Genomic DNA, 576,716 nt, shown 5'->3' on the forward strand with positions numbered 1-576,716 from the left:
CTTAATATTAGCTTGATGGCTATTCGTTTTACCAATCTATGGTACAATGTTATTTGAAATTGAAAAAAATATATATATATAATATATATATAATTTAGGTCAACCACTTGCGTGGTGCAAAGGACTGTTTTTATTTGCAAGTAGTAAGAACTTTTCTTTTTGTGAGAACCCGATTAATGTGAATGTATACAAGTTTAATATTCTTCATATAGTCACTGTGGTAGTAAATGTCAATTTCAGTTTTTTCTATTAATGCCAGGGAAATCCGTAATATTTTAAAAAGGCAATCTTTATTTTTGTATTGTAAGGGTAAGAGTGCCGACTTTTATTTTGGAGATTTTAATACAGTATTACCTGATAATCTGGATAGATGGCCTCCTAAGGATAGAAATTCTGTTTGTGAGATAAGGAATATATGTCTAAGGTTAGGTGTTCTAGATATTTGGAGACATAAGAACCCAGCTAAGATGATGTTTACATGGAGTACCAAAGATTTATCTATACAATCCCGTATTGATTTCTGGCTGACATCTGAAGATATGGCTGACATCTGAAGATATGGCTGACATCTGAAGATATGGCTGACATCTGAAGATATGGCTGACATCTGAAGATATGGCTGACATCTGAAGATGTGGCTGACATCTGAAGATGTGGCTGACATCTGAAGATGTGGCTGACATCTGAAGATGTGGCTGACATCTGAAGATGTGGCTGACATCTGAAGATATGGCTGACATCTGAAGATGTGGCTGACATCTGAAGATATGGCTGACATCTGAAGATATGGCTGACATCTGAAGATATGGCTGACATCTGAAGATATGGCTGACATCTGAAGATATGGCTGACATCTGAAGATGTGACATGAAGATATGGCTGACATCTGAAGATATCTGAAGATGTGGCTGACATCTGAAGATATGGCTGACATCTGAAGATATGGCTGACATCTGAAGATATGGCTGACATCTGAAGATATGGCTGACATCTGAAGATATGGCTGACATCTGAAGATATGGCTGACATCTGAAGATATGGCTGACATCTGAAGATATGGCTGACATCTGAAGATATGGCTGACATCTGAAGATGTGGCTGACATCTGAAGATATGGCTGACATCTGAAGATATGGCTGACATCTGAAGATATGGCTGACATCTGAAGATATGGCTGACATCTGAAGATATGGCTGACATCTGAAGATATGGCTGACATCTGAAGATATGGCTGACATCTGAAGATATGGCAGACAAGATTGATACAGTCTTGATTGAACCATCCATTTGAACAGACCACAAAGGGATCTCAATAAAGATAAATATGCATGGTTTGTCAACAAATAAGTTAGTAAAGGTTACTGGAAAATGAACAAGACTTTACTAGAGAATTTAAGAAGGAAGTAGCAGGAATTATTGATAAATACTGGAATTGTGCCTGTGTTATGAATACGTTTGGAACTTACTGGGAACTAATGAAATGTTATATAAGGCTTTTGGCTATTTCAATGGGGAAAGAAATTGCTTGTGTCCTCTCTTTACATTCACATTGCATTCATACAGATACAGTACATAAGTAAAATGGAGACTGTTCATGAGCACAGGGAAGATGGCTAAAATTGATGGGAAGATGGATGGAGCCAAATACAGGACCATTCTGGAAGAAAACCTGATGGAGTCTGCAAAAGACCTGAGACTGGGACTGAGATTTGTCTTCCAACAAGACAATGATCCAAAACATAAAGCAAAATCTACAATGGAATGGTTCAAAAATAAACATATCCAGATGTTAGAATGGCCAAGTCAAAGTCCAGACCTGAATCCAATCGAGAATCTGTGGAAAGAACTGAAAACTGCTGTTCACAAATGCTCTCCATCCAACCTCACTGAGCTCAGCCCAGTCAAAACTGTTCGCTGCTCTGGCCCCCCAATGGTGGAACAAACTCCCTCACGACGCCAGGACAGCGGAGTCAATCACCACCTTCCGGAGACACCTGAAACCCCACCTCTTTAAGGAATACCTAGGATAGGATAAGTAATCCTTCTCACCCCCCTTAAGATTTAGATGCACTATTGTAAAGTGACTGTTCTACTGGATGTCATAAGGTGAATGCACCAATTTGTAAGTCGCTCTGGATAAGAGCGTCTGCTAAATGACTTAAATGTAAATGTAATGTAAATGAAATTTACATTACATTTAAGTAATTTAGCAGACGCTCTTATCCAGAGCGACTTACAAATTGGTGCATTCACCTTATGACATCCAGTGGAACAGCCACTTTACAATAGTGCATCTAAATCTTTTAGGGGGGTGAGAAGGATTACTTATCCTATCCTAGGTATTCCTTAAAGAGGTGGGGTTTCAGGTGTCTCCGGAAGGTGGTGATTGACTCCGCTGTCCTGGCGTCGTGAGGGAGTTTGTTCCATCATTGGGGGGCCAGCAGTAACAACTCAATCACACAGTACATAATGACTTCCATTACACAGGCTGGTGTATCTTGAAGCAAACTATACATAGGATGTAACATAAAGTTGTGTTGTTAGAGAATATATGAAATATAACACTTACAGTGGAAGAATACGACTGAAAACAGGAGACCAGCACTGTGGTTGATCAACTCCATTTTACAGAGACTATCTGTGTCTGGGGGGCAGACTGATGAACTGTGTCGTTAAACAGTCATCATGGAGAAGTGTTCGGTTACAAAGGGAAAACCACATGAGCGGGTTTAAAACTATCTGTTCTAAGAGACCAGCCCACACACAAGTCAGAAAGAAAGTCACCTTTATTGAATGTATATAAACAAGCTGGCCAACACTCAATAGTAATATTCTGATACAGCATATACACTAGAAATGTCTGGGGCACTGGAGACAGCCTCCTAAAAACACCAAACATGACACACAATATCCATGCTGAACCTCTCTCTCTCTCTCTCTCTCGCTCTCTCTCTCTCTCTCTCTCTCTCTCTCTCTCTCTCTTTCTCTCTCTCTCTCTCTCTCTCTCTCTCTCTCTCTCTCTCTGTCTCTCTCTCTCTCTGTCTCTCTCTCTCTCTCTCTCTCTCTCTCTCTCTCTCTCTCTCTCTCTCTCTCTCTCTCTCTCTCTCTCTCTCTCTCTCTCTCTCTCTCTCTCTCTCTCTCTCTCTCTCATGTGCGAACAAGCAGAAACATACGGTACACAGACACGTACAGTGCCTTGCGAAAGTATTCGGCCCCCTTGAACTTTGCGACCTTTTGCCACATTTCAGGCTTCAAACATAAAGATATAAAACTGTATTTTTTGTGAAGAATCAACAACAAGTGAGACACAATCATGAAGTGGAACGACATTTATTGGATATTTCAAACTTTTTTAACAAATCAAAAACTTTTTCACCTTTTGCTGCGATTACAGCTGTAAGTCGCTTGGGGTATGTCTCTATCAGTTTTGCACATCGAGCAACAGACATTTTTTCCCCATTCCTCCTTGCAAAACAGCTCAAGCTCAGTGAGGTTGGATGGAGAGCATTTGTGAACAGCAGTTTTCAGTTCTTTCCACAGATTCTCGATTGGATTCAGATCTGGACTTTGACTTGGCCATTCTAACACCTGGATATGTTTATTTTTGAACCATTCCATTGTAGATTTTGCTTTATGTTTTGGATCATTGTCTTGTTGGAAGACAAATCTCAGTCCCAGTCTCAGGTCTTTTGCAGACTCCATCAGGTTTTCTTCCAGAATGGTCCTGTATTTGGCTCCATCCATCTTCCCATCAATTTTAGCCATCTTCCCTGTCCCTGCTGAAGAAAAGCAGGCCCAAACCATGATGCTGCCACCACCATGTTTGACAGTGGGGATGGTGTGTTCAGGGTGTTGCTTTTACGCCAAACATAACATTTTGCATTGTTGCCAAAAAAGTTCAATTTTGGTTTCATCTGACCAGAGCACCTTCTTCCACATGTTTGGTGTGTCTCCCAGGTGGCTTTTGGCAAACTTTAAACAACACTTTTTATGGATATCTTCTTGCCACTCTTCCATAAAGGCCAGATTTGTGCAATATACGACTGATTGTTGTCCTATGGACAGAGTCACCTCAGCTGTAGATCTCTGCAGTTCATCCAGAGTGATCATGAGCCTCTTGGCTGCATCTCTGATCAGTCTTCTCCTTGTATGAGCTGAAAGTTTAGAGGGACGGCCAGGTCTTGGTAGATTTGCAGTGGTCTGATACTCCTTCCATTTCAATATTATCGCTTGCACGGTGCTCCTTGGGATGTTTAAAGCTTGGGAAATCTTTTTGTATCCAAATCCGGCTTTAAACTTCTTCACAACAGTATCTCGGACCTGCCTGGTGTGTTCCTTGTTCTTCATGATGCTCTCTGCGCTTTTAACGGACCTCTGAGACTATCACAGTGCAGGTGCATTTATACGGAGACTTGATTACACACAGGTGGATTGTATTTATCATCATTAGTCATTTAGGTCAACATTGGATCATTCAGAGATCCTCACTGAATTTCTGGAGAGAGTTTGCTGCACTGAAAGTAAAGGGGCTGAATAATTTTCGCACGCCCAATTTTCAGTTTTTGATTTGTTAAAAAAGTTTTAAATATCCAATAAATGTCGTTCCACTTCATGATTGTGTCCCACTTGTTGTTGATTATTCACAAAAAAATACAGTTTTATATCTTTATGTTTGAAGCCTGAAGTGTGGCAAAAGGTCGCAAAGTTCAAGGGGGCCGAATACTTTCGCAAGGCACTGTACAAACCCTCACACACATACACACATACAGACACTTTATAATTTCTCTCTCTCACACACACACTTCATAATTTCTCTCACACATACACATACACACACACAAACACACACACACACACACATTCTTTCTCATAGATGTACTCCCGCAACACCCCAAAAACATGCTTCCTCTTTCATAACACTGCACAGGCTCCCTACTAGGTGGAAAGGACAAGTGAGGAGACACACCACTCTCAAACACAACATCACACCGTCACCATGCAGATGCACTTCATGTATGATGACTGGAGCACCATGGGAAATAAGCCCAGGTTCACACAAGTAATCATTCAACATGCCGGATACACATTTAACTTGTTCCTAAATCCTTACTGTACAGAAAACATTTACTTATACACATAGTAAGTCCCAAAATGACATATTCAATAAGACGAACTGAAAAAAAGTCTAACTTAAAGATGGAATCCACAATATGGGAAAACAGCTCCACTACCATTATTGTTTTTGTTTTGTTAACAAAGAAGAGGTGGGGAGCGTCACGCGTTAGGGTAAAAAACAAAGGTTGATATGCTGCTGTTCTATCCCGCGTGCAATGATGTCAGAGAGAAACAAACAGTGTTGCAGTAACTTCTTTGTTGTTGTAAAATCCCAAACAGACCTGGCAGTTTCACCATTAAGGATTCCAGCTTTAAATCTACAAAAGTAAAAACACAAAAGACAACAAAAATGTTTCAGGCATTGGTCACAGTGTTTTGTTTGATCCAATGGTTTGCATTTTCAACATCATACCATAAATCAAATGCCACTTGTACAAGACAAAGAAGGTGAATCTGTCTGCCTGTATTAGGCTTCTCGTACTCCTTTTCAAATCAGAAGGCCTTTTACTCTCTTGATCGCTATTGGTGAAGTCTGCTGTCTTTAACTCCTGGGTCATGTTCATTAGCCACCAAACGGAAGAAAAATCTAGTGAAACAGGGAAGGACTACCTGGACTTGTCCAATTTCATTCTTCTTTTGTTTACATTTGTTTAACTAGGCAAGTCAGTTAAGAAAAAAATCTTATTTTCAATGATGGCCTACGAACAGTGGGTTTACTGCCTTGTTCAGGGGCAGAACGACAGATTTTTATCTCGTCAGCTTGGGGATTCAATCTTGCAACCTTTCGGTTGCTACCTGCCACCCGAATAAGAAACACTCATTCTTAATTTTGCATTGCAAAGCCTTTTAAAACATTGCATGCCCTAATGAACACAACCCTGGAGTATGTTAACCGATAGGCCACTGATGACTGCACATTAAGATCTCTGCATAGAAGACAGGAAATGATCTCCAGACTATCACTCTGTTGGCACATCATGGAAACATCTGCATGCATGGGCACAAATGAAGTGTTCAACGTTTTCTACCATGTTGTATTTACCAAGTGCTGTACAGTCACTTATCATGGTAGGAGAACCCATACTTTATCTATTCAGTAGTAAAGAACCTGAACATGGGGGATTCTGAATCCGTTCCCCCTGATGGCTACGTTCAAAATATCCAGGTTAAGACAAGAAGATTCTAATATCCCATAACTCTTTGCACCAATACTCAACAAGGGACCTGCTTCCGCATTCGGAATGACTGGGAGTGAATGATAGCAACACAGAAAGTTTGCCATCAAAGTGAAAAATAAACACAACTGTAATGAATTTCAGCTAACTACTCATTGAATACATAGCATAACTGCTTTACTGTCATTCCATTCATTTAGACTCTATTACTGGACTTCCTGACCGCTGGTCATGTTTCAATGCTAATGTAGAATCCAGCAATATCAAAGGTGCCATTCATTTGAATTTTTTGAATATTTCCACATATTGTCTTAACATTTCCATCTTCAACAAAGCCTGATGGTAAAAGTGAGAGGTTTTTAACTCCTCTGTCCATGTGCTTTTCCATTTATACCAATCTCTGACATTGTAAACACAAACACAACACCACACAACGTCTTTCTTTCAATTTGATTTCATCGGAACTTGTCATTCTTGGGCAATGAGAGGATGAGTTGTGAGATTCATGTCCTGTCTGAATGTTGAAGCTGACAGACAAATGGATACAAAGGTGACTTTGGTAAGTGGATCACTTTTTGTATGGTACCCGTTGGAGGACGAGGACACACACACCATGGAGGGGGGTTAGTGGTAGTAGTGATGGAGGGGGGTTAGTTGTGGTAGTGATGGACGGGGGTTAGTGGTAGTAGTGATGGAGGGGGGTTAGTGGTGGTAGTGATGGACGGGGTTAGTGGTAGTAGTGATGGAGGGGGGTTAGTGGTGGCAGTTAGTGGAGGGGGTTAGTGGTGGCAGTAGTGGAGGGGGTTAGTGGTGGTAGTGATGGGGGTTAGTTGTGGTAGTGATGGAGGGGGGTTAGTAGTGGTAGTGATGGAGGGGGGTTAGTGGTGGTAGTGATGGAGGGGGGTTAGTGGTAGTAGTGATGGAGGGGGGTTAGTGGTAGTAGTGATGGAGGGGGGTTAGTGGTAGTAGTGATGGAGGGGGGTTAGTGGTAGTAGTGATGGAGGGGGGTTAGTGGTGGTAGTGATGGAGGGGGGTTAGTGGTGGGAGTGATGGAGGGGGGTTAGTGGTAGTAGTGATGGAGGGGGGTTAGTGGTAGTAGTGATGGAGGGGGTTATTGGTGGTAGTGATGGAGGGGGGTTAGTGGTATTAGTGATGGTTGGGGGTTAGTGGTATTAGTGATGGTTGGGGGTTAGTGGTAGTAGTGCTGGAGGGGGGTTAGTGGTGGTAGTGATGGAGGGGGTTAGTGGTATTAGTGATGGTTGGGGGTTAGTGGTAGTAGTGATGGAGGGGGTTAGTGGTGGTAGTGATGGAGGGGGTTAGTGGTCATAGTGATGGAGGGAGGTTAGTGGTATTAGTGATGGAGGGGGTTAGTGGTGGTAGTGATGGAGGGGGTTGGTGGTGGTAGTGATGGAGGGGGGTAGTGGTAGTAGTGATGAGGGGAGTTTGTGGTAGTAGTGATGAGGGGGGTTAGTGGTGGTAGTGATGAGGGGTTAGTGGTGGTAGTGGTGGAGGGGGTTAGTGGTGGTAGTGATGGGGGTTAGTTGTGGTAGTGATGGACGGGGTTAGTGGTAGTAGTGATGGAGGGGGGTTAGTGGTGGTAGTGATGGAGGGGGGTTGGTGGTGGCAGTGGTGGAGGGGGGTTAGTGGTGGTAGTGATGGAGGGGGGTTAGTGGTGGCAGTGGTGGAGGGGGGTTAGTGGTGGTAGTGATGGAGGGGTTAGTGTTGGTAGTGATGGAGGGGGTGGTGGTGGTAGTGATGGAGGGGGTAGTGGTAGTAGTGATGAGGGGAGTTTGTGGTAGTAGTGATGAGGGGGTTAGTGGTGGTAGTGATGAGGGGGTTAGTGGTGGTAGTGGTGGAGGGGGTTAGTGGTGGTAGTGATGGGGGTGGTAGTTGTGGTAGTGATGGACGGGGTTAGTGGTAGTAGTGATGGAGGGGGTTAGTGGTGGTAGTGATGGACGGGGTTAGTGGTGGTAGTGATGGAGGGGGTTAGTGGTGGCAGTGGTGGAGGGGGTTAGTGGTGGTAGTGATGGAGGGGTTGGTGGTGGCAGTGATGGACGGGGGTTAGTGGTGGTAGTGATGGAGGGGGTTGGTGGTGGCAGTGGTGGAGGGGGTTAGTGGTGGCAGTGATGGACGGGGTTAGTGGTGGTAGTGATGGAGGGGGTTGGTGGTGGCAGTGGTGGAGGGGGTTAGTGGTGGCAGTGGTGGAGGGGGTTAGTGGTAGTAGTGATGGAGGGGGTTAGTGGTGGTAGTGATGGACGGGGTTAGTGGTGGTAGTGATGGAGGGGGTTAGTGGTGGCAGTGGTGGAGGGGGGTTAGTGGTGGTAGTGATGGAGGGGGGTTGGTGGTGGCAGTGATGGACGGGGGTTAGTGGTGGTAGTGATGGAGGGGGTTGGTGGTGGCAGTGGTGGAGGGGGTTAGTGGTGGCAGTGATGGACGGGGTTAGTGGTGGTAGTGATGGAGGGGGTTGGTGGTGGCAGTGGTGGAGGGGGGTTAGTGGTGGCAGTGGTGGAGGGGGAGGGTTTTGCCAATAGATGGGTTTTTGTTGTTCTCTACACACTCAACTGTCATGTTTATCACCACATCTTGATACACTGGGACAGTGACATTGACAACAAACAAACACACAACACTGAGACTGGATAACGCATCTGTAATGACAGAGTCACTCCAACCCTCCACTTTAACAATGGTAGTGATAGTCCTCACTGCCAAGTGCAAGTTTAAGAAGTAATCTCACTGATACTATAGTGATTGTGTGTGTGTGTCTCAAAAAATATTTCTCACGCTGTAGCAGGAATGTTAGAGCTCTTCTAAATGAGAATGAAATAGTCTTCTTGCCTTTGGACTGTGTCTCAAGGCTAGACTTTCCTTAGTGAGAGCCAGTCTGTTTTCATACAGGGAATGTTGAGTGCTCTTTTTTTTCTTGTAATGTACAAAACAGAGGAAAGTCAAACGTTACTCCACACACTAAATACGTGAAGAAAAAAAGAAATCCTTAGGCCAGTTTGAACAAAAAAAAAAACATGTATTTTTATCCTCATTCTTTTTTTCCTGGCACAATATTCTGACCACATAGACATGTAGACTTTAGATCTCTTTCTCTATATATAACTATTATATGTATATAATATGAACGAGGCCACCTTGTTGAGAACAACATAAACGAGTCACTAGGCCACCTTGTTGAGAACAACATAAACGAGGCACTAGGCTTGGGTTTGGGTTAGACTATGACTGCTGAAAGAGAAGAAGAGAGGATGAGAAAAGAGGTCATGAAGAAGAGGAGGGAGTAGGGAGACGATGAGCTGGAGAGAGGGCTATAAAGGTATGGCAGGAAGTCTCATACACCTGGGTGGATGGATGCCATTACACATATAAAATCTCTTCAGCTGATCCTACGTACAATACAGTCTTCTACAGTTCATAAGCAAGCCAGGTTATGGGATCAACATCCCTATTTAGTGACATGATTGCACAACATCCAATGGCTGTGTCTGTTGGCTGTGTCTCTGGTTGAACATCATGTTGTGAGCACCAGTGATCTAAAAGCACCATTAGAAGTATCCCTGAAACAGGGGAGGAGAAGGTGCATAGGTGCATATGATGCTGAGAAACAAACCGTCATGTAATCTGATTGGTGTATGTTCTGAAAATACAATTCTGATTGGTACTGGTTTAAGACATCTAATTTTTGATTGGTGCCCTTGACTCATGACTGAATAAAAGCTGCATTATTAGTTCTGACATCTGCATAGATTGGAGTTTTAACTGTGACATCAACTGAGGTAACAGGATAGATACACAGTTGTAAGCCCCAAGCCCAAAGGACCAGCAAAACCCCTGGTACAGGGCCCTACCCATAAGGCCATGCCAGACTGCACATTAAACGGCACAAGTAAACCTTCAGTACTACAGGCAAGGCCAGTGGCTGCCCATTGGTCAGATAAGAGCTATAGTTGGTGCCTATTGGTCTGATAAGAGCTTTAATGGGTGCCCATTGGTCAGATAAGAGCTGTAGTGGCTGCCCATTGGTCAGATAAGAGCTGTAGTGGCTGCCCATTGGTCGGATAAGCGCTGTAGTGGCTGCCTATTGGTCCGATGAGAGCTATAGCGGCTGCCTATTGGTCAGATAATAGCTCTAGTGGCTGCCTATTGGTTCCTCTTCCTTGTTCTGATGCACTTAACACAAAACACTCATAGCCATAGTCAAGTACTGCAGATGAAACACACTCAACAAAAGGTAATTACAAGATAAAAAATAAGTAGCACAACAATTTAAAAGTAAACTAAAGCTGTAACTGTATGGCACTTCATAAAATATGTGGGAAGAGACAGGCTATCTCTGGAAAAAAGAGAAAACTACAAAAAAAACGACATATGAGTCAAATAAGCACTGTGAAGACTGTCAGTAAGTAGGGAGGAGACTGACAGGCAGGGGAGCCATTCAGAGCCAGCCGGGGATGAACAGGGCGGGGCAAATCAGGTAAACAGGGCACCTCAGGTAAGCAAGGTGGAGATAGGAGAGTGAACCAATTAGGCGCAGGTTGGTGAGAATGGGGGGGCAACAGGTGAGCTGAGCAGCTAGACAACTGGGCCAGAGTGGCTGGTTGAGTTGAGTTTGGCTGTGTGAGCAGGACCACGGAGATGAGACCAGACAGCTCATCTGTCTGTCTGTCTGAGGGGGACCCAATCTGTCCAACCCAGTCTAACGTCACAGAAAGCACCTCTGTGTCTGTGTAGGGCTACTCATCCTCCACAGAGTCACTCTCAAAGATCTGGCCAGTTTCTCCAATGTCTGTAGAGTGCTCTTCACATGATGGCTCCTCAGTCATCTGTAAAAATACACATAATGGTGTAATTAACACGAGAGTCGTTCCTGTCCATTTACAGTGATTGTCGAATGAACACTAAACAATAATTCACATTGCTTTATTCTATATCTATCAATCAATATATATATAGACCTGTTATCTATATCTATAGTCCTTCTTACATCAGCTGATATCTCAAAGTGCTGTACAGACCTTCAATAAGGGGACAAGGATTGCAAGATTCAGGTATCTTTCCCAACATTCCCAGATTTTCCTGATATCCCAGTTGGAATATTCCTGGAATTAGGAGGGAATAATCAGGATATCCAGGAATCTTCCAACCGGGATTTCTGGAAACCTAGGGGATTCTTTCCAAAAGTTACCACTAAAGGGGACCCTCCAAATCAAGTGTTACTGAATCTAGAAATACGTTTTACCTGCTCAACCATCAGTCTCCTCGTCTGGCCTTCCCACCTGCTTCATCCCTCCTCTTCTTCATCATCTTCCTCATCCTCAGTAAAAATAAAGGCCCCATTTTGAAGTGTGGATTGTGAGGTGGTAAAAAATGTTTTGTCAGGTAGTCAATGTGTTTCAGCATCATGGCATGGCTGTGCTCCTCCAATAGTGACTGAATCATCTAGGATCCAGAGAGAGAGAGAGAGAGAGAGAGAGAGAGATGTGGGGAGGCAGGCAGGCAGGTTTGGGAGGGAGCAGGCAGGCAGGTTTGGGAGGGGGAGCGAGGAGGGAGCGAGGAGCGAGGAGCGAGGAGCGAGGAGGGAGGGAGGGAGCGAGGGAGCGAGGGAGCGAGGGAGCGAGGGAGGGAGGGAGGGAGGGAGGGAGGGAGGGAGGGAGTCAGTCAGCTAAACAAATAAATCCACAGCACACAGAGATTTGGAACAGAACTGAAGAGAAAACAGGAAGTGAAAGCGAAAAGGTATGAAAAAGCAGTGTTTCAAAACATCTCACCCCTCAGAACAACATCAGAGCTTTGGTTGTCATCGTTGGCACGATTATGCCCAAATGCCCTCCTCGTCATCCTATTGGTTAGAGTGTTATAGGCCGGCAGAAAAGGTTAGCAGGAAGTGAAGAAAGGGTTATCAAGAGTTAGCATAGGTCAAAGGTTATTATATGACAGCATGTCATGAGTAGGTAAATATGCAGGAGAGAAATGATTGAAAGCACTATATTAAGAGTCATGATAATGTTACACTGTATATAGGATTAATATAGAGAAGAGCAAAGGCATAAAGGCATTGTAAGTCTGGTTTTTGCTTTTCAATCCAATCTGCATTGCATCCCAGGCCCACTCTGTAATATTTACAGACAGTATTGGTTGAATGGGTTAACAGTGGTCAACTTGATCCAGGCATGAATGTTGAACAAAGCTGAGAATAAACATTGGGTCTATTTTGACCTCACACCAGGAAGGCCCTACAGTAGAGCGGTCATAGGGCCCTGGTCAACAGTAATGCACTATAGGGAATAGGGTACCACTTCAGACACAGCCTTAGAGTTCATCTAAACATAGATTTAAATGCACAATGCAACAGTCTAGCCATTAGACCACCACACCACAACAAGGATAGGAAACAGAGGGACAGCCTGCTTTTTGTCTAATAGTGTTCGCAAAAACATCTGTAATGCCTCCTGGGTGGCGCAGTGGTCTAGGGCACTGCATCGCAGTGCTAGCTGTGCCACCAGAGACTCTTGTTTCGCACCCAGGCTCTGTTGCAGCCGGCCGCGACCGGGAGGTCCGTGGGGCGATGCACAATTGGCCTCTCGTGTTGTCCGGGTTAGGGAGGGTTTGGTCGGTAGGGATATCCTTGTCTCATCCCACACTAGCGACTCCTGTGGCGGGCCGGGTGCAGTGCACGCTAACCAGGTCGCCAGGTGCACAGTGTTTCCTCCAACACATTGGTGCGGCTGGCTTTCGGGTAGGATGCGCGCTGTGTTAAGAAGCAGTGCAGCTTGGTTGCGTGTTTCGGAGGACGCATGGCTTTCGACCTTCGTCTCTCCCGAGCCCATACGGGAGTTGTAGCAATGAGACAAGATAGTAACTACTAACAATTGGATACCATGAAATTGAGGAGAAAAGGGGGTAATGTTTTTAATGTTTTTTTTTTAACATCTGTAATTGCAAAAACATAATAGCAATGCAATTTATTCTGAGTAAATAAGAGAATGTGGTTTGGAAAAAGTCAATTATGTGCTTTAGTAGCTACAAAGAGTTAAAGCCTTACAATCAATGTTCTGGGCCCATAATCATAAAACATATCAGTTTTGCCTTTTAGATCATATGATTATATGGACAGGGGGGACCTGATCCTAGATCAGCACTGCTGGTCTGAGATGCTTTATAAATCCATCCCCTGATTGTAAACACAAGAAAGGGAGACATGTGACCTGGTCGTGGGAGGGGCGGTGGCCGGCATGGGGGGGTCCTCTGGCAGGCCCTGGTCCTCCACGGTGGTGTGGGGGCGGGTGGCGGGGGTGGCCGCCTTGCTGTTGCGGGGCATGGGGTATGGGGTGATGGGGATGCTGCTGAGGGTGTTGGGGGTGTGGGTGATGGGGGTGGGGGGCTTGCTGCAGGGGGCCGTGAAGGTGTGGCTGTGGGTGCTGTTGGGGGTGGGGGTGCTGCTGCTGTGGCGGAGGCCCGTGAGGATGCTGTCCTGGGTGGGGGTGTTGTTGTTGTTGTGGGTGTGGCTGCTGGACTTGCAGAGGGTGCTGGGGCCGTGGTTGGTGTTGGGGCTGTTGGGGGTGCCCCTGTGGGTGCTGTTGGGGATGAGGGGCGTACTGCTGTTGAGGCTGCTGGGGGTGAGGGTGTTGTTGGGGTGGGGGCTGGGGGTGCGGGGCATGGGGGTACGGGGCTTGCTGCTGCTGGGGATGTGGCGGGTGCTGGTATTGGGGCTGGGGGGACTGAGGCTGGAGACCCAGGTGGGGTTGCTGGGGTAGGGAATGTAAGGGAGGATGGGGGTGGTAGTGGTCATCTTCATAGCTGTCTGCCATCAGCTTCATCCTGCTCTGTGTCTGTGGAACAAAACACAAACATGTAAGTTCTACAATTTAACACGAGAGACCCAAACACTGAGTTAGTCATTATGAATGGAAGGAGTTGATTGAGTTAGCAAAGAGAGAATAGCAACTGAGTAGCAGAAATAAGCTTATAACGGAACAACTGCTGCTATTGTGAGCAGGTCCTTCCTGCAAAATATACTTTTTGGATCTCAATGAGACAAACCTGTGTAAATAAAGGCAGGGTTGGAGTCAATTCCATTCAAATTCAGTCAATTCAGGAAGTAAACTGAAATTCCAATTCCAATTAGATATTTCTAAATACTTTTCAATGAGAAAGAAATGGAATTGCCATTTCAGTTTACCAACAAAATTGACTTAATTGAAATGGAATGGACCCTGAGTAAAGGTTGAATAAAATGTCTACCTGAGTTGTGTCACCAGTCCTGACCTGCTGTTTTAGCTGGTGCATCAATCTGTCCTTCTCTCTCTTCAGAGCCAGAACCTCTTCCTGGGTCTTCTTCTTCCCAGAGGCAGACAGCTCTAGCAGAGCGATGTTAGCATCCTTCTCACTGATGGCTGCCAGCAGGGCCTGTTGTCTATAGACAAACAAGCGAAAAAGATACCAGTCGGCACAGCTGAGACAAAACATGCATCTTTCCCACATATGAAGATAACATAATTTACCATTTCTCACTATTTACGTGAAACAAAAAAGTATTGACATGGCGTTTGAGCATTCACACGACCAAGCCAGTTTTTCTTTATATCCTTGACCTATTTGAATAATTTCACTGCAGTTCTTTTGATTTCCATTGTTAAACAGAATATGAACATGTTTCATTGCTCTGCTGATGTACGACATCCCATGACTTACTTCATCTCCAGGATCTCCTCCAGCTGTTTCCTGCGCTCCTGTCTCATGTTGGTCAGGTGACCGTCCCTCTCCTGCAGGGACTGCTGGGTAGACGAGAGGCGCTGCTTGGTGGCATCCAGCTCCTGTCTAGTTCTCTCTAGGGTGTTCATCATCTCCTCCAACTGACACACACACAGGAATTACAGACATACTGTATTTTCTATGTCTCACACGTACACTCACACACTTTATAAACAGACCTTCAGATGCTGACCAAGGTCCATGGTGTTGTCTTTTCGAGGGTCCCCCATTGTCTGACCAGGCTTCTTTTCCCCCTGGGGGCCCAGTTTGAGGTTGGGACCCCCCTTCTTAGTAACCTGCTCCTTGGTCTGCCTGTATGGAGAACCACAGATTATGTCAGAGTTCAACCCTCTATCATACTAGTCACCGTCTTACCACACCACTAGCGGAACAACTGGTATCAATGGTTCATACGTCCCCTTGAGGCATTACTAAGGCATTACTAATACTTTGTCTACTGTACTTTATAAGTAAATATACACACACAGAACTCACATACCACACATACAGGGTTGGGTAGGTTACTTTCTAAATGTAATCTGTTACAGTTACTAGTTACCTGTCCAAAATTGTAATCAGTAATGTAACTTTCAGTCCTCTAATGCCTACAATAGACATTAGAAGAAGACAAAAATATATTTGACCAATTGAATGAAATCTATTGCAGGATAAATCAATATTATAATTTACATAGCTGGCTATTAATGGACGTTGGATTTTACTTTATGGGTTGGTTACGTAGGCTTCTTCTAACCGATTGCTTTTTACAACAGATACGATTAGGCTACACTGTAAAAAGTGTCAGATTTACAGTCATTCCAATTGATTTAATATCCTTTGATCTTCAAGAATATGACTTAGAAATCTGTAAATACAGTATATACTATGAAACATTTTAGGAGATGGGGTCTCAGCTTACTGTTCAGAGTAAGAATAGTAGAATACACAAGGTGCAATTTAGAAATGTGTTTGTGCATCAGCAGTTTTTCACTTGTTATGTCAATCAATGACTGTCACTCAACTAGCCATATCAGCTAACAATTATTAGATTTGTAAGTTAGTCAAGCCAATTATCTAAACTTGTATTAATCATAGCTGACTACCGACTGGGCACACAGGGTACGTACCCAGGGGCCAACCATTGATTTTGTTAGTCACTCTCACTCAGATATCATTTACATGGCATAAGTTGAGGCAAAATGTGTAGAATTGCATGTAATTATCCCTGAATCAGTTACCCAACCAAGGCAGGGCCCCCTAACTTCTCTCCTCCCCACATCTGATGATTAGCCATTTTGAAAAGAAGGTCGACGACATCCGATCCTCGTTTGCTAAGTCAAACGACACCGCTGGTTCTGCTCACACTGCCCTACCCTGTGCTCTGACCTCTTTCTCCCCTCTCTCTCCAGATGAAATCTCGCGTCTTGTGACGGCCGGCCGCCCAACAACCTGCCCGCTTGACCCTATCCCCTCCTCTCTTCTCCAGACCATTTCCGGAGACCTTCTCCCTTACCTCACCTCGCTCATCAACTCATCCCTGACCGCTGGCTACGTCCCTTCCGTCTTCAAGAGAGCGAGAGTTGCACCCCTTCTGAAAAAACCTACACTCGATCCCTCCGATGTCAACAACGACAGACCAGTATCCCTTCTTTCTTTTCTCTCCAAAACTCTTGAACGTGCCGTCCTTGGCCAGCTCTCCCGCTATCTCTCTCAGAATGACCTTCTTGATCCAAATCAGTCAGGTTTCAAGACTAGTCATTCAACTGAGACTGCTCTTCTCTGTATCACGGAGGCGCTCCGCACTGCTAAAGCTAACTCTCTCTCCTCTGCTCTCATCCTTCTAGACCTATCGGCTGCCTTCGATACTGTGAACCATCAGATCCTCCTCTCCACCCTCTCCGAGTTGGGCATCTCCGGCGCGGCCCACGCTTGGATTGCGTCCTACCTGAGAGGTCGCTCCTACCAGGTGGCGTGGCGAGAATCTGTCTCCTCACCACGCGCTCTCACCACTGGTGTCCCCCAGGGCTCTGTTCTAGGCCCTCTCCTATATTCTCGCTATACACCAAGTCACTTGGCTCTGTCATATCCTCACATGGTCTCTCCTATCATTGCTATGCAGACGACACACAATTCATCTTCTCCTTTCCCCCTTCTGATGACCAGGTGGCGAATCGCATCTCTGCATGTCTGGCAGACATATCAGTGTGGATGACGGATCACCACCTCAAGCTGAACCTCGGCAAGACGGAGCTGCTCTTCCTCCCAGGGAAGGATTGCCCGTTCCATGATCTCGCCATCACGGTTGACAACTCCATTGTGTCCTCCTCCCAGAGCGCTAAGAACCTTGGCGTGATCCTGGACAACACCCTGTCGTTCTCAACTAACATCAAGGCGGTGGCCCGTTCCTGTAGGTTCATGCTCTACAACATCCGCAGAGTACGACCCTGCCTCACACAGGAAGCGGCGCAGGTCCTAATCCAGGCACTTGTCATCTCCCGTCTGGATTACTGCAACTCGCTGTTGGCTGGGCTCCCTGCCTGTGCCATTAAACCCCTACAACTCATCCAGAACGCCGCAGCCCGTCTGGTGTTCAACCTTCCCAAGTTCTCTCACGTCACCCCGCTCCTCCGCTCTCTCCACTGGCTTCCAGTTGAAGCTCGCATCCGCTACAAGACCATGGTGCTTGCCTACGGAGCTGTGAGGGGAACGGCACCTCAGTACCTCCAGGCTCTGATCAGGCCCTACACCCAAACAAGGGCACTGCGTTCATCCACCTCTGGCCTGCTCGCCTCCCTACCACTGAGGAAGTACAGTTCCCGCTCAGCCCAGTCAAAACTGTTCGCTGCTCTGGCCCCCAATGGTGGAACAAACTCCCTCACGACGCCAGGACAGCGGAGTCAATCACCACCTTCCGGAGACACCTGAAACCCCACCTCTTTAAGGAATACCTAGGATAGGATAAAGTAATCCTTCTCACCCCCCTTAAAAGATTTAGATGCACTATTGTAAAGTGGCTGTTCCACTGGATGTCATAAGGTGAATGCACCAATTTGTAAGTCGCTCTGGATAAGAGCGTCTGCTAAATGACTTAAATGTAATGTAAATGTAATTAGCAGAGCGGCAGCAGGCTATCTACACTCATAGAGAGCTGGCTCCTGTGGTTGGCGGTTGCAGTAAAAAAAATATATATATATATATATATATATATATATATATATATACACATTTACATTTTTCTGCCTCTAGGGCCCCCTACGGGCTTGGGCCCGGGGCTTCAGCTCCTGTAAGCCACTGCATTAAGCAGGCCCTGGATCTGCAGCTATGCAGCTGTTGCAAGAGCACATTTTTCACTGGCTGTCCACTGGTTGCAAAAATAATAATTGGTAGTCAGCTTAAACTTCTTTAGTTCAACCACTATTGGGTTAAAATACACATGTACATTTGTGAACAGCCACCCACTACAAATGCAATCCGTAAGGTGCATAAAGCTAAATGAGAGAGCAGCAGTGTGATTCACTTGAATTCGCTATGTAGATGTCAATAATAAGTGATATCCATATCTCCATAGACTACATGTCACGCCCTGACCTGAGTATTCTTTGTTTTCTTTATATATTTTGGTTAGGTCAGGGTGTGACGAGGGTGGTATGTGTGTTTTTGTCTTTTCTAGGGTTTTTTCAGTCTAGGGCTTTTGTAGATTTAAGGGGTTGTTTACATTCTAGGTGTTTATGTAGGTCTATGGTTGCCTAGATTGGTTCTCAATTAGAGGCAGGTGTTTATCGTTGTCTCTGATTGGAAACCATATTTAGGTAGCCATCTGCTTTGGGTATTTCGTGGGTTATTGTCTATGTCTAGTTGCCTGTGTTTGCACTTTTGTATCATAGATTCACGTTCGGTTTGTTATTTCGTATAGTTTGTTTAGTGTCTATCTTTATTAAAAGTTGTATGTATTCTAACCACGCTGCGCTTTGGTCTACTCCATACGACGATCGTGACACTACACCACTGCTGTCATCCTTACCTCCAAGCCTTTATTCAAATTAGATTATCCTTGAATGCCTTTGACAGCAGTCGCACCATTGGAAAACATTGCTTAGACTGTAGCCTTTAACCGCCTATTCCTACTCTTTTACCGCGATCAAGTAAATAAGTTTAGTGTGTCATCATAGTGGTCAGACTCGCTCAGGTGGAACAAACTTAAACGTGAGCCTTTTTTCAATGCTGATTTGAATGTTGTGAGTAAACAGAAAGGTGTCATTTTTTTCTCGCAAACTTCCTTTATCAATTAAAAAGCATTCCTAGAAAAAATCATCTAGTTTTTCAAAAGTATCTGAAGTCTGATGATAATATTTTTTCTGATAATGTAACATATTAAAGTATATATTTGTTTGTAATCCATTACTCCCCAACCCTGCACACATATACATTTGAAGTCGGAGGTTTACATACACTTAGGTTGGAGTAATTAAAACTTGTTTTTCAACCACTCCACAAACTGCTTATTAACAAACTATAGTTTTGGCAAGTCGGTTAGGACATCTACTTTATACATGACAAGTAATTTTTCCAACAATTGTTTACAGGCAGATTATTTTACTTATAATTCACTGTATCACAATTCCAGTGGGTCAGAAGTTTACATACACTAAGTTGACTGTGCCATTAAACAGCTTGGAAAATTCCAGAAAATGATGTCATGGCTTTAGAAGCTTCTGATGGGCTAATTGGCATAATTTGAGTCAATTGGAGGTGTACCTGTGGATGTATTTCAAGGCCTACCTTCAAACTCAGTGCCTCTTTGCTTGACATCATGGGAAAATCAAAGATATCAGCCAAGACCTCAGAAAAATATTGTAGACCTCCACAAGTCTGGTTCTTCCTTGGGAGCAATTTCCAAATGCCTGAAGGTACATCTTTCTTCTGTACAAACAATAGTACGCATGTATAAACACCATGGGACCACACAGCCGTAATACTGCTCAGGAAGGAGAAGTGTTCTGTCTCCTAGAAATGAACGTACTTTGGTACGAAAAGTGCAAATCAATCCCAGAACAACAGCAAAGGACCTTGTGAAGATGCTGGAGGAACCAGGTACAAAAGTATCTATATCCACAGTAAAACGAGTCCTATATCGACATAACCTGAAAGGCCTCTGAGCAAGGAAGAAGCCACTGCTCCAAAACCGCCATAAAAAAGCCAGACTACGGTTTGCAACTGCACATGGGGACAAAGATCATACTTTTTGGAGAAATGTTTCCTGGTCTGATGAAACAAAAATAGAACTGTTTGGCCATAATGACCATTGTGATGGAGGAAAAAGGGGGAGGCAACATCTCAAGACATCAGGATGTTAAAGCTTGGTCGCAAATGGGTCTTCCAAATGGACAATGACCCCGAGCATACTTCCAAATGGGTCTTCCAAATGGACAATGACCCCGAGCATACTTCCAAAGTTATGGAAAAATGGCTTAAGGACAACAAAGTCAAGGTATTGGAGTGGCCATCACAAAGCCCTGATCTCAATCCCATAGCAAATGTGTGGAAAGAAATGAAAAGGTGTGTGCGAGAAAGGAGGCCTACAAACCTGACTCAGTTACACCAGCTCTGTCAGGAGGAATTGGCCAAAATTCACCCAACTTATTGTGGGAAGCTTGTGGAAGGCTACTCAAAACCTTTGACCCACGTTAAACAATTTAAAGGCAATGCTACCAAATACTAATTGAGTGTATGTACACTTCTGACCCACTGGGAATGTGATGAAAGAAATAAAAGCTGAAATAAATCATTCTCTCAACAATTATTTTGACATTTCACATTCTAAAAATAAAGTGGTGATCCCAACTGACCTAAAACAGGGAATTTGTACTTGAATTAAATGTTAGAAATTGTGAAAAACTGAGTTAAAATGTATTTGGCTAAGGTGTATGTAAACTTCCGATTTCAACTGTATGTGAGTAATACAATGATGCCTGTTAGACTCATTAAAAACACATGCAGATGGACACAACAAAACACAAGAAAAATTAACACAAATATATATATATATATACACACACTGAACAAATTATATACAAGATGTAAAGTGTTTTTCCCATGTTTCATGAGCTGAAATAAAAGATTTTCCACATGCACAAAAAAACATATTTCTCTCAAGTTTTGTCCACAATAAATTTACATCCCTGTTGGTGAGCATTTCTCCTTCACCAAGATAATCCATCCTCCAGACAAGTGTGGCATATTGATTGAACAGCATTATCTTTACACAGGTGCACCTTGTGCTGGGGACAATAAAAGCCAACTCTAAAAAGTGCATTTTGTCATATAACAATGCCACAGATGACTCAAGTTTTGAGGGAGCTTGCAATTGGCATGCTGACTGCAGGAATGGCCACCAGAGCTGTTGCCAGAGAATGAAATGTTTCTTTGTCTACCACAAACCGCCTCCAATGTAATTTCAGAGAATTTTGCAGTATATCCAACCGGCCTCACAACCACAGACCACGTGCAACCACGCCAGCACCGGACCTCTACATCCGACTTCTTCACCTGCGGGATCGTCTGAGACCAGCTACCCGGACAGCTGATGAAACTGTGGGTTTGCACAACCGAAGAATTTCTGCACCAACTGTCAGAAACCGTCTCAGGGAAGCTCATCTGTAATGCTCGTCGTCCTCACAAGGGTCTTGACCTGACTGCAGTTCTGCGTCGTAACCGACTTCAGTGGGCAAAATGCTCACCATCGATGGCCACTGGCATGCTGGAGAAGTGTGCTCTTCACGGATGAATCCCAGCTTCGACTTTACCGGGCAGATGGCAGACAGCATCACGTGGATGAGCGGTTTGCTGATGTCAACATTGTGAACAGAGTGCCCTATGGTGGTAGTAGGGTTATATTATGGGCAGGCATAAGCTACAGACAATGAACACAATTGCATTTCATCAATGGCAATTGAATGCACAGAGATACTGTGACAAGATCCTGAGGCCCATTGTTGTGCCATTCATCTGTACACAATTCTGGAAGCTGAAAATGTCTCAGTTCTTCCATGGCCTGCATACTCACCAGATACATCAGCCACTGAGCATGTTTGCAATGCTCTGGATCGACGTGTACGACAGCGTGTTTCAGTTCACGCCAATATTCAGCAACTTCGTACAGCCATTGAAGAGGAGTGGGACAACATTCCACAGGCCACAATGAACAACCCAATCAACTCTATGCGAAGGAGATGCGTCATGCTGTATGAAGCAAATGGTTGTGACACCAGATACTGACTGGTTTTCTGATCCACGCACCTACCTTTTTTAAAGGTATCTGTGACCAACAGATGCACATGTGTATTCCCAGTCATGTGAAATCCATAGATTAGGGCCTAATGAATTTATTTAAATTGACTGATTTCCTTATATGAACTGTAACTCAGTAACATTTGGAAATTCTTGCATGTTCAATTTATATATTTTTGTTTAGTGTATATACAGTGCATTTGGAAATTATTCAGCACCCTTGACTTTTTCCACATTTTAGTACATTACAGCCTTTTTTTCCCCTCATCAATCAAAACACAACACCCCAAAATGACAAAGCGAAAACAGGTTTTAAGAAAACATAAATACTTTATTTACATAAGTATTCAGACCCTTTGCTATGAGACTCGAAATTGAGCTCAGGTGCTTCCTGTTTCCATTGATCATCCTTGAGATGTTTCTACAACCTGATTGGAGTCCACTTGTGCTAAATTCAATTGATTGGACATGATTTGGAATGTTACACACCTGTCTATATAAGGTCCCACAGTTGACAGTGCATGTCAGAGCAAAAACCAAGCCATGAGGTCAAAGGAATTGTCCGTAGAGCTCTGAGACAGGATTGTATCAAGGCACAGATCTGGGGAAGGGTACCAAACAATTTCTGCAGCATTGAAGGACCCCAAGAACACAGTGGCCTAGATCCTTCTTAAATGGAAGACATTTGGAACCACCAAGACTCTACCTAGAGCTGGTCGCCCGGCCAAACTGAGCAATCCGGGGAGATGGGCCTTGGTCAGGGAGGTAACCAAGAACCTGATGGTCACTCTGACAGAGCTCTAATTTCTCTGTGGAAATGGGAGTACGTTCCAGAAGGATAACCATCTCTGCAGCCCGCGTGCAGTTTTCCAAGAGGCACCTAAAGGACTCTCAAACCATGAGAAACAAGATTATCTTTGGCCTGAATGTCAAGCATCACGTCTGGAGGAAACCTGGCACCATCCCTACGGTGAAGCATGGTGGTGGCAGCATGTTGTGGGGAAGTTTTTCAGAGGCAGGGACTGGGAGACTAGTCAGGATCAAGGGAAAGATAAATAGAGCAAAATACAGAGAGATCCTTGATAAAAACCTGCTTGAGAGCGCTCAGGACCTCAGACTGGGGCGATGGTTCACCTTCCAACAGGACAACGACCCTGAGTAAATACCCAAGACAATGCAGGAATGGTTTAGGGACAAGTCTCTGAATGTCGTTGAGTGGTCCAGCCAGAGCCTGGACTTGAACCCAATCTAACATCTCTGGAGAGACCTGAAAATAGCTGTGCAGTGACGCTCCCCATCCAACCTGAGAGAGCTTGAGAGGATCTGCAAAACAGTTTGTGAGAAACTCCCCAAATACAGGTGTGCCAAGCTTGTAGCATCATACCCAAGAAGAATTGAGTCGTTAATCACTGCCAGAGGTGCCAAGCTTGTAGCATCATACCCAAGAAGAATTGAGTCGTTAATCACTGCCAGAGGTGCTTCAACAAAGTACTAGAGTAAGGATCTGAATACTTATGGAAATGTGTAAATGATAACTTGCAAACATTTAAAAAAAAATGTTTTGCTTTGTCATTATGGGGTATTGTGTGTAGATTAATGAGGGGGAAAAATATTTTATCCATTTAAGAACAAGGCCGTAACGTAAACATTTTTGGAAAAAGTCAAGGGGTCTGAATACTTTCCGATTGTACTAATATACACTCAGTTTAGACATACAGGTACTGTAATTGACACGGAAATTTGAATGCAAAAACAATGAACAACATTCAGGAGATATGAGATAAAGACAAGTCCATGTTAATACAGTATGTTCAGAGATCTCTGAAATGACTCACAGGTTTAGGCACCAGAGTTAGAATAGTAGGGGGGAAGTCGCACCTCTCAGGTGTACGGATGGGGCCAGTGGTGGGGGGGGGGGTTCTAATGGAGGTTCGCTACTTACCTGGGAGCTAGGCTGCAGGTGGAGAAGAGGAGGAACAGGAGGAGGAGGAGGTGTAAGGAGGGATGGCAGGACAAGAGGAAACAGCAGACAGAAACAGGAGACAGGAGAAGAGTAAAGAAATGTAACATTAGTATCATAACAGAAAAGAAGGACAACAGAGGACCCATAACCAGAATAAAGTGTACACAATCAGAGACAGACAGGGAGAGATCCTCATCATCATAAGAGGCACCAATGAGAAACAGTCACTGGAAAACACAGACATAGCTAACGCGGGATGCACAGGATACACCTTCTCCTCTGACAGGCAGGTTAGAGCCCTGTATTAGCTGCTGGCTGCACAGCCTGTGAGTGCGGGGCGGGCATGCAGTCAGTCAGAAAAGGGGACAGAAGACACTAGCTGTGATAGAGAGAGGGGGGGTGAGTGAGTGAGGTTAGGCTAGGAGGAGGGGAGGGACAAGAGAGCTAGTATAGCTAAACAGCAAGGAGAAGAGGAGACCAAGTGGGCAAGGCAGCAAGGGAACCAGTCAAGGGAGCCATGGCAGACAGCCAGAAAGAGGGGGACCAACCAAACAACTGGGGGGGTACAGTACATACAGACCCTACCTACTAAACAGCTCACTCACTGAGCAGAACATTGTTGACCTGGAGAACAGCAGCTCTAGTCATGCAGACAAGACTACTAGGCTGAGAGCTAGCCTTTACATTGGGCACAGCAAGCTAGACAGGGAAGTGGAGAGGGCAGGGAGATCAGGGCGGAGGTCAGTGTAGAGAAGGTAGGAATCACTGTTAGTAGTAGGGTGGAGGTATCGAAGCAGTGAAGGGTGAGGATGGTTCTGGAGGAGGGTTAGGGATGAAGGTATCAGAACAGACAAGGGTGATGATGGTTCTGGGGGAGGGGTGGAGGTATCAAAACAGAAAAGGGTGAGGATGGTCCTGGGGGAGGGTTAGAGGTGGAGGTATCGGAACATCGAATGGGTTGGTTCTGAGGGAGAGTTTGGGGTGGAGGTGGGCAGATGGGGGTCAGGAAGGAGCAGAGGAAGCAGCGTGCCCACAGAAGTAGAAGGACTAAAGACAGGACCTTCCTACTCTCTTAAAAAAAGGTACTATCTAGAACCTGAAATGGTTCTTTGGCTATTCCAATAGAGTCGTGGCCAAAAGTTGAGAATGACACAAAAATTAATTTTCACCAAGTCTGCTGCCTCACTTTCTATAATGGCAATTTGCATATACTCCAAAATGTTATTAAGAGGGATCAGATTAATTGCAATTAATTGCAAAGTCCCTCTTTGCCATGTAAATTAACTGAATCCCCAAAAAACATTTCCACTGCATTTCAGCCCTGCCACAAAAGGACCAGCTGACATGTCAGTTATTCTCTCGTTAACACAGGTGTGAGTGTTGACGAGGACAAGGCTGGAGATCACTCTGTCATGCTGATTGAGTTTGAAAAACAGACTGGAAGCTTCAAAAGGAGGGTGGTGCTTGGAATCATTGTTCTTCCTCTGTCAACCATGGTTACCTGCAAGGAAACACGTGCCGTCATCATTGCTTTGCACAAAAAGGGCTTCACAGGCAAGGATATTGCTGCCAGTAAGATTGTACCTAAATCAACCAGTTATCGGATCATCAAGAACTTCAAGGAGAGCGGTTCAATTGTTGTAAAGAAGGCTTCAGGGTGCACAAGAAAGTCCAGCAAGTGCCAGGACCGTCTCCTAAAGTTGATTTAGCTGTGGGATCGGGGCACCACCAGTACAAAGCTTGCTCAGGAATGGCAGCAGGCAGGTGTGAGTGCATGATATTCTGCAAAAAGTACAAGGATTGGACTGCTGAGGACTGGGGTAAAGTCATTTTCTCTGATGAATCCCCGTTCCGATTGTTTGGGGCATCTGGAAAAAATCTTGTCCGGAAAAGACAAGGTGAGCGCTACCATCAGTCCTGTGTCATGCCAACAGTAAAGCATCCTGAGACCATTCATGTGTGGGGTTGCTTCTCAGCCAAGGGAGTGGGCTCACTCACAATTTTGCCTAAGAACACAGCCATGAATAAAGAATGGTACCAACACATCCTCAGAGAGCAACTTCTCCCAACCATCCAGGAACAGTTTGGTGATGAACAGTGCCTTTTCCAGCATGATGGACCACCTTGCCATAAGGCAAAAGTGATAACTAAGTGACTTGGGGAACAAAACATCGATATTTTGGATACATGGCCAGGAAACTCCCCAGACCTAACTTAATCCCATTGAGAACGTTTGGTCAATCCTCAAGAGGCGGGTGGACAAATAAAAACACAAATTCTGACAAACTCCAAGCATTGATTATGCAAGAATGGGCTGCCATCAGTCAATTTGTGGCCCAGAAGTGAATTGACAGCATGCCAGGGCAGATTGCAGAGGTATTGACTCTGCATCAACCTCATGTAATTGTCAATAAAAGCCTTTGACACTTATGAAATGCTTGTAATTATACTTAAGTATTCGATAGTAACATCTGACAAAAAATATCTAAAGACACTGAAGCAGCAAACTTTGTGAAAAATGACATTTGTGTCATTCTCAAAACCTTTGACCATGACTCTAGGATAACCCTTTGAAGAACTGTTTTTGCTTCCAAGTAGAACCCTTTTGGTTCCAGGTAGGACCCTATTGGGTTCCATGTAGAACCCTTTCCCCAGGAACCAAAAAGTATTCTCCTAGGGGGACATCCATTATGGAACCAATTTTCTAAGAGTGTACAGAAGCTACACAAAACAGCCAAAACACAAAAGGCCACAGACAAAAAGTGTGTGTGTGTGTGTGTGTGTGTGTGTGTGTGTGTGTGTGTGTGTGTGTGTGTGTGTGTGTGTGTGTGTGTGTGTGTGTGTGTGTGTGTGTGTGTGTGTGTGTGTGTGTGTGTGTGTGTGTGTGTGTGTGTGTGTGTGTGTGTGTGTGTGTGTGTGTGTGTGTGTGTGTGTGTGTGTGTGTGTGTGTGTGTGTGTGTGTACATGCGCGTTTGTGTGTACATGTGTGTGTGGAATCAGTGTCTGGTTATTGTCTATGTGTAAGGTACATGGGAGCTGTACTGTGTTCTATGTTGTAATGAGAGTGAGTTCATGGTAAAGGGAGGGAAGAGGGCATACAGACTGTCAAATTAAATATCATCCAGGAAGTTAAAAGAAATACATATGATTCAGTATATACAGTGCAACCCAAAAGTATTCAGACCTCCTGACTTTTTTTCACATTTTGTTTTAAGTTACAGCCTTATTCTAAAATGGATGAATTTGTTTTTCCCCTCATCAATCTACACACAATATCCCATAATGACAAATCAAAAACAGGTTTTTCGATTTTTTTTCAAAAGCGTCAAAATATAAAACAGAAATATCACAGGGTATTCATACCCTTTACTCAGTACTATGTTGAAGGCCCTTTGGCAGCGATTGTAGCCTCCCTTTCTTCTCTGCAGATCTTCTCAAGCTCTGTCAGGTTGGATGGGGAACGTCATTGCAGTCATTTTCAGGTCTCTCCAGAGATGAATGATGTTTTCATCAAGGATCTCTCTGTACTTTGCTCCGTTCATCTTTCCCTCGATCCTGACTAGTCTCCCAGGCTGTGCCACTGAAAAACATCCCCACAGCATGATGCTGCCACCACCATGCTTCACCGTAGGGATGATGTTATGTGCCTTTTACTGAAGAGTGGCTTCCATCTGGCCACTCTACCGTAAAGAGCTGATTGGTAGAGTGCTGCAGAGAAGGTTGCCTTTCCAGAAGGTTCTCCCATTTCCTCAGAGGAACTCTGGAGCTCTGTCAGAGTGACCATTGGTTCCTTGGTCACCTCCCTGAACAAGGCCCCTCTTCCTTAATTGCTCAGTTTGGCCAGGAGATCAGCTCTAGGAAGAGTCTTGGTGGTTCCAAATGTCTTCCATTTAAGAACGATGGAGGCCACTGTGTTCTTGGGGTCCTTCAATGCTGCAGAAATTGTTTGGTACCCTTCCCCAGATATGTGCCTCGACACAATCCAGTCTCAGAGCTCTACGAACAATTCCTTCGACCTCATGGCTTGGTTTTTGCTCTGGCATCTACTGTCAACTTTGGGGCCTTATATAGATAGGTGTGTGCCTCTTCAAATCATTCCCAATCAATTGCATTTACAACAGGTGGACTCCAATCAAGTTGTAGAAACGTCTCAAGGATGATCAATGGAAACAATGGAAACAGGATGCACCTGAGCTCAATTTCGAGTCTCATAGCAAAGGATCTGAATACTTATGTAAATACAGTATTTCAGATTTTTAATACATTTGCAAAAAACTGTCATTATGGGGTATTTTGTGTCGATTGATGAGAAAAAAAGAAAACAAATCCATTTTAGAATAAGGCTGTAATGTAACAAAATTAGGAAAAAGTCCAAGGGTCTGAATGCTTTCCGAAAGCACTGTATGTGTTGACACTGACATACTGTATATGAGAAATATATGACATCCTTATGGCTTTCATATGTGAAATCATATGAATACAGTAGAAGTTCAGTATTAATACAAATATGAAAGTATTGATTCATACATGCTACTACAGATTCGTTTTTTGATATAGTTTGTTTACCTGGCTCCTTGTTTAGGTGGCAGGTAGCCTAGTGGTTAGAGTGTAGTACTAGTAACCGAAAGGTCGAATCCCCGAGCTGACAAGATACAAATCTGTCGTTCTGCCCCTGGACAAGGCATTTAACCCACTGTTCCTAGGCCGTCATTGAAAGTAAGAATTTGTTCTTAACTGACTTGCCTAGTTAAATAAAGGTAAAGGAAAAATATATTAGATTGAGTCATAAAGTATGTGCAGGCATGGGTGGAGAAGCAGGCTGAAGACATGCGCAGACAAACGTGCACAAAGATGCATATACAACATGACTACTGGTGCAGGCTTTTGCAAGACTACTGCTGTAGAGGTTGCACAACAGATCTAGTGATCTTTACATAACATGGATGGGCCGATGGGCTTCAAAATCACACCTAAATCAATTAAAAGGCGAGACCATATGCAGGTGCAGTCGCAGACGTAAACCACGAGGGCAGCCTTGCTGAAGTGCCAGGGACAGAGCACTCACTTTCCCAGGAAGTCCCACACCATGCCCCCAATCTGCTGGGGGGCAGCGGACACAGGGGGGAGCGGGTCAGGGGGAGCTCTACCACCGGGACCGTGACGAGGGACGGGGCCATGGCCGAAACCAGGGCGAGGGACAGGGGCAAGGTGAGGGGGGCTGTAACAGGGGGAGTAGGAGGAGAAGCGTGAGAAGGAGGGTGAGGGGAAAGTGTTGGAGAGAGAGAGGGAGAGACAGAGAGGGATATGGAAGAAGAATGAGAATGACACACTGAAATGCAATGGAATCGTATTACTGCTAGGGGATGCTCATGTGGCGAGCACATACAGTTTGACCTACCTGGACAGACCCTTTTCTGCAATATTTTACACTAAAATGGCCAATCCAAAGTCTAAAGATGAAATGTTCTATTCATCAATACTCTATAGGTATGATGTAGATTTTCACTATCAGCCAGCATAGTACCCGGGGAGGGGGCACCAGAGCAGCACAGTACAGTCCAAGATTTACAGGATGACGTGACATCCACATATCAACAAAGACCGAAGTAGATTAACTACACAAGAGCACATTTAAGCTGACTTGCACAGAGTTACAGGAATAGCAATAAATAGCATAGCAATAAAGCAGTCACCACAGGGCCTTTTGTAGACGACCCTGCACATCCAGTGCCTTGTCATACAAATCCAATGAGCTTTCACCTTCACTGCACATTGTAGGGGTTTCACCCATAGCCTTGCTTGCTCACTAAAAAAACTATTCAAACCTCCATTCATACTGTGACTCAATCAAGTGATTTGTAGTAATTAAATAAGACTTTCAACAGTAAGTATGTCACGACTCCCACCGAAGGTGGCTCCCCTGCCTGTTCGGGCGGTGCTCGGCGGTCGTCGTCACCGGCCTACTAGCCGCCACCGATCCCTTTTCCTTTTTCTGTTTGTTTTGTCTTATTAGTTGCACCTGTGTCTAATTGTGTTTTCCTGATGTGCTTCCTTATTTAAGCCTAGTAAACCCGCCCTTGTTTTGTGCGCGATTAATTTTGTGTTACATGTTGTGTCGTTGGGTGTGTTAGTGCTGCGGACCGTGTACCCTGTGTGTTGGTGGGAGACTAGTCCGGATAGAGTAAAAGATGAATGGAGAAAAGTACAGAGAGATCCTTGATAAAAACCTGCTCTAGAGCATTCAGGACCTTAGACGGGGACGAAGGTTCACCTTCCAACAGGACAACAATCCTAAGCACACAACCAAGACAACTCAGGAGTGGCTTCGGGACAAGTCTCGGAATGTCGTTGAGTAGCCCAGCCTGAGCCCGGACTTGAACACAATCTAACATCACTGGAGAGACCTGAAAATAGCTGTTCAGCAACAATCCCCATCAACCTGACAGAGCTTGAAAGGATCTGCAGAGAAGAATGGGAGAAACTCTACAAATACAGGTGTGCCAAGCTTGTAGCATCATAGCCCCAAAAACTCCAGGCTGTAATAGCTGCCAAAGATGCTTCAACAAAGTACTGAGTAAGGGGTCTGAATACTTAAGTAAATGTGATTTTTTATTTTTTTTTTATTTTTTATAAATGAGCAAACATTTATAAAAACCTGTTTTTGCTTTGTCATTATGGGGTATTGTGTGTAGATTGGTGAGTGAAAACCAAGTTTAGTGATGTAATCAAGTTTAGAATAACAAAATGTGGAAAAAGTCAAGGGGTCTGAATACTTTCCGAAGGCACTGTATATACTTGATATATCTGTAAATATAAAGCACTTCCGCTGAGTACCATAGAAATGTAAAGCTAAGGGTAGTATAGCCCAGTTACCTTTCCAGCTCGGCGATCTTCTTATCCCTGTCGTTCTTCTCAGTCTCCACCTCTCGGAGGATGGCTAGTAGCCTATCCACCTCGGCCTGGGCCTTGCCAGACTCCTCCTTATAGTAGGAAACCTCCTTCTCTAGGACCTTGACTCGCTGCTCCCGCTCCACATACTCTGGGTTCCCCCTGGAGCCCACTCCCACCTGCTGCTGCTGGACCTCATGGGCCTTCTGCATTGTCATGGAGAGAAAAAGAAAAAAAGAAAAAAACACACACACACACACACACATACGAATGGAACACACGCACAGACATGCACACACGCACAAACTCTCACAAATAGGATAAAGGGGAGAGAACCCAGAACAGACAAGCTCAACAGTCATTGTCTTTTATGAACTTCTCACTCTCCTCTCTCCCTCTTTCCCTCTCTCTCTGTAATGTATAAATAATGCATAGTAAACAGGGGACATCAGTACTGCTATGGCTCTGACTGAGACTGTTACTTAGCTCAGTTCTGTGAGACTAGTGTACCATAGCGATTGGAACAAAGGCTGCTTGTGCCTGTTACAATATGCTAATGCTAACTTGAAAAACAAGCGATATAGAACAGTTGAGATTTGTACATCTGTCATTTAGTATCGTTAGTTTTCCTGAGTAGCTTCTTACAGACTTGCTGACCTCATGACAATAACTTTTTAGGAGCCAAAGTTTACTGTGGGCCAGTTTCCCAGACACAGATTAAGCCTAGTCCTGGTCAAAAGAGCACTTTCAATGGAGAGTCAACATTTAGCATTAATTCCCTTTAGTCTAGAAGCAGGATTAATCTAGGTTGGGGAAACAGGCCATGTGTGTATAGGAAGGACAGGACCAGGGCCTGTAACCACAAAGCATCTCCCAGTAGGAGTGCTGATCTGGGATCAGGTAAGGTTACCTGTCCATATAATCATATTCATTATGATCTAAAATATTAAACTGATCCTAGATCAGCACTCCTACTTTGAGCCCTGTCCTTCCTGTTATAATCACTTGGTAGAATCCCTCATCTCTGCTCTCATGTCTCTCTGGATAATCACACCTGATCACTTCTAGTGTGTCTAAGTCACTGAAAGAGGAAAGGCTTTTGACCACCAGTCAGTAAAAACTGAACAGCTTGAGTCATCTTTCAAACACACAGAATTACACAACACATCTGAGACATCACATCGACAACGCTGACAGTCACAGAGCAACACAACAGTCCCAACACAACGGACCTAACACAACAGACCAACACAACAGACCCAGCACAACAGACCAACACAACAGACCAACACAACAGAGCAACACAACAGACCAATACAACACAGAGCATGACTAGATAAATATAGACCCCCACAGTGAGCCACATCAACCATTACCAGTGTTAGAAGGTTAATATTAGGCCTCTGTTCTATTGACCACTTATTAACATGGAGACAGTGAAGGGAGCCAAACAGTGACGAGCAAACAAAGCATGCGATAATAAGGAGGACAAATCATAGCATGCAAACCAACACAGCTGGGAAGACAATCTTTGCAATGCTTTCCACATGAACATATTTAGGTCAATCCAGCAGTGACAACCAGTGACATATTTCAAGCATGAGGAGTAAAGTGAGCACCAACAGTTTGGGGGGAATCTAAAGGTCTCAGAAGTGTGTGGCGTGTACCTCTAGGACTTGCCTGTGGGCCCTGCTCAAAAGTAGCGCACTATGTAGGGAGTAGGGTGCTGTTTGGGACACAGCTCTATAGGCCCTATACAGGTATGCAAGGCCTACAGTTAGATAAAAAATGTGTTGATTATTAATTCTGAGTTTGTTAAAATAATGGTACAGAGCTGCCTGATATCTTGGTATCTTACTATCAGTCATGATGCCGGATGTGAGAACACTATAGAAGAAGAAACTTTCCATAACTTTCAGTTAACTCAGCTTTTTTTGCTATGAAGCTTTTTTGTAAGAAACATTCGACCACAGTAAAAAACACATTATATCACCATTGTACAGGTCTTTGTACAATTCTTTCTAACAGAGACCAATGGTTGAGCAACAACAGTAGGTTAGGCTATCAAGATGTAAATAAATAGAACCGCAACTGTGTGGTCATACAGATTAAAGCTATGCTAAGATAAACGCTAAGCTAAATGCTAAGCTAAATGCTCACTTCACACTCTGTTCACCCAGAACAGAGGCTAATGTGCATGCAGTTGGAGAGCTAAATCATACTTATACAGTGTAAAGATCAACATGCATCTACATTATCTGAAAGAGATACCAGGGACAGTGGGACTGAGACCATGTGGCCATGACACGATTACGCACTAGCTAGCTAGCATGTTCCAGGGTTTTAGAGTAGCTTTTGGTGGGTGTCCTCATGCTTTCAATATGTGCCACCACAGAGAGCTCCAGATGGAGCAAAGGACTTACAGGGTTGTTCATCTGAGTGAACAGCTGCTCTGCTTGCTACATTGCAAAGGAAGGTGGTGAAGGGGGAGACGAGGAGGGAGGGGGAGGGGTGAGATCAGGGAAGATAGCATTAGCATGTAGCTCCGTTAGCCAGAGGAGAGTAGGAACAGCAGGATTCGGGGAGAACAGACTCGCCTGGTACCAGATCTGTTCATCCCAAACAGACAATGACCAAATGAGTTGGCAAGACAGCACGAACAGTTCTGGGACCAGGCTAAGAAAAATTATGTTACATGTTAGCCTACATGTTACATGTTAAAGGAGTGTCAATATAGAGAACATGTTTAATGTACATGTTGAACAGTATGTTGAGACCATAGAAATAAAATTACACCCAATTTGGAAGCCGTTCCATCCATCACGGAACATTGACTTGATTTTGTAATTGGATTTCTATGGTTGAGACAGCTAGGACCACTGGACAGGAACCGAAGAAGGAGTAGGGGGATGAGGAGTGAGGAGTGAGGAGTATACAGAATGGGTGGTTATGAGACAGAAAGACACAAGGAGGAGATCTGATGGACATCTTTGCTCCCCATCTCAGGGGTTCTACGGTGTTGTAGGAACATTATCTGAACGTTATCCAGACATAACGATTTCCACTAGTTACCACAGCAACAAAGTCAAAATTGGCTGTATGTCACCCGTTTCAGGAAACAAGGTGTATGTTCCGGGTCACTACCTCACACGAGAGACATTTAAATGTCATCTTTAAAATGCCTTCTGGAACATGTGAACTTTCATGTGCCTTAATAACAAACATGTATGCCATCTGTAAATACAAATAAAATTGTTCAATTACGAGCCTAGTTGGTTTAGCCACAGAAAATCCGGTGTAACAGATGTGAAATGGCTAGCTAGTTAGCGGTGGTGCGCGCTAATAGCGTTTCAATCAGTGACGTCACTTGCTCTGAGACCTTGAAGTAGTGGTTCCCTTGTGTGCAGAGGGTCCCTGGTTCGAGCCCAGGTTGGGGCGAGGAGAGGGACGGAAGCTATACTGTTACACCGGCAACCTTCCCACTTTCCACATGATTGGCTGAGATAATGCGTGGGCTGGACACGAGTTCGGATTGGTCTGCCACATAGCACGCTTCTGTCTATTTGAGCTGGTTAGTATGTGTAGGTAATCCTGTCTAACGTGGCTTTAAAAAATATATATATATTGCTTAGTAGAACTGCATAAGTGTTGCTCTCCACTTTCTGGAGGACAGAGTTTTGAAAAGTTCCGTTATGCTAATGCGTTTGAGGCTATGATTACGCTCCCAGATACGGGTTTGCTAGTCGCAAGAAGTTAAAAGTGTACTGTTATCTAGCTAGCTAACGTTAGCTGGCTGGCTTGCTAGCTAACATTAGTTGGCTAGCTCGCTAGCTAACATTACGTGTATGATCTTATTATTCGTATCTCAGAGCCATTTGCTTTGCTTGTTATAGCCTACCTTTAGCTAACATTGAACCAGGTTAGCTACCTACAGATTCCTTAGGGGTACTAATATCATGAGTTGTGATTATGGTTCATTGTTTAGCTAGCTACATGTCTTAACAAAAGACTCCACTATGCAAGTGTCAATTTTAATAGAATTTCACTGCGACAACTGTTAGCCAGTTAGCTTGGGTGCTTGACTGCTATTTTTAGGACAGAACGCTCAGAATAAGCCTTAAAGAAATTGGTAGAGCTCAAGCTTAAGAGGGTGTGAATGATGCTGAACGAGTGAAGACAAAGAAGAGCTCTCCAGTAGGTACCAAAATATTCAAAGGCCATTTTCTCAAAAGTGATGCTACAAGTTAATTCGAAGCATAATTACTTTCCCATTGTTCCTCAAATGCATTGTATGATATACTATTTTGTAGCTCTGTGTCTCTGCTTTTATTCAATGTAAAAAACATAATGAAACATTTTGTTACATAATACCGAATCAAGCCGGTCGCTCACATATTGTGAAAATGTATGAAAACAAAAATGTATTTAAGGTTAGGGTTAGGCTTAAGGTTAGCATTGGGTTTAAGTTTAGGGTTGAGGTTAGGGCTCGGTTTAAAATATATTAAGAAGCAAAATGGTAGAAATAGGCAGGGTTTATTACTTTGCGATTGTGGTAACTAGTGACGACCAGACATAACTGGTCCAATAGTATCCCGTTAGTAAGTTAATTAAATGCAGAAAACTCTGATCCGGGTTTTACATTCAATCACTATAGGTGATTGGTCAAAACCAAATTATTTGATTGCGTTGATAAGAGGGTTATAACAAACAGAGAATTTATGGAGGATTGGAGGTTTTCACAATGTTGCTACAGCGTTGTATATGCATGTGCTAATAGTAGCAGCAGCAGCATTGAATAAAGGATGTGTGTTGGCAGGGACTGATGAGGTTGTATATATTAGACATGCTAATAGTAGAGAATGCTCTAAAATTATCCACCAGGGTTCGACCCAAGTTCAATCAAAGGCAGTCAATTCAGGATGTAAACTTAAATTACATTTCAATAATTGATCAAAAAACCATCTACTGTATTTTCAATACATTCTCAATAAACTAAAAGCTATTAACTTCTTGAGTAAAGGGGGCAGGATTTTCGTTTTTGGCTAAAAATTGTACCCATTTGAAATGGCCTATTTCTCAGGCCCAGAAACTAGAATATGCATATAATTGACAGATTAGGAATAAAAACACTCTAAAGTTTCCAAAACTGTCAAAATATTGTTTGTGAGTATAACAAAACTGATTTTGCAGGCGAAACCCTGAGGAAAATCAAACCAGGAAGTGGCCACTATTTTGAAAACTCCATGTTCCATAACCTGCCTTCACACTATTTAAAGGGATATCAACCAGATTCCTTTTCCTATTGCTTCCTAAAGGTGTCGACAGTCTTTAAACATAGTTTCAGGCTTTTATTTTGAAAAATGAGCGAGAAAGATAACATCGCGTCATTGTATGGCCGGGTGAAAACAGAGTTTTGCTGGGCGTAACAGAGTTTGGGCAGCCATTGCCTTTCCCTCTCCTACTGAAAAGGACAGTTGCGGTTTATATATTATCGATTATATATTTTAAAAACAACCTGAGGATTGATTATAAAAAACATTTTACATGTTTTTGTGGACATTACGGATACTATTTGGAATTTGTCTGCGTTGTCGTGACCGCTCTTTCCTATGGATTTCTGAACATAACGCGCCAAACAAACTGAGGTATTTTGGATATAAAAATAATCTTTTTGGAACAAAAGGAACATTTATTGTGTAACTGGGAGTCTCATGAGTGAAAACATCCGAAGATCATCAAAGGTAAACGATTCATTTGATTGATTTTCTGATTTTCGTGACCAAGCTACTTGATGCTAGGCATTCATAATGTTTTGTCGAGCGATCGATAAACTTACACAAACGCTTGTCTTGCTTTGGCTGTAAAGCATATTTTCAAAATCCGACCAGACAGGTGGATTAACAAAAGGCTAAACTGTGTTTTGTTATAATGCACTTGTGATTTCATGAATATAAATATTTTTAGTAATATTATTTGAATGGGGCGCTATGCAATTCAGGAGTTGTTGATGACAATTATCCCGCTAAAGGGATGGGTAGCGTCAAGAAGTTAACCATACCCGTATGTCCAAGATTTTGTGTCCAACAGGTGAATTACAGAAGAAGGTGATTCACTCAATCCAACCAGGAGACTGGGTGTGGATCCAGTCCCTGAGGGGAAAGACTGGAAGCAGCCCCGCTGGGAAGGCTCATACCAGGTTCTATTAACCACCGCCTTTGCCGTTAGAATAGCTGAGAGAGCCACTTGGGTCCACGTTACCCACTACAAAAAGGTAGGAACACATACAAGCACCGCTGATCACACACAGAGTTAGGGGAAGAACCGAGTACCAACAGGGTTCGGGGGTTACCTCCTTAACGAAGATCCCCTATTCCGACCTTCCGGCGCCGACAGAGATGGCCGCCACGCTTCGCGTTCCTAGGAAACTATGCAGTTTTTTGTTTTTTTACGTGTTATTTCTTACATTAGTACCCCAGGTCATCTTAGGTTTCATTACATACAGTCGAGAAGAACTACTGAATATAAGATCAGCGTCAACTCACCATCAGTACGACCAAGAATATGTTTTTCGCAACGCGGATCCTGTGTTCTGCCTTTCAAACAGGACAGCGGAATGGATCCCATGCTGCGACCCCAAAAAACGACTCCGAAAAAGAGGGAAACGAGGCGGTCTCCTGGTCAGACTCCGGAGACGGGCACACCGTGCACCACTCCCTAGCATTCTTCTTGCCAATGTCCAGTCTCTTGACAACAAGGTTGATGAAATCCGAGCAAGGGTAGCATTCCAGAGGGACATCAGAGACTGTAACGTTCTTTGCTTCACGGAAACATGGCTCACTGGAGAGACGCTATCCGATGCGGTGCAGCCAACGGGTTTCTCCACGCATCGCGCCGACAGAAACAGACATCTTTCTGGTAAGAAGAGGGGCGGGGGCGTATGCCTTATGGCTAACGAGTCATGGTGTGATGTAAGAAACATACAGGAACTCAAATCCTTCTGTTCACCTGATTTATAATTCCTCAGAATCAAATGTAGACCGCATTACCTACCAAGAGAATTCTCTTCGATTATAATCACAGCCGTATATATCCCCCCCCAAGCAGACACATCGATAGCTCTGAATGAACTTTATTTAACTCTTTGCAAACTGGAAACCATTTATCCGGAGGCTGCATTCATTGTTGCTGGGGATTTTAACAAGGCTAATCTGAAAACAAGACTCCCTAAATTTCATCAGCATATCGATTGCGCAACCAGGGGTGGAAAAACCTTGGATCATTGTTACTCTAACTTCCGCGACGCATATAAGGCCCTGCCCCGCACCCCTTTTGGAAAAGCTGACCACGACTCCATTTTGTTGATCCCTGCCTACAGACAGAAACTAAAACAAGAGGCTCCCACGCTGAGGTCTGTCCAACGCTGGTCCGACCAAGCTGACTCCACACTCCAAGACTGCTTCCATTGTGGACTGGGATATGTTTCGTATTGCGTCAGTTAACAATATTGACGAATACGCTGATTCGGTGTGCGAGTTCATTAGAACGTGCGTTGAAGAGGTCATTCCCATAGCAACGATTAAAACATTCCCTAACCAGAAACCGTGGATTGATGGCAGCATTCGCGTGAAACTGAAAGCGCAAACCACTGCTTTTAATCAGGGCAAGGTGTCTGGTAACATGACCGAATACAAACAGTGCAGCTATTCCCTCCGCAAGGCTATCAAACAAGCTAAGCGTCAGTACAGAGACAAAGTAGAATCTCAATTCAACAGCTCAGACACAAGAGGCATGTGGCAGGGTCTACAGTCAATCACGGATGACAGGAAGAAATCCAGCCCCGTCACGGACCAGGATGTCTTGACTAAATAACTTTTATGCCCGCTTCGAGGACAATACAGTGCCACTGACACGGCCTGCAACGGAAACGTGCGGTCTCTCCTTCACTGCAGCCGAGGTGAGTAAGACATTTAAACGTGTTAACCCTCGCAAGGCTGCAGGCCCAGACGGCATCCCCTGCCGCGCCCTCAGAGCATGCGCAGACCAGCTGGCCGGTGTGTTTACGGACATATTCAATCAATCCCTATACCAGTCTGCTGTTCCCACATGCTTCAAGAGGGCCACCATTGTTCCTGTTCCCAAGAAAGCTAAGGTAACTGAGCTAAACGACTACCGCCCGTAGCACTCACTTCCGTCATCATGAAGTGCTTTGAGAGACTAGTCAAGGACCATATCACCTCCACCCTACCTGACACCCTAGACCCACTCCAATTTGCTTACCGCCCAAATAGGTCCACAGACGATGCAATCTCAACCACACTGCACACTGCCCTAACCCATCTGGACAAGAGGAATACCTATGTGAGAATGCTGTTCATCGACTACAGCTCGGCATTCAACACCATAGTACCCTCCAAGCTCGTCATCAAGCTCGAGACCCTGGGTCTCGACCCCGCCCTGTGCAACTGGGTACTGGACTTCCTGACGGGCCGCCCCCAGGTGGTGAGGGTAGGCAACAACATCTCCTCCCCGCTGATCCTCAACACTGGGGCCCCACAAGGGTGCGTTCTGAGCCCTCTCCTGTACTCCCTGTTCACCCACGACTGAATGGCCGCGCACGCCTCCAACTCAATCATCAAGTTTGCGGACGACACAACAGTGGTAGGCTTGATTACCAACAACGACGAGACGGCCTACAGGGAGGAGGTGAGGGCCCTCGAAGTGTGGTGTCAGGAAAATAACCTCACACTCAACGTCAACAAAACTAAGGAGATGATTGTGGACTTCAGGAAACAGCAGAGGGAACACCTCCCTATCCACATCGATGGAACAGTAGTGGAGAGGGTAGCAAGTTTTAAGTTCCTCGGCATACACATCACAGACAAACTGAATTGGTCCACTCACACAGACAGCATCGTGAAGAAGGCGCAGCAGCGCCTCTTCAACCTCAGGAGGCTGAAGAAATTCGGCTTGTCACCAAAAGCACTCACACACTTCTAAAGATGCACAATCGAGAGCATCCTGGCGGGCTGTATCACCGCCTGGTACGGCAACTGCTCCGCCCACAACCGTAAGGCTCTCCAGAGGGTAGTGAGGTCTGCACAACGCATCACCGGGGGCAAACTACCTGCCCTCCAGGACACCTACACCACCCGATGTTACAGGAAGGCCATAAAGACCATCAAGGACAACAACCACCCGAGCCACTGCCTGTTCACCCCGCTATCATCCAGAAGGCGAGGTCAGTACAGGTGCATCAAAGCTGGGACCGAGAGACTGAAAAACAGCTTCTATCTCAAGGCCATCAGACTGTTAAACAGCCACCACTAACATTGAGTGGCTGCTGCCAACACACTGACTCTGACTCAACTCCAGCCACTTTAATAATGGGAATTGATGGGAAATGATGTAAATATATCACTAGCCACTTTAAACAATGCTACCTTATATAATGTTACTTACCCTACATTATTCATCTCATATGCATACGTATATACTGTACTCTATATCATCGACTGCATCCTTATGTAATACATGTATCACTAGCCACTTTAACTATGCCACTTTGTTTACATACCCATCTCATATGTATATACTGTACTCGACACCATCTACTGTATCTTGCCTATGCTGCTCTGTACCATCACTCATTCATATATCCTTATGTACATATTCTTTATCCCCTTACACTGTGTATAAGACAGTAGTTTTGGAATTGTTAGTTAGATTACTTGTTGGTTATTACTGCATTGTCGGAACTAGAAGCACAAGCATTTCGCTACACTCGCATTAACATCTGCTAACCATGTGTATGTGACAAATACATTTGATTTGGTTTGATTTGATTTGATTTGATTTTGAGTATGGGGTGGTACCTAGCAGACTGACTAAGGGCAGGAGAGGGTTGGCGGTTTTTGGGAATATTAGGGACTCTGAGCTGCATCATAGTCTTGGTAATCTTTCTGATACATTCAGATCCACCACCTTCCTGTACTAATTATATGATGCCGTTGTCATTGATAAGAAGTAAAAGATAAACTATATAATACACTGACCATCAAGGATGAGTGACTTACAGAATATGAGTAAAATAAGTTATCGGAGAACTCTGGGGTGGATACCTCACTGACTGGGTGGTTCGACAGTATGTTTGGAAAATTGATTTTTTTAAATAATTACTGTGTTATGAGCTGCTTTCACCTGTATGAGTGTGTTGGTGTTGTGTGGTTGCTGTTTGATTCCTAGTGTGAGAGGTTTAATTACCAGGACTCTAGCGAGATCGATGACGCAACAAGTGATGAGGTGACAACTACATGCCTCGAAGCCTAGTTGATGCCACTGATTCCTTCAACCATGAGGAGCCCATGCTGGATGAGACGATCTTCAATGTTTAGACAGACTGTTTATTTAATGAAGATTATAATGAAAATCATAAAAAGAAGAGTTATTATTGGATATAGGCCTAGAACAGTCGTTGATGCGTATATGATGTAAATACATGTATTGGTTTTGTTTGCTTTTGTGTGACATTTATAATTCCAATAAAGGTTGAAATATCAGTGTGTAATATTTAGTTAAAGGGTTGATTGATAAGATCATTTATATGTTTAAAGTAATGACTAAAGGATTCCACCCTGAAATCATATAATTGTATAAAATGTGTTAAGAGTCATAGTGCAGGAGTTATAAAATGACTGTTTTTGCATTTTTGACTTCAGAACATTCCCTGAATAAAGAACCAACCTTTTGCAGAAATCTGGGACTTTGCGTAATTCTTATTAACCCTAGCTTTACAACCTAGGGGGGATTGGTCAAAAGTTATAGTGATTGTTATGATCTTTTAGATTGAAAATTCTTGTGACAGTGGTTTAAAGGAAAGTTCAGTATTTTCCAACCTAATGTAAGATGGTTCCTCATACTGAAAGTAGTCTACGGGCCAGGATAATCTGTAATACATGGTTCGGTTTTCTTTAAACAGCCACTACAAACTTCAGCTAATTTTAGCCACAGCTAGCTAAAAAGCAACGGAAGTGATAGGGGCAAACAAGCTATACTGAACTTCCCTTTTAATGTGACTATCCATGCCAGCTGGACTTGATGCAGGGGAAAGTAAAAGTCTTCATCAGCCATACAGGTATAACACTGTCTACATACTGCAGGTTTAGACTGAATTGTAAAAACGCAACTGAAGGTAAGCAGATTAGTAGAAGACATTATCATGGTATAAAAGGGATCTCTTCCACTTGTTTCCTTGAACCATTTAACCTAATACTTGCTGAACTGTGCACAATGCACTGTAGGTTTCTCACCGTTACCAAACACTGTAAGTAAGCTCTGGACCATACAGTGTTACTATAAATCCTTGCCATCCCTTTATCAGGGATTCTAACAGTGATTTTAACTGACAGACTAAATCATTGAGGCCGTCCCAAATGAGTTGTTCAGGTGGTCATTGCTAGTTTACATAATAGACATCAGAATGAAACCGCAAAGGCCTCTGGGAGTATGCTGTATTTTTGAGTCCCAGCCATGCATTCCCCACTTTAATTTACACTTTTAAGTTGTGCAGTGCTAGGACACCTACCTTCTGTAACTGTGTCTCCAACTTGCTACACTCCTCTTTCTTCTGCTCGATGGCCATCTCCAGAGACTTGAGCTTGGATTCTTTCTTCAGGCTGGAGGAGGCCAGGGAGGAGGCATGCTCCTTCAGGTCAATGAGACAGGACTTCAGGGGGACAGACAGGGACAGCACTGACGGTTAGGACCAGTCCAGACCAGGTGGCACAGCACAGTAAAAACACTGAACAGTCCTAACAGGGTCACGCTACCAGAGGGAGCAGCGTTTTAAGTTTTTAAGTTCCTTGGCGTACACATCACAGACAAACTGAATTGGTCCACCCACACAGACAGCATCGTGAAGAAGGCGCAGCAGCGCCTCTTCAACCTCAGGGGGCTGAAGAAATTCGGCTTGTCACCAAAAGCACTCGCAAACTTCTACAGATGCACAATCGAGAGCATCCTGTCGGGCTGTATCACCGCCTGGTACGGCAACTGCTCCGCCCACAACCGTAAGGCTCTCCAGAGGGTAGTGAGGTCTGCACAACGCATCACCGGGGACAAACTACCTGCCCTCCAGGACACCTACACCACCCGATGTCACAGGAAGGCCATAAAGATCATCAAGGACAGCAACCACCCGAGCCACTGCCTGTTCACTCCGCTATCATCCAGAAGGCGAGGTCAGTACAGGTGCATCAAAGCTGGGACCGAGAGACTGAAAAACAGCTTCTATCTCAAGGCCATCACACTGTTAAACAGCCACCACTAACATTGAGTGGCTGCTGCCAACACACTGACTCAACTCCAGCCACTTTTAATAATGGGAATTGATGGGAAATGATATATCACTAGCCACTTTAAACAATGCTACCAAATATAATGTTTACATACCCTACATTATTCATCTCATATGTATACGTATATACTGTACTCTATATCATCTACTGCATCCTTATGTAATACATGTATCACTAGCCACTTTAACTATGCCACTTTGTTTACATACTCATCTCATATGTATATACTGCACTCAATACCATCTACTGTATCTTGCCCATGCCGCTCTGTACCATCACTCATTCATATTTACATTTACATTTAAGTCATTTAGCAGACGCTCTTATCCAGAGCGACTTACAAATTCATGTATCTTTATGTACATATTCTTTATCCCCTTACACTTGTGTCTATAAGGTAGTAGTTTTGGAATTGTTAGCTAGATTACTTGTTGGTTATTACTGCATTGTCGGAACTAGAAGCACAAGCATTTCGCTACATTCGCACTAACATCTGCTAACTATGTGTATGTGACAAATACAATTTGATTTGATTTGATTTATCCATGTATTTGAAAGGGTACAGTTATTTTGCTCACTGTTCACTGTTAATTGTTCATGCAATACACATGTACTGTATATTCACACAAACAAATACACACGCACACCCACACGCACAAACACTGACCTCCTTCTCTGTTAATTCCATATGGAGGGTGTTGACTTTCTCCTTGAGGTCCTTGTTCTCCTTCTTATAGGACTCCACCTCGTCAATCCTCTCATTGTCCTCCCTCGCTCTCTGCTCCTTCAGTCTCTCTATTATCCGCTCCTGAGAGAGACACATATTCACACATCAACACATTATGTCTAGCACAACACATTATGTCCACCATCAACACATTATGTCTACCATCAACACATTATGTATAACACAACACATTATGTCTACCATCAACATATTATGTCAAACACAACACATTATGTCCACCATCAACACATTATGTCTAGCACAACACATTATGTCCACCATCAACACATTATGTCTACCATCAACACATTATGTATAACACAACACATTATGTCTACCATCAACATATTATGTCAAACACAACACATTATGTCCACCATCAACACATTATGTCCACCATCAACATATTATGTCCACCATCAACATATTATGTCCACCATCAACACATTATGTCCACCATCAACATATTATGTCTAGCACAACACATTATGTCTAGCACAACACATTATGTCCACTATCAACACATTATGTCGAGCACAACACATTATGTCTACCATCAACACATTATGTCTAGCACAACACATTATGTCTAGCATCAACACATTATGTCTAGCACAACACATTATGGCTACCATCAACACATTATGTCCACCATCAACACATTATGTCCACCATCAACACATTATGTCTACCATCAACACATTATGTCTACCACAACACATTATGTCCACCATCAACACATTATGTCCATCATCAACACATTATGTCTAGCACAACACATTATGTCCACCATCAACACATTATGTCTACCATCAACACATTATGTATAACACAACACATTATGTCTACCATCAACATATTATGTCAAACACAACACATTATGTCCACCATCAACACATTATGTCCACCATCAACACATTATGTCCACCATCAACATATTATGTCTAGCACAACACATTATGTCTAGCATCAACACATTATGTCCACTATCAACACATTATGTCGAGCACAACACATTATGTCTACCATCAACACATTATGTCTAGCACAACACATTATGTCTAGCACAACACATTATGTCCACCATCAACACATTATGTATACCATCAACACATTATGTCTACCATCAACACATTATGTCTAGCACAACACATTATGTCTAGCACAACACATTATGTCCACCATCAACACATTAGGTCTTCCATCAACACATTATGTCTACCATCAACATATTATGTCTAGCACAACACATTATGTCTAGCACAACACATTATGTCCACCATCAACACATTATGTCTACCATCAACACATTATGTCTACCATCAACATATTATGTCTCGCACAACACATTATGTCTAGCACAACACGTTATGTCCACCATCAACAGATTATGTCTACCATCAACACATTATGTCTACCATCAACACATTATGTCCACCATCAACACATTATGTCTACCATCAACACATTATGTCCACCATCAACACATTATGTCTAACACAACACATTATGTCTACCATCAACACATTATGTCTAGCACAACACATTATGTCTAGCACAACACATTATGTCTACCATCAACACATTATGTCTAACACAACACATTATGTCTAGCACAACACGTTATGTCCACCATCAACAGATTATGTCTACCATCAACACATTATGTCTACCATCAACACATTATGTCCACCATCAACATATTATGTCTAGCACAACACATTATGTCCACCATCAACACATTATGTCTACCATCAACACATTATGTCTACCATCAACATATTATGTCTCGCACAACACATTATGTCTAGCACAACACGTTATGTCCACCATCAACACATTATGCCTACCATCAACACATTATGGCTACCATCAACACATTATGTCTACCATCAACACATTATGTCTAACACAACACATTATGTCTAGCACAACACGTTATGTCCACCATCAACAGATTATGTCTACCATCAACACATTATGTCTACCATCAACACATTATGTCCACCATCAACATATTATGTCTAGCACAACACATTATGTCTAGCACAACACATTATGTCCACCATCAACACATTATGTCTACCATCAACACATTATGTCTACCATCAACATATTATGTCTCGCACAACACATTATGTCTAGCACAACACGTTATGTCCACCATCAACACATTATGCCTACCATAAACACATTATGGCTACCATCAACACATTATGTCCACCATCAACACATTATGTCTAGCACAACGCATTATGTCTACCATCAACACATTATGTCTAGCACAACACATTATGTCTACCACAACACATTATGTCCACCATCAACACATTATGTCTACCATCAACACATTATGTCTACCATCAACACATTATGTCTACCATCAACATATTATGTCTCGCACAACACATTATGTCTAGCACAACACGTTATGTCCACCATCAACACATTATGTCTACCATCAACACATTATGGCTACCATCAACACATTATGTCCACCATCAACACATTATGTCCACCATCAACACTTTATGTCTACCATCAACACATTATGCCTACCATCAACACATTATGGCTACCATCAACACATTATGTCCACCATCAACACATTATGTCCACCATCAACACATTATGTCTACCATCAACACATTATGTCTAGCACAACACATTATGGCTACCATCAACACATTATGTCCACCATCAACACATTATGTCCACCATCAACACATTATGTCCACCATCAACACATTATGTCCACCATCAACACATTATGTCTAGCACAACACATTATGTCTACCATCAACACATTATGTCTAGCACAACACATTATGTCTAGCACAAGACATTATGTCTAACACAACATATTATGTCCACCATCAACACATTATGTCCACCATCAACACATTATGTCTACCATCAACACATTATGTCTAACACAACACATTATGTCCACCATCAACACATTATGTCTACCATCAACACATTATGTCTAGCACAACACATTATGTCCACCATCAACACATTATGTCTACCATCAACACGTTATGTCTACCATCAACATATTATGTCTCGCACAACACATTATGTCTAGCACAACACATTATGCCTACCATCAACACATTATGGCTACCATAAACACATTATGGCTACCATCAACACATTATGTCCACCATCAACACATTATGTCTAGCACAACGCATTATGTCCACCATCAACACATTATGTCTAACACAACACATTATGTCGAACACAACACATTATGTCCACCATGAACACATTATGTCCACCATCAACACATTATGTCCACCATCAACACATTATGTCCACCATCAACACATTATGACTAGCACAACACATTATGTCTAACACAACACATTATGTCTAACACAACACATTATGTCCACCATGAACACATTATGTCCACCATCAACACATTATGTCCACCATCAACACATTATGTCCACCATCAACACATTATGTCCAACACAACACATTATGTCCACCATCAACACATTATGTCCACCATCAACACATTATGTCTAGCACAACACATTATTATTATTATTATTATTATTTTTTTAATTTTACCTTTATTTAACCAGGCAAGTCAGTTAAGAACATATTCTTATTTTCAATGACGGCCTGGGAACAGTGGGTTAACTGCCCTCAGGGGCAGAACGACAGATTTGTACCTTGTCAGCTCGGGGTTTGAACTAGCAACCTTCTGGTTACTAGACCAACGCTCTAACCACTAGGCTACGCTGCCGCACCATTATGTCTAGCACAACACATTATGTCTAGCACAACACATTATGTCCACCATCAACATATTATGTCTAGCACAACACATTATGTCTAGCACAACACATTATGTCCACCATCAACACATTATGTCTAGCACAACACATTATGTCTAGCACAACACATTATGTCCACCATCAACATATTATGTCTAGCACAACACATTATGTCTAGCACAACACATTATGTCCACCATCAACACGTTATGTCTACAATCAACATATTATGTCTCGCACAACACATTATGTCTAGCACAACACATTATGTCGAACACAACACATTATGTCCACCATGAACACATTATGTCCACCATCAACACATTATGTCCACCATCAACACATTATGTCCACCATCAACACATTATGACTAGCACAACACATTATGTCTAACACAACACATTATGTCCACCATCAACACATTATGTCTAGCACAACACATTATGTCTAGCACAACACATTATGTCCACCATCAACACATTATGTCTACCATCAACACATTATGTCTACCATCAACATATTATGTCTCGCACAACACATTATGTCTAGCACAACACATTATGTCTACCATCAACACATTATGACTAGCATAACACATTATGTCTAACACAACACATTATGTCCACCATCAAGACATTATGTCCACCATCAACACATTATGTCTAGCACAACACATTATGTCTAACACAACACATTATGTCCACCATCAACACATTATGTCTACCATCAACACATTATGTCTACCATCAACATATTATGTCTCGCACAACACATTATGTCCACCATCAACAGATTATGTCTACCATCAACACATTATGTCTACCATCAACACATTATGTCCACCATCAACACATTATGTCCACCATCAACACATTATGTCCACCATCAACACATTATGTCCACCATCAACACATTATGTCTACCATCAACACATTATGTCTAGCACAACACATTATGTCTACCATCAACAGATTATGTCTACCATCAACACATTATGTCTACCATCAACACATTATGTCCACCATCAACACATTATGTCCACCATCAACACATTATGTCCACCATCAACACATTATGTCCACCATCAACACATTATGTCTACCATCAACACATTATGTCTAGCACAACACATTATGTCCACCATCAACACATTATGTCTACCACAACACATTATGTCCACCATCAACACATTATGTCTACCATCAACACATTATGTCTAACACAACACATTATGTCCACCATCAACACATTATGTCTAACACAACACATTATGTCTACCATCAACACATTATGTCTAGCACAACACATTATGTCCACCATCAACACATTATGTCCACCATCAACACATTATGTCTACCATCAACACATTATGTCTACCACAACACATTATGTCCACCATCAACACATTATGTCTACCATCAACACATTATGTCTACCATCAACACATTATGTCCACCATCAACACATTATGTCTAACACAACACATTATGTCCACCATCAACACATTATGTCTAGCACAACACATTATGTCTAGCACAACACATTATGTCCACCATCAACACATTATGTCTACCATCAACACATTATGTCTACCATCAACATATTATGTCTCGCACAACACATTATGTCTAGCACAACACGTTATGTCCACCATCAACAGATTATGTCTAGCACAACACATTATGTCTAGCACAACACATTATGTCTACCATCAACACATTATGACTAGCATAACACATTATGTCTAACACAACACATTATGTCCACCATCAAGACATTATGTCCACCATCAACACATTATGTCTAGCACAACACATTATGTCTAACACAACACATTATGTCCACCATCAACACATTATGTCTACCATCAACACATTATGTCTACCATCAACATATTATGTCTCATCAACACATTATGTCTAGCACAACACATTATGTCCACCATCAACAGATTATGTCTACCATCAACACATTATGTCCACCATCAACACATTATGTCCACCATCAACACATTATGTCCACCATCAACACATTATGTCCACCATCAACACATTATGTCTACCATCAACACATTATGTCTAACACAACACATTATGTCTACCATCAACACATTATGTCTAGCACAACACATTATGTCCACCATCAACACATTATGTCTAGCACAACACGTTATGTCCACCATCAACACATTATGTCCACCATCAACGCATTATGTCTACCATCAACACATTATGTCCAACACAACACATTATGTCCACCATCAACACATTATGTCTACCATCAACACATTATGTCAACACAACACATTATGTCTAGCATCAACACATTATGTCCAGCACAACACATTATGTCTACCATCAACAGATTATGTCTACCATCAACACATTATGTCTACCATCAACACATTATGTCCACCATCAACACATTATGTCCACCATCAACACATTATGTCCACCATCAACACATTATGTCCACCATCAACACATTATGTCTACCATCAACACATTATGTCTACCATCAACACATTATGTCCACCATCAACACATTATGTATACCATCAACACATTATGTCCACCATCAACACATTATGTCTCCCATCAACACATTATGTCTCCCATCAACACATTATGTCTAACACAACACATTATGTCTACCATCAACATATTATGTCTAGCACAACACATTATGTCCACCATCAACACATTATGTCTAGCACAACACATTATGTCCACCATCAACACATTATGTCTACCATCAACACATTATGTCTACCATCAACACATTATGTCTAGCACAACACATTATGTCTACCATCAACACATTATGTCTAGCACAACACATTATGTCCACCATCAACACATTATGTCTACCATCAACACATTATGTCTAGCACAACACATTATGTCTACCATCAACATATTATGTCTAGCACAACACATTATGTCCACCATCAACACATTATGTCTAGCACAACACATTATGTCCACCATCAACACATTATGTCTAGCACAACACATTATGTCTACCATCAACACATTATGTCTAGCACAACACATTATGTCTACCATCAACACATTATGTCTAGCACAACACATTATGTCCACCATCAACACATTATGTCTACCATCAACACATTATGTCTAGCACAACACATTATGTCCACCATCAACACATTATGTCTAGCACAACACATTATGTCTACCATCAACACATTATGTCCACCATCAACACATTATGTCTAGCACACCACATTATGTCTATTATGCACACACACATTATGTCTCCCATCAACACATTATGTCTCCCATCAACACATTATGTCTAGCACACCACATTATGTCTACCATCAACACATTATGTCCACCATCAACACATTATGTCTACCATCAACACATTATGTCTACCATCAACACATTATGTCTAGCACAACACATTATGTCTAGCACACCACATTATGTCTAGCACAACACATTATGTCCACCATCAACACATTATGTCTAGCACAACACATTATGTCTACCATCAACACATTATGTCTACCATCAACACATTATGTCTACCATCAACACATTATGTCTAGCACAACACATTATGTCTACCATCAACACATTATGTCTACCATCAACACATTATGTCTACCATCAACACATTATGTCTAGCACAACACATTATGTCTACCATCAACACATTATGTCTAGCACAACACATTATGTCTACCATCAACATATTATGTCTAGCACAACACATTATGTCTACCATCAACACATTATGTCTAGCACAACACATTATGTCTACCATCAACACATTATGTACTAGCACACAACACATTATGTCTACCATCAACACATTATGTCTACCATCAACACATTATGTCTAGCACACCACATTATGTCTAGCACAACACATTATGTCTCCCATCAACACATTATGTCTACCATCAACACATTATGTCTAGCACACACATTATGTCTAGCACACCACATTATGTCTACCATCAACACATTATGTCTAGCACACACATTATGTCTAGCACAACACATTATGTCTACCATCAACACATTATGTCTACCATCAACACATTATGTCTAGCACACCACATTATGTCTAGCACACCACATTATGTCTACCATCAACACATTATGTCTACCATCAACACATTATGTCTACCATCAACACATTATGTCTACCATCAACACATTATGTCTAGCACACCACATTATGTCTACCATCAACACATTATGTCTACCATCAACACATTATGTCTACCATCAACACATTATGTCTACCATCAACACATTATGTCTACCATCAACACATTATGTCTAGCACACCATATTATGTCTACCATCAACACATTATGTCTACCATCAACACATTATGTCTAGCATCACCACATTATGTCTACCATCAACACATTATGTCTACCATCAACACATTATGTCTAGCACAACACATTATGTCTACCATCAACACATTATGTCTACCATCAACACATTATGTCATCAACACATTATGTCTACCATCAACACATTATGTCTACCATCAACACATTATGTCTAGCACACCACATTATGTCTACCATCAACACATTATGTCTACCATCAACACATTATGTCTACCATCAACACATTATGTCTACCATCAACACATTATGTCTACCATCAACACATTATGTCTAGCACACCACATTATGTCTACCATCAACACATTATGTCTACCATCAACACATTATGTCATTATGTCTACCATCAACACATTATGTCTACCATCAACACATTATGTCTACCATCAACACATTATGTCTAGCACACACATTATGTCTACCATCAACACATTATGTCTACCATCAACACATTATGTCTACCATCAACACATTATGTCTACCATCAACACATTATGTCTACCATCAACACATTATGTCTACCATCAACACATTATGTCTACACACCACATTATGTCTACCATCAACACATTATGTCTACCATCAACACATTATGTCTACCATCAACACATTATGTCTACCATCAACACATTATGTCTACCATCAACACATTATGTCTACCATCAACACATTATGTCTACCATCAACACATTATGTCTACCATCAACACATTATGTCCACCATCAACACATTATGTCCACCATCAACACATTATGTCCACCATCAACACATTATGTCCACCATCAACACATTATGTCTACCATCAACACATTATGTCTACCATCAACACATTATGTCTAGCACAACACATTATGTCTACCATCAACACATTATGTCTAGCACAACACATTATGTCCACCATCAACACATTATGTCTACCATCAACACATTATGTCTAGCACAACACATTATGTCTACCATCAACACATTATGTCTACCATCAACACATTATGTCTACCATCAACACATTATGTCTACCATCAACACATTATGTCTAGCACAACACATTATGTCCACCATCAACACATTATGTCTAGCACACCACATTATGTCTACCATCAACACATTATGTCTACCATCAACACATTATGTCTACCATCAACACATAATGTTTTCCATAACAAAGCGATCTATATCAAAATCCTTAATACTTTTGAAAACATACAGTCTCTCTTCAGAGGAAAGACGAGCCACAAAACAACACTGAAAGCAAGTTATTGATCTATTGTGTGTTGCTCACATTTCCATCTTAACTCAGTAATGCATATCCAGGTCATGTGATCTGAAATTGTGAGCTCTGGTTCTCCTACTGTAAAACTCTGGACCCTATATTTCAAAGTTCTGTACCTTCTCAGAGAGTGCCTCCTCCAGGGTGGCCAGGGCAGTGTCAGTGTTACTGGAGTCAGTCTGCAGAGACTTCACCCTGTCCTTCAGGTTCCCCAGCTGCTTGTCCTTATCACACAGCTGCTCCTGCAGATTTTCAATCTGGGTGGGGGGGATAGAGAGAAAATTAGCATGAGGTCAAAATAACTGTAGATAGAGAAACTGCATTAAAAGTTAGTTAGTGTGAGTGATGTTCGCAGGCTAAAAGACTAGATGGGACTGTGGTTGTGTCCCAAAAGGTACTGTATTTGATATATAGTGCAAAGTCAAAAGTAGTGTACTATATAGGGAATACAGTGCCATTTGGGAAAAATTATTGTGATATAATAATAATATGGACGTTTTAAGCCTGTGAGAGGAAGTCTTTATTATTTTAGCCAAAGACACCAAATACTTTGGGATGTCTGAATTTAAAGCTCTTTTAGATTTGCTGGTAATTGAGGGAGAGGAAAGAGAGAGAGACAGAGTTTAGATCTAAATGGCTATATAGGGTATCTCCATTTTCACAGTGAGATGTTTTTCAAAGATAGTAAGAAATAAAACAAGATAGTCTAGCCAGAGAGAAAAAAAAGAGAAAGAGGGATATCTGAGAAAGAAACCAATCGAAAATACTGAGACACATTGTACTGACAGAGAGTATAGCCACAGCAGAAAAAGAGAGAGGAAGAACGTGAGAGAGAGGGAGAAAGAGCGAAGGTCAGGGTGAGAGAATAACCCTCAGTGTATATTTTTAGAACACACTAGAGGCAGTGTGGCAGAAACTCCCTCGTATCCTCCTTTTCTGTGTGTGTGTAGACACACTTTTAACCTGAGAACAGCACAGAGACACTTGATGGACAGAGCTACAACAATCCATTTGTATCCTCAGAGACCAACTAGCCCAAGCATGTGTCCCAAATAGCACCCTATTCCCTATTCAGTGCATTTCTTTCGACGAGGGCCAATAGGGGAGGCAACCCAGGTCTCAGGGAGACAGGGATCCAACCAAACAACCTGCACTGATATAAAGCAAGCTCTCAAATAGGTTCTATGTAACAATTCTCAAGATTTTTCTCATTTCGGGGGAGAGCTTTCTTGTTTTTTTTTTAAATTGCATCTTTATTTAACCAGGTAGGCTAGTTGAGAACAAGTTCTTATTTTCAAATGCGACCTGACCACGATAAAGCAAAGCAGTATGACACAGACAACAACACAGAGTTACACATGGAGTAAACAATAAACAAGCCAATAACACAATAAACAAGTCAATGACACAGTAGAAAAAAATAAAGTCTATATACAGTGTGTGCAAAAGGCATGAGGCGGAAGGCAATAAATAGGCCATAGGAGCGAAAAATTACAATTTAGATTAACACACAGATTAACACTCGAGTGATAAATGAGTGGATGATGATGTGCAAGTAGAGATACTGGTGTGCAAAAGAGCAGAAAAGTAAATAAAACAAAAACAGTATGGGGATGAGGTAGGTAGATTGGGTGGGCCATTTACAGATGGACTATGTACAGCTGCAGCAATTGGTTAGCTGCTCAGAAAGTTGATGTTTAAAGTTGGTGAGGGAAATAAAAGTCTCCAACTTCAGCGATTTTTGCAATTCGTTCCAGTCATTGGCAGCAGAGAACTGGAAGGAAAGGCAGCCAAATTAGGTGTTGGCTTTGGGGATGATCAGTGAGATATACCTGCTGGAACGTGTGCTACGGGTGGGTGTTGTTATCGTGACCAGTGAACTGAGATAAGGCAGAGCTTTACCTAGCATAGACTTATGGATGACCTGGAGCCAGTGGGTCTGGCGACGAATATGTAGCAAGGGCCTGCCGACTAGAGCATAGAGGTCGCAGTGGTGGGTGGTATAAGGTGATTTGGTAACAAAACAGATGGCACTGTGATAGACTGTATCCAGCTTGCTGAGTAGAGTCTTGGAAGCTATTTTGTAGATGACATCGCCGAAGTCGAGGATCGGTAGGTTAGTCAGGTTGACTAGGGTACGTTTGGCGGCGTGAGTGGAGGAAGCTTTGTTGCGAAATAGAAAGCCGATTCTAGATTTGATTTTGGATTGGAGATGTTTAATATGAGTCTGGAAGGAGAGTTTATAGTCTAGCCAGACACCTAGGTATTTATAGTTGCCCACATATTCTAGGTCGGAACTGTCCAGGGTGGTGATCATGTCGGGCGGGCGGGTGTGAGCAACGAACGGTTGAAAAGCATGCATTTGGTTTTACTAGCGTTTAAGAGCAGTTGGAGGCCACGGAAGGAGTGTTGTATGGCATTGAAGCTCGTTTGGAGGTTAGTTAGCACAGTGTCCAAGGAAGGGTCAGAAGTATACAGAATGGTGTCATCTGCGTAGAGTTGGATCGGGGAATCGCCCGCAGCAAGAGCGACATCGTTGATATATACAGAGAAAAGAGTCGGCCCGAGAATTTAACCCTGTGGTACCCCCATAGAGACTGCCAGATGTCCGGACAACATGCCCACCAATTTGACACCAACTACAACTCTGTAGTTGGGCCAAAATGGGCCAAAGTACCAGCAACAGTGTGTGAAAACCTTGTGAAGACTTACAGAAAATGTTTGACCTCTGTCATTGCCAACAAAGGGTATATAACAAAGTATTGAGAGAAACTTTTGTTATTGACCAAATACTTATTTTCCACCATAATTTGCAAATAAATTAATTAAAAATCCTATTTTTCTGTCATGGTTGAAGTGTACCTATGATGAAAATTACAGGCCTCTCTCATCTTTTTAAGTGGGAGAACTTTTACAATTGGTGGCTGACTAAATACTTTTTTGCCCAACTGTAGGTCTGTAACAGTTGGGGTCTATGGTGTCACCCCCTTTGAAGAGGGGGATGACCGCGGCAGCTTTCCAATCTTTAGGGATCTTGGACGATACGAAAGAGAGGTTGAACAGGCTGGTAATAGGGGTTGCAACAATCGCGGCGGATAGTTTTAGAAAGAGAGGGTCCAAATTGTCTAGCCCAGCTGATCTGTACGGGTCCAGGTTGGAGTAGCCAGGAGGAAGGCATGGCCAGCCGTTAGGAAATACTTATTGAAATGTACTATTATCATGGATTTATCAGTGGTGACCGTGTTACCTAGCCTCAGTGCAGTGGGCAGCTCAGAGGAGGTGCTCTTGTTCTCCATGGACTTTACAGTGTCCCAAAACTTTTTGGAGTTAGAGCTATAGGATGTGAATTTCTGCTTGAAAAATATAGCCTTTGCTTTCCTGACTGACTGGGTGTATTGGTTTCCGACTTCCCTGAACAGTTGCATATCGTGGGGAATATTTGATGCTATGGCAGTCCGCCACAGGATGTTTTTGTGTTGGTCAAGGGCAGTCAGGTCTGGAGTGAACCAAGGGCTCTGTTCTTAGTTCTGCATTTTTTTTTTAACAGGGCATGCTTATCTAAGATGGTGAGGTAATTACTTTTAAAGAATGACCAGGCATCCTCGACTGACGGGATGAGGTCAATATCCTTCCAGGATACCCGGGCCAGGTCGATTAGAAAGCCCTGCTCGCAGAAGTGTTTAAAGGAGCGTTTGACAGTGATGAGGGGTGGTCGTTTGACCGCAGACCCATAGAGGACACAGGCAATGAGGCAGTGATCGTTGAGATCCTGATTGAAAACAGAAGAGGTGTATTTGGAGGGCATGTTGGTCAGGATAATGTCTATGAGGGTGCCCATGATTACGGATTTAGGGTTGTACCTGGTGGGCTCCTTGAATATTGGTGTGAGATTGAGGGCATTTAGCTTAGATTGTAGGACTGTCGGGGTGTTAAGCATATCCCAGTTTAGGTCACCTAACAGAACAAACTCTGAAGCTAGATGGGGGGAGATCAATTCACAAATGGTGTCCAGAGCAAACCTATGTCTGATTCTCAAGATTTTTCTCATTTCGGGGGAAATCTTTCTTGTAAACCTGTCTGAGTCAAATGTATCAAATGTTTCCCTCAGATTTGATCTAAGGCGAGTAGCTGAGGCCCTCCAAGTCGCTATCCATTACACGTATTTCTACTGAAAAGCATGTTATGCCTAAAAGCAGAACTAGGCTCCCCCACTTCCAGTACTGTAAGCAATGGTTGGAGAAAACAATGTTGTTCACTGATGCCGTCCATTTAAACAAACTAGTGAACAATCGCAGTCTACCTTAACCAATCCCTGATCCTTAACCATGACCCTAAATCCCTGACTGCTGCCCCCTGCCCCTAACCTTCTTCTGCAGGACGTTGATCTTCCTCTCCTTGACCTCCAGCATGTCCTTCATGTCTCGAATCTCTCCGGCCAGTGTACCCTTTTCTTCCGTCAGGTCCTGCAGCTGCTTGGTCTTCTTGTTCAGGAAGGACTCCTTCTCCTCCAGGCGCAGGCGCAGGGCGTCCACCTGGGAGGGGAGTGGTCACAGGTCAAAGGTAACATTTCACAGTTCAGAAGTCAAATTCAATCAAATGGATTTCATAAAGCCCTTTTGACATTAGCAGTGGTCACAAGGTGAAAACCACCCCAACACCCAGTCCACTGGAGGAAGTTTGTGAATGCTCCCCAAAGAGCAAAAGTGTTTAAGTCAAGTTGTCACAAAGTGCTTTCATAGTAACCCGGCTGAAGGGCATTTAACATTGAAGGGCAAAGCTCAAAGTTCAACGGTATTATTATTGTCTAATTGACGAAGGAGAGTCCTCTCTGAAATACTTGGCATTTACAATACAATGTTCATTCCCCACTAAAGTGTATCAGGCAAGAGGGGAGGTGATACAGTTGAAGTCAGAAGCTTACAATCAGTTAGGTTGGAGTCATTAAAACTTGTTTTTCAACCACTCAACAAATTTCTTGTTAACAGACTATAGTTTTGGCAAGTCGGTTAGGACTATCTACTTTGTGCATGATACAAGTCATTTTTCAAACAATTCTTTACTGTCACGACTTCTGCCGAAGTCGGATCCTCTCCTCGGGCGGTGTTCAGCGGTCGACATCACCGGTCTTCTAGCCATCTGTCACGTTCGTTTGTATAGATGGACCAAGGCGCAGCGTACGTAGAGTTCCACATACTTTTAATGAATAAAGTGAAACTTAAGCAAATACAAAACAATAAAGAATAAACGAACCGTGACGACAATGCAGTGCTAGCAGGCAACTAAAAATAAACAACATCCCATAACCCCCAGGTGGGAAAAAATGCTACTTAAGTATGATCCCCAATTAGAGACAACTATAACCAACTAGAACAAAAACCCTAGTCACGCCCTGACCTACTCTACCACTGTCTACGTGACAGTACACCCCCCCCCCCCAAAGGTGCGTACTCCGACCGCTAAACCTGAAATAAAAATGGTGGGTATCTAGTGGCGGTAGCGGCTCTGGTGCTGGTCGAAGAACCCGCTCATCTGCCAGCATCGGGGGCGGCTCTGGTGCGGGACGAAGTACCTGCTCATCCTGCGGATCCAGCCATGGACCTTGAAGTTCTGGACCGTTCACCGTCGCAAGAGGTTCCGGACCATTGACCGTCTCAGGAGGTTCCGGACTGTGGACCGTCGTTGGAGGTTCCGGACTGTGGACCATTGTTGGAGGTTCCTGACTGTGAAACGTCGCCGGAAGCTCTGGACTGGGAACTGTCGCCGGAAGCCTGATGAGTGGGGCCGGCACTGGTGGTACCGGGCTGGTGACACGCACCTCACAGCGAGCGAGAGGAGCAGGCACAGGACGTACTGGACTGGGGAGGCGCACTGGAGGCCTGATTCGTGGGGCCGGTACAGGTGGCACCGGACTAGTGACACGCACTTCAGGGCAAGTGCAGGGAGGAGGCACATGACGTACTGGACTGGGGACACGCACTTAAGGGAGAGTGCGAGGAACATGCACAGGACGTATCTGACTGGGAAGACGCACTTGAGGGAGAGTCCGAGGAGCAGGAACAGGACGCAACTGACTGGGAAAGCGCACTTGAGGGAGAGTGCGAGGAGCAGGCACAGGATGTACCTGACTGGGAAGACGCACTTGAGGGAGAGTGCGAGGAGCAGGAAAGGACGCACCTGACCTACTCTACCATAGAAAATACAGGTTTTCCATGGTCAGGACGTGACACCATCGCCAATCCATTTTTCATGTTCCTAGCGCACCAGTAACACATAGCACAAGAACTTACAATAAACAATTCCCGACAAGGACATGGGAAACAGAGGGAAATATACACAACATGTAATTAGGGAATTGAATCCAGGTGAGTGTGAAAACAAGACAAAACAAATGGAACATGAAAATGGATCGGCGATGGCTAGAAGACCGGTGAAGTTGACCGCCGAACACCGCCCGAACAAGGAGAGGAACCGACTTCGGCAGAAGTCGTGACATTTACAAACAGATTATTTCACTGTATCACAATTCCAGTGGGTCAGACGTTTACATACACTAAGTTGACTGTGCCATTAAACAGCTTGGAAAATTCCCCAAAATTATATCATGGCGTTAGAAGCTCCTGATAGGCTAATTGACATCATCTGAGTCATCTGGAGGTGTACCTGTGGATGTATTTCCAAGCCTACCTTCAAATTTAGTGCCTCTTTGCTTGACATCATGGGAAAATCAAAAGAAATCAGCCAAGACCTCAGAAAGAAAAATGTAGACCTCCACAAGTCTGGTTCATCCTTGGGAGCAATTTCAAAAGGCCCAACGGTACCACGTTCATCTGTACAAACAATAGTACGAAAGTATAAACACCATGGGACCATACAGTCACACCGCTCAGGAAGTAGACGCGTTCTGTCTCCTAGAGATGAACGTACTTTGGTACGAAAAGTGCAAATCAATCCCAGAACAACAGCAAAGGACCTTGTGAAGATGCTGGAGGAACCAGGTACAAAAGTATCTATATCCACAGTAAAACGACTCCTATATCGACATAACCTGAAAGGCCTCTGAGCAAGGAAGAAGCCACTGCTCCAAAACCGCCATAAAAAAGCCAGACTACGGTTTGCAACTGCACATGGGGACAAAGATCATACTTTTTGGAGAAATGTTTCCTGGTCTGATGAAACAAAAATAGAACTGTTTGGCCATAACCACCATCATTATGTTTGAAGGAAAAAGGGGGATGCTTGCAAGCCGAAGAACACCATTCCAACCGTGAAGAACGAGGGTGGCAGCATCATGTTGTGGGGGAGCTTTGCTGCAGGAGGGACTGGTGCAGGTCACAAAATAGATTGCATCATGAGGAATTAACAATTATGTGGACATATTTAAGCAACATCTCAAGACATCAGTTAGGATGTTAAAGCTTGGTCGCAAATGGGTCTTCCAAATGGACAATGACCCCAAGCATACTTCCAAAGTTGTGGCAAAATGGTTTAAGGACAACAAAGTCAAGGTATTGGAGTGGCCATCACAAAGCCCTGACCTCAATCGCATAGAAAATGTGTGGGCAGAACTGAAAAGGCGTGTGCGAGAAAGGAGGCCTACAAACCTGACTCAGTTACACCAACTCTGTCAGGAGGAATGGGACAATATTCACCCAACTTATTGTGGGAAGCTTGTGGAAGGCGACCCTAAATGTTTGACCCAAGTTAAACAATTAAAAGGCAATGCTACCAAATACGAATTGAGTGTATGTAAACTTCTGACCCACTGGGAATGTGATGAAAGAAATGAAAGCTGAAATAAATCATTCTCTCTACTATTTAACATTCTTAAAATAACGTGGTGATCCTAACTGACCTGAGACAGGGATTTTTTACTAGGATTAAATGTCAGGAATTGTGAAAAACTGAGTTAAAATGTATTTGGCTAAGGTGTATGTAGACGTCCGACTTCAACTGTATGTAAGTGTGTGATGCAGAGGACCAGGATAGAGTGATATAATGTGCCCTTAGATGTGGACCAAAACAGGACAAGGACCAAAATACATGCAGGGGAAAAAAACATTTTATTAATGACCCCAACGAGATTCTGCACACATCATTTAAACGTAAATATTTTACATCATCCAAGGGTGTACATAGGCATGTGTGTGTTTTTGTGTGTGTGTGCACGCGCGTGCCGGTGCGTGTGTGTGCTTGTCTGCATATGTGTGTGTGTGTGTGTGTGTGTGTGTGTGTGTGTGTGTGTGTGTGTGTGTGTGTGTGTGTGTGTGTGTGTGTGTGTGTGTGTGTGTGTGTGTGTGTGTGTGCGTGTGTGTGTGTGTGTGTGTGTGTATGTGTGTGTGTGTAGTGTGTGTACGGTGTGTGTGTGTACGGTGTCTGTGTACGGTGTAGCTACCTCTGTCTGCAGTATGGCAGCGCGCTGCTCCTTAGCAGTGAGGGACTCTTTGAGAACCTCTATATGCTGTTTGCAGTCTGAGTTCTGGTTGTTCAGGGTCTCCAGCTTGGTCTGCAGGGCCAGCAGCTCAGACTCCTTCTTGGACAGCTCCTGCTTCAGCTGGTCAATCTGTGGAGGAGAGACACACATATACACACAGAACAGGGAGTATCACAACTAGCTATTGTATGAAGTTGACAGCTAACTAGTATGATTATGGCAGGTGTGTGCCTGTATGTGTGTGTGTGTGTTTGTATTAGGTGTCTGTGTATGACTGTACTGAGTGTGTTTTGTGCAGTGGACATTGGACAGAACAGCCTCTCACTGAAATGGGCTGACAGTTTATCCACTGTGTTCCTTTCAGCCAGGATCCCCTCTCACTAAAGATGCATTTTGGATTGACTCTCCTGCATTATTCATGAGGTATACATCAGCCCTATCTATGATTGATGAATAATGGGTTAAAAAAACAACAACAAGGGGCCTCCCGGGTGGCGCAGTGGTCTAGGGCCACCATTATGGCACCAGAGAGGTGTGAGGTCCGTGGGGCGAAGCACAACTGGCCTAGCGTCGTCCGGGTTAGGGAGGGTTTGGTAGGAATATCCTTGTCTCATTGCGCACTAGCGACTCCTGTGGCGGGCCGGGCACAGTGCACGCTAACCAGATCGCTAACCAGGTCGCATCCAACCCGGAAGCCAGACACATTGGTGCGGCTGGCTTCCGGGTTGGATGCGCACTGTGTTAAGAAGCAGTGCGGCTTGGTTGGGCTGTGTTTCGGAGGACGCATGGCTTTCGACCTTCATCGCTACAACTCCGTAAGGGAGTCTTGTAGCGACAATTGGATACCATGAAATCGGTGGTATCAACAAACCCCCCCGCTGGTTTCAGCCACAAACGGGTAATATGCATGTGGAGTTGGATGTAAACACACAGACACAATTCTACAGATAGGCTAGAGGCGAGATGACATGCCACAGATAGAGGGCTCGAAAGACAAACACATCTGTTTGACAGGCAGGCTGACGGACGGAGGGATGGACAGACAGACAATGTGACAGACATACAGACAGGCAGGCTGGCGGACGGAGGGATGGACGGACAGACAGACAATGTGACAGACATACAGACAGGCAGGCTGGCGGGATGGAGGGATGGACGGACAGACAATGTGACAGACATACAGACAGGGAGGCTTAGAAACTGTGAGACAACTGACGACAACTGACGACAGACTGTATAAAATGACTGAGCAAATCAAAGCTGGACCAACTGAATAACAAGTGATAAGAAGTTAATGAGTTAATGAGAAAATTAAACGTAAGCAGTTTGGTGCAGTTTGGTGCAGTTGGTTCCAATGGTAATACTCTACTATCAGTCATGCTAGATGGATACAACCATATTGACAAGGCTTCAGATCAGAAAAGAGAGATTTTAATAACAAAAGAATGATGTTCTTTATTGTCTTCCTCTGCTCTCTCTGCTGTCTCTCTGCTAAATGTACAGTCAGTAACAAATCAACAAGTAAGCATCTCCCAGTCAGATAGCTGCCAGCGAAGCACTTCCCTGATGAAATCAGTTAATTTAATACTAAAGCTAGTTTATTTACAGTCAGCTCTGTTCTGTTCACTTTGAACCTGCACAGCAAAACCAAGATTGTGAGTGATTGTGTTTGGCACATCATACACACAGTAAATGTGCGTGTGTGTGTTTGTGTGTGTGTGTGTGCGTGCGTGTGCATGTGTGTGTATGTGTGCATGTGTGAGTTTGTGTTTTTTCCTCTATATGTGTGTGTACCTTGGCCTTCATAAACTTGGAGTGGTTCTTGTAGACCTCCATCTGTTTGATCTCCTCCTCTCTGTCCTCGGTGTTCAGCAAGCCGTTAGCCTTCAGTATCTGGATCTCATCCTCCAGGTCCCTGATGTTGCGCTCCAGAGACGCTATCTTGGTGTCCTGGTCAACACACACACACCAGCTGTAAGACTCTATCTTGGTGTCTTGGACAACATACATACACACACACACACACATGCAGAAACACACACTAGTTGTACACTACATCCACACTTAAAATCCAGTGGTAGAACATTTCCAAAGGTTGACCAGTGTACAAAACACAAAACACTTGAGAGAGAGAAGAGGGCAGCAAGACAGAGAGAGAGAGACAGTCAGAGAGAGTCAGAGTCAGAGAGTCAGTGAGGAAGAGAGAGAGAGAGACAGTCAGAGAGAGTCAGAGATTAAGAGATAAAGAGAGAAAGAGCTCTATGAAGTAATAAGGAGAGCCGCTGCAGTATCTGGAGAAAAATCTGCTGCAGATCCAGCTTTAGCTCCCTCACAGCCTCTCAGTGGATTAATCACCATTTGGAAATACTGAGCAGCACACATCACATCCAGCCTGGGAGAATGTCAAGCCCAGAAAGAAACGCCTGGAGAAGAAGCAGGAAGAAGGTCCGTACTGCTCTGTCGTCGCTCGCACAACGATGCAGGAGCCAGTCTCTGGACTGCGACTGCGACTGCGACTCCGAGTTTAGCTTTGACTTCGCTGGGTTTTAAAATAAATAATACAGATTAACCGTGGTCCGTCTCCCATGCACCCCTCTTGCAGAGCACTGAGAAAGAACCCCTTTTCTTCTCCCTCTCTCACGACCTGTCCTTCCCTCGACAGGTTCTGAACTTGTGAAATTGAACTAGAACTTTAGCAGGGGTCATCCAGAACCCAGTGGAGAACTAGGAACACCGGCTGCATGAGATGCTCTCGCTATAGGATGACCGAAAAAACAACAGACGGTCCTGATCTAAGGAGTTAAAGTGAAAGTGTGAAAGTTGTTATCATGGCCATGTGCCTCGTCAATGCATCACTATCCTACAATTGCAGTCAGATGCAAGCTACCATAGAGAGAACATAGTAGTACATTAGAACATAGTATAGACAACAACATACCGTAGCTCAATGGGTCAGAGAAGCTATGTCATCCAATTGACTTCACTGCTACAGTAGATCATGCTGATCAAGCAGAGGATGTAATTCTCTCTCTCTCTCTCTCTCTCTCTCTCTCTCCCTCCCTCCCTCCCTCCTTCCCCTGTTTTCTGGCCTCAGTGTCATAAACAACCACACCTGTTTCCATGGTACCAGCAAGCTGGCTGCATGCTCTCCTTGGTGTTTGAGGAGTAAGGTAGAGAGAGAGAGGAGAGAGAGAGAGAGAGTCAGAGAGAGTCGGAGTCAGAGAGAGAGAAAGCATTACTCATGCTAACATCAGCATCAACATGGCTGTGAAGAGAGTGGAGAGGAGCGGGGAGTTCCTCTACCGAGAATGGAAGGGGCGGGGCTTGGCTGTGTATGCAAATCCAGAGCCTCCAGGAGCCAGCATGTCATGTGACCATGCAATTGGAGAGTCACATGACAGTGGTAGGAGATGTTGGGGTTTTGCTCAGCCCCAATCCATCTCCATCTGATGTGGTGTGGTGTGTGAGAGAGTGGCGTGCTGGAGGGCTGTGAGGTCATGCTTTATATTTAGGAGGCGATATCACAGCTCTGCAGCTACAGTAGACTGGTGGGCTCTATAGTGGTTCAGTTACTGCTTTGAATATATTTTTCATAGCTTTTGCATGTTAAGTACCTTTGTAACATCATCCACACAGACTAGTCTCACAAGGCCATACTTCCAAATATCGTCTTGTTGAACAAAGCTTTGGCTTTCGAGGCTATCCACAGACTAGAATCAAAGTGCAATCAAACTAAGCAAAACCGTTCTTCTTAGAACTAATGTTTGCGTACTTCATCTGACCACATGGTTGGTCTCAGTGATGGTGCTAGTCAGGTGTAGCATGATGTACAACAGTACCCATAATGCCCCATGGTTCTTACCTTCATCTCTATGATGGTCTGGAGGGCTTTGGTTTTTCCAGGGTCCTGGTGCATCTGGTTTCTCCTGTGCAGTTCCTGGGAGAACACCAGTTGATATGAAATGGACAAGACAAGCATCAAATGTCGCCTCTCTTAAGACATAGTGCAGTTGGCCCGTATTTATTAAACATCTCAGAATAGGAGTGCTGATCTAGATTCAGTTGAACCTTTTAGATCATCATGAATAAGATTTCATGGATAAGGGGGACCTGATCCCAGATCAGCACACCTACTCTGAGACTCTTTATAAATGTGGGCTCTGAATCTCTCCAAAAGCATCTTTGCAAATACCACAACACAACTTTTCAGTGTTTTCAATGGGTAATGACTTAGCAAAACACTCTAGAGACAGCATTGAAATAAATTACGTTTATTTGCACGACCATTTACATATGTTTGACTCCTTTCCATTTATTTCATTCCAGCCATCCTCCTAAAGCTCCTCCCACCAGCCTCCTCTTACACCGATTGAACACTGTTCCTATCACTTCAGTCAGAGCACAGTAAACAGACAGAAAGACATACAGTATTGCCCTCTAGTGTTGATACGTATACACTTTACCTTAGAAGAAAAATGTGGAAATTGGCAAATAATGTCTGCTTTAAAACCAGCAGCGAATAAATAATATGACTCGGGCACAATCAGTAACACCTCAAACACAAGTGAGACCAGTGCCTACAGAGGCTACCCTAACCAGGTGGAATCTACTGGGTCTACTATAGGCAGATAGCAGGGTGATTCAACCAATTAGATACCTTTTGAGTAATGTAACTTAATGGAAAATGTTTTTGGATTTCACCTCACTTTTACATTCTGTAATAAAGAGCATGCGGTCAACTTCCTAAAAAACATGTTTTGCCATTTCAAAAGGTTAAATAAATCAATTACTATAGTAAGTGCCTATTAAGTGCCAAGTAAAGCAACAAGGTTGACCATAACAGAGTTGACGACTTCATCTTAAATCATCAATAATGCTTGTTGTGTGCTACAGGGAGGGACAATTGAATGCAAGCTTCACAAAGTATTTGAAATTGTTAAAACATTTCTAGCCTGTCTATCTATAGGTAACAGGGTTGATGTGTTATTCTAGCATGTCTATCTATAGGTAACGGGGTTGATGTGTTATTCTAGCCTGTCTATCTATGGGTAACAGAGTTGATGTGTTATTCTAGCCTGTCTATCTATGGGTAACAGAGTTGATGTGTTATTCTAGCCTGTCTATCTATGGGTAACAGGGTTGATGTGTTATTCTAGCCTGTCTATCTATGGGTAACAGAGTTGATGTGTTATTCTAGCCTGTCTATCTATGGGTAACAGGGTTGATGTGTTATTCTAGCCTGTCTATCTATGGGTAACAGGGTTGACATGTTATTCTAGCCTGTCTATCTATGGGTAACAGGGTTGATGTGTTATTCTAGCCTGTCTATCTATGGGTAACAGAGTTGATGTGTTATTCTAGCCTGTCTATCTATGGGTAACAGAGTTGATGTGTTATTCTAGCCTGTCTATCTATAGGTAACAGGGTTGATGTGTTATTCTAGCCTGTCTATCTATAGGTAACAGGGTTGATGTGTTATTCTAGCCTGTCTATCTATGGGTAACAGAGTTGATGTGTTATTCTAGCCTGTCTATCTATGGGTAACAGGGTTGATGTGTTATTCTAGCCTGTCTATCTATGGGTAACAGAGTTGATGTGTTATTCTAGCCTGTCTATCTATAGGTAACAGAGTTGATGTGTTATTCTAGCCTGTCTATCTATAGGTAACAGAGTTGATGTGTTATTCTAGCCTGTCTATCTATGGGTAACAGGGTTGATGTGTTATTCTAGCCTGTCTATCTATGGGTAACAGGGTTGATGTGTTATTCTAGCCTGTCTATCTATGGGTAACAGGGTTGATGTGTTATTCTAGCCTGTCTATCTATGGGTAACAGAGTTGATGTGTTATTCTAGCCTGTCTATCTATGGGTAACAGAGTTGATGTGTTATTCTAGCCTGTCTATCTATAGGTAACAGAGTTGATGTGTTATTCTAGCCTGTCTATCTATAGGTAACAGGGTTGATGTGTTATTCTAGCCTGTCTATCTATGGGTAACAGGGTTGATGTGTTATTCTAGCCTGTCTATCTATGGGTAACAGAGTTGATGTGCTATTCTAGCCTGTCTATCTATGGGTAACAGAGTTGATGTGTTATTCTAGCCTGTCTATCTATGGGTAACAGAGTTGATGTGTTATTCTAGCCTGTCTATCTATAGGTAACAGGGTTGATGTGTTATTCTAGCCTGTCTATCTATGGGTAACAGGGTTGATGTGTTATTCTAGCCTGTCTATCTATGGGTAACAGGGTTGATGTGTTATTCTAGCCTGTCTATCTATGGGTAACAGGGTTGATGTGTTATTCTAGCCTGTCTATCTATAGGTAACAGGGTTGATGTGTTATTCTAGCCTGTCTATCTATGGGTAACAGGGTTGATGTGTTATTCTAGCCTGTCTATCTATAGGTAACAGGGTTGATGTGTTATTCTAGCCTGTCTATCTATGGGTAACAGGGTTGATGTGTTATTCTAGCCTGTCTATCTATGGGTAACAGGGTTGATGTGTTATTCTAGCCTGTCTATCTATGGGTAACAGGGTTGATGTGTTATTCTAGCCTGTCTATCTATGGGTAACAGAGTTGATGTGTTATTCTAGCCTGTCTATCTATGGGTAACAGGGTTGATGTGTTATTCTAGCCTGTCTATCTATGGGTAACAGGGTTGATGTGTTATTCTAGCCTGTCTATCTATGGGTAACAGGGTTGATGTGTTATTCTAGCCTGTCTATCTATGGGTTGATGTGTTATTCTACATAAGTCACCAATGGCACCCTATTCCCTACATAGTGCGCTACTTTTTTGACCAGGCTCTGTTCAAAAGTAGTGCACTACATAGAGAATAGGGTGCTATTTGGGACGCAAGCCATATACTCTTGTACCTCTCTTAGGTGGATGTTCTCCTTCTCCTTCTGATCCAAGATGACCTCCAGGTGTCCCAGCTGTGCCTCGGCCTCAGCGATGCGCCTGGCCCTCTCCTGCTCCTCCTCCTCATTGACCCTGCCTGGCCCCCCAGGCAGACCCTTACTCTGGAGCATTTCCAGCAGCTTCTTGATAGACTCGTCCCTGGCCCCCAGCGTCTGCTTCTGGGTCTCCATCCGCAGCTCCATCTCCTCCAAGGTCTTCCTCAGGAGGAAGAGCTCTTTGGCCTGCAGGAGAGCAAGGAATTGTATGGAATTTTAAATTAAGAAAGTATAAATTATGTCATCATTAGGGCAGCGCAATTCTGGGAACTTTCCCAAAATGTCCAAATTGGAAGAAAATCCAGAAACCTCCGGTTGGAAGATTCACAGAATTCCTCCAGGTAATAAGAAGTAAATGGGAATTTGGAAATGTTGTTACCATAATGTTCAACCCTGGTCATAATAACCTGGAACTAATAACTAACTCATTTATTTAATCAGTCATTTATTGTGAATTATTAACTATTAAGATTCCTTGCCTGGCGGTCGTGCTCGGCCTGCAGTCGTCTAAAGTTCTCCTCGGTCAGCTCGATGTTGGTGTAGTGTTCCCCAGAGCGGCCGCCACTCTCCTGTAGCAGGTGGTTCAGATCCCTCTGGGTCCTCAGCTCATCCTGCAGGGCCTGGATGGTCAGCTGCAGGTGCTGTGGGGGTCACGCACACACACACACACACACACACACACACACACACACACACACACACACACACACACACACACACACACACACACACACACACACACACACACACACACACACACACACACACACACACACACACACACACAAGAGTCTCAATCTGGTAGGATCACAGCACTTAGCCTAAGATGGATTCAAAAAAACTACAGACCAGACAATGATGGGTCACTGAATACGTACTCATGGAAGGACATATTCAGGCACACATGCAAACTCACACACAAAAAAACATGTTATAGAGAGGGGGGACAAGGAACATTTTGATGGCCCTGTGGAAAGCAGATGTGCATTAGGAAGAACACACACAGAGAAACTCACAAACACACATTGTAATCTATTCACCCTCTGGAGAAGTTACAGCTGAAAAAACGGAGGCCTTACCTGGCTATGGCATGAAAGACACATAGACACAAAGACACACGCACACACACAAAGTATGGCAACACGAGAAAGTATGGGTTGAAGAGGTAAGAGAAAATACAACTGTTTTATATACTGTTCATAATCAACTATACGGCCTGTTGCTTTCCATCTTCTGTTACCATTTTTAGGGTGAGTAGTGAGTACTGTAAATGGCTATCTATTTACAGGACTGTATATCAGTCATCTAATCTTTAGGAATGTCTCTCAAGGTTTTGACAGCAGGAATACTAAGAGACATTTAAACAAAGCCATCCAGTGAATGACTGAATGTGTGTTGCTGGGAGAAACCGATTGTGCAACCGAAATGGCACCCTATTCCAGTAGGAAAGCGAAGAACTTGTAGGACCATGATCCTTCGATAATAGTTTGACGATCATGTCAAGTGTTCATTGTTTAAAGGTTGCGTTCAACAGCTTGCACTTTCAAAGGAGGTTGTGCTGTGCTGCTATCATGTATGATTGTTGTAGCATTATTGATAATTATCTATCATTACTGTAGGGCGGGTGCAGTCCATAAGGCCTGAGTCGAGAGCAGCAGAGGTCCATGTAGAGCACAGTAAACAATGTTCCCACTGAGAGATGGAGACTAACCGACAGCAGTAGACTCAGCGGAATTCTGGGTTCATGCCCATCCATATGCTGTGTGTTAGGGTGGTATGTGTGTGTGTATGCGTGCGTGCGTGCGCGTGTGTATGTGTGTGTGTATGTGTGCGTGTGTGTATGCGTGCGTGTGTGTGTGTGTATGTGTGTGCATGCATGCATGTGTGTGTGTTAGGGAAAAGCAATGCTCCTCCATTAGACTGCACACACTGCTTCAGGAAGCACACAGGAAAAGTAAAGGGGTACAGTACCTGATAACTAAATGAGTCACACATCGATTGTAGTGTGTGTAGTGTAGGGCAGATAAATACAGAACAAAACACTATATACTATAGCATCACAAGCGATGCACACACAGTGCAGAGGAGCAGCCACACCCCTATATGAGAACCACACTCACAGTATGTTGGTCTGTATAGGTGGAACATACGAGGAGGACCAGGTGTGCTTGGAGTAAATAAGGAATAGCTGAACAAACAACACTCTGTTAAACAGAGTGTGTAGGGGAAGGGAGAGGGCCAGAGGGTAGGGTGTAGGGAACAAAACAGGCTAAACCCATCACACTCCTTTTGGGTGTGTATAAGAGTCAAATTAGGAGTATGTCCAAAATGGAGCTCTGTTCACAATATAGGCCTAGTGGACTACTTCTAGCCAGATCCCACAAGCTCTGGTCAAAAGTAGTGCACTATATAGGGAAGAGGGTGCCATTTCAGATATGACCTCGGGGTGTGTGTGGGGGGGGGCAGAGGGTCTCTGGTGGTCACTGAGGAGACACGACGACATCACACTGGTGGTGACTCTATGTTGTACACACACGGCAGCCAGGGCAGCGGTGGCAGACATAGGGACAAACCTTGGTCCTCCTGGCATCCAGCAGCTGTAGTAGCACGGGCGGAACCAACAGAGAGAACACAGTGCACGGAGAACACAGCATCAGAACACTCGGTAGCATGAAGCGCATGTGGAGAACATATGAGCTACTGTAAAAGCTCCCATGCGAAACGTGAGAACAACGTTGTGAAGAACATGAGAACGTGTGAAGAATGTGTGAGAAACATTTGAGAATTTTAGCCATTTATTTATTCATCCATCCAGCCCTCAAATCATGTGTCACTATCCATTCTGATGTAAATGATACAGTTAGGAACCCCACAAACTCACACAAACACATACTATAATCACTCTAAAACATAATGGAAACCTTAATGGAAAGAGTGAAATTGTGAGCTTATTTGATGGTGAATACATTTCGGCATTAAGTTTCACCATGTTAATTGATACAAGGCAGAACAAATTCATACTAGTAACCACACACTGGGTACATCTAATAGGTGTGGTATTGTGGGGACGGTTTCCCAGACAGAGATTAAGCCTCGTCCTGGATTAAAAAGCAAGATTAATGAATGTACTTTTAAATCCAGAACTAGGTTTAATCTGGGTCCGGAAAACAGCCCCTTATATCAGGGATAATCAACTAGATTCACCTGCGGGCCAATTTTTTCTTGAGTGGATGGTCAGGGGGCTGGAACATAATCGGGACCTTCCTCCCCCGATGGCTCAGTTTGGCCGGGTGGCCAGCTCTCGTTGGTTTCAAACTTTTTACAATTAAGAATGATGGAGGCCACTGTGTTCTTGGGGATCTTCAATGCTGCTGAAATGTTTTGGTACCCTTCCCCAGATATGTGCCTCGAGACAATCAAGTTGTATAAACATCTCAAGGATGATCAATGGAAACAGGATGCACCTGAGCTCAATTTTGAGTCTCATAGCAAAGGGTTTAAATACTTATGTAAATAAGGTATTTATGTTTTTTTTTTTTTTATACATTTGCAAACATTTCTAAAAATCTGTTTTCACTTCGTCATTATGGGGTATTGTGTGTAGATTAATGGGAAAAACATGTAATCCATTTTAGAATAAGGCTGTAAAGTTACAAAATGTGGAAAAAGTCAAGGGTGCTGAATACTTTCCAAATGCACTGTACATGATCTCTACTCTATCTCATATATATCTCTACTCTATCTCATATATATCTCTACTCTATCTCATATATATCTCTACTCTATCTCATATATATCTCTACTCTATCTCATATATATCTCTACTCTATCTCATATATATCTCTACTCTATCTCATATATATCTCTACTCTATCTCATATATATCTCTACTCTATCTCATATCTATCTCTACTCTATCTCATATATATCTCTACTCTATCTCATATATATCTCTACTCTATCTCATATATATCTCTACTCTATCTCATATATATCTATACTCTATCTCATATATATCTCTACTCTATCTCATATATATCTCTACTCTATCTCATATATATCTCTACTCTATCTCATATATATCTCTACTCTATCTCATATATATCTCTACTCTATCTCATATATATCTCTACTCTATCTCATATATATCTCTACTCTATCTCATATATATCTCTACTCTATCTCATATATATCTCTACTCTATCTCATATATATCTCTACTCTATCTCATATATATCTCTACTCTATCTCATATATATCTATCTCATATATATCTCTACTCTCTACTCTATCTCATATATATCTCTACTCTATCTCATATATATCTCTACTCTATCTCATATATATCTCTACTTTGGAACCGGTTTCTTAAATTAAAATCACTTGGAGCTGATTTGCTAGTGTTTTTACAGTGTTTTATGTACAACAATTGAAGAAAAAAACATTGCTGTGTAAACTTGTTTGGAGAACCCTGCCCTATTTGTGTTAAGCCTGTGCTGTGGTAGTATGTTCTTCCAACCAGCAGAGGGTAGTGGTCCCTTTAGCAGGGTGCAGTCTCTCAGGCTGTCTCTAATGGACTGCCAGTATCTCATATTTCTGCTGCATTGGGCAACACTCCCTCATGTAAGCATCCCAGCCTTCTTGGGCCAATACACTGAAACCATTTAAAACCTGTCAAATCTTTAGTCATACTCACAAAACCACATTCACACATGCTCAATTAGTCTTCTGCAATCCGCTCTCTTCCTCACACTTAATCACTGTTGCCTCTATCTCCCTCTCTCACACTCACTCCACCTCTCTTGCCCTCTTTTCCTTTCTCTCTCTCTCTCTCTCTCTTTTTCTCTCTTTCAAATATAGAGGGACATACACACACAGTAGACACACCATAAAATAGACAAAATATGGATTCCATATTGTCGATAAAACGCCATTAATACTGTGAGACTAAATAAGAGGTGTTTGAAAAGGAGACATTAAAAGTAAATATGTAGAGGGAGCGATAAATAAGATGTATGTTTACACATAAGTCATATGCTGAATAATCATAATTTATTAATCAAAATGCTGTATGTAAACTAAGTAACACTAAATGAGGGGAAATTCATTTATCCTGACAATAGTTGTAAACATGTTTATTCAGAATATTATTCCCAGCTAGTAACACTATGTATGAATGTATAAGTGTAGTCAGTAACATTATGTATGAATGTATAAGTGTAGTCAGTAACACTATGTATGTATGTATTAGTGTAGTCAGTAACATTATGTATGAATGTATAAGTGTAGTCAGTAACAGTATGTATGTATTAGTGTAGTCAGTAACATTATGTATGAATGTATTAGTGTAGTCTGTAACAGTATGTATGTATTAGTGTGGTCAGTAACATTATGTATAGTATGAATTAATTAGTGTGGTCAGTAACATTATGTATGAATGTATTAGTGTAGTCAGTAACATTATGTATGAATGTATTAGTGTAGTCAGTAACAGTATGTATGTATTAGGGAAGTCAGGAACCAATACACGCAGTCAGTCAGGAAAGCTAAGGCCAGCTTCTTCAGGCAGAAGTTTGCATCCTGTAGCTCCAACTCCAAAAAGTTCTGGGACACTGTGAAGTCCATGGAGAACAAGAGCACCTCCTCCCAGCTGCCCACTGCACTGAGGCTAGGAAACACGGTCTCCACCGATAAATCCATGATTATCGAAAACTTCAATAAGCACTTCTCAACGGCTGGCCATGCCTTCCGCCTGGCTACTCCAACCTCGGCCAACAGCTCCGCCCCCCGTAGTTCCTCACCCAAGCCTCTCCAGGTTCCCCTTTACCCAAATCCAGATAGCAGATGTTCTGAAAGAGCTGCAAAACCTGGACCCGTACAAATCAGCTGGGCTTGACAATCTGGACCCGCTATTTCTGAAACTATCTGCCGCCATTGTCGCAACCCCTATTACCAGCCTGTTCAACCTCTCTTTCATATCGTCTGAGATCCCCAAGGATTGGAAAGCTGCCGCAGTCATCCCCCTCTTCAAAGGGGGAGACACCCTGGACCCAAACTGCTATAGACCTATATCCATCCTGCCCTGCCTATCTAAGGTCTTCAAAAGCCAAGTCAACAAACAGGTCACTGACCATCTCGAATCCCACCGTACCTTCTCCGCTGTGCAATCTGGTTTCCGAGCCGGTCACGGGTGCACCTCAGCCACACTCAAGGTACTAAACGATATCATAACCGCCATCGATAAAAGACAGTACTGTGCAGCCGTCTTCATCGACCTCGCCAAGGCTTTCGACTCTGTCAATCACCATATTCTTATCGGCAGACTCAACAGCCTCGGTTTTTCGGATGACTGCCTTGCCTGGTTCACCAATTACTTTGCAGACAGAGTTCAGTGTGTCAAATCAGAGGGCATGCTGTCCGGTCCTCTGGCAGTCTCTATGGGGTGCCACAGGGTTCAATTCTCGGGCCGACTCTTTTCTCTGTATATATCAATGATGTTGCTCTTGCTGCGGGCGATTCCCTGATCCACCTCTACGCAGACGACACCATTCTATATACTTTCGGCCCGTCATTGGACACTGTGCTATCAAACCTCCAAACGAGCTTCAATTCCATACAGCACTCCTTCCGTGGCCTCCAACTGCTCTTAAACGCGAGTAAAACCAAATGCATGCTTTTCAACCGATCGCTGCCTGCACCCGCATGCCCGACTAGCATCACCACCCTGGATGGTTCCAACCTTGAATATGTGGACATCTATAAGTACCTAGGTGTCTGGCTAGACTGCAAACTCTCCTTCCAGACTCACATCAAACATCTCCAATCAAAAATCAAATCCAGAGTCGGCTTTCTATTCCGCAAAAAAACAGCCTCCATCACTCACGCTGCCAAGCTTACCCTAGTAAAACTGACTATCCTACCGATCCTCGACTTCGGCGATGTCATCTACAAAATGGCTTCCAACACTCCTTCTGTAGCTCAGTTGGTAAACTGGATGCATCCCGTCGTAGAATGTATGCACAGTGCCATCCGTTTTGTCACTCTACTCAGCAAACTGGACAGTCTATACCCACCCACCACTGCGACTTGTGTGCTCTAGTCGGCTGGCCCTCACTACATATTCGTCGCCAGACCCACTGGCTCCAGGTCATCTACAAGTCCATGCTAGGTAAAGCTCCGCCTTATCTCAGTTCACTGGTCACGATGGCAACACCCACGCGCTCCAGCAGATGTATCTCACTGATCATCCCTAAAGCCAACACCTCATTTGGCCGCCTTTCGTTCCAGTACTCTGCTGCCTGTGACTGGAACGAATTGCAAAAATCGCTGAAGTTGGAGACTTTTATCTCCCTCACCAACTTCAAACATCAGCTATCCGAGCAGCTAACCGATCGCTGCAGCTGTACATAGTCTATAGGTAAATAGCTCACCCTTTTTCACCTACCTCATTCCCATACTGTTTTTATACTGTTTTTATTTATTTACCTTTCTGCTCTTTTGCACACCAATATCTCTACCTGTACATGCCCATCTGATCATTTATCACTCCAGTGTTAATCTGCAAAATTGTATTATTCGCCTACCTCCTCATGCCTTTTGCACACATTGTATATAGACTGCCCATTTTTTTCTACTGTGTTATTGACTTGCTAATTGTTTACTCCATGTGTAACTCTGTGTTGTCTGTTCACACTGCTATGCTTTATCTTGGCCAGGTCGCAGTTGCAAATGAGAACTTGTTCTCAACTAGCCTACCTGGTTAAATAAAGGTGAAATAAAAAAATAAAAAAATGTGTGTAGTCAGTAACATTATGTATGAATGTATTAGTGTAGTCAGTAACATTATGTATGCATGTATAAGTGTAGTCAGTAACATTATGTACTGTATGAATGTATTAGTGTGGTCAGTAACACTATGTATGAATGTATAAGTGTAGTCAGTAACAGTATGTATATATTAGTGTAGTCAGTAACATTATGTATGAATGTATTAGTGTAGTCTGTAACAGTATGTATGTATTAGTGTAGTCAGTAACATTATGTATGAATGGATAAGTGTAGTCAGTAGCATTGTGTACATTATGAATGTATTAGTGTAGTCAGTAACATTATGTATGAATGTATAAGTGTGGTCAGTAACAGTATGTACAGTATGCATGTATTAGTGTAGTCAGTAACATTATGTACAGTATGAATGTATTAGTGTAGTTGGTAACAGTATGTACAGTATGAATATATTACTGTAGTCAGTAACATTATGTATGAATGTATTAGTGTAGTCAGTAACATTGTGTAGAGTATGAATGTATTAGTGTGGTCAGTAACATTATGTACAGTATGAATGTATTAGTGTGTCAGTAACATTAGGTACATTATGAATGTATTAGTGTGGTCAGTAACATTATGTACAGTATGAATGTATTAGTGTAGTCAGTAACATTATGTATGAATGTATTAGTGTGGTCAGTAACATTATGTACAGTATGAATGTATTAGTGTAGTCAGTAACATGATTTATTAATGTTTTAGTGTAGTCAGTAACAGTATGTACAGTATGAATCTATTAGTGTAGTCAGTAACATTACATATGAATGTATTTGTGTAGTAAGTAGCATTATGTACATTATGAATGTATTAGTGTAGTCAGTAACATTATGTACAGTATGAATGTATTAGTGTAGTCAGTAACATTATGTACAGTATGAATGTATTAGTGTAGGCAGTAACAGTGTGTACAGTATGAATGTATTAGTATGAATGTATTAGTTTAGTCAGTATCAGTATGTACAGTATGAATGTATTAGTGTAGTCAGTAACATTATGTATGAATGTATAAGTGTAGTCAGTAGCATTGTGTACATTATGAATGTATTAGTGTAGTCAATAACATTGTGTACAGTTTGAATGTATTAGTATAATCAGTAGCAATGTGTACAGTTTGAATGTATAAGTGTAGCCAGTAACAGTATGTACAGTATAAATATATTACTGTAGTCAGTAACATTAAGTATGAATGTAATAGTGTAGTCAGTAACATTATGTACAGTATGAATGTATTAGTGTAGTCAGTAACATTATGTATGAATGTATTAGTGTAGTCAGTAATATTATGTACAGTATGAATGTATTAGTGTAGTCAGTAACTTTATGTACAGTAAGAATGTATAAGTGTAGTCAGTAACATTATGTACAGTATGAATGTATTAGTGTAGTCAGTAACATTATGTATGAATGTATTTGTGTAGTCAGTAACTTTATGTACAGTAAGAATGTATAAGTGTAGTCAGTAACATTATGTACAGTATGAATGTATTAGTGTAGTCAGTAACATTATGTATGAATGTATTAGTGTAGTCAGTAACATTATGTATGAATGTATTAGTGTAGTCAGTAATATTATGTACAGTATGAATGTATTAGTGTAGTCAGTAACATTATGTATGAATGTATTAGTGTAGTCAGTAACATTATGTATGAATGTATTAGTGTAGTCAGTAATGTATGAATGTATTATGTAACATGTATGAATGTATTAGTGTAGTCAGTAACATTATGTATGTATGTATTAGTGTAGTCAGTAACATTATGTATGAATGTATTAGTGTAGTCAGTAATATTATGTACAGTATGAATGTATTAGTGTGGTCAGTACCATTATGTATGAATGTATTTGTGTAGTCAGTAACTTTATGTACAGTAAGAATGTATAAGTGTAGTCAGTAACATTATGTACAGTATGAATGTATTAGTGTAGTCAGTAACATTATGTATGAATGTATTAGTGTAGTCAGTAACATTATGTATGAATGTATTAGTGTAGTCAGTAACATTATGTACAGTATGAATGTATTAGTGTAGTCAGTAACATTATGTATGAATGTATTAGTGTAGTCAGTAACATTATGTATGAATGTATTAGTGTAGTCAGTAACATTATGTATGAATGTATTAGTGTAGTCAGTAATATTATGTACAGTATGAATGTATTAGTGTGGTCAGTATGTATGAATGTATTTGTGTAGTCAGTAACTTTATGTACAGTAAGAATGTATAAGTGTAGTCAGTAACATTATGTACAGTATGAATGTATTAGTGTAGTCAGTAACATTATGTATGAATGTATTAGTGTAGTCAGTAACATTATGTATGAATGTATTAGTGTAGTCAGTAATATTATGTACAGTATGTATGTATTAGTGTAGTCAGTAACATTATGTATGAATGTATTAGTGTAGTCAGTAACATTATGTATGAATGTATTAGTGTAGTCAGTAACACTATGTATGAATGTATTAGTGTAGTCAGTAACATTATGTATGAATGTATTAGTGTAGTCAGTAACATTAAGTATGTATGTAATAGTGTAGTCAGTAACATTATGTACAGTATGAATGTATTAGTGTAGTCAGTAACATTATGTATGAATGTATTAGTGTAGTCAGTAATATTATGTACAGTATGAATGTATTAGTGTAGTCAGTAACATTATGTATGAATTTATAAGTCTAATCAGAAACAGTATGAATCTATTAGTGTAGTCAGTAACATTACATATGAATGTATTTGTGTAGTAAGTAGCATTATGTACATTATGAATGTATTAGTGTAATCAGTAACATTATGTACAGTATGAATGTATTAGTGTAGGCAGTAACATTATGTACAGTATGAATGTATTAGTGTAGTCTGTAACAGTGTGTACAGTATGAATGTATTAGTGTAGTCAGTGACATTATGTATGAATGTATTAGTGTAGTCCGTAACATTAGGTACAGTATGAATGTATTAGTGTGGTCAGTAACATTATGTACAGTATGAATGTATTAGTGTAGTCATTATTTATTAATGTTTTAGTGTAGTCAGTAACAGTATGTACAGTATGAATGTATAAGTGTAGTCAGTAACATCATGTATGAATGTATAAGTGTAGTCAGTAACAGTATGTACAGTATGAATCTATTAGTGTAGTCAGTAACATTACATATGAATGTATTTGTGTAGTAAGTAGTTATGTACATTATGAATGTATTAGTGTAATCAGTAACATTATGTACATTATGAATGTATTAGTGTAGTCTGTAACAGTGTATGTATGAATGTATTAGTGTAGTCAGTAACATTATGTACAGTTTGAATGTATTTGTAGCCAGTAACAGTATGTACAGTATAAATATATTACTGTAGTCAGTAAATGTAATAGTGTAGTCATAACATTATGTACAGTAAGAATGTATAAGTGTAGTCAGTAACATTATGTACAGTATGAATGTATTAGTGTAGTCAGTAACATTATGTATGAATGTATTTGTGTAGTCAGTATCTTTATGTACAGTAAGAATGTATAAGTGTAGTCAGTAACATTATGTACAGTATGAATGTATTAGTGTAGTCAGTAACATTATGTATGAATGTATTTGTGTAGTCAGTAACTTTATGTACAGTAAGAATGTATAAGTGTAGTCAGTAACATTATGTACAGTATGAATGTATTAGTGTAGTCAGTAACATTATGTATGAATGTATTAGTGTAGTCAGTAACATTATGTATGAATGTATTAGTGTAGTCAGTAATATTATGTACAGTATGAATGTATTAGTGTAGTCAGTAACATTATGTATGAAAGTATTAGTGTAGTCAGTAACATTATGTATGAATGTATTAGTGTAGTCAGTAACATTATGTATGAATGTATTAGTGTAGTCAGTAACATTATGTATGAATGTATTAGTGTAGTCAGTAACATTATGTATGTATGTATTAGTGTAGTCAGTAACATTATGTATGAATGTATTAGTGTAGTCAGTAATATTATGTACAGTATGAATGTATTAGTGTGGTCAGTACCATTATGTATGAATGTATTTGTGTAGTCAGTAACTTTATGTACAGTAAGAATGTATTAGTGTAGTCAGTAACATTATGTATAGTATGAATGTATTAGTGTAGTCAGTAACATTATGTATGAATGTATTAGTGTAGTCAGTAACATTATGTATGAATGTATTAGTGTAGTCAGTAACAGTATGTATGTATTAGTGTAGTCAGTAACATTATGTATGAATGTATTAGTGTAGTCAGTAACATTATGTATGAATGTATTAGTGTAGTCAGTAACATTATGTATGAATGTATTAGTGTAGTCAGTAACATTATGTATGAATGTATTAGTGTAGTCAGTAACACTATGTATGTATGTATTAGTGTAGTCAGTAACATTATGTATGAATGTATTAGTGTAGTCAGTAACAGTATGTATGTATTAGTGTAGTCAGTAACATTATGTATGAATGTATAAGTGTAGTCAGTAATATTATGTACAGTATGAATGTATTAGTGTAGTCAGTAACATTATGTATGAATTTATAAGTCTAATCAGAAACAGTATGAATCTATTAGTGTAGTCAGTAACATTACATATGAATGTATTTGTGTAGTAAGTAGCATTATGTACATTATGAATGTATTAGTGTAATCAGTAACATTATGTACAGTATGAATGTATTAGTGTAGTCAGTAACATTATGTACATTATGAATGTATTAGTGTAATCAGTAACATTATGTACAGTATGAATGTATTAGTGTAGTCTGTAACATTATGTATGAATGTATAAGTGTAGTCAGTAACAGTATGTACAGTATGAATGTATAAGTGTAGTCAGTATCAGTATGCACAGTATTAATCTATTAGTGTAGTCAGTAACATTACATATGAATGTATTAGTGTAGTCAGTAGCATTGTGTACATTATGAATGTATTAGTGTAGTCAGTAACATTATGTATGAATGTATTAGTGTAGTCAGTAACATTATGTACAGTATGAATGTATTAGTGTAGTCAGTAACATTATGTACAGTATGAATGTATTAGTGTAGTCAGTAACATTATGTACAGTATGAATGTATTAGTGTAGTCAGTAACATTATGTACAGTGTGAATGTATTAGTGTAGTCAGTAACATTATGTACAGTATGAATGTATTAGTGTAGTCAGTAACATTATGTACAGTATGAATGTATTAGTGTGGTCAGTAACATTATGTACAGTGTGAATGTATTAGTGTAGTCAGTAACATTATGTACAGTATGAATGCATTAGTGTGGTCAGTAACATTATGTATGAATGCATTAGTGAGATCTGACCTGCCCCTGAGCCCACTCAGACACTCTTGACTCCCATTCCAAATGGGCACTACAATTGTGGCTCATGCTCACAGTGCAATAGCACTTCAAAAATATCCTTCTGCAGACACCCACATACAGGTTGACAAATTCATGTTAGAGGTATCATCTAATGCAAGACAAAGGGAGTAATCTATCTCATCACCTGTATATGTGTGAATGCCTATGTAGGACAAACGAAAAGACAATTAAAACAACGCATCCCTGAACACCGCAGCTCAATCAGGTGTAAGAACACTGACTATCCAGTAGCAGCTCACTTAAAGCAAACCATCCCATCTCCTCCCTCAAATACACAGGCATTGAGCATGTTGTTCTACCAAGGAGAGGAGGTAACATCGACATCTTACTACTACAGAGGGAGGCTTACTGGATATCATATTTAAAATCATTGACCCCTAGTGGTCTGAATATTGACTTTGATCTCAGGCCCTTCTTAGGAACAATTCTAAACTCAGCAAAAAAAGAAACGTCCTCTCACTGTTAACTGCGTTTATTTTCAGCAAACTTAACATGTGTAAATATTTGTATGAACATAACAAGATTCAACAACTGAGCCATATGACTAACAGAACTGGAATAATGTGTCCCTGAACAAAAGGGAGGTCACAATCAAAAGTTTCAGTCAGTATCTGGTGTGGCCACCAGCTGCATTAAGTACTGCAGTTCATCTCCTCCTCATGGACTGCACTAGATTTTCAAGTTCTTGCTGTGAGATGTTACCCCACTCTTCCACCAAGAAAACTGCAAGTTCTCTTACATTTCTGGGGGGGGGGGATGGCCCTAGCCCTCACCCTCCGATCCAACAGGTCACAGACGTGTTCAATGGGATTGAGATCCGTGCTCTTCGCTGGCCATGGCAGAACACTGACATTCCTGTCTTGCAGGAAATCAAGCACAGACTGAGCAGTATGGCTGGCGGCATTGTCATACTGGAGGTCATGTCAGGATGAGCCTGCAGGAAGGGTACCACATGAGGGAGCAGGATGTCTTCCCTGTAACGCACAACGTTGAGATTGCCTGCAATGACAACTAGCTCAGTCTGATTATGCTGTGACACACCGCCCCAGACCATGACGGACCCTCCACCTCCAAATCGATCCCGCTCCAGAGTACAGGCCTCGGTGTAACGCTTATTCCTTCAACGATAAATTTGAATCTGACCATTATCCCTGGTGAGACAAAACCGTGACTCATCAGAGAAGAGCACTTTTTTCCAGTCCTGTCTGGTCCAGTGATGGTGGGTTTGTGCCCTTAGGCGACGTTGTTGTTGGTGATGTCTGGTGAGGACCTGCCTTTATAACAGGCCTACAAGCCCTCAGTCCAGCCTCTCTCCGCCTTTTGCGGACAGGACACTGATGGAGGGATTATGCATTCCTGGTGAAACTCGGGCAGTTGTTGTTGCCATCCTGTACCTGTCCCGCAGGTGTGATGTTGGAATGTATCGATCCAGTGCAGGTTTTGTTACACGTGGTCTGCCATTGCGAGGACTATCAGCTGTCCGTCCTGTCTCCATGTACCGCTGTCTTAGGCGTCTCACAGTACGGACACATCTGCAGTCCTCATGCCTCCTTGCAGCATGCCTAAGGCACGTTCATGAATGTATAAGGGACCCTGGGCATCTTTCTTTTGGTGTTTTTCAGAGTCAGTAGAAAGGCCTCTTTAGTGTCCTAAGTTTTCATAAATGTGACCTTAATTGCCTACCGTCTGTAAACTGTTAGTGTCTTAAACACCGTTCCACAGGTGCATGTTCATTAATTGTTTATGGTTCACTAAACAAGCAATGGAAACAGTGTTTAAACCCTTTACAATGAAGATCTGTGAAGTTATTTTGATTTTTACAAATTATCTTTGTGACACCGAAACTTTTGTGGTTTACCCAATAAATTGCTGGCCGTTTATACATAGACTGTGCGACTCTGTTTTTCAAGCTTCCAGTTTATTCCCCCGTTAGTCAGCACCTCAACACTAAATAATGTTCTCCAGTTTTTTATTATCTTTCTTTCCCAAAACTATTCAACACAATCACAATAGCTTTTTTGTCTTTTAATCATCTTCATTATCTTTTAACATAATGTAGGCCAGGTCCTGTTGTTACCTCATATCCCAGCAATATGTTATCTTATAATCATAGAGCGACATACTGCATTGGATGAACACTCACATGCAAATCAATCATCCACCTTGATAATCAAAGACCTCTACCATTCACACAGTCATTCTCCTACCACACCCCCACACGCAGTCACTGGCAAATGAATAGACACACACAACTACACAGAAGCCATAAGAGGTTGTATTTTATGTAGGTTGTTCTCTGATCAAGCTGAGGATGTAATTCTCTCACGCACTCTCTGCAATAGAGGGTTTAATCTCTCTCTCTCTCTCTCTCTCTCTCTCTCTCTCTCTCTCTCTCTCTCTCTCTCTCTCTCTCTATCTATCTATCTATCTATCTATCTATCTATCTTGTTTTGTCTTGCTCTCTCCCGCCCTTCCTTCCTGATCAATATTCAGTCATGTTGGAACTGAATTGGAGGAAGCGGTCCAATAATACCAATTCCCCCCCATCCTCCCCCATCCTCCTCCCCCATCCTCCCCTCCTGTCCTCTCCCCATCCTCTCCTCCTCCCCCATCCTCCCCTCCTGTCCTCTCCCCATCCTCTCCTCCTCCCCCATCCTCCCCTCCTGTCCTCTCCCCATCCTCTCCTCCTCCCCCATCCTCCCCTCCTGTCCTCTCCCCATCCTCTCCTCCTCCCCCCATCCTCCTCCCCCATCCTCCCCTCCTGTCCTCTCCCCATCCTCTCTCTCCCCCATCCTCCCCCCCATCCTCCCCTCCTGTCCTCTCCCCATCCTCTCCTCCTCCCCCATCCTCCCCTCCTGTCCTCTCCCCATCCTCTCCTCCTCCCCCCCATCCTCCCCTCCTGTCCTCTCCCCATCCTCTCCTCCTCCCCCCATCCCCCCATCCTCCCCTCCTGTCCTCTCCCCATCCTCTCCTCCTCCCCCAAATCCTCCTCCCCCATCCTCCCCTCCTGTCCTCTCCCCATCCTCTCCTCCTCCCCCATCCTCCCCTCCTCTCCTCTCTTCTCCCCAACCTCCCCTCCTCCCCCATCCCCCTTCCTCTCCTCTCCTCTCCTCCCCATCGTCCCCTCCTCCCCCCATCTCCTCTCCTTCCCATCCTCCCCTATACACCCCTCATCTCCTCTCCCCATCCAGCCCTCCTCTCTTCCCCATCCTCCCCTCCTCTTCCACCCTCCCCCCCTCCCCTCCTCTCCTCTCCTCATCACCCCCTCCTCTCTTCCCCATCCTCTCCTCATCCTCCCCTTCTCTCCTCATCCTCCCATCTTCTACTCTCCCCATCCTCCCCTCCTCTCCTACCCCATCATCCTCCCCCTATCTCTGCCCCCATCCTCCCCTCTCTGCCCTCATCCTCCCCTCTCAGTCGTGACAGATATTGCAGCAGATATTGGGCAAGGGGGAGGTTGAGGGGGAGACTGTCAGTCTCCAGAGTGGGCTTCTGTTTCACTGCAGATCCTATAGGTCTGTAAGTGAGCTTGTGAGGCCTGATAAAGACAACACACAGACTCCATCTCCTTGGTTCAAGGAGAGGTATGGGGTAATATTGTCTGTCCTCCCTTATACCTCCTTAAATATCCCAAGGAGCAAGGGACAGGGAGAAGACATATCACTACTGTGACTCAGTTGGTAGAGCAAGGAGCTTGATTCCCGCTGGGGCCACCCATATGAAAATGGATAAACTTGCACATAATTGTCAGTGCAGTTTAAATTATTGGTTTGAGTGTACACACACACCAAAGGGGCAGATAAACACAAACACCCTGACATCTGTGTCCCAGAGAGCAGAGGTGGTAGCTGCTGCATCCCCTTGAGTGTGTGTGAGTGTGTTTTATCAACCCTGTGTGTGTGTGAGTGTGTTTTATCAACCCTGTGTGTGTAACGGTTTTCTTTACTTGAAGGAGAGGCGGACCAAAACGCAGCGTGGTGGTTATTCTAAAGACACTATACATGAATAAACTAACAAAACAAGAAATGTGAAAAAACCAAAACAGCCCTATCTGGTTCAAACACAGAGACAGGAACATACAAAGCAAATTATGGTCAGGGTGTTGGTGCTGGACGTGGCCCCCACTTCACCATAGTCTTAGTCCGCCACCTTGTCCGCTTCCGTGGCTTCCTAACCACGGCGACCCTACTAAATGACCCCACTGGACTGAGGGGCAGCTCGGGACAGAGGGGCAGCTCGGGACAGAGGGGCGGCAGCTCGGGACAGAGCGGCGGCAGCTCGGGACAGAGGGGTTATGCACCCGCACTGGGGACACCACTAACCCTAACCCTAACCCTAACCCTAACCCTAACCCTAACCCTAACCGGTCTCTCCAGCCCCCCGGTAAGCACAGGAAGTTGGAGCAAGTCTCCTCCTTCGCCACACTTCCTGTGTGCCTCCCCCCAAGGAATGTTTGGGGCTGACTCTCGGGCTTCCATCCACGCCGCCGTGCTGCCTCCTCATACCAGCGCCTCTCCGCATTCTCCGCCTCCAGCTCTTCTTTGGGGCGGCGATATTCTCCAGGCTGTGCCCAGGGTCCTTTACCATCTAACTCATCCTCCCATGTCCATTCCTCCTCGCGCTGCTCCTGCTGCAGCTTCTCCTGCTGCACCTTGGGACGGCGACACTCCCCTGGTTTTGCCCAGGGTCCTCTCCCATCGAGGATTTCTTCCCAAGTCCAGAAATCTTTATCGCGCTGCTCCTGCTGCTGCCCGTTACCACGCCGCTTGGTCCTGTTGTGGTGGGTGATTCTGTAACGGTTTTCTTTACTTGAAGGAGAGGCGGACCAAAATGCAGCGTGGTGGTTATTCATGTTTAATTTCTAAAGACACTATACATGAATAAACTAACAAAACAAGAAATGTGAAAAAACCAAAACAGCCCTATCTGGTTCAAACACAGAGACAGGAACATACAAAGCAAACTATGGTCAGGGTGTGACAGTGTGTGTGTGAGTGTGTTTTATCAACCCTGTCCATTCAATGGTTGGAGTACTTGGCCCAGGATAAAAACATTTTTATTCAACATGCTTTGAATCGGGGGGAGAAGGCGTTTGGCTCTTACCATGTAGATGGATACACCCAGATTGACGGGGTTGAGACCGTGTATGAGTACAATGGTTGTTTCTTCCACAGTTGTAAATCTTGCTTTGTGCCCCAGGCCCTATGTGTCCTAACCCAAAATACTTTTGGGGAAATGTACCAAGAGTTTCAAGACAAATTGGAATCTTTACAGGCTACTTACGGGCTAAAAGTGGAGGTTTTCTGGGAGCACGAATGGGCCGCCCTCAAAAAGTCTGATCCTCATGTTCAAGCCTTCCATTCCAGCTATGACACATCAGAACCCCTGGAACAACGACAGGCCTTGTATGGAGGCCGCACCAATGCTTTGACATTGCGATATGTAGCGCAACCCGACGAGACAATAGGATATATAGATTTTACATCCCTTTATCCTCATGTAATGAGTTCCTCCTGCTATCCTATGGGGCATCCGGAAATTATTAATCGCGATTTTGACTTACCTCAAAACTATTTTGGTCTGATCAAAGCAACTGTCTACCCTCCTAGGGGTTTGTTTATGCCTTACAGGGGCCCTCAAGGAAAAGTTTTCTTTCCCCTTTGTCGCACCTGCAGTGAAAACAACCAGCAAACCCCATGTGATCACTCAGATCAAGAAAGAGCCCTGACAGGGGTTTGGGTCAGTTGAATTCTCGAAGGCTTTAGAGATGGGGTATCGTGTGGCCAAAATCTTTGAAGTGTGGAACTTTTCAAGGAAATCAGACACTCTTTTTAAAGAGTACATGAGAGTACACAAGAGAGCAAAGACAGGTACATTCAAGACTATCATGACAGAGAAGGCATACTTCTTGACCCTGACAGAATAGAGGTCAACAAAACCAAACGAAATGTGTCGAAATTGTACTTGAACTCACTTTGGGGGAAATTATCGTAGAGATGTAATATGCTAACAACATCGATTATTAAAGACCCCGAATCATTTTTGGAATTTGTTTTTTCGGATCAATACGAAATTTCACATTTTTCATTCTTGAGTCAAGACATTGCCCTGGTGCAATGGCGACGTAACAAGAAGTGGGTTCTACCCCCGGGTAATGTAAATGTGTTTCTTGCAGCATTTACCACGGCCTATGGCCGACTTGAACTGTACAGGCTCATGGAGCAGCTTCAGAGGCGGGTTCTTTACCACGACACAGACTCTATGGTCTATGAAAGCAAACAGGGGGATTGGAGCCCCCCACTCAGCAACTATCTGGGTGGTTTAACGAGTGAACTCAAAGAGGGTGACCATATCACAGAATGGTCCTCCTGTGGTCCCAAAAGCTATGCTTTTAGGACTAAAAAGGATCACTTGGTGTTGAAAGCCAAAGGCGTGACTCAAAACTATGAAAATACCCCGCGTGTAAACCTGGAATCAATCACACGCTTGGTCGAGGGGTTCATAAATGACAGGAATAGTGACTTGGAGATTTTGAGCTCCTACAAAAAAATTGTTATGGATAAAAAGGGCTTCCATCTAAGGAATGCCCCACTTACTAAAAGATTCAGGGTAGTCTATAACAAGAGACTGCTTTTGCCTGGTTGCTATTTTGGCTTTTGAAATAAAACACTGAACAACGGCTGGCTGTAGCCTACCCAATATTTTTTGTACATATGCCTACATGTAAAGGGACCACATTGCCCTTTGGCTACTGACTTATGCTACAAGCCGCAGTGTGTCTTAAAGCTTAAGATATAATGACTGCTGTAGAAGGTTTTGACCCCCACAATTTTCGGGCTTAATCGCAGGGCCATCTAATAGTGATAAAACTTGTTTTGTAAAAAGTATTTTAGAGAATTCTGAACATGTGTTATCTCAAAAGCCTAATAATGTTGTGTGGTGTTATTCTTGTTATCAACCTCTGTATGATGAATTGTTGAAGACAATAAAAATCAAGTTTGTTGAAGGAATACCTGAATCCCTGTCTGATGATGAACTTCTCCCTCCTCATAAAAACAACCTGCTGGTTTTGGACGATATGCTATTTGCAGGTACATCCCGAAATTGCCAGAGCTTTTACCCAATATACTCATCATAGAAACCTGTCCGTGCTTTACTTGGTGCAGAATGTGTTTCACCAAGGTAAAAATAGCCGCACCATCAGTTTGAACGCCAATTACATGGTTTGTTCAAAAATCCTAGAGACAAACAACAAATTAACACTCTAGCTCAGCAGATGTACCCGGGAAGGAAATCCTACTTTATGGAGAGCTATGAGGACGCTACCAAAGCACCATTTTCTTATTTAATAGTGGATTTAAAAGCAAATACTCCAGAACACCTGAGGCTATGAACAGGTCTGTTCCTGTGGGAGTGGCCGGCTGCGTACATTCCTAAAAAGTAACCGCTATGTCTCTGCGTTTAAAAAAAAACCTGCCCCTCTTGAGAAGCCTAGTTGGGGCTACATCTAATGAACGGAAGGACATATTGGGTCACTGTTCTTCAGATCTCATATTATCCCTATGTGAGATTGCTTTGAATCTTCTCAAAGGACGCATTCCACTCACCCTGACCCAATTGAAAAAATTAAAGAGACAAAAGACCGCGATCAAACTCTTTGCCAATAAAAGGGTCAGTCTTCAAAAGAAAAGACATAGCATACAACAGTCTGGGGGTTTTATTCTACCTTTACTAAGTATAGCCGTGCCCTTCATCACCAGCCTTATTGCTGCCAGACGTGGGGGTTGAACACAGAGTGTGATGGCCAATAAAATGTATCTGGTGCCACAGAAAGAGTTGGATAGACTTAAAAAACAAGTGCAGGGTCCTGAAAATATCAGACAAACAGCGGGAAAGGATTTGGATACGGCCATGAAGGATATTTTGTATCGAAAACGATTGAACCCCTATGATAAGGTCCAAAAATACACAAACCTCTTGCAAAGGTATTTGGCCTTGGTGAAACAAGGGGAGAGAGAGACAGGCCATTTAACTATTTCCCTACAGGACCCTTTAAAAGATGACGAGCCTAGCGAGAGCCAAGCCCCTGTAATGCCTGTACCTGTGAGCTTACAATCTGAAGATCAAATGCCTATTGAAAATAAAGTTATGCATGACTGGTTAACCCATGTTCCGGCACGTAACAGGAAAAATGTTAGATACATTTATGAACAAGATAAAAGACTCAAATGGGGCCGCTACTTGGAACGACAAAGGAGAGTTTATCCTTCAGGGTTCTGTTGTCAAGGGTTCACATATGCTTGACTTGCTTAAAAGTACCACATCGGTCCACAAGGTTGCTGATGACAGAAGACCTCCAGGTTGGCTTCAGTTTCTTAAGGCCCTGGCCATCCTCAACATTCCCCTCTCGGGTTTACCCAAATATAAGCTTCGTCAACAGATTCACTCTTTAAAACAAAAACCTTCAACAAGATACAGCACCCCTAAAGATGCCCCAACAACCCCGCCTCTCTATGAAATGAATGATGATAACTCATTTACCCCCCTGAACGCCTCTGGACCTTTCCCTAATCCCGATCTCTCTGGGTGGTTAGACTTTTGAATGACTTTTGAATGACTATGATTAAATTCAATACATTTTATTTGAAAAATTAAGCAATTTAACATTTGTGGAATTCTTGAAACATTTGAGGTGAACATACTCCTTGATTACATGGACTTAAAGGACACACATTTGAACACTTTTGATATTTTCTAACAGAACAAGCTACAACGTTATCATTACTTCTTAAATCATCCTTATAAAGAGACATAACATATTCAAAAGAAACTCCCTGGGCTCTTTGGCATAGGTAGAATACACAGTGGTGACCGCATGTAGTGGAAAGGTTATCTTGCACTTGTTTGATGCTGTAGTATAGCTTTGAGCCGTTGGTCAAAAATTCTTTAATAGATTTGGGGAAATGTGAAAAACTGGAGGGAAAGCCATAGGAATCAAAAAAAGTTGAGATTTTTCTTCCTCCTTCCTCTTCTAATGTCACAGCTAGCCAATGTTCACCTGGCATGTGTTTAGGATGGGTATTGACAATAAACATGGCAGGCCGCTCCGGCCATTTCTCAATAGGTAATTCATCACAAGCCCACACTTCACAAAATTGTTTTCCAATCACTCGGCTCATGAGCCCTCCCAACTCTTGGGTATTCATGTCTTTGCTCAACGATCCTTAATAATAATCCACTAAGACTTGTATTCGGGCATTCACTTCCAAGATTGAATCAGAGCATGCATAAACAATCATACTAACTGTACAGGCTAAAGGTGTACGGAAACTTATTTCCAGCCTGAGGTTACCTTGGGACACCACAGACAGATATCCTGAGGTGTCATCATCAGGTGAGAAATTGAACACATACTATGTGTAACCCTCTGCAAAATCATTTCTGTCAATAGGTAAAGAGAGATCTTTTAGATGCCTCCCGGTAGCCAGGAATAGATTGTAAAATTCTCGCACAGATATGTTGTTATTAAATTGCGGTTGGAAAGCCTTAGCAGAGACGGACGTCCGTCCTGACAGAGAGCTACATACTCTGCATTGAAGTGTTGGAAATTAAATGGGTTTTTATTTAAGCTGCCCGTATTAGAGGCGTGATCAACCAAACCTATAACCATGTATCGTGGTAAAGGGCCTAGAAATAGGTTTTCTTGACTGCAGATTCTACTGCCCACAGGTATGCTAAAGGTTTTCATGGTAATTCTTTGGAGAGGGTAAAGGGCATTTCCTTTCAGCAAAGCCTGTGAATGACCCAGACGAACTGCCGGAGATACAGACACTTTTTTAATAAAAAGCGTGGCCCCCAACACTTTTAAACTAAAGTCCCTGTCCTGGGCAGACATTAGGCAAAACTCATCCTTGGCCCTGGTTAATTTTAGTCTTAAATCAACCGCATTTAAGAGTAAACGTTCTTGTCAGAGTGTATAGAGCCTAGCAGATGAAACTCTCGAGATTCGGCACAGTAGCGAGAGCGTGCCTCCAGTCCTTTGTTTGCACCGGTGGAAGGGTCTGTCGATTCCATAGAGACTCCTTGCTCAACAGCCCGGGGCTGAACTGTGTCTTCAGAGTGTCTTCATAGTAGTTGAGTAAACACTCCATGATGGCCCTATATGGGTATGTGGCACTGCTTTGACTGATTAGACGTTCACCCAAAGTCACATCCACTTGGGAGAAGATGGTGGCCACTGGAAAATTAATGAGACTCACGTTGGCATCGTCTGCAATATTAGTACCATCTCTTTTGGTGACTGAGACGTAAATGCACCAAGGTGTTGTTGAGGTCCAGATAGTTGTCACCGTGGCCTGGTATGAAAAACTCTATGAGACCGTTGTCTGTAATGGCAGAGAGTGGGGCTATCTCCACATAACTGGACCTCTCCATTGAATGTTGGGTTAAGGGGGCCGTGAAAAGATCGAGCTCTGTCTGTATAGCTTCAGAGGACATGCGGTGTAAAAGAGCCATGGTGCTTGTTCTTTTAGAAAATACTTCTGAGTATTCTTTTTACCGTTTTTGGTCCAGACCTCCTCACTTTACCCGGTCTTTGACTTACTGAGTTTCTTTTAACTGTTAACCTCCGTTTTTTAGGCGCAAGCCTGCGCCTTATGCCCGGAGGTCTCTTTTTTGGTCTTCGAGACAACATCATCAGCCCCGAGCCTTCTTGATGCTCGGCATCTGGTGACGCCCTTCTGGTCATAGCATTGGCTACAACCTCACTTACTATATTTTTTGCTGCTGATTTTAAATGCGGTTTGGCTATGCTAAGGCCTCTCTTCATAAATGGTAAAACCATCCTAAAGAGGTTACGAAATATGCCTCCTATCCCCGAACCGCACATGGTTGGGGATCCATAATAGTCGGGTAACCCATTACCCACTTGATCAACATAGTATGAGACATAACGGTTAGGGTCGAGATGTCGGTGTTCCATAACCCTTTTTCATTCATTTGTATTATATAATATAATATATATATAAAATATATAATACTAATATTATATATGTAGAGAGGTTTTGGTAGGTCTAAAGTGGATTTTTACAATAATTTTACCATAAGTAAATTCAATGTTTTCGTTCTGATCCGTTTTAAGCTCAACAAGAATGTTTTCAATATATTTCTTGCTTACAGGTACGTATTGTGGCTTGTTGTAGGTGACAGTGCCTATGTCCCCATCCTTTCCGTCTATATGAACCATTCTCAGGAGTGGCACACAGCTGTCTCCGACCCTTTGATAGGATATGATGTCGGTATACACAAATATTATGTAAAATACTGCATGTATATCTGCAGGGAATGGGAATAATTTATCTTTCACATACGTCTTTTTATCGGGACCCATCCCCAACATGTAGGCTAACTTACCGCTGGTCTTTATTCCCCCGGCAGCATCTCCTGAGATTTGTACACGTTTATGTATAGGGTTGTAGATCAGGAATATTTCCATATTGTTCAGTGATAGACGTTCATTCAACTCGGAGACGATCCTGTCGACGGTTCTATAGAACCCTTTTTAACCTTAATAAGTTTTGCAGGTTCCGATAACTTTTTGCAATAAAAATCACGGTCCTTATCTTTGATATTATACCAGCTATGGGGGTATGTAATCTCGCTGAGACCTACTTCCCAGGCCTCTGATAACTCTATAGGCTTTTGGAAAATTGGTTGTATACCGTAATTTCCGGACTATAAGCCGCTACTTTTTTCCTACGTTTTGAACCTCGCGGCTTATACAATGACGTGGCTAATTTATGGATTTTTCCCGCTTTCACAAGATTCATGCCGCCAAAAAACTGAGCACAGTCACATAATGTGTCGTAAATCGAGCGCGCTCAAACTTCATCATTCTGATTACGGTAGTCATTTTGTCACCCTCATCATGGCAAAGACACAGAGAAATGCATATGATGCAGCTTTTAAGTTGAAGGCGATCGATCTGGCTGTTGGAAAAGGAAATAGAGCTGCTGACAGCGTGCAGCATTGTCAAAAAATCCACGATCATCAACGGGTTTGGAAAGGCTGGACTGCTGCTTGTTGAGGAGGGCAGCTGGACTGCTGCTTGTTGAGGAGGGCAGCTGGACTGCTGCTTGTTGAGGAGGGCAGCTGGACTGCTGCTTGTTGAGGCTGGACTGGCTTGTTGAGCAGCTGGACTGCTGCTTGTTGAAGAGGGCAGCTGGACTGCTGCTTGTTGAGGAGGGCAGCTGGACTGCTGCTTGTTGACAGCTGGACTGCTGCTTGTTGAGGAGGGCAGCTGGACTGCTGCTTGTGAGGAGGGCAGCTGGACTGCTGCTTGTTGAGGAGGGCAGCTGGACTGCTGCTTGTTGAAGAGGGCAGCTGGACTGCTGCTTGTTGAAGCTGGACTGCTGCTTGTTGAGGGCAGCTGGACTGCTGCTTGTTGAGGCTGGACTGGGCAGCTGGACTGCTGCTTGTTGAAGAGGGCAGCTGGACTGCTGCTTGTTGAAGAGGGCAGCTGGACTGCTGCTTGTTGAGGAGGGCAGCTGGACTGCTGCTTGTTGAGGGCAGGGACAGCTGGACTGCTGCTGCTGCTTGAGAGAGGGCAGCTGGACTGCTGCTTGTTGAGGAGGGCAGCTGGACTGCTGCTTGTTGAGGAGGGCAGCTGGACTGCTGCTTGTTGAGGAGGGCAGCTGGACTGCTGCTTGTTGAGGAGGGCAGCTGGACTGCTGCTTGTTGAAGAGGGCAGCTGGACTGCTGCTTGTTGAGGAGGGCAGCTGGACTGCTGCTTGTTGAAGAGGGGACTGCTGCTTGTTGAGCTGGACTGCTGCTTGTTGAGGAGAGGGCAGCTGGACTGCTGCTTGTTGAGAGGAGGGCAGCTGGACTGCTGCTTGTTGAGGGGCAGCTGGACTGCTGGACTGGACTGCTTGTTGAGGAGGGCAGCTGGACTGCTGCTTGTTGAGGAGAGGGACTGCTGCTTGTTGAGCAGCTGGACTGCTGCTTGTTGAGGAGGGCAGCTGGACTGCTGCTTGTTGAGGAGGGCAGCTGGACTGCTGCTTGTTGAGGAGGGCAGCTGGACTGCTGCTTGTTGAGGAGGGCAGCTGGACTGCTGCTTGTTGAAGAGGGCAGCTGGACTGCTGCTTGTTGAGGAGGGCAGCAGCTGGACTGCTGCTTGTTGAGGAGGGCAGCTGGACTGCTGCTTGTTGAGGAGGGCAGCTGGACTGCTGCTTGTTGAAGAGGGCAGCTGGACTGCTGCTTGTTGAAGAGGGCAGCTGGACTGCTGCTTGTTGAGGAGGGCAGCTGGACTGCTGCTTGTTGAAGAGGGCAGCTGGACTGCTGCTTGTTGAAGAGGGCAGCTGGACTGCTGCTTGTTGAGGAGGGCAGCTGGACTGCTGCTTGTTGAGGAGGGCAGCTGGACTGCTGCTTGTTGAGGAGGGCAGCTGGACTGCTGCTTGTTGAGGAGGGCAGCTGGACTGCTGCTTGTTGAGGAGGGCAGCTGGACTGCTGCTTGTTGAGGAGGGCAGCTGGACTGCTGCTTGTTGAGGAGGGCAGCTGGACTGCTGCTTGTTGAGGAGGGCAGCTGGACTGCTGCTTGTTGAGGAGGGCAGCTGGACTGCTGCTTGTTGAGTTGAGGGGCAGCTGGACTGCTGCTTGTTGAGGAGGGCAGCTGGACTGCTGCTTGTTGAAGAGGGCAGCTGGACTGCTGCTTGTTGAGGAGAGGACTGCTGCTTGTTGCAGCTGGACTGCTGCTTGTTGAGGCTGGACTGCTGCTTGCAGCTGGACTGCTGCTTGTTGAGGAGGGCAGCTGGACTGCTGCTTGTTGAGGAGGGCAGCTGGACTGCTGCTTGTTGAGGGGCAGCTGGACTGCTGCTTGTTGAGCAGCTGGACTGCTGCTTGTTGAGGAGGGCAGCTGGACTGCTGCTTGTTGAGGAGGGCAGCTGGACTGCTGCTTGTTGAGGAGGGCAGCTGGACTGCTGCTTGTTGAGGAGGGCAGCTGGACTGCTGCTTGTTGAAGAGGGCAGCTGGACTGCTGCTTGTTGAGGAGGGCAGCTGGACTGCTGCTTGTTGAGGAGGGCAGCTGGACTGCTGCTTGTTGAGGAGGGCAGCTGGACTGCTGCTTGTTGAGGAGGGCAGCTGGACTGCTGCTTGTTGAGGAGGGCAGCTGGACTGCTGCTTGTTGAGGAGGGCAGCTGGACTGCTGCTTGTTGAGGAGGGCAGCTGGACTGCTGCTTGTTGAGGAGGGCAGCTGGACTGCTGCTTGTTGAGGAGGGCAGCTGGACTGCTGCTTGTTGAGGAGGGCAGCTGGACTGCTGCTTGTTGAGGAGGGGACTGCTGCTTGTTGAGCAGCTGGACTGCTGCTTGTTGAGGAGGGCAGCTGGACTGCTGCTGCTTGTTGAGGAGGGCAGCTGGACTGCTGCTTGTTGAGGAGGGCAGCTGGACTGCTGCTTGTTGAGGAGGGCAGCTGGACTGCTGCGTGTTGAGGAGGGCAGCTGGACTGCTGCTTGTTGAGGAGGGCAGCTGGACTGCTGCTTGTTGAGGAGGGCAGCTGGACTGCTGCTTGTTGAGGGCAGCTGGACTGCTGCTTGTTGAAGAGGGCAGCTGGACTGCTGCTTGTTGAAGAGGGCAGCTGGACTGCTGCTTGTTGAGGAGGGCAGCTGGACTGCTGCTTGTTGAGGAGGGCAGCTGGACTGCTGCTTGTTGAGGAGGGACTGCTGCTTGTTGAGCTGGACTGCTGCTTGTTGAGAGGGCAGCTGGACTGCTGCTTGTTGAGGAGGGCAGCTGGACTGCTGCTTGTTGAGGAGGGCAGCTGGACTGCTGCTTGTTGAGGAGGGCAGCTGGACTGCTGCTTGTTGAGGAGGGCAGCTGGACTGCTGCTGCTTGTTGAGGAGGGCAGCTGGACTGCTGCTTGTTGAGGAGGGCAGCTGGACTGCTGCTTGTTGAGGGGCAGCTGGCAGCTGGACTGCTGCTTGTTGAGGGGCAGCTGGACTGCTGCTTGTTGAGCTGGACTGCTGCTTGTTGAGGAGGGCAGCTGGACTGCTGCTTGTTGAGAGGGCAGCTGGACTGCTGCGTTGTTGAAGAGGGCAGCTGGACTGCTGCTTGTTGAGGAGGGCAGCTGGACTGCTGCTTGTTGAGGAGGGCAGCTGGACTGCTGCTTGTTGAGGAGGGCAGCTGGACTGCTGCTTGTTGAGCTGCTTGTTGAGGAGGGCAGCTGGACTGCTGCTTGTTGAGGAGGGCAGCTGGACTGCTGCTTGTTGAAGAGGGCAGCTGGACTGCTGCTTGTTGTGGACTGCTGCTTGTTGAGAGGGCAGCTGGACTGCTGCTTGTTGAGGAGGGCAGCTGGACTGCTGCTTGTTGAGGAGGGCAGCTGGACTGCTGCTTGTTGAGGAGGGCAGCTGGACTGCTGCTTGTTGAGGAGGGCAGCTGGACTGCTGCTTGTTGAGGAGGGCAGCTGGACTGCTGCTTGTTGAGGAGGGCAGCTGGACTGCTGCTTGTTGAGGAGGGCAGCTGGACTGCTGCTTGTTGAGGAGGGCAGCTGGACTGCTGCTTGTTGAGGAGGGCAGCTGGACTGCTGCTTGTTGAGGGGGGGACAGCTGGACTGCTGCTTGTTGAGAGGGCAGCTGGACTGCTGCTTGTTGAAGAGGGCAGCTGGACTGCTGCTTGTTGAGGAGGGCAGCTGGACTGCTGCTTGTTGGAGGCTTGTTGAGGGCAGCTGGACTGCTGCTTGTTGAGGAGGGCAGCTGGACTGCTGCTTGTTGAGGAGGGCAGCTGGACTGCTGCTTGTTGAGGAGGGCAGCTGGACTGCTGCTTGTTGAGGAGGGCAGCTGGACTGCTGCTTGTTGAGAGGGCAGCTGGACTGCAGCTGGACTGCTGCTTGTTGGACTGCTGCTTGTTGAGAGGGCAGCTGGACTGCTGCTTGTTGAAGAGGGCAGCTGGACTGCTGCTTGTTGAGGAGGGCAGCTGGACTGCTGCTTGTTGAGGAGGGCAGCTGGACTGCTGCTTGTTGAAGAGGGCAGCTGGACTGCTGCTTGTTGAAGGGCAGGGACTGCTGCTTGTTGAGCTGGACTGCTGCTTGTTGAAGAGGGCAGCTGGACTGCTGCTTGTTGAGGAGGGCAGCTGGACTGCTGCTTGTTGAGGAGGGCAGCTGGACTGCTGCTTGTTGAGGAGGGCAGCTGGACTGCTGCTTGTTGAAGAGGGCAGCTGAGAGGGCAGCTGGACTGCTGCTTGTTGAGGGGGGCAGCTGGACTGCTGCTTGTTGAGGAGGGCAGCTGGACTGCTGCTTGTTGAGGAGGGCAGCTGGACTGCTGCTTGTTGAAGAGGGCAGCTGGACTGCTGCAACATGCTGATGTTGAAGCAACTGCTGCTTGTTGAGGCAGCTGGACTGCTGCTTGTTGAGGAACTGGACTGCTGCTTGTTGAAGACAGCTGGACTGCTGCTTGTTGAGGAGATGGACTGCTGCTTGTTGAGTGGACTGCTGCTTGTTGAAGAGGGCAGCTGGACTGCTGCTTGTTGACAGCTGGACTGCTGCTTGTTGAGGAAGGGCAGCTGGACTGCTGACCAAGCTGGACTGCTGCTTGTTGAAGAGGGCAGCTGGACTGCTGCTTGTTGAGGCAGCTGGACTGCTGCTTGTTGACAGCTGGACTGCTGCTTTTTGAGGAGGGCAGCGATCCAACATCTGATGAAGCAATTCTGAGGCTATTCAACTCCGCACCGAAGGAGATGACTTATTTTTGTTAGTGCACAGGAGGAGGAAGATAGTGACCAATGACTTTCTTACAAGCGTAGGCTACTGTTTACTGCTATTTTTTTTATTTTTGTTACAAGCCGTGTTTCGTTTAAAGGCTGTGTAAAGTTCCTTTGTTTCAATGTACCGGTAGGCACCTGCGGCTTATAGACATGTGCAGCTTATTTATGTACAAAATACATATATTTTTTTAATTCAGTGGGTGCGGTTTATATTCAGGTGCGCTTAATAGTCCAGAAATTACGGTAATTCGAACTCTGATTATTACGATATATATGCGCAGACGCATTACTGGGGAGAGTCAGGTAGAAGCCGCTGTGTTCCATGATGCACTCCTGTGTACACGCGAATTATGGTGTATTTGATCATGCATGAGGGTTTTAGTTAACCCCGATGCCTCCACCACATCGTGCTCTAATACCCAACTGTTGATCTTTTGGGGCCAATTTTTCCAGCGGACCAGCACTCATTTTTTACCCTTTTCTCTCATTTGATCGAGAATCTCCTCCACGTTAAAGACTTTGTCTTTACCCAACTGTACCTTCTGTAATTCCTTCTCATAAAAAGATCCCCTCTAGAAGTTCCCCGTCATAATCTTTTAATTTGTAGACCGGGGGTATGCACGGCAGACATTCGGTAACCGTGAACAACTCATCGCTGTAGCCTTGCTCATATTTTTTGTCGAAAACACCCCTCAACTTGGATATACGCACCAAGTCCCCACAATGAATTTAAAATGTTTTTTTTTCTTACAGCGAAGGGGGAACAAACCATACAGATTTTTAAAGACTTGAAAAGAGTTTTCAGAAAAGACCTCGGAGGGTTTCATACGTATACTCTTATGGTAGCTGTTGTTGTACCCCATTACTAAATATTGAACTATATCGATATATCGATGCGTGTTGTGAGCTGTAAAATAGCGCCACATCCACTCCTTCAGAGTTCTGTTAAAGCATTCAACAACTGAAGCTTTCAAATCCGAGCCTGTAGCAAAATGTACTATATTGTGCTTCTTCATGAGTTTCTGAAAAGTATTATAAAAATAAAAAAATCTGCCATCAGTCTGCACTTTCTTGGGGGCTCCTCCATCCTTCCAGATAGAGTCAAAGGCCCGGGTCACCTCTACCCGCTCTTATTTTTTAAGACCCTTACAAAAGCTATTTTAGAGAAAATATCTATAACCGTTAGCATGTAGCGATTTCCATCATTTTTATCTGCAAGGGCCTGCATGTCACATAGATCCGCCTGAAATTGGGACAAGGGTTGGGTAGAAAAAACTCTACATGGGTTGAATCCTGCTCTGATAACCACTCATTCACTTTAGCAAAAAGCTATATCTCTCTGTAAACGTTTCCCCCATAAGACCCGGGATTAGAGGGATTATAATGGACCCGGGATTTTATAATAAACGTTCCATACCCCCATAAGACCCGGTTAGAGGGATTATAATAAACGTTCCATACCCCCATAAGACCCGTTAGAGGGATTATAATAAACGTTCCATACCCCCATAAGACCCGGGGTTAGAGGGATTATAATAAACCTACCCCCATAAGACCCGGGGTTAGAGGGATTATAATAAACTGACCCGGGGTTAACCACCCCCATAAGACCCGGGGTTAGAGGGATTATAATAAACGTTCCTTACCCCCATAAGACCCGGGGTTAGGGATTATAATAAACGTTCCTTACCCCCATAAGACCCGCGTTCCTTACCCCCATAAGACCCGGGGTTAGAGGGATTATAATAAACGTTCCTTACCCCCATAAGACCCGGGATTAGAGGGATTATAATAAACGTTCCATACCCCCATAAGACCCGGGATTAGAGGGATTATAATAAACGTTCCATACCCCCATAAGACCCGGGGTTAGAGGGATTATAATAAACGTTCCATACCCCCATAAGACCCGGGGTTAGAGGGATTATAATAAACGTTCCATACCCCCATAAGACCCGGGGTTAGAGGGATTATAATAAACGTTCCTTACCCCCATAAGACCCGGGGTTAGAGGGATTATAATCAATGTTTTTCAACATCTGCTCCGCCATCCTTCTTGCCTCTCTGAGGTACAATAACGTTAATGAGCGACCTTCAAATAACGACAACATTTCATTTTGATTTTTGGATTTTGATTTTCAAGAAAACATGATGTATTACGTATACAGACAATTCAGAATTCGTTGCAGGATACATGTCCCCGTTTTCTCAACGATCACATCATGCAACACCCGGTATATTTGGTTTAGATTAACAGACTTGTGTCGCTGAATTTTTAAAACACACACATCCGCTATATAAGTATATAAACAACAAATATGATACATGTTACAATTAAATGGTGTTTCAAACAAATGAAGTAAAATCTTAGACAAAGTTGTTTCTCGTTCTTCAGAATCATCCCCAAGACGGGATACCAATTGTGTCCATTGTAGACTCTCGCCTGTATGTCGTACATGATTCATGATTTGTTCCATTTTCAGCACGCGCTCTACATTAATCCAGGAATTGTGGGTTGTATAGAACGATACATTGTTCACTTTATTTTCAATAATTTGATGCATAACATTTGTAAGTTCTCTCAAAAGAAAATATGTATTTATTCTCTCTAACATCGTATACACATAGTTACCCATTGCTTTACATCTAAATAACAAAAATGTCACTCGGTCTCTTGGGGTTTATTGAGCCAGAAAGTCATCACATCAGCCACCACAGCTTCCCTGTATTTGTTGTCGTCCACCAGGGTGTGTCAGATTTCTTTGAGTTTCTCGTGGATGTAGATTGCCTCCTTCAGTTCATGTAGGAAAGCCTCGGTTACCCCGTAAACTCTGGGAATAGAAGGCACAAGACCCATAGACTCCAGGGCTCTGACCAGCGATGGTATAAACCTGCAGGACCAAAGTCTTTTCACCAGCGCCTCAAAATGGTTGAAGAAGTAGTATCTTGGGGGGTCGTATAGGCAGGGATGCCTGCGCTGGCTGGGGTGATTGATCTCACAATCAATGCATTTTTCTCGTATATGCTCTCGTATATACTCTCTCTCCAATCACCACGTCTAGAAGTGTGGCTACAGAGGCCTTGATGGTGTCCACAAAAATAGTAGTGCCCACCCCATCAAACACGTCCTCAGGCTGTGTACATGTAGGGGGTGTCGTGGGTCTTGCCAGGGGGGAGTAGAATGTTGGGCTGCGAGGCATAGAGTCCTTAGGGTCGGGCCCCCATGACGTTTCGGAGTCCTGGTATGTGGTAGGAATATCCATGGTATATGCGTAAATGAAGAACTGTAGGTTTAAAGGACCCTCCTTTTATTGTTGAACCAGTCCTCTGGGTATCAGGGCGTGGTCAACGCAGCCGCGTACTTAGTTTTCTTCTGACGATGTACCTTCTTGGGGCTCCTTTGAATCATAATCCTTGGGATTTGTATATATTATGCACTTCCTTACATGAACAATGCTCTGTCGCTGTTGGCTCTGTACAAACAGAGCGTCCAACAACTCTAACATTTTCAATTCCATTAAATCCCAACTTTTAAAAGGAATAAGCATGGGCAACCTAAAATCCCCAGTCAGGCCTCCATCACAAATGTTTTGGTTGCGGATTTCCTCGTTGCTGATATAGAACTCCACGCAGCCACATGGAAGTCCATTCTTTCTTGTATTTTCACCCTGTGAAATACTCTTCCTGAGGAGTCAGGGGTACCTTACCAACAGGTCTCTTAGCCTGTGAACAAGCTATACCCCTTGGTGATAAGTCTCAATTCGGGACACAAAATCTTGCGAAAAACCGTCCAGTCTTCAACCCCATAGTCCACTCCTAATGTCTGGTCAGTATATTCTTCTCCTTTGGCTACCGTATAGAGGTTCACTCTACAAGCCAGGTAATCAAACTGATACCCCCATTGCTGTCCATTAGACATCAGCACTTCATCTTTCAGCGCAGTTGCGGGCGGTATCTGGGTTCTATACACACTTAGAAACCGCTTTTTTGGTGCATCGTATATTGTGGTATTATACTTGGCCCTTTCTCTATGTTTCAGCCACGGTCCTGCTTCTGTTGTTACAGTCATCACAGCTTTGCCACTGATCACAAAATCCATGTTAATTTTAAAAATCTTGTTTACTGTTCTGGGATCGCATGCTTTGTTCTGGACTTTATTTATAATGCGTCTGCCACAGCCAATACCCCGGACATTCCTGCTTCATAGATAGCAACCCTAAGGGCAATAAAACAGAGGTGTGGGGCCATACTCTTTCAAAAAGTTCAAACACAGAACCCCCCAGTTCAACCAGGTCCCTAGACATCAATCAGCATGACAACTTCAAAGGAATAGATGCAATATAGATATAAAATAACACACGCTCTAACACGTGACAACAGGAACAGGATGTCCTGGCCGGATACCCATATTTGGACATGTACGCGTCATCTGGACACAGGGCCATAAATCAAAATTTTGATACATAACATAGTAATCTCATGCCACTAGATATATCAAATAAAAATAATAATTACAAGCCCTTTTTTGCTTTCTACATTTGACAGTTCCTATTGGTAATCATCACTAGTATGTCGACTGAGTAAACCAATCATTTGACCACTGGTGTCCACTTCCTATATTGTGCTTTTGTCTACTTTATTCTCTCTTATATAGATGTGCCTCTGCCTCTTCCTCTCCCTGTGCCTCTACCTCTGCCTCTGCCTCTACCTCTCCCTACCTCTCCCTCTTCCTTTCAGTCTCTCTCTTCCTCTTCCTCTCCCTGCATATCCCTCTTCCTCTTCCTCTCCCTCTCTTTCTTCCTCTGCCTCATCTTCACCCTCTCCCTCTTCCACTCCCTGCCTGTGCCACTCCCTCTTCCTCTGCTTCTCTAATAATAATAATAATAATAAATGCCATTTAGCTGACGCTTTTATCCAAAGCGACTTACAGTCATGTGTGCATACATTCTACGTATGGGTGGTCCCGGGAATCGAACCCACTACCCTGGCGTTACAAGCGCCATGCTCTCTCTGAGCCACAGAAGGACCACAGAAGGATCTCTCTCTTCCTCTTCCTCTCTCTTTGCCTCTTCCTCTTCCTCTCTCTTTGCCTCTGCCTCTTCCTCTCCCTGCATCTTCCTCTCCCTCTTCCTCTCCCTCTGCCTCTCTCTCTGCCTCTCTCTTTGCCTATGCCTCTCTTTTTGCCTCTGCCTCTCTCTTTGCCTCTGCCTCTCTCTTTGCCTCTGCCTCTCTCTTTGCCTCTGCCTCTCTCTTTGCCTCTGCCTCTCTCTTTGCCTCTGCCTCTCTCTTGCCTCTGCCTCTCTCTTTGCCTCTGCCTCTCTCTTTGCCTCTGCCTCTCTCTTTGCCTCTGCCTCTCTCTTTGCCTCTGCCTCTCTCTTTGCCTCTGCCTCTCTCTTTGCCTCTGCCTCTCTCTTTGCCTCTGCCTCTCTCTTTGCCTCTGCCTCTTCCTCTCCCTCTCCCTCTCCCTCTCCCTCCCTCCCTCTCTCCCTCTCCCTCTCCCTCTCCCTCTCCCTCTCCCTCTCCCTCTCCCTCTCCCTCTCCCTCTCCCTCTCCCTATACCTCTCCCTCTCCCTATACCTCTCCCTCTGCCTATACCTCTCCCTCTCCCTGCCTCTTCCTTTACCTCTTCCTCTCCCTGCCTCTCCCTCTTCCTCTTCCTCTCCCTCTGCCTATGCCTCTCTCTTTGCCTCTGCCTCTCTCTTTGCCTCTGCCTCTCTCTTTGCCTCTGCCTCTCTCTTGGCCTCTGCCTCTCTCTTTGCCTCTGCCTCTCTCTTTGCCTCTGCCTCTCTCCCTCTGCCTCCTCTTTGCCTCTGCCTCTCCTTTGCCTCTGCCTCTCTCTTTGCCTCTGCCTCTTTCTTTGCCTCTGCCTCTTCCTCTTCCTTCCCTCTCCCTCTCCCTCTCCCTCTCCCTCTCTCCCTCTCCCTCTCCCTCTCCCTCTGCCTATACCTCTCCCTCTGCCTATACCTCTCCCTTTGCCTCTTCCTTTACCTCTTCCTCTCCCTGCCTCTCCCTCTTCCTCTTCCTCTCCCTCTGCCTATGCCTCTCTCCCTCTGCCTCTGCCTCTGCCTCTCCCTCTTTGCCTCTGCCTCTCCTCTCTCCCTGCTCCCTCTGCCTATACCTCTCTTTGCCTCTGCCTCTCTCTTTGCCTCTGCCTCTCTTTGCCTCTGCCTCCTCTTTGCCTCTGCCTCTCCCTCTGCCTATGCCTCTCTTTGCCTCTGCCTCTCTCTTTGCCTCTGCCTCTCTCTTTGCCTCTGCCTCTCTCTTTGCCTCTGCCTCTTCCTCTCCCTCTCCCTCTCCCTCTGCCTATACCCTCTGCCTATACCTCTCCCTCTGCCTATACCTCTCCCTCTCCCTGCCTCTTCCTTTATACCTCTCCCTCCCTCTTCCTCCCTATGCCTCTCCCTCTCCCTGCCTCTTCCTTTCTGCCTATACCTCTCCCTCTGCCTCTTCCTCTCCCTGCCTCTCCCTCTTCCTCTTCCTCTCCCTATGCCTATGCCTCTGCCTATGCCTCTCTCTTTGCCTTTGCCCCTCTCCCTCTCCCTCTCTGTCTGGTGATGTTCTAAACCACATGCCTTGTGAAGTACTTGTGACTATGGAAAGTAGTGGTCAGAACATAATGGACTACTAGACCATAATGTAGGTCTACAGTATTTCTCAGTCCTGGTCCTGTGGACCCTCTTGCCCTAGAACTAACATACCTGATTCAACTAATGAACTCCTCACTCAAGTCTTTAATTTGAATGAGGTGGGTTAGTGCCAGGGCCAGGATTGAGAAACACTAATGTAGGAGACTGTTAGACATCACAGTAAGGACTCACATTGAGGGGATGGTTGCCTAGATGTCCTGGATATAGCAGATACATGATGCTACATGACATATCATCATTCATTCTAAATGTCTGGGCAGGCCAGTCATCCGTTTGCTGACGGGGGCTGCATGCGTCAGTGACAGGTCTCACCTTCAAAGAGGGTAGCACAACCTGTTACTCACACACACAGGGAGGATCAAAACAACAAACAAGAGGAACACACTGGCACAGGTTTCCACTAGAGATGGATCTGATAATGAAATGGATACCCATTCTGAACGGACCAGAGGACAGTCAGACCCGTTCCGAAAAGGCCTATGGAAAAACAGACCCAAAAATACTTATGCTGGTTGAGATCCGAGAGACCCGTTCAGATCCGAGATACCCGTTCAGATCCGAGAGGAGAAAGAGAGAGAGAAATAAACCAGCGCCATCAATAAACGAGTGATATTGGCTAAATGATCCACAGTTGTGTCCTAATCCCTAGAGAGACCGAGAGAAAGATGCCATGTTCCCAACACCAGCGTACATTTCTTTAAATTTGCCAGATAAGCTACTACTGCAAAACAGATAGTCAGTGCCTTCAGAAAGTATTCACGACTCTTGACTTTTACCACAGTTTGTTGTGTTGTGTCACTAGCCTACAATCAACTCCCCAAAATGTCAAACTGGAATTATATTTATTTTAAACAAACTAATAAAATATTAAAAGCTGAAATATCTTGAGTCAATAAGTATTAAACCCCTTTGTTATTGTAAGCCTAAATAAGTTCCAGAGTAGAAATGTGCCTAACAAGTCACGTAATAAGTTGCATGGACTCACTCACATTAATAGTGTTTAACATGATTTTTTTTAATGACTACCTCATCTCTGTTCCCCACACATACAATTATCTGGAAGGTCCCTCAGTCGAGTAGTGAATTTCAAACACAGATTGAACCACAAAGACCAGGGAGGTTTTCCAAAGCCTCGCGAAGAAGGGTGAAGTTATGAATTACACTTTGGGTGGTGTGTCAATACATCCAGTCACTACAAAGATACAGGCTTCCTTCCTAACTCAGTTGCCAGAGAGGAAGGAAACTCAGGGATTTCACCATGAGGCTGATGGTGACTTTAAAACAGTTACAGTGTGCATTGGCTGTGATAGAAGAAAACTGAGGATAGATAAACAAAATTGTAGTCACTTCACAATAATAAACTAATTGACAGAGTGAAAAGAAGGAACCCTGTACAGATACAAAATATTCCAAAACATGAATCCTGTGTGTTTGGGGCAAATCCAACACAACACATCACTGATTACCACTGTTCAAGAATGGTGGTGGCTGCATCATGTTATGGATATGCTTGTCATCAGCAAGGACTAGGGAGTTTTTTAGGATAAAAAGAAATGGAATAAAGCTAAGCACAGCTAAGCTAAGGCAAAATCATAGAGGAAAACCTGGTTCAGTCTGCTTTCCAACAGACACTTGGGCACAAATTAACATTTCAGCAGGACAATAACCTAAAACACCAGGCGTTGCTAACCAAGGTGACATTGAATGTTCCTAAGTGGCCTAGTTAGAGTTCTGACCTAAATGGGCTTGAAAATCTATGGCAGGACTTGAAAGACAATGATCAACAACCAACTTGACAGAGCTTGAAGATTTATTTAAAGAATAATGTGTAAATGTTGTATATTCCAGGTGTGCAAAGCTCTTGGAGACTTACCCATAAAGACTCACAGTTTCCAAAGATGATTCTAACCTATATTTATGTATTTACATTTCAATCAATTTGCTACATTTCTAAAAACATGTTTCACTTTGTCATTATAGGTTATTATGTGTAGATGGGTGAGATTTTTTATTTATTTAATCCATTTTGAATTCAGGCTGTAAAACAATAAAATGTGGAATAAGTCAAGGAGTATGAATACTTTCTGAAGACACTGTAAATTACCCGTTTTATCGACTTGCAATAAACTGACACAGATTACAAGCTCGTGCAGGTCTCATCAATTCACACACATTAAATTAACAGAGGACGTGTCCAATTCCAGGTCCAGTTGGTAAATCAATATTAATTGCATATGCCCGAGACCCTTGACAATTACAGTGCATTCGGAAAGTATTCAGACCCCTTGACTTTTTCACTTTTTGTTACATTACAGCCTTATTCTGAAATGGATTAAATTGTTATTTTTCTTTATCAATCTACACACAATACCCCATAATAACAAAGTGAAAACAGGTTTTTAGACATTTTTGCAAACGTATTAAAAATAAAAATATATCAGACCAGACCCAGATCTGAGACAAAAATCTGAATATGGGACCAGGACCTGCTCGGGACTCGGGTCAGATATCAGAATTCAGGTCTGTCAGAAACATGAAGACCTCTAGCTCACACTGTCACGTTCTGACCTTAGTTCTTTTATTATGTCTTTGTTTTAGTATGGTCAGGGCGTGAGTTGGGTGGGTTGTCTATGTTCTTTTTTCTATCATTTGTGATTTTCTGTGTTCGGCCTAGTATGGGTCTCAAACAGAGGCAGCTGTTAATCGTTGTCCCTGATTGAGAATCATACTTTGGGAGCCTGGTTTCACTTTTGAGTTGTGGGTGTTTATTTTCCTTGTTAGTGTTTGTGCCACACGGGACTGTTTCGGTTTGATTACTTCACATTTATTGTTTTTGTTCGGTGTTCATTACTTGATTAAAAAACATGAACACTTACCACGCTGCGCTTTGGTCCTCACCTTCTTCCACCACAGATGTTCATTACACACACACACACACACACACACACACACACACACACACACACACACACACACACACACACACACACACACACACACACACACACACACACACACACACATATCACGCATGTATCACGAACACACGAACACACACACACACACACACACACACACACACACACACACACACACACACACACACACACACATGCACATATCACACGCATGCACATACACACAATGTACACACAACACACACACACACACACACACACACACACACACACACACACACACACACACACACACACACACACACAGACACTCTCAGACACCACAAATGCACACACATGCACGCGCACACATACACACACACATTGTCATGCTGAATGAACGCGCGCACTGAAGGCCTTTGAGGTTCAGGTGAAAGACACAGTCCTCTGCTTCAACATTACTATTCACTCATACCACTGACTACTACAGTAGTATGAACATCACCAGAGGAATACAAGGCATTTCCCTGCTTCAGTTCAGCTCAAAGCATCTGACTAAAACTAATCTAGAATCAGTCATATTGACCTGAGATGACAAATACAAATTCACACAAATGGCTGAAATGCATTGTGACTCTTTTGCTGTGGCTAAGGCTGGCTGATCATTCCCTGGGAGCAGACCAGGAGCATCGGACCGGACACCGGGGAAACTCTGACAGCTCCACTCTGCTTAGTTAAACCAAGGAGCTCTATGAAGGCCAAGCGCTGCAGAGCGTTACTCCAGCCGGATCGATAATCCCAGACCTGCTCACTGACTCCAGGAATTTACTGTTCAGTCCAACTGTCTCATGCCTCTGCTGTACATAATGGATAGATGGCGGGCAAGGAAGCACAAGCTGATTTGGTATGCTTTGACTAATCTACCCTTATTTCTACTCTACTCATCTCTCATATTTCCTCGCTCTCTCTCTTCCATTATTTCCTTCCTTCTCATGAATCATCCTTCTTGAACTGTCTTTTCCCCCTCCTTCCTCTCCACTCATCCCATCCTCTCCACTCATCCCCTTCCTTCCCTCCCTTCCTCTTCACTCATCCCCTCTCCGCATCTCCTCCCCTCTCACCTCCACTCATCCCCTCACCTCCACTCATCCCCTCCACTCCACTCATCCCCTCCCCTCTTCTCTACTCATCCCCTCCTCTCCTCTCCACTCATTCCCTCCTATCCATGCATCCCCTCCTCTCCACTTATCCCTTCCACTCCTCCATCCATCTTCCTCTTCTCTGATCTAGACTTAAACCCTGTCTGTGATATGGGGCCAAGATGTTACTCACTCTAATGAGGCCTCTCATCTCCTCACTTTTCTCTCTCCCTCTCTCTCTTCCTCTTCCTCTTCCTTAGCGTCAAAATATCACCCATAGCTAACTCACTCTTCTCATGTCCTTTCTACACCTCTCCTCTCCTCCTCTCTTCCCATCCTCCCTAGTTTAAACCGGTCATGTTAAAAGCTCAGGTTAAAACTAGATGTCACAGGAATATCGGTCTGTCAATCCAGGAGGAGTGTTTAATCCCAGGGTCCTTAGTTTAGTGATGAGTTTGGAGGGCACAATGGTGTTGAACTCTGAGCTGTAGTCAATTAACAGAATTCTCACGTAGGTGCTCCTCTTATCCAGGTGGGAGAGGGCAGTGTGGAGTGTAATAGAGATTGCATCATCTGTAGATCTGTTGGGGCGGTATGCACATTGGAGTGGGTCCAGGGTGTCTGGGATAATACATATTCATATGATTACTGCACATCCATGACTATTAAATGATATATTATACTGCACAATACTCTAATCGTCTTTGATTACCACACATTCTGTTAATCTTTGTTTAAAATAAATACAAGCCGGCCTCCCGGGTGGCGCAGTGGTTAAGGGCACTGTACCGCAGCGCCAGCTGTGCCATCCAGAGACTCTGGGTTCGCGCCCAGGCTCTGTCGTAACTGGCCATGACCGGGAGGTCCACGGGGCGATAATTGGCCTAACCCGTCACCCGGGTTAGGGAGGGTTTGGCCGGTAGGGATGTCCTTGTCTCATCGCGCACCTGCGACTCCTGTGGCGGGCCGGGCACAGTGCGCGCTAACCAGGTGCATGGTGTTTCCTCCGACACATTGGTGCGGCTGGCTTCCGGGTTGGATGTGCGCTGTGTTAAGAAGCAGTGCGGCTTGGTTGGGTTGTGTATCGGGGGACGCATGACTTTCAACCTTCGTCTTAGTGATGAGACAAGATAGTCGCTACTAAAACAACTGGATACCACAAAATTGGGGAGAAAACGTGGTAAAAATTCAAAAAAATCAATAAATCAATTAAATAAATACAAGCCTACCACACCCATGAAAAGTGGGCACAACAACACATTTGTAACCATCCCACAACCACACAGGTACACACAGTAGATTAGTGGGCTCCATACAAACACACATACACAAACACACATTCTCACAACCTGGGAGGAGGCTACAGGCTGGTTACAGGCTTGTTGGATCTAAGGAGCACTGAGGCTGAGCGAGGGACCTAGCTGCTGGCCATTATAATGCAGAACTGCCGTCAGGAAAGAGAACTGTTCCCCTGCTGTGAGACTAACACTGCCACTACAAGTGTGTGTGTGTGTGTGTGTGTGTGTGTGTGTGTGTGTGTGTGTGTGTGTGTGTGAGTGCGTGCGTGCGTGCGTGCGTGCGTGCGTGCGTGCGCAGTTTAGCGTGCGTGCGTCTTCACGCGTGAGATGAGACGACTAACAGAAGATTACAGATCAGAGAAATATGGCAGTTTAGCAGGAACCAACAATCTCATCTGTGGAAACTGTGTGCCACTGGTGTGTCTGGGCATAAACACAGCAGTGATATATCCTCCATTTTGGGGATTGTGATGATGGTTGCTGAGTTGATCATTACCTTCAGCTCAGCTAAGACCCACAGGGTGCTGCATGATTTGATGATAAGGTACCATTAGTAGAAAACTAGCATTTCAATGAAACAGATCTAGGCTAATTTTGAGTCGTTTGAGTGTGCTTGAATCGTGCGTTGAGTCATATGAGTGAGTTTTCTCCGCTACAACTCACGACTTCCACCGAAGTTGTTCCCTCTCCTTGTTCGGGCGGCGTTCGGTGGTCGTGTCACGTTCTGACCATAGTTCTGTTAGTTTATTCTTTGTTTAGTATGGTCAGGGTGTGAGTTGGGGTGGGCAGTCTGTTTGTTTTAGTATGGTCAGGGCGTGAGTTGGGGTGGGCAGTCTGTTTGTTTTAGTATGGTCAGGGCGTGAGTTGGGGTTGGCAGTCTGTTTGGTTTAGTATGGTCAGGGCGTGAGTTGGGGTTGGCAGTCTGTTTGTTTTAGTATGGTCAGGGCGTGAGTTGGGGTGGGCAGTCTGTTTGTTTTAGTATGGTCAGGGCGTGAGTTGGGGTGGGCAGTCTGTTTGTTTTAGTATGGTCAGGGCGTGAGTTGGGGTTGGCAGTCTGTTTGTTTTAGTATGGTCAGGGCGTGAGTTGGGGTTGGCAGTCTGTTTGTTTTAGTATGGTCAGGGCGTGAGTTGGGGTGGGCAGTCTGTTTGTTTTAGTATGGTCAGGGCGTGAGTTGGGGTTGGCAGTCTGTTTGTTTAGTATGGTGAGGGCGTGAGTTGGGGTTGGCAGTCTGTTTGTTTTAGTATGGTCAGGGCGTGAGTTGGGGTGGGCAGTCTGTTTGTTTTAGTATGGTCAGGGCGTGAGTTGGGGTGTTCAGTCTGTTTGTTTTAGTATGGTCAGGGCGTGAGTTGGGGTGTTCAGTCTGTTTGTTTTAGTATGGTCAGGGCGTGAGTTGGGGTTGGGCAGTCTGTTTGTTTTAGTATGGTCAGGGTGTGAGTTGGGGTGGGCAGTCTGTTTGTTTTAGTATGGTCAGGGCGTGAGTTGGGGTGGGCAGTCTGTTTGTTTTAGTATGGTCAGGGCGTGAGTTGGGGTGGGCAGTCTGTTTGTTTTAGTATGGTCAGGGCGTGAGTTGGGGTGGGCAGTCTGTTTGTTTTAGTATGGTCAGGGCGTGAGTTGGGGTGGGCAGTCTGTTTGTTTTAGTATGGTCAGGGCGTGAGTTGGGGTGGGCAGTCTGTTTGTTTTAGTATGGTCAGGGGCGTGAGTTGGGGTGGGCAGTCTGTTTGTTTTAGTATGGTCAGGGCGTGAGTTGGGGTTGGCAGTCTGTTTGTTTTAGTATGGTCAGGGCGTGAGTTGGGGTGGGCAGTCTGTTTGTTTTAGTATGGTCAGGGCGTGAGTTGGGGTGGTCAGTCTGTTTGTTTTAGTATGGTCAGGGCGTGAGTTGGGGTGGGCAGTCTGTTTGTTTTAGTATGGTCAGGGCGTGAGTTGGGGTGGTCAGTCTGTTTGTTTTAGTATGGTCAGGGCGTGAGTTGGGGTGGGCAGTCTGTTTGTTTTAGTATGGTCAGGGCGTGAGTTGGGGTGTTCAGTCTGTTTGTTTTAGTATGGTCAGGGCGTGAGTTGGGGTGGGCAGTCTGTTTGTTTTAGTATGGTCTGTTTGTTTTTGTTTTAGTATGGTCAGGGCGTGAGTTGGGGTGGGCAGTCTGTTTGTTTTAGTATGGTCAGGGCGTGAGTTGGGGTGGGCAGTCTGTTTGTTTTAGTATGGTCAGGGCGTGAGTTGGGGTGGGCAGTCTGTTTGTTTTAGTATGGTCAGGGCGTGAGTTGGGGTGGGCAGTCTGTTTGTTTTAGTATGGTCAGGGCGTGAGTTGGGGTGGGCAGTCTGTTTGTTTTAGTATGGTCAGGGCGTGAGTTGGGGTGGTCAGTCTGTTTGTTTTAGTATGGTCAGGGCGTGAGTTGGGGTGGGCAGTCTGTTTGTTTTAGTATGGTCAGGGCGTGAGTTGGGGTGGTCAGTCTGTTTGTTTTAGTATGGTCAGGGCGTGAGTTGGGGTGGGCAGTCTGTTTGTTTTAGTATGGTCAGGGCGTGAGTTGGGGTGGTCAGTCTGTTTGTTTTAGTATGGTCAGGGCGTGAGTTGGGGTGGGCAGTCTGTTTGTTTTAGTATGGTCAGGGCGTGAGTTGGGGTGGTCAGTCTGTTTGTTTTAGTATGGTCAGGGCGTGAGTTGGGGTGGGCAGTCTGTTTGTTTTAGTATGGTCAGGGCGTGAGTTGGGGTGGGCAGTCTGTTTGTTTTAGTATGGTCAGGGCGTGAGTTGGGGTGGGCAGTCTGTTTGTTTTAGTATGGTCAGGGCGTGAGTTGGGGTGGGCAGTCTGTTTGTTTTAGTATGGTCAGGGCGTGAGTTGGGGTTGGCAGTCTGTTTGTTTTAGTATGGTCAGGGCGTGAGTTGGGGTGGGCAGTCTGTTTGTTTTAGTATGGTCAGGGCGTGAGTTGGGGTGGCAGTCTGTTTGTTTTAGTATGGTCAGGGCGTGAGTTGGGGTGGGCAGTCTGTTTGTTTTAGTATGGTCAGGGCGTGAGTTGGGGTGGGCAGTCTGTTTGTTTTAGTATGGTCAGGGCGTGAGTTGGGGTGGGCAGTCTGTTTGTTTTAGTATGGTCAGGGCGTGAGTTGGGGTTGGCAGTCTGTTTGTTTTAGTATGGTCAGGGCGTGAGTTGGGGTGGCAGTCTGTTTGTTTTAGTATGGTCAGGGCGTGAGTTGGGGTGGGCAGTCTGTTTGTTTTAGTATGGTCAGGGCGTGAGTTGGGGTTGGCAGTCTGTTTGTTTTAGTATGGTCAGGGCGTGAGTTGGGGTGGGCAGTCTGTTTGTTTTAGTATGGTCAGGGCGTGAGTTGGGGTGGGCAGTCTGTTTGTTTTAGTATGGTCAGGGCGTGAGTTGGGGTGGGCAGTCTGTTTGTTTTAGTATGGTCAGGGCGTGAGTTGGGGTTGGCAGTCTGTTTGTTTTAGTATGGTCAGGGCGTGAGTTGGGGTGGGCAGTCTGTTTGTTTTAGTATGGTCAGGGCGTGAGTTGGGGTTGGCAGTCTGTTTGTTTTAGTATGGTCAGGGCGTGAGTTGGGGTGGGCAGTCTGTTTGTTTTAGTATGGTCAGGGCGTGAGTTGGGGTTGGCAGTCTGTTTGTTTTAGTATGGTCAGGGCGTGAGTTGGGGTGGGCAGTCTGTTTGTTTTAGTATGGTCAGGGCGTGAGTTGGGGTTGGCAGTCTGTTTGTTTTAGTATGGTCAGGGCGTGAGTTGGGGTGGGCAGTCTGTTTGTTTTAGTATGGTCAGGGCGTGAGTTGGGGTTGGCAGTCTGTTTGTTTTAGTATGGTCAGGGTGTGAGTTGGGGTGGGCAGTCTGTTTGTTTTAGTATGGTCAGGGCGTGAGTTGGGGTTGGGCAGTCTGTTTGTTTTAGTATGGTCAGGGCGTGAGTTGGGGTGTTCAGTCTGTTTGTTTTAGTATGGTCAGGGCGTGAGTTGGGGTGGGCAGTCTGTTTGTTTTAGTATGGTCAGGGCGTGAGTTGGGGTTGGCAGTCTGTTTGTTTTAGTATGGTCAGGGCGTGAGTTGGGGTGGGCAGTCTGTTTGTTTTTCTATGTTGGTTTCTGTGTTCGGCCTGGTATGGTTCTCAATCAGAGGCAGGTGTCGTTAGTTGTCTCTGATTGAGAATCATACTTAGGTAGCCTGGGTTTCACTTTTGGTTTGTGGGTGTTTGTTTCCGTGTGAGTGTTTGGTCCACACGGTACTGTTTCGGTTTTGTAAATTCACGTCATCGTTTATTGTTTTGATTCAGTGTTCAGTGCTTTCTTTATTTAAAATCATCAAATCAAATTTTATTTGTCACATACACATGGTTAGCAGATGTTAGTGCGAGTGTAGCGAAATGCTTGTGCTTCTAGTTCCGACAATGCAGTAATAACCAACACGTAATCTAACTAACAATTCCAAAACTACTACCTTATAGACACAAGTGTAAGGGGATAAAGAATATGTACATAAAGATATATGAATGAGTGATGGTACTGAGCGGCATAGGCAAGATACAGTAGATGGTATTGAGTGCAGTATATACATATGAGATGAGTATGTAAGCAAAGTGGCATAGTTAAAGTGGCTAGTGATACATGTATTACATAAGGATGCAGTAGATGATATAGAGTACAGTATATACGTATACATATGAGATGAATAATGGATGATAGTGGGGTGAACAGGCAGTGGCTCGGGTGGTTGTTGTACTTGATGATCTTTATGGCCTTCCTGTGACATCTGGTGGTGTAGGTGTCCTGGAGGGCAGGTAGTTTGCCCCTGGTGATGCGTTGTGCAGACCTCACTACCCTCTGGAGAGCCTTACGGTTGTGGGTGGAGCAGTTGCCGTACCAGGCGGTGATACAGCCCGACAGGATGCTCTTGATTGTGCATCTGTAGAAGTTTGTGAGTGCTTTTGGTGACAAGCCGAATTTCTTCAGCCTCCTGAGGTTGAAGAGGCGCTGCTGCGCCTTCTTCACGATGCTGTCTGTGTGGGTGGAACAATTCAGTTTGAACACTTACCACGCTCGACATCACCAGGTTTCTAGCTGCCAACGATCCATGTTTCATTTTTCCTTTTATATTGTCTATTTACACACCTGGTTCCCATCTCATGATTATGTTCCTTATTTAACCCTCTGGTTTCCCTTTCTGTTTTGTGCGTGATTGTCTTTCGTGTATTCCGGTGTGTTGTAGTTTGAGTCCTGTTTTGTCTTGTTTGGAACGGGATTTTGTTATATTTTGGATTGAGTAAATCAGTGATTGTTACTCTTATCTGTGTCCTGTGCCTGACTCCGACGCTATCTTTTAGATCAACTCTGACAACAACGATGATGTAAGAAAGAGCACACTGTATTTTCAGTATATAAATAATGTATAATATTTACTTTGGCTAATAGTGGGCTGCTAGAATAGACGGACTGGGCTAAAAGCAGACTGGATGTTATTTACTCTCTTCAGTCAGCAGCTCAACAAGTCTATTGGGCAAGGAATTCTTCCACCCTCCAGAACCATCGGACTGGACTGGAGGGGGGGTGGGGTTCTGTGTGTGAGTATGTGTTTGCCTTACAATGCCCCAACCGTAACCCTGTGAATCAAGATACAAGTGAGCAATTACATTGGCAAGACACAGCTGCTTTTTATTAGCCATACGCAATTCATTAATGTAGGCTAACTCTGTCTCCAGGGAGGGAGATATCATCCACAGCAATAAGAGCAACACTGTGTCAGAGAAGACAAAAATTGAGAGGATTTACTCCACCTACACACACACACACACATTGTAGATGTCACTGTAGATGTCACAAAATCTATAATTCATACACTGTGTGTAGGCTCTGCCTCTTGTATGAGCTAAATCTATACATCATACGTGTCTTATCCCCTCATGTATACTCATATACTTTACTTCTCATGTGATAATGACAAAGTCACCACACACACCCTCAATGCACTGTATGAAAACAAGACATCCTTGATGTTAGATATACATTACATGGCCAAAAGTCGAATATTAATATGGAGTTGGTCACGCGTTTGTTGCTATAACAGCATCCACTCTTCTGGAAAGGCTTTCCTCTAGATGTTGGAACATTGCTGTGGGTACTTGCTTCCATTGAGCCACAAGAGCATTACTGAGGTCAGGCTCTGATGTTGGGCGATTAGGCCTGGCTCACAGTCGGCGTTCCAATTCATCCCAAAGGTGTTCAATAGAATTGAGGTCTGGGCTCTGTGCAGGCCAGCCAAGTTATTCCACACCGGTCTCAAAAAAAACATTTCAGTATGGACCTCGCTTTGTGCATGCTGAAACAGGAAAGGGCCTTCCCCAAACTGTTGCCACAAAGTTGGAAGCACAGAATTGTCTAGAACGTAATTGTATGCTGTAGCATTAAGATTTCCCTTCACTGGAACTAAGGAGCCTGAACCTTGAAAAACAGCCACAGACCATTATTCCTCCTCCACCAAGCTTTACAGTTGGCACTATGCATTGGGGCAGGTAGTGTTCTCCTGGCATCCGCCAAACACAGCATTGTCTGTCGGACTGCCAGATGGTGAAGCGTGATTCATCACTCCAGAGAATCCGTTTCCACTGCTCCAGAATCCAATGGCGGCGAACTGCCAGCCGACGCTTGGAATTTTGCATGGTGATCTTAGGCTTGTGTGCAGCTACTCAGCCATGGAAATCCGTTTCATGAATCTCCCGACAAACAGTTATTGTGCTGTCATTGCTTCCAGAGGCAGTTTGAAACTCGATAGTGTCACAACCAACATACAGAGACACAGGGGGAAGGTACAGAGACCAATCAAATCACATTTGGCTGTGGACATAGCCCTTACGTCATCCATCCGTGGCTCAGTGGTGGCTGGTGTGCGGACTGTATAAGAATGTCTCATTGTAATGACTGAAATGGTATGAATGGAAAGATATCAAACACCACAAACACATGGAAACCATTCCATTCACATGGATACCATTCACATGGATACCATTCCATTCACTACATTCTAGCCATTATTATGAGCCAGTCCTCCTATATCTCCACCCACCAGCCACCACTGTTGTGGCCAAATCCCTAAAATCAGCTGTGGCCGTACTGCAGCCTAACAATCTCTTGGGTACAATTTGGATAAAGCCTCCAGAAAAACAAACCAGGACGAACCAGGATGCTTTAACAAAGTACAATATTTGATATACTGTACAGTGTGTGGTGCGCTGCACTGAAACGTAGAGTTGAGAAGTTGTACTTAATTATGATTTTACCACAGTAAGATACTGTAAAATCTAGAGAGATTATTTTAGAAGCTTCTTACTGCATGCGTATCTACCTCCCTCCCCACCTCCATCCCTCCCATTCATTCTGAGGACTCCTCTAAAGGGGGGATGAGTGAGTTATGAAACATTTATGACCACCAACACCTCGTTCCAAAAAGGTTTCCACATGTACTAAATAAACATGACGGTGTGATAATTATTGGACATCAAGAAGGGAGAGAGATCCAGAAAAAAAACATAGAGAGAGGGGACAGATGTCGGAGTGAGATGCAAAGGGAGATTGAGTTGTAGAAGTGCACACTAATCCTAGTACACACTATCAAGTGTGCACTTCCAACTACACACCACCAAGTGTATACTACCAAGAAGTAGCATAGGGGAGAGGAGGGGAGAAGGCATGTTGTGTTCTAACCTGGTTCTCCTCGTGAGTCACCCTCATCTGCTCCTTGAGGACGGAGGTGCGCGCCGCCTCCTCCTTACGTATCATCCTCTCCTTCTTCAGCTCGGGGCTCCAGAAGCTCTTGATGCTGTTGGTGGACGAGCCCAGCTTGCTGTCCTTCAGGTCCAGCTCTCTCCTCAGCAGGTCATTCTCCCGCTGCATGTCCCGGAGTGTGGCCTGCATCTCCAGCAACTCCCCCCCACCACCCCGTACCGCCTGCCGCAGCAGGGCAGACGGCACCCCCTGGTGGTGGTGGTGGTGCTGCAGCATGGACAGGGAGCCGAGGTCGCTGTAGGACAGCAGGTCAGTGTGGTGGCCCAGCCCCACCGTGGCAATGTTGGGGCTGCTGCCCATGGCCGTGACACGCCCCCCGTACATGGCCCGGTTGGAGGCACGCCCCAGCGTCATGGTGCCCTTGGGGTAGGTGGCGGTGGAGCCCACTCCCTCGTGGTCGCTCAGATACATGGGCCCGGATGTGGCGTAGGCAGCGTTCAGCGACTGGATGTTCTCCATGGAGAGCGTCTTGCCCCCTCCACTGCTCCCACCCCCACTACTGGCCCTCCGGTGACCCAGCCTGGGGGACCTAGGCAGTCGTGGGGACCGTGCAGGGCTGCTCTCGATGTGGCCTACTGCTCGGGCACTGCCGTACATGTCCTGGGTGCGGGAGGTGTGGCCTGGGCTGGCCGGACGCACGCCACAGGGTCCTTACCAGGGGCGCGCTGCAACGATCACAGTGTACTCTCTCTCTGCGAGACACACAGGTGGCTCACTGCATGCCTGTGTGGGTGGAGGGCCTCAACGTCAACATATCTGTGGAAATGGGAGTAGAATTTGTCATCATAATGACAAGAAATCTGCTGCATATTTTGTGTTAGATAAAATAAAATAACTTCAAAAGCATATACAAAAACCATTCCTCTCTCTCTCTCTCTCTTACACACACGCACACACACACACACACTAACCCCCCTGTAGGGTTTGGTGGGTGTGGTGTTGAAAAGAGCTGCTCTCCTCCTGTTCACATTGACAGCTGGGTGAGTGAGTCACCAGCCTGTGGCTCTGTGGGTTTATTTTACAGGAAGGGATTCCAATTCTAAGTGAACCCACTGGGAATCACAGCATCACCCTGGTTTCCCCCGGCCCATGCACTCATCCCAGTCCTATTAGTGCTGACCCAGTCAGAAAGCAGAGAACACCGATCCTACTGTGCATAGTAGTACATAGTATAGCAACTATATAGCAATCATAAAGGCATAAAACCAGGTGCCATGCCCATCTAACACTCCGGGGCAAATGATATTCAACGAGGGGCTATGCGTTCTATGGAAAATAATGAACGACGTGGAAGGTGTGTTCCTCAAGGAACTGACCTTCTGTGGAGTTGCATTATTTTCCAGAGAATGCATAGAGCCCCGAGTTGATAATCCCTTTTATACCATGGCTATTTAACCTTTATTTAACTAGGCAAGTCAGTTAAGAACAAATTCTTATTTACAATGACGGCCTGCCAAAAGGCAAAAGGGCTCTCATATAAAAATATAGGACAAAACACACATCACGACAAGCGAGACAACACTACATAAAGAGAGACCTAAGACAACGACATAGCAAGGCAGCAGCACATGACAACACAGCATGGTAGCAACACAACATGGCAGTAGCACAACACGGTAGCAGCACAAAACATGGTACAAACATTATTGGGCACAAACAGCACAAAGGGCAAGAAGGTAGAGACAACAAAACATTTTTATTTTAAATGTAACCTTTATTTAACTAGCAAAGTCAGGTTCTTATTTACAATGACAGCCTACTCCAAATCTGGACGACGCTGAGCCAATTGTCCCCTATGGGACTCCCAATCACAGCCAGATGTGATACAGCCTGGATTCAAACCAGGTACTATAGTGACGCCTCTTGCACTGACATGCAGTGCCATAGACCGCTGCGCCACTCGGGAGCCCCATCATGCAAAGCAGCCACAACTGTCAGTAAGAGTGTAAATGATTGAATCTTTGAATGAAGAGATTCAGATAAAACTGTCCAGTTTGAGTGTTTGTTGCAGCTTTAACACATTTGCCTCTAGAAATGTGTTCAACATCCACTGAAGTAGCTAGCAAGTTGACTAGATAGCTACAGTAGTTGCCGTGGTAACCAAACAAACAGTCCTAGCTTGCCATTATGAAAATCTAATTCAACAATGCCAATAATGTTATGAATTTGACTTTTGTTGTCAAAAGCAACTCAAACATAGAACATGTAAGAATAAACTACAGGCAGGCATTGAATTCTACTGTGTGTTATATGAGAAATAATGCACACTCTAGAATAGAATGCCCCCTTCATGCCAATCAGAAATAAGTACTCAACAATGGCATGGTATAATTAAGCAATAAGGCCTGAGAGGGTGTGGTATATGGCCAATATACCACGGCTAAGGGTTGTTCTTCGGCTCGACACATCACAGAGTGCTAGGATACAGGTCTTAGCCGTGGTATATTGGCCATATATCACAAACCCTGAGATACCTTATTGCTATTATAAACTGGATACCAAAATAATGAGAGCAGTAAAAATAAATGTTTTGTCATGCCCATGGTATACGGTCTGATATGCCATGGCTTTCAGCCAATCAGCATTCAGGGGTCGAACCACTCAGTTTATAGTAATATATAATACATATCAATAAGCAGTCACCTTAGTGAGTGACTGGGTATCAGTTAGAGACTACATCCCCCAGAGTTGAGCACGCTTCCATGTCCTCTTCTGGAGCACTCAGCCGTATGTAATCACTCTTATCCCTCCACACCCCAGGGTCACGTTCACTAGACACCAAACGGAAGAAAATGGACTGAAACAGGGAGGGACTACCCTAATCTTGTTGAATAATAAACACTGGTTTTCATTTTCCGTTGCAAACTGTTTTGCTACGGTTTGCACTAATGAATAGAAACCAGGGGAAGGCAGAATGCCTGCAAGTGTACCTCATCTTTTGTTCTAAAAATAAAGACAAATGGAGCTTCTGCTGTTGTATTAATGGCACATAATCAATGGGTAAAACAAATGTATTGTAATTGTCCATCTATAGACCTACATCATACAGCTGTGCTGTCATGGTATAGCTAAGGGCTCTATTCAGGCTCTAACGCTGAAGATCCACTTTATAGCAAAATTGACAATTTAAGGCAATGTTCCCACGGTCACAGAGACTGCGTTCACGGTAAACGCTGCATATGCCGGCTCAATCGGAAATTACTTTTACATTTTTAGGCGGATCTTCCACGATACTTTGGTGATACGGATTTAATCCAGCCATTTAAATCTATGTTTCAAATTCATTGTAATTCCCACCTAGAAAACAGAGTACAGAGCGGTGTGTGAACGTAATGCTTCCTACTGTAGGCTACTGCTAGTGTTTGCTGGACACACATTAGCATGCACAGAGCTCAATTCCATGTGGAGTCATTATACACGAGAGTGGTCAAAATGGCAGCCACGTTTCTGGACATCACATTTAGCTGAGCGGTTACCGCCTCCAGTATATGGTCATTGTCCCAAATGGTATTCCCTATATTGTGCACTACTTTTGACCAGAGCCCTATGTGCCCTGGTCAAAAGTAGTTCACTATATAGGGAATTGTTGCCATTTGGAATGCTCCCCCATTGTTATCAAAGGGCTCCGGAGGTACAGGAAGCAAATAGGGTTCTGGTAGGAGAAACCCAAAGATGAATGGCTGTTTTAAGGGATGGTGGTGGTGCTTCTCTGTCTATGGGGATAACTGGGCTGTTTTAAGTGATGATGGTGCTGTCTGTCTGTCTGTGGGGATAACTTGTTCGTACAGAAACAATACATTTATTTGAGCTCTAAAGGATTTACCAACGTAATTGCAATTAGTCTTTTGGCTGTTCTGTGTGTGTGGGTGGGGGGGGTAGCGTAATACTGTGTACACTACAGTGTGTTGGTCTGAGTGTGAATGTGTAAAATGGGTTCAAAACATCTCCCTCTCTATACTTAGTATTTCTACAATTCCATTCAACTGTTTTTGTTTTACACTGAACAAAATATAGACGCAACATGTAAAGTATTGGTCTCAGGTTTCATGAACTGAAATAAAAAATCCCAGAAATGTTCCATATGCTCAAAAGGTCTCCCAAATGTTGTGCACAAATTTGTTCAGATCCCCGTTAGTGAGCATTTCTTCTTTGCCAAGATAATCCATCCACCTGACAGGTGTGGCATATCAAGAAGCTGATTAAACAGGATTATCATTACACAGGTGCACCTTCTGCTGGGGAAAATAAAATTCCACTCTAAAATGTGCAGTTTTGTCACACAAAATCCCACATATGTCTCAAGTTTTGAGGGAGCGTGAAATTGGTATTCTGACTGCAGGAATGTCCACCAGAGCTGTTGCCAGACAATTGAATGTTCATTTCTCTACCATAAACTGCCTCCGATGTTGTTTTAGAGAATTTGACAGTATGTCCAACTGGCCTCACAACCGCAGACCAGGGGTGTTTCTCAAAATGCATATACCATCGTGTTCCAGAGCACTCAAATTGGAGCATGAGACCGTCGGAGTATGAGTCCAAATATGCGAAACGGAGCACGGAGGGCACTTCTCGAATGCGTGCTCCGTTTGTACAAATTTTGAAGCATGCATCGATGCAAGCTTCAACGGAAAGTATGCAATGAAATAGGATGCAACCAACTAAAAAATGAAGAACATTTTCTTGAAATCATTATTTGAGCTGAAGAGAGAGTAAATACACTCCTACTTCGGAATGTTGCCTGACTACAATATTGTATATTGATACGTTAATAAATACATGCTGTGTTCATGTTGGCATGGTTACCTGCCTACAATACCCACTGTAGTGTGTGTAGGTCGCAAGCCCATAGTAAGTCAATAGAGCTAACTGGCTAGCTACTACTGTTAGCTAGCCAGATAGCCACAACGAATTGTTAGCTAGCTACCCACAAAGAATTGACGTCTACCTTCGATAACATTGGTTTTAGGTCATTTTTGCCTGTTATACTATCTGGTTAGCTACATTATTACGATTCACATATAGCTAGCTGATGGTTATGAAGTAAAACGTTTGCTTTGTGTATATCTTGTTTCATCTCTATTGCCACTGTCTTGGTTAGAAGGAAGGTTCAGTAAATTGGTAAATCCATAGTAAGTCAATAGGGCTAACTGACTAGTCACGAATAATTGTTAGCTAGCTACCCACGAAGAATTGACATCTACTGTACCTTGCATAACATTCGTTTTAGGTTATGTTTGCCTAGCTAGATTACAAGGATTCGCATAAATCCAGCTGATAATTATGAAGCAAAATGTTGGCTTTGTGTATATCTTGTTTGGTCTCTATTGTTGCCATTGTCTTAGCTGGAAGACAGTTTGGTGAATGGGGAGAAGCAAGTGCTTCTCAAATGCAATGTTTTATCCGTTCTCCACACTCTCGTCCTGACAAGAACATACTCAAAATAACGTCCTCGGAGAATGCATTTAGCGCATGAGAGTGCGGAGCACCGTGGTATACATATTGAAAAAAACAGGTGTATGGCGTCGTGTTGATCCGCGGTTTGCTGATGTCAACGTTGTGAACAGACTGCCCAGTGGTGGCTGTGGGTTATGGTATGTGCAGGCATAAACTACGGACAACGAACACAATTGCATTTTATCAATGCCCATTTAAACGCATAGAGATGCCGTGATGAGATCCTGAGGCCCTTTGTGAGGCCTATTTTGTTAATTAGGTATGTGTATATCTGTATTCCCAGTCATGTGAAATTCTTATATTAGGGCCTTATGAATGTATTTGAATTGACTGATTTCCTTAAATGAACTGTAACTCGGTAAAACCTTTGAAATGATTGCATATTGTGTTTATATTTTTCTTCTGTGTAGTTTGATGATCTTCTGTGAGGAAGTAATGATTATGTACATTTTGTGTACATGTTTGAATTTTATTAAGTTTTAGGTATCCAAAGTGGTAGTTATGTCTGTATGTAGTCAGATTCTACAACTGAATATGAGAATATCTGTGTCCCGGGTAGAACCCTATTCCCTGTGTAGTCCACTACTTTTGACCAGAGCCCTGGTCAGGGGTGGTGCCCTATATGGGGAATGGTTAGGCATTTGGGACGTATCCTAAAATACAATTTTACAACAATCAAGCAGCATCATCAGGTTCTAGCACCATCAGTAGTCTTCTAAACACTTTAGTGTCGCACATTTCCTGCAACTTTCCCAAAATTCTCTGGTTTTCCAAAAATGCAGGGTTTCTGGAAATTTTGGGAAAGTTACTGGAATTTTGCAACACTTAGCCACTCCCAGTAGCACTCTCAGACTCTAGCCAATTATCTTTGAGCCACATGGTGGTTGTATGTAAGTGTTATGTAATGCAATGTTTTTAGATTTTAGATGTGTTATTGTTAGACCACTCATTTTACCTAATGTTAGGAGGCTGTGTGTTATACTCAGGCTCTTCAGTGTCAATCTAACATTGTATTTATTTGTACTTTTGTCCCAGTGCCAGTCTTTTTGTGCTATCATGCCAACTTAATGGAGTTGGCAAGAGCACAAACATATCTGGGACCAGACTCATTTTGTTAGGCTCCAGCGTGAAAAAGTGCAATATGTCTAAGAGCATTTTCCATTTTCCCTCCCTCCCTCCCTCCCTCCCATCCTCCCTCCTTTCTTTCCATTTATTTCAAATACGATTCTATTATCAAGTCAAACATTTAATTGGTTGTAGCTGTTCTTCATGGTCCCTCCCACTGCCCTCTCATTTTGATTTGATTGGTTGTATTATGACGGAGATGACTGAGATGTGGTTGTCCCACCTAGCTATCTTAAGATGAACTGTGAACTTAAGATGAACTGTAAGTTCCTCTGGATAAGTGTGTCTGCATTTAATTACTAAAATCTAAATGTATTATCAGAATAACTGGGTTGTTTTAAGGGATGGTGTTGTCTCTCTGTGATGATAAGTGTATTGTATAAAGTATTCTTCCTTCCTTCCTTCCTTCCGGGCCACACTTGCATCATCTTCTCAGAAGACATGGTTTCCATGGTGACTGCATTGTCTGGGCGTACAGCGATAAAGTACCTGGGTTGGCAGTCCTCTTACATCACGCTAACTTAAGTTTGAAAAGGCAAGAAAAAATAGTATTGCTGTGATTCCAGTGTGGGTGGATAGAGGAAGGAGAAAGGAAATGTGAGAGTGACTACAGATGGTCTGGTCACCTGTACCATTCACTCCTCCCTCCATGCCAGGGTAAGGGTGAGGACAAGATGGCCACTATCTTTACCGGAACCATTATGTGCCTGCCCTACAGCCAGCCTTTGCCTATAGCACCACCTCTCCCTTTCAGAATCAGATAGTGATGTGATATGGCTGTTTGTCTGTCTATGAAGTCCCACAAGGATATTGGAGGCAATGAAAGTATTGTACAGCCTGGTGTTTGGAAATTACAATGACCATAGGACTTGGCAAGACAGCAGAAACAGATATGGGTCCAGGCTAAGCATTTTGCGGACAAGATAGAAATATTGAAGAAATACCTGTGAGAAAATACATAAGTAGGCAATTACAACAACACGATGACAGATGTTTTCTGCAACAAGAAGCTTTAAAATGGGATGTGAGTGTTACAAATACAAAATGGCAGAGCGAATCAAATTAAATCCATTGGAAATGGTGTAATATGTCAGCCTACATTAGCTGAGAGGACTGAAGCAGTTGTATTAGCTAAACAAGTTGCTTTTTCAGCAGCCAGTCCCTCAGAGGCTGTAGCTAATTAAGTTCAAACAAGTTATACAGCATGCATATCAGGAGGCTGCCAATTCTTATCTTCAATTGGCTTCCAATGGCTACAAAGTGTTTGTGAAGTCTGTAGTGGAAATGTTGGAAAAGCATCAAGAACTGCATGTGGCCAGCTGGGTTCAAACCCCAGGTCTCCTGGGTGCAACAAGACTTTGCTATCCCACTGAGCGAAACGCCTATGTCTTCTGTCTGTGAAGCCACATCAACACAGGAGCCACACAGGTTGTGATGCTGAATAGACCCAACATCAGTGCTGAATCCACAAACAGCGTTAGCGCTAACTGCGGTACTGTCCATGGTGCTGAACCAAGAGTCAAACACATTGCATATATTTATTTTTTATATTTGATTGCATATGCAATCAACAAGCCATACGATGATAATACTCTTAGCCTAATAAAGCCAGGTGTTATGTGGCAGAAAAGCGTAAGCAGCTGTGTTTGCAAGGGCCTAAATAACTACAAGCGAAGGACTGTGCAGAAGAAATTGTCGTCCGAGATTCAGAGATGTGGCACACAACACGTGCCGCACGAGGTCAGCTGCATAGGCTACAACTGTGCAGAATAATTACGTGGGGCAAATTATGTATATGGTCCACTAAGTAGGCTACATAATATTGAATGACCATCATCAAGCGTTACCATTGACAAGACACCCAACCCCACAATTGAAACCACTCCCCTTGCCTTTCATTATTGGTTGAGAGGATCAGATAGCACAAAAACGTTTTTCCTAATGGCTGTCACCTTTGTCAGTTAGCCAACATGAAACGTCGATTTCTGAAGGGGGCTCATTAGTTTGAGGGGGGACATGTAGCTGTAGGGTTCTTATCATATCGCTTTAAAAAAATTGTTGGAACATAAAACGATAATGTTTAGTAGCCTAATATCCTAAATGATATACAGTATCAATAAGATCCTGGTATCAATATTGAAAAATATTTCTAATTCATAATGACAGCATCTGTAAAATGCTTCACCCTGAATTATTCTAATAAGGACATATATGACATAATGAAACCCTGGGGCATTACAGACGTTTAATATGTCGAATTGTCAGTGTTTAATATGTGATATTTCGTGTTTCTCGGGACTGTATACATTTTTATGTAAATGCAATGTGATAATGTATGACAATTAGCCACTAGATGTATAAAACCGTATACATTACAGAGCACTGGGCCTTATTAAGATCAAATACGATTCTAACGCCCTCGAAATCCATTATATTGAAAATTAAATAGACTTATATGCAATTCTTTCACTTTTCCTGGACACCGATTCTACTCGAAATGAGCCGACAAAAACAAATGAGATTTTCACCCGGATCGAATGAGTGAAATGGGCCTATACATGATAAAAACAGAGTGACTACAAATTACCTTGCGTTTTACCGTACGTTTTTCCCATGCATGCATCTACAATACCATCCAACGAAAGGATTGGGAGTGATTTTTTTACGCACACATCGAAAAAACTTCACTATTTACACATTTACTGAGTCAGTACTGCTCTATATCATACATATCAGCATTGATCTTGAATAAATCAAATAGAAATGTACCTTTTCCTACAGTTAATTCCTCTCCATCACCTTTCAGAGACAGCAACTCCATTCACACCAGTCAAGCATCCTGCGCTGTCATTGGGCAGTGGACACGCGCTCTCTCTCGCTACCTACTACAGAGCAGCACAGTCTGATTTAAAGGGACAGTCAAAAGAGAGCAGAGTATTGAACCATCGAAACGTGACTGTGTAATCCCAATATAGAAATCTAATTTTTCAACTCACAAATTCATCAGACTTAATCATTAACCTCCCTGCTTTTTATGGTCACCATCCTCACGGGTATAATATGGGGTGTGTAGGTTTAACAACTTATTTAGTTAGTTGAGGAATTGTTTGGTAACTGGCTGATGTAGTTTGCCAACCCCCACCATCCCCAATATTATCTAGTCTAATTTCACAGCCACTGTGCCATCAATCACCATTATGCACCATTAACTACTGTGTTTAACCAGAGATTACAGTTCATCCAGGCTTGTCATCCCCTATAACTCTTATCATTTGTGTGCTGATTTTATGACCTTTTTTTTAGTGCGCTATATAGGGAATAGTGGGGCTCAGTGGGGAGGTGTAGGTATCGGGAGTATCCTCATTTCAGGAACATGCCTCTGGACGTAGGAGAATATTTTGTTCTTGAATGGAATAAACCCATGTCCCCTGGGGGGAAACTTTTCAGTTGTTCTGGGAATGGATGGAGTTTGGATGAAGACAGATGTTTACCACCCACTGTAGCAGGTAGACCATTGGGAGAGAAAATAGAACAGAAGAGAGTGATGCAGTGAAGAACAGGAATCTTCTCAAAGCAAGCCATGCCTGAAGCAGATAGAATTGTTCGGATAGGATTATCTTTTTATTGTATTTACATTTTTCATTTTAGTCATTTAGCAGACGTTCTTATCCAGAATGACTTACAGTTAGTGCATTCATCTTCAGATAGCTAGGTGGGACAACCACACCTTCAGATAGCTAGGTGGGACAACCACACCTTCAGATAGCTAGGTGGGACAACCACATCTTCAGATAGCTAGGTGGGACAACCACATCTCCAGATAGCTAGGTGGGACAACCACACCTTCAGATAGCTAGGTGGGACAACCACACCTTCAGATAGCTAGGCGGGACAACCACATCTTCAGATAGCTAGGTGGGACAACCACATCTCCAGATAGCTAGGTGGGACAACCACACCTTCAGATAGCAAGGTGGGACAACCACATCTCCAGATAGCTAGGTGGGACAACCACACCTTCAGATAGCTAAATGGGACAACCACATCTTCAGATAGCTAGGTGGGACAACCACATCTTCAGATAGCTAGGTGGGACAACCACATCTTCAGATAGCTAGGTGGGACAACCACATCTTCAGATAGCTAGGTGGGACAACCACATCTTCAGATAGCTAGGTGGGACAGCCACATCTTCAGATAGCTAGGTGGGACAGCCACATCTTCAGATAGCTAGGTGGGACAACCACATCTCCAGATAGCTAGGTGGGACAACCACATCTCCAGATAGCTAGGTGGGACAACCACATCTCCAGATAGCTAGGTGGGACAACCACATCTCCAGATAGCTAGGTGGGACAACCACATCTCCAGATAGCTAGGTGGGACAACCACATCTCCAGATAGCTAGGTGGGACAACCACATCTCCAGATAGCTAGGTGGGACAACCACATCTCCAGATAGCTAGGTGGGACAACCACATCTCACATGTGTGGTGCTGGTTAAGTGTTCTTTTATTATTTATGATTATTTTTGGGGATTGGGTTGAGCGGGAGCTGCCCTCCCGTAGGGGTGGGACGGCCAAGAGACCTGAGGTGGCAGAACGGAGTGCTCGGGTTGGGATGTAGGGTTTGAGCATAGCCTGAAGGTAGGGAGGGGCAGTTCCTCTTGCTCCTCCATAAGTAAGCACCCTGGTCTTGTAGTGAATGTGAACTTCAACTGGAAGCTAGTGGAGGGTGCGGAGGAGCGAGGTGACATGAGAGAACTTGGGAAGGTTGAAAACCAGGTGTGCTGCTGCGTTCTGGATAAATTGCAGGGGTTTGATGGCACAAGCGGGGAGTTCAGCCAACAGCAAATTGCCATAGTCCAGATGGGAGATGACAAGTGTCTGGATTAGGACCTGCGCAGCGTCCTGTGTGAGGTAGGTTCGCACTCTACGGACGTTGTAGTTCATGAACCTGCAGGAGCGTCACTGCTTTGATGTTTGCATAGAATGACAGAGTGTTGTCCAGGGTCACGGTTCTTTGCACTCTGGGAGGGCGACACTGTACAGTTGACAACCGTGATGTCGAGGTTTTTGAGCAGGCACGCCTTCCCCGGGAGGAACAGCAGTTCTGTCTTGTCGAGTTGAGCGTGAGGTGGGTCTACATCCAAGTTAAGATATCTGCCAGTCACACAGAGATGCATGTCGCCAACTGGGTGTCAGAAGGGGAAAGAAGAAAAGTAGTTGAGTGTCATCCGCACAGCAATTATAGGAGAGACCATGTGAGGATATAACAGAGCCGAGTGACTTGGTGTATAGAAAGAAGAGGAGAGGGCCTAGAACCGAGCCAAGGGGGACACCAGTAGTGAGAGTATGTGGTGCAGACACAGATCCTCTCCACATCACCTGGTAGGAGCGGCGTGCCAGGTAGGATGCAATCCAAGTTCACGGTGTCAAAGGCAGTGGATAGATCTAGGAGGATTAGAACAGAGGAGATAGAGTCAGCTTTGGCAGTGCAGAGAGCCGCTGTGACACAAAGAAGAGCAGTCTCGGTTGAGTGACCCGTCTTGAAGCTAGGTTAGGTTCAAGAAGATCATTTTGAGAGAGATAATGAGAAAGTTGATCAGACAGCACACTCAAGTGTTTTGGAAGAAAAAGAAAGTAGGGACACAGGTCTATAGTTTTTTGTGTGGTTCCTTGAGGAGGCACCGTATTACCTATATAGTGCACTACATTGGACCAGAACCATTGGTGCCATTATGACACCGATGAAGCACAATCAACACACAATACAATCTGGTTGTTTGTTTATGTGGCATAGGTGGTTGTTAACGTGTGTGTATGCGAGGTGTAGCTATAGAATGGTGAAATAGGTGGTTCCTCTATGGGTCGGTGTTGGGTGTGTTACCTGGCTGTGGGGGTCTCCGTTCTATAACCCAGTGAATCAGCCAACGACTCTCTCTCTTAGAATCAAAGAGCCTTAGAGCCCTGCCTTCAGTGACTTGGAATCATTAATCACATGATGGATTCTCCCATCGTCATGGTGATGGCAGCCCAGGTTCCATCCTTCCTGTGAACAGCCAGCTCTGACTGGTAAATTAAGTGGCCATCGCCACGGCGACCCAGCACACTGTAAATCGATCTGAGTGGATTACATTTACATCGCACATCATGACATCACTATGAGGTGTGCATTCCACCCAGAGAAGAATAGTATCACTAAACCTTACAGGCTCTTCTGTGGATGTGAGTGATGTTAATGTTGAAAGAAAAAAAATTCCCCTCAGTACAGCCCCACCCATCTGTTATAGACATGCACATGCTCGCAACTGTGCTGCAAACACTGATGATGAATGTGGGTGACAGGCTCAAGAGAGAAGATCATCAGAACCATTATGCACACACGAATGCGCACACACACATGGAGAGATACCTGTTCATTAATTACACATTCATTCATTCATTGTCCTGTTTCTATATAGTCAGGTCAGAATTTTCTTTAGCTCCCCTCTATGCAGTGTGTGCATCCCAGATGGCACCCTATTCCCTATATAGTGCACTACTTTTGACCAGGGCCATAGGGCACTATATAGGAAAAAGTGTTCAATTTGGTACGCAGACAGTGAGATTTTGCAGTGTACCCCTGATAATATTCAGTTATTTTTCTCTTGCCAGAGATGACTATCAACACATTACAGAGAGCCATTGATCCTTCTTGCAGTCCAGACAGCAATGATTCCCATTTCCCTCTTCCCTCTTAAGAAAGTGTGGAGGAAAGGGGAGAAGGGAGGGGGGTATTGATTATGCAGTCTAGAAGAATCTCACGCATGCCATGCACATTGGAAGGGCCGGGGTCTGTGACTGGCATGTTGGAGAGCAAAACCAGAGTGTGCATTCATTCATTTCTCTCTTCACCCTCCTTTTTCATTTGTCATCCCTTCCTTTTTTACTTACTAATGTTAGTGTAACTGTAATTCATTTAGACATAATGCTGCTGGCTGATTCACAGTCTGTGGCTGATTCAATCTGCTCTCTGTTGGCCTCTGCTTGTTGACTGGGTCACGCACCAGAACATCAATGGTTCATCAATGACAGGTTCTTCTGAATACATTTTTCACCGAGCAATTCTCAGCAGGTTCTCTTGGGTATAAATGATCTTATAATTATTTTCAGTAATCAGTTATAATGAGGGGATAAACACTCAACTAATCACACATCTGAAAACTCAACTTCCTGGTTTCTCTTCTGCATCTGAAGCAAGCTGTTGTCATCCCCTGTCTCACTGATAAAGAGGTGTGCTCTCCCACTGTCTGAATTGTTTATTTGGGTTCCCATTAGCTTTTGCAGAAGCAGCAGCTACTGTTCCTGGGGTCCACAAAAAAAAACACAAAATATGACAAGTAACAAAACATTGATCCACTGATAGACAAGGACATTCACACACATTTTAAATACAACGATATACAAACATTACAACTAAAAACAAATGTAAACAATACAATAAAACAATGATGTGTGTGTTGGTGTCTGTGTCTCCCCTTACAGTCCCTGCCGTACATGAAATGTTTCATCTTTTTTAATGTTACTGTTTGCTGAGTAATTGGAAATGGAAGGGAGTTCTATGTGATCATGGCTTTGTATAAATCTGTGCGTTGCTGTGAATTTATTTTGGACTTGGGCACTGTAAAGAGACCCCTGGAAACCAGGAAAAATTGTCATGCCTGTTGTGGATGTTAGTTCTGTATGTGCAGTTAAAGGCAAGCTGTGCTGCTCTGTTCTGAGCCAGCTGCAGCTTTGCTGAATCTTTTTTTGCTACACTTTTCTTTGCTGCACAGTAATTAAGATGGGACAAGACCTGAACAACTAATACGGTTGATCTTTGTGTCAAAACAGACAATAACAGACACACCCCTCCCTATATTTACAACAACTTTGTCAATATAACTTGACCATGATAATTGTACATCCAATGTCATACAGATGTTATAGGAGTTTAGCTTCCTCAAGGTTTTCAATGGTCATACCTGTCTTGTTTTGAACGCTTTGTACAAAATAATAAAATGCACTACGACAGGATATTTCTTAACGTAGCTCTTTATTAGCTAGATATAACTGTCATGTTCACGTGTCTCATACCATGATTAACTGACCATAGCCTCAACACCTGGGTGGTCTTAACCAATCATAGGCAGTAAAATGCATCCAATTACAATTCAGTATGTTTACACATATTAATATCACACCACCCTTTATGCACAACTCCAGTAAGACCAGTGGCAAATGACTTGTAAAAATATAGAAGAGTAACGGCCCAAGGCAGCTGCCATGAGAGACACCACACTGTACATACAGTATCTGATGTTAGAGAACAAACCCTGGGTTCTATTGCATAAATCATTCTCCAACCATTTGATGGTAGGTGATGTAAAGCCATAGCAAGTGAGTTTCTTCAATAACAATTTACGATCAGTAACATCAAAGGCTGCACTTAAATCTAACAATACAGATCCAACTATCATATTATTATCCATGTATTTTAACCAATCATCTGTCATCTGAGTCAGAACAGTACAAGTTGAGTGCCCTTCTCTTTATCCATGTTTAAAGTCAGTAGTTAACTTCCTTCCATGCCTGTGGACACACACCCTCATTTAGGCTTGAAGATAAAGCAAATAGGGGTGGCAATACAGTCTGCAACCATTCTCAATAGTTTCCCATCAATGTTGTCTATACCTGGTGGCTTATCATTATTAATGGATAACAATAGTTTTTCCACATCTCCCCCTAACTTGACTAATATCAAAACAGCCATTTTTGTATTTCATTATTAGATACATTTTAAAAAAATATGATGGTTCACTGAAATAGTAATTGACATGATTGGCAATATCGAAAGGTTTCGTTATAAATGACCCATCAACTGACTCATATCATTTAAGCTACTCAAAAGTATTTTTCCATTGTGTTTTATGTCATCTATTGTCACGTTCTGACCTTAGTTCTTTTGTTATGTCTTTGTTTTAGTATGGTCAGGGCATGAGTTGGGTGGGTAGTCTATGTTCTTTTTTCTAAGATTTGGTATTTCTGTGTTTGTCCTGGTATGGTTCTCAATCAGAGGCAGCTGTCAATCGTTGTCCCTGATTGAGAACCATACTTAGGCAGCCCGTTTTCACCCTTGAGTTGTGGGTGATTATACACTGCTCAAAAAAATAAAGGGAACACTAAAATAACACATCCTAGATCTGAATGAATGAAATATTCTTATTAAATACTTTTTTCTTTACATAGTTGAATGTGCTGACAACAAAATCACACAAAAAGGTATCAACCCATGGAGGTCTGGATTTGAAGTCACACTCAAAATTAAAGTGGAAAACTACACTACAGGCTGATCCAAATTTGATGTAATGTCCTTAAAACAAGTCAAAATGAGGCTCAGTAGTGTGTGTGGCCTCCACGTGCCTGTATGACCTCCCTACAACACCTGGGCATATTCCTGATGAGGTGGCGGATGGTCTCCTGAGGGATCTCCTCCCAGACCTGGACTAAAGCATCCGCCAACTCCTGGACAGTCTGTGGTGCAACGTGGCGTTGGTGGATGGAGCGAGACATGATGTCCCAGATGTGCTCAATTGGATTCAGGTCTGGGGAACGGGCGGGCCAGTCCATAGCATCAATGCCTTCCTCTTGCAGGAACTGCTGACACACTCCAGATGAGGTCTAGCATTGTCTTGCATTAGGAGGAACCCAGGGCCAACCGCACCAGCATATGGTCTCACAAGGGGTCTGAGGATCTCATCTCGGTACCTAATGGCAGTCAGGCTACCTCTGGCGAGCACATGGAGGGCTGTGCAGCCCTCCCAAAGAAATGCCAACCCACACCATGACTGATCCACCGCCAAACCGGTCATGCTGGAGGATGTTGCAGGCAGCAGAACGTTCTCCACGGCGTCTCCAGACTCGTCACATGTGCTCAATGTGAACCTGCTTTCATCTGTGAAGAGCACAGGGCGCCAGTGGCGAATTTACCAATCTTGGTGTTCTCTGGCAACTGCCAAACTTCCTGCACGGTGTTGGGCTGTAAGCACAAACCTGTGGACATCGTGTCCTCATACCACCTTCATGGAGTCTGTTTCTGACTGTTTGAGCAGACACATGCACATTTGTGGCCTGCTGGAGGTCATTTTGCAGGCCTCTGGCAGTGCTCCTCCTGCTCCTCCTTGCACAAAGGCAGAGGTAGCGGTCCTGCTGCTGGGTTGTTGCCCTCCTACGGCCTCCTCCACGTCTCCTGATGTACTGGCCTGACTCCTGGTAGCGCCTCCATGCTCTGGACACTATGCTGATAGACACAGCAAACCTTCTTGCCACATCTCGCATTGATGTGCCATCCTGGATGAGCTGCACTACCTGAGCCACGTGTGTGGGTTGTAGACTCCGTCTCATGCTACCACTAGAGTGAAAGCACCGCCAGCATTCAAAAGTGACCAAAACATCAGCCAGGAAGCATAGGAACTGAGAAGTGGTCTGTGGTCACCACCTGCAGAACCACTCAATTTTTGGGGGTGTCTTGCTAATTGCCTAGAATTTCCACCTGTTGTCTATTCCATTTGCACAACAGCATGTGAAATGTATTGTCAATCAGTGTTGCTTCCTAAGTGGACAGTTTGATTTCACAGAAGTGTGATTGACTTGGAGTTACATTGTGTTGTTTAAGTGTTCCCTTTATTTTTTTGAGCAGTGTACTTTCTGTTTAGTGTGTCTTGCACCTGATGGAGCTGTTTCGGTTGTGCTTTTTTGTTTGATGTTGTTCAGTTTAAATAAATAATAATAACACAGGTCCTCACCTTCTTCCACCGACGACCGTTACATATATCTTGGTTTGGTGATATTTCTTCTTCTTTTTGTTAAGTTTAGTCACAACATTTCTGTTTACGGTATGTCAACCAATCAGCTGAGCAGCCAGACTTGCCACCTCTTTTGCATAATTTCTTTGAACCATAAAATTGTTCAATTCATCATCAATCAAGGGAGCTCTAACAGTTCTCACAGTTAATTTCTTAACAGGTGCATGGTTGTCAACAATTGGCTTGAATCAATTTACATATACTTTGAGTACTGCATCTGGATTCACTTTCTCATACACATCAAACCAACATACATGTTTTACATCTTCAACAAAAGAGTCATGAGAACATTTTGTATGATATCTTACAAATGACTTTAGGCCCAACCTTTGGCACTTTGGCTTTCCTTGTTATTGCCCAATGTTATCGTAACTACAGTCAATGGGAACTGATATTGCTTTTGAGTAAAGCTCTGCAGCATTAGTGAACATATTATCAATACAAGTGGATGTCACAGATCCGACACTATTGGTATACACTCTAGTTGGTTGAGCTATAACCTGGGACATATTGCAGGCATTAGTCAGAGTTAGAAGTTTCTCTTGACAGGTCAGCTAGTTGCTAACCAGTCAATGTTTAGGTTACCCAGAAAATAGACCTCTCTGTTACCATCACACACACTATCAAACATTGCAGACATACAATATTATCCAAATACTGACTGCCAGCACCCCAAAATGTCTCTGACCACATAAAGCAACACCTCTCCCACAGGTATTCCTGTATTTTCTGCAGATGTTATATCCCTGTATTGCTATTGCTGTATCATCAAAGGAATTATCTAAATGAGTTTCAGAGATGGCCAGTATATGATATCAGATTTGAGGAAGCTATTGATTTCATGAACCCTATTTCTAAAGCTACATACATTAATCTGGGCTATTCTTGTCCCTTTCCTGGGTAACTTATCGGAGATAGACATAAAAAAAATAAGTAAAATAAAAACATTGTTTAGCTACACTTGTGTGTGTGAGAGATGTTGGGCTGAAGCTACTGACCCTCACTCTTTTCAGGCTTTTGGGAGGGAGGGTGGATAATGAGGTTATCGTAGTGGATGTAAGCAATGTCCCACGCTCTCTGGCAGCTTTCATAGTTGGGATAAGTTCTTTCCGCCTCTGGCGCTTAGCTTCAGAGAAGTCCTTGTTGAGAAAGATGTTGGTTCCTCTCAAGTTCTTGGCTCTGTCCAGAATAGCCATTTTGTCCTTGAATCTTAGGAACTGGACCACTATTGGCCTGGGTCTGTCACCTGGGCTGGTAACAGGTTTTCCAGACATATGGGCGTGCTCCACCTCAATCTTCCTATGACCAATCTGCAGGTTTTCGGTGATCATTTTTCTCACTTCCTCCTCAGACTCCGTCCAGGTCTCATGTGTCAACCTGTCTCAGAGCATTTCTTATTATGCTGTACGTAAATCTGAGAAATTCCATTTAGTATGATATGTTAAGTTTCGTATAATATGTATTAATTTGTAGATGTCCATCACCCATTTCGTATGATATGTACAAACTATTTTATGTTACCAATTTGCAAAACTTAATAATATATGTTACAAATTTGCAAAACGTATGATATGTTACAAATTCTATCTAGGTGGCTAACATTAGCTTGCTAGGCTAGATGTTAGGGTTCAGGGTTAAGGTTAAGTTTAGGAGTTAGCGTGTTTTAATCTAAGGTCGATGCCAGCAACCCCAAGGAAATCTATTAGCATATTACAAAAATCCCCATACAAATACATCAATTTAAACTAGAGATATGTTTTATGTCTCAATCCACCACATCCACCTATGTAACACTTCTGCAGGTGCATTGACAATGAATATCATATACAAATCTGATTCACTTTCTCATACACATCAACCAACATTGGCAAGGCACTTTGGCTTTCCTTGTTATCCCAATGTTATGTTGCTTTACAGTCAATGGGAACTGATATTGCTTTTGAGTAAAGCTCTGCAGCATTAGTGACAGAGCTAGAACAGTGATTGTCTGACCATGAGACATCCCAAAATCGCTCTTCTCATAAAATCATATGTAGCGTCCGAACGGTTTGGCCTACAAAACTATGACCCCCCTATGGAAAGATGACACTCTCACAAACACAACACATTATCACTACAGACAGAGTGAGTCAGAACACAAAGCATCATCACTACAGACAGAGTGAGTCAGAACCCAACACATCATCACTACAGACAGGGTGAGTCAGAACACAAAGCATCATCACTACAGACAGGGTGAGTCAGAACACAAAGCATCATCACTACAGACAGGGTGAGTCAGAACACAACACATCATCACTACAGACAGGGTGAGTCAGAACACAAAGCATCATCACTACAGACAGGGTCAGAACACAACACATCATCACTACAAACAGAGTGAGTCAGAACCCAACACATCATAACTACAGACAGGGTGAGTCAGAACCCAACACATCATCACTACAGACAGGGTGAGTCAGAACACAAAGCATCATCACTACAGACAGGGTGAGTCAGAACACAACACATCATAACTACAGACAGGGTGAGTCAGAACACAAAGCATCATCACTACAGACAGAGTGAGTCAGAACACAACACATCATCACTACAGACAGGGTGAGTCAGAACACAAAGCATCATCACTACAGACAGGGTGAGTCAGAACCCAACACATCATAACTACAGACAGGTGAGTCAGAACACAACACATCATCACTACAGACAGGGTGAGTCAGAACACAAAGCATCATCACTACAGACAGGGTGAGTCAGAACACAACGCATCATCACTACAGACAGGGTGAGTCAGAACACAACACATCATCACTACAGACATGAGTCAGAACACAACACATCACACTACAGACAGGGTGAGTCAGAACCCAACACATCATAACTACAGACAGGGTGAGTCAGAACACAACACATCATCACTACAGACAGGGTGAGTCAGAACCCACAATCATAACTACAGACATGAGTCAGAACACAACACATCATCACTACAGACAGGGTGAGTCAGAACACAACACATCATAACTACAGACAGGGTGAGTCAGAACCCAACACATCATCACTACAGACAGGGTGAGTCAGAACACAACACATCATCACTACAGACAGGGTGAGTCAGAACACAACACATCATCACTACAGACAGGGTGAGTCAGAACCCAACACATCATAACTACAGACAGGGTGAGTCAGAACACAACACATCATCACTACAGACAGGGTGAGTCAGAACACAACGCATCATCACTACAGACAGGGTGAGTCAGAACACAACACATCATCACTACAGACAGAGTGAGTCAGAACCCAACACATCATAACTACAGACAGGGTGAGTCAGAACACAACACATCATCACTACAGACAGGGTGAGTCAGAACACAACACATCATCACTACAGACAGGGTGAGTCAGAACCCAACACATCATAACTACAGACAGGGTGAGTCAGAACACAAAGCATCATCACTACAGACAGGGTGAGTCAGAACACAAAGCATCATCACTACAGACAGGGTGAGTCAGAACACAACACATCATCACTACAGACAGGGTGAGTCAGAACACAACACATCATCACTACAGACAGGGTGAGTCAGAACCCAACACATCATAACTACAGACAGGGTGAGTCAGAACACAAAGCATCATCACTACAGACAGGGTGAGTCAGAACACAACATCATCATACAGACAGGGTGAGTCAGACACAACACATCATCACTACAGACAGGGTGAGTCAGAACACAACACATCATAACTACAGACAGGGTGAGTCAGAACACAACACATCATCACTACAGACAGGGTGAGTCAGAACACAACACATCATCACTACAGACAGGGTGAGTCAGAACACAACACATCATCACTACAGACAGGGTGAGTCAGAACACAAAGCATCATCACTACAGACAGAGTGAGTCAGAACCCAACACATCATAACTACAGACAGGGTGAGTCAGAACCCAACACATCATAACTACAGACAGGGTGAGTCAGAACACAAAGCATCATCACTACAGACAGGGTGAGTCAGAACACAACACATCATCACTACAGACAGGGTGAGTCAGAACACAACACATCATCACTACAGACAGGGTGAGTCAGAACACAACACATCATAGTCACTACAGACAGGGTGAGTCAGAACACAACACATCATCACTACAGACAGGGTGAGTCAGAACACAACACATCACACTACAGACAGGGTGAGTCAGAACACAACACATCATCACTACAGACAGGGTGAGTCAGAACACAACACATCATCACTACAGACAGGGTGAGTCAGAACACAACACATCATCACTACAGACAGGGTGAGTCAGAACACAACACATCATCACTACAGACAGGGTGACCCAACACATCATAACTACAGACAGGGTGAGTCAGAACACAACAGATCATCACTACAGACAGGGTGAGTCAGAACACAAAGCATCATCACTACAGACAGGGTGAGTCAGAACACAACACATCATCACTACAGACAGGGTGAGTCAGAACACAACACATCATAACTACAGACAGGGTGAGTCAGAACCCAACACATCATCACTACAGACAGGGTGAGTCAGAACACAAAGCATCATCACTACAGACAGGGTGAGTCAGAACACAAAGCATCATCACTACAGACAGGGTGAGTCAGAACACAACACATCATCACTACAGACAGGGTGAGTCAGAACACAACACATCATAACTACAGACAGGGTGAGTCAGAACACAAAGCATCATCACTACAGACAGGGTGAGTCAGAACACAAAGCATCATAACTACAGACAGGGTGAGTCAGAACACAACACATCATCACTACAGACAGGGTGAGTCAGAACACAACACATCATCACTACAGACAGAGTGAGTCAGAACACAACACATCATAACTACAGACAGGGTGAGTCAGAACACAACACATCATCACTACAGACAGGGTGAGTCAGAACACAAAGCATCATCACTACAGACAGGGTGAGTCAGAACACAAAGCATCATCACTACAGACAGGGTGAGTCAGAACACAACACATCATCACTACAGACAGGGTGAGTCAGAACACAACACATCATCACTACAGACAGGGTGAGTCAGAACACAAAGCATCATCACTACAGACAGGGTGAGTCAGAACACAAAGCATCATAACTACAGACAGGGTGAGTCAGAACACAACACATCATCACTACAGACAGGGTGAGTCAGAACACAAAGCATCATCACTACAGACAGGGTGAGTCAGAACACAACACATCACCCACTGGGGTTAGCAGCGCAGAGCAGAGGGGCTGGTGAGTATCGGATGTGGGGCTGACTGTGTCCCTTGGGTTTCAGGAACGGGCTATGATGACTCAAACATCACAACGTTAAGGCATGTCATCAACTTACAATATGTGGGTCAAACTTCTGGGGCTAGAAGATTTAACACTGTTTGAGCCATTTGGCCGAGCCATTTGGCCAATCCATTATTCTGCCCAATCAGGGTTCAAACCAAGGTCTCCTGCACAGGACAAGACTGTTAGCCTACGGAGTTGATTAAAAAACTATGCTCATTTGTTTGGTAAGAGATGGATGATGGATCTTTTAAAGGTACCCGGTGTCCTATATAGGGCCGTACCAAGGCATGTACGCTCCACCACTGCTATGGTCATTGTCAATGTGGTTCCCTGGACCACAACTCGACCAACAGTCACCACCACCATCAAGATAACTCACCATGTTGACAATATTTTTATCCAGCAAGTATAAGTGAGTAGTGCAGGGTTCCCCGAACTTGGTCCTTGGGACCACAAAGGCGTGCGCACCTTTTGGTTTGTTCCCTAACACTACACAACTGGTTCAACTGATCCAAGTTTGATGATTAGTTGATTATTTTAATCAGCTGTGGAGTGCTAGGTCAAATGCCAAAACGTGCACACCTTGGGTTCTGAGGACCAAGTTCGGGGAACCCTGCACTACTCACTTATACTTGCTGGATAAAAATATTGTCAACATGGTGAGTTATCTTGATGGTGGTGGTGACTGTTGGTCGAGTTGTGGTCCAGGGAACCACATTGACAATGACCGTAGCAGTGGTGGAGCGTACATGCCTTGGTACAGCCCTATATAGGACACCGGGGATCTTCAACATCCTGGGGCTACAGTATTGTAGGGAGTATTGGAGTGTGTCTGTTTACATTCAACAATATGGATGACTAGTTTTAACATCAATATTAACTTGGCTCTTCAGATTACAACCCAATAGATATTTTTAAATATTGAAAGTATATAAAAAAACTATATGTAAGATGTTTTAATATACACTGCTCAAAAAAATAAAGGGAACACTAAAATAACACATCCTAGATCCGCATGAATGAAATATTCTTATTAAATACTTTTTTCTTTACATAGCTGACAAAATCACCCCAAAATGATCAATGGAAATCAAATTTATCAACCATGGAGGTCTGGATTTGAAGTCACACTCAAAATTAAAGTGGAAAACTACACTACAGGCTGATCCAACTTTGATGTAATGTCCTTAAAACAAGTCAAAATGAGGCTCAGTAGTGTGTGTGGCCTCCATGTGCCCTCCCTACAACGCCTGGGCATGGTCCTGATGAGGTGGCGGATGGTCTCCTGAGGGATCTCCTCCCAGACCTGGACTAAAGCATCCACCAACTCCTGGACAGTCTGTGGTGCAACGTGGCGTTGGTGGATGGAGCGAGACATGATGTCCCTGATGTGCTCAATTGGATTCAGGTCTGGGGAACGGGCGGGCCAGTCCATAGCATCAATGCCTTCCTCTTGCAGGAACTGCTGACACACTCCAGCCACATGAGGTCTAGCATTGTCTTGCATTAGGAGGAACCCAGGGCCAACCGCACCAGCATATGGTCTCACACGGGGTCTGAGGATCTCATCTCGGAACCTAATGGTAGCGCCTCCATGCTCTGGACACTACGCTGACAGACACAGCAAACCTTCTTGCCACAGCTCGCATTGATGTGCCATCCTGGATGAGCTGTACTACCTGAGCCACTTGTGTGGGTTGTAGACTCCGTCTCATGCTACCACTAGAGTGAAAGCACCGCCAGCATTCAAAAGTGACCAAAACATCAGCCAGGAAACGCAGGAACTGAGAAGTGGTCTGTGGTCACCACCTGCAGAACCACTCCTGTATTGGGGGTGTCTTGCTAATTGCCTATAATTTACACCTGCTGTCTATTCCATTTGCACAACAGCATGTGAAATGTATTGTCAATCAGTGTTGCTTCCTAAGTGGACAGTTTGATTTCACAGAAGTGTGATTGACTTGGAGTTACATTGTGTTGTTTAAGTGTTCCCTTTATTTTTTTGAGCAGTGTATTTTAGATGCAAAAAAATACTTTACATAATGAGCTCACCTACATCGAGGTCAACATAGAACTGGGTTGTTTCTGGCTCCACTTGTAATCCTGTAACCGACCAGACGGGGACAGTCTTGGTCTGTGGCTTGTGATTGTGGTTACCATAGTTCCCAGCGCAGCGTTTTCATTCACACCCACAGCTACGCAGGATCTGTAGACTGGGTCATGTTCATTCACCTGAGTCACTTGAGAGTAGCTGGGATGGGCATGGTAGCTGGGAAAAATGGTGTTGTGGAAAATGGTAAAGGAGGGGAGTGGACACACACAAAGGAGTATGAAAGAGAAGAGAAGAAAATAGTAGAGAAGAGAGAACAGTTGAGACACAGGGGACAGTAGGACTGTACTGAAGACACTATAAGAGGCTGCTGCCACTCAGACCGATGTCATTGACACCCAGAACAGAGACTGTGATGATTGCCTTGGAACTGACCATGTGGACGACGGGGTTGCAGGTCACCGCCAATAGACAGGTCTGACTCAAAGAGGGGCAGGACTCCATGACCACATTATAGGTGGTTTTGATGATGTAGTACAGGCTTAACTGAATGACAACAGAGACAAAATGTAACATGGAATTTGATTGAATAGTTTGGGGTATGTATGGCCTCATCTCCTAGGAATGCTCATCAGAGCCAGATGTGGATGACAGGTTGCTGGGCAGCTGGTGTCACTACTTCCGCCGAAGTCGGTTCCTCTCCTTGTTCGGGCTGCGTTCGACGGTCGACGTCACCAATATTCTAGCAATCGCTGATCCACCTTTCATTTTCCATTTGTTTTGTCCTGTTTTCAAGCACACCTGGTTTACATTCCCTCATTACGTGATGTGCATATAACCCTCTGTTCCCCCTAAGTCTGTGTGTGGAATTGTTTGTTGTAAATTGTTTGTGAACTTCAGACTGGTTTGCGACGGGTTATTTCAACCCGTATTTTGTTGTTCTGCGTGCAGTTTGTATTGCCTCATTAAACTGCTCCGGGAGTTACCCATTTCTGCTCTCCTGCGCCTGACTTTCCTGCAGACAGTTACGCACCTCTCACAGCTGGCATCGAAAAAAATGATTTGATGAAACATTGAATCAGGTTTTTACTGCTAAAGCCCATAGAAACGCTTTGAATAACACATTCATAAACAGACAGTCAGAAAATGTACAATAAGGAAAAAGGTGTCTGTCCTATATCTGAGAGATATAAGAAAAATATTAGTTTTTTGTTTGGCCACTTTATTTTTAGCACATTTTACCCCATATTTTACAGCCTAGTACTGGTTACCGTTAGACAAATTAGAACAGATCATTATTCGTGTTCCTGAGAGTCTACCCTTTCGATATTGGTGACATATTAGTTTGTAGCTCCAACGGTTCAGTCTGGACAGTCTGTTTTGTGGAAGACCTCTTTGAAATGAGGACGTCCGCGAAAGAGAGTTCAGACAAAGCTTGTTGATGTCATATAGCTAAACAATCGACACTGTCGTGTTCGCGAGAGTCTCCCCTTTCAATATTGGTGACATATTAGTTTGTAGCTCACACTTTTCAGGTTTTAAAGACAATTTCATGACAATTTTCCTGTCCTGATGCTCTCATGTGTCGAAAAAGGACGCTTTCACAAATCTCATGTTATTGGAATAGGCGCAAACTTTATATCGGCGGAGAAATAGGATTGAGCGGCATCCATTACAAGATAAAGTTATGTCAATCTCTAGCCTTAACACACGGGGAGCTATTCAATATTCAAAATATCCACTCTAGGGGGTGTGATATGCTTACTGTGACGAGCCATTCAGACCAGCCTTCCTGATTGAACTTATGCAAACTACATGACCCTGACTATCAACACTCAATGGAAAGTATAGTTCAAATTACAACTGGATTTGATGTTGTTGACCCTGCATGATGTGTTCATAACATTGATATTCTGTACTGTTATAGAGTGGCCACATTGCACAGGATTAAATGATGAATAAAAAGGAGGGATAGGACATGCTTACCTTATTTCACTCAGTAACATCACGCGTAGACAGAAGTGAGGTTGTTACTCTGGTTGATGGTAAAGCCTAAGGTGTAGTTGGAAGGACTATGTAGTCGTATGTCAGCACAGACATTTGACACAACATGAACACTTGTGACCAAAGCGAATGGCCAACTATTCTCCTGGATAGAAACAAACTGGCATTGCTTCCTAGAAGGAAAGAAGATGGGGGAATCGGGAGGCAGCAATGGAATGAGAGATTAATTGGAGCCGGCAGGTAGCCTAGTGGTTAGGGTGTTGGACTAATAACCGAAAGGTTGCAAGATCGAATCCTCGAGCTGACAAGGTAAAAATCTGTTGTTCTGGCCCTGAACAAGGCAGTTAACCCACTGTTCCCCAGTAGGCCATCATTGACTTGCCTAGTTAAATAAAGGTCAAATAAAATTATGAGAGATTGCCATGACTAATGCAGGCACTTTATCTCTTGATCCCCATTTCTCTGATATCAGCAGTATGTTGTATTCACAACTATCACTAGATTAGTGAAAGACAAAAGAACACCTGCTCTCTCCCTAGATATGGTTCCTGCACAAACACAGGGCCCTGTGGCATTAACAGTCAGAAAACAGGTTTGTTTGAGCTAAGAGACAATTGATCCAACCCAACCTCAGGTTTTGTATTGGATTTACTGTACTGTAAAATAATCAGTAACCAGGAAAATGTAGCTCAGTTGCAGTTGAGAAACCAGTTGGAAACGGACTTTCTTTCACTTCAAAATGACAATGTTTATCAACACTGGCTTTTGAACTGTAGAATGAAAGGAAACACATCGAACACACCTCCATCCTCAGCAGACAAACAGAGATCTTTCCACTGGCTGTCTTGACTGTTCTGCCTAGACAGTGACAAGCCAACACAGCCTCTATGAGTAAAGCCCTGTCTTATCAGAACAGTCTCTTAAAAATGTCTGGGATCTGTGAATTTCTTCTCTTAACTCACTGAGCCTCTCTCCTAATCCTTCTGTCTCTGCTCACCTAAAGCACAGGCAGATGAAAACTACCAAGTGAAGGCTGTTGTAAAGTCAATTGAACTTACAGCCAAGTAGAGTTGCAAAGCTACCTTTAATTTAGCAAATTTACCAGAATTGTTGGTCATTTAGATTTGAATAACATAACAAAAATGTGTATTCATATATATAGTATTCCTTTTTATATCTGTGTCCATATTGTCCATTTGTTTCTTGTGGTCCATATGGTTTAAGAGAAAATAGCCAAAATAATGGTATTCATTAAGTTAATGGGATATATTTTGGATAAAGTTACAGTTTTGTCATTGCAATGTTATTTAAATAATCTTATTTGATTATCTAATATATTCTACATGTGGTAAGGATACACAGAGGGACAGATATAATTACAGACCCTGTGGTTGTAAAGAGTACACTAATAATCATGATGATGATGGTGGCAGGTGTATGTAACTGGCGGGAATAAACTGTCACCTCCCTGACACCGAACTTCGCCAACCAGAGGAACGGCCCGAGGACTAGGAGCGGGCCAGTCGCTTCTGCTGGCGCGCGGGAACCTACAGAGCCGGCTGAGGCGAGGCAGCCTGAAGAGCTGGCTGAGGCGCAGGGAGCCTGGCCAGCCAGTTGTGCCTGGCGAGCCGGTTGAGGCGCGGGGAGCCTGGCCAACCGGTTGTGGCGCGTGGCCAGCTGGTTGTGGCCTGGAAGCCTGACGATCCTGCCGAGGTATGCATCTCCGGTTGCTTCGGCAGCCGCACATGGAACTGACGTCACCAGTAAAAAAAAATATAAAAGATCCCTGTTGCTTCCCCTTGGTAAGGCGTTGTTCTGTAACATTTACGCTAATAATCGGGAAGCAAGTACAGGGGCCTGTTGCACAAAACTAGGATAAGGGATTAAGCCAGGATATCTTGGTGATCCTGGCTCAATTGATCCGCAATCCGGTTGCACTAAAGATGGATAGGGGCAGGAGGATATGTTATGGTATAAATTACCATGGAGATTTATTCTGTGGAGCTAGCCTGCTCCAGACCAGGCTAAATTCCAGGATCTATTTAATCTCATCCTAATGTCAGTCAGCAGTCACCACAAATGGAAACCAATAGTTATTTCACTGCTCACTATACATTGTTATCACATAACTAGACCCACTGTCATTTAAACGTTTGTGATCATTAATTTCAATGATTTTGGATAAAAAATATTTTTAGATGTTGCTATCATTAGATAATTTACAGTTTCCCATAGACTATATATAAAATGATAGAATATTAGGGCCACAGAGGGAAAAAAGACAAGTCATAATATTGTAACCAGTTGTTTTAGAGGACAGTTGTTAAAATGACAGATGCGGGGCATTTCGTGAAATTGTACTTCAGTATGGTTTCATAAACAAAGACATGCTGATGTGCCAGAATATTAAGTATCACATTGTCATAAGTATCAAAACTGTAAAAACAATATGTAGCTTTTCTGCAGAAAGAACCAGCATCATAAATGTATGACTTTATCCTTTTTCTTCAGTGTGGCCCTAGTACTCTGTCATATAAACAAATACACATTCCATATGAATATAAAAACACAATGTGTAACATTATGTTCCTTTATTGAATAAGGACAAAACAAAGCAGGTAAACCATCAGCTCCTTTCGAAACTGAAGTCACAGTGACTCTACAAGATGGAAAGCACAGAATCCAAGCATATTATACAAAATGATACATACACATTCAAAGGTCTGTATATAACACACCCTGCATGTCTGCACACTAAAATAAATGCAGGACAAATCCATACACATCAACTGAACAGACAAATGAATGGATGCAGTAGCCTCCCTGCAGCCTTGTATTACACACAGTATACCGCACAATCATCATAAGAGGCCAAATTCGTAAAAAAACAAACCCAAAAAACCCAAATTCCTCTGCCACCGCAGGACATATTTAACCAAAATTGAAAGCACACATACTAACTAAAATAATTCAACACATATTGGTCCTTCAGCAGCCGACCACTGTCGTCATCAGGGAAGATTGCCGGATTGTCCCAGTCCATGGCTGGTGGCACTCTGGGGGCCTTCTCCTTCCTCAGGCAGGCCACATTGACAGCACAAGCCACAGTAATGCCCTAACAGGGCTGACCCTTAATTTGTGAAGGCAGTGAAAGCGTGCCTTCAGGAGGCCAAAGGTCATTTCAACTCTGGCGGTCCTGGCATGGGCATGGTTGTAGGCCTGCTGTGCTTCCTGGGGGTCTGTGAAAGGTGTCAGGAGAAAAGGCTGGCAGCCATACCCCTGTCTCCCAGCAACACACCAGAGAATGTCAACACAAAATCTCATCATTAATACCTCATAAACACAGTGATATTCTTGACACAGCCATGATGGTTATAAATAGGGGTTGTGTGGCTTACGTGACTGATAGATTTCAGGGCCCGAAAGATTCTGGAGTCATGGACTGAGCCAGGCCATTTTGCCACAACATTGCATCAACAGTCAGGCAGACCATCTGAAATCATAAGATGAGGAATATTACACAATGCACATCACTGGCAATGCAGAATGTTCTTGTATTTGATTTTGACCTCTGCCATGTCCGTTTTGGCCCGTTCATGTTTAATCTACACACACACACACACACACACACATTTAATGGAGTCACACTGCAAAAATTACTTGATTTTTGTCTTGTTTTCAGTAAAAATATTTTTAAAAAAACTTAAATAAAGATGTATTTTCTTGATTTGCTAAATGACCTAGCAAAATAAGTATAGTTTAGACAAAAATATAAACTTTAAGTAAATGTGTGCTTAAAACAAGCAAATAAAAAATCTGTCAATATAATAACAATTCTCTTGAAATAAGTTTACTTTTTCCATAAACACTTAATTTTAGAAAAGTTCGTTTCACTGGCAGATTTTTTGCTTATTGTCCTGGAAAATATTCAAAAACAATACAAAAATACTAAGTAAGAAATACATTTTGCAGTGCAGTGAGCAACCGACCTTGGGTCCTTTGAAAGGCGCTATATAAATTAAAGTGATTATTATTATAGCTCATCTATTTATTCAATTAAATTTTATTTATATAGCACTTTTCACAATTGTTTCATTCTGTCAAAGCAGCTTTACATTAATGAAAGCAGGAGAAACACAAAAAAACGGTGGACAACATAAGAAGCAGAGTACAACGGCTAAGATTAAACCGTACTGAGCGTAGTAACGTTAAATAATAATGTAAGGCTTTAATAATAATTTATCATAGCTTTATACAGTGTGATGGACTTAACACAATTTCACTCATATCTGCAGTGCATTTCAATTAAAAATTTAACCGTTTCATAATTACAGTACAACTGCGTTTTTGGAGATGTGAATTAAATATTTGAATTGTAATTGTGATGTTTCAGCGGAGCGGTGAGTGTGTAATTGTGCACTACTTACGCATTCAGGCGGTCTGCAATACTTTGCCACGCTTTTTCTCTTTGCTTTATCACTGTGGCGGTGTTGCCTTTCTTCTTAATTATATATTTTACCTCCTCGTATGCCTCCATGAGGATTTGTGCTTCCGACGGGGAAAAGTACGCGGCTCTAGTTGCCATGGTAAATCAGTTAATCTGTGATCTGTGGCGGGGTCTATTTGAAGCCGTGAGCACCTGGATTGGTTTCACCTGGCTTAATGAATCCGTGTCTGCATCCTGGCTTGGTCTTTGTGCAACCAATTAAGCCTGGACGCACATGTTTTGGCATTGAGCTCAGCTTAGTCATTTATCCCGGATGTCAATTCTAGTGCAACAGGCCCCTGGGAGTGAATTGAATAAATAAACAAGTGGCGTACAGACATGAAACATACAAACATAACCAATAACGCCTGAGGAAAGAACCAAAGGGAGTGACAGATATAGGGGAGGTAATCAGAAAGGTGATGGAGTCCAGGTGAGTCTCAAGAGGCGCAGGTGCGCGTGACTATGGTGGCAGGTGTGAGTAATGATGACACAACTGGCGACGTCGAGCGGGAGTAAACGTGACAGTGGTAATCTGAAGTAACCAAAAAGGCAACTAGATGTCATCTGACAAAATCCCCCTTCACATAACGTAAAAGTTACCAAAATTCTGTTAGTTTACTGGAACTTTGAAAGTTTCCAGTAATACTCTATACCCTCCCATCGCAACCCTCCCGCCATGTTAGCACACTGCAGCAGCAGCCTAAAATCATTCAGCACTATGGATAGCTCTTAACCACTGCAATGTTCATTCAATGCTCTAAAGAGCTTAGCAGTGCTTTGTGTTTCTTTCTTTGAAGACACTGTGGTTGTTGTTGGCAACCATTTCAGTCAGGTAGGCAGTCAGGGAGTCATTCAGGCAGTCAGTCAGTCAGTCATTCAGGCAGTCAGTCAGGCAATCAGTCAGTCAGTCAGTCAGTCAGTCAGGCAATCAGTCAGTCTGGCAGGCAGTCACACCTGCTCCCTCTCTGGCACTCAAGGGCGCCAGGCTGCCCATCATTACAGCACACCTGTCATCATAATTATGCGCATCGGCACTCATTGGACTCACCTGGACTCCTTCACTTTGTTGATTGCCCCTGTCTGTTCCTCAGCTTGTTCCCCGTGTCAGCATTATTGTCGTTGTGTTTTCCCCTGTCCAGACGCTGCCTTTGTTTGTTTCTTGTTTATTAAATGTTCACTCCCTGTACTTGCTTCTCCTCTCCCGGCGCCTGTCCTCACACAGTCAGTCAGGCAGGCAGAGAGCAAGGAAATACAGTACAGTGGATGACAAATAAATAACTACGAGAGATTCTTGATTTTCTCTTTATTATTTTTCCTGATTGGAAAGAAATTGCAGGGTCAATATTTTCATTAATCACATTACATGACATGATGCACCAAAATTTTACTCTATCTGTTTACAGGAATACACTGAATAGAACACAAGGTTTCACAATGGATACACAACTGACGTTTCGCCCATTGCACTTACAACAGTGAATGACTTGAGTTAGACTTTTTCTGGATTTTTTTTGTTGCATTTTCAATTAGCTTTTTCCTCTTATTTCAATCTCTTTTTAAAAAATGGATAATTTCTCATCAACTTTGAAACCTCCCGATAGAATGACAATAGAACGCCTGGATAAACTTTTACCATGTAGGTATTTCTCCTTGTTTTACAAACACAATATGTATAGAAACTCTACACAGACCGAATATGTATCTGAATACAAGTTTATTCCAATGTTGCCAACAGTCAATACGAGCCAGCCAGATACACTATGCTTATTTCATCATTATATTCATAATCATGATATTTAATTACAATAAATATTATTTTATACACAAAAGCACAAAAGTTGGCAGCAAGTACGGTGTGGGAATGCACAAGACGACCGTACTATGAACTCAAACGCTGTACAGAAGAATCCATCTGTATTTACAGTGAGAATGTGTGTTTGTGTGTCTGTCTGTCTGTCTGTCTGTCTGTCTGTCTGTCTGTCCATTTAGACAGCTACAGTCAGTGAAGGCTGTCTGGTCTCATGCTTCTCTTATCAACCACAACGTCTCCGTAAAGATGGTGAGCTCGCAGCTATCTATACCAAGGTCCCTCTTTGGATTCATCCTGCACTCTCATTTATATTATTACCGTGAGATAACACATTTGTTTTACCTCTCCTTGAAATCAATAACACATATGCTATTGGTGTTATATTTCTGTCTTTACATACCAGTCAGGCTTGTGCTTTAATTATAACATGCCCTGATTGGATGAATGATTGACTTGGGCTCAGCAGAATGTTGTGTTTCTCTGACCTGATTGACAGTACTGTGGTACCCTTTAGATTCCCTCTAGACTAGCCTTGGATATGGAAGGTTCAGTGGTCCACTGGTTGAGTTCTAGACTGTTCATTTAAGGGTGAATCCTAACTTCAACTTAAAATGCAATGCATGGCTAAGTGGAGGTTAGGATTTCTCCCATTTGTTCCTCCAACTACTAATGATACCTTGATGTTGTTCTTTGTATGTACCTTTTAGTGGCTTCAAAGCACATCAAGTTGTTTCCCTCATAATCTATTACTACATGATGCCATTCCTAATGCAGAGACATAAGGAACCATTCTATTTGTTGTACAGTCTGATCAACCAATCAGATACCTGAAATGAATCCTCCACCCTTCAGGTTATATACTGACAGCCGATGCGCACACTGAATGACATTTTATAATGAGAATTCCTGACCAACCGCCTCACAGGTTTGTAAAGCAGCACAGACTCGACAGCTGAACACACCATGGCACAGTGCCTGGTCAAGCCACACACACACCAGGACTGAATGAGAGCATACAAACAGCCGGACAAAGCCAAGCAAATCATGCTTCAAGCATTAAGATGGACATTCATGACTGACAGTCTACACAGTCAACCCTTTGGCAACAAGTCCCCCCATATGGGGAGTAATGGGGTACTATAAAACATGCCACGAAAATAAAAGTCTACATTCAATAGTTAAATATTCAGATCCATAAATACAATTAGCAAAGTACAAATATGTTCATAACGGTTTTTGATGTCTTTCAGTTCACAATGTTGTTGGATTCTAGTGAGTAACATTGGTCATTATGGTATTAAACTTTGTTTTTTGTCTGTTCCAGTTTCAAAATGAATCATTGCATAGAACATTAATTATGATTGCTTCCAGCCACTCCTGCATGTGTGTGTGTTTGCATGTATGTCTCTGTGTGAGTAAGTGTAAACATAGAGATTTAGGTGTGTATGTGTAGTTGTGCAACTCTCTCTGACATATTGCTGATGTTTATCAACATGTTTCAGATATTGCCATCCATGAATTTAAACAACATTAACACCAATGTGCTGTATATCATTTTATGCATGCTATTGCTTTAAATCAACCAGAAGATTATTAAAAAATGTAAGATAATAAATAAGAAAACAATAGACCATAAAATATAGATTTACCAAACAAAAACATAAAAACAGAAGTCACATGAATATAAATGAATAAAAACACAAATTAATAATTTACATTATCAGTGTTCTCGATAGATTTATGTACATACAAAAGTATACAGTTGTGCAAAACAAAATTAAGAAAGGTATGACATGGACTTTTCAAAACATATGAGGTATACAAGTAAAAAATATGTACCGAATAAGGCGCTTCTTTTCAGAATTAATATCAGGCAAAAATGATAAGAAATTAAACAAGATGAAAATACTTTATATATATAAAAAAAAGAAATCCCAAAGTGCTCTGGGATTGACAAGTGATGGCTTTGCGATGGCTAAAAGACAGCCATGGTCACGCTTGCTTGCGTTCCATCTGGTCCTCTCTCCTGTGTGGATCTCACACTCTATTGGTGGGCACACTGGTAGCTTCTCCTCTCTTTATCCTACTCGTCTAGTAATGTCTGATGAATCCTCTTCTGGACGTAGTGGTGAAAAAGTGTTAAGAAGATATGGGTTTCTTTTTTAATTATTATTGTGCGTGCATTCCAGTGTCCACATGTACATGTTGCATTCTGTAGACATCATATCATCACAACATGTGGAGGAGAAATAAAAACACATTCAAAGAAAGGGTCATTGTTCCCTGGAATGTAGAGATCATAGAAACCAAGCATTCAAGTGGTTCATAACCAGGGCATTGTTTGTTTGTTTGTTTGTCTGTCGCCGTTTGTTTGTCTTGTCTTGCCTTCTCCAGTGTAGTAGTTAGTGTCATAGTTGGCAGAGGTCTCTTAGGTACTAGTAAAACCTATGAGCTGTGTATCTATCTCCCTCCTCCACTGTGTTATAATGGTGATGGTGGTATAAGGCCCTCTGACCACAAAAGTGTGGAGTCGTGAATGATTCTGGTCAGATGTGGACTCCTTAGAGTCTGCATTACAAATGCCACCCTATTCCCTATATAGTGCACTACTTTTGACCAGATGTGACATTTCCTTCTACAATGGCTCCCATCTGGCCTTGTCTTAGAATCACAGAACCACAGCAAGTGATGGGAGAGCTCTGATGAAACTCAGTATGCTCTCCAAGATGACAGAGATTTAGGTGAAGAAGCAGCATCCTCCGTTGTTGTCCTTCTGAGCTGAGTGATGCGGAAGCCAAGCCTACGGTGTGACAGCTCCCTGTTCTGTTCCTGGATCAGGTGGTATTTCTCTCAGTAAGCAGAGAGACAAACAGGGAGGTGAGACAGACAGGATTGTATCTTCATTCCCTCTCCTACGGGAGCTGTGAGGTAGGCTCTCGTTGGCATTCTGCTGGTGCATCTGAAAACATGAAGTCAAAGTTTAGTGTCTCTCACCTAGAGATAATTTTTACCGAATTTTGGGAAAACCTGGGGATTTTGGGAAAGTTAACGGAATTTTAAAACCCTACGAGATCAATATACACAGAATGTATACGGTATGTGTTGCATTAGGATCCAATGTCACAGACATTTGAATAATATGACAAACAGGCAAAATACAGTACACAGAGACAGAGGTCTGCACAACGCATCACCGGGGGCAAACTACCTGCCCTCCAGGACACCTACACCACCCGATGTCACAGGAAGGCCATAAAGATCATCAAGGACAGCAACCACCCGAGCCACTGCCTGTTCACCCCGCTATCATCCAGAAGGCGAGGTCAGTACAGGTGCATCAAAGCTGGGACCGAGAGACTGAAAAACAGCTTCTATCTCAAGGCCATCAGACTGTTAAACAGCCACCACTAACATTGAGTGGCTGCTGCCAACACACTGACTCAACTCCAGCCACTTTAATAATGGGAATTGATGGGAAATTATGTCAAATATATCACTAGCCACTTTAAACAATGCTACCTAATATAATGTTTACATACCCTACATTATTAATCTCATATGTATACGTACTCTATATCATCTACTGCATCTTTATGTAATACATGTATCACTAGCCACTTTAACTATGCCACTTTGTTTACATACTCATCTCATATGTATATACTGCACTCAATACTATCTACTGTATCTTGCCCATGCCGCTCTGTACCATCACTCATTCATATATCTTTATGTACATATTCTTTATCCCCTTACACTTGTGTCTATAAGATAGTAGTTTTGGAATTGTTAGCTAGATTACTTGTTGGTTATTACTGCATTGTCAGAACTAGAAGCACAAGCATTTCGCTACACTCGCACTAACATCTGCTAACCATGTGTATGTGACAAATAAAATTTGATTTGATTTGACTGTAAAATGTGTGCATTATTGTCTCATAGTTAGTGCTGAAAGATTTCTGGACATGATTACACCTACAGGGGGAAGAGGAGAGCTGTAGTACTATACTGCTTGAGGGATAACTACCTACATGTGCACACACACCTACACACAGAGACACAAGGACACACACAATTCCATTCTCATTCCTTACACATGGCTCAGCAGAGCAGAATCCCCTAGAGAGAGAAGGAGAAAGAGACAGGGATAGAGAGCGAGAAATAGAAATAGAGACTGATAAAAAAGAAAGAGATATTGAGAGAGAGAAAAGAACCACTGAGCCAGAGATTTATGCACCCTGGAGGGTTACCCAGTGGCCAACACCCTAGTGCCAGGCTGTAATTACCATGGGAACCAATCCCACACTCATATCCCAGTCAATTCTGTGAAAATTCTCTATAATAAATGTTTTCTTAAAAAAAAGTAATATTGATATGAGATCAATGTAGTACAGCATCTACACTTTGAAAGCTCTGCATTTTAAAATAGGGCTATAAATACAATCTCTGCAATATGACTGTAGCTAATTTACTGAGTTCTGTAACCTTCTCGTCACAGACTAGATACACTATACCTCCTGTGACTGTATAGCAATAGGCCACATCCACCACGAGCCGACATCTCATTAAAACAGACCACATCCCCTATCTAAGACCTCACAACGGTCCCAAGACGGCCACGGTGAGTGCTTCCAGTTCCACTACTCCCCCAACATGTCACTATATCCCAAGCCCCTCCACCAGGGCGGTGGCAGCCAATCAGAGCCCTGCTGGGATTGTCAGTAATCCTCAGGGCTGAGTAGGATTACCTGTTGGTCAGAGAGGCACTGAGAAGGTTTTATCTCTAGATCCCTGCACTGGATCTCTCACCCCTACCACACACATCCCCTCACCCCCTTCACACACACTAGAGATGTAAGGAACCCGGTGTCATGGCCTATGATATCAAACCAAGAGTCAACCCAACCTAGGCAGACCCTATAATAACTGCACTAGCACAATGACAGACACAGTAGTGTTCATAGGTAGAAAGCGGGGCCCAAATAGCATCATGTGACAGTCCCAATAAAAATGCATTCAAATCTGTTGTGTTTAGAAAACAATTTAACTGTGCTGCTTTCTGTGTTAGCCCATTCTACAATGTAATGAGGGATTTTTTATAGTGTAATGAGTCATCCTTCTGTGGGCCCGTGTGTCCGTGCGTGTGAGTGTGAGTGTGCATGTAATCCCACGGCTAGTGTGCTTATCCATTGGCTAATTTTATTTTTTCTCCCCAATTTCATGGTATCCAATTGGTAGTAGTTACAGTCTTGTCTCATTGCTGCAACTCCCGTACGGACTCGGGAGAGGCGAAGATCGAAAGCCATGCGTCCTCCGAAACACAACCCAACCTAGCCGCACTACTTTTTGACCCAACACACATCCAACCCGGAAGCCAGCCGCACCAATGTGTCAGAGGAAACACTGTACACCTGGCGACTGGTCATCGTGCACAGCGCCCGGCCCGCCACAGGAGTTGCTAGTGCGCGATGAGACAAGGTTATCCCTGCCGGCCAAACCCTCCCTAACCAGGACGACGCTGGGCCAATTGTGCGTCGGGCCAATTGTGCGTCGCCCCATGCACCTCTGGTGGCCTCTGGTGGCACAGCTAGCACTGCGATGCAGTGCCTTAGACCACTGCGCCACCCGGGAGGCCCTCCATTGGCTAATTAATAGTGCTCTGTGCCTGACCCAGTAAAATGAACATGTGTGTGGAGGAGTGAAAGGGTACACTGGACCTATCCTGGGCTCTGACCTCTAACCTGGACTAACCTCTGGGCACAATCCTGGACTAACCTCTGGGCACAAGCCTGGACTAACCTCTGGGCACAAGCCTGGACTAACCTCTGGGCACAAGCCTGGACTAACCTCTGGGCACAAACCTGGACTAACCTCTGGGCACAAACCTGGACTAACCTCTGGGCACAAACCTGGACTAACCTGTGACCTTTAACCTGGACTAACCTCCGGGCTCTATCCTCTAACCTCTGACCTCTAACCTGGGCTCTAACCTCTGACCACTCCAACAGTGAGAGAACATGGACACAGTCATTTCTGTTTACTTGACTTGACACAGCAGAGAACCAATTCAATGAAAAAGTGTTATTTAAGAGAGAAAAAAATTGAAAATAAGAAAAATGCCCCCAGCAGATCAGACAGAATATACAATTACAGTCCTTAGTGAGTCATCAGCTTTCTGTGTTAGCCCATGCTACAATGTAATGAGGTTTTTTTTTTAATAGTGTAATGAGTCATCATTCTGTGGGCCCCAGTTTGTGTGTGTGCGTGTGTGTGTGTGTGTGCGCGTGTAATGCCATGGGTAGTCTGCTTATCCATTGGGTCATTTTATTTTTTCTCCCCAATTTCATTGTATCCAATTGGTAGTAGTTACAGTCTTGTCTCATTGCTGCAACTCCCGTACGGACTCGGGAGAGGCGAAGATCGAAAGCCATGCGTCCTCCGAAACACAACCCAACCTAGCCGCACTACTTTTTGACCCAACGCACATCCAACCCGGAAGTCAGCCGCACCAATGTGTCGGAGGAAACACTGTACACCTGGCGACTGGTCAGCGTGCACTGTGCCTGGCCCGCAACAGGAGTTGCTTGTGCGCGATGATACAAGGATATACCTGCCGGCCAAACCCTCCCTAACCAGGACGACGCTGGGCCAATTGTGCGTCGCCCCATGCACCTCTGGTGGCACAGCGATGCAGTGCCTTAGACCACTGCGCCACCCGGGAGGCCCTCCATTGGCTACTCATGCTTCTACATGATGCAGACATGGATCTATATTCATCTATGCAAATATCCATCTGCTACAACGCTTCATCCATTCATCCACCGCAGTGTGAGGCTGTTGCCCAAATGGCACCAAATGGCACATTGAAGATGCAACCTCTGTATCCTTAACTGCATTAAACGTAACTATTGATGATAGTATTGTAGCGACCCGCACAGACAGCTGTGTGTTATGTGTTAGGCTAGGAGGTGGTTGTGTTGTACTGACCAGTACCCGGTGTTCGCGGGGTCCGACATGTCAATCAACCTGCTATCTGCCAATCACGGGAATGCCTGGAATGTTCTGATGCCGGGCATCCTGGTGGTTGGCGGAGTGGCGTGGAGGGGGGTTGGGCAGGGGGGTGGAGCATTGGAAGTTAAGACCAGGTTCAGCCTTTGTTCTCTCTCTCTTACGTCTGGGCTTCACAAGAGAAGGTCACGATTGGCTTGTGGGTTATCTGTCATCTAATTGGCGTGTGCTACGGCCCAAACAGTAGCCTGTGTAAAGTTGGTTTAATAAACCGTCAATTCGTAAACTCAAGCCTCTGTCTGGACAATTGTTCATTTATGATCTAGTCAGGTCATTACATTGGTGTCAGAAGTAAAAACGTTGATACAAGTTAGCCAGCTAGCTAGCTGACTTATGTGGCTAGCTACCGTAGGTGAGAACGGGGATTGAAAATGCTTCGAGGGAATCCGAAAGTGAAGGTGGAGGTAGGGGACGATTATGGCCAAGGAGGTGCGTGTGAATGGATGTCGGGGGCTCTGTCTGAGGAGATCGCCAGGGCGTCGGAGCGCAGAGGCCGCTTGAGGGAGGACGTTAGAGCGATGGCGGCTGAAGCGGGCATGAGTGCTTCGTCGACTGTATTTCGCGCGGATTCTGGTGGGCGGACCGATGTGGTGACGTCGACGCGGCGTGACAAGGAATCTGGGGCTCAGGATGTAAACAAACATGGCGGCGCCCAGTTCCCGGCTGCGTCCGTATCTGTTAAGACCCCGAAGTATTCCGGTAAGGCGGATTGGGAAGCTTTTCATGCTCAGTTTGAACTGTTAGCTCATTTTAGGGGGTGGTCGGATGAAGAAAGGGCACTGCAGTTGACTTTATGCCTCACGGATGAAGCTCTGGCCTGTTTGATATTGATTAGCCCCGAGGACAGGCATGATTATGGTGCTTTAGTGGGTGCACTGAGGAGGCGCTATGGACAGTGTGTACAGCCCGGGCTACTGCGCTCCGAACTGAGTAATAGACGCAGGCAGCCTGGAGAGCCTCTACGGATGCTAGCTAATGACATTGAGAGCCTCTCTCGGCGGGCATATGCTCACATGCCCCCCTCCGTGCAGAGCGAGCTAGCACGGGACCAGTTCATACAGGCGCTCTCTCCTACGGAGCTGCGCATACAGACCCAGCTGGCTCATCCTGAGTCATTGCAGACAGCCTTGGAGATGGCTTTGGAGAGGGAGCTGGTGTGGGCTGGGGCTTCAGCTGGGGCTTTGGTGGGGGTGCAGGGAGACACACCCTCTGTGCGAGCTGGGGGCAGAGCAGCCCGGAGCCGGAAAAGCCTGCTTGGGTGGCCGAAATGACAAAACTCATTCGTGCTGTGTCGCTACAGGCGGAACGAAACACACACCCTGGTCCCAGGGTCTGCTGGGGTTGTGGCCAGCCAGGCCATCTGCGCCGAGATTGCCCCATGTCCCCCAGAGCTCAGGGAAACGGCTCGGGGTCCGCATAGACCGGGTAGTGCGGACCCCTGGCTTTCTATCCCAACCACCATCATCTTCAGGAGGAGCCCACCGGCACAGACGGGGAAGCAAGGCTCCACTTCCCCTAGAAGCAGACGAGGGCAAGCGGATGGAGCCTGTTGTTGTGGTGGGCCGGACCTGTGTTGGGGACTTTTGTCATGTCCCTGTCACTGTGGAGGGGTGCCCTGCTCCGCCCTGGTGGACACTGGGTCCACAGTAACCCTGGTGAGGCCAGATATTGTGCCAGGTTGGACTCAGTGTGAGCCTACAACTGTGCAGCCCCGCACAGTCACAGGGGAGCTGGCACCCATGAAAGGGAAGGGAATAATGACTCTGACAGTAGGGGGCAGGACTGTGCGTCATCCTGTGTGGGTGGCGGCTGTGCAGGACCCTTGTATCCTGGGGTTGGACTTTCTTAGGAGCACAGGCTGCCAGTTAGACCTAAATAGGGGCACACTGAGCTTCCAGGGAGGGACGGAAGTCACCATGGCCCCCCTAATGTCACATTCACTCAACCCAACAAACCCTTTACTCCAACAGTTAAAGCAGCAGAGACTCATGGCGGCGCCCCTCCCCCACAGCTGTGTGTGACTTTTCCCCAGTCCCCTGTCACCTACAGCGGTGTGTTACATTCCCCAGCTACCTCCATGACACAGCCCTCTGTGAGCCCGGGCCGCACCCCCAGCCCAGCTACCCCAGATGGGAGAGGAGAGGACACTGTCTGCAGTGAGGGAGATATGGGGAGGAACTGTGTTGGTCTTGATCCCGAGCAGCAGGAACGGTTGTGGCAGTTGCTGTTTGAATTCAGAGACAGCTTTGCGTTGAGTGAGGAAGAGGTGGGTCAGACTCATCTGGTGCAGCATGAGATCGACACAGGTGATGCTCGACCCATCAAGATGCGTCCCCGCCGTATCCCGCTGGCACGCCAGGAGGCGGCAGACCAGGCTGTGTTGGAGATGCAGTGGGCAGACTTCATTGAGCCCTCAGACAGCCCCTGGGCGGTGCCAGTCGTCATGGTTCCCGAAGAAGGGGGGCAAGCTGAGGTTCTGTGCGGACTACAGGCGGCTGAATGAGGTAACCAGGAAGGACTCATACCCCATACCACGTATCGATGAGTCGCTGGACCTGGTTAGGGGGTCCTCCTGGTTCTCCTCACTAGACCTCCGCAGTGGCTACTGGCAGGTGCCCCTCTCCCCAGAGGCCAGAGCCAAAACTGCGTTCTCCACTAACAGAGGACACTGGCAGTTCAAGGTCCTGTGCTTTGGCCTGTGCAACGCTCCAGCTACTTTTGAACGTTTGATGGACAGGGTGCTGGATGGCATCCCCCGACAGCAGTGTCTGGTATACCTCGATGACATCCTGGCCCATGGCAGCTCCTTCCAGTCAGCCCTGGGGCGCTACGGCGTGTGCTGGAGAGGGTGGCTGCCGCAGGTCTGAAGCTCCACCCCGAGAAGTGCCACTTCATGAGGAGAGAGGTGTCCTTCTTGGGCCACCGAGTGGGGAAGGAGGGGATCAGCACCATGGAGGACAAGGTAGGGGCTGTCAGAGACTGGCCCACCCCCACCGACCAGCGTCAGCTGAAGAGCTTCCTGGGCCTGGCCTCGTACTACAGGAGGTTTGTACGGGGCTTCTCAAGCGTTGCTGCTCCACTGAACCGCCTGCTGCCGAAGGACAAGGCTTTCACTTGGACAGTGGAGTGTGAGGAGGCGTTCAACACCCTCAAACGTGCACTGATCGAGGCCCCCGGACACAGATGCAAGCAATGTGGGCATGGGTGGGGTGCTGGCCCAGGTGGGGCCAGAGGGGGAGAGAGTGGTGGCATACTTCAGCAAAACATTTGACAAACATGAGCGCCGCTACTGTGTCACCCGGCGGGAGCTCTTGGCTGTTGTGGCTTCCGTCAAACACTTCAAGTACTACCTGGGTGGTCTGCCCTTTACTGTAAGGACTGACCACTCTGCTCTCCAGTGGCTCATGTCTTTCAGAGAGCCTGAGGGGCAGGTGGCACGCTGGTTGGAGGAGCTTCAGCCGTATGACTTCACGGTGGTGCACAGGGCAGGGGCACGCCACTCCAACGCCGACGCCATGTCCCGTCGGCCCTGTACTGCAGACGGCTGCCGAACGGAGAGAGGGACGGGAGAGAGAGCTGCGGGCAGAGGAGGGTGTCTGTGCCACAGTGTGTCGGGCGAGCGGGCCTGTCTGCTGTGAGCTGCAGACTGTCGACGTGGCTGAATGGCGGCAGCAGCAGGGACGGGACACAGACCTACAGCCAGTGCTACAGTGGGTAGAGGCGCAGGTGAGGCCACCATGGGAAGAGGTGACAGCGCTCTCACTCGCGACCAAAGGGTTGTGGTCGAAGTTTGAGAGACTGCGGCTGGCTGATGGCGTGCTACAGCGGGCATGGAAGGAGTCAGCTACGGGAGAGGAGAGGTGGCAGGTGGTGGTCCCAAAAGCATTGCGGGAGGCTGTGCTCCAGAGTACTCATGGGGGGGACTGGACACTTTGGGGTCACAAAAACACTGCGCCGTCTCCGTCAGGGCTTCTACTGGGGGCAGCACAAGAGGGATGTGGAGGACTTTTGTCGCCGCTGTGACAACTGCACAGCGAGAAAGGGCCCCCCAGGCCGCTCTCATGCTCAGCTCCAACAGTTCCCAGTGGGGGCTCCCATGGAGAGGGTGGGAGTGGATGTAGTTGGGCCGTTCCCCACCACAGACAGTGGAAACCGCTGGGTGCTCACGGCCATGGACTATTTCACAAAATGGCCCGAGGCCTATGCTCTGCCTGACCAGGAGGCAGAGACCATCGTCGACGCCCTGACAGTGGGGATGTTCAGCAGGTTTGGAGCTGCAGAGTCCATCCACAGCGACCAAGGCAGAAACTTTGAGTCCCGTGTGTTCGCCACCATGTGTGAGAGGCTGGGTATGCACAAGACCCGCACTACTCCTCTCCATCCTCAATGTGATGGCCTTGTGGAGCGCTTCAACAAAATGCTTGGACAGCAGCTGGCCATCGTCTCTTCCAAACACCAGCGTGACTGGGACAAGCACCTGCCTATGGTCCTCATGGCATGCCGCTCCGCTGTCCAAGACTCCACTTCCTGCACACCTGCCCTCCTCATGCTGGGGAGAGAGATCCGCACCCCTGCGGAGATGGCGTTTGGTCGGCCCCTGGATAGCCCTCATGTTCCTCCGGGGCCGGAGTATGCCCGGAGACTCCAGGACCGCCTGGAGACAGCCCACACCTTCGCCAGAGAGCAGCTGGTGAATGCAGGTGTGAGGCAGAAAGGAACTATGACGTGCACACCCGGGGAAGGCACTTTGTGGCTGGGGAGCTGGTCTGGGTCTACAGCCCCTAAGGAAAAAAGGCAGATGCCCCAAGTTGGACAGTCACTGGGTGGGACCCTGCAGTGTCCTGGAGAGGGTAGGGGAGGTTGTGTACCGGGTGCAGCTTCCTCCCAGGGGGAGAAAGGTGGCACTGCACCGGGACAGGTTAGCCCCATACAGAGGGGCCTCTTCTCCCCAAACCCCAGGAACCCCCACAATTCCCCTCTCTGGCAATGACATTCTCCAGGCACCCACCCTCAGGTGCCGCAGACAAGGCTCCAGACAGCCCACTCCCCCTGTCTCCCCCCCTGTGTCACCGCGTGGTTCACCAGAGCCACGGACTGTATTACCCGTTCCCGCTTCCTTGTCACCCATATCCCTGCCTTCATCCCCTGGTTCCCAGAGGGGCACTCTGCGACCATCACGGCCACGCAGGCAAAGGAGACCTCCGGGTCGCTTCAGAGACTTTGTTTGTTCCCTCGGGGACGAGGGACTTTGTGGTGGGGGGCTGTGTAGCGACCCGCACAGACAGCTGTGTGTTATGTGTTAGGCTAGGAGGTGGTTGTGTTGTACTGACCAGTACCCGGTGTTCGCGGGGTCCGACATGTCAATCAACCTGCTATCTGCCAATCACGGGAATGCCTGGAATGTTCTGATGCCGGGCATCCTGGTGGTTGGCGGAGTGGCGTGGAGGGGGTTGGGCAGGGGGTGGAGCATTGGAAGTTAAGACCAGGTTCAGCCTTTGTTCTCTCTCTCTTACGTCTGGGCTTCACAAGAGAAGGTCACGATTGGCTTGTGGGTTATCTGTCATCTAATTGGCGTGTGCTACGGCCCAAACAGTAGCCTGTGTAAAGTTGGTTTAATAAACCGTCAATTCGTAAACTCAAGCCTCTGTCTGGACAATTGTTCATTTATAATCTAGTCAGGTCATTACAGTATTAATACTTTGAGGGGTGAGCATTTAACTTCGAAAAAGATGAACGCTATTTAAATATTTAATCTACACTCATATACATCATGAAAATATGAAGAGTAAAGTGCAGATTATCACAAATATGGTTAACATTTTTCTCCAACGACAAGACACACCGCCCCCAATGTGTCCAATGTGTAAAGACATGTATTCATTTCATGAGATACTCACTGATGCACTCAGGTACCCTCCTCCTCCTTCTCCGCTTCATTGTGATAGTGAAATGTATAAAATGCCGAAAACAGTTTCATAGATTTTTCTAGTACCAAGCCTCCAATCCCCCTCCATCGTAACTCCTCATACCCTGCAAGACAAACACAAGCTTCTCCTCACACCTGGGACTTCCACAACACACAAAAAAAGTGTCAACTACTTCAACCATACATCTATGAAAAATCACAAAGAAATCCATTGCATTTACCCTCCTTTCTTCCATTCACCAAAATGAAGTGAACTTCTTCCCGAGGCCAGAAATAGCTGTGTAAAAGAGATAGAGAATAGATGGGGTGAGAGGGAAAAAATATTTAGTACAGTATAGAAAGTTAGGACATGAGTCCTTTTCACAGAATATCATATTTAGTACAGTATAGAACGTTAATATATTAGTACTTTTCACAGAATATTGTGTAGAAGGGGTGTATATAAAATAAAGGGTCCATTTTGTATTATGTTCTATCACTAAGAAAGAACATCAACGACTGTCACACACACACCCCATACAGAAGAAAAGTAATTGTTAAACAGTAATTCCTTCCACATCAGACTCTGAATGCGTCCCAAATGGCACCCTACTCTCTATATGGTGCACTTCTTTTGATCAGGATCCATAGGTAGTGCCCTATATGGAAATAGGGTGCCATTCCCAGTGTTCAGGTTCTCAGGGCTTTACCATCTCCCAGTTTCCCCGCCTGTTCAGCTGCGCCTCCCGCCCCTCCCAGGATATTGGTGAGAACGTTGACGCCCTCTGCTGGGGGCTGACCTGCCACTGCAATGCCGATCCCACCAGGCCGGCTACCTATCCCTCCAGGGGGGGTTGCTTTAGAGCCTGCAGAGGAACAACAACCGCACCAGATGGCACTGTTTGGGTAGTATATACTTTTCTGTTTGAGGAGTATGTCATGTCTGTTTGGGTAGCATGTTGTTCTCTGTTTAGGTAGTATATACTTTTCTGTTTGAGTAGTATGTCATGTCTGTTTGGGTAGTATGTCATTCTCTGTTTGGGTAGCACGTCATTCTCTGTTTGGGTAGCACGCCAGTCTCTGTTTGGGTAGCACGCCAGTCTCTGTTTGGGTAGCACGCCAGTCTCTGTTTGGGTAGCACGCCAGTCTCTGTTTGGGTAGCACGCCAGTCTCTGTTTGGGTAGCACGCCAGTCTCTGTTTGGGTAGCACGCCAGTCTCTGTTTGGGTAGCACGCCAGTCTCTGTTTGGGTAGCACGCCAGTCTCTGTTTGGGTAGCACGTCAGTCTCTGTTTGGGTAGCACGCCAGTCTCTGTTTGGGTAGCACGCCAGTCTCTGTTTGGGTAGCACGCCAGTCTCTGTTTGGGTAGCACGCCAGTCTCTGTTTGGGTAGCACGTCATTTCTGTTTGGGTAGTGTCATTCTCTGTTTTGGTAGTATGTCATTTCGTTTGGGTAGCATGTCATTCTCTGTTTGGGTAGCTGTCATTCTCTGTTTAGGGTATGCACTGTTTGGGTAGCATGTCATTCTCTGTTTGAGTAGCACTCATTCTCTGTTTGGGTAGCACGTCATTCTCTGTTTGGGTAGCACGCCAGTCTCTGTTTGGGTAGCACGCCAATCTCTGTTTGGGTAGCACGCCAGTCTCTGTTTGGGTAGCACGCCAGTCTCTGTTTGGGTAGCACGCCAGTCTCTGTTTGGGTAGCACGTCAGTCTCTGTTTGGGTAGCACACCAGTCTCTGTTTGGGTAGCACGCCAGTCTCTGTTTGGGTAGCACGCCAGTCTCTGTTTGGGTAGCACGCCAGTCTCTGTTTGGGTAGCACGCCAGTCTCTGTTTGGGTAGCACGTCAGTCTCTGTTTGGGTAGCACGTCAGTCTCTGTTTGGGTAGCACGTCAGTCTCTGTTTGGGTAGCACGTCATTTCTGTTTGGGTAGCACGTAATTCTCTGTTTTGGTAGCACGTCATTTCTGTTTGGGTAGCACGTCATTCTCTGTTTGGGTAGCATGATATTCTCTGTTTGGGTAGCACGTCATGTCTGTTTGGGTAGCATGATATTCTCTGTTTGGGTAGCATGTCATGTCTGTTTGGGTAGCATGTCATTCTCTGTTTAGGTAGTATGTCATGTCTGTTTGGGTAGCATGTCATTCTCTGTTTGAGTAGCATGTAATTCTCTGTTTGGGTAGCATGTCATTCTCTGTTTGGGTAGCATGTCATTCTCTGTTTAGGTAGTATGTCATTCTCTGTTTAGGTAGTATGTCATGTCTGTTTGGGTAGCATGTCATTCTCTGTTTGAGTAGCATGTAATTCTCTGTTTGGGTAGCATGTCATTCTCTGTTTGGGTAGCATGTCATTCTCTGTTTGGGTAGCATGTCATTCTCTGTTTGGGTAGCATGTCATTCTCTGTTTGGGTAGCATGTCATTCTCTGTTTGGGTAGCATGTCATTCTCTGTTTTGGTAGAATGTCATGTCTGTTTGGGTAGTATGTCATTCTCTGTTTGGGTTTGAGAGAGTCTAAAGACAGTAATGTATTAATGCAGTGTTAGACTGCGAGGGAGGTGTCAGGCTCACCGATGCCTGTGAGGGGTGGTGTAGCTGTCTTGGGTGGCTGTGCTGCTGCTGCCCCCCCAATCGTTGCTGCAGGTTTCATCACCCCAATAGCTGATGCAGGTGTGGCAGAAGTCACCTTTTGCAGAACAGAAAGAGTGGGGAACAAAATTGTTACTGTCCAGCTGTTCACCAATGTCATGACGTTGGCCTGGGGAGGGTAGGTTTATGACAGTCATAAATACCTCTTCCCCCTTTTTTCCTCTCTCTACCCTACTGAGGTTACATTTGCAAAACCCTTGGTTAACATAGAGATTCTGGGAACATCAGAAGGTGGGGGGAAATTAACTGTATTCTGGTAATCCGACCAATGGAACATATGCGGTGGTACTTAATGAATATGATGTCAGTTCGGTTGTCATCTGAGACATTCTCATCAATGATAAGATGACAAACTCTACAGTGGAATGTCTACACATCAGAGTTATCGGATTCACATGGAATTGTTGTTCAATTTAAATGTTTGAATATGAAATTATTCGTGATGAGATGAAATGTGATTTTAGCTTCTAAAATGTGAGATTTGGGTTTTCATAAGATTGAGCAGAGCCCTATCAGTGGCCCGCCCCTGTGAAGGGACATGGGCTATAAAACTTTTCAAACACGCCCTCCCCTTCCTATATAAGCCCTTGACAACAATATAACCTCCTGTTCCGAGGATGTAGGACCACGGTCCTATGTCAGAATGGTTGAGATAATAACTATAGAACGAAGCCAAAATCAGCGTGAGCTTTGGTTGCGAATGGTATGAACTTTGAACTCTTACTCAATACAGAAGTGATACCTCCTAGCCGTTGAGTTAGCAACAGCAGATGCAACGAGGGTTAGGAAGGAACAGACAGAGTATCCCGTCTATCACCCAACGACTTTACTAAAGCGTATCCAATTGACAACCAGAGACATTCTTCAAAGGACTCGGTTTGGCAACACGGCCTTCCATCTACCACCAACCTACCGAAGCGCAGCTCAGAGTAAATATTCATTGCATTTTCCTTTTCCAAATGGGCAGTAATTTAGAATGCATCAGATACTGTATTTACAATAGCACAGCTTCTCCCTGCATCCCTCAGTCTTCCCGCTCTATCACTCAAACCCAGCCCTTTTCCTTTATGTAACAAGCTGTCATATCTGTTCCGACCGCTAGGGACGTTTTCCTTTATGACGTCATTTGTAATCAAGTTATGATTTAATTATGTGTATGTGTAATTCTGTGTGATTAGTTAGGTATTTAGTAAATAAATAATTAAACCCAATTTTTATTGCTGATTCAAATTGTTGGCCAGGGTTCGTGCAGAGAACCAAGAATTTACAACTTTCAGATGAGACTGAATTAAGATGACAATTAATATTGACTGCTATTGATGTAAAATATTACTAGGTCTTTAAGAGTTTATTCGGAAGATAACAGCTCTATAAATATTATTTTGTGGTGCCCGACTCTCTAGTTAATTACATTTACATGATTAGCTCAATCAGGTAATATTAATTACGGAGAAATTATTTTATGGAATAGCATGTCATATCACTTAATCCGGCATAACCAAAGACACGACACCAAGAAGTGACAAATAAGAGGGGAAAATGACATAGGCCCAGTAATTTCATGAGTATTGCCAGGATACACAATTCAATTTATCTTGAAATACCAAACCCATCTCAGGGGTACTCACGGCTGTGGTTGTTGGCTGGCCTGCGGTAGGTCCGGCTGGCTGCCGGCCTTGTGCCGGAGTCTGGCCAGGTTTAGCCTGCTGTTGTGCCGGCCCTGGTCCTGCTATGGGTCCTGGGCCTGCAGTGACTGGAGTGGCCTGAGGGCCCCCGGCTATGGTCTGGGAAGGCTGGCTCTGCTGTGGAGGCTGCTGCTGCTGGGTACGTTGCTGCTGCTGGGACGGTTGGCCCCCGTCTGGCCCTTGGAATCCAGGATGTCTGCCTGACAGGGGCTGTTGCTGCTGCCCGCCTGGACCCCCCTGGGGCTGTTGCTGCTGCCCGCCTGGACCCCCCTGGGGCTGTTGCTGCTGCCCGCCTGGACCCCCCTGGGGCTGTTGCTGCTGCCCGCCTGGACCCCCCTGGGGCTGTTGCTGCTGCCCGCCTGGACTCCCCTGGGGCTGTTGCTGCTGCCCGCCTGGACCCCCCTGGGGCTGTTGCCCCAGACCCTGCTTGGCCCCTGCAGAAGGAACCCCTTCCTGTCTCCTGGAGGACGAGCCTGGCGGCTTCTGACCCCTGCCACTGGTGCCCTCGCGGTGGTGGCCGGAGGCCAGGTCACGAGAGGAGTAGTCTCTAGAGTCCCGGTCCCGGTAGACATCCCGGGAGGAGCGTGGTTCCTCCCCTCCCCTCTTCTGGGTAGAGGAGGATCCACGGCCCTCAGAGCGGGCGGATTGGTCTTTGGGGTGTGTTCTGGAGGAGCGGCTGGACGTCCGAGGCTCCTCGCCGGAGTGGCGGGAAGAGCAATGCCTCCCCGAGCTGCCGCCGCTGCTGCCTTGGTGACCACGGTGGTCGCGGGATGATGAGGTGGACGAGGGGTGGCGAGGTTGGTTGTTGTACTCGTCCTGAGGCCACAGGTCCTGTTCTTCGGGAGGCTCATCATAGTCATGGTAGGTGTGCTTCACGTTGGCGCCGGTCTGTTGTCTACCAGTGGAGATGTGCCCTGCGCTCCCATGGTGTCTGGAGCGGTTGGAGCGAGCCTCCCTTGGCTTCTCAAACCAGTCCGTCTCCTCCTGACCCAGATGATAGGCTTTTTGAACAACAAAGATTATCGTCAGTCAGTTTACTTTTGCTTTATGATGTGTAGAGAGGAAAAGGAGAGAGAGACATACAGTCTGAACTGAAGCCACGCAGACGAAAGACAAAAAGACGGGCCCAAAGTCTCAAAAACATGGAAAGTCTTTCAAAGTCAAACAAAAAACAGCAAACAACAAAATCACAAAAAAGATAAATGTTTCAGCAGGCAAAACGAAAAAAAGAAAACAGGCATATGCGGTTTCATGCATTGGGCACAACATTCACAGTCACAAAACAGAAGAAGCCATCATGCTACTCTGAAGAATCTTGGCATGCAGACTCTTTCCAGCAGACAGAAAGACAGAGGAGGTCAGACAGTTAGTGGCATTCAGCACCAGTTACCTTCACTGTCCGACACAGCAGCGTGCTGATCGTCTACGAGATATGGGTCATCTGGCTTGTACACGTGGCTCCTGGGCAGGTCCTTCATGTGGTGGTCCTGGACATCCGGCAGGGAGTGGCTGGAGCCATACTGGTTCCTCACGTCATGGGGGTCCACTGGTACCCCTGTACCGCCTCGTCCGACCCCCACAGGCTTCCCCACGGGGCTGAGTGGGCTCTCCTCCTCTGAGTTATGGGTGCGCAGTCCGGGCCGTCCACCACCGCCTCTCTGAGACCGCTCCATGGCTTCCCTCTCGTAGGACTTGCTCCTGGAGGAGTCCCTGGAGGAGATCTTGTCCATGCCATAGCCAGTAGACCGGGACCTCCCCGAGCCGTACATCCGGTCCTCTTCTTCCAGGGCTTCCCGGCTTCCCGGGTGGCCACCATAGTAGTTCCGCTGGTCGTAGCCGCTCTTCTTCACCCCGGACCGAGACACCACAGTGCAGCTGCCGCCGGTGGAGGTGGTCATGGTGTAAGAGGCCAGGTCGGACTCCACGTCCCGTGCCTCCTCGATGGGGGAGAACTTGGAGATCTTCTGCTCCATGCCCTGCTTTCTGTGCTTGCTGCGCTTACCAGAGGAGACAACTGCGGGAGCCAGGTTCTTGGATGGGTGTTTCTGGGTCCCCGGGCGTGTTGTGCTGGGGTGTTTATTATAGTCGTCATAGTAATAAGAAGATCCCCCACCACCTATAGTGGTGCTGGTCCGGGGGTCCACAGAGCCCTGCTGGTGGTAGCCTGTGGGGCCTGCAGACATGTACGGGTCCACAGGCTCATTGCCATAGCCAGTTTGGTGCGCAGGGCCATTCTCACCATAGCGTCCTGCAACAGGATGTCCCAGAACATCAACAGACGAGCCTGTGTTCTCTTTGGTCAGCTCGCTGATGTCGTCGATCATGACATAGTTCCTGGGGATGTTCTGCTCCAGGTTTGCGGTGTAGAGGCCGTCTGCAGCGTAGGACGACGTGGGGCTATCCACACCGTGTGTCAGGCCTGGCTCCGGGGGGCGGTACTGCCCATAGGCATTGGGCATGGTGTTGGAGGCATAGACTGAGCCAAAGCCGGTGTCTGGAGCTGATGTGGCCACCGACACAGCAGGGTTACTGATCACCTCATAGTTGGTGGGCAACTTCTGTTCCAGGTCAGCCAAGGAGGTCTGATGAGGCCTCTGGTGGACCGTGAGGATCTCAGCCTGCGGCAGGAAGGACATGCCCTGGCCAGAATATGGGCTCTGGCCTGGGTAGGGGAGGTTCTGGCCCGGGATAGAGGGGTTGGGAGGCTGGAAACCCTGGTGGCCATGCTGCTGCATGCCCAGGTCTGTCGGGTAGGAAGTCTGGCCGTAGCCCCCATGGGCTGGGTAGCTTGGCTGAGTCTGGTAGCCTGGGCCTTGGGGTGGATGGGGCAGGAAGGTGCCTGGCTGGGGCTGGGAGGCTATAGGGTATTGAGGGGACTGGAAACCGATCTGTTGGTAAGCAGCGGTTGGCTGCTGTGTGGGCGTGGGCTGGCTCTGTGGGTACTGATAGGCCATGTAGGAGGAGGTGGGCGGGTACTGGGAGGCTGGGCCGAGGTCGTTGGGGAACTGGCTCAGCGGCGCCGTGCTGGGCCTCGTCAGCAGACCATTACCGTCGAACGTTCCCGTGGCTGCCACCATCCTCAAGTTATTGAGCTCGGTGTCTGACATGTAGTCGCGGGCGTCGCCCATGCAGCGCATGTAGGCCAGCTCCCTCCTCTCCCTCTCCTTCACCAGGGTCTCCTTGCGCTGATGGATGCCTAGTTCCAGGTACCGCAGCTTGGCGTCAATCTCCTTCTCCTCATCCTCTAGCTCCTGCTGCTGCTTGCGGAGCTTGGTGGACTCTTGCTCCACGGCCTTCAGCTCGCTCAGCAGGCCGGCCTTGGTGACCCCCTGGGCAGGCCTGGGCAGCACCCTCTGGGGCTGCATCCCCGGGGAGCTGCTGTACATGTGGGACATGGCTGGGGTGACGATAGGGAGAGGGCTCTCCTCTGGAGGTGGGCTGGGTAGGGTCCTCTTCACCTTTCTCATCAGAGAGTTCTGCTGCTGCTGCAGGGTGGCCATCTGGAGAAAGAGGCAGAGAAACACCATCAGGATAACACTCACATAACATTGAACAGAATGCCTGCATGGAAATCAGACTAACTGCACTAAAGAAGATTCTAGTCCAGTCCCCTAATCTTCTCATTCCACCTTGATTCCCCTATTCTAATCAATATACCTTGATTCCCCTATTCTAATCAATATACCTTGATTCCCCTATTCTAATCAATATACCTTGATTCCCCTATTCTAATCAATATACCTTGATTCCCCTATTCTAATCAATATACCTTGATTCCCCTATTCTAATCAATATACCTTGATTCCCATATTCTAATCATTATACCTTAATTCAGAAAATGGCAATCTTATAGACTAATTTAGCATCAATGTAGCCCTTTCCTGCAATAAAATGACCTAGTGGCCTCATGCGTGGAATGTTATTAATATTTGTCATCATTTCATAATTAATCAACATCATTCAAAAAAACAGTTTTTGTTATATTTCAGTCTGCTTGGACATATATAAAGTGTAATTTTGGGATGTAAACTCAAAATTGAATACATTTCTCTATATCTGACATGGTACAGATGTACAGAGAGAATGGGCAACTTGGGAGCAATTCTCAGCATAAATAATTCATATGAATCGTTTTTAGAGCATTAGACGATTCTAATCATAACATAGTCATACACGTTATCATAAAAAATATTTAAAAAATGTCCTTCATCCTGATCACTTATCTAGAAAACGTATGCCAACAACAAACTAAGAGTAATGATAAACATTCAAACATGGCTAGATTTCTTCTTTCTACTTACAGTTTAGGAGTTGTGTAGACCCATAGTGAATGTATTAAGTATCCGTGAGAACGTCATTTTATTCAAATGTTGATGTATGGCCAGCACAAATAAAACAATAAATATATGTAAAAATCCTCTTATGATTCCTATGTGTGCCTGTTCATCGGACAGCCCTCACACTGAGTACAGAAGGATCTGACTTTACTTTGAACAGCTGCTAACATGCCGGAAGACAGCAGGGCTGTACCAGGATGCCTCCACATTATGTCTCCCCCTGGCATTTCTAAGGGCTTTGCCAGATATAGCAGGGAAAGAATAAAGGTGAAAGAAAGTGTGTGTGTGCGTGTATGTGTGTGTGAGAGAGAGAGAGATGAGACGGCGAGAAAAAGCAGACTGAAAAGGCAAAGAAGAAAAAAGAAAGGGATATCAGAGAAAGCTATGGAGTGAGAAAAAGAGAGGATGGTATAATGGAGTAGAGGGAAAGCTTGCCTAGTGCCTAGCATGGACAGCTGCTCTCCTGAGAACATTATTTCGCGTCCTTCGATGCCAAACCCTGTGTGATGCATCTGTGCTCTCACACAAGACTATCTATTCTATTCAGTATCACACTCTCTTCAGTACGTACTTTCTCTGCTCTCTACTGTATATAGCATAGTCATGAAAAAATGTCTCCTGTCTTGTTCTTTCCTTAATAACTTACACTAACTATTTATTTTCATATCAGGTCACATTATGATTTACTCTTTGTTAATGTGTAAGTTATTGAAGTGAAAGAGAAACAGTAATAATGTCACTTATTACATACCTGACTGTTGGAGAGGGCCTGCTGATGGTAAGGGGAGAACCTGTTCTTGGCAGGGTCTTCTGAAGTGGGGCTGAGGGGTTTGGGGTCCGACATGGAGCGCTGCACACTCTTGATAGGTCTGGGGAGGCTCTGGTGACGCTGAGGAGACTCTGCAGTGAAAGCTTTCTGCTGGGGCGTGACATGTGCCTTGTTGAGCTTCTCCTGGGAGGCGAAGGTGGTTTCCAGCATCCGATGGGGCGACAGCGGGGACACAGGGGAGTACAGCACCTGGGGAGACTTGGGAGGCTGGCGAGACGGGGACTCGTTCTGCTGCTGGCTTTGGTAGTTGATTTCCAGAGGGTCAGGTTTCCTCCTTTCGAACTTAGCCACCCCTTGGGGAGGAGGTGGGGTGGAGCCCACCATCTGCATAGAGGTGGAATATGGGCTGATGGTGGTGGGGACGCTGAGCTGAGGAGCCACCACCCCCTGAGACTGGGCCTCCGGTTCTGTCTGACAGGCCAAGCTCTCACCCGTATGGGTTCTCTCTGGGGCAGAGATGTAGTGAAGCAGCTCCACCTTATTTGTCTCAGCCGCAGTGATGTGGATTGCAGGTGAGATCCTGCCCAACTGGTCGGCCTCAGTCTGGCATGAGGAGTCGTTGGTGGTCTGAATGGCTATGCTGGAGGAGGACACTTTGGCGGTTCCATCGGATTTGACCTCGCCGCTAGAGTCTGAATGTTTGGATAAGCGTGATCTCCTGCGCCTAACCGGTTGCTCCCAAGCTGCCTGATCCTCGTCGTCTGTCTGGACGCTGCAGTCGGCGATCCGCCTGGTTCTCCTGCCCTTGCGGTTCATGTACCTGTCCTCACCCTCTTCATCGTCAGTCTGCACGCAGCTATCTGCAATCCTCCTCACCAGCTCCTCCTCCGATCCATCCCTAAGACGAGGCATAGAGTTTTGCTTCTTCATGATCCTGGACCCCAACTGATTCTCACTGTTTTTCAAGGACATCTCAGAGGCAGAGCTTGGTATGGGCCTTGGGGTCACCATTGCTTGGACCACCTGCCCTTCCATGTGAGGTTGCCAGAACTGTACACTTTGGCCGTCCTGTTGAATCACCCTACCACTCTGGTCACAGATGATGAAACCTTGAGGAGTTCCTCCTCCTCCTCCTCCTCCTCCTCCGACTACTACCCCTTGTATGGCACCTTGAGGGGTTATTCCTCCGACTACTACCCCTTGTATGGCACCTTGAGTGGAAGTGGCTGCAGCAGATGCTGCTGCAGATGCAGCAGCTGCTGCTGCGGCCACAGCTGATGCCTCCACCACTGCAGTCTTCTGCCTCTTCTGCTCCTCCAACTGCTGCTGGAGCTGCTGCTGTAGCGACTGGATCTGGTCCAGTTGCATCCTCTGCTGGGATAGCTGTTCCCTCTGCATGACCAGCTGGGTCTCCCTCTCTGATTGTTGCTGATGCAGGACATGCTGTTTGATGGTCTGCAGCTCCTGAATCTCGCGCTGCACCAGCATTTGTTCTTTCTCCCTGTGCCTCTGGAGCTCCATGCGGTCTCGCTCTAGTTCCTCATGCAGGCGCATCTGCCGAAGTTTCTCCAGCTCCACGCGCTCTCGCTCCATCTGCAGCATCTGCTCCTGTTGCTGTCTCAAACGCTCCTCTACCTTCTCCAGCTCTGGATCGACCGAAGTGGTGATGGTGGTGCTGGCTGCTGCAGTAGAAGCAATCTGGCGAATGGTCTGCAGATGGGGCTGCACTAGAGCCTGTGGAGCAGGCTGAGTTACAGGCTGGGACTGGGTTTGAGTCAGAAATGAAGCTTGAGTTTGAGTTGCTATTTGTTGTTGCATTTGAGATTGCATTTGTTGCTGTATTTGGGACTGTATTTGTTGCTGTATTTGGGACTGTATTTGTTGCTGCATTTGGACTTGCATTTGAGTTTGAGTATGAGGGTGTGTCGTAACATTGTGTGCTTGGATTTGAGTTTGGGGGGTCTGTTGGTTTGCAGGGACTACTGCAGACTGAATTGGCATTGCAGTAATTTGTCCACCCATATGAGAAATTGGCTGGGCCAGTGGTAAGGTTGCAGCCGTGTGCACAGAGACGGCTGCAGAAGGCTTCCCAAGGTAGACAGGAGCTTCTTGGGTGGAGGTGCTCGTGGCAGGTACACTTCCAGGAACACCAGCCGTTGTAGGGAACTGGTTGGGAGGAGGGTAACCGTAATGTCCCTGTGTGGACAGAGGCATCTTTGGGGTCATATGAGGCAACCTGGTGAGGCTCGCCAGTGGTACAGCGGTCACGCCTGCAGGGTAAGGTCGGTATATTCCTTGTGGCATAGGTTGCAGAACAGAGGGGGGCTGGGTGGTTATTGGCAAGGTAGAGGCTATTGGGGTGTTGATGGTGGAATATGTCATACCGTCAGCTCCTCTCATTGCAGATGGATATAAGGCCCGTATGCTTGCTTGTCTGGCATTGATCAGATTGGTTAGGGCGTGGCCGTGTGCAGTGGGCCTCCCATCAGGGCCATAGAGTAGGTTGGCTCGGATTGATGCTAAGCTTTGCTGTAGGTTGAGCCTGGCTGCAGGCCCTGCTCCACTTCCAGAACCATACTGCATCATCTCAGGGTTGCTGTACCGTTGACCGAACTGGTCCATAGAGTTCAGAGCTGCACACATTCGGCTGATCTCCCTGGCAGTGGTGGCACTATACTGTGCCAGGTTGGCATCCGGTAAAACTGCCTGACCATAGCCATAGTCTTGGTTGATGTTGGACATGGAGCCGTACCTTCGCAGGGGCAAGGGAGGACCTGCAACATCTCCTTGATGACTTAAGTCTGTGTAGGATCCATATTGTGCACCCATGCCAAGATATCCTCCTTCGTAGGCCTGATTCATGGTGCTCAGATCCACTGCCAGGTCCCCAGGGTCAGTCCTCTGATAGTACTGAAGACCTGTATTAGACAGGTTGGTGTCAGACATGGAAGGTTGAAGCCTGCCTCCAAGGGGTATAGGGTATAGAGGGACTCCCTGCATCGGTTTACGCTCCTCTGGTGCTCCTTGCATGCTTTCTGCCTGGTAGCCATTATTACCAGGTGGTGGTTGTTGTTGTTGTGGCTGTTGTTGTTGTTTCTGCTGGCCTACACTGTAGTGTGGGGCAGGGGGTGGAAGAGTGACTTGGGAAGATTCAGTGGTAGAATTTTTCTGAGTTAAGTTACCTGCACAGCTACCAGCAAAGGGTAGCTTGTAAACAACGTCACAACAAGCCACTTGGTTCTCTGGTTTCTGTATCTGTCCACCAGTGAGATCCAGGACCTGGGGAGGAGGAGGCTCTTTGACCAGCTGAGTCACAGTGGTCATCTGAGACGCATTGCTATCTTCCAGTTGGACCATCATGACATGGGGCTTTCCTGTAGACAGGTTCATAACTGTGGGCTTGTTCTTCAACTCCAAGGCAAGCCCACTCTGACCATAGTCATGATGATTGTTAGAGGGAGGTAGAACTATAGACGCTGGCTGGGGCGGCATGGGAGATACTCTAGGAATCACACTGACCACAGGCTGGTCACTGCCACTGCTCGTCTGGCGAACCACCAGGTCTTTCTTCAGCAACAGCGGCTGGACCTGATTCGCTAGGTTATAGCGAGCAAAGGAAGAATGCTGGTGCTGCTGGAGCTGCTGCTCGAGGAGCTGTTGTTGCTGTAGGAGCTTCTGCTGCTGCATCTGGAGCTGCTGCTGCTGGATGCCCAGATCCTCCAGACACGCATCAATCTTAGGAATGGATGGGTCAGTAATGGGTGGCTTAGTTTGTGTAAGACACATTGCTGATCCAACGCCTTGCCCCAGGTCCATACGGTTCTGCAGCGGATCTCCGTAAATCACTGGATGCCCCTTCGGCTGAGATATAAACATGGAGGCTGCCACGGTGACGCTGACTGTTGTTGGAGTGGATGCCGAAACATGCGGCTGCTTTTGTGCATTCAGGTTCATGGCAGCATTCAGTGGCTGCACCGATTTGTGATGGTTGTGGGGTTGTTCAGCATCGAGGGAATACCTTCTTGTATCAGTTGCCAGAGATGTTAGATCCATGCCCTGGTCTGTCATGATGATTGGGGCAGCCTTCATGGGTGCTCTCAGGTCCACTACTGATGCAGGTCTAGTCGGACGCATTTGCATTTGGCCCTGCTCTACGACCCTAGAGGTACCTGGGACATTGGAGATCCTACATAGGGAGATATTTTCCATTGATATTGACCCACGACTGTATGTGGTAGCTGTGGTTGTCATTGTCATGCTTATACCAATATTAACCCTCTCTGCATTTTGGGGCCTCTGTAAATCATGGTGAGGGGATTGTTGCGATAGATGCATTTGTGGGGACGTTGGAGAGCTTGTTGAAGGAATATATTGCTGATACATGGGTTGACGGATAGCCTGTGTTGGCGAGGACAGGGGAGAAGTGGAGGAGTTTACAGTCAGAGGCCTGGCAGGACTGGTGGTGGTCTTAGAGCCCAGCGTTATCCCCATTACTGGTGAGTCGGAGGAGGACTGTTGTCTTGCAAGGCATGGTGATGCTGTTCTTCGAGGCATCTGGGCTCCATGTTGTTGCGGTGGTACTGGAGAGGTTGCGCCACCAGCGCCAGGCTGAGAATCTTGTGGGGACACACCAGGCCCTGTAGGTCGTAGGGACAGGGAATGAGTGGGACTCTGTGAGGGAGAGGGGGAAGGGGAAACAGGAGGACTGGGGCCTTTGAAATAGGAGAAGAGGGAGGATGCGATGGAGGGCGCTCCAGAGTCAGGAGGAGGCGCCCCCTGTGCTGGTCCCTGAGGACCTGGTCTTCCAGCCACTGGGGGGATAACACCCCCTATTTTGGCAGTCTGCGTCCTCATCCGGTCTTGGGTTTCTTTCGATAGATGCTGTGTCACACTGATTCCTGGTGGGACCCCTTTTCCAGCCCCACGTGGGTCGTTTGGGGAGAAGGAAACAGGTGCAGAGATTTGTGTGGGGCTGGAGCCAGGGGTTAAAGGTGCTCCAGTGCCTAGATGTTGTTTGCTGCTAGGCTGAGGTGCTCCAGCCGGTTGCCTTTGCGGACTTCCTTGTTGTTGGCCTGGCCTTCCTGGCTGTCTCTGCTGCAGCATCTCTGCTTTCCTCATCATTTCTTCATACACCTCCTCTGCACTTTTCAGTGTCTTGTCCAACGGTGAAGTGGCAGTATGTTTTTCAGTGGGGGAGTAGAGAGACATGAAGGTGGGTAGGTTTTGGTGGCTTCCTGACTTGTAAAGCTTGGAGCTCATCATTTCAAAGCTCTCTGCCTCTGAGTCCATGGAAGGGGAATACTCTGAGCAGGAGGATCTGTGGAGCTCCTCCATCTCCGCTGCCTGTCTCAACTCCTCTGTCGGGGAGGCATCCTCGATGGGCGAGAGGTTGCTGGGGGGAGTCTTGGATCTCTCTCTACGTCTCTGGGCCCTTAGCTCCTCTTTGTCCCTCTTGGTTTTCCTGGCTGTACTGCGGATCCTCTGCAGGTCCAGATCTCTCATCTTCTCCTGCTCTCTCAGAAGCTCCTCTTCTTCTCTCAGCTCATCTTCCTCGGATGAGTCCTCGATGGTGGGCAGGAGTGGGCCGTGGGAGCGGTGGCGAGCCTTCCTTTGCTGCTTGGCTTCCTCCAGTCTCTGCCTGCGGCTGGGGCTGCTGTCACTGTCATCCTCCATGGAGGACAAGGAGGTAGGGGACGTGCCAGATGTATAACTGGGAGTTGTGGCAGGAAGGGTGGATGAATACTCCCCCCTCGACCGCTCCTCTGGTGATCCAGTCAGACTCTCCATCTCCAGCTCTGGCTCTCTGAGGTCATGCTCTGAGTTGTTCAGCTCAATGGTCTTAAACCGCCGCAGGCCTCCTTGGGAAGCCATCATACCTTCATCGTCTTCGTCATCTACCCCCTTGGTGTCCTCCTCAAAACTACTGGAATGGTGGGTGAGGCTGCGTCGTTTCTCCTTCCCCAAATCCTTTTTGTTTTTCGTTTTCTGGTAGCCGTACCCTTCCTCCTCCTCCATCTCGTCCTCGTCAGCGCTCATTTCCATGATCTTCCTCCTCATGAACTCCTCATCTGTCATTTCTTTATGGGACTTCTTCTGCCTGGGCGGTAAGGGGGACAGACCAGTCTCGCTGCTGTCCTCCACATAGTCGTGGCGCAGCTTGGAGCTGAGATCGTCCGACACCTCCCTGTCAGAGTTGTTCTCCCCGCCCTGGTCTGTAGCAGTCTTGGACCTGGACTCTAGCAGTGGCCGCATGGAGCTCTCTAACTTAGTGATCTCAGAGGGGCTGGAGAGGCTACGTTCACTCAGCTTTAACCCCGGATCCTCACGGATATGGCCTGTGATCTCGCCCACGGAGCCGGAGATCCCATCTGAGGAGTATCCCGTGTCACTGAGGCTCTGCGTGCTGGACTTGTTGGAATCCTAAAGGAAAGAGAGAAACAAGACAAGTCAGAGGCCAGTATTAAGCATCAGTCCTGTTGCTCCCTGACTGAAATAATTTCTGTAGCAAAAAGTCTATTACAGGCAACAGTGCACCCTTTCTTTCCTATCGTTTCACCTAACTCATCGGCAGAGTTACTTTTATGGGCATTTGTTTCACAGATGATAGGGGTTGGAATAAAAGCACTGGAGTTTATACAGGCTGTATTACTATTCTGGCAAGACATGAGAATAATTACATTGAAAATAATTCAGTCATCAAAGCACAGGCAAATACAGTTGATGTCGGACGTTTACATACACTTAGGTTGTAGTCATTAAAACTTGTTTTTCAACAACTCCATACATTTCTTGTAAACAAACTATAGTTTTGGCAAGTCGGTTAGGACATCTACTTTGTGCATGACACAAGTCATTTTTCCAACAATTGTTTACAGACAGATTATTTCACTGTATCACAATTCCAGTGGGTTAGAAATTTACATGCACTAAGTTGACTGGGCCTTTAAAGAGCTTGGAAAATTCCAGAAAATAATGTCATGGTTTTAGAAGCTTCTGATAGGCTAATTGACATCATTTGAGTGAATTGGAGGTGTACCTGTGGATGTATTTCAAGGCCTACCTTCAAACTCAGTGCCTTTTAGCTTGACATCATGGGAAAATCTAAAGAAATCAGCCAAGACCTCATAAAACAAATTGTAGACCTCCACAAGTCTGGTTCATCCTTGCAAGCAATTTCCAAACACCTGAAGGTACCACATTCATCTGTACAAACAATAGTACGTAGTATAAACAACATGGGACAACGCAGCGGTCATACCGCTCAGGAAGGAGACGCGTTCTGTCTTCTAGAGATGAACGTACTTTGGTGCGGAAAGTGCAAATCAATCCCAGAACAACAACAAAAGACCTTGAAGATGCTGGAGGAAACAGGTACAAAAGTATCTATATCCACAGTAAAACGAGTCCTATATCGACATAACCTGAAAGGCCGCTCAGCAAGGAAGAAGCCACTGCTCCAAAACCAGCATAAAAAAGCCAGACTACAGTTTGCAACTGCACATTTTTGGAGAAATGTCCTCTGGTCTGATGAAACAAAAATAGAACTATTTGGCCATAATGAGCATCGTAATGTTTGGATGAAAAAGGGGGAGGCTTGGAAGCCGAAGAACACCATCCCAACCGTGAAGCACGGAGTGGCAGCATCATGTTGTGGGGGTGCTTTGCTGCTGAAGGGACTGGTGCATGTCACAAAATAGATGGCAGCATGAGGCGGGAAAATTGTGTGGACATATTTAAGCAACATCTCAAAACATCAGTCAGGATGTTAATGCTTGGTCACAAATGGGTCTTCCAAATGGACAATGACCCCAAGCATACTTCCAAAGTTGTGGCAAAATGGCTTAAGGACAACAAAGTCAAGGTATTAGAGTGGCCATCACAAAGCCCTGACCTCAATCCTATAGAAGATTTGTGGGCAGAACTGAAAAAGAGTGTGTGAGCAAGGAGGTCTACAAACCTGACTTAGTTACACCAGCTCTGTCAGGAGGAATGGGCCAAATTCACCCAACTTATTGTGGGAAGCTTGTGGAAAGCTACCTGAAACGTTTGACCCAAGTTAAACAATTTAAAGGCAATGCTACCAAATACTAATTGAGTGTATGTAAACCTCTGAACTAATAGTAGAGTGATTTTATCCCAGCTTTTATTTCTTTCATCACACAGTGGAATGTGATGAAAGAAATAAAAGCTGAAAAAAAAAATCACTACTATTATTCTGACATTTCACATTCTTAAAATAAAAGTGGTGATCCTAACTGACCTAAGACAGGGAATTCTTACTAGGATTAAATGTCAGGAATTTTTCAATGTTTAGGCTTAGGTGTATGTAAACTTCTGACTTCAACTATATATAACAGATCATGTAAAATAACGTTATTAAAGCTCATGCAACTATAACAGATAATGTAATGAATGTTATTAAAGCACAGGCAACAATTACAGACAATGAAATGCACACAAATATGACTATAAAAAGGTTAAGATAAAAAGTGACAAAAACAACAAAACGAAAAACAACAAGAAAACGTCAAGAAAAAACATATTTTGGTTACATGTTCGTGTAATTAAATGTACAATGAAATCTCTGCCATTGTTGAAGAATGATGAATGATGGTAAAAAATAAACAAGCTGATCAAAATATAATGATTAAGTAAAAAAAACTGCATTGCATGTTAGCTAATAACACTGATTAGTCATGATTACAATATCAGACAAGGATGACTATCATTTTTATTTTATTTTATCTTTATTTAACTAAGCAAGTCAGTTAAGAACAAATTCTTATTTTCAATGACGGCCTAGGAACAGTGGGTTTAACTGCCTGTTCAAGGGCAGAACGACAGATGTACCTTGTCAGCTCGGGGATATGAACTTGCAACCTTTCGGTTACTAGTCCAACGCTCTAACCACTAGGTGGATCATACAGGTAATGCAGATCATACAGGCTTAACATTATGATTGAACTAATAAAAACATTAAAAAATATATACCAAAGGTGATGCATGGTAAATGGCTGATGCTTGGGGATAGAGATGACAAGGAGAAGGGGGATGAGAATGATATAATGATCATAGTGATGATGACGGTGAGGTTACAACAACGATGACGAGTATGACGATGACTAAAATTAGGTAAATTAAATGATGCTGAAGTTGAAAAGTTGCAGGGAGCTCACGTCATGGTGTTTTGACTTCTGTGAATCTTCAACGGGTTTCTTCTTTTCATCGTGTGATGTGGTGATGGCTTCAGGTGCTCCCTTCTTGAGCGAGGCTTTGGCTTCATTTTCCTTATGAGCTTTGGGGACGACTTTAGTTTTATCCTGGCCCTGCTGCTGTTTACCGGCCTGCTTGTTGGGTTTAAGTTGAGTTGGTGCACTCTTACTAGGAGAGGGTGCACCCTTAGTAGGGGTGGTTGCAAATTTAACAGGGGAGAGCTGGGCAGAACCCTTGCTCTGGGCAGTGAGTCCTGTCTGTTTGGCAGGGGAGGGTGTGCACTTGTTAGGGGTGTATGCTGTTTTAGCAGAGGACAGTGCACCCTTGGCTGGGGAGGGCTGGGCAGTACCCTTACTCTGGGCATTGGGTCCTATCTTTTTGGCAGGGGAGGGTGTGCCCTTAGCAGGGGTGGATGCTGTTTTAGTGGGGGAGGGTGCACCCTTGGCAGGGGAGTGTGCACTCTTACCTGGGAAGGGTTGTACCTTGGCAGGGGAGGGTTGGGCAGGCCCCTTGCTCTGTTTGGCAGGGGAGAAAGGAGGGCCACTTACTTGGGCACCCAGTGGTTTTTGTTGCTGTTGAGGATCAGTGGGCCATAGCCCTGCCTGCTGATTGGGCCCTCTCTGCTGAGGCTGTTGTTGATTAGCTGGAGCTGAGTGCCGTGGGGATCCCATTGGCTGAGGAACAGGAAGTGGAGCATCTCCCAGGGCCCCAGACAAAGCTCTCTGGGTCTGGCAGTTCAGGCAGAGCCATTCTTTATTCTGAAACACAGACAGAACAAAAAGAGGCCTTTAGAAAACTGCAAGGTACAGGATTGTATCAAAACAAACATTGTCGGTTGACTGCAAACTGAAGATTATTCTATAATGATCATTCAAAAAGGGACAATAACAATGTCAGTCAAAGAACATTTACAATCAAGAAACAATTAATAAAACATAGTCAGGAAGAAACATTCAACAAACAGCCCCACACATACCACAGTGACACATAATGTGGTAGAAGTGGGATGGTGGGAGCTGAGAAGAGGTGCCTTACTTGTCCAACACGGTGAGTCTGCTTGAGTAACATTAAGATAAGTGGTCCTTCTGTAGCTCAGTTAGGTGGTGGTCCTTCTGTAGCTCAGTTGGTAGAGCATGGCGCTTGTAACGCCAGGGTAGTGGGTTCGATTCCCGGGACCACCCATACGTAGAATGTATGAATAAAAGCGTCTGCTAAATGGCATATATATAAGACAGGACAGGAATAGTACTTCTGTTGTTGTCTGCACTACTGCGGTCTGCACTACCGCTGCTCTCACAGCAGCACTTAAAAATTAAGCATGTCCTCAACTGAAATAATATAAAAACACAACTCTCCAATAAATCAGCTGTCTCGTAGAAGGTTTAAGCCACTAATTTACACCAACGCTACGTCCCAAATAGCACCCTATTCCCTATACAGTGCACTATATAGGGAATACAGTGCACTATACAGTGCATTATTGTGAAGAGGAAATGTTTAGGAGCAACAACAGCTCAGCCGTGAAGTGGCATGCCACACCAGCTCACAGAACGGGACTTCTGAGTGCTGAAGCATGTAGCGCGTAAAAATTGTCTGTCCTCAGTTGCAACACTCACTACGGGTTCCAAACTGCCTCTGGAAGCAACGTCAGCACAATAACTATTCGTTGGGAACTTCATGAAATGGATTGGCCAAGCAGTCGCACACAAGCCTAAGATCACCATGCGCAATGCCAAGCATTGGCTGGAGGGGTGTATAGCTTGCCGCCATTGGAATCTAGAGCAGTGGAAACGCGTTCTCTGGAGTGATGAATCACGCTTCACCATCTGGCAGTCCGATGGACGAATCTGGGTTTGGCGGATGCCAGGAAACGCTACCTGCACCAATGCATGATGCCAACTGTAAATTTAGCGGAGGAGGAATAATGGTTTGGGCTGTGACCCTTAGTTCCAGTAAAGGGAAATCTTAACGCTATATCATATAATGACATTCTAGATGATTCTGTGCTTCCAAATTTGTGGCAAGAGTTTGGGGGAAGGCCCTTTCCTGTTTCAGCATGACTATCCCCCTGTCCACAAAGCAAGGTCCATACAGAAATGGTTTGTTGACATCAGTGTGGAAGAACTTGAATGGCCTGCACAGAGCCCTGACCTCAACCCCATCGAACACCTTTGGGATGGATTAGAACGCAGACTGCAAGCCAGGCCTAATTGACCAACATCAGTGCCAGACCTAACTAATGCTCTTGTGGGTGAATGGACACAAGTACCAGCAAGCGATGTTCCAACATCTAGTGGAGAGCCTTCCCAGAAGAGTGGAGGTTGTTATAGCAGCAAAGGGGGCACAAACTCCATATTAATGCTCATGACTGCCTGTCTGTTATACCATGCTCAAGGGTTAGTAGTAATCAGTGTATAAAGAGCTGCTCCCTCACGCCTTCCAAAGCATTAATAGTTCCATGGGTTACTACATGTACTGTATTATGTGGACTGGAATTACGCACATCGTTCAAACCATGATAAAGCAGAAGAGAACGTGCGATTACTAGGCAGCACATGCGGCCTTCGCTAGTATAGGCTAGCGAATTTGATTTTGAAATGTAATAGGGCCTATTTGTATAATTAGTAGGCTAACGCATATATACTGTAATGACCTGACTAGATCATAAATGAACAATTGTCCAGACAGAGGCTTGAGTTTACGAATTGACGGTTTATTACACCAACTTTACACAGGCTACTGTTTGGGCCGTAGCACACGCCAAATAGATGACAGATAACCCACAAGCCAATCGTGACCTTCTCTTGTGAAACCCAGACGTAAGAGAGAGAACAAAGGCTGAACCTGGTCTTAACTTCCAATGCTCCACCCCCCTGCCCAACCCCCCTCCACGCCACTCCGCCAACCACCAGGATGCCCGGCATCAGAACATTCCAGGCATTCCCGTGATTGGCAGATAGCAGGTTGATTGACAGGTCGGACCCCGCGAACACCGGGTACTGGTCAGTACAACACAACCACCTCCTAGCCTAACACATAACACACAGCTGTCTGTGCGGGTCGCTACAATACCTTCCATAATATATCCCCTAATGTTATTAACCTACCTCATCTTTCAGTCCTTCCTCGCTTTCAACAGTTAAAATACGTTTCGTTATCCTCATCTTCATCATTCTAATTTCATCCTTGTATAATATAGGACTGGAATTAGATGCAGAAGGCTTTCACTTTTCTTCACGAAGATTGAATGATTATAGATCTAAATGAATAACTGTTATAGCCTACCGCCACGGCATGTTCACTCTTCTTTCAAACTGCCCTGAGTTCTGTTGGCTGCTGTATTTAACGTTAAGCAACAACAACAAAAGTTTGCGTCCCTCTTAGAATAGGCTATTGTTATAAGAAATGCAAACCATAATAATGTCCTGCAAGCTAGTATAGTCAATATTTTCCTGCATGGGAATCCAAAGAGCTAATGAGCATTAATTAATAAGGAAGCCAGCAGAGCACCGTAATGAACACGTTGGAAGACATTGAACTGGTTTCAAGCGCAAGGCGAAGCAGGTGTTAATTTGTAAAGGACCACAGGAGGTAGCTTGGTCCAGGGGCAGGCAGAAGGTCATGCACAGAGGTTCCAAACAGGCAGGAAAAAGGCTAGTAACGTCGTTCGGGAAATCAGGTAATACGTTTGTTACGTACCCCAGTTTCTGTGTTGTGGTTTTGTTTGTGTGTGTTTCGGGATGGCTTCGTGAAATTCCCCCAAGCAGCTGATTGGTCGGCCCCACAGATAATTGGAGCTGACCCCGCCCCCTCGTCAGGATACAGCTGTATCCCATTACAGACTCCTCTCCAGCTGTATAAACCAGTGTTCTGTTGCTCAGAAGAGAGATGATTAGTGTCCTGTGATAACCTGTGTTGGTTGTTTCTCAAACAGATGTGGTATGTACTATGTTAGTTGTTGCTGAGAGAGCTGATGGTTATGTTCTGTGTTAGTTTGTTGCTCAGTCAGAGAGCTTATTTGGTGTCCTGTGTTTTTTGTTGTAATATTCTGTTTCATTTGCTCCCAGGGGGGGGGAGGCACCTAGGAAGTGCTTAGGCAAGAGGCATGCGGGTATACATAACCCGTTGTATTTACTATCTATACACTCTAGGCAATACCTGGGCGGACCACCCCCTATATTTTGGTTGGCGCACCAGGTGGCCCTAAGGTAGGTAGGAGAGGGGGCTTTGACATTTTACTTTTCTTTGGTTCCGTCCAGCCCCTTTTCCCCAACATTACCTTGTAACGGAATAAATTCCCTGTGAACAGTACCAAACTCTTCCTTTGTCATCCTTACTTGCACCTACAGTCACATACCTCTCACTCCACGGAGAGTGGGGTTATAGCTGGGTGTTGCGTTCCCTCTTCCTAGCGGCGTACGTAACGTTTAACAGGAAATCCGATGGGCTAAAACACAGGCAGTGACTAGGCAAAGGTGTCGTTTGTGAGGCAGGCAAAACGATCATACACGGGAGGCTTAGATCACAAGGGGGAAACCCGCGCTCCGAATAGACGTGTCACAAAACAAGCAATACTTCGCAAAGAACTGAACTAGTGTGTGATAATGACATACAGGTGATTGTTCACACAATGTTGTGTTTGCGAGCGTGAGCTGCGTTCAGGGGATCTATCTACGTGTTTGAGAGTGAGTTGGAAGCAGACGTTACAAGCACAGGTGATTGCGTATTGCGCAAGAGAGACTATACATTAATGCTTATTATGCATAACCCATCAATTAGCTAAATATAAGGCTAATACTGCATTAAATATATGCCTATACTTTACGTATCAATCTAGAAGAGTTGGAGTGCTCGCGCGTGTACTGATTCAAAGCAACAAATATTCGAGTGCTAGGCAGTTTATAAAGTAGCCATTTCGGGTATTTGTACTTTTAATATTTACATTTGACTACTTTTACTTAACTACTGTACATTCCTTAAGAAAATATTGTATTTTTTAATCCATACATTTGACACCCAAAAGTAGGCTACTTGTTACATTTTGAAAGCTTAGCAGGATAGGAAAATAGTCATTCACGCACTTATCAACCGAACATCCCTGGTCATCCTTACGGCCTCTTGATCTGGCAGACTCACTAAACACACGCTTTGTTTGTAAATTATGTGAGTGTTGGCGTGTGCCCCTAGCTTTCAGTAAAGAAAAACATTAAATGGTGCCATCTGGTTTACTTAATATAAGGAATTTGACATTTATTTTTACTGTTGATTAAGTATATTTTAAACCAAATACTAGACTTTTACTGGGTGACGTTGTCATTTTCTATTATGGTATCTTTACTTTTACTCAAGTATGACAGTTGGATACTTTTCCAACACTGGTGATAGGACGTTTTAATACTCTGCAGCTGCAATAAAATAAAACATCTTTACAATTAAAAAAACAAGTTGATCCCCGAAAACCAGATGGAGACGGGCAAATTAGACGCGCATTCGGTCTTGAAATTACGTTAGCATAGGCTATGCTGCATAAAATGTAGGCCTACCTGTCACAAAGGTTACCATGATGAGATAAGTCTACATACATTGTGAACTGCGCTCAATACTGAGATGGAGTGTCTGTCCCCACCCTGAGTGTTGATTCATCATGTGTAACAGGGTTATTGGTGATTCCCCTTGCCACTATTGTTAAGCCAATGGGTTTTTGGTTTGAGTTCGTCTTGCCTTCACCTACTCAACATGGCATCTTATTGGCTGGTTTGCGTAGCTTGCTTACGAGGGGGGATGTTCCAGTTAGAATCGTCCCAGTGAACAAGCAACAAACCAGCCAATAAGATGCCATGTTGAGTAGGTGAAGGCAAGACAAACTCAAACCAAAAACCCATTGGCTTAACAATACAGTGGCAAGGGGAATCACCAATAACCCTGTTACACATGCAGAGGCCGTAGGGCAACCATATTTAGACATCGTATATCATTTTACAGTTACATTTCACGCCATGCTGTTCAAATACTTTTAATATTTATCCTGGAAAAGGGGAGTGGTTTTGGGTGGGAAATCCTAGTAAATCTTGGTAACAGGTTCCCTCCTTTCAACCCTAATCTGAATTTCTTCCGAGTGTGATAATTTGCCTAAGATTAAAACTAACAGGCATTGGATTGAGTATACGCTCAACAAAAATGTTCCTTCCTACATTTTGAACCAAATATCTATGACCTTTAAAGTCGGATTAGGTATTTCAAGCATGGCAGTAGCTGCAGTATGGCCCTTGACAGGATAGGTCAGAGCTGGCTAAAAGGACACAGTCAAACCCCTGTAGTTGTACATTTCAAAAGGCTGTCTAAATCAAGTCTTTCATCTGTATGAGAAGGCTTAATCACCAGAGATTGTTAAGCGCTTTGAAGCACATGAGATGACGCCACTGTATGAATACAAATCAGTACTATTGTTATTAGTGATGAGACAGAGACCCACCTGCAAGTAGTTCAACAGTCAACTGTTCAGATGACACTCATCAACAGAGTTACACACAGACTATCACCCCTCACATTCAATCAACAAAAGGTACATAAAAAATTAAACCCTATCCCTCCCTGTATAATGTACTTTTGACAGGATTCTTATAGGCTCTGGTCAAAAGTAGTTCACTATGGGCAATTTTGGATGTAACCCGAGAGTTAGACAGGCACTCATCCCTCACATTCATACTTCCCACCACAGATTGTCAACACTCGTTCTGAGAAAAGGGTGTAAACCTATCAAAGACAATATTAGCAGAAACACATTCCATTTCAGATCACAGGAGCTGATCAATGAGACGGATCTGAAGTTTCCATATTAGGACAGCCTCAGTCTTAGCAGTTGTTTTATTCTCAGACCAATGGAAAATAAAAATGGTTCTATTACCGATTATGAGAATTGAAAAGGGACATGGTGGGACCATGTTTGTAGCCCAGGGCCTGCATTCAAATGGTCTCAGAGTAGAAACACTGATCTAGGATCAAGCCTAGATCAGGCCTAGGCATGGAGAAATGGTGTCTGTGTATTTTTTTATTTCCCTTTATTTAACCATGTAGGTAAGTTGAGATCAAGTTCTCATTTACAATTGCGACCTGGCCAAGATAAAGCAAAGCAGTTCGACAGATACAACGACACAGAGTTACACATGGAGTAAAACAAACATACAGTCAATAATACAGTATAAACAAGTATATATACAATGTGAGCAAATGAGGTGAGAAGGGAGGTAAAGGCAAAAAAGGCCATGGTGGCAAAGTAAATACAATATTGCAAGTAAAACACTGGAATGGTAGTTTTGCAATGGAAGAATGTGCAAAGTAGAAATACAAATAATGGGGTGCAAAGGAGCAAAATAAATAAATTAATTAAATACAGTTGGGAAAGAGGTAGTTGTTTGGGCTAAATTATAGGTGGGCTATGTACAGGTGCAGTAATCTGTGAGCTGCTCTGACAGTTGGTGCTTAAAGCTAGTGAGGGAGATAAGTGTTTCCAGTTTCAGAGATTTTTGTAGTTCGTTCCAGTCATTGGCAGCAGAGAACTGGAAGGAGAGGCAGCCAAAGAAAGAATTGGTTTTGGGGGTGACTAGAGAGATATACCTGCTGGAGCGTGTGATAAGGGGGGACTTTACCTAGCAGGGTCTTGTAGATGACATGGAGCCAGTGGGTTTGGCGACGAGTATGAAGCGAGGGCCAGCCAACGAGAGCGTACAGGTCGCAATGGTGGGTAGTATATGGGGCTTTTGGTGACAAAACGGATTGCACTGTGATAGACTGCATCCAATTTGTTGAGTAGGGTATTGGAGGCTATTTTGTAAATGACATCGCCAAAGTCGAGGATTGGTAGGATGGTCAGTTTTACAAGGGTATGTTTGGCAGCATGAGTGAAGGATGCTTTGTATAGGAAGCCAATTCTAGATTTAACTTTGGATTGGAGATACTTGATATGGTTCTGGAAGGAGAGTTTACAGTCTAACCAGACACCTAAGTATTTGTAGTTGTCCACGTATTCTAAGTCAGAGCCGTCCAGAGTAGTGATGTTGGACAGGCGGTGCAGGTAGCGATCAGTTGAAGAGCATGCATTTAGTTTTACTTGTATTTAAGAGCAATTGGAGGCCAGGGAAGGAGAGTTGTATGGCATTGAAGCTTGCCTGGAGGGTTGTTAACACAGTGTCCAAAGAAGGGCCGGAAGTATACAGAATGGTGTCGTCTGCGTAGAGGTGGATCAGGGACTCACCAGCAGCAAGAGCGACCTCATTGATGTATACAGAGAAGCGAGTCGGTCCAAGAATTGAACCCTGTGGCACCCCCATAGAGTGCCAGAGGTCCGGACAGCAGACCCTCCGATTTGACACACTGAACTCTATCAGAGAAGTAGTTGGTGAACAAGGCGAGGCAATCATTTGAGAAACCAAGGCTGTCGTGTCTGCCGTAAGGATGTGGTGATTGACAGAGTCGAAAGCCTTGGCCAGATCAATGAATACGGCTGCACAGTAATGTTTCTTATCGATGGCGGTTAAGATATCGTTTAGGACCTTGAGCGTGGCTGAGGTGCACCCATGACCAGCTCTGATACCAGATTGCATAGCAGAGGTATGGTGAGATTCGAAATGGTCGGTAATCTGTTTGTTGACTTGGCTTTCGAAGACCTTAGAAAGGCATGGTAGGATAGATATAGGTCTGTATCAGTTTGGGTCAAGAGTGTCCCCCCCCCTTTGAAGAGGTGGATGACCGCAGCTGCTTTCCAATCTTTGGGAATCTCAGACGACACGAAAGAGAGGTTGAACAGGCTAGTAATAGGGGTGGCAACAATTTCGGCAGATAATCTTAGAAAGAAAGGGTCCAGATTGTCTAGCCCGGCTGATTTGTAGGGGTCCAGATTTTGCAGCTCTTTCAGAACATCAGCTGAACGGATTTGGGAGAAGGAGAAATGGGGAAGGCTTGGGCGAGTTGCTGTTGGGGGTGCAGTGCTGTTGACCGGGGTAGGAGTAGCCAGGTGGAAAGCATGGCCAGCCATAGAAAAATGCTTATTGAAATTCTCAATTATGGTGGATTTATCAGTGGTGAGTGTTTCCGATCTTCAGTGCAGTGGGCAGCTGGGAGGAGGTGTTCTTATTCTCCATGGACTTTACAGTGTATTGTAGTCGTCATGTCTTCACTCACAAAGGTAATAATATAACCCGATAAACACCTCTATAGACAATTACCATCTGTACCATAAATCATATCCTGTATATGGTGTCCATAGGAGGACAGCATCCTTCATTGTTATGCCTTCTTTAACCTCTGAGGAGTAAATGAAGACAACAACATATTAGAAAACCATCCCACAGCATAAAGCTCAAAGGAAAGCACAACACAGGTGTTAATAACGTCATAGAGGACATCTCTGCTACAGTACGCTTCCATAATTCATTGCAGAACATTTTAGATTACATTATTTCACCAACGCTAGATTACATTATTGTAAACTCATTTGAAAAGCATCTTATTTTTAGAATTTAATATTTAAAATGCATTCGGTTTTTGGTTACATTTCAAGAATTCAGTGTGTAGTAGCAGCATGAGAAAAAACAACCTGCTGAATATGTCTGCAACTATAATATGGCAATACAACTCAACAAAAAGTGAGCTACTCTTCTTGTAATGTCTTTAAGCCTGAACTAGTCTCACTCAATTGGTCAGCTGCTCAATTAAATTCTGGGTCCATACATGTTAAAAGAAAAGATGAAGAGATGCTAGAACAAGAAGTGGAAATGGAATGAGGAGCTCTACCCTATCTCTTTGCAAGCTACGGGCCGAATGTCCCATCTCCTTCAGAAATTCGAACGACGCTATCACCTGAAAAATCGTAATTTTTTCAAATAACCAGTGACAAAAAACCCAAACATCAGAATTACTGCTGCTTGTTATCCCACGCATCCCATTCAGCCACACTCAAGGTACTAAATGATATCATAACCGCCATCGATAAAAGACAGTACTGTGCAGCCGTCTTCATCGACCTCGCCAAGGCTTTCGACTCTGTCAATCACCAAATTCTTATCGGCAGACTCAACAGCCTCGGTTTTTCGGATGACTGCCTTGCCTGGTTCACCAATTACTTTGCAGACAGAGTTCAGTGTGTCAAATCAGAGGGCATGCTGTCCGGTCCTCTGGCAGTCTCTATGGGGGTGCCACAGGGTTCAATTCTCGGGCCGACTCTTTTCTCTGTATATATCAATGATGTTGCTCTTGCTGCGGGCGATTCCCTGATCCACCTCTACGCAGACGACACCATTCTATATACTTTCGGCCCGTCATTGGACACTGTGCTATCAAACCTCCAAACGAGCTTCAATGCCATACAGCACTCCTTCCGTGGCCTCCAACTGCTCTTAAACGCGAGTAAAACCAAATGCATGCTTTTCAACCGATCGCTGCCTGCACCCGCATGCCCGACTAGCATCACCACCCTGGATGGTTCCAACCTTGAATATGTGGACATCTATAAGTACCTAGGTGTCTGGCTAGACTGCAAACTCTCCTTCCAGACTCACATCAAACATCTCCAATCAAAAATCAAATCCAGAGTCGGCTTTCTATTCCGCAACAAAGCCTCCTTCACTCACGCTGCCAAGCTTACCCTAGTAAAACTGACTATCCTACCGATCCTCGACTTCGGCGATGTCATCTACAAAATGGCTTCCAACACTCTACTCAGCAAACTGGATGCAGTCTATCACAGTGCCATCCGTTTTGTCACTAAAGCACCTTATACCACCCACCACTGCGACTTGTATGCTCTAGTCGGCTGGCCCTCACTACATATTCGTCGCCAGACCCACTGGCTCCAGGTCATTTACAAGTCCATGCTAGGTAAAGCTCCGCCTTATCTCAGTTCACTGGTCACGATGGCAACACCCATCCGTAGCACGCGCTCCAGCAGGTGTATCTCACTGATCATCCCTAAAGCCAACACCTCATTTGCCGCCTTTCGTTCCAGTACTCTGCTGCCTGTGACTGGAACGAATTGCAAAAATCGCTGAAGTTGGAGACTTTATCTCCTCACCAACTTCAAACATCAGCTATCCGAGCAGCTAACCGATCGCTGCAGCTGTACATAGTCTATAGGTAAATAGCTCACCCTTTTCACCTACCTCATTCCCATACTGTTTTTATACTGTTTTTATTTATTTACTTTTCTGCTCTTTTGCACACCAATATCACCAATATCTCTACCTGTACATGCCCATCTGATCATTTATCACTCCAGTGTTAATCTGCAAAATTGTATTATTCGCCTACCTCCTCATGCCTTTTGCACACATTGTATATAGATTGCCCATTTTTTTCTACTGTGTTATTGACTTGCTAATTGTTTACTCCATGTGTAACTCTGTTGTCTGTTCACACTGCTATGCTTTATCTTGGCCAGGTCGCAGTTGCAAATGAGAACTTGTTCTCAACTAGCCTACCTGGTTAAATAAAGGTGAAATAAATAAAATAAAATAAAAAAAAATTCCAATCCCAACAGATTCTATGCTACCAGTTATGTTTATGTAGATCTGTCCACGAGAGATTCCTCTACTTGTAACCTGCTCACTGCACAGCGAACCTTTTCAACTGTCAAAACAATAACATTCTATATGCATGCACCAAAAGGTTCCCCAGTGAACATCCGTTGCTGCAGCGCACCATAATTATGAGTTAGCTAGCTAGCTGGCTAGACAGCACAAAATGACAAGTACATCTTTTTTGGTCCAAAACTGAACAAACGAGTTACACTATATATACACAGAAGTATGTGGACACCCCTCTCTCTTTTCTCATTCTTCTACAGAGCACCATATGGGATTTCTCTGACATAATTTCATAATGTAAGGTTGATTAGATGGAAAAGATAGATCTGTATACCTAACAATATGGCCAAATCCAGATGATAATGACATAATACACTATATATACAAAAGTATGTGGAAACCCTTTCAAATGAGTGGATTCTGCCATTTCAACCACACCCATTGCTGACAGGTGTATAAAATCAAGCACATAGCCATGCAATCTCCATAGACAAACATTGACAGCAGAATGGCCTTACTGAAGAAGTCAGTGACTTCATAGGATGCCACAGTCATAGGATGCCACCCTTTCCAAGGAGTCAGTTCGTCAAATCTCTGCCCTGCTGGAGCTGCCCTGGTCAACTGTAAGTGCTGTTATTGTGAAGTGGAAATGTCTAGGAGCAACAACGGCTCAGTCGCCAAGTGGTAGGCCACAGTTGCAACACTCTACAGAGTTCCAAACTGCCTCTTGAAGCAACGTCAGCGTAAGAACTGTTTGTCGGGAGCTTCATGAATTGGGTTTCCATGGGCGAGCAGTTGCACACAAGCCTAAGATCACCATGCGCAATGCCAAGTATCAGCTGGAGTGGTGTATACCTCGCCACCATTGGAATCTGGAGCAGTGGAAACGCATTCTCTGGAGTGATGAATCACGCATCACCATCTGGCAGTCCTGGATTTGGCGGATGCCAGGAGAATGCTACCTGTCCAAATGCATACTGCCAACTGTACATTTTGGTGGAGGAGGAATAATGGTCTGGGGCTGTTTTTCATGGTTTGGTCTAGGTCCCTTAGTTCCAGTGAAGGGAAATCTTAACGCTACAGCATACATTGACATTCTAGACGATTCTGTGCTCCCAACTTTGTGGCAACAGATTGGGAAAAGCCCTTTCCTGTTTCAGCATGACTACCCCCCTGTCCACAAAGCGAGGTCCATGCAGAAATAGTTTGTTGAGATGTGGAAGAACTTGACTGGCCTACATAGAGCCCCGACCTCAACCACATCGAACGCCTTTGGGATGAATTGGAACGCAGACTGCGAGCCAGACCTAATCGCCCAACATCAGTGCTCAACCTCACAAATGTTCTTGTGGCTGAATGGAAGCAAGTCCCCGCAGCACTGTTCCAACATCTAGTGGAAAGCCTTAGGCTGTTATAGCAACAAAGGGGGGACCAACTCCATATTATTGCCCACGAGCAGATTTATTATCCATTTGCTCTGTTGGTGTGAGCTACATTTGGCTAGCATAGCAAATATAAAATAAAATGTTATTTGTCACATGCAACAGGAATAGACCTCACGGTGAAATGCTTACTTACAAGCCCTTAACCAACAATGCAGTTCAAGAAATAGAGTTAAGATTTTTTTTAACTAAATAAACAAAGTAAAAAAAATGTCAAAAGTAACACAATAAAATAACAATAATGAGGCTATATACAGAGGCTATATACAGGAGCTACTGGTACAGAGTCAATGTACTGAGATTGGTCGAGGTAATTTGTACATGGTAGCGGTAAAGTGACTATGCTTAGATATCTAAGGACCTATCATGGTCCAAACACACCAACAGTCGTTAAGAGGGCACGACAATACCTTTTCCCCCTCAGGAGCGTAAAAAGATTTGGTATGGGCCCTCAGATCCTTAAAGTTCTACAGCTGCACCATTGAGAGCAGCTAGACTTGCTGCATCACCGCTTGGTATGGCAACTGCTTGGCATTCGATCGCAAGGCACTACAGAGGGTAGTAGGTATGACCCTGTACATCACTAGAGATGAGCTCCCTGCCATCCAGGACCTCCATACTAGGAGTTGTCAGGGGAAGACCCTAAAAATTGTCAAATACTCCAGCCACCCAAGACATAGACTGTTCTCTCTGCTACCGCACGGCAAGCGGTACCGGAGCACCAAGTCTGCGACCAAAAGGCTCCTAAACAGCAGCCATAACACTGCTGAACAGTGTTAAACAGTGTTAAATGTTAATCAAATGGTTACCTAGAATATTTGCATTGACGCCTTTTTTTGCACTGACTCTCTTGCACTGTTGGGGAATTGTTAGATTACAGGTTAGATATTACTACACTGTCGGAACTAGAAGCACAAGCATTTCGCTACTCTCGCATTAACATCTGCTAACCATGTGTATGTGACCAATAAAATTGGATTTGGCTCTATCCACGCTCACTGGACTCTACCCACACATACTAAATCAACACTCCAACACGCACATACACACACACTACATACGCTCACACACACAAAACATACAGGCACAGTTTCACACTCTGTTTACTATCTATCCTGATTGCCTAGCCACTTCTACATGTACATATTACCTCAATCATCTCAACTACCTCGTACCCTTGCACATTGACTTGGTACCGGTACTCCTTGTATATAGCCTCATTATTGTTATTTTATTGTGTTACTATGTCCTTTTCTTAATAAAAAATATTGAAAAAAAAAATGTAAATTGTCTTACTTTTAACTGCATTGATGGAAAAGGGCTCGTGTGTAGGCATTTCACAGTAAAGTCTACAGCTGTTGTATTCCACGCATGTGACAAATTGAATGAAATTAGATCAACAAAATATAAGCAATGTGTGAGGATTAGCTAATCCTGTTTCAGCATAGAAATGACAAGCCACATGTACAAGCGCATTGGACATGCCCACGAGGCCAACACTGATCACATCATATAGTATGTCTGCTTTGCATGCCATAAATAAGCTCAAATCCACTGTAAGCAATGGAACCAAAAAGGTAGAACACAGATAGCAGAGGCAAGAGAGAAATACCCTGACCGGGCAAGGACGCACACCCTAATCAAATTACACTTGAAGGTAGCATGCCAACCACTAGAGGACAGTGAGTGTCGCAGAATGAAACAAAAAGATGCTTACGGTACTCAAATATTGATCAATTCATGATAGACAGGAGACACTACTTAGACTTAGGGGGGATGACATCACATCACTGTGGCTACTAGAACCCACCTTCAGCTCACCTGTGCTACAGTCACACCCCTTTCACCACCTTCTACGCCACCGACAGTATAACTCAGTGGGTGTTTTGAGTCAGTTTAGCAGAATGAAATACCCAAAAAATCAGTTCTGTGGGTGCTAGATTGACTCAGTTCACACAGTCTGCTCTGCTGGCTGCTGAGGTTTATACGGAGAAGGAGGAGGTCAGTGAGTGTAGCAGAAGGGTGAGTGTGTTGAGGTTGATGCAGAGAAGGAGGCGGTCAGTGAGTGTGTTGGAAGTTGATGCAGAGAATGAGGTCAGTGAGTAGCAGAGGGGTGAGTGTGTAGCTCATGTGAGCTAGATGATAGGTGAGTGCTTGGCTCTTTCTCAATTCATCCTTCCTCGATTGCTGTGATCTCCTTCTCAAAACCCATTGGAGAAGAAGGTTAGAGGGGAGGGACCTTTAACCTTCTCCTCCAATACAGTTGTGATACAATACAGGTGAGGAGATAGGATGTGAGTAATCAAGGAAAGACAAAGTGAGACAAAGCACTTAGTAGCCATCGTGTGGTGATGTCACCCACCCTGAAACATAAATTACTGTTATCCTAGCCCAACCAAGATCATGGTTTTTATATCAGCTTCAAATCTGTGCAATATCATCAGACAAAATGAGAGTGACAACCAAATAAAACAGACAAACAGGGAATGTTCAATGACCAAAAAATACGCTAAACTTAAAAATGCAAAATTCACTCCATTTTCCTGGTTGCTAAAATTCTAATAGTTCACATAATTTCAGTTTATGTGACAAAACAAGCAGTCATTGTGTACAGAATCATTGTGCCATCTAAACTTAAACTGGAAAAATATTTTCAATAATCAAAAATATTGTATTTTCAGTTGTTGGAAGCTGGTGTACAAACCAAAAGTAAAAGTGGCAAAACAAAACTTAAGAACAGGAAGCATAGAAATAGCTTACATAGAACAGATCTACCACCTCTTAGACTTGGTCCTTGTAGAGCATGGCGCTTGTAACGCCAGGGTAGTGGGTTCGATTCCCGGGACCACCCATACGTAGAATGTATGCACACATGACTGTAAGTCGCTTTGGATAAAAGCGTCTGCTAAATGGCATATATTATTATTATTATTACTTGCTTTCAATGAGAATGACAGATTCTCAGGATTCTCAGAATGACAGAAACACACATTTCTATGTGAATTTGGTTGGTTTGCCCCAAAAATGTACATATTGTCACGCCCTGACCTTAGAGAGATTTTTATGTCTCTATTTTTGGTTTGGTCAGGGTGTGATTTGGGTGGGCATTCTATGTTCTTTTTTCTATGTTTTGTATTTATTTGTTTTGGCCGGGTATGGTTCTCAATCAGGGACAGCTGACTATCGTTGTCTCTGACTTTGTTTTCTGTTTAGTGGTTTCTGCACCTGACAGGACTGTTTCGGTTTTGGTTTGCACTTTGTTCCAGTGTTCAGTTAAATAAAAAGCCATGAACACTTACCACGCCGATCGATTCCTCTTCTTCAGACGACGACACACATACTGTAGCTTTAAATTCTAAGAATCAACACTTTATTAAATATCATACAAATAACCCTTGTGTAAATGGTTAGTTAGTTTAGACATCAATCTTACTCCAAAACAAAATATTATTGAATATTTAAATTAATACAAATAGATGTCTAATACAAATAATAAGCAGAATGTTAGGGTTTGGGCTGGAAAAGAAACTTGCACACCCAGTAGCTAGATTTCTAGGAGCAAGGTTGGCCATGCATGTTCTAGGTCTATGCATTGTTACTTTTACCAGTATTGTTGTATTCCTACAACCAATTCTAACAGGAAACCAATAGCCTATATAACCAATTGGAGAGACCATATACCCTCCAGTCCTTGGGACTTTCTTTGGGACCTTTATCCGCAGACAGGGTTTAGTAGCTTTAGTAGCTTTCACAGGTCTGTGGATCTGAGGTTTGGAAACATAACATTTAGACCAGGACTTGCTTCATTATAACATTTGATATTTCGTTGCAATTGTGTTTCTGTATTGTCATAGTTATCTCTTTGGGACTGGAAATCTGTTCATTAGCTAGCTATCATAGCTACTGGCGAGTTGGCTAACATTGTTATTTTTAGCAGATCAAGGTACCATTTATGTCATAAAATCAAAAACAAATATTAGATGGCCGTCTATCCTATTTATATCTAGCTAGCTAGCTGAGGTTACCTAAAATAGATGGTTAACTTGATAAACAACTTACCCGTGTGCTACAAAACATCCTGGCGTCGCCATCTCCTGCTGCTAAAGTTACTATCCATGCAGGCAATGCAGCCTGCTGCGATGCTTCTTTGGGAAAACGATCAACTTTCCTTTTCAAAAATAGAGCTGTCCCCGGTCGTAAGGACCATCCCACCCGCGAATACAATGGTTAAAATGCAACACACCAGAAGTACTTTGGGGTTCCAGGGTTTACGTCCACTCCTCCTCAAAAAAAATAATTAGAGTAGTGGTGTAAAGTACTTAAGTAGTACTTTAAAGTATTTTTACTTAAGTACTTTTTTGGTTATCTGTACTTTATTTATATATTTGACACCATTTACTTTTACTTCACACATTCCTAAAGAAAATAATGTACTTTTGACTCCATACATTTTCCATGATACCCAAAAGTACTTGTTACATTTTGAATGACGCAAGCAGTAAAATTTTATTTAAAAAACACCTTATGAAGAGCGGGGACTGTGAAGCAACACAAACATTGTGGATCCATAATAAATACAAATGTTTAGCACGACAGGAAAATGGTTCAATTCCCACACTTATTAAGAAAACATCCCTAGTCATCTCTACTGCCTCTGATCTGGCAGAGTCACTAAACGCAAATGCTTAATTTGTCAATTATATCTGACTGTTGGAGTGTGCCCCTGGCTATCCGTTAATAAATAATAAAAAAACACAGCAATTGTTCCGTCTGGTTTGCTTAAAGTAAGGAATTTTAAATGATTACATTTGACACTTAAGTATATTTATAGAGTTAAGAAAATATTTACTAAATAAACTAAGGTAATAAAATAACTAAAGATGTAATAAAAAAGTAACACCAGGAAATGACATAACAATAACGAGGCTATATACAGGGGTTACTGGTACAGAGTCAATGTGTGGGGGGTACAGGTTCGTCGAGGTCATTTGTAAAGGGACTATGCATAGATAATAAACAGCGAGTAGCAGCCGAGTAAAAATGTAAATAGTCCAGGTAGCCATTTGATTAATTGTTCAGCAGTCTTATGGCTTGGGGGTAGAAGCTGTTAAGGAGACTTTTAGTCCTAGATTTGGCACTCCTGTAGCGCTTGTGGTGTGGTAGCAGAGAGATCAGTCTATGATTTGGGTGACTGGACTATTTGACAATTTTTTGGGCCTTCCTCTGACACCGCCCAGTCTATAGGATGGCAGGAAGCTTAGCCACAGTGATGTACTGGGCCGTACGCACTACCCTCTGGAGCGCCTTACGATCAGATGCTGAGCAATTGCTATACCAGGCGATGATGCAACCTCTGCTGCGCCGATCCTCAACACAGGGGCCCCACAAGGATGCGTGCTCAGCCCCCTCCTGTACTCCCTGTTCATCCATGACTGAGTGGCCACACACGTCTCCAACTCAATCATCAAGTTCGCTGACGACACAACAGTGGTAGGCCTGATTACTAATCACGACGAGACAGCCTACAGAGAGGAGGTGAGAGCCCTGGCGGAGATGTGCCAGGAAAATAAACTCCTCCAACATCAACAAAATAAATTAGCTGATAGTGGACTACAGGAGACAGCAGAGAGAGCGCGCCCCCATGTACGTCAATGGGGCCACAGTGGAGAAGGTCAAAAGCTTCACTGACGACCTAAAGTGGTCTCTTCACACAGACAGTGAGGTGTAGAATGTACAACAGTGCCTCTTCAACCTCAGGATGCTGAAGCAATCCGGCTTGGCCCCTAAGACCCTCACAAACTTCTACAGAAGTTGAGAGCATTCTGTCGGCCTGTATCACCGCCTGGTGGGGCACACTGGCTGCCCTACAGGACATCTACAGCACCACGTGTCATATGAAGGCCAAGAAGATCATCAAGGACCCCAGCCACCCGAGCCACGGCCTGTTAACCCAGCTACCATCTAGAAAGGAGGAGACAGTACAGAGGCATCGAATATTGTGTTTTCCTTGTTGGAACATTACTTATATTTTGAGTAAATTCTGATTATTACTCATATCTGTGTCCTGCACCTGACTCCGCATCTTTCCATTCACCAACAACCTCACAATCAGGGACAGCTGTCTATCATTGTCTCTGATTGGGAATCATACTTAGGCAGCCTGTTGTGCCACCTTAGTTTTGTGGGATGTTGTTTTTATACAGCTCTGTGTAGCCTACCGAACGTTACGTCAGTTTTCCTTTTGTTGTTTTTTAGGTGTTCATTCTTAATAAAGACAAAATGTACGCCTACCACGCTGCACCTTGGTCCGACCATTTCGACGAGCGTAACATTAATTGCAACTCATCTGATCACTCTTCATAACATTCTGGAGTATGTGCAAATTCCCATCATACAAACTGAGGTAGCAGACTTTGAAAAAATTAATATTTGTGTCATTCTCAAAACTTTTGGCCACGACTGTATATACAGTGGGGCAAAAAAGTATTTAGTCAGCCACCAATTGTGCAAGTTCTCCCACTTAAAAAGATGAGAGAGGCCTGTAATTTTCATCATAGGTACACTTCAACTTTGACAGACAATTTTTTTTTAAATCCAGAAAATCACATTGTATGATTTTTTATGAATTTATTTGCAAATTATGGTGGAAAATAAGTATTTGGTCAATAACAAAAGTTTATCTCAATACTTTGTTATATACCCTTTGTTGGCAATGACAGAGGTCAAACGTTTTCTGTAAGTCTTCACAAGGTTTTCATACACTGTTGCTGGTATTTTGGCCCATTCCTCCATGCAGATCTCCTCTAGAGCAGTGATGTTTTGGGGCTGTTGCTGGGCAACACGAACTTTCAACTCCCTCCAAAGATTTTCTATGGGGTTGAGATCTGGAGACTGGCTAGGCCACTCCAAGACCTTGAAATGCTTCTTACAAAGCCACTCCTTCGTTGCCCGGGCGGTGTGTTTGGGATCATTGTCGTGCTGAAAGACCCAGCCACGTTTCATCTTCAATGCCCTTGCTGATGGAAGGAGGTTTTCAGAGAGTTGTATGGCATTGAAGCTCGTCTGGAGGGTTGTTAACACAATGTCCAAAGAAGGGCCAGAAGTATACAGAATGGTGTCGTATGCGTAGAGGTAGATCAGAGACTCACCAGCAGCAAGAGCCTGCTAGAGACCCGGACAACAGGCCTCCGATTTGACACACTGAACTCTATCAGCGAAGTAGTTGGTGAACCAGGCGAGGCAATCATTTGAGAAACTAAGGCAATCGAGTCTGCCGATGAGGATGTGGTGATTGACAGAGTCGAAAGCCTTGGCCAGGTCAATGAATACGGCTGCACAGTATTGTTTCTTATCAATGGCGTTTAAGATATCGTTTAGGACCTTGAGCGTGGCTTAGGTGCACACATGACCAGCTCTGAAACCAGATTGCATAGCGGAGAAGGTGCAGTGGGATTCAAAATGGTCGGTAATCTGTGTGTTGACTTGGCTTTCGAAGACCTTAGAAAGGCATGGTAGGATAGGCATAGGTCTGTAGCAGTTTGGGTCTAGACTGTCCCCCCCTTTGAAGAGGGGGATGACCGCAGCTGCTTTCCAATCTTTGGGAATCTCAGACGACAGGAAAGAGAGGTTGAACAGGCTAGTTATAGGGGTTACAACCATTTCGGCTGATAATTTTAGAAAGAAAGGGTCCAGATTGTCTATCCCGGATGATTTGTAGGGGTCCAGATTTTGCCACTCTTTCAGAACATCAGCTGACTGGATTTCAGGAAGGAGAAATGGGGAAGACTTGGGCGAGTTGCTGTGGGGAGTACAGTAAAGTTGACCGGGGTAGGGGTAGCCAGGTGGAAAGCATGGCCAGCCGTAGAAAAATGCTTATTGAAATGTTAAATTATAGTGGATTTATCGGTGGTGACAGAGTTTCCTATCCTCAGTGCAGTGGACAGTTGGGAGGAGGTGTTCTTATTCTCCATGGACTTTACAGTGTCCCAGAACTTTTTTGAGTTTGTGTTGCAGGAAGCAAATTTCTGCTTGAAAAAGCTCGCCTTGGCTTTTCTAACTGCCTGTGTATATTGGTTTCTAGCTTCCCTGCAAAGTTGCATATCACGGGGGCTGTTCGATGCTAATGCAGAACGCCATAGGATATTTTTGTGTTGGTTAAGGGCAGTCAGGTCTGGAGAGAACCAAGGGCTATATCTGTTCCTGGTTCTAAATTTCTTGAATGGGGCATGCTTATTTAAGATGGTAAGGAAGGCATTTAAAAAAAATAACCAGGCATCCTCTACTGACGGGATGAGGTCAATATCCTTCCAGGATACCCGGGCCAGGTCGATTAGAAAGGCCTACTCGCTGAAGTGTTTCAGGAAGCGTTTGACAGTGATGAGTGGAGGTCGCTTGACCGCTGACCCATTACGGATGCAGGCAATGAGGCAGTGATCGCTGAGATCTTGGTTGAAAACAGCAGAGGTGTATTTAGAGGGCAAGTTGGTTAGGATGATATCTATGAGGGTGCCCGTGTTAACAGCTTTGGGGCGGTACCTGGTAGGTTCATTTATAATTTGTGTGAGATTGAGGGCATCAAGCTTAGATTGTAGGATGGCTGGGATGTTAAGCATGTTCCAGTTTACGTCACCTAGCAGCACGAGCTCTGAAGATAGATGGGGGGCAGAGCACAGCTGGGGGCAGAGGGTGGTCTATAGCAGGCAGCAACGGTGAGAGACTTGTTTTTAGAGAGTTGGATTTTTAAAAGTAGATGTTCAAATTGTTTGGGTACAGACCTGGATAGTAGATTGCAACACCGCCCCCTTTGGCCGTTCTATCTTGTCTGAAAATGTGGTAGTTAGGGATGGATATTTCAAAGTTTTTGGTGGTCTTCCTAAGCCAGGATTCAGACATCCGGGTTGGCAGAGTGTGCTAAAGCAGTGAATAAAACAAACGTAGGGAGGAGGCTTCTAATGTTACAATGCATGAAACCAAGGCTATTACGGTTACAGAAGTCATCAAAAGAGAGCGCCTGGGGAATAGGAGTGGAGCTAGGCACTGCAGGGCCTGGATTCACCTCTACATCACAAGAGGAACAGAAGAGGAGTAGGATAAGTGTACGGCTAAAAGCTATAAGAATTGGTCGTCTAGGACGTCCGGAACAGAGAGTAAAAGCAGGTTTCTGGGGGCGATAAAATAGCTTCAAGGTATAATGTACAGACAAAGGTATGGTAGGATGTGAATAAAGTGGAGAAAAACCTAGGCATTAGTGATGATGAGAGAGATATTGTCTCTAGAAACATCATTGAAGCCAAGTGATGTCATCGCATGTGTGGGTGGTGGAACTGAAAGGTTGAATAAGGCATAATGAGCAGGGCTAGAGGCTCTACAGTGAAATAAGACAATAAACACTAACCAGAACAGCAATGGACAAGGCATATTGACATTAAGGAGAGGCATGCTTAGCCGAGTGATCATAAGGGTCAAGTGAGTAGTGAGGTTGGTTGGGGTCACGGCGATTCAGACAGCTAGCCGGGCCATGGGTAGCAAGCTAGCAGAGGATGGAGGTCTGTTTTTAGCCACCTCGTGCGTTTCCGTCGGTAGATTAGTGGGGTTCCGTGTGGTAGAGGGTACCAATCCAATTGGCAAAATAGATATAGTGACCCAAGAAAATTGTCCGATAGACCTATTCAGATAGCAGCCGATAAGACAGCTAACGATTAGCGGGACGCAGATGGGTGTTCAGGTAACGTCGTGACAGAGGGCCCAGATTGGATAACTCCCTCAGGCAGATAACGTTGGTCGCCCACTCGTGAAGGCCCGGTGGGGCTCCGCGTTGGCAGTAAAGCGGGTCCGGATAGGTGATTGTAGCCCAGGAGTGGCTGATGGAACTCTTCAGCTGGCTAGCTCCGGAATAATTGATATTTGCTCTGGGACCGACGTAAGCAATAGTCATTCGGATAGCCGCTAGCTAGCTGCAAGAGCCAGGTGTAAATGTCTAGAGCTTGCGGTAGAAATTCAGGGGTTATGGGGAGAAAATAGGTCCGGTATGCTCTGGTCTGAGTCGCGTTGTACAAAACTGGAGCTAAAGGATAGCTGATGACCACCAACCGTGGTTAGCTGAATACTAACGTTAGCCAGTAAACTGGCTAGCTTCTGGCTAGCTTCTGGCTAGCTTCTATTGTGGATTTCAGATTTGAGGTGAATAATACTATATATATGTTCCAGAATTTGACATTGGTCTTTCTGATATTTCTTAATTTCTTTCTTTTTACTTTTGGATTATGTGAGTATAGTTTTGTATAGTTGTATTATTCCTGCATTGTTGGAGCTATAAACATAAGCATTTTGCTGCACCTGCAAATATATTTACGCAAACCAATAAACTTTGATTTGATTTGTTCTGTAAATGTGCAGGTGTTGGGCTGTAGGTGCATGAACAGTAATTATTAATATGTTAGAGTTGTACTGATCTTAGATCTGTGAGGCAATCTCGATTTTGTGTGTGTGTTTGCTTATTGTGTTCTCCAGTCTGGGTTTATTAGTACACCTGCGTGCCCTCAGGTGGAGCTGCTCTGGTCTGGTTGTGTAACATTATAATGGTGCAGAAACACTGAAGTGAACCTAAGCAACAAAAAAACACATACACATACACACACACACTCATACACACACAAACACACCACTCTCTCAAACACACCCAGCACACCTGTCCAACCTCACACATACAGTAGATAGATACCTATATAAATAAAAGGCCAATCTAACTAGATGAAAAGGAATGAAGAAGGAATTATGTTCAGAGATGACTGCACACAACACATAATGCAGAGTGAGTGCATCCATCTTCTTACCAATCAGACTGTAGTTGACCATAAAACAATAATGGCACAAACCACAACCACACTGCACACTGCCCTAACCCATCTGGACAAGAGGAATACCTATGTGAGAATGCTGTTCATCGACTACAGCTCGGCATTTAACACCATAGTGCCCTCCAAGCTCGTCATCAAGCTCGAGACCCTGGGTCTCGACCCCGCCCTGTGCAACTGGGTACTGGACTTCCTGACGGGCCGCCCCCAGGTGGTGAGGGTGGCGGTGAGGGTGGCCATGCACGCCTCCAACTCAATCATCAAGTTTGCGGACGACACAACAGTGGTAGGCTTGATTACCAATAACGACGAGACGGCCTACAGGGAGGAGGTGAGGGCCCTCGGAGTGTGGTGTCAAGAAAAAAACCTCAAACTCAACGTCAACAAAACTAAGGAGATGATTGTGGACTTCAGAAAACAGCAGAGGGAACACCCCCCTATCCCCATCGATGGAACAGTAGTGGAGAGGGTAGTAAGTTTTAAGTTCCTCGGCGTACACATCACAGACAAACTGAATTGGTCCACCCACACAGACAGCATCGTGAAGAAGGCGCAGCAGCGCCTCTTCAACCTCAGGAGGCTGAAGAAATTCGGCTTGTCACCAAAAGCACTCACAAACTTCTACAGATGCACAATCGAGAGCATCCTGTCGGGCTGTATCACCGCCTGATACGGCAACTGCTCCGCCCACAACCGTAAGGCTCTCCAGAGGGTAGTGATGTCTGCACAACGCATCACCGGGGGCAAACTACCTGCCCTCCAGGACACCTACACCACCCGATGTCACAGGAAGGGCATAAAGATCATCAAGGACAGCAACCACCCGAGCCACTGCCTGTTCACCCCGCTATCATCCAGAAGGCGAGGTCAGTACAGGTGCATCAAAGCTGGGACCGAGAGGCTGAAAAACAGCTTCTATCTCAAGGCCATTAGACTGTTAAACAGCCACCACTAACATTGAGTGGCTGCTGCCAACACACTGACTCAACTCAAGCCACTTTAATAATGGGAATTGATGGGAAATGATGTAAAATACAGTGCCTTGCAAAAGTATTCGGCCCCCTTGAACTTTGCGACCTTTTGCCACATTTCAGGCTTCAAACATAAATATATAAAACGGTATTTTTTAGTGAAGAATCAACAACAAGTGGGACACAATCATGAAGTTGAACGACATTTATTGGATATTTCAAACTTTTTTAACAAATCAAAAACTGAAAAATTGGGCGTGCAAAATTATTCAGCCCCTTTACTTTCAGTGCAGCAAACTCTCTCCAGAAGTTCAGTGAGGATCTCTGAATGATCCAATGTTGACCTAAATGACTAATGATGATAAATACAATCCACCTGTGTGTAATCAAGTCTCCGTATAAATGCACCTGCACTGTGATAGTCTCAGAGGTCCGTTAAAAGCGCAGAGAGCATCATGAAGATCAAGGAACACACCAGGCAGGTCCGGGATAATGTTGTGAAGAAGTTTAAAGCCGGATTTGGATACAAAAAGATTTCCCAAGCTTTAAACATCCCAAGGAGCACTGTGCAAGCGATAATATTGAAATGGAAGGAGTATCAGACCACTGCAAATCTACCAAGACCTGGCCGTCCCTCTAAACTTTCAGCTCATACAAGGAGAAGACTGATCAGAGATGCAGCCAAGAGGCCCATGATCACTCTGGATGAACTGCAGAGATCTACAGCTGAGGTGGGAGACTCTGTCCATAGGACAACAATCAGTCGTATATTGCACAAATCTGGCCTTTATGGAAGAGTGGCAAGAAGAAAGCCATTTCTTAAAAATATTCATAAAAAGTGTTGTTTAAAGTTTGCCACAAGCCACCTAGGAGACACACCAAACATGTGGAAGAAGGTGCTCTGGTCAGATGAAACCAAAATTGAACTTTTTGGCAACAATGCAAAACGTTATGTTTGGCGTAAAAGCAACACAGCTCATCACCCTGAACACACCATCCCCACTGTCAAACATGGTGGTGGCAGCATCATGGTTTGGGCCTGCTTTTCTTCAGCAGGGACAGGGAAGATGGTTAAAATTGATGGGAAGATGGATGGAGCCAAATACAGGATCATTCTGGAAGAAAACCTGATGGAGTCTGCAAAAGACCTGAGACTGGGACGGAGATTTGTCTTCCAACAAGACAATGATCGAAAACATAAAGCAAAATCTACAATGGAATGGTTCAAAAATAAACATATCCAGGTGTTAGAATGGCCAAGTCAAAGTCCAGATCTGAATCCAATCGAGAATCTGTGGAAAGTATTGAAAACTGCTGTTCACAAATGCTCTCCATCCAACCTCACTGAGCTCGAGCTGTTTTTCAAGGAGGAATGGGAAACAATTTCAGTCTCTCGATGTGCAATACTGATAGAGACATACCCCAAGCGACTTACAGCTGTAATCGCAGCAAAAGGTGGCGCTACAAAGTATTAACTTAAGGGGGCTGAATAATTTTGCACGCCCAATTTTTCAGTTTTTGATTTGTTAAAAAAGTTAGAAATATCCAATAAATGTTGTTCCACTTCATGATTGTGTCCCACTCATTGTTGATTCTTCACAAAAAAATACAGTTTTATATCTTTATGTTTGAAGCCTGAAATGTGGCAAAAGGTCGCAAAGTTCAAGGGGGCCGAATACTTTCGCAAGGCACTGTATATCATTAGCCACTTTAAACAATGCTACCTAATATAATGTTTACATACCCTACATTATTCATTGCATATGTACACGTATATACTGTACTCTATATCATCTCCTGCATCCTTATGTAATACATGTATCACTAGCCACTTTAACTATGCCACTTTGTTTACATACTCATCTCATATGTATATACTGCACTCAATACCATCTACTGTATCTTGCCTATGCCACTCTGTACCATCACTCATTCATATATCTTTATGTACATATTCTTTATCCCCTTACACTTGTGTCTATAAGGTAGTAGTTTTGGAATTGTTAGCTAGATTACTTGTTGGTTATTACTGCATTGTCGGAACTAGAAGCACAAGCATTTCGCTACACTTGCACTAACATCTGCTAACCATGTGTATGTGACAAATAAAATTTGATTTGATTTGACCCAGCTAGCACAGTGGATCTGAGCCAATTCCAGCTGAGAGTCAGACTCGGCCAACGAGTCTGGGCACTATTACTTATGGCTAGGATGTGGGGATTGAGCTTTGGCCGATTCCGGTGTGAGTTATCTGGCCCAAATGTATTACTTAGGACTTGGGCCAATTACAGTGAGAGTTATCTGGCCCAAATGTATTACTTAGGACTTGGGCCAATTCCAGTGAGAGTTATCTGGCCCAAATGTATTACTTGGGGCTCGAGCCGACTTGGGCTACTCTCTGGCTACTCTCTGCTTTATATAATTAACATTTAATTAGTTACTTATTTTTCCATATTTATCTCTTGTTTCTGTGATCAAAGAATACAATTAACATTTAAATGAAATTTAAATGAGTCCTATGCAGTATTTTAGTATTTTGATGCTTTGTGCAAGGCAATTGATAAACATTAAAAACCTTGTGGATAGAACCTCCCGAGTGGCACAGCGGTCTAAGACACTGCATCGCAGTGCAAACTGCGTTGCTACAGATGCTGGTTCGAGACCTGTGCCGGCCGCGACCGGTAGACCCATGAGGCAACCTACAATTGGCCCAGTGTCTTCCAAATTAGGGGAGGGTTTGGCTGGCCGGGATGTCCTTGTCCCATCACGCTGTAGCATCTCCTGTGGCGGGCTAGGTGCATGCATGCATGACACCATCGCCAGGTGTGTGGTGTTTCCTTCAACACTAAACTTTTTTTTGTAGATGAGTATAATTTCTATGTATAAAATGTATAATAGTAATATTTTAAATGACTAAATCAGGCAAAGTTGGCTCAATTCCGTATGTACTTGGGCTGATTCTGGGCAGTCATTCACTTTGATTCCAGGCCGAGTCCGATACCCGATGTATGTATGATTAGGCCTAGCCTGTATGAAAATATCACTCCAGAAGAGTTTTTCTTACAAACTATATCATCCGATATCCTCATTATGTACTAGTAGATGAGGTTGTTCCAAACCAATAAGTCAACTATACATCTTAGTCATTAGTGGTATACACTCTTAGAGAAAAAGGGTCTATCAAGAACCTAAAAGGGTTATTTGGCTGTCCTCATAGGAGAACCCTTTGAATAACCCTTTTTGGTTCCAGGAAAGACCCTCATGGGTTCCATGTAGAACCCTTTCCACAGAGGGTTCCACCTAGAACTGCAAAAATTCTACATGGAACCAAAAAGGGTTCTCCTATGGGGACAGCCAATTAAACCTTTTGAAACACTTTTTTTTAGACTCTAGCACTGAGTGATCAATGCAATAACCACCACATCCACTACACAGTAATAACATGAATGTAATGGTGATGGTAACATCAGGTTTTCCATGGTTGGTAATGGTTTAATTGGGGGCAGTGTGCAACATGGCTGCTAATGACATAGGCAAATACATAATTTAGACATGACATCGTTTGGAACCATTAGAGATATGAAAATAAGCACTACATCAGCATAATGCTGCTTCCATCTACCATATGTACAGTGTCCATATTCAGACACCTCCCTGTTACTGGATAATCAGTCCATTAGCAGGACTGAAACTGAAGCTGTCCTAATATGGACACCGTACATTTGGCTTCCATCAGATCTGCTCCCCAGCTCTACTGATTTTCCAGTAACTAGGAGGTTCAGTCACCAGCGAGACATAGCAGAGCAAGAAGAGAGAGATTTTTTATCTAAGAGGGCAGTTGGAAAATGTCATTTTCTCCAGCTGGGATGGAGATAGAAAAGAAAGTTGTCAAAGGTTTGGCAAGAGAGAGGGGAAAAAAGAGTCTGTACTTTTCAAGGACAAAGCTAACTTTTCCCTGCACACGACTCTTGTGAAATTGGAGGTCCATTAGACACGCACAACAATAGGCACCAAGCCTGAACAATCAACACATCCAAACACAGAGTCTGCATCCGAAAAGGCATCATATTCCCTCTGTACACTTTGAAAAAAGGGTTCCAAAAGGGTTCTTTGGCTGTCCCAATAGGACAGTGTTTTCCAACCCTGGTCCCTGAGTACCCCCAGCAGTACACATTTTTATTGTAACCCTGGACAAGCACACCTGATTCAACTAATCATCAAGCCCTCAATGAGTTGAATGAGGTGTGTTTGTCAAGGGCTACATGAAACTGTGTACTGTTGGTACTGGAGGACCAGGGTTGGGAAACATTGCCATAGGATAACTATTTTTGGTTCCAGTTAGAACTCAATAGGATTCTTCCTGGAACCAAAAAAAGTTATAAAAAAGGGTTCTCGTTTGGGGACAGCCGAAGAACCCTTTTAGGTTTTAGATGGCTCCTTTTTTTCAAAGAGTATAGAGCACGGGCTCTGGTCAAAAGTGATATCTAGTCAGTTGCAAAATTGAATGCATTCAACTGAAATGTGTCTTCTGCATTTAACCCAACCCCTCAATCAGAGGTGTGGGGGGCTGCCTTAATCGTCTGCGCCAAGGGAGCAGTTGTTTATCGGGGTTAACTGCCTTGCTCAAGAGCAGAATGCCAGATTTCTACACCTTCCTGGCTCTGAGATTCGAACCGGCAATCTTTCGATTAACGGCCCAATGCTCTTAACTGCTAGGCTACCTGCAGCACCCTACATAGGACATAGGGTGCCATTTCGGATGCAACCCATGGGCAAACACAAATAAACGGCCCAACAACACCAAAGGAGAGAGATGGAGGGGCTATAGTTCATATCTCTGTGTTACATAAGCAGACAGCAGAGAGTATCTCTACCCACAGCTCTCTGTGAGCCAGATAATGCCTTCGCTAATTCTGCCCAAATCCTGCACAACTTAGTTGGCTGTTGAAGCGAGACAGCAAGGGAGCGTGGAGCATGGCATGGAAACAGACGAAACACACTTTGTTTATCTCTCCCTCAAGTGCTTTACTGATGAGCTAAATATAAACAGGTGCAGCCAGGGCTCTCAGTACTAACCATCTGTGCAGTTTGCTTGTACACGGAAAAAGCTCAATGAGATGGAATATGTGGAATATGATCTGAGTGTGTGTGCATGTTTGTTGCGTTTGTGTGGGTGTGGATGCGTGTTTGGTTTGTCTTGGTGTGGGTGTGTGTTGGGTTTATGTTGGTTGGGTTGGGTTTGTGTTGGTGTGGGTTGGGTTTGGGTGGGTGTGTGTTGGATTTGTATGGGTGTGTGTTGGGTTTGTGTTGGTGTGTGTTATGTTTGTGTTGGGTTGGTGTGTGTTGGGTTTGTGTGAGTGCGTGTGGGATTTGTGTTGGTGTGTGTTGGGTTTGTGTGGGTGTGTTTTGGATTTGTATGGGTGTGTGTTGGGTTGGTGTGGGTGTGTGTTGGGTTTGTGTGGGTGTGTGTTGGGTTTGTGTGGGTGTGTGTTGGGTTTGTGTGGGTGTGTGTTGGATTTGTATGGGTGTGTGTTGGGTTTGTGTTGGTGTTGGTGTGAGTTGGGTTTGTGTTGTGTTGGTGTGTGTTGGGTTTGTGTGAGTGCGTGTGGGATATGTGTTGGTGTGTGTTGGGTTTGTGGGAGGAGGAAGTAGACAGAAAAAAGGGAAGAGTAAAAATATTCCATATTTTTCCATATTTTGTATAATATTATAACCTCAAGGGCCCACACACATACTGTCAGACGAACCCATACATGCATATTCAGACTCATTAAACCATCCTAGCACAGTAACAAACCACACACACACGCAATCATACATAGTCCCCCCCCCACCCCCACTGTCATCTGGAGGAGTTGGCCTGAAGGGGGAGAGCGATAGAGGCAAACATCACACAGGCCCTGGTCCCTGTGGACTCCTATGTCAGCTGGAAGACCCCATCCATTAACTACAGGCGTATCACTGGCTGACACCCAAACAGCAGGAAGATGTTCATGTAAATGCTAATAAGGGAATGCTGCCCAACATGCCCCTCCCCAACATGCCCCTCTCGTGTTCCTTTACTGATTCGGTGTAATGTCACTGTGTGGGAAAGAGAGAGATGAGAGAGAGGGGGGTGGGGGTTAAAGAGAGAGAGGGAGAGAGGGAATGGAGATTTCAAGAGAGAGAGAGACAGAGAGAGAGAATGAGAGAGGGGAGGGGAAGAGAGAGGAAAGAGGGATAGGGAGAGAGAGGGAAGGAGGAGAGGGAGAGAGAAGTGGATAAAGCGAGAGAGAGAGAGAGAGAGAGAGAGAGAGAGAGAGAGAGAGAGAGAGAGGATAGAGAGAGGATAGAGAGAAACCAGAAGACTGTGAAGGGAGAATTATTCATGTGGAGTGCTTTGGCTTTTAAAGCAGCCACCCCCATCTCTCTCGCTCTCTCTCTCTCTCTCTCTCTCTCTCTCTCTCTCTCTCTCTCTCTCTCTCTCTCTCTCTCTGTCTCTTTCTATCCCCATACTCTCTCTCTCTGTGTGTCTCTTTCTATTCCCATACTCTCTCTCTCTACCCCTTTGTCCTCTTTCTCTCTATCCATTTCATTCAATTCAAAGGGGGCTTTATTGGCATGGGAAACACATGTTTACATTGCCACAGCAAGTGAAATAGATAATAAACGAGTGAAATAAACAATCAGAAATTAACTTGATTGTTTATTTCACTCTTGTTTATTATTTATTTCACTTGCTTTGGCAATGTGTTTCCCATGCCAATAAAGCCCTTTTGTTGAATTGAATTTTCATAGGAATAGAGATATTTCAAATGTCATATTATGGCTTTGTAAAGTGTTGTAACGATGTGCAAATAGTTAAACTACAGAAGGGAAAATAAATCAACATAAATATAAGTTGTTTTTACAGTGGTGTTTGTTCTTCACTGGTTTTCCTTTTCTTGTGGCAACAATCAAAAATTGATTGGTTTTATAATTCTTTGTGGTTCTGTGTAATCTGAAGGAAATATGTGTCTTTAATATAATCATACATTTGGAAAGGGTTTAGGAAGTGCAGCTCAGTTTCCACCTCATTTTGTGGGCAGTGTGCACATGGCCTGTCAATAGCAAGGCTATGCTCACTGAGTGTCACGTCTACTCCCACTCCCCCTCTCCGGTGCTCGCTGGCCCTGGCCCTGTGTACCCCGAGCCAGACTGAAGGCTGCGGTGGAATGGAATTTGTATTTGTGGTCCTGGCAACTGGACCTTTTCTGGAACACCATTATTTTTGGCTTACTGAAATGTATGTCAGGGCCCAGATCTGACAGAATCTGTTCAGAAGATCTAGGTGCTGCTGTAGGCCCTTCTTTGTTGGGGACAGAAGCACAAGATCATCAGCAAACAGTAGACAGATTCTAGTAGATTCTAGTAGTGTGAGGCTGGGTGCTGCAGACTGTTCTAGTTCCATTGCCAATTTGTTGATATATATAAACTCAGCAAAAAAAGAAACGTCCTCTCACTGTCAACTGTGTTTATTTTCAGCAAACTTAACAAAAAAATAAATATGTGGATGAACATAACAAGTATCAACAACTGAGACATAAACTGAACAAGATTCACAGACATGTGTCTAACAGAAATGGAATAATGTGTCCCTGAACAAAAGGGGGGTCAAAATCAAAAGTAACAGTCAGTATCTGGTGTGGCCACCAGCTGCATTAAGTACTGCAGTGCATCTCCTCCTCATGGACTGCACCAGATTTGCCAGTTCTTGCTGTGAGATGTTACCCCACTCTTCCACCAAGGCACCTGCAAGTTCCCAGACATTTCTGGGGTCCCAGACGTGCTCAATGGGATTGAGATCTGGGCTCTTCGCTGACCATGGCAGAACACTGACATTCCTGTCTTGCAGGAAATCACACACAGAACGAGCAGTATGGCTGGTGGCATTGTCATGCTGGAGGGTCATGTCAGGAGGAGCCTGCAGGAAGGGTACCACATGAGGGAGGGGGATGTCTTCCCTGTAACGCACAGCATTGAGATTAACTGCAATGACAACAAGCTCAGTCCGATGATGCTGTGACACACTGCCCCAGACCATGACGGACCCTCCACCTCCAAATCGATCTCGCTCCAGAGTACAGGCCTCTGTGTAATGCTCATTCCTACAATGATAAACGTGAATCTGACCATCGCACCTGGTGTGAACAAAACCGCAACTCATCAGTGAAGAGCACTTTTTGCCAGTCCTATCTGGTCCAGCAACGGTGGGTTTATGCCCATAGGCGAAGTTGTTGCCAGTGATGTCTGGTGAGAACTTGCCTTACAACAGGCCTACAAGCCCTCAGGCCAGCCTCTCTCAGCCTATTGCGGACAGTCTGAGCACTGACGGAGGGATTGTGCATTCCTGGTGTAACTCGGGCAGCTGTTGTTGCCATCCTGTACCTGTCCCGCAGGTGTGATGTAATTTGTCATTTATTGCCCTGGCCACATCTGCAGTCCTCATGCCTCCTTGCAGCATGCATACGGCACGTTCAAGCAGATGAGCAGGGACCCTGGGCATCTTTCTTTTAGTGTTTCTCAGAATCAGTAGAAAGGCCTCTTTAGTGTCCTAAGTTTTCATAACTGTGACCTTAATTGCTTACCGTCTATAAGCTGTTAGTGTCTTAACGACCGTTCCACAGGTGCATGTTCATTAATTGTTCATTGAACAAGCATGGGAAACAGTGTTTAAACCCTTTACAATGAAGATCTGTGAAGTTATTTGGATTTTTAATAATTATCTTTGAAAGACAGGGTCATGAGTTTATATAATTAGTACCAGTCAAAAGTTTGGACACACCTTCTCATTCAGGTTTTTTTTATTTTTTTTACTATTTTCTACATTGTAGAATACCAGTAAAGATATCAAAACTATGAAATAACACAAATGGAATCATGTAGTAACCAACATGTTTTAAACAAATCAAAATATATTTTATATTTGAGATTCTTCCAAGTAGCCACCCTTTGCTTTGATGACAGCTTTGCCCACTCTTGGCATTCTCTCAACCAGCTTCATGAGGTAGTCAGCTGGAATGCATTTCAGTTAACAGGTGTGCCTTGTTAAACGTTCATTTGTAGGATTTCTATCCTTCTTAATGCGTTTGAGCCAATCAGTTCTGTTGTGACAAGGTAGGGGTGGTATACAGAAGATAGTCCTATTTGGTAAAAGACCAAGTCCATATTATGGCAAGAACAGCTCAAATAAGCAAAGAGAAACGACAGTCCATCACTACTTTAAGACTTGAGGTTTGAAAGTTTCTTCAAGTGCAGTCGCAAAAACCATCAAGCACTACGATGAAACTGGCTCTCATGAGGACCGCCACACGAAAGGAAGACACAGAGTTACCTCTGCTGCAGAGGATAAGTTCATTAGAGTTAAACTGCACCTCAGATTGCAGCCCAAATTCTTCACAGAGTTCAAGTAACAGACACATCTCAACATCAACTGTTCAGAGGAGACTGTGTGAATCAGGCCTTTATGGTCGAATTGCTGCAAAGAAACCACTACTAAAGGACACCAATAAGAAGAGAGACTTGCTTTGGCCAAGAAACACCAGCAATGGACATTAGACCAGTGAAATCTGTCCTGTGGTCTGATGAGTTCAAATTTGAGATTTTTGGTTCCAACCCGCGTGTCTTTGTGAGACTTTGTGAGTACAGAGGGTTATAGGAGTAGAGTACAGAGGGTTATAGGAGTAGAGTACAGAGGGTTATAGGAGTAGAGTACAGAAGGCTATAGGCTATAGGAGTAGAGTACAGAGGGCTATAGGAGTAGAGTACAGAAGGCTATAGGAGTAGATTACAGAAGGCTATAGGAGTAGAGTATAGTACAGAGGGCTATAGGAGTAGAGTACAGAAGGCTATAGGAAAATAGTACAGAAGGCTATAGGAGTAGAGTACAGAGGGTTATAGGAGTAGAGTACACAGGGTTATAGGAGTAGAGTACAGAGGGTTATAGGAGTAGAGTACAGAGGGTTATAGGAGTAGAGTACAGAGGGCTATAGGAGTAGAGTACAGAAGGCTATAGGAGTAGAGTACAGAAGGCTATAGGAGTAGAGTATAGTACAGAGGGCTATAGGATTAGAGTACAGAAGGCTATAGGAAAATAGTACAGAAGGCTATAGGAGTAGAGTACAGAGGGTTATAGGAGTAGAGTACAGAGGGTTATATGAGTAGAGTACAGGGGGTTATAGGAGTAGAGTACAGAGGGTTATAGGAGTAGAGTACAGAAGGCTATAGGAGTAGAGTACAGAAGGCTATAGGAGTAGAGTACAGAGGGCTATAGGAGTAGAGTACGGAAGGCTATAGGAGTAGAGTACAGAAGGCTGTAGGAGTAGAGTACAGAAGGCTATAGGAAAATAGTACAGTAGGCTATAGGAGTAGAGTACAGAAGGCTATAGGAAAATAGTACAGTAGGCTATAGGAGTAGAGTACAGAGGGTTATAGGAGTAGAGTACAGAGGGTTATAGGAGTAGAGTACAGAGGGTTGTAGGAGTAGAGTACAGGGGGCTGTAGGAGTAGAGTACAGGGGGCTGTAGGAGTAGAGTACAGAAGGCTAGTAGAGTACAGAGGTCTGTAGGAGGAGGCTATTGGAGAAGGCTATAGGAGTTTTAACACCTGTCACCTATGGAGGGAGCCAGAGACAACACTTTCTCATCTGAAACATAGACAGGGAAATGGAAGCAGGCAGGCAGAGTGCAGACTGGGAAGTACACACACCCATAACACCAACACACAAACATGAATGAACAGACACAAGCATACACAAAGACACACACACAGATGATCACAAATACACATACACAAATCATTACAGACACACACAGAGAGCCACATACGCATGCACACATTCACACACATCATCACTGCATTGCTTGTCGACACATTCTCACATAGAAAGAAACAAACAAACTTGGACACAAACACTGGGATATACAGCCTCATTACACACCTGGGACGGTGACACACTTGGAACAGTCACACACCTGGGACGGTGACACACCTAGGACAGTCACACACCTGAGATAGTCACACACCTGGGACAGTGACACACCTAGGACAGTCACACACCTGGGATGGTGACACACCTAGGACAGTCACACACCTGAGATAGTCACACACCTGGGATGGTGACACACCTGGGACAGTGACACACCTGGGACAGTGACACACCTGGGATGGTGACACACCAGGGACAGTGACACACCTGGGACAGTGACATACCTGTGACAGTGACATACCTGGGACAGTGACACACCTGGGACAGTGACACACCTGGGACAGTGACATACCTGGGACAGTGACATACCTGGGACAGTGACATACCTGGGACAGTGACACACCTGGGACAGTGACATACCTGGGACAGTGACACACCTGGGACAGTGACACACCTGGGACAGTGACACACCTGGGACAGTGACATACCTGGGACAGTGACACACCTGGGACTGTGACATACCTGGGACGGTGACACACCTGGGATGGTGACACACCTGGGATGGTGACACACCTGGGATGGTGACACACCTGGGATGGTGACCCACCTGGGACAGTGACACACCTGGGACAGTGACATACCTGGGACAGTGACATACCTGGGACAGTGACACACCTGGGACACTGACACATCTGGGACAGTGACACACCTGGGATGGTGACACACCAGGGACAGTGACATACCTGGGACAGTGACATACCTGGGACAGTGACACACCTGGGACAGTGACACACCTGGGACAGTGACACACCTGGGATGGTGACACACCTGGGATGGTGACACACCTGGGATGGTGACACACCTGGGATGGTGACAAACCTGGGACAGTGACACACCTGGGACACTGACACATCTGGGACAGTGACACACCTGGGATGGTGACACACCTGGGATGGTGACACACCTGGGACGGTGACACACCTGGGACGGTGACACACCTGGGACACTGACACACCTGGGACACTGACACATCTGGGACAGTGACACACCTGGGACAGTGACACACCTGGGATGGTGACACACCTGGGATGGTGACACACCTGGGATGGTGACACACCTGGGACAGTGACACACCTGGGACACTGACACATCTGGGACAGTGACACACCTGGGACGGTGACACACCTGGGACGGTGACACACCTGGGATGGTGACACACCTGGGATGGTGACACACCTGGGACGGTGACACACCTGGGACAGTGACACACCTGGGACAGTGACACACCTGGGACAGTGACATACCTGGGACAGTGACACACCTGGGACGGTGACACACCTGGGACGGTGACACACCTGGGACAGTGACACACCTGGGACAGTGACACACCTGGGACAGTGACACACCTGGGACAGTGACACACCTGGGACAGTGACACACCTGGGACAGTGACACACCTGGGACAGTGACACACCTGGGACAGTGACACACCTGGGACAGTGACACACCTGGGACAGTGACACACCTGGGACAGTGACACACCTGGGACAGTGACACACCTGGGACGGTGACACACCTGGGACGGTGACAGACCTGGGACGGTGACATACCTGGGACGGTGACATACCTGGGACGGTGACACACCTGGGACGGTGACACACCTGGGACGGTGACACACCTGGGACGGTGACACACCTGGGACAGTGACACACCTGGGACAGTGACACACCGTGGACAGTGACACACCTGGGACGGTGACACACCTGGGACGGTGACACACCTGGGACGGTGACACACCTGGGACAGTGACACACCTGGGACAGTGACACACCTTTGCGACCTTTTGCCACATTTCAGGCTTCAAACATAAATATATAAAACTGTATTTTTTAGTGAAGAATCAACAACAAGTGGGACACAATCATGAAGTGGAATGACATTTATTGGATATTTGAAACTTTTTTAACAAATCAAAAACTGAAAAATTGGGCGTGCAAAATTATTCAGCCCCTTTACTTTCAGTGCAGCAAACTCTCTCAGAAGTTCAGTGAGGATCTCTGAATGATCCAATGTTGACCTAAATGACTAATGATGATAAATACAATCCACCTGTGACAGTAATCAAGTCTCCGACGGTAAATGCACCTGCACTGTGATAGTCTCAGAGGTCCGTTAAAAGCTGCAGAGAGCATCATGAAGATCAAGGAACACACCAGGGAGGTGACATACTGTTGTGAAGAAGTTTAACACCTGGGACAGTGACACAAACAGATTTCCCAAGCTTTAAACATCCCAAGGAGCACTGTGCACACCTGGGAATATTGAAATGGAAGGAGTGACAGACCACTGCAAACCTTTGCGACCTGGCCACATTTCCCTTCAAACTTTCAGCTCATATAAAAGACTGTATCAGAGATGAATCAACCAAGAGGCCCATGATCATCTGGATGAACTGCAGAGATCTCAAACTTTTTTAACTGAAAAACTGGGAGACTCTGTCCATAGGACAACAATCAGCCCCTTTATATTGCACAAATCTGGCCTTTATGGAAGAGTGGCAAGAATGAAAGCCATTTCCTAAAGATATTCATAAAACAATGTTTGTTTGCCATCAAGCCACCTAGGAGACACCTGCAAACATGTGGAAGAAGGTGCTCTGGTCAGATGAAATCAAAATTGAACTTTTTGGCAACAATGCAAAACGTTATGTTTGAAGAAGTAAAAGCAACACAGCTCATCAAAAAGACTCATCACTTTGAACACACCATCCCCACTGTCAAACATGGTGGTGGCAGCATCATGGTTTGGGCCTGCTTTTCTTCAGCAGGGACAGGGAAGATGGTTAAAATTGATCAAGATGGATGGAGCCAAATACAGGATCATTCTGGAAGAAAACTGATGGAGTCTGCAAAGACCTGAGACTGGGAGACTTTGTCTTCCAACAAGACAATGATCGAAAACATAAATCAAAATCTAGAATGGAATGGTTAAAAAAGAAACATATCCAGGTGTTAGAATGGCCAAGTCAAAGTTTGCCAGATCTGAATCCACATGTGAAGAATCTGTGGAAAGAAACCAAAACTGAACTGTTCACAAATGCTCTCCATCCAACCTCACTGAGCACAGCTGTTTTGCACCCTGGAATGGGAAAAAAACACAGTCTCCCCACTGTCAAAACTGGTGGCAGCATCATGGTTTTACAGCTGTCATCACAGCAAAAGGTGGCGCTACAAAGTATTAAGATGGGGCTGAATAATTTTGGATGGAGCCAAATACAATTTTTCAGTTTTGATTTGTTAAAAAGTTTGAGTCTGCAAAAACCTGAGACTGGGACATGATTGTGTCCCACTTGTTGTTGATTCTTCACAAAAAAATACATTTTTATATCTTTATGTTTGAAGCCTGAAATGTGGCAAAAGTTCGCAAAGTTCAAGGGGGCTGAATACTTTCGCAAGGCACTGTATATATATATATATATATATATATATATATATATATATATATATATATATATATATATATATATATATATATATACTTCACACATAATGCAGCCAGTCACATATGCTCTCACATATAATGTGTGTGTTTGACATTTATACAGATTCTGTGCAAATCAACATATCTTCATAATGCCTAGAGAAGCCTATCACTTTGATAAAATAATCCTACCCAGACCTGCACAGAATTTGGTCATAGGGCTCTGGTCAAATGTATTGCACTATACTGTGTAGGGAATAGGGTGCCATTAGGGATCATCCAGGCTACTGTACTCCTGGGAGATAACCAGTTCACAGCAGGATCTTCTCTCCCACATGCTCTCTACTGGGCGTTGGGACACACACTGGGACCATGAAATGTCAGCCACCATTAAATGTCACAACACAGTGGTGGCCCGGTGGCCAGGAATATCTCAGGTGCTCATTATCAATATGTATCATCTCTCTCTCTTTTCACACCTCTGGCCCTGCTCCTCATATCTTTCCGTCACTTTGTCACTCACAAAATCACGACCTTTACCACTGAAACAGCTTTGTTCATGATTCATCTGTACTGAGACTGGGGCTGTCCTGACATGGACACCATACTCATGAGTACAATAGGCCCTCTATAAAGAGTAGCTCTGAGAGGAGGACAAAGCGTTGGTGTGCGTACCAAATGGAACCCTATTTCCTATGTAAGGGGCCAAGGTCAAAAGTAGTGTATTTGGGACGCACCCTTGGTCAGAGGACCACGTCTGACTCTTCCTGTCCTAACCTTCACCGTTAAAGCAACAACAGCTGAGATGGAGTACCTAGTGTATGATGATGAGTAAACAAGAAAGATGGAGGTCATAATTAATGCACAGCGTAGTAGCTGGCCAGGATAATGATGCTGCTCAGCAGAGGAGAAGCATCCAGCTGAGAATGAATGGTTGAAGAGTGAAGGTTAGTGTGGCCCAGTGTCACTGTTAATTATTAACGTCAGCAGAGCAGGGGACCCCACTGCCAGCCAGGTGAGAATGGGGTTAGCCTGAGGTGACTAGAGAAATGTGTCTAACACACACACACCTGGACGTGAGCGTACACACACATGGGTGAACGAACGCACACACACACACACACACACACACACACACACACACACACACACACACACACACACACACACACACACACACACACACACACACACACACACACACACACACACACACACAGAGCGGGCTCAGCAAACAGAGAGATCCTATCACTACTCTTTCATCACCATAGTAGTAATAGTAGTAGTAGTAGTATTAATAGTATTAATAGTAGTAGTAGTAGCAGTATTAATAGTAGTAGTAGTATTAATAGTCGTAATAGTAGTAGTAGTATTAATAGTAGTAATACTAGTAACAGTAGTAATAGTAGCAGTATTAATAGTAGTGATAGTAGTAATAGCAATGCAGTAGAAGTTGTAGTAACAGTAATAGTAGTAGTAGTAATAATAGTAGTAGCAGTAGTAATAATTGTAATAGTAATAGTAATAGTAGTAGTAGTCAACGTAATAGTAGTAGTAGTAGTAGTAGTAGTAGTAGTAGTCGTAGTAGTAGTAGTATTAATAGTAGTAATAGTAACAGTAGTAACTGTAGTAATATTAGTGTCAATAGGGGCGGCAGCGTAGCCTAGTGGTTGGACTAGTAACCTAAAGGTTGCAAGTTCAAAACCCCGAGCTGACAAGGTACACATCTGTCGTTCTGCCCCTAGTTCCTAGTGCCTTGTTCAAATAAGAATTTGTTCTTAACTGACTTGCCTAGTTAAATAAAGGTAAAATAAATAAGTAGCAATGGTAGTAATAGTAGTGGTAGTAATAGTAGTAGTATAGCAGTAATAGTAGTAGTACTAATAGTAGTAATTGAAGTAATGGTAATAGTAGTTGTAGTCGTAGTGTAAGTAATAGTAGTAGTAGTAATAGTAATGCAGTAGTAGTAGTAGAAGTGACAGTAGTAGTAGTAATAATAGTAATAGTGGTAGAATAGTAATAATAATAATAATAGTAGTAGTAGTAGTAGTCAGTAACACCCTTACAGCACACGTGTGTGTGTGTGTGTGTGTGTGTGTGTGTGTGTGTGTGTGTGTGTGCGTGCGTGCGTGCGTGCGTGTGTGTGTGTGTGTGTGTGTGTGTGTGTGTGTGTGTGTGTGTGTGTGTGTGTGTGTGTGCGTGCGTGCGTGCAAGCGTGCGTGCGTGCGTGCGTGCGTGCGTGCGTGCGTGCGTGAGAGAGAGAGAGAGAGAGAGAGAGAGAGAGAGAGAGAGAGAGAGAGAGAGAGAGAGAGAGAGAGAGAGAGAGAGAGAGAGAGAGAGAGAGAGAGAGAGAGAGAGAGAGAGAGAGAGAGAGCATAAGGCTTCGGCCTACAGCCCAGGTCAGGCTACTCTACACCCCATCACTTAGGGCAGCCCAGGCCAGGCTACTCCACACCCCATCACTATTACAGCCCAGGTAAGGCTACTCCACACCCCATCACTAGTACAGCCCAGGTCAGGCTACTCCACACCCCATCACTAGTACAGCTCAGGTCAGGCTACTCCACACCCCATCACTAGTACAGCTCAGGCCAGGCTACTCCACACCCCATCACTAGTACAGCCCAGGTCAGGCCGAGTCAGCAGGTATATGGGTTAATCCCCTGGGACTCCTTCAATGAGGGTCACATGACCAGGTCTGCAGGATTAGAGAGGAAATTAAGGATCATCTACAGACCTAGCCAGAGGGACTGAGCCACAGCTACTGCCAGGACTAGACATACAGCGCTACAGACCAGATACTGTACAACGCTCATTGTATGTGTACCACAGTACATGGCCAGATCTATTTGGCAAGGCAGGTGATTTGATACATTGATGCAATGATATGAAGGGTTAGAATGATGCTTGATTTCTGTTCAATGTGCTCTGGTCGAAGCAGGCAGATGAAAGTTGATCTTTATCATCTGGCTCTATGTTGGCAGTGGACAGGATCCTCCCATTCAATTCTCCACGGGCCTGAGAGCTGAAAGAGTAGCACTGCTCCACCTCCACACCTGCAGCTTCAAATGACTCTCACACAGAAAGAAAAAGAAACCACTATTTAACACAGAACTCTCTCATATTGAAACCATTCACATTCATATTAATTTACTTAAGCTCAATGTGTAGAGCATGGTGGCTCAGTTGGTAGAGCATGGTGGCTCAGTTGGTGGAGCATGGTGGCTCAGTTGGTAGAGCATAATGGCTCAGTTGGTAGAGCATGGTGGCTCAGTTGGTAGAGCATGGTGGCTCAGTTGGTAGAGCATGGTGCCTCAGTTTGTAGAGCATGGTGGCTCAGTTGGTAGAGCATGGTGGCTCAGTTGGTAGAGCATGGTGGCTCAGTTGGTAGAGCATGGTGCCTCAGTTGGTAGAGCATGGTGGCTCAGTTGGTAGAGCATGGTGGCTCAGTTGGTAGAGCATGGTGGCTCAGTTGGTAGAGCATGGTGGCTCAGTTGGTAGAGCATGGTGGTTCAGATGGTAGAGCATGGTGGCTCAGTTGGTAGAACATAATGGCTCAGTTGGTAGAGCATGGTGGCTCAGTTGGTAGAGCATGGTGGCTCAGTTGGTAGAGCATGGTGGCTCAGTTGGTAGAGCATGGTGGCTCAGTTAGTAGAGCATGGTGGCTCAGTTGGTAGAGCATGGTGCTTGCAGTGCCAGGGTTGTGGGTTAGATTCCCACTGGGACCACCCATAATCAAATGTATGCACACACTACTATAATTCACTTTGGATAAAAGTGTCTGCTGAATGGTATTAATCATTTAGCATTGGAAATGCATGGTGTTAATGTGACTGTGTTGTAAACAAAGGAAACTGTTCATTAACCATCTCCATTAGGGAAATGCAGCAGGAGTACTGTGCACAAACAACTCAATTACTCAGGTGTTTAGGGTGGGGGATCATCTGACAGCACTTCCTGTTTCTCCACTAACCAGGGTGATTGATGGACTGGAAGAAGGAATATTACGATGGTTACGTAAGTGTTGACTGTATCATTCCCGATCTGGACAGATCAGCAAGGCAGGCCCATATTCACAAAGTATCTTAAAGTAGGAGTTCTGTTCTAAGATTACATGGACAGGGGGACCTGATCCTAGGAGACCTGATCCTAGATCAGCGCTCAGTTTTATGAATACAGACCCTGAGCAGACCCTCCTCAAATAAGGTTTTCGTGGACACAAACTCTCCATGGATCAACAGTTATCTAATGTTTGCTCATCTGATGTTAGCTAACGTTAGCTGTCAGACTTATTAGCAAGCTCATTTTCACACCATAAACTCAGTTAAACTCGCCATGAACTGCTCTTCAACCGATCACTGCCCGCACCTGCCCGCCCATCCAGCATCACTACTCTGGACGGCTCTGACTTAGAATATGTGGATAACTACAAATACCTAGGTGTCTGGTTAGACTGTAAACTCTCCTTCCAGACTCACATCAAACATCTCCAATCCAAAGTTAAATCTATAATTGGCTTCCTATTTCGCAACAAAGCATCCTTCACTCATGCTGCCAAACATAAAACTGACCATCCTACCGATCCTCGGCTTCGGCAATGTCATTTACAAAATAGCCTCCAACACTCTACTCAACAAAAAGAATGCAGTCTATCACAGTGCCAACCGTTTTGTCACCAAAGCCCCATATACTACCCACCACTGCGACCTGTACTCTCTCGTTGGCTGGCCCTCGCTTCACTCTCGCCGCCAAACACACTGGCTCCAGGTCATCTACAAGTCTCTGCTAGGAAAAGCCCCGCCTTATCTCAGCTCACTGGTCACCATAACAGCATCCACTCGTAGCATGCGCTCCAGCAGGTATATCTCACTGGTCACCCACAAAGCCAATTCGTACTTTAGCCGCCTTTCCTTCCAGTTCTCTGCTTCCAATGACTGGAACGAACTTCAAAAATCATTGGAGCTGAATACTCATATCTCCCTCACTAGCTTTAAGCACCAGCTGTCAGAGCAGCTCACAGATCACTGCACCTGAACATAGCCAATCTGTAAACAGCCCACCCAACTACCTAATCCCCATTCTGTATTTATTTATTTTACTCCTTTGCATTCCAGTATCTCTACTTGCACATCCATCTTCTGCACATCTACCATTCCAGTGTTTAATTGCTATATTGTAATTACTTCGCCACCATGGCCTATTTATTGTCTTAAAACTTCTTATGGCTGGGGGCAGTATTGAGTAGCTTGGATGAATAAGGTGCCCAGAGGTGCCCAGAGTACACTGCCTGCGACTCAGTCCCAGAAGCTAAGATATGCATGTTATTAGTATATTTGTATAGAAAACACTCTGAAATTTCTAAAACAGTTTGAATGATGTCTGTGAGTATAACAGAACTCATATGGCAGGCAAAACCTGATAAATAAATCCAACCAGGAAGTGGGAAATCTGAGGTTTGTAGTTTTTCAACTCATTCCCTATTGGAGATACAGTGGGATATTGGTCATGTTGCACTTCCTATGGCTTCCACTAGATGTCAACAGTCTTTAGAACCTTATTTGATGCTTCTACTGTGAAGAAGGGGGGAAGGAGAGGGGAATGAATCAGAGGTCTGCCAGAGAGCCACGAGCTGGTGACGCTCCTTCATGTGAGAGCGAGCTCTGTTCCATTGCATTTCTACAGACAAAGGAATTCTCCGGTTGGAACATTATTAAAGATTTATGTTAAACACATCCTAAAGATTGATTCTATACATCGTTTGACATGTTTCTACGGACTATAACGGAACTTTTTGTCTTTTCGTCTGCTCGCGCGTCATGAATTTGGATTACTGGGCTGATCTCGCTAACAAAAAGGAGATATTTAGACATAAATTATGAACTTTATCGAACAAATCAAACTTTTATTGTGGAACTGGGATTCCTGGGAGTGCATTCTGATGAAGATCATCAAAGGTAAGTGAATATTTATGATGCTATTTCTGACTTCTGTTGACTACACAACATGGTGGATATCTGTTTGGCTTGTTTTTGTCTCTGAGAGCTGTACTCGGATTATTGCATGGTTTGCTTTTTTGAAAACTGACACAGCGGTTGCATTAAGGAGAAGTTTATCTAAAGTTCCATGTATAACACTTGTATTTTCATGAACATTTATGATGAGTATTTCTGTAAATTGATGTGGCTCTCTGCAAAATCTCCGGATGTTTTTGGAACTACTGAACATAACGCGACGATGTATACTGAGATTTTTGGATATAAATATGAACGTCCTGGATTAGGCAAATCTGACCATGACTCCATTTTGTTGCTCTCAACCTATAGACAGAAACTAAAACAGGAAACGCCCATGCTCAAGTCTGTCGAATGCTGGTCTGACCAATCGGATTCCACGCTTCAAGATTGCTTTGATCACGTGGACTGGGATATGTTCCGGATAGCCTCAGACAACAACATTGATGTATACGCTGACTCGGTGAGCGAGTTAATTAGCAAGTGCATCAGAGATGTTGTACCCACTGTTGTACCCACATTATAACCTTTCCTAACCAGAAACCGTGGTTTGATGGCAGTATTTGCGCAAAACTGAAAGCACGAACCACCGCTTTTAATCATGGCAAGGCGACTGGAAACATGACCGAATACAAACAGTGCCGCTATTCCCCGCCGCAAGGCAATCGAACAAGCAAAGCATCAGTATAGAGACAAAGTAGAGTCGCAATTCAATGGCTCAAACACGAGACGTATGTGGCAGGGTCTACAGTCAATCACGGATTACAAAAAAACAACAAAAAAAACATCACAGACTTTGATGTCTTGCTCCCAAACAAATTAAACAACTTCTTTACTTGCTTTGAGGACAATACAGTGCCACTGACAAGGCCCATCTACCAAAGCCTGTGGGCTCTCCTTCTCCGTGGTCAACATGAGTAAAACATTTAAACTTGTTGACACACGCAAGGCTGCCGGCCCAGACGACATCCCTAGCCATGTCCTCAGAGCATTCACAGACCAGCTGGCTGGTGTGTTCACGGACACACCAGCCAATCGGGTGTCCCCACGTGCTTCAAAATGGCCACCACTGTTCCTGTTCCCAAGAAAGCTAAGGTAACTGAACTAAATGACTATCGCCCCGTTGCACTCACTTCTGTCATCATGAAGTGCTTTGAGAGACTAGTCAAGGATTTGAGAGACTAGTCAAGGACCTCCACCCTACCTGATACCCTAGACCCACTCCAATTCGCTTACCGCCCCAATAGGTCCACTGACAATGCAATCGCCATCACACTGTAAACGGACCTATCCCATCTGGACAAGAGGGTAAAAATGTGTAAAATATGTATGTAAAAATGCTGTTCATTGACTACAGCTCAGCATTTAACACCATAGTACCCCCCAAAATCGTCATTAAGCTCGAGACCCTGGGTCTCAACCCCACCCTGTGCAACTGGGTCCTGGACTTTCTGACGGCCAGCCCCCAGGTGGTGAAGGTAGGAAACAACATCTCCACCCCACTGATCCTCAACACCGGGGCCCACAAGGGTGCGTTCTCAGCCCTCTTCTGTACTCCCTGTTCACCCATGACTGCGTGGCCATGCACACTTCCAACTCAATCATCAAGTTTGCAGACCGCACTACAGTGGTAGGCTTGATTACCAACAATGACGAGACGGCCTACAGGGAGGAGGTGAGGGGCCTGGGAGTGTGGTGTCAGGAAAACAACCTCTCACTCAATGTAAACAAAACAAAGGAGATGATCATGTACTTCAGGAAACAGCAGAGGGAGCACCCCCACATGTGTGTATATAAGGCAGTTGTAAATTTGTTAGATTACTTGTTAGATATTACTGCATTGTCGGAACTAGAAGCACAAGCATTTCGCTACACAAGCAAAAACGTGTGCTAACCATTTGTATGTGACCAATAAAATTTGATTTGATTTGATTTGACGCATGCACGAGAGCGCCAGCTGTTGTGGATGACTGTCTGATAATGCTCTCGATAGCTGATGTGAGCAAGACCTTTAAACAGGTCAACATTCACAAAGCCGCGGGGCCAGATGGATTACCAGGATGTGTACTCAAGCATGCGTGGACCAACTGGTAAGTGTCTTCACTGACATTTTCAACTTCTCCCTGACTGTGTCTATAATGCCAACATGTTTCAAGCAGACCACCATAGTCTCTGTGCCCAAGGAACCGAAGGTAACCTGCCTAAATGATTACTGCCACGTAGCACTCACGACGGTTGCCATGAAAAGCTTTGAAAGGCATCAACAGCATCCTTCCGGATACCCTAGACCCACTCCAATTCGCATACTGCGCCAACAAATCCACAGATGATGCAATCTCAATCACACTCTACACTGCCCTTTCCTTCATGGACAAAAGGAACACCTATGTGAGAATGCTGTTCATTGACTTCAACTCAGTGTTCAACACCATAGTGCCCACGAAGCTCATCACTAAGCTAAGGATCCTGGGACAAAACACCTCCCTCTGCAACTGGATCCTGGACTTCCTGACGGGCCGCCCCCATGTGGTAAGGGTAGGAAACAACACATCTGCCACGCTGATCCTCAACACTGGGGCCCCTCAGGGGTGTGTACTTAGTCCCCTTCTGTACTCCCTGTTCACCCACGACTGCGTGGCCAAACACAACTCCATCACCATCATTAAGTTTTCTGAAGACACAAGAGTGGTAGGCCTGATCACCGACAATGATGAGACAGCCTATAGGGAGGAGGTCAGAGAACTGGCAGTGTGGTGCCAGGTCAACAACCTCTCCCTCAATGTGAGCAAGACAAAGGAGCTGTTCGTGGATTACAGGAAAAGGCGGGACAAACAGGCCCCCATTAACATCAACAGGGCTGTAGTGGAGCGGGTCGACAGTTTCCAGTTCCTTAGTGTCCACATCACCAATTTGAATTTGTCGCTCTGCAATTCAGCGGATGTTGACGAAAATGATCATTAGCAGATATCGGCCTAGCAAGCATTATTTGGTGTTTTATGTGGTACTCAGGATATTTTTGCAGAATTCTGCATGCAGAGCCTCAATTTGGTGTTTGTCCAATTTTGTGAATTCTTAGTTGGTGAGCAGAACTCACAGCCATAAGGGGCAATGGGTTTTTATAACTGATTCAAGTATTTTTAGTCAGATCCTAATTGGTATGTCAAATTGTCTGTTCCTTTGATGGCATAGAAGGCCCTCCTTCCCTTGTTTCTAAGATTGTTCAACACTTTGTGGAAGTTTCCTGTGGTGCTGATGTTTAGGCTGAGGTAGGTATAGTTTTTTTGTGTGCTCTACGGCAATTTTTTTTTTTTTTTTTTTTTACCTTTATTTAACCAGGCAAGTCAGTCAACATATCAACATATTCTTATTTTCAATGACGGCCTGGGAACAGTGGGTTAACTGCCTGTTCAGGGGCAGAACGACAGATTTGTACCTTGTCAGCTCGGGGGTTTGAACGCACAACCTTCCGGTTACTAGTCCAACGCTCTAACCACTAGGCTACGCTGCCGCCCCAATGGTGTCTAGATGGAATTTGCATTTGTGGTCCTGCCAACTGGACCTTTTTTGGAACACCATTATTTTTGGCTTACTGAGATTTACTGTCAAGGCCGAGGTCTGACAGAATCTGTGCAGAAGATCTAGGTGCTGCTGGAGGCCCTCCTTGGTTGGGGAAAGAAGCACCAGATAATCAGCAAACAGTAGACAGATTCTAGTAGTGTGAGGGTGGGTGCTGCAGACTGTTCTGGTGACCTCGCAAATTCATTCATATATATGTTGAAGAGGGTGGGGCTTTAGCTGATTCCCTGGTTCACCAAACGGCCCTGTGGAAAGAAATGTGTGTTTTTTGCCACACTTGTTGTTTGTGTACATGGATTTTATAATGTCATGTGTTTTTCCCCCAACACCACTTTCTAGCTATTTGTATTGCAGACCCTTATGTCAAATTGAGTCAAAAGCTTTTTGGAAATCAACAAAGAATGAGAAGACTTTGCCTTTGTTTTGTTTTGTTCTTTGTCAATTAGGGTGTGCAGGGTGAATACGTGGTCTGTCGTACGGTAATTGATAACGGTAACTCTTCGTATTGTTGTTTGTTTAGTGTTTTCCATTTTCCCAGAAGTGGTTAGTCTATGGATTCTTCAATTACATTGAGCTGATTTCTGACGTGCTGTTCCTTCTTTTTCCATAGTGTATTTCTGTTTTAGTGATTCGCCATAGTGAAGGCGATGCTCAGGTTTTCTGGGTCTCCATGTTTTTGGTTGTACAGGCTTCTCCATTTCTTTCTTAGGTTTTTGCATTCTTCCTCAAACCATCTGTCATTGTTGATCATTTTCTTAGGTTTTCTCCTTGAAACATTTCAATTTACCTAATTGTTTTTTGGTAGATTTCCACACTACTTTCCTTCCATCTATAGTATTTCTTAATATTATTAAATTCCTTTGACTTTGATGCCTCATGATTGAGTATTGCTTTGTTCAAGTAGACTGAGCTTTTGCTGTGGTCTGATAGGGGTGTCAGTGGGCTGACTGTGAATGTTCTGAGAGACTCTGGCTTGAACTGAGAGATAAAGTAGTCTACAGTACTACTGCCAAGTGACGAGTTATAGTTATACCTACCATAGGAGTCCCCTCAAAGCCTACCATTGACTATGTACATACCCAGCGTGCGACAGGGCTGCAGGAGTTGTGACCCGTTTTTGTTGGTTATGTTGTCATAGTTATGCCTAGGGAGGCATATGGAGGAGGGAATGCTGTCACCTCCAGTTAGGTGTTTGTCCCCCTGTGTGCTGAGGGTGTCAGGTTCTTGTGCAGTTCTGGCATTTATGTCGCCACAGACTAGTACATGTCCCTTGTCGTGGAATTATCAGAATTTGTTGGTAACATTTGTAAGATGTTTAATATTCATCAAATGTGTGTAAGTTACTTCTCATAAGAATGTATTTTGTTGTACTATAGTGGTGGCCATTGGCAGTTATCTGTTCTATGTCAGGACTAAGTTGCATGGGCCGCTGAGAGGGGAGAGGTCAAAGTGTCATCATGTGTAAACATATCTTTTACTCCCTATCTTTCCCAGTGGGGAAAGGAGGGTTTGCAGTGTCTGGAATCATTCTATGCTCCCTCTTATGTTGTTTCTATCTTAACCTATAGCCTCACCCTCCTCTCCGTGAGTTTGTCCAGGAGTTTGTATTTTGAGTGGGTTGTATCTAAATGACAATTTGATATATGCCTGTTGATATGGAGGATTTGGTTCATGGTTCTGGGATTTGGGAAAGGAGACAAAGCTGAACGATGAGTTATGTCTATGCTGTCTGACTATGTGTCTTTGCTATTAAAAGGAACTCAGTTGCATTGTAAGGGGGCTCTCAGAGAATCCACTGGGAGACACTGAATTATCTGAGAGTCACAGGATTGTGATAAGAGCTCATATAATTAAAGATGGACTTTTATAACTAACTCTGACGTGTGTGTGTGGTTTGCTCCCATGATTTGGTAAATAGAGGAAATTTCCACGACACCCTGGGCCTCCAGGATGGAGAAGCTGTCTTCATTAAAGTATGGGGATTCTAGTGAGGGAATATAGGTAGCAAACAGGAGGCCATTTTTCTATGAGATCATTTCCTTTTGAATTTCTATCCAAATTTAAAATGTTCATGTTTTGATTAATTTAATGGAGTGAGGTCTATACCAAATTAGCATACCCCCTGAGTCTCTTCCCTGTTTAAAATCTGGTAGTTTGGTGGAAGGAACTACCAGCTATCTGTAACCTAGAGGGCAACCAGTGGATACATCTGCTCTATATCATGTTTCTTGTAGGATGACAATGTCTGTATTTCTGAGTTCTTTGGTGAAGTCCAGGTTCCTGCTCTTTAGGCCAAAGGCAGATGACCTCAGGCCATGGATATTCCAGGATGAGATAGTGAAGGCTTTGTGCCCCATAAAGTGTCCAATGTTGTTAGTCATGTGGTTTGGCCTTAGACCAATTAGTATGAGCAGAGCCTACTGAGCATCTGGTACATGCCGTTGGCTTGGGCTAGTGTAAGAGAGGGGATTGGGCCTGTTTGCCTGCTCACGGCCTGGGCGTATGTGTGACTTTCATGTTGAGGCCCTGTTTGCGGGAGTGGGGGGCATGGGCTGGGCAGGAGGGGCATAGGTTTGATCTGAGGGGGCCTATATGGGGTGTGGGCATGGTTGGTTTGAGGGGGTATTGATTGGTGGGGGTGTGGATGTGACTGGTGTTGCTGTGGTCTGGATGTAGGTCCTCTCAGCGTGGGTCCTTTATGTGTAGGTCTGGGAGAGTGTACGGCTGGTCTGGGCGGGGTGTCTGTTGATCTGTGTGAGGTGTTGGGGCTGCGGTTGAGGGCGATATCCTTTACGGTCCTGGCGAAGGTGGGCACTGCTGCCTTATAGAGGTGGACCTGGTCGTAAAGGCTATTCAAGTCCAGGGTGGAGTAGTGGGCCAGGTAAATATTTGTTTTTGTGGCACAGTCACGGAAAATACTTGTGCTTATCTGCTGAATGGTAGCAGGGTGGAAGTCTTTTCGTGGTATCAGGGGAACGATAACCCTTTGTGCGTTGGGGGAAAAAATATGAAGCTTTTTCAATCACTTCTTTTAGTGCTGTGGCCACCCTTTCCTGCTGTGCTCTCAGGTCGTTTGTGCCTGTGAGTATTATTATGTGGCTGGGTGACCATAGTTTATCCTCAGACAGAAGGTCTAGGGCGCATGTTTGGGAAAAAGTTGACTTTCTTGTATATATTTCCCATTTGAGTCCATAAGGAGTACAATCTGTGTGGCTTGTGTATGTCCTCAGTTGGTGTGAGGGGGTTGTCAGGAGGGCTGTCAGGGTGGCATACAGGGGGGGTGCTCAGAGGGGGGTGTGATCCCCTGAGCTTGGAGTTTTTCATTTTCTCTGTCCTGCTGTGATGTCGAGGCTATGGTCAAGGTCTTGAGTGGACTGTTCTGCTGTGGTTTCGAGACTTTGGTCATGATCTGAGGTGGGCTGTTCTGCTGGCTTCTCTGCGGGGGTGGCAAGCCCTCTAATGGGTTGTTCTCTGTCACATGTCATCTTTCTCACCTTCTCCCCCAGCACTCTCACCTTCGCCTCTAGTGCTCTGTTCTTCCCCTGCTCCTGCTCTTTCTCCTGTTGATGTGGTCTCACCACAGTCCAGAGTGCAGACATGTTTCTCTCTACCTTTAGCTCTGGTTGAGAGGGTGTTGTTATGCTGGACTATTTTCTTTGTGCTGGAGTGTGTTCACCTGCTGTTCTCTCTCTCTCTGTTTTCCGTTCTCTCATTAGACTACAACATAGATTAATACTGCTCACGTGCTCAAACACACACACACACACACACACACACACACACACACACACACACACACACACACACACACACACACACACACACACACACACACACACACACACACACACACACACACACACACACACACACACACACACACACACACACACACACACACACACACACAGAACACACCCATATTGTACTACTCAGTTGCTTGCCAAGATCCTACATTTAGATTTTTGTTTCTATTTCATGCTCTTAGTATTAAGGTTAATCTGTCAAGTCTGCTAATTTTCAGGGAGTATTTTGAGGATGAATTACAGGGTTTATATCCCCCTGCCACAGAGCCAGGCAGCAGACACAAACGCAGGTCAGCACAGATTAGTGATGGGGACATCTCACATGTCTCGTGTTCCGGATTACTCTGAAATATGTCAGTACCTATAATGAATGAATTAAATAGATTTCCTTCCAAAAAATATATATAATTAGGGATGTTAAAAAGCAGCTTTTCTCTTTGACCCTGCCTGGCCTGTTAGGAAACAATGGCATGGCGTGGGCGTATATCAGTCAAAAACTGCTGATTTGCCAGCTCAGCCAATGAGATGTGCATGCACTTGGATATTCAAATTAGGCACCAACTCCATGTGGGGCAGGGCTGCATGTACTGGCTAACAGGCTTGCTTTGTTTTACCCATTAGGCAGCTTAATTAACCAAGTCAAATAGTGTGGATGGATTCAGAATTTGGAAACGCATTAATTACTACGGCACTTTACTATAACAGCAATAAATACGTACTGATTATTTTGCAAACCTGAGTCGTTTCTGTCCATTGCTTTGTCACTATTCCTGATATTGTTGTAGCTAGGTAACTAGCTAGCGAGCTGTGACTCTTCTGGGAAGGCTTTCCACGAGATGTTGGAACATTGATGAGGGGACTTGCTTCCATTCAGCCACAATAGCATTAGTGAGGTCGGCACTGATGTTGGCCAATTATGCATGGCTCGCAGTTGGCGTTCTAATTCATCCAAAAGGTGTTATGATGGGGTTGAGGTCAGGGCTCTGTGCAGGCCAGTCAAGTTCTTCAACACCGATAGACAAACCATTTCTGTATGGACCTTGCTTTGTGCACGGGGGCATTGTCATGCTGAAACAGGAAAGGGCCTTCCCCAAACTGTTGCCACAAAGTTGGAAGCGTAAAGATTTCCCTGAACCTGAGGGGCCTAGCCCGAACCATGAAAAACAGCCCCAGACCATTATTCCTCCTCCACCAAACTTTACAGTTGGAACTATGTTTTGGGGCAGGTAGCGTTCTCCTGGCATTCACCAAACACAGATTCATCTGTCAGACTGCCAGATGGTGAAGCGTGATTTATCACTCCAGAGAACGTGTTTCCACTGTTCCAGAGTCCAATGGCAGCAAGATTTACACCACTCTAGCTGAAGCTTGGCATTGCGGATGGGGATCATAGGCTTGGCCAATGAAACCAATTTCATGAAACTCCCAACGAACAGTTTTTGTGCAGACGTTGCTGTCAACATGTCAATACCTCTCAAAAAGACAAGTAGTGATGCAGTCAATCTCTCCTCTACTTTGAGCCAGGAGAAATTGACATGCATGTCATTGATGTTAGCTCTCTGTGTACATTTAAGGGCCAGCCTTGCTGCTTGGTTCCTGGCCAACTATAATTTGCCTATGTCCCTCTTTGTGGCACTTGACCACATGACTGGGCAGTAGTCCAGGTGCAACAAAACTATGGCCTGTAAGACTTGTTTTGTTGATAGCGATGTCAAGGAAGCAGAGCAGCACTTTATTAAGGACAGACCTCTTCCCACTCGGGATCCCGAGTGGCGCAGCGGTCTAAGGCACTGCATCTCAGTGATTGAGGCATCACTACAGACACACCGGCCGTGATTGGGAGTCCCATAGGGCGGTGCACAATTGGCCCAGTGTCGTCCGTGTTTGGCCGGTGTAGACCATCATTGTAAATAAGAATTGGTTCTTAACTGACTTGCCTAGTTAAATAAAGGTTGCATCAATGCAGCTTACAATCCAGGGTTTAAGACTACAAAAAGCTATCAGTTTATTTCTAGGAATAGTTTTATCTACAAAAATCTATAGGACAAGTAGTGTAAATCAAATTCAGTCATCAAGGCAGGACCCCCTAATTTCATTCATACTGGCAAATAACAAATACCACATTATCCCTGTTAATAGGGTGGCAGGTAGCCTAGTGGTTAGAGCATTGGGCCAGTTTCCGAAAGGTTTTTGGATTGAATCCCTGAGCTGACAAGGTAAACATCTGTTGTTCTGGCCCTGAACTGTTCCACGGTAGGCTGTCATTGTAAATAATAATTTATTTTTAACTGACTTGCCTCGTTAAATAAAGATTTTTAAGAAGAATAGTTGGAGTAGGATGATTGCAGAGCACCCTGCCTCAGACTGTCAGGATGTTATTTTATAGCTCACAAAATATATCGCTGTGATGATTTCTTTTATTCATTCTTGTCACTCGCTTTTGTCTCCCATGATCTATTAAGCTGTGAGGAGAACCATCCTACTTCCGTTTGAACTCACCCTGCCGTTACGATTTAGACATTGGGACCACATATGCATTTGCCTGTTGTCTTTTCTTTGTGGGTTCTGTCTTACACCGTGTAGAGTTGAGGAACACCCACTACAGATACATGTGCTTGTTTGAGCATCTTTATCCATTATTGCCTCTCAATTTTGTCTCCCATATTTAGAAAGTCATGCAGTTCGAGCCAGCCCTGCCGTCACTATTTAGACCAGGGATGGGTAACTTTGGTAGGGGACCAGTGACAACCTGTCATTCAGGGCAGGTGGGGCTCCCAACATTTTTACCCAAAAATACATTAAATTCTTTTGTTTGTTTGTTGTTGTTTGGGTTGCCTGTTTTGCATGTTATTTTGGCATTAATACTTGACACATACCATTCGCTCCATTCCAGCCATTATTATGAGCTGACCTCCCCTCAGCAGCCTCCACTGGTGTGTGTAAAACAAAGACTCTCAAAGACACTGCTTGACATTCATAATAAAATGTTTGACCACTTGTTGCCAGCACTTTTACAAGTGATGATGTTCTCAGAAGGGAGTGATGTCTCTCAACAATGAGAGCAAACTCAAGGGTCTGCGACCAAAATGGCAACATATTCCCTATATAGTGCACTACATTTGACCAGGGCCCATAGGGTAGTGCACTATGTAGGGAACAGGTTGCCATACCCTAGTAAAGTCAGAGGTCTAGAGGAAGATATCAAGGAGATGTACTCATCTGACTGAACATGGAAAAAGAGAGTGCGGTATTAACAAAAGTCCTGTGGTCAGTATAAAACTCTAAAACACATTTAACACACTGAGACAGAAAGACATCAATCTCTCAGCAACATTACATTAATTAATAGAGCAGTACTGTAATGATTGTCGTTGGTGGAAGAAGGTGAGGACCAAGGTGCAGCGTGGTACGTGTTCGGCATTTTATTAAATATAACTGAACACTAGATAACAAAGTAACAAAAGGCACAACCGAAACAACTCTGTCAGGTGCAACACACACTAAACAGAAAATAACTACCCACAACCTATAGTGGGAAAACAGTCTGCCTAAGTATGGTTCTCAATCAGAGACAACGACAGACAGCTGTCCCTGATTGAGAACCATACCCGGCCAAAAACAAAGAAATACAAAAACATAGAAAAAAGAACATAGAACGCCCACCCTAGTCACACCCTGACCTAACCAAAATAGAGAATAAAAAGCCTCTCTATGGCCAGGGCGTGACAAGTACACATTAGATCCACAACAGTAATCTAAGAAAAGACTGATGTTCTGACCTTCCAGACACATGGACTAAGTGGATTGAATGGAAAAACTGGCTTCAATTTAGATATGAAGAGCCAGAATGGTGGTCCTTCGGGCTAATCTACTGGAATATCCTAGATCCAGGGCCTTGGGACTGACACAAGAGGCAAAGGGAGTTCTGAATGCTCTAATTAGAACTAACATGTGGGCTATTCAAGCCAACTGTATCCAAGATGGTGGCTCTGTTGGTTTGAGGGAGATGTGCTCGTAACCAATATTAGCTGTGAGATCAGATTGGACACAGGGGACCTGTGTGAGGGGTCAAAGCCTGTGATCCAGGAAGCTAACAGCAGGTACCAAAATACAGCACTCCTCAGCGGGCAAAGCGTGTCAAAATCAATTTTTTCAGTTTCTGGTTGTGTTAGAAAAAAGGATTCCAAAAGGGCTCATCGGCTGTCCCCATAGGAAAACCCTTTTTGATTTCAGGGTTCCATGTAGAATCCTTGTGTAAAGGGTTGTACATGGAACTAAAAATAATTCTTCAAAGGGTTATCCTATGGGGACAGCCAAATAATAATGTTAGGTTCTAGATAGCACATTTTATTCCAAGAGTGTAATGACATAATTCTAACCATTTTCGACCAGTTCTGACTGCTGGGTCTGTCCTGCTGGCATTGATGCATCATCAGTACTGTAGCTACAGTGGTATCTCTATTAAACTTGCACCAAAAAAAGCCCTGTGATCTCACTAATCACTAGTAATATTTAATCTTCCTCTAATTTTTTATTTTTTTATTTCACCTTTATTTAACCAGGTAGGCTAGTTGAGAACAAGTTCTCATTTGCAACTGCGACCTGGCCAAGATAAAGCATAGCAGTGTGAACAGACAACACAGAGTTACACATGGAGTAAACAATTAGCAAGTCAATAACACAGTAGAAAAAAATGGGCAGTCTATATACAATGTGTGCAAAAGGCATGAGGAGGTAGGCGAATAATACAATTTTGCAGATTAACACTGGAGTGATAAATGATCAGATGGGCATGTACAGGTAGAGATATTGGTGTGCAAAAGAGCAGAAAAGTAAATAAATAAAAACAGTATAAAAACAGTATGGGAATGAGGTAGGTGAAAAAGGGTGAGCTATTTACCTATAGACTATGTACAGCTGCAGCGATCGGTTAGCTGCTCGGATAGCTGATGTTTGAAGTTGGAGAGGGAGATAAAAGTCTCCAACTTCAGCGATTTTTGCAATTCGTTCCAGTCACAGGCAGCAGAGTACTGGAACGAAAGGCGGCCAAATGAGGTGTTGGCTTTAGGGATGATCAGTGAGATACACCTGCTGGAGCGCGTGCTACGGATGGGTGTTGCCATCGTGACCAGTGAACTGAGATAAGGCGGAGCTTTACCTAGCATGGACTTGTAGATGACCTGGAGCCAGTGGGTCTGGCGACGAATATGTAGTGAGGGCCAGCCGACTAGAGCATACAAGTCGCAGTGGTGGGTGGTATAAGGTGCTTTAGTGACAAAACGGATGGCACTGTGATAGACTGCATCCAGTTTGCTGAGTAGAGTGTTGGAAGCCATTTTGTAGATGACATCGCCGAAGTCGAGGATCGGTAGGATAGTCAGTTTTACTAGGGTAAGCTTGGCAGCGTGAGTGAAGGAGGCTTTGTTGCGGAATAGAAAGCCGACTCTGGATTTGATTTTTGATTGGAGATGTTTGATGTGAGTCTGGAAGGAGAGTTTGCAGTCTAGCCATACACCTAGGTACTTATAGATGTCCACGTATTCAGAACCCAAGCCTTCATAAACAGACGGGCAGGCTTAGCGACATCGCCTACCTGAGGGAGCACACTGAATGGCTTGCGTAAGGTGTTATGAAATGTAATGTAATGTAGTATTTTACACGGTTTATAACTGTATTGTGTTGCTGGACCCCAGGAAAAATAGCTGCTGCCTTGGCAGGAACTAATGGGGATCCATAATATATACAAAGTCCTCCATCTTTCTGAACCTAGATTAAATTTTACAGTAAGAGAGACAAAACGACTTCATCATAAAGCTCATTGACAATACATCAAGTCACACAATGATGTATTGTCAATGTTCTGGTCCAGCCCTCGGAACACTGAGACACTGCCAGCATCCCAAATGGCACCCTATTCCCTATATAGGGCACTACCTTTGACCCATAGCCCTATAGCCGTGGTCTAAATTAGTGTACTATAAAGGGAATAGGGTGCCATTGGGACAAATCCTCTAGCCCTGTGAAGACAAAAAAGCCTCACAATAATAAAGAATGATTGACTTATACTCCTGTCCCAGGACTGAGCTCTGTGGTCTCCCTCTGTCCCAGTGTGGGAGAGATGCACTGCAAATGGAGCTGTAGTGCTCCTAATAATGGGAGTTGTCGGTGATACAGTAGGCCAGTAGACCAGTACTTCTGGTTGAGTGATGCTATAGAGTGCTCTGGACTCACAGCAAGGATTAAGTGGTTTTACATCCCTTCTGTATCTCTCTCTCTCTCTCTCTCTCTCTCTCTCTCTCTCTCTCTCTCTCTCTGCACACTCTTCCTCATCTCCTCCTTTCTCTCTATAATAGTGCTAGCGTTAGTGGGTGTACAGTTGGGGAACAGTGCAGGAGGAAGAGTGCAGATGAGGCGGATGAAATGATGTGAAGAGACAAGGGGACCTAACGGAGGGGTGGGGTGAGGGCTCTGACAGTGGGAAGATACACAGCATGGCCAGGGGCCGCTGGAGCTTGTTAGCACAGCCACCAGGCCCTGCCAATGATGAGTTGTGAAGATGTGATTAAGCAAACGCCGAGATTCCTTATAGGTGTAAGGGTTTTCTTCTGGTGAAAGAGAGGCGGACCAAAATGCAGCGTGGTGGTTATTCATGATTTTAATAAAGACGACTATACATGAACAGACTATATAAAACAAGAAAAGTGAAAACCTAAACAGTCCTATCTGGTGCAAACACAGAGACAGGAACAATCACCCACAAAACCCAACACAAAACAGGCTACCTAAAGATGGTTCCCAATCAGAGACAATGACTAACACCTGCCTCTGATTGAGAACCATATCAGCCCCCCCCCCCCAAGGTGCGGACTCCGAACGCACAACCTAAACCTATAGGGGAGGGTCTGGGTGGGCATCTGTCCGCGGTGGCGGCTCTGGCGCCACCGTTTTATCATCATTGAAGAGGATAGGCACAACTCGCACATAGGCGAGTGAATGTTGCGCCTTTTCATTTTCAATAAATATTGATTACCCTTTTATTTGTCTTACCTGCAAATCGTTCTCATAAAAGGTAGGCTATATCCTATATGCAAAGCGTTGCTCAAGAGAAACACCCAAGTGTCCACTCTCATCATTCTTGCTACTTCAAGTTCAGCAGCCAAAGATGGAGATCAGGTGCGGGTGTGGTCGCAATTAAAGAGAATATGCTCAGCCATGGTTTTCCAAACCCTACTTCTTAAGTTATTTTTGTGGATTTTGATGTTGCCTATAGGGCTCAAAATTGCTGGGAACATGGCTGGCAAGTGAGCTGCGTCACAAACGCCTAAAATAACCTTTGAGGTTGGGTTCGGGACCAGAGAGTTGGACAGAAAGCCAAGCGGGTGTGGGCGGATGCGGTATGAAAAGCTGCAGCTGCAGGTGCAGGCGGGTGCGGTATGAAGAAATCTGTCCCGCACAGACTTCTACCATGTAATGTTATTAATGGTGTATAGTTAAGATGTAAGCTAATAACAGCACTGATGAAATATGTTTCCAATAATGTTATCGGTGTTTGTCCCAAATGGCACCATGTGCTCTGGACAAAAGTAGTGTACTATATAGGGAATGGGGTGCCATTCTGGATTCCGGCTGGGTCTTATCACAACAAGAGAGTTATGCATGCCAGCAAGGCCTATGGTCCCAGAGGGGAGATAGTATGACTTCATGCTCATCTTTTTCAATTGGCACAGCAGAACCAGGAAGGTGAGCTCTTTGTGGGACCTGCTATGACGACAGTGTGTGTGTGTGTGTGTGTGTGTGTGTGTGTGTGTGTGTGTGTGTGTGTGTGTGTGTGTGTGTGTGTGTGTGTGTGTGTGTGTGTGTGTGTGTGTGTGTGTGTGTGTGTGTGTGTGTGTGTGTGAGTGTGTTCTTTGTGTGTGTGTGTCGTTGTGTATGTGTGTGCGCGCACGCATGTGTGTGTTGATGACGGTGTGTGCATATGTGTACGTGTGTGTGCCTCACGGGAATGATGGAAATGCACTGTATCATGGTCAGGGCTTGAGTTGGGTGGGTTGTCTTTATTAAAAGATATGGACACATACCATGCAACACCTTGGTCCTCTTCTTCCACCAATAACGGCCGTTACACAATGGCTATTGTCTATGGTGGCTTTTCTCCCACTTCTAATGGAGACTCTTCGGGTAGGAGTGTGTTGGGTGAATATGTAAAACAAAAAAAGTACAGGTGTTTCTGCAGGAGATGCATAGTGATGTGGTGAATGAAGTCGATTGGTGGAAAGGGGCAAATGTGTTGAGCCATGGGACAAATTTTAGTGCAGGGGTGGAGGTGTTTTTTTACAAGGTCTGTTGGTAAAAATGTGCTCCTCAAAGGAGGTGTGTAGGGGTAGGCTGCTTGTAGTAAAAGCAGAAATTAACAACATGGGTTTTGACTTTAGAAATGTGTATGCGCCTAACACAGGGAGAGAGGGGGGGGTTCTATATGGGTGTCTTAGACAGGAACTCTCACAGGTAGCACCCGAGGAGAGGCTGGTGGTCAGCGGGGACTGGAACTATACAATGGATTTTACGAAAGACAGAAATGGGGCAGAGCCTCATTCAGGGTCAGTTGGAGTGAAGGGACATCATTAATCAGTTCGAACTAGTGGATTTTTGGAGAACTAGATATCCTGACGTAAGACATTATACATGGGTCAAGGTATTTGGGGTTAGTGTGAGTGCAGCCCGGCTAGATCGGTTTTACATGTCCAGGAATCAGAGCAATAGGCTGTTGGGCGCTACCATTCTTCTCATGGGTTTTTCGGATCACCACATGGCTCGGCTGTCTATTTCACCAGGGCCTCGGCAGGAATCCTATTGGAAGTTTAATGTAAAGCTCTTACAAGATGCCACCTTTTGCTCAGGTTTACAGATTTTTGGGAAAGGTGGGGGCAGCAAAGAGAGTCTGAGTTCCTGAGTCAATGGTGGGATGGGGGAAAGTCCAAAATATGGCTTTTCTGTCAACAGTATACAGCCTTCTCATCCTCAGAGGCTTGGAGAGTATTGGAGGAACTCGAGCATAGTATTAGTGAGATGGAGGTAGAGATGGTGGGGCAAGGCAATGTAGCCCTCCAGGGTAATTTAGCTGAATTATGTAGGAACCTGGGCAGTTTTTCCAGGTTAAAGCAAAGGAAGGACTTGTAAGAGCTAGGTTCTCCATGCTGAAGGAGATGGACCCTTCCAGCTGTCTGATGGGCGAGTGAACTCTGTGGTGGGTAGATGCGGGAGTGGACTGTTGAGTTTTATACTGAGTTATATAGGGCAGAACTGTGTGATTCGGTCTTGTTTGCAGAACTCCCTAAGCTCTCTCCGGCAAAGAAGGATGAAATTGACTTTCCTCTGTTGTCCCATGAACTAGCAGAGGCCGTAACACAGATGTCCCCCGGCCACGCACCGGGGTTCGATGGACTCCCAGTGGAGTTTTATTTTTTCAATTCTGGGGATTAATTGGACTGGACTTTTTGTACGTGTTCTGTGAATGCGTTGGGGTAGGAGAGTTGCTGATGGGACCCTCAATCTCAGCCAACTTGTTCTTAATCAGGGACATGTTGGACTTGTCGAGAGGTTCTAATGTGAACTTGGGACTGGTCTCTCTAGATCAAGAGAAGGCTTTTGATAGAGTGGACCATGAGTATCTGTTTAATGTGATGCCTGTGTTTGGGTTTGGAAAAAGGTTTTTGATTTGTGTGAAGATGTTGTATGTTGGGGCGTCATGTATGGTCATGGTGGGAGGGGGGCTCAGTAGGCCAGTCTGGTGAGATGGGGCATTAGACAAGGATGCCCCCTATCGGGGCAGTTATATACACCAGGCATTGAGCCTTTTTCGGGCCTGCTACGCAGGAGACTACAGGGAGTATACTGGACGGGCATGAGTGTGTTGACAGGCATAGCAGTGTCAGCGTATGCAGATGAGGTTTCTGTGATGGGCAGGATATGCAGGCACAAGAGACTAGTCTGAAGGTGTACAAGGGAGCTTCGTCAGCTAAGTTAAACTGGGGCAAGAACAAAGCTCTAGAATGTGGGGCATGGGGGTTTGCAGTGGGGTTGTGAAGGGCTTAACAATTTGGGGGTGTACCAGGGCTCGGAGAGGTGGGTCAGGAAGAACTGGGAGTGGCTGTCACAGGTAGTGGTGTCAAGACTGGCCAGGTGGAGGTGGCTCCTGTCCCAAGTCTCATATAGAGGGAGGGTGCTGATAATCAACAAGCTGGTGGCATCTTCTCTGTGGCATAAACTGGCTGTCCTCAACCCCTCCGCCGGTCTGCTCACAGACCTGCAACAAAAGCTGGTGGACTTTTTTTGGTCGGGCCATCACTGGCTGAGGGCGGCAGTGTTGTACATCTCCGTTCACGAAGGAGGACAGAGCCTGGTGGAACTGGAGAATAGGATGGCTGATTTCCGACTAAAGGCGGTGCAGAGACTGCTGTACCATACTGATGTCGGCTTTGATGTGTGGTGTTGTTTTGTATCGTGGTGTAGAGGGCAAGGTGAGTATGGTACATATATGCAGTACTGCAGTACAGGAGGTTTTCTGGTGTCTTGTTTTAAGGGGGGGGGGGTAGTGAGATTCTAATGAAATTAGAATGTTTCATTAACCTCTTAGAGCTCCCCCTCTATACTGCCCCCGTTGGAGAAAGTGCGTACCCATAGTAAACTGAAAATATTTTTTCCCAAAATTGCTAATATATGCATATACAAATTATTATTGAATAGAAAACACTCTAAAGTTTCTAAACCCGTTTAAATTATGTCTGTATGTAAAGCAGAACTCTCAGGGCAGCCTTTCTCCCAAACTCTCTCTTGTGAAGAGAAAAGTTGGGTCAACTTTGACGTCATGGCCCCCACCCTTCCCAGGCAGCTACCGATCCAGGAACAGTCTCTATCTGTTCAGCGCGATGTCAGCTTTCAAATGGCACGTTCATTGTGAGAATCCCATGAGCCCTGCACGTTTGGCGGGCGAAATTGCTTGTGTCCCTCTGAAAAACAGGCACTCTATTGCGCGCGGCCGATTTGGAGTACGTCTTTTTCCATGATCCAGCATTTGAAGCCGGATTTTCTGTTCGCGCTGATCTTTGTTCTACATGCTAAAAACATCATAAAGCTCGATTTTTCACATTGTTTGACCAGTTTAGTGGACATATAATATGTAAATTGGAAGTTTTAATGCGCAAGAGTGCTGGACCAGAAGTCATTTTGGATGCATTTCAGTCGAAGCTGTTAACGTGCTAATACAGAGACACACAACGTGAAACCAAACGATGTATTGGGTAAGCATGACTCCTTCTACGTCTTCTGATGGAAGAACATCAAAGGTAAGGGAATATTTATGTGGTTATTTGGTGTTTCTGTGGACTCCAAACGTAGAGGAGACATACTGCTAATATCTGAGCGCCGACTCATAGTATAGCCCAGTGAACGATGTCTGTAACGTTAAAAATAAATGTAATACAGCGGTTGCATTAAGAAGAAGTGTATCTTTGTAAATATATGTAGAACATGTATATTTAGTCATGTTTATTGCTTGTTATCTGACGTTATCTGTCGGAGCTATCATCATTTCTCCTGACATTTGAGTAGCATTTTTTGAAATGTCGTCATTGTAAACAGAGATTTATGGATATAAATGGCATATTATTGAAAAAAAAATGTACTGTGTAACATGTAATATTACTGTCATCTGATGAAGATTTTCAAAAGGTTAGTGAATTATTTATTTTTTAATCCTACTTTTAAATTTTATTTTTTCTGGGACAAAATGGCCGCCGCTTGCCTTTTGTTTCGGTGGTGATCTAATATAAATATGTGCTGTGTTTTCGCCGTAAAACATTTTAGAAATCTGACTTGCTGGGTAGATGAACAAGGTGTTTATCTTTCATTTGAGCTATTGGACTTGTTAATGTGTGGAGGTTAAATATTTCTAAAAAATGTTTTTTTGCATTGTGCGTTATGGTAATGAGCTTGAGCTTGAGAGAGAGAGAGAGGGAGCGATAGAGGAAGAAAAATAAAGAGAGGGAGCAAAATGGGAAGAGAGAGAGAGTGATGCATGTGCCTCCTGTGTCTATGGGAAACAAAAATGGCAATTGTGTGTGTGTGTGTGTGTGTGTGTGTGTGTGTGTGTGTGTGTGTGTGTGTGTGTGTGTGTGTGTGTGTGTGTGTGTGTGTGTGTGTGTGTGTGTGTGTGTGTGTGTGTGTGTGTGTGTGTGTGTGTGTGTGTGTGTGAGCAGTAGGATATTGTCGTCGGTTCCTGGCATTCCCAGACCCTTTTACACAGCCATAATCCCTGGACTACAAGAGGCAAATCAATCCGGCGGGCAAAGGGGCAGTAATCCCTGGTTCAGTCAGCCTTCCAGGCTGCAGCCAATGATCATACTAGCATACCAGTTTACAATGCATGTTTATAACATTGTTTAAGTCAGTCGTGTTCCAGACAGGTGCGTATATTGGAATATGGCTATTGTCTACAGCCAGTCACAAGGGCCACTCAGGGGCCTTGATGGGTCATGGAGAGAAACAGAGGAGCCCTGACAAAGGAGCTGATTAAGTCAAGGTGTTCTGTGCTCTTCATTTACTCTGCAGCTACCTAACGGTGTTCGTACACAATTTTGCGTAACCACGGCATTCAAACGAGGTTGCAATAAAAACTAATGGGACTGTAGCAACTGTGTTGGCATCAAAATCCAGGGTGTGAACTACGCTCTATTCAAGCGTTGATGGACCAACAGTATTTGAGAAAAGATTAAAAAACGGACCCCTCTGATGCTGTACGTTTCACCTTGATTTACTCTGTCTACATTTTACTTTTACATTAGACTGGTGGTCTGATATGTAGGAGGACGGGCTCATCGCAGTGGATGAAATGGAATGGATGGAAAGGTATCAAACACATCAATCATGGTTTCGATGTGTTTGATACCATTATTTTTATTTCATTCCAGCCATTGCCACGAGCCCCTCCTCCAACATATCTGCCCACCAGCCACCACTGATATCAAAACTGTTTTTTATCTCCAAGCAGAATGGATAGAAGCAGTTCTTAAATAGCAGTGTTAGCCCAGCCCCATAGGTTACCTTGCAAATGGTCTATCTAATGGTCCGACATGGACAGAAATAGAGATAGTGACCTGCAGGGAGTGTCATCACACATAATTAGACTAAGTCGTCATAGCTACAGATACAAAACCCCAAGCACTCTTGTCATTGGTTGAAATACATCATATGCCCCATGATCACTGTGCACCCAACACACCAGGGGAGATGTTGAAAGAGACCAAAATAAATTCCTTGACGCTAGTGAAACTGCATCTCACACACACACACACACACACACACACACACACACACACACACACACACACACACACACACACACACACACACACACACACACACACACACACACACACACACACACACACACACACACAGGCCTTGTGTGACACCAGGGATCAAACACAGCACTCTCCCTGTTCCACATTTCATACACTATATTAATAATGTTCCCCGTGCCTAAATTATTGATTAGTTAGATTTTCTATTCCTCTCTCTGCACTTTGTGTACTGTTCTATGAAGGATCTAGTCCCCTCACTAACGACCCACTCAGGGCACATTTCTCTCTGTGGCTTTTCCAGGGCTGCGTTTCAAATGACATCCTATTCCCAATATAGTGCACTACTTTTGAACAGGGCCCAAAAGTGGTGCACTATATAAGGAATAGGGTAACATTTGAGATGTAACCTAAGACACAGGAGGAGACAGCTTCACACTCCGATGCGCGCACACACACACCTGCATGCGCGTACACACACACCTGCATGCGCGTACACACACCTGCATGCGCGTACACACACACCTGCATGCGCGTACACACACACCTGCATGCGCGTACACACACACCTACATGCGTGTACACACACACCTGCATGCGCGTACACACACACCTGCATGCGCGTACACACACACCTGCATGCGCGTACACAAACACATTGTTTTCTATCAGATGGTATATATTTTAGAGGTATGTTCAACCTGTGCCATCGCATTTACTTTATAAACCGCAAGCAATTTAAAGCAGACACACCCCCCCTCCCACACACACGGTCATACACACATACACCCCCCCCCACCCACACGCACGGTCATACACACATACACACACCCCACCCCCTCCCACACACACGGTCATACACACATACACACACCCCACCCCCTCCCACACACACGGTCATACACACATACACACACCCCACCCCCCCTCCCACACACACGGTCATACACACATACACACCCCCCCCCCCCCCTCCCACACACACGGTCATACACACACACACCCCCACCCCTCTCCCACACACACGGTCATACACACATACACACACCCCCTCCCACACACACGGTCATACACACATACACACCCCCCTCCCACACACACGGCCATACACACATACACACACACCCCCTCCCACACACACGGTCATACACACATACACCCCCTCCCACACACACGGTCATACACACATACACACCCCCCCCTCCCACACACACGGTCATACACACATACACCCCCCCCACCCCCACACACACGGTCATACACACATACACACACCCCACCCCCTCCCACACACACGGTCATACACACATACACACACCCCACCCCCTCCCACACCATCCCACACACACGGTCATACACACACACACACCCCCACCCCTCTCCCACACACACGGTCATACACACATACACACCACCCCCACACCCCCCCTCCCACACACACGGCCATACACACATACACACACACACCCTCCCACACACACGGTCATACACACATACACACACACCCCCTCCCACACACACGGTCATACACACATACACCCCCCCCCCACACACACGGTCATACACACATCCCACACACACGGTCATACACACATCCCACACCCCCTCCCACACACACGGTCATACACACATACACCCCCCCCCCACACACACGGTCATACACACATACACACACCCCCTCCCACACACACGGTCATACACACATACACCACCCTCCCACACACACGGTCCCTCCCACACACACGGTCATACACACATACACACACCCCCTCCCACACACACGGTCATACACACATACACCCCCCTCCCACACACATGGTCATACACACATACACACACCCCCCCTTCCACACACACGGTCATACACACATACACACCACCAACTTCTAGCAGACCCAGATGTAAATTAGACAGTGTGCTCACACATCAGTAGAAAAACTATCCTATTTACAACCAGAAGGACAATGAGATATGTATCTCTAATCTACTCTGAAAAGCAACATGGGGGAAGTAACACACACACACACAAACGGACATCGTATTCATGCAGGAATCCCATTCTCTCTCCCCCCTTTCTCTCCATCTCACTTTCATGTTCTCTCTCACATTGCTTTCTCTCTCCCCCCTTTCTCTCCATCTCACTTTCATGTTCTCTCTCACATTGCTTTCTCTCTCCCCCCTTTCTCTCCATCTCACTTTCATGTTCACTCTCACATTGCTTTCTCTCTCCCCCCTTTCTCTCCATCTCACTTTCATTTTCTCTCTCACATTGCTTTCTCTCTCCCCCCTTTCTCTCCATCTCACTTTCATGTTCTCTCTCACATTGCTTTCTCTCTCCCCCCTTTCTCTCCATCTCACTTTCATGTTCTCTCTCACATTGCTTTCTCTCTCCCCCCTTTCTCTCCATCTCACTTTCATGTTCTCTCTCACATTGCTTTCTCTCTCCCCCCCTTTCTCTCCATCTCACTTTCATGTTCTCTCTCACATTGCATTCTCTCTCCCCCCTTTCTCTCCATCTCACTTTCATGTTCACTCTCACATTGCTTTCTCTCTCCCCCCTTTCTCTCCATCTCACTTTCATTTTCTCTCTCACATTGCTTTCTCTCTCCCCCTTTCTCTCCATCTCACTTTCATGTTCTCTCTCACATTGCTTTCTCTCTCCCCCTTTCTCTCCATCTCACTTTCATGTTCTCTCTCACATTGCTTTCTCTCTCCCCCCTTTCTCTCCATCTCACTTTCATGTTCTCTCTCACATTGCTTTCTCTCTCCCCCCTTTCTCTCCATCTCACTTTCATGTTCTCTCTCACATTGCTTTCTCTCTCCCCCCTTTCTCTCCATCTCACTTTCATGTTCTCTCTCACATTGCTTTCTCTCTCCCCCCTTTCTCTCCATCTCACTTTCATGTTCTCTCTCACATTGCTTTCTCTCCCTCTCTTCTCAGCAAACTGTACAGATGAAAATGGAAGCTGAGCCTTCATTTGATATACGGTATGGCACAGTCTGTCTATTCAAAGGCAATGTATTATGCATTATGGTTATCATGGGCTAAGAGGCATTGTGATTCCATAAATAATACCAAATTTTCTACCCTAAAGATTTCCTGGTTTTTCATAAAAAACCATGGTCACATAATTCCTTTCCCCTCTGTTACTTGTACAGCCAATACATGCAGTAGCTCCTAGCTAAAACACAGGCCCACACATAGGGTTAGCAAAAGTACTGCACTATATAGTAAATAGCGTGCCATTTGGAATGCATCTTATGTGCCTGTCCAGGGCTATAATCACTGGCCCCTATCATAGATCCACACACAAACCTTCCATTGACATCATGTATTATTTACATGAAACTATGGGTTTAGGTGCCCATCTCAACTTAAGTGCTGAACGTGGATTGGCTAGCCGAGCTGTTGGGTGGGTGGTGCTGAATGTGGATTGGCTAGCGGAGCTGTTGGGTGGGTGGTGCTGAATGTGGATTGGCTAGCGGAGCTATTGGGTGGGTGGTGCTGAATGTGGATTGGCTAGCGGAGCTATTGGGTGGGTGGTGCTGAATGTGGATAGGCTAGCGGAGCTGTTCAGTGGGTGGTGCTGAATGTGGATAGGCTAGCGGAGCTGTTCGGTGGGTGGTGCTGAATGTGGATAGGCTAGCGGAGCTGTTCGGTGGGTGGTGCTGAATGTGGATTGGCTAGCGGAGCTATTGGGTGGTGCTGAATGTGGATAGGCTAGCGGAGCTGTTCGGTGGGTGGTGCTGAATGTGGATAGGCTAGCGGAGCTGTTCGGTGGGTGGTGCTGAATGTGGATTGGCTAGCGGACCTATTGGGTGGTGCTGAATGTGGATAGGCTAGCGGAGCTGTTCGGTGGGTGGTGCTGAATGTGGATAGGCTAGCGGAGCTGTTCGGTGGGTGGTGCTGAATGTGGATTGGCTAGTGGGAGCTGTCCAGGGGGTTGCTGCTGAATACACTCAGAAACACCCTGCCAGGAGAGAAAGGGTGATAGCTACACCTAGGCTCACACTTCCGGTCATAAATAACCCCACGGTAGCATGGACCTCCTTCCCCCCTCTCCACTTCTGGTTCTCTCCTCCTTTCCCTATGCAGTAGGCCAATTAGAGCAGCTCACAGCTCACAGCCACACCCACAAGAGGGGGGTGGGGGGTACTTCAATACAGGCATTGTAATGTGGTGTTTCACTATTGAGCCAGAACAAGAAACCTAGTATGTGGATGCAGGCTTCACACTGCTGTCCGTTCATAGAGTTAAACAACTACAGTGCAGCTCCTTCTGAGATTGAAACAAGTCCCGCTGAGACTGGGGCTGTCCTAATATGGACACCATACACACAACACACATCTCAGCGAGACATCTCATCACTCTAAAACTTCCTGCTCTCTTTGGACATCTCATAAAACTATTTGGTAGCTTGGCTCATTCCGCTGCGTCTGTATCCACCCAAGCATGAAAGCAACGCCTGACAAACGATAGCGCTGTGTTTCCATAGCAATCTATCCATTTATGAATGGCCTGTGCCACTGCTGGTGACAGCCAGATGCAGAGGAAGACAAGGCAGGCCAATTAAAAGCCCAACACCAGCCACCAACCCTGTTGTTACTGCCATCATTCAATTGGGCGTGATTTGTATAATTAAGCTTGATGATTGGCCTGAAAACCTAACAAGAGTCTGTTCTAACCAGCAGTGTTAAGTACCATGGGAGAGAATAAAGGGGTGAGTCACTCACACCGACCTGTGGATCCCCATAGGAGAACATCAGAACATATTTCATTATGACACATTGATATTAATGAATGAGTCATCTTTTAATCAGGAAGGATCAACCCCAATTTAGGTTGTATTGGCCATGTCTGTATCCCTAATGGGATACTATTCCCCATGGGCCCTGGTCAAAAGTAGTGAACTACATAATGAATATGGTGCCATTTGGGATGCAGCTAAATCTCTCTATTCACCACAGGAGGGACTGCTGTGATACTAACTGGTGAGATCAGTCATAGGGCTTCACTTCTGGAGCGAGACAAACTGGTGAGATCAGTCACAGGACATTCTGGAGTGACACCAACTGGTGAGATCAGTCATAGGGGTTCACTTCTGGAGCGACACTAACTGGTGAGATCAGTCATAGGGGTTCACTTCTGGAGCGACACTAACTGGTGAGATCAGTCACAGGACATTCTGGAGTGACACCAACTGGTGAGATCAGTCATAGGGGTTCACTTCTGGAGTGACCCTAACTGGTGAGATCAGTCACAGGAAACTCTGGAGCCACTCAATCCCACCTGATTACTGAAGACAAACAGAAAGACAGACAGACAGGAAGCAGCATATATTTTTTTGTACCTTTATTTAACTAGGCAAGTCAGTTAAGAACAAATTCTTATTTTCAATGACGGCCTAGGAACTGTGGGTTAACTGCCTGTTCAGGGGCAGAACGACAGATTTGTACCTTGTCAGCTCGGGGGTTTGAGCTTGCAACCTTCCGGTTGCTAGTCCAACACTCGGCTACCCTGCCGCCCCGGCAGGAGCATGCAGAGTGGTGTGCTGGCTGCCAACCCCTGGACCAGAGCAGACAGAGACTGAGGCTTAAACTCAATTAATCGTTCCTTGATTCCTTGCATCCTACTTCTCAAATGTGTTTTGAAAAGGAGGATAGGAGAGAGGAAGCAAGGAAAGGAAACAAGGAAAGGTGAATTGAGAACGAGCCTGAATGTCCAACAAACCTGATGTATTTTATGTTTCCATTTCAAATCCAAAGCTTTAGTAAAACGCAGGTCTGAGAAAGACCAAGAAAGGCCAGGGTAGCCAGAGGAAGATATTCTAATGTACTATGGACAAGGCATTTTTTGAGGAACCCATCCATAAACCATTCTATCATCTATTTTATCACAGGGCAGTTGACCCACTTCAATCACAGGGCACTTGGCCCACTTTTATCACAGGGGGCACTTGGCCCACTTTTATCACAGGGGGCACTTGGCCCACTTTTATCACAGGGGGAACTTGGCCCACTTTTATCACAGGGCGCACTTGGCCCACTTTTATAACAGGGGGCACTTGGCCCACTTTTATAACAGGGGGCACTTGGCCCACTTTTATCACAGGGGACACTTGGCCCACTTTTATCACAGGGGGCACTTGGCCCACTTTTATCACAGGGGGTTCTTGGCCCACTTTTATCACAGGGCACTTGGCCCACTTTTATCACAGGGCACTTGGCCCACTTTTATCACAGGACACTTGGCCCACTTTTATCACAGGGCACCTGGCCCACTTTTATCACAGGGCGTACTTTGCCCACTTTCATCACAGGGTACTTGGCCCACTTTTATCACATTATTCAGACCCTGATGGAATCCACCCACATACTTCACACAAAGCCACAACCTCGCTCTCTCTTTGTCTCTCTCGATTTCTCATACACACACACGCATGTGGGCTATACTCGGCCTATCCCTCTAGTGATGTGGGGGCTGTGGGTGGGGTTATATCCTGCCTATTTGGCCCTGTCTCCTGTCTCCTGTTTTATCCAGTGTCATGTGTGAATTTAAGTATGCTCTCTCTAATTCTCTCTCTCTCTCACTCTCTATTTCTTTCTTTCTTTCTCTCGGAGGACATGAGCCCTAAGACCATGCCTCAGGACAACATGGTCTGATGACTCCTTGCTGTCCCCAGTCCACCTGGCCGTGCTGCTGCTCCAGTTTCAACTGTTCTGCCTGCGGCTATGGAACCCTGACCTGTTCACCGGACGTGCTACCTGTCCCAGACCTGCTGTTTTCAACTCTCTAGAGACAGCAGGAGTGGTAGAGATACTCTGAATGATCGGCTATGAAAAGCCAACTGACATTTACTCCTGTGGTGCTGACCTGTTACACCCTCGACAACCACTGTGACTATTATTATTTGACCCTGCTGGTCATCTATGAACATTTGAACATCTTGGCCATGTTCTGTTATAATCTCCACCCGGCACAGCCAGAAGAGGACTGGCCACCCCTCATAACCTGGTTCCTCTTTAGGTTTCTTCCTAGGTTCTGGCCTTTCTAGGGAGTTTTTCCAAGCCACCGTGCTTCTACACCTGCATTGCTTGCTGTTTGGGGGTTTAGACTGGGTTTCTGTACAGCACTTTGTGATATCAGCTGATGTAAGAAGGGATTTATAAATACATTTGATTGATTGATTGATGAACTCTTGCAAACACACACACAAAGACACACACACACACACACACACACACACACACACACACACACACACACACACACACACACACACACACACACACACACACACACACACACACACACACACACACACACACACACACACACACAGAGAGAGAGAGAGAAGCCACAACCAACTGTCAGAAGACTCTGATCTATAGAGATTAGAGATTAGAGCGGCCTTACCTCCAGGTGCGGTGCAGGGTTGAATCCACACAGGTTGCAGACCTGGGCGTGGCACTGAGTACAGGTGTTGTAGTTGGGTGGTTGGGCAGTCACGCCCACATTCAGACTTGTCTTACACAGGGGACAGCAGGCACCTTTATCCTGCTGCTGTTGCTGCTGCTGCTGGGGAGGTGCATGGGGTCCCTGTTGGGGTGCATGGAGGCCCTGTTGGGGTGCATGGGGTCCCTGTTGGGGTGCATGGGGTCCCTGTTGGGGTGCATGGGGTCCCTGTTGGAGTGCATGGGGTCCCCGTTGGGGTGCATGGGGGCCCTGTTGGCCTGGATGGGGTCCTGGTGGTTTCCCTGCCCCAGCTGCAGGTTCTTGGGGTCCAGCTGGTTTAGGGGCAGGTTTGGGGGGATGTTGCTGCTGCTGGGGCGGGGTGGGTACCGGATCCACTGATATGAGGGTGCTGGCCTGGTTGAGGAGGGACGCACCGAAGCCACCAAAGCCTCCAAACAGCTTTCCAAAGGTCTGCTCAGGAGCAGCGGCCGGGGGCGGGGGCTGGCGGGATGGGGAGCTCCCTGCGCTGCGGGTGTGGTCCTGGCGGAGGGGCAGGGGCTGGTGGGCGGGAGAGCCACGGAGGTCAGGCTGGGACGGGGCTTTGACCATGCCTGGGAGAGGGATGGCTCCTGGGGGGAGACGAGCCCCACCCTGACCCTGGGCTGGAACTGGACCCACTGGACCTCTCTGCTGTTGAGGGGTCTGGCCTGGGCCTGGACCAGTCTGTCTGTTAGGGCCTGGTGGGGGCTGGGCTTGTGTCGGAGCCTGGTGCTGGGTTAGAGGCTGTGCCTGAGGTGGGGCTTGGGACTGGGGCTGAGGTTGGACCTGGGGCTGGGGTTGGACCTGGGGCTGAGGTTGGGCCTGGGGCTGGGGCTGAGGTTGGGCCTGGGGCTGGGGCTGGGGCTGAGGTTGGGCCTGGGGCTGGGGTGGGGGCTGAGTTTGAGGTTCAGAGATGGGCTCGAGTTTGGCTTGGTGGGACGGAGAGTGGATCTGCTGCTGGCTCTTGGAGCGAGGTGTCTCCATGTCCATTCCCAAAGCTCTCTGCATCTGGCAGTTCAGACACAGCCACTCCTGGACCTATGGCAGCATTAAAGAGGAAATAAAACAAGAGTATTAACAATATACTATACATACTCCACCAACTGAATTCACTCAAATCAATTGAGCAGTGACTGACTGGTTTTACTAACAAAAATACTTCATAGACAATGAATGGAACAAATTGCTTATAAATCATATGTAAAATATACATTGAGCAAGAGAACTGGGACCGAATAACGTATCAAGTATCTCAGAGTATGAGTGCTGATCTAGGGTCAGGTTCCCATTGTCTGTAAAAATGTTATTAATTGCGATCTAAAAGGCAAAACTGATCCTAAATGAGCACTCCTACTCTGAGACGTTTCAAACATATGGCACCTGGTGTTGGCTTGCCCCACTAGGAGCATCTTGTTGGTAAACAGGAGTGATAAATGATGATATTTGCAGTTCACAGACACATGGGATAAACTGAGCTAGGGGCTCCTCCAATAAAACAAGACGGATCCCCCTGATTATCCAGGCTTTACAACTCTAACTCCTTCTTTCCTTCCATATCTCTCCTCGTCTACCTCTCGATCAGTCATCATCCTCTCTCACGTTATTGTGTTTTGGTCTTACTGTCCTCCTTTCTCTCTTTGCCTTTCATGTCTTCATCCCTTTTAACCATCTCTATCCCTGCCCTCTCTTTCTCCATCCTATTACACTCTATATACTAGTAACCGGAAGGTTGCAAGTTCAAACCCCCGAGCTGACAAGGTACAAATCTGTCGTTCTGCTGAACAGGCAGTTAACCCGTCATTGAAAATAAGAATGTGTTCTTAACTGACTTGCCTAGTTAAATAAAGGTCAAATATATATATATATTTTAAATGGCTATTACAGAATGAATTACATTAGGAGAGGATGGAAGGGGAACAGGGACATGGAGGGTGTGGTCTTCACCTCTGACTGACCTTTGGAACTAAGTGACACAGGTCCAAGTGGCCCTAGGTAGTTTCACTCACCAACCATACTGTTTACAGATACAATATACTGTTTACAGATACAACCCCAACACTCTCTGGGTTGGGAAAGAAAGGCGTAGTCATCCCAGACATTCTTGTTTCATTTCATCATCAAAACACAAGTTGAGAAGACATCATTTTCAGGCTACATCTTTCATTTAATGTCTGTTTATGGTCTGTGTGTTTCTGTGTGTCAGTCAGTCACTCTGACAGCCTATCAGTGTGTGTGTGCATGTGTGCATGCGTGTGCCTGCACGTGCATGTGTCTGTTACGGATACAGTTATCCTGTGTGTGTGTGTATCCTGTGTGTGTGTTTCTTTTCTCTCCTTCTCCCCTCACAGGTGAAAACCATCACTCCCCAATCAGTCAACAATCAATCATCAATCAGAAGACACACCTCCTCCTACTTCCTGACCTATGGTTTAAAAACCCCATCATTTGTTTGTTCTAGAGCTCAGCTCAGCTCAATCTCTCTGTAATGCCATGTCTGTAGGTCTCTGTGTTTCACTCTCGCTTTGTGTCTTAACCTCTCTTTTGTTTAAAGCACTTCATAGCACTTTGTCATCACCTGTGAGTATTATTTTTGGTTATGGTATTTGTTTGATCCCTCCGATGTCAACAACTACAGACCAGTATCCCTTCTTTCTTTTCTCTCCAAAACTCTTGAACGTGCCGTCCTTGGCCAGCTCTCCCGCTATCTCTCTCAGAATGACCTTCTTGATCCAAATCAGTCAGGTTTCAAGACTAGTCATTCAACTGAGACTGCTCTTCTCTGTATCACGGAGGCGCTCCGCACTGCTAAAGCTAACTCTCTCTCCTCTGCTCTCATCCTTCTAGACCTATCGGCTGCCTTCGATACTGTGAACCATCAGATCCTCCTCTCCACCCTCTCCGAGTTGGGCATCTCCGGCGCGGCCCACGCTTGGATTGCGTCCTACCTGACAGGTCGCTCCTACCAGGTGGCGTGGCGAGAATCTGTCTCCTCACCACGCGCTCTCACCACTGGTGTCCCCCAGGGCTCTGTTCTAGGCCCTCTCCTATTCTCGCTATACACCAAGTCACTTGGCTCTGTCATAACCTCACATGGTCTCTCCTATCATTGATATGCAGATGACACACAATTAATCTTCTCCTTTCCCCCTTCTGATGACCAGGTGGCGAATCGCATCTCTGCATGTCTGGCAGACATATCAGTGTGGATGACGGATCACCACCTCAAGCTGAACCTCGGCAAGACGGAGCTGCTCTTCCTCCCGGGGAAGGACTGCCCGTTCCATGCTCTCGCCATCACGGTTGACAACTCCATTGTGTCCTCCTCCCAGAGCGCTAAGAACCTTGGCGTGATCCTGGACAACACCCTGTCGTTCTCAACTAACATCAAGGCGGTGGCCCGTTCATGCTCTACAACATCCGCAGAGTACGACCCTGCCTCACACAGGAAGCGGCTCAGGTCCTAATCCAGGCACTTGTCATTTCCCGTCTGGATTACTGCAACTCGCTGTTGGCTGGGCTCCCTGCCTGTGCCATTAAACCCCTACAACTCATCCAGAACGCCGCAGCCCGTCTGGTGTTCAACCTTCCCAAGTTCTCTCACGTCACCCCGCTCCTCCGCTCTCTCCACTGGCTTCCAGTTGAAGCTCGCATCCGCTACAAGACCATGGTGCTTGCCTACGGAGCTGTGAGGGGAACAGCACCTCAGTACCTCCAGGCTCTGATCAGGCCCTACACCCAAACAAGGGCACTGCGTTCATCCACCTCTGGCCTGCTCGCCTCCCTACCACTGAGGAAGTACAGTTCCCGCTCAGCCCAGTCAAAACTGTTCGCTGCTCTGGCTCCCCAATGGTGGAACAAACTCCCTCACGACGCCAGGACAGCGGAGTCAATCACCACCTTCCGGAGACACCTGAAACCCCACCTCTTTAAGGAATACCTAGGATAAAGTAATCCTTCTCACCCCCCTTAAAAGATTTAGATGCACTATTGTAAAGTGGCTGTTCCACTGGATGTCATAAGGTGAATGCACCAATTTGTAAGTTGCTCTGGATAAGAGCGTCTGCTAAATGACTTAAATGTAAATGTAATGTAATGTTTGTTGCTGGTGGGAAAAGGGGGAAACCAAGACAAGTCGCCCATGGGCATACACTACCCGTAGGTGAACTTTGTTAAATACACTAGTTAGAACTGGGCGGACCACCCACTGTATTTTTGGTTAGTTAGTTAGCTGTTGTTAAAGTAGGCTAGTCTAGCTTAGGGGTGTGTTTTTGTATACTTATTGTTTCTTTCCTTGGGTCCAGCTCAGCCCCTTTTCCTGCTCCCCCCATTACCGTGTGTTTATAAATATACCTAGAGTTTGACGGTAGATTTCTGTTGTCGTGGTTATTTCGTTCACACTTTGTCACAATAATAATTTGCATGAGTTATGTTACGGGTCTCATTACCATCCCCCCTAGACCGTGGGGCCAAAAGGGATTCGTAACAGTGTCCGTATCAGTCATTCAGTCACAGCAGTATTCCAGACCCTGTCTTTAGTCCCCTGTAGTTTCTCTGAGCTGAGAGTGACGAAGCCAGAGTTTGAACTCTCAATCAACCAGAAGGGAAGGGTAGGAGGTGGGGTTACACCCCTGGGACACTGGGCGTGCTCAGAACAACCGTGGGCTGCAGGAAAAATATATCTAGAAAAAAAACAAGCCAGGGCCTTGATCAAATCAAGTCTTTATCATCGGGCCCAGAGAGCAAACTCACTCACTCACTCACCATAGCTTCAGACAATAATGTTAATCTGATAATCTCTAATCAATGAAATCTGATCTTTCACAGAGAGCCAGCACTTATTTACCAATCTCTCCCTTTTTCTGATATTGGTATTACACTGGGTATTATACTTTCATAAGCTGTCATTTGTATTTTTTTTTAAACTACATACTTTTCTAGACCATTCTTATAGCGGTTCACCATTTTGTTGCCCCCTTTCCCCCTGCATTGGTGTCAGAAGTCTGGTTGCATTATCATGTGATACTGTATGTGTGTCTGATAAACAAACTAAATATAAATGTGTATGTAAAAATTCACAATTGCAAAGTCTGCTGAGTATTGTCAGTTTTGTCTAGAAGGGATACAGCTTTTGTCAAAATTGACTTTTCATAGCAGGTTAGGAAAATTAATGTTGAATGTTAGGAGAATTAGATTAAGCTGTATCCCATCTAGACATGACCCTGAAACAAGACCAATAATAATACCCAGTGTGCATTGCAGTTAATTTTGGTATGTTCATTTTCACATATGCATTTTGATCATTTAGCAGACACTCTTATTCAGAGTGACTTACAGTTCGGGCATTCAACTAAGGTAGATAAACAACAACATATCACAGTTATATCAAGTAAAACGTTTTGTTACTGACAATGTTGTTGCTGTTCGAGCTGGCTACTTGCAAATGTATTTCTGTATTTTAAATGACAAAATACATGTACTTTAATTCAATACATTTCAAAATACAAGAATTTTGTAGTTGAATTTGATACATTGATCTTATTGGCATTTTACAATGTTTGCCCATCCCTCTGTGTGTGTGTGTGTGTGTGTGTGTGTGTGTGTTAGATCCTGTCACCTGTCACTTCCTGCTATTGATTGAAACACAAATTACACAGCAGCGCTTCAGGCATCGCTGCTTTATGGAAAGAGAGAGAAAGCATACGCCTGTGTGCATGTACATATGGAAACAATCTTTTAGCAGTGAGGAGCCTGCAGAGAGCTGGATCTATACAAATATATTACTGGTATAGACCACAGCACTCCCACATATCATACTAAACACACACTGACTAAATGCCAATGTCAAAGGGCCAAAGCAGCCATTTTTATCTCAATAACAAATCATTTATGGGTTAAGTAAGTAAGTACCTTACTGTGATTGCTATTTTGTACCATTTAATTTTTTTTAGCAAGCACGAATGCAGCTAGGACTGTCTAGGAGTGGTTTGAGTGGGGAGGGGGAACTGAAAAGTAGCTGTTATTGGCAGAGATGTTTGTAACACTCTTTGTTATTGTCTATTAAATAATTTACCGTCTGGTGAAGTCAAAAGGCAGTCCAAAACTCCATCCCTCCAAAACAGGTGGTAATTTCAGGCAGTATTTTCAAACAGCTCTTACAATAAAAGGGCATAATCATAATTTTCACAATTTCATGGTATTATTCCAACCTCACACTGTGGAAATATATATAAAACACATGAAATCACATTTTTGACTGCACTGGGCTTTTAATCAGGTCTAATCAGGATCTATCTTTTGTTGGCTGCCATGTCGTCTAATGCTAGACATAATCTGCCAGCCACACTCTCTTATAAATAGTAAGATACACTGGCTACATCTAAAATCGCACCATATTTCCTACATAGTGCTCTATTTTTGTCCAGAGACAAACGTTTGACGGATCCTTGGACCAGATATATAATCAAGCAGGCAGACAAACACACTGGACGTGTCTGAAATGGCACCCTATTCCCTACATAGACTACTACTTTTTACCAGAGTAGTTCACTACATACAGTTGAAGTCGGAAGTTTACATACACTTAGGTTGGAGTTATTAAAACTCGTTGTTCAACCACTGCACAAATTTCTTGTTAACAAACTATAGTTTTGGCAAGTCGGTTAGGACATCTACTTTGTCCATGACACAAGTCATTATTTCACTTATAATTCATTGTATCACAATTTACAGTTTACATACACTAAGTTGACTGTGCCTTTAAACAGCTTGGAAAATTCCAGAAAATCATGTCATGGCTTTAGAAGCCTCTGATAGGCTGTGGATGTATTTCAAGAACTACCTTCAAACTCAGTGCCTCTTTGCTTGACATCATGGGAAAATCAAAAGAAATCAGCCAAGACCTCAGAAAAAAATTGTAGACCTCCACAAGTCTGGTTCATCCTTGGGAGCAATTTCCAAACGCCTGAAGATACCACGTCCATCTGTACAAACAATAGTATAAACACCATGGGATCACGCAGCCGCCATACCGCTCAGGAAGGAGACGCATTCTGTCTCCTAGAGATGAACGTACTTTGGTGCGAAAAGTGCAAATCAATCCCAGAACAACAGTAAAGGACCTTGTGAAGATGCTGGAGGAAACAGGTACAAAAGTATCTATATCCACAGTAAAACGAGTCTTATATCGACATAACCTGAAAGGCAGCTCAGCAAGGAAGAATCCACTGCTACAAAACCACCATAAAAAAGCCAGACTAAGATTTGCAACTGCACATGATGACAAAGATCGTACTTTTTGGAGAAATGTTGTCAGGGATTTCCTCCTCTTCTTCCGAAGAGGAGAGGCAAAAAGGATCAGAGGACCAATATGCGGCGTGGTAAGTGTCCATGGTTCTTTTAATACGTAAATGTACACATGAACACTACAAAACAATAAACATGGAAAACCTAAACAGTCCTATCTGATGCAAAGACAGAGACAGGACCAATCACCCACAAACACACAGTGAAACCCAGGCTACCTAAGTATGATTCTCAATCAGAGACAACTAATGACACCTGCCTCTGATTGAGAACCATACTAGGCCGAAACATAGAAATACCCCAAAACATAGAAAAACAAACATAGACTGCCCACCCAACTCATGCCCTGACCATACTAAATAATGACAAAGCAAAGGAAATAAAGGTCAGAACGTGACAAATGTCCTCTGGTCTGATGAAACAAAAACCGTTTGGCCATAATGACCATTGTTATGTTTGGAGGAAAAAGGAGGAGACCCTCAAGCCGAAGAACACCATCCCAACTGTGAAGCACGGGGGTGGCAGCATCATGTTGTGAGTGTGCTTTGCTGCAGGAGCGACTGGTGAACTTCACAAAATAGATGGCATCATGAGGCAGGAAAATTATGTGGATATATTGAAGCAACATCTCAAGATATCAGTCAGGAAGATAAAGCTTGGTCACAAATGGGTCTTCCGAATGGACAATGACCCAAGCATACTTCCAAAGTTGTGGCAAAATGACTTAAGGACAACAAAGTCAAGGTATTGGAGTGGCCATCACAAAGCCCTGACCTCAATCCTATAGAACATTTGTGGGCAGAACTGAAAAAATGTGTGCAAGCAAGGAGGCCTACAAACCTGACTCAGTTACACCAGCTCTGTCAGGAGGAATGGGCCAAAAATCACCCAACATTGTGGGAAGCTTGTGGAGGGCTACCCAAAATGTTTGACTGAAGTTATAAACAATTTAAAAGGCAATGCTACCAAGTACTAATTGAGTGTATGTAACCATCTGACCCACTGGGGATGTGATGAAAGAAATAAAAGCTGAAATAAATCATTCTCTCTACTATTATTCTGACATTTCACATTCTTAAAATAAAGTGGTGATCCTAACTGACCTAAGAGAGGGAATTTTTACTAGGATTAAATGTCAGGAATTGTGAAAAACTGAGTTTAAATGTATTTGGCTAAGGTGTATGTAAACTTCTGACTTCAACTGTAGCTAATAGGGTGACATTTGGGACGCCGCCACCGCCAGACACAGTGCTACTGTGAGTAACGTTTGAGCAGACAGAGACAGAGACAGAGATAGACATAGCCGTAGACAGATGGAGAAGCCATGCCCTGCAGACCAGTCTTCTGCAGTCTCACCAAGCTGCAGCAGGCTAGGCTACATGGAGCTGCTGAGGACTGCAGTTTAGGGAGAAAGGATGATTTCAACTGCAGTTGTTTATTAACTAAAACAGGGCCAAGTGACATCAAAAGGACTTTGTAGGCAACACACACTCAAATGAATGAAGACACACACAAACACACATACACACGCACAGACACACACTTTCTTCAAAAGGCATTTGCCTCATTACTAAATGTTGCTAGGCTGGCATTACAGTTATCTAAAGCAGAAACCTTCAGCAGTTAGAAGAAATATGATCATACACGTCCTAAAGGTGATTAGTGGAAACCTCTTGGTGTTGTGAAAACCACATCTCAATGTTGTGCTGCAGTAAATGACAGGCTGTCATAGGCCCACCAGAGGCTCCCACGGGACAAGCATCAAATGGAATAATACACACTCCGACTGACTCAGGTGAGATCCAGAGTATTCTGCTCAGTGGTGGCTGGTGGCACTTTAAGTCTGAGAATGGGCTCATAGTAATGGCTGGAACGGAATGGATTGAACGGTATCAAACATACACACGTCCTCCCCTCACCAGCCTCCACTGCTGCTCAGTGTTCTACACCAATGTTTCTCAACCTTGTCTATGTTATGTTGCTGACCGGTCCATGAGCTGGTTAACTGACACTAATTAAAAGGGTCAATCTGGGATTCAAACCACAACAAAGGATCACCCCACAACTTTTTGGGTATAGAGCTGAAGGATGGGGTTGGAGAAATGTAATGACTCTCAAATTCATAGATGGAGATATGGACTGACCATCCATGAGATGAAAACAGTAGTTTTAAGTCAGTTCTACAGTGCTAGTTGTAACCTAATGCAAGTGCCAAGCGGTCCACAAAGGAGGAAAAAACACAGCTTTCCTGTGCCTAGTATAAAGAAAGTTGAGAAATCCTGTGCTTACCAGAGTGGACTATAATCTGCATCCCAAATGGTACTCTATTCCCTATATAACCCACTACTTTTTGACCAAGGCCCATAGGGAATAGGGTGACATTTAGGACGCAGACAGGGAACGTCTGCCCAAGTAATGCATGGTCAGTTCCACTAGGTCAAGTAATGCATGGTCAGTTCCACTAGGTCAAGAAAGACATGGAATGTTCTATTCAGGTAAGGCATGCAAAATGTTGTCAACGTGAAGCTTGGGATGTGAAGAGATTGTTAAAGTGTGTAACTCTCTACCAAGGTGAAGTATGGAACATTCTGCAAAGGTGACACCTGCATTCAAAGATGGAACACACACATACATGTGTGCACCCGCAATCACACTCACGCACCCGCAATCACACTCACGCACCCGCAATCACACTCACGCACCCGCAATCACACTCACGCACCCGCAATCACACTCACGCACCCGCAATCACACACGCACCCGCAATCACACTCACGCACCCGCAATCACACTCACGCACCCGCAATCACACTCACGCACCCGCAATCACACACACACACACACACACACACACACACACACACACACACACACACACAACACACACACACACACACACACACACAGAGACACACCTGCACAAACACACACATACATGTGTGCACCCGCAATCACACTCACGCACCCGCACACACACACACACACACACACAGAGACACCTGCACAAACACACACATACATGTGTGCACCCGCAATCACACTCACGCACCCGCACACACACACACACACACACACACACACACACACACACACACACACACACACACCACACACACACACACACACACACACACACAGAGACACCTGCACAAACACACACACACATGTGTGCACCCGCAATCACACTCACACTCACGCACACGCACACACACACACACACACACACACACACACACACACACACACACACACACACACACACACACACACACACACACACACACAGAGACACCTGCACAAACACACACATACATGTGTGCACCCGCAATCACACTCACACACACACACACACACACACACACACACACACACACACACACACACACACACACACACACACACACACACACACACACACACAGAGACACCTGCACAAACACACACATACATGTGTGCACCCGCAATCACACACACACACACACACACACACACACACACACACACACACACACACACACACACACACACACACACACACACACACACACACACACACACACACACACACACACACACACACAGAGACACCTGCACAAACACACACATACATGTGTGCACCCGCAATCACACTCACGCACACGCACACACAGAGACACGTGCACAAACACACACACTCCAGTCCCCTACCCTGGGCGACAGCTGTCACTCTGTCCCGTGACGGGCAGCCTGTTGTAAATCCGTATGTTACCTGTCACTGAAATCTACCTAACCAACTCAACCAACAGCCTCCTACAGAATATTATAATACTTTTTTTACCTTTATTTTAACAGGGAAAACATATTGAGACCTTGGTCTGTTTTACAAATGTGCCCTTTATATACAATATATATATATACACATTATACCCACACATATACACATTAAAATACAAAAACACAGTCATGGGAAGCACAAACATCATAAATCCCGCAGAAAAACAGTTACATTCCTCCACAAATAAGTCCCCAATAAATACTTTCAATTTGCCGGAATGGCACCAGAACATCAAGATAAAATCTATATTGAATTTTGTTCCAGCAATACAGTGCATTAAAACTAAAAGCAGATTTACCTAGCTCGGTACAGACCCTAGGAACCTCACAAGTTAACCAATCCTATACATTTTATTTTTATTTAACCTCTATTTAACTAGGCAACTCAGGTGTCTATACTTCAACAGCAAAGTTAGACAAGACAGAACTTTATGAAGTAGGGCCTTGTCATCAAAAATGAGTAATGTAGAGATTAGGGCTGTCACGGGACTGTATTACCGTCAAACTTTTGTAATATATATACAAGTCATGAAGACAGTCAAATTCCACATCACGCAAATTAGGCTTTTCCAAGCTCTGATGCTGCTGATGGTCATTAGTAGCCTACCAAACTTGCTAACTGCCTGGTACTCAGCACTCGATTGTCCCTCTAATCACTCTCATGCAGATGTATTCAAACATTTCATGAGAGTCCATGAGCTCATGTTGCGCAACATTTCTATAGGTTATGCAATTCTGTGAGAAAACAGAGTGATGGCCTCTATTAAAAAGAGGAGGATCCCATCAGCTTCTCTAGGCTAGGCCTACTATATTTATTTCTCAACTTTCCTAATATTAAGCACATTCCGTCTCTTTAGCCTACCTGGCTGGCATGAAAATGAACCACGGGAAAATCGGGAAAACCTTTTTCTAATCATAGTCGCACACCTCATGTAGCGTTGCCCATTTTACTATTTTTTATTGAACCTTTATTTAACTAGGAAAGTCAGTTAAGAACAAATTCTTATTTACAATGACGGCTACCCCGGCCAAACTCTGCCCTAACCCGGACGACTCTGGGCCAATTGTGCACTGCACTATGGGACTCCTGATCACGGCCGGTTGTGATACAGCCTGGGATCGAACCAGATGCAGTGCCTCAGACCGCTGCACCACTCGGGAGGCCTGTGTTTTGATAAGGTTTGTGGCCAAATAACGTCTTAAAATTAAGCGCATTTATCCATTTTACACGGGGTGTAGAGGCTAACTGGCATACATAAGCAGCTCGTGAGATTCACCATAAAAAAAACACCTTTATAATAAAAGCATTACATGCATAATCACATATGCGGTCACTTTTGATAATGGTGTTTTCCCGCTAATGGAACATTCGTGCTTATAGCCTACTGCCGTATGCGCATTACTACACTTATAATGTGAAGAAATTGCTTAATAGTTTATCAACATTTTAAACTAAACGTTCTGATCTGTTGCGTCAACCTCATTGCGTAAAAACTAGTGGTTGTTTTAATTTGGGATCTATCGCATCCCACAACTGTCCCAGACTATGTTTGGAATATTTATTTCTCACACAGAATAGGTCAACTTTTGTAATATATATATATAATTTAGCCTTTATAGGCAAGTCAGCTTAGATCAAATTCTTATTTACAATGACGGCCTACCAGGAAACAGTGGGTTAACTGCCTTGTTCAGGGGCAGAATTACAGATTTTTACCTCGTCAGCTCAGAGGTTTGAACCAGCAACCTTTCGGTTACTGGCCCAATGCTCTATGACATAGGATAGTGCTTTTGCTGTTTGTTAGGCCTAATGATCTTGTTGGCTGATGAAAAGTGAATGTGGACAGAAAAATAGTAAAAACATATTAAATGGTTCACAGAATATTATGGGGAACAAAAAAAACGTTCCCTTACATGCCACATCTGGTGGTTTTCTTTGTATTGTTGTGTCTGATAAATTGAGTGTGTTGCATCTCGATGGGATGCTCAACCTATTTAGGCCAGTCTGCTGAATGGAATACACTCCCTCACAACACCTCAACTAGTCTGCTCTGGCTTATTGATTGTAGGTTTTCAACATTCCGGTAAACCAAATTCCACAAATCCTGGTTAGAAGATTTCGCATTTCCTTCTTATTCCCTCCTGATTTTGACAAATCTTCCAAATGTGATTTCTGGAAAAAACCTGGGAATTTGGGTAACGTTTTTTCAACCCTTGTGGGTAGGTTTGATTTTAAAACATTTTCATTGCATATTAGATAGACATGCGCTACAGTGTGAATGTCTTGATATCTTGGATTTACTGTAAAATTTCCCGACGCAACGAGACGTGTGTACCCAATCGATAATGAGTTATTATAACTTATAAATACGATGTTTACTATGTTGGTGTTTAATGGAATTAGGACATATGGGCTTCTTGGAGAGATAGTAGCAGAAATCATTGAGCCTCGGGATAGGAGGGTTTAGAGTGCATCCGAAATGGTTCCCTATTCCCATATGGGCCCTGGTCAAATGTAGTGTACTATGAAGGGAATAGGGTACCATTTAGGATGCAAGACATATTCTCAGTGCTGCAGCTAACCCAGTTTTTAGACCAGGCAGTTTTTGAAATAAACTTCCAGCCAAAAGTCAGCAGGCTCGCTCTCCAGCTGGTTTTGATTGTTTGACTAAATCATTCATGTATTTTTTATGAAATCATGATGGTTCCATGTCCGCTCCTTATGTGAATTCTCTGAAATCAGCCAATCCTCCATGGCTTCACAATATGGTTTAACCACGTCCGATTTTTATCGACTTATTCACTCATTTAATTTCCGCATTTCTATCGGTTCTCTCGCTTTCTTAGCTTTGTTAATTTTATTGTCTCCAGGCTATTCTGTGCCTCGATTCCATTCAGTTTAATTGTAATGGCTTTAATTATCCCCCCAAAAAACAGTTATTGATGCCATACCAAAGATATCATGCGATAGAAGCCCTGAAAAAAGGGCCAACTATACTGTATCTTTTTCATCATGTCTATCCTATCTCTCGGGTCTCTCACTCTTTTCTGTGTTGTGGGTCTATGTAATCTGATGGAAATATGTGTCTCTAATCTAACTTGGCAAGAGGTTAGGTAGTGCAGCTCATTTTTCACCTAATTTTGTGGGCAGTGTGCACATAGCCAGTCTTCTCTTGAGAGCCAGTTCTGCCTATGGTGGCCTCTCTTAATAGCAAGGCTATGGTCACTGAGTCTGTACATACAGTGCATTCAGAAAGTATTCAGACCCCTTGACTTTTTCCACATTTTGTGACATTTTGTTTGCTATGGAAAAATAACATTTACGTAAGTATTCGGACCCTTTCCTCAGTACTTTACTGAAGCACCTTTGGCAGCAATTACAGCCTCAAGTCTTCTTGGGTATGACGCTACAAGCTTGGCACACCTGTATTTGGGGAGTTTCTCCCATTCTTCTCTGCAGATCCTCTCAAGCTCTGTCATGTTGGACTTGAGCTTCACTGCACAGCTATTTTCAGGTCTCTCCAGAGATGTTCGATTGGTTTCAAGTCCAGGCTCTGGCTGGGCCACTAAAGGACATTCAGAGACTTGTCCCGAAGCCAATCCTGCATTGTCTTGGCTGTGTGCTTAGGGTCGTTGTCCTGTTGGTAGGTGAACCTTCGCCCCAGTCTGAGGTCCTGAGCAATTTGGAACAGGTTTTCATCAAGGATCTCTCTGTATTTTCCACCATTCATCTTTCCCTCGATCCTGACTAGTCTCCCAGTCCCTGCCGCTGAAAAACATCCCCACAGTATGATGCTGCCACCACCATGTTTCCTCCAGACGGGACACTTGGCATTCAGGCCAAAGGGTTCAATATTGGTTTCATCAGACCAGAGAATCTTGTTTCTCATGGTCTGAGAGTCTTTGTATGCCTTTTTGACTGTCATTTGCCTTTTACTGAGGAGTGGCTTTCGAATAGCGGGGAAAGATATACAGATAGGTTTTGGTGGTATTTACAATGTTGTTTGTACTCTACTGGTTACCATTTTCTCATGGCAACAAGCCACACATCTTGCTGCTGTGATTGCACATTGTGGTATTTCGCCCAACAGATATGGGAGTTTATCAGTGTTGGATTTGTTTTAAAATTCTTTGTTAGTCTGTGTGATCTGTTGGAAATATGGCTCTCTAATGTGGTCATACAGTACATTCAGAAAGTATTCAGACCCCTTCACTTTTCCCACACTTTGTTACGTCTAAAATTGATTCAATTGTTTTTTTCCCTCATCAATCTACACACAATACCTAATAATGACAAAGCAAAAACAGATTTTTAGAAACCCCGGACCTCACAGCCATAGAGGGCATTAGGTTCTACAACTTATTGAAGTATTTTTAGCCAGATCCAAATTGGAATGTCGAATTTGATGTTCCTTTTGATGGCATAGAAGGCCCTTCTTGCCTTCTCCCTTAGATTGTTCACAGCCATGTGGAAATTACCTGGGGTGTTAATATTTAGGCCGAGGTAGGCATAATTCTTTGCGTTCTAGGGCAACAGTGTCTAGATAGAATTTGTATTTATTGTCCTGGCAACTGGACCTTTTTTGAAAACCCATTATTTTTGTATTACTGAGATATACTGTCAGAGCCCAAGTATGACAGAATCTTTGCAGAAGATGTAGGTGCACTCCTTGGTTGGGGACAGAAGCACCTGATCATCAGCAAACAGTATACATTTGATTTCTGAGTCCATTAGGGTGAGGCAGGGTGCTGCAGACTGTTCTAGCGCCCTCACTAATTCATTGATATATATATGTTGAAAAGGGTTGGGCTCAAGCTGCATTCCCGTCTCATCCCGCGGCCCTGAGGAAAGAAATCTGTATGTTTATTGACGATTTTAATCTTGTTGTTAATGTCCATAGATTTTATAATGTCATGTTTTTCCTTCACCACTTTCCATACATTTGTATAGCAGACCCTCATGCCAAATTGAGTTAAGCTTTTATTGAAATTAGCTAAATACAAGAAGTCTTTGCTTTTGTTTGTGTTTATTTGTTTGTCAATAAATGTGTGCAGGGTGTATACATGTCTGTCGTATGGTATTTTGACATTTGCTCATTTGACATTTGCTCAGGACATAGTTTTTACTGAGGAAATGTTGCAATCCGCTGTTGATACTGCAGAGGATTTTTCGGAGATTGCTGTTGACACAGATTGCACGGTAATTATTAGGGTCCAATTTGTCTCCAGTTTTGTAGATTGGGGTGACCAGAATTAATTTTCAAATATTGTCGATCCAAGCTGATTTTGTGGCCTGTATTTTTTATCATTTAATTTAGGATACCATCAACACCACAGGCCTTTTTAGGTTGGAGGGTTTGTATTTTGTCCTGTAGCTCATCCAATGTAATTGGAGAATTCAGTGGGTTCTGGTAGTCTTTAATAGCTGACTCTACGTTTGGTAAATTATCATGTATAGAAGGTAGGAATTATAGGAAACAGCATCTCCACTCTGCTGATCCTCAACACTGGGGCCCCAAGAATGCGTTCTCAGTCCTCTCCTGTACTCCCTGCTCACCCACGACTGCGTGGCCATGCACGCCTCCAACTCATCAAGTTTGCAGATGACACTACAGTGGAAGGCTTCATTTTTTTTCACCTTTATTTAACCAGGTAGGCTAGTTGACAGAGTTACACATGGAGTTACACATGGAGTAAACAAACATACAGTCAATAACACAATTAAAAAGTATATCTACAGTGTGTGCAAATGAGGTAAGGGAGGTAAGGCAATAAATAGGCCATAGTGGCAAAATAATTACAATTTAGCAATTAAACACTGGAGTGATAGATTACCAACAATGACGAGACATCCGACAGGGAGGAGGTGAGGGCCCCCGTAGTGTGGTGTCAGGAAAATACCCGCTCACGCAATGTCAGCAGAACAAAAGAGATGATCGTGGACTTCAGGAAACAGCAAAGGGAGCACCCCCAATGCACATTGACAGGACAGCAGTGGATAAGGTGGAAGGTTTTAAGTTCTTCTTTTATTACCTGTTAGATACTGCTGTACTGTCAGATCTAGAATAACAAGCATTTCGCTACACTCGCAATAACATCTGCAAACCATGTGAATTTGACCAATAAAATTTGCTTTGATTTGATAGGTTTTGGGTTTTGGTTCTTTGTTATATGGCCGAAAAGGTTGGAGAAATTGTTTATCCATACATCTCCATTTTGGATAGGTAGCTCTTTGTGTTGTTGTTTGTTCCTGTCCCCCCCTGAGTTGCCTTTCCTGACACAAATCGGAGCGCCTGGCACCTACTACCCTACCCTGTTCAAGGCACTTACATATTTTGTCTTTCCCATTCCCCCTCTGAATGGCACATATACAGAATCCATGTCTCAATTTTCTCAAGACTTAAAAATAAGGATTTAACCTGTCTCCTACCCTTCATCTACAGTGATTGAAGTGCATTTAACAAGTGACATAGATCATAGATTTCACCTGGATTCACCTGGTCAGTCAGTCTATGTCATTGAAAGAGCAGGTGTTCTTAATGTTTTGTGTATTCATTTACATTTACATACAACACCCATTTCAGATGACTGGACGAACATGGATGATTGACAGTTCTGCAATTGGTTAATGGCACATCTTAGCCATAATGTTACCCCCTGTTAAGTCACTCTAAATTGTATGGCTGTCATGATGTTGTTTTTACACAGCCTCCAGTCTCACAGTCTACCAACAATATATGCATCCCAAATGGCAGCATATTCCCTATTTAGTGCACTACTTGACCAGGGCCCATGGGTAGTGCACTAAATAGGGAATAGGGTTCCATTCCGCCAGAATCAGGATGGCACGTTGGGTATATCATGAATCAACTGTGAGAGGAAGTTGTGTGCTGATCATTAAATCTGTGTCTCAAGTGGCACCCTATTCCCAAAAGTAGTACACTATATAGGGAATACGGTGGCATTTGGGACGCATACTTGCTAGCTACCACTCCCACAGAGCTTTGCCATTGTGCTAAAGGTTGCATCGGAGGCTGTGCATGTACTAATGAACTAAGCCCTCTTATGAAACAACAATATGAAAAATACCAATATCCACTGACTCTCTCCCTATACCTACCTCCCTCTCCCTCCCTCCCATTTGGGATGCAGCCACTGACTCTGTAAAACCAACCACCCTGATCACACTGTTATAACCCTGACAACACTGTTATAACCATGACCACACTGTTATAACCCTGACAACACTTATAACCCTGACCACACTGTTATAACCCTGAGCACACTCCCTAAATGACTCTGTTATAACCTTGACAACACTGTTATAACCATGACCACACTGTTATAACCCTGACAACACTTATAACCCTGACCACACTGTTATAACCCTGACCACACTCCCTAAATGATTCTGTTATAACCCTGACAACACTGTTATAACCCTGACCACACAGTTATAACGCTGACCACACTGTTATAACGCTGACCACACTGTTATAACCCTGACCACACTGTTATAACCCTGACCACACTCCCTAAATTATTCTGTTATAACCCTGACCACACTGTTATAACGCTGACCACACTGTTATAACGCTGACCACACTGTTATAACCCTGACCACACTGTTATAACGCTGACCACACTGTTATAACGCTGACCACACTGTTATAACCCTGACCACACTCATTATAACCCTGACCACACTCATTATAACCCTGACCACACTCATTATAACCCTGACCACACTGTTATAACGCTGACCACACTGTTATAACCCTGACCACACTGCCTAAATTATTCTGTTATAACCCTGACAACACTGTTATAACCCTGACCACACTGTTATAACCCTGACCACACTCCCTAAATTATTCTGTTATAACCCTGACCACACTGTTATAACGCTGACCACACTGTTATAACGCTGACCACACTGTTATAACCCTGACCACACTGTTATAACGCTGACCACACTGTTATAACGCTGACCACACTGTTATAACCCTGACCACACTCATTATAACCCTGACCACACTCATTATAACCCTGACCACACTCATTATAACCCTGACCACACTGTTATAACGCTGACCACACTGTTATAACCCTGACCACACTCATTATAACCCTGACCACACTCATTATAACCCTGACCACACTGTCATAACCCTGACCACACTCATTATAACCCTGACCACACTCATTATAACCCTGACCACACTCATTATAACTCTGACCACACTGTCATAACCCTGACCACACTCACTAAATTACTCTGTTATAACCCTGACCACACTCATTATAACCCTGACCACACTCATTATAACCCTGACCCCACTCATTATAACCCTGACCACACTCATTATAACCCTGACCACACAGTTATAACGCTGACCACACTGTTATAACCCTGACCACACTCATTATAACCCTGACCACACTCATTATAACCCTGACCACACTGTCATAACCCTGACCACACTCACTAAATTACTCTGTTATAACTCTGACCACACTGTTATAACCTTGACCACACTCACTAAATGACTCTGTTATAACTCTGACCACACTGTTATAACCTTGACCACACTCACTAAATGACTCTGTTATAACTCTGACCACACTGTTATAACCTTGACCACACTCACTAAATGACTCTGTTATAACTCTGACCACACTGTCATAACCTTGACCACACTCACTAAATGACTCTGTTATAACTCTGACCACACTGTTATAACATTGACCACACTCACTAAATGACTCTGTTATAACACTGACCACACTGTTATAACCTTGACCACACTCACTAAATGACTCTGTTATAACTCTGACCACACTGTTATAATCTTGACCACACTCACTAAATGACTCTGTTATAACTCTGACCACACTGTTATAACCTTGACCACACTCACTAAATGACTCTGTTATAACTCTGACCACACTGTTATAACCTTGACCACGCTCACTAAATGACTCTGTTATAACTCTGACCACACTGTTATAACCTTGACCACACTCACTAAATGACTCTGTTATAATCTTGACCAAAGTCTCCACAGTCTCTATCAGTGACCAAAGCCCTGCTCAGATCATCTCTACCATTGTGTCGCTGAGTTGTCGTAGTGCTGCAGCAAATGTACATTGTCCAAGGGCTTTGCAGCTCATCCGGCACTATCAGTCCAAACATAACTATCACTGTCATGTCTACGTCAGATAAGCCTCCCAGTAAAGCAATAAAAACAATTGAGAATCCCAGAAAAGTTCTATAAACTGCCCACATTAACATATGTAGCCTAAGAAAAAAGGTTCATGAAATCGATAACTTGCTAGTAACTGACAACATTCATATACTGTCTCTGAAAGTCACATAATACATTTGATGATAAAGTGGTAGGAATACATGAATCCAACATCTTCAGAAGTGACAGGCATGTTAATGGCTGTATTCAGAGCCACATGCCTGTAAAGCTTTGAAAGGATCTCATGTTAAATACGGTTGAAGTAATATGGCTACAGATTCACCTGCTTGACTTAAAGCCCATTCTTGTGGGAAGCTGCTATAGACCAGGTGCTAACAGTCAGTATCTGGATAATATGTGTGAAATGCTTAATAATGTAAGTGATATCAACAGAGAGGTATATTTTCTGGGTGATTTAAATATTGACTGGCTGTCATCAAGCTGCTTACTCAAGAAAAAGCTTCAAACTGTAACCAGTGCCTGCAACCTGGATCAGGTTATCAGTCAACCTACCAGGGTATTTATAATCAGCAGAGGAATGAAATAATCAACATGTATTGATCACATCTTTACCAATGCTGCAGAAATCGGCTCGAAAGCAGTATCCACATCCATCAGATGTAGGGATCACAATATAGTAGCTATAACCAAAGCTCCAAAGACTCGGTCTAATATAGTGTATAAGAGGTCATACAAGACATTTGCAGTGATTCCTATGTTGAAGACGTTAAGAACACTTGCTAGTCTGTGGTGTGTAATGAGGAGCAACCAAACGCTGCATTTGACATATTTATGAAATTGCTTATACCAGTTACTAATAAGCATGCACCCATTAAGAAAATGACTGTAAAAACTGTTAAATCCCTGTGGATTGATAAAGTATGATTGAGAGGGATGAGGCAAAAGGAATGGCAAATAAGTCTGGCTGCACAGCCGATTGGCAAACATACAGTAAATTGAGAAATCATGTGAATAAACTTAACAAAAAAGAAAACTACCGTGAAACAAAAATAAATGGCAGGTAGCCTAGTGGTTAGAGAGGGGTGGCAGGTAGCCTAGTGGTTAGAGAGGGGTGGCAGGTAGCCTAGTGGTTAGAGAGGGGTGGCAGGTAGCCTAGTGGTTAGAGAGGGGGGTGGCAGGTAGCCTAGTGGTTAGAGAGGGGTGGCAGGTAGCCTAGTGGTTAGAGAGGGGTGGCAGGTAGCCTAGTGGTTAGAGAGGGGTGGCAGGTAGCCTAGTGGTTAGAGAGGGGTGGCAGGTAGCCTAGTGGTTAGAGAGGGGTGGCAGGTAGCCTAGTGGTTAGAGAGGGGTGGCAGGTAGCCTAGTGGTTAGAGAGGGGAGGCAGGTAGCCTAGTGGTTAGAGAGGGGTGGCAGGTAGCCTAGTGGTTAGAGAGGGGTGGCAGGTAGCCTAGTGGTTAGAGAGGGGTGGCAGGTAGCCTAGTGGTTAGAGAGGGGTGGCAGGTAGCCTAGTGGTTAGAGAGGGGTGGCAGGTAGCCTAGTGGTTAGAGAGGGGTGGCAGGTAGCCTAGTGGTTAGAGAGGGGTGGCAGGTAGCCTAGTGGTTAGAGAGGGGTGGCAGGTAGCCTAGTGGTTAGAGGGGTGGCAGGTAGCCTAGTGGTTAGAGAGGGCCTAGTGGTGGCAGGTAGCCTAGTGGTTAGAGAGGGGTGGCAGGTAGCCTAGTGGTTAGAGAGGGTGGCAGGTAGCCTAGTGGTCAGAGAGGGGTGGCAGGTAGCCTAGTGGTTAGAGAGGGGTGGCAGGTAGCCTAGTGGTTAGAGAGGGTGGCAGGTAGCCTAGTGGTTAGAGAGGGGTGGCAGGTAGCCTAGTGGTTAGAGAGGGGTGGCAGGTAGCCTAGTGGTTAGAGAGGGGTGGCAGGTAGCCTAGTGGTTAGAGAGGGGTGGCAGGTAGCCTAGTGGTTAGAGAGGGGTGGCAGGTAGCCTAGTGGTTAGAGAGGGGTGGCAGGTAGCCTAGTGGTTAGAGAGGGGTGGCAGGTAGCCTAGTGGTTAGAGAGGGGTGGCAGGTAGTCTAGTGGTTAGAGAGGGGTGGCAGGTAGCCTAGTGGTTAGAGAGGGGTGGCAGGTAGCCTAGTGGTTAGAGGGGGGCAGGTAGCCTAGTGGTTAGAGAGGGGTGGCAGGTAGCCTAGTGGTTAGAGAGGGGTGGCAGGTAGCCTAGTGGTTAGAGAGGGTGGCAGGTAGCCTAGTGGTTAGAGAGGGGTGGCAGGTAGCCTAGTGGTTAGAGAGGGGTGGCAGGTAGCCTAGTGGTTAGAGAGGGGTGGCAGGTAGCCTAGTGGTTAGAGAGGGGAGGCAGGTAGCCTAGTGGTTAGAGAGGGTGGCAGGTAGCCTAGTGGTTAGAGAGGGGTGGCAGGTAGCCTAGTGGTTAGAGAGGGGTGGCAGGTAGCCTAGTGGTTAGAGAGGGGTGGCAGGTAGCCTAGTGGTTAGAGAGGGGTGGCAGGTAGCCTAGTGGTTAGAGAGGGGTGGCAGGTAGCCTAGTGGTTAGAGAGGGGTGGCAGGTAGCCTAGTGGTTAGAGAGGGGTGGCAGGTAGCCTAGTGGTTAGAGAGGGGTGGCAGGTAGCCTAGTGGTTAGAGAGGGAGGCAGGTAGCCTAGTGGTTAGAGAGGGGTGGCAGGTAGCCTAGTGGTTAGAGAGGGGTGGCAGGTAGTCTAGTGGTTAGAGAGGGTCGGCAGGTAGTCTAGTGGTTAGAGAGGGGTGGCAGGTAGCCTAGTGGTTAGAGAGGGGTGGCAGGTAGCCTAGTGGTTAGAGAGGGGTGGCAGGTAGCCTAGTGGTTAGAGAGGGGTGGCAGGTAGCCTAGTGGTTAGAGAGGGTGGCAGGTAGCCTAGTGGTTAGAGAGGGGTGGCAGGTAGCCTAGTGGTTAGAGAGGGGTGGCAGGTAGCCTAGTGGTCAGAGGGGGAGGCAGGTAGCCTAGTGGTTAGAGAGGGGAGGCAGGTAGCCTAGTGGTTAGAGAGGGGTGGCAGGTAGCCTAGTGGTTAGAGAGGGGTGGCAGGTAGCCTAGTGGTTAGAGAGGGGTGGCAGGTAGCCTAGTGGTTAGAGAGGGGTGGCAGGTAGCCTAGTGGTTAGAGAGGGGTGGCAGGTAGCCTAGTGGTTAGAGAGGGGTGGCAGGTAGCCTAGTGGTTAGAGCAGGTAGCCTAGTGGTTAGAGAGGGGTGGCAGGTAGCCTAGTGGTTAGAGAGGGTGGCAGGTAGCCTAGTGGTTAGAGAGGGGAGGCAGGTAGCCTAGTGGTTAGAGAGGGTGGCAGGTAGCCTAGTGGTTAGAGAGGGGTGGCAGGTAGCCTAGTGGTTAGAGAGGGTGGCAGGTAGCCTAGTGGTTAGAGAGGGGTGGCAGGTAGCCTAGTGGTTAGAGAGGGGTGGCAGGTAGCCTAGTGGTTAGAGAGGGGTGGCAGGTAGCCTAGTGGTTAGAGAGGGGTGGCAGGTAGCCTAGTGGTTAGAGAGGGGAGGCAGGTAGCCTAGTGGTTAGAGGGGGTGGCAGGTAGCCTAGTGGTTAGAGAGGGGTGGCAGGTAGCCTAGTGGTTAGAGAGGGGTGGCAGGTAGCCTAGTGGTTAGAGAGGGGTGGCAGGTAGCCTAGTGGTTAGAGAGGGGTGGCAGGTAGCCTAGTGGTTAGAGAGGGTGGCAGGTAGCCTAGTGGTTAGAGGGGGAGGCAGGTAGCCTAGGGGTTAGAGGGGAGGCAGGTAGCCTAGTGGTTAGAGAGGGGTGGCAGGTAGCCTAGTGGTTAGAGAGGGGTGGCAGGTAGCCTAGTGGTTAGAGAGGGGAGGCAGGTAGCCTAGTGGTTAGAGAGGGGTGGCAGGTAGCCTAGTGGTTAGAGAGGGGTGGCAGGTAGCCTAGTGGTTAGAGAGGGGTGGCAGGTAGCCCAGTGGTTAGAGGGGAGGCAGGTAGCCTAGTGGTAAGAGGGGAGGCAGGTAGCCTAGTGGTTAGAGAGGGGAGGCAGGTAGCCTAGGGGTTAGAGAGGGTGGCAGGTAGCCTAGTGGTTAGAGAGGGTGGCAGGTAGCCTAGTGGTTAGAGAGGGGAGGCAGGTAGCCTAGTGGTTAGAGAGGGGTGGCAGGTAGCCTAGTGGTTAGAGAGGGTGGCAGGTAGCCTAGTGGTTAGAGAGGGGTGGCAGGTAGCCTAGTGGTTAGAGAGGGGTGGCAGGTAGCCTAGTGGTTAGAGAGGGAGGCAGGTAGCCTAGTGGTTAGAGAGGGTGGCAGGTAGCCTAGTGGTTAGAGAGGGTGGCAGGTAGCCTAGTGGTTAGAGGGGGAGGCAGGTAGCCTAGTGGTTAGAGAGGGGTGGCAGGTAGCCTAGTGGTTAGAGGGGGGCAGGTAGCCTAGTGGTTAGAGAGGGGTGGCAGGTAGCCTAGTGGTTAGAGAGGGGTGGCAGGTAGCCTAGTGGTTAGAGAGGGGTGGCAGGTAGCCTAGTGGTTAGAGAGGGGTGGCAGGTAGCCCAGTGGTTAGAGAGGGGAGGCAGGTAGCCTAGTGGTTAGAGAGGGTGGCAGGTAGCCTAGTGGTCAGAGGGGAGGCAGGTAGCCTAGTGGTTAGAGAGGGGTGGCAGGTAGCCTAGTGGTTAGAGAGGGGTGGCAGGTAGCCTAGTGGTTAGAGAGGGAGGCAGGTAGCCTAGTGGTTAGAGAGGGGTGGCAGGTAGCCTAGTGGTCAGAGGGGAGGCAGGTAGCCTAGTGGTTAGAGAGGGGTGGCAGGTAGCCTAGTGGTTAGAGAGGGGTGGCAGGTAGCCTAGTGGTTAGAGAGGGTGGCAGGTAGCCTAGTGGTTAGAGAGGGGTGGCAGGTAGCCTAGTGGTTAGAGAGGGTGGCAGGTAGCCTAGTGGTTAGAGAGGGGTGGCAGGTAGCCTAGTGGTTAGAGAGGGTGGCAGGTAGCCTAGTGGTTAGAGAGGGGTGGCAGGTAGCCTAGTGGTTAGAGAGGGGTGGCAGGTAGCCTAGTGGTTAGAGAGGGTGGCAGGTAGCCTAGTGGTTAGAGAGGGGTGGCAGGTAGCCTAGTGGTTAGAGAGGGGTGGCAGGTAGCCTAGTGGTTAGAGAGGGTGGCAGGTAGCCTAGTGGTTAGAGAGGAGGCAGGTAGCCTAGGGGTTAGAGAGGGGTGGCAGGTAGCCTAGTGGTTAGAGAGGGGTGGCAGGTAGCCTAGTGGTTAGAGAGGGTGGCAGGTAGCCTAGTGGTTAGAGAGGGGTGGCAGGTAGCCTAGTGGTTAGAGAGGGGTGGCAGGTAGCCTAGTGGTTAGAGAGGGGTGGCAGGTAGCCTAGTGGTTAGAGAGGGGAGGCAGGTAGCCTAGTGGTCAGAGGGGGAGGCAGGTAGCCTAGTGGTTAGAGAGGGGAGGCAGGTAGCCTAGTGGTTAGAGAGGGGTGGCAGGTAGCCTAGTGGTTAGAGAGGGGTGGCAGGTAGCCTAGTGGTTAGAGAGGGGTGGCAGGTAGCCTAGTGGTTAGAGGGGGGGCAGGTAGCCTAGTGGTTAGAGGGGGAGGCAGGTAGCCTAGTGGTTAGAGAGGGGAGGCAGGTAGCCTAGGGGTTAGAGAGGGGTGGCAGGTAGCCTAGTGGTTAGAGAGGGGTGGCAGGTAGCCTAGTGGTTAGAGAGGGTGGCAGGTAGCCTAGTGGTTAGAGAGGGGTGGCAGGTAGCCTAGTGGTTAGAGAGGGTGGCAGGTAGCCTAGTGGTTAGAGAGGGGTGGCAGGTAGCCTAGTGGTTAGAGAGGGTGGCAGGTAGCCTAGTGGTTAGAGAGGGGAGGCAGGTAGCCTAGTGGTCAGAGGGGGAGGCAGGTAGCCTAGTGGTTAGAGAGGGGTGGCAGGTAGCCTAGTGGTTAGAGGGGTGGCAGGTAGCCTAGTGGTTAGAGAGGGGTGGCAGGTAGCCTAGTGGTTAGAGAGGGGTGGCAGGTAGCCTAGTGGTTAGAGGGGGTGGCAGGTAGCCCAGTGGTTAGAGAGGGGTGGCAGGTAGCCTAGTGGTTAGAGAGGAGGCAGGTAGCCTAGTGGTCAGAGGGGAGGCAGGTAGCCTAGTGGTTAGAGAGGGAGGCAGGTAGCCTAGTGGTTAGAGGGGGTGGCAGGTAGCCTAGTGGTTAGAGAGGGGTGGCAGGTAGCCTAGTGGTTAGAGAGGGGTGGCAGGTAGCCTAGTGGTTAGAGAGGGGTGGCAGGTAGCCTAGTGGTCAGAGGGGAGGCAGGTAGCCTAGTGGTTAGAGAGGGAGGCAGGTAGCCTAGTGGTTAGAGAGGGTGGCAGGTAGCCTAGTGGTTAGAGAGGGTGGCAGGTAGCCTAGTGGTTAGAGAGGGGAGGCAGGTAGCCTAGTGGTTAGAGAGGGTGGCAGGTAGCCTAGTGGTTAGAGAGGGGTGGCAGGTAGCCTAGTGGTTAGAGAGGGGTGGCAGGTAGCCTAGTGGTTAGAGAGGGGTGGCAGGTAGCCTAGTGGTTAGAGGGGAGGCAGGTAGCCCAGTGGTTAGAGAGGGTGGCAGGTAGCCTAGTGGTTAGAGAGGGGTGGCAGGTAGCCTAGTGGTTAGAGAGGGTGGCAGGTAGCCTAGTGGTTAGAGAGGGGTGGCAGGTAGCCTAGTGGTTAGAGAGGGGTGGCAGGTAGCCTAGTGGTCAGAGGGTGGCAGGTAGCCTAGTGGTTAGAGAGGGGAGGCAGGTAGCCTAGTGGTCAGAGGGGGAGGCAGGTAGCCTAGTGGTTAGAGAGGAGGCAGGTAGCCTAGTGGTCAGAGGGGAGGCAGGTAGCCTAGTGGTTAGAGAGGGGTGGCAGGTAGCCTAGTGGTTAGAGAGGGTGGCAGGTAGCCTAGTGGTTAGAGAGGGGTGGCAGGTAGCCTAGTGGTCAGAGGGGAGGCAGGTAGCCTAGTGGTTAGAGAGGGAGGCAGGTAGCCTAGTGGTCAGAGGGGAGGCAGGTAGCCTAGTGGTTAAGAGGGGGGCAGGTAGCCTAGTGGTCAGAGGAGGGAGGCAGGTAGCCTAGTGGTTAGAGAGGGGTGGCAGGTAGCCTAGTGGTTAGAGAGGGGTGGCAGGTAGCCTAGTGGTTAGAGAGGGGTGGCAGGTAGCCTAGTGGTTAGAGAGGGGTGGCAGGTAGCCTAGTGGTCAGAGGGGAGGCAGGTAGCCTAGTGGTTAGAGGGGAGGCAGGTAGCCTAGGGTTAGAGAGGGGTGGCAGGTAGCCTAGTGGTTAGAGAGGGGTGGCAGGTAGCCTAGTGGTTAGAGAGGGGCGGCAGGTAGCATAGTGGTCAGAGGGGAGGCAGGTAGCCTAGTGGTTAGAGAGGGGAGGCAGGTAGCCTAGTGGTTAGAGGGGTGGCAGGTAGCCTAGTGGTTAGAGAGGGGTGGCAGGTAGCCTAGTGGTTAGAGGGGTGGCAGGTAGCCTAGTGGTTAGAGGGGTGGCAGGTAGCCTAGTGGTTAGAGAGGGGTGGCAGGTAGCCCAGTGGTTAGAGAGGGGTGGCAGGTAGCCTAGTGGTTAGAGAGGGTGGCAGGTAGCCTAGTGGTTAGAGAGGGGTGGCAGGTAGCCTAGTGGTTAGAGAGGGGTGGCAGGTAGCCTAGTGGTTAGAGAGGGAGGCAGGTAGCCTAGTGGTTAGAGGGGAGGCAGGTAGCCTAGTGGTTAGAGGGGAGGCAGGTAGCCTAGTGGTTAGAGAGGGGTGGCAGGTAGTCTAGTGGTTAGAGAGGGGTGGCAGGTAGCCTAGTGGTTAGAGAGGGGTGGCAGGTAGCCCAGTGGTTAGAGAGGGGTGGCAGGTAGCCTAGTGGTTAGAGAGGGGAGGCAGGTAGCCTAGTGGTCAGAGGGGGGAGGCAGGTAGCCTAGTGGTTAGAAGAGGGGTGGCAGGTAGCCTAGTGGTCAGAGGGGGAGGCAGGTAGCCTAGTGGTTAGAGAGGGGTGGCAGGTAGCCTAGTGGTTAGAGAGGGGTGGCAGGTAGCCTAGTGGTTAGAGAGGGGTGGCAGGTAGCCTAGTGGTTAGAGAGGGGTGGCAGGTAGCCTAGTGGTTAGAGAGGGGTGGCAGGTAGCCTAGTGGTCAGAGGGGGGAGGCAGGTAGCCTAGTGGTTAGAGAGGGGAGGCAGGTAGCCTAGTGGTTAGAGGGGAGGCAGGTAGCCTAGTGGTTAAAGAGGGAGGCAGGTAGCCTAGTGGTCAGAGGGGAGGCAGGTAGCCTAGTGGTTAGAGAGGGGTGGCAGGTAGCCTAGTGGTTAGAGAGGGGTGGCAGGTAGCCTAGTGGTTAGAGAGGGGGGCAGGTAGCCTAGTGGTTAGAGAGGGGTGGCAGGTAGCCTAGTGGTTAGAGGGGGAGGCAGGTAGCCTAGTGGTTAGAGAGGGGAGGCAGGTAGCCTAGTGGTTAGAGAGGGTGGCAGGTAGCCTAGTGGTTAGAGAGGGGTGGCAGGTAGCCTAGTGGTTAGAGAGGGGTGGCAGGTAGCCTAGTGGTCAGAGGGGAGGCAGGTAGCCTAGTGGTTAGAGAGGGGAGGCAGGTAGCCTAGTGGTTAGAGAGGGTGGCAGGTAGCCTAGTGGTTAGAGAGGGGTGGCAGGTAGCCTAGTGGTTAGAGAGGGTGGCAGGTAGCCTAGTGGTTAGAGAGGGGTGGCAGGTAGCCTAGTGGTTAGAGGGGTGGCAGGTAGCCTAGTGGTTAGAGAGGGTGGCAGGTAGCCTAGTGGTCAGAGGGGTGGCAGGTAGCCTAGTGGTTAGAGAGGGAGGCAGGTAGCCTAGTGGTTAGAGGGGGAGGCAGGTAGCCTAGTGGTTAGAGAGGGTGGCAGGTAGCCTAGTGGTTAGAGAGGGGTGGCAGGTAGCCTAGTGGTTAGAGAGGGTGGCAGGTAGCCTAGTGGTTAGAGAGGGTGGCAGGTAGCCTAGTGGTTAGAGAGGGGGTGGCAGGTAGCCCAGTGGTTAGAGAGGGTGGCAGGTAGCCTAGTGGTTAGAGAGGGGAGGCAGGTAGCCTAGTGGTCAGAGGGGAGGCAGGTAGCCTAGTGGTTAGAGAGGGAGGCAGGTAGCCTAGTGGTCAGAGGGGAGGCAGGTAGCCTAGTGGTTAGAGAGGGGTGGCAGGTAGCCTAGTGGTTAGAGAGGGGTGGCAGGTAGCCTAGTGGTTAGAGAGGGGTGGCAGGTAGCCTAGTGGTCAGAGGGGGAGGCAGGTAGCCTAGTGGTTAGAGAGGGAGGCAGGTAGCCTAGTGGTTAGAGAGGGTGGCAGGTAGCCTAGTGGTTAGAGAGGGTGGCAGGTAGCCTAGTGGTCAGAGGGGGAGGCAGGTAGCCTAGTGGTTAGAGGGGTGGCAGGTAGCCTAGTGGTTAGAGAGGGGAGGCAGGTAGCCTAGTGGTTAGAGAGGGGTGGCAGGTAGCCTAGTGGTTAGAGAGGGGTGGCAGGTAGCCTAGTGGTTAGAGGGGAGGCAGGTAGCCCAGTGGTTCGGAGGGGTGGCAGGTAGCCTAGTGGTTAGAGAGGGGTGGCAGGTAGCCTAGTGGTTAGAGAGGGTGGCAGGTAGCCTAGTGGTTAGAGAGGGGTGGCAGGTAGCCTAGTGGTTAGAGAGGGTGGCAGGTAGCCTAGTGGTTAGAGGGGAGGCAGGTAGCCTAGTGGTTAGAGAGGGGAGGCAGGTAGCCTAGTGGTCAGAGGGGGAGGCAGGTAGCCTAGTGGTTAGAGAGGGTGGCAGGTAGCCTAGTGGTTAGAGGGGGGTGGCAGGTAGCCTAGTGGTTAGAGAGGGGTGGCAGGTAGCCTAGTGGTTAGAGAGGGTGGCAGGTAGCCTAGTGGTTAGAGGGGGTGGCAGGTAGCCTAGTGGTTAGAGGGGGAGGCAGGTAGCCTAGTGGTTAGAGAGGGGTGGCAGGTAGCCTAGTGGTCAGAGGGGAGGCAGGTAGCCTAGTGGTTAAGAGGGGAGGCAGGTAGCCTAGTGGTCAGAGGGGGTGGCAGGTAGCCTAGTGGTTAGAGAGGGGTGGCAGGTAGCCTAGTGGTTAGAGAGGGGTGGCAGGTAGCCTAGTGGTTAGAGAGGGTGGCAGGTAGCCTAGTGGTTAGAGAGGGGTGGCAGGTAGCCTAGTGGTTAGAGGGAGGCAGGTAGCCTAGTGGTTAGAGAGGGCAGGTAGCCTAGGGGTTAGAGAGGGGTGGCAGGTAGCCTAGTGGTCAGAGGGGAGGCAGGTAGCCTAGTGGTTAGAGAGGGGAGGCAGGTAGCCTAGTGGTTAGAGAGGGTGGCAGGTAGCCTAGTGGTTAGAGAGGGGTGGCAGGTAGCCTAGTGGTTAGAGAGGGGTGGCAGGTAGCCTAGTGGTTAGAGAGGGTGGCAGGTAGCCTAGTGGTTAGAGAGGGGAGGCAGGTAGCCTAGTGGTCAGAGGGGAGGCAGGTAGCCTAGTGGTTAAGGGGTGGCAGGTAGCCTAGTGGTTAGAGGGGAGGCAGGTAGCCTAGTGGTTAGAGAGGGAGGCAGGTAGCCTAGTGGTTAGAGAGGGGTGGCAGGTAGCCTAGTGGTTAGAGAGGGGTGGCAGGTAGCCTAGTGGTTAGAGGGGTGGCAGGTAGCCTAGTGGTTAGAGAGGGGTGGCAGGTAGCCTAGTGGTTAGAGAGGGAGGCAGGTAGCCTAGTGGTTAGAGAGGAGGCAGGTAGCCTAGTGGTCAGAGGGGAGGCAGGTAGCCTAGTGGTTAAAGAGGGAGGCAGGTAGCCTAGTGGTCAGAGGGGAGGCAGGTAGCCTAGTGGTTAGAGAGGGTGGCAGGTAGCCTAGTGGTTAGAGAGGGGTGGCAGGTAGCCTAGTGGTTAGAGAGGGTGGCAGGTAGCCTAGTGGTTAGAGAGGGTGGCAGGTAGCCTAGTGGTCAGAGGGGAGGCAGGTAGCCTAGTGGTTAGAGGGGAGGCAGGTAGCCTAGTGGTTAGAGAGGGGTGGCAGGTAGCCTAGTGGTTAGAGAGGGGAGGCAGGTAGCCTAGTGGTTAGAGAGGGGTGGCAGGTAGCCTAGTGGTCAGAGGGGAGGCAGGTAGCCTAGTGGTTAGAGAGGGGAGGCAGGTAGCCTAGGGGTTAGAGAGGGTGGCAGGTAGCCTAGTGGTTAGAGAGGGGGCAGGTAGCCTAGTGGTTAGAGAGGGTGGCAGGTAGCCTAGTGGTTAGAGAGGGGTGGCAGGTAGCCTAGTGGTTAGAGAGGGGTGGCAGGTAGCCTAGTGGTTAGAGAGGGTGGCAGGTAGCCTAGTGGTTAGAGAGGGTGGCAGGTAGCCTAGTGGTTAGAGAGGGGTGGCAGGTAGCCTAGTGGTTAGAGAGGGGTGGCAGGTAGCCTAGTGGTTAGAGAGGGAGGCAGGTAGCCTAGTGGTTAGAGGGGTGGCAGGTAGCCTAGTGGTTAGAGGGGAGGCAGGTAGCCTAGTGGTTAGAGGGGTGGCAGGTAGCCTAGTGGTTAGAGAGGGTGGCAGGTAGCCTAGTGGTTAGAGAGGGGTGGCAGGTAGCCCAGTGGTTAGAGGGGTGGCAGGTAGCCTAGTGGTTAGAGAGGGAGGCAGGTAGCCTAGTGGTTAGAGGGGAGGCAGGTAGCCTAGTGGTTAAGAGGGGAGGCAGGTAGCCTAGTGGTTAGAGGGGAGGCAGGTAGCCTAGTGGTTAGAGAGGGGTGGCAGGTAGCCTAGTGGTTAGAGAGGGGTGGCAGGTAGCCTAGTGGTTAGAGAGGGGTGGCAGGTAGCCTAGTGGTTAGAGAGGGTGGCAGGTAGCCTAGTGGTTAGAGAGGGTGGCAGGTAGCCTAGTGGTTAGAGAGGGTGGCAGGTAGCCTAGTGGTTAGAGAGGGGTGGCAGGTAGCCTAGTGGTTAGAGAGGGGTGGCAGGTAGCCTAGTGGTTAGAGAGGGTGGCAGGTAGCCTAGTGGTTAGAGAGGGGGCAGGTAGCCTAGTGGTTAGAGAGGGGGTGGCAGGTAGCCTAGTGGTTAGAGGGGAGGCAGGTAGCCTAGTGGTTAAAGAGGGAGGCAGGTAGCCTAGTGGTTAGAGAGGGGTGGCAGGTAGCCTAGTGGTTAGAGAGGGGTGGCAGGTAGCCTAGTGGTTAGAGAGGGGTGGCAGGTAGCCTAGTGGTTAGAGAGGGTGGCAGGTAGCCTAGTGGTTAGAGAGGGGTGGCAGGTAGCCTAGTGGTTAGAGAGGGGTGGCAGGTAGCCTAGTGGTTAGAGAGGGGTGGCAGGTAGCCCAGTGGTTAGAGAGGGGTGGCAGGTAGCCTAGTGGTTAGAGAGGGGTGGCAGGTAGCCTAGTGGTTAGAGAGGGGTGGCAGGTAGCCTAGTGGTTAGAGAGGGGAGGCAGGTAGCCTAGTGGTTAGAGGGGAGGCAGGTAGCCTAGTGGTTAGAGAGGGGAGGCAGGTAGCCTAGTGGTTAGAGAGGGGTGGCAGGTAGCCTAGTGGTTAGAGAGGGGTGGCAGGTAGCCTAGTGGTTAGAGAGGGGTGGCAGGGTGGTTAGAGAGGGGGCAGGTAGCCTAGTGGTTAGAGAGGGGTGGCAGGTAGCCTAGTGGTTAGAGAGGGAGGCAGGTAGCCTAGTGGTCAGAGGGGAGGCAGGTAGCCTAGTGGTTAAAGAGGGTGGCAGGTAGCCTAGTGGTCAGAGGGGAGGCAGGTAGCCTAGTGGTTAGAGAGGGGTGGCAGGTAGCCTAGTGGTTAGAGAGGGGTGGCAGGTAGCCTAGTGGTTAGAGAGGGGTGGCAGGTAGCCTAGTGGTTAGAGAGGGGTGGCAGGTAGCCTAGTGGTTAGAGAGGGTGGCAGGTAGCCTAGTGGTTAGAGGGGAGGCAGGTAGCCTAGTGGTTAGAGAGGGCCTAGTGGTCAGAGGGGGAGGCAGGTAGCCTAGTGGTTAGAGAGGGGTGGCAGGTAGCCTAGTGGTTAGAGAGGGAGGGCAGGTAGCCTAGTGGTTAGAGAGGGTGGCAGGTAGCCTAGTGGTTAGAGAGGGTGGCAGGTAGCCTAGTGGTTAGAGAGGGTGGCAGGTAGCCTAGTGGTTAGAGAGGGGTGGCAGGTAGCCTAGTGGTTAGAGGTGGGAGGCAGGTAGCCTAGTGGTTAGAGAGGGGTGGCAGGTAGCCTAGTGGTTAGAGGGGGTGGCAGGTAGCCTAGTGGTTAGAGAGGGTGGCAGGTAGCCTAGTGGTTAGAGAGGGGTGGCAGGTAGCCTAGTGGTTAGAGGGGAGGCAGGTAGCCTAGTGGTTAGAGGGAGGCAGGTAGCCTAGTGGTTAGAGAGGGTGGCAGGTAGCCTAGTGGTTAGAGAGGGGTGGCAGGTAGCCTAGTGGTTAGAGAGGGGTGGCAGGTAGCCTAGTGGTTAGAGAGGGGTGGCAGGTAGCCTAGTGGTTAGAGAGGGTGGCAGGTAGCCCAGTGGTTAGAGAGGGTGGCAGGTAGCCTAGTGGTTAGAGAGGGGTGGCAGGTAGCCTAGTGGTTAGAGAGGGGTGGCAGGTAGCCTAGTGGTTAGAGAGGGTGGCAGGTAGCCTAGTGGTTAGAGAGGGAGGCAGGTAGCCTAGTGGTTAGAGGGGGGAGGCAGGTAGCCTAGTGGTTAGAGAGGGGAGGCAGGTAGCCTAGTGGTTAGAGAGGGGTGGCAGGTAGCCTAGTGGTTAGAGAGGGGTGGCAGGTAGCCTAGTGGTTAGAGAGGGGTGGCAGGTAGCCCAGTGGTTAGAGAGGGGTGGCAGGTAGCCTAGTGGTTAGAGAGGGGAGGCAGGTAGCCTAGTGGTCAGAGGGGGGAGGCAGGTAGCCTAGTGGTTAAAGAGGGGAGGCAGGTAGCCTAGTGGTCAGAGGGGAGGCAGGTAGCCTAGTGGTTAGAGAGGGGTGGCAGGTAGCCTAGTGGTTAGAGAGGGTGGCAGGTAGCCTAGTGGTTAGAGAGGGGTGGCAGGTAGCCTAGTGGTTAGAGAGGGTGGCAGGTAGCCTAGTGGTTAGAGAGGGTGGCAGGTAGCCTAGTGGTCAGAGGGGAGGCAGGTAGCCTAGTGGTTAGAGAGGGGGCAGGTAGCCTAGTGGTTAGAGGGGTGGCAGGTAGCCTAGTGGTTAAAGAGGGGAGGCAGGTAGCCTAGTGGTCAGAGGGGGAGGCAGGTAGCCTAGTGGTTAGAGAGGGGTGGCAGGTAGCCTAGTGGTTAGAGAGGGTGGCAGGTAGCCTAGTGGTTAGAGAGGGTGGCAGGTAGCCTAGTGGTCAGAGGGGGAGGCAGGTAGCCTAGTGGTTAGAGAGGGGTGGCAGGTAGCCTAGTGGTTAGAGAGGGTGGCAGGTAGCCTAGTGGTTAGAGAGGGGTAGTGGTTAGGGGGTGGCAGGTAGCCTAGTGGTTAGAGGGGGTGGCAGGTAGCCTAGTGGTTAGAGGGGGGTGGCAGGTATCCTAGTGGTTAGAGAGGGTGGCAGGTAGCCTAGTGGTTAGAGAGGGTGGCAGGTAGCCTAGTGGTTAGAGAGGGGTGGCAGGTAGCCTAGTGGTTAGAGAGGGTGGCAGGTAGCCTAGTGGTTAGAGAGGGTGGCAGGTAGCCTAGTGGTTAGAGAGGGGTGGCAGGTAGCCTAGTGGTTAGAGGGGAGGCAGGTAGCCTAGTGGTTAGAGGGGGGAGGCAGGTAGCCTAGTGGTTAGAGAGGGTGGCAGGTAGCCTAGTGGTTAGCCTAGTGGTTAGAGGGAGGCAGGTAGCCTAGTGGTTAGAGAGGGTGGCAGGTAGCCTAGTGGTTAGAGAGGGGTGGCAGGTAGCCTAGTGGTTAGAGAGGGGTGGCAGGTAGCCTAGTGGTTAGAGAGGGGTGGCAGGTAGCCTAGTGGTTAGAGGGGGAGGCAGGTAGCCTAGTGGTTAGAGAGGGAGGCAGGTAGCCTAGGGTTAGAGAGGGTGGCAGGTAGCCTAGTGGTTAGAGAGGGTGGCAGGTAGCCTAGTGGTTAGAGGGGGCGGCAGGTAGCCTAGTGGTTAGAGGGAGGCAGGTAGCCTAGTGGTTAGAGAGGGGTGAGGCAGGTAGCCTAGTGGTTAGAGAGGGTGGCAGGTAGCCTAGTGGTTAGAGAGGGGTGGCAGGTAGCCTAGTGGTTAGAGAGGGTGGCAGGTAGCCTAGTGGTTAGAGAGGGATGGCAGGTAGCCTAGTGGTTAGAGAGGGTGGCAGGTAGCCTAGTGGTTAGAGAGGGGGGCAGGTAGCCTAGTGGTTAGAGAGGGCGGCAGGTAGCCTAGTGGTTAGAGAGGGTGGCAGGTAGCCTAGTGGTTAGAGAGGGTGGCAGGTAGCCTAGTGGTTAGAGAGGGCGGCAGGTAGCCTAGTGGTTAGAGAGGGGAGGCAGGTAGCCTAGTGGTTAGAGAGGGTGGCAGGTAGCCTAGTGGTTAGAGAGGGGGGCAGGTAGCCTAGTGGTTAGAGAGGGGTGGCAGGTAGCCTAGTGGTTAGAGCGGGCTGGCAGGTAGCCTAGTGGTTAGAGAGGGTGGCAGGTAGCCTAGTGGTTAGAGAGGGAGGCAGGTAGCCTAGTGGTTAGAGGGGGGAGGCAGGTAGCCTAGTGGTTAAAGAGGGGAGGCAGGTAGCCTAGTGGTTAGAGGGGAGGCAGGTAGCCTAGTGGTTAGAGAGGGGTGGCAGGTAGCCTAGTGGTTAGAGAGGGGTGGCAGGTAGCCTAGTGGTTAGAGAGGGGTGGCAGGTAGCCTAGTGGTTAGAGAGGGGTGGCAGGTAGCCTAGTGGTTAGAGAGGGGTGGCAGGTAGCCTAGTGGTTAGAGAGGGGTGGCAGGTAGCCTAGTGGTTAGAGGGGTGGCAGGTAGCCTAGTGGTTAGAGAGGGTGGCAGGTAGCCTAGTGGTTAGAGAGGGGTGGCAGGTAGCCTAGTGGTTAGAGAGGGTGGCAGCCTAGTGGTTAGAGAGGGGTGGCAGGTAGCCTAGTGGTTAGAGAGGGTGGCAGGTAGCCTAGTGGTTAGAGAGGGGTGGCAGGTAGCCTAGTGGTTAGAGGGGGGGGCAGGTAGCCTAGTGGTTAGAGAGGGGAGACAGGTAGCCTAGTGGTCAGAGGGGAGGCAGGTAGCCTAGTGGTTAAAGGGGAGGCAGGTAGCCTAGTGGTCAGAGGGGGAGGCAGGTAGCCTAGTGGTTAGAGAGGGGTGGCAGGTAGCCTAGTGGTTAGAGAGGGGTGGCAGGTAGCCTAGTGGTTAGAGAGGGGTGGCAGGTAGCCTAGTGGTTAGAGGGGAGGCAGGTAGCCTAGTGGTTAGAGAGGGGAGGCAGGTAGCCTAGTGGTTAGAGAGGGTGGCAGGTAGCCTAGTGGTTAGAGAGGGTGGCAGGTAGCCTAGTGGTTAGAGAGGGGAGGCAGGTAGCCTAGTGGTTAGAGGGGAGGCAGGTAGCCTAGTGGTTAGAGAGGGTGGCAGGTAGCCTAGTGGTTAGAGAGGGGTGGCAGGTAGCCCAGTGGTTAGAGAGGGGTGGCAGGTAGCCTAGTGGTTAGAGGGGGTGGCAGGTAGCCTAGTGGTTAGAGAGGGGTGGCAGGTAGCCTAGTGGTTAGAGGGGTGGCAGGTAGCCTAGTGGTTAGAGAGGGGAGGCAGGTAGCCTAGTGGTTAGAGAGGGTGGCAGGTAGCCTAGTGGTTAGAGAGGGTGGCAGGTAGCCCAGTGGTTAGAGGGGTGGCAGGTAGCCTAGTGGTTAGAGAGGGGAGGCAGGTAGCCCAGTGGTTAGAGAGGGCGGCAGGTAGCCTAGTGGTTAGAGAGGGTGGCAGGTAGCCCAGTGGTTAGAGGGGAGTGGCAGGTAGCCTAGTGGTTAGAGAGGGGAGGCAGGTAGCCTAGTGGTTAGAGAGGGAGGCAGGTAGCCTAGTGGTTAGAGAGGGGTGGCAGGTAGCCTAGTGGTTAGAGGGGGTGGCAGGTAGCCTAGTGGTTAGAGAGGGTGGCAGGTAGCCTAGTGGTTAGAGAGGGTGGCAGGTAGTCTAGTGGTTAGAGAGGGTGGCAGGTAGCCTAGTGGTTAGAGAGGGGGGAGGCAGGTAGCCTAGTGGTTAGAGGGGAGGCAGGTAGCCTAGTGGTTAGAGAGGGGTGGCAGGTAGCCTAGTGGTTAGAGAGGGGTGGCAGGTAGCCTAGTGGTTAGAGAGGGTGGCAGGTAGCCTAGTGGTTAGAGAGGGGTGGCAGGTAGCCTAGTGGTTAGAGAGGGTGGCAGGTAGCCTAGTGGTTAGAGAGGGATGGCAGGTAGCCTAGTGGTTAGAGAGGGGTGGCTAGCCTAGTGGTTAGAGAGGGTGGCAGGTAGCCTAGTGGTTAGAGAGGGGTGGCAGGTAGCCTAGTGGTTAGAGAGGGGTGGCAGGTAGCCCAGTGGTTAGAGAGGGGTGGCAGGTAGCCTAGTGGTTAGAGGGGAGGCAGGTAGCCTAGTGGTTAGAGAGGGGAGGCAGGTAGCCTAGTGGTTAGAGAGGGGTGGCAGGTAGTCTAGTGGTTAGAGAGGGTGGCAGGCCCAGTGGTTAGAGCCTAGGTAGCCTGTGGTTAGAGAGGGGTGGCAGGTAGCCTAGTGGTTAGAGAGGGAGGCAGGTAGCCTAGTGGTTAGAGAGGGTGGCAGGTAGCCTAGTGGTTAGAGGGGGCAGGTAGGCAGGTAGCCTAGTGGTTAGAGAGGGGAGGCAGGTAGCCTAGTGGTTAGAGAGGGGAGGCAGGTAGCCTAGTGGTTAGAGTGGCAGGTAGCCTAGTGGTCAGAGGGGGCAGGTAGCCTAGTGGTTAGAGAGGGGTGGCAGGTAGCCTAGTGGTTAGAGAGGGGTGGCAGGTAGTCTAGTGGTTAGAGAGGGGTGGCAGGTAGCCTAGTGGTTAGAGAGGGGAGGCAGGTAGCCTAGTGGTCAGAGGGGGGAGGCAGGTAGCCTAGTGGTTAGAGAGGGGTGGCAGGTAGCCTAGTGGTTAGAGAGGGGTGGCAGGTAGCCTAGTGGTTAGAGAGGGGTGGCAGGTAGCCTAGTGGTTAGAGAGGGGTGGCAGGTAGCCCAGTGGTTAGAGAGGGGTGGCAGGTAGCCTAGTGGTTAGAGAGGGGTGGCAGGTAGCCTAGTGGTTAGAGAGGGGTGGCAGGTAGCCTAGTGGTTAGAGAGGGTGGCAGGTAGCCTAGTGGTTAGAGAGGGGTGGCAGGTAGCCTAGTGGTTAGAGAGGGGTGGCAGGTAGCCCAGTGGTTAGAGAGGGGTGGCAGGTAGCCTAGTGGTTAGAGAGGGGAGGCAGGTAGCCTAGTGGTTAGAGAGGGTGCAGGTAGCCTAGTGGTTAGAGGGGGTGGCAGGTAGCCTAGTGGTTAGAGAGGGGTGGCAGGTAGCCTAGTGGTCAGAGGGGGAGGCAGGTAGCCTAGTGGTTAGAGAGGGTAGGCAGGTAGCCCAGTGGTTAGAGAGGGGTGGCAGGTAGCCTAGTGGTTAGAGAGGGTGGCTGGTAGCCTAGTGGTTAGAGAGGGGTGGCAGGTAGCCTAGTGGTTAGAGGGGGTGGCAGGTAGCCTAGTGGTTAGAGAGGGTGGCAGGTAGCCTAGTGGTCAGAGGGGGAGGCAGGTAGCCTAGTGGTTAGAGAGGGAGACAGGTAGCCTAGTGGTCAGAGGGGGGAGGCAGGTAGCCTAGTGGTTAAAGAGGGGAGGCAGGTAGCCTAGTGGTCAGAGGGGGGGGCAGGTAGCCTAGTGGTTAGAGAGGGGTGGCAGGTAGCCTAGTGGTTAGAGAGGGGTGGCAGGTAGCCTAGTGGTTAGAGAGGGGTGGCAGGTAGCCTAGTGGTCAGAGGGGGAGGCAGGTAGCCTAGTGGTTAGAGAGGGGAGGCAGGTAGCCTAGGGGTTAGAGAGGGGTGGCAGGTAGCCTAGTGGTTAGAGAGGGGTGGCAGGTAGCCTAGTGGTTAGAGAGGGGTTAGAGGGGAGGCAGGTAGCCTAGTGGTCAGAGGGGAGGCAGGTAGCCTAGTGGTTAGAGGGGAGGCAGGTAGCCTAGTTAGGTGGCAGGTAGCCTAGTGGTTAGAGGGATGGCAGGTAGCCTAGTGGTTAGAGAGGGGTGGCAGGTAGCCTAGTGGTTAGAGAGGGGTGGCAGGTAGCCTAGTGGTTAGAGAGGGTGGCAGGTAGCCTAGTGGTTAGAGAGGGGTGGCAGGTAGCCCAGTGGTTAGAGAGGGTGGCAGGTAGCCTAGTGGTTAGAGGGGAGGCAGGTAGCCTAGTGGTTAGAGAGGGAGGCAGGTAGCCTAGTGGTCAGAGGGGGTGGCAGGTAGCCTAGTGGTTAAAGAGGGGTGGCAGGTAGCCTAGTGGTCAGAGGGGGAGGCAGGTAGCCTAGTGGTTAGAGAGGGTGGCAGGTAGCCCAGTGGTTCGAGAGGGGTGGCAGGTAGCCTAGTGGTTAGAGAGGGGTGGCTGGTAGCCTAGTGGTTAGAGAGGGTGGCAGGTAGCCTAGTGGTTAGAGAGGGGTGGCAGGTAGCCTAGTGTTTAGAGAGGGGTGGCAGGTAGCCTAGTGGTCAGAGGGGGAGGCAGGTAGCCTAGTGGTTAGAGGGGAGACAGGTAGCCTAGTGGTCAGAGGGGTTAGAGGCAGGTAGCCTAGTGGTTAAAGAGGGGAGGCAGGTAGCCTAGTGGTCAGAGGGGAGGCAGGTAGCCTAGTGGTTAGAGAGGGTGGCAGGTAGCCTAGTGGTTAGAGAGGGGTGGCAGGTAGCCTAGTGGTTAGAGAGGGGTGGCAGGTAGCCTAGTGGTCAGAGGGGGAGGGCAGGTAGCCTAGTGGTTCGAGAGGGAGGCAGGTAGCCTAGGGGTTAGAGAGGGGTGGCAGGTAGCCTAGTGGTTAGAGAGGGTGGCAGGTAGCCTAGTGGTTAGAGAGGGGCGGCAGGTAGCCTAGTGGTCAGAGGGGAGGCAGGTAGCCTAGTGGTTAGAGAGGGGAGGCAGGTAGCCTAGGGGTTAGAGAGGGTGGCAGGTAGCCCAGTGGTTAGAGAGGGGTGGCAGGTAGCCTAGTGGTTAGAGAGGGTGGCAGGTAGCCTAGTGGTTAGAGAGGGGTGGCAGGTAGCCTAGTGGTTAGGAGGGGGTGGCAGGTAGCCTAGTGGTTAGAGAGGGAGGCAGGTAGCCTAGTGGTTAGAGAGGGGTGGCAGGTAGTCTAGTGGTTAGAGAGGGTGGCAGGTAGCCCAGTGGTTAGAGAGGGGTGGCAGGTAGCCTAGTGGTTAGAGAGGGAGGCAGGTAGCCTAGTGGTTAGAGAGGGGTGGCAGGTAGCCTAGTGGTTAGAGAGGGGTGGCAGGTAGCCCAGTGGTCAGAGGGGAGGCAGGTAGCCTAGTGGTTAGAGGGAGGCAGGTAGCCCAGTGGTTAGAGAGGGGTGGCAGGTAGCCTAGTGGTTAGAGGGGAGGCAGGTAGCCTAGTGGTTAGAGAGGGAGGCAGGTAGCCTAGTGGTCAGAGGGGGAGGCAGGTAGCCTAGTGGTTAAAGAGGGGTGGCAGGTAGCCTAGTGGTCAGAGGGGGGAGGCAGGTAGCCTAGTGGTTAGAGAGGGGTGGCAGGTAGCCCAGTGGTTCGAGAGGGGTGGCAGGTAGCCTAGTGGTTAGAGAGGGTGGCTGGTAGCCTAGTGGTTAGAGAGGGGTGGCAGGTAGCCTAGTGGTTAGAGAGGGTGGCAGGTAGCCTAGTGGTTAGAGAGGGGTGGCAGGTAGCCTAGTGGTTAGAGGGGAGGCAGGTAGCCTAGTGGTTAGAGAGGGGAGACAGGTAGCCTAGTGGTCAGAGGGGGAGGCAGGTAGCCTAGTGGTTAAAGAGGGAGGCAGGTAGCCTAGTGGTCAGAGGGGGAGGCAGGTAGCCTAGTGGTTAGAGAGGGGTGGCAGGTAGCCTAGTGGTTAGAGAGGGTGGCAGGTAGCCTAGTGGTTAGAGAGGGGTGGCAGGTAGCCTAGTGGTCAGAGGGGAGGCAGGTAGCCTAGTGGTTAGAGGGGGAGGCAGGTAGCCTAGTGGTTAGAGAGGGGTGGCAGGTAGCCTAGTGGTTAGAGGGGGGTGGCAGGTAGCCTAGTGGTTAGAGAGGGTGGCAGGTAGCCTAGTGGTCAGAGGGGGAGGCAGGTAGCCTAGTGGTTAGAGAGGGGAGGCAGGTAGCCTAGGGGTTAGAGAGGGTGGCAGGTAGCCTAGTGGTTAGAGAGGATGGCAGGTAGCCTAGTGGTTAGAGAGGGTGGCAGGTAGCCTAGTGGTTAGAGAGGGGGTGGCAGGTAGCCTAGTGGTTAGAGAGGGGTGGCAGGTAGCCTAGTGGTTAGAGAGGGTGGCAGGTAGCCCAGTGGTTAGAGAGGGGTGGCAGGTAGCCTAGTGGTCAGAGGGGAGGCAGGTAGCCTAGTGGTTAGAGAGGGGAGGCAGGTAGCCTAGTGGTCAGAGGGGAGAGGCAGGTAGCCTAGTGGTTAAAGAGGGGAGGCAGGTAGCCTAGTGGTCAGAGGGGGAGGCAGGTAGCCTAGTGGTTAGAGAGGGGGCAGGTAGCCCAGTGGTTCGAGAGGGTGGCAGGTAGCCTAGTGGTTAGAGAGGGGTGGCTGGTAGCCTAGTGGTTAGAGAGGGGTGGCAGGTAGCCTAGTGGTTAGAGAGGGGTGGCAGGTAGCCTAGTGTTTAGAGAGGGGTGGCAGGTAGCCTAGTGGTCAGAGGGGGAGGCAGGTAGCCTAGTGGTTAGAGAGGGAGACAGGTAGCCTAGTGGTCAGAGGGGAGGCAGGTAGCCTAGTGGTTAAAGAGGGGAGGCAGGTAGCCTAGTGGTCAGAGGGGGAGGCAGGTAGCCTAGTGGTTAGAGAGGGTGGCAGGTAGCCTAGTGGTTAGAGAGGGTGGCAGGTAGCCTAGTGGTTAGAGAGGGGTGGCAGGTAGCCTAGTGGTCAGAGGGGAGGCAGGTAGCCTAGTGGTTAGAGAGGGGAGGCAGGTAGCCTAGGGGTTAGAGAGGGGTGGCAGGTAGCCTAGTGGTTAGAGAGGGGGTGGCAGGTAGCCTAGTGGTTAGAGAGGGGCGGCAGGTAGCCTAGTGGTCAGAGGGGAGGCAGGTAGCCTAGTGGTTAGAGAGGGAGGCAGGTAGCCTAGGGGTTAGAGAGGGTGGCAGGTAGCCCAGTGGTTAGAGAGGGTGGCAGGTAGCCTAGTGGTTAGAGAGGGGTGGCAGGTAGCCTAGTGGTTAGAGAGGGGTGGCAGGTAGCCTAGTGGTCAGAGGGGGGCAGGCAGGGTAGCCTAGTGGTTAGAGAGGGAGGCAGGTAGCCTAGGGGTTAGAGAGGGTGGCAGGTAGTCTAGTGGTTAGAGAGGGGTGGCAGGTAGCCCAGTGGTTAGAGAGGGCGGCAGGTAGCCTAGTGGTTAGAGAGGGGGCAGGTAGCCTAGTGGTTAGAGAGGGGCGGCAGGTAGCCTAGTGGTTAGAGAGGGTGGCAGGTAGCCCAGTGGTCAGAGGGGGGAGGCAGGTAGCCTAGTGGTTAGAGAGGGGAGGCAGGTAGCCTAGTGGTTAGAGAGGGGAGGCAGGTAGCCTAGTGGTTAGAGAGGGGTGGCAGGTAGCCCAGTGGTCAGAGGGGGCAGGTAGCCTAGTGGTTAGAGAGGGGTGGCAGGTAGCCCAGTGGTTAGAGAGGGGTGGCAGGTAGTCTAGTGGTTAGAGAGGGGTGGCAGGTATCCCAGTGTTTAGAGAGGGGAGGCAGGTAGCCTAGTGGTCAGAGGGGGGAGGCAGGTAGCCTAGTGGTTAGAGAGGGGTGGCAGGTAGCCTAGTGGTTTGAGAGGGGTGGCAGGTAGCCTAGTGGTTAGAGAGGGGTGGCAGGTAGCCTAGTGGTTAGAGAGGGGTGGCAGGTAGCCTAGTGGTTAGAGAGGGGTGGCAGGTATCCCAGTGGTAAGAGAGGGGTGGCAGGTAGCCTAGTGGTTAGAGAAGGATGGCAGGTAGCCTAGTGGTTAGAGAGGGGTGGCAGGTAGCCTAGTGGTTAGAGAGGGGTGGCAGGTAGCCTAGTGGTTAGAGAGGGGTGGCAGGTAGCCTAGTGGTTAGAGAGGGGTGGCAGGTAGCCTAGTGGTTAGAGAGGGGTGGCAGGTAGCCTAGTGGTTAGAGAGGGGTGGCAGGTAGCCCAGTGGTTAGAGAGGGGTGGCAGGTAGCCTAGTGGTCAGAGGGGGGAGGCAGGTAGCCTAGTGGTTAGAGAGGGGAGGCAGGTAGCCTAGTGGTCAGAGGGGAGGCAGGTAGCCTAGTGGTTAAAGAGGGGAGGCAGGTAGCCTAGTGGTCAGAGGGGGAGGCAGGTAGCCTAGTGGTTAGAGAGGGGTGGCAGGTAGCCTAGTGGTTAGAGAGGGGTGGCAGGTAGCCCAGTGGTTAGAGAGGGGTGGCAGGTAGCCTAGTGGTTAGAGAGGGGTGGCAGGTAGCCTAGTGGTTAGAGAGGGTGGCAGGTAGCCTAGTGGTCAGAGGGGAGGCAGGTAGCCTAGTGGTTAGAGAGGGGAGGCAGGTAGCCTAGGGGTTAGAGAGGGGTGGCAGGTAGCCTAGTGGTTAGTGAGGGGTGGCAGGTAGCCTAGTGGTTAGAGAGGGGCGGCAGGTAGCCTAGTGGTTAGAGAGGGGAGGCAGGTAGCCTAGTGGTTAGAGAGGGGCGGCAGGTAGCCTAGTGGTTAGAGAGGGGAGGCAGGTAGCCTAGTGGTTAGAGAGGGGAGGCAGGTAGACTAGTGGTTAGAGCGTTGGACTTGTAACCGAAAGGTTGCAAGATTGAATCCCCGAGATGACAAGGTAAAAAACTGTCGCTCTGACCCTGAACAGTTAACCCACTGTTCCTAGGCCGTCATTGAAAATAAGAATTTGTTCTTAATTGACTTGCCCATGTTAAATAAAGGTAAAATGTTTTTTTAAATATATATACAAAAGTATGTGTACATCCCTTCAAATTAGTGGAACTGGCTATTTCCGCCAAACCTGTTGCTGACAGGTGTATAAAATCAAGCACACCACCATGCAATCTCCATAGAAAAACAGTGGATTTAGAATGGCCTTACTAAAGAGCTTGGTGACTTTCAACGTGGCACCATCATAGGATGCCACCTTTCCAAGAAGTCAGTTCGTCAAATTTTTGCCCAACTGTGCTGTTAATGTGAAATGGAAACGTCTAGGAGCTACAATGGCTCAGCCGCGAAGTTGTAGGACACACAAGCTCACAGAACACCAATTGCTGAAGCAAGTAAAAACCATCTGTCCTTGGTTGCAACACTGACTACCGAGTAACAAACTGCCTCTGAAAGCAATATCAGCACAAGAACTGTTTGTCGGGAGCCTCGTGAAATGGGTTTCAATGGCACACAAGCTTAAGATCACCATGTGTAATGCCAAGCGTTGACTGGAATGGTGTAAAGCTAACTGCCATTTGACTCTGGAGCCGTGGAAACGTGTTCTCTGGAGTGATGAATCACGCTTCACCATCTGGGACTGTTTTTCATGGTTCAGGCCCCTTAGTTCCAGTGAAGCTAAATCTTAACGCTACAGCATACATTGTTGACAATTCTGTGCTTCCAACTTTGTGGCAACAGTTTGGGGAAACTCAACAAGAAGGTCTGATTTCATTATTACTTGTCACGGATCCCTCCGGAACATTCATCACGCACACCTGTCGACCTATCTCCACTGATTAGTATTTGTATATATATGTGCCCTTTTGTTTCCATCGGGCTGTCGATTATTGTTACAATGTCTGTTGGTGTGTGTGAGTACCTGTGTTTTGGGCTTTCGTGCCATTGTGGATTGTGCAGATAATTACGGGTCTCGTCCCGTGAGTTAATCATTGTGCGTGTGTGTTATTTATTCGAGGTACTCCTCGCTCTTTTGTTTGGGTTTCTACCGTGTGTTTTGTATAATGTTTGTTTGGTCTTCGTCCCCGTGCCTTTACACGGCATCCGGGAATTTGGGTGTAATAAAAACCCTTATTATTTGACCATGCTGGTCATTTATGAACATTTGAACATCTTGGCCATGTTCTGTTATTGCCACCCGGCACAGCCAGAAGAGGAATGGCCACCTCTCATAGCCTGGTTCCTCTAGGTTTCTTCCTAGGTTTTTGCCTTTCGAGGGAGTTTTTCAGAGCCACCGTGCTTCTACACCTGCATTGCTAGCTGTTTGGTGTTTTAGGCTGGGTTTCTGTACAGCACTTTGATATATCAGATGATGTGAGAAGGGCTACATTTGATTACATTTTTAATTTTATATATTTGAGGGATACAACCTTCCAAGCTCTGCAGATTTTGCTGCAAAAAGACAGGCATTAGATTATTATTTTGGTACTGTCCATATGTACAGTTGAAGTCGGAAGTTTATAAACGGGATATTTTGTCAGGAAAAGATGCTATAATATGCATATAATTGACAGCTTTGGATAGAAAACACTAACGTTTCCAAAACTGTAAAGATATTGTCTGAGTATAACAGAACTGATGTTGCAGGCGAAAGCCTGAGAAAAATCCAACCCGGAAGTGCCCCAGGTTTTGAAAGCACTGCGTTCCAATGACTCCCTATTCAGCTGTGAACGTACCATCAACGAGCTTACGCTTTCTACGTATTCCCCAAGGTGTCTACAGCATTGTGACGTAGTTTTATGCATTTCTGTTGAAGAATAGCCGTAGGCAGCCACATTGCGTAAGTGGTCACATGGTGGCTCCGAGAGAGATTCTCATGTAAAATACAGAGGTAGCCATTACTCCAATCGGTCCTAGTGAAAAACGAATTGTCCCGACGGATATATTATCGAATAGATATTGGAAAAACACCTTGAGGATGGATTCTAAACAACGTTTGCCATGTTTCTGTCAATATTATGGAGCTAATTTTGAATATTTTGTGGTGACCGCGTTGTGGTGACCGCAATTTCTGGGCGATTTCTCAGCCAAACGTGAAGAACAAACGGAGCTATTTCGCCGACAAAAATAATCTTTGGGGAAAAAATTTACTTTGGCTGTCTACCTGGGAGTCTCGTGAGTGAAAACATCCGAAGTTCATCAAAGGTAAATTATTTAATTTGATTGCTTTTCTGATTTCTGTGACAAGGTTGCCTGCTGCTAGCAAGGCATAATGCTATGCTAGGCTATGATAAACTTTGTGAAGCATATTTTGAAAATCTGAGATGAAAGGGTGATTAACAAAAGACTAAACTGTGTTCCAATATATTTCACTTGGTATTTTCATGAATAGGAATATATTCTAGGAAGAGTTATGTCCGTTGCGTTATGCTAATTAGTGTCAGATGATGACAACGGTCCCGTTCACGGGATGGGGTGTCACTACAGGTTAACAAACTATAGTTTTGGCAAGTCGATTAGGACATCTACTTTGTGTATGACACAAGTCATTTTTCCAACAATTGTTTACAGACAGAATATTTCACTGTATCACAATTCCAGTGGGTCAGAAGTTTACATACACTAAGTTGACTGTGACTTTAAACAGTTTGGAAAAATCCAGAAAATTATGTCATGGCTTTAGAAGCTTCTGATATGCTAATTGACATCATTTGAGTCAATTGGAGGTGTACCTGTGGATGTATTTCAAGGCCTACCTTCAAAGTCAGTGCCTCTTTGCTTGACATCATGGGAAAATCTCAGAAAAGTCTGGTTCATCCTTGGGAGCAATCTTCAAAAGCCTGAAGGTACCACGTTCATCTGTACAAACAATAATAAACACCATGGGACCACGCAGAGCAAATCAATCCCAGAACAACAGTAAAGGACCTTGTGAAGATGCTGGAGGAAACAGGTACAAAAGTATCTATATCCACAGTAAAGTATATCCACGAGTCCTATATCGACATAACCTGAAAGGCCGCTCAGCAAGGAGGAAGCCACTGCTTCAAAACTGCCATAAAAAAGCCAGACTACGGTTTGCAATTGCACATTGGGACAAAGATCGTACTTTTTGAAGAAATGTCCTCTGGTCTGATGAAACCAAAATAGTACTGTTTGGCCATAATGACCATCATTATGTTTGGAGAAAAAAAGGGGGAGGCTTGCAAGCCGAAGAACACCATCCCAACCGTGAAGCACGGGGATGGCAGCATCATGTTGTGGGGGTGCTTTGCTGCTGGAGGGACTGGTGAACTTCACAGGACAGATGGCATCATGAGGTAGGAAAATGATGTGGATATATTGAAGCAACATCTCAAGACATCCATCAGGAAGTTAAAGCTTGGTCGCAAATGGGTCTTCCAAATGGACAATAACCCCAAGCATACTCCCAAATTTGTGGCAAAATGGCTTAAGGACATCAATGTCAAGTTATTGGAGTGGCCATCACAAAGCACTGACCTCAATCCTATAGAAAATGTGTGAGCAGAACTGAAAAAGCGTGTGCGAGCAAGGGGACCTACAAACCTGACTCAGTTACACCAGCTACTACCAAACACTAATTGAGTGTATGTAAACCTCTGACCCACTGGGAATGTGATGAAAGAAATAAAAGCTGAAATAAATCATTCTCTCTACTATTATTCTGACATTTCACATTCTGTGAAGTGGTGATCCTAACTGACCTAAGACAAGGAATTTTTACTATGATTAAATGTCAGGAATTGTGAAAAACTGAGTAACACATATACAGTTGAAGTCGGAAGTTCACATAAACCTTAGCCAAACACATAAACTCAGTTTTCATAAAAAATACACAGCGGGGACTGTGAAAAGACACACACAGACGCAGGCACGCTCACACACAGACGCACACACGCTCACACACAGACGCACGCTCACACACAGACGCACACACGCTCACACACAGACGCACACACGCTCACACACAGACGCACACACGCTCACACACAGACGCACACACGCTCACACACAGACGCACACACGCTCACACACAGACGCACACACGCTCACACACAGACGCACACACGCTCACACACAGACGCACACACGCTCACACACAGACGCACACACGCTCACACACAGACGCAGGCACGCTCACACACAGACGCACACACGCTCACACACAGACGCACACACGCTCACACACAGACGCACGCACGCTCACACACAGACGCACACACGCTCACACACAGACGCACACACGCTCACACACAGACGCACACACGCTCACACACAGACGCACACACGCTCACACACAGACGCACACACGCTCACACACAGACGCACACACGCTCACACACAGACGCACACACGCTCACACACAGACGCACACACGCTCACACACAGACGCACACACGCTCACACACAGACGCACACACGCTCACACACAGACGCACACACGCTCACACACAGACGCACACACGCTCACGCTCACACACGCACACACGACGCACACACAGACGCTCACACACAGACGCACACACGCTCACACACAGACGCACGGCACGCTCACACACAGACGCACACACGCTCACACACAGACGCACACACGCTCACACACAGACGCACGCACGCACGCTCACACACACGACGCCACACACAGACGCACGCACGCTCACACACAGACGCACGCACGCTCACACACAGACGCACGCACGCTCACACACAGACGCACACACGCTCACACACAGACGCACGCACGCTCACACACGCTCACACACAGACGCACGCACGCTCACACACAGACGCACGCACGCTCACACACAGACGCACACACGCTCACACACAGCACGCGCTCACACACGCTCACACACACAGACGCACACACGCTCACACACAGACGCACGCACGCTCACACACAGACGCACGCACGACGCACGACGCACGCACGCTCACACACAGACGCACACACGCTCACACACAGACGCACACACGCTCACACACAGACGCACACACGCTCACACACAGACGCAGACGCTCACACACAGACACACACGCTCACACACAGACGCACGCACGCTCACACACAGACGCACGCACGCTCACACACAGACGCACGCACGCTCACACACAGACGCACGCACGCTCACACACAGACGCACGCACGCTCACACACAGACGCACACACGCTCACACACAGACGCACGCACGCTCACACACAGACGCACACACGCTCACACACAGACGCACACACGCTCACACACAGACGCACGCACGCTCACACACAGACGCACGCACGCTCACACACAGACGCACACGCTCACACGCAGACGCACGCACGCGCTCACACACAGACGCACGCACGCTCACGCTCACACACACAGACGCACGCACGCTCACACACAGACGCACGCACGCTCACACACAGACGCACGCACGCTCACACACAGACGCACGCACGCTCACACACAGACGCACGCACGCTCACACACAGACGCACGCACGCTCACACACAGACGCACGCACGCTCACACACAGACGCACGCACGCTCACACACAGACGCACACACGCTCACACACAGACGCACACACGCTCACACACAGACGCACGCACGCTCACACACAGACGCACGCACGCTCACACACAGACGCACGCACGCTCACACACAGACGCACGCACGCTCACACACAGACGCACGCACGCTCACACACAGACGCACACACACACAGACGCAGACGCTCACACACAGACTCACACGCTCACACACAGACGCACGCACGCTCACACACAGACGCACGCACGCTCACACACAGACGCACGCACGCTCACACACAGACGCACGCACGCTCACACACAGACGCACGCACGCTCACACACAGACGCACGCACGCTCACACACAGACGCACGCACGCTCACACACAGAGACGCACACACGCTCACACACAGACGCACGCACGCTCACACAGACGCACGCACGCTCACACACAGACGCACGCACGCTCACACACAGACGCACGCACGCTCACACACAGACGCACACACGCTCACACACAGACGCACGCACGCTCACACACAGACGCACGCACGCTCACACACAGACGCACGCACGCTCACACACAGACGCACGCTCACACACAGACACGCACGCTCACACACAGACGCACGCACGCTCACACACAGACGCACGCACGCTCACACACACAGACGCACGCTCACACACAGACGCACGCACGCTCACACACAGACGCACGCACGCTCACACACAGACGCACGCACGCTCACACACAGACGCACGCACGCTCACACACAGACGCACGCACACACAGACGCACGCACGCTCACACACAGACGCACGCACGCTCACACACAGACGACGCACGCACGCACACACACAGACGCACGCACGCACACACAGACGCACGCACGCTCACACACAGACGCACGCACGCTCACACACAGACGCACGCACGCTCACGCACACACAGACGCACGCACGCTCACACACAGACGCACGCACGCTCACACACAGACGCACGCACGCTCACACACAGACGCACGCACGCTCACACACAGACGCACGCACGCTCACACACAGACGCACAGACACGCTCACACACAGACGCACGCACGCTCACACACAGACGCACGCGCTCACACAGACGCACGCACGCTCACACACAGACGCACGCACGCTCACACACAGACGCACGCACGCTCACACACAGACGCACGCACGCTCACACACACAGACGACGCACGCTCACGACGCACACACACAGACGCACGCACGCTCACACACAGACGCACGCACGCTCACACACAGACGCACGCACGCTCACACACAGACGCACGCACGCTCACACACAGACGCACGCTCACACACACAGACGCACGCACGCTCACACACAGACGCACGCATGCACACACACAGCTCACACACAGACGCACGCACGCGCTCACACACACAGACAGACGCACGCTCACACACACAGACGCACGCACGCTCACACACAGACGCACGCACGCTCACACACAGACGCACGCACGCTCACACACAGCGCACGCACGCTCACACACAGACGCACGCACGCACACACACAGACGCACGCACGCTCACACAGACGCACGCACGCACACAGAGCACACACACAGACGCACAGACACGCTCACACACAGACGCACGCACGCTCACACACAGACGCACGCACGCTCACACACAGACGCACGCACGCTCACACACAGACGCGCGCACGCTCACACACAGACGCACGCACGCTCACACACACGCACGCACGCTCACACACAGACGCACGCACGCTCACACACAGACGCACGCACGCTCACACACAGACGCACGCACGCTCACACACACAGACGCACGCACGCTCACACACAGACGCACGCACGCTCACACACAGACGCACGCACGCTCACACACAGACGCACGCACGCACGCATGCACACACAGACGCACGCACGCTCACACACAGACGCACGCTCACACACAGACGCACGCACGCACACACAGACGCACGCACGCTCACACACAGACGCACGCACGCTCACACACAGACGCACGCACGCACGCTCACAGACGCACGCACGCTCACACACAGACGCACGCACGCACACACACACGCACGCACGCTCACACACAGACGCACGCACGCTCACACACAGACGCACGCACGCTCACACAGACGCACGACGCTCACACACAGACGCACGCACGCTCACACACAGACGCACGCACGCTCACACACAGACGCACGCACGCTCACACACAGCACGCACGCGCACACACACAGACGACGCACGCACACACACAGACGCACGCACGCTCACACAGACGCACGCACGCTCACACACAGACGCACGCACGCTCACACACAGACGCACGCACGCTCACACACAGACGCACGCACGCTCACACACAGACGCACGCACGCACACACAGACGCACGCACGCTCACACACAGACGCACGCACGCTCACACACAGACGCACGCACGCTCACACACAGACGCACGCACGCTCACACACAGACGCACAGCGCACGCACGCTCACACACAGACGCACGCACGCATCACACACAGACGCACGCTCACACACACAGACGCACACGCTCACACACAGACGCACGCACGCTCACACACAGACGCACACACAGACGCACGCACGCCACACAGACGCACGCACGCTCACACACAGACGCACGCACGCTCACACACGCACGCACGCCACACACAGACGCACGCACGACGCACGCACGCTCACACACAGACGCACGCACGCTCACACACAGACGCACGCACGCTCACACAGAGACGCACGCTCACACACAGACAGCTCACACACAGCACGCACGCTCACACACAGACGCACGCACGCTCACACACAGACGCTCACACACAGACGCACGCATCACACACAGACGCACGCTCACACACAGACGCACGCACGCTCACACACAGACGCACGCACGCTCACGCACGCACGCACGCACACACAGACGCACGCACGCTCACACACAGACGCACGCACGCTCACACACAGACGCACGCACGCACGCATCACAGACGCACGACGCACACACAGACGCACGCACGCACGCACGCACGCTCACACACAGACGCACGCTCACACACAGCGCACGCACGCTCACACACAGACGCACGCACGCTCACACACAGACGCACGCACGCTCACACACACGACGCACGCACGCTCACACACAGACGCACGCACACAGACGCACGCACGCTCACACACACAGACGCACGCACGCTCACACACAGACGCACGCACGCTCACACACAGACGCACGCACACACAGACGCACGCACGCTCACACACAGACGCACGCACGCTCACACACAGACGCACGCGCTCACACAGACGCTCACACACAGACGCACGCACGCTCACACACAGACGCACGCACGCTCACACACAGACGCACGCACGCGCACACACACAGACGCACGCACGCACGCTCACACACAGACGCACGCACGCTCACACACAGACGCACGCACGCTCACACACAGACGCACGCACGCTCACACAGACGCACGCACGCTCACACACAGACGCACGCACGCTCACACACAGACGCACTCACGCGCACGCACGCTCACACACAGACGCACGCACGCTCACACACAGACGCACGCACGCTCACACACGCACGCACGCACACACAGACGCACACACGCTCACACACAGACGCACGCACGCTCACACACAGACGCACGCACGCACGCGCACACACACAGACGCACGCACGCATGCACACACACAGACGCACGCACGCTCACACACAGACGCACGCACGCACGCATGCACACACACAGACGCACGCACGCACGCACACACACACACACACACACACACACACACACACACAGACGCACGCACGCACGCCTGCACGCACACACACACAGACGCACGCACGCACGCACGCACACACACACACACAGATTTTGTGTTGTAGATATGTGGTAGGAGAGTAGTGGCATGAGGGCACACACTTAATGTGTTGTAAAATCTGTTGTGAAATGTATTGTAGTGTTTATAAAAGTTTACAACTGCCTTCATTTTGCTGGACCCCAGGAAGAGTAGCTAATGGGGATCCATAACAAATACAAATACAAACCACATTCTATAAACCTGACCACATTGTATAACAATAACCACATTCTCTATTCCTGATGTCCTAACCAGTTCAAACGTATCATACAATGTCAAATATACTGATATACATACAGTGGCCATATTAGGACAGCCTTTGTGTCAGTGAGAGCTGATTCAGTCTCAGAAAGAAAACTGAGGATGTCCTAATATGGACACTGTATAAACAAACAAACTCATCAGTAGGCACAGTAGCACATGATCCACTGTTTGTTCCTACCTCGGTGAGGTGCGGGTTGGGGTTGAAGCCACACTGGTTGCACACCATGGATCGGCACTGGGTGCAGGTGCTGCAGTTTGGCTGGTTGTCCTCCGTGGTGCCTGTCAGGTCAGCTGTCTTACAGACGGGGCACAGCTTGCTGCTGGGCATGGGGGCGATCTGGGGCACAGAGTAGGGGGAGGTGGGGGTGATGGCGGGGGACACCGACGGGGAACGTCCCATCCTGCTGCTACCCACGTCTACCTGGAGGTTCTTACGGGCGGCGTGGCCCTGGCCCTGCTGCTCCCCCTGGGATGCCAGGCGGTCCCCTGTACCAGGCCCAGTCTGGACCCCCGCCTTGGGGCTGGACCCAGGGTCTGGCTGGGGGGGTCTTCCAGAGACGCTGTGGATGACAGATATGTGGTAGACTCTTGTGAGAGGATGTTGTGTTACATCTCAGAACAGCATGGCTTTAAGGCTGGGGCTTTGAAGCAGAGCTTTACAAATAGGACAATACACTTTCAAATCAAAGTTTTGTCAGATGTTTTCAGACCTCTAAAGTAGTCTAATGTCAAAATGAAACCACATCACACGACATTGATTGTGTAGATGCAACTATACTGCCCTACAGAGCAAAAAGGCAGTAACTGCTCATTTGGTCGACAATTAGTTAATGTCATTTTTGCTACATTAAATACATGCTTAGTCAAGTGGACATGTATCCTGCCTCTATTGTGTTTTGGAGAAAATGGGGGGTCATGTTTAGCAGTAACTGCATAAAGTTACTGTGAAACCAAGGTAAATAAAAGCCATATTTATCAGTTCCATGCTATGAGCAGTTAGTGCCTTTTTGCTAGGTAGAGCAGTATATGCCTCAAGCACAAATACACAACCATGTATGGCAATGAATCTTGAATGAAAGGGTTTACAAGTGGGACATTTGCTTTGCCCAATGCCAATATGGGTACATGAAAAAAGAAGAGTGGGTGAGTTGGAAAAATAAACGGTTTTATCTTGATGAGATAAGGATAGAACAGGATTTTCAAAGAGCTGAGAATTTTTCTTCCTTTCTGTTTCACTTCTTCCTCCTCCTCACCCACGCTTTCAGACTTCTGACCCCTGGCAGTGGGAAAGACATGGGCTGTGTCTGAAATGGCATCCTATTACCTATATAGTGCACTGCTTTTGACCAGGGCCCGATATAGGGAATAAGGTTCTATTTGACACAGACAATTTCCTCATGGTAAAGTTACTCTGGGGGAGGCAGTAGGTAACTAAAGAAACACTCACCCTCTCAATCATACACACACGTACACACACCTTTCTAACCCCGCTGTCCGCTGAAGAGCTGAGCTGAACATGCATACATGTAGTGGTCTGTGTTCAGTTCATATGGTATAGACTTGGTAGTGGTCTGTGTTCAGTTCATATGGTATAGACAGGGTAGTGGTCTGTGTTCAGTTCATATGGTATAGACTTGGTAGTGGTCTGTGTTCAGTTCATATGGTATAGACAGGGTAGTGGTCTGTGTTCAGTTCATATGGTATAGACTTGGTAGTGGTCTGTGTTCAGTTCATATGGTATAGACAGGGTAGTGGTCTGTGTTCAGTTCATATGGTATAGACAGGGTAGTGGTCTGTGTTCAGTTCATATGGTATAGACAGGGTAGTGGTCTGTGTTCAGTTCATATGGTATAGACAGGGTAGTGGTCTGTGTTCAGTTCATATGGTATAGACAGGGTAGTGGTCTGTGTTCAGTTCATATGGTATAGACAGGGTAGTGGTCTGTGTTCAGTTCATATGGTATAGACAGGGTAGTGGTCTGTGTTCAGTTCATATGGTATAGACAGGGTAGTGGTCTGTGTTCAGTTCATATGGTATAGACAGGGTAGTGGTCTGTGTTCAGTTCATATGGTATAGACAGGGTATGGTATAGACAGGGTAGTGGTCTGTGTTCAGTTCATATGGTATAGACAGGGTAGTGGTCTGTGTTCAGTTCATATGGTATAGACAGGGTAGTGGTCTGTGTTCAGTTCATATGGTATAGACAGGGTAGTGGTCTGTGTTCAGTTCATATGGTATAGACAGGGTAGTGGTCTGTGTTCAGTTCATATGGTATAGACAGGGTAGTGGTCTGTGTTCAGTTCATATGGTATAGACTTGGTAGTGGTCTGTGTTCAGTTCATATGGTATAGACAGGGTAGTGGTCTGTGTTCAGTTCATATGGTATAGACAGGGTAGTGGTCTGTGTTCAGTTCATATGGTATAGACATGGTAGTGGTCTGTGTTCAGTTCATATGGTATAGACAGGGTAGTGGTCTGTGTTCAGTTCATAGGCCTCCTGGGCCATATACAGAGTTCCTCACTAAGTTCCCTGAATTCCTATCGGACCTTGTAGTGATAGCAGATAATATTCAAATTTTAATATTCACATGGAAAAGTCCACAGACCCACTCCAAAAGGCTTTCGGAGCCATCATCGACTCAGTGGGTTTTGTCCAACATGTCTCTGGACCTACTCACTGCCACAGTCATACTCTGGACCTAGTTGTGTCCCATGGAATAAATGTTGTGGATCTTAATGTTTTCCCTCATAATCCTGGACTATCGGACCACCATTTTATTACGTTTGCAATCGCAACAAATAATCTGCTCAAACCGCTTCCAGACAAAATGGAACGGAAATGGCACCACACCAAACTGGAAGTCTTCCAACTAGCTTGGAAAGACAGTACCGTGCAGTATCAAGGAGCCCTCACTGCTGCTTGATCATCCTATTTTTCCAACTTAATTGAGGAAAATAAGAACAATCCTAAATGTATTTTTGATACTGTCGCAAAGCTAACTAAAAAGCAGCATTCCCCAAGAGAGAATGGCTTTCACTTCAGCAGTAATAAATTCATGAACTTCTTTGAGGAAAAGTTCATGATTATTAGAAAGCAAATTACGGACTCCTCTTGAAATCTGCATATTCCTTCAAAGCTCATTTGTCCTGAGTCTGAACAACTCTGCCAGGACCTAGGATCAAGACAGACACTCAAGTGTTTTAGTACTATATCTCTTGACACAATGATGAAAATAATCATGGCTTCTAAACCGTCAAGCTGCATACTGGACCCTATTCCAACTAAACTACTGAAAGAGCTGCTTCCTGTGCTTGGCCCTCCTATGTTGAAAATAATAAACGGCTCTCTATCCACCGGATGTGTACCAAACTCATTAAAAGTGGCAGTAATAAAGACTCTCTTGAAAAAGCCAAATCTTGACCCAGGAAATATAAAAAACTATCGGCCTATATCGAATCTTCCATTCCTCTCAATATTTAAAAGAAAAAGCTGTTGCACGGCAACTCACTGCCTTCCTGAAGACACAATGTGTACGAAATGCTTCAGCCTGTTTTAGACCCCAATGTGGCACTGAGACTGCACTTGTGAAATTACCTTTTAATGGCGTCAGACCGAGGCTCTGCATCTGTCATCGTGCTCCTACAACTTAGTGCTGCTTTTGATACCATCGATCAACACATTCTTTTGGAGAGATTGGAAACCCAAATTGGTCTCCACGGACAAGTTCTGGCCTAGTTTAGATCTTATCTGTCAGAAAGATATCAGTTTGTCTCTGTGAATGGTTTGTCCTCTGACAAATCAACTGTAAATGTCAGTGTTCCTCAAGTTTCCGTTTTAGGACCACTATTGTTTTCACTATATATTTTACCTCTTGGGGATGTCATTCGAAAACATAATGTTAACTGTCACTGCTTAGGCGGAAGACACACAGCTGTACATTTCAATGAAACATGATGAAGCCCCAAAATTGCCCTCGCTTGAAGCCTGTGTTTCAGACATAAGGAAGTGGGTGGCTGCAAACTTTCTACTTTTAAACTCGGACAAAACAGAGATGCTTGTTCTAGGTCCCAAGAAACAAAGATATGTTCTGTTGAATCTGACAATTAATCTTGATGGTTGTATAGTCGTCTCAAATAAAACTGTGAAGGACGTTGGCGTTACTCTAGATCCTGATCTCTCTTTTGAGAAACATATCAAGACTGTTTCAAGGACAGCTTTTTACAATCTACATAACATTGCAAAAATCAGAAACTTTCTGTCCAAAAATGATGCAGAAAAATGTATCCATGCTTTTGTTACTTCTAGGTTAGACTACTGCAATGCTCTACTTTCCGGCTACCCGGATAAAGCACTAACTAAACTTCAGTTAGTGCTAAATACAGCTGCTAGAATCCTGACGAGAACCAAAAAATTTGATCATATTACTCCAGTGCTAGCCTCCCTACACTGGCTTCCTGTTAAGGCAAGGGCTGATTTCAAGGTTTTACTGCTAACCTACAAAGCATTACATGGGCTTGCTCCTACCTATATTTCCGATTTGGTCCTACATGTATGCTACGGTCACAAGACGCAGGCCTCCTAATTGTTCCCAGAATTTCTAAGCAAACAGCTGGAGGCAGGGCTTTCTTCTATAGAGCTCCATTTTTATGGAATGGTCTGCCTACCCATGTGAGAGAAGCAGACTCCGTCTCAACCTTTAAGTCTTTACTTTATGGGTCATGTGATTGAGTGTAGTCTGGCCCAGGAGTGTGAAGGTGAACGGAAAGGCTCTGGAGCAACGAACCGCCCTTGCTGTCTCTGCCTGGCCGGTTCCCCTCTCTCCACAGGGATTCTCTGCCTCTAACCCTATTACAGGGGCTGAGTCACTGGCTTACTGGTGCTCTTCCATGCCGTCCCTAGGAGGGGTGCGTCACTTGAGTGGGTTGAGTCACTGACGTGATCTTCCTGTCTGGGTTGGCGCCCCCCCTTGGGTTGTGCCGTGGCGGAGATCTGTGTGGGCTATACTCGGCCTTGTCTCAGGAAGGTGAGTTGGTGGTTGAAGATATCCCTCTAGTGGTGTGGGGGCTGTGCTTTGGCAAAGTGGATGGGGTTATATCCTTCCTGTTTGGCCCTGTCCGGGGGTATCATCGGATGGGGCCACAGTGTCTCCTGACCCCTCCTGTCTCAGCCTCCAGTATTTATGCTGCAGTAGTTTGTGTGTCGGGGGGCTAGGGTCAGTCTGTTATATCTGGAGTACTTTTCCTGTCTTATCCGGTGTCCTGTGTGAATTTAAGTATGCTCTCTCTTATTCTCTCTTTCTTTCTCTTTCTATCTCTCGGAGGACCTGAGCCCTAGGATGTCTCAGGACTACCTGGCATGATGACTCCTTGCTGTCCCCAGGCCACCTGGCCGTGCTACTGCTCCAGTTTCAACTGTCCTGCCTGCGGCTATGGAACCCTGACCTGTTCACCGGCTGTGCTACCTGTCCCAGTCCTGCTGTTTTCAACTCTCTAGAGACAGCAGGAGCGGTAGAGATACTCTTAATGATTGGCTATGAAAGGCCAACTGACATTTACTCCTGAGGTGCTGACTTGCTGCACCCTCGACAACTACTGTGATTATTATTATTTGACCATGCTGGTCATTTATGAACATTTGAACATCTTGGCCATGTTCTGTTATAATCTCCACCCGGCACAGCCAGAAGAGGACTGGCCACCCTTCATAGCCTGGTTCCTTTCTAGGTTTCTTCCTAGGTTTTGGCCTTTCTATGGAGTTTTTCCTAGCCACCGTGCTTCTACACCTGCATTGCTTGCTGTTTGGGGTTTTAGGCTGGGTTTCTGTACAGCACTTTGAGATATCAGCTGATGTAAGAAGGGCTATATAAATACATTTGATTTGATATGGAAAGATATGGTAGTGGTCTGTGGTCAGTTCATATGGAATAGACATGGTAGTGGTCTGTGTTCAGTTCATATGGTATAGACATGGTAGTGGTCTGTGGTCAGTTCATATGGAATAGACATGGTAGTGGTCTGTGTTCAGTTCATATGGTATAGACAGGGTAGTGGTCTGTGTTCAGTTCATATGGTATAGACATGGTAGTGGTCTGTGGTCAGTTCATATGGTATAGACATGGTAGTGGCCTGTGGTCAGTTCATATGGTATAGACATGGTAGTGGTCTGTGGTCAGTTCATATGGTATAGACATGGTAGTGGTCTGTGGTCAGTTCATATGGTATAGACATGGTAGTGGTCTGTGGTCAGTTCATATGGTATAGACATGGTAGTGGTCTGTGGTCAGTTCATATGGTAGTGTCTGCCGCTTATGCAAGGTTTAGGATGCAAACTGGTGAGGGCCCAAAAAGGTGACACTTCTTTTTATGTTGCACTGAAACATGCAAAACATCTCTGCTAGGAGGAAATGTAGGTTTTTAAATAATTAAACAACAAAGAATATGATCTACATGATCAGTCTCTGTGTGTAAAATAAAAAGTGGTTCATGTGAACCTAACTCACAGCTAAAAAATGTAAAGAAAGCAATCCAATGTTATGTGTTGTCTAGACTTTACTGCAAATGACACTCAAGTCATGAGAAAAAACAATACACTAATATTGCAGTTAGCCATGACAGCCTTTATAATAGAACGCTTGTGACCACACACACATCTAAATATTGCACTTGGGGAAAAAAACATCTTAAAGTAGAAACAGAATGAAACAAACAGGCATTCTATTTTTGCTCTATTATAGTGGCCACTATAGTAGACATCGATCAAGTGCACAAGGCTACATGAGTGCAAAAATAACATTCACTGAGTAAAAAATTAAATAATCCCCCCTCCCTCACACACACACACACACACACACGTATTACTGTCAAGTTCAACACAAGAAAAACAATATCTCTGGGCTACAGTGCAGGTTATTACATTGTACACTTCCTGCCTGTTGACATCTGTTCTACAATGTGCCAGTAGCAGAGCATGAGACCCTTTGTTGGCATAATTGATCTCTCTGGCAGAGTACACCTGGCAAACCCCTTTTATCCACTGTATTGGAAAAGTGAGAAAGAGGGAAAGTGTGTGGTGTTCCTTTCACCTCTATACTGTCATCCAGCTTAGAAACAGAATAAACTAAAACAATTCTGTATTTATTTCAGATGTATCTGTTATATTTTAAGCAATAAGGCACCTTGGTGGTTTGTGGTATATGGCCAATATACCATGGCTACGGGCTGTATCCAGGCACTCCGCATTGTGTCGTGCATAAGAACAGCCCTAAGCCATGGTATATTCTGCATTTACCATAAACCCCTGAGGTGCCGTATAGCTTAAATGTAACACAGATACATGCGCATGTGAGGTTTCAAATAATAATGTTACTACTACTAGCTTGCTCTCTCCCTGCTTCTCCTGAACATGTTTATCTGATAGAGCTAGTTGTTATTGTTCTTACTTGCTCTTCCAAAGCAGGCTTTTCTCCTCCTCGCTAGTCTTCAGATGCTGTGGCTGTAATATGGACATTGCATTTGAACAAATAGTAACACTCTTCGAAAAAAGGATTCCAAAAGGGTTCTTCAGCTGTCCCCATAGTATATCCCTTTTGGGTTCCATGTATAACCCTTTCCACAGAGGGTTCTACATGGAACCCTAAAGGAACCCAAAATGGTTCTACCTGGAACCAAAAGGGTTACCAACAAGGGTTCTTCAAAGGGGTTCTTCCTATGGGGACAGCTGAATAACTTTAAGTTCTAGATAGCATATAGGATTGAGGTCAGGGCTTTGTGATGGCCACTCAAATACCTTGACTTTGTTGTCCTTAAGCCATTTCGCAACAACTTTGAAAGTATGCTTGGGGTCATTGTCCATTTGGAAGACCCATTTGCAACCAAGCTTTAACTTCCTGACTGATGTCTTGAGATGTTGCTTCAATATATCCACATAATGTTTCAATCTTCATGATGCCATCTATTTTGTTAAGTGCACCAGTCCCACCTGCAGCAAAGCAAAGCACCCCCACAACATGATGCTGCCACTCAAGGTATTGGAGTGGCCATCACAAACCCCTGACCTCAATCCTATAGAACATTTGTGGGCAGAACTGAAAAAGTGTGTGGGAGCAAGGAGGCCTAAAAACCTGACTCAGTTACACCAGCTCTGTCAGGAGAAATGGGCCAAAATTCGCTCAACTTATTGTGGGAAGCTTGTGGAAGGCTACCTGAAACGTTTGACCCAAGTTTAACAATTTAAAGGCAATGTTACCAAATACTTATTCAGTGTATGTAAACGTCTGACCCACTGGGAATGTGATGAAAGAAAAGCAAGCTGAAATAAATCATTCTCTCTACTATTATTCTGACATTTCACAATCTTAAAATAAAGTGGCGATCCTAACTGACCTAAGACAGGGAATTTGTACTCTGATTAAATGTCAGGAATTGTGAAAAACAGAGTTTAAATGTATTTGGCTAAGGTGTATGTAAACTTCCAACTTCATGTGTCATGTGTTGCTGCCAGGTCTCTCTCTTGACGGAGGGGAGAGGAAAGGAGAGACGAGGAGAGATGTCACGACTTCCGCCAAAGTCGGTTTCTCTCCTTCTCGGGCGGCGTTCGGCGGTCGACGTCACCGGTATTCTAGCCATCGCCGATCCACCTTTCATTTTCCATTTATTTTGTCTTGTTTTCCGTCACACCTGGTTTACATTCATTACTAATGTAATGATTACCTCATTACTTGTTTTATTTTTATTTATTTTATTTTATTTTTACCCCTTTTTCTCCCCAATTTCGTGGTATCCAATTGTTGTAGTGGCTACTATCTTGTCTCATCGCTACAACTACGGGCTCGGGAGAGACGAAGGTAGAAAGTCATGCGTCCTCCGATACACAACCCAACCAGCCGTACTGCTTCTTAACACAGCGCGCATCCAACCCGGAAGCCAGCCGCACCAATGTGTCGGAGGGTACACCGTGCACCTGGCAACCTTGGTTAGCGAACACTGCGTCCGGCCCGCCACAGGAGTCGCTGGTGCACGATGAGACAAGGACATCCCCACCGACCAAGCCCTCCCTAACCCGGACGACGCTAGGCCAATTGTGCGTCGCCCCACGGACCTCCCGGTCGCGGCCGGTTACAGAGCCTGGGCGCGAACCCAGGGACTCTGATGGCACAGCTGGCGCTGCAGTACAGCGCCCTTAACCACTGCGCCACCCGGGAGGCCCATTCCCTCATTACTTGTCTTGTATTTAACCCTCTGTTCCTCCCATGTCTGTGTGTGAAATTGCTTGTTGTAAAGTGCTTCTGCACTCTGACTGGTTCGCGACGGGTTATTTTGTACCCATATTTTGTTGTTCTGGGTGCCGTTGGTTTTGCATATTAAACTGCACCGGTTATTACCCAGTTCTTCTCTCCTGTGCCTGACTACCCTGCAGCCAGTCACGCACCTCTTACAAGAGGAAGAGCGGAGAGAAGAGAAATGAAAAAACAAAAAGTCACGAGATCAGTTGAGAAGAACGATGATTTATCATATGTCTGCAGCACTAATAACTTCTCTTTTGTCTCTGTCATTCTGGCCTGTAGACACCCACGGCCAGCCTGTGGATTAGCCACAGCAATTAAAATAGAAATCATAGCTTTCTGCTTTCTGTCACAACAACAACGCTACGCAGGCCTTGTTTTGTCGCTCACATCTTCTTCAAAGGCCAGTAGTCAGTACTCTGCTCGGCAGCCACTTCCAGGGTGGGAGAAGGAGATGGAAATGAGGGAAGAGAGAATTAAAATAGAATTGTTTGTGACAGTGAGTCACTGAAGATGGGCTGAGCAGAGTAGGGCTGAGCAGAGTAGAGCAGAGCAGCTGGTTGTGAAGCAGCACAAATCACCCAGTTCCTCTCTTTCTTTGTCTCTCTCTCTTCAGGAATAATTATGTTCACCTAAGACCTGTTCACAGAAACACTAGCACTATAAAGGCTTGGCAAAAACTGTCCTTAAAAGGCTTCCTGGCGGTGTGCCATCTCCGCAATAGCATCTGTATTAATGAGCCAGATGAATTGAGTTGAGCTAGGCTCCTGGTTACATCAAATACAAATCTATGAAATTAATTATTTTCTTATTAGAAAACTGCAAGCATTTCGTTCTACATTGGGCAAAGTGATGGATATCTCAGTTGTAATCACAATGGACTCTACTACTGCTCTGTTTCTATGACAGAAATAAACACTGTTATATTATATTATAGTGTTGAGTGGTCATTATGGTGATTGTCACGGCCGTTGAAAGAAGCGGACCAAGGTGCAGCGTTGTGTGCGTACATGTTCTCTTTATTAGAAAAAGACCCAGAACAAAACAATAAACACCACAAAACAAACCGTGAAGCTTCAGGCTATGTGCCATAAACAAAGTCAACTTCCCACAAAGACAGGTGGGAAAAAGGGCTACCTAAGTATGGTTCTCAATCAGAGACAACGATAAACAGCTGTCCCTGATTGAGAACCCTACCCAGCCAAAACATAGAAATACAAATAATAGAACATAGAATACCCACCCCAAAATCCCACCCTGACCAAACCAAATAGAGACATAAAAAGGATCTCTAAGGTCAGGGCGTGACCCCCAAAGGTGCGGACTCCGGCCTCAAAACCTGAACCTATAGGGGAGGGTCTGGGTAGGCATTTATCCGCGGTGGCGGCTCAGGTGCGGGACGCAGACCCCGCTCCACCACTGGCTCACCCCACTTTGGTGGCACCTCTGGTGTGGGGGACGGCCCTGGACTGGAGACCATCGCTGGGGGCTCCCGGACTGGAGACCATTGCTGGGGACTGGAGACACCGTCACTGGAGGCTCCGGACTGGGGACTGTCGTTGTAGGCTTCGTGGCATGACTCTTCATTGGAGGCTTCGTGCCATGGATCATCACTGAAGGCTTCTTGCCATGGATCATCACTGGAGGCTTCTTGCCATGGATCATCACTGGAGGCTTCGTGCCAAGGATCATCACTGGAGGCTTCTTGCCATGGATCATCACTGGAGGATTCGTGCCATGGATCATCACTGCAGGATTTTTTCCATGGATCATCACTGGAGGCTTCTTGCCATGGATCATCACTGGAGGCTTCGTGTCATGGATCATCACTGGAGGATTTGTGCCATGGATCATCACTGCAGGCTTTTTGCCATGGATCATCACTGGAGGCTTCTTGCCATGGATCATCACTGGAGGCTTCTTGCCATGGATCATCACTGGAGGCTTCTTGCCATGGATCATCACTGGAGGCTTCGTGCCATGGATCATCACTGGAGGCTTCTTGCCATGGATCATCACTGGAGGCTTCGTGCCATGGATCATCACTGGAGGCTTCTTGACATGGATAATCACTGGAGTGGAGAGAGGACAGGAGGCCTGGCTCTGGGGAAAGGCACAGGACTCACCAGGCTGGGGAGAAATTACAGGAGGCTTTGTCCTTGGCAGAGGCACCGGATACACTGGGCCGTGGAGGCACATTGGCGGTCTCACATTGTGCCCCTCCCCCCAAAAATGTATGGGGGTAACCTCTCGTGCCTGCTTCGATGGTTAGCCTCCTCATATCGCCGTCGCTCAGCTTTAGCTGCTTCCAGTTCCTCTTTCGGACGGCGATATTCCCCAGCCTGCCTCCAGGGTCCTTTCCTGTGCAGGATTTCCTCCCAAGTCCATGAATCTTGAACACGCTGCTCCTCCTTACCACGCTGCTTGGTCCGTTTGTGGTGGGAAGTTCTGTCATGACCGTTGAAAGAAGCGGACCAAGGTGCAGCGTGGCGAGCATACATGTTCTCTTTATTAGAAAAAATATGCCGAACAAAACAAACACTACAACACAAACCGTGAAGCTTAAGGCTATGTGCCATAAACAAAGTCAACTTCTCACAAAGACAGGTGGGAAAAAGGGCTACCTACAGTGGGGCAAAAAAGTATTTAGTCAGCCACCAATTGTGCAAGTTCTCCCACTTAAAAAGATGAGAGAGGCCTGTAATTTTCATTTTAGGTACACTTCAACTATGACGGACAAAATTAGAAAGAAAAATCCAGAAAATCACATTGTAGGATTTTTAATGAATTTATTTGCAAATTATGGTGGAAAATAGGGTTATGGCCAGTGAATAACACTCTGTTGACAGGGTTAAGGCCAGTGAATAACACTCTGTTGACAGGGTTAGGGCCAGTGAATAACACTCTGTTGACAGGGTTAGGGCCAGTGAATAACACTCTGTTGACAGGGCTAGGGTAATGGCCAGTGAATAACACTCTGTTGACAGGGTTAGGGCCAGTGAATAACACTCTGTTGACAGGGTTAGGGCCAGTGAATAACACTCTGTTGACAGGGCTAGGGTTATGGCTAGTGAATAGCACTCTGTTGACAGGGTTAGGGCCAGTGAATAACACTCTGTTGACAGGGTTAGGGCCAGTGAATAACACTCTGTTGACAGGGCTAGGGTTAGGGCCAGTGAATAACACTCTGTTGACAGGGCTAGGGTTAGGGCCAGTGAATAACACTCTGTTGACAGGGTTAGGGCCAGTGAATAACACTCTGTTGACAGGGTTAGGGCCAGTGAATAACACTCTGTTGACAGGGTTAGGGCCAGTGAATAACACTCTGTTGACAGGGTTAGGGCCAGTGAATAACACTCTGTTGACAGGGCTAAGGTTAGGGCCATTGAATAACACTCTGTTGACAGGGTTAGGGCCAGTGAATAACACTCTGTTGACAGGGTTAGGGCCAGTGAATAACACTCTGTTGACAGGGTTAGGGCCAGTGAATAACACTCTGTTGACAGGGTTAGGGCCAGTGAATAACACTCTGTTGACAGGGTTAGGGCCAGTGAATAACACTCTGTTGACAGGGTTAGGGCCAGTGAATAACACTCTGTTGACAGGGTTAGGGCCAGTAAAATAACACTCTGTTGACAGGGTTAGAGCTAGTGAATAACACTCTGTTGATAGGGTTAGGGTTAGGGCCAGTGAATAACACTCTGTTGACAGGGTTAGGGCCAGTGAATAACACTCTGTTGACAGGGTTAGGGCCAGTGAATAACACTCTGTTGACAGGGTTAGGGCCAGTGAATAACACTCTGTTGACAGGGTTAGGGCCAGTGAATAACACTCTGTTGACAGGGCTAGGGTTAGGGCCAGTGAATAACACTCTGTTGACAGGGCTAGGGTTAGGGCCAGTGAATAACACTCTGTTGACAGGGTTAGGGCCAGTGAATAACACTCTGTTGACAGGGCTAGGGTTAGGGCCAGTGAATAACACTCTGTTGACAGGGTTAGGGCCAGTGAATAACACTCTGTTGACAGGGTTAGGGCCAGTGAATAACACTCTGTTGACAGGGTTAGGGCCAGTGAATAACACTCTGTTGACAGGGTTAGGGCCAGTGAATAACACTCTGTTAGGGCCAGTGAATAACACTCTGTTGACAGGGTTAGGGCCAGTGAATAACACTCTGTTGACAGGGTTTAGGGCCAGTGAATAACACTCTGTTGACAGGGTTAGGGCCAGTGAATAACACTCTGTTGACAGGGTTAGGGCCAGTGAATAACACTCTGTTGACAGGGTTAGGGCCAGTGAATAACACTCTGTTGACAGGGTTAGGGCCAGTGAATAACACTCTGTTGACAGGGCTAGGGTTATTGGCCAGTGAATAACACTCTGTTGACAGGGTTAGGGCCAGTGAATAACACTCTGTTGACAGGGTTAGGGCCAGTGAATAACACTCTGTTGACAGGGCTAGGGTTAGTTGACAGGGTTAGGCCAGTGAATAACACTCTGTTGACAGGGTTAGGGCCAGTGAATAACACTCTGTTGACAGGGCTAGGGTTAGACAGGGTTAGGGCCAGTGAATAACACTCTGTTGACAGGGTTAGGGCCAGTGAATAACACTCTGTTGACAGGGTTAGGGCCAGTGAATAACACTCTGTTGACAGGGTTAGGGCCAGTGAATAACACTCTGTTGACAGGGTTAGGGCCAGTGAATAACACTCTGTTGACAGGGTTAGGGGTTAGGGCCAGTGAATAACACTCTGTTGACAGGGTTAGGGCCAGTGAATAACACTCTGTTGACAGGGTTAGGGCCAGTGAATAACACTCTGTTGACAGGGTTTAGGGCCAGTGAATAACACTCTGTTGACAGGGCTAGGGTTAGGGCCAGTGAATAACACTCTGTTGACAGGGTTAGGGCCAGTGAATAACACTCTGTTGACAGGGTTAGGTTAGCCAGTGAATAACACTCTGTTGACAGGGTTTAGGGCCAGTGAATAACACTCTGTTGACAGGGTTAGGGCCAGTGAATAACACTCTGTTGACAGGGTTAGGGCCAGTGAATAACACTCTGTTGACAGGGTTAGGGCCAGTGAATAACACTCTGTTGACAGGGTTAGGGCCAGTTAACACTCTGTTGACAGCCAGTGAATAACACTCTGTTGACAGGGTTAGGGCCAGTGAATAACACTCTGTTGACAGGGTTAGGGCCAGTGAATAACACTCTGTTGACAGGGTTAGGGCCAGTGAATAACACTCTGTTGACAGGGTTAGGGCCAGTGAATAACACTCTGTTGACAGGGTTTAGGGCCAGTGAATAACACTCTGTTGACAGGGTTTAGGGCCAGTGAATAACACTCTGTTGACAGGGTTAGGGCCAGTGAATAACACTCTGTTGACAGGGTTAGGGCCAGTGAATAACACTCTGTTGACAGGGTTAGGGCCAGTGAATAACACTCTGTTGACAGGGTTAGGGCCAGTGAATAACACTCTGTTGACAGGGCTAGGGTTAGGGCCAGTGAATAACACTCTGTTGACAGGGTTAGGGCCAGTGAATAACACTCTGTTGACAGGGTTAGGGCCAGTGAATAACACTCTGTTGACAGGGCTAGGGTTAGGGCCAGTGAATAACACTCTGTTGACAGGGTTAGGGCCAGTGAATAACACTCTGTTGACAGGGTTAGGGCCAGTGAATAACACTCTGTTGACAGGGCTAACACTCTGGACAGGGTTAGGGCCAGTGAATAACACTCTGTTGACAGGGTTAGGGCCAGTGAATAACACTCTGTTGACAGGGTTAGGGCCAGTGAATAACACTCTGTTGACAGGGTTAGGGCCAGTGAATAACACTCTGTTGACAGGGTTTAGGGCCAGTGAATAACACTCTGTTGACAGGGTTTAGGGCCAGTGAATAACACTCTGTTGACAGGGTTAGGGCCAGACAGGGTGAATAACACTCTGTTGACAGGGTTAGGGCCAGTGAATAACACTCTGTTGACAGGGTTAGGGCCAGTGAATAACACTCTGTTGACAGGGTTAGGGCCAGTGAATAACACTCTGTTGACAGGGTTAGGGCCAGTGAATAACACTCTGTTGACAGGGTTAGGGCCAGTGAATAACACTCTGTTGACAGGGTTAGGGCCAGTGAATAACACTCTGTTGACAGGGTTAGAGCTAGTGAATAACACTCTGTTGATAGGGTTAGGGTTAGGGCCAGTGAATAACACTCTGTTGACAGGGTTAGGGCCAGTGAATAACACTCTGTTGACAGGGTTAGGGCCAGTGAATAACACTCTGTTGACAGGGTTAGGGCCAGTGAATAACACTCTGTTGACAGGGTTAGGGCCAGTGAATAACACTCTGTTGACAGGGTTAGGGCCAGTGAATAACACTCTGTTGACAGGGTTAGGGCCAGTGAATAACACTCTGTTGACAGGGTTAGGCTGAATAACACTCTGTTGACAGGGTTAGGGCCAGTGAATAACACTCTGTTGACAGGGTTAGGGCCAGTGAATAACACTCTGTTGACAGGGCTAGGGAATAACACTCTGTTGACAGGGTTAGGGCCAGTGAATAACACTCTGTTGACAGGGTTAGGGCCAGTGAATAACACTCTGTTGACAGGGTTAGGGCCAGTGAATAACACTCTGTTGACAGGGTTAGGGCCAGTGAATAACACTCTGTTGACAGGGTTAGGGCCAGTGAATAACACTCTGTTGACAGGGTTAGGGCCAGTGAATAACACTCTGTTGACAGGGTTAGGGCCAGTGAATAACACTCTGTTGACAGGGTTAGGGTTAACCAGTGAATAACACTCTGTTGACAGGGTTAGGGCCAGTGAATAACACTCTGTTGACAGGGTTAGGGCCAGTGAATAACACTCTGTTGACAGGGTTTAGGCCAGTGAATAACACTCTGTTGACAGGGTTAGGGCCAGTGAATAACACTCTGTTGACAGGGTTAGGGCTAGTGAATAACACTCTGTTGACAGGGCTAGGTTAGGGCCAGTGAATAACACTCTGTTGACAGGGTTAGGGCCAGTGAATAACACTCTGTTGACAGGGCTAGGGTTGACAGGGGGCCAGTGAATAACACTCTGTTGACAGGGTTAGGGCCAGTGAATAACACTCTGTTGACAGGGTTAGGGCCAGTGAATAACACTCTGTTGACAGGGTTAGGGCCAGTGAATAACACTCTGTTGACAGGGTTAGGGCCAGTGAATAACACTCTGTTGACAGGGTTAGGGCCAGTGAATAACACTCTGTTGACAGGGTTAGGGCCAGTGAATAACACTCTGTTGACAGGGTTAGGGCCAGTGAATAACACTCTGTTGACAGGGTTAGGGCCAGTGAATAACACTCTGTTGACAGGGCTAGTGAATAACACTCTGTTGACAGGGTTAGGGCCAGTGAATAACACTCTGTTGACAGGGTTAGGGCCAGTGAATAACACTCTGTTGACAGGGTTAACACTCTGTTGACAGGGTTAGGGCCAGTGAATAACACTCTGTTGACAGGGTTGACCAGGGAATTCTGGGTTAGTGAATAACACTCTGTTGACAGGGTTAGGGCCAGTGAATAACACTCTAACACTTGACAGTTGACAGGGTTAGGGCCAGTGAATAACACTCTGTTGACAGGGCTAGGGTTAGGGCCAGTGAATAACACTCTGTTGACAGGGTTAGGGCCAGTGAATAACACTCTGTTGACAGGGTTAGGGCCAGTGAATAACACTCTGTTGACAGGGCTAGGGTTAGGGCCAGTGAATAACACTCTGTTGACAGGGTTAGGGCCAGTGAATAACACTCTGTTGACAGGGTTTAGGGCCAGTGAATAACACTCTGTTGACAGGGTTAGTTAACACTCTGTTGACAGTGAATAACACTCTGTTGACAGGGTTAGGGCCAGTGAATAACACTCTGTTGACAGGGTTAGGGCCAGTGAATAACACTCTGTTGACAGGGTTAGGGCCAGTGAATAACACTCTGTTGACAGGGGCCAGTGAATAACACTCTGTTGACAGGGTTAGGGCCAGTGAATAACACTCTGTTGACAGGGTTAGGGCCAGTGAATAACACTCTGTTGACAGGGTTAGGGCCAGTGAATAACACTCTGTTGACAGGGTTAGGGCCAGTGAATAACACTCTGTTGACAGGGTTAGGGCCAGTGAATAACACTCTGTTGACAGGGTTAGGGCCAGTGAATAACACTCTGTTGACAGGGTTGACAGGGTTAGTGAATAACACTCTGTTGACAGGGTTAGGGCCAGTGAATAACACTCTGTTGACAGGGTTAGGGCCAGTGAATAACACTCTGTTGACAGGGTTAGGGCCAGTGAATAACACTCTGTTGACAGGGTTAGGGCCAGTGAATAACACTCTGTTGACAGGGTTAGGGCCAGTGAATAACACTCTGTTGACAGGGTTAGGGCCAGTGAATAACACTCTGTTGACAGGGTTAGGGCCAGTGAATAACACTCTGTTGACAGGGCTAGGTTAGGGCCAGTGAATAACACTCTGTTGACAGGGTTAGGGCCAGTGAATAACACTCTGTTGACAGGGTTTAGGGCCAGTGAATAACACTCTGTTGACAGGGTTTAGGGCCAGTGAATAACACTCTGTTGACAGGGTTAGGGCCAGTGAATAACACTCTGTTGACAGGGTTAGGGCCAGTGAATAACACTCTGTTGACAGGGTTAGGCCAGTGAATAACACTCTGTTGACAGGGTTAGGGCCAGTGAATAACACTCTGTTGACAGGGTTAGGGCCAGTGAATAACACTCTGTTGACAGGGTTAGGGCCAGTGAATAACACTCTGTTGACAGGGTTAGGGTTAGGGCTAGGCCAGTGAATAACACTCTGTTGACAGGGTTAGGGCCAGTGAATAACACTCTGTTGACAGGGTTAGGGCCAGTGAATAACACTCTGTTGACAGGGTTAGGGCCAGTGAATAACACTCTGTTGACAGGGTTAGGGCCAGTGAATAACACTCTGTTGACAGGGTTAGGGCCAGTGAATAACACCTGTTGACAGGGTTAACAACACTCTGTTGACAGGGTTAGGGCCAGTGAATAACACTCTGTTGACAGGGTTAGGGCCAGTGAATAACACTCTGTTGACAGGGTTAGGGCCAGTGAATAACACTCTGTTGACAGGGTTAGGGCCAGTGAATAACACTCTGTTGACAGGGTTAGGGCCAGTGAATAACACTCTGTTGACAGGGTTAGGGCCAGTGAATAACACTCTGTTGACAGGGTTAGGGCCAGTAGGGCCAGTGAATAACACTCTGTTGACAGGGTTAGGGCCAGTGAATAACACTCTGTTGACAGGGTTAGGGCCAGTGAATAACACTCTGTTGACAGGGTTAGGGCCAGTGAATAACACTCTGTTGACAGGGTTAGGGCCAGTGAATAACACTCTGTTGACAGGGTTTAGGGCCAGTGAATAACACTCTGTTGACAGGGTTAGGGCCAGTGAATGTTGAACACTCTGTTGACAGGGTTAGGGCCAGTGAATAACACTCTGTTGACAGGGTTAGGGCCAGTGAATAACACTCTGTTGACAGGGTTAGGGCCAGTGAATAACACTCTGTTGACAGGGTTAGGGCCAGTGAATAACACTCTGTTGACAGGGTTAGGGCCAGTGAATAACACTCTGTTGACAGGGTTAGGGCCAGTGAATAACACTCTGTTGACAGGGCCAGTGAATAACACTCTGTTGACAGGGTTAGGGCCAGTGAATAACACTCTGTTGACAGGGTTAGGGCCAGTGAATAACACTCTGTTGACAGGGTTAGGGCCAGTGAATAACACTCTGTTGACAGGGTTGACAGGGTTAGGGCCAGTGAATAACACTCTGTTGACAGGGTTAGGGCCAGTGAATAACACTCTGTTGACAGGGTTAGGGCCAGTGAATAACACTCTGTTGACAGGGTGAATAACACTCTGGACAGGGTTAGGGCCAGTGAATAACACTCTGTTGACAGGGCCAGTGAATAACACTCTGTTGACAGGGTTAGGGCCAGTGAATAACACTCTGTTGACAGGGTTAGGGCCAGTGAATAACACTCTGTTGACAGGGTTAGGGCCAGTGAATAACACTCTGTTGACAGGGCTTAGGGCCAGTGAATAACACTCTGTTGACAGGGTTAGGGCCAGTGAATAACACTCTGTTGACAGGGTTAGGGCCAGTGAATAACACTCTGTTGACAGGGCTAGGGCCAGTGAATAGGGTTAGGCCAGTGAATAACACTCTGTTGACAGGGTTAGGGCCAGTGAATAACACTCTGTTGACAGGGTTAACACTCTGTTGACAGGGTTAGGGCCAGTGAATAACACTCTGTTGACAGGGTTAGGGCCAGTGAATAACACTCTGTTGACAGGGTTAGGGCCAGTGAATAACACTCTGTTGACAGGGTTAGGGCCAGTGAATAACACTCTGTTGACAGGGCTAGGGTTAGGGCCAGTGAATAACACTCTGTTGACAGGGTTAGGGCCAGTGAATAACACTCTGTTGACAGGGTTAGGGCCAGTGAATAACACTCTGTTGACAGGGTTAGGGCCAGTGAATAACACTCTGTTGACAGGGTTAGGGCCAGTGAATAACACTCTGTTGACAGGGCCAGTGAATAACACTCTGTTGACAGGGTTAGGGCCAGTGAATAACACTCTGTTGACAGGGTTAGGGCCAGTGAATAACACTCTCTGTGACAGGGTTGAGTGAATAACACTCTGTTGACAGGGTTAGGGCCAGTGAATAACACTCTGTTGACAGGGCTAGGGCCAGTGAATAACACTCTGTTGACAGGGTTAGGGCCAGTGAATAACACTCTGTTGACAGGGCTAGGGCCAGTGAATAACACTCTGTTGACAGGGTTAGGGCCAGTGAATAACACTCTGTTGACAGGGTTAGGGCCAGTGAATAACACTCTGTTGACAGGGCTAGGGTTAGGGCCAGTGAATAACACTCTGTTGACAGGGTTAGGGCCAGTGAATAACACTCTGTTGACAGGGTTAGGGCCAGTGAATAACACTCTGTTGACAGGGTTAGGGCCAGTGAATAACACTCTGTTGACAGGGTTAGGGCCAGTAAAATAACACTCTGTTGAACATAACACTCTGTTGACAGGGTTAGGGCCAGTGAATAACACTCTGTTGACAGGGTTAGGGCCAGTGAATAACACTCTGTTGACAGGGTTAGGGCTAGTGAATAACACTCTGTTGATAGGGTTAGGGTTAGGGCCAGTGAATAACACTCTGTTGACAGGGTTAGGGCCAGTGAATAACACTCTGTTGACAGGGTTAGGGCCAGTGAATAACACTCTGTTGACAGGGTTAGGGCCAGTGAATAACACTCTGTTGACAGGGTTAGGGCCAGTGAATAACACTCTGTTGACAGGGTTAGGGCCAGTGAATAACACTCTGTTGACAGGGTTAGGGCCAGTGAATAACACTCTGTTGACAGGGTTAGGGCCAGTGAATAACACTCTGTTGACAGGGTTTGGGCCAGTGAATAACACTCTGTTGACAGGGTTAGGGCCAGTGAATAACACTCTGTTGACAGGGTTAGGGCCAGTGAATAACACTCTGTTGACAGGGTTAGGGCCAGTGAATAACACTCTGTTGACAGGGTTAGGGCCAGTGAATAACACTCTGTTGACAGGGTTAGGGCCAGTGAATAACACTCTGTTGACAGGGTTAGGGCCAGTGAATAACACTCTGTTGACAGGGTTAGGGCCAGTGAATAACACTCTGTTGACAGGGTTAGGGTTAACACTCTGGACAGCCAGGTTAAGTAATAACACTCTGTTGACAGGGTTAGGGCCAGTGAATAACACTCTGTTGACAGGGTTAGGGCCAGTGAATAACACTCTGTTGACAGGGTTAGGGCCAGTGAATAACACTCTGTTGACAGGGTTAGGGCCAGTGAATAACACTCTGTTGACAGGGTTAGGGCCAGTGAATAACACTCTGTTGACAGGGTTAGGGCCAGTGAATAACACTCTGTTGACAGGGTTAGGGCCAGTGAATAACACTCTGTTGACAGGGTTAGGGCCAGTGAATAACACTCTGTTGACAGGGTTAGGGCCAGTGAATAACACTCTGTTGACAGGGTTAGGGCCAGTGAATAACACTCTGTTGACAGGGTTAGGGCCAGTGAATAACACTCTGTTGACAGGGTTAGGGCCAGTGAATAACACTCTGTTGACAGGGTTAGGGCCAGTGAATAACACTCTGTTGACAGGGTTAGGGCCAGTGAATAACACTCTGTTGACAGGGTTAGGGCCAGTGAATAACACTCTGTTGACAGGGTTAGGGCCCAGTGAATAACACTCTGTTGACAGGGCTGAATAACACTCTGTTGACAGGGTTAGGGCCAGTGAATAACACTCTGTTGACAGGGTTAGGGCCAGTGAATAACACTCTGTTGACAGGGTTAGGGCCAGTGAATAACACTCTGTTGACAGGGTTAGGGCCAGTGAATAACACTCTGTTGACAGGGTTAGGGCCAGTGAATAACACTCTGTTGACAGGGTTAGGGCCAGTGAATAACACTCTGTTGACAGGGTTAGGGCCAGTGAATAACACTCTGACAGGGTTGACCAGGAATAACACTCTGTTGACAGGGTTAGGGCCAGTGAATAACACTCTGTTGACAGGGTTCTGTTGAGGGCCCAGTGAATAACACTCTGTTGACACAGGGTTAGGGCCAGTGAATAACACTCTGTTGACAGGGTTAGGGCCAGTGAATAACACTCTGTTGACAGGGTTTAGGGCCAGTGAATAACACTCTGTTGACAGGGTTAGGGCCAGTGAATAACACTCTGTTGACAGGGTTAGGGCCAGTGAATAACACTCTGTTGACAGGGTTAGGGCCAGTGAATAACACTCTGTTGACAGGGTTTAGGGCCAGTGAATAACACTCTGTTGACAGGGTTAGGGCCAGTGAATAACACTCTGTTGACAGGGTTAGGGCCAGTGAATAACACTCTGTTGACAGGGTTAGGGCCAGTGAATAACACTCTGTTGACAGGGTTAGGGCCAGTGAATAACACTCTGTTGACAGGGTTAGGGAATAACCAGTGAATAACACTCTGTTGACAGGGTTAGGGCCAGTGAATAACACTCTGTTGACAGGGTTAGGGCCAGTGAATAACACTCTGTTGACAGGGCTAGGGTTAGGGCCAGTGAATAACACTCTGTTGACAGGGTTAGGGCCAGTGAATAACACTCTGTTGACAGGGTTAGGGCCAGTGAATAACACTCTGTTGACAGGGTTAGGGCCAGTGAATAACACTCTGTTGACAGGGTTAGGGCCAGTGAATAACACTCTGTTGACAGGGTTAGGGCCAGTGAATAACACTCTGTTGACAGGGTTAGGGCCAGTGAATAACACTCTGTTGACAGGGTTAGGGCCAGTGAATAACACTCTGTTGACAGGGTTAGGGCCAGTGAATAACACTCTGTTGACAGGGTTAGGGCCAGTGAATAACACTCTGTTGACAGGGTTAGGCCAGTGAATAACACTCTGTTGACAGGGTTAGGGCCAGTGAATAACACTCTGTTGACAGGGTTAGGGCCAGTGAATAACACTCTGTTGACAGGGTTAGGGCCAGTGAATAACACTCTGTTGACAGGGTTAGGGCCAGTGAATAACACTCTGTTGACAGGGTTAGGGCCAGTGAATAACACTCTGTTGACAGGGCTAGGGTTAGGGCCAGTGAATAACACTCTGTTGACAGGGTTAGGGCCAGTGAATAACACTCTGTTGACAGGGTTAGGGCCAGTGAATAACACTCTGTTGACAGGGCTAGGGTTAGGGCCAGTGAATAACACTCTGTTGACAGGGTTAGGGCCAGTGAATAACACTCTGTTGACAGGGTTAGGGCCAGTGAATAACACTCTGTTGACAGGGTTAGGGCCAGTGAATAACACTCTGTTGACAGGGTTAGGGCCAGTGAATAACACTCTGTTGACAGGGTTAGGGCCAGTGAATAACACTCTGTTGACAGGGTTAGGGCCAGTGAATAACACTCTGTTGACAGGGTTAGGGCCAGTAAAATAACACTCTGTTGACAGGATTAGGGCCAGTGAATAACACTCTGTTGACAGGGTTAGGGCCAGTGAATAACACTCTGTTGACAGGGTTAGGGCCAGTGAATAACACTCTGTTGAGGGCCAGTGAATAACACTCTGTTGACAGGGTTAGGGCCAGTGAATAACACTCTGTTGACAGGGTTAGGGCCAGTGAATAACACTCTGTTGACAGGGTTAGGGCCAGTGAATAACACTCTGTTGACAGGGCTAGGGTTAGGGCCAGTGAATAACACTCTGTTGACAGGGTTAGGGCCAGTGAATAACATTCTGTTGACAGGGTTAGGGCCAGTGAATAACACTCTGTTGACAGGGTTAGGGCTAGTGAATAACACTCTGTTGACAGGGTTAGGGTTAGGGCCAGTGAATAACACTCTGTTGACAGGGTTAGGGCCAGTGAATAACACTCTGTTGACAGGGTTAGGGCCAGTGAATAACACTCTGTTGACAGGGTTAGGGCCAGTGAATAACACTCTGTTGACAGGGTTAGGGCCAGTGAATAACACTCTGTTGACAGGGTTAGGGCCAGTGAATAACACTCTGTTGACAGGGTTAGGGCCAGTGAATAACACTCTGTTGACAGGGCTAGGGTTAGGGCCAGTGAATAACACTCTGTTGACAGGGTTAGGGCCAGTGAATAACACTCTGTTGACAGGGTTAGGGCCAGTGAATAACACTCTGTTGACAGGGTTAGGGCCAGTGAATAACACTCTGTTGACAGGGTTAGGGCCAGTGAATAACACTCTGTTGACAGGGCTAGGGCCAGTGAATAACACTCTGTTGACAGGGTTAGGGCCAGTGAATAACACTCTGTTGACAGGGTTAGGGCCAGTGAATAACACTCTGTTGACAGGGTTAGGGCCAGTGAATAACACTCTGTTGACAGGGTTAGGGCCAGTGAATAACACTCTGTTGACAGGGCTAGGGTTAGGGCCAGTGAATAACACTCTGTTGACAGGGTTAGGGCCAGTGAATAACACTCTGTTGACAGGGTTAGGGCCAGTGAATAACACTCTGTTGACAGGGTTAGGGCCAGTGAATAACACTCTGTTGACAGGGTTAGGGCCAGTGAATAACACTCTGTTGACAGGGTTAGGGCCAGTGAATAACACTCTGTTGACAGGGCTAGGGTTAGGGCCAGTGAATAACACTCTGTTGACAGGGTTAGGGCCAGTGAATAACACTCTGTTGACAGGGTTAGGGCCAGTGAATAACACTCTGTTGACAGGGCTAGGGTTAGGGCCAGTGAATAACACTCTGTTGACAGGGTTAGGGCCAGTGAATAACACTCTGTTGACAGGGTTAGGGCCAGTGAATAACAAACACTCTGTTGACAGGGTTTGGGCCAGTGAATAACACTCTGTTGACAGGGTTAGGGCCAGTGAATAACACTCTGTTGACAGGGTTAGGGCCAGTGAATAACACTCTGTTGACAGGGTTAGGGCCAGTGAATAACACTCTGTTGACAGGGTTAGGGCCAGTGAATAACACTCTGTTGACAGGGTTAGGGCCAGTGAATAACACTCTGTTGACAGGGTTAGGGCCAGTGAATAACACTCTGTTGACAGGGTTAGGGCCAGTAAAATAACACTCTGTTGACAGGGTTAGGGCCAGTGAATAACACTCTGTTGACAGGGTTAGCTAGTGAATAACACTCTGTTGACAGGGTTAGGGCCAGTGAATAACACTCTGTTGACAGGGTTAGGGCCAGTGAATAACACTCTGTTGACAGGGCTAGGTTAGGGCCAGTGAATAACACTCTGTTGACAGGGCACTCTGTTGACAGGGTTAGGGCCAGTGAATAACACTCTGTTGACAGGGTTAGGGCCAGTGAATAACACTCTGTTGACAGGGCTAGGGTTAGGGCCAGTGAATAACACTCTGTTGACAGGGTTAGGGCCAGTGAATAACACTCTGTTGACAGGGTTAGGGCCAGTGAATAACACTCTGTTGACAGGGTTAGGGCCAGTGAATAACACTCTGTTGACAGGGGGTTATGGCCATGAATAACACTCTGTTGAACACTCTGTTGATAGTTAGGGCCAGTGAATAACACTCTGTTGACAGGGTTAGGGCCAGTGAATAACACTCTGTTGACAGGGTTAGGGCCAGTGAATAACACTCTGTTGACAGGGTTAGGGCCAGTGAATAACACTCTGTTGACAGGGCTAGGAATAACACTCTGTTAGGGCCAGTGAATAACACTCTGTTGACAGGGTTAGGGCCAGTGAATAACACTCTGTTGACAGGGTTAGGGCCAGTGAATAACACTCTGTTGACAGGGTTAGGGCCAGTGAATAACACTCTGTTGACAGGGCTATTAGGGCCAGTGAATAACACTCTGTTGACAGGGTTAGGGCCAGTGAATAACACTCTGTTGACAGGGTTAGGGCCAGTGAATAACACTCTGTTGACAGGGTTAGGGCCAGTGAATAACACTCTGTTGACAGGGTTAGGGCCAGTGAATAACACTCTGTTGACAGGGTTAGGGCCAGTGAATAACACTCTGTTGACAGGGTTAGGGCCAGTGAATAACACTCTGTTGACAGGGTTAGGGCCAGTGAATAACACTCTGTTGACAGGGTTAGGGCCAGTGAATAACACTCTGTTGACAGGGCTGGCTGAATAACACTAGGGTTAGGGCCAGTGAATAACACTCTGTTGACAGGGTTAGGGCCAGTGAATAACACTCTGTTGACAGGGTTAGGGCCAGTGAATAACACTCTGTTGACAGGGTTAGGGCCAGTGAATAACACTCTGTTGACAGGGTTAGGGCCAGTGAATAACACTCTGTTGACAGGGTTAGGGCCAGTGAATAACACTCTGTTGACAGGGTTAGGGCCAGTGAATAACACTCTGTTGACAGGGTTAGGGCCAGTGAATAACACTCTGTTGACAGGGTTAGGGCCAGTGAATAACACTCTGTTGACAGGGTTAGGGCCAGTGAATAACACTCTGTTGACAGGGTTAGGGCCAGTGAATAACACTCTGTTGACAGGGTGACAGGACAGGGTTAGGGCCAGTGAATAACACTCTGTTGACAGGGTTAGGGCCAGTGAATAACACTCTGTTGACAGGGTTAGGGCCAGTGAATAACACTCTGTTGACAGGGTTAGGGCCAGTGAATAACACTCTGTTGACAGGGTTAGGGCCAGTGAATAACACTCTGTTGACAGGGTTAGGGCCAGTGAATAACACTCTGTTGACAGGGTTAGGGCCAGTGAATAACACTCTGTTGAAGGGTTAGGGCCAGTGAATAACACTCTGTTGACAGGGTTAGGGCCAGTGAATAACACTCTGTTGACAGGGTTAGGGCCAGTGAATAACACTCTGTTGACAGGGTTAGGGCCAGTGAATAACACTCTGTTGACAGGGTTAGGGCCAGTGAATAACACTCTGTTGACAGGGTTAGGGCCAGTCTGTTGACAGGGTTAGGGCCAGTGAATAACACTCTGTTGACAGGGTTAGGGCCAGTGAATAACACTCTGTTGACAGGGTTAGGGCCAGTGAATAACACTCTGTTGACAGGGTTAGGGCCAGTGAATAACACTCTGTTGACAGGGTTAGGGCCAGTGAATAACACTCTGTTGACAGGGTTAGGGCCAGTGAATAACACTCTGTTGACAGGGTTAGGGCCAGTGAATAACACTCTGTTGACAGGGTTAGGGCCAGTGAAACACTCTGTTGACACACACTCTGTTGACAGGGCTAGGACAGTTAGGGCCAGTGAATAACACTCTGTTGACAGGGTTAGGGCCAGTGAATAACACTCTGTTGACAGGGTTAGGGCCAGTGAATAACACTCTGTTGACAGGGTTAGGGCCAGTGAATAACACTCTGTTGACAGGGTTAGGGCCAGTGAATAACACTCTGTTGACAGGGTTAGGGCCAGTGAATAACACTCTGTTGACAGGGTTAGGGCCAGTGAATAACACTCTGTTGACAGGGTTAGGGCCAGTGAATAACACTCTGTTGACAGGGTTTAGGGCCAGTGAATAACACTCTGTTGACAGGGTTAGGGCCAGTGAATAACACTCTGTTGACAGGGCTAGGGCCAGTGAATAACACTCTGTTGACAGGGTTAGGGCCAGTGAATAACACTCTGTTGACAGGGTTAGGGCCAGTGAATAACACTCTGTTGACAGGGTTAGGGCCAGTGAATAACACTCTGTTGACAGGGTTAGGGCCAGTGAATAACACTCTGTTGACAGGGTTAGGGCCAGGGTTGTTGAGGGCCAGTGAATAACACTCTGTTGACAGGGTTAGGGCCAGTGAATAACACTCTGTTGACAGGGCTAGGGTTAGGGCCAGTGAATAACACTCTGTTGACAGGGTTAGGGCCAGTGAATAACACTCTGTTGACAGGGTTAGGGCCAGTGAATAACACTCTGTTGACAGGGTTAGGGCCAGTGAATAACACTCTGTTGACAGGGTTAGGGCCAGTGAATAACACTCTGTTGACAGGGTTAGGGCCAGTGAATAACACTCTGTTGACAGGGCTTTAGGGTGAATAACCAGTTGACAGGGTTAGAATAACACTCTGTTGACAGGGTTAGGGCCAGTGAATAACACTCTGTTGACAGGGTTAGGGCCAGTGAATAACACTCTGTTGACAGGGTTAGGGCCAGTGAATAACACTCTGTTGACAGGGTTAGGGCCAGTGAATAACACTCTGTTGACAGGGTTAGGGCCAGTGAATAACACTCTGTTGACAGGGCTAGGGTTAGGGCCAGTGAATAACACTCTGTTGACAGGGTTAGGGCCAGTGAATAACACTCTGTTGACAGGGTTAGGGCCAGTGAATAACACTCTGTTGACAGGGCTAGGGCCAGTGAATAACACTCTGTTGACAGGGTTAGGGCCAGTGAATAACACTCTGTTGACAGGGTTAGGGCCAGTGAATAACACTCTGTTGACAGGGTTAGGGGGCCAGTGAATAACACTCTGTTGACAGGGTTAGGGCCAGTGAATAACACTCTGTTGACAGGGTTAGGGCCAGTGAATAACACTCTGTTGACAGGGTTAGGGCCAGTGAATAACACTCTGTTGACAGGGTTAGGGCCAGTGAATAACACTCTGTTGACAGGGTTAGGGCCAGTGAATAACACTCTGTTGACAGGGCTAGGGCCAGTGAATAACACTCTGTTGACAGGGTTAGGGCCAGTGAATAACACTCTGTTGACAGGGTTAGGGCCAGTGAATAACACTCTGTTGACAGGGCTAGGGCCAGTGAATAACACTCTGTTGACAGGGTTAGGGCCAGTGAATAACACTCTGTTGACAGGGTTAGGGCCAGTGAATAACACTCTGTTGACAGGGCTTAGGGCCAGTGAATAACACTCTGTTGACAGGGCCAGTGAATAACACTCTGTTGACAGGGCCAGTGAATAACACTCTGTTGACAGGGTTAGGGCCAGTGAATAACACTCTGTTGACAGGGTTAGGGCCAGTGAATAACACTCTGTTGACAGGGTTAGGGCCAGTGAATAACACTCTGTTGACAGGGTTAGGGCCAGTGAATAACACTCTGTTGACAGGGTTAGGGCCAGTGAATAACACTCTGTTGACAGGGTTAGGGCCAGTGAATAACACTCTGTTGACAGGGTTAGGGCCAGTGAATAACACTCTGTTGACAGGGTTAGGGCCAGTGAATAACACTCTGTTGACAGGGCTGAATAACACTCTGTTGAGGGCCAGTGAATAACACTCTGTTGACAGGGTTAGGGCCAGTGAATAACACTCTGTTGACAGGGCTAGGGTTAGGGCCAGTGAATAACACTCTGTTGACAGGGTTAGGGCCAGTAGTTGACAGGGTTAGGGCCAGAATAACACTCTGTTGACAGGGTTAGGGCCAGTGAATAACACTCTGTTGACAGGGTTAGGGCCAGTGAATAACACTCTGTTGACAGGGTTAGGGCCAGTGAATAACACTCTGTTGACAGGGCTAGGGTTAGGGCCAGTGAATAACACTCTGTTGACAGGGTTAGGGCCAGTGAATAACACTCTGTTGACAGGGTTAGGGCCAGTGAATAACACTCTGTTGACAGGGTTAGGGCCAGTGAATAACACTCTGTTGACAGGGTTAGGGCCAGTGAATAACACTCTGTTGACAGGGTTAGGGCCAGTGAATAACACTCTGTTGACAGGGCTCTGTTGACAGGTTAGGGCCAGTGAATAACACTCTGTTGACAGGGTTAGGGCCAGTGAATAACACTCTGTTGACAGGGTTAGGGCCAGTGAATAACACTCTGTTGACAGGGTTAGGGCCAGTGAATAACACTCTGTTGACAGGGTTAGGGCCAGGTTGACAGGGTTAGGGCCAGTGAATAACACTCTGTTGACAGGGTTAGGGCCAGTGAATAACACTCTGTTGACAGGGTTAGGGCCAGTGAATAACACTCTGTTGACAGGGTTAGGGCCAGTGAATAACACTCTGTTGACAGGGTTAGGGCCAGTGAATAACACTCTGTTGACAGGGTTAGGGCCAGTGAATAACACTCTGTTGACAGGGTTAGGGCCAGTGAATAACACTCTGTTGACAGGGTTAGGGCCAGTGAATAACACTCTGTTGACAGGGTTAGGGCCAGTGAATAACACTCTGTTGACAGGGTTAGGGCCAGTGAATAACACTCTGTTGACAGGGCTAGGGCCAGTGAATAACACTCTGTTGACAGGGTTAGGGCCAGTGAATAACACTCTGTTGACAGGGTTTAGGGCCAGTGAATAACACTCTGTTGACAGGGTTAGGGCCAGTGAATAACACTCTGTTGACAGGGTTAGGGCCAGTGAATAACACTCTGTTGACAGGGCTAGGGCCAGTGAATAACACTCTGTTGACAGGGTTAGGGCCAGTGAATAACACTCTGTTGACAGGGTTAGGGCCAGTGAATAACACTCTGTTGACAGGGTTAGGGCCAGTGAATAACACTCTGTTGACAGGGTTAGGGCCAGTGAATAACACTCTGTTGACAGGGTTAGGGCCAGTGAATAACACTCTGTTGACAGGGTTAGGGCCAGTGAATAACACTCTGTTGACAGGGTTAGGGCCAGTGAATAACACTCTGTTGACAGGGTTAGGGCCAGTGAATAACACTCTGTTGACAGGGTTAGGGCCAGTGAATAACACTCTGTTGACAGGGTTAGGGCCAGTGAATAACACTCTGTTGACAGGGTTAGGGCCAGTGAATAACACTCTGTTGACAGGGTTAGGGCCAGTGAATAACACTCTGTTGACAGGGTTAGGGCCAGTGAATAACACTCTGTTGACAGGGTTAGGGCCAGTGAATAACACTCTGTTGACAGGGTTAGGGCCAGTGAATAACACTCTGTTGACAGGGTTGAATAACACTCTGTTGACAGGGTTAGGGCCAGTGAATAACACTCTGTTGACAGGGTTAGGGCCAGTGAATAACACTCTGTTGACAGGGCTAGGGTTAGGGCCAGTGAATAACACTCTGTTGACAGGGTTAGGGCCAGTGAATAACACTCTGTTGACAGGGTTAGGGCCAGTGAATAACACTCTGTTGACAGGGTTAGGGTTAGGGCCAGTGAATAACACTCTGTTGACAGGGTTAGGGCCAGTGAATAACACTCTGTTGACAGGGTTAGGGCCAGTGAATAACACTCTGTTGACAGGGCTAGGTGAATAACACTCTGTTGACCAGGGTTAGAATAGTGAATAACACTCTGTTGACAGGGTTAGGGCCAGTGAATAACACTCTGTTGACAGGGCTAGGGTTAGGGCCAGTGAATAACACTCTGTTGACAGGGTTAGTTAGGGCCAGTGAATAACACTCTGTTGACAGGGTTAGGGTTAGGCCAGTGAATAACACTCTGTTGACAGGGTTTGGGCCAGTGAATAACACTCTGTTGACAGGGTTAGGGCCAGTGAATAACACTCTGTTGACAGGGTTAGGGCCAGTGAATAACACTCTGTTGACAGGGCTTTAGGGCCAGTGAATAACACTCTGTTGACAGGGTTAGGGCCAGTGAATAACACTCTGTTGACAGGGCTAGGGTTAGTTGGCCAGTGAATAACACTCTGTTGACAGGGTTAGGGCCAGTGAATAACACTCTGTTGACAGGGCTAGGAATAACACTCTGTTAGGGTTAGGGCCAGTGAATAACACTCTGTTGACAGGGTTAGGGCCAGTGAATAACACTCTGTTGACAGGGTTAGGGCCAGTGAATAACACTCTGTTGACAGGGTTTAGGGCCAGTGAATAACACTCTGTTGACAGGGTTAGGGCCAGTGAATAACACTCTGTTGACAGGGTTGACAGGGTTTGAGGGCCTCTGTTGAGTTAGAAATAACACTCTGTTGACAGGGTTAGGGCCAGTGAATAACACTCTGTTGACAGGGTTAGGGCCAGTGAATAACACTCTGTTGACAGGGCTAGGGTTAGGGCCAGTGAATAACACTCTGTTGACAGGGTTAGGGCCAGTGAATAACACTCTGTTGACAGGGTTAGGGCCAGTGAATAACACTCTGTTGACAGGGTTAGGGCCAGTGAATAACACTCTGTTGACAGGGCTAGGTTAGTTGACAGGGTTAGGGCCAGTGAATAACACTCTGTTGACAGGGTTAGGGCCAGTGAATAACACTCTGTTGACAGGGTTAGGGCCAGTGAATAACACTCTGTTGACAGGGTTAGGGCCAGTGAATAACACTCTGTTGACAGGGTTAGGGCCAGTGAATAACACTCTGTTGACAGGGTTAGGGCCAGTGAATAACACTCTGTTGACAGGGTTAGGGCCAGTGAATAACACTCTGTTGAACAGGGTTAGGGCCAGTGAATAACACTCTGTTGACAGGGTTAGGGCCAGTGAATAACACTCTGTTGACAGGGTTAGGGCCAGTGAATAACACTCTGTTGACAGGGTTAGGGCCAGTGAATAACACTCTGTTGACAGGGCAGTGAATAACACTCTGTTGACAGGGTTAGGGCCAGTGAATAACACTCTGTTGACAGGGTTAGGGCCAGTGAATAACACTCTGTTGACAGGGTTAGGGCCAGTGAATAACACTCTGTTGACAGGGTTAGGGCCAGTGAATAACACTCTGTTGACAGGGTTAGGGCCAGTGAATAACACTCTGTTGACAGGGTTAGGGCCAGTGAATAACACTCTGTTGACAGGGTTAGGGCCAGTGAATAACACTCTGTTGACAGGGTTAGGGCCAGTGAATAACACTCTGTTGACAGGGTTAGGGCCAGTGAATAACACTCTGTTGACAGGGTTAGGGCCAGTGAATAACACTCTGTTGACAGGGCTAGGGTTAGGGCCAGTGAATAACACTCTGTTGACAGGGTTAGGGCCAGTGAATAACACTCTGTTGACAGGGCTAGGGTTAGGGCCAGTGAATAACACTCTGGGTTGACAGTGAATAACACTCTGTTGACAGGGTTAGGGCCAGTGAATAACACTCTGTTGACAGGGTTAGTGAATAACACTCTGTTGACAGGGCCCAGTGAATAACACTCTGTTGACAGGGTTAGGGCCAGTGAATAACACTCTGTTGACAGGGTTAGGGCCAGTGAATAACACTCTGTTGACAGGGTTAGGGCCAGTGAATAACACTCTGTTGACAGGGTTAGGGCCAGTGAATAACACTCTGTTGACAGGGTTAGGGCCAGTGAATAACACTCTGTTGACAGGGCTAGGGTTAGGGCCAGTGAATAACACTCTGTTGACAGGGTTAGGGCCAGTGAATAACACTCTGTTGACAGGGCTAGGGTTAGGGCCAGTGAATAACACTCTGTTGACAGGGTTAGGGCCAGTGAATAACACTCTGTTGACAGGGCTAGGGTTAGGGCCAGTGAATAACACTCTGTTGACAGGGTTAGGGCCAGTGAATAACACTCTGTTGACAGGGTTAGGGCCAGTGAATAACACTCTGTTGACAGGGTTAGGGCCAGTGAATAACACTCTGTTGACAGGGTTAGGGCCAGTGAATAACACTCTGTTGACAGGGTTAGGGCCAGTGAATAACACTCTGTTGACAGGGTTAGGGCCAGTGAATAACACTCTGTTGACAGGGTTAGGGCCAGTGAATAACACTCCACAGGGTTAGGGCCAGTGAATAACACTCTGTTGACAGGGTTAGGGCCAGTGAATAACACTCTGTTGACAGGGTTAGGGCCAGTGAATAACACTCTGTTGACAGGGTTAGGGCCAGTGAATAACACTCTGTTGACAGGGTTAGGGCCAGTGAATAACACTCTGTTGACAGGGTTAGGGCCAGTGAATAACACTCTGTTGACAGGGTTAGGGCCAGTGAATAACACTCTGTTGACAGGGTTAGGGCCAGTGAATAACACTCTGTTGACAGGGTTAGGGCCAGTGAATAACACTCTGTTGACAGGGTTAGGGGCCAGTGAATAACCTCTGTTGACAGGAATAACACTCTGTTGACAGGGTTAGGGCCAGTGAATAACACTCTGTTGACAGGGTTAGGGCTAGTGAATAACACTCTGTTGACAGGGTTAGGTTAGGGCCAGTGAATAACACTCTGTTGACAGGGTTAGGGCCAGTGAATAACACTCTGTTGACAGGGTTAGGGCCAGTGAATAACACTCTGTTTACAGGGTTAGGGGGCCAGTGAATAACACTCTGTTGACAGGGCTAGGGCCAGTGAATAACACTCTGTTGACAGGGTTAGGGCCAGTGAATAACACTCTGTTGACAGGGTTAGGGTAAATAACCAGTGGGTTAGGGCCAGTGAATAACACTCTGTTGACAGGGTTAGGGCCAGTGAATAACACTCTGTTGACAGGGTTAGGGCCAGTGAATAACACTCTGTTGACAGGGCTAGGGTTAGGGCCAGTGAATAACACTCTGTTGACAGGGTTAGGGCCAGTGAATAACACTCTGTTGACAGGGTTAGGGCCAGTGAATAACACTCTGTTGACAGGGCTAGGGCCAGTGAATAACACTCTGTTGACAGGGTTAGGGCCAGTGAATAACACTCTGTTGACAGGGTTAGGGCCAGTGAATAACACTCTGTTGACAGGGCTAGGGTTATGGCTAGTGAATAACACTCTGTTGACAGGGTTAGGGCCAGTGAATAACACTCTGTTGACAGGGTTAGGGCCAGTGAATAACACTCTGTTGACAGGGCTAGGGTTAGGGCCAGTGAATAACACTCTGTTGACAGGGCTAGGGTTAGGGCCAGTGAATAACACTCTGTTGACAGGGTTAGGGCCAGTGAATAACACTCTGTTGACAGGGTTAGGGCCAGTGAATAACACTCTGTTGACAGGGCTAGGGTTAGGGCCAGTGAATAACACTCTGTTGACAGGGTTAGGGCCAGTGAATAACACTCTGTTGACAGGGTTAGGGCCAGTGAATAACACTCTGTTGACAGGGTTAGGGCCAGTGAATAACACTCTGTTGATAGGGTTAGGGTTAGGGCCAGTGAATAACACTCTGTTGACAGGGTTAGACCACAGGGTTAGGGCTGTGAATAACACTCTGTTGACAGGGTTAGGGCCAGTGAATAACACTCTGTTGACAGGGTTAGGGTTAGGGCCTTATTATTATACGACCATGCTGGTCATTTATGAACATTTGAACATCTTGGCCATGTTCTGTTATAATCTCCACCCGGCACAGCCAGAAGAGGACTGGCCACCCCACATAGCCTGGTTCCTCTCTAGGTTTCTTCCTAGGTTTTGGCATTTCTAGGGAGTTTTTCCTAGCCACCGTGCTTCTACACCTGCATTGCTTGCTGTTTGGGGTTTTAGGCTGGGTTTCTGTACAGCACTTTGAGATATCAGCTGATGTATGAAGGGCTTAATAAATACATTTGATTTGATTGGATTTGATTTGATTTGATTTGAATAACACTGTTGACAGGGTTAGAGCCAGTGAATAACACTCTGTTGACAGGGTTAGGGCCAGTGGATAACACTCTGTTGACAGCGCTAGGGTTAGGGCCAGTGAATAACACTCTGTTGACAGGGTTAGGGTTAGGGCCAGTGAATAACACTCTGTTGACAGGGTTAGGGTTAGGGCCAGTGAATAGCACTCTGTTGACAGGGATAGGGCCAGTGAATAACACTCTTTTGACAGGGCTAGGGCCAGTGAATAACACTCTGTTGACAAGGCTAGGGCCAGTGAATAAGACTCTGTTGACAGGGCTCGGGCCAGTGAATAACACTCTGTTGACAGGGTTAGAGTTAGGGCCAGTCTAAACCACTCACGTATACCAAATACCAATGTCACTGACGATCAAATGATCAGCATTGCTTACCTACAGGTCAACAGTGCAACTGCAGAAGGTCTACAGCTATTGACAGTATACTATATAAAACAACAGCTATATTCTCAGTCATTACAAATGAAACTACTTAGTGTATACTCTCAGTGCAGACACAGGGCCTAGCTGCTACATTCAGCACACAGAGCTTCTCTCAGAAGAGACAGAGATTCTGTCACAAATGGCACCCTATTCTATAGTGTACTTCGTTTTACCTAGCCCTATGGGTCCTGATCAAAACTAGTGCACTATATTGGGACAGGGTGCCATTTGGGGTGAACACAGAGACAGAGCTGACCTCAGAACAGACACTGGGTTGTTCTCACTAGTGACTCTTCATGTGAGGCCTTTTAACTGTGAATTATTCTAATCTATACTTAATATACAGTATATTGAACTAAATGGACAGGCAATGAGTGTTTCCTTTATGAACATGGTAGGTGGCAGTGAATTCAATATGTCAGCAGTAGAGGCAGATAGTGCTGGAATTGCATCCTAAATGGCACCCTTTTCCCTTACAGTACACTACTTTAGACCAGGGCCCATAGTCATACTGTAGTTGAGTGCCACAACTTATTTGTACTTATCTGTAGAAAATAGAATTGGTTAATTGGTTTTACTTGATGATATATACCTGGGGCAATTGACATTCAGGAGAATGGACATTTACAGAATGTTCAGACATAAATCAAATCAAAGTTTATTCGTCACGTGCGCCGAATACAACAGTGAACAGTGAAATGCTTACTTACAGGCTCTAACCAACAGTGCAAAAAGGTATTAGGTGAACAAAAGGTAACTAAAGAAAAAAAACAACAGTAGAGAGGCTATAACAGTAGAGAGGCTATAACAGTAGAGAGGCTATAACAGTAGCGAGGCTATAACAGTAGAGAGGCTATAACAGTAGAGAGGCTATAACAGTAACGAGGCTATAACAGTAGCGAGGCTATAACAGTAGCGAGGCTATAACAGTAGCAAGGCTATAACAGTAACGAGGCTATAACAGTAACGGGGCTATAACAGTAGCAAGGCTATAACAGTAGCGATGCTATAACAGTAGAGAGGCTATAACAGTAACGAGGCTATAACAGTAGCGAGGCTATAACAGTAGCGAGGCTATAACAGTAGCGAGGCTATAACAGTAGCAAGGCTATAACAGTAACGAGGCTATAACAGTAACGGGGCTATAACAGTAGCAAGGCTATAACAGTAGCGATGCTATAACAGTAGCGAGGCTATAACAGTAGCAAGGCTATAACAGTAACGAGGCTATAACAGTAACGGGGCTATAACAGTAGCAAGGCTATAACAGTAGCGATGCTATAACAGTAGAGAGGCTATAACAGTAACGAGGCTATAACAGTAGCGAGGCTATAACAGTAGCGAGGCTATAACAGTAGCGAGGCTATAACAGTAGCGAGGCTATAACAGTAGTGAGGCTATAACAGTAGCGAGGCTATAACTGTAGCAAGGCTACAACAGTAGAGAGGCTATAACAGCAACGAGGCTATAACAGTAGCGAGGCTATAACAGTAGCGAGGCTATAACAGTAGCGAGGCTATAACAGTAGCGAGGCTATAACAGTAGAGAGGCTATAACAGTAGCGAGGCTATAACAGTAACGAGGCTATAACAGTAGCGAGGCGATAACAGTAACGAGGCTATAACAGTAGAGAGGCTATAACAGTAGCGAGGCTATAACAGTAGCGAGGCTATAACAGTAGCGAGGCTATAACAGTAACGAGGCTATAACAGTAGAGAGGCTATAACAGTAGAGAGGCTATAACAGTAGTGAGGCTATAACAGTAGCAAGGCTATAACAGTAGCGAGGCTATAACAGTAACGAGGCTATAACAGTAGCGAGGCTATAACAGTAGCGAGGCTATAACAGTAGCGAGGCTATAACAGTAACGAGGCTATAACAGTAGCGAGGCTATAACAGTAACGAGGCTATAACAGTAGCGAGGCTATAACAGTAGCGAGGCTATAACAGTAGCGAGCCTATATACAGCAGCGAGGCTATAACAGTAGAGAGGCTATAACAGTAGAGAGGCTATAACAGTAGCGAGGCTATAACAGTAGCGAGGCTATAACAGTAGCGAGGCTATAACAGTAACGAGGCTATAACAGTAGAGAGGCTATAACAGTAGAGAGGCTATAACAGTAGTGAGGCTATAACAGTAGCGAGGCTATAACAGTAGCGAGGCTATAACAGTAACGAGGCTATAACAGTAGCGAGGCTATAACAGTAGCGAGGCTATAACAGTAGCGAGGCTATAACAGTAACGAGGCTATAACAGTAGCGAGGCTATAGCAGTAACGAGGCTATAACAGTAGCGAGGCTATAACAGTAGCGAGGCTATAACAGTAGCGAGCCTATATACAGTAGCGAGGCTATAACAGTAGAGAGGCTATAATAGTAGCGAGGCTATATACAGTAGCGAGGCTATAACAGTAGAGAGGCTATAACAGTAGCGAGGCTATAACAGTAGAGAGGCTATAATAGTAGCGAGGCTATATACAGTAGCGAGGCTATAACAGTAGAGAGGCTATAACAGTAGCGAGGCTATAACAGTAGCGAGGCTATAACAGTAGCGAGGCTATAACAGTAACGAGGCTATAACAGTAGCGAGGCTATAACAGTAGAGAGGCTATAACAGTAGCGAGGCTATAACAGTAACGAGGCTATAACAGTAGCGAGGCTATAACAGTAACGAGGCTATAACAGTAGCGAGGCTATAACAGTAGAGAGGCTATAACAGTAGCGAGGCTATAACAGTAGAGAGGCTATAACAGTAGAGAGGCTATAATAGTAGCGAGGCTATATACAGTAGCGAGGCTATAACAGTAGAGAGGCTATAACAGTAGCGAGGCTATAACAGTAGCGGGGCTATAACAGTAGCGAGGCTATAACAGTAACGAGGCTATAACAGTAGCGAGGCTATAACAGTAGAGAGGCTATATACAGTAGCGAGGCTATAACAGTAGCGAGGCTATAACAGTAGCGGGGCTATATACAGTAGCGAGGCTATAACAGTAGCGAGGCTATAACAGTAGCGAGGCTATAGCGAGGCTATATACAGTAGCGAGGCTATAACAGTAGCGAGGCTATAACAGTAGCGAGGCTATAACAGTAGCGAGGCTATATACAGTAGCGAGGCTATAACAGTAGCGAGGCTATAACAGTAGCGAGGCTATATACAGTAGCGAGGCTATATACAGTAGTGAGGCTATAACAGTAGGGAGGCTATAACAGTAGCGAGGCTATATACAGTAGCGAGGCTATATACAGTAGCGAGGCTATAACAGTAGCGAGGCTATAACAGTAGCGAGGCTATAACAGTAGCGAAGCTATATACAGGCACCGGTTAGTCGGGCTGATTGAGGTAGTATGTACATGTAGATAATGTATGGTGTAGATCAAATATGACTGTCAGATAGACATATACAGAATAGGAGATTGTGTGTGTGCTCTATTCATTCAATTTATATCTATGCAATTGCAGATACAGCCCTGCCATTAGTTGAAGGCAGCCAATCCAATAGTTTTAAAAAATGTGTCACTTCCTGAGAAATAGTTTTAAAAAGGGGGATCTGTATTCAAATATTATCCCAGGTCTGCTGCATACTGCAATCTATCTATGCTCCCGTGTGCTTTATCCACCCTCATCATGTCAATGGGGAAAACGTTGTCAATAAAGCTTAGATGTAAAGACAGCGAGTCCATGGCTCAGTCACCACACATGGCCAGCGGTCCAAATGGCCCCCCTATTCCTTCCTATATTCCCTGTGGGCCCTGGTCAAAAGTAGTGGACCACAAAGGGAATAGGGTGCTATTGAGACAGCGCCAGAGTCTATCTGTTCCCTTTGGATTTGGGTCTCCCTGTTTAAGGCAGTTGTCAGGAATATGAGGCTACGATAGCAGTGAGCCTTTAAACCACCTACTGGGTTTTTAAATGAGACATCACAGTGGGTTTCTATCTTCTCTCTCCCTCTCTCTTCTCTCTCCAGAGAGACAGCGACACACATCTATGTTGCAGTCTCACACCAATTCATTTGCATGGGCTATTGGCTGAGATACACTATATGACCAAAAGTATGTGGACACCTGATCGAATATCTCATTCCAAAATCATGGCCATTAATATAGTGTTGGTCCCCACTCTGCTGCTATAACAGCCTCCACTCTTCTGGGAGGACTTTCCACTAGATGTTGGAACATTGCTGCAGGGACTTGCTTCCATCAGCCACAAGAGCATTAGTGAGGTCGGGCACTGATGTTGGGTGATAAGGCCTGGCTCGCAGTCGGCATTCCAATTCATCCAAAAAGTGTTTGATAGGGTTGAGGTCAGGGCTCTGTGCAGGCCAGTCAAGTTCTTCCCACAACGATCTCGACAAACCATTTCTGTATGGACCTTGCTTTGTGCACGGGGGCATTGTCATGCCTAAACAGGAAAGGGCCTTCCCAAACTGTGTCCAGTTGCTAGTTGCCAGTTGGAAGCACATAATTGTCTAGAATATCATTGTATGCTGTAGCGTTAAGATTTCCCTACACTGGAACTAAGTGGCCATGAAAAACAGCCCCAGCCTCCACCAAACTTTATAGTTGGAACAATGCATTCAGGCAGTTAGGGTTCTCCTGGCATCCGCCAAACCCAGATTCATCCGTCGGACTGTCAGATGGTGAAGCATGATTCATCACTCCAGAGAATGTGTTTCCACTGCTCCAGAGTTCAATGGCAGCCAGCTTTACACCACTCCAGCCAATGCTTGGCATTGCAGATGGTGATTTTAGGATTGTGTACGGCTGCTCGGGCCATGGTAACCCATTTCATGAAACACCCGACGAACAGTTATTGTGCTGACATTGCTTCCAGGGGCAGTTTGGAACTTGGTAGTGAGTGTTGCAGCCGAGGACAGACGATTGTTACGCGCTACGCGCTTCTGCACTTGATGGTCTCGTTCTGTGAGCTTCTGTGGCCTATCACTTTGCGGCTGAGCCTTTGTTGCTCTTAGACGTTTCCACTTCACAATAACAGCACTTACAGTTGGCCGGGGCAGCTCTAGCAGGGCAAACATTTTACAAACTGACTTGTTGGAAAGGTAGCATCCTATGACCGTGCCACGTACAGGCCATTCTACTGCCAATGTTTGTCCATGGAGATGGCATCGCTGTGTGCTCGATTTTATACACCAGTCAGCAACGAGTGTAGCTGAAATAGCAGAATCCACTAATTTGAAGGGGTGTCCATATACTTTTGTATATACAGTGTATCATCATAAAACATAACTGGAGAAAATGCAGAGCGAACAGAACCAAGCGTCAACCCATCTGTGCTCGTCACCGCTTGGTGATGTGTGAGATACCACCACCATCCAACAAGTTGGAAAGACACATGTGAGGAATCAATATTATATTGCACATGTAAAAATAGAACCTGAGTGACAAATCCTTGTCACTCATTGTCATGCCAAACGGACAAGAATAGCCCTACATACATACTGTAACACACAGAAAATACACGCCTTCACACTATACAACAGAGAACCTTTTTCAGCAGACATACAGGCTGTCAGAGGTAAGCTACACACTGGATGAGGTTACGTCCTAATTGGCACCCTATTCACTATATAGAGCTCTAGTCAAAAGTAGTGCACTATGTAGGGAGTAGGGTGCCATTTGGGACGACAACACAGTAAAAGCAGGCAGCTGTATAAGAGTATTCTGGTCTCCTCAGTTTGTCATTCAGTCACACCGATGCTAGGGACCATCCATCTGTAGGTAATCTACACATACAAACTCACCACAGACAGGTCTTCATCTCAGCATTCTGTGTGTGTGTGTGTTACAATTGAATAATGAGTTGCAAATTAATATTAACAGCAAACACACCATAGGAGGCTACACTGTACAACTTACTAAAGGCCACGTGGGGAGGGAAAGCACTATTCCTTACGTGGGGCATATGATTCACTAAAATTTGGCGTTGTTGTAACATTAACATTAATCATGAATGTAGCTTGTAAACTCGAGTTTGCACAATCCACTTCATTGTCTCGTTCGTGGTAAAATATTGATGTTTCATAAACGATATGGTGTTCCAACAGCACATGCGACCATTTACAATGTGTGGCGATACAAATGATTCAAAGGCTACCGGGAACACACGTTGGCTCCCTATGCGTCCATCCCCTCACCCCGCCTCTATAGAATATTAGCCTAATAAACGTTGTACTTTTTCTATTGGAATAATCTCGATAGGCTATGTGATGATGGATAGTATGCTATGTTTTAAACTCGAGTGAGTAACGGTCGCCTATTAGACGGGCACTTATCAGGCGACTTTGGTCATTGGTGGGAAAGAATAATTGGTCTCATGGATAGCCCATTATCGATATTCTCTGAATCTACGTCACGTGAGAAGGCCACTACGGTCACAGCAGTTGTTTGTTTATTTTTTTATTTTACCTTTATTTAACCAGGCAAGTCAGTTAAGAACACATTCTTATTTTCAATGACGGCCTGGGAACAGTGGGTTAACTGCCTGTTCAGGGGCAGAACGACAGATTTGTACCTTGTCAGCTCGGGGGGTTGAACTCGCAACCTTCTTCCGGTTACTAGTCCAACGCTCTAACCACTAGGCTACCCTGCCGCCCCACGGGCGTCACAAGTCACGCCCATCGTGGAATCAAAGCGTACAAATGAATGGAATTGCTTATCAGCTAAATACAGGTACATATTTTAGATGGTATCGCTCGTAAAGAAAACGTAAAATAAAATGAACAAGGTGTTTCGGTCCATTTTTACAAAGAGATGGCCCCTCTAGTCTAGCTACAATCTGATGGCCCACACTCACCGTGCGAGGGCGGGCGTGGAATCTTCATCAATGAAAATGTTCAGTTTGGTGGCTACAATACGCACGCTGTAAATTACACAGTTTAGAGCTGTGGCCATTCAAGATTTAAAATGTCTACTTCCCCTTTATAGCTTATACAATAGCCTTTATTTTACCCGCCTGTTAACGTGAGGCTTTTGCTATTGTATGCATGCATCACATTTGTAAATGTAGCCTATATTCTAAACATACCCTACATTGTAACCAAAATATTAAAACTAGGAATCATCAGGAATCATCAGTATGTGTTACGGCGATATTGTAAATTAATAATTAAAACATCAGCTGTATTTTCTCCCCATTCTGAAAAACGGTCACTATAGGCTAGGCTACATGACATCCGCCACGATAAATAAATATCCTCGAAATGGAAACACTGTCGTTTTATTGTCACGGTTCTGCAGAGAACGGTCCTAGATTGTAGCCTACCTGTTAATCCCCGGGCCGGGTCCGGCCCCTGTACCTCCTGTTGGCGCACCATTGCTGGGTTTGATGAGCTGTCCAGAGCCCGCTGGTGCTGAAATGGAAGATGGAGCACTCGCAGAAGGAACAGTGGACCCGGGCTGTCCCGGCTGGCCCTCTCCCTCGATGCTGCCTTCATTTCCCATCGTCTCGTGAAAATGATTAGGAGGAGAGAAACGATGTAGCAGAGGTTTCTACAGTTAGAATAAAAACTCATAGACAACTCAACGCTGCTCTCCTTCCGCCATCATCACCTGCAATTCAGTTTCCTGCACGGAGCTCGCGCACTGGCAGAAAGGGTAGGACGCGTGCTGACGCAAACGGGAGAGCGCTCGTACGGGCGCGTGCCCTAAATCCTAATTTGTCTCGGCTGCCTAAATAGATCCTAGTAGGAGGCGTAGGGGTCACGCAGTGGGGGCAAGACACTTGAACCCACCGAACCACTAGGAAAACTGACCTTTTTCCAATATAGAGGAAATTTGATCCATGTGACCTGTTATTCATCTCCATTTTCTAAGGCATGTGTAGACCTAGTGTTTGTTATAGACCTACTGTATGCTCCATGGAGAGGGTTGTCAGTGGTGCTCTCCAGGTTGTACACCCTCTTATGTGCTCCAAGGAGAGGTTTGTCAGTGGTGCTAACCAGGTTGTACTAAGAATGAATCTCTGAGAATGAAAATGAGTAACCACTAAACAGCAGAAAATAAATCTTCAATGAAGCCTGCACATTCTCTTTCTCTTAAAAGGGTACATTCTCAAAGGGCACTAGACAGAGGATGGATTCCAAAGGGCACCCTATTCCCTATTTAGTGCACTACTTTTGACCAGGGCCCATTGAGCTCTGATCAAAAGTAGTGCACTATATAGAGAGTAGGATGCTATACGTGATGTAGACAGACTCCCTGTCCCCTTCCCCTGTCAGTCCTCTCTGGCCACTGTGTATCGGTGAGGACTGAGGAGTCACCTGATCAGACTATTGACCAGACGCTGTGCTCTGCAGGACCCAAGGGAATAAACATATCTCATTTCCTCTCTTGCCCAGGCTACTCCATCATTGACAGGGCTATCTATATTCTCTCCCCTCAGCACCATTAATACTTCTGTGAAAAGCCAGTCAATGGTTCATTTTGGACCGAATGGGATGAAAGAGATTGGCAGATAGATAGGTTCACTGACACAAAGACAATGATGGATGTGTGGTTGTTGTAAGAAATGGTTAGTATTTCTGTGTGATCAGCACTGGTGTGCATGTACCTCTGCCATGGAAATGTTAAATGAGCATGTCAAGTCATAATTCCTTAAAATGTTTAATCTTCCCTGTAACTTTCAGGAAATGGACAAACGGGCACATTTTATGAACTGAATGAACACGTATTACAAAACATCAGAAGCTATTTTGAATACATCTCCTTGGTCCTAAAGTCATTAAATGTTCAGATGTTCCAAGTACATTGGGGGGAGTTACTACATTCAATTCAGCTCATCTCCCTGGCGTTGTGCCAGTGACATTGAGTTATGAGGGAACATTTTTGTTGTTACACAATCTAATATTAGATCCTGTTGTTGTGTTGTGTATTTAAAGAAAATTGTATTGAACCGGCAGAACAACATTTTTAATTGAGGCATATGGGACGAAATTACTTGGTTAAGGTTAGGCTTAGGAACAAGGTTTAGGTTCAAATTAGGTATAATGTCAATGAGAATAAGGTTAGGGTTAAGGAAAGGCATGAAAGTTAGCATTGGGTTAGCATACTGTCGTCCACCTCCATTTATTTTCTGCCAGTTAAATATACACTGCCTAAAAGAGAAAGATAACATCCTTTTTAAATGCCTGTACCAACGTGGTCATGTCACTGCACTGTTGGCCCTGAGTGAGTGTGCTGGAATATCTACATAGGCGTACAGAGGCCCATTATCAGCAACCATCACCTGTGTTCTAATGGCACGTTGTGTTAGCTATTCCAAGTTTATCATTTTAAAATGCTAATAGATCATTAGAAAACCCTTTTGCAATTATGTTAGCACAGCTGAAAACTGTTGTCCTGATTAAAGAAGCAATACAACTGTCCTTTTTTAGACTAGTTGAGTATCTGCGGTATCAGCAAGTGGGTTCGATTACAAGCTCAAAATGGCCAGAAACAAATAACTTTCTTCTGAAACTCATCAGTCTATTCTTGTTCTGAGAAATGTGTGGTCCTTCTGTGGCTCAGTTGGTAGAGCATGGCGCTTGTAACGCCAGGGTAGTGGGTTCGATTCCCGGGACCACCCATACGTAGAATGTATGCACACATGACTGTAAGTCGCTTTGGATAAAAGCGTCAGCTAAATGGCATATATTATTATTATTATTATTATTAAATGAAGGCTATTCCATGCGAGAAATTGTTCAGAAACTGAAGATCTCATACAACGAGATCTACAATCTACTCCCTTCACAGAACAGCACAAACTGACTCTAACCTGAATAGAAAGAGAAATGGGAGGCCCCAGTGCACAACTGAGCAAGATGACAAGTACATTAGAGTATCTAGTTTGAGAAACAGATGCCTCACAAGTCCTCAACTGACTAGCAGCTTCATTAAATAGTACCCGCAAAACACCAGTCTCAAAGTCAACAGTGAAGAGGCGACTCCGGGATGGTGGCCTTCTAGGCAGAGTTGCAAAGAAAAAGCCATATCTCAGACTGGCCAATAAAAATAAAATATGAAGATGGGCAAAAGAACAGACACTGGACAGAGGAACTGATGGTTGCTGATAATGGGACTTTGTAGATATTCCATTTAAATTCAAATAAAAAGCTATTTACAGCTTCAAAAGTTATTTACAACAATGTCTACACTGTATTTCGGATCAATTTTATGTTATTTTAATGGACAACAAAATGTTTATTTTTAAAAAAGGACATTTCTAAGTGACCCCAAACTTTTGAATGGTATTGTATGATACTATTGGACAATGTGCCTAAAAGTATCCAACCTGGCACTGCATTGGAATGAATCCATGTGGTGCGAAGCCTTGCTGACAGTGGAGAAGTTTTGACTATATAACTGTCCGTGACAAATACGAAAAAAAGTTCAGCAGCACTCATCCTGTAATCACAGCTACACCTAGTGGACATCGGCAGCAACTGCACAAAACGCCTGCTTGGCAATTCTCTCAAACAAGCATTACTCACTCGCCCCATCGCGCAGTTTTGACTGAATGGGGTACAGCTTTTGTCAGACTTTTCGTAGCGGGTTATAATTTACCTTAGCAGGTGGGATAATTAATGCAGCAGGTTAGGATAATTAGATTAAGAAAAGCGTTACATTTCAACTTTTGATGTTCATTTGACAAAAGCTTATAGCCATAACCCTCTAGCCATAACCCTGTAGCACTGACTGGCGCATAGCATAGCGCAGCAACAAAGGCTCTTCTCCATTGTGGCCCTGCTGATGTTGTTGTAACTGTCTCGACTGTTCTCCGCCACGTTGTCTTGAGCCTCCCCTCTGGTGTCCAATGGACAGCTATTCTTGGAATAGAGTCTGTGTTCTTTCATAGAAACGTGTCCTATCCAGCTCCAGTGGAGTCTCACCATGTATAAAGCGATTCAAGTTATGAAACAAATGCACAGTCAAAGCCAGGCCCCAGTGATTTTTCAGCTCACCAAATATGACCCAGACATCCACCTATGACATGATGAGTGAGGTCCATAGTGCTTTTGTAGAGTTTATTATAGTTATTCATGTGACTAGGATAACATTTTTTTATTTTTTTAAACACTTCCATTACCACTGATGCTGAGCAGACAGATACGGTATGTACAAAAACACACTGACAATGCTCTCCAATGATCAGAATCTTAATTGAGAGATTTACAGATAAAACATTAAATGAGTAGATCTCATCTATACAGTTACAGGACCTCCAAAGAGATTTAGATTAAGTCCCAAATGGCACCCCATTCCCTAGTGCACTACTTTTACCAGAGCCCTTGGGCCCTAAAAGTAGTCCACTTTATAGGAAATAGGGTGCCATCTGGGATACAACCCACATACAGTACTGCCAAAGCATGATACAAGCAAGCAAATAGTGGTGAACCAGCCCTGCTTGCCAGGAATGAGGATTATATCATGTGACATGATCAGACTAACTCCCAGACTTCCAAGCAGCTTCCTGTGTCCCTCACAGTCAGTTGAGTCACCCCTGGGGTGTGTTCATTAGGCCCCCAATGGAATGGCTATCCGGAATTGCAAATGCTTATTTTCCTATTGCAAAACATTTTCTGCCCTAATGAACATGACCCAGTACACAGTGTGATGGCACAGACAAAGGTCCTTTTAACATGGAGACTAGGTGTTCATCCCAAATGTCATCCTATTCCCTATATGGTGCACTATTTTGACCATGGCCCATAGGGTAGTGCATTATATAGGAATAAGGTGCCATTTGGGACTCTAACATGCATTTTGTTTTTATGTTACAGGAAAGCATAACGTTACATCATTTGGTTCAGCTAATCAACAGATTTTTGGATACAAAAAACGAAGAAAAAAAAACGCTGACACTAAAATACAACAACATGAATGAGTAATTTTCTCCCTGAAGTCCCAGGACAGTGTCGTGAGTGCAACAAGGGTTTTTGCCTTTTCTCTGCCATGATTGGTGCAGAGGGAACCCAAGCGAGCACTTCCTGGGGTCACTGGCGCTTGGCCTTGTAGGGTCGCGAGCGTTTCCTGCGGTCTGGTTTCCTCTGTTTGTGTAAACGTCCGATGCTCACTCCCTGGCGACGACGCACAGAGATATTCTGCTCAACCAGACTGGCCAACATGCCTGCAGACAGAAAGCTGATCAGAGGAGAAATAACAATGACTGAACTCCATTGATTTGATTTAAAAGAGGTTCCTGTAAAATTGCCTGAGATATATATAAAAATATTTCCTGCATGAAAACCCTTGTCAGAGAAGAAAAAGCATAATTTATTAACTACTCTCAACCAGCATGGGTCTCAGACTGCACAGCAGGCAGTAGGGGTGAAATATAGAGATGTGCCATTAGTTAATATGAGTGAAAGGAGAGAGGGAGGTAGAGGAAAAGACAGAATGTGCATGAAAATCAACCTCGGTTGCTATACCAAAGGAAAGATGTGGCCTTACCTTCTTGTGCCAGCATGGATATGAAGGTGCAGATGAACTCGTCATAATTATGGGTCCTCCTCTGGTCATCAATCTGGTCAGAACATGGGTGAACATTGAGATTGGCACACCAACATACAAAACCCACACACAAAATGCGGAACACAAACACGCCCACATAGATTTGGAGGTCTGTGATTAAACGTTTTAATGGCTCTGCTTTAGAGGAACTACAATAACCTTGTATTTTTTCCTCTTCTCCACCTCCTCCTTTAGAAACACTTCATAGTTGGCGATGTCAGCCTCCACACACTTGAGCAGAGCAAGCAGCTCCTGCAGGAAACAAGTGAGAAACAAATTGTGACACACTCGCTCTCAATTCAGTGAAATTCAAGGGCTTTATTGGCATGCCAATTATATGTTAACATTGCCAAAGCAAGTGAAGTAGATAAAAGTGAAATAAAACAAAAATGAACAGTAAACATTACACTCACAGAAGTTTCAAAAGAATAAAAGACATTTCAAATGTCATATTATTAGCAAAGAGTTCAAGTACAAAAGGGAAAATAAATAAACATGGGTGTATTTACAATGGTGTTTGTTCTTCACTTGTTGCCCTTTTGTGGCAACAGGTCACAAATCTTGTGGTATTTCACCCAGTAGATATGGGAGTTTATCAAAATTGGGTTTGTTTTCGAATTCTTCGTGGGTCTGTGTAATCTGAGGGAAATATGTGTCTCTAATATGGTCTTACATTTTGCAGGAGGTTAGGAAGTGTAGCTCAGTTCCCACCTCATTTTGTGGGTAGTGTGCACATAGCATTTCTTCTCTTGAGAGCCAGGTCTGCCTATTGCAGCCTTTTTCAATAAAGCAAGGCTATGCTCACTGAGTCTGTACATAGTCAAAGCATTCCTTAAGTTTGGGTCAGTCACAGTGGTCAGGTATTCTTCCACTGTACTCTCTGTTTAGGGCCAAATAGCATTGTAGTTTGCTCTGTTTTTGTTAATTCTTTCCAATGTGTCAAGTAATTATCTTTTGGTTCTCATGATTTGGTTGGATCGAACTGAGTTGCTGTCCTGAGGCTCTGTGTGGTCTGTTTGTGTACAGAGCCCCAGGACCAGCTTGCTTAGGGGACTTCTTCATCTCACTGTAGGTAATGGCTTTGTTATGGAAGGTTTACATTGTACGCTGGGGATATTTTTGCATAATTCTTCATGGAGTCTCAATTTGGTTGGTCCCTTTCTTGGTTGGTGAGCGGATCTATAACTGTATTTTTAGCCAGATCCTATTTGTTATGTCAAATTTTATGTTCCCTTTGATGGCATAGAAAGACGATATCACTGATATGCTTCCAACTAGACACCGTTGCCCTATAGCACAAAAAAAATGATGCATACCTCGGCCTAAATATCAGCGTCAAAACGAGCTGTTGCCTTGTCGCTCACAGCTTTGTGAACGAGCTGTGGCACTGATGTTAAAGCCGAGGTATGTATAGTTTTTTGTGCGCGCTGGGGCAATGGTGTCGAGATGGTATTTGTGGTCCTGGGAACTGGACCTTTTTTGGAACACCAACATTTTTGTCCTACTGAGATTTCCAGTCAGTCCAGGTCTGACATAATCTGTGCAGAAGATCCAGATGCTGCTGTAGGCTATATCCTTACTCATTCCAGGGGTTTCATTTATTTTAACTCTTTTCTAAAATGATAGAAGAATACTTTAGACATCAAAACTATGAAATAGCACATATGGAATCATGTAGTAACCATATATTTTATATTTTGAGATTCTTCAAAGTAGCCATGCTTTGCATTGATTAAAGATGTCTACACTTCCGCATTCTCTCAACCAGCTTCACCTGGAATACCTTTCCAACAGTCCTGAGTTCCCACATATGCTGAGCACTTGTTGGCTGCTTTTGGTTCCCAAGCCATCTCAATTGGGTTGAGGTGATTTAATGCATTTGAATGCATTCCAGGTGAAGCTGGTTGAGAGAATGCCAAGTGTGTGCAAAGCTTTCATCAAGGCAAAGGGTGGGTACTTTGAAGAATCTCAAATATTTTGATTTGTTTTACACTTTTTTTGCTTACTACATGATTCTGTTTTGTTTCAAAATGTTGATGTCTTCACTATTATTCTACAATGTAGAAAACAGTAAAAAACAGTGTCCAAACTTGACTAGTACTAATTATATAAACTCAGTCCCTTTTTCAGGACCCTGTCTTTCAAAGACAATTCAAATAATTTCACAGATCTTCATTGTAAAGGGTTTAAACGCGGTTTCCCATGCTTGTTCAATGAACCATAATCATTGAACATGCATCTGTTTGAAGAGTCGATAAGACACTACCAATTTACAGACAGTAGGCAATTAAAGTCACAGTTATGAAAACTTAGGACACTAAAGAGGTCTTTCTACTGACTCTGAAAAACACCAAAAGAAAGATGCCCAGGGTCCCTGCCCATCTGCGTGAACGTGCCTTAGGCATGCTGAAAGAAGGCATGAGGACTGCAGATGAGCCCAGGGCAATACATTGCACTGTTCGTACTGTGAGCTGCCTAATACAGCGCTACAGGGAGACAGGATGGACAGCTGATCGTCCTCCCAGTGGCAGACCACGTGTAACAACACCTGCACAGGATCGGTACATCTGAGCATCACACCCACGGGACAGGTACAGGAAGGCAACAGCTGCCCGAGTTACACCAGGAACACACAATCCCTCCATCAGTGCTCAGACTGTCTGCAATAGGCTGAGAGAGGCTGGACTGAGGGCTCGTAGGCCTGTTGTAAGGCAGGTCCTTACAAGACATCACTGGCAACAACGTCGCCTATGGGCACAAACCCACCGTCGCTGGACCAGACAGGACTGACAAAAAGTGCTCTTCACTGACAAGGGGTCTCACCAGGGGTGATGGTCGGATTCGCATTTATCATTGAAGGAATGCACGTTACACCAAGGCCTGTACTCTGGAGCGGGATCGATTTGGAGGTGGAGGGTCCGTCATGGTCTGGGGTGGTGTGTCACAGCATCATCGGACTGAGCTTGTTGTCATTGTAGGCAATCTCAACGTTGTGCGTTACAGGGAAGTCACCCTCCTCCCTCATGTGGTACCCTTCCTGCAGGCTCATCCTGACATGACAATGCCACCAGCCATACTGCTCGTTCTGTGCGTGATTTCCTGCAAGACAGGAATATCAGTGTTCTGCCATGGCCAGCGAGCCCGGATCTCAATCCCATTGAGCATGTCTGGGACCTGTTGGATGAGGCCTAGGGCCAGAAATGTCTGGGAACTTGCAGTTGCCTTGGTGGAAGAGTGGGGTAACATCTCATAGCAAGAACTGGCAAATCTGGTGCAGTCCATGAGGAGGAGATGCACAGCAGTACTTAATGCAGCTGGTGGCCACATCAGACACTTACTTTTGATTTTGACCCTCCCTTTGTTCAGGGACACATTTCTGTTAGTCACATGTCTGTGGAACTTGTTCAGTTTATGTCTCAGTTGTTGAATCTTGTTTTGTTCATACAAATATTTACACATGTTAAGTTTGCTGGAAATAAACACAGTTAACAGTGAGAGGACGATTCTTTTTTTTCTGAGTTTATCACCAGATATGTTTCTAAGAAAGAGGGAAAGGACTTACTTTAGGAGAGTATTTTTCCCCAGATGGCTTGTTGCTTCCAACAGTTTCTGTGGAGATGACCTTTTCCATGCTGGGTTTGACCTCTGTTGCATCTCTGATCTCTTCCTCTTTCACATCCACCGATGGTCCCTCCTTCCCCTCCTCCTTCACTCCATCCCCCTCTACTGCTGGATTGCTACCTTGCTCTTTTACCTTCTCTGGAGTGCCTGCCTTCTTCTCTTCAAGAGCTGTATCAGCTGTACAGGCAAGAAACAGACCTATTTAGCAGCTATAAACCAGACATGGGTTCAAATACTCTTAAAATCTTTCAAATACGTTGAGTGTTTGCTTTAGCCTGCCTGGAATGCAATTAAGCACAGATAGTCTTAAAATAATTCAAATAGTGCTTGAACCCAGGTCTGGTTTCAACTCAGTGATATCGTCTTCCATATGCATCTCAAGAGCGGTGTGACTCTGGTATTAGATTAGTATAATCCAGGTATTAATATGGACAATGTAATTAGGTCTGAAGGTAAACAGATGCTCTTTGAAATGTAATTTACGATGATCTTAATCAAGTGCCCATGTTCGCTTCCCCACAGGTCCAATACCTCAATTTCAATCGCTCTCACCCACCCACGCACACACCCGTCCTTCCTCACCGGGTGGTGGTACAGTGTATATAACCCCGTCCTCCTGTAGGTGCAGCAGGGCGGTGCTGACGGAGGGCCCCAGCTCTCTGACGGCCCGGTTCTGTCTGGCATCCAGCCTCAGCAGACCCTCATCCTCCCCAAACAACACCCGGGACAGGTGGGATGCCACAGGGCTGGAGGGCCGCGTGGCCGCCTGGGAGCGGGCCGGGGAGCGCAGTGGTGAGTTGAAGGCGCTGCCGATCTCCGAGGCGGTGTCGGTGCTCTCGTTGCTGGGTGTGGGCGAGGGCTGGGAGGCGGCTGTGATCACGATGCCCCCAGTGCGGCCCTCTGTACGGACGGAGAGGGGCGTGGCCAGAGAGTCCTTCCTCTGGACTTCCTTCTTGAGTTTCTCGGCCAGGACACCGAGTGCCAGCTTGGTCTCTACGCCGCTGCCTACCCCGACACGGCCTGTACGGGAACGCAGCACCCCTTTACGCCTGAACCTACGCACACAAATGCACAAACATAACCAATACATTTCAAGCACTCCAATTGCTTGGAAGAGAACATTTTGATCCTAGATCAGCACTCCTACACTGAGACGCTTTGTGAATACGGGCCCATGTGATGTGAAGGAGCTGACCTGGTTGGTGTGCCAAGCTCTTCCTCCTCTTCATCCTCATAGTCATCGTCATCAGAGTAAGGGGGCTGGGGCGCACCGGGCACCCGGGGACGACCCACCCCTGTCGCAAGGTCCTCATCCTCCTGTCAGAGAACAATCAGCGACCTTGCCAAGGCAAACATACAGTATTGGCTTCGAGTCAAATCCTAACTTGAGATAGGAGTATGTAAGTCAAGACTGTTGTAAAAATCATCATGCATTAGAGATTTCTATGGAAATGTTGAGTTGTGTCACATCAAAACCCGTCCCCCCGACCTGCATGGGGGACTTGGCGTAGTTGTGGTTGTCCAAGAAGGCTGGTAGGCGAGGGACGATGGGGCTGGTGACAGGCTGGGAGGTCCCCGCTCCCCCCAATGGGGCAGCTGGCTTCCCCATGGCTTTCCCCTTGCCTGAGGAGCTCGGGACCAATTGGGGCTGGGCTGCTGTGTCTGCACAACAGGGGAACACATGGTCAGAGTCCATGAATGTCAATGTACCAGTTGAAGCACATCATACCCTGCAACAGGCAGCATCCCAAATGACACCCTATTCCATATATAGTGCATTACTTTTGACAGGGCCCTGGGCAAAGGTAGTGGACAATAAAGGCAATAGGGTGACTCATAAGACTCACATTCTCATGTCTATAAAGATAATCAACATTGGGGAGGTTCAGAGCTGAATTTAATACTTGTGGGAGGAGTCTGTTCAGCCCCCTGTGATGTAACAGGTTGAGGGTCCGCCTCTTCTTTTTTGATAGTGGGGGGTGTGTCATCTGAGGGGGAGGAGTCTGGTTTCTTCCTGTCCTGTACAAGCTCTGGCTGGGTGACCCGGATCAGCTGGGGAACAGGTCACACTCATATCAAGTCAATCAGACAGACATTGTGCATGTCTGTATATCTGTGTGTATGCGTCTATGGGTGCATTCATTTTAGCTAACCAAGGGCACCAGGCAAGCTAATGCACCCACAGACACATATAAACAGATATACAGACACGCACAGTCTCACTGGGCGGTATCAGTGGGCTCCGTTGTCTGTGTCCAGATCTACTGTAGCCACTCCAGAACCGTTTGATAGTTATGATTTCACACACACTTTAATCATTTTACAGGCACTCTTATCCAGAGCAATGAAGGTTAAGTGCCTTACTCAAGGGCACATTGACAGATTTGTTTTACCTAGTCGGCTCAGGGATATAAACCAGCAACCTTTCAGTTACTGGACCAACACTCTTAACCGCTAGGCTCCCTGCCACCGTGCGCTCACACACGCACACACCCCTGTGTCTCCTGACCTGCTGTAGACCCTCCAGTACCATCTGTCTGTTCCTCTTCAGGATCTCCAGTTTTGACTCATACTTCACCCTGCGGTCCGGAACCACTGCCATCAGGTTGAAGCGGATATCATGGTAGGGCTCTCTGGGAGGGGCGAGAAAAGTGTGTGTGAGAGAGAGCTAGAGTCTGAACATCTCATTCAGTGTTACTGAGGCAGGAGATTGGCCCCTGACTCACCCAGCCGTGGCCAAGCCAATCCTCTCCATAATGACCCGCCGTGCCTTATCCGTCCACTCCTCCTCCTCTCCCCATGGCCCTGAGAGAGCGAGAGAAAATTAAAGTGTTTACAATTGACCCCCCTCTAAAAACTGCTTTATAGAGCCCATGAGGTCACTGGAGTGTACATCTAGTGTGTGTCCCAAATGGCACCCTATTCCCTATATAGTGCACAAACTTTGACCCTAGCAGAACTGGCCAAGAGTAGTGCACTATACCTGGAATAGGGTAGCATTTGGGAAACAGCCATTGTAGTCTAACAGTATTCCTCAGGCGTTATATCGTTATATTATAAAGCCACGCTGTAGATTAGAGAAGTCAAGGTGCTTTGAAGGCGCCAGGCTGTCTCAACGTGAGTTAGTGGTACAATGCTGCTTCTCTAAATCCATCACAGTTTGCAGTTCTTACCGTGGTCAATGGGGTACGCCTTGAGGCCGTCTAGCTCAAACAAGCGGTCTTTGATGGGCACGTAGCTGACAAAGTGGAATGCCTCCATGGTCCGCACGGCGCTAATCCCGTTCTGCTTCTCCGGCAGGTGCCTGGGCTCCGGTCTCCATGGAAAGAGAAGGAAGAGGTGTGAGAATTGGACAGAGCTGAACGTCACTGGTAGCCCTTTCCATTCACTGCCCGCAACCTTGTTCTGTACACCTCCAAAACAAAGGTCATGTGGTTTGGTAAGAAGATTGCTGCTCCTCTCCCCATAGGTGTGATTACTACCTTTGAGGGTTTTGAGCTTGATTGAGGTAGTCACCTCATACAAGTACTTGGGAGTATGGCTAGACGGTACACTGTCCTTCTCTCGGCACATATCAAAGCTGCAGGGTAAAGTTAAATCTAGACCTGGTTCCCTCAATCATCTGCCAAACTAACCCTGATTCAGATGACCATCCTACCCATGTTAGATTACGGACACATCATTTATAGATCAGTAGGTAAGGGTGCTTGCAAGCAGCTAGATGTTCTTTACCATTTGGCCATCAGACTTGCCACCAATGCTCCTTATAGGACACATCACTGCACTCTATACTCCTCTGTAAACTGGTCATCTATATATACCCGTCGCAAGACCCACCGGTTGATGCTTATTTATAAAACACTTAGGCCTCACTCCCCCCATCTGAGATATCTACTGCAGCCCTCATCCTCCACATACAACACCCGTTCTGCCAGTCACATTCTGTTCAAGGTCCCCAAAGCACACACATCCCTGGGGTCGCTCATCTGGAACGAGCTGCAACAAACACTCAAACTGGACAGTTTTATCTCAATCTATTCATTCAAAGACTCAATCATGGACACTTTTACTGACAGTTGTGGCTGCTTTGCGTGATGTATTGTTGTCTCTACCTTCTTGCCCTTTGTGCTGTTGTCTGTGCCCAATAATGTTTGTACCTTGTGCTGCTGCCATGTTGTGTTACTAACCTGTTGTCATGTGTTGCTGCCATGCTATGTTGTTGTCTTAGGTCTAGTGGTGTGTTTTGTCCTAGATTTTTTATTATTATCATTTTAATCCCAGCCCCCGTAGGAGGCCTTCTGCCTTTTGGTAGGCCGTCATTGTAAATACGAATTTGTTCTTAACTGACTGACCTAGTTAAATAGAAAAATAAATGCAATACCATTCAATCATGGTGGCAGTGCCACATTTGTATACAGCAGGGTTGTATTCGTTAGTGCACAGCATAGCAAAAAATTTTGCAACGAAAAATGAAAACAATCGTTTCTTATCGGACAAGTTCAGGTAGGTCATTTCCTGTTTCAGTCTTTTCTTACGTGCCTAGTGAATAAAACCTAGTGCTAGACCCAGAATGAAGGGGCATACACAATAGGGAGAGACAGGTGCAACAGTGCCTCCTACCTGGCATGGCTGTTGTGTGCTTTAGCCAGCTCTGGGGCATTTCCAATGGCGTAGCCTTTACTCTGAAAGAAATAAAATACCATAATATAAAATTGATTAATCACGACACCACAGTAAAAATTGGAGAGAGGTGTGTGGTGTGTGTACACCTCACCTCTGGGCCGAAGCCTTTAGTGAAAGTCTTCATGCGACTGAGGGTAGTGCCCAATTCAACCCCACTACAGTTCAGGAGCACACTCAGAAGTGCATGGGTGGCGCAGGAGTTTGGGATCAGCTGGACACAAATAATAACTGAAAGGAACTCAATGGCATAAAAAGAAAAACAATGCCTTCCTAGGACACCGTCGGCACAGTAGGACATGATGGAATGCACCACTTTCTGACAACAATATACAGTGTCTTCGGAAAGTATTCATACCCCTTGACAAGTCCACATTTTGTTACAGCCTTACTCTAAAAAAGTATTTTTTATTATCCTCAGCCATCTACACACAATACCCCAAAAATCCAAAGCGAAAACATTTTTAGTAATTTATACAAAATTTTAAAAAACATTTCAGAGCCTTTGCTATGAGACTCAAAATTGAGCTCAGGTGCATATTGTTTCCACTGATCATCCTTTAGATATACAACTTGATTTAAGTACACATGTCGTAATTTCAATTGATTGGACATGATTTGGAAAGGAACACACCAGTCTATATAAAATGTCCTACAGATCACAGTGAATATAAAAAGAAAAACCAAGCCATGGAGGTCAAAGGAATTGTCCATAAAGCGCAGAGACAGGACTGTGTCATGGCACAGATCTGGGGAAGGGTACCAAAACATTTCTGCAGCCCTGAAGGTCCCCAAGAACACAATGTCCTCCATCATTCTTCCTAGAGCTAGCGGTCTGGCCAAACTGAGCAATTTAGAGAGAAGGGCCTTAGTCAGGGAGGTGACCAAGAATGGGATGGTCACTGAAAGAGCTCCAGAGTTCCTCTGTGGAGATGGGAGAACCTTCCAGAAGGACAACCATCTATGCAGAACTCCACCAATCAGGCCTTTATGGTAGAGTGGCCAGATGGAAGCCATGCCTCAGTAAAAAAAAGGCACCTAACTCGCTTGGAGTTTGCCAACAGGCACCTAAAGACTCTCAGACCAAGATTGAACGTCACTTCTGGAGGAAACCTGGCACCATCCCTACGGTGAAGTATGGTGGTGGCAGTATCATGCTGTGGGGATGTTTTCCAGCAGCAGGGACAGGGAGACTAGTCAGGATTGAGGCAAAGATGAACGGAGAAAAGTACAGAGAGATCCTTGGAGAAAACCTGGCTTTGGGACAAGTCTCTGAATGTCCTTGAGTGGCCCAGCCAGAGCCCGGACTTGAACCCAATCGACCATCTCTGGAGAGACCTGAAAATAGCTGTGTAGAAACACTCCCCATCCAACCTGACAGCTTGCGAGGATCTGCAGAGAAGAATGGGAGAAACTCCCCAAATACAGGTGCGCCAAGCTTGTAGCGTCATACCCAAGAAGACTGGAGGCTGTAATCGCTGCCAAAGGTGCTTCAACAAAGCACTGAGTAAAGGGTATGAATACTTATGTAAATGTTTTTGTTCAATAAATTAGCAAACATTTCTAAAATCCTGTTTCTGCTTTGTCATTATGGGTTATTGTGTGTAGATTGATGAGGAAAACATTTTGTTTTATACATTTTAGAATAAGGCTGTAACCTACCAAAATGTGGAAAAAGTCAGAGGGTCTGATAACTTTCCAAAAGCACTGTAGCCTCCATGCATTCAAATATGTATTAAGGCAAACTGACTGCCCTGAACCGTACAGTGTAGTCAAGGATTAAACAGACTCACCTGGTGGGCAAAGAACATGTCATTAACAATGTCATCATCAATGACAGAGGTCTCATCCACCAAAGTGGAGACTTTCCTCCTAGACCTTCGCTCCTCGATCCACTTGAACAGGAAGATGAAGCCATACACAGGGCTGGGGGATAGGAGTTAGTCAACAGACAGCAGTCCACAGACTTGGGTCTCTCATACACAGTGGGGTTCATTTACATTAGTAAGGCTTTCAAAGAGGTTGTCAGTGTGAAATAGTGCACTACTTTTGACCAGAGCCCTATGTAGGGAATAGGTAGCCCTTGATCTTGAGTAAGTTCCATTTCACATACCAGTAATGCTACATTTACATGGCAATACGTTTACATACGTTTACACAGCAAACCAGATGTCTGTTTTCAATGACAGCATGACGGTAAATGCTGTCGAGGCTGGCAGTGAATGCTGGAGTTCAAATATCTGCCATAGCCTTGTTTTCTACTGGATGTTTGTTTACTGAAATCACCATAGCAACATACTGATTTTTATAACTAAACCAAGATAGACCACAGCCCGTTGTTTCAAATGGGAACAAATTAGTCATACTAGGCAGAAAAAGCAAAGAGCTGGTCAGAGCCAAGTACGAGCTTGCGTTAGGGAACGCCTACTTTGAAGTGCATGTGCGCAATAACTCAATTCACCTTTGCACTCCGAAACAAAAAATAAATAAAAATAGGGCACTTTAGCAAAGGGTCTACAAAATGCAAAGCAAAGTCTACAAAATGTTGTCCTCTCTGTTCATAACAGATTCTAGTTTTGGGAAGAGAACTGTATGGAGAGCAAATGTTCCATTGATGAGAAAATTTGCAGGATGTCGGCCAAAAGCCATCTCGTTCCAGCTTCTCCAACTGCGGGACACTTCGCTTCCTCTCACTACCATATTTGGTAGTGAGTGGAAACACCAAGAGGATGCTTCACATCTATACATCCGGTGAAATATCTGTCTCACTGCTCTATCTGTACGGGCTTGCTTATGCAGTCACCGTCTTTCTTGCCCCGCTATGCTGACTTGTATGATGGTTTTTGCAACCCACATCTAAACACAGCATAAGTCATTGTAGAAAAGATGCATTTGTACAAGTGAGTTTTGTTAAGATGCAGTCTGAACAATTCATCCCAAAGGTGTTCGATGGAGTTGAGGTCAGGGCTCTGTGCAGGCCAATCAAGTTCTTTCACACCGATCGACAAATCATTTCTGTATGGGCCACGCTATATGTAGGGGGGAATTGTCATTCTGAAAAAGGGAAAGGGCCTTCCCCAAACTGTTGCCACAAAGTTGGAAGCATAGAATCATCTAGAATGCCATTGCATGCTGTAGCATTAAGGTTTCCCTTCACTGGAACTAAGGTACCTTGCCCAAACCATGAAAAACAGCCTCAGACCATTACTCCTCCTCCACCAGATTTTACAGCTGGCACTATGCAATGGGGCAGGTAGCGTTTTCCTGGCATCCGCCAAAACCAAATTTGTTCGATGGACTGCCAAATGGTGAGGCATGATCCATCACTCCAGAGAACGTGTTTCCACTGCTCCAGAGTCCAATGGTGGCGAGCTTAAAACCACTCCAGCCGAGGCTTAGCATTGCCCATGGTGATCTTAGGCTTGTGTGTGGCTGCTTGGCCATGGAAACCCCATTTCATGAAGCTACCGACAAACAGTTATTGTGCTGACGTTGCTTCCAGAGGCAGTTTGGAAATTGGTAGTGAGTGTTGCAAACGAGTGCAGATGTTTATTACGCGCTACAGAACTCCGCAGTCCCGTTTTGTGATCTTGTGTGGCCTACGACTTCGCGGCTCCTAGACGTTTCCACTTCACAATAAGGGCACTTACAGTTTGACCGGGGCAGCTCTAGCAAGGCAGACATTTGATGACCTGACTTGTTGGAAAGGTGGCATCCTATGAGGTTGCCACATTGAAAGTCACGGAGTTCTTCAGTTCGGACATTTATACTGCCAATGTTTGTCTATGGCAATTGCATGGCTGTGTGCATGATTTTATACACCTGAAATAAACTAATCCACTCATTTGCAGGGGTGTCCACATATATTTTAGTGTATACAGTTGAAGTCGGAAGTTCACATACACCTTAGCCAATTACTTTTAAACTCAGTTTCACAATTCCTGACATTTAATCCTAGTAAATATGCCCCGTCTTAGGATCACCACTTTATTTTAAGAATGTGAAATGTCAGAATAATAGTAGAGAATGATTTATTTCAGCTTTTATTTCTTTCATCACATTCCCAGTGGGTCAGACGTTTACATACACTCAATTAGTATTTGGTAGCATTGGCTTTAAATTGTTGGGTCAAACGTTTCAGGTAGCTTTCCACAAGCTTACCACAATAAGTTGTGTAAATATTGTCCCATTCCTGCTGACAGAGCTGGTGTAACTGAGTCAGGTTTGTAGGCCACACACACTTTTTCAGTTCTGCCCACAAATTTTCTATAGGATTGAGGTCAGGGCTTTGTGATGGCCACTCCAATACCTTGACTTTGTTGTCCTTAAGCCATTTTGTCACCACTTTGGAAGTATACTTGGGGTCATTATCCATTTGGAAGACCCATTTGCGACCAAGCTTTAACTTCTTGACTGATGTCTTGAGATGTTGCTTAAATAGATCCACATAATTTTCCTACCTCATGAAGCCATCTATTTTGTGAAGTGCACCAGTCCCTCCTGCAGCAAAGCACCCTCACAACATGATGCTGCCACCTCCGTGCTTCACGGTTGGGATGGTGTTCTTTGGCTTGCAAGCCCCCTTTTTCCTCCAAACATAACGATGGTCATTATGGCCAAACAGTTATATTTTTGTTTCATCAGACCAGAGGACATTTCTCCAAAAAGTACAATCGTTGTCCCTATGTGCAGTTGCAAACCATAGTCTGGATTTTTTATGGCGGTTTTGGAGCAGTGGCTTCTTCCTTGCTGAGCGGCCTTTCAGGTTATGTCGACTTAGGACTCGTTTTTCTGTGGATATAGATACTTTTGTACCTGTTTCCTCCACCATCTTCACAAGGTAATTTGCTGGGATTTGTTCTGGGATTGATTTGCACTTTTTGCACCAAAGTACGTTCATCTCTAGGAGACAGAACGCGTCTCCTTCCTGAGCGGTATGACGGCAGCGTGGTCCCATGGTGTTTATACTTGCGTACTATTGTTTGTACAGATGAACGTGGTACCTTCAGCCATTTGGAAATTGCTCCCAATGATGAACTAGACTTGTGAAGGTCTACAATTTTTTTTCTGAGGTCTTGGCTGATTTCTTTTGATTTTCCCATGATGTCAAGCAAAGAGGCACTGAGTTTGAAGGTAGGCCTTGAAATACATCCACAGGTACACCTCCAACTGACTCAAATCAGAAGCATCTAAAGCCATGACATAATTTTCTGTTTAAAGTAGAGGTCGACCGATCATGACTTTTCAATGCAGATAACGATTATTGAAGGACCAAAAAAGGCCGATACGGATTCATCGGCCAATTTTTATTTTCAACATATTTGTAATAATGACAATTACAACAATAATGAATGAACACGTATTTTAGCTTAATATAATACATAAATAAAATCTATTTATTCTCAAATAATGAAACATGTTCAATTTGGTTTAAATAATGCAAGAACTAAATTGTTGGAGAAGAAAGTAAAAGTGCAATATGTGCCATGTAAAAAAGCTCATTTTTAAGTTCCTTGCTCAGAACATATGAAAGCTGGTGGTTCCTTTTAACATGGGTCTTCAATATTCCCAGGTAAGAAGTTTTAGGTTGTAGTTATTATGGGACTATTTCTCTCTATACTATTTGTATTTCATATACCTTTGACTATTGGATGTTTTAATAGGTACTTTAGTATTGCCAGCCTAATCTCGGGTGTTGATAGGCTTGAAGTCATAAACAGCACAATGCTGGAAGCAGAGCGAAGAGCTGCTGGCAAATGCTCTTGCATTTGTGTGGTGTTTGAATTAATGCTTACGAGCCTGCTGCTGCTTACCACCGCTCAGTCAGACTGCTCTTTCAAATCAGACTTAATCATAATAACACAGAAATACGAGCCTTAGGTCATTAATGAGAACTTGTTCTCAACTAGCCTACCTGGTTAAAGAAAGGTGAAATAAAAAAAATAAATGAATATGGTCAAATTCGGAAACTATCATTTCGAAAACAAAAACGTTTATTTTTTTCTGTGAAATACGGAACCGTCCCGTATTTTATCTAACGGATGGCCTAAGTCTAAATATTGCTGTAAGCTTTTAATTATGTACAATTATGTACACTCAACGGAACGACTTGATTAGTGTAGTGTCAACAACGCAGCCACTGCCAGCTAGCCTACAAAGTCAACAACGCAGCCACTGCCAGCTAGCCTACTTCAGCAGTACTGTATCATTTTAATCATTTTAGTCAAATAGATTCTTGCTACGTAAGCTTAACTTTCTGAACATTCGAGACGTGTAGTCCACTTGTCATTCCAATTAGCGTAGCCTCTTCTGTAGCCTGTCAACTATGTGTCTGTCTATCCCTGTTCTCTCCTCTCTGCACAGACCATACAAACGCTCCACACCGCGTGGCCGCGGCCACCCTAATCTAGTGGTCCCAGCGCGCACGACCCACGTGGAGTTCCAGGTCTCCGGTAGCCTCTGGAACTGCCGATCTGCGGCCAACAAGGCAGAGTTCATCTCAGCCTATGCCTCCCTCCAGTCCCTCAACTTCTTGGCACTGACGGAAACATGGATCACCACAGATAACACTGCTACTCCTACTGCTCTCTCTTCGTCCGCCCACGTGTTCTCGCACACCCCGAGAGCTTCTGGTCAGCGGGGTGGTGGCACCGGGATCCTCATCTCTCCCAAGTGGTCATTCTCTCTTTCTGCCCTTACCCATCTGTCTATCGCCTCCTTTGAATTTCATGCTGTCACAGTTACCAGCCCTTTCAAGCTTAACATCCTTATCATTTATCGCCCTCCAGGTCCCCTCGGAGAGTTCATCAATGAGCTTGATGCCTTGATAAGCTCCTTTCCTGAGGACGGCTCACCTCTCACAGTTCTGGGCGACTTTAACCTCCCCACGTCTACCTTTGACTCATTCCTCTCTGCCTCCTTCTTTCCACTCCTCTCCTCTTTTGACCTCACCCTCTCACCTTCCCCCTACTCACAAGGCAGGCAATACGCTCGACCTCATCTTTACTAGATGCTGTTCTTCCACTAACCTCATTGCAACTCCCCTCCAAGTCTCCGACCACTACCTTGTATCCTTTTCCCTCTCGCTCTCATCCAACACTTCCCACACTGCCCCTACTCGGATGGTATCGCGCCGTCCCAACCTTCGCTCTCTCTCCCCCGCTACTCTCTCCTCTTCCATCCTATCATCTCTTCCCTCTGCTCAAACCTTCTCCAACCTATCTCCTGATTCTGCCTCCCCAACCCTCCTCTCCTCCCTTTCTGCATTCTTTGACTCTCTATGTCCCCTATCCTCCAGGCCCTATCCCCTCCTCTCTTCTCCAGACCATTTCCGGAGACCTTCTCCCTTACCTCACCTCGCTCATCAACTCATCCCTCATCCCTACGTCCCTTCCGTCTTCAAGAGAGCGAGAGTTGCACCCCTTCTGAAAAAAACCTACATTCGATCCCTCCAATGTCAACAACTACAGACCAGTATCCCTTCTTTCTTTTCTCTCCAAAACTCTTGAACGTGCCGTCCTTGGCCAGCTCTCCCGCTATCTCTCTCAGAATGACCTTCTTGATCCAAATCAGTCAGGTTTCAAGACTAGTCATTCAACTGAGACTGCTCTTCTCTGTATCACGGAGGCGCTCCGCACTGCTAAAGCTAACTCTCTCTCCTCTGCTCTTATCCTTCTAGACCTATCGGCTGCCTTCGATACTGTGAACCATCAGATCCTCCTCTCCACCCTCTCCGAGTTGGGCATCTCCGGCGCGGCCCACGCTTGGATTGCGTCCTACCTGACAGGTCGCTCCTACCAGGTGGCGTGGCGAGAATCTGTCTCCTCACCACGCGCTCTCACCACTGGTGTCCCCCAGGGCTCTGTTCTAGGCCCTCTCCTATTCTCGCTATACACCAAGTCACTTGGCTCTGTCATAACCTCACATGGTCTCTCCTATCATTGCTATGCAGACGACACACAATTAATCTTCTCCTTTCCCCCTTCAGATGACCAGGTGGCGAATCGCATCTCTGCATGTCTGGCAGACATATCAGTGTGGATGACGGATCACCACCTCAAGCTGAACCTCGGCAAGACGGAGCTGCTCTTCCTCCCAGGGAAGGACTGCCCGTTCCATGATCTCGCCATCACGGTTGACAACTCCATTGTGTCCTCCTCCCAGAGCGCTAAGAACCTTGGCGTGATCCTGGACAACACCCTGTCGTTCTCAACTAACATCAAGGCGGTGGCCCGTTCCTGTAGGTTCATGCTCTACAACATCCGCAGAGTACGACCCTGCCTCACACAGGAAGCGGCGCAGGTCCTAATCCAGGCACTTGTAATCTCCCGTCTGGATTACTGCAACTCACTGTTGGCTGGGCTCCTGCCTGTGCCATTAAACCCCTACAACTCATCCAGAACGCCGCAGCCCGTCTGGTGTTCAACCTTCCCAAGTTCTCTCACGTCACCCCGCTCCTCCGCTCTCTCCACTGGCTTCCAGTTGAAGCTCGCATCCGCTACAAGACCATGGTGCTTGCCTACGGAGCTGTGAGGGGAACGGCACCTCAGTACCTCCAGGCTCTGATCAGGCCCTACACCCAAACAAGGGCACTGCGTTCATCCACCTCTGGCCTGCTCGCCTCCCTACCACTGAGGAAGTACAGTTCCCGCTCAGCCCAGTCAAAACTGTTCGCTGCTCTGGCCCCCAATGGTGGAACAAACTCCCTCACGACGCCAGGACAGCGGAGTCAATCACCACCTTCCGGAGACACCTGAAACCCCACCTCTTTAAGGAATACCTAGGATAGGATAAAGTAATCCTTCTCACCCCCCTTAAAATATTTAGATGCACTATTGTAAAGTGGCTGTTCCACTGGATGTCATAAGGTGAATGCACCAATTTGTAAGTCGCTCTGGATAAGAGCGTCTGCTAAATTACTTAAATGTAATGTAATGTAAATGTAATTAATTACAGTTTTGTTAGTTAGAAATGGTCTTCACACAGTTCACAACGAGCCAGGTGGCCCAAACTGCTGCATATAACCTGACTCTGCTTGCACAGAATGCAAGAGAAGTGACACAATTCCCCTAGTTAAAAGACATTTGTGTTACAAGGCAATATTAACTAAATATGCAGGTTTAAAAATATATACTTGTGTATTGATTTTAAGAAAGGCATTGATGTTTATGGTTAGGTACACATTGGTGCAATGACAGTGCTTTTTTATTCGCGAATGCGCTTGTTAAATCACCCATTTGGTGAAGTAGGCTGTGATTCAATGATAAATTAACAGTCTCGGCATCGATTATATGCAACGCAGGACAAGCTAGATAAACTAGTAATATCATTAACCATGTGTAGTTAACTAGTGATTATGTTAAGATTGATTGTTTTTTTATAAGATAAGTTTAATGCTAGCTAGCACCTTAACTTGGTTCCTTGCTGCACTCGCATAACAGGTAGTCAGCCTGCCACGCAGTCTCCTCGTGGAGTGCAATGTAATCGGCCATAATCGGTGTCCAAAAATGCTGATTACCAATTGTTATGAAAACTTGAAAATCGGCCCTAATTAAAATCGGCCATTCCGTTTAGTCGGTCGACCTCTAGTTTAAAGGCACAGTCAACTTAGTGTATGTAAACTTCTGACCCACTGGAATTGTGATAGATTATTTCACTTATCAAAATCACTGTGTCTAAACAATTGTTGAAAAAATTACTTGCGGCATGCAAAAAACGATAGTTTGTTAACAAGAATTTTGTGGAGTGGTTGAAAATTACTCCAACTAATTACTCCAACTCCAACCTAAAAATCGGCCCTAATCAACACCCGAGATTAGGCTGTATGTAAACTTCCGACTTATAGGGGCGGCAGGGTAGCCTAGTGGTTAGAGCGTTGGACTAGTAACCGGAAGGTTGCGAGTTCAAACCCCCGAGCTGACAAGGTACAAATCTGTTGTTCTGCCCACTGTTAACCCACTGTTCCCAGGCCGTCATTGAAAATAAGAATGTGTTCTTAACTGACTTGCCTGGTTAAATAATGGTAAAAAAATTATTTTTTTAAATAAATACTGTATCGTGTCTTTCATATTAGCAATAAATAACTTTCAAAAAATAAAACTATAAATTGATACCTTTATATGGTTAGTGTTCCCACGCAGCAATGTTACAGCACGTGTTTACGGAAGACAGAGGGACCACCTGTGCTTGCTATCTATCTAGATAACTCTGAAACACCTGTGTGTAATGGAAGAAGGCCGCCAGAAACGTGTTGTCACTGAAAAATACTGTTGGCTATAATGTCAGTTAAAACACTAAGTGTGTATTTTGCATTTGTGAAATTAAAGTAGAGGGCTTTATGTTTCTATAACCGTACAACAACTGTATCAATTCACGTTTAGATGGAGTATTTGGCTGTTTTGGCAGACAGAGCCAGCCTACCTCTGAAAATAACATAAGGGTATAAAGATAGGTGTAACGGATGTGAAACGGCTAGCTTAGTTAGCGGTGTGCGCTAAATAGCGTTTCAATCGGTTACGTCACTTGCTCTGAGACCTTGCTCTGCAAGGGCCGCGGCTCTTGTGGAGCGATGGTTAACGATGCTTCGTGGATGACTGTTGTTGATGTGTGCAGAGGGTCCCTGGTTCGCGCACGGGTATGGGCGAGGGGACGGTTTAAAAGTAAACTGTTACATTGATGCTGTTGCTGTGGAAAAGGGAGGAAGGTCAAAAGGGGGGTGAGTGTAACGGATGTGAAACGGCTAGCTTAGTTAGCGGTGTGCGCTAAATAGCGTTTCAATTGGTTACGTCACTTGCTCTGAGACCTTGAAGTAGTAGTTCCCCTTGCTCTGCAAGGGCCGTGGCTGTTGTGGAGCAATGGGTAACGATGCTTCGAGGGTGACTGTTGTCGTTGTGCGCAGAAGGTCCCTGGTTCGCGCGAGGGGATGGTTTAAAAGTATACTGATAGATAGGCTCCTTAAGAATACATCTTTGGCTACAGAATAGGGTGCCATTTCAGATAGTGACATTAGCATGACTCCATACCTTGGACACTTGCTTTGTAGGTCGTATATCTCCTCTACCTGGACCCCCTTCACACCTACATTATAAACACACAAAGGGATGCTCAAAGTATGTGCTGTTCATACTTATCTAGTACATGTTACTTTAACAACCAGCCTGTCAAATCAACTCACCAAAATCCTCCACCAAGAGCGTGAACAGCCCTGCAAACACCATAGAAAACCCACACGTTAATGAAGCGTTTAACACTACGGCATCGACCATAGAGATTATTATTCCTCCTTGTGCAACTGGCTAAGGAACAATATAGCTATTAACGTTAGCTGTGGTAATGACATACGACTATAACGTTAATTGCTCGTTATTAAACGTGTTGATGTGTTTAGTGACAGTAAAACATGGATTATAAAACATTTCCATTACACATTAGATTTGACAACGAATTGGTTAATGTTAGCTAGCGTTAGCTTCTTACCCGGGTCACTCTCGAGCTCCAGCCACCCTTTGTTCATTTTTGCATGTACACACAGTCAATCGATATTAAATCTAGTCCGCCAGTCCATATTTATAGAATCACTACATATAGTTTATCCAATTAGCTAACGGAACGAAGAAAAATGCATTTCTAAAACGTCGTAGCTAGTTGAGAGATAAACACAAAAGAATGACAGCTCGGACGCCTGAAATCTACGTAATTTAGATGCGACTTCGATAGAGTCGCGTTCAAGAGGGTTTCCACTAGATAGCCGACCTAAAATTGCTCTATTATACAAATTCATGAAAACAAAATGTGCTTTTCGGTCTTAATATAAGGTTAGGGTCAGGTATACGGTTAGCGGTGTGGTTCGGTTTAAAATCAGATACATTTTAGAAATAGACGGGGTTGAGACAAAAACAGTACAGTGGGAAACTGGTTTAGCCATAATTATGACTTTGTGGCTGTGGTAACTAGTGACGACCGTCATTCAATCCATTTATCCAGCAGATGGAGCCATGATATACTTTCTCGTGTGCGTTTATAGGCAAATTACATACATGCTCTAATTACTATGCTATTGTCATTGAGTACATTTTTTCGTGTTGCTAGGTACAACACAAACTTAAATACAATCGGAATTTTGGGCCCTGCCTGAAAGCAGTTTTGGGCTGCTTTTAAACCGTTTTGGGAATTCGAGTGTTCCTCCGGAACTATGTTCTGGCGTGTTGTTTTTCCATGCGTGCAGGGAACATTGTTACTGTTACCCTTGAAGAAACTGTGAGGGGGGGAATCAAAAAATAGCTAGCTACACTGTTTATTAAAAAAAAGATTAATCATTAACATATCGTCACTATTTCCTAAGGGAATGCAAAATGTAAGTACATAGTTTGGCACATTTTTGTTTCGAATTTAACTTGTTTTTCAGTGACATAAGGGGCTTTCTAGATTAGCCATCCCCTGGACAATAGACGTTGGCTGAAAACAGCGATTTGTATGCTAACATGATGCTAGCTCGCTAACAACAAGCTAGCTGCTCAATCACGCACGATCTAGCTGCTATCTGGCTGTATTTAGTACGACTTGTTTGTTCATATTCATAGAAATCGTTCAGATTTAGCTAGTTAACTAATTGTGGCAAAACAAAAGATAGTAAATAATCTGGTTATAGCTATCGCGGTAGCTAGTTTACCCAGCCTTAGAATAATACTGTCTTTTGAATGGGCACGGTAGCTAGTGCTAACGTTAGCTAACTAGCTATTTCTTAGCAGTATTCCAACCCAGATTAACGTTTAAAAAAACAGTATCGGATTTGCTTGCTAATATTCGTAGATTCTACATTTTTTATAATGTTGATGTTCGCTAACGAATAACATATTAAACGTTTGGAGGGTGGGTACAGAAAACAAGTAAGCCAGGTATCGGCTACCTATTTATGGCTGTTCGTCATAGCTACTTACAGAAGCTAGAGTTGGATACAATATTTTGCATTTATTTAGCATGTTTATGTAACACACTGCACTATGGCTCAGTAGTAGTGTGTGGGAGAGGAAGTTATGTTTTCTTAAATCTAAATTCAAATAACACACAATTATTGCCTTGGGATCATAGTTTGATATGCAGGAGGAGAGGTATTATTACATGCTGCTCAGTGTAGTGGCCATACAGTTGATATTTTGTAAGCAGCTGTGCAGGAATGTATAAATATTTTATGCTGGACATGCATGTATTATTGAAAACCTTATAATGTATCGGCTGACTCTATCTGGGTTCACCATGGATACCGATCACAAAGAAACTTAAATGTTGAGATTCTTGAGTTTGAGATTTGCGATCTGTGATTCTGACTGTGTTCAATGCTGCAGCTTTCTTCCTCTGTCAGATTTGACACTATATTTTGTTTTTTTAAACAAGGTTTTCACCTCTAGTGTTCTCTCAATCAGCTCTGGGCCCCTATCCACAAAGCTGGTCTATGATCAGTTTAGCCTTTTATATAATAATTTATGAACAGTGGGAACCTGATCCTAGATCAGCACTCCTGAATACAGTCCCTGTTAGCCTACATAGAAAACCTGAATAACACAGCTCGTGAGATAGATATAGGCAATTCCACGGTAACATAATTATGATTAGACTAATTTGTCACTTTAAAATGCATGCCAAACAAAAGCCATTGATTTTAAGTTTAACAAATCATACAACTTCTCTACTGTGTTGTCCAAACTTGTGAAACATAGACGTCTATGATTGGTTCAGATTCGGTCTGGTCAGGGCTGACACCAGATTTCAACTACTTTTCAGGATGCCTGTTACAGTAAATGGAATGAGGGTAGGTGACATTAACTGGTGAGTGAGTGAGTGAGTGAGAGGGAGGGAGGGTTGTCCAGACTGTTTTCACAGTCTTGCTTTGAGCGCCAGATGACAGAAATATAAGAAGAAAAAAACTTATGAGCTGAACATAACAGTATGTCAGTGGGAGGACAGTGGCAAACTGGTTTGTGACTACTATGATTTCCCATTGTAGCTAATTCAATGCCGAAATTCTGTTACTGATTTTTTGGGGGAAATTAGAGTTTTAATCACTTAATAATTCCTAAACAAACTTGATGTCAGGTCCCCTGAGTGGTGCAGCGGTCTAAGTCACTGTATCTCAGTGCTAGAGGCGTCACTACAGACCCTGGTTTGATCCCGAGCTGTATCACAACCGGCCGTGATCGGGAGTCCCATAGGGCGGCGCACAGTTGGCCCAGCGTCGTCCGGATTAGGGGAGGGTTTGGCTGGGGTAGGCCATTATTGTAAAATTAGAATTTGTTTTTAACTGACTTGCCTAGTTGAATGAATTAATAAAACATCTGTAAAACACTACAACTAACTTCTGTTACTTCTGTGAACTTTCATTATCCTCCACGAGGGAGAGAAAACATTTCTGAGACATGGGTTTTTGGTAACAGAATTACAAGGCACAAAGCAATGTTTCTTAAACGTATTGACTTGAGTCGTTAGAATCACCTTTGGCAGCGATTACAACTTTGCACACCTGGATTGTACAACATTTACACATTGCTCTTTTAAAAATTCTTAAATCTGGTTGTTGCTCATTTCTAGACAGCCATTTTCAAGTCTTGACATTCATTTTCAAGCAGATTTAAGTAAACTGTAACTAGGCCACTCAGGAACATTTGGTGTCGTCTTGGTAAGCAACTCCAGTGTATATTTACCCTTGTGTTTTAGGTTATTGCCCTGCTGAAAGGTACATTTGTCTGTTGGAAAGCAGACTGATCAAGGTTTTCCTCAAGGATGTTGCCTGTGCTTAGCTCTATTCCATTTATTTTTATATCTTTTTTTAAACTCCCTTGTCCTTGCTGATGACAAGCATACCCATAACATGATGCAGCCACCACCAGACTTGAAAATATGTGGAGTGGTTACTCCTTGATGTGTTGTGTTGGATTTGCCTCCCAAACATAATGCTTTGTATTCAGGACATAAAGTTAATTTCTATGCCACATTCTTTGCTGTTTTTATTTATTTATTGCAAACAGGATGCATGTTTTGAAATATGTTTTTATTCCCTACAAGCTTTCTTTTCACTCTGTCATTTAGGTTAGTATTGTTGAGTAACTACAATGTTGTTGATCAATCCTCTGTTTTCTCCTATCACAGCCATTAAACTCTAACTGTTTTAATAAAGTCACCATTGGCCTCACTGAAATCCAAGAGCGGTTTCCAGGGTCTTTAGAGAGTTAGGAAGGACGCCTGTATCTTTGTACTGACTGGGAGTATTACTACATTATCCAAAGTGTAATTCATTGACCTCATCATGCTCAAAGGGATATTCATTGTCTGCTTTTTATTTTATTTTTTACCCATCTACCAATAGGTGCCCTTCTTTGCGAGGCATTGGAAAACCTCCCTGTTTTTTTGGTTGAACCTGTGTTAGAAATTCACTGCTTTACTGAGGGACCTTACAATTATTTGTATGTGTGGGGTACAGAGTTGAGGTAGTCATTCAAAAATCATGTTAAATACTATTATGGCACACATAGTGAGTCCATGCAATTTATGTGACTTGTTAATAACCTTTTTACTCCTGAACTTATTTAGGCTTATCATGACACTGGGTTTGAATACTTATTGCAGTGTTTCCCAAAATCTGTTCACGGGACTCCATGAGGTGCACGTTTTGTTTTTTGCCCGAGCACTACACAGACAATTCAAATAATCAAAGCTTAAAGATTAGTTGATTATTTGAATCAGCTGTGTAGTACTGGGGGAAAAACCAAAACGTGCACCCTTTGGGTTCCCGAGGACTGAGTTTGGAAACTAACTTATTGACTCAAGACATTTCAGCTTTTCCTTTTGAATTAATTTGTAAAAATATTGAAAAACATAATTCCACTTTCACGTTATGGGGTATTGTGTGTAGGTCAGTGACACAAAATCTAAATGTAATCCATTTTAAATTCAGGTTATAACATAACAAAATGTGGAAAAATTCAGGTGTGAATTCTTTCTGAAGGCACTGTAGTTTGCCCGTCAACTCTTATGACCAAGTATGAGCCTTGCCAAGTTTCCTACTCCACACATTTATAAGAGACATGACATAAAATATCTCATTTCTAGCTTTGCAGCACACTCTGCATCTTTCATTAATAGGAGAATGGTAGACTTAAAGTGCGTGAGAGAATGTCTGTCTTGCGTGTGTGGGCGGGATCTGTGACACTCGGACCTGACACAGTCGTTTCATAACCATCTGAAGGAACCGTTTCGGACCTGCCCTGAGACTGTATGTAGGCTTTTGTATGTGAGTGAGGTGAGAGAAAGGTGCAGAGAGACCATGCTCTGTGTGTCTATTGGGTTAGCCTGTTCAAGGGAAGGCACAGCCTGAGTGGCAATGGCTAGTTATGTAACTTAGGTCTTATGTAATTGGCCAGCTCGCTCATGCTCTCTCTGTCTCTCGCTCACACACAAAAATACACACACACACACATCAGCTCTTTTTACTCTTTTCTCTCTGACTCTTTGAGAATCCAAGCTTTAGAAGAGGCAGAGTAAAGTGATGACAGTTTATAATTCACTGTATTGTTCTATTGCAAGTACTTCTCTGTCTTAGATGACGAAAGTGAAAATGAAACCATGTGATTGATAACGATCTACTCGCTGATGTGATTTATGTTATCATGCTTTTGTTGTTTTTCCACATTTTCGTTCTATTTTCCAACCCCCAACAAACAGCCCACTTCACAACAATAAACTCTGCACATTTTGCCAAGCTTAAAGAGAGTTCGCCAAAATTACATATTTGTTTTCTTACCCTGAATTGGCCTAGATCACCTACCCCTTTAAATGGGGTCTCTGCTTTGTTGTTTGACATAATGGCTAAAGCGTGTGTACTCTATTTGATTGCAGGTACCCCAAGTGAGGATGTGTAGGTAATGCTCTGTGGGACGCCATGTCTGAAGAATCGATCTCAGGAAGTGACCTGGACCCCAGCGTTAACAGTGAAGAGGAGGATCTGGAAGAGGAGGAGATTGATGAGGGTGACAACGATGGGGATGATGAAGATGATGCAGTCGGTGAGTGGCGGGGGGGGAGGTGTCACCTCCGTAGATTTGCCTCTAGTTTACTACTCACAATTAATACATTCTAGAAGTCATTCTAATTCACTTTAAATAATATATCTGTTAAAGGTAGAGTAGGTGATACATAAAGTAAACAGCACTTGTCCACTGTTGTGCTGCAGCTACCACGTTGCAGCAGAGCGAACCGTACCCATCCACATTTGCAGATACTCTGTGCGAGTGCATCGTCTTGCATTGCGCTCAATATTCTCAGTTCATCCTGCTGCTCAGGGCAATGTCATATCGCGGAGTCTGTTTTAAAATGGTTGTACAGCAGTCTGACGCAAAACATATTTATTTAAAATGTGAACTTATGTAGTCAACCAATCAATTACACAGAGTACTTGTCCCCAATGGAACCCTATTCCCTACTATTGACCAGGCTTATGGTACCTGGTCAAAAGTAGTGCACTACAGAGGGAATAGAGAGCCATTTGGGACACACAACAGTCAGGTAGTGAGCCAGGCACTTGGAGAGAGTCTTCGGAGCCACCGTGTCCCACATTTTTACAGACGGACTAGTGTCAGCAACATGTTAGAACAGACAGAACCACAGGCAGGAGAATGCAGGTTCTGATGAATGCTGCTGGAATGATACTTCCATCCTGGAGCTGCCTGCATCTGCTCTGAGCAACGCCTCCAAACTATGTGTTCAATGCCAAGAATGTGAGAGGCTTCTAGGGGTAAGGAACACCAAGCAAGGCCCCACTAATTCTCACAGCCTGGCTGCCGAGAAGGATGGGAGACTAATGAAGACACTGGATACATCCCAAATGGCACCCTATTCTCTTTCTAGTGCTGTACCTTTGACCAGGGCCCTAAAAGGGCCTTGTAAAAAGTAGTGCACTATTAAGGAAATAGGGTTCCATTTGGGACGCAAACACTGTATGTAACATGTCTTACTGGGGTCATACAGTAATAGCAATGAATGAACCATAGAGAAAATTATTATTTGGCTCATTAAAGAATACAAGAGTTAGGATTTAAGGACGATTTCCAAGACACATCATTAAGCCTGATCCTGGACTTAGAATGTTGTTCAATTGAGATTCTCCTTTGAAAGTACCCCAGAAACTGATCAACCAATGCTTCTGTAAGGGAAAGGGGGATATCTAGTCAGTTGTACAACTGAATGCATTCAACACCATTCAATAGTGTCCAAGGGGGATTGGAGAAAGTTCCCAACAAACAATGCTTTCCCAAAAGGGTTTGTCTATTTCTCTAACCCTATTGGCCAGTTTCCCAGACACTGATTTAATAATTAGTTGACTGATTGATGTCATTCTCTGCTCCTCTGTCCCACAGAGCGGCCAGAGAGTGGCCATGGCAGTACAGAGATGGAGACCCAGGGAGGGAGGGACTCCCCCTCAGCTACCTCACCCTCGGAAGAGCCTACCTCTGGGCCTCCGTCTCAGCCTTCCTCCAGGCCTTCCTCCCAGCCCAACTCGAGACCTGCGTCTCGATCCAAGCCCCCGTCTGGCGATGGCTCCCAGCCCCCATCCCGTCCTGAGAGCCCCAGTCAGGACATCCCCCCTGTGGACAAAAAGCCCGCCTCCAGGCCTTCCTCTCAGCCCAACTCGAGACCTGCATCTCGCTCCCAGCCCCCGTCCCGTCCTGAGAGCCCCAGCCAGGACATCCCCCCTGCGGGCAAAAAGAAGAAACCAAGGGCCTCCAAGGCTTCAAAGTCCCAGGCCCCTTCGTCCGGTCCTGAGAGCCCCAGCCAGGACAAGACCTCTGTGGGCAAAAAGAAGAAACCAAGGGCCTCCAAGGCTTCAAAGTCCCAAGCCCCTTCGTCTGGTCCTGAGAGCCCCAGCCAGAACAAGCCCTCTGCGGGCAAAAAGAAGAAACCGAGGGTCTCCAAGTCTAAAGACCCTAAGCCTGCTAAGACCTCTAAACCAGCACACATGAGGAAGAACATCAGGTATTTGTTTGATAGGGCGGTGCCAATGTATTATGCACCCTCTTCTAACCTATCCCCCTCCTTTCCTCTGACCCATCCTCCTTTCCTCTGACCCATCCTCCTTTCCTCTGACCCATCCTCCTTTCCTCTGACCCATCCTCCTTTCCTCTGACCCATCCTCCTTTCCTCTGACCCATCCTCCTTTCCTCTGACCCATCCTCCTTTCCTCTGACCCATCCTCCTTTCCTCTGACCCGTCCTCCTTTCCTCTGACCCATCCTCCTTTCCTCTGACCTGTCCTCCTTTCCTCTGACCCGTCCTCCTTTCCTCTGACCCGTCCTCCTTTCCTCTGACCCGTCCTCCTTTCCTCTGACCCGTCCTCCTTTCCTCTGACCCGTCCTCCTTTCCTCTGACCTGTCCTCCTTTCCTCTGACCTGTCCTCCTTTCCTCTGACCCGTCCTCCTTTCCTCTGACCCGTCCTCCTTTCCTCTGACTCGTCCTCCTTTCCTCTGACCCGTCCTCCTTTCCTCTGACCCGTCCTCCTTTCCTCTGATCCGTCCTTCTCTCTTCTGACCCGTCCTCCTCTCTTCTGACCCTCCTCCCTCCGTCCTCCTCTCTTCTGACCCGCCCCCCCTCCGTCCTCCTCTCTTCTGACCCGCCCCCCTCCGTCCTCCTCTCTTCTGACCCGCCCCCTCCGTCCTCCTCTCTTCTGACCCGCCCCCTCCGTCCTCCTTTCTTCTGACCCTCTCCCCTGTCCTCCTCTGACCCGCCCCCTCCGTCCTCCTCTCTTCTGACCCTCTCCCCTGTCCTCATTTGACCCGCCCCCTCCATCCTCCTTTGACCCGCCCCCTCCGTCCTCCTCTCTTTTGACTTGCTCCCCCGTCCTCTGACCCGCCCCCTCCGTCCTCCTCTCTTCTGACCCTCTCCCCGTCCTCCTCTGACCCGCCCCCCTCCGTCCTCTTCTGACCCGCCCCCTCCATCCTCCTCTCTTCTGACCCGCCCCCCTCCGTCCTCCTCTGACCCGCCCCCTCCGTCCTCTCTTCTGACCCTCTCCCCGTCCTCCTCTGACCCACCCCCTCCGTCCTCTCTTTTGACCCGCTCCCCCGTCCTCCTCTGACCCGCCCCCTCCGTCTTCCTCTCTTCTGACCCGCCCTCCTCTCTTCTCCCCCGCCCCCTCTCTTCTGCCCCGCTCCCCCGTCCTCCTCTGACCCGCCGTCCTCTTCTGACCCACCCCCCTCCGTCCCCCTCTCTTCTAACCCGCCCCCCTCCATCCTCCTCTCTTCTGACCCGCCCCCCTCCGTCCTCCTCTCTTCTGACCCGCCCCCCTCTGTCCTCTCTTCTGACCCTCTCCCCCGTCCTCCTCTGACCCGCCCCCCTCCGTCCTCCTCTCTTTTGACCCGCCCCCACCGTCCTCTCATCTGACCCTCTCCCCCGTCCTCCTCTGACCAGCCCCCCTCTGTCCTCCTCTCCTCTGACCCGCCCCCTCTGTCCTCCTCTCTTCTGACCCGCCCCCCTGTCCTCCTCTCTTCTGACCCGCCCCCTCCGTCCTCCTCTCTTCTGACCCGCCACCCTCCGTCCTCCTCTTTTCTGACCCGCCCCCTCCGTCCTCCTCTCTTCTGACCCGCCCCCTCCGTCCTCCTCTCTTCTGACCCGCCCCTCTCCGTCCTCCTCTCTTCTGACCCGCCCCCCTCCGTCCTCCTCTCTTCTGACCCGCCCACCTCCGTCCTCCTCTGTTCTGACCCGCCCCCCCTTTCCTCTGACCTGTCCTCCTTTCCTCTGATCTGTCTCCCTTTCCTCTGACCCATCCTCCTTTTCTCTGACCCGTCCTCCTTTCCTCTGACCCGTCCTCCTTTCCTCTGACCCGTCCTCCTTTCCTCTGATCCGTCCTCTCTTCTGACCCGTCCTCCTCTCTTCTGACCCTCCTCCCTCCGTCCTCCTCTCTTCTGACCCGCCCCCTCCGTCCTCCTCTCTTCTGACCCGCCCCCTCCGTCCTCCTCTCTTCTAACCCGCCCCCTCCGTCCTCCTCTCTTCTGACCCGCCCCCTCCGTCCTCCTCTCTTCTGACCCGCCCCCTCCGTCCTCCTTTCTTCTGACCCTCTCCCCTGTCCTCCTCTGACCCGCCCCCCTCCGTCCTCCTCTCTTCTGACCCTCTCCCCTGTCCTCCTTTGACCCGCCCCCCTCCATCCTCCTTTGACCCGCCCCCCTCCGTCCTCCTCTCTTTTGACTTGCTCCCCCGTCCTCTGACCCGCCCCCCTCCGTCCTCCTCTCTTCTGACCCTCTCCCCGTCCTCCTCTGACCCGCCCCCTCCGTCCTCTTCTGACCCGCCCCCCTCCATCCTCCTCTCTTCTGACCCTCTCCCCCGTCCTCCTCTGACCCACCCCCTCCGTCCTCTCTTTTGACCCGCTCCCCCCGTCCTCCTCTGACCCGCCCCCTCCGTCTTCCTCTCTTCCGACCCGCCCTCCTCTCTTCTCACCCGCCCCCTCTCTTCTGCCCCGCTCCCCGTCCTCCTCTGACCCGCCGTCCTCTTCTGACCCACCCCCTCCGTCCTCCTCTCTTCTAACCCGCCCCCTCCATCCTCCTCTCTTCTGACCCGCCCCCCTCCGTCCTCCTCTCTTCTGACCCGCCCCCTCCGTCCTCCTCTCTTCTGACCCGCCCCCCTCTGTTCTCTCTTCTGACCCTCTCCCCCCGTCCTCCTCTGACCCGCCCCCTCCGTCCTCCTCTCTTTTGACCCGCCCCCACCATCCTCTCATCTGACCCTCTCCCCCCGTCCTCCTCTGACCAGCCCCCTCTGTCCTCCTCTGACCCGCCCCCTCCTTCTGACCCGCCCCCCTCCGTCCTCCTCTCTTCTGACCCGCCCCCACCTCCGTCCTCCTCTCTTCTGACCCCCCCCTCTCTTCTGACCCGTCCTCCTCTCTTCTGACCCGCCCCCTCCGTCCTCCTCTCTTCTGACCCGCCCCTCTCCGTCCTCCTCTCTTCTGACCCGCCCCCTCCGTCCTCCTCTCTTCTGACCCGCCCACCTCCGTCCTCCTCTGTTCTGACCCGCCCCCCCTTCTCCTCTGACCCGTCCCCTCTCCTCCTCTGACCCGTCCCCTGACCCGTCCCCTCCCTTCTGACCAGTCCCCCCCTCCCTTCTGATCCGTCCTCATCCTCCTCCTCTGACCCGTCCTCCTCCTCCTCTAACCTGTCCTCCTCTCCTTTAACCTGTCCACTGTCCTCATCTACTTTAACCAGTCTTCTGTGCTCTCGTCTAACAAGTCCTCCTCTCCTCTAACCCGTCCTCCTCTTCTCCGAACAGGAAGCTGCTAAAGGAGCACCAGATGGAAGCAGTAACCAAGGCAGCCCAGCAGGAGGAGTTAGAGAGGCTGAGGCGTCTGGAGCAGCAGAGGAAGGACTATACAGCACCACCTGTCACAGATTGTCCTCCCCCAGGTGAGAGTTCTACCCCAAACCACCCTCTGGACAAAGAAAATACATTTGGGGGGGGGGCTTCAATGGAAACGCTCTTGCGAGAGAGCTCTGCTTATTTCAGCAGAAGAGTTGGGGAAGGGTGGGGGCCAGTGAATGTGACAGTCAATGTGTGTAGGACTAAGGGAGAAAGTAACCAAACCGAATCGTGCAATTTAGACAAATTTGTTGCGGCCTGTCTTTGCTGTATAAAATCGTTGTAAAGAATCTAGCTAGCTACAGTAGCCAACTAGCTAGCTAAAGTAGCAAGGCTAATTAAGGCCATTTTGAGGCGTCCTTGTCTACAACAACTCTATTGATATGAAACGGCCTACTTGTTGGTTGATCATTGTAGCCTAAGCCTTCTTATTTAGCCAACTTAATTTGCTTATTTAAATTACATTTACCATTGATTAGAAATCTCCCACTTCACTTGCTACACATGGAGCCAATGACTGTAGCGCCACTTCTACCACTTCTGCCTCTTTTTTATGGGGTGCACTCAGAAACACTGTCAAACTGTTTTATTCAAATTTAGTTGGGGCAGAGGTCTGTGTGGGGTTGTGATTCTGAATGTCTAGATAGCTAGCAAGAAGCTGCAATGTGGGGAATTGTAGGTGGCACTTTTCAGCTAGTTTTATCTTGTTCTAGATTTGACTCATGTCACATCTAAGCTAATATGGCAAAAATTCACTAGCTAGCTAACCAACAACTGTAACGATATATTTGAGACAACAAGTGCTCATTGTGCAAATGTATTTGAGTTTTCAGTAAACATTGGAGACAAAATATAGTTGGTATATTGTCAACAATCTTAGCCAACCCCGTCTGTTTTGCCCTATATTTGTGAATATGTCGGTTTTCTTGCGAAACAACCAACCCGCCTATGTCAAATAGATAATTTTAGTACATTTGAGACAAAGTCCCCGCAAAAAATGTAATACTTTCTGATGTACTGTGCTCATTCCTTCTCTTTTGATCTTTCACTTATACCCTGTCTACACTGCTCGCGTCACAAAATAAATGTAGGAATCTATGTTATTCAATTATTGCACCCACACTGCTCGCATGGGTGATTGAAAGACGAACTGTTGCCGGTTGTTGTTGTAATACTATGAAAGTTTAGATGCCAGTCACCATATAAGTTAAATTATGAAAAGGCCTGGAAGGAGGAGAGATTACTCGAAGCGATTCGGTTGACCATTTTTTTAATGTGTGGATTAATTGTTGGAGTAGAGGACCTTGTGCATTTCAGGTAAAATAACAACCTAATGTTTATATCCCAGGACAAATTAGCTAAAAACGGCAAGCTAGCTAAATAGGACAAATTAGCTAGCAAGTGCAAGCTAAATTGCCATAAATGTTTAATGCTTTTTGACCTGTCCCCAAATTAATATCAGGTGTTCAAAGTTTGTTTTGATATTTTAACCTGCGTGTCGTGATCACGTTTGGTGTAGGGGGGCAAAATAAATGTATGCACGATTGCGCACACAGCAGGATTGGGTTCCATGTTACCCGTATCCTGCTCTGCCTGTCTGTGTCTCTCTCTCTTTCTTTCTCTCTCTTTCTCTCATTGTTCTCAGTGCATTTCCCTCTCTCCTCCAATAGAATCGGTGTTGAGACCTGGGGAGGAGGAGTGTCAAGGTCAGGGGTCGTTAGAGGCTGCTTTCCTAGCCAGGCAGGACGTCATCTGCCTGGACAGCAGTGACAGTAGTGAGGAGGAGGAGAAGCAGGAGGATGTCAAGCCACCAGCTATCCCCATTATCAGACTGGCTATCAGACCTGCTGTCAGACCTGCTATCAGAGACGGTAAGACTGTAGGAGGACTGCTCAAATAAAGGGAACAACCACAACTCTCTGGCTGTGTCCCAAATTGAACCCCGAGACTCTATGCACTTGTGGAGATCTGAGACTATTCGATTGGTGTACATAATATGGTATAACTTCCCCATAGCCTATCTATCAGAAGGTAAGGCGGTGCTATTAACATATTTCTTAGACCTGTCCAATCCTTTCAGATCTCTAGAAGGGCAAAGAATGTTATAGGTAGGACCTTGAAGTTATAACGTTCCTTGGTTGGACTAACAGGAATATATATACACAGTAATTGGTTAGCTGTCAGGTTATGAACGCTTAATGGCATGAACTATGAATATCAATTTTCCTGCTCGGAACTAATGATGCCTGCTGTCTTCCAGGACCACAGTGGAAATAAGTGTTATTTTGATGTTTTTAACTGTGTCGTTGTTTACCCGAATAATAAATACATCTAATCGATCAAATTCCTCCCAGACGTGATCGAGCTGAGCTCTGGGGACGACGACGCCCTGCAGATCAGCAGTGAGTCGGCCAATGAGGAGGAGGACGAAGGTGTGGGGGGCACGGCGGAGAGCAGCGGCGCGCATATCAACGACTCGCTCAACCAACCAGATGCCCAGGGGAGGGTCCTAGTTAATATCAACCACCCCGCAGAGGAAGAAGACCTGTTCCTCGCCCCACAGCTGGCCCGAGCCGTCAAACCTCACCAGGTACGTTAACTAATGCATGCGTGCACACGCATACACACACACTGCAGCACCCTGCAGAGGAAGAAGACCTGTTCCTGGCCCCACAACTGGCCCAGGCTGTCAAACTTCACCAGTTACTTTAACTAATGCACACACGCACACACACACACACACAAACTGCAGAGGAAGAAGACCTGTTCCTCGCCCCACAGCTGGCCCGGGCCATCAAACCTCACCAGTTACGTTAACTAGCTCACGCACACACACAAACACACAAGCGCACCCACACACAGACTGCAGCACCCCATAGAGGAGAAAGACTTGTATCTCACCCCACAACTGGCACGTGACGTCAAACCTCACCAGGTACACTAACTCACTAACACTGCATGCGTTATTTAATTGAGTTCATTCTCTCTTCCTCCATCCCTCATCTCCTTCTCACTCCTTCCCCCAATTACCCCCCCCTCTCTCGCTCCATCTCTTTCCTCCCCCTTCTTTCCTATCTCTCTCCCTCCCTCCCCAGGTTGGTGGGATCCGGTTCCTCTATGATAACCTGGTGGAGTCTCTGGAGCGCTATAAGGGCAGCAGCGGGTTTGGCTGTATCCTGGCCCACAGCATGGGTCTGGGCAAGACCCTGCAGGTCATCTCCTTTATAGACATCCTGCTCAGACACACCGGGGCCCACACTGTACTGGCCATCGTCCCTGTGAGTAGACAGACCGTTAAGGAGATGATGAGTGTGTCTCGCTCTCTTCTCTTGCTTTCTGTCTCTATTCTCCCATTGCTCTCTGTTCATCTCCCCTGTGTGTCTCTGTGTGTGTGTCTGTCTGTGAGCACAGCTGTGTCTTTATCTCTCTCTTTCTCCCCAGGTGAACACCCTTCAGAACTGGCTGGCGGAGTTTAACCTGTGGCTTCCCACCCAAGAGGCCCTTCCCCCTGATAGTGACCCTGCCATCGTCACAGGACGCACCTTCAGAGTCCACATCCTCAATGACGAGCACAAGTATGTGACATTTTATATAGTAAAGCTGACTAACACACTGCACTGTGTCAATTGTATACTGTCGTGCGCGCGTGTTCTGCCGCGCGCACGTGTGTGTGTGTGTGTTCTGCCACGTGTGTGTGTGTTCTGCCGGGTGCATGTGTGTGTTCTGCCGGGTGCGTGTGTGTGTGTTCTGCCGGGTGCGTGTGTGTGTGTGTTCTGCCGGGTGCGTGTGTGTGTGTGTTCTGCCGGGTGCGTGTGTGTGTTCTCCCGCGTGAGTGTGTGTGTGTGTGTTCTGCCGCGTGTGTGTGTCTGCCGTGTGTTCGTGTTCTGCCGTGTGTGTGTGTTCTGCCGTGTGTGTGTGTGTGTGTGTGTGTGTGTGTGTGTGTGTGTGTGTGTGTGTGTGTGTGTGTGTGTGTGTGTGTGTGTGTGTGTGTGTGTGTGTGTGTGTGTGTGTGTGTGTGTGTACGCGTGCGTACTACCGTGTGTGTGTTTCCATGTGTGCTGCCGCCGTTTGTGTACTACCGTGTGTACGGTACCATGAGGTACTTCATGACAGCCCTGACGTGTGTACGGTATAGCCATGAGGTACTTAATGACAGCCCTGACGTGTGTACTGTATAGCCATGAGGTACTTCATGACAGCCCTGACGTGTGTACGGTATAGCCATGAGGTACTTAATGACAGCCCTGACGTGTGTACTGTATAGCCATGAGGTACTTAATGACAGCCCTGACATGTGTACGGTATAGCCATGAGGTACTTAATGACAGCCCTGACATGTGTACGGTATAGCCATGAGGTACTTCATGACAGCCCTGACATGTGTACGGTATAGCCATGGTACTTAATGACAGCCCTGACGTACTTAATGACAGCCCTGACGTGTGTACGGTATAGCCATGAGGTACTTAATGACAGCCCTGACGTGTGTACGGTATAGCCATGAGGTACTTAATGACAGCCCTGACATGTGTACGGTATAGCCATGAGGTACTTAATGACAGCCCTGACGTGTGTACGGTATAGCCATGAGGTACTTAATGACAGCCCTGACGTGTGTACGGTATAGCCATGAGGTACTTAATGACAGCCCTGACGTGTGTACGGTATAGCCATGAGGTACTTAATGACAGCCCTGACGTGTGTACGGTATAGCCATGAGGTACTTAATGACAGCCCTGACATGTGTACGGTATAGCCATGAGGTACTTAATGACAGCCCTGACATGTGTACGGTATAGCCATGAGGTACTTAATGACAGCCCTGACATGTGTACGGTATAGCCATGAGGTACTTAATGACAGCCCTGACATGTGTACGGTATAGCCATGAGGTACTTAATGACAGCCCTGACGTGTGTACGGTATAGCCATGAGGTACTTAATGACAGCCCTGACATGTGTACGGTATAGCCATGAGGTACTTAATGACAGCCCTGAGGTACGACAGCCCTGACGTGTACGGTATAGCCATGAGGTACTTAATGACAGCCCTGACATGTGTACGGTATAGCCATGAGGTACTTAATGACAGCCCTGACATGTGTACGGTATAGCCATGAGGTACTTAATGACAGCCCTGACATGTGTACGGTATAGCCATGATAGCCATGTACTTAATGACAGCCCTGACACGTGTACGGTATAGCCATGAGGTACTTAATGACAGCCCTGACACGTGTACGGTATAGCCATGAGGTACTTAATGACAGCCCTGACACGTGTACGGTATAGCCATGAGGTACTTAATGACAGCCCTGACGTGTGTACGGTATAGCCATGAGGTACTTAATGACAGCCCTGACATGTGTACGGTATAGCCATGAGGTACTTAATGACAGCCCTGACATGTGTACGGTATAGCCATGAGGTACTTAATGACAGCCCTGACATGTGTACGGTATAGCCATGAGGTACTTAATGACAGCCCTGACATGTGTACGGTATAGCCATGAGGTACTTAATGACAGCCCTGACACGTGTACGGTATAGCCATGAGGTACTTAATGACAGCCCTGACATTTGTACGGTATAGCCATGAGGTACTTAATGACAGCCCTGACATGTGTACGGTATAGCCATGAGGTACTTAATGACAGCCCTGACATGTGTACGGTATAGCCATGAGGTACTTAATGACAGCCCTGACATGTGTACGGTATAGCCATGAGGTACTTAATGACAGCCCTGACATGTGTACTGTATAGCCATGAGGTACTTAATGACAGCCCTGACATGTGTACTGTATAGCCATGAGGTACTTAATGACAGCCCTGACATGTGTACTGTATAGCCATGAGGTACTTAATGACAGCCCTGACGTGTGTACGGTATAGCCATGAGGTACTTAATGACAGCCCTGACATGTGTACGGTATAGCCATGAGGTACTTAATGACAGCCCTGACATGTGTACGGTATAGCCATGAGGTACTTAATGACAGCCCTGACGTGTGTACTGTATAGCCATGAGGTACTTAATGACAGCCCTGACATGTGTACTGTATAGCCATGAGGTACTTAATGACAGCCCTGACATGTGTACTGTATAGCCATGAGGTACTTAATGACAGCCCTGACATGTGTACTGTATAGCCATGAGGTACTTAATGACAGCCCTGACATGTGTACGGTATAGCCATGAGGTACTTAATGACAGCCCTGACGTGTGTACGGTATAGCCATGAGGTACTTAATGACAGCCCTGACGTGTGTACGGTATAGCCATGAGGTACTTAATGACAGCCCTGACATGTGTACGGTATAGCCATGAGGTACTTAATGACAGCCCTGACATGTGTACGGTATAGCCATGAGGTACTTAATGACAGCCCTGACATGTGTACGGTATAGCCATGAGGTACTTAATGACAGCCCTGACATGTGTACGGTATAGCCATGAGGTACTTAATGACAGCCCTGACGTGTGCCTGTGTGCGAGAGCATGTGTACGTAACATTGCTTACGTATGATTGTGTGTGCCCTACAGAACCACGGTGGCTCGGGCTAAGGTAGTGGAGGACTGGTCCAGGGATGGAGGTGTCCTCCTGATGGGGTACGAGATGTACCGCCTGCTGTCCCTGAAGAAGAGCTTTGTGACAGGCAGGAAGAGGAAGTCCAAGAAGCCCCAGGGACCCGTCATCATCGACCTGGACGAAGAGGAGAGGCAGCAGGAGCTCATGAAAGGTGAGTCAGTGGTCAGAGGTCGCTGCAGGGCCCACTATAGGTGTTCTGGGGCCGGAGTAGTAGTAGTTTCAAATTAGGAGTGCTGATCTAGGATCAGGTCCCACAGCTAATATTATTTATTGTGATCCTAAAATGCAAAACTGACTCTGAGAAGCTTTATGAATATGAGATAATGTATCACCAATATAAAGATACAATACTGTAGGCTGACAGCAGTTCACTAGACACTGGATGAGTAATGCCTTGTAAAAAACGCCATAAATGACCATATTAAAATGCCAAGGCTGATGAATTGCAATGACATTCTACTACTAATAATAGATCAGAGAACGTTATTATTTTATCCATTCATCATCATTTATGTTATTAGTTATGTTACTTTTTTTTCTCACACACCTACAAACACACACACATTCTCCTACCTTGTGTTGTACTCTCTCACTCCTCCTCCTCCTTCTAGGTATGGAGAAGGCCCTGGCCAGGCCCGGTCCAGACGTGGTGATCTGTGATGAGGGCCACCGCATTAAGAACTGCCATGCCAGCACCTCGCAGGCCCTGAAGAACATCCGCTCCAGGCGACGTGTGGTCCTCACAGGATACCCCCTGCAGAACAACCTGATAGAGTACTGGTGCATGGTGGACTTTGTCAGGCCTGATTTCCTGGGCACCAGGCAGGAGTTCAGTAACATGTTCGAGAGGCCCATTCTGAACGGGCAGTGTGTGGACAGCACGCCGCAGGATGCCAGGGTGATGAGATATCGAAGTCACGTCCTCCATAGTCTGCTGGAGGGCTTCGTCCAGAGGTAAGAGCAGAGAAGAGTGCAGACTATTTGTTTATTTATTCACCTACCGCTCCTCACCTTTTGCTTTTTATATCGCTCTTTCTGTCTCTCACTCTCTTTCTCGATTTCTCTATCCTCTCTCTGTCAAATATGGTTTCTCATCCTAAATCAACCCCTCACTCTTAGCCCCTACTCTCTCCTATAGATATGTGAAGGATTGGTTAGGTGTATATGCAGTCTGATAATAATCTGTGTCTGTCCCAGGCGAGGCCACGACGTACTGCGGGACCAGCTCCCCTCCAAGGAAGAGCATGTGATCATGGTGCGCCTGTCACCCCTGCAGAGGGCCCTTTACACTGAGTTTATGAACCGCTTCAGAGAGGCAGGCAACAGCGGCTGGCTGGGCCTTAACCCACTCAAGGCCTTCTGCGTCTGCTGCAAGGTGAGGCTGAGATTTCTGTACTGGTGCTGTGGGATTAGACAGAGACAGACAGGCATACCACAGACCACTCAAACTCAACTCTGGACCTCAAAGTCAGTTCCACTGCATTTTTTCAAATCAAATCAAAGTTTATTTGTCACGTGCGCCGAATACAACAGGTGTAAACCTTAATGAAAATAGTCTGGGTAACCATTGGTTACCTGTTCAGGAGTCTTATGGCTTGGGGGTAAAAACTGTTGAGAAGCCTTTTTGTCCTAGACTTGGCACTCCGGTACCGCTTGCCATGTGGTAGTAGAGAGAACAGTCTATGGCTGGGGTCTTTGACAATTTTTAGGGCCTTCCTCTGACACCGCCTGGTGTAGAGGTCCTGGATGGCAGGCAGCTTTGCCCCAGTGATGTACTGGGCCGTACGCACTACCCTCTGAAGTGCCTTGCGGTCGAAGGCCAAGCAATTGCCTTACCAGGCAGTGATGCAACCGGTCAGGATGCTCCCGATGTTGCAGCTGTAGAACCTTTTGAGGATCTCAGGACCCATGCCAAATCTTTTTAGTTTCCTGAGGGGGAATAGGCTTTGTCGTGCCCTCTTCACGACTGGCTTGGTGTGTTTGGACCAATCTAGTTTGTTGTTGATGTGGACACCAAGGAATTTGAAGCTCTCAACCTGCTCCAATACAGCCCTGTCGATGAGAATGGGGACGTGCTCGGTGCTCCTTTTCCTGTAGTCCACAATCATCTCCTTAGTCTTGGTTATATTGAGGGATAGGTTGTTATTCTGGCACCACCCGGCCAGGTCTCTGCCCTCCTCCCTATAGGCTGTCTCGTCGTTGTCGGTGATCAGTGTTGTGTCGTCAGCAAACTTAATGATGGTGTTTGAGTCGTGCCTGGCCATGCAGTCGTTGGTGAACAGGGAGTACAGGAGGGGACTGAGCACGCACCCCTGGGGAGCTCTAGTGTTGAGGATCAGCATTGCAGATGTGTTGCTACCTACCCTCACCACCTGGGGGCGGCCTGTCAGGAAATCCAGGATCCAGTTGCAGAGGGAGGTGTTTAGTCCCAGGATCCTTAGCTTGGTGATGAGCTTTGAGGGTACTATGGTGTTGAACGCTGAGCTGTAGTCAATGAACAGCATTCTCACATAGGTGTTCCTTTTGTCCAGGTGGGAAAGGGCAGTGTGGAGTGTAATAGAGATTGCGTCATCTGTGGATCTGTTTGGGCGGAATGCAAATTGGAGTGGGTCTAAGGTTTCTGGGATAATGGTGTTGATGTGAGCCATTACCAGCCTTTCAAAGAACTTCATGGCTACGGACGTGAGTGCTACGGGTCTGTAGTTATTTAGGCAGGTTGCCTTTGTGTTCTTGGGCACAGGGACTATGGTGGTCTGCTTGAAGCATGTTGGTATTACAGACTCAATCAGGGACATGTTGAAAATGTCAGTGAAGACACCTGCCAGTTGGTCAGCACATGCTCGGAGCACATGTCCTGGTAATCCGTCTGACCCCGCAGCCTTGTGTATGTTGACCTGTTTAAAGGTCTTACTCACGTCGGCTATGGAGAGCGTGATCACACAGTCGCCTGGAACAGCTGATGCTCTCATGCATGCCTCAGTGTTGCTTGCCTCAAAGCGAGCATAGAAGTGATTTAGCTCGTCTGGGAGGCTCGTGTCACTGGGCAGCTCGCAGCTGTGCTTCCCTTTGTAGTCTGTCATAGTTTGCAAGCCCTGCCACATCCGATGAGCGTCGGAGCCTGTGTAGTATGATTCAATCTTAGCCCTGTATTGACGCTTTGCCTGTTTGATGGTTCGTCGCAGGGCATAGCGGGATTTCCGGGTTAGAGTTCCCGCATCTTGAAAGCGGCAGCTTTACCCTTTAGCTCAGTGCGAATGTTGCCTGTTGCCTGGCTTCTGGTTGGGGTATGTACGTACAGTCACTGTGGGGAAGACGTCCTCAATGCACTTATTGATAAAGCCAGTGACTGATGTGGTTTATTCCTCAATGTCATTGGAAGAATCCCGGAATATGTTCCAGTCTGTGATAGCAAAGCAGTCCTCTAGTTTAGCATCTGCTTCATCTGACCATTTTTTCATAGCCCGAGTCACTGGTGCTTCCTGCTTTAATTGTTGCTTGAAAGCAGAAATCAGGAGGATAGAGTTGTGGTCGGATTTTCCAAATGGAGGGCGAGGGAGAGCTTTGTACGCGTCTCTGTGTGTGGAGTACATGTGATCTAGAATTGTTTTTCCTCTGGTTGCACATTTAACATGCTAATAGAGATTTGGTAGAACTGATTTAAGTTTCCCTGCATTAAAGTCTCCAGCCACTAGGAGCGCCGCCTCTTGGTGAGTGGTTTCCTGTTTGCTTATTTCCTTATACAGCTGACTGAGTGCAGTCTTAGTGCCAGCATCTGTCTGTGGTGGTAAATTAACAGCCACGAAAAGTATAGTTGAGAACTCTCTAGGCAAGTAGTGTGACCTGCAGTTTATCACAATATACTCAACTTCAGGCGAGCAAAATCTAGAGACTTCCTTAGATTTCGTGCACCAGCTGTTGTTTACAAATAAGAGACTGATTTAGTGGGTGCAATTAATTATCAGGTAGAACAGAAAACCAGCAGGCTGCGGACCTCATAGGGTAAGAGTTGAATACCTCTGCAATAGACCATAGTGACGATAGGGTACTGCTGTGGGTTATTTAGCATAGCCAGGAATTACACCCCGATCTTAACCTGTAATCAGTAACATTATTAAAGTCAGTCCATTGATGTGTGCGTAGATCTGGAACCACCCTGACGTGCTGTACGAGACCCTTCAGAAGGAGAACCTAGCCAACGAGCAGGACCTAGACCTGGATGACATCACAGCGGCCGCCAACCCTCGCTGCCCCGGCGCCAGCCTGAAGGCCAAAGTTGCCGACTCAGCCAACAGCCGGATCAACGTCGCCCTGCCCCCACTCAACCCCATCCAGGAGAGAGCCAATCAAGTCATCACCTACGAATGGGTACGTACCATAACTCTCTCAACCCACAGGCAGGCATGGGTACGTATCACCACAACACCACTCTCTACCCACAGGCAGGCATGGGTACGTATCACCACAACACCACTCTCTACCCACAGGCTGGCATGGGTACGTATCACCACAACACCACTCTCTACCCACAGGCTGGCTGGGAACTTGTTAGATACTTCTATGTTAGCCTGGGTCCTATTCATTAGTAAGAAAATGGGCCGAAACGGGTAGAAACCTATAGCCTCACCTACCTGAGTTTGTCCAATAAGAAATGCTTGTTTTCATGTTCAGGAGTCGCCTCTTCACTGTTGACGTTGAGACTGGTGTTTTGTGGGTACTATTTATTGATGCTGCCAGTTAAGGACTTGTGAGGCATCATTTTCTCAAACTAGACACTTTAATGTACTTGTCCTCTTGCTCGGTTGTGCACTTTGGCCTCCCACTCCTCTTTCTATTCTGGTTAGTGCCAGTTTGCGCTGTTCTGTGAAGTGAGCGTTGTACGAGATCTTCAGTTTCTTGACAATTTCTCGCATGGAATAGCCTTCATTTCTCAGAACAAGAATAGACTTACGACTTTCAGAAGAAAGTTATTTGTTTCTGGCCATTTTGAGCCTGTACTCAAACCCACAAATGCTGATGCTCCAGATACTCAACTAGTCTAAAGAAGGCCAGTTTTATTTCTTCTTTAATCAGAACAACAGTTTTCAGCTAAGCTAACATAATTGCAAAAGGGTTTTCTAATGATCAATTAGCTTTTTAAAATGATAAACTTGGATTAGCTAACAAAACGTGCCATTGGAACACAGGAGTGATGGTTGCTGGTAGGTGTACAGAGGCCCATTATGTAGATATTCCATAAAAAATCAATAGTCATTTACAACATTAATAATGTCTACACTGTATTTCTGATCAATTTGATGTTATTTTAATGGACCAAAAATATAATTCTAAGTGACCACAAACTTTTGAACAGTATGGTGGTATGGAGGCACCTGAGCTGAGCCACAAGGGAAACTGGGCACCACTACCAGTTGGGGGCAATGTTTGCTTTTTGAATGTGTTTATGAAACAAATGTTAGTGCATCGCATTGAACCTAATCTTTTCAAACAAAAAAGTATTGTTCCTGTATTATATCAGACCCCATGTATCGAATCATCTTGAAAGGGAAAGATGCACATCTCTCATAAAACCTAAGATGTCCTCGTTGGTGTGAAAGAATGACCTTCATTCACCCATCTCCTGTCCTGTATCTCTGTCACTCCAGGCCAAGGACATCATGAACAACTACCAGACTGGGGTTCTGGAGAACTCTGCCAAGATGCTGCTGCTCTTCCACCTGATTGACGAGAGTGTGAGCAGAGGAGACAAGATCCTGGTCTTCAGGTTGGACCTCTTCCTATGTTTGACATGGAACACTTCATCCAAACACTCCCTATGAGCATAGTCATACTTATTGTCCTTAGAGAGACTGGAAATGTGTGTTTTTGCTTTTCACCTCAAAGTATCCATGTGATACTGACTTGAATGTATTTTTAATGTGTGTGTGTGTTTGACGTATGTCCATCAGTCAGAGCTTGTCCACCCTGACGGTCATTGAAGGCTTCCTGTCCAGACGGCCGTTGCCAGCAGGCCGAGTCTCCCCCGACAACCAAGGCCAGAACCAGACCTGGGTCCGCAACATCAACTACTACAGTGAGTCATCATCCACACAAACACACACGGCACAACCCTGTTCCCATGGCAACCACTACTACCCAGACCCTGTCATCATTATTTCCATGGCAACCCTTTGACTCTTAATTTTTGCTAGCTCAGCTGTGATTTGAACCCAGATCCCACTAATGTACTCTGTTGTTCCAGACTATTAGACTAGTTAGCTTGTTTTCACAGCATCCTGTCCTGTGGAATATTTTGGCTTCAATCTGCTAACTGAACAAATCTACTCTCACTTATGGTCTCTAATCTCAATCAGTCTTTCTGTGATTCCTCATATCCTATATAGGGATGCACGATATATCGGTGAACATATCGGAGTCGGCAGATAGTAGCTAAAAATGCCAACATCAGTATCGGCCAGATGTCTAGTTTAACGGCGATGTTAAAAACCGGTGTCAAAGCTACCGTGCATACCTATATAACGTAATGATGCCTTGTAAAATTTTGCGCTACACGTGCAGCACAGCATTCCTAACCTAGCCCACACAATGTCTGCTGTGTGCATCGAGCAGTCATTTGAAAGAGTAAGAACATTTCAGCGAGACAACTCAAAGGCGAAAATCCATTTAAGCCAAGATAATGGAATTCATTACCCTTGACAATCAACCATTCACTGTCGTGAGGGATGTTGGCTTTCACCGACTGGTCGAACACCGGTACACACTACCAAGTGCTCTATTTTCAGGTGTTTCCCTACCGGAGTTATACAGTAATAGCGTCACTGCTATTAGCTTCATGACATACATACTATTGAATGCCGTTTGGGTCTTTGCGTGTCAAAAAAGATAGAGTAGCACTGTCAAAGCTGTACAAAATAGTCTACAAACACGGGCCACAAACGATGTGTTTACAATACCACGTTGGTAATAAAGCATACCGGGTTATGTGTTGTGAAGCTAGCCACAATAAGAATTAGGCACAATAGTGGAATTTGCGGTTTGCCTTGATAATAAAAGTATGTAATTGACAGTGATGCAAAGGAATACAAATAGTAGAATTGGGCATAATTATACTATTTGTATTAATTTGCATCACTGTCAATTACATACTTTTATTTTGAAGGCTACCCGCAAAGTCCACTATTCTGGCGAATCCTTATTGTGGCTAGCTTCACATAGATGGGTCTGACCACCATTAATCAAATAAGAACTGTCTTATAAATTAGGGTTATTTTAGATTTTTTTTACATGTTTTATTTTACCTTTATTTAACCAGGTACAAGTTCTCATTTACAATTGCGACCTGGCCAAGATAAAGCAAAGCAGTTTGACAGATACAACGACACAGAGTTACACATGGAGTAAAACAAACATACAGTCAATAATACAGTATAAACAAGTCTATATACAATGTGAGCAAATGAGGTGAGAAGGGAGGTAAAGGCAAAAAAGGCCATGGTGGCAAAGTAAATACAATATAGCAAGTAAAACACTGGAATGGTAGTTTTGCAATGGAAGAATGTGCAAAGTAGAAATACAAATAATGGGGTGCAAAGGAGCAAAATAAATAAATAAATGAAATACAGTTGGGAAAGAGGTAGTTGTTTGGGTTAAATTATAGGTGGGCTATGTACAGGTGCAGTAATCTGTGAGCTGCTCTGACAGTTGGTGCTTAAAGCTAGTGAGGTAGATAAGTGTTTTCAGTTTCAGAGATTTTTGTAGTTCGTTCCAGTCATTGGCAGCAGAGAACTGGAAGGAGAGGCGGCCAAAGAAAGAATTGGTTTTGGGGGTGACTAGAGAGATATACCTGCTGGAGCGTGTGCTAAAGGTGGGAGATGCTATGGTGACCAGCGAGCTGAGGTAAGGGGGGACTTTACCTAGCAGGGTCTTGTAGATGACATGGAGCCAGTGGGTTTGGCGACGAGTATGAAGCGAGGGCCAGCCAACGAGAGCGTACAGGTCGCAATGGTGGGTAGTATATGGGGCTTTGGTGACAAAACGGATTGCACTGTGATAGACTGCATCGAATTTGTTGAGTAGGGTATTGGAGGCTATTTTCTAAATGACATCGCCAAAGTCGAGGATTGGTAGGATGGTCAGTTTTACATGGGTATGTTTGGCAGCATGAGTGAAGGATGCTTTGTTGCGAAATAGGAAGCCAATTATAGATTTAACTTTGGATTGGAGATGTTTGATATGGGTCTGGAAGGAGAGTTTACAGTCTAACCAGACACCTAAGTATTTGTAGTTGTCCACGTATTCTAAGTCAGAGCCGTCCAGAGTAGTGATGTTGGACAGGCGGGTAGGTGCAGGTAGCGATCGGTTGAAGAGCATGCATTTAGTTTTACTTGTATTTAAGAGCAATTGGAGGCCACGGAAGGAGAGTTGTATGGCATTGAAGCTTGCCTGGAGGGTTGTTAACACAGTGTCCAAAGAAGTGCCGGAAGTATACAGAATGGTGTCGTCTGCGTAAGAGGTGGATCAGAGACTCACCAGCAGCAAGAGCGACCTCATTGATGTATTTAGAGAAGAGAGTCGGTCCAAGAATTGAACCCTGTGGCACCCCCATAGAGACTGCCAGAGGTCCGGACAGTAGACCCTCCGATTTGACACACTGAACTCTATCAGAGAAGTAGTTGGTGAACCATGCGAGGCAATCATTTGAGAAACCAAGGCTGTCGAGTCTGCCGATGAGGATGTGGTGATTGACAGAGTCGAAAGCCTTGGCCAGATCAATGAATACGGCTGCACAGTAATGTTTCTTATCGATGGCGGTTAAGATATCGTTTAGGACCTTGAGCGTGGCTGAGGTGCACCCATGACCAGCTCTGAAACCAGATTGCATAGCAGAGAAGGTATGGTGAGATTCGAAATGGTCGGTAATCTGTTTGTTGACTTGGCTTTCGAAGACCTTAGAAAGGCATGGTAGGATAGATATAGGTCTGTAGCAGTTTGGGTCAAGACTGTCCCCCCCTTTGAAGAGGGGGATGACCGCAGCTGCTTTCCAATCTTTGGGAATCTCAGACGACACGAAAGAGAGGTTGAACAGGCTAGTAATAGGGGTGGCAACAATTTCGGCAGATAATTTTAGAAAGAAAGGGTCCAGATTGTCTAGCCCGGCTGATTTGTAAGGGTCCAGATTTTGCAGCTCTTTCAGAACATCAGCTGAATGGATTTGGGAGAAGGAGAAATGGGGAAGGCTTGGGCGTGTTGCTGTTGCGGGTGCAGTGCTGTTGACCGGGGTAGGAGTAGCCAGGTGGAAAGCATGGCCAGCCGTAGAAAAATGCTTATTGAAATTCTCAATTATGGTGGATTTATCAGTGGTGACAGTGTTTCCTATCTTCAGTGCAGTGGGCAGCTGGGAGGAGGTGTTCTTATTCTCCATGGACTTTACAGTGTCCCAGAACTTTTTTGAGTTAGTGTTGCAGGAAGCAAATTTCTGCTTGAAAAAGCTAGCCTTGGCTTTTCTAACTGCCTGTGTATAATGGTTTCTAGCTTCCCTGAACAGCTGCATATCACGGGGCTGTTCGATGCTAATGCAGAACGCCATAGGATGTTTTTGTGTTGGTTAAGGGCAGTCAGGTCTGGGGAGAACCAAGGGCTATATCTGTTCCTGGTTCTAAATTTCTTGAATGGGGCATGTTTATTTAAGATGGTTAGGAAGGCATTTAAAAAAAATATCCAGGCATCCTCTACTGACGGGATGAGATCAATATCCTTCCAGGATACCCCGGCCAGGTCGATTAGAAAGGCCTGCTCGCTGAAGTGTTTCAGGGAGCGTTTTACAGTGATGAGTGGAGGTCGTTTGACCGCTGACCTATTACGGATGCAGGCAATAAGGCAGTGATCGCTGAGATCTTGGTTGAAGACAGCAGAGGTGTATTTAGAGGAGAAGTTGGTTAGGATGATATCTATGAGGGTGCCCGTGTTTAAGGCTTTGGGGAGGTACCTGGTAGGTTCATTGATCATTTGTGTGAGATTGAGGGCATCAAGTTTAGATTGTAGGATGGCTGGGGTGTTAATTAAGCATGTTCCAGTTTAGGTTGCCTAGCAGCACGAGCTCTGAAGATAGATGGGGGGCAATCAGTTCACATATGGTGTCCAGAGCACAGCTGGGGGCAGAGGGTGGTCTATAGCAGGGGGCAACGGTGAGAGATTTGTTTTTAGAGAGGTGGATTTTTAAAAGTAGAAGTTCAAATTGTTTGGGTACAGACCTGGATAGTAGGACAGAACTCTGCAGGCTATCTTTGCAGTAGATTGCAACACCGCCCCCTTTGGCAGTTCTATCTTGTCTGAAAATGTTGTAGTTTGGAATTAAAATTTCTGAATTTTTGGTGGTCTTCTTAAGCCAGGATTCAGACACAGCTAGAACATCCGGGTTGATGACACCTAGCTATGTAGTTAGCTAGCTAACTATAGCTACTGAAACAGATTGTTCTATTGCTATGTTTTGGGGAAGAACATTGTTTGCATCCATGAGCTAGCTAGCTTTTTTTATGACCAGCACTGTAGGTGTGCGAGACAACTCTACCAGCATCATAGCATACGTATCGATGAATCGTTGAGACATATGAAATGCGAGTGATTGTGTAATCAATGTGTTATAACTACGTAAAAGATTTCTGAACGCGTTAACTTATTATGTGACGTGCAGTCATATTCAGGTCCTGATTGGTCAACAAGCTTATTTGACACATCAAATAGTGTTAGTTGACACGTCAAATAGTGTTAGTTTATGTGTATCTTTTTTGACATGCAAAGAACCAAACGCCATTCCATAGAAATCCTGTTTAGGAATGAAACGACTGAATAAACTAACAATGAAACAGCACAGCAAGTAAGTGAAAGAAATAGGTTTTGATTATGTTTTACTGGTAATGGGGACATATGTAAATGTAATCAAAATAACTTGTGTGTATGTGTGACCTTTATTTAACTCGGCAAGTCAGTTAAGAACAAATTCTTATTTACAATGACGGCCTGGACGACCCTAGGCCAATAGTGCGCCGCAATATGTTACTCCCAATCACGGGCGGATGTGATACATCCTGGATTTGAACCAGGGACTGCTGTTAAGCCTCTTGCACTGAGATGCAGTGCCTTAGACCGTCTGCGTCCGTGTGTGTGTTAACTATTTAACTGTATTAGAGTGCTTAAAAGGCAGCTAAAATTTTAAATATCGGTATCGTATTAGGGCTTTTTCGGCAAGGAAAATATTGGATATCGGTATCGGCCAAAAATGTCATAGCGGTGCATCACTATCCTATTTCCTCGCCTCCTTCTCAACTGTCTTGTAAGGAAAGGTCCAGGGTCTCCATCAGATCTTCTGCTCCAATGGGTTTGGAAATGGAGGCAATAAGAGACAATGTGAGAAATTCATGAAAGATGAATTAAGAAAGAGCCATGCTTTTTCTCAGCCATCGATCTCTGGGTTAATTATTTAAATCTACTGCCCCCTACTGGCTACCACACTACACTAGATGCAGTGTTTTTTTTGTCCCAAATGGCACCATATTCCCTAAATAGTGCACTACTTTTGGCCAGACCCCTGTATGAGCCCTGTTCAAAAGTAGTGCACAACATAGGGAATAGAGTACCATTTGGGACATCACCTATTCCTAGCCACCGTGCTTCTACACCTGCATTGCTTGCTGTTTGGGGTTTTAGGCTAGGTTTCTGTACAGCACTTTGAGATATCAGCTGATGTACGAAGGGCTATATAAATACATTTGATTTGACTTGACCTATTTGTCTGGAATCGCCCCATGATGCTTATTTAGTGAATGTGTCGGTTGTCTCCCCCAGGGTTGGATGGGAGTACGTCTGCCTCCGAGAGAGAGAAACTCATCAACCAGTTCAACGACCCAGAGAACACCTCCACATGGGTCTTCCTCTTGTCAACAAGGTAATAGACTGTACAGACACACTGATACACACACATAGAAATGTAAGTGAAATTGCTGTGGTCTGATGAGCTCTGCCCCTTCTAATAATTATATTTCTGTGCTTATATATTCTTCACTCAAATACACAACAAACGCTGTGTTTACACCAGCAGCCCAATTATGATAATTTTTTCATTAATTAGTCTTTTGAACAATCAGATCAACTCTTTTGCCTATAATTGGACAAAATATCACAATTGGGCTGCCTGTGTAAACACACACAAAGATATTTATCCACACACATTGGATATATTCTCCCTCCCTTTTACATACACTTTGATCGGCCATTCACTTACAAAAACACACTTGCGCATGTTGTTAATAAGCCTGGGTTGTGACTTGCAGGGCGGGCTGCTTGGGAGTGAACCTAATCGGGGCCAACCGGGTGGTGGTATTTGACGCGTCATGGAACCCGTGTCACGATGCCCAGGCGGTGTGTCGGGTGTACCGCTACGGCCAGAAGAAGCGCTGCCACATCTACCGCCTGGTCTGTGACTTCACCCTGGAGAAGAAGATCTACGACCGGCAGGTCTCCAAGCAGGGCATGTCTGGTAAGAGAGGGGGAGGGAAGTTCGGTTGGGAGGGAGAGAGAGCGAGTGGGGGGGTGACGGTGATGATGCTCCTGTGTGTGTGACAGGGCATGTCTGGTAAGAGAGTGTAGTGTGTGTGGTTAAATATATTGAATGTGGGATGGCATGATATTGAAGTTGAAATGCAAATGGCAGCATAGTACAGGGGAATCTCAGTGGTCAGTAACACACTGTGATTGGTTGTGTCCAGACCGCGTGGTGGACGACCTGAACCCAGTACTGACTTTCACCCGCAAGGAGGTGGAGTCGCTGCTGCACTTTGCAGAGGAGGAGCCTGACCCGGCCAAAGCCCCTCTGCAATCTCACGAAGAGATGGAGACGGTCATCAGCCAAGCCTGTCAGATCTACCCCCATCTCATCACTAAGGTACACACTCACACACACAGATACACACTCACACGGTTTATTAGGTACACCCGGTACTAGATTGGTGTACCTAGTAAACAGGCCACTAAATATTTATACACACCGTCATGTCATGGATACTGTATTAATATGGTACACACACACACCACCCACACTAACATCCCTGTTGATCTGTACCCCACCAGGAACCCTTCCATCATGAGTCTCTGCTTGTAGACCGGAAGGAGTCCAAGCTTACTAAAGCAGAGAAGAGAGCTGCTAAGAAGAGCTATGAGGACGAGAAGCGTGCCTCTGTGCCCTATTCTCGCCCCTCCTACGCGCACTACTACCCAACCAGCGACCAGACACTCACCAACATCCCAGCCTTCAACCAGCGCAACTGGCGAGTCGTCCAATAAATTTGTTATCCTACCCCTATCACACAGCATCCCTAACCAATCCTTCAACAGCGCTGTGTAAGCCTGTTAAGCAGGCCTAAACAACAGCCTATCCGTACAAATGATCCTTCTAGCCTCCAAACTCAACCATGCCATCTGCAGATATCATCAGTCTAGAAAACTGTCCCACATCAGACTGTGTAATGGTATGATCCTCATGTGTTTTTGAATCCCCTAGGCGTCCCATAGCTCGGGGTGATGAGAAGCCCATGGCCAGCGTCCGGCCCGTCCAGTCCACCCCCATCCCTATGATGCCTCGCATGGCGGGCATGGGCATGGCCGGCTCCAGCTCCGGGGTCAGCTTCCCGGTCAACTACCTGCAGAAGGCCGGTGTTTATGTCCAGAGGATCGTCACTACCACTGGTACAATACATATCCCTGCAGGGACAATAACGTTTTAATTGAATTGATACTGATAGACACTGATACTCTTGGTAAGGGTTCATTAGGGCACATACGTTCATTAGGGCACATCGTGTCAAAACGTTTTGTCACGTACAATGAAAATTAGCCTTTCTTATTGGACAAGGTCAGATGGTACTTCCTTGTTTCGGAGCGGTTTCTTCTGTTTTGGGCCTAATGAACACGACGGGTTAGGAATAACTCCTGGTCTTGGGTCAGGTGAAATGCTTTGGGGCTGCATTAGGATAGACCCGTGATATAGGAGCTATGTCCCAAATGACACCCTATTCCCTATAGGGTGTATACTACTTTTGACCAGGGCCTATAGAGAATAGGGTGTATTTGGGATACTCCCGTGGTATTGTTTGGAAATAATTAAACTCTTTCTGTTTGCCACTACAGATATAGTGATCCCTGGAGCCAACAGCACCACGGATGTCCAGGCACGTATCGGTGCAGGAGAGAGCATCCATGTGATCAAAGGGTCAAAAGGTGATAATAACATATACAGTAGAAGATGTACCTCCTATCTACCTGCATGTGTAGTTCAATTAATTCTCTACATACTCTAATTGAAATACTGTGCACACCTTGGAGATAGGTTTACAATATCCGCATGGACACCTGAATTCCCAGGTTGTTATCTCATTTATATAAAGGGCTCGGTACTTTAACCTAAGAATCAAAACTGACTGGTGCTTCCCTGCATGCTTATTTTCATGTTTCTTACCTTTCCTTATTTTTTCCTGAATATTTGTATAGTTTTATTAACTAATGTCATGAGAGGAGAGCATTCAAGTAAGCATTTCATTGCATTGTGCACACTTCTCTGTATCCTGTGCATATGACAAATCAAGTCTGAGTTGATATCTGCCATTAACTGCTGTCTTCCTCACAGGTACCTACATCAGGACCAATGACGGGAGGATTTTTGCCATCCGCTCAGGGAAGCTCAGCAGAGCAGTGCAGGGAGGATCTGCTACTAACAGAGGTGCACTGTACATACACAAAGTACTTTACATTACATGATGAGGAATCCATGTGACAGGATATGACAAAACAACGTGACTTGGTGTTCAGACTACATAGATAACCAGAGAGGACCTAGTACGGAGCCCTGCGGGACACCTGTGGTGAGACAAGATCAACATGCTCAGTTATGGGAATAATTACTCTTTTTACCCTCCTCTTTGCCGCAGGTTCCCAGGCTTCCCTGCTCCACGCCATCGGTAACGGCTGTTTGTCTCCCATGGAGCGCCAGCGGCTGAGCCCCGACAGCGCATCCCGTCCCTCTACCCCCGAGAGCCCTGAGATTCTCAGAGAGTTCAGCCGCTACGCCGTCAACGTGGATACCGTGGCCATGGGCAATGAGCTGCCGTCGCCATCGGACATGGTTACAGGGGATGGAGAGGGAGGGAGCAGAACGCAGCAGTACAGTCAGAACACGGAGTCAGACCTCAGCCGGCAGCTCAGAGAGGACATCGGAATGAGCATCAGCGAGGCTCTGCGATGCTCCAAACGCAAGATGGCCGCAGCAGCAGGTGGACACAAGCAGGCGGGGGGCAAACGCAGCTCATCTGCAACCGGGTTCCCAGGTCTCTCCCTGGGTAGTGGAGGGCTCAGCTTCCCCCCCCTGAACCAGGCCCTGCTGGGGGGACACATGAGCCACCCGATGCTAATGGGAGGCAGCTCCTCGTCCCCGTTCCTCCAGTCAGCAGGACAGACTCTGGGAGACCTGCAGTCCATGTTCCCCTCGGCAGGGGCGGATCTCCTCAGCCATGCCTCCTCAGCCACAGGAAACAATGGACACCTCCCCTCATCCTCCACCTCCTCCTTGTCCTCCACCTCTTTCTCCTCCACCATTAACACCATGCCCATGTCCTCGGCCTCAACATCCTCCTCCTCCTCCACCCTTCCGCCCTTCCTGATGAACCCCAGCGTGACTGGTCTGCTGTCCCCAGGCTTCCCTCTGAACTACAGTCAGTCCCTCCTGCCTGAGCCCACGATGTACCCCAACACCCTGGGAGGAGGCCCGGCCAGCACTGGAGGAAGCTCCAACTTCCTCTCCCACTACCCCTCTTCCCCCTCCAGCCTCCTGGGTGCAGCGCTCAGCCAGCCTGACTCCCACCATCTAGCCACAGAGAACGGTGGCAGCAGCTCGGACGATGATGTCATTGAGGTGACAGGACAATGAGCATTCTTAGACTCTGACAACCCCCCATCCCATCTCTAACATGGCTAACCTTCATAGCCCCCCCTACACACACACACACAGACTCTCCCATGAGCGAATGAGTGAGAGAGAATGAGTTGTACCTCATGTGCTAACCAAGACAGAGTAACAAATCCTTATGCTGAATATCTTACTGAAGATTTGCCCGAGCCCCTGAGGTTGGTGAGGCTGAGCACTGGAGACCATGGATGGGAATGGATTGACGTTTTGTTGAGAGGGACCAGTTGAGATGAACATGGGGCTTCCAAGCACTCCCTCTCCGGCTATATCTTCTAGCATTGCCCGCCATCCCCTTATTAGACCCCCATGACGATCTCTGAGGCCAGTCAGGACACTGTCTGAACTGAGCTCACATCAGATGGAACGATGTAATCATCTGTTGGACCGTTTGCATAAAAAAAAAAAGTGCTTTTAGAGTCGTTAGCTGTTTGCTAGATATTGTAGCGTCCCCCTGTTGGAAAGGATGACAAGACAATACAGTATATGTGACCTGGATGTTTTGATTCTACTAATATTCTAAACTGATCTTGTTGATATTTTGTAAATGGTGGTTATAATCATTAGTTGTTTATACAGAGAGTTCAGACTGGGCCAGGGTTGAGTTAAAAGTTCAAGGGGAAGGGTTGGATAGAGAGACAGTATGTTCTTATGATCAAGTTGTCATAATGACGGCGGCGCCCTTAGCTTGGTTGCCGAGGCGGCCATTTGAGTTACTTTTATTTCAAAGAGAGACCTTAAAAGGTCAAATGAATGTACATCCATGTCAGCCTTTTGATAACACAGGGGGCTGACCTGGGTGGGTTCGGACAATGCGTTCTCATTTGTTCGTTTAGCCTTAAACGACACTAAGGGGTCTTTTTCTTGAATCAGCATTTACACCTTTAGTACACCCTTTCCCCTTCGTAATGACTTCAGACAGAACTACTGAGCATCCAGACAGGTTGGTGTCCAACTCAAGGGACAGGCTCCACTAGCTCTAGACCAGAGCATTACGTGCAGCTTGCCAACACTCTGCAAGATGCACGTAACACCCTGGACCAGAGCTATAAGACACTAAGACACTTGCACTATACAAATAGGGATATGGATCATATACAGTCACAAACAGTTTATTGTTCTGGGCCCATATTAATCAAGTGTCTCAGTATGAGTGCTGATCTAGAATCAGGTCCCCTTGTCCATCTAATGTTTTCATTATGATCAAAAAGTCAAAACTAGCCCTAGATCAGCACTCCTTCTCTGAGACCCTTTTATGAGTACAGGCCCATAAAGCATCCATTGGAGCCATAGGTTTACTCTGTAGCATGACTTGCGTGTATACCTGCAGAAAGTGACAAACCCACAACCATTTAGCTACAGTAGTTAACAATGACTACGGTAACCCACCATGTGGCCATTTGTGTGGCATAGTTAAGCCAGCCCGTTGTGTGGGTATGGATGGATTGATGGCCTTACCCAATGAGAAGCAAGCAGCACACAGGAGTAGCCTGTCTGAGGTAGCTAGGTGTATCCCTGACCGCACGGCAGACAGACAGTCCGTGTAAGTAGCTTCTCTCAGTAGTGTATCTCTGTAGCTCTACAGTGCTTTGGGTCTGTCTGTGCTGGTCTGTGCTGTTCTGTGGTTGGTTGATACGTTTTTCTTTCTGTGATGTCATCTCAAAATCATAACGTGAGGGAAATGGATCGGGCCTCCGGGTTATTTTTCTCCACTGGAATTGTACATGGAACTCAAGTTGGGCTACAAGAGCCAGGATAAATGTCTGATATATATATAAATATATATATTACCCAAGTTTGTGTGGAGTTTCAGTTTAGTCTCAACTCCCTATTCCACCTATTGGACTATAAAAGAATGGGGGATTCCACCACACCCCTCACAACCTCAACTCTACCCTGCTTACTTAACTGTCCTTATCCTTACAGCCTGTTTCTAGTCGATCATGTATGTTGGATGTTTTCCTCCACCTCACCTCGCAACCTCCTTAACCTTTTTCTAGTTGGCCCGGTCTTGTGTCCATCAAATGATTCAGCCAATCATCCCAGTCTTTTTAATAGAGATGATTATTTCCTTGGAGGAAGAAGCCCCATCCTCCCTCCCAATCAGAATTGTTTTACTGTGCTTCTTTTTTGTTTGTTTTAAGTGTCATCATGAGGAGAACTCCATATCCATATGTTATTTTTTGTTTTTTTTAGTAGCAATGTTCTTTTTTTAACATCTTGATGTTGGCTCGCCTCTACTAGTTTGTCCTTTTATTTCAAAGTATGAATTTACCAAAATTATTTATTTATAATGATCTAAATGAATTCATCTGTCTTTTTTTGTACATTATACTCTCATTTTTTATTCTCTTTTTATCCACGTTGATCTTTTCACCAGTGTCTGTGAAAGAGCAGACCAGTGTCTGTGAAAGACCAGACGAGTGTATGTGAAAGAGTAGACCAGTGTCGCAAACTGACTGTGTGAGATCAGGAAGTCAGTCACCACATGTATCCAGCATAGAGGCGAGCATAAAATGACGACTGTGTTACTTTGTTAATATCATTTTAACAGTGAATAAAACACTTAACTTGCGTTATTACATAATTTTGATTGTGTATTACACTGACGTGATGCTCTTTGCACAGATGGTTTTTGAGCATATATTCACATGGAAACACAAACCAATATGCTAAATGTAATTTTATTGAAATTGCAAGAATAATGTTCAACTCAACCTTCAATTGCACTCTTGCAGCTGGGAATCTGTGAAGGATAATGGATTTGGATATGATGAAAAATGATGCGTATGTCCTTATAGTAAGACAGGTGCTGGAGTTACAGATAGGATGGAAGCAAATACTGCACAGCTTTTTGACACTACATTGCAGTCAGTCTTCCACATCAGTAAATATGACATCTTACGTATTTGGCTGGAATTTCATACCTGAGTGTTAAAACTAGTACAATATTAGCAGATATCTGGTCCTCTGGTTCAAGACCTGCCATTTTGGGGGCACTGCACAAGTGTCAACTTTGGAGAAAATAAATTAATCGCAAGAAATGTGCATTGGTCCATTCAAGCCTAAAGGCAATGCAAAGAAAACAAAGCACCAACATCATTATCAACAACCAATATCACCACTTCCTGAGTTTTAGACACAAAACCGACTGTCCTTTTCTTCTTGGCTCTCAGATACAAAATACTACTTTTACATTACTAAATACTTCCAAAGACCACCCTCTGCTGGCCACCCAAAAGAACCGTGAAGGAGATGAAGAACTGAGGCCTGTCATGAAAAAACATCCCCAGAAAGGCAGATGATCGGCAGCAACAGCGCTGTCTCATGGACGCTTTGTGTTCCACATATGAATTTAGTAAGTATACACTACTACACTACTGTGTAATTCTCTGCCATACAACACTTTTCTACTAGGCCATGCTGACATGTGCTATCCAGTTATATCCTTATTGGTGATTCCATACCACTTCTTTGCTCAAAGTAATGTTAACACACAATTTGAAACAATTACCAAGCTATGAAATGCTCTTCCACTTTGACATTAAAACTAGTTCAGGAGTAGATGTGACCAAAACAAAGCTGCACTAATGTAAGACACTGATATTTTGGGGCTCTAGGCAGAATGCATGTTGGTCCTCCAAAGAGCTCTACAGTAAAGCTTCTATTGCCAATGTCCAGTCTCTAGACAACAAGGTTGATGAAATCCGAGCAAGGGTAGCATTCCAGAGGGACATCAGAGACTGTAACTTTCTGTGCTTCACGGAAACATGGCTCACTGGAGAGACGCTATCCGAAGCGGTGCAGCCAACGGGTTTCTCCACGCATCGCGCCGACAGAAACAAACATCTTTCTGGTAAGAAGAGTGGCGGGGGCGTATGCCTTATGGCTAACGAGACATGGTGTGATGAAAGAAACATACAGGAACTCAAGTCCTTCTGTTCACCTGATTTAGAATTCCTCACAATCAAATGTAGACCGCATTATCTACCAAGAGAATTCTCTTCGATTATAATCACAGCTGTATATATCCCCCCCCAAGCAGACACAATGATGGCTCTGAACTAACTTTATTTAACTCTTTGCAAACTGGAAACCATTTATCCGGAGGCTGCATTCATTGTAGCTGGGGATTTTAACAAGGCTAATCTGAAAACAAGACTCCCTACATTTTATCAGCATATCGATTGCGCAACCAGGGGTGGAAAAACCTTGGATCATTGTTACTCTAACTTCCGCGACGCATATAAGGCCCTGCCCCCCTTTCGGAAAAGCTGACCACGACTCCATTTTGCTGATCCCTGCCTACAGACAGAAACTAAAACTAGAGGCTCCCACGCTGAGGTCTGTCCAACGCTGGTCCGACCAAGCTGACTCCACACTCCAAGACTGCTTCCATCACGTGGACTGGGATATTTTTTGTATTGCGTCAGATAAAAATATTGACGAATAAGCTGATTCGGTGTGCGAGTTCATTAGAACGTTCGTTGAAGATGTCGTTCCCATAGCAACGATTAAAACATTCCCTAACCAGAAACCTTGTATTGATGGCAGCATTCGTGTGAAACTGAAAGCGCGAACCACTGCTTTTAATCAGGGCAAGGTGTCTGGTAACATGACCGAATACAAACAGTGCAGCTATACCCTCCGCAAGGCTATCAAACAAGCTAAGCGTCAGTACAGAGACAAAGTAGAATCTCAATTCAACGGCTCAGACACAAGAGGCATGTGGCAGGGTCTACAGTCAATCACGGACTACAGGAAGAAATCCAGCCCAGTCACGGACCAGGATGTCTTGCTCCCAGGCAGACTAAATAACTTTTTAGCTTTTAGCTTTGAGGACAATAAAACATGTGGTCCTCCTTCACTGCAGCCAAGGTGAGTAAGACATTTAAACGGCCCCTGCAGGGCTGCAGGCCCAGACGGCATCCCCAGCCGCGCCTCAGAGCATGCGCAGACCAGCTGGCCGGTGTGTTTAAGGACATATTCAATCAATCCATACCAGTCTGGTTCCCACATGCTTCAAGAGGGCCACCATTGTTCCTGTTCCCAAGAAAGCTAAGGTAACTGGGCTAAACGACTACCGCCCGTAGCACTCACTTCCGTCATCATGAAGTGCTTTGAGAGACTAGTCAAGGACAATATCACCTCCACCCTACCTGACACCCTAGACCCACTCCAATTTGCTTACCGCCCAAATAGGTCCACAGACGATGCAATCTCAACCACACTGCACACTGCCCTAACCCATCTGGACAAGAGGAATACCTATGTGAGAATGCTGTTCATCGACTACAGCTCGGCATTCAACACCATAGTACCCTCCAAGCTCGTCATCAAGCTCGAGACCCTGGGTCTCGACCCCGCCCTGTGCAACTGGGTACTGGACTTCTGACGGGCCGCCCCAGGTGGTGAGGGTAGGTAACAACATCTCCTCCCCTCTGATCCTCAACACTGGGGCCCCACAAGGGTGCGTTCTGAGCCCTCTCCTGTACTCCCTGTTCACCCACGACTGCGTGGCCACGCACGCCCCCCACTCAATCATCAAGTTTGCGGACGACACAACAGTGGTAGGCTTGATTACCAACAACGACGAGACGGCCTACAATGAGGAGGTGAGGGCCCTCGGAGTGTGGTGTCAGGAAAATAACCTCACACTCAACGTCAACAAAACTAAGGAGATGATTGTGGACTTCAGGAAACAGCAGAGGGAACACCCCCCTATCCACATCGATGGAACAGTAGTGGAGAGGGTAGCAAGTTTTAAGTTCCTCGGCATACACATCACAGACAAACTGAATTGGTACACTCACACAAACAGCATCGTGAAGAAGGCGCAGCAGCGCCTCTTCAACCTCAGGAGGCTGAAGAAATTCGGCTTGTCACCAAAAGCACTCACAAACTTCTACAGATGCACAATCGAGAGCATCCTGGCGGGCTGTATCACCGCCTGGTACGGCAACTGCTCCGCCCTCAACCGTAAGGCTCTCCAGAGGGTAGTGAGGTCTGCACAACGCATCACCGGGGGCAAACTACCTGCCCTCCAGGACACCTACACCACCCGATGTTACAGGAAGGCCATAAAGATCATCAAGGACATCAACCACCCGAGCCACTGCCTGTTCACCCCGCTATCATCCAGAAGGCGAGGTCAGTACAGGTGCATCAAAGCTGGGACCGAGAGACTGAAAAACAGCTTCTATCTCAAGGCCATCAGACTGTTAAACAGCCACCACTAACATTGAGTGGCCGCTGCCAACACACTGACTCTGACTCAACTCCAGCCACTTTAATAATGGGAATTGATGGGAATGATGTAAATATATCACTAGCCACTTTAAACAATGCTACCTTATATAATGTTACTTACCCTACATTATTCATCTCATATGCATACGTATATACTGTACTCTATATCATCGACTGCATCCTTATGTAATACATGTATCACTAGCCACTTTAACTATGCCACTGTATTTACATACCCATCTCATATGTATATACTGTACTCGATACCATCTACTGTATCTTGCCTATGCTGCTCTGAACCATCACTCATTCATATATCCTTATGTACATATTCTTTATCCCCTTACACTGTGTATAAGACAGTAGTTTAGGAATTGTTTGTTAGATTACTTGTTGGTTATTACTGCATTGTCGGAACTAGAAGCATAAGCATTTCGCTACACTCGCATTAACATCTGCTAACCATGTGTATGTGACAAATAAAATTTGATTTTATTAATGCTTTAAAGGAGAAGTTCACCCATTTTTACATGTGGCCTTATCTTCACTCTTTCTGTGCTTTTAGTTGATCCCCCAAACCGTTTTTTTATATTTTGTTTCGTTACAGAGAAAATTAGTTGTCACATTTAGCTGAGTCATCACATGCATCATGAAAATGTGTCTAAGCATGTTATAAACAGTAGCGGTGTGTGGGTAAAAGTACTGGGGAACCCAAGCCATAAGAAAATGCCATTTTACAACCTATGTGTTGTGATAATTGCGTTGTTTTCTTTATAACCTGATCATTTGCTTTGCCACTGTGATAAATAGGCCTAAGGCAGCGACAATAAGAAGAAACAGTGGCAGAATAAATTGAACCGCACATTTTTTCTATCACAAAACCGGAGAGCTGCCTAGGTCCGGTAAAGTCCACAAAGCATATTGCATGTAACGGTTACATGACATACAGCAAAGCAAGTTAATATTTACATTTTCAGACTACTAAAACAACTATTAATTTATAACCACGGAGAGTTACCGCAAGTCGGAAAGAAAACAGGAACAGCCTCCACTATTCCAGCACCATTTCAACTTCCACATTTCAATATCAAATCGCCTATGCTCACAGTGACAACTAAAAGATACAACAAAAAAATTGGCCAATCAACATAAGCTAAATATGATGTGGCTGTCCATGGTTCTGATTTCTCTCCGTATGTGTGTGTGCGTGCAAGTAGAAAAAACATGTTAACCCTACTTGTAGAGAAACGCCAATGTCATCCTCCTCTCTTTCATGTTGACGAAACAGTCTATGACTCTGGCATACAGTGCACACTTTTAGTTGTTGACCTAGGCTACCTGACTAAAATGCTTGCTCTCTAGTCTAACTTCCTTTCATGGGCAACAATGAACCAAATAGTTAACATTAGCCTACTACATCTAGCCACATTTTGAACTTCCATCCTCTTCAGACAGGGGCACAATGTATGAATTTATGGTTAGATCAGAATCACCGTTATAATGATTGGCCAGTATGAAGAAATAATTAAAACCATAAGTCCAAATCCCTATCTCTGTTCATGGCTAATTTAGGAAAGGGCTCATTTGAGCTATTTAGCCATCGGATGACAACAACACAATGAGATGCAACAATTCAAGTTTTCTGTCTGTCGTTTGGTATTTTGATGTGATGTGTTTGGAGTGAAGATAGATCCAAACTGGCTTCCCTTGACACCTTTCTTTTGGTGTGTAGGACCCTTCACAGTTGAGCTCACTCAGTTTAGCTCAACGCTAATTGGATATTATTTTATACTTTTTTTTTTTTCTTAATGGCTTCCCTTGCATTCAATGCTATGGGCGGCAATAGTGTCATACTCTTTTTGACCAGACAACATCAGATGGGCTACACATACAGAAAGAGGGGGGCGCTGTTTGGCTCGCTCGGATGCTTTCTCTGGTGAGATACATTCAACCTCTTGCAAATTGAAGGAAAATTATGAAACACAGAGAGACTAGTTATAAAACACTCCAAACTACCTCATATTACAACAGAATCTCATTCTGGATAATGTCTCTGCACTTTTCTTGTGTGTTTTTTGTTTTCCACTGTTCTATGAATCCATATTTGCACATTTTAGTTGTTGTAAACTGCATTATTCAAACATTGATTTACGTCACAGTGAAAATAACATGAGTGCAAAATCATTATTCAGATTGAGAGTGTGATGTAATACGAGTTGGTTTGGAGTGTTTTATTACATGCTTTAGACACATTTTCATAATGCATTGTAGTCTACAGCAAAATCTGACAACCAATTTTCACTGTAACATAAAATCAAAAAGTACATATTTGGGGGATCAACTACATGTAATGGATGTACACAAAATAGTCCAAATTGGTGAAGTGAAATGAAAAAAAAATAACATGTTTAAAAAAAATCATCATTGCTATGAAGCCCCTAAATAAGTTCTGGTGCAACCAATTACCTTCAGAAGTCACATAATTAGTTAAATAAAGTCCACCTGTGTGCAATCTAAGTGTCACGTGATCTGTCACATGATGTTGTCCGATGAACCATCAATACAGGACTAAGATCAATACAGGACTAAGATCAAATCGTACTACATCGGCTCTGACGCTCGTCATGTGGCAGGGCTTGCAAACCATCACAGACTACAAAGTGAAGCACAGCCTAAAGCTGCCCAGTGACACGAGCCTACCAGATGAGCTAAACTACTTTTATGCTTGCTTCGAGGGAAATAACACTGAAACATGCATGAGAGCACCAGCTGTTCCGCAAGACTGTGTGATCACGCTCTTCGCAGCTGATGTAAGAACTTTAAACAGGTCAACATTCACAAGGCTGCAGGGCCAGACGGTTTACCAGGATGTGTACTCCGAGCATGCGCTGACCAACTGGTAAGTGACTTCACTGACATTTTCAACCTCTCCCTGTTTAAGTCTATAATACCAACATGTTTCAAGCAGACCACCATAGTCCCTGTGCCCAAGAACACTAAGGTAACCTGCATAAATAATTACCGACCCATAGCACTCACATCTGTAGCCATGAAGTGCTTTGAAAGGCTGGTCATGGCTCACAACACCATTATCCCAGAAACCCTAGACCCACTCAAATGTGCATACCACTCCAACAGATCCACAGATGATGCAATCTCTATTGCACTCCACACTACCCTTTCCCACCTGGACTAAAGGAACGCCTACGTGAGAATGCTATTCATTGACTACAGCTCAGCGTTCAACACCATAGTGCCCTCGAAGCTCATGAATAAGCTAAGGACCCTGGGACTAAACATCTCCTTCTGTAAATTGTATCCTGGGCTTCCTGACGGGCTACCCCCAGGTGGTAAGGGTAGGTAACAACACATCCGCCACGATGATTTTCAACACAGGGGCCCCTCAGGGGTGTGTGATCAGTCCCCTCCTGCACTGCCTGTTCACTCATGACTGCAACACCATCATTAAGTTTTCCGATGACACAACAGTGGTAGGCCTGATCACCAACAATGACGAGACCGCCTATAGGGAGGAGGTCAGAGACCTGACCATGTGGTCCCAGGACAACAACCTCTCCCTCAACGTGTTCAAGACAAAGAAGATGATTGTGGACTATGATTTGGCATGGGTACTCAGTTCCTCTGTCACGTTCGCTGTCTTCAAACTCCCTATCATAAATGAGCCAAGGCGCAGGGTGCATCTAATTCCACATCTTAAATCAAAGTGAAACCTTTCACAAAAAAAAACAGGTAAATCAGAACGTGACGCAACCGTGGCACACACAAACACTCATAGAAAATAAATAATTACCAACAAACACAGGTGGGAAAAAGGCTGCCTAAGTATGATTCCCAATCAGAGACAATGATAGACAGCTGCCTCTGATTGGGAACTATACCCGGCCAAGAAAGAAATAGAAAACTATAATTCCCACCCAAATCACACCCTGACCTAACCAAAGAGAGAAATAAAAAGGCCCTCTAAGGTCAGGGCGTGACATATTCAAAATGTTCTACAGCGGCACCATTGAAAGCATCCTGACTGGTTGCATCACTGCCTGGTATGGCAACTGCTCGGCCTCCGACCGCAAGGCACTACAGAGGGTAGTGTGTAGTGCCAGAACAAAGGAGACGATTGTGGACTACAGGAAAAAGAGGACCGAGCACGCTCCGAATCTCATTGACGGGGCTGCAGTGGACCAGGTTGAGAGCTTCACGTTCCTTGGTGTCCACATCAACAACAAACAATCATGGTCCAAACACACCAAGACAGTGGTGAAGAGGGCACGACAAAAGCTATTCCCCCACAGGAATAGCGCCAACTGAAAAGAGCGCCAAGTCTAGGTCCAAGAGGCTTCTAAACAACTTCTATCCCCAAGCCATAAGACTCCTGGATACCTAATCAATTGGCTACCCAGACTATTTTCATTTCTCCCCCCTTTTACACCACGCTGCTACTCTCTGTTGTTATCATCTATACATAGTCACTTAAATGCTCTACCTACATGTACATATTACCTCAACTAAACGGTGCCCCCGCACATTGACCCTGTACCGGTACCCCCCTGTATATAGTCTCACTATTGTTATTTTACTGCTGCTCTTTAATTACTTGTTATTTTTCTTTCTTATTCTGATCCATATTTTTTTTAAACTGCATTGTTGGTCAGGGCTCGTAAGTAAGTATTTCACTGTAAGGTCTACCTACACCTGTTGTATTCCACGCATGTGACTAATGAAATTTGAATTGATTTGAACATGAAGACACACTACAACCAACTGTCTGTCTACTTACATGTGCTCACACCATGTGCTCTCTCGCTCAATCAATCAATCAAATTTCAATCAAATGTATTTATAAAGCCCTTTTTATGTCAGCAGATTTCACAAAGTGCTATACTGAAACCTAGCCTAAAACCCCAAACAGCAAGCATTGCCGATGTAGAAGCACAGTGGATAGGAAAAAGGAAGAAACCTAGAGAGGAACCAGGCTCTGAGGTGTGGCCAGTCCTCTTCTGGCTGTGCCGGGAGATAATACGGGTACATGGCCATTTATGGCCAGATTGTTTTTCAAGATGTTCCAACGTTCATCGATGACCAGCAGGGTCAAATAATAATCACAGTGGTTGTAGAGGGTGCAAAAGGTCAGTACCTCACAGAGTAAATATCAGCTGGCTTTTCATAGCCGAGCATTCAGAGGTCGAGACAGCAGGTGCGGTAGAGAGAGAGAAAGTCGAAAACAGCAGGTCCGGGACAAGGTAGCACGTCCGGTGAACAGGTCAGGGTTCCCTAGCCGCAGGCAGAACAGTTGAAACTAGAGCAGCAGCACGACCGGGTGGACTGCGGACAGCCAGGAGTCATCAGGCCAGGTAGTCCTGAGGCATGATCCTAGGGCTCAGGTCTTCCGAGAGGGAGAGAGAGAGAGAATTAGAGGGAGCATACTTAAATTCACACAGGACACCAGATAAGACAGGAGAATTACACCAGATATAACAGACTGACCCTAGCCAACCGGCACATAGACTAAGGCCAACCAGGCAGGATATAACGCCACTCACTTTGCCAAAGCACATTCCCCACACCACTAGAGGGATATCAACAGACCACCAATTTACTACCCTGAGACAAGGCTGAGTACAGACCACGAAGATCTCCTCCACCGCATGAGTCCAAGGGGAGCTGGTGCGGTCTCTCTCTCTCTCTCTCTCTCTCTCTCTCTCTCTCTCTCTCTCTCTCTGTCTATCTCTCTGTCTCGCTCTCCATCTCTCTTTCTCTCTGTCACTCTGTCTTTCTCTCTCTCTCTCTTCCTCTCTCTTCCTCTCTCCTACTTTCTCTCTGTCAGTCTGTTTGATTATACACTACTTGTATCTTAGTTTATATTTCAACTGTGTACAAATGGACAGGAAGGAAACAAGCTGATTGCCATCATTACCTTTTCCTCTTGCCTTCTATTTGCTTTTTCAAGAATGAGAAAAAAACTGTTTCTACAACACAACACACCAAAAGGTAGGAATACACTTTCTTGTAATTCATGAAATGGTTTCGGTTCAGGATTTCCAACGGTGTCAATATTAATAATCCAACATATTTCTTGTGAATCAGTTTTGCATCCTGTTAATTAATGTTTGTTTACTCTGCAGAAAATAGCCTACTCTGATTGATTAATTGAAAGGAGGGGATTAATTTCGGTTTTCAGCAGCCATAGCAAATCAGAATTGAAAAACAATTAAAAGTGTGTTTTTTTTCCAATGGGAGAGAAGTAGAGGATTCCTCCCACTATTGTGACCCATGGCTGAGTGTCAGACTCTCTCTCAGCCCAGTGTTTGTTATCTACTATGGGCCTCTTGGAGTCCCTCCCTTGGCCCTGATAAAGATGGGACTTCCTCTCTGAGTAGGGAAGAAGATCAAGGATGAACATAAATTCATGCTGGGCGCAAACCATAAACAGCAGGGAACATGATAGTGTATATGCCAACCATGCAGATCACTATGGGGGGGGTCTGCCTCCCCATAGCCCACACCTGCTGTTTATCACTTTATCACACATTCATCTTGTTCTATATATTGCCTTTAAAATTCATACAATATAGCCTAACGTCTCTGCTTACATCTCCACTGTGTGTTTTGGAGAACATGGCTCCATATTTCTAACCCGAGGATTCTCTTCGGGTGATTTCCAAAACATTGAACATGTTAATATTTAATCAGTCAGACAGCCAACTTCTCTATAGGGCATTTGGTGAATTGGAAATTACACACTGTCTTGGAATATCATATCTGATTAATATTTTAATATTCAAAATTACATACCTAGTCTAGTATTTTAATATCACATCTCATAAAATGGACTGTCTTACTTTCTCTCAGACCTTGCTGCTGATCGATTTCAGCACCTTCAGCGCTGGACAGCTTTCTATTGGCATGTACTTGCAACTTGTTTCATGTGAACAATTTTAAAAAATTGAAAAAATCCAGGAATTTGTAGCCTTTGGAAGTAGTAAATGTAGAAATATTCTGCTCTGTTGGAGAAGAAGCTATCCGGGTAAACGGATGAGTGGGGAACGACATGAAACAGGACCGGATTAGGCATCAGTAATCTCTTGACGACAGTGTGCATGCGCAAACATTGATGAGATTGACAGTTTTGGGGGGAGAAAAAAACGAATCTATGGCCCTAAACCTTGGACCCCAGTCAACATTTGCCCACGGTTAATACGTAACCAATGATGAGGAGGTGAACACAAAGAGAGGTGAGCAGACTTCCAAAATCATATTTTACGAACGTAAAGTTTGTGGTGCATCATGGTGGGTCGCGCGCGGTGTCACTGAAACTGGGTAGCTCACCCGGTTTCAGAGAGCCATCGGATTAAAACGGGTGGTTAACTGGTCGTTATTAACATTGTCATCGAGAATAGTGATGTTCTGGAATATATATACATCTATAGCCTAGTGTGAAATTGCGTTTAAAGAAACGATGTGATGACATCTCCAATGGTAAATTACAATTTAACAACAATATACACTATAGGCTTTCCTTTTTATCCTATAGATTTTTAAAAAACTGTTAAACATGGTCGAGTCTGTGGAACTAATTTGTAACCAATGTGGATAGTTGTTGCTGAGCTACACGTAGTGGTGACCCAGTTGGCGAGGTGTGACCGTACAGCGCATGTTCTTATTCTTGTCAATACATTACGCTATAGGGGACACAATCGTTCCAACTCCAACAACTGCATTCCTAATATCAAAAATATTATAGTTGCACTTGACTTGGTCACAGCTAGGGGGTCTAAGGGGTCGACCTTTGTCAGGGCTGCTCTTTTAGCTAAGATATATCACTTTCAATTCAGAGTGAAGGAAATCCTTTATTCTATTCCAGGAGTTAAAACCTAAATGAGCATACTGCACATGCTTAGCAATAGATAGGCTATTGTCATTCAACCTCTCAATTGTATGCATTCCCTAGTAGAATAGTGCCTTTTTGTCTACAGTCTGTATAGTCATGCATCATTTTTTCCTCATGTCGATCCCCGCTGAGTGCCTCTTTCCCAACAGTCACATGAATACAGATGGCCTGTCATGTTGTAATGTTTCTGTCATGTCAAAAGTTTCCATTGAATGTCTGAAATATCTTCCTCATTCGCTGTCACGTGAAAGCTATGCTCTCTGCTGTGCTCTCGTGCAAGATTAAACTTGTCAACTTGTCCCACATTTTATATATAATCTTATGAATCCTGGTTTTGGCTAACAAATATTAATCTAATTTTTTTCCATTTGTAGGCTATATTTCATATGTAGCCAGAGCCAGCTGTATTCTACCAACTACTTTTATTGCTGTTGAACTGTTAAAGAAAATTTAAATCTTTCTCTAGTTTTGGTGGATGAAAATGAAGTCTGCGAATGGCATGGTGAAAGGAATGAGTGCAGTCAGCTGGTTCATCTTCTGTCTTTCTGTTCCAAGTATAGACAGCAGTCAGAATACTGGGATGTGATGAAGTCTGATTGTGATTATAGAACTCCTGTAGAAAGATTTATTTTTAAAATTCCCTCTGATTTAGAAAGCCTGGCTGGTCTGTGACAGAGCCTGAAGAGGACTCCAAGAGCAGATGTTGTTCAGCTGACACCTGTTCTGGCACACTGCTCATCACGCCGAAGATAGATAGCTTCACAGCCAACACTTTCTCTGCAAGATAGACATCATCTGACATGATCAAGGCTTAAAATACGGATGCTGCGATGGTCCGTGGACGGATTAATAACAGCGAGACTGAGTTCGCTGCATGGACCAGGTGTAGGTGTAGTCCATGCTAACCATGGGCAGTGAGTCCCCACAGGCCATTGCCCGGCTGTTTGCCTGGGTCAACGGGATCTCCAAGTGTGAGCTGATTGAGCTGAAAGATCTCAGCCTAAATGATCGCATTGAGCTGGCACTGGAACCACCAGCCGCTCCGCCCCCAGCAGCACCCCTGACTCCCAGGCAGGTGAGAGATTCCCAGAGGTCCAGCCAGGTGGTCCAGCTGGTGGGGGACAGTGTGAGAGTTGAGGGGCCCTCGTTGTTCACAGGGCAGGGTGGGAAGGGACATGACTTCCAGCCTTGCAGCTACACCCAGATCACATGGTGCGACCTGTGTGGAGAATTAATCTGGGGCCTTTACAAACAGAGCCTAAGCTGTGCTAGTAAGTATCCAACCCTGTGTGTGTGTGTGTGTGTGTGTGTGTGTGTGTGTGTGTGTGTGTGTGTGTGTGTGTGTGTGTGTGTGTGTGTGTGTGTGTGTGTGTGTGTGTGTGTGTGTGTGTGTGTGCATGCGATCACTGTATGTGTGTTGGTTTGTGGGTATATACACTGAGTACACCAAACATTTGCACCCCCCCCCCCACCCCCCTTACCCTCAGACCAGCCTCAATTCATCGGTACATGGACTCTGCAAGGTGTCAAAAGTGTTCCACATCGATGCTGGCCCATGTTGACTCCAATTCTTCCCACAGTTGTGTCAAAGTTGGCTGGATGTCCTTCGGGTGGTGGACCATTCTTGATACACATGGAAAACGGTTGAGTGTGAAAAACCCAGCAGTGTTGCAGTTCTTGACACAAATCTGTGCGCCTGGCATCTACTACCATACCTGTTCAAAGGCACTTAAATCTTTTGTCTTGCCCATTCACCCTCTGAATGGCACACCTACGCAATCCATGTCTCAATGGTCTCAAGGCTTAAAAATACTTCTTTAACTGGTCTCCCCCTTCATCTACACTGATTTTAAGTTTATTTAACCAGTTACATCGGTAAGGGATCATAGCTTTCACCTTGATTCACCTGATTAGTCTATGTCATGGAAAGAAAAGGTATTCTTAATATTTGTCACATCCGTTACACATGTTTTCTGAAGCAATCTCTTTTTCCTATAGTGTGATAGAGCCTTAAAATAATATTTCTCCCATATACTGTGTACTCATCCCAATAGGATGTTTATTGATTGGGAATCAGAGCTGTCTTATTGCATCTTAATAAAGATAACTAATCAGACTAATCTTTAGATTAAGTCGATTATTTCTCAAATATGTGAACTACTCCATGAGACAAACAGCCTGCTTTTTGGATTTGTTTTCTCATCCAATCAGGTGAAAGCTTGTCCCAGAGCACGACCCTATCAGCAGGAAACCTGGTGTTTTTAGAGCATAGGGGGTAGCAGGAGCATGGGAACATTCTTGTCTTCTAAAATAACCTTTGGACTGCATGTTTTTCTGTGTTGTGTATTTTAAGTGAAGAATGAAACTGCAACGGCCATCAAAAATATATGGCCAATCCCAAGTGGGCCCCTAGACCCTATGCACTTGTGGAGACCAGAGAAGATGTCACATGTGGTATCTTAAGCTTTCTTAAGATGAATGCACTAACTTTAAGTCTCTCTGGATAAGAGTGTCTGCTAAATGACTCAAATGTAAATGTAAAAATTGTAATAGCTCCCCCTTGCCCTCTGATAGGCTAGGGGGAAGTTTCACAATGTTTCTTATAGAAATAAAGTCTTCTCAGATCTCCACAAGGGTGTATAGTCTAGTGATCCATTTGGAATATAGCTCACCAGCTTTGCTATTTTGTTGTCTTAGGTCTCTCTTTATGTAGTGTTGTCTCTCTTGTTGTGATGTGTGTTTTGTCCTATATTTATATTGCATTTATTTATTTTAATCCCAGACCCCCGTCCCCGCAGGAGACCTTTTGACTTTTGGTAGGCCGTCATTGTAAATAATAATTTGTTCTTAACTGACTTGCCTAGTTAAATATAGGTTACATTTTTAATTTAAAAAAATATTTAAAAAATAGCTTGTAATCCTAAAACCCGGAAATGAGTTACCTCTGGTTCGTTCAGCCATCCCTATGGGAATTGTTTTGGGGGAATGAATAGGGATTTGGAATAAACACAGAAATTAGGAGATCCTATGTTTTGTTATGAGATTATATCAGTCAGTTAACATGACCTTTAGGAATTATGAAGCCTTTATGTGTTTTTTATTTAAGTAATATTGCCCGAGAAGCTGGTGTTTGGAGGATATATTGGCACAGGTGTTGTTAGACCCGAGACAAAGACGAGGGCTGGCAAACCGTGCCAACATATCCTCCAAACATTGGCTTCAAGGCATTATCACTTTTATTCAACGGCTTACCAACATATTCAAATAATGATTAACATGTTTTCATGAACTTTATTTTTATGAATTTATTCATAGTATTTCATGTTTGCAAAATATATAGTCCCGACACAAATCTAAGTTTGCTACCCAAACCGGCTAGTCATTTGTTCTATTGGTTCGGTTCCCAGAGACTCGACTCAGTCGTTCAGCCTTTTTGTTCTGTATCTGTGGACGCAACCCAGATGTTTGTTCTACATGTTCCATTACCATACTGGCTGGTAACGTTTTTATCTCTTGCTTGCTAGCAAGCCAACTATGGCTAACTTAGTCACACCAAACAGTGCAGCCAGAATAACAAGAGTAGCTGCATTTGTTTAAGCAGTTTTCTAGTGACATTTATTTGGATACATCCATAACAATGAGCTAATGAGGCGCGATTTCACCTGGCATAGAAAATATGCTCTCTCTTCGTCACTGTTGTTCAGAGGAGATAGCCAACACAATCACTTCCAACTGAAGGTGGAAATATTGCAAACTAGCTGCACACCTTTTTTCAATGAACATTTCTTTGTAAATATCCATTAAAAAATGATGCCAGCTGATTCATGATTTCGACTGGCTGAGAAACGCTGCATGCTCTCTCATCCGGACTCCCGCCACGTTCATTACTATGGGAATGCTGGAGATGTAATTTGAATATTGAAACAATGTTGCAAATGTCAGAGAAACAGACAACAAGGTTTATACAAACCTTCGCTGTTGAAAACTACATGTTAGTCTAAAAGAAATGTGAGATTAATGTCTCGATGCTTAAAAAAATAAATATTATTTCACCTTTATTTATCCAGGTAGGCTAGTTGAGAACAAGTTCTCATTTGCAACTGCGACCTGGCCATTATAAATCAAAGCAGTGTGACACAGACAACAACAGAGTAGCACATGGAGTAAACAATAAACAAGCCAATAACAAACAAGTCAATGACACAGTAGAGAAAAGAAAGTCTATATACAGTGTGTGCAAACGGCATGAGGAGGTAGGTAATAAATAGGCCATAGGAGCAAATAATTACAATTTAGCAGATTAACACTGGAGTGATAAATGAGCAGATGATGATATGCAAGTAGAGATACTGGTGTGCAAAAGAGCAGAAAAGTAAATAAAATAAAACAGTATGGGGATGAGGTAGGTAGATTGGATGGGCTATTTAAAGATGGACTATGTACAGCTACAGTGATCGGTTAGCTGCTCAGATATAAATAAAAGTCTCCAACTTCAGCGATTTTTGCAATTCTTTCATTCACTGGCAGCAGAGAACTGGAAGGAAAGGCAGCCAAATGAGGTGTTGGCTTTGGGGATGATCAGTGAGATATACCTGCTGGAACGTGTGCTACGGGTGGGTGTTGTTATCGTGACCGGTGAACTGAGATAAGGCGGAGCTTTACCTAGCATAGACTTACAGATGACCTGGAGCCAGTGGGTCTGGCGACGAATATGTAGCGAGGGCCAGCCAACGAGAGCATACAGGTCGCAGTGGTGGGTGGTATAAGGTGATTTGGTAACAAAACGGATGGCGCTGTGATAGACTGCATCCAGTTTGCTGAGTAGAGTGTTGGAAGCTATTTTGAAGATGACATCGCCGAAGTAGAGGATCGGTAGGATAGTCAGTTTTACTAGTGTGACGACCCCCCCACTGCGTCTGCCGTATTCTCTCTTTGTTCTTGTTTCCTTATTAGGATGTCGGTGGGCGGGTTGGGAGGGTCGTCAGCTACATGGGAAACACCTGGGCCCGGTGTCCATAGAGACACATACCAGCTCTACTAGTAATAGTGTTACTACCAGCAGTACTACAGCTGCACCTATTGACAACACAAGTTGTTCTGCTTCCAGGAGCACATCCAATGCTAGCATTATAATTCTACATTTGTTGTTAGCCCAGCTAGCACAGACACTGACAGTTGTGAATCTGATGCAGCCGAAGAGCTACTGACACTTTACTCGCTAAAGCACCAAACAACAGACAGGGATGTTGGACCATCGAAGACGCGCAAATATGATGAGAACTACATTGATTTGGGGTTCACTTATTTTGGGAGTAGTGCCTTTCATCAGCCACAATGTGTTATATGTGCAAAAGTATCTCACATCTCGATTAAACCTTCACTCTTGCGCAAATATTTAGAAACAAAACATGGCAATTTTAAAAACAAGCCACAGGATTTTTTAAAACAAAAATTAAGACAACTTTCGTGTAGTAAGACATGTATAAGAGCAACAGATGCCATTAATGGTGAGCTACCGAGTGGCTAGGACAGGCAAGCCCCATACTATTGTGGAATTCTTCCTGCTGCTGCGGATATGGCTGGGACAATGCTGGGGGAAAAGGCCCAAAAAACTATACTGACAATATTTTCATCAAACAACACTGTTTCACGACGCATCAGTGACATGGCAGATGTTTTGAAACAATTACTGTTTCACATACAAGCCAGTGTATTTTATGCGTTACAGCTGGATGAGTCAACAGACGTGGTGGGCCTGGCACAGCTCCTGGTACATGTCCGTTACGTTTATGGGGGGTCAATTAAAACCTCTCTGGGATATGTGGGACACTAGCGTCCCACCTGGCCAAAAGCCAGTGATAATGCAGAGCGCCAAATTCAAATAAATTACTATAAAAATCAAACTTTCATGAAATTACACATGTAAGATACCAAATTAAAGCTCAACTTGTTGTGAATCCAGCCAACATGTCAGATTTCAAAAAGGCTTTTTGGCGAAAGCAAACAATGCTATTATCTGAGGATAGCACCTCCAGAAAGTAAATAATTTATACAATTGAAGACGGGATGATCTGTGTTCAATACAGGAAGAAAACAAACTGACGCTACCTTTCTGGTCACGTGCCTCTATGTAACAGTACACTTGAAGTAACCCTTGTTTTGAACATGGCTACTTCTTCATTACACAAAGGAAAAACCTCAACCCATTTCGAAAGACTGGTGACATCCAGTGGAAGTGGTAGGAACTGCAAGAAGGTCCCTTAGAAATCTGGATTCCCAATGAAAACCCATTGAAAAGAGAGTGACTTCAAAAAATGAATCTGAATGGTTTGTCCTCGAGGTTTTGCCTGCTACATACAGTGGGGCAAAAAAAGTATTTAGTCAGCCACCAATTGTGCAAGTTCTCCCACTTAAAAAGATGAGGGAGGCCTGTAATTTTCATCATCCGCTTTGGGAAAGTCGTATTCTTGATTGTAATGTTGGTAAGTTGATGTTGCTCTTATATCCAATAGTTCTTCCCGGCTGTATGTAATAAGATTTCTTGGGGTAACAATGTAAGAAATAATACATTTAAAAAAGAATGCATAGTTTCCTAAGAACTCGAAGCTCGAACCATCTCTGTCGGCGCCATGCTCTCTCACCACCTCCTACTGCATAGGAGTAGGAGGACTAAGTCTATCTATGACGGGAAACAGGTACAGTGTCAATTTCTCTTACTTTGGTATGTTGCTCATCAACTTGCTTGTCAACAGATTCCAATGCAGCCTCGCTCTCGCTGCTGCCGCTCGTTGCCATCGCTCTTGCAAGCTTGCATCTTTAACTACTCACGTCACTTGACTTGTGGTAGAAAGTTCAATTTTCGTCACAGAAATTAGCAGTTACTCCTTTCTTTTCTCTGTCTCATCATAGCGACTACCAATCTGACACCATGTTATGTTTGCTTCTTGTATAATGACAAACTGTGGGGTAGGTTTAACTACTTTTAATGAACATATACAGTTGATGTTGGAAGTTTACATACACTTAGGTTGGAGTCGTTAAAACTTGTTTTTCAACTAATTTCTTGTTAACAAGCTATAGTTTTGGCAAGTCGGTTAGGACATCTCCTTTGTGCATGACACAAGTAATTTTTACAACAATTGTTTACAGGCTAACAATGTGCTGGGTTCGTTGTCTGAGTCAGGCGCAGGACACAGGTTTGAGGAAAACCACAAAAGTCTTTACTCAAAATATTAATACAAAAAAACCCAGAATATCTCCAACAAGGAAACATCACGTATAGAGAGAACCCTCAACACACACGGTAACACAAAACGTAGACCAGAGGTTAAATAAGGAACATAATAAGGGAATAGAAATCAGGCGTGCATAATCAAGACAAAACAAAAGGAAAAAGGAAACATGGATCGGTGATGACTAGAAAGCAGGTAACTTCGACCACGGAACGCTGCCCGAACAAGGAGAGGAGACGACCTCAGCCAAAGTCGTGACACAGACAGATTATTTCACTTATAATTCACTGTATCACAATTCCAGTGCGTCAGAAGTTTACATACATTAAGTGCTTTTAAACAGCTTGAAAAATTCCCCAAAATTTGGTCATGGCTTTAGAAGCTTCTGATAGGATAATTGACATAATTTGAGTCAATTGGAGGTCTACCTGTGGATGCATTTCAACCTCAGAAAAAAAATTGTAGACCTCCACAAGTTTGGTTCATCCTTGGGAGCAATTTCCAAATGCCTGAAGGTACCACGTTCATCTGTACAAACAATAGTACGCAAGTATAAACACCACGGGACAACGCAGCCGTCATACCGCTCATGAAGGACACTCATTCTGTTTCCTACAGATGAATGTACTTTGGTGCGAAAAGTGCAAATCAATCCCAGAACCATAGCGAAGATGCTGGAGGAAACAGGTACAAATGTATCTATATCCACAGTAAAACGAGTCCTATATCGACATAACCTGAAAGGCCGCTGAGCAAGGAAGAAGGCACTGCTTAAAAACCACCAGAAAAAATCCAGACTATGGTTTGCAACTGCACATGAGGACAAAGATTGTACTTTTTGGAGAAATGTCCTCTTGCCTGATGAAACAAAAATAGAATTGTTTGACCATAATGACCATTGTTATGTTTGGAGGGAAAAGGGGGATGCTTGCAAGCCAAAGAACACCATCCCAACCGTGAAGCACTGGAGTGGCAGCATCATGTTGTGAGGGTGCTTTGTTATAGGAGGGACTGCGGTAGGAAAATTATGTGGATATATTGAAGCAACATCTCAAGACATCAGTCAGGAAGTACAAACCTGACTCAGTTACACCAGCTCTGTCAGGAGGAATGGGCCAAAATTCACCCAACTTATTATGGGAAGCTTGTGGAACGCTACCCGAAACATTTGACCAAAGTTAAACAATTTAAAGGCAATGCTACCAAATCCTAATTGACTGTAATTGATTGTATGACAGTTTGTGCTGAAACTGCTGTGGTGCACATTCCTGCAGTAAGCATGCCAATTGCACATTCCTGCAGTAAGCATGCCAATCTGGGGCATTGTGTTGTGTGACAAAACCGCTCGAGTGGTCATTTATTGTCCCCAGGAAAAGGTACACTTGTGTAATGATCATGCTGTTTAATCAGCTTCTTGATATGCCACACCTGTCATGTGGAGGGATTATATTGGAAAATGAGAAATACTCACTAAGAGGGATGTAAACACATTTGCGTACAACATTTGAGAGAAATAAGCTTTTTGTGTGTACGGGACATTTCTGGGATCTTTTATTTCAGCTCATGAAACATAGGGACAACACTTTAAATGTTGCATTCATATTTTTGTTCAGTGTATGAGTTCCTCAGGCACGTTATGTTCACACTGTATTGACATGCCCATTGACAATCCATCTAAGGGCTTATGTTCCTGTATCCTTTTTTCAGAAGCGAGACGGATCATACACTGGCTTCATCGGGGTCCTTTTTAAGCTGACTCGTCCCGTGTCACTCCCACCCCCTTGGAAGGCATCTTCACCACAGGAATCGGGGCAGCTGGATGGGGGAATGAAGTGCCGGACCTCTTTCTACCTCCCCAAAGATACAGCCAAACACCTGCACATAGGCTCCCGGACACAGGTACGAGAGGTCATAGAGGCCCTGCTCAACAAGTTCACTGTGGTGGACAACCCGGCCAAGTTCGCCCTGTTTGAGCGAAGTGAACGTCAAAACCAGAGTGAGTGTCCATAGGCAATATAACCTAAATGCACTGTCATGAACGTGCTCAAATAATTTCACTTAATATGATACCAAACACAATGTATGAACATGTCCTCTCTCTCTCGTTCTCTTATTTATTTATTTGCATGGGAAACATGTTTACATTGCCAAAATGTAAATAAACAATCAAAAATGAACAGTAAACATTAAACTCAAAAAGTATCAAAGGAATAGAGATTGTTCAAAGGTCATATTATGGTTATGTATCTCTCTTTGTTTTACTTTTCTAGTATACCTCCGTGAGCTGTCTGACGAGTGGCCGTTCCCCCTGCGTCTGTGTGCCGGACCTAGTGAGATAGTCCTCAGTCTGGGGAGGTCAATGTGAGTCCTCTTCAAAACCATAGAAATAAAATATATTTCTACGTCCAAAAAATACACAGAGGGCTCTCATATGCGCAATACTGAAAATTAAGTGTATTGTAAAGTGTTGACAGAGTAATTACTCTGCTACGCTCTGGGCAGGGACAGGGTGAAGGAGACAATGGCCAACATCACCACCCCAGGCTGATGTGATGTAATGGCATCATGGTGGAGAGGCATGCACACTTGACCAGCAGCCACCAGGAGCATGGTACACAATATGCCATATGTTCAAAGGTCTTTAGAGCTGTCCTTGATGTAGCAGATAGAGCACAGCACAACAACCTCTGCAGCTGTTGATGGCAACTACGGCCAAATGGGGTTAGATGGGGGGAGAGTCAGGAAGTCAGAGATCAATCATGAACATGTCCTTGAGACAGACTTTGGCCGTGTTCGAGAGGATCAACATTGTAATGTATCATGGGTAAATTGTGACTGACGGACTGATCTACAAATAATAATGAGTCGTTATTTGTAGATGAGTTAGTCGGCAGTCGCCTGACATAGTAGTGTAAGCTAGGAGAGAAGGTAGAGATATTTAGAGCAAACATGTGGGCTACTACTATGGGTGTTGTGAGGCCTAGATTGGGCACTACTGTGAATGACTGGAAGAAGTTGTCTGAGGAGTGAGGACCGACGATAACGTCATTGACTGGACACCCAGGAGATGTCCTGGTATGGACACGGCTTAACTGGAGAACTGGAGTTTTTCCACTGGGAAAATGTATTCTGCTGCTCAGATGTTGGGGGAGGTTGCAATAACTGAAGATTTAATTGTATTGAGCTGTTGTTACTCCAATAATTCCCCTTGTTAATTAAGGGATCATTGAATGCGTCTGACATGCCAATCTAATGTGGGCTTTCTCTAGATTTCTATCTTAGTTTAGGGAGGTGTGATGAAACTTGACAACCGTTTTAGACCAGGGCTGTGTTCAGTAGTGCATACTGTAGCAAAAATGTATTTCAATCAAAAACAAAATTCTGTGTTCTTACAGGGACAGTTTAGGTCTCTCCCTGTTTAAAAAAACATTTTCTTCCTACTGCACATGGCCCAGCTTTCTGGGAAGCCATTTGTCAATTACTCAGATAAATCCTATAACCTTTTAATTAGCCAGTGTCATGCATGTTTTATTATGGGAATTACATATCTAAGGAAAGAAATCTATTTTGCAGTGTTCATATTTCCAATAATAAAAAGATAACAAAATAAATATTCAATGACTTATCAGTGTTGTTACTTTGACTTAACGTTACATCACCCACTTTAGAGTAGACTATTTTGCTTATCTGCTCTCTTTCCTCATCTCCTTTCCTTCCCAACAAGGAAAGTAATACAAATAATAGACTGGAAGTGACGCAGGTACATTCCCTCCATTTGACGGAAGTGAGGGAGAGGCTGAAAGCTGTGCCTAGCTTTTTCAGCGTGAGAGAGCTGTTTGTGTTTTGAAGGCATTCGTCGTCAAAGGAAGTTGCCACTTACTAGATTTCAATCGACATCACGCTGAAATTACTCTGGGTATGGCGATAGTGAATGCGCTTTCAAGCATGTAACAATCAAATGGAAACGTGACAGCACGTATGGCGTTTTGTAGCAAGCTATCTAATATTCTGAAGGGCCTTAGCTACAACTAGCATATCACCGCCTCAGACACGCTGGAATGTTCTGCCAAGCTCAATACTTCAACCTGTTTCAGATATGACATTCTGCTATTTAACAGGAAAGTTATAAGTGAGTTGTCGGCTAGATAGCTACGGATGATGACAGGACGTCGTTGGTGTAAACAGCTAGCTAAGCTATATTGGTTTGGGAAACTAACGCCAGCCTCAATTCTACCATGCTCGTTTGCTATGTTTAAAAAAAGTAACTGGGTGGTTCGAGGCCTGAATGCTGATCGGCTGTGGTATATTTAAGCAATAAGGCACGAGGGTGTGTGTTTATATGGCTTACGGCTGTTCTGAATCACGACGCAACACGGAATGCCTGGATACAGCGCTGAGCCGTGGTATGTTGGCCATATACCACATACCCCCAAGGTGCCTTATTGCTATTATAAATTGGTTACAAACGTAATTAGAACAGTAAAAATAAATGTTGTCATGCTCGTGGTCTACGGTCTGATATACCATGGCTGTCAGCCAATTAGCATTCAGAGCTGAACCACCAAGTTTATAATTAAGTCATAATGACTGAGAAGCTGGTGTTTGGAGGGTATATTGGCATGGAGTGTTAGTCACGAGACAAAGTATTTTATGCAACGGGTTAGCAACATATTCAAATAATGATTGACATGTTCATGTTATTTTGATTAACTTATTCATACTCTTTCATCCTTCCACAAGCTATAGTCCTGACAATTTGTGTTGCTATCCAAGCTGGCTGGCTGGCTGGTCTTTCGTTCTATCAGTTCGGTTGCCAGAGACGCGACCCAGTCGTTCAGTCTTTTTGTTCTGTATCTGTGGACGCGACCCAGGCTTTCGTTCTAAATGTTCCATTACCATACTTGCTGGCAACGTTCTTATCTCTTGCTTGCTGGCTAGCCAACTATGGTTAACTTAGTCACGCCAAACAGTGCAGCCAGAATAACAACAACAGCAGCTTTCTAGTGACATTTATTTGGCCACATCCATAACAATGAGCAAATGAGACGTGATTTCGCATGGCATTGAAAATGCGCTCTCTCTTCACGTCACTGTTGTTGATAGGAGCTAGCCAACAACACAACTAACACAATCACTTCAAACTGAAGCTGGAAAGTGTAAACTAGCTGTACTTTGTTTCGTTGTAGCTTTTTTCAATTGACATTTCTTTGTATATATCCGTAAAAACAATACCATCTGATTCATGATTTCATGATTTCTACTGGCTGAGAAATGCTGTATCTCATCCCGACTCTTGACATTCCCATTACAATGAGAAAGCTGGGACTCCCAATCACATCCGGTTGTGATACAGCCTGGAAGCGAACCAGGATCTGTAGTGATGCCTCTAGCACTGAGATGTAGTACCTTAAACTGCTGCGCCACTCAGGAGCCCATAAATGTGAGAATGTCTAGATGCTTTTTATAGTGGAGATCAACTTTATATATTGCCCGGCTGGGTTGATGAGACGGTGGATTGCGTAGTCACATGGAATGGGCATGAGTAAATGGGCATTTTAACGTCAGATTTAGCCGGTGGTAATTTGTGGAATAGACACCGGCTGGAAAGCGGTTTTAACCAACTAGCATTCAGGATTAGAAGCATGACATTTATTTTTACTGTTCTAATTTCATTGGCAACCAGTTTATAATAGCAATAAAGCACCTTGGGGGTCTGTGGTATATGGCCAATATACCACGGCTAAGGGCTGTATCCAGGCACTCCGTGTTGCGTTGTGATCTTGAACAGCCCTTAGTCATGGTATATTGGCCACATACCACACCCCATCTGGCCTTATTGCTTGAGTATAGAATACTAGATGAAAGACCACGAACTCATGCTAAATAGTCACAAATGGCTAGCTAGCTAGCAAAAGATGTCAACATAGCTAAGACTGCAGGTAATGTGGTCTCTAGCAAAACCAGCAACTGCCAGGGAAATGTTTGTCACCATTCATCCATATCTAGCTTCTTGTAACTTCCTTTCTCTGTAATTCCTTTAGATTCTAGCTAGCTACTGTCTTCTACTTGATTAACAACGTCCCTGTCTCGAACTGTCAACACCTTCATCGAGCACCAACTAGCTACATCTCCTGGGTGCAGTCTGGCCAAGAAAATAATGTCCTACAGTTGAAGATGGGAGGTAGTGGCTCCAAAACCAAGGGTTATTGGCCTTTTGCTGGTTCAGGCAGTGTTGATGGTGATCCAACCAAAGAGGGAGTCGACGAACAGTCGCTGGCGAGGCTCCGAAGTTTCCAAAGGGCGACGCCCTTCGTGTTTACCAGACAAAGGTAAATACAGCATCATAAGTACCTATAGTGCATTCGGAAAGTATTCAGACCCCTTGACTTTTTCCACATTTTGTTACGTTAGACTTATTCTAAAATAGATTTAAAATAGAAAAACCCTTGAATGAGTAGGTGTTCTAAAACAGGTAGTGTATCTGTGGAGAACACCTAGTCTGATTAATCACGCTGTAACACAATTAATTGGTATATACAGTCTCAAACTAATGCTTGCAAAATAATTAAAATGTTCCTTACAAGAAAGAATGTTGAATAAAATGACATTTTAAACTTACTCTACTGGTTGTCTGTGTGGTTTGATCTTCAGCTGCTTGAAATTTGACCAAATATCTACAGGAAAGTATTGTTTACTCAACTTTTTAGAGAGCCAGTAGGTGTATGGCTCGGTTCAGCACCAAAGTAAAGTTTGTTTTATGTTGGATATTTGGTTTTCTCTTGTCAATAGCTATTGAACCAAGCATGCCATGACAAGGAACATTTATATATTCTGAATTGGGAGGATGGAGACCAATTGAAATTGGCATACAAAAAAGGTGTCTTTGTTCTCCATCCTCCCCTAATTCAGACTGTACAACTGTTCATTGTCATGGAATGCTTGGTTCAATAGCTATTGATGAGAGAACAGAATATTGAATATAAAAAAGCTTTTCTTGGTACTGAACCGAATCAACCCGGCTCTCTAAAAAGTTGTGATAAGCAATACCTTCCTGTGGATATTTTGTAAAAAAAAAATTGAGCAGCTTACGGATAAACCTCACAATTGGTAGAGTAAGTTTAAATGATATTATATTCAACATTCTGGCTACACGATTTTGCAGGAGTTAGTCCAAGGCTGTATATACCAATTAATTGTGTATTACAGCCTGATTAATCAGACTAGACCACACCCAGCAGTAACCCTTATGTCTTATCTGCTTTCAGCTCCCTGTACTTTGACGAGGATGGAGACCTCGCCCACGAGTTCTATGAGGAGACTGTTGTGACGAAGAACGGCCGCAAGAGGGCCAAACTGAAGAAGATCCAGAAAAACCTCATACCTCAGGTAACGGCCCCCTCTGTCAGGTAACGGCCCCCTCTGTCAGGTAACGGCCCCCTCTGTCAGGTAACGCCCCCTCTGTCAGGTAATGGCCCCCATTTGGAATACAACATTCAGGGGTGTGTTTGCTAGCAACCAAAAGGGTGAAACAGGGAAGTTCCTGTTTGCTTCCAATCTGAATTTCTCCAATAGAAACTCTATTGGACACCCCCCTAGTATGCATGATGAAAATTGTCCCACCCCCACACCAGTATATCCGATATGGCGATATCCAATATCCTGATCTCACATCTGAATGTTTAGGTAACTAATGAATGATCATGTGTTTTAGTTGTGTTCATCATTCTCTCTTTTGTTTTTGTTTTCTTATATAGGGAACCATAAAGCTGGAGCACCCCTGCATCCATGTGGATTTCCCTGTCGTTCTCTGTGAGGTTTGATGAAGCCTGGAGCCACGTTTTGAGACCAGACTCAGACTAGCCAATGTGTCAACTCCGTCCCCCTGTTTCCCTCTCCACCCATACTTTACCCTGAAGCCCTCTAAACCACCGTGGTCTCCCTGTGATGATGTTTGGCCGGAGCCCTGACCTGTGATGATAGACAGGCTGTCTAAACACATGATTGTGTTGAGCACCTGCATGTGGACTCTGTAAAGTGTGGCCTGTGTGCAGTCACGTTACACAAAGTAGTACCTGGCCACTTACGGAGACCGTTGATGATCTGTGAAACACGTCAGTTAAGATGGCTGAAGACATAATTATTGCTCACGTTAAATATTTACAGTATGTGTGTTAGTGGATATGGAATGAAGTGTGACAACAGCTTGTCTGCCTGTCTCACAGCAGCAGTGTGCTCTGGTAGGAGGATCCATTGTACTTTGTAAGAAGAATGTAATGGGACAATTTGAGTTGAACCATGGGCTGTTAAGTAGAGTCTCTCAAAATAGGCCGGCAATCCTATATCTTTAAACCCTGCCCTAGAGAGTTAATTTACCATCTGTACGCATTAAGGGGTGAGATTTTCCGATACCTGTTCAGTCTTCAGAGCTTCCAGAGTAATGATAGGGCTTCAGCTATTAGGGCCATATCCTGAGGTCAGAGATATAGGAATATTTAATGCACATTTTATTTATACAAGTAAAACAAAAAACCACCATTGGCTTGATATAATTTCCACCATGCGTGACGATGGCTCTGCTTCTCATTCCCCATGATGGAGCTAGACAATTGGTGGCCAATGTGATCTAAGCTTATCTTAATGTGACGTGTTGTAATGTTTGACTGGCTGTGGTGATCATGGTGTCAAGACCAGGGCTTTATGAAATGTTTGAGTATGCGCTGATCTAGAATCAGTTTTAACCTTTGAGATCATCATAGTGAATCACATTGACATTAAAGGGACGGGGGGGCGGGCTGGGGTCTGATCCTAGCTCAGCAATGCTACTGAATTGCTTTTTTTTTTTTTTTTTTTTTTTTTCTTTAAAAAAAATGTTTTTTTTGCACTCAGACACATGTACAGAGAAGCACGAACTTTAGTCCCCCTGGGAAAGTCCTCTGTTCCTTCACTGCTTTAGCGCAATACATTTCACTGTTAATTTATTTTAACTGTTATAATGGCATTATTTTTAATTACAACTCAAAATGTATCCAGTTGGGTCGTGGTCCCTTTGTCTTCTACATACCATTACAGAAACTGATGTCTCCCTCTTTCAACTGTGGAATTTCTGTGTTCTCTTCTCCCCATATCTGTGTTCATGGATAGTGTTATGGAATAGGTTACTTAGTTTAGACAGCTCACTACCACTTCCACACTCCATTCCCCCGCCAGGGGGCAGCAGCAACCTTGTCCAGGTGTTGAGCCTGGTTGATAAGCACATCAGGTGCTGCCAATTCAGTTGGTCAATAGTCAGTGTCCCAGCTTGAGAGCCATGAGGCTGCTGGGTTGGTTTGGTGGCCATGAAGCCTTTCGTTTTGATGTTGTCTCTAGTTTAGGTATACCTGTTTTGTAGTTTTTTATACATTTGTTTCCGTCACCATCTGAACATAATAATCCGCTTGGGCTCGCCAACCCAAAGGAGTCAAGTCAGAGCTGGACCTAAGGCAAGGTTGCTGTCTCCCTGGGCACATGTGCACCCAACACGGTCCTCAAACACTGATTTCTCATACAATGAACAAAAATAAACCCAACATGTAAAGTGTTGGTCCCATGTTTCATGAGTTTAAATAAAAAATCCCCAAAAAGTTCCATATGCACAAAAAGCTTCTTTCTTTCGTTCTGTGCACAAATGTGAGCATTTCTCCTTTGCCAAGATAATCTAACCACCTGACAGGTGTGGCATATAAAGAAGCTGACTAAACAGCATGATCATTACACAGGTGCACCTTGTGCTAGGGGCAAAAGGTCACTTTCAAATTTGCAGGTTTGTCACAACACAATGCCAATGATGAATTGAATGTTAATTTCTCTACCATGAGCTGCCTCCACTGTCGTAATAGAGAATTTGGCAGTACTTCCAAACAGCAGACCACGTGCAACCATTTCAGCCCAGGACCTCCACATCCGGCTTCTTCACCTGCGGGATCATCTGAGGTGGGGTGTGGGTGTGCTGAGGAGTATTTCTGTCTGTCGTAAAGCCCTTTTGTGGGGGAAAACAAATTCTCATTGACTGGGCCTGGCTCCCCAGTGAATGGGCCTGGCTGCCAAGTGGGTCTGCCTATGCACTCTAAAGCCCACCCATGGCTGCACCCTTGCACAGTCATGTGAAATCCATAGATTAGGGCCTAATTAATTTATTTCAATGGACTGATTTCCTTATATGAACTGTAACTCAGTAAAATCTTTGAAATTGTTGCATGTTGCATTTATTTTTGTTCAGTATATAAACGCACACATTCAATCACGTTACAGGCCATGTAACTAGGCCTGAGAGTGGAGTGCAACAATATCAGTAGGCTAGTTATTTGTTTGGTAACAATAGTTGTGCCTGATTCAGCCACAAGGGGGAGTATTTGTAATTTGATCTTTGCCCTTTAGCCTCCTGTACTAGTGATTGGCTCAAGATATTCCCCTAGCGACCCCAACAGAAAGGCGATTCCCTCTGTCCAATACAACATCATTGTACTGACCAACTGATGAGAGCATTGCTCCAAGGGAAATTTTCAGACGTTGTACTTTTCAGATGACTTTATCAGCCAGTCATATTGAAGTGGTGGAAGCCTGCCCTATCTAACGGGTGTATACTTCCAGACCTTTGCCTAAAGTGGAAAAGATCAACATTGGGCCAGAGCACATTCATGTTCACAATGGCACAATCTGTTGAATCACATGTCCACAGACACGCACCTCTCTCGCCTGCCTCTCAGGGGGACGTTCATTTAATTTCCGAGCCCCCATTGGCTACTCACCTACACACGGGTCCCCTGTAGTCTCTAATTTCCTTCTGAGGACAGACTCTGAGATCCTTGCAGACAGCAAGATAGGTTTTAATTGGGTAAGGGGTGGGAGTTTCTAATCTTATAATCTACACCATATGGGCCCATCATGTCTGTCTGTTTTATGGGCTTTTGTCTGATAAATTGCTTCTTGTATCAAATCAAATCAAATTGTATTTATATAGCCCTACGTACATCAGCTGATATCTCAAAGTGCTGTACAGAAACCCAGTCTAAAACCCCAAACAGCAAGCAATGCAGGTGTAGAAGCACCTGAGTTAACTCTGTATCCTCAGTTAACTCTGAGCTCCATGGAAGAGGTATACATAGTGGTAAAATCTAGCTAGACATGACGGGAGCCTTCTAATGTAAATGTCTATTGTAAATAGAAGGCTCTGTACATGACTGTGCTTGAGTTCTGGGCACAGATGACTCCTGCAGTGTCAAGCCATATTATAAAAAAACATTTGACACTGTTAGGAAAGTGATTGTGCATGTTTGACATTGCAGCCAATGTGATGCATTTTCAGTCAATTGTGACTGAATGATCTACAAATAATATTGAGTAATTATTTATGATGCAAGGTTATTTGTAGATCAGTCAGTCGGCAGTCTCATGCAAGGCTGGCTGCAGTTTCGAACAAGCCCAGTAACTCGTTGTTTGACAACCAGGGTGGTACAGTGTCTGGGAGGAGAGGGAGGAGAGGATGGAGTTCAGCAATCATGTGAGGGTGTGTTTCTACATATTATAAATAACTTCTAAAGTGGTCCTTCCGCTCTGTCACTATTCTAGGTTGGAGGGTGTGTGTGTGTGTGTGTGTGTGTGTGTGTGTGTGTGTGTGTGTGTGTGTGTGTGTGTGTGTGTGTGTGTGTGTGTGTGTGTGTGTGTGTGTGTGTGTGTGTGTGTGTGTGTGTGTGTGTGTGTGTGTGTGTGTGTTTTGCACATAGCATGCCGTTATGTTGTAAATTGTTTTTGTCTGATTGCTAGCAGATGACCCACAGTACTTACGCTGTGACTTCATTAAACTTCAGAGTAGTGGATAGATGCCACAGACGCTGCTTCTGCTGCAGTTTCTCTACCACTGATCTGAGCATGTGTCGTCTGGAGAACACTACTTGAAAAGTTGTAATTGTCATCCACTAAATTGTGTCTATGAAAAGTGAACTGTAGATATATAGAACTTTGTTTCACTAAGATTACTAAAGGCACTACTTCAAACATTATTTCACTACAGAGGTTAACATTAGATCTGGTTGACAGGCTTGAGAGACATTGTTTTGCGTCTCACATTATAAAACTATTGAAGGCTGTGAAGCTCTGTGTTCACACGAGTGTGAGTCTGTGTGTGCCCTTGACCTTGGCGCATTTGGCAGCTGTAGATTGCTCCCAGGGCAATACCACTATGTTCAGCAACAGCATGTGGCATGTCCTTGGCCCTGGTGTCACAATAGCGGATACTCTGCTGATGTGCGGTCAACTTTGTCATGCTGTAGTTGCAGCCACAGTCCACCAATGTTGTTATGGAAGGCGTCTTCCTGTCCCCCGTCCTCTATGGGTCTGGACATGCTAAGAGGGGAAATTGAAACCTGGGAAGGATGTCACTGACGTATACACAGGGTGGAGGAAACAACCCCAACTACACTCCTAGAAAAAAACGCTTCCAAAAGGGTTCTTCAGCTGTCTCCATAGGACAACCATTTTTGTTTCCCGGTAAAACGCTTTTGGGTTCAATCTAGAACCCTCTGTGGAAATGGTTTTATATGAAACTAATGGGGCCAACCAAAGAACCCTTTTAGGTTCTAGATAGCACCTTTTTTTCTAAGAGTGTACTGCACAGGAAACAGCAGAGGCCAACTCTCACCAGGGGTGTTTGAGCAGGTATACTGGTCGGTGTGTTGGTGTTCGTGGGGCTACCTTTCACTCTCATACCTTTTCCTATTTATTACTCATGAGGAAGGTGGGTCGTTCCACCTCCAAAAACCACAAGAAAGAGTTTTTCTACGGCCACATCTCAGATTGTTCTGAAATTGTTTCTGTTGTTAGAAACAGTTAAGATTAGCATTCCTGCATAAATTATTTTGTTGAAAATTTTCTGAGAAAATAAGTTGATTGCACCCAAATATGCCCTTTTAATTTAACGTAACATCCGGTTTGGACCAAGCTTTTTTCTAACAGTGAGGAATCTAGAGAAATTGACAAAAGCCACCCAGGGTCAATGAAGTTGTTAGGTTTATGTCCCATCCTACATCATCTGACAGCAGAAACAGCACCATCTAGTCAGACCTGGTAATATCAGTATGTAGGATGGGACATAACTTCAATAACACATTTTTCTGAACAGGGTGGGAAAAAACGTACCAAATTCACTGAGAATACATTACATGAATAACACATTCTCAGAGCCGCAGCTGCATACTAATTCTCTGACATAGAGAACAGATATTGTATACTCATTGTTAGGGTAGTATTGGTGTGGGTGGCTTTCTACAATTTCTTTGAATTCCTCATGTCTTAATCACTGTTAGAATTGGATGTTAGGTACTTTATTTATTGAATATTATATTTCTCATATAAATGAAAATGGCCAATTTGTGTGCAATCAATTAGCTTAATTTCTCAGCGATCAAACTATATTTCAACAAAATAATGTTGCAGGAATGCTAATCTGTTTCTAACTACAGAAATGATTTCAGAACCATCTGAGATGGTGGGTGTCATGGCTTGTTGATATGACATGGAATGACTCAGGTGTCTTTTAGCACCCTGTTCTTTGCCCATCTGAAAGTGTATGTTGAGTGTGTTTGTTTCTCTTGCAAAGAAGTCTGTGTTATTGTCTGCTTAGAGCAGGGGTGTCAAAGTCAAATGGACGGAGGGCCAAATAAAAATTTAGCTACAAGCCGAGGGCCGGACTGTTCGAATGTTCATTGAAAAATTTTTAAATGACGCATATAGTCTAGTGAACCTAATTGAACCTACTGAAAACCTAACAAATATATTCCAATATGATCAGATAAATAAAGCAATATTTTCTTATGGCTCTGTCAGTAATCTTTAATTTTCAACAGACACAAAAGACAAATTTCCTTTATATAAAATCCCCATAACATGAACATTAAATGAAAGAAACCGGTATTCAAGGCACCATCAGTAGCCTATATTTTCTATTTTAGCAAAAGTGGGCTAAATTTACTTCAAAGAAAAAAACAATAATAGCAATTTTCTATCATCCACTCAACTGAAATATTTTTAAAATATAATTGGATTGAAATACAATAAAATAAAGTGCAAAAATCTATTAATCAAAAACAACACTTTGTTTAAGGAGAAGTAACATGCAGTGAAAACAAATATTAAACTTTAACTTTTAAACTTGAACTGAGTAAAAACTCTAAATATGTGATTGCACAGTAATGTTCACTTGTTTGAGGTTGAGGGTGATACTTGGTGGTGTCCCATCTTTTCCACAAGTTCATCAATGTTCGGGTAAGGCTCTGAGCTGAGGAAATCCTCAGAATTGAGTGGAGGTGTTCAGCAGTAAGTCGACTTCTGTGTGATGTTTTGTTCAAGTTCATCAAAGAAAACAGTTGTTCACACAGGTATGTGCTGCCAAACATAGACAACGTTTGAGCAGCCTGGATGCGCAGCTGGGGCATTGTGTCGGGAGGAAACGGGCGAACTCCGCAGCACCCACTGCCGCATATTTTGCCCTCAGTGCATCATTGCATTGGAGGTCAATCAACTCCATTTGGAGGTTTGGTGGTGAGCTTTCCACGTCAACAGCAAATGGGTTACCGAGCAGTTCCAACCTGCTTTTTGTGCTTCAAAGTCAGCAAATCGGCGTCGAAAGTCAGCGGCAAGCATACCTATTTTATCAGCCAACTGTGCGCTCGGGAACGCACTGGTAGAGAGCTTCTCTTCATGGTCTGGCAGCTGGGAAAGTGGCTCAAATTTTCTTTCCGCATCTGCGTCTCCCACAGAGTCAGTTTGGTTTTAAATGCCTTCACTGTACTGTACATATCAGAGATGACACGATCCCGACCCTGCAGCTGCAAGTTCATTGCATTCAGATGACTCGTAATGTCACACAGAAAAGCCATTTCACACAGAAACATTTCGTCTCGGAGTTGTGTTGTGTCTTTCCCTTTGCTGTCCAAGAACAGACAAATCTCCTCACGAAGCTCGAAACATCTTTGAAGCACCTTTCCCTGGCTTAGCCATCGCACCTCTGTGTGATAAGGCAAATCACCATGCTCCGTTTCTAACTCCGTCAGAAATGCCTTGAACTGGCGGTGATTCAAACCTTTGGCTCTGATAAAGTTAACTGTGCGCGTGATGATGCTCATTACATGCTCCATTTTCAAGGCTTTACCGCACAACGCTTCCTGGTGTATGATACAATGATAAGCTGTCAGCTCACCTGTCGCGTTTTCCTCTTGCATCTTTTCCCGTATCTTCGCCACCAGTCCGCTCCTGTGTCCACACATCGCAGGTGCTCCGTCGGTTGTCAAACCCACGAGTTTTTCCCAAGGCAGCTCCATCTCATTTACACATCTTGACACCTCTTCATACAAATCATGCCCCGTAGTTGTGCCATGCATAGGACGTAAAGCCAAAAACTCCTCTGTCACGCTTAGGCTGGAGTCCACTCCGCGGATGAAAATTGACAACTGGGCAATGTCAGAAATGTCGGTGCTCTCATCCACAGCCAAGGAATATGCAATGAAATCTTTTCCCTTTTTCACAAGCTGCTCTTTTAGATTGATGGACAACTGGTCTACTCTCTCGGCAATGGTGTTTCTGCTCAGACTCACATTTAAAAAGAGTTGCCTTTTTCTGGGCAAACTTCGTCACAAACTTTAATCATGCAGTTTTTGATGAAATCCCCCTCCGTAAATGGCCGGGCTGATTTAGCGATCTCTTCTGCCAAAATAAAACTGGCCTTGACAGCAGCCTGGCCTTGTGATTTGGCTTTTTTGAACAGAGCCTGTCGAGATTTGAGGCCTCGTTTTAATTCCTCTGCCTTTTGTAGCCTTTGTTCCATGTCCATATTCTTGTTTTTGTCCGCGTGTTTCGTTTCATAATGTCGTCTCAGATTATACTCTTTCAGTACCGCCACACTTTCTCCACACAGAAGACACACAGGTTTTCCAGCTACCTCCGTGAACAAATACTCCGACTCCCACCTTGTTTGAAACCCCGGTTCTCAGTGTCCACCTTCCGTTTTGCCATTTTTGATGGGTATCTGAAAGTTAATTTTACTGTGATGCTGACAACTGCTGTGCCAATAAATATTGAAATGAAGCAGCCTACTGCTCGGTGCGTCACCGTTGCATTGTGGGAAATGTAGTATTGGTGCGTGTAAAAGATCTGCGGGCTGCCGGCTTGCTGCGGTCTGCGGGCCGGTTCTAATAATAAATCAAGATCATCCCAGGGGCCGTAAAAACCTTCTCGCGGGCCGGATGTGGCCCGCGGGCCTTGACTCTGACATATGTGGCTTAGAGGATAAAATAATGATGTGTCATGGTCCACTTCACTTTATTGCTTTTAGACAAGGTTTTGTTCTTGTCTTTTCAGCCTTCAAAAAACTGCTGTGAGTCGCTGTGTGCACTGCGTCACAGGAGGGAGATTAAACAACGGTTAATAGTTTGTTTTATCTCTGTACTTTTCCAGCTACAATAATATTCCAGAGGTTTGGTGAAGGGCTATGCACAGGTGAGATGGAAAGTTTTTTTTTTTTTGGTAGGTTGTGTTCTGAACTTCATAATCTTTCTTTGGGGCTTTCAAGAAACCCCACATTCTCTTTGGGTCCAAAGAAAAGGGATAATGAGTGTCTTATTTGTTCACGTTGGCTTTTATACAAGCATATTGTTTTTATTTCACATATTGTAGGCCTTATTGTGGCAGTCTCAGAGTATTTATGAGGAAACTCAATGCCCATTCCCTCTGGAGGACATTTTTCTTTCAGTTTAGGGAAAGAACAAGTATTAGTAGAAGAAGAGCTCTTTCTAGCATCACACTTCCAAGAAGGGAACCATTATTTTTTCTGTCCCTGGCTGCCATATAGCAAGGTGCTCACTTCAGAATGTTTTGCATAGTACTTATTGTAATTGTCATTTCAAAGAATTTTTCTTAATGTTGCAATTAGTGAATTACCATGAAACATGTTTGTGGGTGGGACTGGAGCCAACCAAACTGTAAACAAATGTAAACACATCAGAAAAGCCAAAGGATAGGAAAGAAAACGAAAGCCAAAGAAAGACTAGAAGCTATTTGGAAAGCTAATGATTCAAGGAGCCATTTTCCACATCCTGGTGTGGGTTTTCTGTTATCCCTGGCTATCTCGTATGTCCTAACAGACCTGTGGTTTTATGGGGATGTAGATTAATGCAGGGTCAAAGGTGACATTCTCCCTGCTGGACAGTCAGACCGGATTCTTTGAACTGGCCCTGTCTCGTCTCAAGTTACCTCTTCAGAGTTGGGAATTTTAAACTGTTACATTGTGCATGAGCGGAATGCAAACCATTTTGATTGGAGGCATCCGAAGGCTCTTCCCAGTTCTATCCTATAGTTATGTAATGTGAAATATGATGGTGGCAAGGAAAAGGATAATTACTACCATCACTAGCAGTAGCTACACATCCATAACACAAGCTGAAAGTCTGTAGCAAGATAGCCTTGACTCCAGTCGTTCTATGTTTATCCATAGAAACAAACTCAAATATTGTGTGATGTCTGGTAGCACGAGACTAGTACAAAGTTCCTGCTAAACCCTACATATATTTCAGACTGAGTAAACTGATGAAGGTCAGAACTTGATGATCATAGTTAACATAGTTAATACTGTGATTATTACCCTAATTTTACCCTTATCCATCTCACTTCAGCACCAACCCCACTAACTGGCACTAATGATTATTCACAAGCCTAGCTTCTTAGTTTAGTGACTGTTATTGGCTTTGATCTATGACCTTGCTTTTGCCCAGCGTATAAAAGCAGCTTTTGTTTCTGCCTATACAGGGACACACTAAGGACAGTGTCTATCACGCAATGAGAAAGTGTCTATTATATAGGGCTCAACACAATGCAGCACAAAGTGGCAATGTTCCTACCACAGAGGTCTTTTGTGTCAACAGTCACCCAAAATACCCAATGCAAAGAACAGTATGTACATTCATGCTCATTTGAATGTACTTTCAACGGCATTTAAAGTGCTGATTAGACTAAAAACTATGGGTTGCCAGAGACGTTTCACGCTAGCCCCAAGCGTTATCGTGTGTGTGTGCATGTGTGTGTGTGACCCCAGGCATACCCTTTCCCCCAGTACAGGGTCAGAATTAACTTTATACCCTGAGCAGGACAATAGCTGGACAATAGCTGGACAATGGGAGACGCTTGAGGTCATACTGAAGTCAGATGATCAGTGACAAAAACAAAGGAAACCCCTGGCTTCGACACTAAACCCTAACATGTGCCTTATCTCTCTCTCTCTCTCTCTCTCTCTCTCTCTCTCTCTCTCTCTCTCTCTCTCTCTCTCTCTCTCTCTCTCTCTCTCTCTCTCTCTCTCACACACACACACACACACACACACACACACACACACACACACACACACACACACACACACACACACACACACACACACACACACACACACACACACACACACACACACAGGATTTTTGTAGAGTTTGGGCATTTGGGGATTGTCTTCAAATAATTAGTCTAGTAAAATAAGTAATCTTTATGCCTCAGAATTGATACCTAGTATAATACCTGATCCAACAACCTGTCAGTTTACCATTAAATTAAGGGATAGGGCGGAATTGACTCTTATGAGCATGAGAGGGAAGGAAGTACCTTCTGGTTTGTTTGAGCCCTAAGTCTAACTAAACCTAACCTTGCTTAGAGGGGTGAGTTATATGTTATTGAGTTCATGAGCCTGATGTCTATTTGGCATGTTTGCATGGGCAGGACAGAGGTGGGGTCTGTCAGAGGTTGAAATAAGATGTAAGGCTGGATCTCTGCATTTAACTACTGACACACTCAAAGGATTGTCAATGCAGGGGGACCCAGGACACTTTAGCCAACATTATAGTGGGGGAAGAAACTGGTCTGTACAACACATCCAGTCCTCTTCGGTGGATTTGCAAGGAAAAGGAGTCTAGCCTCTGTTGGGTAAGTGGGAAAAACTTCAGAGACCGATTTATTCAACATTTGACTATAACATATTTGTCTGCATTTTTTTACTCCATTTCTTACTATGCATGTATCCATCATCTAAAAGTCATGTGCTCTACTCCTGAATCAATTAACCAAGGTTGATTACCAGTTGCATTTCAGACACCATTTCTCATTGTCTGCTTGTCACGCCCTGACCTTAGAGATCCTTATTATTCTCTATGTTTGGTTAGGTCAGGGTGTGACTCGGGTGGGAAAAACTATGTTTTCTATTTCTTTGTGTTTTTGGCTGAGTATGGTTCCCAATCAGAGGCAGCTTTCTATCGTTGTCTCTGATTGGGGATCATATATAAGTTGTCATTTTCCTTTTGGGTTTTGTGGGATCTTGTTTTCTGTATAGTTTATTTTGCCTTACAGAATTGTGCACTTTCGTTTTTGTCTTTGTTTGTTGCTTTAGACACAACTAGCTTTTGTGTTCGGTTTATGTTCATTGTTTTTCCCGGTGTTACGTTTTCAAACCTACTATGCTGCACCTTGGTCCGGTCATTTATCATCCGACGATGAGCTTAACACTGCTATGACAGGAGGCACATCACATTGATGCCTTTTGTAAAATGTCTAAACATATCACACACAGTGTGTTAGGTCATTTTAATTTGATAATATTCCAATTTACTCTAACATCTATTTTCATGTGTTTTCAGCTTCTTCATAGTTGTTTCATATGTGTAGTCTATGCATAGGAGATTCTTGTCTAAAAGTTGTGAGTTTTGTTAGCATGCTATCAATTAGGGAGTGTAGCATAAAACAAATCCACCCCTAAGCTTCCCCGCTAGAGAGTTTCTTCCTTGGATAAACTACTTCAAACTACAAAACACATTTCCACAACATCTTTGTCATTCCTCTCTGCACTGCACTGCCCTCCTCTCAAAAAACACTCTGGTTTGCTGAATGATTTGTTCCTGTCAAATAGATTCCTGTCTGGATTTCACAACAGTGGACCCTAGGCCAGACTTCAAAGCACCACACATCTGTGCCTGTAGCTGCCTAGCTGTGTGTGGGTGGCATACTAAGGCACTGATTGCATTGCGGTAAATGCACTCTACTGTGGTCAATCATTCAATCAAACTTTATTTGTCACATGCGCCGAATACAACAAGTGTAGACTTTACCATGAAATGTGTACTTACAAGTCCTTAAACAACAGTGCAGTTCAAGAAGAGTTAGGAAAATATTTACCAAGTAGACTAAAATAAAGGTAATAATAAAAAGTAACACAATAAGAATAACAATAACCAGGCTATGTACAATCAAATGTATTTATAAAGCCCCTTTTACATCCACAGTTGTCACAAAGTGGTTATACAGAAACCCAGCCTAAAAGAACAATTAAGCAATGAAGAGGTAGAACCACGGTGGCTTCACTACTACTGTAGTTTCCATCCAGGTGTGTGTTAGTTAGTAGAAATTCCTGGTTACTGCCCGCTCCACAGGGTTTAGTGAGAGGGGAAGGCTTTAAACCATGGACATTCAGTGGCGATAGATCAGACTACAGGCAGATACACCTGGGACTGATGTAAAGCAGGCAGGCCCTGTTTACATGATACGTTACTAATAATAATATAATAATATATGCCATTTAGCAGACGCTTTTATCCAAAGCGACTTACAGTCATGTGTGCATACATTCTACGTATGGGTGGTCCCGGGAATCGAACCCACTACCCTGGCGTTACCAGCGCCATGCTCTACCAACTGAGCTACAGAAGGACCACTGGGATACCTTACTTTAAGGTATCCCAGTTGACTTAAAATGGTCTGGTATTTTGTGTTCCTTGTACTGAAATTACATCTGCGAACAAGCAAACAGAGTGAGAAAGAGAGCGAGAAATTCCTGCTGTAGGTCTTAACCTGCTTGGTCAGCAGCCATGAGAGACGCTTTCCCCTTCATAAGTTTGACCCTGTCAGGTGAGTCAGCACGGAGAGTCAGTTGTCGCTCCCAACTTTCACAGGAACAGCAGCTATGTCCATAGCACATGGTCAGTGGACATCATGCTTTCTAGGGGGTGAACTGCAGATGTGTGGATGAAGTTAGACAGCTGTATGCTTTATTTCTGTTTCCTGAAAGATTTGAACGAGTATGGTCACATAGCTTGTCAATTACTGAGAAGTATCAGTAAGGACTACATTAAGATGACTGAATTATAAGAAACACGCAGTCTAAAAGTAGGATGGGCTCGTTTAAAGTGGACATCCACACTCCTGTAACACGTGGTATTAATATACTAGCTAGCAGTTCTAGTCACCCACATATCTGCTATCTAAACCTACATAAACATAATTCATTGGATTGGTTCCTACATGTGACTATATCCTATTTTAGTTTAAAGAACACATTTCGGGGTGATATCCTACCCCTCAGCGAAATTGGAAGACTAAGCCACTATTGACATTTAAAGGGAGTAATCGTAAACAAACGTCAAACCAAAAACGCTAATAAAAATACAATAGCATGGCTTTAACATACACATAAATATATATTGACATTAATTAGTCCAATGACATATATGTATTACTCCTCATCAACACGAAGTGACCGAAACATTGAAGTCAATTTCTGAACGTATCCCCCCCTTTCCCGTAGAATGGAACGAGCAGTTCTAAACTCGTAGCACATCGGAGCATTGTTTCTCTGCTTGGAACTGGGCGCGATGCGTTGTTGGCAAGAGTGGACTTTCCCGAAAAATGTATTGATTATAATATGTTATTAGCAAGAAGACTGGTGGAACATTTCCATCATGAGGAGATATGTATACCAGGATGTCGGCAGATTCTTGTCGTTTTTTGTTTGAAACCACATTAGTGGAATAAACCGTTGTCCTGATCTAGTCGTCTGCTACAGGTCAGATTCCCTTGGTCATCTAGTGAAACTTGTGTTGCTACAGTAGCAAGTAGTGTAACATTATTGCACAGTTCGCAACTGTATCATTCAATTCCAGTTATTGTATTTGGCTACAATGTGATGAGTAAATGCAAGGACTGAAACTAGCTCGTGCTAACGTTGTGCGCGTGTACAACTACGTCGCGTGTTCGTACTAGTTTGTGGTGAATTTGGTATGCATATAATTACTTATTTGATTAACGAATTAGCGAGTAATGATAATCATTCACATTGTCTGAAACTGGTGAGCTGGTTTGGTTTTACATTTGAGTGTATTGTTCGATTCGTTTCGAGGACAGCATAAACACGAAAACAGGGTAAAATGCAGTCATCGGTATTTTTTGGTCCACAGACATAATCAGGGTTGGGGTGTAATCCGTTACATGTAAAGGATTACAAAAACGGTAACTAATTCGTAACATTACCAGCAAAAAATATTGTGATCAGATACTTTTGAAAAACTAGATGATTACTTCAAGGGTTACTTTTAAATTTAGAAAGGATGTTAGCGAAAAACATATTTTAGACTTGTTTTCTCAATGACATTCAAGCATTGAAAAAAAGTTAAAATTTGTTCCACCTGAGCGAGTCTGACCATAAGTCAGAGACCACTATGATGACACACAAAATGTGTTTGATCGATCGCAGGAATAGGCTTTTGAAGGCTACTGTCCAATGGTGCGACTAAAGATTATCGAATTTGAATTAACGCTTGGAGGTGAGGATAACAGCAGTGGTGTACTCTACGGTGATATGGATTTAATTTGTTATTGATATCTACATAGCGCATTGATGTGAATCACACTGCTCTCATTTAGTTATTTGCGCCTTACGAATTGTGGTTGTTGTGGATGGCTGTTCACAAATATAAATGTGTATTTGAACCCAATAATGGTTGAATTCAAGAAGTTTAAACTGCCTTGCAATCATTGTTTTTGAAACCAGTGGACATCCAGTGAAAAGTACACTATTTTATTACTCAATCAAATTCATGCTGATAAAATAAAAATCCATAGGCCTAATGGACACATGCTCAAAATCACATTTTTGATAGATTTAAAGGGGCAATCTGTAGTTGCTACATAATGTTTTTGACTTATATATATATATATATTTTTGATTCTTGAATAATATAATTTATAATGCCTCATGAGCTAAATTCAACTGTCACTCCATGAGAACTCAAAATATCATCTTGTTTTTCTCACATGTTTGTAAATGTGAACAAACACTGTATAGCCTCATAACATGGTTAAAACAATACTTTTGATATCGTGGATGGTCAGTCCTACCATCCGTAGTTCTGTCTATTAATCTGAGAGTGGTTACATTTCTCCAGGCCCATCCCTCAGCTTTTTACCAAAACAGAGGCGGGGCGCCGATTTTGTTATTGTTTCATCTGTGGATTTGCCCAATAAACAGCTGCATATTATCAAGATATCAAAAAGTGTCACCAACAAAAAGGTCAACAATAGGCCTATAGCAAATGCAGCATAAGGCATTCATTTTTCACATGCAAATAGCACTTTTCAGTAGTGCTCAAAGAATGCCATTCAATGAGTGGAGCATTTATTTTTTTTAACTGGAATCAATGAGCCCAATCAGTCTTCCATGACCACAAAATCATAAAGAACAGAGTAGTGCTGGCTAATAAGTCCTTAGTTTTGGGGTTATGCTCAGGTAAATCAATTTGTCTAATCTATAATTCCATATTTCCAAATCCTATTCTTGAAGATCAAGGGGTATAATATTTATTTGAATGACTGGAATTCTGATAGACTTTGGTTTTTAATGTAAATATATAATTTAATCATTATTTTTATATGTAGTAGAAAGCGATGGGTTAGAAGAAGCCTACATAACCAACCCATAAAGTAACATTTTACATCCATATATGGGCAGCTATGTAAACTTTAATGTTAATTTATCCTGCAATAGATGTTGTTCAATTGGTAACATACATTTTTGTCTTCTTCTAATGTGTCTTAAGGGGAAAGATATCTAATAGTAACGGAATGTAATCAGATTACATTACTGAGTTTGGGTAATCCAAAAGTTACGTTACTGATTACAATTTTGGACAGGTAACTGTAACGGATTATATTTAGAAAGTAACCTACCCAACCATGGAAATAATATATTATCTCCCCATGCATTGTCAGACATTTTTGTCTGTCTTTTGTTTGTGTTATTTACTGCAGGGCTACATGACCTTCCAACAATGTTAGTATGAAGAGTAGTACCAAAATACTCTCTTACATTTCAGAGATATCCTACAAGCTAGCCCTGTCATAATGGTTGGCAATCTCCTACCATATGTGTGCCAATCAGTGTTGTGAAAGGAAGTTAATGTTGATTTGAAGTTGAAAACACACACACTCTTGCTCAAGGCATATTATTACATAACACAGTTAGAAATGGTTTGTGAGGGCACCTGGAGAAAATGTATATTAAGTAAACATGCCATTTCATTCATGGCATGTTTCATTCATTTCATTCATTAAAAATAGCTCTCTTTGTATCACTGCCAAATTATATAGTCTACAGAGAAACTGAGTAACTGGAGAGGCTCATTTCCTAGGCTTTGATTGTAAAGAGCTACATTGACATTGTGTCTCTCTTCCAGGGCAGAGAAGGTGGCCATGGGGGTAGCGCCTCTCTCTCTCCTGGCCCTGACTGGCCAGCTGCCCTGGCTGCTGCTCCTGGCTCTGCTCACTCCCTGGAATGTCCTCGGAGTTGAAGAACTGAAGCCCACTAGATGGCCCATGTTCTCCCAGAAGCCTTTGCTCCTCGCCTGGAATGCCCCGACAGAGGACTGCCGCCCCCGGCATGGTGTGCGTTTCCCGCTGGAGCAGTTCCAGATAGTGGCGTCGCCCAACGAGGGATTTGTCAGACAGAACCTCACCATCTTCTATAAGGACCGGTTAGGGCTGTATCCGTATTACGAGCGGGACGGCACCGCGGTGAACGGTGGGCTCCCACAGGCCGCCAGCCTCACACAGCACTACGAGAAGATGCCCGAAGGTGTTCACAAGTACATAAGTGAACCAAACGCCAAAGGCCTTGCCGTCATCGATTGGGAGGAGTGGCGTCCGCTGTGGATCCGCAACTGGGACGTCAAGGACGTATACCGGAACCAATCCCGGCAACTGGTGGCCAACAAAAACCTGGAGTGGCCCCTGGAGCGCGTGGGGAAAGTGGCCCAGCAGGAGTTTGAGCTGTCGGCCCGGAAATTCATGCTGGAGACCTTGCGGCTGGCCAAGAGCCTGCGGCCCAACCAGCTGTGGGGGTTCTACCTGTTTCCAGACTGCTACAACCATGACTACCGAAGCGGCCTAGAGAACTACACTGGTCGCTGCCCTGACGTGGAGGTGGCTCGCAATGACCAGCTGACCTGGCTATGGACTGAGAGCACGGCCCTGTTCCCATCTGTCTACATGAGCACAGTGCTGCGCTCCACCATGTTTGGACGGCAGTTTGTCCGCAACCGGGTGAAGGAGGGGATGCGTCTGGCATCGGCAGGTGATGCGCTGGCACGGCCTGTCTTTGTCTATACCCGGCCTACGTATGCCAACGAGCTGACTCCGCTGACTGAGGTGAGAGGGCCCATGTTATAGGCCTGATTCTGTCCCTATACTGTAGATATGATTAGCCTTCTTCATCATGACCATAACTTGTGCTATGCAGAGACCTGATATCTGTGTTTTTGTTATTCCGGTAAGAAATCAATCAGACACACTATAGCTTTAATTCTCAGCTGCCTCTTACCACAACTGTTTTTGTTGTTGTTGTTTTTTGTCGATAAAGTGTGTCTGTCTGTGTGTGAGACTGAATTAACCCTGATGTAAACTACCGGCCAAACGTTTTAGAACACCTACTCATTCAAGGGTTTGTCTTTATTTGTACTATTTTCTACATTGTAGAATAACCAAAAATGTGTTAAACAAATAAAAAAATATTTTATATTTGAGATTTTTCAAATAGCAACTCTTTGCTATATATTTTGATATGTTGAACACTTTTTTGGTTACTACATGATTCCATATGTCTTATTTCATAGTTTTTATGTCGTCACTATTATTCTACAATGTAGAAAATAGTAAAAATAAGACGTATGGAATCATGTAGTAACCAAAAAAGCGTTAAACAAATCTAGTTTTAACATGTTAACCAAGAATTCAGTCCCCTCTGGTCTTACAAGACAAGTGTTACTCTAACGAGGGCCTAAAAATATAGGGCTGATGGTTTTACAGACACGGATTAAGCCAAGTCCTGGACTAAAAAGAATTCTCAATGAAGATTCTCTATTGACCATGGTATTTATTTCAGGACTAAGCTTAAAGGGATACTTTAGGATTTTGGAAATAGGGCCCTTTATCTACTTCCCTAGAGTCTGATGAACGCGTGTATGCCATTTGTATGTCTCTGCGTGCAGTTTGAAGTAGGTTGTTAATTACTCCTGCTAGTAGATACCCATAGACTTACAGTCATTGTGCTAACACTAGTTAGCTTTGGCTCACGAAACTACCTCAAATTTCCTTCATACTAGACACAGACAAACAAATGGTATCCAGGAATTCATCTGACTCTGGGGAGTAGATAAAGGGCCTCATTGACAAAAATCCCAAAGTATCCCTTTAACTTGTGTCCGGGAAACCGGCCCATGAGGATCTGAATGCTTTGTTGTCTGGATCGTATAGTGTTAAAGAAAGCCAGGCTAATATGTTAGGGCTAAATATAGAACATTCACATGTCCACACACACTCCTTCATGACCAGGCTTCGCATGTCCAGCAACACAGAGTTGCCTGTGTTTCCCCAGAAACCTAAATATGTCTCTCTGCGGTTTCTACACCAAATATCATTACCTTTGGCCAACCTTCCAATAACACGCACATGCACTAATCTGGAGTACACACACACACCCATTGCGCACAAAATACTGTATCTCAAGCAGCAACTGATTCTTATGCACACCAGAGTCATGAATTAATTGATTGGGCCATAGTAGAGCCATTAGCCTAGACTAAATAATTCCCTTTGCTCTTTTACTGTCCAGCTTTTCTCTGTTTAGGAGAAATGCAGGAAGGAAGACAGATTGTCTCCAAGTTCAAGTGAATTTCGTGTGTGTGGTGTGTGTGTGCGTGCGTGTACATGTGAATGTACTGTTTAACCACTCTGTTGAAAACCCTTTGGAAAAACTCCACTGCTCGTCTGAAGAGTGACGTTTGTTTGCTGTTTCCCATTTCTGTCAGCAGTTTACATTACATTTCCTGCAGATGTTTCACCAAGGGATAGAAGAGGGGAGTTCGACAAATTCACTGTAGTAGTGAGTCAAAAGACAATTGGAAATAGATTACTGCCTGAATAGATTTAAATGAGAGGTTAGTTGTGTGTGTGCTGAAGAGGTGCGTTTGGAGAGGTTGGTACTAATGTGTGTGAGTGTATGTGTGCAGTGAGGTTTGTTGTGTGTGGATGAATAAATTGCTGTTAGGCAGCCTGGGCATCAGTGTTTACTTTCCCACTGGACCACTCTTCACACAGACACACTGGAGGAGAGAGGGAGAGACAGAAGGTGTGTTTATAGGATTATTCTGAATGAACGAGAGATCATGGCCTATATATTGTATCGTGCTTAATTTCTTACTTTGAGTGTGTCTGAAGTCTCCATAAGGATGTGTCGGAGTGAAAGGATGTGCGTGGGAGTGACACATCTGACTGTGTGTTTAAACCAGGGAGTAAAGAGATATGTGTCAGTTCCTCTGACATTCTGTTCTGAATCATATAATGTGACCTCATCATCTACATGAAGGGTGTAGGTCAGCTCAGCTGGTCAGTGTTAAAGAAATGAATAAATGATGTGTGTGTTCCTGTTCATAGAGGGTGGTGTGTGCGTTACAGTTAATGTCACTGTAGTCAGCCACTGCAGACTGACTGAACTACAAATCACCTGACGTCATGATGACAACTCATTATGATTTGACGGGTCGTCGCCGACTGCAATGTAGTCGATCTCAAACATGGCCAGTATGTTCATAATGATCTGCCAACTTCCATACTGAACTTGTGTGTGTGTGTGATTGTGTGTGTGTGCAGACAGACCTGGTGTCCACTATTGGGGAGAGTGTAGCCCTGGGAGCATCTGGGGTCATCATCTGGGGAGATCATACCTACGCCAGCAGCAATGTGAGTGTTCTCATCACTCAAGCTGTTTAATCATTCAATATTATGCATAGCCTAGTTTGAGTCCTCTGTCTAATGTTCCCCTCTGTAACATACTTATGGCTGCAGCAATGGGAGTGTTCTCCCTGAAGATTCCCTATTCCCAACATAATGACTCAAACTATGCATAATCTATGAATGTTCAAATTGGGGTGTTTCACATTATTCCCTTCGTAGTGCACTAGTTTTGACCAGGGCCCTGTAGAGAATAGGTTGCCATTTGGGGGACACACCTATTTGATCATTCATAGATTATGCCTAGTTTGAGTCATCAGTCTGGTGTTCCCCCCTGTAGCTACTATGTAACGACTATTTCCTGTCTATCCACATTAAATGCTAACATGTGTTGGTGTCTCTGTTTGCCCCGTATCACACTTGACCTCCAATTCTCCACTTTGTTTTTGTCTGAGTTTCTCATTTCCATTCTGAGTCTGTGCCTCTGTCTCACTCTGTGGGTATATGTGTGTGTCTCAATGTATGTATGTGTGTGTGTGTGTGTGTGTGTGTTTCGCTGTATGTATGTGTGTCTCTCTCTCCAGGCCAGCTGCTCCAATCTGAGTGAGTACCTCCGGGGTCCACTAGGCCGGTACCTATTCAATGTCTCCACAGCAGCAGAACTGTGCAGTCAGAAGTTGTGCGGCTTCCATGGCCGCTGCCTCCGCAAACACTCAGACACTGATGCTTACCTGCACCTCAGCCCCCTCACCCACAGCATCAGCAGCCAGGGGGGGAGGCTGAAGGTGACTGGGCAACTAGGCCAGGGGGAGCTGGCTGGGTACCGTCAACACTTCCAGTGCCAGTGTTACAGTGGGTACAAGGGCGAGGGCTGTGCCCAGAGAGAGCTGGGGAAGAGTGGTGCTGCCCCTGTCTGGAAAGTCTGGTCTGTACTGACTCTGCTGCTCCCTCTGGGGCTTCTCACTGTGCTCCACTGAGGCTGGGAGGAGCAGGAGCTGACACTGTGCAATATGGGGGAAGCCACCACCACCACACCTTGATCCTGGTTCTAGTCCTGGCCTGTACTGGTGCTCAGGGGGCTTCCTGGTCAGGGATGGGCACTAGCTGCTCTGTGGGACTGATCCATGGAGGAGAGGACATGGGAGTGCCTGCTTCTCAACATGATGGAAGGAAGGAGGGGACTGAAGATACCCCTCAGTACCCTTCAGTTACAAGCTAAAGGGACAGCATTTGAAGTGGGCAAAACAACTGGCCTTCTATTTTGACTTGATGTTTTTAGGGAGTGGGTGCGCTGCAAGTGTGGCAGAAATGAAGGTCCATACTGTAGTGATCTATCCCTCCCTTCACCAGAGCTGGAAGACATCTGGAGCTAACAGAACTAGAACTAAGATGTCTGCAAGGTGTATGAATGCTAACCAGCTGTATTATTGAGTTTGTGTGTGTGTCTAAGTAAACTGTCATTAGTTAGAAGTGTACCTGGGTTACTAGTTAGACAGTAGTTTGTTAGAATATGCCTCTCTCTTTTTACTCATGTTGAAATGTATGAGGGAATTGAATCTTCAACAACACAGAAGCTAACGCATCACACAAGAATGCTACTTTTCTATGAAGAGACTCCTACTGTGAAGATTCTGTACAAAGAGACTTGTGCTGTGCACACCTCTCGGGTGGACGGCTACCCCCTCACCCAGTTCTGATCTGGTCCAACTGCAGATACGGCGAGGAAAATCAACAGCAATTTTCAACATCTTTTTGTAATGTTCTCTTTTTCTATGGTCTTATTTTTTTATGCCTCTAATGATGCTGTGGAAAATAACTGGAATATTTGGAAAAGACTGTTTCATGTGAATATTCATGACCTTCAGTAAAGCTTAGCATTGTGGCAAGGAACTCATTTCATCTACATCTACTGTGTCGTACGCTGACTGCTTTTGCAACACTTTAGCACCTCAGTCACATTAACAAGAAACGACTCATCTAAGAATGTGTAAGAAGTGTTTGTAGTCCACAACATATTCTTTGATATTTGTAAACACACCACTCATCTACACAGATGACAGTGCGAAGTGCCTGTCCAACGAGTGTGTTTGGCCTAACGTCATCATCCTTATTGTCATGATTCTTATTCTGGGGCATCTACATTTTCTCTGTTGATGTTTTCTGAGTGTTTGTGAGGATTGTAAACCAAAGCTGAAAGCACTTTTGCTCATTGTGTCTTTACTCTATTCTGCCTTCTGTTGCCTGAAACCAAATTCCTAAGAAAATGACTTTGTACTCTCGTAGGCTTCTTCAGGGGGCCTCCAGGGGCCTCAGTGAGGGTCTATCGTTTTCACTGCTCTTATTTATGTCCCAAACATGCTTCTCATTTACTCTCCTACATGTACATTGGATGTAATTGTAATTAAGTGTAATTAGTCATTTCTTTTTATTACATTACACTTGAAATATGAGATGGCTCTCAATGAATTTGTATCTTGGAGCTGTTGTGCTGCCGTTATTAACATCATGGTGGGTCGGAGTTCACAATCACATACCACGTGTTGCAAACACAGTGAGCAGTTTGACATACATTTTGGAAAAGCATGTTTTAACCATTCATGGTCAGTACAGTGACAAGTTGTAGTTGGATTTAATAGCATCAGAAAAGGCCATACTTAATCAGTTGCACAACTGGATGGATTCACCCAACCCCTCTGAATCAGAGAAGTGCAGGGGGCTGCCTTAATCGACGTCCACGTCATCGCCTCAGGCGCCCGGGGAGCAGGCTGCAACGTGTCTGGTACCGTTTTCACGTGAAGGCCTTTGCACCTTGGTAACTTGCTCTCCTGAGTTACCTACCTCTGTGTCTTGCCAACATTTCACTTTTCCTCTTTTTCCCCTCCGTTTTTGGGAATCTCTTCCAAGTGTAAGGGGGGTAATCTCATGGTGCCAAAAGCAATATTATTGTGCTAGGAGTACAGAGAAAGCCTTGTTTTATAACTAAAACCAGACTTCAAGCCCCCCCAATCTTCCAGTTCCGACCCTCCAGGAGGAAGGGTACTGCTGTTCACTCATTCAACAGCATCCACATTTTCTAGCACGTGTAATACTATTGATGCGTGTACAGTTGGACTATTAAAGGCAATGTGTGGCCAAGATGTGAATTCCATAAATCAATAGACTGTGAATGCAAGACTGCTGTTACTCTAGTTGGTTGGTAAGTAAACAAAACAATCATTAACAAACATGTTACTAAAGCCCTATAACATCTTAGCCAATTCACAGGACCTTTATAACATTTTTAGATTGATAGGAAAATGTAAATCAAATCAAACTATTTGTCATGTGCCAAATACATGTGAAATGCTTACTTTACAAGCCCTTAACCAACAGTGCAGTTCAAGAAGAGTTAAGAACATTTTATCCAAATAAATTAAAGTAAAAAATATATACAAATAATTAAAAGTAACAATAACAAGGCTATATACAGGGGGTACTGGTACCGAGTCAGTGTGTGGGGGTACAGGTTAGGTGAGGTAATTTGTTCATGTACAAGTCATACGTTTACATACACTTAGATTGAAGTCATTAAAACTCATTTTTCAACCACTCCACACATTTCTTGTTAACAAACTATAGTTTTGGCAAGTCGGTTAGGACATCTACTTTGTGCATGACACAAGTAATTTTTCCAACTATTGTTTACAGACAGATTATTTCACTTATAATTCATAATTCCAGTGGGTCAGAAGTTTACATACACTAAATTGACTGTGCCTTGAAATAGCTTGGAAAATTCCAGAACATTATGTCATGGCTATAGAAGCTTCTGATAGGCTAATTGACATCATTTGAGTCAATTGGAGGTGTACCTGTGGATGTATTTCAAGACCTACCTTCAAACTCAGTGCCTCTTTGCTTGACATCATGGGAAAATCTAAAGAAATCAGCCAAGGCCTCAGAAAATAAATTGTAGACCTCCACAAGTCTGGTTCATCATTGGGAGCAATTTCCAAACGCCTGAAGGTACCACGTTCATCTGTACAATTTCCAAACGCCTGAAGGTACCACGTTCATCTGTACAATTTCCAAACGCCTGAAGGTACCACGTTCATCTGTACAATTTCCAAACGCCTGAAGGTACCACGTTCATCTGTACAATTTCCAAACGCCTGAAGGTACCACGTTCATCTGTACAATTTCCAAACGCCTGAAGGTACCACGTTCATCTGTACAATTTCCAAACGCCTGAAGGTACCACGTTCATCTGTACAATTTCCAAACGCCTGAAGGTACCACGTTCATCTGTACAATTTCCAAACGCCTAAAGGTATCACGTTCATCTGTACAAACAATAGTTTGCAAGTATAAACACGATGGGACAACGCAGCCATCATACCTCTCAGGAAGGAGATGCGTTCTGTCTCCTAGAGGTTAACGTACTTTGGTGTGAAAAGTGCAAATCAATCCCAGAACAACAGCAAAGGACCTTGTGAAGATACTGGAGGAACCGGGTACAAAAGTATCTACATACACAGTAAAACGAGTCCTATATCGGCATAATCTGAAAGGCCGCTGAGCAAGGAAGAAGCTACTGCTCCAAAACTGGCATAAAAAATCCAGACTATGGTTTGCAACTGCACATGGGGACAAAGATCATACTTTTTGGAGAAATGTCCTCTGGTCTGATGAAAAAAAAATAGAACTGTTTGGCCATAATGACCAACGTTATGTTTGGAGGAAAAAGGGGGAGCCTTGCAAGCCGAAGAACATCATCCCAACCATGAAGCACCATGTTGTGGGGGTGCTTTGCTGCAGGAGGGACTGGTGCACTTCACAATATAGATGGCATCATGAGGCATGAAAATTATGTGGATATTTTGAAGCAACATCTCAAGACATCAGTCATGAAGTTAAAGCTTGGTTGCAAATGGGTCTTCCAAATGGACAATGACCCAAAGTTGTTGCAAAATGACTTAAGGACAAGAAAGGCAAGGTATTGAAGTGGCCATCACAAAGTCCTGACCTCAATCCCATAGAAAATTTGTGGGCAGAACTGAAAAAGCGTGTATGAGCAAGGACCCCTGCAAACCTGACTCAGTTACACCAGCTCTGTCAGGAGGAATGGGCCAAATTCACCCTACTTATTGTGGGAAGCTTATTGAAGGCTACCTAAAATGTTTGACCCAAGTTGAACAATTTAAAGGCAATGCTACCAAATACTAAGTGAGTGTACGTAAACTTCTGACCCACTGGGAATGTGATGAAAGAAATAAAAGCTGAAATAAATCATTCTCTCTACTATTATTGACATTTCACATTCTTAAAATAAAGTAGTGATCCTAACTGACCTAAGGCAGGGAATGTTTTACAAGGATTATATGTCAAGAATTGTGAAAAACTGAGTTTAAATGTATTTGGCTAAGGTGCATGTAAACTTCTGACTTCAACTGTAGGTAGGGGTGAAGTGACTATGCATAGATAATAATCTGTGAGTAGCAGCAGTGTACAAAACAAATGGAGGGGGGGATCAATGTAAATAGTCCGGTGGCCATTTGATGAATTGTTCAGCAGTCTTATGGCTTGGGCACAGAAGCTGCTGAGGAGCCTTTTGGTCTTAGACTTGGCACTCCGGTACAGCTTGCTGTGCGGTAGCAGAGAAAACAGTCTATGACTTGGGTTACTGGAGTCTCTGACAATTTAATGGGCTTTCCTCTGACACAGCCTATTATATGGGTCCTGGATGGCAGGAAGCTTGGCCCCAGTGATGTACTGGGCCGTAAGCACTCCCTTCCGTAGCTCCTTACGGTCAGATGCTGAGCAGTTAATCCATACTTCTGACCTTTTTCAGTGAACGTTACCTTCTTATACAGGATTTTTTGTATATGTGAGAGTATACTGTATGGTATTAATTGTTTAGAAAGAGAAGCCGTCTTAAATAAATACGAGTTAGATGTAAGAGAAGAAAACCAAGGTATTGTGAAACGCCAGGTGTGGATGGTGAGAGATGAACACAATACCATCCTCTAATCTGTCATTATTCAAGTCTGGACCACAATGATGCTCTGTGATCACTCCATGAGGATACTTTGAAACAAAAATGATTGTTTTTTTTATTACGCCATCTCTTTGTTTTATTGATCATCAACATCTGTTTCATTGTTCATTTCCAAATTGTTACAAAAGAGGTAAGATTAAGAATATACTATAAAGTATGCATGCAAGCTTCCTAACTGCTTCAATAACAAAATGTTGAAGGATATTTTGATATGTATGCCTGGTCCTATAGACATTCTTCAGTGGGCATTCGATACAGGAAACAAGATAACAAAATGAATTGTTTGATTTTATAATTGTCATTGTTAAAATGCATGATAGAATTGGACCATTTTAAACACAATACAACCACACAATTTAAAACGTATTTCCATTGTGGTCCCCTTGAAAATACACAAAAACAAAATATACACAAGATTATAAACCGGGTAGTTTGTGTTCTGGATGTTGACTGGTTGAAAGCCGTGGTATATTTAAGCAATAAGGCCAGAGGGGGGTGGTATATGGCCAATATACTACAACTAAGGGCTTTTCTTAGGCACAACGTGGCATGCCTGGATACAACCCTTAGCTCTGGTATTTTGGCCATATGCCACAAACCCCTGAGGTGCCTTATTGCTTAAATATACCACGGATATGACCCATAATTACTTCCTTACTACTGTAATTACGTTTGTAACCTCAGGGGTTTGTGGCATATTGCCAATATACAACAGCTACGGACTGTATCCAGGAACTCCGCGTTGCGTCATGCTTAAGAACAGCCCTTGGCCGTGGTATGTTAGTCATATACCACACCCCCCCGGGGGCCTTATTGCTTAAATATACCACAGGTATGATGCATAATTACTTGTTTACTGTTCTAATTACATTGGTAACCAGTTTATAATATAATTAAGGCACATCAGGAGTTTGCTTTATATGGGCTAAGGCCTGTATCAAGGCACGCCACGTTGCACCTAAGAACAGCCTTTAGCTGTGGTAGTTTGGCAATATATAACACCTCGTCAGGCTTTATTGCTTAATTATAACATCTCAAATACATCTCATCAATAGGGAGGAAACAGTAAAATGAATAAAATAGGTGACCAAGTAATGTTCATTGATACAATTATACTTTCTTTTAGCTTGTGTAGTTTTAAAGCATTTTACCATAAACCATTTATTTCCTCTTAAGGTTTCTTAAAACTCCCTAGTGTGGGGATGGATTTTATAAGGTTTGGTACACCATTCCATTCTTCTGCACCAGTTTTAAGAAAACAATTCTTTCCCCAGCAATCCCACAGGGCAAAAACTGGTTTAAACATAGATGTTTTTGTTGAAATGACGTGGAAACAATGTGATAACTTTGAATCTACGTGGGAAAATGATCGTATTTGCAAAAAGTCATCAACGTACAGGATTTTTTTTTCACCCAACTTGGTACCTAAATCCAATGTCATGGTGAAATGTTTTGCTGATTTCATTTTGAATTCACATTAGTTTACAAAAATGTAAAATAGATGTTGAACTGACGTCTGTGCCTAATGTAATCCTACTATAGCACCGCAGTCTAATATTGGCAACACTGGCTCTGGTATGATGGCTATGAGGGTCTACAATAACATTTAAATAACCAGACAATACAAGATACCAAACCACAGCTCACTATATACAAATACACAACAAGTTCTACAAAATTAAATTAATCTTCTAAATCTCTCATATTATCAACACCAAAGTGAGTTATTGAACAGTTCCATATCAGAATGAATTCATAATTTTACTCCTTTGTCCAAGACAGTTTAGTAGACGGTGTCTTTTCAGATAATAAAGCCCTCTGAAAGTATTTTTACAAACATAGCAGGTATGATGTTGCTGCTGGGAGTGGCTCTGAATGAGCTTTAGTAGGGCAGATGCTTCAGACCAGCCCAGTTTCCACTTGGAGCGCTCAGAAACATGGCTCTCCTGCTTGGGTGTGTTATTGTGGCGGTGGGTGTTGAGGTACTCCAACCACTTGTTTCTATGATTTCGCTCATGCTTCTTGAGGTTTTCTGCAATGTGGAATACTTTGTAACACAATGAGCATGAGAAGAGCCTTTCAGTAGAATGTGTGTACTTGTGGTGCTTCAGATGATCCGCCCGGCTGAAGCTTAGGCCACACTCCTCACATTGGAACACCTTACCTGCCTTTGTGTGAGTGTGATATCTATGTCTCCGGAGAGAGTTACGGTCCTTGAACGTTGTCCCACAAGTCTTACAAAGATAACTTCTCAACATTGTGTGCATTTTACCGAGGTGGGTCTTTAAGTCCTCCTGCCGCCCAAATGTATCTCCATAACAATGACTAAGGTGAGGTTTCTCATTGGTGTGCAGGTTCTCATGCCGTCTCAAATGCTCTCGCCTCTTGAACTTTGTACCGCAATATGAACAAGCATGGGGAGTTTTGGCCGAATGGATCATTCTGTGTTTCCCCAGCTTTTCCCCAGTACTACATTTCTTGCCACACTGGTGGCATGTATAACCGTCTGGTCCTGGATGATCAACTTCATGATGCAACATCAGTTCCTTTTGATGTTCACATCGCTTCTCACGCAGTTGGAAGATGTGGTTTCTCACCTGATGAGTCTTTTCATGCGTCCGCAACTCTCCTGGATCCCTGAATCCAACGCCACAATCAAAACAGATAAAGGAACTGCCAGAATGAGAACAGCTGTGGCGCTTTAGGTGATCTTTTCGGCCAAAGTCAAGTCCACATTTTTCACAATGGTGCAGCTTGGAGGCTTTTACGTTTCTCTCCCGAATTCTCCTAGAGTCTTTGCGATCCTTTAAACATTTCCCACAAAAATTAAATGAAACGTGATATATGAAACAGTCCCCACAATCTTTGCAAATAAATTGTCTCGATACATCTTCCTCTGTCTCTCCTACAGTGTTTAAGTCTATTTCAGTTGCCTCCAGATCCCTTTGTGTCGGCAAGCCTTTCAAGGTGTCTTTAATGATACATGTCCTGACATTGCCTACTGCTTTTAGGGTTTTGCGGTATTGGTCTGGGTGCATATCCCTGGCATGATTCTCAAACTCCAGTCCACTGGCGAGTTTTAGGACACAGAGTTGACAATAGAAAATATCCCCCTGTTGGCTCACCCTACTTGCCTCTATGAAAGCCTTTACATGCTTACGCAGGTGGAAGCACTTATGCTTTTGGAAAAGATCTGCCTTTTCAAAATGACGGTCACATTCACAGCACGTTAAAGAAAATGTGTTTTTACGCAAGTTATTTTCCCGATGATACATTTTCTCGTGTTTGGTACAAGCTTTAAGCTTGTTGAATGCTCTACCACAAACTGGACATCTAATCTGTTGTTTCACTTCCGGTCCGTGCTCCTGTTTAGGAGGCACTATTTCACTTTTGCCCTGTGCCCAAGCATGTCTTTTCTGGTGTTTTTGGTAAGATTTGAAAAACTTAAAAACCTTCCCACAGTCCAGACAAGGAAACGGAGGAGAACGGTTAGAGTCAGCCGGAAAAGGAGAACGGTTAGAGTCAGAAGGAAAAGAACGGTTAGAGTCAGAAGGAAAAGGAGGAGAACGGTTAGAGTCAGAAGGAAAAGGAGGAGAACGGTTAGAGTCAGAAGGAAAAGGAGGAGAACGGTTAGAGTCAGAAGGAAAAGGAGGAGAACGGTTAGAGTCAGAAGGAAAAGGAGGAGAACGGTTAGAGTCAGAAGGAAAAGGAGGAGAACGGTTAGAGTCAGAAGGAAAAGGAGGAGAACGGTTAGAGTCAGAAGGAAAAGGAGGAGAACGGTTAGAGTCAGAAGGAAAAGGAGGAGAACGGTTAGAGTCAGAAGGAAAAGGAGGAGAACGGTTAGAGTCAGGTGTTTGCTGCTCTGCAGTGTTGGCTAGTTCATCATCAGAAGATATTAGAATACATGCATCCTGATCCTCAGTATCATTGATGTTCTTCCTTTTTTTCTTGGTGGCCCTTACACAAGTTTCTGTGTCATCTTTCCTATTGCCTTCAAGACGTACAATAATCTCAGAACTTGAAGGGTTCCTCTGTTTTTTTCTGCTTTTTTTGGTTATCCTGTGAGTCTTCTCATGCTTTATGAAAGAAGTTAGGTATTTGAACCCCTTACCACAGTGCCTGCAGGTGTGAAGGCCTTTCACTTTCTGATTGACATTTAAGCCTACTGCTATGATTGACTTTCCATTTCCTCTCAGTCTTGGTACAATGTGAGTGTCCTCATGTTTTCGAAATGAAGTTAGGTATTTGAACACCTTCCCACAAGTCATGCAGGTGTGCAGGGGTGAGACACCTTCTGTTTCCATTGACTTGGCTTTTGGTCTTCCTCTCTCACTTGCTACATCACATATTGAATGAGAGCTTATGAAGTGCTGCTCCAGCTCTGGTTCACTAGTGAAGGAGGCTTCGCAGGCATCACATGGAAAGAACTGGAGTTCCACATTCGCAAAACCTTTAAAAAAGACAGAGGCAACAAGTACAAGATTTAGATTATTTTGACCTCACAGTTAACCCAGTTAATAACAAGTTAGCCTAACCCACAAACCAATACCCTTGTTATTTTCTTACCATGCCCATCATCATTATGAAAGTCAGCATCCATCTCCATGTCTAGGCTGCCATGGTTACTTTTAGGTAGGTTGTCTTTTACCTCGAGAACAAGCAGGTCTGGAGAGACCTCTGAGATCTCCAGGGTCATTATCTCTCCATTGGCATATCCAGCTAATGAGCTAGAAGGGTCCTCCCTCTCCAAATCAATAGACTCCATGTTATCGTCTTATTCTGAGACGTATCACCAAAGAAGCACACAAACACACACAAATAAATCTACAAACATCTTTCTAAATGTTAGATAAAGAATCCATTCTCATTGTTGATAGGCACACGAGATGTGCACTTTTCAATTGAGAAGCAAAGCAGAATGCAAATTATCAGAGGATCTCAAAGTTGAACGCTATCATGGCCAAACTAACTAAATTATTTGGTTTGAAGTTACTTTCATATTATTGAGATACAAAATAAATTACATTGCACGGTTGATATCACATCCATTGACTGTTAGCTAGCTAGCTGTGGGTAAAGTTAGCGGATGTTGGCGAGAAAAAAAACAGAACCATGGATTCGGTTTTCTACCATAGACTACTTTCAGGATGAGGAACCATCTAATCATCTAAATAACAAACTTCCGCAGAGAGACAGAAAGCACGATAGCTATGCCTAAAAAAATCACAAATGTACCAGATACAATCCTTAATACAACATCGAGTCACTCCGTTGTTTTTCTGCCGTGGTTACCCGGTCAAGACTAGAAGGTATCCAGCTTTGGTCAAATTAACACCAAAAGTTGATTTATTTAGCATTTTACTAACACTAACCATAACTCTTGTCATAGCGTTAACACAAGTATCCTAACCTGCTACGTCCATTCTCTTAACCTGCTTCTTAAATTATCATAACCTGCTGCAAAAAGTCAAATATGATGTTAATTTGACAAAAGCTGCATCCCGTCTAGCCATAACCTGGCTTTTACCCCGCCATATTGTTGTGCAGCCCACAAATGTGTTCGATTAGAAACAACAAGTTATTTGATCTAAATGAAAAACGTTTCATTATAATATCTTGTAGATGTCATAGTTCAGTAGTTAATTATTCCATAATTGATACTGAGCTATATTAATTGTATATGTTTTACAAGTACCTGGATTTGTCTTGGAACGAAAACAACGTAAAGTAATAGTTGTTTTCCGGAATTATTTATGTGAAACACACTTTATATCTGCCACTGCAAATAGCAAAGGATTTCACTACGCATCCATTCGCTACTGTCTTAGACTAATAACAACTGCGGGCACCCCGCTATTTATGAGGTATATTTTCAAATAATTTTCTGTTAGCTATGAAATTTGTGTCACGGGACGAATGACTGTCGTGAAGAAGGCTTATATCATGCATGTTAGCTAGTTAGGTACCTAGGTAGCTAACAACGTTAGCTTAATTTCACATGGATGGGTGTATTGAAACTGGAACTATTTCGTGTCCTACCTTCGCTGCCATTCAGTTCAGCACTACTAGCCACTAACTTTATCATAATAATATTCAGTGCTTTAAACATAATCATCAAAATATACAAGTGTCATAGAAGCATTAATTATGGAGTACTCCACAGGCAAATACTCACCTCTTTATGGACATTTTGCTGGCTTCTTACTAAATCCCGAATCTCTGTTATTCTCTCCAGATCAACCAACTTTGGCTGAAATGAATTTTCTACGTAACCGTCTTGTTGTGCTGGGCCTGGTGTTGCTGGCCACTGTTCTGTTGTACCTGCTACTGCCGTCCATTCGTCAGGGCAGCATGGAGCCTTCGCTGGATGTCCAGAGGATGGGCCTGGTGGCTGTCTCTCCTCCTCCGCCTCCTGCCATCAACGTGTCCGTCCGCACAGGGCAGCTACCCGGGGACCCTCCACTCTTCTTCAGGGAAGCTTTGCCGGTCGATGGATCTGGTAGGCAGATACTGCCCAGGTGAGGGTAGTCACCTCCAGCAGCAGTAAAAATGGTCAGACATCCACACACCGAACCCCCTCCTCATACAAATTAGCCTAGCCCAGCAACCTCTTATCTGAAACTGCATAAAGTAAGAATTGCAGAGAACCCAAGCCCATGTAAACAGATTTAACTAAAGATGTGTTGATACATAAGCACTGTAGTTACTCAATAATTATGATTACCCTGTGCAACTGTTAGTCACTGGATTGCCATTACAGTAGTGCGGGAGGACTGAAATAAATAGTGACTTAAACACCTGGTTGTCTTTCCTATACAGGCTGCAAGTGGTCCTTCTCCATGGCCAAGCTTTCTCTTCCAAAACCTGGGAGGAACTGGGCACCCTGGCCTTGCTGGCCACAAACGGATACCAGGCCTTGGCTGTGGACCTACCAGGTTCGAGCTACAATAACATTCAAGCCTGAGAATGTTATGTTGTTTAACTGGCTGAAATGCAGTTAAAGCCCACTTAAAGCTGGAATCCTTAATGGTGAAACTGCCACATCTGTTTGGGATTTTACAACAACAAAGAAGTTACTTCAAACAACCAACACTGCTTTTTCCCCTCAGATATCATTGCACGTACGATAGAACAGTATGTAATGATTTTTTTAAACCACGATGCTGGATGCTCTTTTCCTCTGTTTCAACAACGAAACAATAACAAATGTTACTGCAGATTTCAGCTTTAACTGTGGTTTAATGTGCTGCACGGTGTTGTTCAAAGTGTAGCACAGCATCACTGACCCAACTGTTAGAAATGGCAGTGTGAAGGAGTTGGAAGGGAACACTATAATTACTGCACTTAAATACATATCAAGTTAGGTTCCTTGGTTCTCATTGAATTCTACAAATGTTTTTTTACACCCACACAAAATGCCAAAATGGGATGGAGAAGGTATTTTATAATGCTTTATCAGTTATTTATCTTCTCTCTCGCTCTCGTTTCTCCCTCCAGGATTTGGGAACTCTCCAGACTCGGATGCTGTGAAGACAGACCAGCATCGGGTGGACCTTCTGGGGAGGTTTATGGAGGCTTTGGGCGTGAGGACAGCGGTGCTGCTCAGCCCCTCTATGAGCGGCCACTACTCCATCCCCTTCCTTATGAAACACAGTGCCCAGCTGCACGGCTTCATCCCCATAGCCCCAGTAGGAACCCGCAGCTACACCCCTCAGCAGTACCAGAGCATCCAGGTGAGAGCTGTAATTCTGGGTGGTTGGGAGTTCAGTCTGATACATAAACCTAATAAAAGCAAAGAACTGGATGAATTTTTGCGTGGAACTAGATACTTTTTTGGGGTGTGAACCAGCTTCCAGTGGGACGCTTCTAGTAGTAGCAGTGGAAGCAGTGCGAAAATGTCACCGTAAAGATGGCAATGATTACTTGAAGGCATACAGTGCCTTTAGAAAGTATTCATACCCCTTGACTTATTCCACATTTTGTTGTTATGGCCTGAATTCAAAATGCATTAAAAAAAAATTCTCACCCATCTACACACAATAAACCAAAGTGAAAACATATTTTAGAAATGTTTACTAATTTAAAATTAAATACATAAATATGTAATTTACGTAAGTATTCACACCCCTGAGTCAATACTTTGTTGAAGCACCATTGGCAGCAATTACAGCTGTGAGTTTTTCAGGATAAGTTTTAATAGCTTTTCACACCTGGATTGTGCAATATTTTCCCATTTATTTAAAAATAATTATTCAAGCTCTGTCAAATTGGTTGTTGATCAATTGCTAGCCATCCATTTTCAGGTCTTGTCGTGGATTTACAAGTATATTTAAGTCAAAACTGTCACTGCCACTGTCTTCCTGGTAAGCAACTCCAGTGTAGATTTTGCCTTGTGTTTTAGGTTATAGTTCTGCTGAAAGGTGAATTAATCTCCCAGTGTCAGGTGGAAAGCAGACTGAACCAGGTTTTCCTCTAGGATTTTGCTTGTGCTTAGCTCCATTCCCATGTATTTTTTATCCTAAAAACTCCCCAGTCCTTAACGATTACATGCATACTTATAACATGATGCAGCCATCACTATGCTTGAAAATATGGAGAGTGGAACTCAGTAATGTGTTGTATTGGATTTGCCCCAAAATTAACACTTTGTAGTCAGGACAATAAGTGTATTATTTATGCAACATTTTTGCTCATATTACTTTATTGCCTCGTTGTTTTGGAATATTTTATATTCTGTAAAGGCTTTCTTCTTTTCCCTCTGTCAACTAGGTTAGTATTGTGGAGTAACTACAATGTTGTTGATCTATCCTCAGTTTTTCTCCTACCAAAGCCATTAAACTCTTAACTGTTTTTAAGTCACCATTGGCTTCATGGTGAAATTTCTGAGCGATTCCTTCATCTCTGGCAACTGAGTTAGGAAGGATGACTGTATCCTTAGTGTGATGGGTGTATTGATATACCATTCAAAGTGTAATCAATAACTTCACCAATGTTCAAAGGGATATTCCTTTTTTTTTGCCCTTCTTTGTAAGGCATTGGAAAACCTCCCTCGCGGTTGAATCTGGGTTTTAAATTCACTGAGGGACCTTACAAATAATTGTATGTGGGGTACAGAGTTGAGGTAGTCATTCAAAAATCATGTTAAAATATATTATTGCACACAGAGTGAGTTCATACAACTTATTATGTGACTTGTTAAGCCCATTTTACCCCTGAATGTATTTAAACTTGCCATAACAAAGGGGTTGAATACTAATTTACTCAAGGCATTTCAGCTTTTTATTGTTTATTAATTTGTAAAAAGAAAAACATAATTCCACTTTGACATTATGGGGTAACGAGTGACCAAACAAATCTATATTTAATCCATTTTAAATTCGGCTGTAACAAAAAAAATGTGGAACAGGTCAATGGGTCTGAATACGTTCTGAAGGCACTATACATTTTTGTTTACTTTGTAAGGGTTACTGTATATAGTCACTCTTAAGCAGTTAGTATCTGACATAATGGTCTTGGGCACAGCTAGATGGTTCTCTTGGCACAGAGAAACACACCAATAACAGCGGGTCTTGTCGTCTTAGATCAGTGGAAGTCCGTGATTGGTTTAAGGTTATCCCTGACTGGGCTCACACACAATCATAGTTGGTGTGTTTTAACTCTATTCACAATTAAATTCAATTACTCAGAGCCTCTATCAGTAATAAATCAGTGTCATTTTTCTGATACGGATATTTACAGGTTTTGTTTACATAGAAAATGTCACTGACTGTTGAATGTTGTGCAGCCATGCAAAATAACCACCAGGGAGCAGAATGGAGCTATGGGTATTTTATGTATTTATTTTATTTAACCTTTATTTAACCAGTTAGGCTAGTTGAGAACAAGTTCTCATTTGAAACTGCAACCTGGCCAAGATAAAGCAAAGCAGTTCGACACATACAACACATGGAATAAACAAACATACAGTCAATAATATAGTAGAAAAAGTCTATATTCTGTATGTGCAAATGAGGTAGGATAAGGGAGGTAAGGCAATAAATAGGCCATGGTGGCAAAGTAACTACAATATAGCAATTAAACACTGGAATGGTAGATGTGTAGAAGATGAATGTGCAAGTAGAGATACTGTGGTGCAAAGGAGCAAGATAAATAAATATATTCAGTACGGGAATGAGGTAGTTGGATAGGCTATTTACAGATGGGCTATGTACAGGTGCAGTGTACATCTGTGAGCTGCTCTGACAGCTGGTGCTTTAAGCTAGTGAGGGAGATATGAGTCTTCAGCTTCAGTGATTTTTGCATTTCGTTCCAGTCATTGGCAGCAGAGAACTGGAAGGAAAGGTGGCCAAAGGAACAATTGGCTTTGGGGGTGACCAGTGAGATATACCTGCTGGAGCGCGTGCTGCGGGTGGGTGCTGCTTTGGTGACCAGTGAGCTGAGATAAGGCGGGGCTTTACCTAGCAGAGACTTGTAGATGACCTGGAGGGTGGATGACCAGTGGGTTTGGCGACGAGTATGAAGCGAGGGCCAGCCAACGAGAGTGTACAGGTCGCAGTGGTGGGTAGTAAATGGGACTTTGGTGACAAAACGGATGGCACTGTGATAGACTGCATCCAATTTGTTGAGTAGGGTGTTGGAGGCTATTTTGTAAATGACATCGTTGAGGATCGGTAGGATGGTCAGTTTTACGAGGATATGTTTGGCAGCATGAGTGAAGGATGCTTTGTTGCGAAATTGGAAGCCAATTCTAGATTTTACTTTGGATTGGAGATGCTTAATGTGAATCTGGAAGGAGAGTTTACAGTCTAACCAGACACCGTGGTATTTTTTGTGACCTGTATCTGTAATGCATTTGCACAAATGACAGAATCTGTTTTTAGACGTTGAGAACAGCCGTTGAAATGTATTTTGACTCTAATCTGAGTAGTAATACTGTCCACAAATCTATAGTAAAACACTAATGTAGGGTTGCAAAATTCTGGTAACGTTCCTGATTGGAGGGTTTCCGATATTCTTTCTTATTCCATCCTGATTCCAGGAATCATCCAACCTGGAGCTCTAGAAAATGTTGGGAAACTGGCCAGAATTTTGCAGCTCTGAGTAGATGTATTGTTTCCTGATCCTTGCTTGCTCCTATGTCCCTGTTTAGACTCCTACTCTGATTGTGTTTGGAGCACTGGACACCAACCTGGGGGCCCAGTCCCACAAGAATCTCATGCAGCTCCCACACCACTCAGTCCTGAAGATGGAGGGGGCGCGCCATGCCTGCTACATGGACAAACCTTGGGAGTTCCACCAAGCACTGTTGGACTTTCTCAGCAAACTGGAGTGAGAGGGGGAGGAGGAAGATAGAGGGAAGGAAAAAAAGAGATAAACAGGGTTGTGTTTGCGTGGAAGTGGAGATATTATACACAAATAAGAAAAAGGGAAAGTAGTCCTCTGGGATAATAGGGCAAAGGCTGCTTTTGATATTACAAATTACCCCAGTTATCCTGGTAGAGTGGCTTATTCCAGGCCCCTAGCCACCCTGGTAGAGTGGCTTACTCCAGGACCCTAGCCACCCTGGTAGAGTGGCTAACTCCAGGCCCCTAGCCACCCTGGTAGAGTGGCTTACTCCAGGCCCCTAGCCACCCTGGTAGAGTGGCTAACTCCAGGCCCCTAGCCACCCTGGTAGAGTGGCTAACTCCAGGACCCTAGCCACCCTGGTAGAGTGGCTTACTCCAGGACCCTAGCCACCCTGGTAGAGTGGCTTACTCCAGGCCCCTAGCCACCCTGGTAGAGTGGCTTACTCCAGGCCCCTAGCCACCCTGGTAGAGTGGCTTACATTGCGATGCTTTTGTTGACATCCCATCAAATCGAGAGCAACTCTAAAAGAAGTTTACTCTTTGAGTTGAGCATGTAGAACAGAATATATGCAAATTCAAAGACTAGAAGCAAAGACTTGTTTTTTTCTACAGGCTTCATTATTGGTTCCATGATGAAGATCAACATCAGTTAATTGAGATGAGGATGAAGAGGTTAAAGGAGATCTAAGGCGATAGTACCAGGGTCGTATTCATTCGTGCACACTGTAGCAAAGTGTTTTGTAACGGAAAACAAAGTTCAGGTAGTCCCTTCCTGTTTCATCCCTTTTTGCTTCTGTTTGGTTCATAGTGAATATGAACGACCCTGTTTAGAGAAATTACCTGTGAAAATTGTGAGATCAGTTTAAAATACAATCTCTTGTGCGTTTTTTTTGTTGAGGAGACAGAATCGATGGTTGCCAATTCACAACTGTATCTCATGGTACAGAAACTTGGATAAAGACTAACAATAACATGAAGATATTTATTTATAGACTTCAGCTCCCTGTTAAAGCATGTTCACGTTCATTCTGAATTTCTTGCTGAAGTGTGTGTGTGTGTGTGTGTGTGTGTGTGTGTGTGTGTGTGTGTGTGTGTGTGTGTGTGTGTGTGTGTGTGTGGTGGGGGTGTGTGTGTGTGTGTGTGGGGGGGGGGGTCCAACGATGATTAAGGTATTTACTAAATGAGAAAGCTGTTGCAACCAGAAAAGTACACTGTTACATTTCTATGTTTTGAGGATGACCACTATTTTAAGTTATGAGTTTGTACATATTAGATGATTTTGTTTCATCGGACAACAAGTTAAAGCCTCAAGTTAAAAGGCTTAAACAATCATGAAAGGTATTTTGAGTTGTGCTGTTATTGCGCTTAAGTTCCTTTAATAAAGACTGCATAGAATATGTTCTGTATTTAGCTTTTGTCTATTTACAACAAGTACTCAGTGAATCAAATATACAAAGACTGTACTGGTCGGAGAAAAATGTATGATTTGGAGATCGATTGCACATCCTTTGTGCCGAATGTTCCAAAAAGAGAGGAAGAGGAGAAGTGAGAGGCGTAACTCGGCTCAAAATCTGTCTCTTTAAGTAAGTGGTGTTTTTGCTTGTTTTTTCGCCCACCAAGCAAGTCGTTTTTGCATGGTGGTCAATGCGAGTGTGGAATTTGGTCATCTTATTTGTTATGTGAGGCTTATTTGATTGAAAAGACATTTTGTGATGTTTAGGTTGCTACGAATGGATGATATAAATACACACGTGGCAAACCGGCAACTTGGAGAAAAAGTATTTTATATTTATGACCTGTTGGTCACACGATACCAGAATAAAAAAACAAGCTGGCGCACGCACACCCAGAAAAAATATTTTGTGTGGAGTTGCTGACCAATGGCCAATAAACTGTAAAAATAGAGTTTCACACTCCATATATAAACTTCCAGTAATTTATTGGGTAAATCACCAATGTTTCGGCATCACTGCCTTCTTCAGGGTGACACAATTACCTGCCTTCTCATTGGCTAGAATGGTCCCACGTGATCTCGCCTCTCAATTCAAGGGCTTTATTGGCATGGGAAACGTATGTTAATATTGCCAAAGCAAGTGAAGTAGATAATACACAAAAGTGAAATAAACAATCAAAATTAACAGTAAACATTATACTCACAGAAGTTCCAAAATAACAAAGACATTTCAAATGTCTATGTAAACTGAGCAAAAAAAGAAACGTCTCTTTTTCAGGACCCTGTCTTTCAAAGATAATTTGTAAATATCCAAATAACTTCACAGATCTTCATTGTAAAGGGTTTAAACACTTTCCCATGCTTGTTCAATGACCCATTAACAATTAATGAACATGTACCTGTGGAACAGTCGTTAAGACACTAACAGCTTACAGACGGTAGTCAATTAAGGTCACAGTTATGAAAACGTAGGACACTAAAGAGGCCTTTCTACTGACTGAAAAACATCAAAAGAAAGATACCCATGTTCCCTGCTCATCTGCGTGAACATGCCTTAGGCATGCTGCAAGGAGGCATGAGGACTGCAGATGGTGCCAGGGCAATACATTGCACTGTCCGTACTATGAGATGCCCAATACAGCGCTACAGGGAGACAGGATGGACAGCTGATCGTCCTCGCAGTGGCAGACCACATGTAACAACACCTGCACAGGATTGGTACATCTGAACATCACACCCGCGGGACAGGTACAGGATGGCAACAACAACCCCATTTACACCAGGAACACACAATCCCTCCATCAGTGCTCAGACTGTCCGCAATAGGCTGAGAGAGGCTGGCCTGAGGGCTTGTAGGCCTGTTGTAAGGCAGGCCGTCACCAGACATCACCGGCATTGACGTCGCCTATGGGCACAAACCCACCGTCGCTGGACCAGACAGGACTGGCAAAAAGTGCTCTTCACTGACGAGTCGTGGTTTTGTCTCACTAGGGGTGATGTTCGGATTCACGTTTATTGTCAAAGGAATGAGTGTTACACCGAGACCTGTACTCTGGAGCAGGATCAATTTGGAGGTGGAGTGTCCGTCACGGTCTGGGGCGGTGTATCACAGCATCATGGGTCTGAGCTTGATGTCATTGCAGGCAATCTCAACACTGTGCATTATAGGGAAGACATCCTCCTCCCTCATGTGGTACTCTTCCTGCAGGCTCATCCTGACATGACCCTCCTTCATGACAATGCCACTAGCCATACTGCTCGTTCTGTGTGTGATCTCCTGCAAGACAGGAATATCAGTGTTCTGCCATGGTCAGCGAAGAGCCCGGATCTCAATCGCATTGAGCACATTTGTGACCTGTTGGATCGGAGGGTGAGGGCTAGGGCCATTCCCCCCAGAAATGTCCGGGAACTTGCAGGTGCCTTGGTGGAAGAGTGGGGTAACATCTCCCAGCAAGAACTGGCAAATCTGGTCCAGTCCATGAGGAGGAGATGCACTGCAGAGTACTTAATGCAGCTGGTGGCCACACCAGATACTGTTACTTTTGATTTTGACCAGGGACACATTATTCCATTTCTGTTAGTCACATGTCTGTGGAACTTGTTCAGTTTATGTCTGTTGTTGAGTCTTGTTATGTTCATACAAATATTTACACATGTTAAGTTTGCTGAAAATAAATGCAGTTGACACTGAGAGGACATTTTTTTTTGCTGAGTTTATATACAGTGGGAAGAACAAGTATTTGATACACTGCCGATTTTGAAGGTTTTCCTACTTACAAAGCATGTAGAAGTCTGTAATTTTTTATCATAGGTACACTTAAACTGTGAGAGATGGAATCTAAAACAAAAATCCAGAAAATCACATTGTATGATTTTTAAGTAATTAATTTGCTTTTTATTGCATGACATAAGTATTTGATCACCTACCAACCAGTAAGAATTCCGCCTCTCACATACCTGTTAACATACCTGTTAACCTCTCCACAATGGCCAAGACCAGAGAGCTGTGTAAGGACATCAGGGGTCAAATTGTAGACCTGCACAAGGCTGGGATGGGCTACAGGACAATAGGCAAGCAGCTTGGTGAGAAGGCAACAACTGTTGGTGCAATTATTAGGAAATGGAAGAAGTTCAAGATGATGGTCAATCACCCTCGGTCTGGGGCTCCATGCAAGATCTCACCTCGTGGGGCATTAATGATCATGAGGAAGGTGAGGGATCAGTCCAGAACTACACGACAGGACCTGGTCAATGACCTGAAGAGAGCTGGGACCACAGTCTCAAAGAAAACCATTAGTAAGTAACACACTACGCTGTCATGGATTAAAATCCTGCAGCGCACATAAGGTCCCCCTGCTCAAGCCAGCGCATGTCCAGGCCCGTCTAAAGTTTGCCAATGACCAGCTGGATGATCCAGAGGAGGAATGGGAGAAGGTCATGTGGTCTGATGAGAATTTTTTTTAGCTTTTTGGTCTAAACTCCACTTGCTGTGTTTGGAGGAAGAAGAAGGATGAGTACAACCCCAAGAATACCATTCCAACCGTGACGCATGGAGGTGGAAACATAATTCTTTGGGGATGCTTTTCTGCAAAGGGGACAGGACAACTGCACCGTATTGAGGGGAGGATGGATGGGGCTATGTATCGCAAGATCTTGGTCAACAACCTCCTTCCCTCAGTAAGAGCATTGAAGATGGGTCGTGGCTGAGTCTTCCAGCATGACAACGACCCGAAACACACAGCCAGGGCAACTAAGGAGTGGCTCCGTAAGAAGCATCTCAAGGTCCTGGAGTGGCCTAGCCAGTCTCCAGATCTGAACCCAATAGAAAATCTTTGGAGGGAGCTGAAAGTCTGTATTGCCCAGCGTCAGCCCCGAAACCTGAAGGATCTGGAGAAGGTCTGTATGGCGGAGTGGGCCAAAATCCCTGCTGCAGTGTGTGCAAACATGGTCAAGAACTATAGGAAAAGTATGATCTCTGTAATTGCAAACAAAGGTTTCTGTACCAAATATATAATAATAATAATAATAATATATGCCATTTAGCTGACGCTTTTATCCAAAGCGACTTACAGTCATGTGTGCATACATTCTACGTATGGGTGGTCCCGGGAATCGAACCCACTACCCTGGCGTTACAAGCGCCATGCTCTACCAACTGAGCCACAGAAGGACCACCAAATATTAAGTTCTGTTTTTCTGATGTATCAAATACTTATGTCATGCAATAAAATGCAAATTAATTACTTAAAAATCATACAATGTGATTTTCTGGATTTTTGTTTTAGATTCCGTCTCTCACAGTTGAAGTGTACCTATGATAAAAAATTACAGATCTCTACATGCTTTGTAAGTAGGAAACACTGCCGATTTTGCAGGTTATCAAATACTTGTTCTCCCCACTGTATACAGTGTTGTAACGATGTGAAAGTACAAAAGGGAAAATAAACATAAATATGGGTTTTTATTTACAATGGTGTTTGTTCTTCACTGGTTGCCCTTTACTTGTGGCAACAGGTCACATATTGCTGCTGTGATGGCACACTGGTATTTCACCCAGTAGATATTGGAGTTTATAAAAATAAAATAAAAATCTAATTCTTTGTGGATCTGTGTAATCTGAGGGTAATATGTGTCTCTAATATTGTCATATATTTGTCAGGAGGTTAAGAAATGCAGCTCAGTTTCCACCTCATTTTGTGGGCATGGTGCACATAGCCAGTCTTCTCTTGAGAGCCAGGTCTGCCTACCGCTGCCTTTCTCAATAGCACGGCTTTGCTCACTGGGTCTGTACATAGTCAAAGCTTTCCTTATGTTTGGGTCAGTCACAGTGGTCAGGTATTCTGCCACTGTGTACTCTCTGTGTAGGGCCAAGTAGCATTCTAGTTTGCTCTGTTTTTTTGTTAATTATTTGACACATTGAAAATAATTATATTTTTGTTTCCTCATGATTTGGTTGGGTCTAATTGTGTTGCTGTCCTGGGGCTCTGTGGGGTCTGTTTGTGACCAGAGCCCCAGGACGAGCTTGCTTAGGGGACTCTTCTCCAGGTTCATCTCTCTGTAGATTGTCTTTGTTATGGAAGGTTTGGGAATCGCTTCCTTTTAGGTGTTTGTCGAATTTAACCGCTCTTTTCTCTCTCTCTTCTGCTGCTTCCTCTCCTGAGGTCAGTGAATCATGAGAAATTACCATATCGGTCATTATATACGTATCAAGCCACTGCCTGTTCACCCAGCCACCATCCAGAAGGGAAAATAAATAAACATAAATATGGGTTGTATTTACAATGGTGTTTCTTCTTCACTGGTTGCCCTTTTCTTGTGGCAACAGGTCACAAATCTTGCTGCTGTGATTGCAAACTGTGGTATTTATAATAATATAATAATAATAATAATATAATAATAATAATAATATAATATAATAATAATAATATATGCCATTTAGCTGACGCTTTTATCCAAAGCGACTTACAGTCATGTGTGCATACATTCTACGTATGGGTGGTCCCGGGAATCGAACCCACTACCCTGGCGTTACAAGCGCCATGCTCTACCAACTGAGCCACAGAAGGACCACCCAATAGATATGGGAGTTTATCCAAAAAAAAAAATGTTTTCGAATTCTTTGTGGGTCTGTGTAACCTGAGGGAAATATGTGGCTCTAATATGGTCATACGTACTCTGTTCCAAGTCAGCAGACCCTTAAAAATATATATATTTCACTGCGACCTGCTGCTGACTATCATGCAGTGAAGCAGGCTGTTGCTGAGTGAGTGAGTGGTGGGGAAGGCCGCAGGGGTTTGAGTATGGGGGTGATTCATGCCAGAATTTAGCCTCGTGAAGCTACTGATACCTCTCACCAAGACACCTAACGTCTTCCTAGCTTCATAAATTACCACCATGAATTAACATGGACTGTCAATTGAGACAAGTTTTTTTCTGAGGGGTCAAACATCTGATGTGTTCACATCAGGCTCATTTCACGTGACATGTACACGTCATGTAGACATAGTGTTCACTTCGGGTAACGTATCACTGACACATCACGTGTCAGTTTGCGTGTAGGTTTATTATGAATGATCTCACCATGAATGCCTTAAAAACGTCTACATGACATCATTCTTTCCCGTCGTGTACATGCGTCACGTGTTAGTTTAAGTTAGTTTATTATTAAATGTCTCACAATCAACGTCTTACAAACGTCTACATGACGTCCACATGTACTTCATTTAGTTAAAAAAATATTTTAAATTGCCAAAGTAATCTAATCAATTTAATAAATCGATTAGCTAAAATAGGCATATCACCTCAATACAACAATTATTAGGCTAGTTGATTTGCAGCCAACCACCATTACAGTGCAGATATACCTATTTCTCCAATCAATACGGACACAAGGGCTTCTTTGTTGGAGGTAGCTCAGGTAATAGATGTAAATATGTGATGCCATAATAACATGGATTAAAGTGTTAATATTTGTATGAAAATAGTGTAAGAGACAGAGATGTAAACAAGCAAACACAGGTTACAGGTTGATCAGTTATGTACAGTTATTGAATTATTTAATTTAAATGTTTGATTAGACATGCAATAATGTTATTGGCAGACAGAAAATGTAGGATACCTCACAAAAAACGCATTGGTTAACAAAGATTTGATTATGACTGTTAGGAAGTGCTATTTCTTATGCAGGTGACCAGCTTACTGCTATTGCATTGTTATAACTGAGACAACACATAGCAACGTATTTTCACAGTAAAGCATGTGGGGCCCCCTACAGGATAGCTCCCACACACACACACACACACACAATAACTGCTAGGCCAGCGCACACACCAAATTTACCCCTTTAGCTGAACATTGTGTGACGGCGGGATTCTAGAGTGACGGACGGCCCAGCTGAGCCAATGCAAGAAGACTACCTCCAGCCTGAACCAATCCGAAGACCCGATCTTCTAGAATCAACCTACTTTCTGTTCTGTATAAATTGTGTGTGTAGCGGTTAACTCGCTCTCTTTTCCTGCTGGTCTGATGGGCTAACGGAAGGGCCGTATTTACGAGTACCAGATATCTTCACTCTGAATAAACTGTCGCTTGTCGTACAATTTTACCACCTTGTCTGAATTGATCCTTGACCAGCTCGCCCTTCTACATATCCTATTATCAACATGACCAAAGTCTATAGTTGCGATAACATTCTTGAATACTCTCTCTCTCTCTGTTCTAACTTACCACACATTCACATCGTAGCCTATCTGCATGAATCCGTCCTGTTAGAGCCTTTTCCTGTCAGTTTTCTGTTAGCTAGCAATCTCAAGCCACAGTAGTGGCTAACGTTAATCAAAATGTTAGATACAAGTAGACCTGTCACTAGTGCGAACAGCAGCCCCCCTCAGGTCCTAGTTTAAGATGCGATGAAACGGTTGACCGAAAAAAAAGAAATCACAGAGAAAATATATTGACTAATATATTTATTTATTTATTTATGGAGGGCTAAAGAATATCTTTGGGGTCTAAAGCCCCCTAAAATAGGCCTAGCGACGTCCCTGATTGACAAAATATATTTATTGGAGCCAAATCTTCGCGAATAGCCTATACTACTCTGGTGGAAGTACGAGAGGAATCCTGACTGACAACATATATTCATTGGAGCCAAGTCTTTGCGAATAGCCTATTCTACTCTGCTGGAGCTGTGGCACGAAAGAGATGTGTAGTAGTCTAGGCCTATCTGGCTATCTGTGTGTGCCCAAAGCGCACAGACGGAGCGAGTGACACAGTCAAAGAGCCTGCAAGATGTGCATCTTGGTTGTGATTGGTTGATTGGTGATTGGTTGTAAATCATTATGGGCTGCAGAGCAACTCTGCTGTCCTCAGAACTGGATAATTATAAACCGATTCGCATTTTTCCCTCATCCTCCTTTCTTATTAGAACTAGGCTACTATATGCATTGTAGGTAGGTTGCACATTGCTGGAATAATATAGAATCGGGCTAGGTCAAATTTTCTTTTGACTCCTCATTATGAACTCACAAAAAAAGAAAAGTCCTCTCACTGTCAACTGCATTTATTTTCAGCAAACTTAACATGTGTAAATATTTGTATGAACATATCAAGATTCATCAACTGAGACATAAACTGAACAAGTTCCACAGACATGTGACTAACAGAAATGGAATAATGTGTCCCTGAACAAAGGGGGGGTCAAAATCAAAAGTAACAGTCAGTATCTGGTGTGGCCACCAGCTGTGTTAATTATTTCAGTGCATCTCCTCCTCATGGACTGCACCAGATTTTCCAGTTCTTGCTGTGAGATGTTAACCTACTCTTCCACCAAGGCACCTGCAAGTTCCTGGACATTTCTGGGGGGAATGGCCCAAGCCCTCACCCTCTGATCCAACAGTTTCCAGACGTGCTCAATGGGATTGAGATCCGGGCTCTTCGCTGGGCATGGTAGAACACTGACATTCCTGTCTTGCAGGAAATCAAGCACAGACTGAGCAGTATGGCTGGTGGCATTGTCATGATGGAGGGTCATGTCAGGATGAGCCTGCAGGAAGGGTACCACATGAGGGAGGAGGATGTCTTCCCTGTAACACACAGTGTTGAAATTGCCTGCAATGACAAGAAGCTCAGTCCGATGATGCTGTGACACACTGCCCCAGACCATGACGGACCCTCTACCTCCAAATCGATCCCGCTCCAGAATACAGGCCTCGGTGTAATGCTCATTCCTTCGATGATAAACGCAAATCCGACCATCACCCCTGGTGAGACAAAACTGAGACTCGTCAGTGAATAGTACTTTTTGCCAGTCCTGTCTGGTCCAGCGACGGTGGGTTTGTGCCCATAGGCGACGCTGTTGCCGGTGATGTCTGGTGAGGACCTGCCTTACAACAGGCCTACAAGCCCTCAGTCCAGCCTCGCTCAGCCTATTGCGGACAGTCTGAGCACTGATGGAGGGATTGTGCATTCCTGGTGTTACTCGAGCAGTTGTTGTTGCCATCCTGTACCTGTCCCGCAGGTGTGATGTTCGCATGTACTGATCCTGTGCAGGTGTTGTTACACGTGGTCTGCCACTGGGAGGAAGATCAGCTGTCCGTCCTGTTTCCCTGTAGCGCTATATTAGGTGTCTTACAGTACGGACATTGCAATGTATTGCCCTGGCCACATCTACAGTCCCCATGCCTCCTTGCAGCATGCCTAAGGCATGTTCACACAGATGAGCAGGGACCTTGGGCATCTTTCTTTTTGTGTTATTCAGAGTCAGTAGAAAGGCCTCTTTAGTGTCCTAAGTTTTCAGAACTGTGACCTTAATTGCCTACCGTCTGTAAGATGTTAATGTCTGTTCCACAGGTGCATGTTCATTAATTGTTTATGGTTCATTGAACAAGCATGGGAAACAGTGTTTAAACCCTTTACAATGAAGATCTGTGAAGTTATTTGGATTTTTTACGATTTATCTTTGAAAGACAGGGTCCTGAAAACAGGGTCCTGTTTCTTTTCTTGCTGAGTTTATTTTTCGATCTTGGTATTGTTTGCTCAATTTCACTTCTTGTGGCCTAAAATATTTGTCATTCAAAATACATCTGTGAATGAGAATAGCATAGACTCTGACTTTCATAATTATTCCCAATTATTCATCTGTAACTTTAGGACATTAAACACTTTATTAGAACCGTTTGGAAAATACTCTTCATAACTTTAATTTGTGTTAATGCGTTTGTGATATTTCACTTAGTAGGATTAGGCTTTGGTTGTTTGGTTCGCAACGGCAAGGATTTTGTTTTCGTTCTGGCCTTTCTGCATCATTTCTGTATTATAATGCTCTGCTCAAATGTAAGGTTTGTTAAAATTTCTCATTTGATTTTTACATCTTGCCATTGTTTCTTCTATCTCTCACATTATTACCTTAGCAGTGGCGATTTTAGCATGTGAATGTTGGTGGGATAAACATTCATATATTTTAGTTCATGCATGCCAGCTAAGCCACTACACAACACTAAACAATACATTAATTGCACTATAACAGTGACAAATGGTGCCCACAAACTGTTAGCGCCTACATAAAGCTGTCCCAACAGCAGAGCTTTCTTTTCAGCACCATGAATCCTTACCACTGCTACACCTGGCTATCAGCAGAGCCTTGTCTGGCAGCAAAACAATTCATTCAGCCTCATTTACTTCTGTAAAAAAAAACTGCTGATATGGCTAACTCGCTTAAACAAATGTGGTTTCTACTGACAATTGAGATGTACAAACTATGGCATAAGGGGACGACGAGCGGATAAGAGGCCATCTGTAATTTCGATTAAGACATTAATGAGCGAGCTAGGATGGACGAAGTCAATATAACTATTTGTTCAGCACTTTTGAAATGTACAGTGACAGAATTCAGAACATGGGCTGTTCAAGTGTTCTCCCTGTACACCAAGTCAGAACCGTAGGATGAATAAAGAGGACATATAAGCAGACAATGAAAGCTCTTACAATATTTGATGATTACATTTCTCTAAAACAGGTTATATGCTACATGTGCACCACCAAGTCAGAATAGTAGGCTAAGTAATGAGGGGGAAAGGGACCAAATTATTAGGGTGAGGCACACAGGCTACTAACAGCTTACTACACAACATACACTTAGTATGACTTTCTTAGCTACAGTATACATATCTCCCTGGTATATTACATAATTTATGCAGCAGCATACAAGACAAGGACTCACACTGTTGTGCTCACTTGAACAGGAAGGTGGCGCGGCGGTCCTTGTGGGCAAATTTTGTAATCAAACTTCATCATCAATGTTTGACATTCTCTGGATTTATGGTGCTTTCAAGACAACTGGGAACTGGTATAAAACAAGGTTGAATCAGTGATCTTCAGGTCGGCGCTCTAGAAAGAGGCCGAGATCCCGACTTGGAATTCTGAGTTGGATGACCGTTCAAAACGTATTTTCCCAGTCAGAGCTCATTTTTTTTCTAGAGTTCCCAGTTTTCTTAAACTCACTGAAGTCTGATATTTCCCAGTGCCGACTTCCCAGTTGTTTTGAACGCATCAGAAGTCATACTGGACTGACAGCATGGCCAATGTATTCAACCTTTTCTGGCCCATGGCACGTGAACATTTATCCTTTTAAGCTTACAAAAGAGACCCTTAAACCCAGACGTGGACCACACACCCACTCCACTGAATAGCAACCTAGTGATTACTTTGCAACGCTTGTAGTTAGCCACTGAATCCTTCCAAACCACTTAATGTTGAATTAGCGATTTACATTTTATCTATAATTTCTCTTCATATGACAAGGATTGAAAAGGATTTGCCAATAGATTGTCAACGTGATTCATGATGATGACTACTTGTCTGGCTTGCTAGCTAAGATTTTAAAAGTATTATGTTTGGGGCTCCCGAGTGGTGCAGCGGTTTAAGGCGCTGCATCTCAGTACTAGATGCGTCACTACAGACCCTGGTTTGATTCCAGGCTGCATCACAACTGGCTGTGATTGGGAGTCCCAGAGTGTGGTGCATAATTGGCCCTGCGTCGTTAGGGTTTGACCGGGGTAGGCCGTCAAGGACTGAACGCTTTTTGTCAATTTTCACCTAAAATGACATACCCAAATCTAACTACCTGTAACTCAGGCCCTGAAGCAAGGATATGCATATTCTTGGTACAATTTGAAAGGAAACACTTTGTAGTTTGTGTAAATGTGAAAGGAATGTAGGAAAATATAACACAATAGATCTGGCAAAAGATCATTCAAAGAAAAAAACAACTGTTATTTTGTATTTCTTTATACCATCATCTTTGAAATGCAAGAGAAAGGCCATCATGTATTATTCCAGCCCAGCTGCAATTTAATTTGTTGGCCACTAGATGGCAGCAGTGTATGTGAAAAGTTTTAGACAGATCCAATGAACCATTGCATTTATTTTCAAAATCTTGTATCAAGACTGCCCAAATGTGCCTAATTGGTTTATAAATAACTTTTCATGTTTCAAAACTGTGCACTCTCCTCAAACAATAGCATGGTATTTGTTCACTGTACTAGCTACTGTATATTGGACAGTGCAGTTAGATTAACAGTATTTTAAGCTTTCTGCCAATATCAGATATGTCCATGCCCTGGGAAATATTCTTGTAACTTATAACCTCATTCAAATCGCATTAGCATGCATTAGCTCAACGTCCCGCAGGGGACCCAACGATCTTGAAGAAGTTTTAACTGACTTGCGTAGTTAAATAAAGGTTAAATAAATAACAATGAAATAAAAATTCCATAAAGTTACATTAGAAGTGCCCATCCATGAAGGCTCAAGGTCATTGGCCACAGATACAATTATGTCAAATCACATTATATCTACCGTACCTTTGATTAGACTGATCATGTTCAAATTTTTTATTTTATTTAAACAGGTAAGTCAGTTAAGAACACATTTTTATTTACAATGACAGCCTGTGATGCAGCCTGGATTCAACCAGGTAATGCAGTAACGCCTTTGCACTGAATTTTCAAGCCCTCCCTGTAGATTTTGTGGCGACATAGTGTCCCCATGAGTGACAGAACTCTGAGCCAATCACGGCGCAACTAGAGAACATTTACCAACCGCTACACTCCGTATTTTCAGCTAACCACAGAAAGCACGGAGTTAGGCTGAAACACCTGCATTATGGTGCTGCTGTAGTCAAGAAAGCAAAAAAGAGAATGTTTGTATGCGACTTTATTAACTCAAAAAATATATATATGTATTTTACATTGTTTGGAAACTGATATGTGACACATATTAATGCCCAAATAGCATGCAAAACAGGCAACAAAAATAATTAACCAGTCCTATGGGACTGTTCTCTCTGCTACTGCACGGCAAGCGGTACCGATGCACCAAGTTTGGAACCAACATGACCCTGAACAGCTTCTACCCCCAAGCCATAAGACTGCTTAATAGTTAGTCTGGGTAGTGTTAACTATTTAACTATCTGCATTGACCAGTTTTTCACTAACACGTTACTGTTTATTATATATCCTGTTATCCTGTAGTCACTTTATCCCTACCTACCTATATGTACATATCTTCCTCAATTACCTTGTACCCATGCACATTGACTTGGTACTGGTACCCCGTGTATATAGCCAAGTTGTCGTTGCTCATTGTGTATTTATTTATTGTGTTATTTTTCTATTATTTATCTTTTTTTTGTCTCTGCAATGTTGGGAAGCGCCAGTAAGTAAGCATTTCACTGTTAGTCTACATCTGTTGTTTACGAAGCATGTGACAAATACTATATGATTTGATTCTATCCTATAGGATTTTATCTTATAGGATCCTATAGGAATCCAATACAAGAATCCAATAGAAAAATCCCATCAGATTTTGGAACCAGTCCTATTGGAATCCTTTAGGATAGGTTCCAAAATCGTGTAGGATTTTCTATTGTTCTAAATTGAATTTGTAGTGAAATCCTATATTTATTTATTTTTACCAGGGAAAAGCATAAAAAACACAACTATAACATCACATCAAATATTGAAAAATACAATGATTGATATAAAATCAATGTGAGTTATCTGCATCATGTTTTTGCAATACAGCAAGGATATTAGCTTATCTAATGCAAGTGTACACTGTTGGGTGTTACATGTATAGTTTAAAGTAGTATAATGCATATCCAGTGCATGCACATTCTTTCAAGGTGTTTGTCACGTAGGTGCATATTGTGGCTTTAAACAGTATATTTAGGCTTTTATATTAAGTTAAATGATACAACCACAATATGAAAAAATGTGAAGGACAACTTTCCCTCCAATGTTACTTTATCCTGCCTCGAAAACAAATGTCCTATTTCCTATGGGGGAAAAAGACTACATTAACCTTGAATTACTCTGAAATCAAATCTAGGCTATGTACTGCATGGCTCTCTAATCTCCTAGCGTGTGACACAATCTCATGCATGTTGTTGGAGGTCCCAGATGTAGTCGTTGGCGAAGTTCATAATCTGAGTCATGGCGTTCAGGATCAGGATGTCCATGTCTTCATCCATCATCCCCTCCTCATGGTAGTTCTTCACAGGCAGGATGCAGTTCATTGGAACGCCCAGCTCATTACTGCAGATCTGCATCTGAGAAACGATGAAGACAAAAAGGGCTGGTTATATTTAGCATGAGGGATGATCTTTGGATCAGGTTAGCACAACCAAGATTTAACGGTCGCTTTCCAGGTTGACTATATTGCAGATGTTGCATTACATCAACCAATTGCGTGCCATGTCATCAACTGTCTCAGCCTCCAGTATTTATGCTGCAGTAGTTTATGTGTCGGGGGGCTAGGGTCAGTTTGTTATATCTGGAGTACTTCTCCTGTCCTATTCGGTGTCCTGTGTGAATCTAAGTGTGCGTTCTCTAATTCTCTCCTTCTCTCTTTCTTTCTCTCTCTCGGAGGACCTGAGCCCTAGGACCATGTCCCAGGACTACCTGACATGAGGACTCCTTGCTGTCCCCAGTCCACCTGGCCATGCTCCTGCTCCAGTTTCAACTGACCTGAGCCCTAGGACCGTGCCCCAGGACTACCTGACATGAAGGCTCCTTGCTGTCCCCAGTCCACCTGACTGTGCTGCTGCTCCAGTTTCAACTGTTCTGCCTTATTATTATTCACCATGCTGGTCATTTATGAACATTTGAACATCTTGGTCATGTTCTGTTATAATCTGGCACAGCCAGAAGAGGACTGGCCACCCCACATAGCCCGGTTCCTCTCTAGGTTTCTTCCTAGGTTTTGGCCTTTCTAGGGAGTTTTTCCTAGCCACCGTGCTTTTACACCTGCATTGTTTGCTGTTTGGGGTTTTAGGCTGGGTTTCTGTACAGCACTTTGAGATATCAGCTGATGTACGAAGGGCTATATAAATAAATTTGATTTGATTTGATCAACTGTACCTTTGGGCATCAAAGGTACAGCTTTATCATATGGTGTGGTCAGCTGATATGTAAAATCTTATCCGGGCATTGTGAGATTTGGCAATGTAGTCAGCCTGGAACGTGGCCATTGTGAAATTTCATCAGCTCTGCAGTGATTTACCTTATCTTTGATTGCCTTGCTGTAGTAGATTCTCTTCACATCCCTGTTCACCAGCTCACAAGCCTTGTCTGGCATGGTCATGACAACAACTTGAGGGATTTCTGCCGTAGAAATGTAGAATTAATTAATAGAAGGACTAACTTAGGTAATACTGTCATGTAATATTAAAAAGTCAAAAACTACTACAGCTAAATTGAGATAATAATTGAGATTACATTAGAAACGCTAAAAAACAAAAGGGTTTGATGAGCTTACTTACGCAGTTTACTGGCTTCTGCCCTGATGTGTTTCATCTTGTCTATGACTTCCTTATTCATGCGAGAGATTGTGTCTGCTGTCACAACACTGACCAGACAGTGAGTTTTGTCACTTAAACTGGGATTCTGAATGTATTCTTCTTTTTGGTCCGATAGCGGGTGTAAAGGATTGAACTGGCCAAGGAAAGATCAAACTTGTCAGATGATACTACTTTGTTTACATCTAATTCATTTGAATCTTTGGCTAGTGTGTGTGTGTGTGTGTGTGTGTGTGTGTGTGTGTGTGTGTGTGTGTGTGTGTGTGTGTGTGTGTGTGTGTGTGTGTGTGTGTGTGTGTGTGTGTGTGTGTGTGTGTGTGTGCGTGCGTGAATTACCTCATAGCCCTCAGGTAGATGGCCCTTCAGAGCATTGATGATGTCATCAGGGTGCAACCCATTTTTCTGTGTCTCCAGACCCATGACATCATTGAATGCAAAGGGCAGACGTTTTTCTCCTTTTCGGCCTTGAAAGTAGTGTGTCTTATACTAAAAAGAAACATTTTATTTAATAACATCACTTAAATGTTTATGTTTGAAGATAATTATAGATATAGAATTATAGAATTATAGATAAAGAATTATCTATAAATGATACATTATAGAACTCGGAAACATAGTAAAACATCCCGACTGCACAAATATATAATTTATTTGGGACACAATACCCCAAAATGTGCAAAGTGCAAAAAGGTGCACAAAGTAAACGTGCAAGACTAACATTTTGGTTTACTCAACTGAAAGTACGTAACTTAACAGTAGAATTAAGAAATAAGGCCCGAGGGGATGTGGTATATGGCCAATATATCATGGTTAAGGGCTGTTCTTTGGCATGACGCAACATGTGGTAGGAACTTCACTGGACATTATGCAAACTGGAAACCACATATCCTGAGGCTGCATTTATTGTAGCTGGGGATTTTAACAAAGCAAATTTGAGGAAAAGGCTGCCTAAATTCTATCAGCATATTGACTGGAGTACACTCGCTGCTAAAACACTAGACCACTGTTACTCTAACTTCTGGGATGCCTACAAGGCCCTCCCCGTCCTCCTTTCGGCAAATCTGACCACGACTCAATTTAGCTTCTCCCTTTAGGCAGAAACTCAAACAGGAAGTACCTGTGCTAAGGACTATTCAATGCTGGTCTGACCAATCGGAATCCGCGCTTCAAGATTGTTTTGATCATGCGGACTGTGATATGTTCCCGGGTAGCTTCCGAGAATAATATTGACGAATTCACTGAAATGGTAACTGAGTTTATTAGGAAGTGTATAGGAGAGGTTGTACCCACTGTGACTATTGAAACCTACCCTAGCCAGAAACCGTGTATAGATGGCAGCATTTGCGCAAAACTGAAAGCGTGAACCACCACATTGAAACATGGCAAGGTAGCTGGGAATATGGAAGAATAGAAAAAGAGTAGTCATTCCCTCCAAAAGGCAATAAGGCAAAACGTCAGTATAGAGACAAAGTGGAGTTGCATCCCCCCCCCTCTTGCCTATTCATTGTATTGTGGTAAGTGTGTTAGGATAAAGGCAGGAAGTTGGGCCTTCGGGGGAGAGAGTACTTGCTAGATGCGGAAGTAATCTATGCTTTAAGTTGATTGGAGAATCATTTATTTGTTAGATATAAGAAGAATAAACATTTTTGTTGCACCATATCCCTGGATGTCATTGAATGTTTGGCCGTTTGGAAACCTTGAGTGTGGACTGTATGCGTACCAAACAACCCCGCTTCAGGCTCGGGCAGTGGCTATGGTAAAAAGGAAAGGAAGCCACTACATTCAAGTCAAAAAAACTCAGTGAAGGATTACTATCGGAAGGAAATCTCCGGTTCGGACACACGCTGGATATTGTTCTATTCGTAATTGCATTCGGATCGTAAGGACAGTGCGAATGGATGAGCTGCCCTGTTCAATACGATCGTTTGATCATGCATATTATGGAAGCGCAAATGTGCTTTTAATTGGAATGTTTGATAAACTTGGGAATGGAATTCAAAACACAGCTTTGTGAAAACAATTAAGAAGTTTAAGTTTGGGAAACACTGAGATCATACGCACAATGTAGCCTAATCTTATGTCTAATATTTGGCCTAACCTGGAAATGCAATGCATCAACAATGAATCTAAAGATACTGCGTGTTTGAACTTCATTAAAGGGACAACTTATAATGGGATGAAATGTTTAAAACGCATCAAAAATGCTGAACTTGCACATGTTCAATTCAAAATTGGTCAATATGCTGAAATGGAGGACTGTGTTTTTTTAAAGCATTAAAGGTCTAAAGGGGCATTACGTTTAACAATCAAAAACCAACAACTGTGTCATTGTAAATTGAGTGAACTAAAAGTGAATGATGGAGGATGAAATCCCAAATAAGACTCCACTGGAGAGGGCAGAGGAGCATCTAAATTCACTCACTATGCAGCCGGAGAGGCAAACTTGGAGTGTGTACACGCAAAATGAATGAAATAAAAGCCCTTTTTGTTGATGGAGGAAACATTGAAACTGTGGATGAGTCTTGAACCATTTCATGCTGTTCTCAATGACTTTAAGAATGCTCATGGTTCTGTGCTAGAGCTGGTCACAGAGGAGGAACACGAACAGGAGAGCATTAACTATTATCAACCAAGAATGAGAACTTATGAACATTTCCTGAAAGAGGTGGAAAAAAGCTGAAATCGAGCCCCAAACGCTCATTGGACCACACGACAGCATTTCCAATGTGTCAAAAACATCAAGGAAAACAAAGTATTCTAAGACTGCTTCCTCAGTGTCCTCTGCACGCCTAAAAGCTGAGGCAGGACGAGCAGCTCTACTAGCTCGCCAAGCATCATTACAGGACAAGCATGCATTGGAACTGGAGAAAGCTCAACTGAATGTTAGGATGGAAAAAATGCCACTGGAAACGGACATAGCAGCATATAATGCCAAACTAAAGGTCCTGGAGAGTGTTGAGTCAACTTCTCAATTCCATGCTGTGGCAGCCCATTTTCTAAGCCAAGAAGATGGAATGAACTCTTATTTTGAGAGCCAGGAACCTGAGGTCTATAAGGAACCTGAACCATCACCTGTTGAGTTTGCTGCATTAGGTGTAGTTCCAAAGACCCCACTACAAAGTGTTTTACAACAACCGACCACAAAGCCATCAAAACCTATTCGGAAAACAGTCATAAACCACACCCTTCAGCAGCCAACATCAAGGTCTAGCAATCAACACAGAATCAACACTGCGGGTATCAGCCATAATACCAGCCATGATAATCTCTCTACTGTCATTCAAAGGCAGATACAAGGGGTGTAGCAGTAAAGCGGGAGGAGACTGCCAGCAGTGCTCTTGTTTCACTGGAAGCTGGTGAAGATACCGGGGCCGGTACAGATTGTGTACTTGCGATTGTGCCAGTTCAAGTAAAGATGGCAAATGGAAGCAAGTCTGCGTTAACCTATGCATTTCTTGATTCTGGTAGCTCAGCATTTTTTTACGGAGAGACTCATGAGGCAGTTGCAAGCTAAAGGCAGTGAGACTGAAATTCTGCTACGCACAATGGGGCAGGAGAGTCCTACCAAGAGCTTTGAGATATCTGGATTAGAGATTGGCAATGTGGAAGGTGACACATTTCTTGCATTACCAAAGGTCTACACCCAAAATAAGATCCCAGTGACAAGAGAGAATATTCCCACTCAAAGATCTCAAAAGTTGGCCATACCTGAAAGAGATTCAGTTGAAGGAAATTGACGCCGACGTCAAACTCCTGATTGGCGTAAATGCTCCAAAGGCAATGGAACCCTGGCAAATCATCACCCATCCAAAGAGGGTTTTCACTGCATACAATCCGTTGCCTTGACTATTTATGAACGGTCCTCTTAACAATTGTACCAATCTGGGCATCCTACGGTGATGGCAAATCGTATCTCAATGGCCGACCTGGGGGTTCTTCTTGTAAATCAGTACAACCATGACTTCCCTGAGAGAGGGTATGAAGAGAAAAGTGAGATGTCAGCTGAGGATCGTAGGTTTATGGAGATCGTATCAAGCTCCATAACCCTCAAAGACCATCACTACTACTTACCGTTGCATTTTGGCAGAAAAATATGTAGTCCTGCCAAACAATCGTGACATGGCAAAGCAGCGGGCTCTAAATATTATCAGGAAGTTCAAGAAGGACAAAGGTTACGCTGCAGAGTACAAAGGCTTCATGGAAGAGATGATAACAAAAGGTTACGCCGAGAAGGTACCACAAGAACAGCTCCTCAGAGAGAAAGGCAAGGTATGGTACATACCACACCATGGCGTTCACCATAAGTGCAAAGGAACGATACGAGTGGTGTTTGACTGTTCATCATCCTATAAAGGTACATCTCTTAACAGTGAACTCCTTCAAGGCCTTGACCTGGCAAACACGCTTATAGGAGTCTTGCTAAGATTTCGTCAAGAGCACATTGCCACGATGACAGACATCAAAGGAATGTTCCATCAAGTACGTGTCCATGAAGATTACTTAGACTTCCTGTGATTCCTATGATGTCCGGACAGTGATACTAACAAAAGATTGGAGGAGTACAGAATGACGGTTCATCTTTTCGATGCTATATCCTCTCAAAGTTGTGCAAACTTTGCACTGCGAAAGACTGCAGAAGACAACTGTGAGGTACGATGAAGAGGTGATTCAAACAGTCAAGTCCAACTTCTATGTTGATGACTGCCTCAAGTCAGTGGCCACAGAAGAACAAGCCATAGCTCTCACAAAAAAACCTCAGGGATGTGTGCTCTCAGGGTGGGTTCAAATTGACCAAGTGGGTCAGCAACAGCCGCACTGTGCTGGTTTCTATCCTGTTCCCAAGAAAGCTAAGGTAACTGAGCTAAACGACTACCGCCCCGTAGCACTCACTTCCGTCATCATGAAGTGCTTTGAGAGACTAGTCAAGGACCATATCACCTCCACCCTACCTGACACCCTAGACCCACTCCAATTTGCTTACCGCCCAAATAGGTCCACAGACGATGCAATCTCAACCACACTGCAGGAGGTGAGGGACCTCGGAGTTTGGTGTCAGGAAAATAACCTCACACTCAACGTCAACAAAACTAAGGAGATGATTGTGGACTTCAGGAAACAGCAGAGGGAACACCCCCCTATCCACATCGATGGAACAGTAGTGGAGAGAGTAGCAAGTTTTAAGTTCCTCGGCATACACATCACAGACAAACTGAATTGGTCCACTCACACAGACAGCGTCGTGAAGAAGGCGCAGCAGCGCCTATTCAACCTCAGGAGGCTGAAGAAATTCGGCTTGTCACCAAAAGCACTCACAAACTTCTACAGATGCACAATCGAGAGCATCCTGGCGGGCTGTATCACCGCCTGGTACGGCAACTGCTCCGCCCTCAACGGTAAGGCTCTCCAGAGGGTAGTGAGGTCTGCACAACGCATCACCGGGGGCAAACTACCTGCCCTCCAGGACACCTACACCACCCGATGTTACAGGAAGGCCATAAAGATCATCAAGGACATCAACCACCCGAGCCACTGCCTGTTCACCCCGCTATCATCCAGAAGGCGAGGTCAGTACAGGTGCATTAAAGCTGGGACCGAGAGACTGAAAAACAGCTTCTATCTCAAGGCCATCAGAGTGGCTGCTGCCAACACACCGACACTGACTCAACTCCAGCCACTTTAATAATGGGAATTGATGGGAAATTATGTGAATATATCACTAGCCACTTTAAACAATGCTACCTTATATAATGTTACTTACCCTACATTATTCATCTCGTATGCATACGTATATACTGTACTCTATATCATCGACTGCATCCTTATGTAATACATGTAATACATGTATCACTAGCCACTTTAACTACGCCACTTTGTTTACATACTCATCTTATATGTATATACTGTACTCGACACCATCTACTGTATCTTGCCTATGCTGCTCTGTACCATCACTCATTCATATATCCTTATGTACATATTCTTCATCCCCTTACACTGTGTATAAGACAGTAGTTTAGGAATTGTTAGTTAGATTACTTGTTGGTTATTACTGCATTGTCGGAACTAGAAGCACAAGCATTTCGCTACGCTCGCATTAACATCTGCTAACCATGTGTATGTGACAAATAAAATTTGATTTGATGAACACAAAGCCAAGCAGATAAAAGAACTGGACCTGGACAGAGAAAAGCTGCCTGTTGAAAGAGCACTTGGAATCCGATGGAACATTGATAGTGATGCGTTTACCTTCCGAGTCACTGTCAAGAACAGACCCCTTTCAAGAATAGGTATTCTCTCAACTGTCAACTCTATATTTATGATCCATTAGGTTTCCTCGCCCCATTTGTATTAAAGGCAAAGCAAATTCTTCAAGTGCTCTGCAAGCTAAAGTGTGGATGGGATGAAGTCATCCCTGAAGAACACTCTATTTCATGGCAGAGATGGCTCTCAGAGCTGGACCAGCTCTCCAGATAGACAGGTGTATGATGCCTGAGAACTTTGGTCAAGTCAAGACTGCACAGCTGCATCACTTCGGTGATGCAAGTGAACAAGGTTATGGCACGGCAAACTACCTTAGGTTCACAAACGGTATGGAAAAGGTTCACATTGCATTCATACTGGGGAAATCAAGGGTGACTCCACTCAAGCAGATGACAATCCCCAGACTGGAACTTGCTGCACCAACATTGGCAGTGCGAGTGGACAGGATGTTAAGGTTGGAGCTCCAGATTGAACTTGAGAAGTCAACTTTTTGGACGGACAGCCAGTCTGTGCTAAAATACATCCGCAATGATACCAAGTGATTCCATACCTTTTGTGGCTAATAGGGTTGCTATGATCCATGACCTATCGAAAGCAAAACAGTGGAGGTATTTGATCTCCAAACACAACCCAGCCGATGATGCCTCGGATTACATGTTGAAATGTTCCTGAACTCAAAGAGATGGCGCAAAGGACTAGAATTCCTGGAGAAACCTGAAACTCAATGGCCGAAAGTCCCTGAGGAGCTTAGCTCCATCCCTCCGGACGATCCAGAGGTGAGAAGACATAATCGTAAACAGTACAAGTGTGGAAGAAAAGAGTCCAACCAGCAAACTGAGTACTATTCAACCTGGAACAGCTTGAAGAAAGCAGTTGCCTGGATGCTGAAACTGAAGAAACGTCTTCTACAGTTAAGCCAGAAAAGGAAAAATCTCTCTCAAACTGATCCAAGATCAGATCAGTCTGACAAACTCACTGAAGGAACAAATTGACAAGTTCAAACTGACGTTTGGAAAAGAAAGTCTGTCTGTGGATGACCTAGATGAAGCAGAAAAGGTCATCATTCGATTTGAGCAACGACAGCACTTTAAACAAGAAATTGCACTAGTTGTGAAAGGAAAACAATGTTGATCCAATTGTTGACAATGGCATTCTGAGAGTAGGAGGAAGGTTAGCAAAGCTGCTATGCCTACAGAACTAAAGAATCCTATGATCCTGCCCAAAGACTCCTACATCTCCAGACTGATCTTACTCCACATCCATGAGCAGGTTGGCCACTCTGGGAGAGGTCACATGCTTTCTAGACTTTGCCAGCGATATTGGATACCCTGTGCCAACTCCTTAGCAAGGAAGATCCTTAAGAGCTGTGTCTTCTGCAGGTGGATGCAAGCTAGAGCTGGAGAACAGAAGATGGCCGACCTTCCACAAGATCGGGTGTCACCTGATTTGCCGCCTTTCACCCATGTGGGCATAGATTACTTCGGCCCCATAGAGGTGAAGCGAGGCCGCGTTCATGTGGAGCGGTATTGTGTGATCTTTACTTGCCTTGTGAGTCGAGCTGTCCATCTAGAAGTTGCTAGTTACCTGATTCCTGCATCAATGCCCTGCGCAGGTTCATCTGTCGAAGGGGCCCAGTAACCAGTATCAGAACAGACAATGGCACCAACTTTGTTGGAACACACAGAGAGCTAGGAGAAGCTCTGAAAGCACTGGATCACAACAAGATTCAAATGAATTACTGAAGGAAGGAGTGACATGGTCATTCAATCCTCCCTCTTGAGCCCACAATGGGGGGGTATGGGAGAGGTTGATCCGACTGGTGAAAAAGATCCTCTATTTAGTCCTTAAAGAGCAAGTACTTGATGAGGCTTTGCAGACAGCCTTGTGTGAAGTTGAGGCGATTATGAACGACAGACCAATCACTACTGTAATAAATGACCCTAATGATCTAGAACCCCTGACTCCAAACCATCTGCTTCATCTGAAAGCTAAGCCAGTCCTGCCACCAGGACTATTCCAGAGAAGCGACCTATACTCACGAAGGAGATGGAAGTACAAGTACAATATATCACTAAACTCTTCTGGAAGAGATGGATCAGGGAGTATCTTCCACTTATGCAGGAGCGGAACAAAACTAAGAGAAACTTCAGTCCTGGTGACCTCGTGGTCATCGTCGATGACACTGCCCCAAGGAACTCTTGGCTAATGGGGCGTGTGGTGGAGGCTTTGCCAGGGGTCAAAGGTCTTGTCCGGAGCGTCATGGTTAAGACTAAGACCAATATTTTAGAGGCCTATCGATAAACTCTGTTTGCTCCTTGAGGCGACGGAGTGAAACACACACACACACACACTCCTCCATCTTAGAATCACGTGCACCTCTGATTAGTTGATGTCGTACTCTTACATTCTTTGATGTCATACATTTTTGGATGTCAAATCCTTGACATTTTTGGAAGTTGAACACCTTTACACTTCAACTCAGACTGAGATCTATGGACTATTTTCCTATATGGCACCTTGTATATTTGTATATAGCTATGAACTGTAATAGTGCTGGTATTCTGGTATAAAATGTTTTGTGTATTGGCTCTACGTTTGAATATTAAGTAATTGTTGTGCATTCAGTGCAGTGCAATTAGGGGCCGGTATGTTAGAGCCGATTTGGACATATTTGTATAAAAGACTGAACATACAGAGCTCAATGTATATTTCTGTAAATATATTAATGTATATGATGAAATATTATATTATATTTTTATGATTTATATTTGCCTGATTGAGATATATTCATTTGTTAGTGTAATTCAGTTTTTGGCCCCCCCTCTTGCCTATTCATTGTATTGTGGTAAGTGTGTTAGGATAAAGGCAGGAAGTTGGGCCTTCAGGGGAGAGAGTCCTTGCTAGATGCGGAAGTAATCTATGATTTAAGTTGATTGGAGAATCATTTATTTGTTAGATATAAGAAGAATAAACATGTTTGTTGCACCATATCTCTGGATGTCATTGAATGTTTGGCCGTTTGGTACGCATACAGTCCACACTCAAGGTTTCCAAACAACCCCGCTTCAGGCTTGGGCAGTGGCTATGGTAAAAAGGAAAGGAAGCCACTACAGGCTCAGACACAAGACGTATGTGGCAGCGTCTACAGATAATCACGGGACTACAAAAGGGTTCCCAGCCACAGAAAGCCCAAGGACAACCCCAATATTTTTGGGGGGCGGATGCATAAGGGGTGGCCGGTCGAGCAGCGGAGAGTGAAGAGCGGGTCATCAGTCCGGTGCCATTTGTGATGGCTCCACGCACCAGATCTCCAGTGCGCCTCCCCAGCCCGATATGTCCTATGCCGGTTCCTCGCATTCGCCATGAGGAGCGTGTCGTCAGTCCACTGCCAAAGAAACCCCAAGATTATTTTTTTTGGGGGGGGGTACATGGAGCTGGGAGAGCCAGAGACTGTCAGGGAGGCAATGGAGAAGTTGGGAGAGAGAGAGATGAGAGAGATGTTGTGCAAGTGTGTTCTGCTCAACATTCGACCAGAGGATCTGGTTAGCAGTCTGGTGAAACCTGTGCCGGCTCCACACGTGTGGACTCCAGTACACCTCCCAGTCCGGTACGTCCTGTGCCTAATCCCCCGCACTCGCCCTGAAGTGTGTGTCATCAGTCCGGTGCCACCTGTACCGGCTCCACGCACTAGGCCTCCAGTGCGCATTCCCGGTCCGGAGCTTCCGGCGATGGTCCCCGGTCCGGAGCTTCCGGTCCGGAGCTTCCGGTGACGGTCCCCGGTCCGGAGCTTCCGGTGACGGTCCCCGGTCCGGAGCTTCCGGTGACGGTCCCCGGTCCGGAGCTTCCGGCGACGGTGCCCGGTCCGGGCAAGGCGTCCAGCCTGCTCCATGTCAGGAGCCCTCCTTTGCACCGGTGCCCAGTCCAGGCATGGCGTCCAACCCAGCTCCATGGCCGGAGTCCTCCTTTGTGCCGATGCCCACCCCAGGCACGGCATTCAGCCCGTCACGACAGCGGGATCTGGGCAGGGGCTACGACCTACACCGGCGCCGCCACCAACACTAATCACCCACCCCCCTACTCTCCCCATTTGGTTTCAGGTTTTGCGTTCGGAGTCCGCACCTTTGGGGGGGTACTGTCACGCCCTGACCATAGAGAGCCCTTGTTTCTCTATTGTGTAGTAGGTCAGGGTGTGACTAGGTAGGATGCCGGACGAACACACCTAATTAACATCTCTCTCTCCCAACATATCCATCGCCACCCGACAGTCTCTGGCTCTTCAGGGTGAGTACGAGGAGCTGGCACAGATGGCAACGGACTGATTTCCCGCTCTTCCACACTCCGCCGACCACCCCTCGTGCCCCCTACAAAGAATCTTGGAGTTTCTGTGGCCGCGGTCCCTGGCGTCATCGCTGTCCTTCCACCTTCCTTGGTGTCTCACAACCTCCCATGATCTCCTGCCAGGTCCAAAACTGGTGGGATATTCTGTCACGAACATGAGGAGAGACAGACCAAGGCGCAGTGTGTGAGTTCCACATATTTATTTCAAAGTGAAACTAAAACAAATCAATAAATTTAAAAAACGAACAACGAAACGTGACTACGTGGTGCACATGCACAAACACAAAACAATATCCCACAAACACAGGTGGGAAAAATAGTTACTTAAATATGATCCCCAATTAGAGACTGATTACCAGCTGCCTCTAACTGGGAACCATACAAAACACCAACATAGAAAATTTAAACTAGAACACCCCCTAGTCACGCCCTGACCTACTACACCATAGAGAAACAATGGCTCTCCATGGTCAGGGCGTGACAGATATTACTTGTTAGAGTTTGCTGCACTGTTGGAACTAGAAGCACAAGCATTTCGCTATACCAGCGAAAACATCTGCTAAACAGGTGTATGTCAAATCAAATTTTATTTGTCACATACACATGGTTAGCAGATGTTAAATGCGAGTGTAGCGAAATGCTTGTGCTTCTAGTTCCGACAATGCAGTGATAACCAACAAGTAATCTAACTAACAATTCCAAAACTACTGTCTTATACACAGTGTAAGGGGATAAGGAACATGTACATAAGGATATATGAATGAGTGATGGTACAGAGCAGCATACAGTAGATGGTATCGAGTACAGTATATACATATGAGATGAGTGTGTAGACAAAGTAAACAAAGTGGCATAGTTAAAGTGGCTAGTGATACATGTGTTACATAAGGATGCAGTCGATGATGTAGAGTACAGTATATACATATGCATATGAGATGAATCATGTAGGGTAAGTAACATTATATAAGGTAGCATTGTTTAAAGTGGCTAGTGATATATTTACATAATTCCCATCAATTCCCATTATTAAAATGGCTGGAGTTGGGTCAGTGTCAATGACAGTGTGTTGGCAGCAGCCACTCACTGTTAGTGGTGGCTGTTTAACAGTCTGATGGCCTTGAGATAGAAGCTGTTTTTCAGTCTCTCGGTCCCAGCTTTGATGCACCTGTACTGACCTCGCCTTCTGGATGATAGCGGGGTGAACAGGCAGTGGTTCGGGTGGTTGATGTCCTTGATGATCTTTATGGCCTTCCTGTAACAACGGGTGGTGTAGGTGTCCTGGAGGGCAGGTAGTTTGCCCCCGGTGATGCGTTGTGCAGTCCTCACTACCCTCTGGAGAGCCTTACGGTTGAGGGCGGAGCAGTTGCCGTACCAGGCGGTGATACAGCCCGCCAGGATGCTCTCGATTGTGCATCTGTAGAAGTTTGTGAGTGCTTTTGGTGACAAGCCGAATTTCTTCAGCCTCCTGAGGTTGAATAGGCGCTGCTGCGCCTTCTTCACGACGCTGTCAGTGTGAGTGGACCAATTCAGTTTGTCTGTGATGTGTATGCCGAGGAACTTAAAACTAGCTACCCTCTCCACTACTGTTCCATCGATGTGGATAGGGGGTGTTCCCTCTGCTGTTTCCTGAAGTCCACAATCATCTCCTTAGTTTTGTTGACGTTGAGTGTGAGGTTATTTTCCTGACACCACACTCCGAGGGCCCTCACCTCCTCCCTGTAGGCCGTCTCGTCGTTGTTGGTAATCAAGCCTACCACTGTTGTGTCGTCCGCAAACTTGATGATTGAGTTGGAGGCGTGCGTGGCCACGCAGTCGTGGGTGAACAGGGAGTACAGGAGAGGGCTCAGAACGCACCCTTGTGGGGCCCCGTGTTGAGGATCAGCGGGGAGGAGATGTTGTTGCCTACCCTCACCACCTGGGGGCGGCCCGTCAGGAAGTCCAGTACCCAGTTGCACAGGGCGGGGTCGAGACCCAGGGTCTCGAGCTTGATGACGAGCTTGGAGGGTACTATGGTGTTGAATGCCGAGCTGTAGTCGATGAACAGCATTCTCACACAGGTATTCCTCTTGTCCAGGTGGGTTAGGGCAGTGTGCAGTGTGGTTGAGATTGCATCGTCTGTGGACCTATTTGGGCGGTAAGCAAATTGGAGTGGGTCTAGGGTGTCAGGTAGGGTGGAGGTGATATGGTCCTTGACTAGTCTCTCAAAGCACTTCATGATGACGGAAGTGAGTGCTACGGGGCGGTAGTCGTTTAGCTCAGTTACCTTAGCTTTCTTGGGAACAGGAACAATGGTGGCCCTCTTGAAGCATGTGGGAACAGCAGACTGGTATAGGGATTGATTGAATATGTCCGTAAACACACCGGCCAGCTGGTCTGCGCATGCTCTGAGGGCGCGGCTGGGGATGCCGTCTGGGCCTGCAGCCTTGCGAGGGTTAACACGTTTAAATGTCTTACTCACCTCGGCTGCAGTGAAGGAGAGACCGCATGTTTCCGTTGCAGGCCGTGTCAGTGGCACTGTATTGTCCTCAAAGCGGGCAAAAAGTTATTTAGTCTGCCTGGGAGCAAGACATCCTGGTCCGTGACTGGGCTGGATTTCATCTTGTAGTCCGTGATTGACTGTAGACCCTGCCACATGCCTCTTGTGTCTGAGCCGTTGAATTGAGATTCCACTTTGTCTTTGTACTGACGCTTAGCTTGTTTAATAGCCTTGCGGAGGGAATAGCTGCACTGTTTGTATTCAGTCATGTTGCCAGACACCTTGCCCTGATTAAAAGCAGTGGTTCGCGCTTTCAGTTTCACGCGAATGCTGCCATCAATCCACGGTTTCTGGTTAGGGAATGTTTTTATCGTTGCTATGGGAACGACATCTTCGACGCACGTTCTAATGAACTCGCACACCGAATCAGCATATTCGTCAATGTTCCCATCTGACGCAATACGAAACATGTCCCAGTCCACGTGATGGAAGCAGTCTTGGAGTGTAGAGTCAGCTTGACCAATAAAGTTGGATTTGATTTGCCCATATATCACAAGCCCAGAGGTGCTTTATTGCTATTATAAACTGGTTACTAATGCATTTAGAGCAGTAAAAAATAAATGTTGTCATACCCATGGTATACGGTCTGATAAACCACAGCTGTCAGCCAATCAGCATCACCCCCTCCAATCCCCCCTTTTCCTCAGAAAAGTCTCAATTCGTTGGGGCATGGACTCTACAAGGTGTCAAAAGCATTCCATAGGGATGCTTCCCACAGTTTTGTCAAGTTGGCTAGATGTGCTTTGAGTGGTGGACCATTCTTGAAACACACGGTAAACTGTTGAGTGTAAAAAAAGCAGCAGCATTGCAGTTCTTGATACAAACCGGTGCATCTGGCCCCTACTACCATACCCCGTTCAAAGGCACTTACAGTACATCTTTTGTCTTGCCCATTCACCCTCTGAATAGCACACATACACAATCTATGTCTCAAGGCTTAAAAATCCTTATTGAACCTGTCTCCTTATCTACACGTATTGAAGTGGATTTAACAAGTGACATCAATAAGGGGTCATAGCTTTCACCTGGTTCAGTCTGTCATGGAAAGAGCAGGTGTTCATAATGTTTAGTACACTCAGTGTATGTAAAACAATGAATCCCTATGTGAAATATTAATAGTACATTTGAAGATCAGGAAGTTGGTTTAATGCGTTGCAATCTTGATATGATGGGGCCTCACCTGGCTACTCCTACCCCGGTCAACAGCACTGCACCCCCAACAGCAACTCGCCCAAGCCTTCCCCATTTCTCCTTCTCCCAAATCCATTCAGCTGATGTTCTGAAAGAGCTGAAAAATCTGGACCCCTACAAATCAGCCGGGCTAGACAATCTGGACCCTTTCTTTCTAAGATTATCTGCCGAAATTGTTGCCACCCCTATTACTAGCCTGTTCAACCTCTCTTTCGTGTCGTCTGAGATTCCCAAAGATTGGAAAGCAGCTGCGGTCATCCCCCTCTTCAAAGGGGGGGACACTCTTGACCCAAACTGCTACAGACCTATATCTATCCTACCATGCCTTTCTAAGGTCTTCGAAAGCCAAGTCAACAAACAGATTACCAACCATTTCGAATCTCACCATACCTTCTCTGCTATGCAATCTGGTTTCAGAGCTGGTCATGGGTGCACCTCAGCCACGCTCAAGGTCCTAAACGATATCTTAACCGCCATCGATAAGAAACATTACTGTGCAGCCTTATTCATTGATCTGGCCAAGGCTTTCGACTCTGTCAACCACCACATCCTCATCGGCAGACTCGACAGCCTTGGTTTCTCAAATGATTGCCTCGCCTGGTTCACCAACTACTTCTCTGATAGAGTTCAGTGTGTCAAATCGGAGGGTCTGCTGTCCGGACCTCTGGCAGTCTCTATGGGGGTGCCACAGGGTTCAATTCTTGGACCGACTCTCTTCTCTGTATACATCAATGAGGTTGCTCTTGCTGCTGGTGAGTCCCTGATCCACCTCTACGCAGACGACACCATTCTGTATACTTCCGGCCCTTCTTTGGACACTGTGTTAACAACCCTCCAGGCAAGCTTCAATGCCATACAACTCTCCTTCCGTGGCCTCCAATTGCTCTTAAATACAAGTAAAACTAAATGCATGCTCTTCAACCGATCGCTACCTGCACCTACCCGCCTGTCCAACATCACTACTCTGGACGGCTCCGACTTAGAATACGTGGACAACTACAAATACTTAGGTGTCTGGTTAGACTGTAAACTCTCCTTCCAGACCCATATCAAACATCTCCAATCCAAAGTTAAATCTAGAATTGGCTTCCTATTTCGCAACAAAGCATCCTTCACTCATGCTGCCAAACATACCCTTGTAAAACTGACCATCCTACCAATCCTCGACTTTGGCGATGTCATTTACAAAATAGCAATACCCTACTCAACAAATTGGATGCAATCTATCACAGTGCAATCCGTTTTGTCACCAAAGCCCCATATACTACCCACCATTGCGACCTGTACGCTCTCGTTGGCTGGCCCTCGCTTCATACTCGTCGCCAAACCCACTGGCTCCATGTCATCTACAAGACCCTGCTAGGTAAAGTCCCCCCTTATCTCAGCTCGCTGGTCACCATAGCATCTCCCACCTGTAGCACACACTCCAGCAGGTATATCTCTCTAGTCACCCCCAAAACCAATTCTTTCTTTGGCCGCCTCTCCTTCCAGTTTTCTGCTGCCAATGATTGAAACGAACTACAAAAATCTCTGAAACTGGAAACACTTATCTCCCTCACTAGCTTTAAGCACCAACTGTCAGAGCATCTTACAGATTACTGCACCTGTACATAGCCCACCTATAATTTAGCCCAAACAACTACCTCTTTCCCAACTGTATTTCATAAATAAATAAATTATGCTCCTTTGCACCCCATTATTTTTGTTTCTACTTTGCACATTCTTCCATTGCAAAATTACCATTCCAGTGTTTTACTTGCTATATTGTATTTACTTTGCCACCATGGCCTTTTTTGCCTTTACCTCCCTTCTCACCTAATTTGCTCACATTGTATATAGACTTGTTTATACTGTATTATTGACTGTATGTTTGTTTTACTCCATGTGTAACTCTGTGTCGTTGTATCTGTCGAACTGCTTTGCTTTATCTTGGCCAGGTCGCAATTGTAAATGAGAACTTGTTCTCAACTTGCCTACCTGGTTAAATAAAGGTGAAATAAATAAAATGCGGGGGGATTTTTTTGTACACCCATGTTTCCAACAGTGTGCAGTTTCTATCCTTTCCATTATCCTACTTTTTGAAACCTAAACATCTGTGACTGACTATGCTTTGTATTAAAGACCCAGTGCAGCCGTTTTTAGCTCCATATCAAATTTCTGGGTAACAGTTAAGTACCTTACTGTGATAGTTTTCCATTATGAAACCAAAATAGAAAGTCAGAATTTTGCTAGGACTGTCTGGGAGCTGGTGTGAGTGAAGGGCCTGATTGGAGGGCCTACGAGGATAGATATGTAACCTGAAAACTAGCTGTTATTGGCAGAGAGGCTTGGAACTCTCTTTGTTATTGGTCTATTAACATATACTGCCTGATGATGTCAAAAGGCAAGCCAAAACTCTGCCATGTTAAACCTGCTGATTAGAAGGTGCTGTGTAAATTGTATTTTCAACCAGCAACCATCAGTAAATAACGATGATCACATATTTTCACGCTTTTACAGTGTTATTTTTATCAGCTGTTGTACAATATGATACAAAACACAGGAAAAAATTAATTTAGACTGCATTGGGCCTCTTTGAAAGTGTGCAGATGACCATGCTTTGTTTCTATAAGTCTCTCTTCATGTCTCTGTTCTGCCTGTATGTGGCTCATGAAATGTCTGCGTGTTCCAAGGTATATTAGGAAGCCATATCCCATCCCTGAATGGTGTAGTTCAATTTATTAGGCAAACCAACTTACTTTCATGGTGAAACTTGTGCCAGAGGCAGCAGCTACCAGGGCATTATGTGTTGATCGTCCTTGGAAAACGTTGTTGACTGAGTTGATGAAGCTGGACTTCCCTGCACCGACTGGTCCATGTAGCAGGCATCTCAGCTGACCCACATCAGGATCACTCAGTTCAAAGTTCCTCAGTGCAGCCACCATGGCATCTCTCTCTAGTTTACTGTCAGATAAAATAGTGTTACTTCTGTAGCACATCTCATGGAAGACATACAGTATGGGTTATAACATATATCATATGCTACAACAGGGATGGCAACTCCAGTCCTCGGGGACCTCATTGGTGACACACTTTTGGTGACACACTTTTGGTCCAGCTCTAGCTGGCACACATCTGACTTCAATAATCAAATAGCTTCTTAGTAAAGAGCAATTTTTCAAGCAATAATTTTGCTAGGATTGTCTGGAAATGGTCTGAGTGGGGAGGGAAAAACTGAAAATTCTTGGCAGAGAGGTTTGGAACTCTAAGGGTCCATGGCTAGTTTTCTACTAAGCTAACATATGGAATTGTTTTAAGATGGTCATAACAATAATAATTTAGCTATTTATTTTAGGATCCCTGTAAGTATTCAAATATATAAAAAAAGTATTTGATAAATCATTGAATTTGGCCATACTGCTATTAGACCATAGAAACACATTGAATAACATATTCATACATGGTAAAACAGAAATTTATCAAAATAAAATTGTCACGTTCGTAATAAGGACCAAGGCGCAGCGTGTGAGTTCCACATCTTTTAATAAAGCGAAACTTCTAGGCAAAACAATAAAACGAAAAGTAACATAAGTGGTGCAACTAGCACACACACAAAATAATATCCCACAAACACAGGTGGGAAAACTGGCTACCTAAATATGATCCCCAATTAGAGGCAGCGATTACCAGCTGCCTCTAATTGGGAACCATACAAAACACCAACATAGAAATATTAAGCTAGAACACCCCCTAGTCACGCCCTGACCTACTACATACACCATAGAGAAACAATGGCTCTCTATAGTCAAGGCGTGACAGAAGTTTGTTTTTGAATTGTCTGTCCTGTGACAAATTAGCAATTTTGCATAACATTTTTAAAATTGGTTTTCTGTTAAAACGATAAGAAAATATCATAACATTTCATGTCAACTCACATATAGTATAATGGTCCTGCTGCGTATGTATGACCACTAGGGCCGGGCAATGAAGTTATATCTACCGCGACCCTTTACAGACATAGAACAGTAACATGTCGATAGCGACAATTGATAATTTTTCTGACAATTAAACAAAGTCCGCATCAGAAGCATCTGTACCTTTTCAGATAGTAGAATTCTGCGGCGGCATAGAATGTTCATTAACACTTTACTTGACACCCAACGTAATAATATATTATGGCATGGTCATAACCATGTCATAATAAGTCATAACATCTGACATAACAGCTGTAAATATATGGGTCATGACAGTGTTATGACCATATTATGACAAGTTATACAACGAGTGGGTCTAATCCTGAATGCTGATTGGTTAAAACTGCATTCCAGCCGGTGTCTATTCCTCAAGTTATCACCGGCTAAATCTGACTTTAAAATGCCTATTTACTCTGTTCCATCTGACTGCACAATTTATAATCTTGATCTCCACTATAACAAGCATCTAGACATTTAGACTAACATTTAGTTTATACAGAGGAGATTTGTATAAACCTTGCTGTCTGTCTCCGACATTTGCAACATTGTTTTAATATAAAAATTTGATCTCCAGATGTCTCAGTAATGAACGTGTCGGTATGAGACAGGCAGGCAGCTTTTCTCAGCCAGTTGAAATCATGAATCAGCATAATTGTGTTAGCTGTGTTGATGGCTAGCTCCTCTGAACAACAGTGTCCTGAAGAGTGAGCACATGCCAGGTGAAATCGCGCCTCATTAGCTCATTGTTATGGATGTATTCAAATAAATGTCACTAGAAAACAGCTTAAACAAAGGCAAATGCGGCTACTTTGCTGTTATTCTGGCTGCGCTTTTTGACTAAGTTAGCCATAGTTGGCTAGCTAGCAAGCAACGGATAAGAACATTGCCAGCCAGGATGGCAATGGAACTTTTAGAACGAATGACTGGGTCATATCCATAGATACAGAACAAAAAGACTGAATGACTGAGTCGAGTCTCTAGCAACCGAACCGATAGAACAAACAACCAGCCAGCTTGGGTAGAAACCCTAGATTTGTGTCGGGACTATTTTTATTTAATTTATTTTTTATTTCACCTTTATTTAACCAGGTAAGCTAGTTGAGAACAAGTACGACCTGGCCAAGATAAAGCATAGCAGTGTGACAGAAACATCAACACAGAGTTACACATGGAATAAACAAGCATACAGTCAATAACACAATATAAATAAAAGACAGTCTATATACAGTGTGCAAATGGCTTGAGGTGGTAAGGCAATAAATAGGCCATAGTAGCAAAGTAATTACAATTTAGCAGATTAACACTGGAGTGATAGATGAGCAGATGATGGTGTGTAAGTAGTGATACTGGTGTGCAAAAGAGCAGCAAAGTAAATAAAAACTAAGGGGATGAGGTATGTAGATTGGGTGGGCTATTTACAGATGGACTATGTACAGCTGCAGCGATCGGTTAGCTACTCAGACAGCTATTTTAGGTTTGAGGGAAATGTAAGTCTTGTGGAAGGATGAAATAATATGAATAAATTCATCAAAATAATGTTTTTAATGAAAATATGTCAGTCATTATTTGAATACGTTGTATAAAAGTGATAATGCCCTCAAATTCCCTCAAAGCTGGTGTTTGGAGGATATATTGGCACTTCGTCCAGGGCCAATGTATCCTCCAAACACCAGCGTTTCTGGGGTTATAACTTAATTGTGTAAGCTGTTATGACATATGACATGATTATAACCATGTCATAACGTGTTATAGCACTGGATGTCAAGTAAAATGTTACTGAATGTTCTGTATCATTTCCCTGACAACAATACATGTTCCTGATTGATGTGCTGCTGCTGTGGATTTTTATGCTGTTTTTTAATGGTAGTGTGCTTTCTTTCTACTAACTGTCTTGGTAAGTAATTTAACAAACTTTAAAGTACTTTTTTTAGCAGACAGTGGTCTGTGCACAGGCAGGCTGCATGCAAGCAGCTCAAGATTATTTGATTGACAGTCAGTGGTGTAGTGCTATTTATTTTAGGTGAGTGAGTTTTTTTATTTTGTTAAATTATATCATAATTTCCTCAAAGTTTGTACTGACCCTTATGGTACTGACAGATGTCACCCATCTTCCCCATTATCCCCAGTGTATTTATACCTAGGTTCTCTGTTTGTCTGTTGCCAGTTCGTCTTGTTTCGTCAAGTCAACCGGCGGTTTTCCCATACTCCTGTTTTGCTCTAGTCCCTGTTTTCCCGGTTTTGACCATTCTGTCTGCCCTGACCCTGAGCCTGCCTGCTGTTCTGTACCTTGTGACACTGTCTTGGATTACTGCCCTCTGCCTGTCCTGACCCTGAGCCTGCCTGCCGTTCTGTACCTTTCAGACTCTGCTATGGATTACTGACCTCTGCCTGCCCTTGACCTGTCATTTGCCTGCCCCCTGTTATTGTAATAAACATTTGTTACTTTGAACTGTCTGCATCTGGGTCTTCTCCTGAGCCGTGTTAGTATTTATCACCTCTTCGGTTTTTAACAACAGCTAAAAACATGCTATTACCGGCTAATGCAACTAGACACTAAATACTACAAAAATATTGGCAAAGCAATTTTTGTCCTGACTACAAAGTGTTAGGTTTGGGGCAAACTAACAATAACTTACATTAACAGAAAAAAATAGATAACATGCCACAGAATGCTGCAGCAGCCCTCAAGGTGTGCCGCAGTATGACGCAACTTTTAAAGTAGGAACCCCTGTAGCCTATATTCTTCATCCTTCTCGCCACCGCCAGGGAGAAGACAGGGAAGAAATGCCCATTTACCTACCTCTAGGCTGCTATACATATTTATTTGGTTTGTCATTCTAATGTTTTTCATGGATTTTTTTTTTTATGGTGATTACAAAAATATATTTAGAATTTATTATTCATTTTCCAGAAATAATATTTCCAACTCTGTGTATTCTCAAATTGAAAAAAGTGAGGGAGCTCCACTCCTTCATCCTCAATATTTGATCAGACAGTATAGTACTTACCTCCAACATGATTTCCTCCATTCTTTGTCAAATTCTGTATGACAGACATGGGACACATTTTGATTAAGTTAACTTAATTATTGTTTTCCAGATTCCAATACCCCCATCTATAATTTTCAAAAGAATCTGATTTTGATTACACACAATAAATGAGAGTAGACTACAGTCGATGGTAAGTACTGCCTTGAGACTGTTGTCAATGCATGCTCTAAAACAGAGTATGCTGATTTCCAGAACAAGTGACAGGAATTGTGACTGAACTGTGCTTGAACAGATTTTGCACTCACAGCCGATATATTCACTTAAAGGGTATTTTGCAGATATGTCATGTCTCTTACCCTTCTTTGGTGGTGGTGGTGATGGTGTAGACTCTGCTCCGCCCATCTTTGCTTTTCAGAGGGGGAATATAAAAATACTATCCGAGTCTGCAAAGAGCGACATACAAACAGATATATCTTAAGAATGTTCTGGGTGCCTCCTTGTTGCTGACAACTCAAGGATCAGAAACTGTTGCAAATTATGTGAAATACTGTAATACAATCGGTATACAATCAGTACAACATGTGGAACTATCATATAACTGCACTCAAAATGATGTCTGTATTTAAATCTATTTTTGCAGATCTACATTGAGAAAAGATGGTAGTTCAGCCTAGTGAAGAATTCTCCTTATGAGATGGTGGAGAAGGTGGCTTCAGACATCGAGAAACTACTGACCAAGAAACGCAAAGCATGAGTCAGCAATTTGACCTCTATTTATTTCACAAAAAAACACATAACATTTAGGGGCAGTTTCACAGACAGATCAAGCCTGGTCCTGGAATAAAAAAAAAGCTCAATGGCTCCATTGAAAATGCTATCGCGCATTTCTGTACAGGTTTTACCCCAGTGTTTTGCCCAAAGGCTCAGACTTATATTTTTTACATCCATGCTGGCCGGCACCAGGGGCTTTGCTAGGATTTGAGGACATTGGGGGCTCTGCCTAAAGCCAGAGGGGGAACCCTAGTAGTTGGGTCCTGGGGTTTCCCCAGAAAGAAAACAAAAATAATTTAAATAGCTAAATGCATCAATCTGGTGCACTTCAAGATGAATGTCCAGCTAGCAGATATTGGACCTTATCAGGTTTCTAAATGTTTATTTAACTAGGCAAGTCTGTTGAGAACAAATTCTTATTTACAATGACTGCCTACTCCGACCAAACCTGGAGTACACTGGGCCAATTGTGTGCTGCCCTATGGGACTCCCAAGTACAGCCAGATGTGATACAGCCTGGATTTGAACCAGGTACTATAGTGACACTTCTTGCACTGAGATGCAGTGCCTTAGCCTGCTGCGCCACTCAGGATTATACATTGGTTACAACTTCAAAGACACTTTGTTAGTTGTACAATTTATTCTCCCTGCTTATAAAAACCACGAAGACTGGTGGAAATCCCTAAAACCAAGATTGTAATTTCTTCAACTCACACTTCGGAGGAACATACTGCATGGTAAGCTGGTGCGCATTAAGTGGTTCATCACTTTTCAGTATGGAAAACGGCTGTGAGGATTTTCTACAATATTCACAACATATTGACACAATTACAATCTTTATAGAACCGACGTCGGGTTGAATTATTTGAATTCCATAAAATAAAAATAAAATCACGTTATTGGTCACATACACATGGTTCTCAGATGTTATTGCGAGTCTAGCGAAATGATTGTGCTTCTAGTTCTGACTGTGAAGCAATATCTAATAAGTCATATCTAACAATCCACAACAGATACCTAATAGACACAAATCTAAGTAAAGGAATGGAATATGAATATATAAATATAAATATGTGGATGAGCAATGACAGAGTGGCATAGGCTAAGACGCAATAGATAGTATAGAATACAGTACATACAGTTGAAGTCGGAAGTTTACATACACTTAGGTTGGAATCATTAAAACTAGTTTTTCAACTACTCCACAAATTTCTTGTTAACAAACTATAGTTTTGGCAAGTCTGTTAGGACATCTACTTTGTGCATGACACAAGTCATTTTCCCAACAATTTTCTTTACAGACAGATTATTTTACTTATAATTCACTGTATCACAATTCCAGTCATTTGAGTCAATTGGAGGTGTACCTGAGGATATATTTCAAGGCCTACCTTCAAACTCAAATGCCTCTTTGCTTGGCATCATGGGAAAATAAAAATGAATCATCCAAGACCTCCACAAGTCTGATTCATCCTTGGGAGCAATTTCCAAATGTCTGAAAGTACCACGTTCAGTGGTACAAACAACAGCACGCAAGTATGAACACCATGGGACCACGCAGCCGTCATACCGCGCAGGAATGAGACAGGTTCTGTCTCCTAGAGATGAACTTACTTTGGTGCGAAAAGTGCAAATCAATCCCAGAACTACAGCAAAGGACTTTGTGAAGATGCTGGAGGAAACAGGTACAGAAGTGTATATATATCCACAGTAAAACGAGTGCTATATTGACATGAAAGGCCGTTCAGCAAGGAAGAAGCCACTGCTCCAAAACCACCATTTAAAAGTCAGACTACAGTTTGCAACTGCACATGGGGACAAAGATTTTGAGAAATGTTCTCTGGTCTGATGAAACAAAAATAGAACTGTTTGGCCATAATGACCATCATTATGTTTGGAGGAAAAAGGAGAGGCTTGCAAGCCGAAGAACACCCTCCCAACCGTGAAGCACAGGGATGGCAGCATCATGTTGTGGGGGTGCTTTGAGGCAGGAGGGACTGGTGCACTTCACAAAATAGATGGCATCATGAGGGAGGAAAAATGTGTGGATATATTGAAGCAACAATAATCAATACATTAGTCAGGAAGTTAAAGCTAGGTCGCAATGGGTCTTCCAAATGGACAATGACCCCAAGCATACTTCCAAAGTTGTGGCAAAATGGCTTAAGAGTCAAGGTATTGGAGTGGCCATCACAAAGCCCTGACCTCAATCTGATAGAGAATTTGTGGGCAGGATTGAAAAGCGTGCGAGCAAGGAGGCCTACAAACCTGTCTCCGTTACACCAGCTCTGTCAGGAGGAATGGGACAAAATTCACCCAACTTATTGTGGGAAGCCTGTGGAAGGCTTATATAAACATATTAAAATAAAAGCTGAAATAAATAATTATCTCTACTATTATTCTGACATTTCACATTCTTAAAATAAAGTGATGATCCTAATTGTCCTAAGACTGTGAATTTTTACTATGATTAAATGTCAAGAATAGTGAAAACTGAGTGTATGCCTTGTATGCATTGCGGAAGTTAGAGTAACAGTGGTCCAACATTTAACCAGCGTGAGTGCTACAGGCGATATGCTGATAGAATTTAGGTAGCCTTGTTCTCAAATTAGCTTTGTTAAAGTCCCCAGCTACAAGAAATGCAGCCTCAGGATATATGGTTTCCAATTTGCATAAAGACCAGTGTAGTTCCTTGAGGGCCGTCGTGGTATTGGCTTGAGGGGGATATACACTGCTGTAACAATAACGGAAGAGAATTCTCTTGGGAGATAATATGGTCGGCATTAGATTGTGTGGAATTCTAGGTCAGGTGGATAAAAGGACTTGAGTTCCTGTATGTTTTTAAAATTACACCATGAGTCATTAAACATGAAACATACACCCCCGCCCTTCTTCTTTCTGGAGAGATGTTTACTCCTGTCAGTGCGACGCACTGAGAATCCAGGTGGTTTTACCAACTCCGACAGCATATCCCGAGAGAGCCATGTTTCCGTGAAATAGAGTATGTTACAATCCCTATGTCTCTCTGGAAAGTAACCCTTGCCCTAATTTCGTCGATCTTGTTATCTAGACTGGACATTAGCGAGTAATATACTCGGAAGCGGTGGGTGGTGTACGCACCTCCAAAGTTTGACCAGAAGACCGCTCTGTCTTCTTCTTCTCTGGCGGCGTTGTTTTGGGTCAGCCTCTGGGATCAGTTCAAATGCCCTGAGTGGTGCGGACAAAGGATCCACTTTGGGGAAGTCATTTTCCTGGTTGTAGTGCTGGTAAGTTGACGTTGCTCTGATATCCAATAGTTCCTCACGGCTGTATGTAATTCCACTTAAGATTTTCTGGGCCAACAATGTAAGAAATAATACATTTAAAAAAAATACTGCAAAGTTTTCTAATGACTAGAAGTGAGGCAGCCCTCTCTGTCGGCACCATCTTGTTTACGCAGTTGTTTATTTTTCTAGAAATAAATAAGATCAAGCCCGAACTGTGCATATTAAGGAGTTGTAATTTCCAACAGGCCAATATTCTACATAAAACGTGGTAATTAACTACATTCACCATAATCCTTTGCATGCCTACTTGTCCTGTCAGTTTGTTTCTTTTATGCCTGCGACATTAGGTTAGTGTGGGGCAGACACTGAGAGTGAGAAGAGACAGAAAAATGCATGCTCAAAAGGGATAGGGAGCAGTTGCTTCGTGATTTATCTCTACCTGAAAATACATGATCTAAGTGATTGACAGTTGGTAATCAGCAGTCAGCAGTATGCCTTATTTACTTTGAAGAACTACTTAAATAGTGATTTTGTCAGACAGCATAGGCAGCAGGTCTTTGGAGATGAGATGATGACTTGGAATTAAATAATAAAGTTATCAAATAAAACAAATGTAATATACACAACAACTTAAATACTTTATTTAAGTAAAGTAATGTGAATAAATTGCTCAGCACTAGTGGCAGACCATGTCGAAGTACAGTGCATTCTACTGTATACATATATTTTTTATATTACACTGAACAAAAATATAAACGCAACATGTAAAGTGCTGGTCCCATGTTTCACGAGCTGAAATAAAAGATCATAGAAATGTTCCATTCGCACAGAAAGCATATTTCTGTCAAATTTTGTGCACAAATTTCTTTACATCCCTATTTGTGAGCATTTTAGTATTTCTGTCTGTAACAAAGCGTTTTTGTGGGGAAACACTCATTCTGATTGGCTGGGCCTGGCTCCCCAGTGGGTCAGCTTGGCTCCCAAGTGGGTGGGCCTATGCCCTCACAGGCTCACCCATGGCTGCGCCCCTGCCCAGTCATGTGAAACCCATAGATTAGGGCCTAATTTATTTATTTCAATTGACAGATTTCCTGAACTGTAACTCAGTAAAATCTTTGAAATTGCTGCATGTTGCATTTATATTTTTGTTCAGTATATATTTACTGCCCTATTAACACATATTTGTTTTAAAGTAGGGATAAAATGGTATACTATTTTACCAGTACACTATTTTATTTTCTATTTTAGGACCCTGAGTGTATCTATAACAAATCTGTTAAAGTTATTTGATGAAGCTTTTGAATCTGACTTTATAAATAAGACATGGATAAGTTAAGTCAGGTAATGCCAAATGAAGTCTGAATTAGGTATGCTTTCAAGTGATTGAAATGCATCATACAGGTATTGGAACATTCAGGAAAGCAGAAGAAAGATCATTGGGTATTTCATCTTGTTTTTAGAACAGAAGATATGTTCCTGAGAGTCTTTGCTTTCAGGAATTGGGACATAATTGCTAATAGCCCAAACATTTCCAAGGCTGGAGCCAAATTCATAGGAAGAAAACAAATGTAACATGCCATAATGGATTTAGAAACCGCTGGGTGCAAAGTTCCAAGTCATCTGCTTGTTCCTAAAGTGTGCAATGTAACAATTATTCGACCATCAAAAGCAGGGCTGGGTCCAGGCAACATAAGAAGTCACATAGGGCCTCTGGCCACTAGGGTCTCCAGACCAAAAACGACTGTTGAGAGTTTGAATACTTGAGTTCGAATAGTACAAGTTCACAAATTGGCTATATTAGTAGAATTGCATGAATTGGCTATTGGCTATGGTCAGTCTTACTTAGATACAGTATCATTAACACAGCATAAGTCATTTCAGGTAATTAGCTTTAAAACTGCAACAAATGTATCTATGTCCCATGGCAAAATGAGTAGAATTACATGAAATTTGTAATAAAATTGCAAACTTTTCTCTCCGCCCCATGGAAAATGTGTATAACAACACAAAACTTACTTTAACATTGCTACAATGTTCTCTGAGCCCCATGGCAAAATATGTAGAACTGCAAAAAAAGTGGTTTAAAGCAGCAACATTGCCCAATGGCAAAATGTGTATAATTGCAGGAGATTTACTTTAAAACATATTTCCCACTTATGGCCCAAATCCCACTTAGGGCCCCCCAAAGACTAGAGCTTGCCCTGATCAAAAGGTTTGGGTCTGGAACAAAAACATTTGGGGCTGCTGTCGATGGCTGGCACCCATGTCTCACTGGGCCATGGCTCGAGCAGACCTTCTCTTACTTGGGGCCAAAGGTAGGCCACTGGTACTTTTCAGCTGTCATAACAATGGTTAACTGTGAACTTTAACACCTTCTCATAAAGCAACTGTTTTGATTATGCAGAGGTTGTTGATTCTACTCTTCACATGTCCTCACTGTCAGCCCTAGCTAAGGAAACAATTTCCCTAGTATAACATAAGGGTGTATACAGTTGAAAAGCAGCATTAGTCCAGTATTCCCTGCCGGACATTTCACACAAAAGTAACACGCTTCGTTTGCATTTCTGAAAGGTTCCACGGCATGTGAAATGACTTAATAACCTGTTTCCAATACATTTGTAATGTAGTAACAAAACATGCACTCTAAACTAGCTTGTCAGGTGTTTGTGAAAGCAAAGATGGGTGGAATGCAATTTCACGGGTTACAATTCAATTTGTGTTAAGTATAATGTCTTAGTTCGTATTTGTCGTATAGGCTTAATCTGTATATTGTAAACTGCCCCGTAATATAGAGGCTATATACTGTAGGAACAATAGAAGACAATGTAACACATTCCCCTTTTGCACAAATTACAGGGAGCTTCTACAAACATTGAAATATAGCAATTACATTTTTCCTTTTACATTGCAAATGGGAAGAATATACTGTACTGTATATCAAATAGGTCCTCTACCAATATTTATCAGTAGAATAATTGGTAATGCCACAGACTTACCTTGTTAGTACTAGTTCCTCCTGAGACTGAGATGCTGATATAGATGTGAAACAATGATTGCAGCTGCACTTATATAGGCTACAATAGAAAGTGAAATTGACTGGTGCAGTGATTTTCACTTTCCAGGGTTAGATATAGAATAACTAGATAATTCTACAAATCTATCAAGTAGAGAGGGCAATCTGGCTCTCTTATTTCTATACCAATTTCCTGTAAATGGTACCGTTACAGGAATAGAGGGGCCATAGTTTCACTTTCAATATGACTCTGTTTTATGCCTGTCCCATCTCATCGAGGATCTAAAGTTGAATGCCGCGTTGGATGCTGCAGGCTGTTGTATTCAAAAAGCAGAATCTTCCATTATAGTCATTGGGAAAATGGCAATATGTGTGGTCAATATTCATGTAAATGTGATTTTTTCCCAGAACACAATTAAGGTACCAAAACGTGCTTCTACAGTGCTTTCAGAAATATTTAATTCATACTCCGTGACTTATTCCACATTTTGTTGTGTTACAGCTTGAATTTAAAATGGTTTAAATCGTTGTTGTTTTTTACACATCTACAGACAATTCCCCCTAAGTTTCCTGGGGAAACCATTATGGGTGGCATTTCCTGCGGAAGTAGCGGTACTGAGTTGACCAGCTGTATTTTTGGTTTTAGAAGCTAGCCAACTGGGATAAAGGAATAATAAAGTATTCACTCGCTAGATGTTGAAATTGGAGTCCTTCGACCATAAACCTAAAACTAAATCAGAATGTTCCTGTCACGAGATGGTACAGTTTCCATTGCCTCCCAAATGACGACAAAGTGAAAAGAAATAGTCTCAAAAACTAAAAAAACGAAACAATCCTCGTTTCGCTTTGTTGATAAAACGCCAACGCACTATAACCCATACACAACACTCTTTCTGGGTTATGAGACGCCGCCTCAGCAGGAGGGTTGACATACATGTCACAAGAATAGGTAACCTTATGTCGACTAGTTTTGATATCGCGTGTTTGTTAGGGTCTGAAATTAATCTCTTTAATTTCTACCAGAATTATTTTTTGCCACTTACGAAATCTATGTTAAACGCTTTATAATTGTAAACACTGAGTCAGTGGAAGGCTACCTGGCATTAGAAATATGGTACATATTGTGTAACCTTTAATCCATGATTATTCTTAATTTATAATAATATTAATAATAAACTACCTGTCACAGCCAACATTTACCCTGTATTTGGCAGGTGTTCATTCCATGTTCTAGCTAATAGATACAGAATATTTGTTTTGAAAATATTAAACCTAGTCTATGTATGCCACTGGGTTTAGAGTGCTTATTTGCAGTAGTGAATAGTCAGATAAACAATATAAGTAAGGCACAGGGAGTTTAAAATGTTTTTAAAAGTATCCCTAATTAGTGTATTTGCTTTTCCAGGTCTTGACCAAATAATTTCATTAACTAATCATCTATATTCCTATTCAACTAATCATCAACTGCAGATGAGTCTGGAGTGGTAGAGGTTTCTGAGGAGCCAGGTTCTATTTCAAAGACCTTCCATGATACCCAAACACAGTGGTCAGACCCAGCAATGGAGTACCACACCTACTCCAAAGGACCTATTATCACATGTGGCATGACAACTGCACCAACATCTGTTGCAGATGTTACATTGAAAGATGACGCAGACTGTCTGCTGTACACAGGGATTCCACTACTAGAATTCAACACTCTTGTGTCTTGCTTCCAAGGTTTTGCCCCCACATCATCAGCAATGCCAGTTGTAGACCAAATTCTGTTGACCCTAATGAAACTTAGACAGAACTTTGTTATAGCTGATTTAGCAAGACACTTCAAAAGGTCACCTGGTCAGGTCAGTAAAACATTGAAATTCTGGATAGATGTTATTGCAGAGCACACCAAGGATCTCATTCCATGGCTGCCTCGTGAGACAATAAAGGCTGCCATGCCACAGGTTTTTCAGGATCATTTTTCAAACACAACTTGTGTTATTGACTGCACAGAAAGTGTTTTGCAGAAGACTAAAGTCTGGACTCAAGAACTGAATTTTACAGTCACTAATATGCCAGTAATACTGTAAAATATCTAGTTGCAACTGCTCCATCAGGAATGGCTGTGTTCATTTCTGAGGCTTATGGTGGGAAATGTAGCGATTGGTTCATAACACAGAACTCAGGGTTTCTCAACCATTTGCGTGCTGGAGATGAGGTGATGATGGTCCGTGGCTTCACAATTAGGGACTTGCTAGAGGAACGGAATGTACGCTTGGTCTTACCAGCATTTACACGCAAGAAATGCCAGTTGACAAATTAGCAGGTCACTCGTACACGACGCATTGCTAATGTCCGTATTCATGTGGAACGGCAATAAGGTGTCTTAAGGGTGTACAAGATTCTCTCACAAACTGTGCCAATTAGTTTGGTCCCTAAAATTGACAACATACTTCAAATGTGTGCAGCTCTTGTAAATCTGAGAGGAGAGCTTATTTCTAGCAAATTGAGACTATGTCTAACACAATCAACATGACTAACATGCACTGATCGTTTATGTATTACAAAAATGTACATCACTTTATTCCTGTTAATGAATTACAAAACATTGTCAGCATTTGTAACATTATTTTATTCCTACTGTTAGCTCTATTTGTTTTAAATCATTGTTTTGTCAGCTCACACAACTGCCTGTACCAACATGCCTATTTTAACGGGTTCTGTCTAATGAACATTGACTTTGTCCTATGAAAAATAAACTGGTGACATCATGACACTGTGTTTGTGTAAGTATATCTCTTAATAAATGGATTATCTAATATTAGTATATTTTGTATTATTTAATATATTTATTAAAACAGTACTTCATGAAGTAAGTGCATGCTCAAACAAATTGAATTGTGTATGCCCAGCATATTCAATCTACTGCTCACTCCAATTTACTTAATTAAAGAGCTCCAGGTACTTTGGGCAGAGATGTATCTTCTTTTCAGCCAAATCATCAGCCAACCTAGGTAGTATCTGTAAAAAGTAGAACTTCTGCAGCTGTTGCACATGTGTTGTCTTTATCCAATGAAATGTCCACTTCTATGTGCTCGCTTGGTGTCCAGACAACCTGCTTGCAGCTCTGTAGGCCCATGCACATCATGGTCACTTGTGTCTGAAAGAAGGAATAAGAAAGCACATTGCAACAAAATTCTGATTAGTATGAGTTTACAATACAATGTTCAATACTTGTAATAATACAGCTAATAATCTATTTTCTTGAAAACATTTTTACCCAGCTTAAGGTAGTATCCATCTTTTCTATTGGGGTGAATTAGGTACTGACCGACTCAAACATTATTACTTGATCTCAAGGAGCTGTGTTGCATCAAGGATCCCATCTGAGCTGGCTCCCAACCAAGGATGGTCAGGGTGCACCACCAGGCCTCTGTTCTCCACAACATGCACTCTGCTCTCCAGGAGTGTGATGACATTGACCTCATTTGCTTTGCCATGCGTTGTTGCTGTATTGCCAGTGAAGGTTGGGTACAAACTGGTGCTCTTGTGCTTTGGCAAAGTGGGTGGGGTTATATCCTTCCTGTTTGGCCCTGTCCGGGGGTATCATCAGATGTGGCCACAGTGTCTCCTGACCCCTCCTGTCTCAGCCTCCAGTATTTATGCTGCAGTAGTTTATGTGTCGGGGGGGCTAGGGTCAGTTTGTTATATATGGAGTACTTCTCTTGTCTTATCCGGTGTCCTGTGTGAATTTAAGTATGCTCTCTCTAATTCTCTCTTTCTTTCTCTCTCTCGGAGGACCTGAGCCCACGTCTCCGGACTACCTGGCATGATGACTCCTTGCTGTCCACAGTCCACCTGGCCATGCTGCTGCTCCAGTTTCAACTGTTCTGGCTGCGGCTATGGAATCCTGACCTGTTCACCGGACATGCTACCTGTCCCAGACATGCTGTTCTCAACTCTCTAGAGACAGCAGGAGTGGTAGAGATACTCTTAATGATCGGCTATGAAAAGCCAACTGACATTTACTCCTGAGGTGCTGACTTGCTGCACCCTCGACAACTACTGTGATTATTATTATTTGACCATGCTGGTCATTTATGAACATTTGAACATCTTGGCCATGTTCTGTTATAATCTCCACCCGGCATAGCCAGAAGAGGACTGGCCACCCCTCATAGCCTGGTTCCTCTCGATGTTTCTTCCTAGGTTTTGGCCTTTCTAGGGAGTTTTTCCTAGCCACCGTGCTTCTACACCTGCATTGCTTGCTGTTTGCGGTTTTAGGCTGGGTTTCTGTACAGCACTTTGAGATATCAGCTGATGTACGAAGGGCTATATAAATACATTTGATTTGATTTTGATTTGATACAAATGCTAATTTATACATTTTTGGGGATCTGTGGTGTTTCGTTTGGGGACTCGTTTAACTGTGCTGGCTCTTAGACGTAGTTACCTAGCATCATGCCATAGCTGTGAAGCTCACGATTATGATTTTTCAACGCCGATACCGATTATTGGAGGACCAAAAAAAGCCTTTACCGATTAATCGGCCAATTTATATATTTGTAATAATGACAATTACAACAATACTGAATGAACACTTTTATTTTAACTTAATATAATAGATGAATAAAATCTATTTAGTCCCAAATAAATAATGAAACATGTTCAATTTGGTTTAAATAATACAGAAATACAGTGTTACAGAAGAAAGTAAAAGTGCAATATGTGCCATGTGAAAAAGCTAACGTTTAAGTTCCTTGCTCAGAACATGAGAACATATGAAAGCTGGTGGTTCCTTTTAACATGAGTCGTCAATATTCCCAGTTAAGAAGTTTTAGGTTGCAGTTATAGGAATTATAGGACTATAATCTCGGGAGTTGATAGGCTTGAAGTCATAAACAGCGCAGTGCTTCAAGTATTGCGAAGAGCTGCTGGCAAACGCAGGAAAGTGCTGTTTGAATGAGTTCTTATTTTACATTACATTTAAGTCATTTAGCAGACGCTCTTATCCAGAGCGACTTACAAATTGGTGCATTCACCTTATGACATCCAGTGGAACAGTCACTTTACAATAGTGCATCTAAATCTTAAAAGGGGGGTGAGAAGGATTACTTATCCTATCCTAGGTATTCCTTAAAGAGGTGGGGTTTCAGGTGTCTCCGGAAGGTGGTGATTGACTCCGCTGTCCTGGCGTCGTGAGGGAGTTTGTTCCACCATTGGGGGGCCAGAGCAGCGAACAGTTTCTTATGAGCCTGCTGCTGCCTACCACCACTCAGTCAGACTGCTCTAACAAATATCAAATCATAGACTTAATTATAATATAATAAACACACAGAAATACGAGCCTTAGGTCATTAATATGGTCAAATCCAGAAACTATCATTTCGAAAACAAAACGTTTATTCTTTCAGTGAAATACGGAACCGTTCCGTATTCAAACGGGTGGCATCCCTAAGTCTAAATATTGCTGTTACATTGCACAACCTTCAATGTTATGTCATAATTATGTAAAATTCTGGCAAATTAATTACTGTCTTTGTTAGGAAGAGTTTGGGCGGCCCAAACTGCTGCATATACCCTGACTGTGCTTGTACAGAACGCAAGAGAGGTGACACAATTTCCCAAGTTAATATTGCCTGCTAACATGAATTTCTTATAACTAAATATGCAGGTTTAAAATAATATACTTGTGTATTGATTTTAAGAAAGGCATTGATGTTTATGGTTAGGTACACACGCAGGACAAGCTAGTTAAACTAGTATAATAATCAGCCATGTGTAGTTAACTAGTGATTATTTTAAGATTGATTGTTTTTTATAAGATAAGTTTGATGCTGGCTTGCAACTTACATTGGCTCCTTGCTGCACTCGTGGAGTGCAATGTGATCGGTGTCCAAAAATGCAGATTACCGATTGTTAAGAAAACTTGAAGTCGACCTCTATTCTGTACGGGGGATAATTTGATGTAGGCCTCATTAAACATTGTGTACTTCCTACAAGTTAGTGTTATGCTGTGTTCAGTGTGACACAGTGTGTTCGTGTGGGCTGAATCATGTTGGCTTGGGCCTGCCTTGCTGTTGCTGTCTACGTACATGCACAAGTGCATGTGTGTGCTATTACTCTATATTTTTTTGAATGTGTGTCATGATACCTTTCCCCTTTCCCACCTCAGGAGAGGCAGTGTGAGCGGACTGACTCTGAAGCTGATCAAGGCATCAGTGACGGAGATGCTGGATACTGTCTGATGACGACTATGTCAACGTGGCCAGGGTGCGTATGTCTGATAATGTGGTACTTTCGTTAAACCTGGGATTGATATTTCATTGGTTATACATTTTTTTTTATGTATTATTTTTGATACATGGATATCAACATAAAACATGTTGCACAACCTTAAACAACACAACAAAACACTATCATATGACGGTTATACATTTGTTAATAATCAACCCCTCCCTTCCTCCCTCTCTAACCCACTGTCTTTATCTCTCTAACCTGCTCTCTCATAGTCTTTCTTCAAACTCTCTTCTGCTCTGTCCTTCTCTCTCCTGCCCTGTTTCAGTTTAATGAGAAGGCAGAGGCAGTGGTCCCTTGCTTCAAACACCTGGTCCAGGCCAACGTTCGCAACAAGAAGATCTTCAAAGAGACTGTGCAGATCATGCAAGCTAAAGGCACCACAGACTACAAGTCTGGTTTACACTTTGCCTATGTGGCTCTATAGGAGTAGACAGTGTTATATATGGAATGGGTGATCCTGTTTGGCTTAGTTGGTAAGAGTGTAACAGTTGTTAAAGTACTATGTGAATTTCACCAGGTTCATATATTAATATGTCGTGTTGATTTGTTATTATGCATGCTTGCATCCTGGGAGAAGGGGAGTGTGTACTTACGTTTTGCCCTGCGTGCTCGAATCATTTTGATGCACTGAGAGGTAGGGACGCTTTTTCTGTCTTCAGAAAAGTTTGATTCTTTTAAGTACAAAGTCAAACACACAGTGTTTTGTTCATGAATAATGATGTATATTTAGAGGTCACTCAAAAGTGGATGCACTTGTAATTGTACTTTTTAGGATGATCTCAACATTCTGAATTCAACATATGGTTAATAGCTAGTTAAGGTATTAGCAGGCTATTGTATGTGTGAACGATGGCTAGCTCCTCGAATGATCCCAGTCCCTCCTATTGTGCATCTGTTGTAGAAAGAGGCGACGATTCGCAGAACATATGTGCTCAACAAATGTTTTATTTCCTTTTGGATGCAGGTATGTGGTTTTATCTATGTAAAATATGTTATGTATAATAAGGAGAGAATGTACACATTTTTGTATTCAAAAATCATTGTGATGCACTATGAGAGAAAAGAGGCGACGATTTGCGGAACATATGTGCTCTACAAACGTTTTATTTCCTTTTGGATGCAGATGCAGGATGCAGAGAGTGAGTTCTGCTTGATTAAAACTACCTGATCTGCAAAGTCCACGTCTATAGTCTCAATCAACCTCACACAACGCAGAGTTACAGCGGTGCAGTATAGCACCGGTTACTTGTGTGCTTCTAGACCCGGATTCATCGTTGATCGACGTCAGCTCAATCACCGCTGCGCTGCTGCTCTAGAGACGAATTATATAATTGAGGTACTCTTGCCGCCTTGTGACAAAAAGCGGAACTACAGTCTTTTTCTTGTTTATTTTATTTCTGACAACGATGTATTGAGAGCTCTGTTTATAGTTAACCAACATAGAAGTGTGTTCATCAACAGACATTTTAACGTAACATTAGTGGTTTTACAATGGTGATGAACCCAATTCACTGCTGGGAGGGGGAGGTTTTTCTCATACTCTGATCAAACCCCTGTAAAGTGTGTAGGTGCAGGAGGTTCCCCCATGTTCTGCTCCACCAAATTTTGGGATGAAAGCCCTTCATCCTTTGTTAATCTAAATGCCCCTGTAGATGGTCTAGCTGAGCTGGTCACTCAGCTAGCCCGGGAAATAGGGAGCTCCATTAGGGAAGAACTACAGAGTGGCAGGTCCAGGACTTATGAGCCACCAGTAAGTACAGAAAAGATAAGTAATCATCATTCAGAGTCAGTAGGATATGTAGATCTCAGTCAAATTAAGTTTATCATGCAATCAGACATAAAGGAACCACCTACATATAGAGTAGATGGTACAGACAAATGCTCCATTCATGAATGGGAGGAGTTGATGAGAATATACTTGAGGAGGAAGGGATGTCCTGTTGGGGAACAATCACCTGAGATGATTAGTCGATTATCTGGCAAAGCAAGAGACATGGTAAAGATACATTTACCCAATGAGACAACAGTTGATCCTACAGAGAAGCCAGAGATTGTATTTGACATTTTGAAACAGAATTTCAGCGAATTTGTCACGGTTTTCATGTGGTGAAGGAGAGTCGGACCAAACTGCAGCGTGTATATTGCGATCCATGTTTAATCACACAACGTAACACGAATCCAAAACACAAACTCTACAAAACAATAAACATAATGAAACCTGAAACAGCCTAAACTGGTGCAAACTAACACAGACTAAGGACATCAAGACACTCAGGACAATCACCCACGACAAACTCAAAGAATATGGCTGCCTAAATATGGTTCCCAATCAGAGACAACGATAAGCACCTGCCTCTGATTGAGAACCACTCCAGACAGCCATAGACTTTGCTAGATAACCCCACTAGCTACAATCCCAAATACATACACACCAAAACCCCAAGACAAAACACACCACAATACAAAAACTCCATGCTACACCCTGGCCTGACCCAATACATGAAGAAAAACACAAAATACTTAGACCAGGGCGTGACAGAATTGGCCTATTCATGCATGCCCTTGGCTGATTTTTACAATACTAAACCTGTACCCGTAGAGCCTGTTATGGAGTATTGGGTTCGATTGAACAAGGCCGTAGATGTCGCTGACGAGGGCCTTAACCTCTCTAGGATAGGGGACGCTAGCGTCTCACTTGGCCAAAAGCCAGGGAAAATGCAGCGGGCAAATTCAAATAAAATGATATCAGAATCAAACTTTCATTAAATCACACATGTAAGATACTAAATTAAAGCTTCACTCGTTGTGAATCCAGCCAACATGTCAGATTTTTAAAAGGCTTTTCGGCGAAAGCATAAGAAGCTATTATCTGATGATAGCACAACAGTAAACGAAGAGAGTAGCATATTTCAACCCTGCAGGCGCTACACAAAACGCATAAATAAAATATAAATCATGCCTTTGACGAGCTTCTTTTGTTGGCACTCCAATATGTCCCATAAACATCACAATTGGTCCTTTGTGTCTTAAATGTTTTGTTTGTCAATGTATCTGTTTTACTTCTGAAGATCAGTTTAGCACCGACTGAAAAACCCGATTCAAATTCAACACAAACCTTCAAATAGGTATGTAATGACACATTATATCAACTCTTTATAGTGTTTTATTTACATTTTAGAGGTGATAATGTGATAAGATGGTCAGATCGAGTGGAAAAAAAGCAGTTTCCCCACACGACATCTCACTATCACGCAATAGGTTTTGATTCCCCACCGGCCATTTTGAAAAAGACCCGACGGAGCTCATTGCCTTCTTGATTCATGCAGAGATGGGCATCATGAAGGTCTCATCAATGATTTTTTGGGAAAGAGGAGACATTGTTCTTTACAATGGTATTGATATTACAGTTGATATGGAAGTACTACTTTTTTGGGCGCTAAAATAAAGTCAATTGTACGGACCGGCGCAATGTACAAAAGTGAGTTATTTTACGTTATTTTATTATCCTTTATCTTTAAAATGCCACGTACATTCCCAACATTTTTTAACGTTTCCAAACTGACTGGTTAATTTAGAGTTTCCGGAAATATCCCCTCCCTTTGCAACCGTATTCACAAGAAACTGCCTGCATAGGAACAATAGAAGAGAATGTTACACATTTCCCTTTTGTACAAATTACAGGGAGAACTTACATTCATCGCAGTGTAAAGATGTTCCTCTTGCACTACAAAATAAAATAAAAATGCTTTAATAATTGAATAAATAACCACAATATAACAGTATAATGAACAAGTGGTCCTTTACCAATATTTGTAATCAGCAGGATAAATGGTAATCACAATGACTTACCTTGTTAGAATTAGCTCCTCCTGAGACAGATTCTGATACAGTTGTGAAAAAGGATTGCAGCTTCATGTGCAGTATATAGCCTATAGTAAAACGTGAAATTGACTGGTGCAGTTACTTTCACCCTCCAGTGTTAGATATGTATGTATCAAGTGACGAGGGCTGTCTAGCTCTCCTATTTCTATACCCATCTATACCCAACATAAATGGAACCATTACAGGAATAAAGGGGCCATAATTTCACTTTCAACATGACTCTGTTTTAGACAGGAGAGAACGACTGCCCCATCTCATTAAGGATCTCAAGTTGAAGGCCGACCAAAATACTGAAGGTGGTTGTATCCAGAAAGCAGGATACTCCATTATAGTCAATAGGAAAATTGCAATCTTTGTGGTCAATATTTGTTTCAGAAGACAATCAAGGTTACAATACTTGTGAATATTTTGGGTAAGTCTCTAAGAGCTTTACACTGCTGGATTGTACAATATTTACACATGATTATTTAAAAAATTCTTCAAGGTCTGTCAAGTTGTTTGTTGATCATTGCTAGACAGCCATTTTCAAGTCTAGCCATAGAATGTCGATGCCAATTTAAGTCAAAACTGTAAATTGGCCACTCAGGAACATTCAATGTTGTCTTGGTAAGCAAGTCCAGGCTACATTGGGCCTTGTGAACCAGGCCTTCCTGTAGGATTTTGCCTGTGCTTAGCTTTATTCCGTTTCACAAATTCACAACTCGACTGGGGGACCTTCCAGATAATTGTACGTGTGGTGTACAGAGATGAGGTAGTCATTAAAAAAATCCTTTTAAACACTATTATTGCACACACATTGAGTCCATGCAACCTATGTGACTTGTTAAGCACATTTTGACTCAACTTACCTAGGCTTGCCATAAAGGGCTTGAATACTTGACTCAATACATTTCAGCTTTTAATTCATTTGAAATTTTAAAAAGCATAATTCCACTGACATTATGGGATATTGTGTGTAGGCCAGTGACAAAATCTCAAATGAATCAGTTTTAAATTCATGTGGTAACATAAAAAATTGTGGAAAAACATTGTGGTGTGAATACTTTCTGAATGGACGATATTACACCAGCTGCATGTCCTTGAACCATTTTTTTTTAAATCACAAGAAATGAGGATAATTGAGTTGCTATCGGCAGCCTTCACTAATTACCACAGTCAGTCATAAACCCTGTCTATTTCTATAATCTCTTTTTAAAGATCTGATTTTAGACCTAACCACACTGCTAACCTTAATCCCAACTTTTGTTAATTTCCCACAAGACAAACTCAAAATGTTGCTCATACCAAAGGGAACTAACAAAGAAAATCACTGACAACCAAAACAGAACAGAAAGCGGTTCAAAAGAGGTTCTGGAAGGCACCCATGTGGGTGCCCAATGAAAGTTGGTATAGCCACTAGTAAGAGGTTCTAAAAGACACCCACCATGGATGCCCACTAGGTTTGCCTAAGAAAAAAACTAACTAATAGAAAAGCACACAACTTGGGATAAGAAGTAAATAGAATATGGAGCTAAACAAAAACCGGTGAAACTCCACAAATCAGGCTTCTTTCAAACTTAAAAGGTTGCGATCAAACTCGCACCTCAGCTGACATCAAGTGTAGCTCTCCCAACATCTCTCAAGCTCACTTGGAGCACTGGGCCAGCCAGTCTTAAATAGCACAGGTGAAACACCTTCCGACTAATGAGATGGACAAGCCAGCACAGGTGTAACACATAGTTACTAACGAGGTGACACCAATCGGTGCGCCTTACTTGCTAACATGCTACCTCAAAAAATAAATAGAAAAACCCAGACTTGTAACACTAACCCAAACCTTATGAGTTGTGTTCGAGTATATGCTCCACGTTCTGTCCCTAACTAGGGGGTGTTTCGATACATTTTTTTGTTTTATAATGGTTACATGTTCAGTACACACCCCTGCATTCTATATTATTAAGTAGGCTGTTGGTCTTTGAGGTCCGTTATGTCAATTTGCCTTTATACATCTCATTGACCTACTGTCAACTCCCTCAGTTGTAAACATCTACAATAATCATTAGACGTACGCGTCAGAGTTATCATACCCCGTGTCGGGGTTTGTACAGAGTTGGTTAAATCCGCTCTTTTGCGCCCCACTTACATGGCTAATAATCTCCAAGCTGCTCAGCTGTGGTAACATAGTGTTAAAGTATATGCTCCACGTTCTGTCCCTAACTATCGAAAGTACGGAATGAGTTTCGGGAGATATCCTGTATCAAATCAAGAATCGGCTTTCTATTCCGCAACAAAGCCTCCTTCACTCACGCTGCCAAGCTTACCCTAGTAAAACTGACTATCCTACCGATCCTCGACTTCGGCGACATCATCTACAAAATTGCTTCTAACACTCTACTCAGCAAACTGGATGCAGTTTATCACAGTGCCATCCGTTTTGTCACTAAAGCACCTTATACTACCCACCACTGCGACTTGTATGCTCTAGTCGGCTGGCCCTCGCTACATATTCGTCGCCAGACCCACTGGCTCCAGGTCATCTACAAGGCCATGCTAGGCAAAGCTCCGCCTTATCTCAGCTCACTGGTCACGATGGCAACACCCATCCGTAGCACGCGCTCCAGCAGGTGTATCTCATTGATCATCCCTAAAGCCAACACCTCATTCGGCCGCCTTTCGTTCCAGTACTCTGCTGCCTGTGACTGGAACGAATTGCAAAAATCGCTGAAGTTGGAGACTTTTATCTCCCTCACCAACTTCAAACATCAGCTAGCTGAGCAGCTAACCGATCGCTGCAGCTGTACATAATCTATTGGTAAATAGCACACCCATTTTCACCCACCTCATCCCCACAGTTTTTATTGATTTACTTTTCTGCTCTTTTGCACACCAATATCTCTACCTGTACATGATCATCTGATCATTTATCACTCCAGTGTTAATCTGCAATATTGTAATTATTCGCCTACCTCCCCATGCCTTTTGCACACATTGTATATAGACTCCCCTTTTTTCTCTGTGTTATTGACTTGTTAATTGTTTACTCCATGTGTAACTCTGTGTTGTCTGTTCACACTGCTATGCTTTATCTTGGCCAGGTCGCAGTTGCAAATGAGAACCTGTTCTCAACTAGCCTACCTGGTTAAATAAAGGTGAAATATATATATATTTTTTTTTAAAGTATGCAACACCTTGTATATTTGGTTTAGAGAACAATGGCTGTGAATTCAAACAACAGGAGGGGATGTCGAGCCATTCTGTCTACAACCGGGGTGGGGGGCACCGGGCTCTGCTTAGAGATATCAATGTTTAACCCCGGGTGGTCAGCAGATATCTCGACATGCCTTATGCATGATAGTGCACACCTTGGTTTCAAACGATTCTCTACAGATAGAATGGGGCTACATGCTTGGGCCCCTGTTGAACACACACACAAACCCTTTGTTTTTGAAACGCACACACACACACTCCTGCTGCTCTGTCACACGCACACTCATGCACGCACCCTGATTTTCCATGTCTTCTTCTTCGTGACAGACCGGGGTGATGTCTGGAAAGGACATTTTCCTATCATTAAAGGGTGAGATACATTTTTAAAACCAGTGATTTAATTCAAAATATTTATTACCTACATTTTAACACGTTATAATTCCAAAATGTTTACTATTTCTTACAGATAAAGGGTCCGGTTAGCCCTGACCATTATCCGTTTCGAATTCACCAACTCAAAGACGCTTGCCCGCTCCATCATAACTCCGTACGTTTTCCCTCCCTGTGTAGATCAACCGTCCTGCCTGTAAATCCTGGGTATGCCCACAGAATTTGTGCAAATACATCTTAATTAATAAGATGTGTAGAAAACTGTTTAGCCATAGTTAAAGGCCTTTCATAAAGAGGCTGTCATGATTGCATGTGCCTCATGTTTAACACGTATTGCTTGTTACAGAATACTACTGTTGTACATTTAATATCCCCTAGCAGATTTCGTTGCATTTGCACAAATTCTGTCATGTTACTGTGGTCTTTTTAAATGTCAATAAATATGTGTGGAAAGTGTACATGTTTGTTTCATTGTAGATTTGTTTAAGCCCTCCGAGAAACACCTAATTTCATCCCACAGCATTAATTAATAAGCTGTGTAGAAGCTATTGAGCCATAAGTAAAGGCCTTTCATAAAGCGGCTGTCATGATAAACCTGAATCTGAAATTACCTTTAGGATCTTTTCTTTGGGGTTCTAATCTCCCCAGGTGTACATGCACTGAAAATCCTTAGGCTGGAGCCATCTGGAAGCTCTGTGCCTGTACATATAAAGAGAACTAAATAGGAAACTAGGCTGAGAAACATTATTTAGATGGCTGTTTAATTGTTGTTTAAAGCCTGAAATGGACACAATGCCACACACACATGGACACACACACACATTCCTGCTTCATAGATAACCATAAGGACAATAAAACTGGGGGTGGGGGCCATACACGTTAAATAGTTCAAACACTCAACCACACACACACACACACATTCCTTGTTTCTAACACACACACACACATTGCTGCTTCATAGATAACAACCATAAGGACAATAGAACTGGGGGTGGGGGCCATACTCGTTCCAAAAATTCAAACACTCAACCCCCCCCCCCAGTTCAACCAGGCCCCTAGACATCAATCACCATGACTACTTCAAAGGATGCCATATAGATATAAAATAACACACACCCTCCAACACGTGACCACAGGAACAGGCCCATATTTGGACATGCACACGTCATCATGACGCAGGGTCATAAATCAATTACTTTGACACATGCCGTCTACTTTAATCTCTCTCCTGAGTGTACACAACATTACCAGGTGAATCCAGGTGAAAGCTGTGATCCCGTATTGATGTCACTTGATAAATCCACTTCAATCAGTGTAGATCAAATCAAATCACATTTTATTTGTCACATACACATGGTTAGCAGATGTTAGCGCGAGTGTAGCGAAATGCTTGTGCTTCTAGTTCCGACAATGCAGTAATAACCAACAAGTAATCTAGCTAACAATTCCAAAACTACTACCTTATAGACACAAGTGTAAGGGGATAAAGAATATGTACATAAAGATATATGAATGAGTGATGGTACAGAGCGGCATAGGCAAGATACAGTAGATGGTATTGAGTACAGTATATACATATGAGATGAGTATGTAAACAAAGTGGCATAGTTAAAGTGGATAGTGATACATGTATTATATAAGGATGCAGTAGATGATATAGAGTACAGTATATACGTATACATATGAGATGAATAATGTAGGGTATGTAAACATTATATTAGGTAGCATTGTTTAAAGTGGCTAGTGATATATTTTACATCATTTCCCATCAATTCCCATTATTAAAGTGGCTGGAGAGTAGGTGTGTTGGCAGCAGCCACTCAATGTTAGTGGTGGCTGTTTAACAGTCTGATGGCCTTGAGATAGAAGCTGTTTTTCAGTCTCTCGGTCCCAGCTTTGATGCACCTGTACTGACCTCACCTTCTGGATGATAGCGGGGTGAACAGGCAGTGGCTCGGGTGGTTGCTGTCCTTGATGATCTTTATGGCCTTCCTGTGACATCGGGTGGTGTAGGTGTCCTGGAGGGCAGGTAGTTTTTCCCCGGTGATGCGTTGTGCAGACCTCCCTACTCTCTGGAGATCCTTACGGTTGTGGGCGGAGCAGTTGCCGTACCAGGCGGTGATACAGCCCGACAGGATGCTCTCGATTGTGCATCTGTAGAAGTTTGTGAGTGCTTTTGGTGACAAGCCAAATTTCTTCAGCTTCCTGAGGTTGAAGAGGCGCTACTGCGCCTTCTTCACGATGCTGTCCGTGTGGGTGGACCAATTCAGTTTGTCTGTGATGTGTACGCCGAGGAACTTAAAACTTACTACCCTCTCCACTACTGTTCCATCGATGTGGATAGGGGGGTGTTCCCTCTGCTGTTTCCTGAAGTCCACAATCATCTCCTTAGTTTTGTTGACGTTGAGTGTGAGGTTATTTTCCTGACACCACACTCCGAGGGCCCTCACCTCCTCCCTGTAGGCCATCTTGTCGTTGTTCGTAATCAAGCCTTCCACTGTTGTGTCGTCCGCAAACATGATGATTGAGTTGGAGGCGTGCGTGGCCACGCAGTCATGGGTGAACAGGGAGTACAGGAGAGGGCTCAGAACGCAGGATCAGCGGGGTGGAGATGTTGTTGCCTACCCTCACCACCTGGGGGCGGCCCGTCAGGAAGTCCAGTGCCCAGTTGCACAGGGCGGGGTCGAGACCCAGGGTCTCGAGCTTGATGACGAGCTTGGAGGGCACTATGGTGTTAAATGCCGAGATGTAGTCGATGAACAGCATTCTCACGTAGGTATTCCTCTTGTCCAGATGGGTTAGGGCAGTGTGCAGTGTGGTTGAGATTGCATCGTCTGTGGACCTATTTGGGCGGTAAGCAAATTGGAGTGGGTCTAGGGTGTCAGGTAGGGTGGAGGTGATATGTTCCTTGACTAGTCTCTCAAAGCACTTCATGATGACGGAAGTGAGTGCTACGGGGCGGTAGTCGTTTAGCTCAGTTACCTTAGCTTTCTTGGGAACAGGAACAATGGTGGCCCTCTTGAAGCATGTGGGAACAACAGACTGGGATAAGGATTGATTGAATATGTCCGTAAACACACCAGCCAGCTGGTCTGCGCATGCTCTGAGGGCGCGGCTGGGGATGCCGTCTGGGCCTGCAGCCTTGCGAGGGTTGACACGTTTAAATGTTTTCCTCACGTAGGCTGCAGTGAAGGAGAGTCTGCATGTTTTAGTTGCGGGCAGTGTCAGTGGCACTGTATTGTGGCCATCAATCCACGGTTTCTGGTTTGGGAATGTTTTAATCGTTGCTATGGGAACGACATCTTCAACGCACGTTCTAATGAACTCGCACACCGAATCAGCGTATTCGTCAATGTTGTTGTCTGACGCAATACGGAACATATCCCAGTCCAAGTGATGGAAGCAGTCTTGGAGTGTGGAATCAGATTGGTCGGACCAGCGTTGAACAGACCTCAGCGCGGGACAAACAACAAAATGGAGTCGTGGTCAGCTTTTCCGAAAGGGTTGGAGGCAGGTTAAATAAGGATGTTTAAGCCTTGAGAGAATTGAGACATGGATTGTGTATATACACACAGTTCATACACGTAATGTTAAATGTGAAATGGAATTCTGAGAAAACAGTAACGTTACACACACGTCATACACGTAAGTTAATTTTAGCTAGCAAGCCAGCCATCTAACCTCAGCTAATGTTAGCTAGCTAACAGCAAGCTTTAACTTGGGGTCTTTTGTTTAGACATGTAACGTCAACTTTTTCCCACTGACCTTTGTCGATAGCGCCTGATAAATTCAGGGCAACAATGTTATTGAGAGCAAAAGCAACATATTTTCAGTTCTCTATGGCTAACTTTATATCTTTAAAAAAACTGCAGTAGAAAGGATTATCTTCACATAACGATCAGTTAATTTTATAGTGTCATGAACCGGCTCAAAGTGAGTAACAAAAAGGGAGACAACGTGGAGGTAAGGGGTAACAAAATATATTTATTAACTAAAGTAAACTAAATATAATTAACAATGGTGTGTGTAGTCAGCAATCAGTAGCGTAAGTGAGTGGTTGCGTGCTTAAAATGTTATAATGAAGGATGTTGAAGGGTGCCAACGCAAACAACCAAAAATGCCACAACCAAAATCTGTGTCTGCATGGGGAAGAGGTGCATTTATCCTGGGACACCCGAGGCCAGGTGTGCCCATTTCGCTGATGACCCTCCCAGCTCCGCCCACCGACATTCTATTAAGACAAACAAGAGTGAAGAGATATAATATGGCAGACAGTGTTGGAGGGTCGTAGCAATTGACAAAAGATGCTACACCACAGACCAATCTGAAACTCATCTCTTGGCACGTCCAACCCACTCATTATCTCAGCCAATCATGGGTAGTGGGAAGGTTCCTGGCATTTACTTTGGCTAAACCAACTAGGCTCGTAATTGAACAACTTTATTCGTATTTACAGATGGTATACAGATTTGTTATTAAGGCATATTAAAGTTCACATGTTCAAGAAGGCATTTTTGCCAAACAGCTCTCCTGTGAAGTCTTGACTTGCGACATACGCCTAGTTTCCTGAATCGGGTCAAATTTGACTTTAACACCCATTTAATTATAACCTGCTAAAATTGCATTCCACCGGTCTTTGCTTTCAAGTAGGGAATTAACAAGGGAAATCGACAGATCAATAACATTACATTGCTATACTGACCAACAAAAACTCACATTACGTTGTCAAAAAACATCAGAATATCGGTCTTCAATCATTTGGCCGCTGGTTTTATCGTTTAATTCCGGTTAGGGTTAAGTTAGTGAGCAACTAGCTAACGTCTGCCAACTTTTAGCTAGCTCTAATAGTACATCAACTGGTGAAAACGAGCGAAGTTAATTTACTTCTGTTGAAACCGGACAAAACAAAGGCTTCAAAACATTTCCATACACACAACAACAGCTGTTAGATACTGCTACCTGACAGATAGCTAGAGGCTAGAACTGGCTGCGGTAGCTAATAGCTAGCTGGTTCATTCCTTTCAGACAGAACTTCAGAAGAGAGGGGATGGAACATGTAATGCATTAGCTAACGTTACATGTCAGTTACACTACTAACTCAGCACTGGGAATAAATACATTTTTTCTGTTAAGTCAAACAGCAATTACCATGCCAGCTACACCAGTGAAAGTTGCATCCTTGCATTTCTTTGATATAAAGTGAATGGGGTTAGTTGTAAGTTAGATACAGAACCTAGAGTGTACTGCTTATTGCATGTCATTCCAATTGTCTAAGATAAACACGTTCATGTTCTTTATCTTATGTAAACTACCCTGGAATGTATGTATTTGCATATGTATTTGTGTAAATCCAACTACAAGATTGTCACTGCATGTATTCAACTGAATATTGAATACAACTGAGATTGATTCAGCTGAATGTGTTACTGTACATGGGGCTACTGTTATATCCCTATGTAACTGGTGCTTTCCTCAGCAGCTGCTTGACCTACGGCTGAATGTCCTACTGTAAAACATGGGGGTACTGTGATATCTCTACAGCAGGGTTCCCCAACTGGCGACCCGCGGTCCGTGTTTGGCCCGCAGGTGATTTTATTCGTTTTGTGAGCAAAAGCACAAAAAAATACAAATAAAATAAACAATGACTTTTATTTGTATTTTTATTGTTGGACATTAAAGACTGTAAAAACACCAGCAACTCAGCTCTAAGTTATTTTAGTTTAGGAAATCTGTTCCAAAATATTCCCATGCATAATTGAGATACTGTATACAGTATGTGATCATATACAAATGTAATCAAGGTTGGAAATTATTCTGTTTTAGTTTCAGCTTCTTGCGGTCAATTTGCATTTGTCAAATTATTTTAAATTATTTTCCGGCCCCCTAACCATCCAATCAAGAAAAAAAATCTGTTTTATGATCCCTGCTCTACGGTACAGTATGTAACCAACTGGTGCTTTCCTCAGCAGCTGCTTGACCTACCAGAGCCTGTAACACTGGACTTCCTGGATGCTGAGTTGGAGGACAGCTCCAAACAGGGAGTGAGTATAACAACATATGACATATGCAGTGTGCCATATACTGCAGTCAGGGGTGGAAGTAAGGCTGTATGGTCCAGTAAATAAATAGTTGGCGTACACCGTATCAGTAAAACGTGAGCCTATCACAATCATTCAAACAAAATGTCATAAACTGTAGGCTATTACACAACTTTATATCATCACTCCATGTCAGAGGCATAAAATATTAGTGAATGGACTTGAACGGGTGGTAGGCCTGTAGCCTACACTCCAAAATGCAATGTGGTTCAACGATACCACTGAAATTTTGCCAAGGCATCGATGAGTGGCTGACACCGATACACCCGAGGGCGGCAGCGTAGCCTAGTGGTTAGAGCGTTGGACTAGTAACCGTAAGGTTGCGAGTTCAAACCCCTGAGCTGACAAGGTACAAATCTGTCGTTCTGCCCCTGAACAGCCACTGTTCCCAGGCTGTCATTGAAAATAAGAATATGTTCTTAACTGACTTGCCTGGTTAAATAAAGGTAAAAAAAAATAAAAAAAATAGTGGACGCTTAAATTTTGGCCTAATGACAGTCGCAAAATGTCAATACACCTTTGGGTGTTTTGTGTAACAGATGTCTCCTTCCTTTCACCACTGTTTGGAGGATGGAAATATGTTGCGAGTGGATGTACATGGGCAGGTAGCCTAGTAAACGAGCCCTTTGAAGTGATTGTTGACAATCTGATGAAAACATCATGACTGGTTGTGTTTATGCCATACTAAAATGTAATACATTTTAAAAGTTAAAGAGATCCTATTGAATTAATAGGGATTATATACAGTGCATTCGGAAAGTATTCAGACCCCTTGACTTTTTCCACATTTTGTTATGTTACAGCCTTATTCTAAAATGGATGAAACAAAACATTTCCTCATCAATCTACACACCATACCCCATAATGACAAAGAAAAAAATGTTTTTTGACATTTTTGCAAATGTGTTATTTAAAAAAAAAAAAAAAAAACTTATTTACATACGTTTTCAGACCCTTTGCTATGAGAAATTGAGCTCAGGTGCATCCTGTTTCCATTGATCATCCTTGAGATGTTTCTACAACTTGATTGAAGTCCACTTGTGGTAAATTCAATTGATTGGACATGATTTGGAAAGGCACACACCTGTCTATGTAAGGTTCCACAGTTGACAGGTGTTGAGGCACAGATCTCGGGAAGGGTACCAAAACATTTCTGCAGAATTGAAGGTCCCCAAGAATACAGTGGCTTCCATCATTCTTAAATGGAACCACCAAGACTCTTCCTAGAGTTGGCCGCCTGGTCAGGGCCTTCTTGGGGAGAAGGGCCTTGGTCAGGGAGGTAACCAAGAACCCGATGGTCACTCTGGCAGAGCTCCAGGGTTCCTCCAAGGGGATAGGAGAACCTTCCAGAAGGACAACCATCTCTGCAGCACTCCACCAATCAGGCCTGTATGGTAGAGTGGCCAGATGGAAGCCACTCCTCAGTAAAAAGTACATGACAGGCCGCTTGGAGTTTGCCAAAAGGCACCAAACAAGATTGTCTGGTCTGATGAAACCAAGACTGAACTCTTTGGCCTGAATGCCAAGCATCACATTTGGAGGAAACTTGGCACCATCCCTACGATGAAAACCTGCTCTAGAGCACTCAGGACATCCGACTGGGGCGAAGGTTCACCTTCTAACAGGACAACGACCCTATGCACACAGCCAAGACAATGCAGGTGTGGCTTCGGGACAAGTCTCTGAATGTCCTTGAGTGGCCCAGCCAGAGCCCGAACTTTAATCCGTTCGAACATCTCTGGACACACCTGAAAATAGCAGTGCAGCGACGCTCCCCATCCAACCTGACAGAGCTTGAGAAGATCTGCAGAGAATAATGTTTTTGCGTTGTCATTATGGGGTATTGTTTGTAGATTGATGAGGGGGAAAAAACAATTTAATCAATTGACTGTAGTTATCACATAAATTATGAGTTCATGCCAATGGAAAATATGTGTGAAAATGTGTTATGCATCCATATCTAAGTTAGGATTTAGCTAACCTATTCTATATGCAGAAGTAACAAGAGTTGTCGATACAGTTACAATACAATTGTACTTATCCACTTAATAATATGGTTAAAAGGTGGAATATTGCTATACTGTGCACTAAATGCACCATTAAAGTACACAAATTAAGTAGAATCTAAGAATGCTTTTTTAAGTGGCACCATATTCTCTATACGGTCCTGGTCAAATGTATTGCACCATAAAGAGAGTAGGGTGTCATTTGGAACACAGGCTAAAATGTTGTACTGCTAGACCAGTGTAGGTAACATACTGTCACCATGGAGATGACTCTGTGTAGGTAATATACTGTCACCGTGGAGATGCAACAGCATATGTAACAAACTGTCACCATGGAGATGCAACAGCCTAAGTAACAAACTGTCACCATGGAGATGCAACAGCATAGGTAACATACTGTCACCATGGAAATGCAACAGCATAGGTAACATACTGTCACCATGGAGATGCAACAGCATAGGTAACATACTGTCACCATGGAAATGCAACAGCATAGGTAACATACTGTCACCATGGAAATGCAACAGCATAGGTAACATACTGTCACCATGGAAATGCAACAGCATAGGTAACATACTGTCACCATGGAAATGCAACAGCATAGGTAACATACTGTCACCATGGAAATGCAACAGCATAGGTAACATACTGTCACCATGGAAATGCAACAGCATAGGTAACATACTGTCACCATGGAAATGCAACAGCATAGGTAACATACTGTCACCATGGAAATGCAACAGCATAGGTAACATACTGTCACCATGGAAATGCAACAGCATAGGTAACATACTGTCACCATGGAAATGCAACAGCCTAGGTAACATACTGTCACCATGGAAATGCAACAGCATAGGTAACATACTGTCACCATGGAAATGCAACAGCATAGGTAACATACTGTCACCATGGAAATGCAACAGCATAGGTAACATACTGTCACCATGGAAATGCAACAGCATAGGTAACATACTGTCACCATGGAAATGCAACAGCATAGGTAACATACTGTCACCATGGAAATGCAACAGCATAGGTAATACATACTGTCACCATGGAAATGCAACAGCATAGGTAACATACTATCACCATGGAAATGCAACAGCATAGGTAACATACTGTCACCATGGAAATGCAACAGCATAGGTAACATATTATCACCATGGAAATGCAACAGCCTAGGTAACATACTATCACCATGGAAATGCAACAGCATAGGTAACATACTGTCACCATGGAGATGCAACAGCATAGGTAACATACTGTCACCATGGAAATGCAACAGCATAGGTAACATACTGTCTCCATGGAAATGCAACAGTGTAGGTAACATTCTATCACCATGGTGATGCAACAGATGATTGATGGCAGACCGGGTGATATGCAGATTAAGACGCTTGTTAAGTCAAATTATGAAATAAGTGATGTGTGTGTTTATTCGCTCATTGCTTCACACATAGACAATATATCAAGTATACTTTACTTCACATTCTTAATTTATATGAGGGTAAACTAACGTTAATATATGACTTTTCCCACTTCATTGCAGCGATACATAGATGTAGCACTTCGAGGTTACACCTGGACCCCCATCAATGATACCGACTACAGGTGAGGAGGCAGGGGGAGGAGGAGGGGACTGACGGGTAGAGGATTAGTAATGGTAACCATAGTAATAGGATATAAACTGCTGAAGATGACAGGTTTGAGAGTGTTTGTGGGTGGACTGACTCTAGCCTGGCTACCAGTCTGTTTCTGCCATCATGCCACTCCTTGCTCCTCCTTGTCACATCAAATGTGTCTGCTTATGTTTTACATAACAAGTAGTGGCATTATGGCACAAACAGACTAGTACCCAGGCTAGACTAACTCTATAGTTATGCAGTAGTAGTCTTCTCTTGAGACTCAGACTTTGGTTAGTTTCCTGTTGCGGATGCTACCACTGCAGCCTGGGCATGGTACTCCCGACCTACAATGAATCCAGGCAGACCCCCCCCCCCATACACACCGGTGTCCCTTAAGCTCTCATCCAGGGCGTTACAAGGTTTGCAGGAAGGCTCAGCATCATCTAGCTGTAAGTAGCGCCCTGGACCAGAGCTAGTCGTCTCCTTAGTGTCAACATAACACTGAAATAATGGGTGGTTGAAGACAGTTCCTCTCTTTCAGTTGCAGATCTTCAATCTCTGCTGCCCAGTTCCTTTGAATCAGTGGGACACGTGTTCCTGGCTCCCAGGTACATAGATGTGTGTGTGCATTTGTGACTGACTGAGTGACTGTGTGTGCTATGTGCGTCTGTAATCTCATCTCTGTCTAAACCGGTCTTTCAGGGAAAACTTCAAGCATTTGCACATCTCTGACAACAACACACAGTTCCTGGAGAACTTTCTGTCTCTCGTGGTGGAGATCACACCAGAATCTGAACTCTGTGAGTTTCTCCTCTGTGTCTGTATCTTGTATTATTAAGGGCCATGCCATTAACCCTACACCAGGTCTGTTGAACTGCTGAACATTATATGAAAGGACACTTGAGGCACAAAGCATTCTTTTGGGCAGTGTGCAATGCGAGTTTTTCACCTGTGATATTTTAAAAAGACTGACAGGTTACTTTAATTGTGTGTGTGTGTGTGTGTGTGTGTGTGTGTGTGTGTGTGTGTGTGTGTGTGTGTGTGTGTGTGTGTGTGTGTGTGTGTGTGTGTGTGTGTGTGTGTGTGTGTGTGTGTGTGTGTGTGTGTGTGTGTGTGTGTGTGTGTGTGTGTGTGTTAGTGCGCATGTGTATCATCACCGGTGATCAAAGCCTCATTCATAACCTGATTTTGGACTCTGGAATCATCTGGCAGCTAGCATCTAGAGTGTGGAAGAACAAGGATATCCAAACGGGAGTGAACTCATCACATAATCAAATAAAATGATATTTGTCACGTGCGCCGAATACATCAAGTGTAGATCTTACAGTGAAATGCTTACTTACAAGCACATAACCAACAATGCAGTTTTAAGAAAAATACCCCACAAAAATAACAAAAATAAAAAAAGAAATAAAAGTAGCAAATAATTAAATAGCAGCAGTAAAATAACAATAGTGAGGCTATATACAGGGGGGTACCAGTACAGAGTCAATGTGCGGAGGCACCGGTTAGTCAAGGTAATATGTACATGTGGGTAGAGTTATTAAAGTGACTATGCATAGATAATAACAGAGTAACAACCATTTGATGAGATGTTCAGGAGTCTTATGGCTTGGGGGTAGAAGCTGTTTAAAAGCGTCTTGGACCGAGACTTGGCGCTCTGGCCCCGCTTGCCTTGCAGTAGTAGAGAGAAGAGTGTAGAACCTTTTGAGGATCTGAGGACCCATGCCAAATCTTTTCAGTCTACTGAGGGGGAATAGGTTTGTCGTGCCCTCTTCACGACTGTCGTGGTGTGCTTGGACCATGTTAGTTTGTTGGTGATGTGGATATAAGGAACTGGAAGCTCTCAACCTGCTCCACTACAGCCCTGTCAATGAGAATGGGGGCGTGCTAGGTCCTCTTTTTCCTGTCATCCACAATCATCTCCTTTGTCTTGATCACGTTGAGGGAGTGGTTAGAGAGAACACAGTAGACAGTTTGTGTTCAAAGATGATTGATGACCTATTTTATGTGTCATGTGGTTATGCCCATATATGTACATCCTGTCCTTCCATTCTCACATTATCGAGTGAGTGCTTATGTAACCTGATAGTGCATCTGGTTATGGTAAAGCATGTTTTTGTTAAAGTTGTCAACATGATTGATGTGTAGTGCCCTTGTTGAACTATGGAATGTGTTTGAACACTTTGTGTGTGTGTCTGTGCGTGCGTGCGTGCGTCCCCAGGCTGCATGGTAGGTGTCAGGTTACGAGCTGTGGGTTGACACACGGAGAGATAATCCTGATCAAGGAGCAAAATGCCTTATTTTATAAGAATACAGTTAAAAATAAATGTTTTAAGGGGTAATAGTGGTAAGGGGTAAGTGTTGTATTGTTTGATAATAATATGTATGTTTTATAAACATTTTAGTAAAAAATGTTATAGAAGGTACAGAGGCATAGTATAATATTGCATAGCACACATTTTAACAATGGTAATGTGTTTAAAGGTCTGTACAGTAGGTATTTCAGAATTAACATTAATTTTAGAATTAAATGTTATATTTAAAAATAAAATGTATCTAACCATGAATGGAATCTCTCTCTCTCTCTTTCTCTCTCTCTCTCTCTCTCTCTGTATCTGTCTGTCTCGGTTTCTCAACACAGGAGAAAGGGTTCTGGGAAGGTGTGTGTGTGTGTGTGTGTGTGTGTGTGTGTGTGTGTGTGTGTGTGTGTGTGTGTGTGTGTGTGTGTGTATGCATATGCATTATGCTAATACACTATCAAGCAATGCAAGCAGATGTGGAATTAACCCCATAACAGTTGTGTGTCTCTTTGGATCAATAATTGAACATAAATAATACAATTTAAGTAAAGTATAAAATAAACAGTACTATCCTAAATTGAGACATGAATAAAAAAATGTGTTATCACATCAACATCATCAAAATCTTTCAGAATGTACCTGTTTTCCGTATAGAATGACATGTATACAGATTATATTACAACTTTTTGTGTTTGTCTAAATGATTGTTCTTCCGTAAATAGGAAACTCAAAAGTGTGTTTGTCAGAGAAACATTAACTAGATAGTTGTTTTATGTTTGTGAAACCTTGAAATGAACACAATGAGAAGTGATTTTGTAACACTAGTTTTGAATGGGTAATTGTATCGAATATACATCATTGTATGTTTTAATTAGCGCTCATATAAACTGTTTTCATCAGTGCCCACTGTAAACCCATTCTTGTAAATTGGAGCTACTGTACATGATTGTCTGGGGCTGCGGTACATGATTGTCTGGGGCTGCTGTACATGATTGTCTGGGGCTGCTGTACATGATTGTCTGGGGCTGCTGTACGTGATTGTCTGGGGCTGCTGTACGTGATTGTCTGGGGCTGCTGTACATGATTGTCTGGGGCTGCTGTACATGATTGTCTGGGGCTGCTGTACATGATTGTCTGGGGCTGCTGTACGTGATTGTCTGGGGCTGCTGTACATGATTGTCTGGGGCTGCTGTACATGATTGTCTGGGGCTGCTGTACATGATTGTCTGGGGCTACTGTACATGATTGTCTGGGGCTACTGTACATGATTGTCTGGGGCTGCTGTACATGATTGTCTGGGGCTGCTGTACATGATTGTCTGGGGCTACTGTACATGATTGTCTGGGGCTACTGTACATGATTGTCTGGGGCTGCTGTACATGATTGTCTGGGGCTGCTGTACATGATTGTCTGGGGCTACTGTACATGATTGTCTGGGGCTGCTGTACATGATTGTCTGGGGCTGCTGTACATGATTGTCTGGGGCTGCTGTACATGATTGTCTGGGGCTACTGTACATGTTTGTCTGGGGCTGCTGTACATGATTGTCTGGGGCTGCTGTACATTTACATTTACATTTAAGTCATTTAGCAGACGCTCTTATCCAGAGCGACTTACAAATTGGTGCATTCACCTTATGACATCCAGTGGAACAGCCACTTTACAATAGTGCATCTAAATCTTTTAGGGGGGTGAGAAGGATACTTATCCTATCCTAGGTATTCCTTAAAGAGGTGGGGTTTCAGGTGTCTCCGGAAGGTGGTGATTGACTCCGCTGTCCTGGCGTCGTGAGGGAGTTTGTTCCACCATTGTGGGGCCAGAGCAGCGAACAGTTTTGACTGGGCTGAGCGGGAACTGTACTTTCTCAGTGGTAGGGAGGCGAGCAGGCCAGAGGTGGATGAACGCAGTGCCCTTTTTTGGGTGTAGGGCCTGATCAGAGCCTGGAGGTACTGAGGTGCCGTTCCCCTCACAGCTCCGTAGGCAAGCACCATGGTCTTGTAGCGGATGCGAGCTTCAACTGGAAGCCAGTGGAGAGAGCGGAGGAGCGGGGTGACGTGAGAGAACTTGGGAAGGTTGAACACTAGACGAGCTGCGGCGTTCTGGATGAGTTGTAGGCGTTTAATGGCACAGGCAGGGAGCCCAGCCAACAGCGAGTTGCAGTAATCCAGACGGGAGATGACAAGTGCCTGGATTAGGACCTGCGCCGCTTCCTGTGTGAGGCAGGGTCGTACTCTGCGGATGTTGTAGAGCATGAACCTACAGGAACGGGCCACCGCCTTGATGTTAGTTGAGAACGACAGGGTGTTGTCCAGGATCACGCCAAGGTTCTTAGCGCTCTGGGAGGAGGACACAATGGAGTTGTCAACCGTGATGGCGAGATCATGGAACGGGCAGTCCTTCCCCGGGAGGAAGAGCAGCTCCGTCTTGCCGAGGTTCAGCTTGAGGTGGTGATCCGTCATCCACACTGATATGTCTGCCAGACATGCAGAGATGCGATTCGCCACCTGGTCATCAGAACGGGAAAGGAGAAGATTAATTGTGTGTCGTCTGCATAGCAATGATAGGAGAGACCATGTGAGGTTATGACAGAGCCAAGTGACTTGGTGTATAGCGAGAATAGGAGAGGGCCTAGAACAGAGCCCTGGGGACACCAGTGGTGAGAGCGCGTGGTGAGGAGACAGATTCTCGCCACGCCACCTGGTAGGAGCGACCTGTCAGGTAGGACGCAATCCAAGCGTGGGCCGCGCCGGAGATGCCCAACTCGGAGAGGGTGGAGAGGAGGATCTGATGGTTCACAGTATCGAAGGCAGCCGATAGGTCTAGAAGGATGAGAGCAGAGGAGAGAGAGTTAGCTTTAGCAGTGCGGAGCGCCTCCGTGATGCAGAGAAGAGCAGTCTCAGTTGAATGACTAGTCTTGAAACCTGACTGATTTGGATCAAGAAGGTCATTCTGAGAGAGATAGCGGTAGAGCTGGCCAAGGACGGCACGTTCAAGAGTTTTGGAGAGAAAAGAAAGAAGGGATACTGGTCTGTAGTTGTTGACATCGGAGGGATCGAGTGTAGGTTTTTTCAGAAGGGGTGCAACTCTCGCTCTCTTGAGGATGGAAGGGACGTAGCCAGCGGTCAGGGATGAGTTGATGAGCGAGGTGAGGTAAGAGAGAAGGTCTCCGGAAATGGTCTGGAGAAGAGAGGAGGGGATAGGGTCAAGCGGGCAGGTTGTTGGGCGGCCGGCCGTCACAAGACGCGAGATTTCATCTGGAGAGAGAGGGAGAAAGAGGTCAGAGCGCAGGGTAGGGCAGTGTGAGCAGAACCAGCGGTGTCGTTTGACTTAGCAAACGAGGATCGGATGTCGTCGACCTTCTTTTCAAAATGGTTGACGAAGTCATCTGCAGAGAGGGAGGAGGGGGAGGATTCAGGAGGGAGGAGAAGGTGGCAAAGAGCTTTCTAGGGTTAGAGGCAGATGCTTGGAATTTAGAGTGGTAGAAAGTGGCTTTAGCAGCAGAGACAGAGGAGGAAAATGTAGAGAGGAGGGAGTGAAAGGATGCCAGGTCCGCAGGGAGGCGAGTTTTCCTCCACTTCCGCTCGGCTGCCCGGAGCCCTGTTCTCTGAGCTCGCAATGAGTCGTCGAGCCACGGAGCGGGAGGGGAGGGCCGAGCCGGCCTGGAGGATAGGGGACATAGAGAGTCAAAGGATGCAGAAAGGGAGGAGAGGAGGGTTGAGGAGGCAGAATCAGGAGATAGGTTGGAGAAGGTTTGAGCAGAGGGAAGAGATGATAGGATGGAAGAGGAGAGAGTAGCGGGGGAGAGAGAGCGAAGGTTGGGACGGCGCGATACCATCCGAGTAGGGGCAGTGTGGGAAGTGTTGGATGAGAGCGAGAGGGGGAGTTGCAATGGGGTTAGTGGAAGAACAGCATCTAGTAAAGATGAGGTCGAGCGTATTGCCTGCCTTGTGAGTAGGGGGAAGGTGAGAGGGTGAGGTCAAAAGAGGAGAGGAGTGGAAAGAAGGAGGCAGAGAGGAATGAGTCAAAGGTAGACGTGGGGAGGTTAAAGTCGCCCAGAACTGTGAGAGGTGAGCCGTCCTCAGGAAAGGAGCTTATCAAGGCATCAAGCTCATTGATGAACTCTCCGAGGGAACCTGGAGGGCGATAAATGATAAGGATGTTAAGCTTGAAAGGGCTGGTAACTGTGACAGCATGGAATTCAAAGGAGGCGATAGACAGATGGGTAAGGGGAGAAAGAGAGAATGACCACTTGGGAGAGATGAGGATCCCGGTGCCACCACCCCGCTGACCAGAAGCTCTCGGGGTGTGCGAGAACACGTGGGCGGACGAGGAGAGAGCAGTAGGAGTAGCAGTGTTATTTGTGGTGATCCATGTTTCCGTCAGTGCCAAGAAGTCGAGGGACTGGAGGGAGGCATAGGCTGAGATGAACTCTGCCTTGTTGGCCGCAGATCGGCAGTTCCAGAGGCTACCGGAGACCTGGAACTCCACGTGGGTCGTGCGCGCTGGGACCACCAGATTAGGGTGGCGCGGCCACGCGGTGTGGAGCGTTTGTATGGTCTGTGCAGAGAGGAGAGAACAGGGATAGACAGACACATAGTTGACAGGCTACAGAAGAGGCTACGCTAATGCAAGGAGATTGGAATGACAAGTGGACTACACGTCTCGAATGTTCAGAAAGTTATGCTTACGTAGCAAGAATCTTATTGACAAAAATGATTAAAATGATACAGTACTGCTGAAGTAGGCTAGCTGGCAGTGACTGCGTTGTTGACACTACACTAATCAAGTCGTTCCGTTGAGTGTAATAGTTTCTACAGTGCTACTATTCGGGGCTAGCTGGCTAGCTAGCAGTGTTGATTACGTTACGTTGCGTTAAAAGAACGACAATAGCTGGCTAGCTAACCTAGAAAATCGCTCTAGACTACACAATTATCTTTGATACAAGGACGGCTATGTAGCTAGCTATGTAGCTAGCTACGATCAAGCAAATCAAACCGTTGTGCTGTAATGAAATGAAATGAAAATGTGATACTACCTGTGGAGCGAAGCGGAATGCGACCGGGTTGTTGTTGGCTAGCTGTTAGCTGTTAGCTGTTAGCTAGCTAGCAGTGTCTCCTACGTTAAGGACGACAAATAGCTGGCTAGCTAACCTCGGTAAATTAAGATGCTGCTATACATGATTGTCTGGGGCTGCTGTACGTGATTGTCTGGGGCTGCTGTACGTGATTGTCTGGGGCTGCTGTACATGATTGTCTGGGGCTGCTGTACATGATTGTCTGGGGCTGCTGTACATGATTGTCTGGGGCTGCTGTACGTGATTGTCTGGGGCTGCTGTACATGATTGTCTGGGGCTACTGTACATGATTGTCTGGGGCTGCTGTACATGATTGTCTGGGGCTGCTGTACATGATTGTCTGGGGCTGCTGTACATGATTGTCTGGGGCTGCTGTACATGATTGTCTGGGGCTGCTGTACATGATTGTCTGGGGCTGCTGTACGTGATTGTCTGGGGCTGCTGTACATGATTGTCTGGGGCTGCTGTACATGATTGTCTGGGGCTGCTGTACATGATTGTCTGGGGATGCTGTACATGATTGTCTGGGGCTACTGTACATGATTGTCTGGGGCTGCTGTACAGATTTGAGCACTTGACAAGAAGTTGACATTTCTGGGTAAGTCTCACCTGTAATATAATAATAATAAAGATTATGATAATAATAATAATATTGTTATATTATTTTTAGAATAATACAAATCTGTAAATCAACCAAATGCAATTCTTAAAAGCCCTTTTTGCATCAGCAGTTGTCACAGAGTGTTTTACAGATACCCAGTCTACAAATATAAGACCCACCAATGCATATGCCGATGCACAGCATCTAGGAAACACTCCCTAGAAGTCATGAACCTAGGATTAAAACTAGAGAGGAACCATGCTCCATGGGTTGTGCTGAGTGGACATTTAAGAGTACATGTGCCCCTTATTGTTAGGTTCTATTACATAAAGTTATCACAGATACACACTATGTATTATATTAATATTTTGCCTAAAAAGTGGATGTCATTGTCTTTCATAACTGTTGCAATACAAAACATTTAAAGGTTGTTAAATATTGGTTACTTTGGTGTAATATTACACAATTAAATTATAGATCACCACTCACACACACATACATGGCTTCATCGTTGTTCACAGTCTATTATCATAGTCTGTCATAGTTTCTCATTATAGTTTCTAATCATAGTTTGAACATAGTTGGCCATAGTTTCTAATCATAGTTTCTAATCGTACTTTCTAGTCTGAGTGGTTTTGATATAATAAGAGGATCAAATAGAACCTAAGAGGGCAGAAGCTATTGTCTACAAACAGTATGGATAAAAACAATGGCTAGTGCTCAATGGATAAATAGCCTTCATTAAAAAAACATATGTCAATGAAAACAATTAAGACAAATCATTCTTAAATTAAATAATATATATCTTTATATAAATATTCAACTCACCTTCAAAAAGCTCCATGAGGGAGGGAGGATTCCCAGATGATCTTTTAGCTGTTCTGTCTTCATGCTGTTCTGGGCTGATGGTTGTTGGAGAGGGGAGGGGCACTGGAGTGAGCTGGGGCCTTTTATGGCCCTGCCTCTGGGAGCCTGTTCGCTTGTGACATGATGAGAGAGTGAAAGAGGTCCTACCTGTAAGATATTTTGTGCTACAAACATACGTCTATTTGAAGAGTTTTTTGACCATTCAGGGATATACAGTGCCTTGCGAAAGTATTCGGCCCCCTTGAACTTTGCAACCTTTTGCCATATTTCAGGCTTCAAACATAAAGATATAAAACTGTATTTTTTTGTGAAGAATCAACAACAACTGGGACACAATCATGAAGTGGAACGACATTTATTGGATATTTCAAACTTTTTTAACAAATCAAAAACTGAAAAATTGGGCGTGCAAAATTATTCAGCCCCCTTAAGTTAATACTTTGTAGCGCCACCTTTTGCTGCGATTACAGCTGTAAGTCGCTTGGGGTATGTCTCTATCAGTTTTGCACATCGAGAGACTGACATTTTTTCCCATTCCCATTTATGTTTTGGATCATTGTCTTGTTGGAAGACAAATCTCCGTCCCAGTCTCAGGTCTTTTGCAGACTCCATCAGGTTTTCTTCCAGAATGGTCCTGTATTTGGCTCCATCCATCTTCCCGTCAATTTTAACCATCTTCCCAGTCCCTGCTGAAGAAAAGCAGGCCCAAACCATGATGCTGCCACCACCATGTTTGACAGTGGGGATGGTGTGTTCAGGGTGATGAGCTGTGTTGCTTTTACGGCAAACATAACATTTTGCATTGTTGCCAAAAAGCTCAATTTTGGTTTCATCTGACCAGAGCACCTTCTTCCACATGTTTGGTGTGTCTCCCAGGTGGCTTGTGGCAAACTTTAAACAACACTTTTTATGGATATCTTTAAGAAATGGCTTTCTTCTTGCCACTCTTCCATAAAGGCCAGATTTGTGCAATATACGACTGATTGTTGTCCTATGGACAGAGTCTCCCACCTCAGCTGTAGATCTCTGCAGTTCATCCAGAGTGATCATGGGCCTCTTGGCTGCATCTCTGATCAGTCTTCTCCTTGTATGAGCTGAAAGTTTAGAGGGACGGCCAGGTCTTGGTAGATTTGCAGTGGTCTGATACTCCTTCCATTTCAATATTATCGCTTGCACAGTGCTCCTTGGGATGTTTACAGCTTGGGAAATCTTTTTGTATCCAAATCCGGCTTTAAACTTCTTCACAACAGTATCTCGGACCTGCCTGGTGTGTTCCTTGTTCTTCATGATGCTCTCTGCGCTTTTAACGGACCTCTGAGACTATCACAGTGCAGGTGCATTTATACGGAGACTTGATTACACACAGGTGGATTGTATTTATCATCATTAGTCATTTAGGTCAACATTGGATCATTCAGAGATCCTCACTGAACTTCTGGAGAGAGTTTGCTGCACTGAAAGTAAAGGGGCTGAATAATTTTGCACGCCCAATTTTTCAGTTTTTGATTTGTTAAAAAAGTTTGAAATATCCAATAAATGTCGTTCCACTTCATGATTGTGTCCCACTTGTTGTTGATTCTTCACCAAAAAATACAGTTTTATATCTTTATGTTTGAAGCCTGAAATGTGGCAAAAGGTCGCAAAGTTCAAGGGGACCGAATACTTTCTCAAGGCATTGTACTATCAAACAATCATGAAATCATTTTTTTTGTTAATGTCTACTCTAAAGAATGTGAATTTGGTCATAAAAATACTTGTTGACAAGTTATATGCATGAAAATAAATATGTTTAAAATATGTGACATTTTAGAGACATTTTTGGACACTATTAAGGGCCTCTTAGGCCTTGTTATGGATAAATGTCTATAAAGATATGTTGGTATAAGATATCTGCTCTATTTTTGGGTCCCATGTTGACCAGATGTTGGGGAATCACTGGTGGGGAATATTGCCCAACTGAGCATCTCAGTGTACATCTTAATAAACACACTAGGCATTTTGTTATATTTCAGTCTTCTGTGATGTATTTAAAGTAATGGGTTGCAAACTCGAAAATGAATACATTTAAACTATATCTGACATGTTACTGGTTACTGGTGTCTTCTTTTTTAAGTCCATAACCATGTGTGTGATGTGTATACTTTTGTTTTCTAAGTATACTTGTTTAAGACTACCATGAAACGCTCTGTTTGCCCCTTATATAAACAACCCAGTGCATTAAAAGGTAATTAAAGGGGGTAAAATGGATCTGTTTAAGTCATAAGTACAATTACCCTTTCAAAAACAGGATGGCTTGATTGAACGAGACAGCCACCACAGGTGACAGTCCCAAGGGACATCCTCTGGGGGGGAAAAAAATCAACATTTGTTATGGGGTACCACTATGTACATATAGTAACGCAATACGACACTTTATTACCCCTTAACATGTTTTTTAACTGTATTCTTGTAAAATAAGGCATTTTGCTCCTTGATCAGGATTATCTCTCTGTGTGTCAACTCACAGCTCGTGACACCTACCATGCACCTACCATGCACCTATCTCCTCCTCTGACGAAGAGGTAGAACAAGGATCAGACCAAAATGCAGCGTGATGATGATTCATGATATTTTAATGAAAGAAAACTATACATACAGAAACTACAAAAATAACGAAATGAAATAACGAAAACTGAAACAGCCCTATCTGGTGCAAACACAAAGACAGGAACAATCACCCACGAAACACTCACAGAATATGGCTGCCTAAATATGGTTCCCAATCAGAGACAACGAAAATCACCTGACTCTGATTGAGAACCGCCTCAGGCAGCCATAGACTACGTAGACACCCCACAAAACCCCTAAGACAAAAACACACCACAATAACCCATGTCACACCCTGGCCTGACCAAATAAAGAAAGAAAACACAAAATACTAAGACCAAGGCGTGACACATACGTAAATGCCATTTATATCCTTTAAATGTTTACATGTATAATTACTCTTTAATTCCTTTCTTAGAAAATAATGTTATCAGCATGTTTCTCTGCTTGTAACCGAACGACCTCCCACACACAAACCCATGTTGGGAGGTGACAGAGGTCATTAGCTCCCCCCCGGACGCTACAGATCCTTGTCAACACACACACGGAGAGCGCGCGAGAGAGAGACAGCGATTTCATTCATTGTAGTTAAATTACAATACACCTAAAATTGGTCTAGGAGCCATGTTTTATTTCTTTCTTCTTTGGAGTCTTCAGTGGTTTATCTCTCTCGAGGTTTCTTGTCGCTCGTAGTGTTCACAGCTTTTTACTTATACTGACCAATGCACAACCCCCCCAGAAATGACTGTTTCATATACATTATCATAAACAGCAGAGACTCACTACTCTACTCTTTAAAATGTTCAACAAGGTCACTACACATCAATCATCTTTAATGCAAAAACATGCTTTACCATAAACAGATGCACTATCAGGATACATAAGCACTCACTCGATAGTGTGAGAACGGAAGAACAGGATGTACATATATGGGCATAACCACATGACACATAAAATAGGTCATCAATCATCTTTGAACGCAAACTGTCTACTGTATTCTCTCTGTGGTTGTTGTCCTGGCCACACACGGCCAAGTCTCTGACCTCTTCTCTATAGGCTGCCTCGTCGTTGTCTGTGATCAGGCCTACCACTGTTAGCCATGACCAGCCTTTCAAAGCACTTCATGGCTACAGACGTGAGTGCTACAGGTCGGTAGGCAGGGTACCTTAGTGTTCTTGGGCACAGTGACTATGGTGGTCTGCTTGAAACATGTTTGTATTACAGACTCAGACAGGGAAAGGTTGAAAATATCAGTGAAAATACTTGCCAGTTGGTCAACGCATGCTCAGAGTACCCATCCTGGTAATCCGTCTGGCCCTGCGGCCTTGACCTGTTTAAAGGTCTTACACACATCAACTATGGAGAAGGTGATCACAGTGGTCCTGAACAGCTGAGGCTCTCATGCATGTTTCAGTGTTTCAGCGGCTGTGCTTCCCTTTGTTGACTGTAATAGTCTGCAAGCCCTGCCACATCCGACGAGCGTTGAAGCCGGTGTAGTACGATTCGATCTTAGTCCCGTGTTGACACTTTGCCTGTTTGATGGTTCGTCAGAGGGCATAGCGGGATTTCTTGTAAGCTTCCGGGTTAGAGTCCCGCTCCTTGAAAGTGGCAGCTCTACCATTTAGCTCAGAGCGAATGTTGCCTCTAATCCATGGCTTCTGGTTGGGGTATGTACGTACAGTCACTGTGGGGACGACATCATCAATGCACTTATTGATGAAGCCAGTGACTGATGTGGTGTATTCCTCAAAAAACTCCTGAAAAATCCCGGACCATACTCCAGTCTGTGCTCGCAAAACAGTCCTGTAGCTTAGCATCTGCTTCATCTGACCACTTTTTTATTGACTGTCAATGGTGCTTCCTGCTTTAGTTTATGCTTGTAAGCAGGAATCATGAGGATAGAATTATGGTCAGATTTGCCAAATGGAGTGTGAGGGAGAGCTTTATACCCATCTCTGTGTGTGGAGTAAAGGTGGTCTAGAGTTTTTTTCTCCTCTGGTTGCACATTTAACATGCTGATAGAAATGAGGTAAAACAGATTTCAGTTTGCCTGCATCAAAGTCCCCAGCCACTAGGAGAGCCGCCTCTGGAAGAGCGTTTCCTGTTTGCTTACGGCCGTGTACAGCTCATTGAGTGTGGTCTTAGTACCAGCATCGGTCTGCGATGGTATATAGACAGATACAAAAAATATAGATGTAAACTCTCTTGGTAAATAGTGTGGTCTACAGCTTATCATGAAATACTCTACCTCAAGTGAACATAATCTCGATACTTCCTTAGATTTCATGCACCAGCTATTGTTTACAAATATGCATAGGCTGCCACCCCTTGTCTTACCAGACGCCACTGTTCTGTCCTGGTCAAATAAATTAAAGCTGTATGTTAATCATGTCGTTATTCAGCCATGACTCTGTGGAACATAAGATATTACAGTTTTTAATGTCCCGTTGGTAGGATATACGTGCTCGTAGTTCGTCTATTTTATTATTGATTGATTGTAAGTTGACTAGTAGGACCGATGGTAAAGGTAAATTACCCTCTCTGCGATGGATCCTTACAAGGCACCCGGACCGTCGTCCACGATACCTCCGTCTTTTCCTCCTGCGAATGATGGGGATGAGGGCCTTGTTGGGAGTCTGGAGTAAATCCTTCCTGTCCGACTCGTTGAAGAAGAAGATTTCCTCCAGTACGGGGTGAGTAATCGTTGCATATCAATAAGCTCTGTTTGGTCATAAGACACGGTGGCAGAAACATTATGAACAAAATAAGTTACAAATAGCGTCCATCTCCTTCGGCGCCATTATTATCTAGGTGGGTGAGGGAGGTGTGGATTTCGTAATCTATGGCTCTGTTGGGGTGGCATGCAAATTGGAGCTGGTCTTGCGTGTCTGCGTTGATGGAGTTGATTTGTGCCTTAACCAGTCTCTCAAAGTACTTCATGATTTCAGATGTGAGTGCTACAGGCCGGTAGTCATTGTGGCATGAAGCCTTAGAAATCTTGGGAACAGGATTGATGATGGTCATCTTAAAACGTGGAGATTACAGACTGGGACAAGGAGAAGTTGAAAATTACCATGAATATGCCTGCCTGCTATTCAAATAAAATGTTATTGATCACATACATGTGTTTAGCAGATATTATTGCGGTTGTAGCGAAAATGCTTGTTTCTAGCTCTGACAGCGCAGTAATATCTAACAAGTAATATCTAACAATTTCACAACATATACCCAATACACACAAATCTGAGTAAAGGAATAATGAATTAAGAATATATAAATATATGGATAAGCGATGTCAGAGCGGCATAAGATGCAGTAGAATAGACTACAGTTTTTAAACTCAGCAAAAAAAGAAACGTCCCTTTATCAGGACCTTGTCTTTCAAATATAGGGTCCCTGCTCATCTACGGGAATGTGCCTTAGGCATGCTGCAAGAAGGCATGAGGACTGCAGATGTGGCCAGAGCAATAAATTGCAATGTCCGTAATGTGAATCCCCTAAGACAGCACCACAGGGAGACAGGACGGTCAGCTGATCATCCTCGCAGTGGCAGACCACGTGTAACAACACCTGCACAGGATCAGTACATGCGAACATCACACCTGCGGGACAGGTACAGGATGGCAACAACAACTGCTCGAGTAACACCAGGAATGCACAATCCCTCCATCAGTGCTCAGACTGTCCGCAATAGGCTGAGCGAGGCTGGACTGAGGGCTTGTAGGCCTGTTGTAAGGCAGGTCCTCACCAGACATCACCGGCAACAGCGTCGCCTATGGGCACAAACCCCCCGTCGCTGGACCAGACAGGACTGGCAAAAGTGCTCTAAACTGATGAGTCGCAGTTTTGTCTCACCAGAGGTGATGGTCGGATTCACGTTTATAGTCGAAGGAATGAGGTTTACACCGAGGCCTGTACTCTGGAGCAGGATGGATTTGGAGGTGCAGGGTCCGTCATGGTCTGGGGCGATGTGTCACAGCATCATCGGACTGTGCTTGTTATCATTACAGGCAATCTCATCGCTGTGTGTTAGAGGGAAGATATCCTCCTCCCTCATATGGTACCCTTTCTGCAGGCACATCCTGTCAGTGATGGAAGCCAGTAGCTATGGAGCGAACCGTCACACCGATGCCCACTCACTGACATAATCTTGCTCGTTTCTAAACCAGCATTGGCCAGTTTCTGGACTGTCATTGTCCTGATGCTGTGATTTGTGTATGTAGTTCTTCCTGCTGCCCTGCAGATCTTAGGTAGAAGTTCTGCCAGATAGTTCATGCCCATTTGCACTGACATGTACCAGATTGGGCGTTCTCCGGGCATTTCAATAGATATTTCTCCAGTGATGCCACCGGGCATAGTGGCTTCCCTGGCTGCTTGAACATGAATCCACTCTTGAACCCCCTGCCCCTCTCCCGTAGGTCCAGATGATTCTTTGTGGCCTGTTATAATATTGTTTTCCAATAGCCTAATTATGAGTTCAAATTATGAACAACAAACCTTTGAGAGAACGCTCTCAAATGAGAGAACGCTCTCATCTGTTTTTACGAGGAATGAGTTAGAGTTTAGTTGTCTGTTCCCCTCTTTTCCTCTTCGACCCAGATGTTACCGGAGGTCAAACCACACCTTCTCGACCAGACCCCATGGTGTACCGGGATTCAGAGCCTGGGAGTCTTGGAGCGGGGCCATGTCCTTCTCGGTGATGGGAGGGTGGCTGTTTGATATATTTTCCTTGCCTTCTTAGCTGTTTGATGTTGCCCAGAAATACATGATTCGAAGTTGTAAATTTAGTGTCCTTCATAAGGCATCAGCTGCGACCGATGGGTGTGTAATTTAGAAACTGGTTGAGCCCACTCCCGAGTGCCAGGTAGCTACTTATGTACTGCTCCACCTTCCCATTTTGTTAATTTCCATTAAAATGTTGGAGAAGGATGTTAAACTTTTCCTTAGTGACAGTTTTGAAGTCAACCACGTTTTTCTTCTCTGCTAGCCAGCCCTCGAAGCAACGGACAGCCCAGTTTGTATTCTTATGTGTTTTTTTCCCGTTGTGTCTTTTCTCTAGGTCATTCAATGCAGTTTCCCCCAAATCTGCATGCCTGGGTATTACTGACATCTCTTTTTATTCATCCATAGTCATGCCGCCAAAAAGATCAGAAGAAATCTTCCATTCATCCATTTTAGTTTTCGCAACAAAGAATCGATTTAGCCAGTCAACTGAAAAAAAGTTGTCTATGTTGCTCAATTTCCTGTCTGACTCGTTTATTTGGGACGATGGAGATCGCAATACAATATTGAAAAGGTCGGAGAGACAGACAGCAGGGTTTATACAAATCTCTGCGGTTGAAAACCAAATGCTAATCTAAAAGATATGGTAGATAATGTCTAGATACTTTTTATAGTAGTTTATACCTTTCCTGGCAGGGTTGATGAGACAGTGGGTTGCGCTTTGAGATGGACATAAATGGGCATTTCAACGTCATAGATTTAGCCGGTGGTAACTTGTGAAATTGACGCAGGCTGGAATGCGGTTTTACCCAATCAGCATTCAGGATTAGTCCCACCGGTTGTATAAAGGTCAATATACTAATGTCAATGTAGCCTTTCAAGGTAAGTACAATTATGTTTAGTTATAACATACTTGTCTTGTATAGTTGGGGAGTTGGCGAACCCATTTAGGCTTTTCTGATGTGATCTAATGTTTTGATCATCTAGTATGCTTGCCTTACAAGCATTCAGTCATTTTAATTTCATTGTATTAAGGTTTTACTTAACTCCTGTGTTTCTAGGCTTTCTCGTTCACCTATTCAGTTTGTTTACATTGTGTTTCAGTGACTGAAAATATTTGTGGTTATTTGTTTACTGCATTCGTTTGTACCGACCCAGTAAACAGTAAATGTTCTGAGGCTACACGTTTTTGGGTGTCTTCACTTCAATTGTAAAAGTTTTGAGTGTCATTTATGCCCAGCAAACGTTCAACACATAGTTTTTTGGTCTTGGTTGTAAGTTGTCTCAGTGTCAAACTAGACAAAATACATTTTTGTTTGTCTTAATTTGCAATGCAAAAGGAAACATCTAATTGCTATACTACAATGTTTGTAGAAGCTCCCTGTAATTTGTGCACAAGGGGAATGTGTTTCATTGTCATCTATTGTTCCTGTACAACTTCTACATTATGGGGCGGTTTCCCAGATATAGATGAAGCCTGTACGATAAATGCAAAATTACACATTTTACTATAACATAAATTGAAATGTAACCTGCTAAAATTGCATTCCAACAATCTTTGCTTTCAAAAACACCTATAAAGCTTGTTTGGAGATCATTTTAGTTACTAAATACAGTACAAATGTACTAAAAACAGATTATCAATTTATTTCATAGAACATGTTAGAATTGCAAACATAATGTGTTAATTTGTGTGACATTTCCTGTATCAAATCCTGGGATTCATGATGAGACCACACCCTTTTGCAGATGATTCTTGCATATAATCCAGGACAAGGCTCTAGTCGAGGACCAGGTGTAATCTTAGTGCCGAGACTCCTAGAGGGTGTAGTTCTTCCTGATGTCTTATTACCTCTCGGTGTTAATGCAGTCATCCCAGCCGGTAGTACTCTGTGTCCCCCATAAAACATCCTGTACGAGCCGGTCCATGGGGGTTTCCTCCTTAACTCGATTGGATGGCTCGTCAGTGACAAATAAACAGCTAAATATGTGTACTGTCTTAATAAAACACAATGATGCTATTTCCCGATGCAGTGCGTGTTCATCCAGTGGTTAACAGACTAACGCGAATGTCCGGAAATCTGAGAATGATACTTGTGTTTTATTGAAACAGTAAGCATAGTTTTTCATTTTTTTCCCACGATGAGTCATTCAATCGAGTTAAGGAGGAAATTGAGGCCTTTGCAGCCTGAATGGTGGATGTTTTACGTACGAGCCGGTCCATGGGGGAAATTAGTGTATTGCTGGCTGAATATATTATAGTCAAACGTGAGATGACAAATGATTTAAAAGGAATAATAGCTTCATCTTTTGGCCGGTTGGTAAAGTTTAATCTGGGAAACTGCCCCTAAATGTTTTTTTAAATAATAAAGGTCTAATTTCTTACTTACATTGAGTGCTTTGTATTTCTTACCGAGTAGCTTCTCAATGTCTAAAGCCACCTTCTCATATGTGAGAATTCTACACCAGGCTGAACTGCCACCTTTTCTCATTGTAGATCTGAAAAGATTGTTCACAGTACAGACATCATAATTTTGAGGTCAGATAGATGTTAGTTCCACATATGTTGTATATGTACTGATTGTATTACTGTATTTCACATCATTTGCAACAGTTTACAATCCTTTAGTTGTCAGCAACAAGAAGTTACACAACATATACAGACCATTAGGGGAGGCAGGTAGCCTAGTGGTTAGAGTGTTGGGCCAGTAACCGAAATGCCCGAGCTGACAAAATATGTTGTTCTGGATAATCATCACGCTGCATTTTGGTCCTCCTCTCTTTCGCCCGACGAAGAACGCTACAGAATCACCCACCAGGAAAGGATCAAGCAGCTTGGTAACGGGCAGCAGCAGCGGCCGGAATCGCAGGACTCCTGGACATGGGAGGAGATTCTGGACGGCAAGGGACCATGGGCACAACCTGGAGAGTATCGCCGCCCCAAGGCTGAGCTGGAGGCAGCGAAAGCCGAGAGGCGGCATTATGTGGAGGCAGCACGGCAGCGCAGCTGGAAGTCCGAGAGGCAGCCCCAAAAATATATTGGGCGGGGGCACACGGGGAGTGTAGCGAAGTCAGGTAGGAGACCTGCGCCAACTTCCCGTGCTTACCGGAGAGCGAGAGGGACCGGGCAAGCACCATGTTATGCCGTGAGGCGCATGGTATCCCCTGTGCGTGTGGATAGCCCGGTGCGGTACATTGCAGTGCCTCATTTACATTTACATTTACATTTAAGTCATTTAGCAGACACTCTTATCCAGAGCGACTTACAAATTGGTGCATTCACCTTATGACATCCAGTAGAATAGTCACTTTACAATAGTGCATCTAAATCTTAAAGGGGGGTGAGAAGAATTACTTATCCTATCCTAGGTATTCCTTAAAGAGGTTGGGTTTCAGGTGTCTCCGGAAGGTGGTGATTGACTCCGCTGTCCTGGCGTCGTGAGGGAGTTTGTTCCACCATTGGGGGGCCAGAGCAGCGAACAGTTTTGACTGGGCTGAGCGGGAACTGTACTTCCTCAGTGGTAGGGAGGCGAGCAGGCCAGAGGTGGATGAACGCAGTGCCCTTGTTTGGGTGTAGGGCCTGATCAGAGCCTGGAGGTACTGAGGTGCTGTTCCCCTCACAGCTCCGTAGGCAAGCACCATGGTCTTGTAGCAGATGCGAGCTTCAACTGGAAGCCAGTGGAGAGAGCGGAGGAGCGGTGCTAGAGTGGGCATCGAGCCAGGTGCCATGAAGCCGGCTCAGCGCATCTGGTCTCCAGTGCGTCTCCTCGGGCCGGTGTACATGGCACCAGCCTTACGCATGGTGTCCCCGGTTCGCCAGCACAGCCCAGTGCGGGCTATTCCACCTCACCGCACTGGCCTGGCTACGGGGAGCATACAGTCAGGTAGGGTTGGGCAGGCTCGGTGCTCGAGACCTCCTGTGCGCTTTCACGGTTCGGTCTATCCGGGGGGGTACTGTCACGTTCTGACCTTAGTTCCTTTGTTTTGTCTTTTGTTTTAGTATGGTCAGGGCGTGAGTTGGGTGGGTTGTCTATGTTAGTTTGTCTATGATTTTCTATTTCTGTGTTTGGCCTGGTATGGTTCTCAATCAGAGGCAGCTGTCAATCGTTGTCCCTGATAGAGAACCATATTTAGGTAGCCTGTTTTGGGTTGTTGGTGATTGTTCCTGTTTCCTGTGTGTGTGTTCACATTATGGGACTGTTTCGTCTTCGTTCATTTTGTTGGTTTATTGTTTTTGTTCGTTGTTAAAGTATTCTATTAAAATGGATAATCATCACGCTGCATTTTGGTCCTCCTCTATTTCGCCCGACGAAGAATGCTACAGATCCCTTGATAAATATGAGCAAAAAAGACCGTATGAATTAAGTATTGCTAATACTGAGCTATACTGTAAATTGAATGGTAGAATAAATGATATTATTTTATACTAGTATAATTGCTTCGTGAAAAATATTTTGTTTAACAAGTAGGAAAGACAGCAGTTAAAATGATTGGATCCCCTGTTTTTGAAACTCCAGCACCTTTCACATGCGAGGATAACAACATTGAGCCTTTTTCCAAAATGTTTCATGAGATTGGAGAACGCATTGGGAGGGATCTAGACCATTCCTCCAAACAGAATCTTTCCAGATCCTTGATATCCTTTGTATGTGCTTATGGATTGTCCTCTTCATTTTAAACCACAGGTTTTCATTGGGGTTCAAGTCCAGAGACTTGAATTGATTTTTTGTGGTCAATTAACCATTTCTTTTTGGATTTTGATGTGTGCTTGGGGCTATTATCATGCTGGTAGATACATTTGTGGCAAAATGTCATCCTCCTGCAGAGGCAACCAGGTTTTTGGCAAAACAAATCCTGGTACTTGGTAAAGTTTATGATGCAGTTGACCTTAACAAGGGCCCAATGACCAGTGGAGCAAAATAACCCCATAACATAAAAGATCCACCACCATATTTGACAAAAGGTATGAGGTATTTTCCAAGGCCTAACCCACCGCTGGTGTATGTGGCCAAAGACCTATATTTTTGTGTCATTTTGACCATAGCACTGGTTTCAATGTAAGTTCCAATGCAGTTTAGCAAACCCCAGGTGGTATTATGGTCAGATGACATACAAATAGAGCTCTTTGGCCACACACACCAGCGGTATTGAAAACAGGGTATCCAATCATTTTGACCCCTATCTTTCTGAGCGATTATATGAAATTAAATATATATATATATTTTTTTGCATACACTCTAGTTCAGTTTTGTATTACATATCTTAGTATTTTTTCTCTCCATCTTTATCAAGGGATCCAATAATTCCCGGACTGTGCTGTATCTGTTTCTATGTGGCCCTAGCTGCTGTGCAGACATGGGTAATGCAAAAGCACGTCACCAAAGAAGGGTAAGAGTTATGACTTACTGTGGGAACAGCATGAGACATATCAGTTCAAATAGAATTGAAGCCTGATCTGTATACTCAGTTTTAGTGCCTGCATTGACAAAAGTCCAAAGGCATGTGTAACGGAGGTAAGAATGTGCCATAAGCTCACTCCATAGATAGCTTGAAATGTTGTGGCTGGTGCCACCCGTTGGTAACGATGTCAAGCAAGGACCGTCACGTATGTTTTGCGAAGCAGAGCCTCGCTGGTTCGAGACAGCAGTTGGACAGTGAGGACACTAGCTGTTAGCAGCACACTGTTGACAATACTCTTATTTACTGTTATAAAAACAATAAAATACTGTAGTGGCTAGTTGGTGAAATATGGGAGTTGGAGACTGGAAGTTAATTTAAATCAAAATGCATTCCCATGTGTCACAGAATTTGACGGCCCATGGCGGGTATAGTTTGACCAAATATGGACAATAGAGGACACAAAATATATGAATTCAGCAAAAAAAGAAACGTCCTCTCACTGTCAACTGCGTTTATTTTCAGCAAACTTAACATGTGTAAAAATTTGTATGAACATAACAAGATTCAACAACTTAAATAAGCAAAGAGAAATTACAGTCCATCCTAACTTTAAAACATGAATACAGTCAATCAAGACAATGTCAAGAACTTTTAAAGTTTCATCAAGTGCAGTTGCAAAAACCATCAACCATCAGGAAAGGAAGACCCACAGTTACCTCTGCTGCAGAGGATAAGTTCAGTAGAGTTACCAGTCTCAGAAATGCAGCCCAAATAAACGCTTCACAGAATTCAGGTAACAGACACATCTCAACATAAACTGTTCAGAGGTCCAAATTTGAGATTTTTGGTTCCAACCGCCGTGTGTTTGTGAGACGCAGAGCAGTTGAACGGATGATCTCCGTATGTGTGGTTCCCACCGTGAAGCATGGAGGAGGAGGTGTGATGGTGTGAGGGTGCTTTGCTGTGTAAGGGCTATTTGACCAAGAAGGAGAGTGATGGAGTGCTGCATCAGATGACCTGGCCTCCACAATCACCCGACCTCAACCCAATTGAGATGGTTTGGGATGAGTTGGACCGCAGAGTGAAGGAAAGGCAGCCAACAAGTGCTCAGCATATGTGGGAACTCCTTCAAGAGTATTGGAAAAACATTCCAGGTGAAGCTGGTTGAGAGAATGCCAAGAGTGTGCAAAGCTTTCATCAAGGCAAATTATTCCATATGTGTTATTTAATAGTTTTGATGCCTTCGCTATTAATCTACAATGTAGAAAATAATAAAAAATAATAAGAAAAACCCTTAAATGAGTAGGTGTGTCCAAACTTTTGACTGGTATTGTACGTGTTCTGTGCCACTTTGCAGGATGGGGCCGTGCTTAACATGACATGTTTTAGGCTAAACTGAAACACTAAAGTGTGAAATATGGATTTGTCCTACAAATATTTTATTGGAGAATTATTTTATTTATATTTAAATAATATTTATAAGTATAATACATTTTTAGTCATTTAGTCAAATTTACTCCAATTTAAAAACGTTTGGGTTTTTTGTTGAGTTGAGTGTTAATTGTTTTTTGATAGTGTGTCTACACAATGGAAGACACAATTAGTGTTAGTCCTATTGACATTTCATTTTTAATTGTACCTTTATTTAACTAGGCAAGTCAGTTAAGAACAGATTCTTATTTTCAATGAGGGCCTAGGAACAGTGGGTTAACTGCCTGTTCAGCGGCAGAACAACAGATTTGTACCTTGTCAGCTCGGGGGTTTGAACTTGCAACCTTCCGGTTACTAGTCCAACACTCTAACCACTAGGCTACCCTGCCCCCCGACGAATGTGATGTCATATTAAAGAAGAGGTTGTGTAATTATCATTTGTGCTTTGTTTTGAAATGTGTGAGAAATGTAGCTTTATCTTGAAAATTCTCAGTAATCTACAGCATCATGCTATTGGGATCTAAAGGGTTAATAGAGTGTTGGGCCACCATGAGCTGCCAGAACAGCTTCAAATGCTTCTTGGCATACAGTGTATCCTACAAGTGTCTGTAACTCTATTGGAAGAAGGCAACACAATTCTTCTATGAGAAATTTAATTATTTGGTGTTTTGTTGAAACAATACTAAATACTATAGACTAAAGTCTGGAAAAACATGACTGTGAAAACTAGTATTTACAGTTAGCTATAGTATAATTACCATAGTAAAAGAAAACAGTAGTATACTGTAGTAATTATTGTAGTGTTTTTGGACTGTAGTATACTGTAGTATTTACTGTAGTGTTTTTGAGGCCTATAGTATACTATAATAATTACTGTAGTATTTTTTCAGAAATTACTGTAGTATTTACTTTAGTGTTTTTGTTTTATTATATTTTACATAGAAGTGGAGGCTTTATCCTTGAGGAAACATACCGGAGAAATACTAAAATAATGTTTGTCTATAATGGTTACACTGTGCATTTGGAAATAATTCAGACCCCTTGACTTTTTCCACATTTTATTATATTACAGCATTATCCTAAAATTGATTAAATTGTTCCCCCCATTATCAATCTACACACAATACCCAATAATGACAAAGCAAAAACAGATTTACATAAGTATTCAGTCTCTTTACTCAGTACTTTGTTGAAGCACCTTTGGCAGCGATTATAGCCTTGAGTCTTCTTGGGTTTGACGCTACAAGCTTGGCACACCTGTATTTGAGGACTTTTCCCCCATTTCTTCTCTGCAGACCCACTCAAGCCCTGTCAGCTTGGATGGGGAGCGTCGCTGCACAGCTATTTTCAGGTCTGTCCAGAGATGTTCAATCGAATTAAAGTCCGGGCTCTGGCTGGGCCAATCAAGGACATTAAGAGACTGAAGCCCTTCCTGCATTGTCTTGGCTGTTTGCTTAGGGTCGTTGTCCTGTTGGAAGGTGAACTTTTGCCCAAGTCTGAGGTCCTGAGCGCTCTGAAGCAGTCCCTGATGCTGAAAAACATCCTCACAGCATGATGCTGCCACGACAATGCTTCACCGTAGGGATGGTGCAAGGTTTCCTCCAGATGTGACACTTGGCATTCAGGCCAACGAGTTCAATCTTGGTTTCATCAGACCATAGAATCTTGTTTTTCATAGTCTGAGAGTCCTTTAGGTGCCTTTTGGCAAACTCCAAGCGGGCTGGAATGGTTTCCATCTGGCCACTCTACCATAAAGGCCTGATTGGTGGTGCTTCCCTTCTGGAAGGTTCTCCCATTTTCACAGAGGAATTCTGGAGCTCTGTCAGAGTGACCATCAGGTTCTTGGTCTACTCCCTGACCAAAGCCCTTCTTCCCTGATTGCTCAGTTAGGCCGTTCGGCCAGCTCTAGGAAGAGTCTTGGTGGTTCCAAACATCTTCCATTTATGAATGATGGAGGCCACTGCGTTCTTGGTACCCTTCCCTGGATCCGTTCCTTCGAAACAATCCTGTCTCGGAGCTCTACGGACAATTCCTTCGACCTCATGGCTTGGTTTTTGCTCTGACATTTACCGTCAACTGTGGGACCTTATATAGACAGCTGTGTGCCTTTCCAAATCATGTCCAATCAGTTGAATTTACCACAGGTGGACTCCAATCAAGTTGTAGACACATCTAAAGGGAGATTCATGGAAACAGGATGCACCTGAGCTCAATTTCGAGTCTCATAGCAAAGGGTCTGAATACTTATGTAAATAAGGTATTTCTGTGTTTTATTTTTAATACATTTTCAAAATGTCTAAAAACCTGTTTTCGCTTTGTCATTATGAGTTATTGTCTGTAGATTGACAAGGATTTTTATTTAATACATTTTAAAATAAGGCTGTAATGTAGCAACTTGTGGATAAAGGGAAGGGGTCTGAATACTTTATGAATGCATTGTACATGTTCTCCCTACTCTTCTGTTGACACAATGGGCTGCTGGGCAAAGATAAACTATTTTTAATCCTTATTTATTGGTTTTAGACTCCCATCAGGGCTTTTGCTGTAGGGCACTCTTAGCCAGTATTAGCCAATTAAACTCAACTCCATGATGGAGTTGACCAGCAACTAATGTGGGCAGACTGGATCTCCGACATCACATAAAATTAAGTTTTTATTAAAAACTATCTGATTTCAGCTCTCAAAGAATACCCTGCAATTACACACAACATTGTTCTGTAATTTTACCTCCTACTTTTTCTTGACTGAAAATCTCTCTCACCAATGTAGCAAGACCATAAATGTAATGGTAAGGCAGGTTTGCTGTGCTATGGCCAAGAGGGGGGCAGCAGCTGGTCAATCCAACTCTGTAATCTCAGGGCCTCTTTCACTACCATGAAAAATACTTCAAGAAGAGCAAACACATGCATGTTGTCTTAACGAAAAGTCCTATTCTAGTTTGTAAATTACAATGTAAATCTGTTATGTTGGCTAAAAAATACATCAGATCCTTCTCAGGTATCAGGGCTACAAATAGCGTACTATTACCGGTAGTTACCGTAGCTACAATACTGTAGGACTGTTAATCTCAGTGTAATAAAAACCAGTTGAAGGAGGTAATACAACTAGTGAATCTGGTTCAATGTAGAGGAGGCCTGATACCTCTATCTATATGGATCTAATTTTGAGTGTCTAGACTCTAGAGAGAGAGAGAGAGCAACTTCTGCAGAAAATGTGTCTGTGCGTGCATGTGTGTGAGCTTGCATTTGTGTCGGGTCAAACAGGTGCAGGTGGTAAAAATGAGGACACTTGGCATACTACGGTTTATTGTAGAATGAATGAAAGTTCATATACAGCAGTTACATCTGGTGTATATTTGATCAATCTAGAAGAAAAAGAAACGCACACCTATTTAGGCGAGGTGCTGGCTAGCAGAGTAGAAAAATTGAAAATTAACAAACAACAATACAAATCATACAAATGGAAAAAAAACATGAACATTCTAAGGTCTTGTGTACCTGAACAGACATGAACATTCCTAGGTCTCCTGAACTGTGTGTACCTGAACAGACATGAACATTCCTAGGTCTCCTGAACTGTGTGTACCTGAACAGACATGAACATTCCTAGGTCTCCTGAACTGTGTGTACCTGAACAGACATGAACATTCCTAGGTCTCCTGAACTGTGTGTACCTGAACAGACATGAACATTCCTAGGTCTCCTGAACTGTGTGTACCTGAACAGACATGAACATTCCTAGGTCTCCTGAACTGTGTGTACCTGAACAGACATGAACATTCCTAGGTCTCCTGTACTGTGTCTACCTGAACAGACATGAACATTCTTAGGTCTCCTGTACTGTGTGTACCTGAACAGACATGAACATTCCTAGGTCTCCTGAACTGTGTGTACCTGAACAGACATGAACATTCCTAGGTCTCCTGAACTGTTTGTACCTGAAAAGACATGAACATTCCTAGGTCTCCTGAACTGTTTGTACCTGAACAGACATGAACATTCTTAGGTCTCCTGAACTGTGTGTACCTGAACAGACATGAACATTCCTAGGTCTCCTGAACTGTTTGTACCTGAACAGACATGAACATTCCTAGGTCTCCTGAACTGTGTGTACCTGAACAGACATGAACATTCCTAGGTCTCCTGAACTGTTTGTACCTGAACAGACATGAACATTCCTAGGTCTCCTGAACTGTTTGTACCTGAACAGACATGAACATTCTTAGGTCTCCTGTACTGTATGTACCTGAACAGACATGAACATTCTCAGGTCTCTTGGAGTGTGTGTACCTGAACAGACATGAACATTCTTAGGTCTCCTATACTGTGTGTAGCTGAAAAGACATGAGATTAAATATTTATCAAATCAAATCATAGCAAATTTTATTGGTCACATACACATGATTAGGAGATGTTATTGCAAGTGTAGTGAAATGCTTGTGCGTCTAGTTCAGACAGTGCAGCAATATCTAATAAGTAATATCTAACAATTCCACAACAAATACCCAATACACACAAATCTAAGTAAAGGAATGGAATAAGAATATAGAACTATATGGATGAGCAATGTCAGAGCGACATAGGCTAAGATGCAATAGATAGCATGTAATACAGTGTATATATACATATGAGATTAGAATTTCAGCTTTTCAGCATTTCAGCTTTGTGACTCGAGAGCCCAACAAAGGCTTGACTGTTCTGAGGCGTGTAGAGAGATCTTCTGAGATCTCCTGTTTTCAAAGAATCATGTGGTTTGGTTCCCTCTCTCTCAAACTCTCGACCCCCGTAGAGCTGTGCTGTGCCCACATCCTCCCCCTGTACGACCCCCACCTAGATCATGTTTCTTCCCATATACCCCTCAGCCCACACAGACTCCAAAGAACCAAGCACTATAGCCATGCAGTTCTGGGCAGTAACAAGTTACTTTTACAGAAAGCCTTGGCTTAGCTGCAGCAAGGAACATTGTTAATGTAAGAAACTATCTCGCAAGGTGACGCCAAACGCCACGTTCAATATAGCAATTATATAACAACAACCTATGTAATGACATTTTAAAATTATGATTAAAAAAATCATAATTTGCCCATCTACACACAATACCCAATAATGTCAGAGTGAAAACATGTTTTTAGACATTTTTGCAAATTTATTGAAAATGAAACATAATTTACATAAGTATTCATACCCATGAGTCAATAACTGTTTGAATCACCTTTGGATGCGATTACAGCTGTGAGTCTTTCTGGGTAAATCTGTAAGAGCTTTGCACACCTAGATTGTACAATATTTGAACATTACAGACATTTTCAAGTCTTTCCATAGATTTTCAAGCTGATTTAAGTCAAAACTGTAACTGGGCCTCTCAGGAACATTCGATGTCGTCTTGGTAACCTAGTGGTTAGAGCGTTGGGCTAGTAACCAAAAGCTTGCAAGTTCATATCCCTGAGCTGACAAGGTACAAATCTGTCATTCTGCCCCTGAACAGGCAGTTAACCCACTGTTCCTAGGCTGTCATTGAAAATAAGAATTTGTTCTTAACTGACTTGCCTACTCAGTCATGTGTTGTGTTGATTTGCCCCAAACATAACGCTTTGTATTCAGCAACATAAAGTTAATTTCTTTGCCACAATTTTTGCTGTTTTACTTTAGTGACTTTTTTAATTCTGTACAGGCTTCCTTCTTGTCATTCTGTCATTTAGGGTAGTATTGTGGAGTAACGCCAATGTTGTTGATCCATCCTCAGTTTTCTCTTATCACAGCCATTAAACTCTGTCACCATTGACCTCACAGTGAAATCCCTGAGTGGTTTCCATCCTGTATCTTTGTAATGACTGGGTGTATTTATACACCATCCAAAGTGTAATTAATAACGTCACCATGTTTATAGGGATATTCAATGTCTGCTTTTATTCCCATCTACCAATAATTGCCCTTCGTTGAGGGGCATTGGAAAACCTCAGAGTTGAGGTAGTCATTCAAAAATCATGTTAAACACTATTATTGTGCACAGCGTCCATGCAACAGAGTCCATGCAACTTATTATGCGACTTGTTAAGCGCATTTTTACTCCTGAACTTATTTAGGCTTGCCATAACAAAGGGATTGAATACTTAATGACTCAAAGACATTTCCGTTAATTCATTTTTTATTAATTTGTAAAAATGTATAAAATCATTCCACTTATGGGGTATTGTGTGTAGTCCAGTGATCATAAAAATCTAAACGTAATCCATTTTTAATTCAGGCTGTAACACAACAAAATGTGGAGAAAGTCAAGGGGTGTGAATACTTTCTGAAGGCACTTTACAGTGTATCTGGGTAATGTTCTTACTGAATGGAAATTTGGAAATTAAATTAAAATTGAATTCTATTCCCTAGCTAGTGTGTGAAGTAAATATATTAAAGGTGGCCCATATAACCAAGGCATAAAAGGGGGTATTATGGCAGATCGGGGGGTTTGGTCAAGACGTTTACCCAGATCAGACACGGACAGAGAAGGATTAGCTCAGTTTCAAGGGTGTTTATTTAAATAATAGATCAAAAAGAAAATGATGGGTCTCCTCTATGAGAACCTCTCTGGGATGCCATCTTCTGGGATTCTGGGTCTGGCTGTATCCTGTCGGGCACAAAACTCACCTCCCTCTTGTTACCTCTGCAACCATCAACAATAACACAGGAGTCCTTTCTGACAGAAGTACTCATTAAGCATCATTGTTGGTTGGCTGTATATTGATTTAACATGAACTGGAGTTAAGGTAGCTGGATCTGCAGCTGTGCTCCAGTACTCAGTGCTGCTGCAGCTGGTCTAGGTCACACACCTGGGCAGAGCGGTTCGGGTTAGGAGAGGTGATCCACACTTGGCAATTGT

The 576,716-nt window shown here is 44.9% G+C and overlaps 11 protein-coding genes and 2 long non-coding RNA genes across 59 annotated transcripts in view; 8 read left to right on the forward strand and 5 right to left on the reverse strand.

Moving 5' to 3' along the window:
• Nucleotides 1–8,755: 8,755 nt before the first annotated feature.
• erc2 (ELKS/RAB6-interacting/CAST family member 2) lies at nt 8,756–128,245 on the reverse strand. Of its 4 annotated transcripts, XM_052473828.1 has the most exons (20): nt 128,136–128,245; nt 118,707–119,543; nt 69,599–69,760; nt 69,039–69,305; nt 66,028–66,102; nt 63,960–64,115; nt 62,127–62,294; nt 58,099–58,266; nt 53,854–53,991; nt 44,209–44,349; nt 42,770–42,910; nt 33,612–33,647; nt 31,174–31,394; nt 15,230–15,362; nt 14,991–15,151; nt 14,541–14,712; nt 13,505–14,128; nt 12,068–12,138; nt 11,539–11,738; nt 8,756–11,122 (listed from the first exon to the last, which is right to left on the reverse strand). In XM_052473828.1, the coding sequence occupies exons 2-18, from the start codon at nt 119,382–119,384 to the stop codon at nt 12,112–12,114; spliced, it is 3,468 nt and encodes a 1,155-aa protein (XP_052329788.1). In that variant the 5' UTR covers nt 119,385–119,543; nt 128,136–128,245; the 3' UTR covers nt 8,756–11,122; nt 11,539–11,738; nt 12,068–12,111. The 4 variants fall into 4 exon arrangements, with proteins under 4 accessions (XP_052329788.1, XP_052329786.1, XP_052329785.1 ...); XM_052473826.1 differs by lacking the exons at nt 8,756–11,122; nt 11,539–11,738; nt 12,068–12,138 and having other exon boundaries at nt 13,184–14,128; nt 14,565–14,712; XM_052473825.1 differs by lacking the exons at nt 8,756–11,122; nt 11,539–11,738; nt 12,068–12,138 and having other exon boundaries at nt 13,184–14,128.
• Nucleotides 128,246–151,429: 23,184 nt separating this feature from the next.
• Nucleotides 151,430–353,694, reverse strand: LOC118400525 (protein bassoon-like). 7 transcript variants are annotated; one of them, XM_035797465.2, is made up of 12 exons: nt 353,398–353,694; nt 310,635–311,016; nt 257,003–258,118; nt 184,119–184,328; nt 174,340–180,777; nt 170,642–172,751; nt 169,195–170,252; nt 167,489–167,603; nt 165,637–165,792; nt 165,169–165,224; nt 164,919–165,051; nt 151,430–154,912 (listed from the first exon to the last, which is right to left on the reverse strand). In XM_035797465.2, exons 1-10 carry the CDS (start codon nt 353,574–353,576, stop codon nt 165,184–165,186), a joined length of 11,805 nt encoding a protein of 3,934 aa, XP_035653358.2. In that variant the 5' UTR covers nt 353,577–353,694; the 3' UTR covers nt 151,430–154,912; nt 164,919–165,051; nt 165,169–165,183. The 7 variants fall into 7 exon arrangements, with proteins under 7 accessions (XP_035653358.2, XP_035653357.2, XP_035653356.2 ...); XM_035797464.2 differs by having other exon boundaries at nt 165,727–165,792; nt 183,534–184,328; XM_035797463.2 differs by having other exon boundaries at nt 183,534–184,328.
• Nucleotides 280,253–300,574, forward strand: LOC127910362 (uncharacterized). Of its 4 annotated transcripts, none has more exons than XR_008074547.1 (4): nt 280,253–280,346; nt 282,880–282,937; nt 299,219–299,247; nt 300,510–300,574. It is a non-coding gene; the product is annotated as an uncharacterized LOC127910362 (long non-coding RNA). The 4 variants fall into 4 exon arrangements; XR_008074546.1 differs by lacking the exon at nt 299,219–299,247 and adding an exon at nt 299,559–299,587; XR_008074545.1 differs by having other exon boundaries at nt 300,452–300,516.
• Nucleotides 353,695–357,125: 3,431 nt separating the features above from the next.
• Nucleotides 357,126–378,813, reverse strand: LOC118400527 (ubiquitin carboxyl-terminal hydrolase BAP1-like). Of its 2 annotated transcripts, none has more exons than XM_035797471.2 (17): nt 378,402–378,813; nt 378,100–378,129; nt 377,948–378,002; nt 368,720–368,852; nt 367,021–367,140; nt 366,867–366,928; nt 365,420–365,562; nt 364,973–365,051; nt 364,756–364,879; nt 364,151–364,298; nt 363,736–363,908; nt 363,442–363,563; nt 362,829–363,301; nt 362,188–362,423; nt 358,785–358,877; nt 358,566–358,638; nt 357,126–358,242 (listed from the first exon to the last, which is right to left on the reverse strand). In XM_035797471.2, exons 1-17 carry the CDS (start codon nt 378,436–378,438, stop codon nt 358,109–358,111), a joined length of 2,235 nt encoding a protein of 744 aa, XP_035653364.1. In that variant the 5' UTR covers nt 378,439–378,813; the 3' UTR covers nt 357,126–358,108. The 2 variants fall into 2 exon arrangements, with proteins under 2 accessions (XP_035653364.1, XP_035653365.1); XM_035797472.2 differs by having other exon boundaries at nt 357,126–358,256.
• A 172-nt stretch (nt 378,814–378,985) lies between these two features.
• Nucleotides 378,986–414,476, forward strand: LOC118400526 (helicase ARIP4-like). The gene is made up of 22 exons (XM_035797470.2): nt 378,986–379,278; nt 383,811–383,977; nt 385,328–385,943; nt 389,216–389,349; nt 390,973–391,173; nt 391,657–391,892; nt 392,398–392,580; nt 392,744–392,877; nt 395,849–396,045; nt 396,506–396,848; nt 397,092–397,269; nt 400,035–400,259; nt 401,537–401,655; nt 401,840–401,964; nt 407,733–407,832; nt 408,218–408,423; nt 408,653–408,828; nt 409,014–409,210; nt 409,444–409,628; nt 410,070–410,159; nt 410,566–410,658; nt 410,867–414,476. The coding sequence occupies exons 2-22, from the start codon at nt 383,854–383,856 to the stop codon at nt 411,859–411,861; spliced, it is 4,857 nt and encodes a 1,618-aa protein (XP_035653363.1). The 5' UTR covers nt 378,986–379,278; nt 383,811–383,853; the 3' UTR covers nt 411,862–414,476.
• A 10,780-nt stretch (nt 414,477–425,256) lies between these two features.
• LOC118399702 (ras association domain-containing protein 1-like) lies at nt 425,257–436,886 on the forward strand. The gene is made up of 5 exons (XM_052474572.1): nt 425,257–425,396; nt 426,705–427,323; nt 427,540–427,688; nt 434,992–435,280; nt 435,555–436,886. Exons 2-5 carry the CDS (start codon nt 426,951–426,953, stop codon nt 435,647–435,649), a joined length of 906 nt encoding a protein of 301 aa, XP_052330532.1. The 5' UTR covers nt 425,257–425,396; nt 426,705–426,950; the 3' UTR covers nt 435,650–436,886.
• Nucleotides 436,887–437,043: 157 nt separating this feature from the next.
• LOC118400528 (tumor suppressor candidate 2-like) lies at nt 437,044–442,908 on the forward strand. The gene is made up of 4 exons (XM_052473830.1): nt 437,044–437,200; nt 439,326–439,613; nt 440,550–440,670; nt 441,039–442,908. Exons 2-4 carry the CDS (start codon nt 439,459–439,461, stop codon nt 441,102–441,104), a joined length of 342 nt encoding a protein of 113 aa, XP_052329790.1. The 5' UTR covers nt 437,044–437,200; nt 439,326–439,458; the 3' UTR covers nt 441,105–442,908.
• Nucleotides 442,909–452,122: 9,214 nt separating this feature from the next.
• Nucleotides 452,123–463,870, forward strand: LOC118400529 (hyaluronidase-2-like). Of its 5 annotated transcripts, none has more exons than XM_035797481.2 (4): nt 452,123–452,271; nt 457,842–458,811; nt 461,311–461,400; nt 461,976–463,870. In XM_035797481.2, exons 2-4 carry the CDS (start codon nt 457,858–457,860, stop codon nt 462,366–462,368), a joined length of 1,437 nt encoding a protein of 478 aa, XP_035653374.1. In that variant the 5' UTR covers nt 452,123–452,271; nt 457,842–457,857; the 3' UTR covers nt 462,369–463,870. The 5 variants fall into 5 exon arrangements, with proteins under 5 accessions (XP_035653374.1, XP_035653371.1, XP_035653369.1 ...); XM_035797478.2 differs by lacking the exon at nt 452,123–452,271 and adding an exon at nt 454,059–454,242; XM_035797476.2 differs by lacking the exon at nt 452,123–452,271 and adding an exon at nt 454,947–455,176.
• Nucleotides 463,871–467,474: 3,604 nt separating this feature from the next.
• On the reverse strand, nt 467,475–472,962 carry LOC118400531 (zinc finger protein 729-like). Of its 3 annotated transcripts, none has more exons than XM_035797485.2 (3): nt 472,839–472,962; nt 471,995–472,207; nt 467,475–471,878 (listed from the first exon to the last, which is right to left on the reverse strand). In XM_035797485.2, exons 2-3 carry the CDS (start codon nt 472,191–472,193, stop codon nt 469,171–469,173), a joined length of 2,907 nt encoding a protein of 968 aa, XP_035653378.2. In that variant the 5' UTR covers nt 472,194–472,207; nt 472,839–472,962; the 3' UTR covers nt 467,475–469,170. The 3 variants fall into 3 exon arrangements, with proteins under 3 accessions (XP_035653378.2, XP_035653377.2, XP_035653376.2); XM_035797484.2 differs by having other exon boundaries at nt 472,664–472,960; XM_035797483.2 differs by having other exon boundaries at nt 472,453–472,960.
• Nucleotides 472,624–479,884, forward strand: LOC118400533 (protein ABHD14A-like). 2 transcript variants are annotated; one of them, XM_052473831.1, is made up of 5 exons: nt 472,624–472,737; nt 473,664–473,946; nt 474,248–474,363; nt 474,926–475,161; nt 478,578–479,884. In XM_052473831.1, exons 2-5 carry the CDS (start codon nt 473,684–473,686, stop codon nt 478,758–478,760), a joined length of 798 nt encoding a protein of 265 aa, XP_052329791.1. In that variant the 5' UTR covers nt 472,624–472,737; nt 473,664–473,683; the 3' UTR covers nt 478,761–479,884. The 2 variants fall into 2 exon arrangements, with proteins under 2 accessions (XP_052329791.1, XP_035653380.1); XM_035797487.2 differs by lacking the exon at nt 472,624–472,737 and adding an exon at nt 473,167–473,292.
• A 12,535-nt stretch (nt 479,885–492,419) lies between these two features.
• LOC118400534 (interferon-induced protein 44-like) lies at nt 492,420–523,527 on the reverse strand. Its single transcript, XM_052473832.1, has 8 exons — nt 523,383–523,527; nt 516,706–516,792; nt 516,368–516,401; nt 512,145–512,349; nt 495,417–495,566; nt 495,045–495,216; nt 494,786–494,886; nt 492,420–493,832 (listed from the first exon to the last, which is right to left on the reverse strand). Exons 2-8 carry the CDS (start codon nt 516,749–516,751, stop codon nt 493,659–493,661), a joined length of 882 nt encoding a protein of 293 aa, XP_052329792.1. The 5' UTR covers nt 516,752–516,792; nt 523,383–523,527; the 3' UTR covers nt 492,420–493,658.
• Nucleotides 523,528–528,496: 4,969 nt separating this feature from the next.
• LOC127910364 (uncharacterized) lies at nt 528,497–537,360 on the forward strand. 2 transcript variants are annotated; one of them, XR_008074550.1, is made up of 4 exons: nt 528,497–530,642; nt 530,802–536,688; nt 537,074–537,116; nt 537,213–537,360. It is a non-coding gene; the product is annotated as an uncharacterized LOC127910364 (long non-coding RNA). The 2 variants fall into 2 exon arrangements; XR_008074549.1 differs by having other exon boundaries at nt 530,802–537,116.
• A 36,853-nt stretch (nt 537,361–574,213) lies between these two features.
• LOC127910365 (uncharacterized) overlaps nt 574,214–576,716 on the forward strand; it is a 10,666-nt gene continuing 8,163 nt past the window's right edge. For 6 of the 26 annotated variants that reach the window (XM_052473847.1, XM_052473838.1, XM_052473837.1 and 3 more), the window contains exon 1: nt 574,220–576,716. This exon is cut by the window's right edge and continues 942 nt beyond it. The gene's annotated coding sequence lies outside the window, so the exon portion shown is untranslated. The other 20 variants (XM_052473842.1, XM_052473840.1, XM_052473854.1 and 17 more) reach the window with 11 other exon arrangements.

This window comes from Oncorhynchus keta, chromosome 21 (assembly GCF_023373465.1).
Source record: "Oncorhynchus keta strain PuntledgeMale-10-30-2019 chromosome 21, Oket_V2, whole genome shotgun sequence".
In the NCBI taxonomy this organism is placed as follows: domain Eukaryota; kingdom Metazoa; phylum Chordata; class Actinopteri; order Salmoniformes; family Salmonidae; genus Oncorhynchus; species Oncorhynchus keta.

What these genes read in the sequence shown, in the direction of transcription:
- LOC118400531 (XM_035797485.2), bottom strand. Translation starts at nt 472,193, where the DNA reads ATGGAGTCTATTGATTTGGAGAGGGAGGACCCTTCTAGCTCATTAGCT. An exon ending in TCATAATGATGATGGGCATG is followed by an intron (nt 471,879 to 471,994) that starts GTAAGAAAATAA and finishes TCTTTTTTAAAG; the next exon opens with GTTTTGCGAATGTGGAACTC.
- LOC118400529 (XM_035797481.2), top strand. Translation starts at nt 457,858, where the DNA reads ATGGGGGTAGCGCCTCTCTCTCTCCTGGCCCTGACTGGCCAGCTGCCC. An exon ending in AGCTGACTCCGCTGACTGAG is followed by an intron (nt 458,812 to 461,310) that starts GTGAGAGGGCCC and finishes GTGTGTGTGCAG; the next exon opens with ACAGACCTGGTGTCCACTAT. An exon ending in ATACCTACGCCAGCAGCAAT is followed by an intron (nt 461,401 to 461,975) that starts GTGAGTGTTCTC and finishes CTCTCTCTCCAG; the next exon opens with GCCAGCTGCTCCAATCTGAG.
- LOC118400525 (XM_035797463.2), bottom strand. Translation starts at nt 353,576, where the DNA reads ATGGGAAATGAAGGCAGCATCGAGGGAGAGGGCCAGCCGGGACAGCCC. An exon ending in ACCACCCCTCACAGGCATCG is followed by an intron (nt 165,793 to 167,488) that starts GTGAGCCTGACA and finishes GTTCCTCTGCAG; the next exon opens with GCTCTAAAGCAACCCCCCCT. An exon ending in GGCGGGGAAACTGGGAGATG is followed by an intron (nt 165,225 to 165,636) that starts GTAAAGCCCTGA and finishes TCTTTTACACAG; the next exon opens with CTATTTCTGGCCTCGGGAAG.
- LOC118400533 (XM_052473831.1), top strand. Translation starts at nt 473,684, where the DNA reads ATGAATTTTCTACGTAACCGTCTTGTTGTGCTGGGCCTGGTGTTGCTG. An exon ending in GGTAGGCAGATACTGCCCAG is followed by an intron (nt 473,947 to 474,247) that starts GTGAGGGTAGTC and finishes TTTCCTATACAG; the next exon opens with GCTGCAAGTGGTCCTTCTCC. An exon ending in CTTGGCTGTGGACCTACCAG is followed by an intron (nt 474,364 to 474,925) that starts GTTCGAGCTACA and finishes TTCTCCCTCCAG; the next exon opens with GATTTGGGAACTCTCCAGAC.
- erc2 (XM_052473825.1), bottom strand. Translation starts at nt 119,384, where the DNA reads ATGTACGGCAGTGCCCGAGCAGTAGGCCACATCGAGAGCAGCCCTGCA. An exon ending in AGAACATCCACCTAAGAGAG is followed by an intron (nt 66,103 to 69,038) that starts GTACAAGAGTAT and finishes GTGTTCTCCCAG; the next exon opens with GAACTGCACAGGAGAAACCA. An exon ending in AGACCATCATAGAGATGAAG is followed by an intron (nt 64,116 to 66,027) that starts GTAAGAACCATG and finishes TGTGTTGACCAG; the next exon opens with GACACCAAGATAGCGTCTCT.
- LOC118400526 (XM_035797470.2), top strand. Translation starts at nt 383,854, where the DNA reads ATGTCTGAAGAATCGATCTCAGGAAGTGACCTGGACCCCAGCGTTAAC. An exon ending in CACAGATTGTCCTCCCCCAG is followed by an intron (nt 389,350 to 390,972) that starts GTGAGAGTTCTA and finishes CTCCTCCAATAG; the next exon opens with AATCGGTGTTGAGACCTGGG. An exon ending in ATCCTCAATGACGAGCACAA is followed by an intron (nt 392,878 to 395,848) that starts GTATGTGACATT and finishes TGTGCCCTACAG; the next exon opens with AACCACGGTGGCTCGGGCTA.
- LOC118400527 (XM_035797471.2), bottom strand. Translation starts at nt 378,438, where the DNA reads ATGAACAAAGGGTGGCTGGAGCTCGAGAGTGACCCGG. An exon ending in ATTGGCTTGGCCACGGCTGG is followed by an intron (nt 364,880 to 364,972) that starts GTGAGTCAGGGG and finishes CGCCCCTCCCAG; the next exon opens with AGAGCCCTACCATGATATCC. An exon ending in TGAACAGACTCCTCCCACAA is followed by an intron (nt 363,909 to 364,150) that starts GTATTAAATTCA and finishes CCTGTTGTGCAG; the next exon opens with ACACAGCAGCCCAGCCCCAA.
- LOC118400528 (XM_052473830.1), top strand. Translation starts at nt 439,459, where the DNA reads ATGGGAGGTAGTGGCTCCAAAACCAAGGGTTATTGGCCTTTTGCTGGT. An exon ending in TTCGTGTTTACCAGACAAAG is followed by an intron (nt 439,614 to 440,549) that starts GTAAATACAGCA and finishes ATCTGCTTTCAG; the next exon opens with CTCCCTGTACTTTGACGAGG. An exon ending in AGAAAAACCTCATACCTCAG is followed by an intron (nt 440,671 to 441,038) that starts GTAACGGCCCCC and finishes TTTCTTATATAG; the next exon opens with GGAACCATAAAGCTGGAGCA.
- LOC118399702 (XM_052474572.1), top strand. Translation starts at nt 426,951, where the DNA reads ATGCTAACCATGGGCAGTGAGTCCCCACAGGCCATTGCCCGGCTGTTT. An exon ending in ACAGAGCCTAAGCTGTGCTA is followed by an intron (nt 427,324 to 427,539) that starts GTAAGTATCCAA and finishes CCTTACCCTCAG; the next exon opens with ACCAGCCTCAATTCATCGGT. An exon ending in AAGTGAACGTCAAAACCAGA is followed by an intron (nt 435,281 to 435,554) that starts GTGAGTGTCCAT and finishes TTACTTTTCTAG; the next exon opens with TATACCTCCGTGAGCTGTCT.
- LOC118400534 (XM_052473832.1), bottom strand. Translation starts at nt 516,751, where the DNA reads ATGGGCGGAGCAGAGTCTACACCATCACCACCACCACCAAAGAAGG. An exon ending in ACCACCACCACCAAAGAAGG is followed by an intron (nt 516,402 to 516,705) that starts GTAAGAGACATG and finishes TCTGTCATACAG; the next exon opens with AATTTGACAAAGAATGGAGG. An exon ending in ATCTACCTGAGGGCTATGAG is followed by an intron (nt 495,217 to 495,416) that starts GTAATTCACGCA and finishes TTCCTTGGCCAG; the next exon opens with TTCAATCCTTTACACCCGCT.